General features: G+C 39.5%; 35 protein-coding genes, 2 long non-coding RNA genes, 1 other non-coding gene and 5 pseudogenes across 52 annotated transcripts; 32 read left to right on the top strand and 11 right to left on the bottom strand.

Annotated features, from left to right (window-relative positions):
* Positions 1-4,015: 4,015 nt before the first annotated feature.
* On the bottom strand, positions 4,016-10,758 carry LOC145484732 (TNF receptor-associated factor 3-like). The gene is made up of 5 exons (XM_081463362.1): positions 10,434-10,758; positions 9,927-10,083; positions 9,239-9,397; positions 7,948-8,103; positions 4,016-7,789 (listed from the first exon to the last, which is right to left on the bottom strand). Exons 1-5 carry the CDS (start codon positions 10,571-10,573, stop codon positions 6,749-6,751), a joined length of 1,653 nt encoding a protein of 550 aa, XP_081319488.1. The 5' UTR covers positions 10,574-10,758; the 3' UTR covers positions 4,016-6,748.
* A 10,828-nt stretch (positions 10,759-21,586) lies between these two features.
* Positions 21,587-28,203, top strand: LOC145484879 (uncharacterized). The gene is made up of 7 exons (XM_081463512.1): positions 21,587-21,997; positions 23,014-23,270; positions 23,516-23,630; positions 23,909-24,031; positions 24,965-25,004; positions 25,818-25,962; positions 26,852-28,203. The coding sequence occupies exons 1-7, from the start codon at positions 21,904-21,906 to the stop codon at positions 27,368-27,370; spliced, it is 1,293 nt and encodes a 430-aa protein (XP_081319638.1). The 5' UTR covers positions 21,587-21,903; the 3' UTR covers positions 27,371-28,203.
* Positions 28,204-29,751: 1,548 nt separating this feature from the next.
* On the top strand, positions 29,752-33,566 carry LOC145484861 (cadherin EGF LAG seven-pass G-type receptor 3-like). The gene is made up of 2 exons (XM_081463502.1): positions 29,752-32,905; positions 33,285-33,566. Exons 1-2 carry the CDS (start codon positions 32,738-32,740, stop codon positions 33,435-33,437), a joined length of 321 nt encoding a protein of 106 aa, XP_081319628.1. The 5' UTR covers positions 29,752-32,737; the 3' UTR covers positions 33,438-33,566.
* Positions 33,567-33,995: 429 nt separating this feature from the next.
* Positions 33,996-39,702, top strand: LOC145484887 (putative skeletal organic matrix protein 5). The gene is made up of 3 exons (XM_081463515.1): positions 33,996-34,004; positions 34,551-34,686; positions 35,798-39,702. Exons 2-3 carry the CDS (start codon positions 34,618-34,620, stop codon positions 36,314-36,316), a joined length of 588 nt encoding a protein of 195 aa, XP_081319641.1. The 5' UTR covers positions 33,996-34,004; positions 34,551-34,617; the 3' UTR covers positions 36,317-39,702.
* A 9,628-nt stretch (positions 39,703-49,330) lies between these two features.
* On the top strand, positions 49,331-50,570 carry LOC145484886 (putative skeletal organic matrix protein 5; annotated as a pseudogene).
* Positions 50,571-53,703: 3,133 nt separating this feature from the next.
* Positions 53,704-56,838, top strand: LOC145484857 (uncharacterized). Its single transcript, XM_081463498.1, has 2 exons — positions 53,704-55,501; positions 56,538-56,838. The coding sequence occupies exons 1-2, from the start codon at positions 55,411-55,413 to the stop codon at positions 56,810-56,812; spliced, it is 366 nt and encodes a 121-aa protein (XP_081319624.1). The 5' UTR covers positions 53,704-55,410; the 3' UTR covers positions 56,813-56,838.
* A 134-nt stretch (positions 56,839-56,972) lies between these two features.
* LOC145484808 (putative skeletal organic matrix protein 5) lies at positions 56,973-62,087 on the top strand. Its single transcript, XM_081463446.1, has 5 exons — positions 56,973-57,317; positions 57,943-58,065; positions 59,784-59,823; positions 60,277-60,412; positions 61,294-62,087. Exons 1-5 carry the CDS (start codon positions 57,287-57,289, stop codon positions 61,774-61,776), a joined length of 813 nt encoding a protein of 270 aa, XP_081319572.1. The 5' UTR covers positions 56,973-57,286; the 3' UTR covers positions 61,777-62,087.
* A 133-nt stretch (positions 62,088-62,220) lies between these two features.
* LOC145484693 (MAM and LDL-receptor class A domain-containing protein 2-like) lies at positions 62,221-122,489 on the bottom strand. Of its 5 annotated transcripts, none has more exons than XM_081463291.1 (54): positions 121,682-122,489; positions 113,971-114,009; positions 112,517-112,645; positions 111,524-111,765; positions 110,953-111,037; positions 110,265-110,418; positions 109,080-109,273; positions 107,948-108,241; positions 107,154-107,453; positions 106,233-106,386; positions 104,376-104,572; positions 103,633-103,923; positions 101,976-102,171; positions 100,906-101,504; positions 99,096-99,227; positions 98,317-98,552; positions 97,271-97,355; positions 96,815-96,946; positions 96,274-96,506; positions 94,883-94,967; positions 94,190-94,346; positions 93,625-93,821; positions 92,985-93,275; positions 92,403-92,699; positions 91,265-91,418; positions 90,815-91,008; positions 89,934-90,233; positions 88,941-89,240; positions 87,881-88,037; positions 86,499-86,692; positions 85,568-85,864; positions 84,776-85,069; positions 84,111-84,270; positions 83,465-83,658; positions 82,465-82,758; positions 81,542-81,841; positions 80,925-81,078; positions 79,676-79,875; positions 78,943-79,233; positions 78,392-78,587; positions 76,592-77,298; positions 75,988-76,223; positions 74,393-74,519; positions 73,728-73,880; positions 72,891-73,126; positions 71,744-71,966; positions 71,021-71,173; positions 70,228-70,463; positions 69,479-69,683; positions 67,332-67,454; positions 66,598-66,719; positions 65,182-65,282; positions 64,185-64,598; positions 62,221-63,660 (listed from the first exon to the last, which is right to left on the bottom strand). In XM_081463291.1, exons 1-54 carry the CDS (start codon positions 121,725-121,727, stop codon positions 63,375-63,377), a joined length of 11,766 nt encoding a protein of 3,921 aa, XP_081319417.1. In that variant the 5' UTR covers positions 121,728-122,489; the 3' UTR covers positions 62,221-63,374. The 5 variants fall into 5 exon arrangements, with proteins under 5 accessions (XP_081319417.1, XP_081319416.1, XP_081319418.1 ...); XM_081463290.1 differs by having other exon boundaries at positions 119,552-121,779; XM_081463292.1 differs by having other exon boundaries at positions 113,267-114,009; positions 121,682-121,740.
* On the bottom strand, positions 117,568-117,640 carry Trnat-agu (transfer RNA threonine (anticodon AGU)). The gene has a single exon. It is a non-coding gene; the product is annotated as a tRNA-Thr (tRNA).
* A 12,388-nt stretch (positions 122,490-134,877) lies between the features above and the next one.
* LOC145484799 (uncharacterized) lies at positions 134,878-136,184 on the top strand. Its single transcript, XM_081463434.1, has one exon. It carries the CDS (start codon positions 134,896-134,898, stop codon positions 135,805-135,807), a length of 912 nt encoding a protein of 303 aa, XP_081319560.1. The 5' UTR covers positions 134,878-134,895; the 3' UTR covers positions 135,808-136,184.
* A 2,248-nt stretch (positions 136,185-138,432) lies between these two features.
* LOC145484729 (uncharacterized) lies at positions 138,433-151,368 on the top strand. Its single transcript, XM_081463359.1, has 7 exons — positions 138,433-138,794; positions 140,882-141,127; positions 141,512-141,820; positions 144,580-144,852; positions 146,018-146,251; positions 147,739-148,022; positions 151,035-151,368. Exons 1-7 carry the CDS (start codon positions 138,536-138,538, stop codon positions 151,149-151,151), a joined length of 1,722 nt encoding a protein of 573 aa, XP_081319485.1. The 5' UTR covers positions 138,433-138,535; the 3' UTR covers positions 151,152-151,368.
* Positions 151,369-151,588: 220 nt separating this feature from the next.
* LOC145484855 (uncharacterized) lies at positions 151,589-289,233 on the bottom strand. 2 transcript variants are annotated; one of them, XM_081463494.1, is made up of 2 exons: positions 288,951-289,218; positions 151,589-151,804 (listed from the first exon to the last, which is right to left on the bottom strand). In XM_081463494.1, exons 1-2 carry the CDS (start codon positions 289,216-289,218, stop codon positions 151,704-151,706), a joined length of 369 nt encoding a protein of 122 aa, XP_081319620.1. In that variant the 3' UTR covers positions 151,589-151,703. The 2 variants fall into 2 exon arrangements, with proteins under 2 accessions (XP_081319620.1, XP_081319621.1); XM_081463495.1 differs by lacking the exon at positions 151,589-151,804 and adding an exon at positions 280,841-284,250 and having other exon boundaries at positions 288,991-289,233.
* On the top strand, positions 158,924-161,331 carry LOC145484765 (uncharacterized). The gene has a single exon (XM_081463400.1). It carries the CDS (start codon positions 159,002-159,004, stop codon positions 160,202-160,204), a length of 1,203 nt encoding a protein of 400 aa, XP_081319526.1. The 5' UTR covers positions 158,924-159,001; the 3' UTR covers positions 160,205-161,331.
* Positions 161,362-176,494, top strand: LOC145484733 (uncharacterized). 4 transcript variants are annotated; one of them, XM_081463363.1, is made up of 6 exons: positions 161,362-162,472; positions 166,480-166,725; positions 167,477-167,785; positions 170,117-170,389; positions 172,407-172,646; positions 174,247-176,494. In XM_081463363.1, exons 1-6 carry the CDS (start codon positions 162,214-162,216, stop codon positions 174,552-174,554), a joined length of 1,635 nt encoding a protein of 544 aa, XP_081319489.1. In that variant the 5' UTR covers positions 161,362-162,213; the 3' UTR covers positions 174,555-176,494. The 4 variants fall into 4 exon arrangements, with proteins under 4 accessions (XP_081319489.1, XP_081319490.1, XP_081319491.1 ...); XM_081463364.1 differs by having other exon boundaries at positions 172,413-172,646; XM_081463365.1 differs by lacking the exon at positions 170,117-170,389.
* LOC145484735 (uncharacterized) lies at positions 178,899-191,913 on the top strand. Its single transcript, XM_081463368.1, has 6 exons — positions 178,899-179,244; positions 183,298-183,543; positions 185,120-185,428; positions 186,601-186,873; positions 188,038-188,271; positions 191,093-191,913. The coding sequence occupies exons 1-6, from the start codon at positions 178,986-178,988 to the stop codon at positions 191,401-191,403; spliced, it is 1,632 nt and encodes a 543-aa protein (XP_081319494.1). The 5' UTR covers positions 178,899-178,985; the 3' UTR covers positions 191,404-191,913.
* LOC145484895 (uncharacterized) lies at positions 180,058-270,815 on the bottom strand. The gene is made up of 2 exons (XR_014049099.1): positions 270,750-270,815; positions 180,058-182,827 (listed from the first exon to the last, which is right to left on the bottom strand). It is a non-coding gene; the product is annotated as an uncharacterized LOC145484895 (long non-coding RNA).
* On the top strand, positions 197,764-209,978 carry LOC145484734 (uncharacterized). The gene is made up of 6 exons (XM_081463367.1): positions 197,764-198,105; positions 200,957-201,202; positions 201,855-202,163; positions 202,426-202,698; positions 206,471-206,704; positions 207,517-209,978. The coding sequence occupies exons 1-6, from the start codon at positions 197,847-197,849 to the stop codon at positions 207,825-207,827; spliced, it is 1,632 nt and encodes a 543-aa protein (XP_081319493.1). The 5' UTR covers positions 197,764-197,846; the 3' UTR covers positions 207,828-209,978.
* On the top strand, positions 216,487-218,068 carry LOC145484763 (uncharacterized; annotated as a pseudogene).
* On the top strand, positions 219,717-222,175 carry LOC145484762 (uncharacterized). The gene has a single exon (XM_081463399.1). It carries the CDS (start codon positions 219,779-219,781, stop codon positions 220,982-220,984), a length of 1,206 nt encoding a protein of 401 aa, XP_081319525.1. The 5' UTR covers positions 219,717-219,778; the 3' UTR covers positions 220,985-222,175.
* LOC145484761 (uncharacterized) lies at positions 222,964-224,811 on the top strand. Of its 2 annotated transcripts, XM_081463398.1 has the most exons (2): positions 222,966-224,049; positions 224,774-224,811. In XM_081463398.1, the coding sequence occupies exons 1-2, from the start codon at positions 223,027-223,029 to the stop codon at positions 224,774-224,776; spliced, it is 1,026 nt and encodes a 341-aa protein (XP_081319524.1). In that variant the 5' UTR covers positions 222,966-223,026; the 3' UTR covers positions 224,777-224,811. The 2 variants fall into 2 exon arrangements, with proteins under 2 accessions (XP_081319523.1, XP_081319524.1); XM_081463397.1 differs by lacking the exon at positions 224,774-224,811 and having other exon boundaries at positions 222,964-224,257.
* LOC145484760 (uncharacterized) lies at positions 226,210-228,542 on the top strand. The gene has a single exon (XM_081463396.1). The coding sequence runs from the start codon at positions 226,275-226,277 to the stop codon at positions 227,481-227,483; it is 1,209 nt and encodes a 402-aa protein (XP_081319522.1). The 5' UTR covers positions 226,210-226,274; the 3' UTR covers positions 227,484-228,542.
* Positions 228,677-247,196, top strand: LOC145484854 (uncharacterized). Its single transcript, XM_081463493.1, has 3 exons — positions 228,677-230,587; positions 241,574-241,654; positions 247,108-247,196. Exons 1-3 carry the CDS (start codon positions 230,329-230,331, stop codon positions 247,134-247,136), a joined length of 369 nt encoding a protein of 122 aa, XP_081319619.1. The 5' UTR covers positions 228,677-230,328; the 3' UTR covers positions 247,137-247,196.
* LOC145484766 (uncharacterized) lies at positions 253,388-254,997 on the top strand. Its single transcript, XM_081463401.1, has one exon. It carries the CDS (start codon positions 253,390-253,392, stop codon positions 254,581-254,583), a length of 1,194 nt encoding a protein of 397 aa, XP_081319527.1. The 5' UTR covers positions 253,388-253,389; the 3' UTR covers positions 254,584-254,997.
* LOC145484745 (contactin-2-like) lies at positions 255,329-266,578 on the top strand (annotated as a pseudogene). Its single transcript, XR_014049068.1, has 5 exons — positions 255,329-255,818; positions 256,570-256,878; positions 260,987-261,259; positions 263,286-263,519; positions 265,455-266,578. The product of XR_014049068.1 is annotated as a contactin-2-like (transcript).
* Positions 271,197-280,101, top strand: LOC145484748 (uncharacterized). The gene is made up of 5 exons (XM_081463381.1): positions 271,197-271,494; positions 272,373-272,681; positions 273,810-274,082; positions 275,242-275,475; positions 279,733-280,101. The coding sequence occupies exons 1-5, from the start codon at positions 271,224-271,226 to the stop codon at positions 280,041-280,043; spliced, it is 1,398 nt and encodes a 465-aa protein (XP_081319507.1). The 5' UTR covers positions 271,197-271,223; the 3' UTR covers positions 280,044-280,101.
* Positions 289,234-289,252: 19 nt separating the features above from the next.
* On the top strand, positions 289,253-300,340 carry LOC145484772 (abscission/NoCut checkpoint regulator-like). The gene is made up of 11 exons (XM_081463406.1): positions 289,253-289,309; positions 290,744-290,865; positions 292,189-292,291; positions 292,621-292,765; positions 293,786-293,880; positions 294,907-295,072; positions 295,979-296,058; positions 296,600-296,654; positions 297,445-297,494; positions 297,956-298,119; positions 298,695-300,340. The coding sequence occupies exons 1-11, from the start codon at positions 289,253-289,255 to the stop codon at positions 298,765-298,767; spliced, it is 1,110 nt and encodes a 369-aa protein (XP_081319532.1). The 3' UTR covers positions 298,768-300,340.
* Positions 300,341-301,330: 990 nt separating this feature from the next.
* On the bottom strand, positions 301,331-302,459 carry LOC145484835 (large ribosomal subunit protein mL40-like). Its single transcript, XM_081463478.1, has one exon. The coding sequence runs from the start codon at positions 302,370-302,372 to the stop codon at positions 301,833-301,835; it is 540 nt and encodes a 179-aa protein (XP_081319604.1). The 5' UTR covers positions 302,373-302,459; the 3' UTR covers positions 301,331-301,832.
* A 6,571-nt stretch (positions 302,460-309,030) lies between these two features.
* On the top strand, positions 309,031-312,243 carry LOC145484788 (uncharacterized). The gene has a single exon (XM_081463424.1). It carries the CDS (start codon positions 310,786-310,788, stop codon positions 311,755-311,757), a length of 972 nt encoding a protein of 323 aa, XP_081319550.1. The 5' UTR covers positions 309,031-310,785; the 3' UTR covers positions 311,758-312,243.
* A 1,148-nt stretch (positions 312,244-313,391) lies between these two features.
* On the bottom strand, positions 313,392-318,368 carry LOC145484771 (uncharacterized). Its single transcript, XM_081463405.1, has one exon. It carries the CDS (start codon positions 318,206-318,208, stop codon positions 317,096-317,098), a length of 1,113 nt encoding a protein of 370 aa, XP_081319531.1. The 5' UTR covers positions 318,209-318,368; the 3' UTR covers positions 313,392-317,095.
* A 528-nt stretch (positions 318,369-318,896) lies between these two features.
* On the top strand, positions 318,897-320,520 carry LOC145484795 (uncharacterized). Its single transcript, XM_081463429.1, has one exon. It carries the CDS (start codon positions 319,066-319,068, stop codon positions 319,993-319,995), a length of 930 nt encoding a protein of 309 aa, XP_081319555.1. The 5' UTR covers positions 318,897-319,065; the 3' UTR covers positions 319,996-320,520.
* Positions 320,521-320,603: 83 nt separating this feature from the next.
* LOC145484822 (rRNA N(6)-adenosine-methyltransferase METTL5-like) lies at positions 320,604-326,773 on the bottom strand. The gene is made up of 2 exons (XM_081463465.1): positions 326,365-326,773; positions 320,604-325,352 (listed from the first exon to the last, which is right to left on the bottom strand). The coding sequence occupies exons 1-2, from the start codon at positions 326,765-326,767 to the stop codon at positions 325,117-325,119; spliced, it is 639 nt and encodes a 212-aa protein (XP_081319591.1). The 5' UTR covers positions 326,768-326,773; the 3' UTR covers positions 320,604-325,116.
* A 62-nt stretch (positions 326,774-326,835) lies between these two features.
* LOC145484844 (uncharacterized) lies at positions 326,836-329,551 on the top strand. Its single transcript, XM_081463485.1, has 2 exons — positions 326,836-327,093; positions 327,327-329,551. Exons 1-2 carry the CDS (start codon positions 326,910-326,912, stop codon positions 327,599-327,601), a joined length of 459 nt encoding a protein of 152 aa, XP_081319611.1. The 5' UTR covers positions 326,836-326,909; the 3' UTR covers positions 327,602-329,551.
* Positions 329,552-332,607: 3,056 nt separating this feature from the next.
* On the top strand, positions 332,608-359,067 carry LOC145484716 (protein O-mannosyl-transferase 2-like). 2 transcript variants are annotated; one of them, XM_081463342.1, is made up of 22 exons: positions 332,608-333,290; positions 338,181-338,265; positions 341,198-341,302; positions 342,303-342,411; positions 343,140-343,248; positions 344,111-344,176; positions 344,706-344,799; positions 345,215-345,321; positions 345,699-345,781; positions 347,037-347,146; positions 347,851-347,917; positions 348,344-348,404; positions 348,605-348,683; positions 349,325-349,479; positions 349,808-349,896; positions 350,216-350,292; positions 350,427-350,498; positions 353,081-353,131; positions 353,395-353,500; positions 355,464-355,604; positions 356,408-356,522; positions 356,926-358,891. In XM_081463342.1, exons 1-22 carry the CDS (start codon positions 332,875-332,877, stop codon positions 357,029-357,031), a joined length of 2,403 nt encoding a protein of 800 aa, XP_081319468.1. In that variant the 5' UTR covers positions 332,608-332,874; the 3' UTR covers positions 357,032-358,891. The 2 variants fall into 2 exon arrangements, with proteins under 2 accessions (XP_081319468.1, XP_081319469.1); XM_081463343.1 differs by lacking the exon at positions 332,608-333,290 and adding an exon at positions 333,975-334,562 and having other exon boundaries at positions 356,926-359,067.
* Positions 359,068-359,076: 9 nt separating this feature from the next.
* On the bottom strand, positions 359,077-369,825 carry LOC145484790 (uncharacterized). The gene is made up of 9 exons (XM_081463426.1): positions 368,520-369,825; positions 366,545-366,677; positions 365,874-365,976; positions 365,281-365,349; positions 364,876-364,977; positions 361,693-361,739; positions 361,506-361,540; positions 360,934-361,051; positions 359,077-359,264 (listed from the first exon to the last, which is right to left on the bottom strand). The coding sequence occupies exons 1-9, from the start codon at positions 368,668-368,670 to the stop codon at positions 359,084-359,086; spliced, it is 939 nt and encodes a 312-aa protein (XP_081319552.1). The 5' UTR covers positions 368,671-369,825; the 3' UTR covers positions 359,077-359,083.
* On the top strand, positions 361,746-374,083 carry LOC145484899 (uncharacterized). The gene is made up of 3 exons (XR_014049102.1): positions 361,746-363,271; positions 369,833-369,900; positions 372,995-374,083. It is a non-coding gene; the product is annotated as an uncharacterized LOC145484899 (long non-coding RNA).
* Positions 369,847-376,480, bottom strand: LOC145484829 (DNA replication complex GINS protein PSF1-like). The gene is made up of 8 exons (XM_081463472.1): positions 376,352-376,480; positions 375,673-375,737; positions 375,308-375,403; positions 374,130-374,220; positions 372,882-372,953; positions 371,768-371,800; positions 371,291-371,365; positions 369,847-370,587 (listed from the first exon to the last, which is right to left on the bottom strand). Exons 1-8 carry the CDS (start codon positions 376,424-376,426, stop codon positions 370,522-370,524), a joined length of 573 nt encoding a protein of 190 aa, XP_081319598.1. The 5' UTR covers positions 376,427-376,480; the 3' UTR covers positions 369,847-370,521.
* Positions 376,481-376,556: 76 nt separating this feature from the next.
* On the top strand, positions 376,557-387,024 carry LOC145484777 (lysophosphatidylserine lipase ABHD12-like). Of its 2 annotated transcripts, XM_081463412.1 has the most exons (15): positions 376,557-376,731; positions 376,895-376,939; positions 378,373-378,482; positions 378,619-378,721; positions 379,349-379,462; positions 380,005-380,035; positions 380,532-380,577; positions 380,766-380,801; positions 382,454-382,547; positions 383,017-383,054; positions 383,141-383,220; positions 384,134-384,207; positions 384,345-384,423; positions 384,704-384,825; positions 385,578-387,024. In XM_081463412.1, exons 1-15 carry the CDS (start codon positions 376,631-376,633, stop codon positions 385,597-385,599), a joined length of 1,095 nt encoding a protein of 364 aa, XP_081319538.1. In that variant the 5' UTR covers positions 376,557-376,630; the 3' UTR covers positions 385,600-387,024. The 2 variants fall into 2 exon arrangements, with proteins under 2 accessions (XP_081319538.1, XP_081319536.1); XM_081463410.1 differs by lacking the exon at positions 385,578-387,024 and having other exon boundaries at positions 376,631-376,731; positions 384,704-385,571.
* A 20,061-nt stretch (positions 387,025-407,085) lies between these two features.
* On the top strand, positions 407,086-429,127 carry LOC145484741 (receptor-type tyrosine-protein phosphatase S-like; annotated as a pseudogene). Its single transcript, XR_014049067.1, has 7 exons — positions 407,086-407,855; positions 408,651-408,775; positions 408,965-409,026; positions 415,676-415,824; positions 416,448-416,750; positions 427,642-427,941; positions 428,529-429,127. The product of XR_014049067.1 is annotated as a receptor-type tyrosine-protein phosphatase S-like (transcript).
* LOC145485570 (uncharacterized) lies at positions 407,348-420,043 on the bottom strand. Its single transcript, XM_081464221.1, has 4 exons — positions 419,856-420,043; positions 411,513-411,760; positions 410,013-411,418; positions 407,348-407,476 (listed from the first exon to the last, which is right to left on the bottom strand). Exons 1-4 carry the CDS (start codon positions 420,041-420,043, stop codon positions 407,348-407,350), a joined length of 1,971 nt encoding a protein of 656 aa, XP_081320347.1.
* Positions 428,689-432,939, top strand: LOC145484828 (uncharacterized). Its single transcript, XM_081463471.1, has 4 exons — positions 428,689-428,823; positions 429,382-429,675; positions 431,208-431,788; positions 432,167-432,939. The coding sequence occupies exons 2-4, from the start codon at positions 429,624-429,626 to the stop codon at positions 432,332-432,334; spliced, it is 801 nt and encodes a 266-aa protein (XP_081319597.1). The 5' UTR covers positions 428,689-428,823; positions 429,382-429,623; the 3' UTR covers positions 432,335-432,939.
* Positions 432,554-440,544, top strand: LOC145485572 (polycystin-1-like protein 2; annotated as a pseudogene). Its single transcript, XR_014049210.1, has 8 exons — positions 432,554-432,589; positions 433,017-433,184; positions 433,314-433,565; positions 434,333-435,103; positions 435,714-435,950; positions 436,357-437,328; positions 438,250-438,418; positions 438,897-440,544. The product of XR_014049210.1 is annotated as a polycystin-1-like protein 2 (transcript).
* Positions 440,545-444,049: 3,505 nt separating this feature from the next.
* LOC145485573 (uncharacterized) lies at positions 444,050-460,377 on the top strand. The gene is made up of 6 exons (XM_081464222.1): positions 444,050-444,070; positions 444,156-444,210; positions 451,842-451,991; positions 452,406-452,496; positions 453,220-453,443; positions 460,031-460,377. Exons 1-6 carry the CDS (start codon positions 444,050-444,052, stop codon positions 460,351-460,353), a joined length of 864 nt encoding a protein of 287 aa, XP_081320348.1. The 3' UTR covers positions 460,354-460,377.
* A 430-nt stretch (positions 460,378-460,807) lies between these two features.
* Positions 460,808-472,518, top strand: LOC145485574 (polycystin-1-like protein 2). Its single transcript, XM_081464224.1, has 12 exons — positions 460,808-460,862; positions 461,763-462,337; positions 462,381-462,602; positions 462,791-462,916; positions 463,394-463,585; positions 463,705-463,941; positions 465,454-466,188; positions 466,631-466,867; positions 467,081-468,195; positions 468,737-468,995; positions 469,856-470,072; positions 470,599-472,518. Exons 1-12 carry the CDS (start codon positions 460,808-460,810, stop codon positions 472,248-472,250), a joined length of 5,622 nt encoding a protein of 1,873 aa, XP_081320350.1. The 3' UTR covers positions 472,251-472,518.
* Positions 472,519-492,500: the final 19,982 nt, after the last annotated feature.

Genomic DNA, 492,500 nt, shown 5'->3' on the forward strand with positions numbered 1-492,500 from the left:
AGTCTCCTACCACCTTTACAATCGTGTCCCTTAAATCCTGGGGTACACAGACAGCGATATCCTTCGCTCGTAAAACCCGTTTGACAGGTCTCTTGATCATTGCAAGAGTCATCGGAGCAAGGGTTCTAAGATGGTATAAGGAAGCATGAAACATTAATATACTGGATGGTTTTATGGTTTTATGGTTTATGGAATTCCGAGACATGGCATATGGTCAAAATGACAATTATGACCATGTGCCATGTCTCGGCACAATTAAAAATGTTTTCTCCGACTGACGAACTCATCATTGGAGAACACTTTGGTTTTTGTTTACCGCTAAATGGTTAGAAAATCCAATATTCTTCAGACTGGGCTTTTTTGGACAAGGAATAGTTCTGCATTAAGTTGGTTGTATTACAACTTTTCTGTGCTCAATAGTTGCGAAATGCGAATCGAATGAAAATAGTCAGTTTTCAGCCCAGTTAGAACTCGTTAGATTGATTTCTGGACGTGAAACCGATAATGTCCTTTTACTAAGGCTTACTCATATGTAAAAGTCAAATTCTATTTTTCAAGCCTTACCGAACTATTTTTGATTCTTGTGCACATTTGCTCTTAATTCGATGGTTTGTTACTAAATTAATAGAAAAAGGAAATCCCATCAGAAAACCAAAACTTAACATCAATTAAAGCCAACTGTGAGAGTTTTGCGCAACATAATTAACATTAATGTTTCTGTGGGTGGCGCGGTGGCCTCATGGTTAGTGCGCTCGTTCCCGGAGCGAGCGGTCCGGGTTCGAGCCCTGGCCGGGGACACTGTGTTGTGCTCTATGGCAAGACACCTAACTCTCACAGTGCCTCTCTCCACCCAGGTGTATAAATGGGTACCGGCAAATTGTTGGGGAAACCTAACAAATTGCGGGGAAGTGACCTACGATAGACTAGCATGCCGTCCAGGGGGAATAGAAATACTCCTAACCGCTTCATGCTACAGAGACCGGGATAAGTTCCGGCAGCTATGAGCCATTCGGCTCCAAGGCTTCACTAATCTTCTCTTCTAAGTTTAGGAAAAGTCGCAAAGATAATAGTTTTAAGGTTACTTCAAACCTTCGCGGGTGTACTCCAGAAAAAAATTCGTACGCGCGCTGTTTTCAAGGAAACCCCCACAAACTATATATCAACAGAAAAGTTAGAAAATGTGGAATTCGATAAAATTATGTTTTGTTTTGGATTTTGCTTTCCAAAGGCGGCAAAGGCCGTCAACTCCAAAATGACCGACTGACGTTCCAGCGAATTAATCGGGTATCAAATGCGATCGTTCATGCAAAATAACTGTGCAGTGTTTATCACAAAGCCTCAATCTCCAAAAACGTGTCAGCATTTTCTTTTATTTCTATTGGTTATCTTTTTATAGATCTGTCAAGTTCGACTATCGAAAAATTCGCTTAACCTGTTGCGTTAAAGGCCACCACGAGGAAAGTATTTAAAATGAGGGAATTCGCCGACACGCTTTTGTTCCATATCTATCAGTGAATGCTCTGACCAAATTTTATGGAAAACCGTCAAATCTGCATACCCTATTAATCCATTTAAAGAGAAACGATTTTTCGCCTTCAAAAGATTTTTAAACATCCCACGCCTTCAGAAAGGAATGTGTCAACTTGAAAAGCCGCTAGCCAATGAAATAACAGCCTTAAGCTGGAAATCCCTCATTTTAAATCAAATATCAAGAAATCCTCCGTATCTTACAGAGGTACAATTCTGTGGAATTTTCTACCGATTGGATGCCGAATGACGAACAGTGTGAACAGCTTCTCTAAGATGATCAATAATCTTACTTTGGTCAGGGACATTAGCTTTGCGAATATATACTGCAGAAGATGACTCGACTGCCCATTGGTATACGTTTATTAGTCGCATAATGTTAATAATTAGGTAATTATTATTAGCTGCAAATTTTTATGTAAACTAGATTACATCTTACATTGTAAATTTTTGTTTTAATTCTTATTTTGTAATTATTCTTTATTGTTTATTTACACACAACCCCACAAGCTGCAAGCTTAATTACTTATCGTGTTTAAATAAAGGTTACTTACTTACTTACTTACTTACTTACTTACTTACTTGCTTACTTACTTACTTACTTACTTAACCCCTAGCGTTCACAGTATGCAAACTTGAGCTTCGCGGACTTTAATTTTGTTGATCAAAAAAAATTCGACCAATGTAGCCCCGTCAATAACGTGGTCCATCAAACTCATGCCCTCAATAACGTCCACGCCTCTAAACTCCAAATGACGACAATCGTCTGAAAAATACATAGGATGTACATTCTAAATCATCATCAAAATGTCCTTTATTTCTAACTTGTCTGGCTGTCTCAAACATACTAGTCAAACCTACCATGCTTCCTCTATTAATTAGGTGGGAACGTTGGAGTAGAGATTCCTACAACTTTACTGAGACCCAGGTGTAGAGCGATCGTTGCTGCCGTCATTTTTACGTACCTTTTTTTGTTCGTGTTGTATTCCTAGTGTTTCGTATGGCCAATTATAAAGAACCTTGTTAACGGTGCAGGTCGCCCCATCTTTGTAGCGTGACCAGAAACTATGCCGGTTACTATAATGAGCTAAATATTGTAAACAAGGTTCTCCTATAAAGCACATGACTTGCTTCATTTAGATTTAGACGAACTAAACCTAATCAGTGAAACGAACCGGGATATGTGGAGTTTTGGAGCCGAACGAGTATGTTTAAATCAGATCGCATGTCCAAGTAGATATTTCCTTCTAAAAATAATGAAACTTTGACTTTAAGGAGGCTTCCTTGGGTTTTATGACCACGCGAAAGCATAACAAGGCAAAATTTAGAGGAATTTTACCGAAGGAAACTTAAAAGAAATAACAAGTAATAAAGACAACGTATGGCAAAATTTGTGTCATTCTTTAGATGCTCTGTTGCCATGGCAATGACATCCAATAAAGTAATAACCTAAAGAGAAGTCCAATGATGTAAATTTTATTTCTGGTGAGTCTCGGAAACAAAAAAACCAAAGCTAAATTAACCAGGCTTCCCTTTCTAAGTGACGTTAGGTTAAGGCATTGGTAAATACTCTGGAAGCCACCTTAAACTGATCTTGAAATATGAAAATCAGTTTGACGCTGATGAATATTTTGTAGTCGCTTTTGGGCAGATATAAATCTTATCAAAATTCCTTTTTTTTATATATATATAATTAACCCAATCAGATGATTTTTTTTTGTTTTTTGTTTTTTTTTACTTTTTTAACCCATTCGAAGTTAACCGTTTGGCAATCTACGACTGGACAGATATTTTTTCTTCCTATCTGTACTAAGGATGTTTGCTTATTATCATTCGAGTCCTCTGACAATTTTGGTCCACTTTATACATAAGGAAGCAATCACAACAACTTATCAATTAAAAGGAAAACTAACCTTCAGAAGCTCTTACCTCGGGATTCACACAAAACAAGAAAATTAAAATATACTTGCAGGATATGAAAATTATATGCATGGTTAATTTGGTCTGAGTTTCAAAGACAATCTCATCGCCATGCATTTGGTTTCGTTCGTTAAGGTGATTGAAAACAATAACTTATTAGTTTTGCTTCACTCTCCTTCTCTTTTATTTTCTTGCTTTTTTGTGAGCTTGGAAGTTTCCCTGCTGTTTAATCAATATTCTAACCAACTGCCACTCTATTATTTAAATAAACAAACTCTTTGGTTTTGGCCCGAGCAATTTGCGTTTGTGGAATTTGAAAGTGGGGGGCAGTTTCCAATTTACCTTACTCTGGAGTATCCTACATTTTGTATTAAAAACAGACCTAACTCACATTAATATGCTTGTATCAAAAACACCTGTTTCTGTAGTTGTAATATTGCCTCCACTGCGTTCACGAACTTCGGTGGCAGAAAAACAACGTTCTAATCTTCTTGTTCTTGTTCTTGCTAGGTAAGAAACTTTATTCGAACACTATCGTCATAGTTTGTGAAACGACTATTTTTTAATTTATTTAGAATTGCTATGCAATTTACACAGAATGTTCCAGAATTGTTTAGTATACACATATTTTCAATACAATTTCGCTATGTAATCTCGGGAAGTTTAATACTCCAGCTCTCTATGAGCCCTAACTGTTTTCATTAAAATAGATCTGAGAGAAGATTCCGCAGATCTATTTCCTTCTTTATATTCCACTTCCTATTTTAATAGCAGTCTTAACTATTATTATCTTAACTATTACTATTATCATTATTATTTATTATTATTTATTATTAACAAGAGCATCTACAGTGATAATATACTCATAAAGGTGAAGTAGTTTTAGCAACTAAGAAATCTCTTACTCATTGGGACAATAACCTGGGATAAGTAAAACTACAAAACTGTGAGAAATGCAGAAAAATGGTGAGTCGGAGAAGTCCTTCACTAGTCATTAATTTAGCAAATAATTTTGTCTATGTGTTTATTTATATTTATTTATTTATTTATTCATTTCTATTTTTTGTTCTTACACACATACATACTGTGTCGGCAATTAGGGTCTCTGACATAAGTGTTAATCACTCGGTACTCAGCTTAACTTCCACTGTTTCCATTTTAGTTTCTACTATGATCATAAAAAGAACTTTCTGAATAATATATGGTATATAGACTTAGCCAGGCCTAAAACCAGAGATTCCTTTAAATAGTAATCATTTACTCGACGCTATAACCTTTACAGTGAAACCGGATGTTCTTTTGATGGCAACCTTGCAAACTTCCGCCGCAACATTGGTAATTTGATTGGCAGTTTGAGTGGAGCAAGTTGCAACCCGCGCGAGCAACTTACTCAGTCCATTTCATGCCTCGTTGTTGCGACTTGCTATGATTTCCAAAATGTTTTTCAACTGCTACTGCAGGATTTTGAGGATATATTTGCAATTTTCTACGTTAGGAGCCACTCAACAACCACAACGAGCTTCTCGATCGAGCGCAAACAGCAACACCAGCCTTTCAAAACGTAAACGAGGATCAAATAGTAGTATCAGCAGTTGTATCATTTAACGAAGTGTCATTGGAAACATTTAGTTTACATGTATTGGAAGCTTTCAGAAAAACTTCTCCTTGCAGATCATATATTTACCTACGTGTCCATTAAACGGAGGTAAAGGAGAGTGAAAAGAAGTTTTAATTTGAAAGAGGCATCGATATCGTCGCCATCGTAGCAATAATTAATATATCAAATACGAAAGATCGTATTTGACCAGTTTTTCAAACACCGAGAAGAGAGTTGAAAATACGACACGTAGCGGAGTATTTTTGACGACATTCGAGGTGTTTAGAAAGTCAAACACTGTATTGAGTGTTTGATATATCTTCTCAATCGAAACTTAGGATAAAACGAAGAAATAAGATCGTAAAAATCTATGCTAATTAAGACCAGATATCCAAACACCGTCACCGTCCTGATTTCCTTTGTTTAAACTTGATGAATTATTAATGAGCTTGAGAAGAGCTGGTCAAAGACTTCAGGTTTATTTACAATTTGATAATATGTAGCCGTCTCCAACTCAGACGCTGGGCTTGCTGTTGATAATCATTTATTGCAATTTCTAGTGATATTTCAAATATTCAGAATATTAATTTTTAGGATGTTTGAATAAAAAAAAAATTATGTAATGCGAGCGCATAAAGTTTCAGTGAAAATACAGTGATTATCCAGGAGATTAAATTAATTGGATTTCCCACAAATTTTGAACGCATACAATGCCCGTCAATAGTTTCACATGCTTTATTAGGACTGAATGAAATGACTTCAGTTATTTACTTGTCCATGGAAACTAACTTTAAATGAAAAATCCGCAATGGTCGATGTTTACGTCTTTAATAATCGAGCTGGTGTTGCTTTTTTCACGCGATTGCGAAGCTCGTTGTGGTTGCTAAATGGCTCCCCAACGGCTCCTCAACGTGAAAAGTCGCAAATATATTCTCAAAATAATGCAGCAGCTCTTGAAAGGTCACTAAGTAAAGTGGAAGATCTTATATTTGAATCAGAGAAAGTAATTAAACGTGCAGTCCTATTTTGTAGTTTTTGGAGTCTCTCCGAATGACACACACCTATGGTTCCCAAAACAGCCATATACTTACCAAAGCTATTTTGCTTGATGCAGTTAATGCAAAGACTGAAAATTTCGTTCAAAAGCCAAGCAAAAACGCACTTGGACAGAAAATATCTATTACAATACTAAAATGTTATTATTGTGACCGTTTTTACTTCCTGAAGTCCTGTCTAAAGTCCTGGCTAAAGATACCTCCACATTAGAGATAACAATTTCAAGTTTAACAAACAAACCAAGAACCTCACCAGCGTTTTTCTTTTTGGTCACAAAATCATCAGTATTTGTTCGCAAGGAGAAATAAGTAAATTTTTTTACGATCGATAATTAAATATAAAATAATGGCATAGGGGAGTATTTATTACCAACAATTTGTTTCTTATTTAACTCCTTCCTAGACTAGCAACAATTTGTTTCTTATTTAACTCCTTCCTGGACTAAAAAGGATGTACTTGGGTTACAGCGTAGCAGTGTACATGCATGTAGCTATCATGTTTTGTGTCTTCTTTCAACTCAGTCTATGAGATCAAATGAAATAACTGAAAAACTAAAGCCTAACATGAATTAATATTCAGTTTGTCATATCCAGACATGGGTTGCGGATTTTTAAAACCAACGCCCAAACCTCTTTGGTGGAAAGATGTTCAGTAGGTTACGTCTCCCTGAAGATTTGCCATATCGACTGTTACTTTGATGAACATGGTATCATCCCGGACAAAACCACCTTGTCTGAGCTCTGAATGGGAAACAAAAGTCGGGCAACCAGAGGCTACATTCATGTCTGACGTGGGTCTTTTAAAACTCACACAGTTAGGATCCGGGCGAAAGGCGTCAAACACGTCACGGATTCTATCTTGATCCAGAAGTCTGAAATGAACCTTTTGGATGAAAGGCCAAGGTAACAACGCGTCATATTCACCTCTCATGATGACAAAGAACATAGACATGTGTGTCCCTTTGCCATTACCATCCCCATTGGGGTAAAGACGGGCACAAACTTTGTAACCAAACCGGCCAACGTAGAATGGTGGGCTATAAATCGATGGCGTCTTGCCAGAGATAGCTTCGTCATACCGTCGGCTGAAATGGTCGACTTTCCAAACGTAATCACCATTGTATGAAGTCGCCTCTAGCCTCTGAATCTGCGTATCTTGTTCTGACAGTTGGATCTCGTGTAAGGTTAGCTGATGTTCAGCTCGGTCCAAGCGCCTGTCGCAGGCTCGAGTTGAAGACGAATCGCCATAGAGCTCGTTATCATGTGCCGTCTGGCCAACAACTCTTGGATGCGCGAGCTTGTTTTTTAAGACGGCCATCTCCGCCTCATGATGCTTTATCGTATTTAGAATTTCCTGCATCTGAAAGGAAGCAGCATCTCTGTTTCCATTATCTGCCATAGATTTAAAATCATGAAGTAGTTTTTCCATATCCCTTCCTTGCTCGCATATTGACCTCTCTATGATAGATATTTTCGTCTGCTGCGTCTTTATGTTGATTCTAGCTGCTACAAGTTCTTCGTTCTGGTTATGAAGTTGAAGTTCCAAACCCTTTTTTTCAGTCTCAAGACGACAGACTTTCTCTCCTATTTCTTTGGCTATCGCGTGATATTCATTACTTGATTGGTTCATCATGTCCAAGTGACACTTTAAATTGACCTTGATGTGCTCGTGAATAGTCTCCCTCTTTCCCTGTTTAATGTAACAAAAGAGTTTTTTACTTTAAATTGCTCTTCAAATTTTAAATACACATTTCAAAGCCAGCAGAAGTTCTAGTAAATATTGATTTAAGAGTATTTATTTTAGCGGATTGTTTTTAATCTCGCAACAGAGCTCGAGTAATAACTTACTTTGAAATCACAACCGTGAGGAGAGAAAGGACACAGCACCTCCACCTTGGGACAATGAGTAGCCATGTGCACTTCCATCATGTCACGTGGCATAGTCTCTTTTCCACAATGTAAGATGCAATCAATGGGAACCTTGAGACACACTTCCAAATGATCCTACAAAATGTTAAATTCTTCTTGGTAAAAGCGGTTGAGGATGAATAGAGCGGTTTTTACTTGAGCGTCGCACTAAGTTCGCATTTACTTTGGTTTTGCATTGCTACGCATTACAAGTAGCTCAAAAAAAAAAAGAAAGAAAAAAAAAAAAAAGGTTCCCGCCACTATGTCATTTAATCAGAGGTAAAACCAAAACCAATCGTTGCTCGCGCTAGCGTTGGCACGCGCTTCCCCGTGCTTCGTGCCAGCTAGCTACATTTTCTTGCTTGGAGTTTTTACTGATTTCATTTAAAGTATGCGTCGTTTTTGATTGGGCAGAGAAATTACTTAAGTACCACACTCAATTGAAAACCGCTTTATGCGCCATTAAATACACATGCTTTTGTTCGGCATAAATAAAAAAAGCTAAAATGGAAAATAGCTCAAAGATTCCGCCATAATATGGTATAAATTATTAAATTTGAAAGGAACACATCAACAGGAATTCAAAATGGACATTTTTGACCTTCTGTGAAGGACGTGGTGGGGAGAGCTTTAAAGACCTGATCAACCTGTTCCTGTTACAGTAACAAAAAAAATATATGACAGCTGTAACGCTCGGAAGATTTATAGCAATATCAAAACATGTTGTTTGATCTTCATAACATGGAACTAATACGCCATATCACGTGAAAATGTTGAAATCTTTCCTAACGACCGCCATCTCTTTGTAAAACATTAAAAATCCACTAAAACTGGCCACGCAATATTTTTAACCGTTAAAACGAGCTATAAAGATCTGAAAATAAAGATACTACAAGACAAAGTACTACAAGAAACGTTTTTCATATAACAAAAGGAAAATTGAAAACTTGAAAAGCATGCCTGTCAAAATATTGTTGCACGAGAAAGTCAAGGTCGTTAACCGCTTATGTCATAGTACATTGTTTCCTGATAAATGTTAGGAAAATACCCCAAATTTGGAGTTCACTACCAACCATGGTTCTCAAGTCACAAGCATTCAAAGCTGGTCGTGAACTTAAGCGTCGCCCTCCCCCCCGCCCCCCCCCCCGCTTTCTCCTCCCCCTCGGCATGAAAACAGGTAACCTCACGTTCCTTCGATTCCCTTCGTTTACGTCTAAATGTAGAAGGATACCTTCATGTCGTTACGTCGGACCTGCCCTCCACAGTACGTACATTCCACCGCCCTGTTTACACATTCATTTGTTGTATGGCTTTCAAGAAATCTTCTTTCCATAACTTTACTGCACGCTCTGCAAAACACGTCACCATACTGACAACTGTCCTCATGCGCCTGGTAAAATAAAATGTTTGACAAAATAAAATATAGGCATCATCGAACTAATATCACTGTTGCATTCGAGTCAATATTAAATTAGCATGAGGCCTTGCAAGCGCGGTGAAATATTGAGTCATACAAGAATTATGCAAACACACATTAATTCGCCTAATTAACATGTCTCCATGCTTTGCTGTCTTCAGCAATCATTCGTTCTTTTGTTCATTCTTACGTTCGTTCGTTCGCGATCTTAACATGTCTCCATGCTTTGCTATCATCAGCGATCATTCGTTCTTTAGTTGATTCTTACGTTCGTTCGTTCGTGATCGTTTGTTCGTTCGTTCGGTGGATCTTTCGTTCTTTCGTCAGTTTGTTACTTCTTTCGTTACCCTATTCCGCTGCATGCAGTCTAGCTTCTCGAGCGGTATTGACCTCCGTTATGATTCACGATTCCACGCTTGTCTTGCCCGCTTAGCAGGTAAAGGAGCAAGTGGCGTGAGTTTGAACCTGTGTTGTAATGCACGGTCGGCCGGAAGCCATTTACCTGAAGTTGTCGAAAGTTTCCGCGCCAGTCGCAATTTCTGCTCTCATATTGGCAGCAACACTGAAGATTCAAAACTTCTCTTTCGCAACATTTGTCAAGAAAGGAAGTATTTCGTGCGATGTTGTTGCCATCTATGGGACATCTTGGACATGAAGATCTAGTGACAAAGAAAAACCCGGAAGCCGCGCATAAGACAAAAAAGTTGCGATCCGTGCAAATTTATCGGATCACACATTTCGTAATATAAAATTAGGGAGATCCAAAATTGGAAACCTGCACTGCAGTTGACACCCTCGAGTCTTAATAGATTTCGCTTTCGCGTAAGCTGCATGCCTTAGCTTAATGCTTCGATCTGATATCGGCTCACACTTAACAGAGCAGGGATATTGTATTGAGCGTGAAGTACGCGAGGGCTAGTCTAAACTGAGAATTAAGAACAGAGATAGTGAGATATCACTTAAACATTTCAACAATAATTACCGAAGAAATTTAGATTAGCCCTATTACCTTAGAAGAGACTCCAGACATTTGAGACAGAAGCGATGCCCGCAAGAAGTCTGCCATGGCTCGATGAAAACATTTTCGCATATTGGACATTTCAGTAATTCATCTACTCGCTGAAGGAATTTGACCTTGTTGGAACACATCAGTAAGACTAAGTCGCCGTTCTATCTACTGAAGCCTTAAATTCGAAAGTTTTTATGATAAGAACGAAAATCTCAGCCTTTGTCTCGTGATCGTAGTCCGCAGTCCGTTGTTAATTTATGGCAAATCAAGCGTTTTTCGCTTTCAAATTGCAATGATTTCCCCACTTTTTTTAGCAACATTTCCAGGGGGCTAACGAAAGATCGATTATGCGGCTGCATGTTAACTATGTGCAAACGATTCCCGGAAATTTCTGTTGGGAACTTCCGGTCTGGGGAATGGATGCCATTTAAAGTCAGTAACCGATCGAAAAAATCCCCGCTTTCGTCGTCATGTGAGGCAACAATAAAGCGCTGATACTGAAAATGGGACTTTGAGTTATAGCTGGTTATCACGCGATCGCGAATTTCGCGTGGTGCCCAACCACAGACTCTCGTGACAAAAGGCATGGAGCTAATTACTTTTCCCGGGCCTTCGATGATTTTAGTTTAAGAACTTTACTAGTGCAGTTAAGCCCCGGTATTTCCAACTCTCAGGGAAAACCAAAAATAGTTCGAAATAGCGAGGTTCGAAATAGCCAATAGTAGCCAGTAGAAAATGAATGAAAGGCAAGCCCAAGGAAAACGGTTTTGATTTCGAACTAACGGAGAATTCGAAATTACCGACTGAGCTCGAATTGGTGGCGGTCCAACTGCATATATAGTAATTGACAAAGTATTCGTTTTTAGCTAAAATAATCAAACCATGTAGTGACCAGCACGTATGGTACGAACATGTTGCTGTAAAACTTTCTTATTATTCCGATGCGTCTCGAATTTAGTGAGACTCCGCTTGGTCGATGAATTTTATGGATATAAAAATTGCAATGTTTATCGATGTACCATTATAGTTTCAAAAACACTTGTGCGAGATAATTTGTTTAATAAAAAACGGACGAATATCTCAAGACGCTGTGATTTTGTTATGAAGAGCCACTATTTCTTCTCAGATAAAAAAAAAATGGAATTCGACCTTCCTATATTCCTCGTCACTTTAGCGGAGTGCTAGAGCGGAACTTAGTAAAAACGAACCCAAACGACACCGGAACAAACCAGAACGTCAACGACTCCGGTCAAATGGGCCGAAATAAAAGGATCGAATTATAATGAACCGAAACGAACCAGACGGGTGAGAATGGTGAGTAAATAATCCATCTAAGGCCCAGTTTAGACGTCGTGCTTCTGCCGTGCCGAACTCAATTGCAATTTGGTTCGACTGTGACACGGCAGAAAAGCAACTCTGATTCAGACGTCGTGCCAGAGTCGAATCAAATTTAGAATTTACGGATACCTCGTAACAATTCTCCTCCTAACTCCCCGTGGGAACGCAATCCCGCCAAAATATATTAATATAATTTATGAATTTTGTTTGGCGCGACAGAGGCACGACGTTTGAATCGCTGCCGTGCCAGAGTCGTGTAGCACGGCAGAGCTTATCGAACCTAATTGCTTGCCGAACTTAATTCAAAAGTTTGATTCAGACGCCGTGCTTTTGTCGAACTTAATTTCTGAATTTAGTTCGGCACGGCAGAAGCACAACGTCTGTACTGGGCCTAAACTGACCGAACGAAAGCCAGCGACAGACTCGTGTCTATTTGCGCTTTTAAGGCCCAGTTCAGACGTCGTGCTTCTGCCGTGCCGAACTTGCAATTTGATTTGACTATGGCACGGCAAGAAAATAACTCTGATTCAGACGTCGTGCCAGAGTCGAACCAAATTCAGAATTTACTGATGCTTCGTTACAATTCTCCTCCTAACTTCTCGTGGGAACGCAATCCCGTCAAAATATATTAATATAATTTATGAATTTTGTTTGGCGCGACAGAAGCACGACATTTGAATCGCTGCCGTGCCAGAGTCGTGTAGCAGCGGCAGAGCTTGTCGAACTTAATTGCTTGCCGATCTTAATTCAAAAGTTTGATTCAGACGCCGTGCTTCTGCCGTGCTTTTGTCGAACTTAATTCCTGAATTTAGTTCGGCATGGCATGGCAGAAGCACGACGTCTGAACTATTGTTGGTTTTCAGTGTCACGCCATTCAAAATAGATCCAAATAAAAATCAAAACCGTTCAATAGATTAAGTCCAGAATCTGGGAAATGAAAGAAAGTAAATATGCAAAGACTCTCGCCAAGATTCTGGTCACAGCAATTTTTCTTATGCAAGATGTGCGGAGACATTTTTCACCCAAATTTATAGAGATTTGCATGGAGACGCCATGCTGGTGCCCATCCGTATGGGCACCAACATGGCGGCCGGAAACCAACAGAAACATCTGTCACTGAGTTTTGCTACAAAAGCGTGAATTTATCCCTCGAGGAACCCTAAAACAATAAAATAATACTGTTTCTAAGACATGAACTGTTCAGATTTGCTTCCCGGGTACCCTCGTGCTTTATTTGTCAAACCCATAAAGGGAGTGCCCGGGGAGCATTTTGGTTTGACTGTTGACAAATCGTTGCTGACTACCCCCGGTCGGGCTAATTATAGTTACCCAACACCGCGAAAGTGTCTTAACTTTTGTGAAGCGGCTGTTTTCGAATTTGCAAGCGAAGCAATCTCGAAATAAATGTATCGTTGCGAAGGCGTTGTGGACGGAATCGCGTAGCGAGTGAACTGACATGGAACTTCAACATCTCTTCTTCGATTCTAAGGTGGATTTGAGCCGGCAGGGTTATTTTCAGTAGATTTATTCGCTTCGAGCGGCGGGCACTCCGGAAATCAGTGTCCGGCCTTGTCTTTTCTTTTAGTAGTGGAAACCCACAGAACGATAATTCGCCGAAATCGCGTTAGATCGGCCTGAGGAGCTGGCAAACAACAAAGAATACAACACAGTGACAGGGTAAGTAGATTTTATTCACAAAATATACGAATAATTGACTTTTCAAGCAAAGCCGTTGCATTCTCATAAAAACCTCTATAAATTCAAACCGTTCTAACACAACACCTCCATATGCTGCAAGGCTAGAGTCACGTTTCGCGTAGTCAAATTCGGTCTTTATGTAATATTATATGCCATATGTCACGTTAGGCTGAACGTTCGCATAAAAGTGAAAAACAAAAGGATAACATTAAGAGCTTGGGTCGCCTGTGCATGAACAGTAAAAATAGTTACAGTATTACAGTATCTTACATCACGGTCTACATATGAAGTGCCCACCCATGTGCCAGCAACATAAATTTGAACTGGCACAAAAAATTCTAAACGATTTATAGGAACTCAGTGTTTTTTTGCGAATTACACCTACAGACTTAGCGGAATACAGCCCTGTTCTCATAGAATTTCAAAAAAAAACAAACAAACAAACAAACAAAACAAAAACAAAAAACAAAAAAACACCAGGAAGAGATACTTACAATAGAAGTCATTTGCGTCCCCTCGTGAAGTGAAAGATTCTCGCCCATATCAACTTTCTTTTCTCTCGTAAGTTCTCGCGCGTTTAGAGATGCGCCACACTCGCGTTTTAGGTGCAGGGGCCCAAACCAATGCTTACCTAACTTTTTAAAGATGCTGCTTTTAGCCCTCCCCTAAATTTACACACATGTATGTAACTTGTGGAAGTCTATCGATTTGGACAGTGCTTGGGTAAGCGATTCTCGCCCCCATCAACTTTCTTTTCTCTTGTAAGCTCTCGCGCGTTTAGAGATGCGTCACACTCGCGTTTTAGGTGCGGGAATCCCAACCAATGCTTGCCTAACTTTTTAAAGATGCTACTTTTAGTCCTCCCCCAAATCTACACGGGAGGCGCGGTGGCCTCATGGTTAGTGCGCTCGTCTCCGGATCGAGCGGTCCGGGTTCGAGCCCTAGCCGGGGACATTGTGTTGTGTTCTTGGGCAAGACACTTTACTCTCACAGTGCCTCTCTCCACCCAGGTGTATAAATGGGTACCGGCGAACTTAATGCTGGGGGTAACCCTGCGATGGACTAGCAGGCCATCCAGGGGGGGGGGGGGTAGAAATACTCCTAGTCGCTTCATGCTACAGAAACCAGGCTTTCATTGGGTAAACAAGACATTTACGTCTGCTCGCCGAGCTCAACATCTATTCGTAGGCACTTTGGTATCTTTCAGTTCAGTTCATAAATCTGAACTTGGTTCAGGGGGAGAAGCAGAGAAAGGTTCATGTTGTATAATTCGTTCATCATTGCGGGATTACTTGATTTATCGGCATTCTCCGGTTTTGTCCGCTCACTTTTTTCCCTCCCAAGTCTTTCTTCACGTGTGTTTAGACGTGATCCGATATGTAATGATCTTGTTTTGTTCCAGATTATTGGCGTCGGTGGAGTCCGCCATCATTTGAAAGCATCGGGAATGACTCGAACGCACTATTTACTTTTAAAGCACTATTAATATCGTGACTTCATTTTAAAGCTTGTTTCATATTCCATCCCCCCTCTCTGGTTTATTTTTTATTTAATATCATCGACATGTCACTGAAACAGATTATGACGCCTTCCCTGGCCGCAAGACGAAGAACCCTAGTGAGAGTACGCAAGGAATGCTAGGCTGAAATTGCCTACCATTTCTCTGCGGTACTTACAGTAGAAGCCCCGCGCGTCCCGTCGTGCAGAACTTAAGATTTGCATAGAGTTACATTAAGAATACTCATCAAGGATCTTAGAGACCCAAACCCTTTTAAAGGGAAACAAGGATCTGGAAAAATATTCCCGAAGATGAAAATCCATACCATAAAATACCTGAAAATGGCAATCGGGCAATAAAATCGCCATTTTGCTGTTACAAACGGCCATCGTTTTATCCTAAAATGCAAGCGAGGCTATGACGTCAGATTAGAGAAGTTAAGGAAGATGGCGGTGGTGGATGTCAAAGTAGTGATATCGAAAGCGATAGCCTCTTCCAGGGATTCAGTTAGTTGGGGGGCAGTGCGAAAAACAGCGCGTGAAAAAAAAACAAAATAAAGCGTCCAAAGGAAGTTGGGGCGCTGCGTTAAAAGCAGTGCGCGAAAAAATAGAAAAACGAAATTAAAAAAAATGCGTGGCGAGAGGAAGCGTCCTCTCGCTGCCCTTTTCTTTTTTTTTTTTTTTTCGCGCGCTGTTTTCCGCGCTGCACCCCAACTAACTAGGGACCTTAAGATACCCTGGACGCGGCCTAGGACGACGGCAACCGGAAGTAAATTCGCAAGGTCTTCAATTTAATTTGCATAAATGTCACGCCACTTGACGGCGTCCACCTCAGTTGTGGCGGCGACGAAGTTCATTTTGGCGGCCTCTCAGAAAGGTGAGTTATTTTCCGAGTTTTGCCCTTAAAATAACATGTTTTGCCCAAAATTTGTAAACATTATTATAGAGAAAGAGATTCCTGAACTGTTTGGTCCAATTGTGTTTTTATAATTCAGTTTTAGCGAGCTTATAGAGGGAAAAGTGAGTGTCAAGTCTTCAGAAAGAAAACCGAAAAACAGGTAAATCTGGGGAAATTTTCTCGCACAGAGTATTGCTTTATTTCTTATTTCACCTTGATTTTTATCGTGTGAAACTGATCTGTGGCAGGTTAGGACCGCTCTACATTCTGAATCTGCCATTTCTTCAAGGTCAAATCTTTCGTACTCTTCATACGGTAATTCTAAGTTCTTTGAAAAGCTGCAGTCTAAAGGAGCACGAATTCTTCGTCAGAAATAATGTCGGCCAAATAGGCTCCTGCTGAAAGCTCTCGGGTCTTCTCAAACCACGTCATAACAGCGAAACCGCCTGATTCTCTGACTGAACCTGTTTGTTGTTATGACTTGTTTCGGCCACCGCTTGCACAACGCAAATCTTAAGGTTTCTTTTTCCCACGCAAAGGTGGCGGTTACTATCTATGCCCTCTCGGACGTGACAGCGTTCTTAAAGGCCGACGCGTCCAGTATCTTAAGGTCCCTACTGAACGCCTGGAAGAGGTGACGACAAAGCGAGAGCGAGTCGTCTCTGGAGCTAGAAATCGAGTCAGATGGAGGCATACGTCCGTTTATGTTTGAGACAGCACGGAACGTCCTCAGAAGAAGTTGACTCGGAATCCGACGCTGACGGGTCTGTATGATCGCGTCTTGACAATCGTGAAGGTGTATCTGTACTAAACAAGTTATGCCCACGGAAACCGAAAGTATTGGTTGCTAGGAGATGGACGTTCTGGGGGACTGTTAGGACCTCGAATGTAGAAACTAAACTTTATAAATAGCTTCATTTTCATATAGAAATGGGTGGCACATTTACTTCACAGAATGTGCAAGCAAGCGATTTATTTCAGTTTGCAAACACGTGACTGAAACGATGGGCTATTGGTTTTCTTTCGCAGAAACGGTTGTTCCGAAAACGCACTCCGCACTGCGCAATCCGCACTCCACACTCCGCACTCCGCATTCCGCACTCCGCACTCCGCACTCCGCACTCCGCACTCCGCACTCCGCACTCCGCACTCCGCACTCCGCACTCCGCACTCCGCACTCCGCACTCCGCACTCCGCACTCCGCACTCCGCACTCCGCACTCCGCACTCCGCACTCCGCAACCCCGCAGGAACGCCACACAAGTACATCACTGAGCACGAATCGTTTAGACCTGTCTGTTTGTTACCTGATGGTTTACAAACAGCCCTTGTTGGCCTTCATCATGGTTGAAGCGATCGACTCAAAGATTTCCCAAAGAATGGGTCAGTGTTTATGAATACAATATCTGTTTTATTCAAGTACATAATAAAGTTTGCTTAAAGCAAGAGTAGTTTGATACAGGTTGTTTTCCTATCAGTAGACCGTGACTCTTAGAAAGTATAAGTTGCTCAGTAAGAACTCTATTTCCATGGGCCTATGTTACATTAATACCTCGCTTGATTTTGTTAACATCGTTACCAGTAAAACACCTACTGCACCATCAGAAGCTGCCAGAGCAGAAATTCATTCGCTGTATTCAGCGGAAGTTGAACTTGTTGCAATAACTTTCGTGGGAAACTTATGTCAGCTTTATTCCCATTATATACAAAGTAACTGTCACGTTTCGTACATCGGTCATTGTAAGAGTGTAATTTATATTTAAATCCGTGACGGCGCCGAAGGTTAATCATTTTACGTGAAAGATATCAACAAAGCCACCTCAAAACATTCGATAGGCTTATTTTAGCGATATATGCCTGATTTTAAAAATGATTGCTAAACATAACATATCTCTGCATCTAGCTACTGTAGGCCATGACAAAGAACTACAAATTAAGAAGTGAATGAAATCAACATGAGCCCGAGACTGATCACAATTAGGAACAAAAAAAACCTGCTAACTCCCGCGCACTACTTCCACAGAACTGTTTGTGTCCCCGGATGTCAGCGGGACCAAACTATCTTAACTGCATGACCTCATATTTTAGTATAGATGTTTTAGGCACGTTATCACTGTATAACATTGTTTTTGCATACAGACTGCTTACGTGGTGGACGTGCAACAGACTGGCGAAAGGAAATAGACGTGTAATGTCTGGGAAATCCGGAGGGAACACCCAGAGGATAATGAAAACAACGCAGGCTTTAATGATACAAGTGAATAAAGAACTTACCGTTTTGTTACTGTATTACACAAAACGGAGAAAAACTAATTAGGAATTGAATTGTAGACATCAATAAATCCATTCGCATACTTTTGCCATTTAATACCGCTAGCAAACAGGGATCAATTTCTTCGTGCAAGAAACTGATGTTCGTGGAGCACGTGGCTTATGGCTCATCTATTTATATCTTAAGTTCCAGGCATTCACATCGAGACTCTATCATTTTGCGTTGTTGTTAAAGCTTGCCTTGTATCAGCTGACTCAACCACCCTTAGTTTGTCGGCGCTTTACCTTAGGAAATCGATGAATATATATCTAACCGATTTTCCGAAAACATGCCCGCTATTTGGTGCAAAGTCTTTAACACGGTTTTCATAAATTCAGACATATATTGGCACAGAATGTCCTAAACTGCTCAGGAAATTCCCTAGTTTGACTCTAAATGCTTTAGAAAGATCGACAGAAATTAGACACGCTCGTTTTTCAACCTTTCTGGGTCATGCAGTCTTCTTCCCTTGAAATATATGTCTGGATTTATGAAAACGGTGTTAAAGACTGAATCAAGTGTCGTTTGATTTACTTTATTTTTTTAATTTTTTTTTTTTTTTTTTTTTTTTTGTCTACTTTCGCTACGACAGCAGCTTGTAAATCTTACCTACCATGAAATGTAGAAACTCCTTGCCGCATGTTTCATTTATTTAGGTATTTTTTTCATTATTTATCGACCAACCCCCACCCCCGCCACCTCCTTTTCAATTTGTGTTAAGTTTAGCCCAGGCTACACTCGTTTGAATTCAGTTCGCACGATGACTCTCACAAGGAGCGACCGATTAGCGTTCTGTATTTGCTGTCTAAAAGAAGTCTGCCCGAGGACATCATTAAGTCCAATGAAAGCCCAAGTCTAACGATTTGCCAGTAAGCAGCGTCCATTATCGTACGTGAGGCTGGCCTGAGGAGATGTGTAAACTGTACGGGTCACATTTAGTCCCGTAACAGTAGGCCGTTTGCCATGTAGCGATAATGTTGTGCTTGCTTTAGACAGCAAAAATCTTTAGCCACATCAATTTAGGGCTTAGACGTGCAATGGACTAGACATTTCTAGCTGCTGTTGACGTTATTTGCTCTGAACTTTGATGTAGCCAAAGACTTAAAAAATAATCTGTTGAAATCTGGATGTGCCATTCCGCGCTCGACAAAATTGAAGTACATCCGGGACATTGCTATTTGCGAGCAAAACATGGCCACGAGCAGAGAGAAGAACATGAGCTCAAGCGCTGATCGTGAGTAGAATTTCCTTGTTTTATCAATTTTAGGCGTTTTCGGCTTAGCTAAGTATCAGAACTGTCTGTGATTCGCTAGCGCGGAAGAAATTTATTTGCGTGGCTTCCGGGCGATAATTGACTCAACGACAACTTTGTTGAGTGTTCGCTTACTGCTAACTATGGCCTAGTTTGTTTGAGGTTCAATCGATTCTCGCCGAGAATCGATGTGGGAAGCTCTTGTTCAGTCCATTTTTCGACGATGCAGGCCTTTAGAAAACCATAGATTAGCTCTCCGCCGCTGTTTTGATATCTGTACGTTCGCGTTGATTTAGACTCCAATTTCATGTTGAAAGCACTCTTAATTAAATTGTACAATTCATGATTCAACGAAAAGACGGTAAATTTAGTCTTCCTAGCCTCAAAAGGCATACAGGAGAGTTATGTGCTGTTATTTGTGCTACGAAAAGCTTTTGGAAAGCTAACTCTAGGACAGAATTGTATCAAGCTCACCAGTGACAAGTAAAATTTTATGGCTATGTTTTTGCGAATCCGGTCAGATATATATATTTTTTCGTTTTTTTTTTTCTTTTCGCGAAGTTTGTGCTGGTATCCTTTCGTACGATAAACTCACCTCCGATCCTGTTTAGTTCGACGCTTTGCTCGATCAATCCTAGCTTGAAGGACTTTCTTTCCTACTGGAGCACAGCTAAAAATGGTAGGAGCGGCTTCCTCCTTTAGAGGTGGTGTCTTTTTTTTACCCTTTTTCCCGAGAAGCTCCGTCTGTAAGGAAACTGGAAATAAACATACATTGCCGCCTACAGTCAGAAAATTCGTCCCTGCTTCAAGAATTAATTGGTCTTGATTAAGCATATCCTCTAACCTGGAAGTAATAAAATCTACGTTAACGAGATAAACGCAAAATACCGTACTTATTTTTCATGAGAATGCAAAGTAAAAATGCAGTCTGTGTAAACGTTTAAAAATAATGAAATCTCCTCGTTATTCAAATTAATCTTAAAGCAGTTTCTCGTGATTTAACAGAAATTTAAGTTCCTCAGCTGATCCACGGAAAAAAAACGAAGCTGACTTTAGAAGTAGAGGTTGATCAAAGTATTGAAAATACATTTTACTTAATGCATAGAGGAGCGCACTCCACTAGGGTCAGAGTAACCTTCCTGAAGAATATGTGTAAAAGAAGTCGTCAATTAACATTTTAACTAAAAACGCTGTTCTCCAATTCTCATTTTCGTCCAGCCAAAACTTGTTCAATGTTTGAGGAGAACAGCTACGAAATGTAGTAAGATTTACGACACAAACACCAGCTTTGTTCTGCTCATTGAAGCTTTTGTTTGGCGATGTTTTCATTGCCGATATTATATTTTTTTTTCTTAGTGACAAAGACAAGTTGAGAACGACCACACGGCTTAGCTAGTTACGTTCATCTTCCAGACACATCAGTGAATTCGTCAATCTTGCATTTGTCTGATGTTTTATGGGTGCTATTTTCACTATTTACCTACCTGTATAATACGTCTGTGTTGCATTGTTTTTATCCCTAAGTAAGTCCATTGCTGGGAATTGCTCAAAATCAATTTCTGTATCCTTCACCCATTTGGACTCCATAGGCTATGTTGAAGAATATACTAACGACTCCAGTTTCCTGCAGTGATGCATTATTATCTCACGGCATGTAAATTCAGACTACTGATTCCCGAATAATGGTTCGATAGAATCGAAGTTATCCAATAATTCACGGACACTCCTAAAAGCAGAGTTGGGCTTCAATCTTTCTTACATGAAAGATCAAAGCAACTCTGCTTCCAGGGGTAATTGAACGGGGACTGCTGAAAAATGGACAAAACTTGAAAAAAAGGTAAAAATTTATGTTTTCATTTAATCGTAAGCCTCCGAGTATTTCGAACTGAAGTTTGGTGTTTTTGTCGTTTCTCTTTTATCTCATCTTAACAACTGTTACACATAGATAAGAGTTTTAATTCTGTACACGTCAAAACTGTTAAATCCGAGAGGAACCCTAAGATAAAACATCTAATTATCCCTAAACAAATAGAAATTATTGCTCCGGCGTAATAGCTGACTTCTTAGCTTTAATGTGGTAACATAACTTCAATTCGAAAGATCCCCACTCCTACAGCTAAGACCCAAGCCAAGCCAAAGAGTTTCGTTGTGATCTGTGTAGCGATGAACTCATCCACATGGATATGACTGTGTATGAACAAACACGTGTAAAAACATAAAGTTCTACCTAGCAATACTTAGCTTCAGATTTTTGAGGTCACCACCTGGCAGACGTAATTAAAGTTTACAGAGAGCTGTCATGAGTTCATCCAATCAGAAGACGTAATTACCGGTGCTAAGCACACGCCGTGTGAAAACAGTTTTGAGCTAAAAATTGGAAACAATATCAGTAATCTTGACAAGCTGCTGCTGAGCAAAACCTAAGAGCGATTCAAAAAGCCTTTTATCATAAATCAGTGGATGAAGAACTTCTACCCATGGAAGAGGGTTTCCACTTTTCAGTGCTGCCGTTGCTGTTTGTGGTTGCATCCTGGTCCGTTTTGCCTTACTGCATCACGGTGGCGAACCTCGGTGAGTAGGTTCTTTCCATTTCCCAAGCAACTCTTGCTCTGTGAGCAGCTGTCATTGATCTTTGCAGTAGCATTCAGGTTTCAGTGGCTGGCAACTTATAATTCAAAAGAATTATTGCGGCGGAAAACTAATGGTGGTTACGTTTTTCGGTCAACTTTCGATCAAAATCGGTTCCGAACGTTATTTGAGATTTTATCATAACTGAATTCTCTTTAGTTAAGGCCGCCACGTCCATAAAACGACCAAAGGACAATCTAAACGGGCTATTGAGAGACTTTTGAGTAGAAAAACAGTTAATTCCAGTCCGAAAATGAAAAAAATAAAATAAAAAATAGAACAAAAGTAGAACTTCGCTATGCTTTGAAAGTATTTGTTTTATCAGAAGCAACTAGGGACAATTTTCACAGAAAAATTTAAGTTAAGACAGAAATCTACAAGCAAAGAGTAATTTGAAGAAATAACCCTCACCGCCAGAAAATAGTCAAGATCACGACGATGCCTATTTTGCAGTCTCAAAATCTTAAACTGTATTTCGATTCATTCTGTAATAATATGTATAACTAGACTGAATACAACTCATGCCAGGCCACTCGAGGAAGATTAGGAGAACTCGAAAAAGATGGGGGAAACGTTCGCTTGTCTACTCGTGTTCCTGCAGCATTTCTCCTTCCTCTAAACTTCCACTTATTAGATTATGAGCTCGAGATTTTTATCGCGCGATATTTCCCGAGTGCGCAGCCGATTGCGCAGCCGTGAGTGAGTGCGCAGCCAATTTCTATCACGCATAGAAATCGAGAGCGAATATTCTAATTGTTTTAGAGTAAATCTACTGGTCGTTCAGAGTGGAGGAAAAACATGACATGGATTTTTTGGCGACATAGTAAATTAGAATTTTCAAGACAAAAACTGCAACGAAAAGAGGCAAAATTTTCATTAACATCCCTTTTATAAACTCAGGCATGTATTTTTGATATTTTGCTCAACCTTTTTTGTTTTTTTATTTTTTTTTTTCGCAGATCTCTGCCGGCATCTTAAGTTTACCACAGCAGTCGATGGATATGCTCTGCATGGCCACGTGATTAAGAATATTTCTTTAAACTTGGGAACGCGTGCTTCTTGCAAAGGGCAATGCACCATAGAAAATAACTGTGTGTCAATCAACATCGGTCCACCGATAAACAATAAAGTCTTATGTCAGTTGAGTGACTCTGACCACATTCGACACCCTGATGATCTTAAACCACGTGACGGTTTCATGTACAGAGGCACCGAGGTTAGAAAATTGAAGATGAGCTTACGGTTCTTTAATCTCTATTTTTCGTGTGTTTGTAGGTTACATCTAGTTATTTAGTTAATTAGTTCGTCAGTTGATTGGTTAGTTGGTTTAGATAGTTAGTTAGTTTGTTAGTTAGTTAGTCAGCAAACGTTAGCAAGCGACAAAGCAAAATTAGCAAGTATACTATTGATGTTTGATAGATACCATTAAGTTTCAGCAAACAAATTATTTTTCATCATCAGAATCCGTGCTCTAGTAACCCATGTACTGAAAACATGACCTGCCTGAACGGATTTACCAGCAAAAAATACCTCTGCGTCTGTCAGACAGGTTATACTGGAGAGCAATGCGAGAACGGCGAGTATAATAACATTCCCCATAATCTTCTTATCTTGTAATCTATTACTGCATATTATCAATATAGATATACTCAATAAGCCAGTTAGTATTCATATATGGTCTTGTGCCAACGTGTGTCTGTCGTGGCACATTTATATCGAAGTTTTTGGCAGCCGCAGTCTGTTTGTAAGAAATGTACTATTCTGAGTCTCGAATTTGTCTTCCTTTGTTTCGCCCGTTTATATATGTACATAATCTATTCGTCTTTTTCTCCGTTTCACTCATTTATTACCTAGATATCAATGAATGTGATAACGACATGAGCGGTTGTCACGTGTATGCAGATTGTATCAACACCGCTGGATCATATTATTGTACTTGCAAGGCGGGGTCCACTGGAGACGGACGCAAATGTTCAGGTGTGCTATTTAAATCTCAACATTGTAACATAACACCTCATTTCTTTAGTTGGTTTGGTTGGTTGGTTGGTTTTCTCAAGCTTCCTGTTTTCTCAATGTTGGTCTATCTTGGGCAGGGAAATAGTTTTCTCGTTTTTAGTCTTTATTTTCGATTTTATGAATTAAGAAATACTGCAATATATAATTAATATTATTTCTTGTAAGCCTAGCTCGTTAATTCAGTTTAAGACTGCTAGAGAGTTTTAATAAACTACTACTACTACTTATTATTATCATCATTATCATTATCATTATCATTATCATTATCATTATCATTATCATTATCATTATCATTATCATTATCATTATCATTATCATTATCATTATCATTATCATTATCATTATCATTATCATTATCATTGTCATTGTCATTGTCATTGTCATTGTCATTGTCATTCTTATTATTATTATTATTACTATTATTATTACTATTGTTACTATTATTATTGTTATAGCTGTAAATGTTGGTTTTCACTAACGACGGAGTCGTAGTCGGAGTCGTAATCATAGGGAATTGTGACACGATCTAGTGAATATCAAACCAACGCACGCGGAAGCAGGATACCGATTCCGTTTCTTACCCTTTCGCTTATGATCAAGTGGAAACTACATAGTCGGATTCGAAACTAGAACCGAAAGAATAAACTAATAAGATTTTCGATTCCAGACCTTGTGATTGGTTAGTTCTTCCGACAATCTAGTTTTCGCTGGATCGTAAGCGACGGAGTCAAACGGAATCGGAAGAAATGGAAACGATGTAATTCTCCTGACTCCGATTCCGTCGAACTTATATACTACTCCGCTGACGGCACCGACTTATGATTTTTACAAAGCCATTACAGCTCTTACGACTCAGACTACGACTCTAACTCCGACTCATTTCATTTTTCCTAGCGTTTGCCCGGTCTTGCAAACAGCTGTTTGATTCTAACTTGTAAGTACTCGATCTCTTTTTTTTATGGAAAAATTTAGTCAAGCTTTGCTCCATGCTGCTCTCCAAGTGCCTCTCTCCACTCAGGTGTATAAATGGGTACCGGCGAATTTAATACTAGGGTTAACCCCGCGATGTACTAGCATTCCATCCAGGGGGGAGTAGAAATACTCCTAGTCTCTTCATGCTACTGAAACCTGGATAAGCTCTGGCCTGATGAGACACTTGGCTCGTATGCAGACTTTACCTACCTTTACCTTTGCTCCATGCTTGGAAAACATCAGCAGAACGACAGCAACATAAAGAACAAGAAAACATCGAAATGCGAAAAAAAAAAAAAAACTTGCTAAAATTTCCAGCAGCCAATGCTAGCTGACTTTGATGTATAACGGTTGATTACTTGTTGAAACCTATTGCTTTATTCAATTAGGTTACTTGGTAATTCTTAGCTTACGGACAAAGCGTTTGCAAAGTTCTCACTACTGAGTCCCGAAATCAGCTTGACTCTTAGCAGAATCAGAGGTCTCTTTATAAGCGTGGAATGGGAGACTTGAAAAACATTTTCTTTAAAGGATTAAATGCATTAAAGGCATTAGGATACAACCATGAATGCATTTGCAGTCATTTTTTTCGTGGCAATGGAAATACCTTTGGATATATATATATATATATATATATATATATATATATATATATATATATATATATATATATATATATGTACAATGATAAAGCTACCTACAAGAATGTCAGCTTTATTTATCATTTCTTTGTGTTTAGTGAGGTGTTTAAAAAGAATCTCTCGTTGTTCTTCAGATCCGCAGGCAACAGAGCTTACCCACTGAAGCTGGGTTCATCACTTGAATTTAATGTCTACTGTCACATGACTAATGACCTTGAGGCATGCAGCAGTGGCAGTGGCAGTGGATGGACACTGGTCATGAAAATTGACGGTGACAAGGTATTGAAAAAATCATAATGTCCTTGTGTGCAGTTACTGTGCATTTCCTTGAACTCTTAACTTATTTACTATTCCGCCCATACCCTCCTTATTAAGGTTTTCTTCCACTTTGAAATGGAGATTTTGTTTCAACATTGTCAGTTTACGTCGGCCTTTTAACAATGCCACAAGAAGTACATTTTCGCCAGTGCCAGTCAGGACAAATTTGACCATTTTAATGTTTATTTATTTCGTTTTCCCTCTATTCTAATTTTTTTCCCTAAGCAGAATTACAACATTAGTACTTTCTTTCATTCCTGTTAGAACTTGAAAGGTTGGCATTTTTGTAAGCGTAACTAGATGTGGCACATATTAGCGCGGTAAGCCTTATGAACTACATGCGACACCTCGTGCTTCGGCTTGAAGTAATACCTCGCTTGTGCTTGCTTTGTTTGTAAGTGCCGGGTTGTATAAGAATTAAATGAAATTAAGCCGTCCAGTGGATCTTTAGCTACTTTCCAATATTGATCACTTCGAGCCGGACGTGCACTAGAGGAAGTTATGAAATCCCGAAATCCTGAAAACCATCGAAGTCAGAAGTAACCTTCCTTTACGAGTCCTCTCTAAAGAAAAGGTGGACGTTATCCAAGGACTAGATGAAAATATTCTCGAATTGTCAACGGAGGTACCAGATAAAGGACTAGCAGATAATTACAATAGGCATTACATTAGGTTTCCGACGATCTCAATTGTAAAGCGCGATCGTACCAAAGAATTGCACAACAGCATATACCCTTCTCATGCGGGGGAGACCATTCCATTGTGAGGCTATGAGATGCCCTGATCACGCGAGAGCTGATATATTTTTTGTTGTTAAATACGGGCATTTTATTGTTACTTTCGTTCATAGATGACTTTCCACTACAATTCCAGCCTTTGGAGCAACACGGAAACCTTCAACCTGAAAGGAGGGGAGACTGGGTTTGACTCACAAGAGACCAAGTTACCGACCTACTGGAATACATCCTTCTCCAAGATCTGTCTTAGCATGAAAATCGGCCAGCAAATCAAGTTCATTGTCATCAACAAGCATGCAAACTCTCTGTACTCACTGATTGCTGACGGGCAGTACCGTGCTACCTCACTAGGTCGTGACACTTGGAAAGCACTTATTGGTTCGGAAGCATCTTTGCAAACCAATTGTAATAAGGAAGGGTTCAACACCGTTGGAAGCAGCCTTAGACATTCTAAAGCAAGAATCGGTTGGATAAGTAACAATCAAAATGATTGCTTCACTTGTGATTCTAGGATCGGGTTTGGTACTGGAGGTGCCCAAGCTGACGCAAACTCGTGTGGCAATGAAGCATCGCTCGGACCAGATAATGGAGACAAGCACATCAAAGCCATCGGATACATCTTCATTCAGTGACACTTTAATGTAACCTGCCTACAAACCTTTTGTAATGCCTTCCCAGAAAGTTTGTTCTACAGAATTGTAACAGCGTACGCGAAAGTCCAAAAACCTATTAGGGTCACGGGTAAAGGTGGTTAACCTTTATTTGATAGAAGTTAAAGGCGTTAGGACGAAAGAAGAAGAAAACACAAACACAAGTGTTTATTATATTTTCTTCTATCAGGCCAAAACACCGTGAACGATGGTCGACTCCACTACTGGTAAACTAACACTACCCAAAATGCCTTTGCTTCTGTAGGACAACTTCTCTCGAAAAAGCTTCTGTATGAATATATTGTATATGTACACACCGTAGACCTGCAAAAGTATTTTTTTGTAGTGAAGGCGTACGATTTTTTCTCACAATATTACGATCATTATCAGTAATTCCGTTGTCATCCCAGTACGTTCCGGTTCTTTCCGGCTCGTTCCGATTTATTCCGTTCCATTCCGGTCCGTTCGGGTTCACGAGTCCAGTTCATTTTGGTTTCCTCCGATAACGATCCAACGTATCCCTAGGCAAAGATAATTGTAAGCCGCAAGCTGTGTAAACGTTTGTCAAAATCATTTAACGTTCGAGTCCTCGTTATTGAAAACTCATCTTAAGGCTGTTTCTCGTGGTTTGACAGTAAACCATTCGTGCGAGAGACAGCACAGCACAATTTAAGTTCCTGATCCACGAAAACACAAGCTCGGCAAATGACATTGGTTTTGCAACTAGAGGTTGATCAAAATATTGAAAATACATTTTGCTTGCATACATAGAGGCTGCGCACTCCACTAAGGTCAGAGTAAGCTTACTGCTGAAATTAAAGTGTAAAGAGGTCGTCGATTAACATTTTGAACTAAAAAAACTGTTTGCCAATTCTCGTTTTCTTTAAATCGGAAATTGTTCATTGTTTGAGGTGGACAGCTACGAAATATGGTAAGATTTAAAATGCAAGTGCGAACCTTTGTTCTGCTCATTGAACGTTTTGTTTGCCGATGTTCTCGTTGCCGACGTTATTTTTTCCCTTGGTTACAAAGAAAAGTATAGAGTGATAACAATCCTCAGTTAAGTTCATCTTCCAGACACATCCGTAAATTCATCAATCTTGCATTTGTCTGATGTTTTATGCGTAGTATTTTCACTATTTACCTACGTGTATAATACGTCTATGTCGTTTTGTTTTTGTCCCTGAGTAAGTCCCTTGCTGGGAACGACTACACGGTTTAGTTAAGTTCGTGTATTTTATGCATCTTTTAAAGACATCACTTAAGTCTTAGAACTTTCCCTGACGTTTTATGCGTTCTATTTTCGATATTTACCCAGATGTATGATACGTCTATGGTGCATTGTTCTGCGGTTTCCCCAGGTAAAAGCTGCTAGTTATATACACATTCTGAGTGGTCGGTTTCTCACGTCGAGCTAAAATTGAATATTTCCGTTTTATATTGAAATTCCACTTGTTCGACGTTTCGAAGTTTGGAACATCATTTTTAAGGCAAAATTAAATGAAAATTTCAAGGTTACGAAGGGATTTAGATGAGTGAATGATAATTAACATCTCTTTGCGTTTGTTATACAGTCGAACCTCCCAGGTCGCATACGGGAGGTGGTCGCTTAGAAGAGCTCAGGCCATTCATCTTTCGTTATTCAACCCTGCAAATTAAGTACTGGTCCACGAAACCGAAAAGCTTAGCAACTGACACTGGGTTTCTATGTGAGGGTTGATCAAAACTTTGAAAATACAGTTAGCAAGATTCATTTATGCAGGCAGCACAATCTATTGGGGTAAGAACATCCTTCCTGCTGAGTGTGTAAAAGTAACTGTCAAGTAAGATTTTCGCTCTCCCAAACATTGCTCACTGTTTACGCAAGTGCAAGCCATTGCTTTGCTCATTGAGTATTTTTTTTTGGCGATGTCCTTGTTGCCGTTGTTTTTTTTTTTTTCCTTACTTACAAGGTCAAGTTGAGAACGATTGCGCAGTTCATCAGTTATGTTCGTCTGTTTCATGAATCTTCCAGACACATAAAGTCTGACATTTTAGGTGTCTCATCTATCTATTTACCTACATGTATAATACATTTCTAATGAATTATTCTTCTCCCTAGGTCAAAACCTTTAGTTATAGACATTTTAAGCTATCGGTTCCTGAGTTTGAATTAAAATTGAAATCATTTCGTTAAATACATGCGTTATTTGAAGAGACCCCTTGCTGGGAAATGCTCAAAATTTATACATGTATCCTGTACCCAGAAAGACTCCAAAGGCTATGTTGAAGCATAAACTAATGGCTAAAGTTTCCTGCCGTGATACAGTGTTATCTGACAGCATAAAATTTCAGACTACTGATTCGCGGATAATAATTCGATAAAATTTAGCTATCTAAGTAATTCACGGACACTACTCCTGTGAACGGGTACGAGCGGACTTGCTTCGATCTTTCCGAGATGAAAAACATCGAAATAACTCTCATCGCAGGGTAATTGAACGTGGGCTCCTGAAAAATGATCAAAACTTAAAACATAGGTTAATAATTTATGTGTCTTCATTCAATCGTAAACCGTGGAGTATTTGTCACTGAAATTTTGTGTTTTGGTTGTTTCTATTTTATCGTAACGGAAGTTACAAAGCTGGCGAATTTTCTTTCCGTACCAGACAAAACTTTTAAATCCGCGAGGAACTCTCACTTATGACACCTAATTATTCCTAAACAAATAGAATTATTTTTCCAGAGTAATACCTGGTTTCTTACCTTTAATTTGACATGCGGTGTTTACCATTCAAAGTTGTTATTACCTAAAATCCCATACCTCGTTCGTTAATCGCATAAAGGGCATGCCTCTTGTATTTATTTCGTTTTTTTTTTTTAATGTTTAATGCAAAATACATCATTGAAAGCATGACGAATCTTATTAGTAGATTCTCTCTCTTTTTTTTTTTTTTCTTTTTGTTTTTGTAATAAAATTTATTTAAAAAAAACTATTAAATAAATTTTTAATGTGAATGAATTTGAGAGATTTACATTTCTTCAACATTACTTGTTTTATGGCTGAGACCCAGAACAAACCAAAGAGCCGTTGTTGAGACCTGAGTAGAGATGTATTCATTCACATGTATGACAGATGAACACGAAAACTACCACCTAATTACATAGCTACAAATTTTTGATGTCATCATTATGGCACGCTGACAGACAAAAAAAATTGCACAGGGCTGTTAAGTGTTCAGCCAATCAGAAGACGAATAATTAATTATTTGAATACAACGCACCCACTATGTGTAAACAGTTTTGAATACAACGCACCCACTGTTTGTAAACAGTTTTGAGCTAAAAATTAGAAACAATATTGATTGTATCAGTGATACTTACGAATTGACAAGCTGTTCCTGAGCAAAACCTAAAGACGATTCAAAGAATCTTTTATGATAAATCAGTGGTTGTATAACTTCTACCCATGGGAGACGGTTTCCACTTTTCAGTGCTGCCGTTGCTGGTTATGTTCACGGCCTGGTCTGTTTGGCCTCGCTGCGTCACGGTGGCGAACCTGGGTGAGTAGGATCTTTCCATTTGCCAAGCAACCAAAAAAGTTTAAATAATTTTTAACACCTTGCTCCTTAGTATAAGCGACCCAGCAGTAAACAAAATGGATCTGACAAACTTTTGCTCTGTGAACAGCTGTCGTCGATCTTTATAGCAGTCAAGTTTAATGGATAGCAGCTTAAGAAAAACCATTGGGGGAAGGGAGACTGATAACGGTCATTTTTTCCCCTCAAAATTGGTTACCACTATTATTTGAGGTTTTATCGAAACTGTAAATTATCTTTAAGGCGGACACCTCGACAAAACGGTCAACGGACAATTTTAATATTCTTTTGAGAGTCTTTTGAGCGGAAATACAGTTAAATTTTACTTATTAAATATTCTAAACCTGGACGATTGTTTGACATCTCGGTCTTGTAATGGTATTTTATCTGTCATATATCTTGATAATTATTTTTTAGAAGGCATACATGTAAAATGCCAACTTTTCGAACCTCCAAAAGGAACAAAAATTGGATCGAGAGATTAGGAGTTCGAAAAACAGAACTTTACGCTATGCTTTGGGAGTATCTGGGTTATCACAAGCAACCAGAGATATTTTTCATCGAAAAAGTTGGGCTGTAGACTTAGATCAACAAACAAAGCGCAATTTTAAATTAAGATGTCAGTCTTACCAACAGAAAAGGCCTCGATAGAGTCCGTAACTCTCAAACTGCCTTTCCATCTATTCTGCAGTAATACTCAGCCCTGAGTTTCCAAGGCGCGAATCTAACTGGGAAGGGTTGTACGTGTTACTGAAAATTTAGGGTCATGGAGGGTTTATGATTTAACGGAAGACAATAGGTGGTTCGAGTTTGAGTTAGGTTGGAGTTATCCAGGGATCGAGAACTCGGGAGTAAACTGTTTGAGTGTTCGAGTGGAGCAAAAAAAGGGCATCAATTCTTATTTCGAGATATCGGGTGGAAGGTTCGAGAATTCAGTATTACGTAGACTGCAAATGATTCAGCTTTCCGAGAATTCCAATTAGATAAAACAGTATGTTTAATTGTTCTTGACGTTGCTTACGTCCTGGAAACCCAAACGATCGCCAATGATGTTTGCCAGGTATAACTAGGCAAGGGCGCCTGATATGTGTCACATTCAGAGGAAAAAAAAGAAGTTGAAATGTATTAAATGAAAACTGTGAAAACAGAACACAGTCCTAAATGGACACATACTGTCCCGGCGATTTTGCTGCGTTGGGTCCAGACGTAAGATTACGTAACTGTGCTAAAATTATCAGCGATTACTTTTCCCGGACAAGACAAGTTCCTAGAGCAACCTAGAGGGAATAACTATAAAATTGTTGAATCTGAAAAAGGTCTGCCGGTCTCTAACAAGAGAGGACCTAAGAGCACCTATAGATAGAGAGACTAATTAGCTTCAGTGCACCTGAATAGATTTAGCTTTTTTAGGTTTCCATCAATATAATATGTTCAATTAATGGGTATATTTGTTTTGCATTTTAACAGCACAAAAACGAAGATACGAGAGTGGAGGGGAAAAAAACGACATTCCTTTGAATTTTTCACCACCTACATTGTGGTGAGAGAGAAAAAAAAAAGGAAACAAAGATTACACTGAGTTGCAGCGAAAAGACTGAAATTTTCATTAACTTCCATTTCATATACCCAGACTTATAAGTATTTTTAACATTTTGTTCATATTCTTTTACTTCTATCCACAGATCTCTGTCGGCATCTCAAGTTTACCACACCAGTCGATGGATATGCTTTGCATGGCCACGTGATTAAAAATATTTCTTTAAACTTGGCAATGCGTGACTCTTGCAAAGGGCGATGTACCATAGAAAATAACTGTGTGTCAATCAACATCGGTCCACCAATAAACGACAAAGTCTTATGTCAGTTGAGTGACTCCGACCACATTCGACATCCTAATGATCTTAAACCACGTGACGGTTATATGTACAGAGGCACCGAGGTTAGAAAATGAAGACCGCTTACGGTATCGCTATTGTTTGTAAGTCATATGTAGTTACCTAGTTTGTTAGTTCGTAGGATGATTGTTTGGTTGTTTAGTTGTTTGGTTAGTTAGTTGGTTGCCAGTCCGTCAGTCAGTCAGTCAGTCACTCGGTCGGTCGGTCGGTCGGTCGGTCGGTCGGTCGGTCGGTCGGTCGGTCGATCGGTCGGTCGGTCGGTCGGTCGTTCGGTCGGTCGGTTGGCCGGTTGGTTTGTTAGTTAATAAGCAAACGTTAACAAACGACGAAGCAAACTCAACAAGGATACTATCGATGCTTGATAAGAAAAAAAAAAAAACTGTTACCATTAAGTTTCAACTAACAAATTTCTTTTATCATCAGAATCCATGCTTCAGTAACCCATGTGCTGAAAACTCGACATGCCTGAACGGATTTACCAACAAAAAATACGTCTGTGCCTGCCAGACAGGATACACGGGAGAACATTGTGAAAAAGGTGAGCCCAAAAACGATGCGTGTAATCTAATAATCTAGTAATATATTACTGCACATGATCGACACTGATAAAAGCAATAAGTATTATTCGTATCTAAAGTCTCATATCAACGTGTGTGTGGTTTGGTCTCTTTGTGAGAAATTGACTATTCCGAGTCTCAAATTTATCTTTCTCTGTTTTACTCGTTTATTACCTAGATATTAATGAATGTGATAACGGCATGAATGATTGTCACGTAAATGCAAATTGCACAAACACCGTTGGATCCTTCACCTGTACCTGCAAGGTGGGATACATTGGAGATGGACGCATATGTTCAGGTATGCTATTTAAACCTTAAAATATTAACAGAGCACCTCATTTATTTGGTTTGTTGGTTGGTTGTTTAGTTTCTCTTCTCAAGCTTCTTGTTTCCAACTTTTCTTGCAGTTTGTATGTCTTGAAACCATTTTTTTAACTACCGAAGTTTTTCCTTTTTAGATTGCTTTTAGTCCTGTTCTCGATTTTATTGAAAAAAAAAAGGACCGCGTCCTTATAATTACAATATAAGATTTATTTTCCATAGCGTTTGCCCGGTCCTGTAAACAGCTGTTTGACTTGAACTTGTAAGTACTTGGTCTTTATTTTTTATGGGAAAATTTAGTCAGGCTTTGATCCATGCTCAAAAAAAAAAAAAAAAGAATTACAGCAATTACAGAAGAAAACATACAATGCTCGCTGACTATAAAGTATAGTGGTTAGTCAGTAGTTAGCTTACAGACAACTAGGAGTATTGCAAAGTACTCCCTAGTCACGAAATTTGAGAAGGTCTTCATGCGCGAGAAAAAAATAGTTCTTACTAAACAAAACACCCAATGCCAGGACCCCACCCGCACTGCCAAGCCACTGAACCCTATTTCAGACCAAAACTGCTCAAAAAGCATACACAACCATAACCGAGGACTGAGAGTCTTAAAAGTCATGTTTTCTGTAAAGAATAAAATGCATCAAAGGCATCAGAGGTAAAACCAAGGATTCCTTTTATAGCCTTCATTTGAATGTATGTAGATGTATACGTTCAGTGATCGAACTGCTTACAAGAATGTAAGCTTTATTTATTATTTCCTTGGCGTTTAATTAGTTGTTTAAAATCATCTCTCGTAATTCTTTAGATCCACGGGTAATAAAGCTTACCCACTGCTACTGGGATCATCACTTGAATTTAATGTCTACTGTCACATGACTAATGACCTTGCGGGATGTGGAGGTGGTGGATGGACGCTGGTCATGAAAATTGACGGCGATAAGGTAAAACAAAGATACAACAGTCCTCATGTGATGTAATTATAGTACATTTACAATCTGTAACTTGATTGCCATTCCGCCTTTCCCCTCCTTGAGATTTTCTTCCTTTTTGAACATGATATACACTCTTTGATACCTAAACTGTCAGTGTTTTTTTCCTTTCCAGAAATTGTTTCATCAATTGTTAGTCTATGTCGGCCATTTAGCAATGCCATAAGGGAAATGTTTTGTTATTCCGATCAAGCCAAATTTCGCCATTTTTATGGATATTGTCTTTTCTTTTTCTTTTTGAACAAAATTGCAAAATTGTAGTACTTGTTTTCATTTTATCATCATCTGGGATCACTTTTTTTTTTATCAAATTACCTTCTTTTTTGAATTTCTAAGGAAAGCGTAAAATTTAAACTTCATTTGATGTTAGTGGACGTCATTAGTAACAAAACAAAATTATCTTGTAGAGCAAATTGACGAGTACATAAGTGGCAAAATAATTTTGATATCTTTGATGAAGATTCAGACCCCCCCCCCCCCCACCCATCAACCATAGTATGGGTACTTTTTTGGGAGGGTGGGGGGGGGGGAGGTTGGAGAAGTATGGTGATATTGTTTCCACGTCTGAGGGTTTAAACAACCTAAAAAAAAGCGGTATAAATTAATGACAAAATGATTAATGCTAAGGAGTAGTCCTGGACCACAGTGGACTTTTCTCCTATACCGTAGGCATTAGAGATTTTCCCAGTTCGTTAATTCTACGGAAACCGAGAAAAGCCCCAGCGGTATCTGAGAATTTGGTCGAATGGAGAACATTGGCTTTGCAGTGTTACTTCGTTTCAGTTCCCATTTTATTTCTGGAATAATGTTTGTATCTCGATCTTGTTTACATCAAGAAAATAGTGAATTCAACATAGCAGGTACCAGATGAAGGACTAGGAGATAAACACATTAGGCATTTAGCCTCCGCAATCTTGTAAAAGGACAATCGGGACAAATAATTTTACAACAGCGTGAACCCTTCTCCTGGGTGTGATACCTTTATACATGCGGGGCTATGAGAGGGCATGTACAGGTGTTAGTTTATATTATACAAGTATTTTATTATTCCTTCGTGGCACAGATGAATTTCCACTACGATTCCATCCTCTGGCGCAACCAGGACACATTCAACCCTGCAGGAGGACAGACGGGTTTTGACTTACAAGAGACCAAGATACCGACCTACTGGAATACATCCTTCTCCAAGATCTGTCTTGGCATGAAAATCGGCCAGCAAATCAAGTTCACTGTTATCAACAAGCATGCCAACTCTCTGTACTCACTGATTGCTGACGGGCAGTACCATGCCACCTCACTAGGTCGTGACACTTGGAAAGCACTTATTGGTTCGGAAGCATCTTTGCAAAGCTATTGTAATATAGAAGGGTTTAACACAATTGGAAGCGACCCCGGACATTCTAAAGCAAGAATAGGTTGGATAAGTAACAATGAAAATGAGTGTTCCTCCTGTGATTCTAGGATCGGGTTTGGTACTGGAGGTCGCCCAGATGACGCCAACACGTGTGGCAATGAAGCATCGGTCGGACCAGATAATGGGAACAAGCACATCAAAGCCATTGGATACATCTTGATTCAGTGACATTCGTATGTAACCTATATGTAATACATATAATGCTGTTCCTACCAAGGTTGTTCTGCGGAAGTACAAAGACTTACGCGTCAATTTCGAAAGATATTAGGGGTAAAGGTGGTGTCTTTTTTTAACAGAAGTTTAAAGGTGTTTCGAAGGAAGGAGAAACCAAAAACACAAGTGCGATTTCTATTATTTACTTTTTTGTTAATTTTACCTTCTATCAGGCTGAAACACCGAGAACGTCGATCAACTATTGGAGACCTTTTTACGGTTTTGTAGGACATATATATATGTTATTTGCCAGCTTGGAGGTTTGTATTGGAAAAAACTGTGCCCGAGGTCTCCAACGAGCGAGTAACTCAGATGCTAGATAAAGAAAGATGTATGAAAAAATAGATTTCTTTCGATATACTTTATGTTAGTTACCCTTGGGTCCCCAATTAAGCTCTCCTATATTATTGTTCTGGTGCAAAATTATGTGCAAAGTTTGAAGTTGTACTACAAAACAATCTCTCAGTCGTTGCAAATTACTTGAAATCAGACTCTTCTACCATAAATTGAATAGCAGAAAGTGTATGTCACAGAAATGCTCTTAAATACATTGTACAGCAACGATCAGAGAAGTAAACTCGACTTACCCATTTTTTACTTAAGATTGTGCAGAAGAGAGAAACACAGTATTACGCACCATTACAGAGCCGGGCTTCAAACAACCAAACAAACTCTCACAACTTCAAAAACTTTCATTTGAATATAATTACCAGTGATTACAATGACTTTCCTTGCCATTTAAAGGTGAACAGAAGTAAACTTGTTGATTAATCATCGATGGAAGTGTGAAAAAAGGTAAACGATTGCCGATTACCGCTAATTCTTTCACAAAAATAGATCAACACGAAGATTCCGCCCACCATGAGCGGGCCGGATTGGAAAAATTCCACCCTCTCCGGGAACCGGTTTTTATGTAATCAAAATGGATTCATGTAAACAGAGCAAATACAGCTAACATAAACCTACAGTTGTTTATTTTCAAGTTGTTATTTTTATTTTTAGTACCGTGACGATTCCATTTAGCTCTCCAAGCTAAATTGTATTAAAAAAAAGATAAACTCGGTGACACTATTAGCGCTTTTTGGATATTACTTTACGCTACCAGCCATCGTAGTGTTATTCAATGGGGGACTGCACGAGCTGGGGATCTGGATATTTTAAAATACCAACACATGAAGAGACGTTTGAATGGCAAAGTCTGCGTCTGGCCAAGTCGGGTCCAGAATGTCGGAACTTATTGGGGCTCCGTGGCACTAAATGACTGGGAGTATTTCTACTATTCTGCTAGTCCATCAAAATATCACTTCCAGCAATAAATTCTCCGGCACTCTACATCTGGGTGGAACGAGGCACTGTGAGAGTAAGTGTCTTGCCCAAGAGCACAACGCAAGAAACCCAACCCCACGACTCTAAACCGGACCGCTAGATCTTTAGTAGCGTGCTACTCATTGGGCTACCTCGCCTCCGCGTGAATGGTTGGGTGAAAAATGTTTGCTGTACACCCAAATATGGCGGACCACTCGGGACAACCCGCATGAAAGCGAGGCTATTCAGACTTTGTTGATTTGTTTTGACAGTGCTTCCCTAGAAAAGTGTTGCTTCGTCGTCGATCTGGTCTGTTTTATTTCGCTGTGCCCACGAGTTGCCGTGTTTCTGAATGCCACGAGAAGGCCTGGAGGGATAGAAATCTTCCATCGTTCGCCTCTAGTAGATCAATGCGATTCTTTGAGACGAAGGAGTTTGTTCGTTACATTTCAGGTTAGCAGAGCTTAGACTGAAAAATCATTTAAACAACGAGCTAGCTTATGTGGTGTCTGGTGGTGTTCCAACAAGATTTGCATGTCCAGTACCTTCCCCAAGGTAAGGAATTACAAGCTCTTCTTGAAAGACATCCTTTGTCTCAAAAGAAGAAGTTGTTTACGTCCGCGTCCAATCACACGGAATCTCAAGAAACAAATACCACGGTGTAATAACTAAGCGATTGAACGTCAACTGCCCCCGTTGTTGAAGCCAGTTAGAGCATCGAACCAAATGACGACGACTTGGAGCTAAAGCTACATTTTCTAAGATCTTCCAGCCTGAAATGTAACGAAAAAACTTAGACAGTTCCTTCGGCGATCGTGAACTCCTTTCCTTCGTCTGTTTCCCCCCCAGAGGCGAACGGGGAAACTGAAAAAAAAAACACTTTTCTGCTGTGGAAGATTTCACTCCCTTCTGGTGGCATTCAGGAACACAAAAACTCATAGGGAGGACGAAACAGAACAGAGCAGATCGAGGACGAAGCAAGCATTGGAAGCATTGTCGATCAAAAAAATTAAAACAAAGCCTGACTAGCCTCGCTTTCATGCGACTCGTTCCGGGCGCCGACAGAGTGGTCCGCCATATTTGCATTCGGTGTATACGCCTATTTTTTCGTGTTGAGCTGGATCCAATTGGAGATGTAGATCGACTAGAACTAGCATACTAAAAAGCCTACGCAGCTTCGCCCTGATAGAAGAAGCAGAGGAACGAATTACTGAAAAAGTCAATAAAGTTATTTGATTTATTATTTGAGTCTATGCACAAAACGTTGCCAAACAGCTTGCCAACGCTTAACTCTTGTTTCCGTGGGATAAAACGAACGAGAGTATCGATCGATAGCTCTAACCCTTATTTATTTTCCTTTGAAGTTTAGTTTTATACCCGGCCCATTAGTCTGAAGCCCCAAAAAACCTATCCCGTAAGGTATAGCCTACAGTGGTATTCTTTACCTTTATTTACTTATTCTATCCTATGCTAATTTGTGTCCGTATTCTGAAAGACTTTTAACCCGATTTCTCGGAAATTCATGAATTTGTCAATCCCAGGACAAAGTTGAGTCGTTTCATATTTTTATTCATTGATCTTATCCTAAATGCATTCTTTAGATGAGATAACCTGTACTGGGGTTTCGTTGTAGTATAAGACATAACAAATTCGTCCGGTCCTTTTGGTTTAAAAGCCGCTTACAGCGGTTTTCACTGAAAACTGCATAAGTATCACTCGGAAGTATACATTTTTCACGCGCCTTGTATTAAGATTTTTTTTTTAGAATATTTCTAATATCGGAAGAAAACATGGTTTGGTTCTTCGAGGAGGCCATGATAAAAGGCTTGACATTTCACTTGATATCGATGGAGTACAGAAAAGGGTAGGAAAATAAAGTTATAACGACCTTTCAAAATATCTCGAAGAGACGCTTTTAATAGGTAAGTCAATAATTTAAGTGAAAAAAGTCAAGGTTTACTTAAGTATATGTGTACTCTACTTGTCGATCTCAGTGGACCGAATTGAGGTAAAACTTGTCGATTTCTCACTCGATGAAAATCTAAATTATTTAACTCGAAAGCCGTTTTCCTTCATTACATTCTTTTTTTTTTTTTTTTTTTTTTTTTTTTTACAGCTTTCAGGGGTTTATTGTGATCAATCATTTCTGAAGACCGCGCTAAAATTTTTGATCACCCGGCTTTTGTTCGGATACTTTTGTTCTTCCAAATTCCACTTCATTAATTGTGTACTTATTTGAAACTACATGTCTGCTGAATTTTCTTTCCGTGTTTGTTTTTATTCGTTTCTCTGGCAACAAAACGTACTATTTACACAACCGTAATGAAGAAGTTAAGGAAACGTTAGCTTGTTGGTAAAAAGGCCTACTCTGGGGCCTTAAGTCGCCTAAAGTCGCCTTAAGTCGCTCTAAGTCGCCCAAAGTCGCCTTAAGTTGCTATTGGTTACGCAAGGTTAAAAAGGTTTCAACACACTCAAATTACCCCTGTAGGTTATTAGACTGTCATGTTAGAGTAAACTCCACTCCATCCCTATGGAGGAGGAGGCAGATGGCCCAATGGTTGGTGCAATGGACCCTTATTGGGGATCATTGCATTGTGTTCGTACTTCATAGTGCCTCTCCTCACCCAGATGTATAAATGGGTACTGGTTACGGAACAGGGGGGGCAGGGTGCAGCAGAGGTAACCTCAATAGATGCGCTTTTACTTTTTTTTTTCTTTTTTACATTCATTCCCAATGCGTTAGCTTTTAGAGCCATCTAAAACTCCGCTTAAAGGGCCCTAGTCAGCCACACCTTTGTTTTTGTTTACATACAAGAGTTTGGCTATTATATGTTATTCAGAGCATGTCGAAGCAAAGAAAATCACTGTGAAACTACTAAAGATAAAGGGACATACTTTCAGGAACGCAACTTACAGTAAAGCAATAAGATTTCGCTTCACCATACAATATCAATAACTTTGATGGCATCGAAAATAGCAGAGGCTGACTAGGAACCTTTAAGAAGCCGAGGACCCGACAATTACTGTATTATGCCTCAAAGCCATGGCTGCCTTATGCATAAAAAAACCTAATATTATAATAGTCCTACACCTGAAATAATTTCTACATGTAGACAATACTTAAATAGGAATGACAATCTGATGTATACTCTTTCACAGATGGCTTTTTATTTTCATTAAGTTTTATTTTTTTTTTCCTTGTGTTTCGTTGTAAAAGAGCTAATAAAAACGATGACACTCTGTGTTGTCATTAGGAAATACATTAAATATGGAAAGATATAAGAAATGACTAAACTGCGATAACTTCATTTCAGCTTATTACTTTTTTTGAGATATTTCTGAATCAAATCTTTCAAAGACCTACAGTGTATAATTAATAAAATAACAACAGTGAGAGGTGTTCCAGATCATCAAGATAAAAAGAAAAAAACAGAAGGCTATTTCTGGGTTAACGCTCAATTATTTCTAGTCACTCATTCATTCTGAGCAGTAAAACTATAGTCATCCAAACTCAATTGAACCGAACTGAGTCTACACTTTAAATACTTTACTTACCCAGTGTAAAAGAGTGACAAAAGTGGGCCATTTCTCCAGCAAAAATCATTATTTGCATTTTATATCCACATTCCACCAACTGTAAACGTTTGAATTTCGTAACTGGGCGAACCAACTTGTAGCATAATGTTTATCTATCCTTTTCGTACATTTGATGAAGCCAGGTATTCACATCATCCTATACACTTTACGTGGACTGCGCTACTGTTACTATCGAAAGCTAAGGTACAGAAAATTCCCTGTGATCAACTCTCAGTAAACATGGCCGCCTGGCCAATGTTTGGAACACGTGTCTTAGTTTGGCCTCGTGTACGCGAGCTCACGCGAACTCACGCGAGTATGATTACTCCGACAAGCGTTTACAAAAAAACAAGAATGAAAACAAATCGCCAAACTAATACTCTCTGAAAGTTGAATACAGTTACTTATTATCGGGTGATTTGAAATAAATCTTCATTCGGGAACACTTAGCAGGAGAACTCGAATTTTCGTGGCACAGGCCGATGGCTCTTGAAGCATGGAAACCAGTTAGCGGCGCAAGGGTTACTGGGAGAATAAAAATGGCGGAGACCAGTGTGTCTGGTATCGATATATTAATTTCTAGTATTTCGTTGTAAAAATGTCGTTCTGGACATTTGTAATGTGCCAGCTGGAACCTAGTGAAAGCTTGGAAGATATATTTCCTGGTGGTCTGATTAACCGTGATAAAAACCTTCTAAGAAGATTCGATTCACTGTGTAAACTGCCAGGGTCATCATTGTTTTCCGGAACCTGACAAGCTAAGTAGTTGGTGAAATCTGAGAGGAAGTGCTCTTACGAAAGACCTTAGCATGCGGTACTCATTATGTTGTTGGGATGTTTTGTCTGACTGAGGCAGGAGAGCAACAAATCGATTATTGGGTGCCTGAAAAGGACTGAGCAACTTTGGAAAACCATGTCATTTGCTAAACTCCCATGCCAAAATTGACCTTGAAGATGCCAAAAATATGGCAGAAGTGTCTACCAAGATAACCATTTCTATAATTTGGGAAGCATTGTAAAATAAATCTATGTAAATAGGCTAAAATAGATTTAATTTCCTTGTTCTTTGAATAATTTATGGCAAACATACAAATATTTCAAATTAAATCAAGATATCTTAAATTAAAAAATTTTTCACTGTGAATATATTTTTATTAGTTTCGTTTGATATTAGTTTTTATTGTGTTATCTTCACTAATATTCATGCTACCTTGCTAGTGTTTATTGTTATTATTATTTATTATTATTCTTATAGTAGTAATGTCCAGTGTTGTAATTCTTTCTTTAATAGTATTTTTTTAATACGGTTTGAAATCTGGCCCAGGTGGTTCGAAAGCCGGTTAATGCTCACCCAGCACCCAGGTACCTGATATCTTTCACTGTTTATGGTTGTTAGAAAGTTACAAAACTGACAATAATCAAAATTCTCTTTAATCCTGGGTTAGTTTAATCAGGCTTTCAACAACCCGGCCCTGGGGCCCGTTTCTCGAAAGCCCCGGAAACTTTTCGGGCCCGTAAAGTCATTTTTAGTCCGTCTGTATCTAAAAACGGAGAAGTGTATACGCCTGAAACTTCTTCTATGAAGGGAACTTCTCTTCATATTAAGAATATGTGAATAAAACAGCTCTGTAATCGTAAGGTTCGAGATTTTGTTATAGCTTTACGGGCCTGAAAAGTTTCCGGGGCTTTCGAGAAACGGGCCCCTGGATATTTGAGACAGTGGTGACATAGTTATGTACCAGTATTGGTACAATATTGGTTTATTGCAAGAGATATATGGAGAGACTGTTGCTAAATTTAAAATCACCTTAAATCGCCTAAAGTCGCAATGTTTTTCTGCCAGCTTTGGTGAGTAGGCCTGTGAAAAGCTTCTCACAAAAATTTAGTCTATGTTCTCGGTTCAAAACGTGTCCGAACTTTATACTTCATAGTATTCACTAATCCACCTTTTTTGTTGCGCTTCGGCGATATATCAGGCCCTTAACTATTGCAAGACATCGGGCAGGCACTATCGAGTAATGTTGCATGGCCCCTCTCCTTCGTTTACCTTGTTGATTCCACTCAAGGGCTGCCCATGCTACATTCAGGACATCCTTTGCCAAGCCCTTCTTTTCATTTCCTGACCTGTCAGTTCCCAATGATCCTCATTTCTGATCTTCTCCGGCCATCTTTGCCAAGAATACTTTTCAGGGTACTTGTTCAGAAATACTTGGAGTTTGTTTAGCAGAACATTGGTGATTCTCTAAGTCTCTGCTCTAACGGGTTGGACTGACTGACTGACGAGACGTCATCATCAGTCCTAGTTCTCCTCTGGGAGTATATGAGCTTATATGGCCATGACTGACGAGACGTAATTGAGCCAAAATACCCATGCGATACTAAACGGGCCTGATATGCTGTGGTACAAATTAAATCAATTGGGGTTATGCATTGTCAACGTTGGCAGCCTGGTGAGTTACGTATTGCAACGTAACTCGAGCTGCATCAATTTATCGAGACCTGCGTGTATATAAATCTGACGTTATTATGTAGATATGTAAATCTTGCTCCAAAGCCCACCAAAAAAGGGTATAATAAAGAGTTAACTGTACAAAAATTCACCAAAGTGACCATGATATAGTAACCATATCAGGTCAATAAATTGATACCACAGGAAATCAGGACAGGCATGGATTAACTAGTTAACTAGTTGCGAATTTGAGTCGGCGAGAGAGCTGATCAATCGCCGGGTCGAGTCATAGAAAAATGTCTCAACCGGCGCCCTCATCTCGCCGGTTCAGGTACAGTAAGAGACAGGTAAACTTGTCCATAATAAGTAGGAGTCCATGGCAGGGACTGTATCGCATATGAAGGGTTTTAGGGGGAGGAGCTATCATCGTTTCTCAAGTATAAACAAAAGAAATCATGACCGCGACGGTGTTTGGATATCATATTTGGATATCAAGCACTCAAGACAGTGTTTGACCACATAAGTTCGTCAAAAATACTCCTCTGCGCGTCGTTTTTTGAACTCTCTTCCCAAACTCATTAATAATTTAACAACGTTAAACCAAGGAAATCATGACTGTGACAGTGTTTGCATATCTGAATTAGCATGGATTTTTACGATTTTATTTGTCCATTTTCTTCTCCGTTTTGGTTTCCATTGAGTAGACATATCAAACACTCGAGACAGTGTTTGACCAGACTTCTATAAACACCTCGAAGTTCGTCAAAAAATACTCCGCTGCGCCCCGTATTTTCAACTCTCTTCTCGGTGTTTGGAAATCTGGTCAAACACGATCTTTCGTGTTTGATATACATCCAAACCCTTATACTGATTTGGCAGGCAATTTGATAGGCGGCTTGTACAGTCTAACACATTTCGATTATGTTGCATGGTTGTTTCATTATATGATTCTCATCTCTGTGCAAAACAAATCGTTTGCTATAATTCCGGCCTTTGAGGCAACAACGAAACTTATCATACTTTAGGAGCTGGGGAGAGAATGTCGTGGGTTTGACTTGTAACAGACCAAGTTACCGACCCGTATTGGGTACACTTTGGGAAGTATATATGAAATAATTCATATTTGAACTGCGGTTGTAGATGAAAGTGAAGAATGATTGTCGCAGTAAATTTTCCAATTTAAGCAATAAAATGGGTACACTTTCTTAAAAATCTGTGCTGGGCTACTCCCAGGGAGATGGCACGTCCGTTTTCTATGTAAACGAAGATGTCTGTTGATTAGGAGCTGATAGCAGATAAAACGAGAGCCAATAGAAAGGATAGTTATATATAGATAATAAGCAGTTTCAGGTAAACATTGCTAAAATATTGATTATCAATGGTAACAAGCAGATGCTATTTGCAAACTGGTTTAATGAAAAAAACTTAGAGCCAGGGTGAATTATCGTCAGCACTTTGTGAGCTGTTATATAGTATAAACGGCGAGCAGCCTATATTAATGTATCCCTACATTTTCAACGAGTATTTTCTACTATTCTGCCCACAAGAGCTTTACCAATGAAACGCCGTTCCTTCCTTTCGCCGTCATTGTTGTTAGTGTCTGCTTTATGGCCATTTTGGCTTCACTATATGGCACTTGCGAGCCAAGGTGAGTGAACTGGTTAACCTTAATAAACTAACTTTCGCTGTAGCAAAGCAAAGCCTATTTAGAGGTCTCATGTTAAACTGTTTCCCGTTGTCTTTCTCTTGAGAGCGCTTGATAGCACAGACAAATCTTTTAGAGAAGAACACTTACCAATTTTAGTGGTTTTACTATAACTGAAAATTCTATATGACACTGAAATCTCCACAGTGCGGCCAGACAACGAAAATAGTTACGTAACTTTAATACTGGACGAGTATTTTGAAAGATTTGACAAGCTGTCGTAACCTATTTGTCATATGGCATTGAACAGCTTCTTTAATGAACGCAGAAATAAAATTTTGGAGATAAACGTTTTAAGTTTCAGACAAAAAAAAAGCATGAATTGAAAAAATTACATATTTAAAAGCTGGAAATATATTTGACATCTCTCAAGTTGTCGTAATTTATCTGTAACTTGACTGAAGACACATTCAATTTGTTAAATTAATTGATAAAAATTCACTTCAAATGTTCGAGAATAAAAGACAAAAAGTACTTGTGTCTCCTTCTGAGTTCGTGGGTTGGCCCGTTCAGGTTGAAATCTGTATAAATACCATTAGCGCTGGTTACAAAATGTGCGCCCCGACAGAAGTGATAAATTTCAAATTCGTAATCAGATCTTGAGTCGTGCTAGCGCTCAAGATCTACAAGATGCAAAGTGCCCCCCACTCACCACTTCCCCCCCCCCCCCAAACAAACAAAAAATAAAATAAAAAAATTGATCCTCTTAGTTTACTTTAAACACTGTTAAACGAAGCGACCGGCTTCAAAATGGGCAGACTAAATCAACTCACTTAAAGCTTGTTTGACCGATTTTGAATGACACACGTTTACTTTCTTTGTAGCTTGCGAGCAAGCTCTCATGGAGAGAAGAAAGCCAAAACTTCTAGAAATTAACATATGGTTTGAATTTTAAATTGAAAATTATAAAACAACATTAACATTAGCATTTCACAATATTCCGTTTTCTAATTTTGTTCTCAGAAGAAGACATTTGCTTAATAATTGAACTACAAAACATTGCGATAAAATGCAAAACACTTGAAACTGTTTTGGTTTAAACATGAATGGCCTTTCGAAGTTCGCCCAACGTCGACGTTATTATCTATTTATTGTTCAGTTTTGAGATTTTTTTCATTAAGGTACTGAATTATAACCCTGTGTGACAGAACCATTCAATTCCTGCAAATCGTTTTACGACAGTTTTTCGTGCTAATATTTTATTGCATTTTTTTATCTGGTATTTTTTATCATTTTTTCTTTGCATTCGGGTCTCTTAGAAATTGTTAGTTTATATTTTAATTTATACCATGTTTATTTACCTAGTTGGCTAGATACATATAATGACGTGGAGCAGACGTCGTCATTAATTTTTAACACAGATTGTTTTCAGTTTTTCCATTTTTTTGCAATGTTTTATAGGAAAATCTTATTTTGTTCTTGATTTTGGTCTTATTCTGTTTATCCACAGATCTCTGCCGACATCTCAAGTTTACCACACCAGTCGATGGATATGCCCTGCATGGCCACGTGATTAAGAATATATCTTTAAACACAGGAATGCGTGACTCTTGCAAAGGGCGATGTACGATAGAAAGTAACTGTGTGTCAATCAACATCGGTCCACCAATAAACGACAAAGTCTTATGTCAGTTGAGTAACTCTGACGACATTCAACATCCTGATGATGTTAAGCCACGTGACGGTTTTACGTACAGAGGCACTGAGGTAAGAAATTCAGACTCAATTATCGTTATTTCTGTCTCTATATTTGTTTCCTTGTCTATTTGTCTGTCTGCCTGTTTGTTTTTTTCTTTGTTTGTTTCTTTGTTTGTTTGTTTCTTTGTTGGCTTGTTTGCATTTCTGGGGGCTCGCTTGCTTCGTTTAGCACCATGTACCTTACCCAAACTGCAGCTCTGTGTATAACCAGGTATCTCTCGCAGAGAAGACAGCTCAGGATTTCAATTAGCTTTTATTACCATCTTGTATTTTTAGTGTTGTTTTTTTCTTTTATTTTCGTTTTAGAGTTGACGTGTTGTCCTCGTGGATGTTGCCGACAAAACCATATTTAGATTTAGGTTTAGATTTAGGATACGAATCGTGCTGTTTATTGTTCTTTGTTTGTTGTTTTGTTTGTCTTTTGATTATAAAAGAATTCAAGACGCTTAACTCAGTCTTACCGAATCATTTACAACAACGTTCACAGACAAGACGGATAAAGCAAATGAAATTGACAAAGTATAAAAACAGGGATTGCAGATTGCTTCGACTGTTATCAGTAATTGAGATCACACCAATTCCTTTTCTGTCTTCAGAATGCCTGCTCCAGTTATCCTTGTACTCGTAATGCGACCTGTCTGAATGGATTTACAGACAAGAAATACCTCTGTGTGTGTCAGACGGGTTTCACTGGGGAACAATGCGAAAAAGGTGAAACTATGTAACGGCACTGAAGATGCATGTACTGGGTAAATTAAGTTTAAAATGGTGAAGGATGGGTTGATTCAAGGAGCCTGCTTAATCGTTAGCTGTGACGGTCTGGAACTCTCCTAATAAATCATACAGAAAGGCCGGCGAAAATCATAACGTTAAACGTACGAGGCTTTTATGTGTTGCTGTTCCCTTGGTGAGATTTGAATTGGATTGTGTTAAAATTGTAATTCATTTTATCCTGGTTCACTTGCTCACTACCTAGATATCAATGAATGCAAAGACGGGACAAATGACTGTCACGTGAACGCAAACTGTACAAACACCTTTGGATCCTTCTATTGCGTTTGTAAGGCGGGATATACTGGAGATGGACGCAAATGTTCAGGTAGAATTTAATGTTTAATCATCATAACCTAACTTAGGAATCAGATCAATGAAACAGCATGTTGGAGCACATGCGTTCCTGGGAAAAAAATGTAGCAGGTTGCTTATGCGAAGGCTTGTCCCCTGAAACACAAGAGAGTATTTGTGATTGCAACCTATCCTTACATCATCTCTTGTGTGTGCGCAAGTTTTCCCTGTTTATCGGCAACATGGCCACAGGTCCCTCACAAAAGGTTCCCTGGCATGTTTGGGCCTAGTCCACATCTTCATGGGACAACGTGCCTTTCCTCGTGACGTTAGCTCACCCTTTTTCTGGGTTATATTAATTTAGTCCCATTCTCTTTGTTACATGTTTTGCTAAGGGTTTGAATGCTGTTCTTAATTTTGCAAGTGATTCATCTATTTTGTTTTAGAGCCATTCTCTTCCTAAGAATAATTTTACATTAAATAACGGACAGTTCTTGACAGTGTGTGATTTTTATTCCTTAGCGGTGGCTGGATCCTGCAAGGAGCTGTTTGGCATGAACTTGTAAGAACAGGTCCTCTTGTTGAAGTTTAGTAGTTCGGAAAGCTGTGGTCTCGATCCATACCCGCAGCAGCAGCAACATCGAAACATAAACCTACATTTAGCCAGAAACGACTAATAGGACCAAACAAAAACAAAATGAAACAAACTGAATTTCATACTTACTACACATCGTCATCCATCTTCCGCTGCTAACTTGAAAAGGGGGCAACACTTAACTATTAAACGCTAATTGTAGAGCAGATTCGTCTTCTAACAGCAGTTTGCCACAGATTGAGGGTTAACTTCTAAAATGATGGCACGTGATATCTCCCATGATCCATAGCTGATTCAAAATGCATAGTCAGTATAAGCCATTAGTTTGCGTTAGTGATAAGTACGAGTTTAAGGGCTTTACCGTTTTAAGTCAATGCATTGATAGTCTTGTTATACCTACCAAGTTAAATGTAACTGAACGATATCATTACACACAACACTTGTAATTGATTTTCAATTTCCCTCTGTCTAAAGAAAGCTGTTCGAATAGTTACAAATCTGTCGTAACTCCTTAGATCTACAGGTAATAAGGCTTACCCTCTGAAGCTGGGATCATCACTTGAACTTGATGTTTACTGCCACATGACTAATGACCTTGGGGCATGCGAAGGTAGCGGATGGACGCTGGTCATGAAAATTGATGGCGATAAGGTAGAGTTATTATCGTTATTGTTTATTTTACTTAGAGCTACAGATGTATTAGATTGATTAAAAACAACGTCTAACAAAGCGTAGCTTCCTGTAACATAACGTAACGTAACGTAGCGTTATAACACATCACATAACATAGCATAGCAAATCAAAACCTAAGAAGTCGCTCAGTATGAAACTAGAAGCTAAATAATATTAATAAAAGTTAAGTTTTAAAAGTTTTTGAAAGCAATCTTGTTAAAGGGCAATCGTTCCATAGAATCTTACAAAGGCGTAAACCCTTCTCATGACTGGGGGGATACCCTCCCACCGTGGAGCTTTTAGATGACATGTACTCGCGAGGGTTGATATATTTTTACTAAATGCTGGTACTCTATCACGTTTGTGCATAGATGACTTTCCACTACGATTCCAGTCTTTGGAGCAACAGGGAAACCCTCAACCCGAAAGGAGGAGAGACTGGTTTTGACTTGCAAGAGACCAAGATACCGACCTACTGGGAATACATCCTTCTCCAAGATCTGTCTTGGTATGAAAATCGGCCAGAAAATCAAGTTCATTGTTATCAACAAGCATGCCAACTCCCTCTACTCACTAATTGCTGACGGGCAGTACCGTGCTACGTCACTAGGTCGTGATACTTGGAAAGAACTTATTGGTTCGGAAGCATCTTTGCAAAGCTATTGCAACAGGGAAGGGTTCAACGCCGTAGCTAACTTCGAGGTCAATGCCAAAGCAAGAATCGGTTTGATCAGTAACAATGAAGATGACTGTGGTACTTGTGATTCTAGAATCGGGTTTGGTAGTGGAGGTTACCCAGCCGACACCAACACTTGTGGCAATGCGGCCATGGGGACAGCAGATAATGGAGACAAGACCATCAAAGCCATCGGATACATCTTGATTCAGTGAAACTCGTATACGCATGTTATCTACGTTCAGTGGAACCCCAGTTTTACGATATGGCAAGGGGACAACAAAATCATATCGTGAAATCGCGATATCATCAACTAATGATATCAGGATATGATCAATAATAAAATTTTAATTGCGAGTGTAATCAATAAAATCAATAAGTTTCCGCAACATGATTCCTGTACTAAATGTATTTTATTTACAGAAATGAATGACAAATGTAACAGCCGAAAAAATAACATCATGTCCATTCACAGTTAGTGCAGCGTTTGATAGCTGTTTGCCACTCTTTTACAGTATGTGATATTAATTATATTGCTGTAACGGGAAAAGCTTTATGCTTGGGGTCGCCAGATTTCCATCATTATGCCGGGAATATCGTTGAACCGAATATTGTTAAATCGGGATTCTGCTCAATTTACTGTAACTTTTGCAGGGACACAGAATGTTGATCGTTAAATCTGGAGTATCGATCTCTAATTCTACGATCGTAAAATCGAGGTTCGATTCCAATGCACTTGATATACAGTCGCTCCGAGAAAGGTTGCTTTCAAGAAGTGTAAAAGCATACAGGTGGATTCCGAAAGGTACTATGGAGGTAAACGTTGTTTACAATCGTTTAATATCGAACGAAAAGGTGTTTCAATGTAGAGGGCAAGAGAAATCGCAACCACAAAGTGTTCATTGTTAATTCCCTCCCCCCCCCCCCCTCCCGCCCCCTAGCTGTCAGGTTAAAACACCGTAAACGTCGATCATGCATTGGTAAACACTACCCGTTATTCCTTTCGACTGTTACCTTTTGTTGGAAATTTCTCGAAACTGCTGTATGCATATTTATAAAATAACTGAGCTACTCCGCGCGCTCTCATTGGTCGATAGGCGTGTTTAGTTGAGAGTATGGAAACACGGTTGTGACGTTTTAAATTCGCGCGTATTTTTGAGAAATAACACTCGAGAGGAGGGGGTGGGGGGAGAGGGGGACTGAGAGAATTCTCGAAAGTTAAGCAAACGCGAGACATAGCTCTCTCAAATTCTCCCAACCATCCTCGTGTTTAGATGAAGCCATGTAAACACGGAAAAGGTGCTCTATCGCTTAAAATGTATATGTGCAAGCATGCTATAGACCTATCTGGACTTTTTTTTTAGTCAAGACGTACGGTTTTAAAATAACCAAAACGTTTTATGGTCATGTGCAATGCAAACCCTGCCAGCACCAACGTACAATCGTCAACTTTCAAGATCTCAATTCATTACTTTTTACCTCTTCTTAACATAGCACATCCTTAGTAATGCCTGCTCTTTGAGGGTCGCCATTGACATACCATTAATTGACTGCACCTAGCCCCTTTTTTTAATAGCAAATTTCATAAGACAGTTCTGGATGATCGCAGAATATTATAGCAAAAAGGGAATGGCAGAACTACTGAGCAAGAAAGAGAAACCTAATAATACGTGGATAAAGGCGAGGAAGAAAGACACCTTACCTTCAAGTATGAATGACAGAAACACATATCTAGCTACATCTTGCACCGCGTGTATAGCCATGATATGAGGCGCGCTTGATCATGTGATCTACATTCAAACTTTAAGTGGGACTTAAATGTATTCTTCGCCTTAAAACTTTGACAAATTCTCATCTCGTTTTTTTTTTTTTTTTCTTGAAAGACAAATAAAAACAGATGAAATTGCAGCAGGAATAACAAAACGCTCGATTTAAAGCCACTTTCTAATGAAATTGAGGGAGGCACAATGGCCTCATGGTTAGTGCGCTCGTCTCTGGATCGAGCGGCCCATGTTCGGGCCCTGGCTGGGAACATTGCGTTGAGTTCTTGGGCAAGACACTTAACACTCACACTAGTATTACCCCTCTCCACCTAGGTGTATAAATGGGTGCCCACGAATTTAATGCTGGGGGTAACCCTGCAATGGACTACCATCCCTTCCAAGGGGGAGTAGAAATACTCCTAGTCGCTTCACGCTACAGAAATCGGGATAAGGTCCGGCCTGATAGTGCACGAAGGCTTATGGTTAGTACGTTTGTAGAAAAAAAAAAAAAAGACGGTTGAGAAACTTGTGACATTCTACGGTCAGCCTTGCCACCCTCAACTTCGTATAAGGTTTATTTATTTATTTATTTATTTATTTATTTATTTATTTTGTTGTTCTAGTGTTGTGCAAATAGTGTTATCTAATTTATCTTTCATCTTGTTGTTTATATGATAACCTTAGAACCCCGAAGGTAGCCCCACTGCATTTGGTCGGGAGTACACTTTTCCTGTTTTTCCTAATTAGAAGTTATTGGGATTATGTGTCCGGCTTTGGCGCTTGTTAGATATTACTTGGTGTGCCTTTATCCATTCTACTGTAACTTGGGGCCTGGCTGACCAACGCTCCCGTGCCTCGTAACTTCTGAGTGTGGTTGGTTGTGTAGTGAAAGCAAAATCGGTAAAATTCAACTAAATTAATCGCACTTATTCACATTCAGTTATTTCGTTAAAACATTTCCTGACATGCCTGCTGCAATTTCATCTGTCTTTTTTCGTTCTTCGGAAGGAATTGAAATGGATACTTTTGAGAACTTGGGAAAGTCTCTTCCCCGAGCTTCTTCCCAAAGTTTCTTAGCAAAGGTTTTCACTAGCAGGATTGTTGCCGTGTAAATACAGTGGATTCGACTGTTTTGACTGTCTTGCCCTTTTAGCTACATCAAAAAGGCCGCTGTCAGTTTTAAAGGATAGATTTAAGGCTATTTAATCTGGATTACGATTAGAGTTCCATTGAGTGGTACAGAATGACGTATACCGGCCCATTCCAGAGCGTTCGTCTTCTGTATGTGTTTTGCAAGTAATTCATAAGAGTCAATATTGTTAAGATCAAAACACACGTCTTCCACCATCTGAGTTCCATGATTAAAGTACCTTTTATAAAAAAAAAAAAAAAAAAAAAAAAACTGGTTTATTTCTTATTTTCCGGTTAGATTTCGAAATTGGCTAATGCCAATTAGCTTTAACGGTGTTGTCTTCAACATTTCAACATAGTTCTATGTAGAATTGAGAACTGATGGTTAGGTCTTTGACATTATAGCTGCAATACAAAAGAACCAGGGTACCGGATATGCCAACTAGTTTTTGTTTTTTTTGATGATGATGATGATGATTTATTTGTGTTTTTGTTCTTGTTTGTTTGTTTGTTTTGTTGTTTTGTTTTGTGTGTGTGTGTGTGTGTGTGTGTGTGTTGTTTTGGTTTTGTTTTTAATTGCTCTCCGTCTTGTTTTGTTTCTCATTTTCGCACATACAGGCAACAGTTTACTATCATTCCAGTCTTTGGATCAACAACGATACCTTTAATATTGTGTGTGGGGAGGCTCGGTTTGATTTATACGAGGCCAAGCTATCGACCTATTGGAACACTACATTCACTAAGATTTGTTTCGGCATGAGATTCGTCAACAGATCACGTTCATGTCATCAACAAGCATGCCAGCTCCCTGTACTCAGGGATTGCCGACGGCAAATAACGTGGATCGATCATTGTAGCACTTGGAGAACACTCATTGGTTCCGAGGCCTCCTTACAAAGCCATTGGAGCCAGGAAGGGTCTAACGTAGTTGGAAGCAGCGCCGCGCATTTCAAAGCAAGAATCGGCGTACTTGGTACCAATGAAAACGACGGTGGTACTTTTGACTCTAGATTAGGGTTTGGAACAGGATCGAGGGGATCCTGATAATACTAACACATATGTTGTAACGAGGCCCTAAAGAGCCCTAGTAATGGAGACATGGAACTATTTTTGTGTTTATATCGTATATGAACAGGGGGAGAAACCCGGGATCGGGTTGTTGTTTTGTTTGTTTTGTTTCTTTGTTTTGTTAGTTTGTCGTCTCTGCCGTTTTATTTCATTGTATTCAGAGGCTTTTTTGATAATTTAACGTGTGGCAGCAGTGTGATCAAATTTATGGGCAGTGCATGCAGGGAAGATGTAACCGGAGAACGATGGAAATTCGATCAAGAGCCGATTGATGAAGCCAAATTATTGGGCCTGTCTATTGATGCTCACTTCTCTTAGACTAAGCACATAGTCCTCAGCTATAGGTGATTTCAGGCGCATTAGACCATTTATAAGCAAAAACACCGCTCTCTGCTCTACCAATCTCAACCATCTTTTGACAGCTGTTCCATTTGGGATGTGCTTAACGTTTCGCTGAATAACAAAAACTGCACAAAAATGCTTGCCAGGGTCATTACAAGGTCTCGTTATGAAGCCAGTGCCAGTCCTTGACAAGCTGATAGGCTGCATTGGTACAATCTTTCCCCGCGGCCGAAAAAGGCTTGAAATGATCCTAATTTTTAAAATAATGAAAGGACTTACCCGAAGTGTTGGCAATATTTATTTACTATCCGTACAAATACAATTACGTACAATTTACCGAAAAGAAGTCTTTTATCGCTTATAGCGGGGAATCAATATGGAAACGACGCAAAATAAGCCCATCTAAACGTTTCAAACGTGAAATCAAACGATTCTATAGAGGCAGTCCGTCAGGCCCCCTTATAGCAACCTCGTAAAACTTGTTTACTGTTTCACAAAATTGCTATAAAGGGGGGCCTGATGGACGCGCAATTAACGGCTGATTGAAGTATTTCAAGAGTACACTCAAGAGAATAGGGTGTATAATATTTCCACTTTGTGTGTGAAAGGGAACAGGAATGCCATGTAGAACGGTAAGGATTTCGACGTTGGGGCGGATACTGCCCATCTAAAGCCTTATTTGTTATCTCAAGCTCTCAGGTAGATTGCACGGCTGTTATACGTGTGAGGTAAGATGTCTGTTATGAGCTGATAGCAGATAAAACGTGAACCAATAGGAAGGACAGACATCAAATAACAGGTGGTTTTAGTTAAATATTGCTCAATTTCTGTGTAGTAATAAGCAGAGGCTGACTTCAAATTGTTATGACCAAATAAATTAGAGCCAGAATAAACTGTCGTTAGGACCTGGCGAGCTGTTTCTGAGATAAAACAACGAACTGTTTAAAAACTCCCTTTACTTTCAACAAGTACTTTCTACTATCCTGCTCAAAGAAAGTCTATCGATGAAACGCAGTTCGTTCCTGACGCTGCAATCGTTGTTCGTGTTTGCTTTATGTGAAACTTGGTTTCGACTTATTGCACTTGCGAACCAAGGTGAGTAAACTAGGTAGCCCCTTAGATTAACTGTCCCTTATCCAAGTAAAATCTAGTTGAAGGCCTCATAATGTCTTTTGAGTTAAACCTGCTTCCTGAAGAGCCAGCGGGGAAGCGTTTGAAGGCAGATTTTAGTTTTCTTTTTCTTCGGTCAAATCTCTCTTGAGACAGCTAATCAAAACGGCAGATCTCCTAAAGCAGAACATATGTAATTGTTTGTGTTTTTATGGAACTAAACTTTTTTTATGATTGAAACCTCAAAGAAATGAAATTGAAGTAACTTTAAAGCAGGACGTATTCCTCTCCAGAAAGGAACATCCGGTATGAATCGGTTTTCTCCATTGCTCACAATTTTCCCTAAGATGGGCTTCTAAGGACGGACAGCGGACACGTTTAAATTAATTGCCACTAAAATAAACACAACTATCTAAATAATTAAATTTTAAAACAACTTGAATATATTTGACAGTTATGTCAAGTTGTAGTAATTGATATATCACGTAACTTGACATTTCTATTAAAAATGAGGTGCGTAATTAAAGCCATTAAGTAAAATCGCTCGAAAAAAAGGAAAACAAGCGTTGGCTACGTTTATGAGGTGGCCCTCAACCCTATTCAAAAATCACGAGTACTGTCAATCCTTAATTACCCTCGCACTTTTGCGATTACTCATTTATTATATGACTGGGAAAATCACGAAAGTGTGCGCGTTAATTTGCAGTACAAATTGAAAATTAATGATAAGTTGGCCTTCTCTCAGCCAATCACAATGAAGTAATTTTTTCAGTTACGTAATAAAGCCTGGATCATAAAACAGTTTCGTTACTGAGTGGAATTTCCATTGATAACTTGAGCCATCTATTTAAATCACTTATCTTTCTAGCGAGGCAAGCGATCGGGACAGAAAGTCTCGCCAAAATATTCCTTCATGTATTTCCTTACCATTTGTGAAACCCGGACAACAAGCATTAGCACGTTTTCATTTTATTCATTTTAATTTATTTTCTATTTTCTTTTTAATCCGATTTATCCACAGATCTCTGCCGACAGCTCAAGTTTAGCTCACCAGTTGATGGATATGCTCTGCATGGCCACGTGATCAAGAATATTTCTTTAAGCTTGGAAATGCGTGCCTCTTGCAAAGGGCGATGTACCATAGAAAGTAGATGTATATCGATAAACATTGGTCCAGCAATAAACGACAAAGTTTTATGTCAGTTGAGTGACTCTGACCACATTCAACATCCTGATGATCTTAAACCACGTAACGGTTATAAATACAGAGGCAGCGAGCTGGTAAATTCAGACTAAGTTGGCGAATTAATATTATTATTATTGTTATTATTATTATTATTATTATTATTATTATATTTATCGAGTAGCACCAAGGTCTTTATAAGATATGAACTAGCACTTTGAACGTGAACTTTTCTTTTTTTTCTTGAAGATATTCAAGACACGAGTGCGTGATTTACAGAAAAACGAATAGAGCTCAGTATTACTCAGTAGCTAACGAATCACGGAGTTTGTTTGTTTGTTTGCTTGCTTCAATTTGTCTGTTTTGGTTTTTTGTGGTTTCTGCTTATAATTTACGAGTAAATAAAATTGGCTAAGTATGAGCAGAGGATATTCTCGACTACTTTTACTGTTATCGATGAAGATATCATCAATGAGTTTCTTCCTTTACCTTCCTGCTTTTAGAATTTTTGTTCCAGTAATCCTTGTATTCATAATGCAACCTGCTTGACTGGATTTACAGGGAAGAAATACCTCTGTGTGTGTCAGATGGGCTTCACAGGAGAACATTGCGAAAAAGGTATAGCTAACGGCAGCAAAGTCTAATCATTATTGCACGTGATATTAGTAAATTTTACAGTAATGTTCTGACATAACGCGCTCGGATTGCTTGAAACAGCGTGCTTTATCAGAGTGCAAATGCACGGTAAGATGAATTTCAAATATTTTGCGCAGGGCATTTTGACGAATTTGACCCAATGTAAACGTCTTCTATAACTCAGACCAACGCAATGGAAACGAGCTATTCGTCTACATTAAACATAGCTGCATGGAGGCTTGAGCACTCAAGAATAAGGGAGAAACACTCGACCACGTCTCGTGTTTCCCCCTACACTTCTTTCGTGCTCTACCGCTTGCTGGGTACTTTACAACAGAACATGCGCAGTACAATCGAGGCTTATTTATTTGTTAACCCCCTTCTCTAAGATCATGTATCCGCCCCAGGCCCTTGGAGACATTGATTCAAGTAGTCTGCACGCTTATCTCTTTTACACAAACCTGGAACTATCCATGAACGCTTCAAGAACATTGCAAGAAATTCTGTTATACTCATAACTGTTAAGATAGATGCACATCTTCTTCCTGCTGTTCCCCTTGGTGACGTTTGAAACTAAATTCGTCTGTTTCACTTTTTTATTACCTAGATATCAACGAATGTGATAACGACACGAACGATTGTCACGTGAACGCAAATTGTACAAACACCCTAGGATCCTTTAACTGTACTTGCAAGGCGGGATATATTGGAGATGGAAACAAATGTTCAGGTGTGATTTAATGCATAACTATCATAACATAACTAAACATCCGGTCCCACCAGAGGACATGTTACGGCGACATGTAACGAAGAGAAAATCTAAGCATGTACTCGAACACAAACGAAAATGCAGCAGGTTCGCGCTGCAGTGACGTATTCGCTGAAAGAGAATCAGCACACATAAGTGTAAGAATCGCCAGAACTTATCTGCTTCACCCTGCGTGTCTGTTCATGTTGTGACTTTATATCTGGTACTGGAGAGCGGGTATCAATAAACGAGATGCCCGCCCCTGATGCTGTGTTCGTGTTTATTAAGATTAGTTACAAAATATCTTATAATCGTTTCAGGGTTGATTAAAGTATAAGGGTAAGAATCGCCAGAACTTATCTGCTTTACTCTGCGTGTCTGTTCATGTTGTGACTTTATATCTGGTACTAGTAGTAATATAGTAGTAATCAAAGATTATGAGAGTGCGATTGACGCCGTCACTTTAATATATATACCTTAAATAAATGGTTTCACTATAGCTGACTCTCGACCTCTATTGCTAAAATCAACGTTTTTCATCGAAAACCGAGGTTTTACAGACAGATATATCTTAGTGTCAAAGTCCATGCAAGTTTAAGAGGTCCCTGTAATAACTATGATTTGTTGATTCGTTGAGTGACAGCGCCAGTTTCCGTAGACTCATATTAACAGGTAATGTTTAAGCGTAATGGTTAATTTGAAAAAATATATTTTATATACATTATTCTAAGCTGGAAGCATAAATATAGGCAAACATTTGCAATCGTACGAGTGTGCTCGTTTATCGTCCGCGTAAACAAACTCCGTGCGACTGATTCGAGTATTTCCCCTGATGAATATAGCAGACAGTATTTACATAATTTGCCGTTCCTTGGTTCAGGCATACTCTTATGGATCTTTTCCCGCCGATTCCAAACAATATTTGACGTATAAAGACTGAGCTACATGTATCTGTCGCGACAGGAACTAATCAACAAATCCAATCAAAATATGGCTGTTTCCCACAGTTAACATTCCAAAGCCAAGGCGATTCAAAGTCGTGTTCGTTAACATACAAAATAAACGAGGACAATTCCCTCAGATTTCGATAAAGGCTACCATCGAAGCGTTCATATTCATCAATATCCAACGCTGAAAGCACAAAATAGCGAATCCCATGGCGACTGAATGGAAAGAAGTCAAAGAAAGACCCAGCGCAAAGACGAGCTCGCATGGCCTGCTTACATGCTCACATGTTCGTCACATGTCTTATCATATGTAATCACGTCTTAGTATTAAACAGTACCAGTTTATTGACCGTGACATGCCCTGCAAAAATCAAGCAGGGTGGCCATTTTGGTGTCCTTACAGGAATGCGGAGTTTTTCTGCATATAACCGTGCACAGGGTAACCAACTCTGGTTCTTCAAACGCAACAAGTCGCCGTGACATGTTCCAGGGTGTTTGAGCCTAAAACGTATTCTTTAATGAAAAAGTTATTTCTTGGGACCGCGTGTTTTTGCTCATGAAGTTAGCGAGCTCTTTTTCTAGGCTATGTTGGGTCAGTTTCTCTTATTAACATTTGTCTTGAACAGAGGTGAATGCCGTTCTAAATTTGATAAAGGATTCAGATGGTTCAATTTTTAGTCATTCTCTTCCTAAATAATAATTGCACACTAAATAACGATCAGTTGTTGACAGTGTGTACTTTTTGTTCCTCAGCTGTGGCCGGATCCTGCAAGGAGCTACTTGACCTGAACCTGTAAGAACAGGTCCTCATTTTGAAATTTAATCAATGGAAAGCTGTGATCCATGCCTCAGTATGTATACTGGCGGGGTACAGTGAAAAACTCGACGATGTAGTTACATACAACAATTACTGTTATATAGCTGGCGTGTTTCCCGCTACAGCGCGCCCATTCATTGGCTAGTTTATGGTCACATGGCATCTAACAATGAAACTGTTTCCCGCCAAATGCATGAGCGGCCAACATTGCGAAAACTATAACGTCAAACGGGAAACAGTACACTGTTACCCGCGAAATGTTGACCACTGTTGCACGTTATTTGTCAATGTCTCGGGAAACATCGAGATTCTCCGGAAACAAAATTCACTGTTCCCCTCGGGACCAGTCATTAAGTGTTAATATCAAACTAATTCGCAATTTCCAACTGTTAGATGAAAGCTATTCGAGTTGTTCTCTCGTGTTTTTAGATCTTCGGGTAATAAAGCCTACCCACTAAAGCTGGGATCATCAATTGAACTTGATGTCTACTGTCACATGGCTAATGATCTTGGTGCATGTGGAGGTAGCGGATGGACGCTGGTTATGAAAATTGACGGTAATAAGGTAGAGATGGGATATTTTATTGTTTGTTTTGCAAATTTGGAAAGCCTAGCCTTACAAAATGTGGTTACCATGAAAGCATCAAGTTCCGACGAATTTAACATGTCATACCGAGTTGTTTCCAGGCAAATCAAGTTTTAGTGAGAGCTTGGCATAACAAATATTGAAAAACCTATTAACAGTTACAGTCAGCGCGGGCACTCCGCCTCTTCCACCACACCCATTCCCCCTAGGTCTGAAAAGGGTTCATTAATTCCTTTGCTAATGGGTGATTTGCATGACAGCATCATTTGACTACAGCTACCGGAATCCTTCACTTTTCCTGTTTCTTCTGCTAATTTGGACATTGTTATTTAAACTCCACTGGGGCTTCAAAATTTTAATAATAAAGAAAAAACGAAAGGAATTCGGGTAATTCTGGTAGTTGTAGTCAAATGACCGTAATGTGCAAATCTGCTATTCACGTCAAATTGGGTGTGTGCATCAAATTGAGCACATCATCGCACAAAGTATTAAGCATAGAATACGATTGCAAATTGAATATATAAAATAATTTTAACACTTAGTTTTGCAATTAGCTCCCAGATTTACAAGCATGGAGGAGAACAAATTTCAAATTTTGAAAATGGGTTTACTCCCATAAGTTAAAACTTTAAGCAGCTGTTTATATCGTATTGGATATGACAACTGTCTTTGGATTCTGACGTTGCTGAGGCAACGTATTGTCCATTTGCAACTTTACCCACATCTAAACGTTTAAGATTTTCAATGTTCTTAAACCTTTTTTTCAGTATATTTGCTAATATCTAAATCCTTACGCGCTGTAATGCTGTGGAGAACTATGAGCAAACTTGAATGTTCCTGCTTCCCATTTTTCTACATAGGAAACCTTCCACTATGATTCAAGTCTTTGGAGCAACAAAAAGACCCATAATACTGAAGGAGGGAAGACTGGTTTTGACACGCAAGAGGCCAAGCTACCAACCTACTGGAACATGTCGTTCTCCAAGATCTGTCTTGGCATGAAGATCCCTGGACAGGAAACCACCAATTTTATATCGATTAACAAAAAGGCTGACTCGCTGTACTCACTCATCGCTGACGGGCAGTTCCGCGCCACATCACTGGGCCGCAACAGGTGGAAAGCGCTACTTGGTTCAAAAGATACCTTGCAGCTCCACTGTAACAGGGAGGGCTTTAATGCATACTGTGGCTATCCCAAGGCAAGAATCGGTATTCTTGGTAACAACGAAAACGACTGCAACACCTGTGACTCTTTCATTGGGTTTGGTACCAAAGACTCAACAAAAAGTGGCCCGTGTGGAGATAGGCACATCAAAGTCATGGGTTATATCTTGATTCAGTGACACCCGCGTATTGCTTATTTTGCATTCGTGCGGGACATGTTCATGAGAAAAAGCTGAAAGTACTAGTGTTTGCTTTGTAATCAGACCTTCATTAAATAATCAGAATATGTGGTAACCCGGAACTTATGTACAATGCTGGAACCGCTGATCTGTACTTCCCTGCATTACATAAAGCGCTTTTAAATTAAGCGTCGTTAAACCAAAACCAAACCAATAAGTTACCAATGATAGGCACAATTAGTTAGTATACTTTGGCAGTACTCGCCTAACTTATAATTACTTTGAATTGTTTTGAAAATAAGAGCCGAAGAGAAGGGGTTGGCAAAACTTCTATTAAAATATAATCAATATGAAAATATGATCAACACGTATGACAGTGTACTCCTTTCAAATTTGGTTTACCTCTCTCAGACCTTTTTATGCAAAAAAGGATGAACAAAAAAATTAAAAAATAAAATTTATTGCATACTCATAAAGCTATTTCTGCTATGACTCAGCTTGAAGCTTTGAGCTCCAAAGATGATTAATTAAAAATCATTTTAGTTTTAAGTCACGTGGACGGTAAGATATGCGAAGGAAATAATTATGGTTGGAAAATATGGTCCTTGCAGATATATGAAGATTACAGTGTTAACAAATTACGTTCATAGCCAGCATCTCGATCTAGTTTCTTTAAACTTGTCAGCAAAAGTACCTAATTATTACTAAACAGGCTGCTAGCAAAAAGTTAATGTCAGTTAGAAGCAAAATGGTTCCCTGGCTGCCAAGGAAAATGGCTTAAATGCGTCCCATTGAAAAATTTCTCAGTAAAGGATATTAAGAAAGCTCAGACAAAATCGTTGCATAAGATATTTAGAACTAATAAGAAACGAGATACGAAAGCGGAGTCGACTTTAAAATCACGCGTATGATTTCAGACCAAATTGCGCTCCACTCGTTTGAACTACCATGTTAATTAAACTTTTTGAAATTATGGCTAGAGGTGTTATTTTACAACCCGAGAGGTACCAAACCAAGATCAACACAGTCATTTTCACGCAAGGCGTTCACGTAGAGGAGTTATTCACCAGCAACGACATTGTAACTCATTATTAAATTTAAACCGGTGATGGAATTTTAATCTCTAACAGTGCTCTACTTCTCATTCCCTTTCTCTGTTGCAATCTGTTTCACCCTAAGTAAACCGGCCTTCTTCCTTAAACGAGTGAATGCCCCTTTGATGCGTAACCTTTTAAAACACGCTATTTATAAGAATTGATAAAAGAGAAGCAAGAAAAAGTTATTGCTGCAGCCATCAAACGAAAAATTAACGGACTAATCCTATTTTGTTTACCAAAAGTTGAATGCGAGTTCGAATGCTTAAAGAACGACTACATTTCCGTCGACGTCTTTGTCTATCTCGTCCTGTTGCACGGGGTCATCACTATGGGTCTCATCGGATCTGCTGGCTGCAGCATGGTCTTCTTTTCCCTCCTCATGATCAGGGGCAGGCTGTGAACCAAGAACGACGACATCGTCAGCCGAGTCACTCTCGACTTCTTTCCTTTCAAGTTCTTTGGACGTCGTTGGTTTTTCTTCATCAATGTTTCTAACATTTTCTAAATTAACAGGTGGGCGACTGGCGATGACATGCAGATCTGCACTTGTCGACGGACGTTGCTCTTCGATTTTCTTGTCAGGTACATTTTGGAAAGTACGAGTAGGTTTGTCACTTTCCAATTCAGTGACATGTTCTTCAAAAGCATGCCCCCTTTGCAATAAGCATCTTTGGGCGAGCATTTGATAGCCTTGGTCCCATCCACTTCTCCAGGGACGGCTTCATTTCCTTCAACGACGCCTTCGTCCACTCTTTCTTGGCTGTGCACACGTCCGCTAGATCTAAATCTTAGAAATAAATTCAAGTACAGATTAAAGCATGTTTCAATTACGTTTAAATCATACAATTAGACGAAATCTCGCAAGACTCAAGCAAAGCTTTGCCCATTAAAAAAAAAAACACGATAATGGGAATTGCATAATGCGTTTTCATACAAACCAAACTGACGAACACACAACATATTTTTAGCATTAATTAATTAATTTACAGTAACTACCGTTTAGCGTTTGACATAATTGTCAATGTCAACTTTTTTTCTTTTAGAAAGATATACTCGGTACACCTCGTCGTGATATTTTTGCTACTAATTAATTGCCTGGTAACTTCAGCTAGTGTTCACTGCGACTTTGGACTGGTATTACGCTTCTGTATGTCAGGATACTCATAAAATGTGAAAACAAAATATCTTTGTAACCAATCGAAATGGAATATTTTTTAAACATTGGAAAAAGAAATTATCGTTGCCAAAAATAAATTATCGTTGCCTAAATTTAAAATTACAAGGACGTTCAAAACGTTCAGCGTATCTTACCTGTTATGGTTCTTTTTGAAAGTCAAAACTAGCGTGACGATGATAAGGAAAAACAGAACACCACCGATAGAAGCTCCTATTATAGCACTAGTGGCATTTTTGGGCTTTGATCCTTCATCACTCTCGTCGTCTGTCTGTTCACCGTTGAAAGTGTCTGGGGATGATGTTACTACAGACTGAACGCTTAAGATAGTTCCATTCATCGATCCTCCAATACTGGACATATTACTATTCACAATGTCTATAAGGACATCTTTGGGAACCACATTTTGCGAGAATCCCTCTGGCAGTTGTAAGTAGAACGCTAGCAAGGCTGTTCGATTATCTTCAGGTGACTGGATTGGATAGCCTGGAATAATGTGAACCATGTTGCCTGAAAATGCCATTTTGTCAGACGACCGTCTCCGACGGGAACTGAAATGACAGGAATTATAATAAAGAGGTTACTAAGAATATACGTGTAAAAAAAGTAGGTAAAAAAAGGTCAATTCTACATACGAGCCAAGTGGCCCATTAGGCCGGCGCTTATACCGGTTTCTGTAGCATGAAGCGACTAGGAGTATTTCTACTCCCCCCTGGACGGGATGCTAGTCCATCGTGGGGTTACCTCCCGGAATTTAATTCGCCGGTACCCATTTATACGCCTGGGTGGACAGAGGCACTTTGAGAGTAAAGTGTCTTGCCCAAGAACACAACACAATGTCCCCGGCCAGGGCTTGAACCCGGACGGCTCGATCCGGAGACGAGCGCACTAGCCAGGAGGCCACCGCGCCTCCCACAAAATAAAAAGTAATGTGCATGTCAATTGTAGAATAAATGTAAAATCACAATGCAATACGACTGTTTGGCAAGAAAAATTTTCTCGGACAATTACAACTGTGCAACAACCTATCGTAAAGTGGGACAAACTGAGCTCCTCGTTCAAGAGAAGTTGTTTAGAGATTATGCAATATGTTTTTCTTTTAAGTTACGCTTTGTGCAATGTAGCTATTGTTACCTCGTTGCATTTGATTGACACAGCGTCTCGTCAGCGGCACAGTAATCTGTAGCTACCCTTGCAACTTCACGCTTAAAGTCATCCTTCATTTGTTCGTCCCACTAATAAAAACACACAGAGTAAAACCATAGCTAAACGAACAAATTCATTGTGTAATTTATTTTGGCTACTAGGTTTGGGGTTATAATTAATTTGTCTTCCATTATAAGGGACAGATGACTTATTTTCAACCATGCTCTTCGTATTTCCCAGTCTCCTCTCCTGGTAATTATTGCAAAGTCCCTATTTTGCTTGTAGCAAAGGGTTTTGGAAACCTTCTAAAAAGAGTAATAAAAGAGAGACAAACTACGCTGTCCATGGCCCAGCCCTTCGTTTACTTTAGTTCCTGTAGCATACAGCAAATAGAGCAGTATTTACTCTCCATCAAAATTTCATCATATTAAGGGAAAAGCTGATGTTATTTCACAGGATTTATGAAGAATAACATTAAAGCCCTGGAACCGCGTCATGAACAAAGCACTTGAACTAAAACTTGAACTTTAGTTTTATATTATTTTATTATATAGTTACAAGAACTGCCTGCCCCGCAATTAGTTCCAGAACAAATAGAAGCGGGGGCAAGAGTTTACATTAAATAGGAAAGAAAGAAAAAAAGTAATGATTATTCACAGCAAAATTTCAAAAGGTACAGGTAAAAAAAAAAAGAAACAATGACAGGTAACCGGAGACAAAGAAACAGTGTCGTTAGGGTGCACAGACCTAGGTAACTAGAATACTATAATGAACAAACTATGTTAATTCAGTGAGCTTTTGTATCAGATGAGAGACTTCAATATAGTCATCTTCACATTGTAAAACATCAAGGAGTATTTCCTTTATTTTATTTCGGAATTTAGATTTGATCAGTAATTTCACTGAATGTGAGATGGAATTCCAGCCTGAAACACCAATGCTTGTAAAGGATTATCTTATCTTCTCTGTTCTTGACAATTTTCAAAGAAGCACTCATTCGTGGATGATCTGGTATTATAGTTGTGTATTTTTACTGGTTTTTAAAAATTGCTTCAGGAGGTTTATTAGGGCTTTTTGCGTAAGAATATCGTGCATCAAGTAGCACAAATGTTGGAAAAATAAGAATGAGATTGGAAAGCAACTGGCGAAATAAGGAAATTGCACGTTCTCTGCTCTTCCGAAAGAACATTAAGCACAATGCACGCTTCTAAAAGATTAGTCCGTTCAAAACGTGACTAAAGAGGAGAAAATGCATTCAGAGGATACCTGCCCTGTCTAAATCAACATTACTGTCTAAAGCCTGTCTACGTTAGGACGTTAGTCATAATTTACTTTCTAGCGACAATTTGTTACAGCAAAAAATAATAAGAACAAAAACAAACATAAATAACAAAAATGGAGTACCTTCGTCATATCCAGACCTCGAATTTCTAACATAACTGACTCTTGAATTGACTCGTTTGATGGTGTTTGAGTAGCATGGTCAAGGTCAAGGTCAAGATCAGTTGGAGGACTATCTTGATCATCTTGTTAATGGGTAAAGAAAAATATACATAAAAAACCTGTAACTACTAAAATTATATAACATACATAGTCCACTAGCCATCAAGAACAGCAGAAAAAAGAATACAGCCACCGTCAAATGAGACAAAAGTTAGCTTGACCGGTATGTCAAGTAGCGGTTGCCATGACAACGTCAAATATAGGGGGAGAGACAGCTGGCATATCGAAATTTCCCTTGTGGGGATGAAAGAAACGCTACTGAAAGTTCCTGCGCCACAGAGTACATCGCCAATTTCAAAGTTCCGAGAAAACAGTCACCCTCCTCCTGGCCTCTGTATGCCTGAGAATTAAATGACTTAGATTTATGAAGACTGCCACATGAAGGAGGTTTGAATCATTTAAAAAAAAATCTCGCCTATACAGAAACCACATGACCTTCGACAATTTTCCATCGTCCAATTTAACTGAGTAACACAGGCATCCCCGAACGATGAAAGACTTGAGCATACAGCAGCGAACTGAGGGTTGTCAGAACAATCAACTAACAGAAAAAGAGTAAGGACAAACGTTAGAAGTTTTCTTCTGTGATGTCCAGCCAGCTTAAAATATTATATATAGTTGCTACGTCTAGCTACCTCCACAAAATCCACATGACTTGGCGCAATACTCTTTCGTCCAGTTGGAATGGACTATGCAAAAATTGCCATAATGAGGAAGAGAAGCACAATTTAGGAATCCTGGCTTATCTGAACAGCCTGCTGTAAACGAAAGAGAAAGGAAACAAGAAATAAGATTTTTTTTTTGAAAAATGTTAGCTTAAAGCAGAGAAAAGGAAACAATCGACGTAAATCAACACGTTCCACCCATCAAGGAATTTCTTTTCTAACTAGTTCTCCACCCAAGAGCAGCTATTCTACTACCGCGGCTTAACAGCTCAGGCGTTAAATAAAGACTTGCTGCGATAAGCGCTTTGGAAAATAACTCTAAGATTAATGTAGCCATAAAACTTATTAATGCAGTTATTTTCCAAAGCGCTTATCGCAGCAAGTCTTCATTTCCCTACAAAGATAGGATCAAGCGTTCTCAACTGTCAAAAGTTGTGTATAAGGCTAGTTGTTGGGACTGCCAGGATTTCTACATTGGAAAAACAAAACGTAGATTATGTGAATTTTATATGAAATAATTCATATATGAACTGCGGTTGTAGATGATAGTGAAGAATGATCATCGCAGTAAATTTTCCAATTTAAGCAATTGGAAAGAAGAAGCCTGAAAAAATCAGGGCTTCAACGGGATTCGAACCCGTGACCTCCGCGATACCGGTGCGATGCTCTACCAACTGAGCTATGAAGCCACACATTGGGAGCGAGGTCACGGGTTCGAATCCCGTTGAAGCCCTGATTTTTTCAGGCTTCTTCTTTCCAATTGCTTAAATTGGAAAATTTACTGCGATGATCATTCTTCACTATCATCTACAACCGCAGTTCATATATGAATTATTTCATATAAACTTCACATCATCTCACTCCTCACGGGAAGATATGAACTCAATAAATTGACCTCGCTCCCAATGTGTGGCTTCATAGCTCAGTTGGTAGAGCATCGCACCGGTATCGCGGAGGTCACGGGTTCGAATCCCGTTGAAGCCCTGATTTTTTCAGGCTTCTTCTTTCCAATTGCTTAAATTGGAAAATTTACTGCGATGATCATTCTTCACTATCAAAACGTAGATTGCATGACAGAAAAACTGAACATTTTAAATCGATCACGAGTAGCTGTCATGCTTCTGCTATTGCAGACCACGTCACGTCAACTGGTCACAATTTCAAATGGGACCACTCTGATATATTAGCAAAAGGTGAGACAGATACACATTGCAAGATTAAAGAGACTCTACTAACAAGGGAATTAAAACCCACCCTAAATGATAATGTAAGCAGCGAAAAGCTTTATCTTTATTAGTTTCCATTGTTTAAATGCAAATTTTTCTCAGCCTCCGTCATTGTAACTGTTAATTAGTTACTTATTTTAAATTGTAATTTAGTTGTTACTTCTATTCCTAACGGTCACTTCTGAAGATGTATGTTGAAACATACGAAACATCAAGTAAATGAACTTTGTTTTTTAACATGCGTTTTATTGACATGTTTATCACCACAGTTTGCGTGTTATTTCTTATCAATGCCTCTCCCTTTTAACAGCGCCGCCCGGCCGCTTGGACAAGTGACTTTTTAAACTCTTGATGTGACCGGTTAGATTTAATTTTCTTGGATTTACACTAGTTCAACGCTTCGGCTCCTTCCCAGAACTGCGTACTGGTTGATCTCTACCTGAGACCATTCGATCACACCACCTTATCACAGACCTTCAAAGCTGGATTAAGCATGAGAAGAGTTTTCCATATGTTCTCTAAAACGAAACATGTGAAAGCCACTTTCCAGCAGACTTTTCCTCTGTTTCCAATCCTTATTTTACTAAAATATGTTAAGGTCTGTCGGTGTTATAATCGAACGGTTTTAGCTCAAGACTATCAAATGGATAACTGCTGTTCAGTTAGTAAAATTCTTGCTCAAAAACTCTTGCTTATCAGATTATGTGACTCTAAAACGACATTTTTCCTCGTTTCTTGGCCCTGCTGGCTAAGAAGGGCATGCCGCGCTGGGGACAACAATGGTTAGAGCGTTGTTATCACTCAAAACCGTTCAGAAACAAACTTTTATTCACTGAAAAGATCCCCACATACAAAGCTACTTGTCCAGAGTGAGAGAGGAATAAACTATACCTGGTAAGCTAGCTGGAGAAGCAGACGGCTTATGAGCGGATGAAGTAGTTGAGTTAGGAGGCAGACTAGAAGGAGCATATGTTGATCCCGTCGGAAAAGTTGGAGGTGCTACCGTCTGACCAAAGCAGCTTCCACTGCTAATAGATACATCATCTATGGCTATGTCACCAGTGAAAGACGATCCTCTGATTCCTTCAAATGTCACCTAATAAACAACATGAAAAAGCGTCCGGACGAATTAGCAATAAATTTTGTCTTCTCTAGTTCATTCTTACCAAAAAGGTGAAATTGAAGGAGAACAATGCTACCAATAGATGGGCGATTAGGTTAAAAAAACACTGGATAAAACTTGAAGAAAAGTTTCAAAAACGCTTAGGGTTAAGTTGATTTCGTTTTTGTTTTTTGTTTTTTGTTTTGTTTTTTTCTCAGCTCGTTTTTGATAACAAACGGAGGAACATTGTTTCCTCTCAGCGCTTGAAATGAACATGTCAGTTTCTGAAAGAATGGAGTCTGCATGTCCATGGAAGAATCTGATCTTGTATACTGAGGAGCAAGTGGAAATAGTCCTTTTTGAATGATTTGTTTTTTGTTGTTTTTGTTGTTGTTTTTTGTTTGTTTGTTTTGTTTTGTTTAATTTTGTATTGTTTTCTTAATTAATTTAAAGTTCTTGCGTATTCGTTTAACCAAAATTCATGTTATGGTTTATTTAGAGGAGGGTGAAATAATGGATGACTCTCATTGAAACTTACGTCGTAATCCACATAAATGTTTATTTTGGCTTCTTTCCAGCTGTTGCCATGGTTTCCTAAAGCTTCGAATACCACCGAATTTCCGCTAAAGACTGTTAGAGTCTCTATGGTGTCACCATACATGTGATAAAAGAACTTGAGGCAGGACAGCTGTTTATTGCCAGGTACAGAAAACGTAAGCTTTGCGCTATCACCAGGGACTTTGGGAGAAGACGTCTCGATGTACATGTAGTATCCTGTGAAAATAGAAATCATTTTCTTTTCAAAGTAATTAAAAAACTGGTCATTGTCCATCAATCCAAAGGAGGTCTCTCCCTAGGGCAGACTTGACACGGAGATTTTTTTGGTTTGATGTATGTTCACTTTTAAAAACCAAATGAGAAATTAGACACCGGACGCCCAGCTCCAATATGTCGTGCAGACATCCAGAACAAGAATCACTCAAAACAACATGAGAATATAAAACGAGCACGTAAAACACATTATGCTTATGGCGACCCGAAACTACAGTTTCCGGTACACCCTAAATATGCTGGAGGAATGAGATCGAAAATAGGAGAAACCTTCGAAATTAACCTGATGGATAGAAAGCGCTAAAGTTAGGAGGCACTCAGCCAATGGGTAACACGAAACTTGCTCTGATTTGTATTATCAAATACATACTTTTGCTTGTACGAAAGAGTATTTTTTTTTTGCGGAGTAGGCTTTATAGTGTACGTCAATATAAATAAATAAGTTTATTTTTTTAGACCAAAGAAAAGATTTCAATAGCTTATCCAAATGTATATCTAACCTTCTCCACTGGTATGATCGTTATCTGGGCCTGTATTGTGGGATGGTGTTGACCCTCTGTGTCGCGTCCAGTCAAAGGTATCTGAGTTAGACTGTCGCCAGCCAGAGCACAGTCCATAATCGAAGTCACATGAAGCGTTCCCAGGAATAGTTGCTGTGATGGCAATAAAGAGGCAGAACTCTTGCTTATTTATCAACAAGAATTTTAAGTGGAATATTTTACCTCTGCATTCTCGCCAACAGAACCGTCTCTCCTTTTCACTGGCGGCGCCTTGGCGCCAGGAAAAAAAAATGGGTCTGGAGAAACGTAATGTGATTGGTTACGCTCTTGGATTTAACTCAAAGTAATTAAACGGCTAATGGTTCCTTCCCGAAAATACCTACTGGTTGATCGCTAACTAAAACCATTCATTTAATAACATCACCTTACTACAGACTTTCACCCAGTTAGAACAAGTTTATGAAGAGAGTTTTCAATGTCTTCTCCACAAACAAACACATGAAAGCTACTTTACAACATAATTTCTCTTCCCGTTACATTCGATTATTTCGCTCTAATAGGTTAAAGCCAGGCTGTAGGCCGCTCTACCTACCTAAATAGTAAGAGCGTTGTTAACGCTCGAAAAAGGTTAAGAAACAAACATTCACTCTTAGAAAAGATTCACCACACAAGCGAAGCTGCTTGTTTAGATGGAAAGAATAATCAAAGTGTTATACACTGTACCTGGTGCGCTAGTTGGAGGCTTGGACGGATTATGCGTGGATGAACCAACTGAGGTTGAAGGCAAACCAGAAGTAGGCAAACCAGACGAAGGAACATATGTTGGTACCGACGGGAAAGTTGGAGGTGCTGCAGTCTGACCAAAGCAGCTTCCACTGCTAATCGAGACATCATCTATGGCTAAGTCGCCGGTAAAAGACGATCCTCTGATTCCTTCAAATGTCACCTAATATAAACAACATAAAAAAGCGTCCTGACGAATTAGCAATAACTTTTGTCTTCTCTAGTTCGTTCTTACGAAAAAGGTGAAATTGACAGAGAACAACGTTATAAATAAATGGGCGATTAGGTTCAGACAAAAACTAGATAGAACTTTGAAGAAAAGTTTCAAAACTGCTAGGGTTAAGTTGATTTTGTTTTGTTTTGCTTTGTTTTTTGTTTGTTTTGTTTTTTGTTTTTTTGTTTTGCTTCTTTTTTTTTTTTTTTTGGCTAAGTCACCAGTATAAGACAATCCTCTTGTTCCTTCAAACGTGACCTAATGAGCAACATAAAAATACCATCCCAGGAAAAAAAAAGTTTTATCTCTACTATAGTTCTTTGTTACCATGAAGGTCAAATGAAAATACAGACCAATGTGGCAATGGGTGACTGGTTTCAGACAAATACAAAAGATGCAGCGAAGGAAGATAAAACTATTTAGCAAAAGTCCCTAAGATTTACTTTGTAAGTACATCTTTAAACTTTTTAAGTTCTTTTGCTTTACTTGGTCTTTTTTTTTGTTTGTTTCTTTGTTTGTTTGTTTGTTTGTTTGTTTGTTTGTTTTTTCGGTTTCGTTTGTTTGATTGTTGTTTAATAACAAAAGGAGTAACACTGTCTCGTCTCAGGGTTTGAGATGAAGATATCTGTTTCAAAAAGAATAAGGTCTACGAATGTCATGTCTGAGGGAAATCTGATCTTGTGTAGAAGTAAGTAGAAATAATCATGTTTAAATGATTTGGCGTGGTTTGTTTTGTGTTGTTTTGTATTGTATTTTTATTTACGAACTTGTTTACCAAAATTCATGTTATTGTTCATTAGGTGGACGGTGAGTATTTTTTGTTGTTAACAGCCGGGGTGTTACGTTCAGGTAAAAGATGACATTGAAACTTACGTCGTTTTCCAAATAAATGTTTACGTTTGCCTCATTCCAGTAGTTACCATGGTTTCCGGACGCATTGAATACTACCAAGTTTCCACTGAAGACAGTAAGAGTCCCCATGGTACCTCCATACATGTGATAATAGAACTTTAGACAAGACAGCTGTTTATTGTCAGATACTGATAAAATAAGCTTTGCGTTATCACCGGCGACTCGGGGAGAAGACGTCTCGATGTACATATAGTATCCTGCGAAAATAGAAATCACTTTTTGTTTAACACTTTCAAAAGACCATAGATCCCGTTAACGTTAAAATGAATACGAATCAAGTAATGTTTTCAAGAGCATTTTAAAGTTCATGGATATAAGTTATTGAGGTAGCGTCAAGTCCATTTTGGAGAAATATTGGTCGACTTCTTTGTTTGTAGGTTTAGGAAACAAGCCGCAAAAGAGGTCCATGAAATTGCAAAAATACGGAACCAACAAGCTAGTTCAACAAAGTGTTGATTAAATCCTTTTCATCTGCTGATAAATTGATGTGCCTCTACGATCCATTCTCGTTAAACTCGCGACAGATAAGCACTTCTTTATGCTTCTCACGTCGCTTTTTTGAACATTTCACTGTCATTGTCCTACTAACACGAAGTAGAAGGGATTTATGTTTCATGGTTTATTCAAGAAATGTTATTTTGTGCCATGAATTGATAAAGCAATTCGCCGAAATTAATTCGTTTGCGGTCCATCTGAGCAGTCCATATTGCAAAATTCGGACCACTAAGAAAACCTCAATCAGAATTATCCTTTTCATCGTGGACCAGTTCAGCCATAAAATAAGAATGCATATCTCACCTGACCCACTAGTATGATCTTGATCGGGGCCTGTACTAGAAGATAGTGTTGATCCATAATGTCGCGTCCAGTTAAAGATGTCTGAGTTGGACTGTCGCCAGCCAGAGCACAGTCCATAATCGAAGTCACATGAAGCGATTGCAGGAACGGTTGCTGTAACGGCAAAAATACAGTCATCTGGTTGATTTGTTCGCAATATCATGACCAACTCAAAGCCACTCAGAACTTATATTTCACCCGCGAAAGTGAACAGAGGATTCAGGTGTTGTGTTTCTGTCTATGCTTTCATGAAGTGTAAGATCACACAAAAGCTATACTGCATTGATAATTTGCTATAGAAATCAAAAGAGTGGTCAGATTTAGTCCCTAGATTTAGACTGGTGGTGCGTTCATCTTGATTAAGTGAATTACAAACTTCTATCAGGTGGACACCATTTATTTAGTTATTGAGGAAGCCAACACAAGCTTGAACAAAGCATTTTTCTGACTTTCGCGTACTCTCCGTTGCCAACCAGCAGTTTTACAACTCTACAGGTTTTGATAGTGTTAAGAACAGTTATTTCAAATCCATCATGCATTCACGCATTCATGCATTAATCCATTTATCCATTCTTTCAATCACTTTTTTACTTATTTATATATAAAGTAGGTTAAAGTAACAGTACTTGGTAATATAGTCGGTGGTAGAGTTGGAGGAGCAGTTTGCCCAAGGCAACTTCCACTGCTTATTGAAACATCATCAATGGCTATGTCACCAGTGTAGGAAGATCCTGCTATTCCTTCAAATGTGATCTATGAAGAAAATACGGACGATAACATTTAATTTTCAGCACTTATGCTAGCAAAAAAATAAAAATTATTGTAAGCAATCAAAATAAAACAACAACCGGCACGAGTACACCAAACCGTCCTTTTGCCAGATTTTGAGAGCTTCAAGAAGTTAACGTGAAGTAGTAATCGTTGCAGGGTGATCGTTATCCTCGAAAAAAAAAGCCCTGTTGGTGTTGATATTAGTCACTAACAACATTCCTTTTAGACTAAACTCGGCCAGTCAACCACATGTTTTTTTTTTCCTGAAAGCAGACATTTTCCCCACCAAACTCGCTATAAAGCTCAACAAATTCACCTAGAAACACAGTGCCCACACCTTTTTAACTCTCGGACATAAAAGCAAACTAGGATCCTACCGTATTAAAAGGAAGGGGAATGGAGCCCCTCCGGGTTTTTAATACATATAAAGAGACATTTTTATTTTTAATAGATAGCTCTTGGTTTGCCCTACCAGACGACATATTTTTCGTTGGTAGTGATATCAAGTGATGTCACATGACTTTATTGAGTTCGCCATCCTCACTATATATTTTATCAGAAAGTCAGAAAATCATGCTAACGGATAGAAAATCAGTGCGAAGTGATAATGGGGCGTAGAAAAGTACTAATTTTGTAACGCTGCTCAAGAAAAGTCGAAGAATGAGGGATTTTGTCAAAAAGACAAAATTTCGGCATGGCCTGTATGTCCAAATGTGGTTGACATGGCGATGTGAACTGACGCGCAAAAATTATCGACACAAACAATTTGGCCCGGGACAAATGGTCAACTGCGGAGATCCTCATCGTCGTACATAAATACGCTTTCTATTCTTTTTATTTTTTAATTTAAAAAAAAAAAAAAAAAAAAACTTCTAAGGAGAATGGCATCAACTCCCCCTCCCCCCGGTATGCCCGAGGGTTAACATTGTTGCAAATTACGTTGCGTGCTCCGAGACGACTAAACTTGTGGTTTAGGTTAACGGCTACTTAGACCTTATGACAGTCAGTAAAGAGGTAAAGAGTTTGACTGACGAACGGAGTCCTTCCTATATGGGGGTTCGACAAGCCTTCGCAAATACCACCCAGGTGGGGAGGTAATGTGTCCTTTTATTATTATTATTATTATTATTATTATTATTATTATTATTATTATTATTAGAAGAAGAAGAAGAAGAAGAAGAGGAAGAAGAAGAAGAAGAAGAAGAAGCACCGGTTTGAAGGTATCGAAAACACAGTTATTGTGGGAAAGGTTCAGAAACATACGTTGCCTTTAGTTAACCATCGGTACGAATCTCAGATATACATTGATCTTAAAGACCAATTCATTAGAAAGAAAGAAAAGACCTTTAATTTTTTTTATCGTTATTTTCTTGTTTTTTTGGAAAGGTCAGATTGTTAAAAGGAATGCCGCCCAATTTTCAAAGCAGTTACGTGGACTCTTACAACTTACACTATAATCCAAGTAAATGGTTCTCTCTGCTTTTAGCCAAGCGTTGTATTGGTTTCCTGACTCGCTAAATACTACCAAGTTTCCGCTGAAGACAGTCAGAGTTCCCATAGTATCTCCATACATGTGATAATAGAACTTTAGACAGGACAGCTGTTTATTGCCAGATACATAGAACGTAAGCTTTGCATTATCACCAGCGACTCGAGGATAAGACGTCTCGATATACATGTAGTACCCTGTTGAGCAAAACAGCAGGGAAACAGGAGTGATAAATACACAAATAAGATATTGCGTCAAAAGGCAAATCTCGAATCCTGTAACCGCAGTTTCCCAAATTTGCAGGTCTTGCAGTGTCTCAGGTATAACTTAAGTCAAGGACAATATTCTCATCTACACTTGTACACTTTGGAATTCTTCACGAGTGATGAGGCATTTAAATTCAAACTCAATAATTTTCTCAGGACGCCAAATTCACCACAGGGTCTATCTTATGCGACGAATTCCAGATTGGAACATTTCGCTCTGAATCTCACTGAGGCCTAAAGAAGTAGTAAAGAAGGAACGACGTCTGTTTTCTCAAGCTTAGTTGAAAAAGAAATCCTACCTGATCCAGTTGTGTGATCCGATGAGGGTCCCGTACCGATGGATGAAGTTGAACCCGTCTTACGTGTCCAGTCAAACACGTCTGAGTAGGACTGTTGCCAGCCAGAACACAAGCCAACGTCAAAGTCACAGGATGTCAAATCAGGAGTTGATGCGTAATTAATCTTGCTTTTTATCCATGATTTTAAGTTACGAATGTTGGCGTATACCGTATATTTTGAAGGCGCGGCGCATGGCACTCCTCCCCAACTGGTGGCTCCCTCCAGATACCATTTACCATTGAACTCGCAAACAAGCGGCCCTCCGCTGTCGCCATTGCAAGCGCCCTCTCCTCCATGATCCTGGCCAATGCACATCATGGAGTCATCTATTAGGCCAGGATAAGATGCATTACAGCGTTGCTTTGATACCAGAGGCACATCAACTTGCATAAGTTCGTTTGGAGTGATGCCAAGATAGGAGAGTGTTCCCCAGCCAGTTATCCAGCAAGTTTTGTTAAGATCATCGAACGGAAGCTGAAATTCGATATCTGATAGACAAACAAGACCAACTCCTTTGCCTAGTTTAGCGGGTTTCGATAACTGAAGAACAGCGATGTCGTTGCTCCATCTAAATGGGATGTTGTAACTTTCGTGCTGGATAATTTGTACAACATCGAAGTCCTGTTCTGTCCCAACGGTGCCATAAGATCTGTAATGAGCTCCCAACCTTAAGCACAATTGAGCAGGAAAAAGCGTTAATCTATGTTCATATTTCACTGTTCTTTTGAAGAAGCTCAAAGCATATTGGAACATGTTGTTTGTTTTTTTTGGGGGGGGGTGGGGGTGGATTGAATTTCATTATTTGATTTTGGTTGATTCTCCAAGGTTTTCTACCAAATAATGAAAGTAACTTCAAATTAAGCAACTGCGGAACGTTTACGTCATAAAAATGATACTCTTATCGCAGTTTTGTACTTCGAGGTCATATAATTTTACTCAGTACTTTACTGTTTTATTTTTTCATTTATTTATTAATTTCTTCTTAGGCGGAAGTGGGAAGTAAGGTTTACAGTTAAAATCATCTATAGAGTTTCTGTGATTGACTATAAAATTGGTGTTTAGTTTTTGATAGAGCTGTGTTTGTGTACATAATCATCATGTAAGTATGTACGTTTATCCTCCCAGTTTCTGAAAACATGATTGATTATCGCAGTTATACACACAACTTAAGCCGCGCGTTGTGAAATTAAAGCCCTGAATTTTTTTCAGGCTTTAATTTCACAACTGCTTAAGTTGTGCGTATAACTGCGATAATTAATCATGTTTTCATATCTTTCTCCGCAGTTCAAATATATGATCTTTCATATATTCACTTGCATTCTTCGCCATCTACGGGTATATTACGAACTCACAAAGTGACCAGCTCCCAGTTGGCTTGATAGCTCAGTTGGCAGAGCACTGCATGGTATCGCACAGGTCATGGGTTCGAATCCCGTTCAAGCCTAATATATATATATATATATATATATATATATATATATATATATATATATATATATATATTTTAGGTTTTAATTTCACAACTGCTTAAGTTGTGTGTATAACTGCGATGATCAATCATGTCTTCGTATCTTTTTCTGCAGTTTCAATGCTATGATCTATCATATATTCACTTGCATCTGTTAGATTAGGGCTTCCTCTCATCGCACCAACTGGTATTCATTTGGCAGCTTTAAATGATCCGTCTCCTAAGGTACTGATCTGATTTTTGAGGGGAAAAACATATGGAGATCTAATTATGGTGCGACATTGCTACTCACCTCACTTTAACAGATGACGCGGTCTTTCCATATATACAATGAGTGGCCGTAACAACCCAACGAGGATAAATTAAAGAACCTCCACAAAACTGTCTACCGCTACCGTCCAGCAGCATTGCCTGCCAGGGCCAGCTGTTAATTGGTGCTATGGTCCCTCCAACAATTCGAGAACTGCTAGGGCGAGATCCACATGAAACTGACAAAAAAGCAGAACACATCAATGGTCACCGTTACTATAATACATTGTATCTCGAGAAGTTATCTACCAGCATGAATAAGACAACACTAGTCCTGATCGATTGATCTGTGTATTGCCAATTTACACTTAACTGAGTTGAACATTTCGAACATTTTTAAGAATACAGTCAGGCGTTGATCCATTAAACCATTTATACTACACATAAGAGGTAAATGTAACAGTTTCAATGTTTAAGTTAAATTCATAGCATCATAGGATTTTCACTATTTTAATAGTAAAATTGGCACCCAACAGGTGCTTCTAATTTAAGAAAATAATTTATTTCGGGTTAAGATGGAATAAACGTTCTTACTGTTTCTAGTTGTGGCATTCACTTCAAGAGTTTTGTAAGGCCGATCTCGCTCATCCACACCGAAAACCGTTACTTCGTAATTTGTCAAATGATCGAGTCCACCAATTTCCGTACTGAGTCTGCCTCCATCTGTAACTTCAAAGGCCACTGCATTCACGTTCGTTCTGTTCAAAAGGATGACATAATGAAGAACTTTGCGGTTGAGTAGACTTGTTAGGTTTGACCACTGAATTGAGATACTGGTGCTGGTGGTGTTATCCACTGACACTGTCCAGCCAGAAAACAGAGCAGCTGAAAGACATGATATTCAAAGTAAGTTTGTGAGGAAGAAGTACTCAAAACGAACAGGACTAGTAACAAATAACTAAGTTTAGATGAACCGAATCCTGCGCTACGATTGGCTTACGCCATCTTGCCCGCTCGGGACTCCCCGCTGTGTATCACAAGAAATATTTCCCAGAAAATCATATACCAAGCTTGTTCGGTAAAGATGGCTGGATATTGGTCTCATTCATTTTTTTTGCGAGCTTATGGTCTGAGACGGAACCTAGATGCAGCCAAGCTGACCTCACGCTTTGTAAATAGCCCATAATATTATATTTAGACAATAGAGAGAGAAATGAACGAACAGCGAACGAATATACCAGGGGGCGAGGGGGGGACAAAAACACACCGAAAGGATCGTTTTTGTTGTAAGGCATGATTAATTCAATTTTTTTTGCCATTTACATACCTGATTCGAGGCCAGTTTGCAAAACCACGAACTGAATTTTAGCAAGGCTGTACAGTTTTCTAAAGTTGATATTGACTGTAATGTTGCTGGATTTGCCGAAAGGAACTTCGACCAAAGGTGGACTAAGCGAATACCAGCAACCCCCGGCCGTCTGGTGAAATTTGACAGTTCCATTGCCGTCGGAGATCTTTACAAACTCACTAGGAAAAATTCACAAACAATCCTTAAATTCTTATTTCACTTGAGTATCCAAAGCAATGCACACTTACATGAGGAAGCAGCGTGGCTGAGTGGTAAGTGCGCCGGACTTAAAATCCGGAGGTCACGGGTTCATGTCCCGTTCTGAACACTTAGCTGCAGTTGTTTCTCGGCAGACCCTAGTGCAACTCCTAGTTCTTGATTATAAATAGCCAACTGGTCTTCCTACCGCCTGTTGGGATTTTTAAGTCTATTATGTTTAGTTGATATATTTGTTTGATAGATTATGAGTGGCATGCCAGTAAACTGGTTATGTGTAGCTAAGTGCATTGACTATTATAAACATCAACATTTGAACATTTGATCATTTTTGTTCCATTACTGGGGGGGGGGGGGGGGGGGGCGGAGGAAGAGGTGGCCTTTATTGCCCGAAAAATTTACGCAAAGCCAGATTGCGTGAGTGTTGAAATCGGAATGCAAACGCACTCAAATTGCCTGAAAAACAGAAACGTTCACAGTTCCCACATCTATTGAAACTGCTATAATTCCAAAAATAGTTATATTCAAAGCTTGCAAGCTCAATCAATCATACTCTATCAACAGCCTCAATCCGAGTAAAATCGAAAACTTATTAAAAGAAAAAATTCTAGAAAAAGTAATGAGCTAGAAAATTTATTTACAAGGTTTGGAAATCACGCCAACGGCATTATTTTGCAAAGTTTTACCTCAAGTCTTGTCGCCCGAATCACATAATTGCCGTACCTCGGGGGGGCTCCCCACTTTTCATCCAATCCGAAGTAAAACGAAAGCCAATTCAGACTTGCCCGCAAGCGTTTTCCCACTACATCTAGTTCATTCCAGTAACATGTATGTGCTTCGAGTTTTGATTGGTCAACTGTGTTGTCTTCGTCTTTTCTGATTGGCCAAAACATATTTACTTTGGTTGCTGTTTTGCTATAATGAATTGAAAACCGCTCACTTGGGGCAGGTTGATAGTTTTTCATGAACATGAGCCGGAAAACCTTCTCATAATTTATTATCATTTAATTACCTGCAATAAGTTAAATCCAGCTTCTGGATTAGAAAGAGGGCTACTGCGTGGGTTATACCAACATTTTCTATCGTCCAAGAGCAATATAAGTAGTTGTAATCTGTTTGTGTAACATCTATGAGCCCAGCCGATTGGTTAATTGCGATCTTGCAAGCTGAAATAAAATGACGAATTAGTTCACCACCAATAATGCGAGAAACAACCCATTTCATTAATTATCAACAGTATCCTCTCCTAACCGAGTGAAAATATTTTTCCGGAGGAAAATAACACGAGAAAATTCCCCTAGGAAAGTGATATTTATATTATCCCATTATTTGCAGCATGGTCATGAGCAACTCATTATGGTGAGAGTTTTACGATATATTGCGGCGCCTCAATTATATGGCATTTTGATTTTTAAGATATAATTCAAACTGTCCTCGAGACCATAAAACACTCGAAGTGTTACTTTACACCTCCCCCCCTCCCCCCTACACGCTCTCCACGCCACCACCACCACCTTGTCGAGTGACGTATGTTTTTTACTTTCATTCAATCTCTTATTACGTCTAATGGTTGGCCAGATTTGATTAGTTTGGCGTGCCTTTAACCTGACTGTCGTTTGAGAGACCTACCTGTTGTTATGTAGTAGAAGTAAGAACGCGGTCCTACTCCTTTAGATGTAAAAGCAGAGATGTAGGTATGGTAGCGTTGTCCCGGCCTTAGTCGTGTAAATGTCACGCTTGTGCTATTAGTAGTGACGTTTACACTGCTTGTGTTTGATGATACAGAGTAATACGCAGTCTCCTGGAAGTAGACATTGTATCCCAACAGCCGCCCATTGGCATACTGCTCAGGCAGAGGATTCCAGTTAACTGTGACTTCAGTAGATCTTACATTTGTGAAACTAATATTTGATGGTGCCCTGCTAGGAACTGACAAGAGATAGCAATAGTTAAGACACAGAAAAGCGTTCGAACGACAAAGGGTTGGCTAGAACCCCTCCCCTGGGTTTTCATTGTAATGAGGCGTATATAAATTATGTTGAGTTTAATGGGTAGTCTTCGGCTTGCTCTACAAGATGATTTATCTTATCTTGGTGATGACGTCATTAAGTTCGCATCTTGGATCTGCCATCTTGGATTTTACTAGTTTCTCAGAAGGTCAGAAAATAACGTGAGCTGATGGAAAATATCAAAACGTGATACCAGAATTCAGTGTAAAAAGTACCAGTTTGCCACGGTACCCCGAAAAAAGCACGAAAATTCTGTTAAAAAAGGCGAAATTTGGCTTGACCCGCTGGTCAAAATGCGTTTAATACGGCAATATCAAGATACGTGTGGAGAAATTTGACATATCGAAATCTCAGCGAGAGATGAATGGACAGCTACTGAAAGTTTCAGCATCACAGTTTAAATCCTTTTTTCAAAATTCTGAAAAATACCTCTGGGTGGCATTAAACCAACCCCAAACCCCACCCCACCCCCCATCCCCTTCCTTATTCCCACTTGTACCCCCGAGGGCTAAAAATACAAGGATTTCTAACGACCGGGTTTACCTCCTTCTTCCGTCCAGGCTGTGACTTCAGCACTACTGTAAGCTTGGCCAATACCATTTACACCAACAACACTCAGACGATACTCTCTGTATTGCAACAGGCCGGTGAATGCGACGGAAGTACTATTTGCAGACATGATGTGGCAGTTTAGAATACTGCCATTAGTGCTTTTGATAAGTCCAAAGTAATGAAGAACTGGTTCATTCAGGATTGGTGTGAGATTTGGCCACTGAATTGTAATACTATTCTTTGTTGCGTTATCAATTGATACGTTCCAGTTAGCAATCAGCGGAGCTACAAATAAAACACACGCCTGACAGTTACATGAGTACTGATAAACGTAATGGAGAATAATAACACGAGAATAGTTAGTGGTTTACCCCAAGATTTATTTTTGTCACTGTTCCTTAAATAATTTAAGTTTAGATTAGTTCATGTTTAAGGAAAAACAAACAAACAAACAAACAAACAAACAAAACGAAAAAACATCTAGAAAGTACACGAAGCTGTAGTTAGAAGTAGCTAGCTTCCAACGAAAGTTTTAATATCTGTGCCCAAAAACATTTATGTTAAAAATACTATTTAATGGTTTAAACTAAGTCTTTTGCTCCATCTATGGCCGTTTTTCCTTTTTGCTTGCTGTTGAAGGGCCACCTGCCTGTCAGTCTGTCTTGTCGGTTGGTCGGTTGGTAGGTTTGTCGATTGGTCCGTTGGTTGGTCAGTTGGTTGTTGGGACGGTTGGACGGTTGGGCGGTCGGTCATTTGGTTGGTTGGTTGGTCGGTTGGTTGGTCGATTGGTTCGCTAATCGTTCAGTCGGCGGGTAGTTGGCTAGTTGGTTGGTTGGTTAGTGAATTACTTATTTCGTAGTTGTAGAATGCCAAATAATGAAAGAATCCAAAACATGTCATGTCTTTGATACCCTCAACCATGGCCCGTGATCTTCCCTGTCGCCTTTGCAAGTTACTTTGAAATGCCTAAAAAAAAAAAAAAACAACTCACCTGACTGAAGCCCCTGCTTCACAATTCCGTACTGAAGCTTGAACTGACTCCAGTAGTGTGTAAGGTAGATCTCTACCGTGACATTCGTAGCGTTTCCGTAACTGACTTCCAGGAAAGTTTTCCAAGGAGAGGACGAATATCCATACCGATTAAAAGCTATTAAGCCATCTCCATCGATGATCTTGATATATTCACTATGAAATAGAACGGTAGTTGAAACATTAAAGCCGAAAAATTCTGATGGACTGATTGGAAATCATTATTTTAAGGAAACTCAGTAACACATTCTACTATAAGAGTTACATTAATCATTATTTGCTCAAAATCGGCTGCCAGGTTTAGCGCCATGAATTGCAATGCTCTTCATTGACAGTTTTTATGCGTTTGAGAGTTTCCCGTGATTCGACTTAATATATCAAATATTATTACTGCCCTAGAACGTTTTAACTCTAGGGCAAACTTATCCAAGCATATTGAAAAGTTTGATTCGCTTTCAGTAAACAGTAACTCGAACAACCGAATTTAGATTTGTTGTGGTGGTTGTTGTTGTTCTTGCTGTTAAATGTAATTTTCTTCTGTTTTGGCTCTCTCAGAATGCATCCTGTAGTGCTACATTTAAAATGTGATTAAAATTCATGACACTCACTAGTAGTACGAGAGGTACAACTCTTGTAAAGAGACAACAAGAACTGCCTGGTTGATTCCTGAGTTGCCAATTGCCCAGTTGCATCGCAAGTAAGAACTATAGTAGCGTCTGGGACTAACTTGCAACTCGCCAAAGGACTGGTTTAAACTTCCTCCACAACCTTAAGAGTGAAATGAAAGAAGATAAGGCAATCATAGTTGGCACGGTTCTAGGAATCACTTCGAGGTATGACTCGGCTAAATAAAGGAAGAAAAAGAAGAAAAAATGACTGCATCGAAAAAATCTGCATATAACTATAACTTTCTAAAATTAACTATCCAGCGTAGTACTCTTACCGGTGCCAAAAAACAAAAAAATTGTAACGGGCTGATCATGTTAATTAGGCGAGATTCCACTTCTCAATTATAGGGGCTGTCGGGCGTTTTCAAGGGAAGCTGGTGTGTCCCAAAAGTGTCTTTCTCTGTTTCATTTTTTGAGTATAAACTAGGCTTGAAATTTGAAAACCGGATAAATAACTTCATGTGTATTCGATGTTTTCTCTATGTACGTTTTTCCCTCTTACACGCACTTTCTTGTAAATAGTGGCTTTAAATAAATCAAGATAATACTCAGGTGCGCTACAAATGTATTCTCTGTATATCTTGACAAAGGGACTAATAAATTACCAGTTGTAATGTAACCATAAGATTGTGGTCCCACTCCTTTTGAAGTAAAAGCTGCAACTGAAATTCTGTATCGCTGGGCTGCCTTTAGACCTCTCACAATCGCCATGTGGACACCAGAGCTATTGGAGTATACAGTTTTAATATAATTCACATAGTAGTCATTCTCATAAACGTAAATGGAGTACCCCAGGATTCGACCATTGGCATACTGCTGAGGAAGAGGATCCCACTGTACCTTCACCTTACCGGTCTGTAAGTTTGACAATCGCAGGTGTGATGGTCCTCTACTGGGGACTGAAAATAAACAATGATTTAAGCTTACAGACTAGTCTGTATATGTAACAATGCTAGGGATATCAGAGAAACCATGTCATTACATCAGCACCCCTTCTGGCAGCATAAATAAAGGGCCTAAGAGTATCATAAGTCCTTCGGAATGGTATGCTAGTCCATCGCAGATTAATGCCAGTAACTTTGTCGGTTTCCTCTAACTATTTACCAGCCCTGAACATAAAGTGGCAAGAGGGGCTATCATTGTTGCTGGTCCTATCTTGGACGACGATTCTTAGATACCTATTGTAGACCAAGTAGTTAAAATCCCAAGCAGTATAGTAATAAAATCACTCTTAATTTCTCTTAACATTCACATATTTTCAGTATACAAAAGTAGTGAGAAGAAACGCCATGATGTTATAAGCAACTTACCAGCTGTCTTAGAACCGTATTTTCGCAAAGGAAATCAAACAAAATACATGATTAGGTGCTGATGCAAAACGAAAAGAAATACAATACCTCCTTCCTCCGTCAGGGCAGTGACGTTGGAGCTCTTGTAAGGTTGCCCATCACTAGCAACACCAATAACGGTCACCGGATACTCCGTGTAAGGCGAGAGCCCAGCGATGTTTGCATAAGTTTTACTTCCATTGACAACCATGGCGTTTAAAACATCGCTCCCATTCTTGCTTCTTATTTGAACGATGTAATGCAGTACCAGTTTATTGATCACTGGTGTAAGGTTTTGCCATTTGATTATAATACTGTACCTTGTGGTATTTTCAACTGTTATATTCCAGTTTGGTACCAGCAAAGCTGAAAGATATAACATAGTTAAGACATGACTCAAAAACTAAACAAAAATCAACTTGCAATCCGCCCAAATCTCTAACATTATTCTCATTACTCGTGGTAGATATTGCCTTTAGAATATTTTGTATCTATTCACGTCCTTTCGGGGAAATAAGATTCACTTTTTAGTGGTTTATGGAGATTTATCTCCATAATATGGACAAGCCATACAAGTATGTGGCAAGTGTACCTTTTATAATTTACAGGTATACGAAAGGTTAACCTCTCCTGTCAAAATTGTATTTAAAAGTTGAGCCCCGGCCAAACGATCGAAACGTGTCAACGCAACATATCACAACATTGTTGGGCGCAACATGTTGCGCGCGTTTGGCCACCCTGTTGCGACCTGTTGCGACATGTTGGGTGTTGTTGGCTCAGATTTGGCCATTTTCAAACACACCCAACAAGTCGCAACACGTTGCAACAGAGTGGCCAAACCCGCGAAACATGTTGCGCCAAACAGTGTTGCGATATGTTGCGTTGACATGTTGCGATCGTTTGGCCGGGGCTTTAAAGGAGTTGGACCTCAGGGCGGAGCTTCCCTGTATAGAACTTTGTAGAGAACACCCGGCTTTCTTGTTACATAGCCATTACTAACCTGACTGAATGCCTTGCTTCATAATTCCATATTGAAGCTTGAAGTGACTGTAGTAGTAGGATAGGTAGACTTGAACGGTAATGTTGTTTGCACTGCCAAAATCAACCTCCAGGAACGTTCTCTGTGCAGCTGATGAGTATCCATATTGATTAAGAACTACCGAACCATTGCCACTAAGGATTCTCAAATATTCGCTGAGAATGTGGAAAGTCAATTTGATTAGTAGCAATCCTCTTTCCTTTTCATAAAGCCAAATGATGTACCTATACTGGAACAGTCCTGCTACCACAAGGTTGCGCGAGATGTTTTTTCATTACTATTATTCTTGTCAAGAAACACTATAGCTGGTTCTCACATGACTTCACTAAAATTCGAACTACAAAACTATTGATCTTCCTGAGATTTTACTTAAATGATGTATAAGAGCAGCTGAAAACTAATATTCATACAAATTTTCGCTCCCAATGGGTTCTTGGTTTTGTGATACACTACGCTTGAATTTCTAAGCTGTTGCGTGACGCGGCATTTACATGACGGCCTAGAGAGCTGTCATGATGGTTAAAAAAGTGACTTATTTCGGGGAACTTGGCTATCTGAACAGCTCCTGTCTTTTAAAAAGTGTTATTTTAATGTTTAAGATTTTCTCGAGGGATAAATTCACGCTTTTGTAGCAAAACTCAGTGACAGATGTTTCTGTTGGTTTCCGGTCACCATGTTGGTGCTCATACGGATGGGCACCAGCCTGGCGTCTATAAATTTGGGCAAAAAATTTCTCCGCCTATCTCGCATAAGAAAAATTGGTGTGACCAGAATTTTGGCGAGTCTTTTCACATTTACCTTCTTTCATTTCCCAGATTCTGGACTTAATCTATTGACCGGTTTTGATTTTTATTTTGATCTATTTTAAATTGCGTGACACTGAAAACCAGCAATTCTCGCTTTTTTGCATAAAGACTGGTCACCTTAACAATTGGAGCTAAGCAGGAAGTTACCATAAAAGGATTCACCAAACTTATTAAGCTTAGTCAATTTTACTTCTCCTTGCCTGCAACCCCTCTTTCCTTTAATTACCCAATTCCCGCCTGAGTACAGAGAAGCCCCTGCACAACCCTTTCCAAGTCTACGACTATTAACGGCTATGATTATAAAGAGATAGCATATCTTTGCTTTATTTTTATCGATTTGAGTGATTTAAAATCTCCTATTACTATACCATCTTTTCCTACGCACAAGTTCACTCATTGCGTCAAACCAACCCTGCATCTTATCAAAACACGGTCTCTTTATCGATCTCCTCCCACTCACCTCCTCTCCCTCTCTCCTCCTCTCGAATTTATCGCGACAAGGTACCTTGCAAAAATGGAGGGTGTTCAGGTACTTACTAGGAATAATAGAAGTACAGGTCCTGAATCCAAACAAAAGTGACTGCCTGACTTATGCCCACGCTGCCAATCTCCCAATTACATCTTACGTAACTTGAGCCTCTGTAGCGGTCAACATGTATCTGACCAAATGATTGATTTATGTAGCCTCCGCAACCTAAAGGAGGGAATCAATGACCTGGTTAATAAACAAGCAGGTAGGTATAGAAGAAAATTGAATAACCCAGTAACGGCGCATAATTGCAGTTCCTTGTCATTTTGGATTTATTTCCCATACATTTACGTTTTTTCTAACTTTATGATAAAATGATGATTTAGCAAAGATGGAACCAAAATGGCGGACAACTTAAGAACGTTCGCGCTCATTGTTACTGCGAATCCTTTCTGCGCAGGCAATTCATGTCGCAACGTCACGCCACGTCATACATTGTACGTGCGAGCTAAGGAAGAAATATAAGAAACTGTAGGGCTTGGCACCGGGTGCGCTAGCTTCGCCTCCAACTTACTCTCTTGGATGCTCAGTGACCCCCTTTATTCTTTCCGTAGATCAATTCCTCTCACGATTTTATCCATTTTAACCAAAACAAATTCAAAACAAAACAGGAAAAATTGAATGCGTTTATCTGATCTAAATTTCACTCACGTAACTTTTTTATGGCCGATAGTTGTGTAAGCTAACTTTGTCTTAAATAACGAAAACGCACCCTGGATAACGGATGGTCGTCAACACGTCTTATCTCGAAAACAAGCACGGTAACACCCCATTTTCTTACTGTTTGGCAAAAGTTGATCTTTACCATACTTAAGCTTCATGGTAAGTTTAAAAAAAAAAAATCTGTCCGCGTGAACATTTTGGTCTAAATGAACGGACTATCGTAATCCTTTAATCGATGCGTGAGTAATTATTATCTCAAGTCTACTTAGCTGCTTACATGTAATATCTCGATTTCAACTGCACTTTTTATTTGATACTTCCCTACATTTTATTTCCTGCGATTAGAAATAAATACCCGTAAGAGGTGCTCGGTAACCTTGTTCATTTATTAGAAAATAATTGTACCTGTTGTAATGTATCTCCGGTAGGACTGTGGTCCTGCACCCTTTGATGTGAAAGCTGCCACTGATATTCCGTAGCTGTGTGCTGCCTTCAGACCTCTAAATATCACCATGTGAACGCTGGCGCTGCTAGTGTTTACAGTGTTTGTCAAACTGTAATACCAATAATTATACTCGTAGAGATAAACTCTGTACCCCAGTAGAAAACCGTTTACAGTGTGCTGAGGAATGGGACTCCATCGTACCATCACCTCATCGAACTTTAGGTTTTTCAGTGTTACATTCGATGGCACACTGCTGGGCACTGAAACAAAACAAAACAAATGCTTGAAAAGCTAGAAAAAAAATCGTTTTGCAAATAACAGAAACTCAAGTGGAAGTTTGGGAGGAGGAGGAGGAGGAGGAGGAGAAATCCTGCGGGAACACAAGCTGTTGGCAAGTATTACCATAGTTTTTTCCTGTTTATCGAGACCCATTAAGCGATCTTTTCATTAGTACCTCGGGCTAGCTCTATTTGTCTATTCTTGGTTTTCGTGTTGCCTCATTGCCGCCATGTTGGGGACATGAACAAAAGATTTATAATTGCCTGTTTTGATTTTGTCTTCCAACATCTTCGCCAGCCCTTTTACTTTTGAATCTCTTTGATTTGATTAGATTTCATCAATAGCTATGGTTACAAAAAATACAGCCTTTAGCGTTAGCTTTCAATTCTTACAAGATGTTTCTAATTCAATAAGCGTCATGTTCAATTGTTTGCTGAAAGAGCCGGCTGTCTTTACGACCACACTGAATTTCGTAAACGAAGAAAAAGATTGAGTGAAAGAACTCATTTCCTGGCGAAGAAACATTTGCAAACACTATTACGGCCTTCATCACGCCATGTGGTCTAACAATATGCGTCCTCCATTTGTGCGTTGTAAGCTTGATTTTCAGAATGCGCATGACTAAAATATTATCCTCAATTCTATGGACATGCTATTTTTATATACTTTGTTACCTCCTTCTTCAGTCCTCGTTGTTTCTGTTTGAGTAGTGTAAGTACCGTTGCCAACACTTGTCGTCACAGCAACAACTTGCACGTCGTAAAACTGGTAGCTTTTTAGAACTGCACCAGTGTAATGTGTATTATATGAATTTGGGACTTCAAAAATCAGGCTGACATTTGAATTATGTTCTCTGTAGTTCACCAAGAATCGCTGAATAAACAGGTTCGTTAGAGGAAATTGTGACCACTTCACTGTCAATGAAGAAGACGTGCTATTGGTGACCGTGAGATTCCAAGATGGCAGTAGTTGTGCTGATGGAAGAAAAGATAAAATAAACAAACTGATAATGTGCTTTCCGCCCAAATAAGATGTGAAAACATGTAATTCCCGTGTTTGATTATCGAGGATTCCGAAACACCACAAATGCTAAGGTATTTTGGGTTTTCACGTGACGCTATCGCCCCCATATTGGATGGCATTGACAAAACATTTCCTTCTAACTTGTTTTGTTTGGGTCATCCAAAAAAGCCCCAGGTTTTATTCATTTGATCATGAATCTCTAAGGATTTGTTGCAAAGCATCAATAGAGTGAGATGATGTGTTATGTTAAAACGTATTTAGAAGTATGATGTTAGATGCGTTAATGAAATACAACAACTGGCTGGTTTTAATTAAGTACAAGATAAATAAACAGCTAACACAAGTTGGGCAAGATTAGGAGCTAACGATGCCTTTGAACGAGAACTTGCGTTTTTCTGTTTACTGACTGATACGGGGATTATCCCAAGCGTAGCCAAGGTTTTTTATATTGACTTCTCTTCTCCAGACTTGTGTGTGCATAATACCGAACAACTACTCAGCGGTGAACATTTTTGACACTTCGAAATCTTACCTAAGCTTAGCGCTTGTTTTAAAATTGTGTACTGGACTCTGACGTAGCTGTATCTGTATGATAGTGATGCTGCTAGTGTTATGCTGCTTCCACCAGAAAATGGAATTTCTACGGTGAGCCCGGAGGTAACTGAATTACATCCTCTTCGACTGTACACCTCAACGCCTTGGCTGTCAAAAATCTTCACGAATTCGCTGTACAAACCATTACAAAAACACTGGTCAATCAACAGATCATTTACAATTTACTCAAAAAAAGACCAGTCTACTAAGAGAGACCAAGACGACTTCAGTCTGATCATAATTCCAAGATTTGGACTTTACAGGGCAACCAAATTTAGTCATATTAATTTTGTTAACTTTAGCTTTTCCTTGCCTTTACTTTGGGCTAAAAAATGTCGCTGCTGAAAAATAATTGCATTCATGAAAAATAAATTCTAAATACCCTCACCTGCAATAACCAAAGTATATGTATTGAAAAGAAATGAGGGCGACTCCTTGTCGCATACCAGCGCTTCGTATCTCGACACTACAGTTTAGGGTGTTATAATCCGAATGCGTAAAGTTCAACCATCCGGACGACTGGTTCACGAAGCCTTCACAGTCTGGAATTAAATAACATGACAAATATTTACTTTAGTTCGTTTGGTGGATCAGGATATTGGAAGAATAAATTAATATTTTATGGTAGAAAAGGCAATAGGCATTTCAAATTAGTTGCTGTTGATGTTCCTAGTCGGACAGTTTCGTTAAAGGGAATCTTGGCTGAAAAGCAGCTCAAGTTCCAAAGTATACCTAATGGTTTCATTTAACTGATCCTGGAGTTTTAAATTGATATCTCTGTAAGAGGTTCGAATACGAAGTGTTTGGTTTTCAGTTTAAATCACCTGTGCGTCGCTATGTTTACTTTATTGTAATTCATGACGTCATCGCGCGGTCGGAGACCTGAATGTGGAGTCTACAGAAGATTTGTTGTTGAAACTGTACATATCAATCCTGAATATGAATTGTAAACGATTAGAAGCTTTTTTTTGTATTTCTCTAGATTCACGCAATGTTGTTTTTTAAAACGTCCAACTGCGCAGTGACATCAGTATTGCCCATCAAGTTTGCAAAAATACACATGGTGACCCACGAGAAGGTTGAAATTCTAAAATAGGAGAAGGGAAACGCCCAGCATTCAAAACAGGCAAGGAATTACTGACTTCAAATCGCTAAAACAGTTAAACTCCAACTCCAACTTGTGATTTGGAACAAAACCGTTTTTTAGCCAAGATTTCCTTTAAGCTTCAGCGAAATATCAGTGGACATTCAAAAACAGATGATTTGTGAAGTATACTGCGTTGTTACGTGACTTGTTAACTCTTTAACGTTTCGCCAAAATTTTGTAAAACTCTTCACTCAAAAACCCAGAGGTACTGGCAAAACAAGAAATGTTTATTTTAATACATGGTAAGTCCGTCGTTAAAATACTAAAATATAGATAGAGTTTTACCCTCTTATTTTCAAACTGTTCTTCCTATTGAATGATAGCTGGACAACAGATAGACACGATTTCTAAAATCAGAGGTACTCATATTGACACTTACCTTTACTTATGTAAAGATAGGACGATCGGGGCCCTTGTCCCTTAGAAGTAAAGGCTGACACGGAAATCTGGTAGCGTTGACCCGTCTGAATACCCGTCAGTACAACATGCAATTCGTCGGGACTGCTGGTGTTGACAGCCCTCTCCAGTGAGTAATAATACTGAGTGTCTTTGTAATAGACCCTGTAACCGAAGAGACGGCCATTGACGTAGCTGACAGGGACAGGATCCCATCGGACCAGGAACTCATTCAGGCCATGGTTTGTCACTTGAACATTCGTAGGGGCTCGGCTGGGAACTAAGAAAAAATTGAAATGAATATGTGGCAGGGAAATTCATAGCAAAACAATAGTCTAATTGTTTTAGATTTTCAGATATATCAACACAACAGAAATGACTTAATTTAATGTGGAAACGTGCTTAGCTAGGTTTGAGGCACAAATAGTAAAAAACAAAAAAAAAAGCGTTTCTTATTTCAAAGTAATATTAAGGTCTCTCAGAAGACAACGAGAATTTGGATCGTCCTCTTGAACAAAATCTGAATGAAGGCCCAGCGGATGGTGGTAGAGGGGGGGTAGCTCACCTCCTTCTGGTGTTTTTATTGTAACCGTTTGGCTGGAGTAGGTGACGTTTTTATTGACGCTTGTAGTAAAAGCAAAGACTTGAACATCATAAGATGTATAGCCTTTAAGACGGTTAGTGTAGTACGTATCAGTGTAACTGCTGGCTCTGAAGAGTGTGCTGACGCCATGCGGTTCCTTGAACCTCACCAGATAATGATTGACGCTCGGAGACAGCGGAAAAGCCGGCCAACGCACCGAAGCTGAAGATGATGTTATGCTATAAACTGTTATGTTCCAGGAAACTTGGCTGGCTGTTAAATATAAATAAATGAATAAATAAATAAGTAAAAATAGGTAAATAAATAAATAAATAAAAATAAGTAACTACAGACAGGCAGATCGACAGATACACTGACCGACCCACCGCCGACCGACAGACAGGAATACACAAACACGGATGGACGGACGGGTGGACGCACGGATGAATGTACAGACAGACAGACAGACAGACCGACAGGCAGACAGATGATAGACACAGAGAAGGTAATAAAAAGCAAAGCAGAAATATGAATGAGGGAGCGGGGTTACCTGAGTAATCAGTAAGCTAGTAAGTAAATAAAAAGGGATATAATATGAAAAGTGGAATATATGGTCTCAGACCTGAATCAAGTCCTTGGCTCAAGATATCGTAATCAAGTTTGACAGCGCTCCACCTATATTCCAGGGCTATTTGCAGTGTTAAATGGTTTGTTGTTCCAATTGGAACTTCCAGTGAAGTACCATAAGGGAGAGACGATTGACATCCTTCATGGTTAAAGACTTCAGTGCCATTCGAATGAAGTATCCTAATGTGTTCACTAAAAAAGCAAATAAAAAATGAGTAACAATATCCCAGAGTTGGTGGCCAAAGACAATAGTCGAATTACTCTCTACGTTAAATTAACTTACATGAAAAAGTTAAGGACAAGCTAATCATTCTCATGCTGAACAGAAGAGTAGTGTTGCTCACCTGAGGACTAATCAGGTTAACCCGTCTGTTAGTCAGACTTACCGAAGTGCAATGCCAGTAAGGCTAAGAGGAGCGCTATTCAGGCCAACCGGAGTACATAACATTATAAATAACTTTTAGCTTGCAAGGATTTCATAACTCATTGGTTCACAGATTGTCACGACCTCAAAATAGTCTCTAGCTTTTGACAATCGACTTTATTCACTGCCTTCCTACCTGCAATAACCAAAGTATATCCTTTGTAGTGAGATAATTGCAACTGCTTGACTTATTCCAGCACTACCGATTGTCCAATTGCAATGTGATTCGCTCTCATCTCCAGAATTACTAATGTCCACCTCTCCAAAGGATTTATTCAAAACACCTCCACAGCCTAATAAGTCATTAATGGGAAACATATGTTTTAACGTTTTTCATATGAATGATTCAAAAATGGCGAAAATAATAATTATAACGAAAGAAGAAAAAAACACCGCGGACCACGGCGAACAAGGATAATAACTAAAGCTTGAGTATCGGTCTTCCTAACGGAGGGGAGGAGGGGAGAGGAGAGAAATAAGGGGGAGGAGAGAGGAAAAACGATAGAAAGCGAAAAGGAAGAAAACCTTCCTCCGCCTCTCTCCTACTCCTTTCTCCCCTCCCCTTAGGAAGGCTTAATGCTCAGGCTACAATAAATGCCACCAGTTGACGAAAAGTTTGAAATGTCTACCATCTAACCAACAAGCTGGGACGTTCTGTACCGCTACCTTTGAAACGACGGGAATGTAAATAGATGCCATAAACACAATGTCACCAAATAATTATAATTTTTCGCAAATCCATCTTATGTACATCAGCCCCAATTAATAACAACAGAAGGCCGGCTACCAAGTTTTTGATAAAAGATGGCATCACCCACAGACATCTTACCTGGACAGTTTCCTTCGAGAATTGTGACGTCATCAATGGCAATGTCACTTTGGTATGATGATCCTCTGATCCCTTCGAATGTTAACTGGAAATGAAAATTTTATGTCACCAAATGTTCACATAAAGCGTCTAAGTTTGAACCGTATTTTTTTCAATTTTCAAAGAGACGATAATTATTTGCACCAAAAAGTATGTTACCTTACTAATGATTTTGAATGGAAAAAGCATTGCAATGGTTCAACAGTGCCTTAAGCTAAAGGCGTATATTTTTTCTTATTAGTAGTAATTTGTTTAAGGTAATTCCTCTGAAATAAAAGTGACAATAGATTTTTGTTCAAACTTTGTCCACTGAATATTTATCATATGACAACTTCAATTTTGAAATAAAAAAGGGGGGTGCCCATGCTCATTAAGGAGCAGTGAGGCATTGAAAATGCCCCATTTTGGCATTATTTAATGCTCATTATAAGAACGCATTCCCAGTAATTGTAACATCTTTGTGAGCCCGGGCTCATAAGAACGCGCATTAAACTACAGTCAATACATTGTGTTGGACACAAATAAACGTTTTAAGTTTGATTCAGACAGAAAGCTAAATCCTTGGTTAAAAATTTGAACCAAATTTCTTGACGTGGTTACCGACTGCCAAATAGAAAAGACCACCGTGTATCTGCTATTTTTCTTATTTATTCAATTTTCAGCAATAGAAATTAGATCAGTCTTTTCTCACGCAAAGCTTATGATTAGTTGACTACAATGAGTGGAAAAAAAATTGGGGTGCCCGTGCTCGTTGGTGAGCTAAAGCCATTTTTCAACTGACAGAGCTCAATATCAAGGCAAATCCGTCATGTTTTCAATGTGCGCGTGCACGAGCGCGCGCTAAAGACGCCATAAATTATACGCAGTAAGGATGCGCCATGCAAATGTGAGGAATGACCTTAACACTGACCGTAAAATTACAAAATCATTGCGAGTCTATGCAACTGTGCTGGGATTGATTATTTTGAACGGTTTAAAGATAAAAGAAAGAAATATTAGTTATCCAACGCTTTCGAGTCGTATACCGTGAAATATCCCATGATTCACCAGCATTTTCTAGGTTTACCCACAAGTCCTTAGACGCTCTTTTCACGTTCTACGCACGAGCTTTTAGGTGAGTGTGTATACCAAGAAAATACAAAAGACAAGTGCAATATTCCATGGCATACCACGAGAAAGTGTTGCATAACTGTTCTATACCATGCCATAGAAAATACAGTGGCCAACGCAACCAATGCGACATAAGCGTGGCGCATGATGTAATACCGTCGAGTATACAACGGCTTCCCTGTATTCTGATTGGCTGTGTTTACTACTCGCATAGTATAACAATTTATATCTATCATACTTACCACATCACTTAGATGAAGCAGCTTTGACACTTTCTTCCAGTAGAATCCCTGATTTCCTGATTTAGTGAATATTTTGTCATTTCCATTGAAGACGTTTAGAGTTCCCATCGAAGATCCATACATGTGGTAGTAGAAACTCAAGCACGAGTATGATGGACTCCTTGGTACTGCAAGCTGAAGCTTGGCATTATCACCCGATGACCAATATGAAGCTTCAATGTACATATATTTGCCTATGGAAACAAAATCAGTTCCTCTTGATTTTTTTTCGCGTCAGGGAGCTATGTAAAGCGAGCAAAAACCGGCGAGTTATCGTCAATAATGTGCTGCTGAAAAAGGTGTTTCGATGGAGGGTCTATTTGGATCACTTCAGGCCAAAGTCGCTTATGGATTATTTCGTTAAAAACGTAGCTTCGACGACGAGATTGTCCCTCAAACTAAGTGCTCCACGAAACAGACCTATTAACAAGCATATTCCAATTAGCACATTCTTTAACCTATCAGTGAACATCTTCGAGAAGTAAAATCGAACGCAATTAACCTGATCCACCATGATCTGACGATGGTCCCGTGCTTGAAGATGAGGTGGAACCTGAGTGAAGTGTCCAATCAAAAACATCTGACGTGGATTGACTCCACCCGAAGCATAGACCGCTGTCGAAGCTACAAGAAACTAAAGCAATAGAACACAGACATGATTTGAAGCATCTTTAAGAGTACACATCAAAAGAATTGACTATTATATTTGTGCTTTCCTTTCCAGCCAACTTTAAGAAACTCTTCAAATGAGGTATTCCTTGGTTTATTGCGCCTGATCAATAATCTAAACATGTAATGTAATATGATGTACAACAACGTGTAATGCAACTCGAGCTTCAATAACTTACAAGCAGTAGTGATTTTCTGTTACTAAACCAAAGTGCGAGGGAGTGAGGGAGTAGGCGCGATGAAAATGTTTGTCTTTTTCCTTTAGCTTAATTAATAAACATATTTTTACCTGGACATTTTCCTTCAGTAACATTCACTTGATCAATGGCGACATCACCCGTATATGAACTTCCAGTTATTCCTTCAAATATAATCTGCAAACAAGTGCCAAATAGTTACCGTTTTCCTGCAATGGAATTTAACAATTTTTTTTTTCGCCTTATCACATCGGCCGGATGGTTAGAAGCCTCTGTTACCAAAGATTCGTGTGTTGTTTAGAGCATTAGGTAGTTTTTTTAACTTTTTTTTCCTGAGAACAAATTGTTTCTGAAAACAGCCTCAGAAAAAGTGATTGGAGCATCACGAAGCAGTTATAAACAATTTGCGATTGCTTTGACAGAAGGAGGGGAGGCGCGCCTGGGAATAGCCCTACAATGCACCAGAGTTTGGTCCAGTAGTGAGTACAAATACCCCCTGGTGCTTAATGTTGCAGAAACTGCACCAGTCTTTATGAGGCACCGGGCAAAAACACAGACTTTCTTTGAAAGTAGAAAGAATAGTATAATTGAGTGCACTTACATGTTTCTGTGCCTGTTTGTTTGTTCTTTCTTTCTTTCTTTCTTTCTTTGTTGTTTGAAATGACGCAAAAATATTGGAATTTATTCTTTCAAAAGAAAAGATCTTCGAGCTTCTGGTACATGTTACTTAATTCGATCCGGCAATAACATTATAACTTATAACGAAACAGATGTAGTGATTGCACGAATTAAGGTGCGCGAGCTAAGATGTGTAACCCTTATATTTATTGCACAAGTTGTAAGATCGATAGACGGTTATACAGTGAATACTAAACGCGTAACGAATTCGTAATGCGGGGGTATATAATGAAGACTCACGTTATGTAGATGAATTTTGCGAGTAGACTTATCGTGTGCGAGTAAGCTGTTCGTTCAGGAGCCGATTGATTAAACCATTGGCCGTTGAACTGTTGGAGTGAAGGTTTTGGTTGTCCGCGTGCTTTGCGACATATACAGTGAAAGGCAGTTCACGAACACCAACGATAGCATATAGTCAGTAGTACAAACGCGAGCTACGGTAAAATAGGAAATCACTCACCTCCCTATCGAGAGATACTTCTTTTTCCACTAAATGCCAGTTGTTCCCCTGATCTCCAGACACGTTGAATATTGTATGATTTCCATTGTAGACATTAAGAGTTCCAGCTGATGCCCCATACATATGATAATAAAATGAAAGGCACGATGGCTTTCCATTGTCTAGAGCGGTGAGCACAAGTTTTGCGTTTTCTCCAGGTTTCCTAGGGGAAGACGTCTCTATGTACATATACTTCCCTGAAGACATGCAAAAAGATAATCTATATTTTTACATATACAAGACTTAACGTTACTAAGATGATAGACGATACCTTGCGAGGCAGAGACTCGAAAAGAATAGTTTGAATACCTGTAGTTGAAAATCTACATTTTTGTTCAATGTTTTGTTTGTATGCATTAATATGCTATCTCATTAAATAGCCAATGGTTTTGAATTCTTGGTTACTCTTTCATCTGTCGAAATATTTAAGATGAAGCTACACTGCATTTGTCTCGTGTTCCCAGCATCTCCAGGGTAACTTATAGTTGATTGGTCTTCGAGGCCACTAGTTAGAGAGGAACGGATTGGCGAAATTATGAGGTCGTCTTAACATAACTCCACCCCAGACCTGCAGGCTCTCTTACTCTTATATGAAGAATACACATTTTGTTTGTTGGTTGGTTGATTGTTTCGTTGGTTGGTTGGTTGGTTGGTTGGTTGTTCGGTTTGCACAGAAACAACACTTCTTGTCACAGTCAAATAAAATAATATGGCGATGGATAGGTCTGATTAAATCTAACCTGATCCACCTTGACCAGAACTCGGGCCTGTGGAAGAGGAAGGCGTCGAACCAGATGCCAGCGTCCAGTCAAAATCATCCGAAGACGACTGATTCCATCCAGAACACAACCCGTGATCAAAGGTACACCAGACTATGAAGACAAATAAAAACTTTGCAATCATTTTTTCATGTTTCTGCCAGAAAGGCATAAGTATCACTTTTCCCTTTGATGGTTTCTTTTTTAACATAACCGAAAAGGGCTAAGGTTACCGTATATCTTCAAAGGTGTCTCGCGCATCCAAGCGATGTAGCGCGTCCGGTTTGAACTGTAGATACCTAAACCCCCTATATCACATTAAAGCTTACAGAACTGGCTATCCAACTATACCAAGAATAGACCATTTTACAGTTCAGTGATCTGGCTTTTGGATGGCAGCGAGGCTGGAGTTGAGCATGTTTTGATATAGACCTCACTGCTTTTGTTGTGTTAAACAAGTTGTTCTGATGCTAACTAGGTGCGTTTACATGACAAAAGTAGTCAGGTCTGTATCAAAACAAGGTAAACTCCAGCCTCGCTGTCATCCAAAGGCCAGGTCACTGAGCAGACAACTGGAAGATGTTCTATTGTAAAATAAAACAAGTTGTCGAATTTTTCATGACCACTAAATGCGAGCTCCCGAATCGCCTTTTGAAAGCTACAAGTCAAAGCGAAATAATTTTGTTTTTCGCCAATTTAAAAAAAGATCTCTTGCTTCGCAAACATACTCCGCCCACAAACGCCTTCAACTGGGTTCTCACATAACTGAGCCAATCAGTGCAGGGAAAGTTTACTACGCCTACGGGCGAAATTTACGCACGATTCTCCAAAAAACTCTTGTGTTTCGCAATGCGCTCAAGGCGGAGATTTGAGAAACTTTCCTGTAGCTCGGTTTTACTACAAGCTGCTCTGGCAAAATGAGGAAGACGAAAAAGGATGCGAATTAACGCTGCAGTGGCTGGGCGAAGGGAACAAACACAAGAAAGCGCGGCGGAGCAACTGGCATGGATACTTTTCCAATGGATGTCAATAGTCCAACGGTTTGTCGGTATCTGACTCATCAGAAATGCCTCTTTCAACATCCCTGTTATCGCTTTCAAGTTCCCGAATTTTTACAGAACCATTCTCATCTCTGGACTCGATTCTTTTGCCCGCTGGATACGATAGCAATAGCTTCATCCGCGAGGCCAACTTTCGCTTCTTAACTCATTGATGTAGTTTCATTCGTTCTTTGCTTTTTTTGCTTTATCGATTTCCCGTGGTCCATGTTTGCTAATAACTTAATCGAATTACATCTAATACGAAAAATGCTTGGTAGTCAGACCAACAAGGCTGATCAACTGAAAATAGCTTTTTCAGCAAAAACTAATGCCCATTTAGCGTCATGTGAGTCGCCAATTCGTGACATACGTACAGGTAATTCATGCAAGCGTCGTCTCGGTTGATTGCAATAAAGTCATAGGGCTGTCAATCGAGAAGGAAACTTTTGTTTCGGCGAAAACGACAATATTCTCCGCCAATATTCAGTCTTTTATATACGTTGATAATTTTCAGCCCAATAGCATCCTTCAGAATTTTGGAAACCAGTGCATTTTTTCAGAGTTATGGCGGTGTGTAGAGTTGACATCCCATTTGACGAAAAAGATACACTTATCTCGCGATTTGTAGCCATTTGTGCAAGAAAAGTGTTTATGCAAATGGACCTAATCTATCTTAATATTAATTTTTAAACAAGGTCATATTGTGTCAAGAATTGTTTTGTTAAAAGATTATGATTTTTTATCATTTTTACCTAATGTAGAAGGTGACTGAGCCGGTGGTGATGCGCTAGGTGGGACGACAGTGTACATATTTGTCAACAGCCATGATTTAAACTTTCGAATTTTGGAATACACCCCATACCGCCCTGCTACGGCACATCCGTAACCCCAGCTGGTGGCTCCCTCAAGATACCAGGTACCATTGAACTCGCACACCAATGGTCCACCACTGTCACCTTGGCAACTATCAACTCCTCCGACATCTAGACCAGCACAAAGCATGGAGTCGTCAATTTGGTCAGGATAAGCAGTTTCGCAACGACTTTGGGACACAAGTGGCACTTCTGCTTGCATGAGAGAATTTGCCGAGGGGCCTCCAGAATATGTAGTCCCCCAGCCAGTTATCCAGCATTTCTTGTTTATGTTGTCGAGGGGAAGCTGATGACTGGTATCTGGCAAGCAAACAAGCCCGACTCCAACTCCAAGATCAGCCGGGCTCACAAGTTTAATAAGGGCAATATCATAGCTGTAAGAGTTGGGACTGTTATAATTCTCGTGCATTATAATTTTTGCAATTCCAATGTCTTGTTCTGTTCCAATACTGCTACTGGTTCTGTAGTGCGCTCCTAACCTGAATAAAACAAAAGGAAAGGATAGACAAAATCAACCTCATTTTAATTAAACCCACTAGGCTGAATTGGTCGTCCTTTTAACCCTCGAGCATACAAGGGGAAACAGATCCGAAGGAGGCAGGAGACCATGGTCTCCTTCTCTTAGGGAAGGTCAGACTTTACTCTGTAATACTTAAACGTTCAGTAACAGTTCATTCATCCCTAGATGAACTTGCGATGTGTCAGCTGTTTCTTGGAGGTATGAGGTTGTTTGTACCTACGATAGTTTTTTTTTTAAAGTCTACGTCAATGAATCTGATCTTGTTTGCCAAAAATAACCGCTCAGGTTGTTTATTTATTCGACCTATTCAATTTTAGCGGAAAGACTTTTCTGTATTTTTTATTCGGTTTTTAAAATCTGCTACGAATTCTGATTTTGAAGGTTTCAGAACATTGATGATTAAAACTTCATATAGTAAGGAGACTAACACCTTATTTTGATATTGGAGGGTGAATTTCCATTCACACAGTGAGCTGCAGTCAATACCCAATATGCATCCACTAAGGAACCGCCACAAAATTGACTTCCATAACTGTTTACCAACATCGTCTGCCATGGCCAGCTGTTGACTGGTGCCACTGTTCCACCAACGATTCGGGTTGTACTTGGTCGAACACCACAAAACACTAGATCAGTAAATTAAGAACTTCCATTAGACATTCAAACTGGACTAAGCGGAACACTTTGGGAGGGAATTGGGAAGATAACTTCTTAAAACTAGATCACCCACTATTCTATGGCAAACATCGCTCCAGAACGTTGTGCAGATAAGTTTTCAGTGAGATTACATTACAAGGTTATCTATAAGGCAAAGAAGCTCAGGGAAGTCAATAAGGCTGATGCAAAAGACTGCCTTTAAAATACCTAAGACGGAAAAAAAAAAAAAACAATAAAAATGCTGACATTGGGACACATGATTTAGGATAATAAATAGTTAAGTAAAGCTAAACGTGTAAATACAAAAAAAGCACACCCAACACACTAAGAGAAGGTAAGATACATCAAACAAAAAGGATGGCTTAAGTTTAGAGGTGAGCACAGCAACACTAGAGGCCTTCCGAATTTCAGGGCTGAGGAAATTAAATAAACTGAGGCCTTGAAAACGGAGTAAGAATGTCCTTACAGAAGGGCAAATGGAAGGAATTATTAGTTCTAGTGTTGTATTTATGCACCTCACAGTTAAGTAAAAACAGGTCCCACTCATGTAGTTGAAACTTTCAGGAAGAAGGCCATTTTTCTATAGGTACATAACTTTACCTATTGAACTGTGATAACGTTTTCAAATCTTAAAATTTTTAACCGCGAGAATAAGATATGTATGTGCATCGAAATTATCCTAAAAACTTGTTTGTGAAGTGTTATTATTGCAAACAACACCATATAGAGACTATAAATGTAACAAGCATTTATATGCAGGCATTTAAGAACGTTCGTGCGAAAATTTTCCAGTCCATATATTTTTTTTAAACTTTTACTGCAGTCAGATAATGAGATACTTGTGTCAGAAATGCAAAAAAATTGGGGGTCAGAGGCTTCGTTTCAGAGATAAAGCGTGTGGAAAACTACCCTGATTTTGAAAAACTGGCGCACGTAATTCAGCATGGTCTATAGGGGTTTATATTTTAAAATATCAAAGGTGAGTCAACGGAGGCAAACGATCTTAGTCATATTTTGTAGAAGTGGGTCTGTTGCGTAACTAATTCCAAATGTTAACAACGTTTTCACAAAACTTAACCCTTCAAGAGGCATTTGAAACCGTCGCACAGATAAACGAAGAGCTAAAAAGAACGGAATTCCATGGTACATTTTGCAAAAAGTTCAAACTTCTAGTCGATAGATTTTCTTCACTTTTTCGTTCAACGTAAAAAATCGGTAGAGAAAATGATTCATCAAAAGAAAAATACGGATCACCAAACCTTCAAGATCGTCAAATCCAGGAAAAGCTATAGCAGTGGCCATCTGCCCTATCATGGTTCATTTTATTACTAGCGCACGCGCTTATGCATGATGTGGCGTGTAAATTTGCGTGCGCAGTAAGGATGCGCAGAAACAATTAGCACGAAGGTCCTTATCCCAAGTGTTCATACCTGTTTTCGTAGTAACAACACTTTCTAAGCTCTTGTACGGTTGTCCAGTTTCATCAACGCCAAAAACGACCACACGATACGTTGACGAAGGGCTCAGTCCTTTAATATCTGTAGAAGAAGTGTTTCCCGGAACAGTTTCCACCGCTAGTAAAATACGTTCGGCACTTTTTACCTCGATCAGGTAAAACCCTGCGCGATGGTTAACATTTGCATCAAGTCCGGTCCATTGAAGGATAAAACTAGTGGAGTCGGCGTTAAGGATTGTTAAATTCCATCCCGCGACCAGTATGGCTGAGGAAACGAATGAATAGCAAATTACCAAATTAATCACATGAAAATCAAGCTCAACTGCCGACAACGGGTTAATTATAACAATTACTTCTGCCAACGGATGGTAGTATTAGGTAACATTTTCGAGCGGTAAAGTTGGATAACGGCAGTGAGAGAGGCGGAGGTGAGTAGTGGTGGTGGTGGTGGTGGTGGTAGGGGTAGAGGTAAGGGTAGTGTTAAGGGTAGTGGAGGTGATAATGATAGTTGCAGTAGTTATAGTAATAACGGTGTCAGAGGCGGTGCAGTGATAGCAGTTGCAATAACGATAGTAGTGGTAAGGTTAGAAATGGAGATAGTAGTTGTTAATGATGATGCTGATGACGACGGCAATGATGATGATGATGATGATAATGATGATGATGATTATTATTTGCTGTCCTTTAATGTATAGTAAGTAGTGCTTATTTAGATACCTGACGTCAGACCTCTCTTCAAGATGGCGAACTTAATGTTGACATTACTGCTTGAACTTCCTGTATATACTTGAACAGAGATGTTGTTTGAGAGCCCAAAATGAACATCCGTAAGAATTTCTGAAGCAAATGGCCCTGCACAACCACTGTGATAGAGAACTTCAGTGGAGTTCTCAACACTTATCCTGGCATATTCGCTGAATAATCAAAAAGAAATAATACATTTTTCAAACCTTAGATCAGCGTAGGTAAAAAGTATTCATCCTGTTATTTAGACCTTGTAATATGCAATGCTGCAATTGTAACGTTTACAGCGGAGCTCCGGCGGCCCGACACCATAAGTTTAGGAACAGAACCTCATGTAAGCGTAGAAACATAAAACCATGCAGCCCTTTTTTCACGGTCAACGTGGCTAGCGGCATGGATAGCGGGCGTGAGCGTCCTACGACGACGAACGACGACGTCAAACAACATGACAGCCATACTCCAGCGAATGACAAATCATGCAGGCTTGGTTTACAGCGTACATTTTTTATATAGTAAATGGTTTGAACCCAGGAGTATCAGTAGTTCGTATAGAGTGATCGTCCGGGTGAGTGTAGTTCTGAAAAAAACTGTTGTTGGTGACTGACGTTTCGACAACCTGAGCGGAAGTCATCTTCAGAATCAAGTCAATAGTGTTTGTCAGTCGATGATGTTGTAAGTCTGGTCCGTTGAACGTGATTGGTCAGTATAGCCATGATGGTATTGGCTGAAAGACTCGTGTAAAGTTTGTCATCAGTCATTGGTGGGTTTCGATCCGTCTATCGTTAGTCAAATAGGACGGGTTTTGGTCAGTGTATTGTTAAGTCGGTCTGTCAGAAGTCCGTTTATCGGTTTCGTTTCCGTCATGGATAAGTCGTTTGTAAGGCGCCGGTAGTTGTTGACATCTGTTAAGAGGCGTTTGTTCTAGGTTAGTGTACCTGCTCTCCAGAGTCAGTCGTTGAAAATAGTTTGTACTGTAAGTTAAGCACTCAGCAGATTCCCAGTCAATATTGTGGTTTGTTAGTTGATGATGTACAGCAATGTGATTGTTGGCATCACCATTTCTCGTAGCTGGTTTGTGTTCAGTCAGTCTCGTGTTAAGGTTTCTGCCAGTCTCACCAATGTAGGAAGCCTGGCAGTCAGAGCATTTGATCTTGTAAACTGCTCCCTGTCTGTTGTTAGGTTCGTCTCTGTCTTTCACGTTGGTCAGACAAAGAGCTAGCACGAGCTGTTGACGTAATTATGTCGCGAACAAAGATAATTTAAATTTTGATAATCAAAGTAAACAAGTTCTCGTCTTTTTTTTTTTTTTTTCTCCTCGCGGTATTTTCTAAAAGAAAAGACGTGTACAGTGTTTCTATCGAGTTTTGGTAGAATTCTACTAGTATACTAATGCAAGTGCTGCAATCTGATTGGTTGATATCACGAGCCCATAACCTAGTTGTTAAATAGAGTGTCGAAAAGTAATTGGTTTTGCATAACTACGCTACGTGACTGGCTCAAAAAACTCGCGCCACTTTATCGTCCAATCAGAAGTAAAACCAAAACCAATCGTAACTCGATCGCATCCGTTTTCCCGCGCTTCGCGTCAGCTACATGTAATTACTTCGAGTTTTGATTGGCTCACTGGATTTTCTGGGTACTCTGTGATTAGCTAGAGTGATTACTTTGGTTTTGGTTCCACGAAACTCAATTGAAAACCGCTCAAGAAAGTTTCTGCTTGTGCTCCCACCGTATTTTGTGTTTTCCCCAAACTTCCACTCGTTCTTCTGTAACTCGATAGAAACAAGGAACAAGATTTCTATTTCTTAAATAATAACCATTTCACATTACCTGCAATATTGAAGATTTATTTCTTGTACGGAAATCAGAGCGATAGCTTCGCGTATACCAGCGTTCTGAATTACCCAACTGCATCGAAGGTAATTGTAATTCGTGCCTGTATAGTCTATATGGCCAAAGCTTTCATTTAAAGCGATGGAGCAACCTTTAAGAAAAAATGGAACAACAACTATTTTTCAGTAACATGAACAAGTAGGTAAATAATACCTATCTACCTACCAACCCACCGACAAACATGCCTGTCTATCTCGGCTTGTACCCGCTTGCGAAGCCTCTACCTACCTACTTAGGTACATGTGAGGCATGTTTGGCTGATTCAAAAGTTATAGATGGTAATTTAAATAGCAGCAAAAAGCCAATTATTAAGCACATGTTTCGGGGCTAGCCCTTCTTCAGTGCTAAGTTTTTTAGTGGTAGGTCTGGTAGGTACCTACCTATCTGCTGATCCATCTTAGGTTGATAGATAAGTAGAGATGTTTGGCAAGTACCTACACGTACCTACCTACCTACCTACCTACCTACCTACCTACCTACCTAACCTATCTGCCTACCTACCTACCCACCCTAGATAGATGGGCAGAGAGGTTTTGTAGGTACCTACCTACCTAACTACCTACCTACTTCGACCCATCCGCCTACCTTCAGCCCACCTTTGTTCACCAACAATTTCCTACTTTCTTGTAACTAGATTTTTCTTTCATTGAACACCCTTGAAACTAGTATTTCTGGGTTTTTGCATGTATCCCAGAACCTTTGATGCAAATCGCAAGAGGACAAAAACAGGCCATGTAGCTCGGATGGTAAGAAACTACTTTTTTAACCATCTCTCGGGTAAACACATTGAATTTAGCAACAGAAATGGGCACAATATTGCGTAATTTATACACAACGAATTGTCTCATAGAAACATACCTGTGGTCGCATAATAACTGTAGGACCATGGTCCTACTCCCTTTGACGTAAAAGCGGCTACATGAACTATATATTGCTGCCCTCGTTTAAGATCTTTCAATTTCACTTGCGTAGGGTAGGTACTACTAGTGTTCACACTTTGATATGGTGACCAATAATAGCTGCTTTCTCTGTAGTAGATTGTGTACCCTAAGAGCTTGCCATTGGCGTAGTGCTGGGAAAGAGGGTTCCACTCCACCAAAAGGTCGGATGTAAATTCAACGCTTGTTACCCGCAGAAAATTAGGAGCCCTGCTGGGAACTTAAAGGGAAATAAACAGAATTATTATTAGTTTTTTTTTTTTTTTGCAAGCGCCAACGGGGTATGTCACTCAGTCTGGATGCACTTAAAGAAGAGAATAAATATGTTTTTTTTTTTCCTGCCCGTAATCCAGGCTATGAATTCTAAGCTAGAAGGCAGTTTACAGAATTCGACTACGAAAAAAAATTACGATTTGCCAAAATTACAACAATTTACTGGAATAAACCATTTCAGTAACGTGTCGTGGTGAAATTATTTAATTACGGATCCACTTCAATGTTTCCCCTTCAGCTTTCTTTCTGTCGAGCTAAATAATGATGCCACTAAAACCTTACTACGGTTTGTTTTTGTTAATTTAATGCTTACACGCAGAAAACAGTAAGCTAGAACAGATTTGACTCACGCAAAACAATACAAATTGAAAGTTCATTGTTTGGAGTTGTTGTTGAAACTACTTAATTTTTTGGTTCTTTGTCTAAGTGTTTAGCACTCACCTCCTTCGTCGGTCCGGACCGAGAAATCTGCAGTTTTGAACTGTGTTCCGTTACCATTCACGACTACAACACTAACGTTATACTCTGTGTAAGCTTCAAGGCCCATTATCTCCGATGTTGTGGTATTTCCAGGCACTAGTTTGCCAATTGGTTCGCTGCTGTTGGAACTTCTTGCAAGAGCAACATAAAAACGCACTCCACCACTGTGTTGATGGATGAGGTTACTCCAAACTATCTCGATGCTGTTCGTGGTTCTGTTTACAACGGTCACGTTCAAGTCGGCCAGAGGGAAAGCTGCAGTATGTTACAGTTAGTGCAATAAAACAGAAAACTCTTTTGATATTTATTAACAGTTAAACCCAGTTGTGTCAAATACATTTCTTTTTTGTAAGAACGTGTAATTTTTGGACTGAGGATGAACGTTCTTAGTTGCTATGTTTTGTTTCTATGCTAAGTAAATTCAACGTTTCATGTCAACAGCCATTATGGATGTGAAGCTTTATGCTTCGTTCTTTCTGGTATCAATAGATGAAATAACTTCGTAGTGGCAAAAACCATGGACAGTGTTGAAAAGATAATTTAAAATGCCCCAGGAATAAGGTAAGCAGTTCCCAACAAATTCCATCGAGTGGGACTCACAAAGATTTGGGTGCCGAGACTGCGCAGTACGGACTGGAAATCATCTTTCAGGATGATTTCATTCGTTGTAAGTTCAGTCATTTTGCTATAATTTGCCATAGTCCTGAGTGAATTAGGTACAGGTAGTCGTCTCCTGAAGAGGTTGTACTATGAGCTATTTAAGAGAGAAGATCGGTTATGTTTAAATATCTCCCTAGCACCATTTGATTATTGGACTGTACAGACTCAAGCTCTACATTTTATCAGACTTCATTCTGTTCTTTCAAGGAGTTGTGGCAATAAACTTCCTCTAGTGACTCTCAGCCTGAGTGCCGTTTTGAAATTTCGTTATTTTTAGGCCTTGCCGTTCTTACACAAGGGCTTCTTCCAAAGAAAAGAGTGTGGTGGTGATGATTTGGGTGTAGTTTTTTAGATCGAGAGAATCACTTGATCGGTAAAACTGTGTTATAATTTTAAAAATAGGATGATTTACTAATTTTACTCTCTTCCTTACCTGAATCTAGACCTTGGTTCAAAGTACCGTAGTCAATTTTGATGTAACTCCAGCTTCTGACGAGAGACACTTGTATCGTGATATTTTTGGATTCTCCAAACGAAATTTCGTGAATTGTTTTCTTGGAGGGCGGAAGCCATCCACTAAGAGCAAAGACCTCTGTTCCATTTCCGTCGAAAATTTTGAGATATTCGCTGCGGAACAAAATAAAATATGTTTGTCACTACTTACATATCCTAAAGGCTACATACAACAAGCAATGTGCAGATTTCGGTAAAGGTAAACAATCCGATCCCACCAACGCGTCGGCCAACGCGTCGGCCAACGCGTCGGTCGACAGTCGGCCGACTGTCGACCGATTGTCGACCAACTTTCGACCGACGCGTTGTCCACTGGAGTAAGGCCTTTGTCGGCAGTTTCATTTTGACATAATCACTGGCAAAAAAACGCTATGCAACTCTGGGCCGGATTGTTCGAAGCTGGTTGACGCTAACCCTAAAGTTTAATGAAGTATTAGTCTTTTTTATTTTTTTGATTATTTTATTTTATTTTTCATGTCATATACACTTTAAACGGAAAACTATAAACAGGAAACCTCATCGAAAAACTACAAAACTTAAATCACAATTTTCGCTAGTCCTGGGTTAGCTTAATCGGGCTTTGAACAACCTGGTCCTGGTCTTTTTACGGTAATTTATCAAGGAAATTAGAGATACGGAGGAGAACCTATAAATACCGGAATCTGTCTTAAAATGATCGGCGATATTTTTCTGGGATGGGACTTGATGGTTTCGTGGGGGTCTAAACCAAAGTCAACAAAAACATTTTAAAATCGTGAATACAGTGGGATCGATATGTTTTGTAAAAAAAAAAACTAAATCGTCTGGACAAACGTTGACAAACTAGAGGCCTCAAAGAGATAAAGTGTGGACAATTTTCCTCGAGATTTAATTTCTGTTTTCACTTTTCTCCTATATAGTCTGCTCATTAAAGGCTCTCGAGGGATACAAAAGGTTTCTGGTCTATTTTTTATCACCTGCCAGTTCATTTTTCTATCTTGTGGAGTAATAACGGCTTATGTCGAAGAGACTATATATTTAGACAAACGTCTTTCAGCTGGTGACAAACTTCGTTTAAGATTATTTTCAAACCTAAATTAGGTTAATAGTTACAAAAACAGTATACCTGCTGGAACCAAAGTATATTTGGTTGATCGAAACAATGGCTACGGTCTGAGTTGTCCCGGTATGTGAGATTATCCAGTTACAGTACGGGTCGAATTTACTCGAATATGTGACGTCCAGTCTGCCAAACGATTTGTTCACGTTTTCCGTGCATCCTAAAATAGAAAAAAAAAAGTTACCAATAGACAGCTGAAATGTGTACCAAGGGCATCAGCGGTCGAGTGTTGATCGATACCCTCGATCGACATCTCAATCGGTACTCGTCCACATCCCCATCGATTCTCGGTCGATACTCGATCGACACTTGATCAACAGTCGGTCAATAGTCGGTCGAGTGTCTTCCGACGCATATACACCGATCGAAAACTAGTCCACTCTCGACCGACTCTCGACCGAGATGTCGACGAAGTGTTGATCGAGTGTCAGCCAAAGTGTCGATGGAATGTCGATCGAATATCGATCAAGTGTCTATCGAGAGTCGATCGAGGGTATCCATCGAGGGTATCGATCAACATTGCACTGCAGATGCTTTAAGTGCACATGATCCTTTATTTCTATTACAGCTTTTGTTATCAAAGTCTCATCTCCTACAGATGACAGAGAGTGTAGTACAAAACGAAAATTCAAAGATGATATGTCAAAGATTAGGATACACTCAGAGAATCCCGCGAGTACAGTTCCAGATGTACCTTGGCAGATGCCAGCGGTAATGGACACGTCATCGATGGCAATGTCTCCTGTGTAGTCTGTTCCCCTTATCCCCTCGAAGGCAATCTGGGTACAAGAAAGAATGCTGATCACCATTACCATAACCTAATAAACGACTAATGACCAATGGTTTTATCTACGCTGTCTACTTGCCACAGCAGCGAGTTTATGGTGGTTTATTACATGACTGGGGAAATTACGTTTTTGTGACTGGCTGAAAGTAGGTCAATTGATCGTTAAATTTTAAATAGCACTGCAGTGCAAATTAAAACAGGAGCGCTCGTAATTGTACAGAATGATCGTATGAAAGCTCAAGCAATATGTCATTTACACAACTCGTGATATTAAAACTAACAACTAAAACTAGACGTAAACTAAGCTAGGAAAAGATGATCGATGAAAAGCTTATGAAATGACTTGTTCACTCTAAAATGCCATTCCCTCAATTTATTATTTCATTTTGTTTTATCTTTCCTTGACCTAGTTGTACATATTGTAAAATAATATGCTCTAGACGTAGAAAAAAACACATGTACATAATATTTAACTCACTTTGCTCCCCAAAGTCATGGTAATCTTGGCTTTCAGCCATTGGGAGCCTTGATCACCTGATTTAGTAAACACTCTTGTATATCCGTTGAAAACATTGAGAGTATTCACTCCGTATCCATACATGTGGTAATAAAACTCCAGGCAAGATAATTTCCCAACGTCAAAGCTCGACACCGAAAATTCGAGTTTGGCGTTATCACCATATACCCGAGGTGAGGAGGTCTCGATATACATGTAGCGTCCTGCAACAAAACATTCGTCAGTTAATGTATATGCTATTAATTTAATATTCTAATTAGCAGCTATGATTTTAAATTGTAATTTCTAGTTGTATTGTATTTTAATTGTAGTTAGTAATTGTAATTTTATAGAATAATTTTACTTATCTTTCTAGATTTTATTTCTGAACGGCCCCACAAGCTTGCAGCCTTAATCCTCACCATGTTTAAACAACGTTTACTGTATTGTATTTATACTAAAAGCATATTAAGCAAATTCATAAAAATAATACGATCAAGAACACGACGAATAGGATTTACTGTTTTTTTTTCATTTCCCAAATTTCTGTCATTTCAAATGACCGCAGCGTTTTACGATACTGCTACCATAACTTCTCGTTCACATATCACTATCATTTTGAATGACCAGGGTGTTTTTATCATCCAAAAATTATACTGGTACCACGACTACAACCTCCCAATTACTGGAAAGCTATTCGACTAATCCAGAATTGAATCGATAGCTGAACAAGTAAAATTTATTTGTATGGTTCTCATTTTTTGGTAACCCTCTAACGAGGAAAGGAGTGTTACTTGAGATTTATTGAACGCGTAATCGGATCGGCATATCCGATCGCTGCACTCCTGCTAAATTTTCGACCACACCAATTACCTCTGCTAATACTGAACGAGTACTAAACACAAACCTTGAATTGTGGATCCTTTTAATAATAAAAATTAATGATAAGATGAACATTGGACATGATTAACCTACCGTAGCCCCCATGGTCAGATGAAGGCCCCGTGGAGTAAGACGGAGTCGAACCGTACTGGTTTGTCCAATCAAAGTCATCCCAATAATCTTGGCTCCAGCCAGAACACAGCCCAGAGTCAAAACTACAACCTAGTCACGGAACAAAGCAGAAGGATTACTACATGGTGATTCTTTTCATAGATATCTACAAATGTTACAAAATAACAACAGCAGTAAATGCAAAACAGGATAAATCGATTTCATATTAACCACAGCTTTTTGTTTCACGGCCGTTGTGTGAAAAAAGCGCGAGCTAAAAGCCATTGAGGGCTTTTGGGCTGATAGTTGTCTGCAGAAACTTGTATTTGTAAAAACAAATACTACATGCTAGCGTTTTTAGAGCATAAAATTTCGGAGGGCAACTATTATCCCCTAGCCCCGAGACATAAAGTCTTTCCTGTCTCTACTGTTCACCACTAAATTCTGCTAAAATCTGAAACGACATAAATTTAAAGTTTAAAGCTTGTTCGATTTTATAGCATAGGACATGCGCCAGAGCTTTTGAATTTCGTATTGAGATGTTGTCCAACACGCTGCACTAGTATGCTTTAATGGAAGCCACGAAATGTACAACTTAAAAGGTGAAAACGATGAAGGCAATAGGAGCGATGAAAACGATGAAATGAGTGCGATTGCCACAAACAAAATAAATTACAAGTTATGAACGAATACAATAAAAGAAATAGAAAGCCAAAGGTGAGCAATACTTACAAACGTTGCATGACTAAGACGGCTACTGAGGAACACGATAGAGGAAAGCGGAGAAGACGGTAAAATTGAAACGAGATGACTGTAACGTCGCGATGGAAATGCACAAACAGACTAGAAAAACGCATGCAAAATGGCCTGAAACAAAACGAAATTATGCGGAAAAACCTAACAGAATATTGATTACGAGAAAGTGAGATAACGAAAAGAATGAGATGATGACGGAAAGAATGCGCGTACAAACGGAAAAAATAACAAAAGAATTAAACGCGGCCTTGCGGCGGCAACACGCCTCTTGAGTCAAATTATTTTAATAAAAATTGGTTTGTTACAAGCAAACTTGCATCTCACCTTATTTCTTGCAAATACGTAAGATAAAGCCTCCCTACGGAGCCTCAAAACCGATCCGTCTATTTGTTGTTTTAATATTCTTAATTGCATATACGTATACACGTAACACAACAGTTTTAATATGTAGTATTCTTGAACTAACTGAAATGTTTTTAAGACGCAGATAAAATCCACACCCACCCCACTCCCTGCTATAAAGTTCTCCCGAGAGTATGCACGTCACACCAAAAGAGCAATATATGAGCAAGTCTATAATCCCAGGGACTGTTATCTGATTGTTACAGAACATTACCTACAGCAACTTCGTAGACGTAAGAAGCAAATAAAGTAGCTAATAAAGGACATTATGTACTTACTGTGTTCTGCGCTGGTCAGTTGCACATAAAGTAGAAAAACTAGGACGAAAAACAAAATAATTTAAGACAAGTGAGTCAAGTCGCATATTTTGCGCAATCCGTGGGCCCAATTGTTTTTTAATCTTTTTTTTTATTAACACAGAACAAAACACTACTGCAACTACTTACAATGCAAACTACTACAAGCTAAAGGACAATTAGACTTCTATAATCACTGATTACTTACAAAATTTTCACTTAACCTGCTTACTAAAAAAATTGATGCTGATATTAAAGGGGCTCAGTCACGATATTTTGAGTTATTTTGGCCACATACAAAATTACCTTAAAATGGTAGGAAACCTGAAAATAACAGTTTCATAAGATAGAAAAACGCTAAAGAGATAAGGATAAACCATAAAGGAACAAGGATGGGTAAGGATAGAGAAGATTAACACTACAAACGACGAATTTGAAAAATTGAGGCTACACATTTTAATATGCGCAAACCGCGACTGAGCCCCTTTAACAATACTTAATAGTACACTGCTTACAATACTTTTTTCACCTTTTTGTAGCACAAACCCAAAAAAAAAAAACAATTTACAAGCGCACTGCTAACGTTGGTACTAAAAGACAGAAATAACGCAAGCACACAACTAGTACCAAAACTAATGCTAATTACAGAATTCAATTACATTGCTAAAGCTTTTAGGCTACACTGCACAGAGGAAAAAAATACGATATGAAGTGAAGAAACTCGAAAAAACAAATAAGAAACATGGTACCTTAGCTTTCATTACTGGGAACATTGTAACAGGCATTGAAACATTTGCACAGAAAAGTAGAAAAAGAAAAAGCTTCACGCGTCGCAAATGCAGAGAGTCACTTAGCTTCGTAATTTTTGCAGTTAGAGTTTTTAATGGCCATTTGCCTTTCACATTTGATTTTATTTTCCGGTAAGGCAAGAAAGACCTTTAAGTTTGGAGTCTCTGACTGATTTTTTGCGCGATATATATGATATTTGGCAATAAGAAGATAATGATTTAATGCGTAATAGCGCTTTTTGGTCGCAGCTAGGTTAAAAAAAATCCTTTTTTGAATCACAACATACTTATTTTCCCTTATCACAAGTAAACTGATTGCGATCATTATTTTTGATCAGTTCATAGAAATTTGAACAGAGCACACTAATTATAACTTATTAACTTATTCTAAGGAAGTGTTGACATCAAGTCGTTAAACTTTTGCTGATTTATTAGAACATTTAGTCGGTGCAGATGCGGGAAAGCAATTAATGTCAACATTTTATTGCTTGTGATCATTATTTTTGCATAATCGTCAACCGTTTGAGCAAAACATTTGAAAACAGCCTGGTAGTTTGATTTGAAATCAAAGCAAAGCTTCCACACAAGACATACTTTCTTGCGTAGATGGCTCCCATGCAGTATTTTTCACGTTTTTTGACAAGAGAAATCTTGTATTTGGTTTTGAATCAACTCATACTTTTCAAACTCATCAATAATTCATCAAGTTAAAACGAAGATCACAACCGTGAAGGAGGTTTAGATACCCGGTCTTAATTAGAATAGATTTTGACGATTTTACTTCTCCGTCTACTCCTTAGTGTTTGTTTTGATTGATAAGGAATATCACACTCGAGAGATTGTTTCATCGGCTTTCCAAACACCTCGAATTTGGTCAAAAATACTCCGCTGCGCGTCGTATTTTCCAACTCTATTCTCGGTGTTTGGATATCCCAATGAAACAATGTCTCTCGTGTTTGATATATTACTTCTAAACTGGAATTAACAGAGGGTGTGACGTTTTCCAACAAAATGCTACTGTAATAGAATGAACTAACCAATATCAAAAAATAAACTCAAGCGAGGGAAGATATTACAAGGTCACAACTTTTCACAGACACATAGTGAATAAACGTAGGCCGAGAGATTTAAAGACGACCGTTGTTACTTGTTTCTCCCCTGCTGACACAAGCGGAACAACGGGACAAATTACTTTATGCGACAGCAAGAAATTTTTAGATAGTCACAAGGAATTTTACAAGGTACTCGTATTTTCACAAAGTCACGCACGTACGATTTATTTTCTCATTAACTGACCGCATTAACTGACCGCATTATTTTTTTTTCTGAAAATCTAAAGTGCTCCTTAGAAAGTCGAAACTTGATTTGCGTCATAAGGCCTTTGTTGTAAATCAACAAGGTAATTAAACTTTTAATTGCAACCTTAGCTTGGAGCCGGAAGTTCAACTAAACCAGTCAGTCGTAGCAAATACTGAGCACTGCTAGCGCTTGTGCAAAGATTAATCTAGTAACTTTACTCGTGAAAATAGAACACAACAAGTATCTCACCAAAAACACTTCCAAACATTTAAGGCTCCACTTTCTTTGTTTTTCAGATTCAGTCTGATATTAATAAAGATTTATACAAATATTTAAAGGGATAATTAGTCGATGCAATTTTAATTTTAAAAAAAACATATAAAACTTATATTCGCCATCTTCGACTTTCAATATGTGAAAATGTCACGCCACCAAAACGGACCAATGTGTAGTGAGCAGTGATGTAATCAAAATGACTAGTTGCTTTGAAAGTATATTGAACTCAGTGCAGTGTGCCACGCTCGATATACTAAAGTATATTCTTTAGAAAAATGGCGTGTTGGCCGAGAATTACTTTTAATTTCCAATCATGCAGAGATATTGTTACAGTTTACGATACTTTAATACACATTATGCCCAGCTCCACGCTAGTGTACAGTTCTAAAAAGCTTGCAAAAAGTTCGTTCACCAACTGACAAATGGCATATCCTTCCATACTTATAGGCCACGTTCGATATATGTTCGATATATCATTATTCTGACATGGCTCCGAGGCTTCGAGAACAAAATTGCAAATTTGTTAAGTTTCTTTTGTCCCTCACGGTAGAGTGATGCCCTGAGTAAAAATACCAATATGCTAAAGAGAAACCTTCTTTATTTGAGCGCTTCTCGTTTCAACATTATGATAGCGTCGAATTCAAAAATAGCAGAGTGAAGTTATAAATGACTCGTGTTCTTTAAAATTGGACTAATTTGGTAAAACAACACAGTTCTTTTACAAGTGGCGAAAATTCCAAGTCTTTGAATTGCTCTTTTAGTGGATTCCACAGCGTAATGTAAATGGTTTATGCCATGTAGCTAAACCGCAGGCTCGAACATGGGAGAACATTGAGCAAAGACCGGATATTCTATCTCGTATGTAGATATATAGATATATATATATATATATATATATATATATATATATATATATATATATATATATAAAACGGTTATAAAATGCCTCAAGCCAACAAAGAATGCCACTGCGTCAGGAGGATCAATGAAGATTCACAGTCCAAGCCTCACCGCAAAAATGAATTTGAAAACGTTTGATAAAGCAAGGACGGACAACTTCTGACGGTAAAAAAGTTAAAAAGTTAAAAATTTAATTTAATTTTAACTTTTTAACTTTTTTACCGTCAGAAGTTGTCCGTCCTTGCTTTATCAAACGTTTTTAAATATATATATATATATATATATATATAAGTGAATAAATGTTTGAAAGAAAATTCGCCCTGAGTGGGATTTGAACCCACGTCCCCCCGCATACTAGTCGGGTGTGATATCCACTACACCATCAGGACAACCATGCTGGCAACACGGCAATCGAAGATGTGATTTACGTGGCATGGAACGTGGTCTCCCGGGAAATTTTCTTTCAAGGTGACAAGGTAGGGGAAGCCTATAACTCCGTTTTGAAATCCAACTAAGGATCAAGTTCATGATACACGACCGAAGTCAACTTAGCGGATGACAATGGAGGATCCACAAGGGATACAGGCTACTTTCAAATTAATATATACTGTATATGAGAGAACCCCTAACCCTGTTCACCCCAAGTAATCATATTTTAAAGTGAATAAATGTTTGAAAGAAAATTCGCCCTGAGTGGGATTTGAACCCACGTCCCCCCGCATACTAGTCGGGTGTGATATCCAAATATCAAACATTTATTCACTTTAAAATATGATTACTTGGGGTGAACAGGGTTAGGGGTTCTCTCATATACAGTATATATATATATATATATATATATATATATATATATATATATATATATATATATAACTGCAGACAGTACTGTTTCGGCCTTCTGGGCCTCATCAGTGCAGTGCTGAAGACTGGGATGGAGGCTAAGCTTAAAAAGCCGCCCCAAATACTATATATATATATATATATATATATATATATATATATATATAACTAACTAACTAACTAACTAACTAACTAACTAACTAACTGCAGACAGTACTGTTTCGGCCTTCTGGGCCTCATCAGTGCAGTGCTGAAGACTAGGATGGGGACTAAGCTTAAAAAGCCGCCCCAAATACTACACATGTGGTAGTATCTAAGCCATTACCAGAGTGCTCAAACTATATATATATATGTTGCAGATGGTGACAAAAGTGTGATCAATCTTTACTATTTAGTAACATAATATTGTAAGTCTTGCAAATTCATCGTAGATCTGATATAATAACACAGAGAGATAAACTGAAGGCAAAGAATGTTTCTTATTGAAGGAACGACTTATGGAGGTAGATACAAAGACTAGTCAAAGACAGGAGAAGTCTCGGGGAATATAAATCAAAAAACCCTACCCTTTGGGGCCGCACATACCTATATAGCCCATATAAGGAAGTACCCCCCCCCCTCCCCCACCCCGGTATACATCCCGGGATATATATCCTTATCGCCAACCCAATTCTTTGTCTTGGGGACGAAACTACACCAAGTGAAATGATTATTCAACTTAAGCAAAACTGTGCCCCGTGTTCTTATTTTCTTAAACTTGAGGCAAGCCATTTAGGCTTACCTTTATGCTAAGGTCGCCATACGTACTGCCCAACTTATCAATACGCATTATGGTTACTAATATATATATTTTGACGACATACGACTGTTTCTTGTAACTTTCAATTTAATCTATACAGAATTTAGTGCCTTTGATTTGATTTTTCCTGAAAGAAGACATAATCAAGTTTGGAGTAAATTGCTAAGTGGGAGTTATGCCTACTATCAGACATGAAGTTGTCTGTCGTGCCACATGGGTGGGTAGCTAATTGTCTTGATAGGTTTGAAAACGTAAATATATGTTTTTGCTCTTTTACGTCGCAAAATTGGTAACCTATTTAAACTGACATACAGAATGAAACATTCCTTGTCAGGAGAGTAACTGAATTCCACTAGCTTCCATTTAGACATCTGGTATTTGTAAATGTACAAGTAGCATTTGTACAACAACTATTTTTTTGCGCCGCGTCAAGATCTGTAAGTTAGGCATACTGCAAGCCATGCTTTTCAGCTATCGTAAAATTTACTTCTCACCTATAACTTTGAGCAGAAAGGACCTGAAAAAATTGCATTTCATTGCTCAATTTTCACATCATTCAACTTCGCTCACGAAACGCCAAATTTTTTTAGTGCTAACCTCTCAATTCCAAGCAAGTGTATATGTTAAATGGACAGCTTCTACGCGTTCTTCTGTAACTTACCGGTCTGAAAAAGCCATGCATGTAACAAAGAAATCTTCTTCTGCTCGGCCATGAAAAGGCAACGTTTTTCTTATCATGCGAGAATCTTTATGCCGGGGCTGTTTGGCACAAAGTCGGATTGAAACGGCTCCACAGAAGCGTTGAACGATAGCGTCTGTGGGCCAATATATACAAATAAAGAAGGAAAACTACTGTAGGCAAGCAAAGAAATTTGTGTGATCAAGTGTAACGAGTCCATTCTTATGCACAAATGTGTTTGGGCAGAAACGATAAACCGCTTGGCGAACAAAAAACATATCTAGAAAAGCTACATGTTGCTTTTTACTTTAAGTGTGCAATGTCATGGCAGTTTGCGTTGACCCAACCCGACTTTTTTCTCTCACTTACTTCTTCCCTTTGAAAGCAAATTGAACTTACAGTCCAACTACTCGAACCAAGGCCGCCCGACAAAAAACTGAAAAAAATTGCGGAGGTTAACAATAGTTATCCGACAAATTATTGATGAAATCAAGCTGTACATGACAAAGGCAACAGATTTGTTGTCATTTTTATTAGTAACTATTTTAAAACTTTTAAAATGCCAGTGGTCAAATTGCAAAGAAATTTGCTTAAGTGGCCTTGGTAGGTGTAGTCACACTGTTGTCCAAAAATTTACACCAGGCCAGGCCTTCTAAACCAACTCGGTAAACTTCTGATTCCAGCAGAACGTTTCTTATAACAGTTCAGACTGCCGAAGGAATTTCTCGAAAACTGGTTTTGAGAACATCTTATGCAAATGCTTCGAAGGAGGCATGTGAAGTGACATGAACATATTTGAATAAGCAACTTTGCTGAGTCAGCAGATAACGTTTCGCAAGTTTCGATGACGTCATACGGGTACAAAACGGAACTCAAAACTTTAAAGGAATGCGATGGTTATCAATCATTATTCATAATAGATCTACTTTTCGGCGAAAAGAAAAAAAATTCGTTGTATCTCGCTCTAAAGTTAGGAGCTGTTGGGGGTTATATTTTCTTAGCAAAGATCATCATGATCTTCTAAATATATTATAGGCACTATGCCTTATTACAGAATGGATCTTCCCTTCAGGTCCTTCAGGTCACTGTTACTTGTAGATTTAATTGCGCGAGCCGCGTAATTATCGAAAGGTCATTCGCCAGAAATCAAGCATGATTTCAGGTTTTTCATGTCCTTGGATGAAATTATTTATTTCAACTACGGAAATTATCAGGCGAAATATAATTTTGCCACACACTTTTAGCACGTTAAACAATGGGTATTAACGTTATTACGAGACCGAATGGTCACTGAGTTACTTGTTAACAACTTTGACATTTAACGATTTTTATTCTTGATAATGATGTGGGATACATCGAAACGTCGAATTACGTTACTCCTTATATTTCTTATTAACATTGTTGATATGAATGTAGGCGTCAGTGGTGATCAACGTTCAGTTGTTTCAACATGCATGCAGGCGGAAAGTCAGCATCCATGAATCAATTAACTAAAACAGCTCAGCAATCGCCACGAGTCGGAGGAGCAATGCAACTCCACTTCATAAAAATTCAAATACCTCGATATATATATACCTAGATATTCCTTAAGATCTGGAATTTTGCTCGCTCAGCTCTGACCCTTGCAGCGACCACGAGAGCTGCGCGTTTTGATCAGCCATTCTAGTTAACGTAACCGTTATTAGCTTTTCTACACACCCACTTCCATGGCACTTATGATTTCGCCGTCTTTACGAATTTATGCAATTGTCATTATCAATACTTTTGTATAGTCCCTTTGAGCCACTCGTTTCGATTTTTGCCGTTCATTGTACCCCGCTTTTACTCGAAGATTATTCATGTTTGTGCTCAGTCATTGTCTTGTCAACACTTATCAGTGCTCACTGGGAGTTCTTAAAAATACTGAAATCCCTCTTTGGCTTCAGTTAGCTCGACCTTGATTTAAAAAAGCTTGTTATTCGCCAAAGAGATGCTAAAGCGACTGTTAACTACTACCCTTTAGACGAATGCATGCAACTATGTCAGTCATGTTTAACGACCGCGTGAAGCGCGAAACGAAAGCTTAATTACTTACATGGCTTAATTACGAACTAGAAATAGAGTAGCACTTACCTTTCAAACAAAAAAGAAATGAAGAATGCCTCTTCGTCTCAATCATTTTGTCATTGAGCGTTCATGTTCCATTATCTACTCTTCCACTTGAAGTTTTGCTGAGACTGCGGCCTCTGAGAGCCATGCAGAACTTAAATTAATATTATGCTTGACTCTAGCGGAACTCTTTTTCCACGTTGAAGGTCGCACAAAGCTCATGCAAATGAAGTTCCTGTTTCGGCAAGAGCATAGCCAAACGGCACTGGTCCGTAAACCAGCTCAATGACGTGTCGAGTCAGCCGTGATTTTTGAACGATTGTCTTGGCATTTGGCATTTAAGCAGCAAATTAGTCTATCCACGGACCCTGTGTTTTGTCTTGAGTCCGTCAAGATCGCAAGCAAAAGTATTACCCTCAGGCGCCCATCTCGCGCTACGCGCCTATTCTCGCGTGCTGGCATCGCTTGCGCTCCTGACGAAAAATAACTCGTAGTAAAAAATAAATAAACATCTGTGGACAGACTAGTACTAAATTTAAAGAGATATCACCGAAGAGGTAGTACTTACCCTATACTTTTTTTCTATTTTTTCTTGTTATTCTAATATATAGAGAATATAAGAAAACGTGAAGTAAAACATTAGATAAATTCAGGTGGCTCTTTGGCGATCGTCTTTATTGAAGAGTGTTTGTTGACAGTTTCCATATATGTTAGACAGACCGACAGACAACCATTACTGAAGCACGATTAAGTAGAGTAATTAACGAGTTTTACAGTAACAATGAGAGTTAAATCGTTACACGAGTCAAGTTCGAGTCAATTTCATTATTATTATTATTATTATTATTATTATTATTATTTCACTTTTCCCTTTTGATGATATCGTTTGACAAGTTTCGACAATGTGAACATCACTCTGAGCAAATCACACCCTACTTCGGCCTTTGATTTTACCAAGCTAAGAAGCTGGGTACAACTTGAGCATTTTGACTTTGTTTGTTTCATTTTCATTTTAATGCGAAGCCGAAGCTTCCTCGCTCAACTGCTAAAGGAGAGGGGGGGAGCGAGGGGGGGGGGGTTGCCGATTTTAGCCATGTTGGTCTCAAATAGGTTATGGTTTTTCCACTCTAGTCTTGAATTGGGTATATTTTTTAGAAGAAGCTACTTTTTCATCATTATCGATAAGACCATCGACAAAAGCCCTTCACAATGCCTTAGCACCGGTCTGAACTAGGGGACTAATAGGCAGGTCTGAAACAGGATATGGCATTAATGGCCAGGTCTTGAATAGAGTATCGAGTTTTGGTCAGGTCCTAGATAGGGTAGGGAAATTCGCAGATTTTGGTCTTAATTAGATTAAGGATTTTGGGAGGCGTGCCGAGCGCCGGCGCTCAATTTTTCTGGGAGTACCCTCTCCCGGGCTCATCTGCCGCTCAACTGATTGTGGTGTGATTTTAACTCGCCAATAGGATCTTTTGTTTTCCTTCATTGTCCATTGCGGTGAGAACTTTGTAGTCAATCACAAATAAAACATGCTTTAGCGCCAAATTGTTGTCGCTGTGTATTCATAGGTAATGGTTCATGCTTTTAGCTTTACATATATCGAGTTATGGATCCATTTGGAAAGTTTGGAGAGCACTCAAGAAGCTAGAGTTGCTCTCGGTGACACTTTACGCCTCTCCCGTACTCCCCAAACTTCCCGCATGATCCATAATTCGATATAAGCACGCTAAACATGAACCAATTCTTTAGTTATGAAAGTACATTCAATTCGTATTTTTACTGAGCACTCAACCATATGAATTCTATAAGGACTCCCAAAATGCTGATCTCGTTTGTGTGAACAAAGATCAGAGTTTACGTCATTAGGCCTTTGTAGGAACTGGGCCGGAAATTCTAGTTGAGTCATCCGGAGCGGGTCAATGGTGCTACTTATGCCGCAAAGATGTTTTTTTTTTCTTCATGGTGGAAAAAAATATAGCAACTTGAATCTCAGCAGCGCAGAAATATATTCAAATTTTCCAGGCTTCATTTTATTTCAACTGATAGTCCGCCTCGCAGCGGAAATGTTCCTTGTTTGAATTGAAAACATCACGGGACATAATTAGTGGTTTCATTTGCTTGCAAGCACATTCCATTTCAAAAGGGTCAATACAAAATTTTTCAGTTGATTTCATTGCAGCCACTTTACAGCCTTCCACCAGAATAAAAATCCATTTAATGTCAAGCACGATACATTCGAGAACGCGATATAAGATAGTTGTCATGCTATATCACACCCACAGAAATGACTGATTGACCGTTCTTCAACTCATCACGCACCACCGATTTTCAAATATGCAGGGTAAAAGAGCTTATAAAAATTTATTCTTAATTTACCTGTGGGTCGTTGTAGCAGCTTTATAATCTACCTCAGTCTCTGTATATTTTATTCCTCAACTGTAAGAGGGCCGGGGTTCAATAAAAATAATCAGTGTTAGCTAAGACTTTGTCTAAATGTGGAATTGACCAAGTACGGGATTTTTTCTTTGAAATCTGGCAACATTGGCGTATGGCACCTTTAGACTTGGGGCGTGACTTTTTTGCCCGAAAAAATTACATAATGCGCGAAAACGTCAGGGTTAAAATCGGAATACAAACACAGTCAAATTTCAGTAAAAACAAAAACGTTCACAATTCCCACGTCTAATGAAACAGTCATCATTTCAAAAGTATGTAGTATGAGAGGTCGTCTGGCCTCGATTGACATCCAAGTTTAATCACAAAATTTTAAAAGAAAATATTACTTCATTATCGTACGAAAATCTGTTGCCCGAATCATAAGCGTTTTGCCCGAAAAAATTTCTAAAATTTCCAAAACTGGGAAGAGGGTTGCAACCCAAGTACTCTTATATGGCTCTGAAACCTGAAGAGCAACCAAAAGCCACCTCAAGAAAGATTCACAGATATCATGATATCTATAAGGAACTTCTTTGTAAGACATAGAGGATATTACACGAACGGCGGCGCGAAAATATGAATTTTATTGTAGAGTTGTAAATATTGTTTTTAACACGAGAAAATAAAATTCATATGTTCAAACCACATGGTAATTTCCTTTTCGTTAAATAGACAAACTGACTGTTTGTTGTCATCGACATCCTCACTAGTGAGGATGAAGTATAGTATGAAGTATAGTATGAAGTATAGTATGAAGTATAGTATGAATTTTACGAGTGGTGTAATTTCCAGTATAACAGTCGTGCCTATATAATAAATAAATTTATTTCGGCAGCAATCAAAACAAGCATATGCCGTCCGTTTTTCTGGAACAAGAATAAACAGGCTAGCTATAGCAGACTTGCAAATACCTGGCAGATCTTTAAAGGAGAAATGTCTATAAAATTCTGTATTTTTAGTTGATATCTACTAAACCTGCTAGTGTTCCTTCCGGATGAAAACTCAGCAAGAGCGCTGTTCGAGATGTTTAATTTAATTCTTATATGGTTACATCAAGTTACTACTTCGTCAATTCGTAACACAAATTAAGAGACCCTGCGCCTAAGAAACGACCGATGATTTCCGGCTAAAAAATAAAATCGGCTGATTTTTATCTCCCAAGTAGAGGTTACCGAATACTATTTAAAAATGAATTTCTTTTGTTTCAGTTTCGCTTTAAACGAAAAATATTGAGCCGCAAACTTTTCCCGTCTGATAGCAGCAAAATCAGGCCGAAAATAAGCCTCCGCAAAAAACTGTTCAGAAATTACTATGGCAACGCAAAATAATGAGAAAACTACACAGTGTTGAAGAAAAAGGCCTTTTCATGCAATATCATTCGATAAACATCGAAAAACTTCCGAAGCGATTAAAAAATAAAGTTTCAAATATTGCATACTAAATTAGATGGAGCGTTGGAGCTGATTTTAAAATAATTATTTCTCAAAAGTTCAACGCTTTCGAAAGCAATCACAGTGATGAATCAGACATTGGAGGGATATACATCACGTTTCTGGAAAAACATTTTTCGGCCAAAGTATATTGACCTTGTACAAAGCGTTCAAAGTTACCGTGTTTACCGTTATCCTACTACTTCGGCGGAACACTTCTCTTTTGCCAATACGGCCGTGGATAGCGTGTTAAACGCCACCTTAAACCTTGCTAGGCATTCAAAGACCATCCTGAGTAGAAGGACGTAGAATTTAAAGAGAAAGGAAAATGAAAAATACGCAGAAAAAGAAAATAACTCGAAATTACCATCTGCTAACGAAAGTTGAATCTGGAAAATGTCGTCGTGTGACAGCGGCCATTGACGTCATTTTTCTAAACAGCGGCGCAATCCAAACGAATGCACAAATAAGAAAACATTTTTTTCCCGGCCAGAAAACGTTTAGTGGAAGAATGTAACGTTATTTTTTCACAAACGATGGTCACTCAAAAAGAAAAACTTCCTCAACCGCCACACCGTTTTGGCCGCAGCGTAGTCTGAGTTATGGGGTCACGACTGGATCCCTAGCCGCTGATCGTCCGAAAGACATTGCAGACTCGTTTTCCCACGCTCTTGCGACTTGACGTGACAAATGACGTCAATGGCCGCTGTCACACGACGACATTTTCCAGATTCAACTTTCGTTAGCAGATGGTAATTTCGAGTTATTTTCTTTTTCTGCGTATTTTTCATTTTCCTTTCTCTTTCAATTACACATCCTTCTACTCAGGATGGTCTTTGAATGCCTAGCAAGGTTTAAAGTGGCGTTTAACACGCTATCCACGGCCGTATTGGCAAAAGAGAAGTGTTTCGCCGAAGTAGTAGGATAACGGTAAACACGGTAACTTTGAACGCTTTGTACAAGGTCAATATATTTTGGCCGAAAAATGTTTTTCCAGAAACGTGATGTATATCCCTCCAATGTCTGATTTATCACTGTGATTGCTTTCGAAAGCGTTGAACTTTTGAGAAATAATTATTTTAAAATCAGCTCCAACGCTCCATCTAATTTAGTATGCAATATTTGAAACTTTATTTTTTAATCGCTTCGGAAGTTTTTCGATGTTTATCGAATGATATTGCATTAAAAGGCCTTTTTCGTCAACACTGTGTAGTTTTCTCATTATTTTGCGTTGCCATAGTAATTTCTGAACAGTTTTTTGCGGGGGCATATTTTCGGCCTGATTTTGCTGCTATCAGACGGAAAAAGTTTGCGGCTCGATATTTTCGGTTTAAAGCGAAACTGAAACAAAAGAAATTCATTTATAAATAGTATTCGGTAACCTCTGCTTGGGAGATAAAAATCGGCCGATTTTATTTTTTAGCCGGAAATCATCGGTCGTTTCTTAGGCGCAGGGCCTCTTAAATGCTGAAAGAAATGGGCTAAAAACTATACATCTGACATATCACAGGGTAGAGGTACTTTACAGAAGCTGTTTAAAAAGGCTGTTTGTCAAGCTGACGTTTTATACGATGTCGTTTTTTTTCCGTCCACCTTCTCAGAAGAGTGCACTTAACAGAAAACCGCCCACACGGCGTATATTCGCTGGCAACGCGCTCTTTGCTTTTCAGTAAAATTACTTAGTTCCAAAGGAACAATATTTTTTTATATATAAATTAAGGCTAGTGCTAGGAAGAGAGACAGCTGTGTACATTTAATTTAGTGGCTCTTGGTGTACATTAAGTTGTTACTCATATCTTATTATCAATAAACGCAGCTGTAAATATATATATAGATATATATATAAAAGTGATTGCACATTACCATATAATTTGATATAACATGATCATCATGCCCGCAAACTGGAAAAGTCTCATCAATCCACTGATTTTCCAGTACAGGGCCTCAACTCACGAAACAAAGCAGTCGAGAACCTGATACCGATGTATTTTGGGTATTACAAAACGAAGAGCGCCACCGGTTAAATTCGAGTTAAATCACAAGTTCCCTATACGGCCTAACGAGTGACACGGCCTGGTCGCGAAATTTCTTTACAACGCTGAAATCATCGCTTCAGACTTTGTTGAACCTCTCCCGTGCTGATGAATATACTTATACTAGCAAGATGCGAAAGCGACAGTTGAACGTTTTATACATTATCCTTTAGGCTTTTTTTATATATTTATCATACACCTGTAAATGCTGGTCGAACACCTTTAGCGGGGAAACACCACGAAAGACTGCTTCACATAGCCTACGTAAGTAGTAGAGTAGTTTATCGCTCACCTTTGATGCAAATCAGCAATGCGAACCGTCGCTTTGGTCTTCTCATTTAATCCGATGGTGTTTACAAACGTTACGGCCTAAAATGCAAACCTACTGTAAGACGCCAAATATGCATAAGACTGTGAATAACAAGTGGCTCTGACGTTTTTAAACAATTCGTGTTGGCGGTCATTTCCGTGGGTGTAGTGTGCAGACAAAAACAAAATATTTATTACCAGCAGCAAAAAATGCTGACAAAATATTAACATTTTTCTATTTGCCTATCAGACTGGTGGAGGCCATCTTGCATTTAACACGAACTATCAATGTTATTTAGATATATGTGCATAATATTTGTTTTTATAAGAATATGTTTCATAAGCATATCGCGGCTGAAATTTGTGAAATTTTAAAAAATATTTTAAGAATAAGCCCGAGGCTGATATCTTGAAAAGAATATAATTTTGTATCTAAAATGTGCTGATACAACACAATTATGTTTCTATCTAAACCCTGTAGATTTTTTCCTTCTTTTAACGGCAAAACTACCCAAAAGTAACAAAAATAGCACTAGCCGTATGTTCTGTGCTAATAACATTTCTGTAAGAAGTTATGTACGTCATATCAGGCCTTAAATGCCTGCAGGCCGGCTCCATAATTACTTTAACACCATCCACACACCATATACATTCAAAAACAAAAATGTCATACTCTATAATCTAAGAATAATTATTCACAGGGATATTTTGAGCCTAGAATCTACAGAAAAATAAGAATACTTAGCCTCGACCGGAAAAGCAATATTCTTACAAAAAAATAAAGAATGTATGTGAGCTACTTTGGCCAGTTTCCATGATTGTCGTCAAGTCAAAATATTATTGTTGCAGCAGGTACAGGAGCCTTTTGCCAGAAAGAAAAAATTCTCATTTGAATAACACCAGGAGATCACAAAAAATATCTACTTTCAGTTAACGTGTATTTGAAGAATAATATATGATTCCCAACTTGGCAAGGCTGCAATTCTGGAACTCTGTATTAAAATGTAATTTGACAAGAAATTTGATTTTCATGACCCTCCTAAATATAATCAAATTTAACATTAACATTGATTGTCTCTTCTTTTAGAAACGTTACAGACTGATACCATTATGTATCGTGTGAGCTTGCCGCTGACGTCACATTAGACGTTCCCGCAGAACTATCATTTTATTTTTTTTTTTTTGATATTTCAGCTAGGAGCTAAAATCACTTGGTAAAATTGATTTCGTTATGTTTACCAGAAGATTACAACATTTTAAAACTGATTGATCTTATCTCGGCAGTCTCAGGAAAGAACAACATTTATTTAACATTTACTTACTTATTAAGGTTTTCCCGAATTAAATTGTAAATAATTTTAATTTTATGTAGCTAAGATATATTTTAATGTGCAAATAGTGGGCCCAATTAATTTTTTTAACAGCGAAATACCCTTGACACTCAATTAAGTCTTCATTCATTCATTTCATTCAAACAGAAATATCGTATTATGTACATTTGAAGCTATAGAAAATCTCGCCTTGAAGATTACTTAGATGGTAACAACTCAGGCTGTTTATGTTCGTAAGGTTTTTTGAGTGGGATTATAACCTCCCATCTTCTCAATCAACTTCGGTACCGAATTTTATGTGAGTTCATCGAGAATAACGTTGCGGGTAACTCAGTTGAAGGTGAGATGCGGTGAGGCATTCCCAGAATGCGGTCATGTTTTACAGCATTCGTCATGTGAGATATTTCAAGTGTCAAGTGCAGAGCTCTCAAGATGGCATACCTTTAAAGTTGTCCCTCAGTAGCATGTTGGGTGTTGAATAGACGATTCGACTGAGGCCTTGCGCTACCGTTATGCTTTTAATTCCAAGCTTTCACTGATCTACGGCATCGTCAGGAAATGTAAAGAAAATGTTCCTCTGTGCGCTATATAAAAGGCCGTGTAGGTGATACGAATAATTAGAATATATCATAAGGACAATGAGTTGTACAATAAAATATTTGTTAAAGCTCTCAATCTCTCAGTAATTGGTCAATTTAGCAAGCCGTGGCCATGGAATTCTATGTGATACAACTCAAAATTTAAGCGGTATAAAAATTTGATCATAGAATCAAAAGATATCAAGCTGTTTTTTATTCAAGCATCAGATAAATAATGGATACAACTCCACTATAGCCGGCATGCGCTTCATTTCTTTTGAACCACATTTCAACGCAGAGGACCGGGGCGATCTTCAATGTGCCTCTTGTAATCTTAATACAAACATGACTGGGTGGTGAGATCGTGTCTAAGGCAGTAAGCCATTTTGCCATCGTAATTCATATTATCAGCGTTTGTTCGTTTTAAGGTTAAGCGGCTGGTTTTCTTAACTCTTCAATAACGCTTTTTCGCTAGGGCTCCGATCGGCATTGTTGTAGATCTGTTGACAAATATCCGGATATTTATTGGGATATTTAGAACTTTCTGAAATATTTAGAAAGTAAGATATTTAGAAAATTTAAAGACATCTAAAAACATTCATAGCTTTTCTTTAACTTGTGACGATAGGTTTTCTCGGTGAGCTACTGTGACGATAAGTTTTTCCTGCAACACTGTAAATTTCGGACTGAACGGAAACTTGAACTGACAACTGGGGGAATCTAACTCTGGGAGAGCACTGCTTTGCTGCGGGAACGGAAATTCGTCACGATTTCCTGGTACACGAGGATCTACTTCAATGGTCTTCACTACGGACGTCAAGGAAGAGACATAACTTGGTCCAACAGTAGTTTATTCTGCACTCTAACGTCGAGGGTGAAATTGACATACTCGGCGGAGTAGCCGCTGTAAAATCGTAACGATGTAGCCGATGTGATCGATGTAATCGAAAAAGCTTTACAAACGTACTTGCTTATATATCATCCTTTACACGTCAAGTGTTTACAATATGCTAATGTAACTTCAAGTAAACAATACGAGCGGAAAGTACTTAATTAAGATAGCGAATTCTAATCAACACCACGAGGCTTCCAAAATTAAAAATAGAGTGCTAGGATTAAAATTACACAGGCTGGGATTAAGATAGAACAAACTTAGGAAATTAAAAGCGAGATACTTAAATTTGAAATTCTAAATTGGTGTTACCGACAGCAAGGAAAAATTATCCTATGAATAGAAAGCATTAAAACTCCATTAGTGAAAAGTAGTTCAGCTGGCTAACCTCCGAGAAAACTAATAAAACTTCATTAGTGAAAAGTAGTTCAGCTGGCTAGTTTCTGGGGGAACGGAAGGTAGATTTCAATAATAAAAAGAAACTCAAATGACCCGATAACGAACTACTTGTCTTCTAAATGAAAGTTAGTGAAACAGCGTTGCACACGCTCAGGTATACAAAGAATCGGCAAGTACAATGAAGAGCAAAACTTAAGATCTCTAGCTGTAAACTGAAAAGAGGCTACTGTCGGTGTTTTCTATAATTTTCCAAATAATAAAGAACTGTCTGTGGAACGGCGAATTTTCTCATAACAAACTTAACTCTATGTTTTCCTGACTATTTTCTTGAAACAATGCTTGGTTCTATGCCAGAAATGATCCAGTTCAGCGACTACTACAAAAAATGTATTCCATATCATTAGAAGCACTAATCAGGCATCGTGGTTAGCGAATGGTAGAGTCATATGAGTCATATGGTAGAGTCATATGGTATGAGCTACGAGAATGTGAACGCATCAGGTATGTATTTCGTCCCTGGCGAATACCGTTATAGAGACTGGATCTCCGAGTTTTGGGGGGCAACAGACAAGCCATGGATATCGATCAGATGACAAGTGGCCTAGCAAGTGTGCCAATCGACCTCAAACACCCGTTTGGCTCGGACGATATTGCTGCAGTTGTGGCAGGAATGCTGGACCTCACTCTCCATAAGGACGAGAACAAGGAGGTGTCTGTACAGCCATTCCAAGGTTGGTCTCTTCTGTTCGCCAGTTACTCACCTTTTCGCGAATACCGTGAATAAATCCTGAATAAAGGTGTCGGAAGCTTTCCAACTGGAGAACACCACTCTGAACATGATGAATCATATGTTTGAACTATGCATATAGACAACAGTTTATTTGCAAAAACGTTACGGTAATTTTCTAATAGAGCTTGATTTATGAGAAGTACTTGATAAGAAATACTTTGCACGTTACCGTGCAATATGTATCACAACTTAATTATTAATGATTAACTTTTCATCAAAATGGAATATTAGAGCCTTTGGACACAGACAGGTTCGTAGTTCAGATGAGGAAAATTCATTGCCTTCCGCTTTTCAAAAACCAGTCTTAGTTAATAGCGGAGCACCTTAACTATAGAGACAGAACCAAATGCATGCATAAAAATAGAAAACCATACATCTCTTTTTTTCATGGTAAACATGGCTTGCGGTATGGATCGCGGGAGGACCACACCAAAAACCCTGGCCACTTTTATTTAACGTGTATTTGAAGAGTAACATTTGATTATCAACTTGATATCAAAGTTGCCATTCTGGAACTCTGGTATTAAAATGTAAGGTGGCAAAATATTCAATTTTCAAGACCTTCCTACATTTAAATTTGCACAACTTTAAATTGACTCATACGTTTGGATGACCAAATGAACAATCACCTTGACAAAATATCGTCCAACTAAAAAAAAGTCCAATATAACCATGCATCGTGTGAGCTTACTGTATAATTCTCACGGACGTTACATTAGGCGTTTAGAACTATCATTTCATTTTGTTTTGATATTCCAGCAAGGATCTAAAATCACTTAGTAGAATTGATTTCGCTTTGTTTGCAACAAGATTATAAAATTTCAAAACTGATTGATCTAGTTTCGGCACTTTCTGGAACGCCATGTCTTAACTTTATTTTCTCAACCAAACAAAACTATCGTATTTATTTTTGCACATTCGAAGCTATAACACTATTTTCATGGCTTACACTGATTGTTTTCGTAAGGGTTTGTGGATGGGCTTGTATCCAGGGAAACTATAACCAACATATATGCAAGTTTCCATGTAAAATGAACACACGACTCCCATCTTTTCAATCACCGTACCAAATTGATTGCAAGTACATGGAGAACAATAAGTTGTGGATATTTTAAATTGATTTAACCTACTGACTTAACGTAATAGTTAAACTGAAACAATGATTTGTAAAGATGTTAATAAAACAGTATTCGCATAATTATTTGAAGTAGTAATTAGAACGATCTCCAAGTCGATCTCAGCGGTTTCGAAAAGAAACAAAAAGGTCAGGAAAGGAAAGAAAAGAGGAAGAGAATCGAACTGTTTTCGCGAAAAAATAGTATTTCTGAGAAAGTTGCCCGCTCTCAAAATACTCTAGTCCAAAAAATTATTCAATTAAGTCGGGAATACGAAAGAAAAACGTTTGGTGTCATGAATAACAAAAAGGACACCAGCAATGAAAGACTTAAGTATTCTTAATTTTAAGAATAGATAAGACAACACATCTCTGTAGCTTTATAACAAATATGCATGGGTTATTGACGGAGCTTGTTCTTTCAAGATGGCTGGATCTTGGCCTCGTTCTTTTTAGCGTATTAAATGGGGGGGGGGGGGGCACTATCCAGCCACAACAAACTTGATCAATAAAAGATTTACTACATGTAGACTACGAGTAGTCCCTCTTTCGCTTAGTCCGTCGTGCGTGACGCGAAAGAAAACCGCGAGAAAAAAATGGCCGCGCGAAATCCTGGAGGCGAGGAGCGCGCGGAAGGAGGGACTACCGCCTAAGCCCAAGAGTTTTCCCTTTCACCGCCAATTGATTTTTCCTTTCGCGCGCTCCTCGCCCCCAGGGTTTCGCGCGGCCATTTTTTTCTCGCGGTTTTCTTTCCCGTCACGCACGACGGAATAAGCGAAAGAGGGACTACTCGTAGTCTGTATTACATGGAAAAAGAACATCATTTTCTTGCGGAACACAGCGGGTAATCCCGAGCGGGCAAGATAGCGCCATCTTGCCCCCTTGGGTAGCCAACCACAGCGCACGATTCGATTCATCTTGCCCGCTCACGGGACTAGCCATATAATAAAGCCTTTTAATGCCCAATTCTTCCATTTCACTGTGGCTACGTGTTTCCTCATGAATTCGTTCTTCTAAAGTTTCATTATTAAATATAGCAGATAGGAATCACAGCTGGTTGAATCTTCCTCTTGTCTCCTCGGTCTCTGCCCGTCAGGTCTCCTCAATAAACTCTTATACCTGCTCTTACTCCGCTCGGCATAACGTTTTTGACGGCCGCAGCTCTTAACGCTGTTAACTGCTGTGTTAGTTTTCACAAACCGAAACAATACTGTTGACCTCACTGGGACTCTGGTTTCGATCAAAAGATAACAAGTTAGTTTTTATTCAGGCGTTTGCTAAAAAACCTCTGCAACATGTATAACCGTCTTCATGTCTTTAATCGACAATCGCTTCATTTCTCTTGAACTACATTTCCATAAGGAAGATCTAGGGCGACTTCCAATTCCACGCTTAAAATCTCGTCTCAAAAATAGACGGTTTTGTTCTTGCGGGTTCGTACATGCTGTTATACTTCAATAAACATCTAGTTTTAACGGGCTTAGTGTCAATTTGAGTGATCTGATTTTATGTTTACACATTCTCAGTGCCAAGGCGGATATGACTTTTTTCAATGTCGCAAAACTACTATTAAAGGTTTTAGAATAGCGTGCGACTAACGCAAAGCGATTGATGCCGACACTTGTCTTGTGTTATCATTCAGTGTCTTACAATTTAAACAATGTTTTGCAATTGAGGCGACATAAGACTGTAAACAGGAAGTTTTAAGGCCTGTTCAAGGTCATTGGAGCTCAGAACTTTTCATTATTCTAAAACAGTCAAGATTGGTTGATAATTTTAGTACTTTTGAAAAGTTCATTGACCATCATTCAAGAAAGCGAGCACACTAAATCATAATTTTTGCATACCCGCCGATACTTGTTAAAGTGTGCTTATTTGTCCGCCAAAGAATTGATCTTTTTCGTCAATTTCGGCGCGTACAGAATGGAAAACGACCGTTTCAAGTCGTCTGTCATAAATACTCAACTTGAACATGGATTAGATATCAAATGCATATCCCTTGATGGCAGCCTAGTTCCATCTAAGTTCGACGACAGCAAGCTTTTGCCAAGCCAAGCAAAGCAATTGATTGACAAATACGCCTTTGGTACCAAGTTTCACATCGATGAGCTGAGGAAGCAGAACAGCGCTAAAGTGAAGAAACCTCCAATACTCCCTGTCTCCAAACAAGTAGTTACTGCTGTAGGATCCGAAGAGACAATTTATTCCATTGGAAATTGTGGTTTGTTTGCCGCCGTTCTGACGGCATACAATAACCACTGGAAACTTCGAACCTCTCCAGATGACTGGTGGTTCTGTGTTATTAAACGAGTCGCCTCTGCCATCGACAAAAACGCCAAGAAAGAGTCCGTTCGTGACATGTTCGTTGATCACAAAGGAAAAAAAACCATCGAGGTAGAAGTGCCCGATAAAAACATTTACACTGTCGACTACAGCTGGTTTTTCAATCAAATATCGAAGGGAGTACAAGAGAACATCAAAGTGCCTGAGTTCGTGGGAGGAATGACTGCAGATTTTAGCACCACTGCTGGCGTGCAGAAGATTGTTTCGCAGATCACAATGATGACTTCCCTCCAAGAGTATTTCCGCTTTGGTTTGAAGCCGGCGTGTGGAATTCCTGCAATAGAGATGCTAGGTACTGAAGACGACTGGAGCAAATTAAAATCCAAACTGAAGGCACTTCGGACACTGCTGGAACCCATAGAGAACGACCTTGATTTGCCATCAGCATGGTGGGATGTAGTGGAAAACGTATTTAGCAACCTTCTGGCTACTTACAAGGGTAGCCCGGTCAGCGAATGGCGGAGTCATATTATGGGCTTCGAGAACAGGTAAGCATGTGGCATGTATGTCCCTGGCCAGTACCGTTACAGAGGATGGATCACTGAGTTTTTGGAGGGAAAAAAACATGTCATGGATATCGATGGAATGACAAGTGACCTGGTAAGTGTGCCAATCCACCTCAAACACCTGTCTGGGGTGACGGACACTGCCGCAGTTGTGGCAGGAATGCTGGGCGTCACTATCCACACTGACGAGGGCAAGGAGGTGTCGGTACAGCCATTCCAAGGCTGGTCTCTTCTGCTCGCCAGTGACTCACCTTTTCACGAATACCGCGAGTCTTAAATAACGATGTCGGAAGCTTTCTGATTGAGATTACCACTCTGGGCATGGTGAATCATGTGTTTGAACTACATGTATGGCAGAGACAATAGTTTATATACAAAAGGCTCTGCAATTTTCTTCTAAAGCTTGATTTAAGAGGTACTAGTACTGTATTAGATTTATGAGAAGTAATAGATTTATGATTCTAGATTTGTGAGAAATACTTTCCACTTTGTTATGTATCACAACTAATTGATGTGTAAGACAATTTCCTTTGATAATTCATGTTAACTTTGCTGATAAGACGTTATCAAAAAGCGTGAAGCTGAAAAAAGTCGTTAACAGTGTTTATTCACCTTTAAGGAACCTTACTTCTAGATTAGCTACGACGTTCATTGTGAAAGAAACATCGTTTATAGACGTTCAGCTTAATTATGGACAGTGGCTATTTTGCCAAGGGAACTGTATAGCAACTCAGTTTGTCAATAATCAAACAAATGCTGCCTAGTTATTCTTCCTGCTGTTTTCATAATATGCTTTGATCTGTGTAAGGATTTTAAGAATTAAGTTTTGTCACTTGGGTTGTGATAGTGCATTACCGTTTGATTAAGCTGTGGGAATATATGTTTCTCTGCGTGCCACGTTTTTGCAATCCCCATGCACTTGTCATGTATGGATGTTTTCTAAAGTTATTACCTTGGTATCATCATCTGACCATTATAATTTCGTCTTGGTACCCTCGACATAATTTTTTCAAAGGGTACAGCTATGAAGCTGACAGAATGCTTTTCACATTCCCAGGTGATGCTGTTAAGCTAACTAAATTTGATTCTAGTTTTAAAAGCTTTTAATTTTCAGATTTCCAGAATTCCAGTTCGTTGTTGTTATTAAGGCAGTCGTTGAGTAAAGAATGGACCCATACTATATAATTTATTACAATGCAAAAGACCTTAGGCGACTAGCCACTCAGTCTAAAGCGACGATTGCAGTCTTATTGATCTTAGTGATAAGATCAAATGATCAGGAGACACGTATTATACTTTCTAATGGGCTGGGAGCAGTGTTTGCATCACTACTTGACTATTTAAGATTCAGTAGCGGATCCAGACCTTGAGCTAATCCCGGGGGGGGGACGGTTGTTCTGCTTGCCCTGCCGGCTTTTCTTCCTTCTGTGATTTCTTTTTTCTTTTTTTTTTTTTACCTAAAATAAGGGGAGAGTGGGTCCCCCGGCCCCCCCCCCCCCTAGATCCGCCACTGAGTTCTCTTCTTTTGTTCTAGTAAACGCATTTCGAGTGACTCTTGGAGAACTGGCTACAGCGTTCGGGCACCCACCGACATCGTTGTGAAATTAAATGACGATTTTGATGTTACTGATCAATCCACATATTAAGTTATGCTTCAACAAACCTTCTAACAGTACCCAGCACTATTAATACGAGAGCAGTTAAATTGGTTGACAATTTTAGTTGTAGAACTTCATTGCTCGAGTAGAACTTTAACTACATTGTGTCACTGAGCTTGAACATGAAATTAAAACTTTGTGCGTCCGCCGTTTTATTTTTTATTTATTTATTTATTTATTTATTTTTAAGTGTGGTTATTTATCCGCTGTAAGACTGAAATAATGAGTTCAGTCCAAGCGTATAGACCCTTTGCATAAATAGCGGCTAAATTTAATTAATTTATACATTCTAAGCCTCACAATCATGTGCAAAATCCTTTGTCTGACAACATCAGTACGAGGCTAAGGATGTGTAAGGTATTGTTATTCAAAGTTTGGCCCCATTTACACAAAGGATCTTGATTTCCGCTTTGGTGTTAACAGTGAATGAAGAATTCTGCGGTGGATATGTTAAGTACCAAGGACGACTGGAGCACATTAAAATCCAAACTGACGGAACTGTGATTGTACTACTATCGACTTGGAAAATCTAAAACGTCAAATATAGTAAAGAAAACATGGCGTCAGAATTAGGCTGCAGTTAAGCTTTTGTACATTATGTTGCATTTTTTCGAGCATTTTAGTGGCATTTTCCCGGAAAATTATTTTTTTCCCACCTACACAAAATAGAAATCTCTTAATGAGTATCGGACACCTTCACACTCTAAGGGGCATTATGGGTGATCCGAAAAATAAACTCAGAGCGGAAATATGAGGAAAAACGTGTCTTTTGCCGCCTTGTTTCTTTACAATCTTGACCTGATTACCCATAATGCCCCCTAGAACCTGAAGGGGTCTGTTGATTGAAACGCTTGTTCCCAGCACCTAATAACTTCACACGGAAGCCCTCATAACTCGATCTTTTCTTGATTGGCATTTTTTCCGTAACGCAATACTCCAGATATTCATTATTTACTTGCCAGTCTGGATGCTGTTCAGGTCACGTATAGTTTTCGCGGGTGTTCGTCTAAATCCGATTACTTCACATCCCACTTCACAATTCAACATCAAAGAGCTATGGATGGCTGCGCTAAAGATGCGAAAGTAATGTTAATAGAGAAACGTAGCGGGAATCTTCACAAGGCTTCCTCGATTTTATCTGTTAGCGCAATTCTGTTGACGATCGCACTGTTCATGAGAATGCAGACAGTCGTCGATGACACGAAAATGATGGATTTAAAATTCACTATGGAAATTCAACAAATCAAAGATGCTCTGAAAGAACAGAAAGCTTCTCATCAAGCTCGTGTGAAAGAGAACTTTCATGCTGTCAGTGGTAAGTGATGAAAGAAGAAATATTGAAACAACGGTTTAAAGAAAGTAAATCCCGTCTTGTTATCGGACCCCCTCTGATGAACAAGGTATCTATCGTCTCAGAGCTTTGCACGTTTTTCACGGTAACAACGAGTTTGATGCAATGCTTATTAACGGTGTCGATGAAAACGAAAGCTGAAGGTTTTTGTCTTCCCTGTGTGTAATGCTTTCAGCAGAGAATACAGTTAGCAATTCAAGCAAGCAAAGTTTCACATCGCAACAAGAGAATCATTTTATTTAGTTTGCAGAGCGTTGTAGTGGTGTTATATTTTTGTATCAGCTCGGCCTGGATGGGTTGGTAATTCAATTTGTCCATTTTGGCGCATTTTGCCGGCATTAAAAGGTTGCCAACCGTTGATGTTTCAAATCACAGAAGTTAGAATTTGAATCCAGTGACTGACCTTTTCACTTTTTATTGAAATGGAGACATTCAAACGACTAGTGACCCCCGTATTTCGTTTCATGAACTGAAACAGACAAAACTGCATTGATTTTAAGAAAAACAAGAACAACTAGAAAATCAACTCACGTTTCATAGTTCTACAGTAAATAGATTTGATCTACAAGCTGAAGACTAATTTAATGTAGATATTACCTCAAAGATTGTTGTTGACCGCCGCTACAAGATTGAGGACTTTAAGCAAATCGCTACGGACGGCTACCGGAAGTAAATTTCCCCCAAAATGAGACAATGCGCATGTACGTCGGTTGCATCCAGCCGTAGCGCGAAATCTGACTACGTGAGTCGGGATGTTTTGCCGTAGCGGCTACTACGTCGGGTTTATTTCGCTTCTCTGGCCCTTTTCAACAGACATCTCGGCATTTTAAGAATTCTATTGGATACTATATCCTTTAGACTCAATTTAAGTCAAGATTGTGTCAAGTTTGCCTCTCATAAGCTTGTAAATCCGCATCCTGAATTGACGATAAGTTTTGGCAAAGGTGTTGGAATGGCGAAGTGAGTCAAGTGAAATATTCGTGTTGAGCACGAGGTTGTTTTTCTTCGGTTAAGTTTGCTTTGAGGGTTTAGTGAAGATGTTTTATATCAGGATAACTATACGATGCTATTTTGCTTCTTTAACTATTGATATATTTGTGCTCTTCACTCGATATTGTTTGAGATATTTGTCTCTGAAATTATACATTTCATCCATCAAATTGTTAAGGCATTCACTTTCGCTCAGTAAGAATCTGTTCGTCCTAGGAAGGCGAATAACGGCCATCGTCCTTTGAGCGAAGCCATTTGGTTGTGAGAAACTAAGAAGAATTTCCCCGAAAGCCATATAATAAATCCTTTATTGACCAAGCTTGTTCGGTCAAGATGGCTGGATATTGGTCTCGTTCTTTTTTTTGCGAGGTTATGGACCTCGACTCCGTGTCGGTCCATAAAAACACAAAAAAAGAACTTGGCCAATATCCAGCCATCTTGACCTAACACTTGGTCAATAACCCATACATCTTACTCATACGTCTGTAATCCATGCAGCAATGGATAGATAAACAGCTGTAAGACTGCTGATAATTGGAGAGCCTTTTATATATCGATCCATTTTGTAGCCGTCAGTTAACGGTGAAAATTGGAAATCCTGTTTTATGTTGATTAATTGTTTAGTTAAGTTTCAGTCTGTTATTGTCCTTATTGAGTACAGCAGAAAAAAACATCTCCGTCGCAACTGTTTATGCAAATTCTTATTTAATATGACGGATCTCGTTTCTCTTCTAATTTGAATTATGAGGGAGTTATAGTGCCCTCTCACCAGCTACTGGGAAAAACTCTCGGCGAAGATACAGTCAAAGATTTTGAAAACAGCAGTTTTTAAGCGAGGCGAATAAGTTTTGAGCATTTAATTTTGTATTCTCTCAGGCTAGGGTCATAATTTTCAACTCTTTGCAACCACTCATTCTAAGTCAATAAGCATCCAACGTGTTTCGCTTCTACAAACGTAACAAAGCAATTTGCCAACCCTCTCCTCCCTCTCACCGTTTCATGTGCGAATCAGTTTCTCGTAGGTAATCAGACATAAATGCAAATATTTCATTTTTCTATAGACATAAAGTCCAACGCTCACATTTCAAGACGCAGCTTAAAACCCAACCGCCAGTATCCTGATGGCATTCAAGAAATAAGTCACGGAATCAAGAAGTATGTAACCTCCATTGTTAAGGAATCTGTGGCGTCTTACTGTCTCTCTCCTAACAAAGTGTGCGTGGCAGGTCCCCCCGGACCAAAGGGGATCGAAGGATCTCGAGGTGAACGAGGACCAAAAGGAAGTACTGGAATCAAGGGCGAAAGAGGTATTTAAGATTAAATCACGTGACCTGTCCCTCGATGCTCTGTTCTAAAGGAGAGCTCGTTAGTCCTTAAGTCAAATAGAGGTTTAACTTATTTCAGACTGTGTCATTTGAAGAAGAAAATTAGTACACAAAGAACTAGCACAGAACAAATCAAATGATCGCTGTGTCAGTGCCATGTACGTCATTATAAGTCGTGCTGTAAGTTAACAACTTGTACTTCAAGGAAATGACAACGAGAAAGAAAAAGGTTAAGGGACAAATGAAACTTCGCGATTCAAATTACTGTTACACTTTTTCTATACATTAAAGCCTAAGTTTAGCTTTAAACGTCTGCCACTGTTTACGATGAATCATTAATTTTATTTCCTTCATTAAATATTTCAGGAGCTCCTGGACATCCGGGACCTAAGGGTGATGCAGGGGAGTCGATATCTGCTCCAGGAGTGATTGTATCTCCTTCCTCACTCACTGTAACTCAGTACCAGACCGCCACGTTTTCCTGCTCAGCTGATGGTAATCCAAAGCCTAACATATCCTGGAATAAAATAAGTGGAACAGAACTGGTGAATAACGACGTTCAAGGCAATAAGCTACAGATCAAGAGTGCTGGTTACAATGACTCGGGGAGTTACGTTTGCACGGCGACAAATGTTTTTGGACGAGCTAAGAAGGTCGTGAAGCTTTTCGTACAAGGTAATCAATTTTATGATCGTCACGTACGCTTCAAGCGATACGCTAAAGAGAGCGTTGTTAAGTGTTGCATTATCGTCAGTTAGGAAAAAGTTCATTTTATTTTAATGTTGCAAATTCAACAATGGAGTCCCATCTCCATGCATTTTTAAGTGCGGCCAAATCAATTTGCAAGTGCATCCAAGTAAGGGAGAGGATAAACAATAGCTGCTGTAACCTTCGCAATTCTTAGAGACTACCTCTTATATACCCATTGTTTTATCGTACAATTTATACATGTTACATATTTTAATTGTGTATACGTTTTTATTATTATTTCTTATTCGTAAATAATTTTAATACTGTTTTTTTGTGTGTGTCCCCAATTAGTTGTGAAAACTAAATACATTGACACATTAATAAAGCTTTTAATTACTTTACTTACTTGATATGTATGTTTAGACACCTCCCTAATAATAACGATGCTTTTGCTTGCTTGCGTATTTATCAATTTTTTTTATTCATTTATTTAGTTATTTATTTATTTGTTTGTCATGTATTCAAGTTAAGATATTTCCAAAACATTTTGAAACAGTTCTTGACGTCCTTTTGTCAATCTTTTTACACTGAGTTAAGCTACAACTTCCCCTTTCGCTGTAATCATACACCGCGCAATATTTCCAGCCCTTTAATCTGTTAGAATTTAGTTGGTACCGTTTTTTATTCACTCACACCCTTTTAATGATAGTTTGAAATTGTCCAAATTGTTATCTTTGTTGCCGCGGTTTTCTTCCCCTCTTAAAATCTGTCACGCTCACACTGTGGTTGTGGTACAATAAAACTAGATGTAAGCTATGTGAGAGTTTAAATTTGTTGTCTGTAATAAATGTATAGCCTGTTCTAGGCTCTCGATCAGTGGGGATGAAAAATAGCGGGCGGGTGACGAGCAGATCCCGTTCGCTTTTTCGATCGTCCCTAATGACCGAGAACCTACAACTGACTATACATTTACAGACGACAAATTTGAACACTCACATAGCTTACCTGTAGTTTTATTGATCTCAACTCCACTATGCCGTGTGATACGGAGACGCTCTATACTAAAAGAATGAAGCGTCAATTCAGGATATAAAGATACTATCATATCAAGGCCGTAGCTAGTAGCAGGCAAGCCGAGACACTTGCCTCAGTCTCTTTCCTCTTCGTTTTTTGTTGTTTATAATCATCATAAACACCTTTAATACCAAGAGAAAGACTTTAAACATGGGCATTGCCTCGGTCACGATTTCTTCGTGGACATTGTCTCAGTCATAATTTTTGTAGAAGCCGACAAAGACGACAAATACAGGACACGTTATGGGCGTGCAATCAGACGTCCCAAGAGACTATAGAACATTTAAATTATATGCGAGTGTGTGGGTGTGAGATTTTTGTTGTGTGGGTGTGAGATTTTTGTTGCGTGTGTGTTTTTCTGTTGCTTAAAGAGTCGGATTACAAGTCTCGATGTAATACTACCGGATTGAAATGCTATTCTACGAGTGTTGGGTCTGTACAATTTTTTCTGGCAAGTACGGCCCTGCAAATGAAAATTGTTAAGACACTCGTCCGAAAAGGCGTTCATGATCACATGAAATAAGCTCTTAGAACTGTCTCCTCCTACATACATCAACTTGAATGTTCTTTCAATGTTGCACTGATTGGAGAAGGGGGAAGCTATAACCTGCCTTTTCGTTTGAAATTCAAGATTACACGAGACGAAAAAAAGGAAAATAAAGAAAGTCAGTAACAATGATTAACAACTAGACTGTTCACAGTCCTCTATTCTCGTATTCTTATTCGATCGTTGAAAGCGCGGATAGAATCGCGAGAGAACTAGACGCCAGCGCAGAACAGGAGACTTGACAGGGTAGGGGGTGTCAATAGCCCTTTTCACGGTTAACTTTGCTCATTTGCATTACAATAAAATCTAGCATGTGTGTGAGACAATTTCGGGCTATTTCGTGGTTTTAGCCGGAAATTGCCTCCCATCCACGATGGATTAAATTGTAATGCAAATAAAAAAATTAACCGTGAAAAGGGCTATTATTCCGCAAGTTGGATGTGAGAGAGTAGATAGCCAACGAGGCGCATAGCGCCGAGTTGGCTATAATCACCTGATATCCAACAAGCGCGAGTGGAATAATTGTTTTCATAAAAACGCTCCCAAAATATATAAAATGAAACCAAAAAAATCACGCGTACGCTTGTCATATTTGTAAGAGCATGGCAAAATGGCTCATAACCCATGATGGCTAAGCCAATGAAAACTCTTAAATTGCATTAACCAAAGATCCAGTTTTTAAGAAAATGTGATAACCCTGTTAGAACTGGCTTTGTCAAACTACAGTATGTCTCTTCTCTGAGCTTTATAGTAACCTTAGTAGTAGTTTTCTATCGAAAAGCACGTTTAAAAAAATCTCTGTGCCACGCTTTTAAATTCAGGAAAGGAAATACCCCTTACTAGCCGTGTTCGAAGTCCGCGCGTTAAGAAACGGACCAAGTTTTTTCCTTCTCGATTTATGACTCAAGCGTAAAATAGGCGTAACTTACAGTATGGACCGAGAAGACGGCGCTAGAAAGATACTTTTTTTATACTCCACGCGCATTTCTCTGGTTCGAAACGGTAGAATAAGGCCCGCTAAATTCACCGATCCTCGCGCGCGTAGTAACTAAGAAGTATAAGAAATGTTAACATGTTCTAATAGTTACAATCGTTTATTTGTATGTTTTGTTTTTTCGCCCAGTTCCCCCACAATTCCTCGAGACTCCCGATAGCGTTGTAAAAGTAACAGGAAATTCAGTAGCTTCTCTTTCCTGTCGAGTATTTGGTTATCCACTACCGACAGTTGTTTGGTCAAGAGGACTTGTTCCATTACCACAAGGTCGAACCACTGTTAACAATGGCACACTGAATATCTCCAACTTTAAACCTCAAGATACTGGTCCTTATCAGTGCAAAGCCACCAACAAGTTGGGATCTGTTAGTGCATTGACAACCTTAAATTATGTCAAACCAGGTGAGTGCCGATGAAGATAGATCTAAACCGTATTTGTCCCAGAATATCTCCCACTTTAGTCCTCAAGACGTTGGTCCTTAATCGTGAAGCTACTAACAAGCTTGGATCTGTTAGCGCACGATAACCTGCGCAACATGTGTGTGGCAGCACCTGGGAACTAATATTGTATATTTTAACTATTAATTGTTTCACTGACTGAAATATCTCAAACAGTAACCCGCGCAGACTCCCCAGCTAAGCTGAAAGTCGACAGGCAGTTTAGCCTTTTCTCTCTTTTTAGTTACACTGTTCAACTTAAGTAGCCTTTGTTATCACTACTATTAGAAGATCGCTAAAACAGGCATCTTATGGACAGATCGAGATTTATAAACTCCCGCTGTTATTAGAAATCGTTTTTTGTTTTTGATTTCGGATGATACCCTAATGTTTCGCTATGCATCCTTGTGCTGTAATTGGGGCGCACGCATTGGGCGAATAACCACATTTTCTTACAATTGAGCTCGATAGAGAGATACGTAATCGTTTCCGCGTGGTCGTGAACCATGCATCATTTTCTTGATTGTAGCGTAAACCAATTTTAACGCATGTAATGTCAATCAGAATTATCTGAAATGTGAACTTACCCAGTATTAGTAAAGTTATAATTGTGCTTTCGAGAGCAAAGCATACGAACAAAAAAAAAGACTTAGTGACACTTAAAATTGTAAGCCTTAATTATGAAACATACATCAATTAATTTACCCATCCGTCGTAGTTTATGATTTTCAACTATTACCTAACCCTTGGCTTTTGTCTTTTCTAGCTGATGTTGTAAGTTTTTAGTAGGGTCTTTAAATATTAACTTGAATTGAGATATCATTTTTAAATTCAAAGGAATCACCTTAAGCATATTGATCACGTATTAATCAGCTAATTTTCAAACTCGAGTTAATTTGTTTTTGTCTTGGCAGTCTGGTGTTTCTTTCTGCAAAATGGCCATATATAGTGTAAAAGGCTGATGAACACTCTCACAGTAGCTGGGAGATGGTCTTATTGAGCCGTTGAAGTGATTTTGTTGAGACCCTGGTACTCATTCAGACGTTTTACTTACGGAAACTTTTAAGTCTCTTGTTGACTGTATAACATTTTGCTAAAGCTGTCTTTCTTTCCTTTTTTTAAATTCCAGATTTCTGGAAGAATTCGGCGATAATAACAGGAAATACCCTTTATAAAAGTCGCCTTCATGAATTCCTAACACCTGCTGTTGGAAGCAACCCTAGTTGGGTCCTGTGTTACCGCGCTTCCACTCACGGCTGGGCTTCAAGTACATTCCACAGTAGGTGTGATGGGAAACGAAACACAGTTACCATCATCAAAAAGGGACAGTACGTGTTTGGAGGATACACTGATATACCTTGGGGTAAATAGAAATTTCCATGTGTGTTTTCTTTAATTATAGGTTATTTAGGGACGGACCATTAGAAAAGTAATGGGGGTGGGGAAATACAGAAAAAAAACATTTATGCAATTGAGGGGGACTAAAACAAAAACTCGTGCAAAGAAGAAGTGAAGAAAAAAAATTCCTGCAGAGTGAATTGCACTGTCGGGCTTACAAAATGTACCCGCCTGAAGGGCACCGTGGTAGACACTTTATACTGCAGTTTTCTTGGTCCTGGTGAAATCCCCAATGACCTGGTTTTCTCTACAATTAGGAAAACGGACATTTTTCCCTTTCAAGGCTGATACATTTTGTGCGTAGCAACTTCATCATGACACTGCAAGCCAAACACCCTTGCAGAAAAATCCTTATAGATAACCATGGCTTAAAAGTGACTAAACAAAAAGTCCTGTGTTATAAACAGCCACCCTTTTTAATTCGTTTGCATTCAAGCAAACGCAGCACATACCGTGTTTGGAAAGTCTCGACATATAGGAGTGATTTTACAACTGACATGTATAAATGACGATCGCGGATACAGATGTGCACACCCATTGCGAACCGTAACACCTCTCCTAAGATGGCCGCTAAGATCAACGTTGGACAAATGTTGTAATCAAAGACAATCATAGAGGTGTCAACACAACTGATGCGATTAGTATGGGCAGTTTCAATCTATTTTAAGTTTTTGGCATTATTATTCTACACCAACAACAACAACCATATTTGTACTCACTGATACCTAAAATTTACCACCGCTCTAGTTAATTCTTAACTTATTTCGTTGAAAGCCACACACTCGTGAATGTAAAAGATCACGCGAGGCCGATTTAAAATTACGAGCACGATTACTCCCTGTATTGTACGACACGAGGTCTAATTACTCATCAATCGAATCAATAACAAAATTTCGAAATTAAAAAAGTCTTTTGAGAACTTCTTTTGAGCGAAAAAGTAAGTAGCACCTTCCATAACTGTAGGAAATACAAAAACAAAGCCATTAAAGCGCGCATAATTGACGTGCGAATGGTGAAGGTATCCAATTACAGGTATGTAGCTACAACTGGTTGTGATTGGATACCTGTAATTGGACACCCACCTGATTGCGCGCCGATTACGTGACAGATAGGCGCGCAGAGCACCAATCACGATCGAGATAATCCTATGTCACAGGACTATTAACCCGTTTATGTTCTAAATCACTATGGATATAAAAGTGAAAAAAGTAGTATTTCGGTTTTTCTGGATGATGTTTGGAAGGTATTTCGTCTATCATGAATTACGGGAAAGGTTAATCATTTGAATCTGAAATTGTGAAAGACAACGACTTCGAGAACTGCTTAAGATGAAAAATTATTATTGTATGTAGGATCGATGGAGCAAACGAAATTGTTTTTAGTCCCAATTTGGTCGTCAAATTTCTATGCTTAAAGTGTAATTCCTATTTAACTTTATTTGTTCCACTTTAGAGTCCAGTGGTGGATACACTGCCACTTCCAATGCGTTCATATTTTCACTCCGCAACAAAGAAGGTCTTGGACCATTCAAGAGCTTGTTGACGAACCCATCACAAGCAATTTACAGGTACCTAGGTCACGGTCCGGTATTTGGTGGGTTTGACATCTACATTGCTGACAATGCAAATAGTAGATCTTCTTCATACACAAGCTTCGGCAACTCTTTCTCTGTTCCAAGTGGAGTACGAGACAAGAGCGCAATCCTGGCTGGGACTAACAGCTTCACACCTGACGAGGTAGAGGTCTTCTACCTTGGCTAAACAATAATAATATGCAAATCATTGAAACTAAGTACCCTACAAAACGTACGCAAGATTTCAACGCAACACATTGCAGCATTCTTGCGCATGGAAACTTTTGCTACCCCAATGCATTGCACCATCTAACATCTTGGAACATACTGCAACTGGATGACCAAACTTGGGCAACAAGTTTTCGACAAGGATCAGTTTTATGTCTAACATGTTACGTTGAAATATTGCGTGTGTTATAATTTTACCTTCCCGTTTTTCATTTGATTGTTTTTCGACACCCTCAATTCCCTATGTTTTGCTCCATATAGAATATCGTCCTGTTTTTAATGCGAATAGACTTTATTAAGACTAAACTGGGTGCATTTTTTATGGTTATGTTTTGGATTTGTTTTTATACGGCGCAACATGAACTGATGAAGCACGAATTGACATCATGGCATAAGCTGCATAAGTGATACCTTCCTCTATTGTAGAGTTGAAATAATCGTTATTATCGTTACGTCACTTTCACTTCACTATTGACTGGAAAAATAAATCTACAGTTGAACCTTGGTCTCGCTATTTTCGGGGTACAGGATGCCTCGCTACTTTCGGGGAACAGGGGTCGTTACTTTTGGAATCTATCGACGGCCACAAATTTTTTACTTTTGGAGGGTTACTACGGACACTACGGATTGTGATAATAGATTTATAAGAAATACTTTCCACGTTCGTAGGTATCATAATTCAAGTATCATGAAAACGATTTTCTCTGATAATTGTCTTTTTCTTTAAAGGAAATATTACAAGCTTCGGAAATGTTAAAACATCTTTCGTAGCTCAGATGAAACAAATTGGTTTGGACCTTTCTTAACCAGCCTTAGTTAGACGTTATCAAAAAACGGGAAGCTGAAAAAATAGTCATTAGTGTTTATTCATATTAAATTAACCTTATTTTTACAACTATTAGCTACTACGTTCATTGAGAGAGAAATATCTTTGACATAAGTACTGTACGAAATTTGAAGACGCAACAATCACCGCGGGGTCATTTTGGATTTGTGTTTGAGGTAAACTCGGTAGGAAAAATCACATTTCTATCGTGATAAAGCTTCGTTTTCAAAATGTCGTCCGTCCAAACTATAACTCAAAGCCGGCGTTTTCAAATTCCTCCGTTTTGAAGTAAGCAAATTGACGCCAGGTTTTCGTGCGTCTGTCCTGTTATTGATCATGAATCTCATCATAACATTGTCAAAGTAGCTGTGGATCGAAATTCATTGTCAATAACAGGACAGAAGAATGAAAAACTGCCGTCAATTTGTTTTTTAGCAAAACTACATGGCATAAATTATAAATTCGTGTATCTGTCCGCTTATTGACAATGAAAATTAGCCAAGTAGCGCGAGAATTTCTGCAGTTATCGTGACGGATTAGTGTGGACGTAAGGCCTAACCGTAGAAATAAAGCTGCATTTTCAAATTTCTCCGGCGTAGTATGGACGGACCTAAGTCCGATGGAATGGCAGAAATTAATTAAAGGTAGTCAAGATAATTTGTTTTGATTTTAAACTTGTTTTGGAATTCTTCAATCGTTAAAATGTTTCCACTCGCATTTAACATATGACATCTTGTGCAAAGTGAATTGTCAGCTTGAACAAGGATCCTCGAAAAAGGGATCAGTTTCAATAGATAGAGGCTTAATGTTGCACAGAAGAAAAAAGTCCTCGTAAGAAAATAATTGGTCTTGTTATATCTTGTTAGAACCTGAAATCTTTAAAACGTGGAAAATATACGTGATAATTAGCTTCGAGGCGATCCCGTAACATAAACTGTCACATTAGCCGCAGTGACAGCTGTAGTCAGTCCAGTTACAACTATTTGTGATTTTTTTATCTCTATACAGCGTTCAATTGAGTGTCGTAAAACCAAAACCAAAGTAATAACTCCCATCAATCACAAAGGACACGGGCAATACAGTGAGCCCATCAAAACTCGTAGTAATTACATGCAGCTGACGCGAAACGCGGGAAAAAAAGCGCGAACGAGTCACGATTGGTTTTGGTTTTACTTCTGATTGGATGAAAAGTGGCGCGATTTTTTGTTTTTTAGCCAATCGTGTAGCGTAGTCAACGCAAAACCAGTGACTTTTCGACACTCAATTGAAAATATTTTAGATTTAGATTTTTTATAGTTTTACACTATTTCTTACGATCAAATCTATTAAACAATTAGATTATGAGCTCGAGATTTCTATCGCGTGATAGTTGACGAGGGCGCAACAGAATCGATAATGAGTAACGTAGCCAATCAGAGAACGGCATTCATGATAAAACAAAAGAAAGTAATTATTTATTCCCCGACCTCAATGGCATTTCTTTTGTTTTATTCCCCTAAGCCTCAGAGCCATATAAGAATGTCCATACAGTCGAAACTCAGGTTGCGACCACCTCTCCTCGGCGATCAGTTTTCTAAAATACCAAAAGATCACGAGTCAAATCCCGATATTTGGAACCCCTTGTAAGCGACCACCTCTCGTGAGCGACCGCGACCACTTTTAGAGCTAAAAGTTTTAAATTTTCTTTTGTTTTAACCTCCCGTAAGCGACCACTCAGGTCGCTTACGGGAGGTTCGACTGTACATCAAAATTGGCCTATTGAAGGTTAGAGGGGAAACCAGCGAAACTTTGCGCATGCATGACAGATCACGTCTACTTCCTGCCTTCCTTCTTGAACCCAACGAGCTCATGGGTTATGAAATGTTTAGTAAGACAACACCTGCCTAGATCCTCTCTATTTTTCACTGGCCGGTTGTAAGCATTACCTCTATCAAAAGTTTGCCTTGAATGTCTTGATTTCAGAACTTGTTGTAATTTCATCGGAAAAAAGATCATCTTTAAAATTTTCTCAACACAATAATAGTGCTGACAGCCTAATTAAAACACTAGTTTTCATAGTGCTAGTTTGGCCCATTGTTGATAAGGGCAGTATAACATCTACTCGACATTTGTAATCTACAGAGGGATAAACACAAATCATGTCCCAGATGCAGAAGCCGATGGAGAGGTAGCCTACTATGCAGAGGCTCGTTTGCTCATCACTCATTGCACCTAAAGAGCATCTGCAAAGGAGGCTGATGAAGAGGTGCTCCAAAGGAAGCGGAGGCTGAATGAAGGTGGGTCCTTTTTATTCCTCTACTAGTGGGGGACAGTGTGAAACCATTTTTGGCCATCATGAGGTAAAGGATTCCATATCCTTTCCACAATAGATTTGTGTTAGATTTTTATTCTGGTTGGTATGTACACAAGTGGCAGCTCTGCTGCCATCAATTCCCTTGGACCCTCTGTGAAGACGTTCTGTTCACCACTGACCAGTCTTGCATACTTTATCACTGCAGCTAGGCAATGGTTAACAGAGACCTGAGTCTAGTAGAATCTTCATGTCATCAAAAAGGCATCGGCAGTACCAATTTTACACCAGCCCGGTTTTCTAACCACGCTGAAAATCAGTTTAGCCTCTCTTCAGAAACAAAACTCTGCATTGCAATAAATTAGCTCTTCTTCATCTTTACTGGTTGATGGGCCTGTCATCAGTGGATCCGTCTTTAGACTTGGTGCATAAAAATGTTGTGATGGAATTTTACCACGTTCAAATAATGTCTACTCATCCACTAAATTCCTCCAGAGCATTTAGGCCTTCTTCTGTTTGTTCTGTTCATCAATACAGGACTTGAAAGCTTTTACATGTTTCTGACATTTCCTCCAGTCTTTATCTTCATTCACACAGTCCTCTAAAATAATTGATGCCCGCATTAGCAAACTATTCAGATGAATCGGTTTTCGTTAAATCCAGCTTTTTTCGACACGTTCCGATTTGAGCTGATGTTGTAAATTTAGCTATCCATTCCTTTTGTAAAATCATCCTTTTTTCAGAAAACTCCGAATTTTTTCAATATTTTGAAATTCTCTCAAAATCTAACCTTTTAGAAATAAAACAAATTTTATGCATAGCGTAATCGAGATTAAAGTGAAAATATTAAATCAATGAAAAAACTCCCGGTAAAATAATATGCTTGGGAGAATAGACTCTACATTTGTTTAGCTCCTTACCCTCGTTTTTTTCCAAATCTTCTCACTCTCCACGGAAATTTCTTTACAATTCTTGTCGCCAAATATAGCGAGGACGAAGAGCTGTCTGGTTTTGTAGCCTTAGGCTGCAAGTCCGCGCGTGAAGGTTTGAGCCACACGTCATTTAAAAGTCGCTCGAATTTACAGTTTGCTTGCACAAATAGAACAGGTTAAATTAGTAATACCTATAAAACTATATTGGTAACAGCCATTTTTTTGGAGGAAAAAGCGATCTGTACGGGTCTGCAAATGATCCCGGATCGCAAATGATCCCCAAATTGGACGGCGAATGATCTCACATCGGAAATGACCTTCGATGGGGACCGCAAATGATCCCGACCAAAAAATATGGAATGGCATGGATATGGGAATGATGAAGATAGGGTATTGGCGTGAAGAGCAATTATTTTTGTTAAAACCATCTTAAATTATGGCTTACAACTAGCTTTTTTTGTTAATTCTTTCATACTACGATGCTATGAATGGCACCACTCCAATGATCTTCATAAAAGGACTTGGAATTTTCTTTACTACATGTCTTAAAATTATGACCGAGCTTCTTTTCGACAACACGCTGTGATAAACGCTACATATTCTTCCTTAACTAGCTACGCATTGGTATGCCGGCGTTGTATACCGTTATATGTTTAAATCAAATTGTTTCAGTCCAATAACGTCACCCGGCTGGCAACAACAGCAACAATGTCAGTAAAAACAACAACAACAACATAGTGTTTTAGATAATAAGTTTCCACCCAACATGCGGCACCGCTTGTTTTTGTTGTAACCAATTGCAAACTAAAATTCATCCATTAAACAACTTGTCAGTGGAAAAATATAGCAATAATGTTAGAAATAGGACTTCTACTTGCTTGGAGCATTGTGTTACTGCGAGTTTCTCGAAAATTCTTTTGTGTTGGAAGCTTAAGCAAACAGCGGACTTGCGATAAAGCAATCTATATTGTGTTTTAAGTAAATAAGTTTTAATTCGCTCGCGTAGAGATGGTCGCTGTTCAAACTACGGTTTTGTACAGTAAGAAAGTATAAAGAAAAGTTTTTTTGTTTTAGTTTAAAGTTTCCTTTCCTTATCCGAAAAATTATGCATCTTTATGCAGCTTTCTACGCTGAATATACAGCCTACGCATATGACTTCTGTCAAGTCTTGCATGTTGGCACATTTATCTTGTAGACCGAGTTTAGTTAGTTGACGATTTCAATGAAGCCGACTCTATTCAGATCTCTATTCATGCCTTTTAGGTTGTCATTAGTTTCAAGATGACTTTACTTAACCGTCTTTATTTTGTTGCTTACATGATGCAATCGTGTATTGCGTTAGTATAAGTAAAATATTCTGTTCACTATACTACGATTTACATCTCGACGATATACGATTTACATCTCGACGATTTACGAGTTACATTACAGTGTGATACATCGAGGACATGTAGCGAAGTACGAAGAATAAATGTGTGAAGTCCAAGTTCTTTGAGTGTCCTGATTTCAGTTGTAGCAGATCCGACAATACTTTAGAACCCGTGACAAGTTCCTCTCCCGCAGCAAGCGAGTCGCTCCGAGCTAATTCCCGGGTCAAGCGCACAAGTTTCCAGCCTGTTCTGTTTTACTTTCTCGACCCTAAAAGCGCCGTTAAGAGAAGAACTCTGTCGATTCAACCACAGAAATGCATCAGCAAATTTTCCGAACATTTTCCCACGAAAACACCAATTATTGGCCAAAAATAAAAGTGGTACGGGAGATCGGGAGATCCGGTCTGTGTTCAGGAGGCTCCTGGATAATCTGGAGGAGTTGGCACCGTCTGTGAATAGGCTCCCTACAAGCGCGGAAAAAAAATAGGGTGAGTGAAGCGAGCCTAGCGGGGCAGGATTTTTCCCTCTCCAGACCACCGCCCGACTATCTCCGCCCACTTGTTTTTTCCTTCCCCTATAACACAATCGGAAACCCGTTCACAGGCTAAGTTGGGGGAGTTCTTGTATACGAATTGAGAAGACGTCTCAGTATTTGTGTCTAAGCTTTACTCCCGCAAATCCTCTTCTTTACAGCAACGTTTATATCTCTGTGAATGACATAACATGGCTTTTGAATTCAGATACTTCTTTATGACGACCTTCATTAAGTGGTACACAAACTTTTTCCTTGTGTAGTCTCTCGTTGCTTACATAACTGTCTTCTCGAGAGGCATAAGATGACATGAAACTCTAGCCTCTCCTATAGTCTCAGCTGTTTGGGACTACTTTCTTTCAGACCTTTCATACGATAGTCGGATTTGGAAATGGTCTGATGCACTGCCAAAAATGAGCGGTCCACAAAATGGGCAAAAATTACGCTGAAGCTCATAGTCTTGTGCAAAGTGTAACTATTTACAATTGACTTATTCCTACTGTGTCGCAATTGTTTGGATCTATAGTGTTATGAAGATTCACAAAGGTCAAAGACATCAGAGGTCAAGAAAAGAACGAAACAGACCACAAAATGGTGTCACGTCTGCCACGATTTATTAACCTTTTTCTTTTTTTAAGACTTTTTACTATTACTTTAAATAAATGGTATCCTTCTAGTCCAAAGAACGTTGTTGAGTTATCACGGAAATCTAATTGGTAAATCACGCATCGCCTATTTATACAATAGCAAATCACACATCACGTTAAGATGTCCCGTCCCGCGTCACGCGGCTAAGCGAGTTTTTCTTTCCCTTAATTAATTTCTTTGAGACTGTGACGATATGTCAGTTGTCTAAATAAGCCAATCAACATTAAGTTCGACCATGTGCTCGAGTTGTTGACAGTTTTACATCATAACCGTGGCATTGCTTCGTTCTCAGAATAAAGTTCTGTTGAGTTTAGCTTGTTTTCACATGACGTCACCAAAATTCGAACTACAAAACTATTGATCTTCCTGAGATTTTACTTTAATGATGTATAAGAGCAGCTAAAAACTAATATTCACACAAATTTTCGCTCCGAATGGGTTCTTGGTCTTGTGATACACTACGCTTGAATTTCTAAGCTTTTGCGTGACGCGGCATTTACGTGACGGCCTAGAGAGCTGTCATGATGGTTAAAAAAGTGACTTGTTTCGGGGAACTTGACTATCTGAACAGTTCATGTCTTAGAAGAAGTATTATTTTAGTGTTTTAGAGTTCCTCGAGGGATGAATTTACGCTTTTGTAACAAAACTCAGTGACAGATGTTTTTGTTGGTTTCCGGTCGCCATGTTGGTGCCCATACGGATGGGCATCAGCATGCTGTCTCCTTACAAGTCTATAAATTTGGGTAAAAAATTTCTCCGCGTATCTCGCATAAGAAAAATTGCTGTGACCAGAATTTTGGCGAGAGTCTTTGCATATTTACCTTCTTTGATTTCCCAGATTCTGGACTTAATCTATTGACCGGTTTTGATTTTTATTTTGATCTATTTTGAATTGCGTGACACTGAAAACCAGCAATCGAGTCTGATTTATACAGAGACAGGGACTCGAATCAAAACGATTTTTCCCTCGTAATAGAGTGAAGGTGGATAGATCTCAGCGGTTTAGAAAAGAAAAGCAAAAGAAAAACAAGAAAAGAAAAGGAAAGGAAAGGAAAGAAGGAAAAGAAACGAGTTAAAGAAGAGGGTAATAGAACTATCTTCGCAAAAAATGGTATTTCTGAGAAAGTTGCCTTTCAACGCCCCAAGCTTTGTTCCAAAGGTTGACGGATTTTACTGGGGAATACGAAAGATAAACGTCTGATGTAATGGATGACAAAAAGTAGACCAACAACGAAAGACTCGTGAGTAATTTCTGTTGCAATAGATCACGTTCAGTCTTAAATTCGAACAAATCGACTCGTGATGACTTTGGCCCGGTCCGTTAAGCTGACTTGTGTGGAAGTATGTGTTCCTTTTGGTTGGACCTTTGATATTCTTTAAGATCAGATAAGACTACACGTCTCTCTGGCTTTATAACAAGTATATAAGGGTAAGGTAAAGTCTGCGTACGAGCCAAGTGACCCATCAGGCCGGAGGTTATCCCGGTTTCTGTAGCATGAAGCGACTAGGAGTATTTCTACACCCCCCTGGATGGGATACTAGTCCATCGCAGGGTTACCCCCAGCATTAAGTCCGCCGGTACCCATTTATACACCTGGATGGAGAGAGGCACTGGATGGAGAGAGTTAAGTGCCTTTCCCAAGAACACAACACAATGTCCCCGGCCAGGGCTCGAACCCGGACCGCTCCATCCGGAGACGAGCGCACTAACCATGAGGCCACCGCGCCTCCCAAGTATATATGGGTTATTAAGGTTACAGTATACCTTCGGGTCGACAATTTTCTTCAAATTCGGATTTTTGGGTCAAAATAGAGGTCGAAGAATAATCTCTAATTTCTGAAAAAAAATTTTTGAAAAAGGCTAAATATTGGCGGAGAAATGGCGGTTTTACGTTTTCACCGGAAGTAAAAGTTTACCTCTTGATTGACAGCCCTATGGCGCGTATGCAATCAACCGAGACGATTTTCGCGGGAATTACCTATATGGATGTCACGAATTGACTACTCAGTTGATCAGCATTGTTGTTCCGACTACCCAGCATTTTTGATATTAGGCGTGTCTCTATTAAGTTATAAGTAAACATAGACCACGTTTAAACCATGGACCGGTTCGAAAAAGCGAAAACAGCGAAGAACGAATGAAAATACATCAATGAGTGAAGAAGCGAAAGTTCGCCACGCGGATGAAGCTATAGTTATCGTATAAGGCGGGCAAATATTCGTGGTGAGAGAAAAGAAAGGTTCTGTAAAAATTTCGGAACTTGACAGCAATAACAGGGATGCTGACAGAGACTCTTCTGATGAGTCCGATATCGACGAATCGTCGGACTCATTGAGACCATTTGAAATATTATCCATGCACAGTTGCCCACACACAGTTGCTCTCCGCGCTGTCTTTTGTTTGTTTCCTTCGCTCAGCCACTCTAGCGTTCGTATCCTTTTTAGTCTTCCCCATTTTGCCAGACCAGCTTCAAGAAAAACCGAGCTACAGAAAAATTATCTCTCTGCCTTCGGTTCCTTGAGCGCATTGCGAAACACAAGAGTTTTTTAGAGATTCGCGTGTAAATTTCACCAGGCGGTTAACGGCAGTAAACTTTCCCTGCACTGATTGGCCTAGTTACCTGAGAACCCAGTTGAAGGCGTTTGTGGGCGGAGTTTGTTCGCGAAGCAGAAAATTTTTCTTACCGCTGTTTTCTCGAATAAATTTTTTCACTTGAAGCAGACACTTTAAAGAGTTATAACTCAAAGGGAATTTGTTCAATTGCTCTTAAATTTGGACAGTGGCTAGTTTAACATATAAACTACAAAAGTGTGTCTGGGAATTGTTAATTTCGAAATACTTTTTCTTCGAGAGCGATTTTTGTACGATCACTCCACATTTTTTTAATCCTATTTCGAAAATGTTCTGTAACTTTTTACTGCAATCGAATATGCCAAAACGCAGACACGTTTTTTAAGCGCTTTGGGCCCTGAAACCGAGGAAAAAATTAAATTGGCGAAAAACGAAATTCGCTTTGACTTGTAGCTTTCGAAAGGTGATTCGGGCCCTCGCATTTAGTGGTCGTGAAAAATTCGACGATTCATTTTCTTTCAAAATTGTTGGTATAGTTTGATAGCCAGCTCCATAAGCTTTAATTTGATATAGGGGTTTAGGTATCTACAGCTTAAACTGCACGCGCTACATCGCTTGCGCGCGAGACACCCCTGAAGGTATACTGTAACCTTAATCGAGCTTGTTCGGTCAAAATGGCTTTTTATTGGCCACTGAAACACGAAAAAAAATAACCAGGCCAATATCCAGTGATCTTGACCGAACAAGCTTGGTCAATAAAGGATTTATTATATGGAAAAAGAGCACTATCTTTTTGCGGGACACACCGGGCAATATTGAGCGGGCGAGATAGCGCTATCTTGCCGGCTCGGGTAGCCAATCACAGTGCAGGATTCGGTTTTTCTTACTCGCTCATGGAGTTAACCAAATTCTTGCATTTCACTGTGGCTAAGTGTTCTAGTCCTCTTGTCTCAATGTTTTTTGGCTAAGACTGTTGATAAGCCAGTAGTGTCTTACTCACGAGATCTCTTATAATTGCTTTTTGTCCCCTCGGGATTACTCAGTCTCAATGGCCTCAGCTATGAACTCAATAAACTGCCACGTTGGTTTTCACTCTCCGAACCATAACTGGGAATCTGGTTTCGATCTAAAGATAATAAGTTAGCTTTTATTCAGGCGTTTCCTAAAAAAAAAACTTCAGCTACATGTATAACCGTCTTTAATCGACATGCGCTTAATTTCTCTTGAACCACATTTCCGTAAGGAAGTACTGTAGGGCGGCTTTCGATTTCACGCTTAAAAGCTTATCTCAAAAATAGACGGTTTTGTTCTTGCGGGTTCGTACATACAGTTATGCTTCAATAAACATCTAGTTTTTACTGGCTTGTTATCAACTTGAGTGAGCTGATTTGGTGGAGGTTTTAGAATAGCGTGCGACTAAATAAAGTAAAGCGATTGACGTAGACATTTATCATGTCTTATCTTTCAATGTCTTACAATTTAAAACAATATATTGCAATTGACGCGACATAAAACTGTAAACAGGAAGTTTTAAGGCCTGTTCAAGGTCAGTGGAGTTCGAAAATGTTTATCATTCGAAAACAGTCAAGATTGGTTGATAATTTTAGTACTTAAAGTTCATTGGTTATCATTCAAAAAAGCAAGGGCACAATCACAAAATTTGCACATCTGCCAATACTTGTTTAAGAGTGGTTATTTATCCGCCAAAGAATTGATCTTTCTCGTAAATTTCGCTGCATACAGAATGGAAAACGACCGTTTAAAGTCGTCTGTTATTAGTACTAAACCTAATGATGGATTGGATATCAAATGCATATCCCTTAATGGCAACCTGGTCCCATCTAAGTTCGACGACAGCAAGCTTTTGCCAAGCCAAGCCAAGCAATTGATTGACAAATACGCCTTTAGTACGAAGTGTCACATCGATGAGCCGAGGGAGCAGAACAGCGGAAAAGTAAAGAAAGCTCCAAGACTCCCTGTGTCGAAACAAGTAGTTACTGCTGTAGGATCCGAGGAGGCAATTTATTCCATTGGAGACTGCGGTTTGTTTGCCGCCGTTCTGACAGCATACAATAACCACTGGAAACTACGAACCTCTCCAGATGACTGGTGGTTCTGTGTTATTAAACGAGTCGCCTGCGCCATCGACAGAAACGCCAAAAAAGAGTCTGTTCGTAAGATGTTCGTTGACCACGAAGGAAAGAAAACCATCGAGGTAGTATTGCCCGATACAAGCATCTATACTGTGGACTACAGCTGGTTCTTTGATCAAATATCGAAGGGAGTACAAGAGAACATCAGAATGCCTGAGTTCATGGATGGCATGACGGCAGATTTCAGCACCACAACTGCAGTCCAGAAGATTGTTTCGCAGATCACAATGATGACTTCCGTCCAAGAATATTTCCGCTTTGGTGTGACGTATGCCTGTGGAATTCCTGCAGTAGAGATGCTAGGTACTGAAGACGACTGGAGCAAATTAAAATCCAAACTGAAGGTATTGCGGACACTGCTGGAACCCATAGAGAACGACCTTGATTTGCCATCAGCATGGTGGGATGTAGTGGAAAACGTGTTTAGCAACCTTCTGGCTACGTACCAGGGTAGCCCGGTCAGTGAATGGTGGAGTCATATTATTGGCTTCGAAAACAAGTATGCATGTGGCATCCTTGTCCGTGGCAAGTACCGTTACAGAGGATGGATCACCGAGTTTTTGGAGGGAAAAAAATATGCCATGGATACCAATAAAATGACGAGTGGCCTGGTAAGTGCTCCAATCCACCTGAAACACCCGTCTGGCGTGGAGGATACTGCTGCAGTTGTGGCAGGAATGCTGGGCTTCACTCTCCACACTGACGAGAACAAGGAGGTGTCTGTACAGCCATTCCAAGGCTGGTCTCTTCTGCTCTCCAGTGACTCACCTTTTCGCGAATACCACGAGTCCTAAATAAAGGTGTCGGAAGCTCTCTTACTGAGAATACCATTCTGGACATGTTGAATAGCCTGTTTGAACTATATACATTAAAAATAGTTTAGATACAAAAGGGCTCTGCAATTTTCTGATAAAGCTTGACTTATGAGCTACTGTACTAGAGTTATGAGAAATAACAGATTTATGGTTCTAGATTTGTGAGACGTACTTTCCACTTTGTTATGTATCACAACTAGTTGTTGTGTAAGACAATTTCCTTTGAAAAAAATCCTTTCAAAAGGTTTCCTTTGGAAACAAACAGGTTTCGTAGTTCAGATGAAACAAATTCATTGGCTTCGTCCTTTTAAAACCAGTATCTACTAGTAAGACGTTATCAAAAAGCTACGACGTTTATTGTGAAAGAAACATCGTTTATATATGGTCGGCTCTGTAAATATGGACAGTGGCTATTCTGCCAGGAGTACTGTGTAGCAACTCCGTATCTTAAAAGAATCAAACCAATGCAGCGTAATTATTCTTCTTGCTATTTTTATTATATGCCGTGATTTGTGTAAGGATTTAAAAATAAAATTAGTCATTAATTGAGATGTGATAGTGTATTACCATTTGATGAGCTATGGATACGTTTGTTTCTCTGCGTTCCACGTTTTTGCACCATACCCATATATTGTCTCGTGTGGATTCGTTTCTTTAAAGTCAGGCAGAACCAAAGTTATTAACTTGGTATAGTTATCATGCCATTACAATTCCATTTTGGTCCAACCGACATAATGTTTTGAAAAGCTACAGATATGAAGCTGATCACCGACATGATGCTTTTCACACTCCGAACTGCATGATGCTGTTAAGCTGACTGAATGGGATTCAAAATCTTTTTTTTATTTTCAGATTTCCAGTTCCCTTTTATTACTCAGGCAGTTGTTGACTTCTAATGCGACGATTGCAGTCTTATGGATCTTAATAGGGACCTTACGCAAAACACGACGGCAACGGCAACGAGAACGTCACCAAACAAAAGGTTTAATGAGGAGAACAATGGCTGTGCACGTGCATTATAATTCTTGGTACATTTCTTTGCCGTCCTCTGCAAAACATAAACGTGAAATGACCAAATTCTGCGTTGTCTGGAGAACGTGAACCACGACGGCTAATTTTCGTATTTCTATTTGGAACTGAACGCATCCGTAGCATATTCAGCAGGGGCAAGTTTTAATACCGACAAACACACTGAATAGATCTAAATAAATGAGAAATTCCAAAGTAAAATAGAAACACATTTTTTATTAGGCGTCGTCCTCGCCGTCGCCGTCGTATATGCGTAAGGTCCCTAATGATAGAAGACACGTGATATACTTTCTACTGGGCTGGAAGAAATGTTTACATCATTTTTTGTCTATTTATGTTCTATCCCTTTTTTCTAGTTACCGCGTTTAAGCACCCACCGACATTGTTGTTGAACTAAATGACGATTTTGATGTTATCAGTCCATACATTGATTATAAGTTATGTTTCAATAAACCAATTTCCTCAAATTGCCTTATAAAACCGAGCACTATTAGTACGAAAGCAGTCAAACTGGTTGACAATTTTGGTTGTTGAATGTCATTGTATGCCGATCACTTGTTCCCAGCACCCGATAAGTTGACTCGGAAATCCTGTAGCCTGCAGAACAGGCGGATTAACGGGGCACGGCGAAACGCGATACACGAGCGCAGAGCGGGACCACTTGAGCAAAGCGCGAGTCGAAAAAAATCCGCCTGTATTTTTCGACTCGTGCCTCGCGCTCGTGGCTCCGCGCTCGTGTATCACGCTTCGCGGTGTGCTCCGCTAATCCGCCTGTTCAGCAGGCTAGAACTCCTGTTAACCCGACCCTTTCTTGATTGACATTTTTTCCCGTAATGTAATACTGCAGATATTCATTATTTACTTGCCAGAACAGACGTGACCTCTGTTCAGATCACCTAGAGTTTTCAGCGAAATTCGATTGCTTCACATTCCACTTCACAATTCAACATCAAAAAGCTATGGATGGCTACGCTAAAGAGGCGAAAATAATGTTAATAGAGAAACTTAGCGGGAATCTTCACAAGGCTTCCTCGTTTTTATCTGTTAGCGCAATTCTGTTGACGTTCGCACTGTTCATAAGAATGGAGACAGTGGTTAATAATACCAAGATGATGGATTCAAAATTCACTATGGAAATTCAACAAATCAAAGATGCTCTGAAAGAAGACAAAGCTTCTCATCAAACTCGTGTGAAAGAGAACTTTGATGTTGTCAGTGGTAAGTGATGAAAGAAGAAATATTGAAACAAAGGTTTAAAGAAAGTAAATCCCGTCTTGTTATCGGACCCCTTCTGATGAACAAGGTATCTATTGTCTCGAAGCTTTGCACGGTAACAACGGGTTTGGTGCAATGCTTATTTACGGTGTCGATGAAAACGAAAGCTGAAGGTTTTTGTCTTCCCTGTCTGTAATGCTTTCAGCAGAGAATACAGTTGGCAAGCAAGCAAAGTTTCGCATCAACAACAGAATCATTTTAGTTTAGTTTGCAGAGCGTTGTACTGGTGTTATATTTTTTGTATCAGCTCGGCCCGGATGGGTTGGTAATTTAATTTGTCCATTTTGGCGTATTTTGCCGGCATTAAAAGGTTGCCAACCGTTGATGTTTCAAAACGCAGAAGTTAGGATTTGAATCCAGTGACTGACCTTTTCACTTTTTATTGAAACGGAGACATTCAAACGACTAGTGACCCCGTATTTTGTTTCATGAACTGAAACAGACAAAACTGTATTGATCTTGCGAAAAACAAGAACAACTAGAAAATCAACTCAAGTTTCATAGTTCTATACGGTAAATAGATTTGATCTTCAATCTGAAGACTAATTTAATGCAGATATTACCTCAAAGACTGTTGTTGACCAGAGCTATAAGATTGTCATCTAAATTAGACTGCTGGCAGTCCCCCTCACCAATGCGTTCATGCTCACGAACCCCGGGACACGAACAAACACCCGTCCGACCCAAGGAGAAAAGCTGAGAAAAGACCGGCTGCCAGCAGTCTTAAACCAAATAGACGTTAATAAACCCCGTGTAACTAACAAAAAAAAATTGTTAAAGCCATTAAAACGTTCTCTGGTTGAAATTTAGATTAAAATAAGCTTTCGGCTTCCAACCTGCAGCTTTTGACGAATGATCAGAAAGACGCGAATGAATGAATAAGTAGAGTGAAAAGAGTGAAGGTATCATTAAAGGTATCATTAAAGTGGTGACCGCAAAAGGGAATTTGGATAATGAAAAGAGACTAATTCTATTGTTAGTAGTCTAGAATTATTGTCCGCCTTATTAGTCATGGCAGTGTGCCAGGACTCGAGAGATTGTGGCACACGATAACCGCTCTTTTCACATATTCTAGCGTTGTTGTTCACTTACTCTAGCCTGAGCAGCGTTGTCGAAGTCGATTTGATGGTCGTTCAACAATAATATAACTCCAAGTACAGTCACTGCAGGAGGCGGCTAGTCACCTCCGCAGCCGTTATTAGGGTCGTCACGCAACGGGGGAGAAGCGTTGCGTGACGACCCTAATAACGGCTGCGGAGGAGACTAGGAGGCGGCTGGGTGGCCTGAATTTCGGCGAAGGGAATTCTTGCTGTGGATTTCTGTAAGGTCTGGAAACAACTTCGAATTCCATTGTTATAAGTAATCTTTGAAGTGGTTCAGTGACACCATTGACGTAGGGCAGACAAGCGAAATCAAAACTTGTCACAGATGGCTCAGTCCACTTGAAAAAAATGCCGACTAATTCTTCTGGGCAAGGAATGTCTTCCACTGCAGGTTTATTCTTTAAGATGTTGGTAATGATCGACAGGGGGTAACCATGGGTCGGTACAAAACGTGGACCCCTCATTCTGGACCCCCTTCTGGACCCCATTCTGGACCCCTATCTGGTCGCCCTCTTTTTCCTTCCAAAAAATATGGGCTCCTGATTTAAATAATTAAACTAAGAGCGGGTCCAGAAAGGGGCCCAGTAGGGGGTCCAGATTGAGGGGTCCACGTTTTTTAGCGACCCGTGGAAACCATTTTCTTCCAAAGCACGATTAGCATATTTCACTTCATTATATTATGCTTCAGTTGTACTTGGGAGGTTGGGGGCCCGATAAGCTGTACGGTTTTGTGCTTCCCTTCATGGTGGAAACCAATCGTTATGTGTCGGTTTTCTAGAAACTTGAATAGAAATCATTCCATTAATCCGGGTCACCAAGGTGTCCAAAAACTAGATTTATCCATTACTTTCGGTTTCAATCGAGGAAGAGATCTTAGGTTCAATTGGATTCAAAGTGTCAGAGGGCGTTTTTCTTGATGATGAGAAGGTGTCGTGGCTTTTTTTTGTAGAAACAATCCTTGTGAACAGAATAGTTGTTAGAAAGAACAAATTCCGAAAGGGAGATTATGTCATCAGTGTTGAGATTAGTTGTGGAGGATAATGTACTGTCATTATTGAGTTTGTCGCGAATATAGGAGCAAGCTATTTTGACAGGAATCGCTGTAAAGAGGGGGACCACCTAATTTAACAACCAATTAAACAGCAACATTTTTTTTTTCAGTGTTCTCGTAATGAGTACATGCTATTGCCTAAGATACAACAGGAGTACTACAATATAGCTAACTTACAAATTAAACTGTAATAACATTCTTTATAATAATAAAGTGTATTATCGTTTGTCTCACGATGTAGATCGCGACGTTTCGGCTGCTTACTGCTAGTCTTCTTCAGGCGATAAGGTCGACTGATTGCACGGTATCATTTATATCACAAAGGTCGGCTGCGATTGGTGCATTTCCATCCTCCTATTGTTCCTTTGTTCCGGCGAGTAGCTGTCCCCTCAGTGGTCCGCTGTTGTACCCTTCTCTTGTTGTTGTGTTTCTTGATCGTGGGCATCCATGCTTCAGGAATTTCAATTCCACTATCCCTGTTGATGTTATTAGGGTGAAGTCTTATGTGAATAGTTTCCTTGATCAATAAACTTGATCTCATTCCAGATAGGATAGTGGCCGGTCTCGTGGGTGTGTTCAGAAACGGCGGAGGTCTGGGTACTGGCGAGTCGTATATCCCTGTCGTGTTCTTTGATCCTCTCCTGCATAGATCTCCCTGTTTCCCCGATGTAGACTTTGCCGCACTCACAGGGAATCCTGTAGACAACACCATCTTGTTTAGCCGGGTTGACGTGCAATCAGTCGATCTTATCGCTTGAACAAGACTAGCAGTAAGCAGTCGAAACGTCGCGATCTACATCTCAAGTGACTACATCGTGAGACAAACGATAATACACTTTATTATTGCATCTACCATGATAAATAACAACCTCTTCCTCGACAACATTCTTTATTATATGGCTAGCTCCGTGAGCGGGCAAGATGAATCAAATCCTGCGCTCTTATTAGCTACCCGGGCGGGCAAGATGAAGCTATCTTGCCCGCTCGGGACTTCCCGCCGTATCCCGCAAGAAAAATTCCCCGAAAGCCATGTAATAAATCCTTTATTGACCAAGCTTGTTCGGTTAAAATGGCTGGATATTGGCCTCGTTCTTTTATTTGCGAGTTTATGGACCGAGACGGAGCCGAGGTCCATAAACACGCAAAAAAAGAACTTGGCCAATATCCAGCCATCTTGACCTAACACTTGGTCAATACCCACACATCTTACTCATACGTCTGTAATCCATGCAGCAATGGATAGATAAACAGCTGTAAGACTGCTGATAATTGGAGAGCCTTGTATATACTGATCCATTTTGTAGCCGTCAGTTAACGGTGAAAATCGGAAATCCTGTTTTATGCTGATTAATTATTTAGTTAAGTTTCAGTCCGTTATTGTCCTTATTGAGTACAGCCGAAAAAAACATCTCCGTGGCAACTGTTTATGTAAATTCTCCTTTGATGCGGCGGATCTCGTTTCTCTTCTAATTTGAATTATGGGGGAGTTATAGTGCCCTCTCACCAGCTACTGGGAAAAACTCTCGGCGAAGATACAGTTAAAGATTTTGAAAACTGCAGTTTTTAAGCGGGGCGAATAAGTTTTGAGCATTTAATTTTGTATTCTCTCAGGCTAGGGTCATAATTTTCAACTCTTTACAACCACTCATTCTAAGTCAATAAGCATCCAATGTGTTTCGCTTCTACAAACGTAACAAAGAGATTTGCCAACCCTCTCCTCCCTCTCACCGTTTCATGTGCGAATCAGTTTCTCGTAGGTAATCAGACATAAATGCAAATATTTCATTTTTCTATAGACATAAAGTCCAACGCTCACATTTCAAGACGCAGCTTAAAACCCAACCGCCAGTATCCTGATGGCATTCAAGAAATAAGTGACGGCATCAAGAAGTATGTAACCTCCATTGTTAAGGAATCTGTGGCGTCTTACTGTCTCTCTCCTAACAAAGTGTGCGTGGCAGGTCCCCCCGGACCAAAGGGGATCGAAGGATCTCGAGGTGAACGAGGACCAAAAGGAAGTACTGGAATCAAGGGCGAAAGAGGTATTTAAGATTAAATCACGTGACCTGTCCCTCGATGCTCTGTTCTAAAGGAGAGCTCGTTAGTCCTTAAGTGAAACAGAGGTTTATTTTTAACGTTGTTAGGAGCTTTTGTGTTTTTGTTTTTTGTCTCTGAAAGTCTTCAGTTGTGATCAAATTAACATGGTCAGGGATAAAGGATAAAAACATGTTGAATAACGTGTCAATCGTGTAGTCGTATCACAACTAAGAGACCCCTAGGTCACCATATGTCCGCCATCTTGGATACACCATGTCGGATTTCAAAAGTTGATTTAAAACATCAGAAAAACAATTATAAAAATACAAGCCCCGCAAATAGTTTTGGATAAAGTCGTAATTCAATTCAAAATCCTGGATAGATTCTATCAAAAGCGACGAGAAATTAGCCAAATTGCTGTGTTCTTTGCTTCTTGACTTTTTATGGCGTGCGGTCTAACTTATTTCTGACTGTGTCATTTGAAGAAGAAAATTAGTACACAAAGAACTTGCACAGAACAAATCAAATGATCGCTGTGTCAGTGCCATGTATGTCATCATAAGTCGTGCTGTAAGTTAACAACTTATACTTCAAGGAAATGACAACGAGAAAGAAAAAGGTTAAGGGACAAATGAAACTTCGCGATTCAAATTACTGTTACACTTTTTCTATACATTAGAGCCTAAGTTTAGCTTTAAACGTCTGCCACTGTTTACGATGAATCATTAATTTTATTTCCTTCATTAAATATTTCAGGAGCTCCTGGACATCCTGGACCTAAAGGTGATGTAGGGGAGTCGATATCTGCTCCAGAAGTGATTGTATGTCCTGCCTCACTCACTGTAACTCAGTACCAGACCGCCACGTTTTCCTGCTCAGCTGATGGTAATCCAAAGCCTAACGTATCCTGGAATAAAATAAGTGGAACAGAACTGGTGAATAAGGACGGTCAAGGCAATAAGCTCCAGATCAAGAGTGCTGGTTACAATGACTCGGGGAGTTACGTTTGCACAGCTACAAATGTTTTTGGACGAGCTAAGAAGGTCGTGAAGCTTTTCGTACAAGGTAATCAATTTTATGATCGTCACGTACGCTTCAAGCGATACTCTAAGGAGAGCGCTGTTAAGTGTTGCATTATCGTCAATTAGGAAAAATTTACGTTTATTTTAATGTTGCAAATTCAACAATGGAGTCCCATCTCCATGCATTTTTAAGTGCGGCCAAATCAATTTGCAAGTGCATCCAAGTAAGGGAGAGGATAAACAATAGCTGCTGTAACCTTCGCAATTCTTAGAGACTAGCTCTTATATACCCATTGCTTTATTGTACAATTTATACATGCTACATGTTTTAATTTTATATACATTTTTATTATTATTTCTTATTCGTAAATAATTTTAATTTGTGTGTTTGTGTGTCCCCAATAAGTTGTGAAAACTAAATACATTGACACATTAATAAAGCTTTTACTTACTTTACCTACTTGATATGTGCGTTTAGACACCTCCCAAATAATAACGATGCTTTTGCTTGCTTGCGTATTTATCAATTTTTTTTATTTTTTTTTTTATTTAGTTACTTATTTATTTGTTTGCCATGTATTCAAGTTAAGATATTTCCAAAACATTTTGAAACAGTTCTTGATGTCCTTTTGTCAGTCTATTTACTCTGAGTTAACCTACGACTTCCCCTTCCGCTGTAATCATACACCGCGCAATATTTCCAGCCCTTTAGTCTGTTAGAATTTAGTTGCTAGCGTTTTTTATTTACTCACACCCTTTTAATGATAGTTTGAAGTTGTCCAAATTGTTATCTTTGTTGCCGCAGTTTTCTCCTCTTAAAATCTGTCACGCTCACAGTGTGGTTGTGTTACAATAAAACTAGATGTAAACTATGTGAGAGTTTAAATTTGTCGTCTGTAATAAATGTATAGCCCGTTCTAGGCTCTCGATCAGTGGGGACGAAAAATAGCAGGCGGGTGACGAGCAGATCCCGTTCGCTTTTTCGATCGTCCCTAATGACCGAGGACCTACAACTGGCTATACATTTGCAGACGACAAATTTGAACACTCACATAGCTTACCTGTAGTTTTATTGATCTCAACTCCACTATGCCGTGTGATACGGAGAAGCTTTATACTAAAAGAATGAAGCGTCAATTCAGGATATAAAGATACTATCATATCAAGGCCGTAGCTAGTAGCAGGCAAGCCGAGACACTTGCCTCAGTCTCTTTCTTTTTCGTTTTTTGTTGTTTATAATCATCATAAACACCTTTAATACCAAGGGAAAGACTTTAAACGTGGGCATTGCCTCGGTCACGATTTCTTCGTGGACATTGTCTCAGTCATAATTTTTTGTAAAAGCCGACAAAGACGACAAATACAGGACACGTTATGGGCGTGCAATCAGACGTCCCAAGAGACTGTAGACCATTGACTAACAACTAGACTGTTCACAGTCCTGTATTCTCGTATTTTTATTCGATCGTTCAAAGCGCAGATACAATCGCGAGAGAACTGGACGCCAGCGCAAAACGGGAGACTTGACAGGGTAGGGGGAGTCAATAGCCCTTTTCACGGTTAACTTTGCTCATTTGCATTACAATAAAATCTAGCATGTGTGAGGCAATTTCGGGCTATTTCGTGGTTTTAGCCGGAAATTGCCTCCCATCCACGTTGGATTAAATTGTAATGCAAATAAGAAAAATTAACCGTGAAAAGGGCTATTATTCCGCAAGTTGGATGTGAGATAGTAGATAGCCAACGAGGTGCATAGCGCCGAGTTGGCTATAATCACCTGATATCCAACATGCGCGAGTGGAATAATTGTTTTCATAAAAACGCTCCCAAAATATATAAAATGAAACCAAAAGAATCACGCGTGGCTCATAACCCATGATGGCTAAGCCAGTGAAAACTCTTGAATTGCATTAACCAAAGATCCAGTTTTTAAGAAAATGTGATAACCCGGTTAGAACTGGCTTTGTCAAACTAGAGTATGTCTCTTCTCTGAGCTTAGTAACCTTAGTAGTTTTCTATCCAAAAGCACGTTTAAAAAAATCTTTGTCTCACGCTTTTAAATTCAGGAAAGGAAATACCCCTTACTAGCCGTGTTCGAAGTCCGCGCGTTAAGAAACGGACCAAGTTTTTTCCTTCTCGATTTATGACTCAAGCGTAAAACAGGCTTAACTTACAGTATGGACCGAGAAGACGGCGCTAGTAAGATATTTTTTTTTTTATACTCTACGCGTATTTCTCTGGTTCGAAGCGGTAGAATAAGGCCCGCTAAATTTACCGATCCTAGGGCGCGTAGTAACTAAGAAGTATAAGAAATGTTAACATGTCCTAATAGTTTCAATCGTTTATTTGTATGTTTATTTGTTTTTTCGTCCAGTTCCCCCACAATTCCTCGAGACTCCCGACAGCGTTGTAAAAGTAACAGGAAATTCGGTAGCTTCTCTTTCCTGTCGAGTATTTGGTTATCCACAACCGACAGTTGTCTGGTCAAGAGGACTTGTGCCGTTACCACAAGGTCGAACTACTGTTATCAATGGCACACTGAATATCTCCAACTTTAAACCTCAAGATACTGGTCCTTATCAGTGCAAAGCCACCAATAAGTTGGGATCTGTTAGTGCATTGACAACCTTGAATTATGTCAAACCAGGTGAGTACCGAAGAAGATAGATCTAGACCGTATTTGTCCCATAATATCTCCCACTTTAGTCCTGAAGACGTTGGTCCTTAATCGTGAAGCTACTAACAAGCTTGGATCTGTTAGGGCATGATAACCTGCGCAACGTGTGTGTGACAGCACCTAGGAACTAATATTCTTGGGTTTCACGTGACGTCGCAAGCCTTGATCAAATCAGTGTCCGCCATGTTGGTGTCCTTCGGGTGTCAAATTTATGCCAGTAATAGTCCATTTCTACAGTGAAGCTTCTCTATTATCGCTCTATTATTTCGACAACTACATGGATTTCCAGAAAAAAAAAACGATAAAAGTACCGGGCATTAATCTAAAGGTATCCCAGTGCTCTCTGAGAATCCCAAAAGCTTAGAGAGACGAGTAAAGGAAAGATATTAAGATCTCGGTCATCGGGGTTGACACCCCGCAAGCAAAGCAGCCGAACAGTTCAGTCCAGACCAGAAAATTCAGGATCTACAACAGCCGCAAGCCTCGAACCATGCAACAGCTTCTAGTTCTGGGCCTGCATCAGCCGGCGCCTCAGCGCATGCAGCCCACATCAGCGCCTTCGAAAGAGGAAATGGATCAGCTTTATGCCAAACTCAACCAATGCAAAATTAAAGCAGTAGCTTTAAGTTTAATTGATCCTTTTGCTGACCACTTTATCGACCAAAGCCGCTCTGTTCCGGTAGTTTCAGAGCGAAGTGTTTGCTACAAACTCGTTCACTCTCTAGCACTCTCTTGTTTGTAGCGTCGCCGCGACTCACCGCAGAAATCCACTCGTTTGTCCTCCTAATAGTGAGTTCCTCCTGTTCTTGCCCTTGATTTGAAATAATCTTAGGTATACGAAAAACCCTGAGCCTCTACGATTCCAACTTTTGTTCGAACAGCCAACAACGACGCTTAAAACCATCCCCTCTTTCTCGCATGAACTCTTCTTTGGATACGCTTTGTTTACGCTTGAGGGACACCAAGATGGCGGATGGTAACCGTTGCTAAGCTATTGGTCACGTGGGGGAAACCCAAGAATTGTTTATTTTAACTATGTATTGTTTCACTGACTGAAACATCTAAAACAGTAACCTACGTAGACTCCCCAGCTACGCTGAAAGTCGACAGGCAGTTTAGCCTTCCCCGTATTTGTTAGCTACACTGATCCACTTAAGTAGCCTTTGTTATCACTACTATTAGAGGATCGCTAAAACAGGCATCTTATGGACAGATCGAGATTTAAAAACTCGCGCTGTTACTAGAAATAATTTTTTGTTCTTTGGTTTCTGATGATACCCTAGAATTGCGCTGTGAACCCTTGTGGTGTAATTGTCGCGCGCACATTGGGAGAATAACCCCATTTTCTCAGAATTAAGCTCAATAGAGAGATACATAATCGTTTCCGCGTGGTCGTGAACCATGTATCATTTTCTTGATTGTAGCGTGAACCAATTTTAACGCATGTTATGTCAATAATTATCTGAAATGTAAAATTACCCGGCAGTATTCGTAAAATTCAATTTAATTGTGTCCTCGAGAACAAAGCATGCGAACAAAAATAAGACTTAGTGCCGCTTAAAGTTGTAAACTTTAATTATAAAACATACATTAATTAATTTACCCCTTCCTCGTCGTTTACGGTTCACAACTATTACTTTACCCTTGGCTTTTGTCCGTTTCTAGCTGATGTTGCAAGTTTTTATTAGGATCTTTAGATTCAAAGGAATCATCTTAAAGCGTATTGATCACGTGTTAATCAACTTATTATCAAACTCGAGTTAATCTATTTTTATCTATGGCAGTCTGATTGTCTTTTTTCTGCAAAATATGCAATAAGAGGCTGATGAATACTCCCTCAGTGGCTATTACGCGGTCTTATTGACCTGTTGCAGTGATTTTGTTAAGACCCTGGTACTCATTCAGACGTTTTATCTACGGAAACTGTTCAGTCTCTTGTTGACTATATAAAGTTTTGCTAAACCTGCCTTTGTTTTTCTTTTTGAAGTTCCAGATTTCTGGAGAAATTCGGCGATTATAACAGGAAACTCATTTTATAAAAGTCGCCTTCATGAATTCCTAACACCTGCTGTTGGAAGCTACCCTAGTTGGGTCCTGTGTTACCGCGCTTCCACTCACGGCTGGGCTGTCCGTACCTTTCACAGCAGGTGTGATGGGAAACGAAACACGGTTACCATCATCAAAAAGGGACAGTACGTGTTTGGAGGCTACACTGACATACCTTGGGGTAAATAGAAATTTTCATATGTGTTTTCTTTAATTATAGGCTATTAAGGGACGGACCATTAGAAAAGTGATTGGGATGGGAAAAAAAAACAATCATGCAAGGGAAGGTGACTGAAACAGAAACAGTGAATTGCACTGTCGGGTTTACAAAATGTAACCCCCTGAAGGGCACCTTGGTAAACAATTTAATACCGTTTTCCTGGTCCTGGTGAAATCCCCAATGACCTGGTTTTCTCTACAATTAGGAAAACGGACATTTTTCCCTTTCAAGGCTGATACATTTTGTGCGTAGCAACTTCATCATGGACACTGTAAGCCAAACACCCTTGCAGAAAAATCCTTATAGCTAACCATGGCTTAAAAGTGATAAAAAAGCATGTTCTTTAAACAGCCGCCCTTTTTAATTCGTTTGCATTCAAGTAAACGCAGCACATACTGTGTTTTGAAAGTCTCGACATATAGGAGTGATTTCGCAACTGAAATGTATAAATGACGATTGTGGACACAGATGTGCACACCCATTACGAACCGAAACACTTCTCCCAAGATGGTCGCCAAGATCAACGTTGGACAAATGTTGTAAACAAAGACAATCATAGAGGTGTTAACACAACTAATGCGTTTAGTATGGACAGTTTGAATCTATTTTACTCACTGATACCTAAAATTTACTACCGCTTTAGTTAATTCTTAACTTATTTCATAGAAAGCCACACACTCGTAAATGTAAAAGATCCACGGACTGCAATCAAGGTTCTAATGAGTGGTGTTACAGTAATTTTGGAGCCAGCCTACAGGCCGTTAAAGCCTGATATCTTGGCACTCGCCTAATTAACTTCTTCCCAACTTCTTCTTATAAAACATATTCGCTAAAAAAATAAAGAGTGCAGTAATTGGATCTCGTGTCGTACAAACGCGCGAGACCGATGTGAAATTACGAGCACGATTACTCCCTGAATTGTACGACAAGAGGTCTAATTACTCATTAATCGTATCGATAACAAAATTTCCAAATAAAAAAGTCTTTTGAGAATTTCTTTTGACCGAAAAAGGGGGAAGCGCCTTCCATAACTGTAGGAAATATTAAAAAGAAAGAAATTAAAGCGCGCGTTATTGACGTTTGAATGGTGAAGGCATCCAATTACAGGTAGGTAGCTACAACTGGTTGTAACTGGATACCTGTAATTGGACACCCACGTGATCGCGCGCCGATTACGTTACAAAAAGGCGCGCGGAGAACCAATCACGATCGAGATGATCCTATATCACAGACAAAAATTTAACGTTGTTTATGATTATGGCAAGATTATTAGCCCGTTTATGTTCTAAATCACTATGGATATAAAAGTGAATAAAGTAGTATTCCGGTTTTTCTGGATGATGTTCGGAATTTATTTCGTCTATCATGAATTACGGAAAAGGTTAATCATTTGAATCTGCAATTGTAAAACGACAATAACTTCCAGAACTGCTTAAGATGAAAGATTATTACTGTATACAGGATCGACGGAGCATACGAAAGTGTTTTTTGTCCTGATTTGGTCGTCAAGCTTCTTTGCTTAAACTGTAATTCTTATTCAACTTTAATTGTTCCTCTTTAGAGTCCAGCGCTGGAAACGCTGCCACTTCCAATGCGTTCATATTTTCACTCCGCAACAAAGAAGGTCTTGGACCATTCAAGAGCTTGTCGACGAACCCATCACAAGCAATTTACAGGAGCCCAAGTTACGGTCCGGTATTTGGTTGGTTTGACTTCTACATTTCTGACAATGCAAATAGTAACACTCGTTCATACACATATTTTGGCAACTCTTACTCAGTTCCAAGTGGAGTACAAGACAGGAAAACAATCCTGGCTGGGACTCACAACTTCACACCTGACGAGGTAGAGGTCTTCTACCTTGGCTGAACAATAATAATATGTAATCAGTAAAATTAAGCACCCTACAAAACGTACGCAAGATTTCAACGCAACATATTGCAGCATTCTTGCGCATGGAAACTTTTGCTATCCCAATGCATTGCACCATCTAACATCTTGGAACATACTGCAACCGGATGACCAAACGTGGGCAATAAGTTTTCGAAAAGGATCAGTTGTATGTCTAACATGTTACGTTGAAATATTGCGTGTGTTATAATTTTACCTTCCCGTTTTTCATTTGATTGTTTTCGACACCCTGAATTCTATATGTTTTGCTCCATATAGAATATCGTCCTGTTTTGAATGCGAATGGACTGTTCTTAAGACCAAACTGGGTGCATTTTTTTATGGTTATGTTTTAGATTTGTTTTCATACGGCGCAACGTGAACTGATGAATCACGAATTGGCGTCATGGCATAAGCTGCATAAGTGATACCTTCCCTTGTTGTAGAGTTGAAATTATCGTTATTATCGTTACGTTACTTTCACTTCACTATTGACTGGGAAAATAAATCTACAGTTGAACCTTGGTCTCGCTATTTTCGAGGTACGAGGGGCCTCGCTACTTTACGGGGGACAGGGGTCGCTACTTTTGGAATCTATCAGCGGCCACAAATTTTTAACGTTACTTTTGGGGGGTTACCACGGACATTACGGATAAAGCTTGTGATAACAGATTTATAAGATATACTTTCCACGTTCATAGGTATCATAATTCAAGTATCATGAAAGCAATTTTCTCTGATAATTGTCTTTTCCTTTAAAGGAAATATTTCAAACTTCGGAAATACTAAAACATCTTTCTTAGCTCAGATGAAGCAAATTAGTTCGGACCTTTGTTAACCAGCCTTAGTTAGGCGTTATCAAAAAAACGGGAAGCTGAAAAAACAGTTATTAGTGTTTATTCATATTAAATTAACCTTATTTCTACAACTATTAGCTACTACTGTCATTCAGCAAGAAATATCTTTGACATAAGTACTGAACGAAATTTGAAGACGCAACAATCACCGCGGGGTCATTTTGGATTTGTGTTTGAGGTAAACTCGGTAAGAAAAATCACATTTTTATCGTGATAAAGCTTCGTTCTCAAAATGTTCTCCGTCCACACTATAACTCAAAGCCGGCGTTTTCAAATTCCTCCGGTGTGAAGTTAACAAATTGACCCCAGATTTTCATGCGTCTGTCCTGTTATTGATCATGAATCTCGTCATAACATTGTCAAAGTAGCTGTGGATCGAAATTCATTGTCAATAACAGGACAGACGAATGAAAAACCGCCGTCAACTTGTTTTTTTGCGAAACTACATGGCATAAATTATAAATTCATGTGTCTGTCCGCTTATTGACAATGAAAATTAGCCAAGTAGCGCGAGAATTTCTGCAGTTATTGTAAAAAGCATTTTCGGGACGGATTAGTGTTGACGGTAGGCCTAACCGTAGAAATAGAGCTGCGTTTTCAAATTTCTCCGGCGTAGTACCGAGGGGCCTTAGTCCGATAGAATGACAGAAATTCATTGAAGGTAGTAAAGATAATTTGTTGATTTTAAACTTGTTTTGGCCATATGACATCTCGTGCAAAGTGAATTTTCTGCTTGAACCAGGATCTCCGAAAAAGCGATCATTTTCAATAGTAATAGGCTTAATGTTGCACGGAAGAAAAAAGTCGTCGTAAGAAAATATATTGGTCTTGTTATATTTTGTTAGAGCCCGAAATCTTTAAAACGTGAAAAATATACGTGATAATATTGGTTTCGCGACGATCCCGTAACATTAACTGTCACATTAGCCGCAGGGACAGCTGTAGTCAGTCCAGTTAAAACTAGTTGTGATTGTTTTGGTCTCTATATAGCGTTCAATTGAGTGTCGTAAAACCAAAACCAAAGTAATCACTCTGGCCAATCACAAAGGATACAGACAGTACCGTGAACCAATCAAAACTCCTAGTAATTACATGCCGCTCATGCGAAACGCAGGAAAACAAGTGCGAACGAATCACGATTGGTTTTGGTTTTACTTCTGATTGGATGAAGTGGCGGGAGTTTTTTAAGCCAGTTAATCATGTAGCGTATTTGATGCAAAACCAATGACTTTTCGACATCAAATGAAAACCGTCTATCTATTTGAAGATGTAAATAGAAAGCCTGCGACCGACTTTGCATTTGTGTATTTCCCTGTGTTCAACCTCCTCCCGCTTCCTCGGTTGGGACTGAAGATTTTCCTTGAGTCTTTTACCATGAGTGCAATGTTTTCATGGCCATGGTGTGCACTCTTAAAGACCACACAAGTGACGCCTTAAATTATTCAAAAACTCAAGGGAACAATAAAAAAATGTGGTGCATTTGTTTTTCCCAATAACTTTCAAATTTTAACGGCAAAGAGCCAATTAATTCCTTCAATGAGATCTGCCTGCAGGGAATCATGGTAGCTGTATTCATCATCTTGGACTGGATATTTGTTCTGATGAATACAATAACCATGATTCCTTGCAGGAACTTGTCATAGAGGGAATAGGCCAATTTGGATATAGTAAAATTCTAACTTTGTTCTGAGGCCTAGCGGAATAAAACAAAATAAATTAATTATTCATCCCTCAACCTCAATGCGATTACTTTTGTTTTATTCCCGTAAGCCTGAAATACAAGCAAAAATTTTAATATATCGAAATTGGCCTATTGACTATTAGAGGGGAAATCAGCGAAACTCTGCGCTCGCATGACAGATCACCACCTCCTTCTTGAACCCAACGAGCTCATGGCAGATATTCAGTGAGAAGTCACCTGTCTAGCTCCACTCCAGTTTTCATTTTTTTAGTTATGCATTACTGTCTATTGAAATTTGCCTTGAATGTCTTAACTACATTTCAGAACTTCACGACACAGTAATAGTGCTGTCAGCCTAGTTAATCACCAATAAAAATATTTTTCCGAGCCAGTTTGACCCACTGTTGATAAGGACGGTATAGCATCTACAGAATCTACATCTACATCTACGTTTTGCAACCTGCAAAGGGATTTTAAAAAACAAATCATGTCACATAGGCAGAAGCCGATGGAGAGGAAGCCTTCTATGCAGAAACTCATTGTGCTTGTCACTCATCGCACCTAAAGGGCATCTGCAAAGGAGGCTAATGAAGAGGTGCTCCAAAGGAAGCAGGGGCCAGATGAAGGTGGGTCCTTTTTCTCTCCACTAGCGGAAGAAAGTGTGAAAACAATTTTGGCCCATCATGAGGCAAGGGATCCCATATCTTTTCCAGAGTAGATTTGCAATGGATTTTTATTCTGGATGGTACGTACACAAGCAGCAGCTTTGCTGCCATCAATTACCATGGAACCTCTATGAAGAAGTTATGTTTATCAGTGTTACATAGTTTATCGTTGCAGCTAGGTAATGGTTCACAGGAATCCCGAGTCCAGAAGAATCTTCCTACAGAACCCAGCACTATTAATACTAGAGCAGTTAAATTGGTTTACAATTTTAGCTGTTGAATTTCATTGCTCAAGTAGAACTTTACAGTACATTGTATCATCGAGCTTGAACATAAAATTGAAACTCTGTGGCGCGCTGATGTTTTTTCTTCTTTTTTTTTTTTTTTTTTTTTCTTTTTTTAAAGTGTGGTTATTTATTCGGTTTATGACTGATTAAAATGATGAGTTCCGTCCAAGAGTATAGAGCCTTTGCATAAATCGCGCCTAAATTTAATTATACACTCTAAGCCTCACGATTCATGTGTAAAATCCTTGGTCTAGAAACATGAGTACGAGGCTCAGGATGTGTAAAGTATTGTTATTCAAACTTATGCGCCATTTATGCAAAGGATCCTAATTTCCGCTTTGGTGTTAACAGTGAATGAAGAATTCTCCGGTGGATATGTTAAGTACCAAAGACGACTGGAGCAAATTAAAATCCAAACTGAACAACCTGTGATTACACTACTATCGACGTGGGAAATCTAAAACGTCAAATAAAGAAAACATGGCTTAAGAAATAGACTTCAGTTGCATCCATGACACGGACCAGTGGTTACTCAGGGGTTTCTCTATTTACAGCAAAAGTTTCTTCTCGAAAAATAAACTCAAAGAGGAAATATGAAGAAAAACGTATCTTTTGCCGCCTTGTTTCTTTACATTCTTGACCTGATTACACATAATGCCTCCTAGAGCCTGAAGGGATCTGTTGACTGAAACGCTTGATTTTAGTTACCAACACCTGATAACTTCACTCAGAAGTCCTGATAACTCAATCCTTTCCTGATTGGCATTTTTTCCGTAATGTAATACTACAGATATTCGTTATTTACTTGCCAGTCTGTACCTGCTGTCAAGATCACGTATAGTTTACGCGACAGTTTACGCGATTGTTAAGAGAAATTCGATTGTTTCATATCCCACTTCACAATTCAACATCAAAGAGCTATGGATGGCTGCGCTAAAGAGGCGAAAATAATGTTAATAGAGAAACGTAGCGAGAATCTTCACAAGGCTTCCTCGATTTTATCTGTTAGCGCAATTCTGTTGACGATGGTACTGTTCATCAGAATGCAGACAGTGGTCGATGACACGAAAATGATGGATTTAAAATTCACTCTGGAAATTCGACAAATCAAAGATGCTTTGAAAGAAAAGAAAGCTTCTCATCAAGCTCGTGTGAAAGGGAACTTTGATGTTGTCAGTGGTAAGTGATGAAAGAAGAAATATTGAAACATAGGTTTAAAGAAAGTAAATCCCGTCTTGTTATCGGACCCCTTCTGATGAACAAGGTATCTATTGTCTCAAAGCTTTGCACGTTTTTCACGGTGACAACGAGTTTGATGCAATGCTTATCAGTTAACGGTGTCGATGAAAACGAAAGCTGAAGGTTTCTGTCTTCCCTCTATGTAATCCTTTCAGCAGAGAATACAGTTAGCAATTCAAGTAAGCAAAGTTTCGTATCGGAACAAGAGTATCATTTTATTTAGTTTGCAGAGCGTTGTAGTCGTGTTACAATTTGGTATCAGCTCGGCCTGGATGGGTTGATAATTCAATTTGTCCATTTTGGCGCATTTTGCCGGCATTAAAAGGTTGCCAACCGTTGATGTTTCAAATCACGGAAGTTAGGATTTGAATCTAGTGACTGACGTTTTCACTTTTATTGAAATGGAGACATTCAAACGACCAGTGACCCCCATATTTTGTTTTATGAACTGAAACATACAAAACTGCATTGATTTTGCGAAAAACAAGAACAACTGGAAAATCAACAAACGTTTCATAGTTATATACAGTAAATAGATTTGATCTTCAATCTGAAGACTAATTTAATGCAGATATGCCCTCAAAGACTGTTGTTGACCGCAGCTACAAGATTGACAAGATTGTAATCTAAATTAGTCCGCTGGCAGTCCACATCATCAATGCGTTCATGTTCACGAACAATCACTCGTCTGACCCAAGGAGAAAAGACCGGCTACCAGCAGTCTTAAACCAAATAGACGTCAATAAACCCGGCGTGAACAACAAGAAAAAATTTATTAAAACAATTAAAACGTTATCTGGTTGAAAAGTTAGATTAAAATAAGGTCAATAAGCTTTCGGCTGCCAACACGAATGATCAGAAAGACGCGAATGGATGGATATATAGAGTAAAAAGTCTGAAAAAGTACAGATTAAAAATGTATAATTAAAGTTGTGACAGCTGGATAATGAAAAGAGACTAATTTTATCGTTATTAGTCTAGAATTATTGCCCGCCTCATGAGTCATGGCGGTGTGCCATGACTTCAGAGTTTGTCGCACACGATAATCGCCTTTGTCACTTACTTTAGAGTTGTCGAAGTCGATTTGATGGTCTTTTCAACCATGCATGGTTCGAAATGATAGAGCCTGAGTTGCAATTCTATGATGACATGTTCTTTTTCTTCGCGTTTGGAGGCATCTGCTCGTTTCTTTCAGTACAGTCACCGCAGGGAATCTTATAAACAACGTTTGTTTGGGGGTGGCTGGGTGGCCTGAATTTCGGCGAAGGGAATTCTTGCCATAAAGTTTTGTAAGGTCTGGCAACAACTCGAATTCCACTAATACGAAGTAATCTTTGAAGTAGTTCAGTGACACCATTGACGTAGGGCAGACAAGAGAAATCAAAACGGGTCACAGATGGCTCAGCCCGCTTGAAAAACATGCACACTAATTCTTCTGAGGAGAGGAAATTATTTCCACAGCAGGTTTATTCTTTAAGATGTTGGTAATGATCGACAGGGGGTAACCATTTTCTTCCAAAGCACGAGTAACATGTTTAAGTTCATTATATTTTGCTTCAGTTGTACTTGAGAGGTTGGGCGCCCGATAAGCTGTGCCGGTTTTGTGCTTCTTGTCATGGTGGGTGTACGTCTAGTAAGCGCTACAGACGTCACAGCTTGAATGCACGAGTTTAATCATGCTGGGCGTAGGCACGAGAGAAACAAAAGTGATCTTAGGTGTGTGTGATTCAGCTGAAAAAAATAAACCAGACAAAATATTTAAGTACAAAATATAGCGACTAAAGAAAACCGGCTGACAACGGAGCAAATAAACTTACAAAACTGTGGCGACTCGAATTCTATAATTTGTACTTCAGGGTTCACAACAGTGAAGTAGCTAAGGAAAACGTGGTAGAAACCAGCAGATCGAACTTTCAGTGCTAACAAGCACTAGAGAAAATGAAACACAAAACTACGCATAAAGAAGAACGCTTAAGTACTACAGAGTGGGTTGCATAATTCCCAGGGGTCACGGAGAAACGTGACACCCAAAAGCAAAGAAAGTTCTAGTCGCTACATTGGGAACCAATCATTATTTGCTGGTTTTCTATAAACTTGAATAGAAATTATTCCACTGATCCGGGTGACCAAGGTGTCCAAAAATTAGTTTTATCCATTACTTTCGGTTTCAATCGAGAAAGAGATCTTAGGGTCAATGAATTCAAAGTGTCAGAGGGCGTCTTTCTTGTTGATGAGAAAGTGTCGTGGATTTTTTTTTAACAATCCTTGTAAACACAGTAGTTGTTGGAAAGAACAAATTACAAAAGGGAGATTATGTCATCAGTATTGAGATTAGTTCTGGAGAATAATGTACTGTCATTATTGAGTTTGTCGCGAATATAGGAGCAAGCTTTCTTGACAGGAATCGCTGTAAAGGGGAGGACCAACTAATTAATTAACAACCAATTTAACAACATTGTTTTTAGTATTCTCGCAATGAGTACATGCTAATGCCAAAGATGCAATAGAAGTACTATAATATATCTAACTTACAAATTAAACTGTAATAACATTCTGTCTGTGATCCATGCAGCAGTGGATAGATAGGTAGCTGTAAGGCTGCTGATAATTGGAGACCCTTTCATATACCGATCCATTTTGTAGCCGTCAGTTAACGGTGAAAATTGGAAATCCTGTTTTATGCTGATTAATTGTTTAGTTGAGTTTCAATCTGTTACTGTCCTTCAGAGCAGAGAAAAACGTCTCCGTGGCAACTGTTTATGCAAATGCTCCTATAATACGCATGACGGATATTGTTTCTCTTCTAATTTGAATTATGTGGGAGTTATAATGCCCTCTCACCAGGTTTCTGGGGAAAATCTCTTGGTGAAAACTGCAGTTTATAAGTAAGGAGAATCAATTTTAAGCATTTAATTTTGTATTCTGTGGGGCCAGGGTCTTAATTTTCAACTCTTCACAACCACTCATTCTAAGACAATAAGCATCCAATGTGTTTCGCTTCTACAAACGTAACAAAGTAATTTGCCAACCGGTTTCGTTGATGTATAACTTTTTGCAAAGAGTGCAAGCTATGCAGTAGATGACATTGGCTGAGGTACAGGTGAAATGATCAGTGATCTTGACGGATCGGTTGGGTTCCGATATTTTCTCAGCGTTGCAAATGAAAGGACATGTTTTGCAAACTTTAAATTACTTCAAAATGATCCCGATACTGGTAGAATCTTTCCGCAACCTCCATTAATTTCATTCAAACGCGACAAAAACATAGGTACTTTTTAGTCAGAAGTGCATTCCAAACAAGTGATCAACCCGGAACTTTTATATGCGCACGCGCACGATGCAAAACATATCCTTTCCTCATTTCACCTGTACCTCAGCCAATGTCATCTACTGCATAACTTGCACTCTTTGCAAAAAGTTATACATCGGCGAAACTGGAAAACGACTAGGCGACCGATTCCGAGAACACCTTCGTGACGTTGAGAAAGACGACAAAAACACATCTAAACCGGTCGCGAGACACCTTAATCTCCCCATCAAGGAAGTACATTGTACGGAAAGCCGCAAAACTCTAGAACAAAAATTTATTTTACAAATCGGCACTCTTAATCCTCACGGTATCAACGAACGCTTTTCATTCAACTAATTTATTCTGTTGTTTTTCACGTTACCATGCACCAACCAATAGCGTAGCTCCATCTTTTTGTATATAAACTACACACAACCCACAATTCCTCGATTCGCTCCGACGAAGGGCTAACGCTCGAAACGTCAGCTTTCAAATCTCTTTACGGTGGCCAATTCACATTATCAACCCAGTTGATAAAACCAAATTATCTTGTTACACTCCCCACCGACGCAGCGCCAGTTTCTTTAGAAACTTACCCCCTCTATTAATTGGCCAACCCTCTCTCCCCCCTCTCACCGTTTCATGTGCAAATCAGTTACCTATAGGTAATCGGACATAAATGCCAACATTTCATTTTTCCATAGACATAAAGTCCAACCGTCACATTTCACGACGCAGCTTAAAACCAGACCGCCAGTATCCTGATGGCATTCAAGAAATGAGTGACGGGATCAAAAAGTATGTAACCTCCATTGTTAAGAAATCTGTGGAGTCTTACTGTCTCTCTCCTAACAAAGTGTGCGTGGCAGGTCCCCCCGGACCAAAGGGGATCGAAGGATCTCGCGGTGAACGAGGACCAAAAGGAAGTACTGGAATCAAGGGCGAAAAAGGTATTTAAGATTAAGTCACGTGACCTTTCGCTTAATGCTATATTCTAACGGAGAGCTCGTCAGTCCTTCAGTCAAAACAAAAATTAGAAAATAAGAAAAATAAGTTTTCAATTGCTGGTTTTCAGTGTCACGCAATTCAAAATAGACCAAAATAAAAATCAAAACCGGTCGATAGATAAAGTCCAGAATCTGGGAAATGAAAGAAGGTAAATATGCAAAGACTCTCGCCAAAATTCTGGTCACAGCAATTTTTCTTATGCGAGATATGCGGAGAAATTTTTTACGCAAATTTATAGAGATTTGTATGGATACGCCATGCTGGTGCCCATCCGTATGGGCACCAACATGGCGGCCGGAAACCAACAGAAACACCTGTTACTGAGTTTTGCTACAAAAGCGTGAATTTATCCCTCGAGGAGCTCTAAAACATTAAAATAATACTTTTTCTAAGACATGAACTGTTCAGATAGCCAAGTTCCCCAAAATAAGTCACTTTTTTTAACCATCATGACAGCTCTCAGGGCCGTCATGTAAATGCCGCGTCACGCAAAAGCTTAGAAATTCAAGCGTAGTGTATCACAAAGCCAAGAACCCATTCGGAGCGAAAATTTGTATGAATAATAGTTTTCAGCTGCTCTTATACATCGTTTAAGTAAAATTTCAGGAAGATCAATAGTTTGGTAGTTCGAATTTTTGTGACGTCATGTGAAAACCAGCTATACAGGTTTATTTTAAACGCTTTTTAGAGTTTTTGTCTTTTTTATTTTTTACGCTCATGATACTGGAGGGGCGTCTTTATGCCTTGCTTCTCCCCCAGCCTTCTCCGCTTAGCGTCCTAAGTATTTCTAAAAGCTTAAGTAATCACTCGTGATCAAATTGATGTGGTATATGAAATATAAAAACTTGTTGAATAACGTGTCATTCATGTAGTCATATCACACCTAAGAAACCCCTAATTTCAAAATGTCCACCATCTTTGATACCCCATGTTGAATATCAACTGAAGCATTTTTCAGCTCCGAAGTTGATTTAAAACATCAGAAAAAAAAAACATAAAAACGCAAACATTGCAAAAATTTTTGAATAAAGTCTTTATTCAATCCAGAATCCTGGATGGGTTCTCTCGGCCGGTGACGAAACATTTGCCAAACTACTGTGCTCTTTGTATCTTGGCTTTTTCTGACATAACGAACTAACAAATGATTATAAATGACAATACACTGTGTCATTTGAAGAAGACAGTTAGCGCACAAAGAACTACCATAGAACAAATCAAATGATCGTTATCTTAGCGCCATGTATGTTATTCGAAATTTGTACTGTAAGTGAAAAACTTATATTCCGAGGAAATGACAACGAGAAAGGAAAAGATTAAGGAACAAATGAAACTTAGCGATTCAAATTCCTGTCACACTCCTTTTATATATACATAAGTTTCAAACTAACAACGAGAAAGGAAAAGGTTAAGGAACAAATGAAACTTAGCGATTCAAATACCTGTCACACTCCTTTTACATATACACTAGTTTCAAACGTCTGCCGTTGTTTACATTGAATCATTATTTTTCTGTTGCAGGAGCTCCTGGAGATCCGGGACCTAAGGGTGATGCAGGGGAGTCGATATCTGTTCCAGAAGTGATTGTATCTCCTGCCTCACTCACTGTAACTCAGTACCAGACCGCCACATTTTACTGCTCAGCTGATGGTAATCCGAAGCCTAGCGTATCCTGGAGTAAAACAAGTGTCACAGGACAGGTGAATAAGGAAGTCCAAGGCAATAAGCTCCAGATCAAGAGTGCTGGTTACAATGACTCGGGGAGTTACGTTTGCACGGCTACAAATATCTTGGGACAAGCTAAGAAGGTTGTGAAACTTTTTGTACAAGGTAATCAATTTTATAATTGTGATATGCCTTAAAGTAGAGCGTTGCTAAGGGGAGCACTTTCGTCTGTTAGGAAAAGGTTTGCGTGAGTCCGTCACGCTCATTCTGTGGTGCATTTACTGGTCTGTTCCAGGCTCTCGGTCAGTGACGAAGAAAAACGCGGGCGGGCAACGAGCAGATCCCGGCACACTGGGGATTTAAGCCCCTTTAAACGCTAAGTACGTCTAAGTACACAAACTTTGCTTCCTTTTTTCTCCAAACTTTTCTCCTACCCTTGAATTCCTGTCTTGATCATTTCAGTTTTAAAAAATCCGACAAAATTTCAAATTATGACGTCATATTTGATGACGTCACATACACATGGTCTATGACGTTTATAGTTTCATACCATAAAATCATTCGATCGAGTTCATGACTAGTGGAACAATGTACTGAAAACCGTTTCTCAGTATGACAAATATTTTTTGATCTATAACAATTTAAATATATTTCACTGGCTCCCCACGGAACTATATTGTTTCTTCAAAATCAATCGTATTGGTTTATTTTCTCCAGTCTTCATTGAAAAATGCTACAAATTCGGTAAAATAAAGAACTTAGTGTCCCTAAAAATCGCAGGTATCGCTTTGGATTTTTTGTTTTCAGTTCTCAACTACTTTTGTCTCTGTCTTTCGAAAACATTAAAAAATGTTAGAATTTACGAGTTTAAAATTAGCAGAATGGTATGGTGTGACGTCATCGTTTATGACGTCATAATCTGACATGCGCTGTCCACTGTTTACTTTCCAAGTCTGGTGACGGTATGTTAAGTTTGACACAGCGTGGTATATTTAAAACAATATTTCGGCTGGCCAGACCAGCCTTCTTCAGGTTTAGATGTTACTTATTTAAAAAATAAAATTACAATATTATATAGTGGTGGATGTCTTAACACATATTTCGAGACTAAAAGGAGTGGCAGAAATCAAAAACAAAACAAAAAAGTCTTATAGTCAATTGTGAATTTAGGCGGGAAGACACCAATGCGAAATCTCCATGCTGTAATATCGTTTCTATTTCCGCCACTGCTTTTAGTTTCGAAGTAGTTTCGCGTAGTAACTAAGAACTATAACAAATATTAATCTGGTCTAATAGTTTCAATCGTTACTGATTTGTTTGTTTGTTTTTTCGTCCAGTTCCTCCACAATTCCTTGAGATTCCTGCTAGTGTTTTAAAAGTAACTGCAAATTCCACAGCTTCTCTTTCCTGTCGAGTATTTGGTTATCCACCACCGACAATTGTATGGTCAAGAGGACTTGCACCGCTACCACAAGGTCGAACCACTGTTATCAATGGTACACTGAATATCTCCAACTTTAGTCCTCAAGATACTGGTCCTTATCGGTGTAAAGCCACGAATAAGTTGGGATCTGTTGGTGCATTGACAACCCTAAATTATGTCAAACCAGGTGAGTACCAATGAAGATAGATCTAAATCGTATTTGTCCCAGAATATCTCCCAATTTAGTCCTCAAGAAGCTGGGCGTTAACCGTGAAGCTACGAACTGTTAGGGTGCGATAACCTGCGCAACATGTGTGTGGCAGTACCTGGGGACTAATTTTGTTTATTTTAATTATTTATTGCTTCACTGATTGAAACATCTAAAACAGTAGCCTACGCAGACTCCCCAGCTAAGCTGAAAGTCGACAGGTAGTTTAGCCCTGTATTTTTGAGTTACACTGCTCAACTTAAGTAGCCTTTGTTATCACTACTATTAGAGGATCGCTAAAAAGGCATCTTATGGCCAGACCGAGATTTACAAACTCCCGCTGTTATTAGAAATCAGTTTTTTTGTTTTTCATTTCAGATGATACCCTAATGTTCCGCTGTGCATCCTTGTGGTGTAATTGGCGCACACATTAGGAAAATAACCCCATTTTCTTACAATTGAGCTCGATAGAGAGATGCATAATCCTTTCCACGTGGTCGTGAGCCATGTATCATTTTCTTGATTGTAGCGTAAACCAATTTTAACGCATGTAATGTCAATCAGAATTATCTGAAATGTGAACTTACCCAGTACTGGTAAAGTTATAATTGTGCTTTCGAGAACAAACCATGCGAACAAAAAAAAAGAAGTACTTAGTTACGCCTAAAATTGTACGCCTTAATTATGAAACATACATCAGTTAATTTACCCATCCGTATTAGTTTATGATTTTCAACTATTACTTAACCCTTGGCTTTTGTCTTTTCTAGCTGATGTTGCAAGTTTTTAGTAGGGTCTTTAAATTTTAACTTGAATTGAGATGTCATTTTTAGATTCAAAGGAATCACCTTAAGCATATTGATCACGTATTAATCAGCTAATTTTCAAACTCGAGTTAATTTGTTTTTATCTTGGCAGTCTGGTGTTTCTTTCTGCAAAATGGCCATTTATAGTGTAAGAGGTTGATGAACATTCTCACAGTAGCTAGGTGATGATCTTATTGAGCCGTTGAAGTGATTTTGTTGAGACCATGGTACTCAACTGAAGACATTCAGACGTTTTACTTACGAAAACTTTTAAGTCTCTTGTTGACTGTATAACATTTTGCTAAACTTGTCTTTGTTTTCCTTTTTGAAATTACAGATTTCTGGAAGAATTCGTTGATAATAACAGGAAATGCCCTTTATGAAAGTCGCCTTCATGAATTCCTAACACCAGCTGTTGGAAGCAACCCTAGTTGGGTGCTGTGTTACCGCTCTTCCACTCACGGCTGGGCTTCAAGTACATTCCACAGCAGGTGTGATGGGAAACGAAACACGGTTACCATTATCAAAAAGGGACAATGCGTGTTTGGAGGATACACTGATATAACTTGGGGTAAATAGAAATTTCCACGTGTGTTTTCTTTAATTATAGTTTATTTAGGGACGGACCATTAGAAAAGTAAAGGGGGTGGGGAAAATACAGAAAAAAAAAAACATTTATGCAAGGGAGGGTGACTGAAACAAAAATTCGTCCAAAGAAGAAGAGAAGCAAAAAAAATTCCTGCAGAGTGAATTGCACTGTCGGGCTTACAAAATGTACCCGCCTGAAGGGCACCGTGGTAGACACTTTATATTGCAGTTTTCTTGGTCCTGGTGAAATCCCCAATGACCTGGGTTTCTCTACAATTAGGAAAACGGACATTTTTCCCTTTCAAGGCTGATACACTTTGTGCGGAGCAACTTCATCATAGACACTGTAAGCCAAACACCCTTGCAGAAAAATCCTTATAGGTAACCATGGCTTAAAAGTGATTTAAAAAAGCATGTTCTTTAAACAGCCGCCCTTTTTAATTCGTTTGCTTTCAAGCAAACGCAGCACATACCGTGTTTTGAAAGTCCGACATATAGGAGTGATTTCACAACTGACATGTATAAATGACGATTGCGGACACAGATGTGCACACCCATTGCGAACCGTAACACTTCTCCTGAGATGGCCGCCAAGATCAACGATCGACAAATGTTGTAATCAAAGACAATCATAGAGGTGTTAACACAACTGATGCGTTTAGTATGGGCAGCTTCAGTCTATTTTAATCCAGGTTCTAATGAGTGGTGTTAAAGTAATTTTGGAGCCAGCCTGCAGGCCGTTAAAGCCTGACATCTCGGCACTCACCTGACTTCTTCCTAACTTCTTCTTATGATAAAACATGTTCGCATAAATAAAGAAATAAAGAGTGCAGTAACTGGACCTCATGTTGTACAACCGCCGCGAGGCCGATTTGAAATTTGGAGGACGATTACTCCCTGAATAGTACGACACAAGGTCTAATTACTCATCCATCGTTTAATTTGGGTCAAATTCGTCAAAAACTTGGAAGCCAACTTACCATCATCAACCCGTGCTCTGTTCTCTGATAAAGCACGCTGTTTCAGCCAATCAGAGCGCGCATTATATGGAAACTTTGTTATAAATCACTATATAAAAGTGAAAAAAATAGTATTCCGGTTTTTCTGGATGATGTTCGGAAGGTATTTCCTCTATCATGAATTACGGAAAAGGTTAATCATTTGAATCTTAAAGTTATTGTCGTTTCACAATTTCAGATTCAAATTTCAAAATTAAAAAAGTCTTTTGAGAACTGGGTAAGATGAAAGATTGTTATATAGCTGGCGTTTTTCCCGCTACAGCGCGCCCATTCACTGGCTAGTTCATGGTCACATGACATCTAACAATGAAACTGTTACACGCCAAATGCCATGAACGGGCAACATTGCGAAAACTATGACGTTAAACGGGAAAAAGTTCACTGTTACCCACGAAATGTTGACCGTTGTTGCACGTCATTTGTCAATAAAGTGAATATTTTTTTCCACCGGTTTGACCCATTTTTTTGCTATATCACAAAGCACTTAATGACTGATCCCTTGGGAAACAGTGAATTTTGTTTCCCGAAAATCTGAATGTTTCCCGAGACGAAGTCGAGGGAAACAATGAAATTTTCGGGAAACAAAATTCACTGTTCCCCTCGGGACCAGTCATTAAGTGTTAATTATTATTGTATATAGGATCGACGGAGCATACGAAATTATTTTTTGTCCTGATTTGGTCGTCAAATTTCTATGCTTAATTGTAATGTAATTCCCATTTAATTTAATTTAATTTCCTATTTCATTCTCCTCAAAGACGAATAGCTCATAAGTTGAATCTTAGTATCTCCAATATGTCTGTGAAATCTGATAATCAAGTTAAATATTTAGGACTCATTTTTGATTCCAATTTGAACTGGAAACCATACTTACACGAATTGAGCAAGAAGGTTTCAAGAGGTATTGGAGTACTATCTAAAATTAGATATTATGTAAATAGAAACATATTACATCAATTATATTATTCAATTATCTACCCCGTCCTCACCTGCGGTTTATCAATTTGGGGGCAATACTTATAGTGCTACTCTTAAAGCCTTAATAACTCTTCAAAAAAGAGCTATACGTACTATAACTTTTTCAAAACCAGATGAACACGCTGAACCTCTTTTTAAGGAATTAAAGATCCTTAAATTAACTGATCTTGTTATCCTTCACAATGCACTCCTCATATATCACTATTACTAAAATCTTCTTCCATCTTCCTTTGAAAATTTCTTTCAAACAGTAGCATCTGTACACTCATACAATACTAGGCTTGCTTCTAAATCAACCTATTACATCAATACCATCAAAACAAACTATGGTAAATTCAACATTCGCTTTGCAGCTGTAAAAGTTTGGAATCACCTTGACGAAAGCATTAAACAACTCCCCCTTAAAACGTTTAAAAACAAAGTCAAGCTAAACATCTTACAGTCTTACTGTTCATGAGTTTTCAGCTGGTATTTGTTTATTTATTTTATTAATTTATTTATTTATTTTTTATTTATCTATTTATTTATTTATTTATTTATTTATTTCTTCTTTTCGTCTCTTTTTTATTGACAAATTAATTGCTTTCATCAAGCTTTAGTGCCAACCTACCTCCTGTACTTCAACATTACTTAGTTTTACTCAGCTCGATTAGCTTTTTACTTATTCTGAGTAAACATTACCTCTTTTTTGTATTAATATATTATATTGTAAAGTTTAACTTTTTTTTATTTGGTAATAAAAGCTTGTTGTTGTTGTTGTTGTTGTTGTTGTTGTTATTTAACTTTATACTGCATGTGTCTCTTTAGAGTCCAGCGGTGGATACACTGCCACTTCCAATGCGTTCATATTTTCACTCCGCAAAAAAGAAGGTCTTGGACCATTCAAGAGCTTGCTGACGAACCCATCACGTGCAATTTACAGGTACCCAAGTTACGGTCCGGTATTTGGTGGCGGGAGTGACATCCTCATTGCTGACAATGCAAATAGTAACACTAACTCATTCACAAACTTTGGCCACTCTTACTCTGTTCCAAGTGGAGTACGAGACAAAAAGACAATCCTGGCTGGGACTTACGTGTTCTCACCTGACGAGTTAGAGGTCTTCTATCTTGGCTGAACAATAATGATGTGTAAATCATTAAAACTAGGCACCCTACAAAACGTGCGCGAGATTTCAACGCATTGCAGCATTCTTGCGTATGGAAACTTTAGCTACCCCAATGCATTGCACCATCTAACATCTTGGAACATATTGCAGCTAGATGACCACACGTGGGCAACAAGTTTTCGACAAGGATCAGTTGTATGTCTAACATGTTAAGTTGAAATATTACTTGTGTTATAATTTTTCCTTCCCATTTTTTATTTGATTATTTTTCGACACCCTCAATTCCATATGTTTTGCTCCATATAGAATATCGTCCTGTTTTGAATGCGAATGGACTGTTCTTAAGACTAGACTGAGTGCATTTTCTATGGTTACGTTTTGGAGTTGTTTTTATACGGTGCAACATGGACTGATGAAGCACGAATTAACATCATGGCATAAGCTGCATAATTGATACCTTCCCTTGTTGTAGAGTTGAAATTATCGTTATTATCGGTACGTTGCTTTCACTTCACTATTGACTGGAAAAATAAATCTACAATTAAACCTTGGTCTCCCTATTTTCGGGGTACGGGAGCGGGGGGGGCTCGCTACTTTACAGGTTTTCATGCGTCTGTCCTGTTATTGATCATGAATCTCGTCATAACATTATCAAAGTAGCTGTGGATCGAAATTCATTGTCAATAACAGGACAGACGAATGAAAAACCGCCGTCAATTTGTTTTTTTGCGAAACTACATGGCATAAATTATAAATTCATGTGTCTGTCCGCTTATTGACAATGAAATTAGCCAAGTAGCGCAAGAATTTCTGCACTTATTGTAAAAAGCGTTTTCAGGACGGATTAGTGTGGACGGAAGGCCTAACCGTAGAAATAGAGCTGCGTTTTCAAATTTCTTCGGCGTAGTACGGAGGGGCCTTAGTCCGATGGAATGACAGAAATTCATTGAAGGTAGTAAAGATAATTTGTTTTGATTTTAAACTTGTTTTGGGCGTATGACATCTTGTGCAAAGTGAATTTTCCGCTTGAACCAGGATCTCTGAAAAAGGGATCATTTTCAATAGTTATAGGCTTAATGTTGCACGGAAGAAAAAAGTCGTCGTAAGAAAATATATTGGTCTTGTTATATTTTGTTAGAGCCCGAAATCTTTAAAACGTGAAAAATATACGTGATAATATTGGTTTCGCGGCGATCCCGTAACATTAACTGTCACATTAGCCGCAGGGTCAGCTGTAGTCAGTCCAGTTACAACTAATTGTGATTGTTTTGGTCTCTATATAGCGTTCAATTGAGTGCCGGAAAACCAAAACCAAAGTAATCACTCTGGCCGATCACAAAGGATACAAACAGTACCGTGAACCAATCAAAACTCCTAGTAATTACATGCCGCTGATGCGAAACGCAGGAAAACAAGTGCGAACGAATCACGATTGGTTTTGGTTTTACTTCTGATTGGATGAAGTGGCGGGAGTTTTTTAAGCCAGTTAATCGTGTAGCGTATTTGATGCAAAACCAATGACTTTTCGACATCAAATGAAAACCGTCTCCATCTATTTGAAGATGTAAATAGAAAGCCTGCGACCGACTTTGTATTTGTGTAGTTCAGTGTGTTCAACCTCCTCCCGCTTCCTCGGTTGGGACTGAAGATTTTCCTTGAGTCTTTTACCATGAGTGCAATGTTTCCATGGCCATGGTGTGCACTCTTAAAGACCACACAAGTGACGCCTTAAATTATTCAAAAACTTAAGGGAACAATAAAAAAATGTAGTGCATTTGTTTTTCCCAATAACTTTCAAATTTTAACGGCAAAGAGCCAATTAATTCCTTCAATGAGATCTGCCTGCAGGGAATCATGGTAGCTGTATTCATCATCTTGGACTGGATATTTGTTCTGATGAATACAATAACCATGATTCCCTGCAGGAACTTGTCATAGAGGGAATAGGCCAATTTGGATGTAGTAAAATTCTAACTTTGTTCTGAGGCCTAGCGGAATAAAACAAAATAAATCAATTATTCATCCCTCAACCTCAATGCGATTACTTTTGTTTTATTCCCGTAAGCCTGAAATACAAGCAAGAATTTTAATATATCGAAATTGGCCTATTGACTATTAGAGGGGCAATCAGCGAAACTCTGCGCTCGTATGACAGAGCACCACGTCCTTCTTGAACCCAACGAGTTCATGGCAGATATATATTCAGTGAGAAGTCACCTGTCTAGATCCTCTCCATTTTTCATTCTTTAGTTGTGCATTACTGTCTATTGAAATTTGCCTTGAATGTCTTAACTACTTTTCAGAACTTCACAACACAGTAATAGTGCTGTCAGCCTAGTTAATCACCAATAAAAATACTTTTCAGAGCCAGTTTGACCCACTGTTGATAAGGACGGTATAGCATCTACAGAATCTACATCTACATCTACGTTTTGCAACCTGCAACGGGATTTTAAAAAACAAATCATGTCACATAGGCAGAAGCCGATGGAGAGGAAGCCTTCTATGCAGAAACTCATTGTGCTTGTCACTCATCGCACCTAAAGGGCATCTGCAAAGGAGGCTAATGAAGAGGTGCTCCAAAGGAAGCAGGGGCCAGATGAAGGTGGGTCCTTTTTCTCTCCACTAGCGGAAGAAAGTGTGAGAACATTTTTGGCGCATCATGAGGCAAGGGATCCCATATCTTTTCCAGAGTGGATTTGCAATGGATTTTTATTCTGGATGGTATGTACACAAGCAGAAGCTCTGCTGCCATTCATCAATTCCCTTGCTACGTAGTTTATCCTTGCAGTTAGGTAATGGTTCACAGGATCCCGAGTCCACGAGAATCTTCTTACAGAACCCAGCATTATTTATACGAAAGCAGTTAAACTGGTTTACAATTTTAGTTGTTAAATTTCATTGCTCAAGTAGAACTTCACAGTACATTGTATCATTGAGCTTAAACATAAGGGTGTCATTTTGTTTCTTTTGTGATGTACATTTGCGGTGCCAAGTTTCAAGAACACTGCTTCAATATTTCTAGAGATATTGTTTATTCAGTATTTTACCGTTTTTAGTTGCAAACAATGTGACGTCATCACTGAGCTAATTTGCATAATAGAAAAACGTCAATATCTCTAAAACGAAAAAAGATATTTTAAAAAGAAAAACGCCATTCTTCTGCATTTTGAAGGGCCTTTCAAATAAGCTGAAATTATTTTTCATGTCATATGAACTTTAAGGAATATAGGATATATATATATATATATATCCTTCAGGCTGTAAGGAACATTATGGGTGATCAGAGCAAATTTACAAAGAAGGAAAGCCGTAAGACAAACGTTGTTCTTTATATTCCCATTCGGATTTCACATTTGGAGACGACACGCATACTGTAGATGGGGAAACCCTTTTCTAGGTGTACCAGCGTTTTTAAGCCGATCGAGTGATTGTTGGGGGCGTAGGAACTTTTTTACGGTTAGACCCGAATAACTTCATCAAGTCTTAGCCGCTCAAGCCACAAAAATAACATCTCCGATACTCTGAGAGGACGGCTAAAGCCTCGCTCAATCGACTCAAAAACGCTAGTAAACGTAGAAAAGAGGTTTCTCTATTTACAAATAAAAGTATCTTCTCGAAAATTAAACTCGGGGCGGAAATATGAAGAAAAACGTATCGTTTGCCGCTTTGATTCTTTACAATCTTGCCCTGATTACCCATAATGCTCCTTAGAGCATGAAGGGGTCTATTGATTGAAACGCTTGTTCCCAACACCTGATAACTTCACTCGGAAGTCCTGATAACTCCATCCCTTCTTGATTGGCATTTTTTAAGCAATGACGTATTGTGTGGCATGCATGCATTCCTTTGGATAGTGATTTCGCATAGTGTGTCGCGCTTATGTCCGTGCGCTTATGTCGCGCACGATTTATCCCCCTGTGGAAGCGAAATGCACTCTGGGAGTTCCTTTGCTGCTTTCCTTTGCCGTTTGTAGGTTCAGCGGATTGCTTTTAATTGTAGCTTTTAAAAGAAGATTTAGGGGTGGATTTTGGTTTAAACAATGTCGGATAAATTTGCGTTCACGGAGAAACTCATAATAAGAACATACCCTCCATACATACAAGTTTAGATAGACAAGTAAGTCGCACAGGCGGTAGGTGAAGGCTTTGCGGCTTTCCTTTTCTGTTTGTAGGATCAGCAGACTGCTTTTAATCGATATGACAAGTATACAGTTAAAACAACAAATTAATTTCCGGTGAGGTAATTAGTGTTGCCAAATATTTTTAACGATAATAAGGTGTCGCTTTCAGAGAGGGAAACTTATGCTTTGCGGCTTTCCTTTGTTGTTTGTAGGGTCAGCGGAGTGCTTTTAATTTCAGCTTTTAAACGAAGATTTGGAAGTGGATTTTGGTTAATACAGTGTCGGATAAATTTGCGCTCACGGGCAAACTCATTATAACATATTTTCGATACATACAATTTCAGATAGACAAGCGGGTCGCACACGCGATATGACAAGTCAAGAGAAAATGATTATCTCTTGGCATAGGGTAAAATATGGACTGGACCATTGGACCCTTGGACATTTGGACTATTTTTTGGACTATTTCTTGGACTAAATTTTGGACTATTTTTTAAGGGGTGGGTAGGTAGTTTTGTCAGGGTGGTGGTTTATCATATGTTCTTCCTCAGGGAGGGGTAGGTAGGAAAAGTCGTCTTTATCTTGGCTATCAGACGAACTCACCTAACAACACTAGCATAGCTTAAGCTGGCTTTTGATGAGGAAGACATGACGATAAAGAAGGTCGAATTCTACTGAATTAATAACTACGTAGCTTAAGAAACCAGACTTTGTTGTGAGAACTGGAAAAGGATCGCAGTTTGTCCTAAGTAATTGCGAAAGATAGTAGTCTTTTGTTATTGTTCTGTCCGGAAAACTTTTCCGGCCATTAACGTTAACTTTGGTTTATTTATCAAATAAGATTCTAAACTGACGGAATTACGAAACTGCACATGTCCTTGTATTTTGAGGGAGTGTACATAACGTTAACTCCGATAATATGAACGTTGAGAATGTAGCAAAAAAAAGGAAAGAACATTTTAAATGAAGCAGCCTCTAAGCCTAAGACTAAGTGTCGAATACTGCCAGATATTTTTTTGTGTAATGTGATTTGTGATTGCAAAAGATAACAGACATTTTGTTATTGTTCTGTCTGAAAACGTAAAGAACATGTTATAAGCCAAGGTACGTTGGAGCGAGAAGAGCTGTTTGGAAGACTGCTTATAGCTAGAATGACTTTGTAACTGCCCAAAAATGTTTTCTTTTGTGGGGTGCTGTCAGTCAGAGTAAGATTAAAGGAAATGGAAATAGTTCTTGTGACCGTTCTTATCCGCGACGGAAATATGGTCGAAGCCGACTGGTGCAAACGATACATTATTTTAGCAAATTATAAGCAGCGAGTTACATTGACACAAGAATAGCGGACAAGAATCGAAATATGTTTCCGTGATGCTTATAACTTTTATGTAATAATTACGACCCCCTCCCCTGTTAATAGGCTGTGCGCATGCGTACATGTGTTGTGTGACCATTGCTTTCAGATGATTTATCATGTGTAATGATACAAGTGCTGTAATTAACACTTCTCCCCCTAACGAAAAATGCCTACACTCTCCTCCCTAAGGAGGAACATATGATTAACCATTTCCCCTGACAAAACTACCTACCTACCCACCCCTTCCTAGGTATTAATTTTCGATGAGTAAGAATGATATATTTTGACAAAATTCACCTCCCGAAAAGAAAAAAACTACCTACCCCCTACCTACCTACCCCTGCCTGAGGAAGAACATACCTCCCCCTTGACATAACTACTTACCCACCCCTTAAAAAATAGTGTAAAATTTAGTCCAAGAAATAGTCCAAAAAATAGTCTAAAGGTCCAAGGGTCCAATGGTCCAGTACATATTTTATCCTATGCCTTTTTCTCTTGGACAAGTATATGGTTAAAACAACAAATTAATTTCCGGTGATGTAATTAGCTTTGCCAAATATCTTTAAAGATAATAAGGTGTTGATTTCAGAGAGAGGAACTTTTCAGCGGAGTGCTTTTTATTTGGGTTGGTACATTTCGCTGACCCCTAGCACATGGACTAACAAGAGGGACCTGGTACATGAACTACTTGAATTAACCACCAATAGACTACCCTAAATGTAAACCCCTAAAATTTCTAACCCAAAAGTTTAAGAATCAGTTTGTCTGCTCATGTTCCAATCTTCTAGGAACAATTTTTAAACGTCATCGCTTCTGCATGCATTGCGTGCCGTTTATTCCGTAATGTAATACTGCAGATATTCATTGTTTACTTGCCAGTCTGTACCTGCTGTTCAGATCACGCATAGTTTTCGCGAGTGTTCAGCGAAATTCGATTCCTTCACATCCAACTTCACAATTCAACATCAAAGAGCTATGGATGGCTGCCCTAAAGAGGCGAACATCCTGTTAATAGACAAACGTAGCGGGAATCTTCACAAGGCTTCCTCGATTTTATCTGTTAGTGCAATTCTGTTGACGATCGCACTGTTCATAAGAATGCAGACAGTGGTCCATGACACGAAAATGATGGATTCAAAATTCACTATGGAAATTCAACAAATCAAAGATGCGCTGAAAGAAGACAAAGCTTCTCATCAAGCTCGTGTAAAAGAGAACTTTGATGTCGTCAGTGGTAAGTGATGAAAGAAGAAATATTGAAACAAAGGTTTAAAGAAGGTAAATCCCGTCTTGTTATCGGACCCATTCTGATGAACAAGGTATCTATTGTCTCAAAGCTTTGCACGTTTTTCACGGTAACAACGAGTTTCACGCAATGCTTATTTACGGTGTCGATGAAAACGAAAGCTGAGAGTTTTTGTCTTCCCTGTATGTAATGCGTTCAGCAGAGAATACAGTTAGTTAGCAAGGAAGCAAAGTTTCGCATCGGAACAAGAGTATCATTTTATTTAGTTTGCAGAGCGTTGTAGTGGTGTTATATTTTTTGTATCAGCTAGGCCTGGATGGGTTGGTAATTCAATTTGTCCTTTTTGGCATTTGCCAGCAATGAAAGGTTGCCAACCGTTGATGTGTCAAAACACAGAAGTTAGGATTTGAATCCAGTAACTGACCTTTTAATTTTTTATTGAGATGGAGACATTCAAACGACTACTGATCCGCGTATTTTGTTTCATAAACTGAAACAGACAAAACTACATTGATTTTGCGAAAAACAAGAACAACTAGAAAATCAACACACGTTTCATCGTTCTATACAGTTTATAGATTTGATCTTCAATCTCAAGACTGATTTAAAGCAGATATTCCCTCAAAGACCGTTGTTGACCGCAGCTGCAAGATTGTCATCTAAATTGGACTGCTGGCAGTCCACCTCACCAATGCGTTCATGTTCACGAACAAACACTCGTCTGACCTAAGGAGAAAAGACCGGCTGCCAGAAGTCTTAAACCAAATAGACGTTAATAAACCCGGCGTGACTAACAAAAAGCAATTTATTAAAACAATTAAAACGTTCTCTGGTTGAAAATTTAGATCAGAGTAAGCTGTCGGCTTCCAACCTGTAGCTTTTGACGAATGATCAGAAAGACGCGAATGAATGAATATTTTCAGTGAAAAGGGTGAAAACAAATACAGAATAATAACATATCATTAAAGTGCTGACCGCAAACGGGAATTTGGATAATGAAAAGAGACTAATTTTATTGTTAGTAGTCTAGAATTATTGTCTGCCTCATTAGGCATGGCACTGTGCCATGACTCGAGAGTTTGTCGCACACGATAATCGCCTTTGTCACTTACTCTATCGTTGTTCACTTACCCTAGCCTGAGCATTGTCGAAGTCGATTTCACGGTCGTTCAACCATGCATGGTTCGAAACGTTTGAGTCTTTGTTACAATGCCGTTTCTGACATGTTTTTTTTGTTTTTTTTTTTTTTCGCTTTTGGAGGCATCTGTTTGTTTCTCCAATACAACCCCAAGTACAGTCACTGCAGGGAATCTTATAAACAACGTTCGTTTGGAGGTGGCTGGATGGCCTGAATTTCTGCGAAGAGAATTCTTGCTGTAAAGTTCTGTAAGGTGTGGCAACAACTCGAATTCCATTGTAACGAAGTCGAATCTTTGAAGTGGTTCAGTGACACCATTGATGTAAGACAGACAAGCGAAATCAAAACTGGTCACACCTGGCTCAGCCCACTTGAAAAACATGCCGACCAATTCTTCTGGGGAAGAAATGTTTTCCACGGCAGGTTTATTCTTTAAGATGTTGGTAATGATCGAAAGGGGGTAACCATTTTCTTCCAAAGCACGAGTAACATTTTTAAGTTCATTATTTTTTGCCTCAGTTGTACTTGGGAGGTTGCGCGCCTGATTTAAGAGGTTGCAAGCTGTGCCAGTTTTGTGCTTCTTGTCATGGTGGGAACGAAAATCCAAGTACCAATCATTATATGTTGGTTTTCTCAAGATTTGAATAATAATTATTCCATTGATCCAGGTGACCAAGGTGTTCAAAACTTACATTTATCCATTACTTTCGGTTTCAATCGTGAAAGAGATCTTACGGTCAATGGGATTCAAAGTGTCGTGGAAAGCTGAGACAGAATCTTTCTTGATGATGACGAGGTGTCCTGGATTGTTTGTAGAAACAATCGTTGTAAACAGAATAGTTGTTAGAAAGAACAAATTCCAAAAGGGAGATAATGTCATCCGTATTGAGATTAGTTCTTTAGGATAATGTACTGTCATTATTGAGTTTGTCGCGAATATAAGAGCCAGCTTTCTTGACAGGAATCGCTGTTAAGAGGAGGACCACCTAATTTAACAAACAATTTAACAACAATTTCCTTTAGTTTTCTCGTAACGAGTACATGTTATTACCTAAGATACAATAGGAGTAATATAATATAGCTAACAAATGAAACTGTAATAACATTCTGTCTGTAATCCATGCAGCAATGGATATATAGGCAGCTGTAAGGCTGCTGATAATTGGAGAGCGTTTTATGTACTGATCCATTTTGTAGCCGTCAGTTAACGGTGAAAACTGGAAATCCTGTTTTATGCTGATTAATTGTTTAGTTAAGTTTTAGTCTGTTACTGTCCTTATTGAGTACAGGAGAAAAAAAGTCTCTGCGGCAACTGTTTATTCAAATTCTTCTTGAATATGACGGTTCTCGCTTCTCCTCTAATTTGAATTATGTGGGAGTTATAGTGCCCTCTCACCAGCTACTGGGAAAAACTCTCGGCGAAGATACAGTTAAAGAGTTTGAAAATTGCAGTTTTCAATTGAGGCGAATCAGTTTTAAGCACTTTGTTCTATATCATGATTTATGATTCTGTCGGGCCAGGGTCATAATTTTCAACTTTTCACAACCACTCATTCTACGTCAGTAAGCGTCCAATAAGTTTCGCTTCTACAAACGTAACAAAGGAATTTGCCAACCCTCTCCTCCCTCTCACCGTTTTATGCGTAAATCAGTTACTCGTAGGTAATCAGACATAAATGCCAACACTTCATTTTTCTATAGACATGAAGTCCAACGGTCACGTTTCACGACGTAGCTTAAAACTCAACCGCCAGTATGCTGATGGCATTCAAGAAATAAGTGACGGAATCAAGAAGTATGTGACCTCCATTGTTAAGGAATCCGTGGAGTCTTACTGTCTCTCTCCTAACAAAGTGTGCGTGACAGGTCCCCCAGGACCAAAGGGGATCGAAGGATCTCGAGGTGAACGAGGACCAAAAGGAAGTACTGGAATCAAGGGCGAAAAAGGTATTCAAGATTAAGTCACGTGACCTGTCCCTTGATGCTCTGTTCTAAGGGAAAGCTTGTCGGTTCTTAAGTCAAAACAAAAACTAGAAAACAAGAAAAATAAGTTTTGAATACAGGTTTATTTTTAGCGCTATTAGGAACTATCGTGTTTTTGTTTTTTGTCTCTGAAAGTCTTCAGTTGTGATCAAATTAACATGGTCTGGGGTCAAGGATAAAAACATGTATAAGGTGTCAATCGCGTAGTCATATCACACCTAAGAGACCCCTAGGTCACTATATGTCCACCATCTTGGAAACACCATGTCGGATTTCAAAAGTTGATTTACTAGAAATATCAGAAAAAAATCTAAAAATACAAACACTGCAAATAATTTTGGATAAAGCCGTTATTCAATTCAAAATCCTGGATGGATTCTATCAGCAGTGACGAAAAAGTGGCCAAATTGCTGTGTTCTTTGCATCTTGACTTTTACTTGACTTATTCTTCAAGGAAATGATAACAAGAAAGAAAAAGGTTAAGACACAAATGAAACTTCCCGATTCAAATTTGTGTCACAGTTTATTTCATGCATTAAAGCCTAAGTTAAGCTTTAAACGTCTGCAATTGTTTACAGTGAATCATTAATTTTGTTTCCTTCATTGAATACTTCAGGAGCTCCTGGACATCCGGGACCTAAAGGTGATGCAGGGGAGTCCATATCTGCTCCAGAAGTGATTGTTTCTCCCGCCTCACTCACTGTAACTCAGCACCAGACTGCCACATTTTACTGCTCAGCTGATGGTAATCCGAAGCCTAGCGTATCCTGGAGTAAAACAAGTGTCACAGGACAGGTGAATACGGACGTCCAAAGCAATAAGCTACAGATCAAGAATGCTGGTTACAATGACTCGGGGAGTTACGTTTGCACAGCTACAAATATCTTAGGACAAGCTAAGAAGGTGGTGAAACTTTTTGTACAAGGTAATCAAAAGGAGAGCGTTGTCAAGTGGAGAGCCTTCGTCAGTTAGGAAAATTTTTAGTTTAGTTTAGTTCAGTTCAGTTCAGTTCAGTTCAGTTCAGTTCATTTCAGCTCAGCTCAGCTCAGCTCAGTTAGGAAACAGTAGAATACGGCCTGCTAAATTGACCGATTCTAGTACGCGTAGTCCCTAAGAAGTATGAAAAATATTAACATGGTCTAATAGTTACGATCGTTCATTTTTTTATGTATGTTTTTTTCATCCAGTACCTCCACAATTCCTCGAGACTCCCGACAGCGTTGTAAAAGTTACAGCAAATTCAGTAGCTTCTCTTTCCTGTCGAGTATTTGCTTATCCACCACCGACAGTTGTCTGGTCAAGAGGACTTGTGCCGTTACCACAAGGTCGAACCACTGTTAACAATGGCACACTAAATATCTCCAACTTTAGTCCGCAAGATGCTGGCCCTTATCAGTGCAAAGCCACCAACAAGTTGGGATCTGTTAGTGCACGGACAACCTTAAATTATGTCCAAGCAGGTGAGTACCGATGAAGATAGGTCTAAAAACGTTTTTGTCACGGGATATCCTCCATTTTAGTCCTCAAGACGTTGGTCCTTAAGCCTTAAGCTACTAACAAGCTTGTGTCTGTTAGCGCACGATGCCCTGCGTAACATGTGCGTGACAGCACCTAGAAACTAATACTTTTTTTATTTGGCCCGGTTTAAACGTCGCATTTTACATTCACCGAATCTAATTGCCGAATTAAGTGCATGTAAAATGCGACGTTTAAACCGGGCCTTCGATACAATTGAATGGGAATTTATACCATTGCAAACCATTGCGCTATTTAATTTTGGGGAAAGCATTCAACGCTAGATTTCCATATTTTATTTCAACACAGAGAGTGCAGTTCTAAACAATGGTTTCTGAACAAACTATTTTCGCTTGTCAAGAGGAGTGAGAAAAGGCTGCCCTCTATCTCCATGTCTATTTATCTTGGCCGCAGAATTACTAGCGTGTAAAACCAGGCAAGATAAAGAGTCAGGGTATAAGCATTCTCGGTAAGGAATCAAAATTAAGCCCGTTAGCTGATGATACCACTCTTCTTAACAGTAACTGCAATTCGGTTCACAAGGCGATCGCTTTATTGGACAATTTTGGCGATATTTCTGTCCTCAAATTGGACCCGTCGAAAACTAAAGCTCTGTGGCTGGGATCATGGAGACATAGACACGACAAGCCCTTTGGATTTCAATAGCCAGAAAAACCAATTCGCGTGCTGGTCACTTTTATCTCTTATAATGAGAAAGAAAATGAAAAATACAAATTTACGTTAAAATTGCAAAAATTGAAGACCATCCTTGACATAGGAAACTGTCGGAGTCTTACATTATTTGGAAGGTGCCTAATAACTAAAAGTCTTAGCATCTCTCAACTGGTACACTCTATCTCCAGCCTTAATATTCCTCTCGAATACCTTGGTGCTGTGAATTCGGCCATATTCTAATTCATTTGCAAAAATAAAAAGGACAAAATTAAGTGTAAAGTGATGTTTTTAGATTATGACTAAGGAGGTCTACGAACACCTAGTATATATGTTTTATCAAAATCATTGAAGTTAGCTTGGATCTCCAGACTGTTAGCTGAGGAACATAATAGCGGTGAATCTTGGAAGGCGATTCTTAACTAGTATTCGAAAAATACAGGGGCCTAAACTTCATATTACGATGCGATTATGACATGAAATTTCTCGATCAGACTGGGCTACCTCAGTTCTACAAATTGATTCTCCTGTATTTCTTGTTATTAAAAGAATCTTTTCAAAACTAGTCCGGCCAAGAACAAATTTTATTCTCAAAGCAGATGTGTAATTTCTTTCTTACTTAGAATTCATCCAAAACTATGATCTTAGATGTAACTTTCTCATCTATTTTCAAGTAGTTTCTGCTATTCCTAGACACTTTGCAGAAAGTGCGAGGGCAAACCCCACGGACAGATCAGATCTGCTGTTAAATAGTATGTTTCAGCTTTCCCCAGAGATCTCCATAAATTTAACTAAAACGAAAAATAGAGTCTATTAACGGCTCCTCATAAACAAAGAACCTAATTGTAAACTGGAAAGAGACCTGCAAATTGATCAAACATTTCTGAAACATATTTTTAGCCGGGTGAAAAGCGTATGTAAAGATAACAACCTTATGGAATTCTATTTCAAACTTTTACATAGAATAGTAGTCACCAAACAAAAGTTATTCTTCTTTGGTTAGGCGGAGGACACAAAGTGTCCATATTGTGAAATGAATGATTCCATAATTCACGCTGTCCATAGCTGTAATTGGAGCCAATTTTTCTTTTTAGAGGTCATAAAATGGTTCAACAAAGAAAATGTTACCTCCTTCAGTCTTTCACCAACTGAATTAAGTCTTGGTGTGAAAGTTGACAATTCAAGCACGGAATCAAAATCAAACATTATCAGAAAGTTAAACTTCACCTTTTTATATGCCAAATATTATTTGCACAATCAATACATGGCGTTATCGGTAAATGAACTTATAGTTATCTTAAGCATAAATATATTTCGAAAAATTCTTTGTATACCCGTAGTAATGATGTTGATAGGAATGTAAAACACTGGTTACAGAGCCAATAATTATACATGTCAACTCAGTTATTTGTCTTCCCCTTTTGTCTCTCTTTTTTTTTCTGCTGTTGCTGTTGTTTTGTACAATCCAATGTTATCGCAATCTTCTCCTCGTTTTATCTCCCAATTGGAGTAATAGCCCCAGTTAATTGTACATGTTAATTTCGTTGTTTGTTTTGTTTTGTTTGTTAGTTGTTTGTTTGCTGTGCAACAGAACATAATAAAGAAATAAGTAAATAAATTAATAAGGGAAAAAAGTAAACAATGTAAGTAATTAATTATAGTATAAGTAGAATATTGTACATTTATTAGTGAAAGTAACCTGTAGAGTAGGCAATAAAAATAAGGTATGAAATTGTAAGCGACTAGTATTGCAAGGATGTAAATAGTATACTGTAAATCGAGTATTGCAATGTGAGTGGTGTAAATAATGTAATTTTGTAAAGTAAGTAACTATGTAAATGTGTTTTGAATGTATATACATTATCAACTGAATTTTAAAAAAAATAGTTATACTGCTCAAAAAGGCTACTTAGAAGTAGCCTTTCGTTGTCACTATAGCCTGCGAACAGGCTCACCTTCGAGTCACTCTCGCGAGCGGCGAAGAACAAAGTGATCCGGCGGGAAGGAGTCTGGTAAAGAGGCGCCAAGGAAGTTGTTTTTTTCGTCTAGCGGCCACGCCACCCGCGCTTGTTCTCCAACGTGAGCCTGCTCGCAGGCTATTGTTACTACACTGGAGGATCGATAAAACAGGCATCTTATGGACAGATCAACATTTATAAAGTCGCTGTAACTGTGAAAGAAGGAAACATTTTTTTGTTTGTTTGTTTAAGATGATACCCTTACATTACGCTGTGCATCCTTGCGATGTAATTGGCTCCCAAGAATTGGGTGAATGGTGGCCTAATGGTTGGTGCGCTGGTCTCCGGATCGAACGGTCCGGGTTCGAGCCCTGGCCGGGGACATTGTGTTGTGTACTTGTGGCAAGACACTTTACTTTCACAGTGCCTCTCTCCACCCAGGTGTATAAATGGGTACTGGCAAACTTTATGCCGGGAGTAACTCTACGATGGATAATCGTTTCCGCGAGGTCGTGAACCATTTATCTTTTTTTTCTCGCTTTTTTGATTTTAGTGTAGACCAATTTTAACGCATGTCAAGTCTCAATAATTATCTGAAACGTGAACACCCAACATTCGTTAAGTTTGTGTCCCCGAGAACAAAGCATGCAAACAAACCTTTAAAGTCTTGCTCCTTTATTACGAAACATACATTAATTCAACCCTCGTAGTTTATGGTTTACAGTTATTATTTTACCCTTTTGTCTTTTCTAGCTGCTGTTGCAAGTTTATAGTAGAATCTTTAACTTTTAACCTGAATTGAAATGTCAACTTTAGATTCAAAGGAATCACCTGAACGCGTACTGATCACGTGCTAATCGTAAGCTAATTAGCAAACTCGAGTTAATCTGTTTTTGTCTTTGGCAGTCTGTTGCTTCTTTCTGCAAAATGGCTATTTTATAAGAGGCTGATGAACCACAGTAGCTGGTAGATGGTCTTATTAAGCCGTTGAAGTGATTTTGTTGAGACCCTGGTACTCATTTAGAGGTGTCCTGTTGACTATATAAAATTTTGGTAAACCTGTCTAGTTTTCTTTTTTTAATTCCAGATTTCCAGAGAAATTCAGCGATAATAACAGGAAATGCACATTATAAAAGCCGCCTTCATGAATTCCTAACACCTGCTGTTGGAAGCAGCCCTAGTTGGGTGCTGTGTTACCGCGCTTCCGCTCACGGCTGGGCTTCCAGTACATTCCACAGCAGGTGTGATGGGAAACGAAACACGGTTACCATCATCAAAAAGGGACAATATGTGTTTGGAGGATATACTGATATACCTTGGGGTAAATAACACATTTCATGTGAGCTTCCTTTAATTGTAATTTATTAAAAGAATCCCGGAGAGTGGTAGTAGAGGAACTGCTACCCCCATTTCTACCAGCCAATGCTGTCACCAAGTTTTCTGAAAGGTCAAACAAGGGTGAGTGGTGAGTATTTTTGTCCTAAACAGGGTCAAGATTTCAAACGTACCCTCGGCGGCACCCCTATACCGAGATATGGGTCATTTATCCCCCCTCCCTTCCATTGGGCATTAGGCGTTACCTTACCTTGTTTAATTCCTAAGGTATGTCCGCTACCGCTTTAGTTAAATTGTTAACTTGTTTTATTGAAAGTCACAGAGCAAACAGAAAAAAGATGGCCTCACACTCGTGAACGTAAAAGGTCCACTGACTGAAAATAAATCGAAGTACCAGATAAGCTCAAAGTTTATACATAATGATATAGCACGTAAATGAACTATATCAAAGAAAAATTGTCAACGTATTTTATTACTGTAACAAGACTATTTGCCCGTTTATGTTCTAAATCACTATGGATAAAAGTGAAAAATGTAGTAATTCGCGGATTTTTGGACGCGTTTCGGAAGGTATTTTTGTCTGTCATAATTTACAGGAAAGCGAATCATTTGAATCTAAAATTGTGATACGACAAGAGCTAACCTCGAGAGCTCGTTCAGATTAGAGATTTTAGCTTTGTTTATAGGATCGAGTGAGCAATACGAAATTAGTTTTTTTTTCCCCTGATTTGGTCGTCAACTTTCCATCATGCTTAATTAAACTGTAATTCCTATTTAACTTTATATGTTCCTCTGTAGAGTCCAGCGGTGGATACACTGCCACTTCTAATGCGTTCATATTTTCACTCCGGAACAAAGAAGGTCTTGGACCATTTAAGAGCATAGTGAAGTTGTCAGGGAATGCAATTTACAGGTACTCAAGTAGCGGTCCATCATTTGGTGGTGGGCATGACATCCACATTGCTGACAATGCAAATCGTAACACTATTTCATACACATACTTTGGCAGCTCTTACTCTGTTCCAAGTGGAGTACAAGACACGAAAACAATCCTGGCTGGGACTTACAAATTCACACCTGATGAGGTGGAGGTCTTCTACCTCGGCTGAACAATAATAATAAGTCATTAAAACTAAGCACCCTATAAAACGTACGCAAGATTTCAACGCAGCACATTGCAGCATTCTTGCGCATGAAAACGTTTGCTACGGGTACCCCAGTGCATTGCACCATCTAACATCTTGGAACATACTGCAACTGGATGACCACACGTGGGCAAAGAGTTTTCGACAAGGATCAGTTGTATGTCTAACACGTTACGTTGAAATATTGCTTTGCCTATAGTGGCTGTAAAGGTTACAATTTTCCCGTTTTTTATTTGATTGTTTTCGAGACCCTCAAATCCAGATGTTTTGCTCCATATAGAATATCCTGTTTTGAATGCGAATGAACTATTCTTAAGACAAAACTGGGTGCATTTTCTACGGTTATGTTTTGGATTTACTACTTTCATTGAGAGAGAAATATCTTTGACATAAGTCCTGTATGAAATTTGAAGACGCAACAATCACCGGTCATTTTGGATTTGTTTTTGAGGTAAACTCGGGAAGAAAAATCACATTTTCGTCCGCTTTGAAGATCACAAATTGACGTCAGGTTTTCATGCGTCTGTCCTATTATTGATCATGGATCTCGTCATAGCATTGTCAGAGTAGCTATGGATCGAAGTTCATTGTCACTAACAGGATAGAAAAATATATGAAAGCTGCTGTCAATTTGTTTTTTTGCAAAACTAAATGGCATAAATTATATATTAATGTGTCTGTCGGCTTATTGACAATGAAAATTAGTCAAGTAGCGCGACAATTTCTGTAGTTATTGTAAAAAGCGTTTTCATGACGGATTAGTGTGGACGGAAGGCCTTACCGTAGAAATAAAGCTACGTTTTCAAATTTCTCTGGCGTATTATGAACGGGCTCGAGTCCGACGGTATGACAGAAATTAATAGAGGGTAGTAAAGATAATTTGTTTTGATTTTAAACTTGTCTTGGAATTCTTCAATTGTTAAAACGTTTCCATTCGCATTTAACATATGACAACTTGTGCAAAGTGAATTTTCCGCTTGAACTAGGATCTCGGAAAAAGGGATCATTTTCAATAGTTATAGACTTAATGTTGCTCAGATGAAAAAAGGTGTCGTAAGAAAATATCTTGGTCTTGTTATATCTTAGAGCCTGAAATCTTTAAAACGTGGAAAATATACGTGATAATTAGCTTCGCGGCGGTCCCGTAACATAAACTATCTTATTAGCCGCAGTGACAGCTGTAGTCAGTCCAGTTACAACTAGTTGTTTTTTTGTTTTTTTGTTTTTTTTTATCTCTATACAGCGTTCAACTGAGTGTCGTAAAACCAAACCCAAAGTAATCACTCCCGCCAATCAGAAAGGACACAGGCAATACAGTGAGCCCATCAAAATTCGTAGTAATTACATGCACCTGACGCAAAACGCGGGAAAAAAAGCGCGAACGAGTCACGATTGGTTTTGGTTTTACTTCTGATTGGATGAAACGTGGCGCGAGTTTTTGTTTTTTAGCCAATCGTGTAGTGTAGTCCACGCAAAACCAGTGACTTTTCGACACTCGATTGAAAATATTTTAGATTTAGATTTTTAATTGTTTTACACTATTTCTTACAATCAATCTATTAAACAATTAGATTATGAGCTCGAGATTTCTATCGCGTGATAGTTGACTAGGGCGCAACAGAATGGATAATGAGTAACGTGGCCAATCAGAGAACGGCATTCGTGATAGAACGCTAGTAGATTTATACTAAAAATAAATATTACATATTACCAGAAAGAACACAGAAACAAAAATATTAAATTACAATATATAGCTAAAAAACAACAGGACGTGGGAGAGGTAATTAAATGGTTAGGCTGATCAAACAAATTATTCTTAAGAAACAGCTTGAGAATCTAGCAGGTACCGTTTGTGTTGCTTGTAGAAATGGTAATAGGATAGTTTCTTTAGTTCAAATGGAATGGCTTCCCATAGTTTTGACGCAACAAAAGAAAAAGTAGCAGCGCCATAATTATTATTTATTTGTGGCCTGGAAAAGTTAAAAACCGCTCTAGCATTTGAAGCTGTAAATAAATAGCATGCGACCGACTTTGTATTTGTGTATTTCCCTGTGTTCAAGCTCCTCCCGCTTCCTCGGTTGGGACTGAAGGTTTTCCTTGAGTCTATTACCATGAGTGCAATGTTGCCATGGCCACGGTATACACTCTTAAAGACCATACAAATGACGCCTTAAACTGTTCAAAAACTCATGCAAGGGAACAATTAAAAAATGTGGTGTCTTTGTTTTTCACAATAACTTTCAAATTTCATCCATTCAGCAAATGGCCAATTAATTCGCCCAATGAGATGCGCCTGCAGGGAATCATGGTAGCTGTATTCATCATCTTGGACTGAATATTTGTTTTGATGAATGCAATTACCGTGATTCCCTGCAGGCGCGTCCCAAAGAGGGAATTTGGATATATTAAAATTTCAACTTGGTTCCAAGGCTTAGGGAATAAAACAAAAGAAATTAATTTTTTATTCCTCGACGTCAATGGGATTTCTTTTGTTTTATTCCCCTAAGCCTCAGAGCCATATAAGAATTTCCATACAGTCGAAACTCAGGTTGCGACCACATCTCCTCGGCGACCAGTTTTCCAAAATACCAAAAGATCACGGGTCAAATCCCTATATTTGGAACCTCTTGTAAGCTACCACCTCTTGTGAGCAACCGCGACCACTTTTAGAGCTAAAAGTTTTAAATTTTCTTTTGTTTTAACCTCTCGTAAGCGACCGCCCAGGTCGCTCACGGGAGGTTCGACTGTATATCGAAAATTGGCCTATTGACGGTTAGAGGGGAAACCAGCGAAATTCTGCGCATGCATGACAGATCACGTCTATTTCCTGCCTTCCGTCTTGAACCCAACGAGCTCATGGGAAATGTTCAGTAAGACATCACCTGCTAAGATCCTCTCTATTTTTCACTGGCCAGTTGTAAGCATTACCTCTATCAAAAGTTTGCCTCGAATGTCCTGATTTCAGAACTTGTTGTAATTTCATCGGAAAAAAGATCATCTTTAAAATTTTCTTAACACAATAATAGTGCTGACAGCCTAATTAAACCACTAGTTTTCATAGTGCTAGTTTGGCCTATTGTTGATAAGGACAGTATAACATCTACTCAACGTTTGTAATCTGCAGAGGGATAATCACAAATCATGTCCCAAACGCAGAAGCCGATGGAGAGGTAGCCTACTATGCAGAGGCTCGTTGTGCTCATCACTCATTACACCTAAAGAGCATCTGCAAAGGAGGCTGATGAAGAGGTGCTCCAAAGGAAGCGGAGGCTGAATGAAGGTGGGTCCTTTTTTTCCCTCTACTAGTGGGGGAAAGTGTGAAACCATTTTTGACCCATCATGAGGTAAGGGACCCCATATCCTTTCTACAGTAGATCTGCGACTGCTTGTTACTCTGGATGGTATATACACAAGCAGCAGCTCTGCTGCCATCGATTTCCTTAGACCCTCTGTGAAGACGTTCTGTTCACCACTGACCAGTCTTGCATAGTTTATCATTGCAGCTAGGCAATGGTTAACAGAGACCTGGGTTTTCTAATAACGCTGAAAATCAGTACTGCCTCTCTTCAGATACAAAACTCTGCATTGCAATAAATTAGCTCTTCTTCATCTTTAGTGGTTGATGGGCCCGTCATCAGTGCATTCCTCTTTAGACTTGGTGCCTGCAAATGTTCTGATGGAATTTTACCACGTTCAAATAATGTCTACTCATCCATCAAATTCCTCCAGAGCATTTAGGCCTTCTTCTGTTTGTTCTGTTCATCAATACGGGCCTTGAAAGCTTTTACATGTTCCTGACATTTCCTCCAGTCTTTATCTTCATCCATACAGTACTTTAAAATAATTGATGCCCGCATTAGCAAATTATTCAGATGAATCGGTTTTTCGTTAAATCCAGCTTTTTTCGACACGTTCCGATTTGAGCTGATGTTGTAAACATAGCTATCCATTCCTTTTGTAAAATCATCCTTTCCTCAGAAAACTCCGAACTTTTTTCAATATTTTGAAATTCTCTCAAAATCTGATCTTTTAGAAATGAAACAAATTTTATGCATGGCGTAATCGAGATTAAAGTGACAATATTAGATCAATGAAAAAAGTCCCGGTAGAGTAATATCATGGGAGAATATACTCTATATTTGTTTAGTTCCTTACGCTCGTTTTTTCCAAATCTTCTCACTTTCCACAGAAATTTCTTTACAATTCTTGTCGCCAAATATAGCGAGGACGAAGAGCTGTCTGGTTTTGTAGCCTTAAGCTGGAAGTCCGCGCGTGAAAGTTTGAGCCACTCGTCATTGAAAGTCACTCGAATTTCCAGTTTGCTTGCACAAATAGAACAGGTTAAATTAGTAATACCTATAAAACTATATAGGTAACAGCCATTATTTGGAGGAAAAAGCGATCTGTACGGGTCTGCAAATGATCCCAGACCGCAAATGATCCCCAAATTAGACGGCGAGTGATCTCGCATCGGGAATGATCTCCGATGGGAACCGCAAATGATCCCGACCAAAAACGATGTAATGGCATGGATATGGGAATGGTGAAGACAGGGAATTGGCGTGATCGGGGTGAAGAGCAATTATTTTTATTAAAATCATCTTAAATTGTGGCTAACAGCTAGCTTTTTTTTGTTACTTCTTTCATACTACGATGCTATGAATGGCACCACTCCAATGATCTTCATAAAGGACTTGGAATTTTCTTTACTACATGTCTTAAAATTATGACCGAGCTTCTTTTCGACAACACACTGTGATAAACGCTACATATTCTTCCTTAACTAGTTACGCATTGGTATGCCGGAGTGGTATACCGTTACATGTTTAAATCAAATTGTTTCAGTCCAATAACGTCACCCGGCTGGCAACAACAGCAACAATGTCAGTAAAATCAACAACAAGAACATAGTGTTTTAGATAATAAGCTTCCACCCAACATGCGGCACTGTTTGTTTTTGTTGTAACCAATTGCAAACTAAAATTCATCCATTAAACAACTTGTCAGGGGAAAAATATAGCAACAATGTTAGAAATAGGACTTCTACTTGCTTGGAGCATTGTGTTACTGCGAGTTTCTCGAAAATTCTTTTGTGTTCGAAGCTTAAGCAAACAGCGGACTTGCGATAAAGCAATCTATATTGTGTTTTAAGTAAATAAGTTTTAATTCGCTCGCGTAGAGATGGTCGCTGTTCAAACTACGGTTTTGTACAGTAAGAAAGTATAAAGAAAAGTTTTTTTGTTTTAGTTTAAAGTTTCCTTTCACCTTATCCGAAAAATTATGTATCTTTATGCAGCTTTCTACGCTGAATATACAGCCTACGCATATGACTTCTGTCAAGTCTTGCATGTTGGCACATTTATCTTGTAGACCGAGTTTAGTTAGTTGACGATTTCAATGAAGCCGACTCTATTCAGATCTCTATTCATGCCTTTTAGGTTGTCATTAGTTTCAAGATGACTTTACTTAACCGTCTTTATTTTGTTGCTTACATGATGCAATCGTGTATTGCGTTAGTATAAGTAAAATATTCTGTTCACTATACTACGATTTACATCTCGACGATATACGATTTACATCTCGACGATTTACGAGTTACATTAGAGTGTGGTACATCGAGGACATGTAGCGAAGTACGAAGAATAAACGTGTGAAGTCCAAGTTCTTTGAGTGTCCTGATTTCAGTTGTAGCAGATCCGACAATACTTTAGAACCCGTGACAAGTTCCTCTCCCGCAGCAAGCGAGTCGCTCCGAGCTAATTCCCGGGTCAAGCGCACAAGTTTCCAGCCTGTTCTGTTTTACTTTCTCGACCCTAAAAGCGCCGTTAAGAGAAGAACTCTGTCGATTCAACCACAGAAATGCATCAGCAAATTTTCCGAACATTTTCCCACGAAAACACCAATTATTGGCCAAAAATAAAAGTGGTGACCCGTGCGGGAGACCGGGAGATCCGGTCTGTGTTCAGGAGGCTCCTGGATAATCTGGAGGAGTTGGCACCGTCTGTGAATAGGCTCCCTACAAGCGCGGAAAAAAAATAGGGTGAGTGAAGCGAGCCTAGCGGGGCAGGATTTTTCCCTCTCCAGACCACCGCCCGACTATCTCCGCCCACTTGTTTTCTCCTTCCCCTATAACACAATCGGAAACCCGTTCACAGGCTAAGTTGGCGGAGATCTTGTATAAGAATTGAGAAGACGTCTCAGTATTTATGTCTAAGCTTTACCCCTGCAAATCCTCTTCTTTACAGCAACGTTTATATCTCTGTGAATGACATAACATGGCTTTTGAATTCAGATACTTCTTTATGACGACCTTTATTAAGTGGTAAAAAAACTTTTTCCTTGTGTAGTCTCTCGTTGCTTACATAACTGTCTTCTCGAGCGGCATAAGATGACACCAAACTCTAGCGTCTCTTATAGTTTCAACTGTTTGGGACGACTTTCTTTCAGACCTTTCATACGATAGTCGGATTTGGAAATGGTCTGATGCACTGCCAAAAATGATCGGTCCACAAAATTGGCAAAAAATTCCGCTGAAGCTCATAGTCTTGTGCAAAGTTTAACTATTTGCAATTGACTTATTCCTATTGTGTCGCAATTGTTTGGATCTATAGTGTTATGAAGATTAACAAAGGTCAAAGACATCAGAGGTCAAGAAAAGAACGAAACAGACCACGAAATGGTATCACGTCTGCCACGGTTTATTAATCTTTTTTTAAGACTCTATTTACTATTACTTTAAATGAATGGTATCCTTCTATTCCAAAGAACGTTGAGTTATCACGGAAATCTAATTGGTAAATCATGCATCGCCTACTTGTAAAAATCACGCATCACGTTATGATGTCCCGTCCCGCGTCATGCGGCTAAACGAGTTTTTCTTTCCCTTAATTAATTTCTTTGAGACTGTGACGATATGTCAATTGTCTAGGTCAGCCAATCAGCAGTAATTTCGACCGTGTGTTCGAGTTGTTGCTCGTTCTTACATCATGGCCGTGTAGCATTGCTTCGTTCTCAGAATAAAGTTCTGTCGAGTTTACTGTTTATCAGCCTATCGAGCCTGATTTATACAGAGACAGGGACTTAAATCAAAACGGTTTCTCCCTTGTAATAGAGTGAAGGTGGATCGATCTCAGAGGTTTAGAAAAGAAAAGAAATGAAAAGAAACGAAAAAAAAAGAAAAGAAGGAAAAGAAACGAGTTAAAGAAAACGGAAAGAAAACTATCTTCGTAAAAAATGGTATTTCTGTGAAAGTTGCCTTTCAACGCCCCAAGCTTTGTTCCAAAGGCTAACGAATTTTACTCGGGACTACGAAAGATAAACGTTTGATGTAATAAATGACAAAAAGTAGACCAACAAAGAAAGATTTAGCAATTTCTTTTGCAATAGATCATGTTCAGTCTTAAATTCGGACAAATCGACTCGTGATGACTTTGGCCCGGGCCGTTAAGCTGACTTGTGTGGAAGTATGTGTTCCTTTTGGTTGGACCTTTGATATTCTTTAAGATCAGATAAGACTACACATCTGTCTGGCTTTATAACAAGTATGTATGGGTTATTAATCGAGCTTGTTTGGTCAAAATGGCTTTTTAATGGCCACTGAAACACGAAAAAAAGAACCAGGTCAATATCCGGTGATCTTGACCGAACAAGCTTGGTCAATAAAGGATTTATTATATGGAAAAAGAGCACTATCTTTTTGCGGGACACACCGGGTAATATTGAGCGGGCGAGATAGCGCTATCTTGCCGGCTCGGGTAGCCAATCACAGTCCAGGATTCCGTTTTTCTTGCTTACTCATGGAGCTAGCCAAATTCTCGCATTTCACTGTGGGGCTAAGTGTTCTAAATCACAGTTGGTTGAATATTCCTCCTGTCTCAATGGTTTTTGCTGAGCTTGTTGATAAGCCTGTAGTGTCTTACTCACGAGATCTCTTGTAATTGCTTTTTGTCCTCTCGGGATAACTTTCTCAATGGCCTCAGCTATGAACTCAATAAACTGCCATGTTGGTTTTCACTCTCCGAACCATAACTGGGAACTGGTTTCGATCTAAAGATAATAAGTTAGCTTTTATTCAGGAGTTTGCTAGAAAAAACTTCAGCTACACGTATAACCGTCTTTAATCGGCATGCGTTTCATTTCTCTTGAACCACATTTCCATAAGGAAGTACTATAGGGCGGCTTTCAATTTCACGCTTAAAAGCTTATCTCAAAAATAGACGGTTTTGTTCTTGCGGGTTCATACATGCAGTTATGCTACAATAAACATCTAGTTTTTACTGGCTTGGTGTCAACTTGAGTGAGCTGATTTGATGGAGGTTTTAGAATAGCGTGCGACTAAATAAACTAAAGCGATTGACGCAGACATTTATCATGTCTTATCTTTCAATGTCTTACAGTTTAAAACAATGTCTTGCAATTGACGCGACATAAAACTGTAAACAGGAAGTTTTAAGGCCTGTTCAAGGTCAGTGGAGTTCGAAACTGTTTATCATTCGAAAACAGTCAAGATTGGTTGATAATTTTAGTACTTAAAGTTCATTGGTTATCATTCGAAAAAAGCAAGGACACTTAATCATAAAATTTGCACATCGGCCAATACTTGTTTAAGAGTGATTATTTATCCGCCAAAGAATTGATCTTTTTCGTAAATTTCGCTGCATACAGAATGGAAAACGACCGTTTAAAGTCGTCTGTTATTAGTACTAAACCTAATGATGGATTGGATATCGAATGCATATCCCTTAATAGCAACCTGGTTCCATCTAAGTTCCACGACAGCAAGCTTTTGCCAAACCAAGCCAAGCAATTGATTGACAAATCTGCTTTTAGTACGAAGTGTCACATCGATGAGCTGAGGGAGCAGAACAGCGGAAAAGTAAAGAAAGCTCCAAGACTCCCCGTGTCGAAACAAGTAGTTAATGCTGTAGGATCCGAGGAGGCAATTTATTCCATTGGAGATTGCCGTTCATTTGGTTTGCCGCCGTTCTGACAGCATACAATAACCACTGGAAACTACGAACCTCTCCAGATGACTGGTGGTTCTGTGTTATTAAACGAGTCGCCTGCGCCATCGACAGAAACGCCAAAAAAGAGTCTGTTCGTAAGATGTTCGTTGACCACGAAGGAAAGAAAACCATCGAGGTAGTATTGCCCGATACAAGCATCTATACTGCCGACTACAGCTGGTTCTTTGATCAAATATCGAAGGGAGTACAAGAGAATATCAGAGCGCCTGAGTTCGTGGATGGCATGACGGCAGATTTCAGCACCACAACTGCAGTGCAGAAGATTGTTTCGCAGATCACAATGATGACTTCAGTCCAAGAATATTTCCGCTTTGGTGTGACGTATGCGTGTGGAATTCCTGCAGTAGAGATGCTAGGTACTGAAGACGACTGGAGCAAATTAAAATCCAAACTGAAGGTACTTCGAACACTGCTGGAACCCATAGAAAACGACCTTGATTTGCCATCAGCATGGTGGGATGTAGTGGAAAACGTGTTTACCAATCTTCTGGCTACTTACAAGGGCAGCGCGGCTAGCGAATGGTAGAGTCATATTATGGGCTTCGAGAACATGTACGCATGTGGCATGTATTTCCCTGGCGAGTACCGTTACAGAGGATGGATCACCGAGTTTTTGGAGGGATAAAAACATGTCCTGGATATCGATGAGATGACAAGTGGCCTAGTAAGTGTGCCAATCCACCTCAAACACCCGTCTGGCGTGACGGACACTGCCGCAGTTGTAGCAGGAATGCTGGGCTTCACTGTCCACAAGGACGAGAACAAGGAGGTGTCTGTGCAGCCATTCCAAGGCTGGTCTCTTCTGCTCGCCAGTGACTCCCCTTTTCGCGAATACCGCGAGTCTTAAATAACGATGTCGAAAGCTTTCTGATTGAGATTACCATTCTGGACATGGTGAATCATCTGTTTGAACTACATGTATGGGATATACAATAGTTTATATACAAAAAGGTTATGCAATTTTCTTCTCAAGCTTGATTTATGAGGTACTAGTACTGTACTAGATTTATGACAAGTAACAGATGAATGATTCTAGATTTGTGAGAAATACTTTCCACTTTGTTATGTATCACAAGTAATTTATGTGTAGGCCAATTTCCTTTGATAATTCATGTTAACTTTTATCAAAATGCAACATTAGAGCCTTGGAAACAAAAAGGCTTCGTAGTTCAGATGACGCAAACTAATTGGCTTCCACCTTTTAAACTAGACCTTGAGCTAAGGCGGGGGTGGGGGGGAGGGGGGAGCGCGGTTGTTTTGCTTGCCCTGCCGGCTTTTCTTCCTTCTCTGATTTCTATTTTTTCTTTTTTTTACCTAAAATAAGGGGAGAGTGAGTCCCCCGGGCCCCTCCCCTAGATCCGGCACTGAGTTCTCTTCTTTTGTTCTAGTAAACGCATTTCGAGTGACTCTTGGAGAACTGGCTACAGCGTTCGGGCACCCACCGACATCGTTGTGAAATTAAATGACGATTTTGATGTTACTGATCAATCCACATATTAAGTTATGCTTCAACAAACCTTCTAACAGAACCCAGCACTACTAATACGAGAGCAGTTACATGTAAATTGGTTGACAATTTTAGTTGTTGAACTTCATTGCTCAAAATAGAACTTTAACTACATTGTATCATTGAGCTTGAACATAAAATTAAAACTTTGTACGTCCGCTGATGTTCTACTGTTTTCTTTTTTTAATGTGGTTATGTATCCGCTGTAAGACTGATCAAAACGATGAGTTCAGTCCAAGAGTATAGACCCTTTTAATAAATCGCCCCTGAATTTAATTATACATTCTAAGCTGAATATTGAATGTTCCTCCTGTCTCAATGTTTCTTGCTAAGACTGTTGATAAGCCTGTAGTCTTACTCACGAGATCTCTTGTAATTGCTTTTTGTCCTCTCGGGATAACTTTCTCAATGGCCTCAGCTATGAACTCAATAAACTGCCATGTTGGTTTTCACTCTCCGAACCATAACTGGGAATCTGGTTTCGATCTAAAGATAATAAGTTAGCTTTTATTCAGGCGTTTGCTAGAAAAAACGTCTGCTACATGTGTAAACGTCTTTAATCGACATGCGCTTCATTTCTCTTGAACCACATTTGCATAAGGAAGTACTAGGGCGGCTTTCAATTCCACGCTTTTAATCCTATCTCAAAAATAGACGCTTTTGTTCTTGCGGGTTCGTACATGCAGTTATGCATCAATAAACATCTAGTTTTTACTGGCTTGGTGTCAACTTGAGTGAGCTGATTTGATGGAGGTTTTAGAATAGCGTGCGACTAAATAAACTAAAGCGATTGACGCAGACATTTATCATGTCTTATCTTTCAATGTCTTACAGTTTAAAACAATGTCTTGCAATTGACGCGAGATAAAACTGTAAACAGGAAGTTTTAAGGCCTGTTCAAGGTCAGTGGAGTTCGAAACTGTTTATCATTCGAAAACAGTCAAGATTGGTGTCAATTTGAGTGAGCTGATATGATATTTACGCATCGTCAGTGCCGGGGTGAATATGATTTTTTTCAATTTTCAGAGCTAGTAAGGTTTTAGAATAGCGTGCGACAAACGTAAAGCGATTGACGCAGACATTTATCTTGTCTAATAATTCAATGTCTTACATTTTAAACAATGTCTTGATATTGGGGCGACATAAAACTGTAAACAGGAAGTTTTAAGGCCTGTTCAAGGTCAGTGGAGCTCGAAACGGTTTATCATTGGGAAAACGGCCAAGATTGGTTGATAATTTTAGTACTTAAAGTTCATTGGTTATCATTCAAGAAAGCGAGGACACTAAATCATAACATTTGCACACCTGCCAATACTAGTTAAAGTGTGCTTATTTGTCCGCCAAAGAATTGTATAGTTTTCGTAAATTTGACTGCATACAGAATGGAAAATGACGACCGTTTCAAGTCGTCTGCCATTAGTACTCAACAGGAACATGGATTGGATATCAAATGCATATCCCTTGATAGCAGCCTGGTTCCATCTAAGTTCGACGACTCCAAGCTTTCGCCAAGCCAAGCCAAGCAATTGATTGACAAATACGCCTTTCGTACCAAGTTTCACATCGATGAGCTAAGGAAGCAGAACAGCGCTAAAGTGAAGAAACCTCCAGTACTCCCTGTGTCAAAACAAGTAGTTAATGCTGTAGGATCCGAGGAGGCAATTTATTCCATTGGAGATTGTGGTTTGTTTGCCGCCGTTTTGACGGCATACAATAATCACTGGAAACTTCGAACCTCTCCAGATGACTGGTGGTTCTGTGTCATTAAACGAGTCGCCTCTGCCATCGACAGAAACGCCAAAAAAGAGTCCGTTCGTAAGATGTTCGTTGATCACGAAGGAAAGAAAACCATCGAGGTAGTAGTGCCCGATACAAGCATCTATACTGTCGACTACAGCTGGTTCTTTGATCAAATATCGAAGGGAGTACAAGAGAACATCAGAGTGCCTGAGTTCGTGGATGGCATGACAGCAGATTTCAGCACCACAACTGCAGTGCAGAAGATTGTTTCGCAGATCACAATGATGACTTCAGTCCAAGAATATTTCCGCTTTGGTGTGACGTATGCCTGTGGAATTCCTGCAGTAGAGATGCTAGGTACTGAAGACGACTGGAGCAAATTAAAATCCAAACTGAAGGTATTGCGGACACTGCTGGAACCCATTGAGAACGACCTTGATTTGCCATCAGCATGGTGGGATGTAGTGGAAAACGTGTTTAGCAACCTTCTGGCTACGTACCAGGGTAGCCCGGTCAGCGAATGGTGGAGTCATATTATTGGCTTCGAAAACAAGTATGCATGTGGCATCCTTGTCCGTGGAGAGTACCGTTACAGAGGATGGATCACCGAGTTTTTGGAGGGAAAAAAATATGCCATGGATACCAATAAAATGACGAGTGGCCTGGTAAGTGCTCCAATCCACCTGAAACACCCGTCTGGCGTGACGGACACTGCCGCAGTTGTAGCAGGAATGCTGGGCTTCACTGTCCACAAGGACGAGAACAAGGAGGTGTCTGTGCAGCCATTCCAAGGCTGGTCTCTTCTGCTCGCCAGTGACTCCCCTTTTCGCGAATACCGCGAGTCTTAAATAACGATGTCGAAAGCTTTCTGATTGAGATTACCATTCTGGACATGGTGAATCATCTGTTTGAACTACATGTATGGGATATACAATAGTTTATATACAAAAAGGTTATGCAATTTTCTTCTCAAGCTTGATTTATGAGGTACTAGTACTGTACTAGATTTATGACAAGTAACAGATGAATGATTCTAGATTTGTGAGAAATACTTTCCACTTTGTTATGTATCACAAGTAATTTATGTGTAGGCCAATTTCCTTTGATAATTCATGTTAACTTTTATCAAAATGCAACATTAGAGCCTTGGAAACAAAAAGGCTTCGTAGTTCAGATGACGCAAACTAATTGGCTTCCACCTTTTAAACTAGACCTTGAGCTAAGGCGGGGGTGGGGGGGAGGGGGGAGCGCGGTTGTTTTGCTTGCCCTGCCGGCTTTTCTTCCTTCTCTGATTTCTATTTTTTCTTTTTTTTACCTAAAATAAGGGGAGAGTGAGTCCCCCGGGCCCCTCCCCTAGATCCGGCACTGAGTTCTCTTCTTTTGTTCTAGTAAACGCATTTCGAGTGACTCTTGGAGAACTGGCTACAGCGTTCGGGCACCCACCGACATCGTTGTGAAATTAAATGACGATTTTGATGTTACTGATCAATCCACATATTAAGTTATGCTTCAACAAACCTTCTAACAGAACCCAGCACTACTAATACGAGAGCAGTTACATGTAAATTGGTTGACAATTTTAGTTGTTGAACTTCATTGCTCAAAATAGAACTTTAACTACATTGTATCATTGAGCTTGAACATAAAATTAAAACTTTGTACGTCCGCTGATGTTCTACTGTTTTCTTTTTTTAATGTGGTTATGTATCCGCTGTAAGACTGATCAAAACGATGAGTTCAGTCCAAGAGTATAGACCCTTTTAATAAATCGCCCCTGAATTTAATTATACATTCTAAGCTGAATATTGAATGTTCCTCCTGTCTCAATGTTTCTTGCTAAGACTGTTGATAAGCCTGTAGTCTTACTCACGAGATCTCTTGTAATTGCTTTTTGTCCTCTCGGGATAACTTTCTCAATGGCCTCAGCTATGAACTCAATAAACTGCCATGTTGGTTTTCACTCTCCGAACCATAACTGGGAATCTGGTTTCGATCTAAAGATAATAAGTTAGCTTTTATTCAGGCGTTTGCTAGAAAAAACGTCTGCTACATGTGTAAACGTCTTTAATCGACATGCGCTTCATTTCTCTTGAACCACATTTGCATAAGGAAGTACTAGGGCGGCTTTCAATTCCACGCTTTTAATCCTATCTCAAAAATAGACGCTTTTGTTCTTGCGGGTTCGTACATGCAGTTATGCATCAATAAACATCTAGTTTTTACTGGCTTGGTGTCAACTTGAGTGAGCTGATTTGATGGAGGTTTTAGAATAGCGTGCGACTAAATAAACTAAAGCGATTGACGCAGACATTTATCATGTCTTATCTTTCAATGTCTTACAGTTTAAAACAATGTCTTGCAATTGACGCGAGATAAAACTGTAAACAGGAAGTTTTAAGGCCTGTTCAAGGTCAGTGGAGTTCGAAACTGTTTATCATTCGAAAACAGTCAAGATTGGTGTCAATTTGAGTGAGCTGATATGATATTTACGCATCGTCAGTGCCGGGGTGAATATGATTTTTTTCAATTTTCAGAGCTAGTAAGGTTTTAGAATAGCGTGCGACAAACGTAAAGCGATTGACGCAGACATTTATCTTGTCTAATAATTCAATGTCTTACATTTTAAACAATGTCTTGATATTGGGGCGACATAAAACTGTAAACAGGAAGTTTTAAGGCCTGTTCAAGGTCAGTGGAGCTCGAAACGGTTTATCATTGGGAAAACGGCCAAGATTGGTTGATAATTTTAGTACTTAAAGTTCATTGGTTATCATTCAAGAAAGCGAGGACACTAAATCATAACATTTGCACACCTGCCAATACTAGTTAAAGTGTGCTTATTTGTCCGCCAAAGAATTGTATAGTTTTCGTAAATTTGACTGCATACAGAATGGAAAATGACGACCGTTTCAAGTCGTCTGCCATTAGTACTCAACAGGAACATGGATTGGATATCAAATGCATATCCCTTGATAGCAGCCTGGTTCCATCTAAGTTCGACGACTCCAAGCTTTCGCCAAGCCAAGCCAAGCAATTGATTGACAAATACGCCTTTCGTACCAAGTTTCACATCGATGAGCTAAGGAAGCAGAACAGCGCTAAAGTGAAGAAACCTCCAGTACTCCCTGTGTCAAAACAAGTAGTTAATGCTGTAGGATCCGAGGAGGCAATTTATTCCATTGGAGATTGTGGTTTGTTTGCCGCCGTTTTGACGGCATACAATAATCACTGGAAACTTCGAACCTCTCCAGATGACTGGTGGTTCTGTGTCATTAAACGAGTCGCCTCTGCCATCGACAGAAACGCCAAAAAAGAGTCCGTTCGTAAGATGTTCGTTGATCACGAAGGAAAGAAAACCATCGAGGTAGTAGTGCCCGATACAAGCATCTATACTGTCGACTACAGCTGGTTCTTTGATCAAATATCGAAGGGAGTACAAGAGAACATCAGAGTGCCTGAGTTCGTGGATGGCATGACAGCAGATTTCAGCACCACAACTGCAGTGCAGAAGATTGTTTCGCAGATCACAATGATGACTTCAGTCCAAGAATATTTCCGCTTTGGTGTGACGTATGCCTGTGGAATTCCTGCAGTAGAGATGCTAGGTACTGAAGACGACTGGAGCAAATTAAAATCCAAACTGAAGGTATTGCGGACACTGCTGGAACCCATTGAGAACGACCTTGATTTGCCATCAGCATGGTGGGATGTAGTGGAAAACGTGTTTAGCAACCTTCTGGCTACGTACCAGGGTAGCCCGGTCAGCGAATGGTGGAGTCATATTATTGGCTTCGAAAACAAGTATGCATGTGGCATCCTTGTCCGTGGAGAGTACCGTTACAGAGGATGGATCACCGAGTTTTTGGAGGGAAAAAAATATGCCATGGATACCAATAAAATGACGAGTGGCCTGGTAAGTGCTCCAATCCACCTGAAACACCCGTCTGGCGTGACGGACACTGCCGCAGTTGTAGCAGGAATGCTGGGCTTCACTGTCCACAAGGACGAGAACAAGGAGGTGTCTGTGCAGCCATTCCAAGGCTGGTCTCTTCTGCTCGCCAGTGACTCCCCTTTTCGCGAATACCGCGAGTCTTAAATAACGATGTCGAAAGCTTTCTGATTGAGATTACCATTCTGGACATGGTGAATCGCCTGTTTGAACTACATGTATGGGATATACAATAGTTTATATACAAAAAGGTTATGCAATTTTCTTCTCAAGCTTGATTTATGAGGTACTAGTACTGTACTAGATTTATGACAAGTAACAGATGAATGATTCTAGATTTGTGAGAAATACTTTCCACTTTGTTATGTATCACAAGTAATTTATGTGTAGGCCAATTTCCTTTGATAATTCATGTTAACTTTTATCAAAATGCAACATTAGAGCCTTGGAAACAAAAAGGCTTCGTAGTTCAGATGACGCAAACTAATTGGCTTCCACCTTTTAAACTAGACCTTGAGCTAAGGCGGGGGTGGGGGGGAGGGGGGAGCGCGGTTGTTTTGCTTGCCCTGCCGGCTTTTCTTCCTTCTCTGATTTCTATTTTTTCTTTTTTTTACCTAAAATAAGGGGAGAGTGAGTCCCCCGGGCCCCTCCCCTAGATCCGGCACTGAGTTCTCTTCTTTTGTTCTAGTAAACGCATTTCGAGTGACTCTTGGAGAACTGGCTACAGTGTTCGGGCACCCACCGACATCGTTGTGAAATTAAATGACGATTTTGATGTTACTGATCAATCCACATATTAAGTTATGCTTCAACAAACCTTCTAACAGAACCCAGCACTACTAATACGAGAGCAGTTACATGTAAATTGGTTGACAATTTTAGTTGTTGAACTTCATTGCTCAAAATAGAACTTTAACTACATTGTATCATTGAGCTTGAACATAAAATTAAAACTTTGTACGTCCGCTGATGTTCTACTGTTTTCTTTTTTTAATGTGGTTATGTATCCGCTGTAAGACTGATCAAAACGATGAGTTCAGTCCAAGAGTATAGACCCTTTTAATAAATCGCCCCTGAATTTAATTATACATTCTAAGCTGAATATTGAATGTTCCTCCTGTCTCAATGTTTCTTGCTAAGACTGTTGATAAGCCTGTAGTCTTACTCACGAGATCTCTTGTAATTGCTTTTTGTCCTCTCGGGATAACTTTCTCAATGGCCTCAGCTATGAACTCAATAAACTGCCATGTTGGTTTTCACTCTCCGAACCATAACTGGGAATCTGGTTTCGATCTAAAGATAATAAGTTAGCTTTTATTCAGGCGTTTGCTAGAAAAAACGTCTGCTACATGTGTAAACGTCTTTAATCGACATGCGCTTCATTTCTCTTGAACCACATTTGCATAAGGAAGTACTAGGGCGGCTTTCAATTCCACGCTTTTAATCCTATCTCAAAAATAGACGCTTTTGTTCTTGCGGGTTCGTACATGCAGTTATGCATCAATAAACATCTAGTTTTTACTGGCTTGGTGTCAACTTGAGTGAGCTGATTTGATGGAGGTTTTAGAATAGCGTGCGACTAAATAAACTAAAGCGATTGACGCAGACATTTATCATGTCTTATCTTTCAATGTCTTACAGTTTAAAACAATGTCTTGCAATTGACGCGAGATAAAACTGTAAACAGGAAGTTTTAAGGCCTGTTCAAGGTCAGTGGAGTTCGAAACTGTTTATCATTCGAAAACAGTCAAGATTGGTGTCAATTTGAGTGAGCTGATATGATATTTACGCATCGTCAGTGCCGGGGTGAATATGATTTTTTTCAATTTTCAGAGCTAGTAAGGTTTTAGAATAGCGTGCGACAAACGTAAAGCGATTGACGCAGACATTTATCTTGTCTAATAATTCAATGTCTTACATTTTAAACAATGTCTTGATATTGGGGCGACATAAAACTGTAAACAGGAAGTTTTAAGGCCTGTTCAAGGTCAGTGGAGCTCGAAACGGTTTATCATTGGGAAAACGGCCAAGATTGGTTGATAATTTTAGTACTTAAAGTTCATTGGTTATCATTCAAGAAAGCGAGGACACTAAATCATAACATTTGCACACCTGCCAATACTAGTTAAAGTGTGCTTATTTGTCCGCCAAAGAATTGTATAGTTTTCGTAAATTTGACTGCATACAGAATGGAAAATGACGACCGTTTCAAGTCGTCTGCCATTAGTACTCAACAGGAACATGGATTGGATATCAAATGCATATCCCTTGATAGCAGCCTGGTTCCATCTAAGTTCGACGACTCCAAGCTTTCGCCAAGCCAAGCCAAGCAATTGATTGACAAATACGCCTTTCGTACCAAGTTTCACATCGATGAGCTAAGGAAGCAGAACAGCGCTAAAGTGAAGAAACCTCCAGTACTCCCTGTGTCAAAACAAGTAGTTAATGCTGTAGGATCCGAGGAGGCAATTTATTCCATTGGAGATTGTGGTTTGTTTGCCGCCGTTTTGACGGCATACAATAATCACTGGAAACTTCGAACCTCTCCAGATGACTGGTGGTTCTGTGTCATTAAACGAGTCGCCTCTGCCATCGACAGAAACGCCAAAAAAGAGTCCGTTCGTAAGATGTTCGTTGATCACGAAGGAAAGAAAACCATCGAGGTAGTAGTGCCCGATACAAGCATCTATACTGTCGACTACAGCTGGTTCTTTGATCAAATATCGAAGGGAGTACAAGAGAACATCAGAGTGCCTGAGTTCGTGGATGGCATGACAGCAGATTTCAGCACCACAACTGCAGTGCAGAAGATTGTTTCGCAGATCACAATGATGACTTCAGTCCAAGAGTATTTCAGCTTTGGTATGAAGTGTGGATGTGGAATCCCTGCAGTAGAGATGCTAGGTACTGAAGACGACTGGAGCAAATTAAAATCCAAACTGAAGGTACTGCGGACACTGCTGGAGCCCATTGAGAATGATCTCGATTTGCCGTCAGAGTGGTGGGATGTTGTCGAAAAAGTTTTCAGCAACCTGCTGGCTACTTACAAGGGCAGCGCGGTTAGCGAATGGTGGAGCCATATTATGAGCTACGAGAATGTGTACGCATCAGGTATGTATTTCGTCCCTGGCGAGTACCACTATAGAGGATGGATCACCGAGTTTTTGGAGGGAAAAAAACGTGCCATGGATATCGATGAGATGACAAGTGGCCTGGTAAGTGTGCCAATCGACCTCAAAAACCCGTCTGGTGTGAAAGACACTGCCGCTGTTGTGGCAGGAATGCTGGGCTTCACTCTTTACACTGACGATAACAAGAAGGTGTCTGTTCAGCCATTCCAAGGCTGGTCTCTTCTGCTCGCCAGTGACTCACCTTTTCGCGAATATGGTGAGTCCTAAATAAAAGCGTCGGAAGCTTTCTGATTGGCAATATTATTCTGGACATGGTGAATCATCTGTTTGAGCTATATATATATATATATAGAAAGTAGTTTATATACAAAAAGCCGCTCTGCAATTGTTTTCTAAGGCTTGATTTATGAGGTATTGTGCAAGATTTATGAGAAATAATAGATGTATGATTCTTGATTTGTGAAAAATACTTTCCACTTTGTTATGTATCATAACTAATTGATGTGTAAGACAATTTCCGTTGATAATTCATGTTAACTTTTTATCCAAATGCAACATTAGAGCCTTCGGAAACAAACAGGCTTCGTAGTTTCGATGACGCAAACTCATTGGCTTCGACCTTTCAAACCAGACTTTGCCGGTAAGAGGTTATCAAAAAGCGTGAAGCTGAAAAAAGTACTTAATAGTGTTTATTCGCCTTCAAAGAACCTTATTTCTAAATTAGCTACGACGTTCATTGTGAAAGAAACATCGTTTATAGACGTTCAGCTTAAATATGGACAGTGGCTATTTTGCCAGGAGAACTGTATAGCAACTCAGTTTGTTAAAAGAATCAAACAAATGCTACGTAACTATTCTTCTTGCTGTTTTTATTACATGCTTTGAGCTGTGAAGGATTTTAAAAATTAAATTTTGTCACTTGGGTTGTGATAGTGTATTACCATTTGATAAGCCATGGGTATTTATGTTTCTCTGCTTCCCACGCTTTTGCAATCTACCGTGTACTTGTCCTGTGTTATTTATTACCTTGGTATCATCACTATGCCATTATAATTTCATCAGTCTTGGTACCCCCGACATAATGTTTTCAAAAGCTACAGCTGTGAAGCTGACAGAATGCTTTTTGCACTCCCAGGTGATGCTGCTAAGCTAACTAAATTCTAGTTTTAACAGCTTTTTATTTTCAGATTTCCAGAATTCCAGTTTGTTGTTATTATTCAGGCAGTTGTTGAGTAAAGAAGGGACCCATAGTATATAAATTATCACAATGTAGAAGACCTTAGGCGACTAGCCACTCAGTCTAAAGCGACGATTAAAGTCTTATTGATCTTAGTGATAAGATCAGATGATCAGAAGACACGTAGTGTACTTTCTAATGGGCTGGGGGCAATGTTTGCATCATTATTTGACTATTTACGTTCCAGTAGCGGATCCAGACCTTGAATTAAGACGGGGAGCGGGGGGGGGGGGCGGTTTTATTTTGCTTGCCCCGCCGGCTTTTCTTCCATCAGTAATTTCGTCTTTTTTTTACCCAAAGTAAGGGGGGCGGGCCCCCCGGACCCTCCCCTAGATCCGCCAATGAGTTCTCTACTTTTTTCTAGTTAACGCATTTCGAGTGACTCTTTAAGAATTGGTTACCGCGTTTGCGCACCCACCGACGTTGTTGTTAAGCTAAATGACGATTTTGATGTTACTGATCAATCCACATATTAAGTTATGCTTCAACAAACCTTCTAACAGAACCCAACACTATTAATACGAGAACAGTTAAATTGGTTGACAGTTTTAGTTGTTGAACTTCGTTGCTCGAGTAGAACTTTAACTACATTGTGTCATTGAGCTTGAACATGAAATTGAAACTTTGTGCGGCCGCCGTTTCATTTTTTATCTATTTTTTTTTTTTTTTTAAGTGTGGTTATTTATCCGCTGTAAGACTGAAATAATGAGTTCAGTCCAAGTGTATAGACCCTTTGCATAAATAACTGCTAAATTTAATTAATTTATACATTGTAAGCCTCACAATCCTGTGCAAAATGCTTTGTCTGACAACATCAGTACGAGGCTAAGGATGTGTAAGGTATTGTTATTCAAAGTTTGGCCCCATTTATGCAAAGGATCTTGATTTCCGCTTTGGTGTTGACAGTGAATGAAGAATTCTGCGGTGGATATGTTAAGTACCAAGGACGACTGGAGCACATTAAAATCCAAACTGACGGAACTGTGACTGTACTACTATCGACTTGGAAAATCTAAAACGTCAAATATAGTAAAGAAAACATGGCTTCAGAATTAGGCTGCAGTTAAGCTTTTGTACATTATGTTGCATTTTTTCGAGCATTTTAGTGGCATTTTCCGGAAAATTATTTTTTTCCCACCTACACAAAATAGAAATCTCTTAATGAGTATCGGACACCTTCACACTCTAAGGGGCATTATGGGTGATCCGTGCAAATTAATTTACAAAGAAGTAAAGCTGTAAAACATACGTTTTTCTTTATCTTTCCGTTCTGATTTCACATTTGGAGACAAAACATATACTGTAGATGGAGAAACCCCTTTTCTAGTTGTACCAGCGTTTTTGAGCCGATTGAGTGATTGTTGAGGGCGTAGGAATTTTTTTACCATTAAAACCGAATAATTTGATCAAGTCTTAGCCGCTCAAGCCACAAAAATAACATCTCCGATACTCTGAGAAGTAGGGTAGTACCTAGTTCAATCGACTCAAAAACGCTAGTAAACGTAGAAAAAGGGGTTTCTCTATTTACAGCAAAAGTTTCTTCTCGAAAAACAAACTCAGAGCGGAAATATGAAGAAAAACGTGTCTTTTGCCGCCTTGTTTCTTTACAATCTTGACCTGATTACCCATAATGCCCCCTAGAACCTGAAGGGGTCTGTTGATTGAAACGCTTGTTCCCAGCACCTAATAACTTCACACGGAAGCCCTCATAACTCGATCTTTTCTTGATTGGCATTTTTTCCGTAATGCAATACTCCAGATATTCATTATTTACTTGCCAGTCTGGATGCTGTTCAGATCACGTATAGTTTTCGCGAGTGTTCAGCTAAATTCGATTGCTTCACATCTCACTTCACAATTCAACATCAAAGAGCTATGGATGGCTGCGCTAAAGATGCGAAAATAATGTTAATGGAGAAACGTAGCGGGAATCTTCACAAGGCTTCCTCGATTTTATCTGTTAGCGCAATTCTGTTGACGATCGCACTGTTCATGAGAATGCAGACACTCGTCGATGACACGAAAATGATGGATTTAAAATTCACCATGGAAATTCAACAAATCAAAGATGCTCTGAAAGAACAGAAAGCTTCTCATCAAGCTCGTGTGAAAGAGAACTTTGATGCTGTCAGTGGTAAGTGATGAAAGAAGAAATATCCAAACAAAAGTTTAAAGAAAGTAAATCCCGTCTTGTTATCGGACCCCTTCCGATGAACAAGGTATCTATTGTCTCAGAGCTTTGCACGTTTTTCACGGTAACAACGAAGTTGATGCAATGCTTATTAACGGTGTCGATGAAAACGAAAGCTGAAGGTTTTTGTCTTCCCTGTATGTAATGCTTTCAGCAGAGAATACAGTTAGAAATTCAAGCAAGCAAAGTTTCGCATCGCAACAAGAGAATCATTTTATTTAGTTTGGAGAGCGTTTTAGTGGTGTTATATTTTGTATCAGCTCGGCCTGGATGGGTTGGTAATTCAATTTGTCCATTTTGGCGCATTTTGCCGGCGTTAAAAGGTTACCAAACGTTGATGTTTAAAATCACAGAAGTTAGGATTTGAATCCAGTGACTGACCTTTTCACTTTTTATTGAAATGGAGACATTCAAACGACTAGTGACCCCCGTATTTTGTTTCATGAACTGAAACAGACAAAACTGCATTGATTTTACGAAACACAAGAACAACTAGAAAATCAACTCACGTTTCATAGTTCCAGAGTAAATAGATTTGATCTACAATCTGAAGACTAATTTAATACAGATATTACCTCAAAGACTGTTGTTGACCGCAGCTACAAGATTAGGGACTTTAAGCAAATCGCTACGGCTGGCGCTGATACGGCTACCGGAAGTAAATTTCCCCCAAAACAAGAAGATCTGTTAGATCTTATAACCGCGTTTTTAAAATTTAACTGTTCGCTTAGCACTACCGTCGGAACGCAGTGCACATTCCAAAGCAGTCATTGATGATTCTTTTCTTACTGTAGACATCACATCACTTGATCAACACAAACTGTATTATTGCACCATCAGTGGTAGCCGTTGACAAATCTCCGATGACTTAATGGTCTCAATCTAGAACTTTCTTCGGGATATGCATGGGCATGACCGATATCAACGACACAATAATAACACTATTAACAACAACTTTCTTTCTTAAAAGTCATGATTAAATTTAATTGGTGTTTTCCACGAGTAAAGGGCTAGCAAAGTAGTCACACAAGTCATAAAAAAACCCTATCCCGACCGATGTATCGATTTTGGTCACTCCAGTGACCACAGATTGAAAACGTGACAGAAAATTGGCGTTACTTTTGATTCTAACCAAATTTGTCGTATCCCCCCCCCCCTCGGGAGAATTTTGTTAAGTTAGCTAATTTAGTATGCAAGCCACCGTAATGGCGGTCGCCGCCGGCGAAATGTTTATTTGCTCAAAATTGGGGCAAAATCTTTCGGAGATGGAAATCAGGACATTTGTAAGGATACAGAAAGTAATTTGGGACGGGTTGCTGGCTTCTAAGGCTGAATTTATCCAGAAGTAAGCTGTATTTTCGTTTTCGTGTCGAAAGCCACGCGATGAAATATTATCGGCTTGTTCTGCTGTCTTGTTCTGTTTTTTCTCTTTGTCGTTTTTGTAGCCCGCCGAGGCCAGTCTTTCGTCTAAATCAGTTGAAAAAGGTTCGAAAAAGATGTTCCCATTCAAGTTTAAACTCTCAGGCGATAATTGTGGAGTTTTTTGGCCGAAACGTCGGCTTTGTTATGTTGGTGTTTTTCGGTTGCTATGGGCGACCGTTGCTTCCTTTGTTAGGAAAAGTCTGGGAAGTGAGGTCACAAAAAAATTCTAATTAATTCTGGTTTTCTTCGATTTCGCTGAAATTTTAACACGATAAAGCTGAATTGTTAACGAATAGATTTACCGCCTGCCGATGTGCGGTAGCTATTAACGCTGAAGTGTTATATCGCTTCGAAGTCAGGGTTTTGAAGAGATTTTTTTGCAACATGTGGGTTCGGCGTGATTTTGTAATCTGAGGTTTCGGTTGACCCCGAAGGAAAAAATATCCGGAAAAGGTCATTTCATCGACGATTCAAACAAATATAAATATGTATATGTTCCGAGCTAAATTTCTGGTGAAAAAATATAATTTTTGAGGAGCGCTGGGTTTTTAATTTATTCCCGCGAAAGATGAGATTTATTGTTTCAACAGCTTTTGGCGAGTAAACATCACAGTTTGCGTGACTCAAAATTTGGCCGAGTGGAAGCTTGGGTCTGCTCGCACCGAAGTCGAAAAAAAACAAGAAGATCTGTTAGATCTTATAACCGCGCTTTTAAAATTTAACTGTTCGCTTAGCACTACCGTCGGAACGGAGTGCACATTCCAAAGCAGTCATTGATGATTCTTTTCTTACTGTAGACATCACATCACTTGATCAACACAAACTGTATTATTGCACCATCAGTGGTAGCCTTTGACAAATCTCCGATGACTTAATGGTCTTAATCTAGAACTTTCTTCGGGATATGTATGGGCATGAACGATATCAACAACACAATAATAACACTATTAACAACAGCTTTCTTTCTTAAAAGTCATGATTAAATTTAATTGGTGTTTTCCACGAGTAAAGGGCTAGCAAAGTAGTCACACAAGTCATAAAAAAACCCTATCCCGACCGATGTATCGATTTTGGTCACTCCAGTGACCACAGATTGAAAACGTGACAGAAAATTGGCGTTACTTTTGATTCTAACCAAATTTGTCGTATCGTCCCCCTCGGGAGAATTTTGTTAAGTTAGCTAATTTAGTATGCAAGCCACCGTAATGGCGGTCGCCGCCGGCGAAATGTTTATTTGCTCAAAATTGGGGCAAAATCTTTCGGAGATGGAAATCAGGACATTTGTAAGGATACAGAAAGTAATTTGGGACGGGTTGCTGGCTTCTAAGGCTGAATTTATCCAGAAGTAAGCTGTATTTTCGTTTTCGTGTCGAAAGCCACGCGATGAAATATTATCGGCTTGTTCTGCTGTCTTGTTCTGTTTTTTCTCTTTGTCGTTTTTGTAGCCCGCCGAGGCCAGTCTTTCGTCTAAATCAGTTGAAAAAGGTTCGAAAAAGATGTTCCCATTCAAGTTTAAACTCTCAGGCGATAATTGTGGAGTTTTTTGGCCGAAACGTCGGCTTTGTTATGTTGGTGTTTTTCGGTTGCTATGGGCGACCGTTGCTTCCTTTGTTAGGACAAGTCTGGGAAGTGAGGTCACAAAAAAATTCTAATTAATTCTGGTTTTGTTCGATTTCGCTGAAATTTTAACACGATAAAGCTGGATTGTTAACGAATAGATTTACCGCCTGCCGATGTGCGGTAGCTATTAACGCTGAAGTGTTATATCGCTTCGAAGTCAGGGTTTTGAAGAGATTTTTTTGCAACATGTGGGTTCGGCGTGATTTTGTAATCTGAGGTTTCGGTTGACCCCGAAGGAAAAAATATCCGGAAAAGGTCATTTCATCGACGATTCAAACAAATATAAATATGTATATGTTCCGAGCTAAATTTCTGGTGAAAAAATATAATTTTTGAGGAGCGCTGGGTTTTTAATTTATTCCCGCGAAAGATGAGATTTATTGTTTCAACAGCTTTTGGCGAGTAAACATCACAGGTTGCGTGACTCAAAATTTGGCCGAGTGGAAGCTTGGGTCTGCTCGCACCGAAGTCGAAAAAAACAAGAAGATCTGTTAGATCTTATAACCGCGCTTTTAAAATTTAACTGTTTGCTTAGCAGTACCGTCGGAACGGAGTGCACATTCCAAAGTAGTCATTGATGATTCTTTTCTTACTGTAGACATCACATCACTTGATCAACACAAACTGTATTATTGCACCATCAGTGGTAGCCGTTGACAAATCTCCGATGACCTAATGGTCTTAATCTTTGTTGAACTTTCTTCGGGATATGTATGGGCATGAACGATATAAATGACACGATAATAACACTATTAACAACAGCTTTCTTTCTTTAAAATCATGATTAAATTTAATTGGTGTTTTCCACGAGTAAAGGGCTAGTAAAGTAGTCACACAAGTCATATAATTTAATAATAAAACTCTATCCCGACCGATGTATCGATTTTGGTCACTCCAGTGACCACAGATTGAAAACGTGACAGAAAATTGGCGTTACTTTCGATTCTCACCAAATGTGGACAGTGGGATGATCTCATCATTAGCCAATTATAGGCCATCTTTCAGCTCTTTTCGTCATATCCCCCCCACGGGAGAATTTTGTCAAGTTAGCTAATTTAGTATGCAAGCCAACGTAATGGCGGTCACCGTCGACGAAATGTTTATTTGCTCAAAATTGGGGCAAAATCTTTCGGAGATGGAAATCAGGACATTTGTAAGGATACAGAAAGTAATTTGGGGCCGGTTGCTGGCTTCTAAGGCTGAATTTATCCAGAAGTAAGCTGTATTTTCGTTTTCGTGCCGAAAGCCATGCGATGAAATATTATCGGCTTGTTCTCCTGTCTTGTTCTGTTTTTCTCTTTGTCTTTTCTGTAGCCCGCCGAGGCCAGTCTTTCGTCTAAATCAGTTGAAAGAAGTTCGAGAAAGATGTTCCCATTCAAGTTTAAGCTCTCAGGCGATAATTCTGGAGTTTTTTGGCCGAAACGTCGGCTTTGTTATGTTGGTGTTTTTCGGTTGCTATGGGCGACCGTTGCTTCCTTTGTTAGGTCAAGTCTGGGGAGTGAGGTCACAAAAAAATTCTAAATAATTCTGGTTTTGTTCGATTTCGCTGAAATTTTAACACGATAAAGCTGGATTGTTAAGGAATAGATTTACCGTCCGCCGATGTGTGGTAGCTATTAACGCTGAAGTGTTATATCGCTTCGAAGTGAGGGTTTTGAAGAGATTTTTTTGCAACGTGTAGGTTCGGCGTGATTTTGTAATCGGAGGTTTCGGTTGACCCCGAAGGAAAAAAAATCCGGAAAAGGTCATTTCATCGACGATTCAAACGAATATAAATATGTATATGCTCCGAGCTAAATTTCTGCTGAAAAAATATAATTTTTGACGAGCGCTGGGTTTTTAATTTATTCCCGCAAAAGATGAGATTTATTAATGTTTCAACAGCTTTTGGCGAGTAAACATCACAGGTTGCGTGACTCTAAATTTGGCCGAGTGGAAGCTTGGGTCTGCTCGCACCGAAGTCGAAAAAAAAACAAGAAGATCTGTTAGATCTTATAACCGCGCTTTTAAAATTTAACTGTTTGCTTAGCACTACCGTCGGAACGGAGTGCACATTCCAAAGCAGTCATTGATGATTCTTTTCTTACTGTAGACATCACATCACTTGATCAACACAAACTGTATTATTGCACCATCAGTGGTAGCCATTGACAAATCTCCGATGACCTAATGGTCTTAATCTTTGTAGAACTTTCTTCGGGATATATATGGGCATGAACGATATAAATGACACGATAATAACACTATCAACAACAGCTTTCTTCTTAAAAGTCATGATTAAATTTAATTGGTGTTTTCCACGAGTAAAGGGCTAGTAAAGTAGTCACACAAGTCATATAATTTAATAATAAAACTCTATCCCGACCGATGTATCGATTTTGGTCACTCCAGTGACCACAGATTGAAAACGTGACAGAAAATTGGCGTTAATTTCGATTCTCACCAAATTTGGACAGTGTAATGATCTCATCATTAGCCAATTATAGGCCATCTTTAAGCTGTTTTCGTCATATTCCCCCCACGGGAGAATTTTGTCAAGTTAGCTAATTTAGTATGCAAGCCACCGTAATGGCGGTCACCGTCGACGAAATGTTTATTTGCTCAAAATTGGGGCAAAATCTTTCGGAGATGGAAATCAGGACATTTGTAAGGATACAGAAAGTAATTTGGGGCCGGTTGCTGGCTTCTAAGGCTGAATTTATCCAGAAGTAAGCTGTATTTTCGTTTTCGTGCCGAAAGCCGTGCAATGAAATGTTATCGGCTTGTTCTGCTGTCTTGTTCTGTTTTTCTCTTGGTCTTACTTGTAGCCCGCCGAGGCCGGTCTTTCGTCTAAATCAGTGGAAAAAAGTTCGAAAAAGATGTTCCCATTCAAGTTTAAGCTCTCAGGCGATAATTCTGGAGATTTTTGGCCGAAACGTTCGGGTTTGTTATGTTGGTGTTTTTCGGTTGCTATGGGCGACCGTGGCTTCCTTTGTTAGGTCAAGTCTGGGGAGTGAGGTCACAAAAAAATTCTAATTAATTCTGGTTTTGTTCGATTTCGCTGAAATTTTAACACGATAAGGCTGGATTGTTAACGAATAGATTTACCGCCTGCCGATGTGTGGTAGCTATTAACGCTTAAGTGTTATATCGCTTCGAAGTCAGGGTTTTGAAGAGATTTTTTTGCAACGTGTGGGTTCGGCGTGATTTTGTAATCGGAGGTTTTTGTTGACCCCGAAGGAAAAAATATTCGGAAAAGGTCATTTCATCGACGATTCAAAGGAATATAAATATGTATATGTTCCGAGCTAAATTTCTGCTGAAAAAATATAATTTTTGACGAACGCTGGGTTTTTAATTTTTTCCCGCGAAAGTTAGTATCGGAGATGAGATTTATTAATGTTTCAACAGCTTTTGGCGGGTAAACATCACAGGTTGCGTGACTAAAAATTTGGCCGAGTGGAAGCTTGGGTCTGGTCGCAGACAAAACTGCGAAAAAACAAGAAGATCTGTTAGATCTTATAACCGCGCTTTTAAAATTTAACTGTTCGCTTAGCACTACCGTCGGAACGCAGTGCACATTCCAAAGCAGTCATTGATGATTCTTTTCTTACTGTAGACATCACATCACTTGATCAACACAAACTGTATTATTGCACCATCAGTGGTAGCCGTTGACAAATCTCCGATGACTTAATGGTCTTAATCTAGAACTTTCTTCGGGATATGTATGGGCATGAACGATATCAACGACACAATAATAACACTATTAACAACAGCTTTCTTTCTTAAAAGTCATGATTAAATTTAATTGGTGTTTTCCACGAGTAAAGGGCTAGCAAAGTAGTCACACAAGTCATATAATTTAATAATAAAACTCTATCCCGACCGATGTATCGATTTTGGTCACTCCAGTGACCACAGATTGAAAACGTGACAGAAAATTGGCGTTACTTTTGATTCTCACCAAATTTGTCGTATCCCCCCCCCTCGGGAGAATTTTGTTAAGTTAGCTAATTTAGTATGCAAGCCACCGTAATGGCGGTCGCCGCCGGCGAAATGTTTATTTGCTCAAAATTGGGGCAAAATCTTTCGGAGATGGAAATCAGGACATTTGTAAGGATACAGAAAGTAATTTGGGGCCGGTTGCTGGCTTCTAAGGCTGAATTTATCCAGAAGTAAGCTGTATTTTCGTTTTCGTGTCGAAAGCCACGCGATGAAATATTATCGGCTTGTTCTGCTGTCTTGTTCTGTTTTTTCTCTTTGTCGTTTTTGTAGCCCGCCGAGGCCAGTCTTTCGTCTAAATCAGTTGAAAAAGGTTCGAAAAAGATGTTCCCATTCAAGTTTAAACTCTCAGGCGATAATTGTGGAGTTTTTTGGCCGAAACGTCGGCTTTGTTATGTTCGTGTTTTTCGGTTACTATGGGCGACCGTTGCTTCCTTTGTTAGGACAAGTCTGGGAAGTGAGGTCACAAAAAAATTCTAATTAATTCTGGTTTTCTTCGATTTCGCTGAAATTTTAACACGATAAAGCTGGATTGTTAAGGAATAGATTTACCGCCTGCCGATGTGTGGTAGCTATTAACGCTGAAGTGTTATATCGCTTCGAAGTCAGGGTTTTGAAGAGATTTTTTTGCAACATGTGGGTTCGGCGTGATTTTGTAATCTGAGGTTTCGGTTGACCCCGAAGGAAAAAATATCCGGAAAAGGTCATTTCATCGACGATTCAAACAAATATAAATATGTATATGTTCCGAGCTAAATTTCTGGTGAAAAAATATAATTTTTGAGGAGCGCTGGGTTTTTAATTTATTCCCGCGAAAGATGAGATTTATTGTTTCAACAGCTTTTGGCGAGTAAACATCACAGTTTGCGTGACTCCAAATTTGGCCGAGTGGAAGCTTGGGTCTGCTCGCACCGAAGTCGAAAAAAAAAAAACCACGGGTAAACCATGAACCGCGCTCGGCCCATGGCCGCGCGGTTAAAAACCACGGGTAAACCATGAACCGCGCTCGGCCCATGGCCGCGCGGTTAAAAAAACCACGGGTAAACCATGAACCGCGCTCGGCCCATGGCCGCGCGGTTAAAAAACCACGGGTAAACCATGAACCGCGCTCGGCCCATGGCCGCGCGGTTAAAAAACCACGGGTATGTAGCGTTGCACTTTCGTCCTGCGTGGCAGACATGTCTAACACCTTTTGACCAATTGTATGTGTTGTTGTTTCTTCCAATGAAAATGCGTTGTGATCGTGTCCCCTGAGATTATTTTACTAGGGGACGGGACGGTGTTTGCCAGTTGAAAGCTCGAAACCTATCGATTGTGACTTTTATCGTGAGGGTGTTTTGCCGGATCTTTCTGCATGTTCCGAAACACATTTACAGCTGCCTTTGAAGCCTAATATTGTTGGTAAGAAGCTTTGTGAAATGTAGTGTATTGTATTATGTTGTTTGTAGAAATGGAGTGAGCAGTTTATATGGCTCAAGTCTACGAAGCCATTTCGACATGTTCATCAGCAATCTAAGTTTTGTTGATCGTGTTGCTTTCAAGCGGCACGAACTAAGCTGGCACTAGTTTGTATAGTCCACACTGTTGTGTTTTGAATTTTGCAATTAAGATCTGCCTCCGTCACGGGCACAAAGAAACGCTGTCGTGCAGACAGAGCAAATTTTCACTCAGCTTATTACCACCTTATATCGCCAAATACCACCAAATACATGTATACAGCTTAGTTGGATAAAAATGCTATAGAGCAGAGCAAAACAGTAGTTTCGAAATAATGTGCAGGACTGCAAGGATTAAAATTGGTTACAGTTCAAGAAATTTGAGTTTAGTTCAGGATGTCAAGAAATCGAGTTTATCATTCTTGTGACAGTTTGAACTTTCGAGCCTTTATTTTGTCTGGTATTTCTTTTCTTCTATCAGTATTGGGAATGATTTCTACCCATGTTAAAGTAACCTTTAAAGTAATCTCCTGGGCACAATCACGAAAACAAATGCACAATACATTTCCCTGAATGTTTCCTACCAAGCACAGTCTCTAAAAATAAATTAAAATAGGTCACCATGCTTGCAAAAGAGATATGATGTACCAGTCTTACCCTATTTTGCCAGGTCTTTTAAATAGTACTATTCATTTATTTTATCACTCCGCATTACATTTTGCGGTGGCTGGAAGGCACAGTTTTTTGATGAACTTTGATAGGCATACATGAATTTTTGAGCATAAGGAACAACATAATAAACAACTTATGCAAAAGAATCGAAAATAATCCAAATAACATACAATCCATGAGTAATGATTTTGTTGTTGATGCTATTGAATCAGTGTAAAATTCTGCGCTTGAAGCGTTCGCAATATAGTGCTAAGGAATCACCAGGTAAGGTCAGGGTTGTTTGTCCTTCTGTTCTTCTTTTCCTCTGTTGTTGACTTGCTACCTTTAAGCTGTTTGTTACAAAGCAGTGTTTTGTAGACACACAGTGTGTATAGTCATCATGTGAGGCTGCTTCAAGAAGTGCTTGCCTAGGTTTCCTTTTCTATGCGACTGGTCCAATTAGTACATATTATAGTTCACCACTGAATTTTCTCCGATTCTTATTGGTTTAAATTGATCACGTGATGCAATAGTGTTCATCCGTGGAGAGACACTATCAGCCCATTGTGCCTGTCTGAGGAAAATACCCGGATGGATAGTACTCGTCTGTGTAAATGTTTCTGTAAAGAAGCTGGCTTACAGAAAGTTAACAATTGAAATATATTAAGTGGGTTTTTGTCTGTTTTCTTTTTCAAATTTTACATTTGGCTTCAACGACCTTCCATGGCTTTCATCTAAAAAAGTTGAAAATAATTCAATATGAATTTTGAACTGGCACGCGGAAGAAAATTTAGTGGTGAACGATAAAGACAATAGAGTGTTTATGTCTCGGAACTATCGGTTGATAGTTGTCCCTTGGAAATTTGATGTTCTTAAAACTAGCATATTTGTTTTAAGAGCATCAAATTTCCATGGGGCAACTATCAACCGATAGTTCCTCGACAGAAACTCTCTATTGTTTAAATAGGGATACATCCAATACCTTGTCATGTCTTCATTAGGTGGCATTGCCATTATCTCTTTGTGCCAGCTCTTGTGTGAGGAACATTGCCATTCTTGTTATCTTCTGGAGAATTTATTCATGTTTTTGGATACTTGGGGGTTTTTTGTTCTTTTAATGTAAAAACAATTAAAGAAGGAGAAAACGGTTTGTTTATCTACTTGTATTTTTATTCTCAAGGATGTCTTTTATCTCTTGGTAAATATATATGGGTTATTGACCAAGTGTGAGGTCAAGATGGTTGGATATTGGCCAAGTTCATTTTTTGCAAGTTTATGGACCGAGACGGAGTCGAGGTCCATAAACTCGCAAAAAAAGAACGAGGCCAATATCCAGCCATCTTGAACAAACAAGCTTGGTCAATAAAGGATTTATTATATGGCTTTTGGGGAAATTTTTCTCGCGGGACACGGCAGGTAGTCCCGAGCGGGCAAGATAGCTTCATCTTGCCCGCTCGGGTAGCCAATCACAGCGCAGGATTTGATTCATCTTGCCTGCTCGCGGAGCTAGCCATATAATAAGATGTAGTTCTCATCAGCTAAACTTTGCCACTAGAGATTCAGTCTGTTCTGTTTTGGTTTCATTGTCAGTTGAAATAGACTTTAAAAACCTAGGTCTTGATAAGATAGTCATACTCTTGCAGTTGTTTCTGATTGAATTTTGTTTTCTTTTAAATTTCCCTTTACTGAGGAACAGCTTTTAATCTACAAGGCTGTACATGTATGTTATTTTAAAACAGTCAGTGTAACTTAAAATATAATTGCATTTGTGTGATTTTGTGTTTAACAATAATGCTTTGAATTTCTGTTTTTGCAGTAATGGATGATCATCATGGGTTGGATGAGGGAAAACATGCACGAACCGAAGAAAGTCGTAGTAGAGAAGGAACTAGGGATGGTGAGCATCAGCCCTTACCATGATATGTATCAGTTGCCATGCATTGATAATTTTTTTAGAGTTGTGTCTTGCCAAAATAATTCATTTTTTTGTTATCTGTACGTAATTGGGTCTTAACTGTAATGGCAGCACTTTCTCAAGAATTTTAGGGCTTATGTCCTCATATTATACTTCAATATCTGGTTAGCTTATGAGTTTTTTCTTGTACACTAAGTACTCCAGCAATACTAAGAAGAACATTGCAAACCAAATGTGTTAGAGGAAGCCAGCTTTTATGTATTAGAGAAAGCCAACTATTACGTGTTAGAGAAGGCCAACTATTTTTCAAAACACATCTTCTTCGCACCTGGATAAATTAGCCAGTTTCTAGTTTTTAATTCCTTTTCATCCCTGCTATGAAGGCTTAAAATTTAGCACAGGGAGTGTTTAGTAGATGGAGTTTCAAAATCTTAAGGAAGAAGTGATTGTACAGTACCACGTTAATGCACAGCTTATTATTCTTGTGTATCCATTAAACTAGTCAACAACCCATTGTCCCCAATAGAACAAAATAATTTTGTTTTTAAAATTGATATAAAATAAAAGTCTCAACTTACCGGTAGTTTGGGAGGTTCTGTGGTATATTATAGGTTAAGGTATAGATGTATGGCAGTGATACAAGCAATTTTTGCTGCATGTTACACAGAAGATATTTGCATATCATATGTAGTTACTCAAGCATTTGTCGCAGTGCACATATTTTTTCTATTCTTTGTTGTGACTCTTATTTAAAACCCCAAAAGCTGTGAACAAGACAGCTTGTAGGAAGTTGAGCCTTCTGTGTTAGCAAATGACAACCTTAACTTAAATGACAAAACTGGTAAACCATACATGTACAATTGCCCCTACTGTATTCTACATGTATACTTACAGCCTGCAAAGCACTCACTTTCTTTCCTGCAATGGTTTGGGGCACAACAAACATTTATAAATGAATTAAGAGAGGTTGAGGAGTCGAGGAGGCAGAGTAAAGAAAACTTTTGGATGCTGCAAAGCTCTTAGAATGAGCTTGACGGCTATTAATGCAGTGTTCGACACTAACTTTCTTGCTAATTTGCCCTTTGGGCAACTAGTTCTGTTTTTGTTGGTTCCCCGTGTGTCTTTTTAGTTGCCTACCTGGTAGACTTTTGTTGCCCATTAGCGCTCATGAGAAAATTTCAACTTGCAGAAATGCTCAACTTTTTTATAAACTTGCCTTCTTGTTTTGGTGTTGCAACAGTGATTCATTGGGTGATTAATCAGTCATAGAGCACAACCCTCACAAGATTTTAAACATCCACGAACTGTGCCCACACATTTTGATGAGACTCCACTTTTCTAACAAATAGACCCAGTGAAGCACTTTTACTGGTCAAATACAATGAACCAACTGTCATGAATGAAAACATAATTCATGCCCAGAAGCACATCATTATCATTAATATTATTGTTATTATTTTTGTTGTCATCGTTGTTGTTTTTATTGCTATTTTTATTTATTATTATTGTTATTATTAATAATTTTCTTTTTAACTATATATTAAGGAATGGCAAAAAGATGGCTCAGCCTGTACCTGTAGTGCCTATTTTGTATTTGTAATCATAGATTAATAAAACTGCTTCTCTTCCTCACCAGAGATCAGTCGGGGAGTAGCTTACAATCCTGACAACAGTGCCCCATTTCTTTTTGAGTCACACCAGTAAAACTTATAGCCAAAATGTTGCCGTACCGTACAATTTGTGTGGAAAGACTTTGACACAAAAGTTATTTCCAAATACTGTTGCAAAATGCATCTTTGAAAATTCAATGAGGTTATCAAGCATTTTATAGTATTTTAAGAACTAGGGATTAATGCTTTTTATGGTTCGCAAGATCACTAATCGACTAGCCACTTTTATTTAGCAAGCTTTGGGGCAAGCTTCTCACAAAATTTGGGTTCATGGCTTGTTTTGGAAATGAGAGTCAATTGTAGAAACTTTCAGTGAATGTTAGAGTTGAGTTTACATGTCTTTGACCTTTAAGTTAATACTTCTGAACTTCTGCCCAAATGATTTCCCCAAAACTTGGGCATGGTTTGTATAAGTCAGAATAAGCTGGTTCCAGAAATTGAGTAAAAGTATACCAGCAAAATTTTTTTTACTGGTAGTGTTGTTGTCCAAAAAATGGGGTCCAGTCAAACACCAGTAAGAATAAAAATATTTTCCCCAGTAAATAGAATTAAGTAACATTATCACCGAGTGAAACACAAAATATTTCCCAAAATTTCTTAGCCAACACTTCAAAGCCCCAAAATTTATGTTGCAAACTTTGACATGGGGTAGTGTGCCCACAATAACTGCAGCACCACCTTAAGTAATGATGAAATGGAATCAATAGAATAACCATGATAAGAATGGTGTTATCCTTTTGATACAATATTAATAACAAACAGTGGGGCTTGACTTTTCAAAATTACAGAAAAACTCAAATTGCATCTAGGGCCACCAGATCACAGTTTTCAAGCAACATACATTTAAATAGAAAGGAATTGTTAGCCAAATTAACTTTAACTAAAAATAACAGGCACTTTTTAAAAATAAAGTGGTTTGCTATTAAACAGTTAAAAAACAGTTCCTTTATATTGCTATATGTAGAAACATAAAAAATGAAAAGGGTTTGTCAAACACAACTCGATACATCACCACCACCCACATAAATTATGATACTCTCCCATGTAGATGTGGAAGGAAAACACCTTGTTTTCACTCTAAGAGGAACTGGAGTTTGCAAGTCCTGACAGCAAGCCCTGACAGTTGTTCAGATTGGTTTCTTTGGAGTTAATGACAATAAATTGATCAACACCAAATTAATTAAGAGAGCACTCGACAACCAAATTGATGGCATTTTGTTGGGTTCTTCATTAGGCCGTTGTTGTTGTTGTTTTTTTATCATGACAGAACTCAAAAATGATATTGTTCGTAAAATGCTTGACAGTGGCCTTATAAATGAGTAGTTTTATGGACGTTATTTTGAAGATATGCTGTTGAGGGACAAACCAAATAAATCTGACATGTTTTACAGTCAGTAAATTTGAAGATGGTTTGATCCATTTCCTGGACATTTCTCTGAAAAGAACATCCATTGACATTTATAGGAATCACACAAACACTGGACAGAATGTCTTGTTTTCTAGTCAAGTACGTTGACTTGCCAAAATTACTTGGGTTAGGCCTTGTTGCACCAGGCTTCTCGTATATGTGAAATAGACTCTCTCAGTCAGAAACAAAGAACAATGGTGAAAACGTTCTGTTAGGGAATGGCTTTCCTAAATCTGTGGCTTCTAATCTTGTCAGGTGTTTCAGACACAGTGGCTCGGAACCTAGAACATCTTATCCCAATAACAACAAGACTATGAGTTTTAAGGATTTTAAATTCTAATATGGGGTTTAGGACTGGCACTAGTTTTGCTAGGCTAATGATGTAATTTTGAAAGCAGATGGGAGCTCCTCTGGGGGCCTGTCCAGGAATCCCCATCAATGTCCCAGACCAAAAATGGCATGTGCTTTTAACTATTACTTCATCTCATGCAGGAAGGAAGTGATGTCTGAACAGTTTTCATTGAAGTGCCTTGAAACCAGAACCAGAGTATTAACAATATTACAAACAACGCAACAAAGAAAGTACAGGATGCAAAACAGAGCACAGTGATGCAAACCCAAATGCAAGTTAATTTTGAAACCAAATTGAAAATTGCTATGTAGAGTGAGACGGGTAACTGCAATCACAACTGGTGGTTTGCTATTTGCGTGAAAAATTAGCAGACATTAAGTTCAAGGAAGTGAGTTTATAGAGAAGTCCATTTGCATCATATTAATCAAAAACTGGTTTTCTTAGTTAGGTATAGAAATACAGTATGTTAATAAGTAGTTTCTTAGAAATCGATTTTGAAATAAAAACTAGCGCTAAAAAGTCACGACGTTTCGACCTCTACGAGGTCATTTTCAAGTGAGTAAATTTTCTACAATAGCATATAGCCATAAATATGTTAAAAACAACTTATAATAGATAAAAATGTGGCGAACGCTAAAATGTGATAAAATATGTGAAAAAGTGTTAAAAATATACAATGGAAAAATAAAATAATCTTAGCAAGAATTGCTCTAAACAAATAATTGGGCGCGAATTGAATCGCACTGTTTGTTTAGCATTGGTTTCAGTTCTTTGATAAAAAAACATTTCAAAAATAAGGTAGCCAAATTTGTTCTGACACTGTCTTAAGATTCGAAAACTCTCTGCGATGTCTTCTGGCTCCATATCGTGCTGCTCTCTGAGGTGGTTTCCGATTGCCGATCCTTTGTGTTCTTCAATTCGTTGGTGTAGGTGTCGGCACGTGTAACCGACATAGCCTGCATCACACAGGCCACACTGAAATGAATACACCACGCATTGTTGACTAACAAGAGGCTGCTTGTCTTCCCTGACCTTAATTTCATCCTTGATCTTTCTACTTGTGTAAACTGGGTTAATATCTGCGTTGATCTTCCGACTGAGGTCAGCCAGCTGTTTACGTACTACGTTTGCAGATTTCTGGCCCTTGTAGGGCAACACGATTCTGACTGGGGCTTCTCTTTTATCAGCCACTCGAGTATGTGAATCCTCGGACACTTTTGATTCAATAAATTTGCGAATGATTGACTGCACAAGGTCGTCAGGATAGCACAGTCGGGAAAATATCTCTTTAAGGCGTTCACATTCCTCGTGAAAAAACTTCCACTTTCAAAATACAGTATGAATATTTATAATTTGAATTATAATAATATTACTGTTGTACTTTAGATTGTAATTCCAATGCTCTTTTTAAAAACTGATTTCAGTTTCATTAGGTAGGTTGGTGCTTTGGGCCCAAAACAGCAGCCTGAAAACGGTCCTTGTAAGTTGACAAGCCCTTGAATAGCCAGGAAGTTTCAAAAAATGGGCCCTGAAGAGGCAAAGGGCCGACTTCAGACACAACTTAAAGCGAGTTTCAATTAGTCCAGCAAATTTATTTCACTTTCCGTAGGAGGAAGGTAAATTCCTAAAGATAAACATGAAACGAATTACTGCAAATAACTAACTGAAGACGGCAGAAAACTAAGAGGAAAACACAAACAGACGATAAACTAAACGGCTTACCAAAATGCTGGCAACGGGGTTCAGGGAACCAAGAAGATACAAGTGTACCGGACGATAAACTAGCACTAAACGAACATGAAAGGATAACACAAATATATACGCAACGAAATTTACATACGACGCGAGAAAAAAAGCATGCAGAATGTGAAAAAATACATTAACATACGGAACAAAAAAGGACACAAAGAAAACACGAAATAGCCGTAACAGGCCCCTTCACAGAAAGTTTCAGTTTTCCACAATATTGTTGTGTCTATTAAATCCATCTCCATATTTTTAATAGCCTGGCCAAACCATACCTGGAGGCATTAGATGATATGATCGATGAGGAGGAGGAGGAGTTAGAAGAAGACAAAGAAGAAGAAGAAGGACAAGAGGATCAAGAAGAACAAGTGGAAGGGCAAGAAGAACAAGACAATGATGATGAACACCTCTACAGAAAGTTAATAGAGGATGAGTTTAGTGACAGTGATAAAATCAGTATTTATTTCGTAGATTTTTTAAATTTTTATCAGGATTTCTTTAACAGATGTATTAATAAGTAATAATTAAGTAAATAGAGGATGAGTCTGAAATTGTTTTGATTGTTCTACATTTACAACAGCTTATTTAAATTAGCCCAAGCTCAAAGGCTGAAGAAAATATGTCATTACTTTTTGTTTACTAAATGAACCACAAATCACTGTGTTGCCTGTGACTAGTTTGTTGGATCTAGCTTTAAGGGACAAAAGAGTGACAGAACTTTTCATCTTTGTAATAAGAACCCAGCCACAGTCGTGCCTGACTAACTGTGTCCACCTTCCTTGGTTTAAATAAGCTAATTAAAATGCATGAATGGTGAAAATATCAAGCATCATGTAACCTGTTGATCAGTCGACAACTCCACCTTTCACATTTCTTTTCATAATTTGGATTTGCCAGATTTGAATGGAAGCCACAGGAAAGTTGTTGAAAACATGTCAAAAAATGATGAAAAAAAATTAGTTTGGTGGTCTGTGTTAGAAGTGCACCACTGTAAATGCAATGATAAGTATTATATTAGTATGTCCAAAAGGCATTTATCTGTCAAAAATAGAATTTCTCAAACTAATTCTAACTTTGGTTATTTTGCCTTTGTAACAATACAAATCTCAAGATTATAGTGGTTTTACAACACAGGCTAAAAACATGCCCTAAAATATAATTTTCGAAAATGTTTGGATAAAGCAACGGTTTGTATCATACGTGAGCATTGCAGATAATTCAAGCCAATTAATTCAAGGTCACAAGTCAGATTGTTTTGGTTCGCCCGTGTCTAGAAAAATCTATAAGATTCCAGTTGATAGTGATAATGGTAATTATACCTGCTCATGAAAACACCAGTTGTATAAATTCCAGTCTAGCCACAAATAAATAAAAAAAGATTTCTAATCTTCTTTGTCATAACTGAATTATGTTATTGAACTAGTATGAGGTCCGTGTTGGTAAAACATTGGTCGAGTTCTTCGCCTTGCAATGTTACGGCGAGATCCATAGACTTGTTAAAAAAAGAAATACCCATATCAGTATCCGACTTAAGTTTCATTCCATGTTCAATGCTAAATTCCTGAGGGGTGTGCCTACAAACGAGGACTAACAATAGAGCTATAAATCAATGAACATAATAAATCCCTCTAAGATTCTCTAACCGAAACAAGTGATAGGTTGAGGTATCACTGAATTCCTAATTTTCAACCTTCTGCTCTCATTTCATCGTCTCTCCCGGTTAATAACACGTACCCGTTGTAGCTAGTTCCAGCCGATCCCAGAAATGCAAATCTCATTAACAGTCAGTGCTCTCTCTGATAACCATAACAAGTACTTTTAAGGGTATCAAGTCTTATATCGGAGGTTCGGTGATATTTCTTTCTAAAAGCAAAAACTGAAATAGTGTTCAACATAACCTTGCTCAGCACGTTTGCGAAAATCTATTGGTTCCTTTCAGAGGTTTCTTTAAGAGCACTCGGCTAACCTCCAGGTACGATTTCCGTACAGTGCCATACATTAATTATGTATGCAACTATCTCAAACTATCACATTATACTCAAACAGCAATCGTGAAAAGAACGAGTCAGTCAAAAAATTGCATGCATAATTAATGTAAGGGGTGGTGCGAAAATCTTGCCAACCTCCCTGTCAAAATAAGAGAGCCCCTCTGCCAGTTTTGTCCACATAGTATAATTTCTACTGACAGAATCGCTATGATTACGATAACGACCACAAAGCGCTTTGTGGTGTATTGAATAGGCCACAAAGCGCTTTGTGGTGTTTTGAATAGGCCACAAAGCGCTTTGCGGTGTTTTGAATAGGCCATAAAGCGCTTTGTGGTGTGAAAAATTGGAAAAACCAAATTATTTCAGAAAATAGCTGTGAGATATTTGCGAGTCAACGAGCCATCCAGTTTTCAATGTTAAATCCCAAAATAAAACACCACATAGCGCTTTGTGGTGTTTTGAATAGGCCACAAAGCGCTCTGTGGTGTTTTGAGTAGGCCACAAAGCGCTCCGTGGTGTTTTCAATAGGCCACAAAGTGCTCTGTGGTTTTTTGACTACTACTGCTGTTTTGTAAAGCAAAGCGAACTAGGAACAGTTAGAAAGCACTCCGGCCATAAAAATCTACTCGACAAGAAAATTTCTGTAATAAATGTTCGATGCTACAGGAGACGGCTTACCCAAAAAGGTTCAGTCAGCCTCAACAAACTTATACTGAGAAGAGGGCTTTCGCGAACCGGATTTCGTGTGAGTGACAAGATTGGGAATAGAGAAATATTGCGCAGATTGAGTGGTAGTTTTACAGCACCGAAACTAAAATTGGTTACACTGCTTCTCAGAAATTTTGTTTTGCCTCTGTAATATCATTAAACGATCTGAATAATTTGAGGATAATCAAAGCGCGGAGTTTAATATTGGCTGGCCGGGAACACGCAGTTCGCAAACCGGAGAGCAACCACTGTTTAAATCTTCGATCGAACTTTCATGTTGAATTTGAAACTGAAAATACACTAAGCGGTCAATTTCCGATAGAAATCTTGTGAGGTAAATGCTATTCTTGCAAATAGTCGCTGCATATTTACGTTCAGAGTCACTCTGGTTCAGAGTAAAGACATACAAAGTCAAATACTGCTTCCGAACGCTACCCCTCCAAAAATCAATTTTGTTCGAAGACCGAACCGCAACGGAGTTTAGTTACCAGTCTTATGCTGCGTGTTATTAGATAGAACGCATGATATGATTGGCTCCGTATATCACATTACGTCAGAGGACATGTCTGCTACATAGGACATAACTGCAACGGTACACGGGTAAACCATGAACCGCGCTCGGCCCATGGCCGCGCGGTTAATGAGACAGTGCGGTCAGTGCGCATGTACGTCGGTTGCATCCAGCCGTAGTGTGAAATCTGACTACGTGAGTCGGGATGTTTTGCCGTAGCGGCTACTACGTCGGGTTTATTTCGCTTCTCTGGCCCTTATCAACAGACATCTCGGCATTTTAAGAATTCCATTGGATACTATATCCTTTAAACTCAATTTAAGTCAAAGATTGCGTCAAGTTTGCCTCTCATAAGCTTGTAAATCCGTATCCTGAATTGACGATAAGTTTTGGCAAAGGTGTTAAAATGGCGAAGTGAGTCAAGTTAAATATTCGTGTTGAGCACGAGGTTGTTTTTCTTCGGTTAAGTTTGCTTTGAGGGTTTAGTGAAGATGTTTTATATCTGGATAACTATACGATGCTATTTTGCTTCTTTGACTATTGATATATTTGTGCTCTTCAATCGATATTCTTTGAGATATTTGTCTCTGAAATTATATATTTCATTCATCAAATTGGTATGGTATTCGCTTTCGCTCAGTAATAACCTGTTCGTCCTAGGAAGGCGAATAACGGCCATCGTCCTTTGAGTGAAGCCATTTGGTTGTGAGAAACTAAATAAAAGAGATTTTAAACTCCTTAGCCGATGTTTCTTTCATCTTTGTATTTCGCTTTACCCGCTAAACATAAAATTTGGCAGACCACCGAGACGTACTCTCCCCAGACCTTTTCAGTCACGGCAGCTGTAGTATACACCAGCCGTAGTGATTTCCTTAAACCCCCTATTGTCATCTAAATTAGACTGCTGGCAGTCCATGCACCTGACCAATGCGTTCATGTTCACGAACAAACACTCGTCTGACCCAAGGAGAAAAGACCGGCTGCCAGCGGTCTTAAACCAAATAGACGTTAATAAACCCAGTGTGACTAGCAAAAAAACAATTTATTAAAACAATTAAAACGATCTCTAGTTGAAAATTTAGATTAAAATAAGCTTTCGGCTTTCAACCTGCAGCTTTTGACGAATGATCAGAAAGACGCGAATGAATGAATACATACAGTGAAAAGAGTGAAAAAATACATAATAGAAATGTATCATTAAAGTGGTGACCGCAAAAGGGAATTTGGATAATGAAAAGAGACTAATTCTATTGTTAGTAGTCTAGAATTATTGTCCGCCTCATTAGTCATGGCAGTGTGCCAGGACTGGCACACGATAATCGCCCTTGTCACATACTCTAGCGTTGTTCACTTACTCTAGCCTGAGCGGCGTTGTCGAAGTCGATTTGATGGCCGTTAAACCATAATATAACTCCAAGTGCAGTCACTGCAGCAGGCGGTGGCCTGAATTTCGGCGAAGGGAATTCTTGCTGTGGTTTTCTGTAAGGTCTGGAAACAGATCTGCCGACTAATTCTTCTGGGCAAAGAATGTTTTCCACGGCAGGTTTATTCTTTAAGATGTTGGTAATGATCGACAGGGGGTAACCGTGGGTCGGTACAAAACGTGGACCCCTCAATCTGGACCCCATTCTGGACCCCATTCTGGACCCCCATCTGGTCTCCCTCTTTTTTCTTCCAAAAAATACGGGCTCCTGATTTAAATAATTAAACTAGGAGCGGGTCCAGAAGGGGATCCAGTAGGGGGTCCAGATTGAGGGGTTCACGTTTTGTACCGACCCGTGGAAACCATTTTCTTCCAAAGCACGAGTACCATATTTAAGTTCATTATATTTTGCTTCAGTTGTACTTGGGAGGTTGGGGACCCGATAAGCTGTACCGGTTTTGTGCTTCTTGTCATGGTGGGAACCAGTCATTATGTGTCGGTTTTCTGTAAACTTGAATAGAAATTATTCCATTAATCCGGGTGATCAAGGTGTCCAAAAACTAGATTTATCCATTACTTTCGGTTTCAATCGAGAAAGAGATCTTAGGGTCAATTGGATTCAAAGAGTCAGAGGGCGTCTTTCTTGATGATGAGAAGGTGTCGTGGCTTTTTTTTGTAGAAACAATCCTTGTGAACAGAATAGTTGTTAGAAACAACAAATTCCGAAAGGGAGATTATGTCATCAGTGTTGAGATTAGTTGTGGAGGATAATATACTGTCATTATTGAGTTTGTCGCGAATATAGGAGCAAGCTTTCTTGACAGGAATCGCTGTAAAGAGGGGAACCACCTAATTTAACAACCAATTTAACAGCAACAATTTTTTTTTAGTGTTCTCGTAATGAGTACATGCATGTTATTGCCTACAATACAATAGGAGTACTATAATATAGCTAACTTACAAATTAAACTGTAATAACATTCTTTATAATAATGTGTATTATCGTTTGTCTCACGATGTAGTCACTTGAGATGTAGATCGCGACGTTTCGACTGCTTACTGATAAGGTCGACTGATTGCACGGTACCATTTATATAACAAAGGTCGGCTGTGATTGTCGCATTTCGATCCTCCTGTTGTTCCATTGTTCCGGCGAGTAGCTGTTCCCTCAGTGGTCCGCTGTTGTACCGTTCTCCTGTTGTTGTGATTCTTGATCGTGGTCATCCATGCTTCAGGAATTTCAATTCCACTATCCCTGTTGATGTTATTAGGGTGAAGTCTTATGTGAATAGCTTCCTTGACCCTACGTGTGTAGCAGTGAGGATCTCGATCAATAAACTGGACCTCATTCCAGATAGGATAGTGGCCGGTCTCGTGGGTGTGTTCAGAAACGGCGGAGGTCTGAGTACGGGCGAGTCGTATATCCCTGTCGTGTTCTTTGATCCTCTCCTGCATAGATCTCCCTGTTTCCCCGATGTAGACTTTGCCGCACTCACAGGAAATCCTGTAGACAACACCAACTTGTTTAGCCGGGTTGACGGTATCCTTTGGTCGCACTAAGTGTGACCGAAGTGTCGTGTCGGACTTGAAGACGGTGCGAATGCGTTGTTGTTCTAGGCAGCGGCGGAGAGACTCCGAAACTCCTTGGACATAAGGTAAAACGGCGGTGGATTTAAATTCCGCGACGGGCTCTCTTCTTGGGGTTGTTCGTGCCTTTATGATCTTCTGTACAAAAGAGGAGGGATATCCGTTAGAAACAAGTACAGATGACAGATGTTTCTTCTCTCCAACGATTACTGATGGTTTGGTCACGAGAGGTTTAGCCCGGTCGTACAGACACTTCACAATACCGCGCTTTACTGACTGAGGATGCCCTGAATCATAAGCTAGGAACAACGAGACGGCGCAGCCATGGGGAGCCCTGTATCAGCAGTTATTGCTAATCTCTACATGGAGATATTTGAAGAACAAGCAATAGAGTCGGCACCTTGCAAGCCTAAGATCTGGAAACCCTACGTAGATGATACTTTCACCATCCTGGATCGGGATAGAGTTGACGACTTCCTGCAACACCTAAACAGTCGACAACCATCAATCCGTTTCACCATGGAGATCGAGAATAACAGAAAGATTGCCTTTCTTGACACGTCAGTTTATAGAGAACCCGATGGCCGCCTCACCACTGGTGTCTTCAGGAAACCAACACATACTGATCAGTACCTAGAGTATGATTCACAGCACCCTCAGTCAGTAAAGCGCGGTATTGTGAAGTGTCTGTTCGACCGGGCTAAACCTCTCGTGACCAAACCATCAGTAATCGTTGGAGAGAAGAAACATCTGTCATCTGTGCTTGTTTCTAACGGATATCCCTCTTTTTTTGTACAGAAGATCATAAAGGCACGAACAACCCCAAGAAGAGAGCCCGTCGCGGAATTTAAATCCACCGCCGTTTTACCTTATGTCCAAGGAGTTTCGGAGTCTCTCCGCCGCTGCCTAGAACAACAACGCATTCGCACCGTCTTCAAGTCCGACACGACACTTCGGTCACACTTAGTGCGACCAAAGGATACCGTCAACCCGGCTAAACAAGTTGGTGTTGTCTACAGGATTTCCTGTGAGTGCGGCAAAGTCTACATCGGGGAAACAGGGAGATCTATGCAGGAGAGGATCAAAGAACACGACAGGGATATACGACTCGCCCGTACCCAGACCTCCGCCGTTTCTGAACACACCCACGAGACCGGCCACTATCCTATCTGGAATGAGGTCCAGTTTATTGATCGAGATCCTCACTGCTACACACGTAGGGTCAAGGAAGCTATTCACATAAGACTTCACCCTAATAACATCAACAGGGATAGTGGAATTGAAATTCCTGAAGCATGGATGACCACGATCAAGAATCACAACAACAGGAGAACGGTACAACAGCGGACCACTGAGGGAACAGCTACTCGCCGGAACAATGGAACAACAGGAGGATCGAAATGCGACAATCACAGCCGACCTTTGTTATATAAATGGTACCGTGCAATCAGTCGACCTTATCGCCTGAAGAAGACTAGCAGTAAGCAGTCGAAACGTCGCGATCTACATCTCAAGTGACTACATCGTGAGACAAACGATAATACACTTTATTATTGCATCTACCACGATGAATAACAGCAACCTTTTCCTCGACAACATTCTTTATTATATGGCCAGCTCCGTGAGCGGGCAAGATGAATCAAATCCTGCGCTCTTATTGGCTACCCGAGCGGGCAAGATGGAGCTATCTTGCCCGCTCGGGACTTCCCGCCGTATCCCGCAAGAAAAATTTCCCCGAAAGCCATGTAATAAATCCTTTATTGAGCAAGCTTGTTCGGTCAAGATGGCTGGATATTGGCCTCGTTCTTTTTTTTGCGAGTTTATGGACCTCGACTCCGTGTCGGTCCATAAAAACACAAAAAAAGAACTTGGCCAATATCCAGCCATCTTGACCTAACACTTGGTCAATAACCCATACATCTTACTCATACGTCTGTAATCCATGCAGCAATGGATAGATAAACAGCTGTAAGACTGCTGATAATTGGAGAGCCTTTTATATATCGATCCATTTTGTAGCCGTCAGTTAGCGGTGAAAATTGCAAATCCTGTTTTATGTTGATTAATTGTTTAGTTAAGTTTCAGTCTGTTATTGTCCTTATTGAGTACAGCAGAAAAAAACATCTCCGTGGCAGCTGTTTATGCAAATTCTTCTTTAATATGACGGATCTCGTTTCTCTTCTAATTTGAATTATGGGAGAGTTATAGTGCTTCACCAGCTACTGGGAAAAACTCTCGGCGAAGATACAGTTAAAGACTTTGAAAACTGCAGTTTTAAGCGAGGCGAATAAGTTTTGAGCATTTAATTTTGTATTCTCTCAGGCTAGGGTCATAATTTTCAACTCTTTACAACCACTCATTCTAAGTCAATAAGCATCCAATGTGTTTCGCTTCTACAAACGTAACAAAGCAATTTGCCAACCCTCTCCTCCCTCTCACCGTTTCATGTGCGAATCAGTTTCTCGTAGGTAATCAGACATAAATGCAAACATTTCATTTTTCTATAGACATAAAGTCCAACGCTCACATTTCAAGACGCAGCTTAAAACCCAACCGCCAGTATCCTGATGGCATTTAAGAAATAAGTGACGGAATCAAGAAGTATGTAAACTCCATTGTTAAGGAATCTGTGGCGTCTTACTGTCTCTCTCCTAACAAAGTGTGCGTGGCAGGTCCCCCCGGACCAAAGGGGATCGAAGGATCTCGAGGTGAACGAGGACCAAAAGGAAGTACTGGAATCAAGGGCGAAAGAGGTATTTAAGATTAAATCACGTGACCTGTCCCTCGATGCTCTGTTCTAAAGGAGAGCTCGTTAGTCCTTAAGTCAAATAGAGGTTTATTTTTAACGCTATTAGGAGCTTTGGTGTTTTTGTTTTTTGTCTCTGAAAGTCTTCAGTTGTGATCAAATTAACACGGTCAGGGGTAAAGGATAACAACATGTTGAATAACGTGTCAATCGTGTAGTCGTATCACAACTAAGAGACCCCTAGGTCACCATATGTCCACCATCTTGGATACACCATGTCGGATTTCAAAAATTGATTTAAAACATCAGAAAAACAATTATAAAAATACAAACCCCGCAAATAGTTTTGGATAAAGTCGTAATTCAATTCAAAATCCTGGATGGTTTCAATAAAAAGCGACGAAAAATTAGCCAAATTGCTGTGTTCTTTGCTTCTTGACTTTTTATGGCGTGCGGTCTAACTTATTTCTGACTTTGTCATTTGAAGAAGAAAATTAGTACACAAAGAACTAGCACAGAACAAATCAAATGATCGCTGTGTCAGTGCCATGTATGTCATCATAAGTCGTGCTGTAAGTTAACAACTTATACTTCAAGGAAATGACAACGAGAAAGAAAAAGGTTAAGGGACAAATGAAACTTCGCGATTCAAATTACTGTTACACTTTTTCTATACATTAAAGCCTAAGTTTAGCTTTAAACGTCTGCCACTGTTTACGATGAATCATTAATTTTATTTCCTTCATTAAATATTTCAGGAGCTCCTGGACATCCTGGACCTAAAGGTGATGCAGGGGAGTCGATATCTGCTCCAGAAGTGATTGTATCTCCTGCTTCACTCACTGTAACTCAGTACCAGACCGCCACGTTTTCCTGCTCAGCTGATGGTAATCCAAAGCCTAACGTATCCTGGAATAAAATAAGTGGAACAGAACTGGTGAATAAGGACGGTCAAGGCAATAAGCTCCAGATCAAGAGTGCTGGTTACAATGACTCGGGGAGTTACGTTTGCACAGCTACAAATGTTTTTGGACGAGCTAACAAGGTCGTGAAGCTTTTCGTACAAGGTAATCAATTTTATGATCGTCACGTACGCTTCAAGCGATACTCTAAGGAGAGCGCTGTTAAGTGTTGCATTATCGTCAATTAGGAAAAAGTTACATTTATTTTAATGTTGCAAATTCAACAATGGAGTCCCATCTCCATGCATTTTTAAGTGCGGCCAAATCAATTTGCAAGTGCATCCAAGTAAGGGAGAGGATAAACAATAGCTGCTGTAACCTTCGCAATTCTTAGAGACTAGCTCTTATATACCCATTGCTTTATTGTACAATTTATACATGCTACATGTTTTAATTTTATATACATTTTTATTATTATTTCTTATTCGTAAATAATTTTAATTTGTGTGTTTGTGTGTCCCCAATAAGTTGTGAAAACTAAATACATTGACACATTAATAAAGCTTTTACTTACTTTACCTACTTGATATGTGCGTTTAGACACCTCCCAAATAATAACGATGCTTTTGCTTGCTTGCGTATTTATCAATTTTTTTATTTTTTTTTTATTTAGTTACTTATTTATTTGTTTGCCATGTATTCAAGTTAAGATATTTCCAAAACATTTTGAAACAGTTCTTGATGTCCTTTTGTCAGTCTATTTACTCTGAGTTAACCTACGACTTCCCCTTCCGCTGTAATCATACACCTCGCAACATTTCCAGCCCTTTAGTCTGTTAGAATTTAGTTGCTAGCGTTTTTTATTTACTCACACCCTTTTAATGATAGTTTGAAGTTGTCCAAATTGTTATCTTTGTTGCCGCAGTTTTCTCCTCTTAAAATCTGTCACGCTCACAGTGTGGTTGTGTTACAATAAAACTAGATGTAAACTATGTCAGAGTTTAAATTTGTCGTCTGTAATAAATGTATAGCCCGTTCTAGGCTCTCGATCAGTGGGGACGAAAAATAGCGGGCGGGTGACGAGCAGATCCCGTTCGCTTTTTCGATCGTCCCTAATGACCGAGGACCTACAACTGGCTATACATTTGCAGACGACAAATTTGAACACTCACATAGCTTACCTGTAGTTTTATTGATCTCAACTCCACTATGCCGTGTGATACGGAGAAGCTTTATACTAAAAGAATGAAGCGTCAATTCAGGATATAAAGATACTATCATATCAAGGCCGTAGCTAGTAGCAGGCAAGCCGAGACACTTGCCTCAGTCTCTTTCTTTTTCGTTTTTTGTTGTTTATAATCATCATAAACACCTTTAATACCAAGGGAAAGACTTTAAACGTGGGCATTGCCTCGGTCACGATTTCTTCGTGGACATTGTCTCAGTCATAATTTTTAGTAGAAGCCGAAAAAGACGACAAATACAGGACACGTTATGGGCGTGCAATCAGACGTCCCAAGAGACTGTAGAACACTGACTAACAACTAGACTGTTCACAGTCCTCTATTCTCGTATTTTTATTCGATCGTTCAAAGCGCAGATACAATCGCGAGAGAACTGGACGCCAGCGCAAAACGGGAGACTTGACAGGGTAGGGGGAGTCAATAGCCCTTTTCACGGTTAACTTTGCTCATTTGCATTACAATAAAATCTAGCATGTGTGAGGCAATTTCGGGCTATTTCGTGGTTTTAGCCGGAAATTGCCTCCCATCCACGTTGGATTAAATTGTAATGCAAATAAGAAAAATTAACCGTGAAAAGGGCTATTATTCCGCAAGTTGGATGTGAGCAGGAGCCATAATCGGGGACGGAGACCGTAAGCGCGCGCCATTTCTAGTATTGGGGTTGTCTCCATGATATGGGACAATAATTCTATTTTTAGAACAAATTGCGCCATCGCCTGCAGCACACGCGCGTACATGCTGCGAGGATTTTTGCGGATGTCGCGCGGGGGAAATGGCTTCCGAAATTCCCGAAATTTTTCATGTTTTTGGCCCACAACTCAACGCGTTTACGTCTGTTGGAATTTTGCTTAAGTATTTTCGTCGTAAGCTGCTCCAGTCTGAGTGAAGTAAGACAGTGTCGAATTTAGGTATGTTCCGCTGTAAGCTTACATATATCGCTGACCAAGTTGTGTTCTGACGGATGCTTCTTTTACATGAGCTGTACATTACTCCACTTTAAATTTCACATATGTTGAAGATTAACAACTTTTCCATTACACAGCGAAAAACTAGCAGGATATATTTAGATATAGCAGAGCTTCAGGACTTCATAGTTTCCTAGCTCCTCTTGCCACACGCTTGCGAGGAATTTGTCAGTCTATCGCGACCGAAAAGTAAAACAAAATAATTGCTAGTTTGAGTTTCGCTTGAATTGTAAGCAACGCTTGATGTTTCATCAAGGCCCAATAACTTTTCGTCCGTAGATACTGCTCAGTTTTATTCGTGTAAAAATCCAGTAAGTTCTCCGTTGTCGATGAATGAGAGCGCCCGCCGATGCGTGTTTTGTACAGTCAGTAAACATGACAAATTGTACTTCCACAGCACTTTCGTGTGAAAGCGTACATCGAACCCAAACAATAACTCTATAGTTTTTAAATATGTTTAAGATTGATAAATGTTTGAGAACATATTAAAAGCTAAACTGAAAATATGTGAATAAAGCAGAAATAATCAGCAAAGTTACGATGACTCTTTCTTTAATCAACTTGGAATAACGGTTTCGATTTTGTTGATCGAGTTATCAAAACTCCTTGTCTTTTTTCATTTTCGCAGTGTAAAACTTCACTATGCCTATGTTGAAGAAAGACACATGATGTTAGTAGCCTTTTTTGCGTTCGTTGAATTTGTTACAGCAGCTCAGCACAAAAGATAACGAAAGAAATCTTTGTCAAAATTTGTTGACAATTGAAAACACCGACTCGGACTTGAAAGTGCACGAACTGCACTATGCAAATGAGCTAATTGTAAGCGTCAGACTTTCCTTTCAAAAACTTTTGCAAACTCACCAAACAAGCAGAAACAATAAGAAACCGTCAAAACAGGTTTTGGTTATGATGAACCATTGTCTGAGAAACTCACAAATTAACTCGATACCAGAGTAGAGAGTTTTCTTGCTATATTCTTAAGGCAGAACAAACGCAAAAACATACAAGTAAGCTTACAACTAGCGTGAGCAGATCTTATTATTCATTCCCAGCGCGAGATTGAAGTCTTGTTTTCGACCCTGAAAACCCACCTTTTCCGTTAGCTCAGAGCATAAAACTACATTTAAGCGCCCTGGTTCGTATTCCCTGCCTTATTCCCTGCCATCGCTATGAAAAATACGCAAGAGAATCTCTCAACTCTCACCATTTGATCACGCAACGTGACAACATCCACGCGAGCGCCCCGACATGTGCGTGAATCTGCGCGGATATATGACGTCAGGATGGCGCAATTTGTTCTAAAAATAGAAAAATTGTCCCATATCATAGGTACGCGCGAATCCCGAGACTTACGGTCTCCGTCCCCGATTATGGCTCCTGATGTGAGATAGTAGACAACCAACGAGGCGCATAGCGCCGAGTTGGCTATAATCACCTGATATCCAACATGCGCGAGTGGAATAATTGTTTTCATAAAAACGCTCCCAAAATATATAAAATGAAACCAAAAGAATCACGCGTACGCTTGTCATATTTGTAAGAGCATGGCAAAATGGCTCATAACCCATGATGGCTAAGCCAGTGAAAACTCTTGAATTGCATTAACCAAAGATCCAGTTTTTAAGAAAATGTGATAACCCAGTTAGAACTGGCTTTGTCAAACTAGAGTATGTCTCTTCTCTGAGCTTAGTAACCCTAGTAGTTTTCTATCGAAAAGCACGTTTAAAAAAATCTTTGTGTCACGCTTTTAAATTCAGGAAAGGAAATACCCCTTACTAGCCGTGTTCGAAGTCCGCGCGTTAAGAAACGGACCAAGTTTTTTCCTTCTCGATTTATGACTCAAGCGTAAAACAGGCTTAACTTACAGTATGGACCGAGAAGACGGCGCTAGTAAGATATTTTTTTTATATACTCTACGCGTATTTCTCTGGTTCGAAGCGGTAGAATAAGGCCCGCTAAATTTACCGATCCTAGGGCGCGTAGTAACTAAGAAGTATAAGAAATGTTAACATGTCCTAATAGTTTCAATCGTTTATTTGTATGTTTATTTGTTTTTTCGTCCAGTTCCCCCACAATTCCTCGAGACTCCCGACAGCGTTGTAAAAGTAACAGGAAATTCGGTAGCTTCTCTTTCCTGTCGAGTATTTGGTTATCCACAACCGACAGTTGTCTGGTCAAGAGGACTTGTGCCGTTACCATAAGGTCGAACTACTGTTATCAATGGCACACTGAATATCTCCAACTTTAAACCTCAAGATACTGGTCCTTATCAGTGCAAAGCCACCAATAAGTTGGGATCTGTTAGTGCATTGACAACCTTGAATTATGTCAAACCAGGTGAGTACCGACGAAGATAGATCTAGACCGTATTTGTCCCATAATATCTCCCACTTTAGTCCTGAAGACGTTGGTCCTTAATCGTGAAGCTACTAACAAGCTTGGATCTGTTAGGGCATGATAACCTGCGCAACGTGTGTGTGACAGCACCTAGGAACTAATATTCTTGGGTTTCACGTGACGTCACAAGCTTTGATCAAATCAGTGTCCGCCATGTTGGTGTCCTTCGGGTGTCAAATTTATGCTAGTAATAGTCCATTTCTACAGTGAAGCTTCTCTATTATCGCTCTATTATTTCGACAACTACATGGATTTCCAGAAGAAAAAAAAAACGATAAAAGTACCGGGCATTAATCTAAAGGTATCCCAGTGCTCTCTGAGAATCCCAAAAGCTTAGAGAGACGAGTAAAGGAAAGATATTAAGATCTCGGTCATCGGGGTTGACACCCCGCAAGCAAACCAGCCGAACAGTTCAGTCCAGACCAGAAAATTCAGAATCTACAACAGCCGCAAGCCTCGAACCATGCAACAGCTTCTAGTTCTGGGCCTGCATCAGCCGGCGCCTCAGTGCATGCAGCCCACATCAGCGCCTTCGAAAGAGGAAATGGATCAGCTCTATGCCAAACTCAACCAATGCAAAATTAAAGCAGTAGCTTTAAGTTTAATTGATCCTTTTGCTGACCACTTTATCGACCAAGGCCGCTCTGTTCCGGTAGTTTCAGAGCGAAGTGTTTGCTACAAACTCGTTCACTCTCTAGCACTCTCTTGTTTGTAGCGTCGCCGCGAATCACCGCAGAAATCCACTCGTTTGTCCTCCTAATAGTGAGTTCCTCCTATTCTTGTCCTTGATTTGAAATAATCTTAGGTATACGAAAAAACCTGAGCCTCTACGATTCCAACTTTTGTTCGAACAGCCAACAACGACGCTTAAAACCATCCCTTCTTTCTCGCATGAACTCTTCTTTGGATACGCTTTGTTTACGCTTGAGGGACACCAAGATGGCGGATGGTAACCGTTGCTAAGCTATTGGTCACGTGGGGGAAACCCAAGAATTGTTTATTTTAACTATGTATTGTTTCACTGACTGAAACATCTAAAACAGTAACCTACGTAGACTCCCCAGCTAGGCTGAAAGTCGACAGGCAGTTTAGCCTTCCCTGTATTTGTTAGCTACACTGATCCACTTAAGTAGCCTTTGTTATCACTACTATTAGAAGATCGCTAAAACAGGCATTTTATGGACAGATCGAGATTTAAAAACTCGCGCTGTTACTAGAAATCATTTTTTGTTCTTTGGTTTCTGATAATACCCTAGAATTGCGCTGTGAACCCTTGTGGTGTAATTGTCGCGCGCACATTGGGAGAATAACCCCATTTTCTCAGAATTAAGCTCGATAGAGAGATACATAATCGTTTCCGCGTGGTCGTGAACCATGTATCATTTTCTTGATTGTAGCGTGAACCAATTTTAACGCATGTAATGTCAATAATTATCTGAAATGTAAAATTACCCGGCAGTATTCGTAAAATTCAATTCAATTGTGTCCTCGAGAACAAAGCATGCGAACAAAAATAAGACTTAGTGCCGCTTAAAGTTGCAAACTTTAGTTATAAAACATACATTAATTAATTTACCCCTTCCTCGTCGTTTACGGTTCACAACTATTACTTTACCCTTGGCTTTTGTCCGTTTCTAGCTGATGTTGCAAGTTTTTATTAGGATCTTTAGATTCAAAGGAATCATCCTAAAGCGTATTGATCACGTGTTAATCAACTTATTATCAAACTCGAGTTAATCTGTTTTTATCTATGGCAGTCTGATTGTCTTTTTTCTGCAAAATATGCAATAAGAGGCTGATGAATACTCCCACAGTGGCTATTACGCGGTCTTATTAACCTGTTCCAGTGATTTTGTTGAGACCCTGGTACTCATTCAGACGTTTTATCTACGGAAACTGTTCAGTCTCTTGTTGACTATATAAAGTTTTGCTAAAGCTGTCTTTGTTTTTCTTTTTGAAATTCCAGATTTCTGGAGAAATTCGGCGATTATAACAGGAAACTCATTTTATAGAAGTCGCCTTCATGAATTCCTAAAACCCGCTGTTGGAAGCAACCCTAGTTGGGTGCTGTGTTACCGCGCTTCCACTCACGGCTGGGCTGTCAGTACCTTTCACAGCAGGTGTGATGGGAAACGAAACACTGTTACCATCATCAAAAAGGGACAGTACGTGTTTGGAGGATACACTGACATACCTTGGGGTAAATAGAAATTTTCGTATGTGTTTTCTTTAATTATAGGCTATTAAGGGACGGACCATTAGAAAAGTGATTGGGATGGGAAAAAAAAACAATCATGCAAGGGAAGGTGACTGAAACAAAAAATCGTGCGAAGAAGAAGTAAAGAAAAAAATTCCTGCAGAGTGAATTGCACTGTCGGGCTTACGAAATGTACCCGCCTGAAGGGCACCTTGGTAAACAATTTAATACCGTTTTCCTGGTCCTGGTGAAATCCCCAATGACCTGGGTTTCTCTACAGTTAAGAAAACGGACATTTTTCCCTTTCAAGGCTGATACATTTTGTGCGTAGCAACTTCATCGTGGACACTGTAAGCCAAACACCCTTGCAGAAAAATCCTTATAGCTAACCACGGCTTAAAAGTGATAAAAAAGCATGTTCTTTAAACAGCCGCCCTTTTTAATTCGTTTGCATTGAAGCAAACGCAGCACATACTGTGTTTTGAAAGTCTCGACATATAGGAGTGATTTCACAACTGACATGTATAAATTACGATTGTGGACACAGATGTGCACACCCATTGCGAACCGTAACACTTCTCCTAAGATGGCCGCCAAGATTAACGATGGACAAATGTTGTAATCAAAGACAATTATAGAGGTGTTAACACAACTGATGCGTTTAGTATGGGCAGTTTCAGTCTATTTTAATCCAGGTTCTAATGAGCGGTGTTAAAGTAATTTTGGAGCCAGCCTGCAGGCCGTTAAAGCCTGACATCTCGGCACTCACCTGACTTCTTCCTAACTTCTTCTTCTGATAAAACATGTTCGCATAAATAAAGAAATAAAGAGTGCAGTAGCTGGACCTCATGTCGTACAACCGCCGCGAGGACGATTACTCCCTGAATTGTACGACACGAGGTCTAATTACTCATCCATCGTATCAACAACAAAATTATTAACCCGCTTATGTTCTAGATCACTATATAAAAGTGAAAAAAGTAGTATTCCGGTTTGTCTGGATGATGTTCGGAAGGTATTTCGTCTATCATGAATTACGGAAAAGGATAATCATTTGAATCTTAAAAGTTATTGTCGTTTCACAATTTCAGATTCAAATTTCAAAATTAAAAAAGTCTTTCGAGAACTGGGTAAGATGAAAGATTGTTATACAGTTGGCGTTTTTCCTGCTACAGCGCGCCCATTCACTGGCTAGTTCATGGTCACATGACGTCTAACAAAGAAACTGTTACACGCCAAACGCCATGATCGGGCAACATTGCGAAAACTATGCCGTTAAACGGGAATCAGCTCACTGTTACCCGCGAAATGTTGACGGCTGTTACACGTCATTTGTCAATAAAGTGAATATGGGGCAATACTTATAGTGCTACTCGTAAACCCTTAATAACTCTTCAAAAGAGAGCTATACGAACTATAACTTTTTCAAAACCAGATGAACACTGAGCCTCTTTTTAAGGAATTAGAGATCCTTAAATTAACTGATCTTGTTACCCTTCACAATGCACTCCTCATATATCACTATTACTATAATCTTCGTCCATCTTCCTTTGAAATTTTTTTTTTTGGAAACAGTAGCATATGTACACTCATACAATACTAAGCTTGCTTTTAAATCAACCTATTACATCAATACCATCAAAACAAACTATGGTAAATTCAACATTCGCTTTGCAGCTGTAAAAGTTTGGAATCACCTTGAAGAAAGTATTAAACACCTCCCCCTTAAAACGTTTAAAAACAATGTCAAGCTAAACATCTTACAGTCTTACTGCTCATGAGTTTTCAACTGGTATTTGTTTATTTATTTTATTGATTGATTGATTGATTGATTGATTTATTGATTTGTTGATTTGTTGATTTATTGATTTATTGATTTATTGATTTATTGATTTATTGATTTATTGATTTATTGATTTATTTATCTATCCTCTTTAGAGTCCAGCGGTGGATACACTGCCACTTCCAATGCGTTCATATTTTCACTCCGCAACAAAGAAGGTCTTGGACCATTCAAGAGCTTGTTGACGAACCCATCACGTGCAATTTACAGGTACCCAAGTTACGGTCCGGTATTTGGTGGCGGGAGTGACATCCTCATTGCTGACAATGCAAATGGTGACACTAACTCATTCACAAACTTTGGCCACTCTTACTCTGTTCCAAGTGGAGTACAAGACAAAACGACAATCCTGGCTGGGACTTACGTGTTTTCACCTGACGAGGTAGAGGTCTACTGTCTTGGCTGAACAATAATGATGTGTAAATCATTAAAACTAAGCACCCTACAAAACGTACGCAAGATTTCAACGCAACACATTGCAGCATTCTTGCGCATGGAAACTTTTGCTACCCCAATGCATTGCACCATCTAACATCTTGGAACATACTGCAACTGGATGACCAAACTTGGGCAACAAGTTTTCGACAAGGATCAGTTCTATGTCCAACGTGTTATGTTGAAATATTACGTGTGTTGTAAATTTACCTTCCCGTTTTTTATTTGATTATTTTTCAACACCCTCAATTCCATATGTTTTGCTCCATATAGAATATCGTCCCGTTTTGAATGCAAATGGACTGTTCTTAAGACTAAACTGAGTGCATTTTTTATGGTTATGTTTTGGATTTGTTTTTATACGGCGCAACATGAACTGATGAATCACGAATTGACATCATGGCATAAGCTGCATAAGTGATACCTTCCCTTATTGTAGAGTTGAAATTATCGTTATTATCGTTATGTTACTTTCACTTCACTATTGACTGGAAAATAAATCTACAATTGAACCTTGGTCTCGCTATTTTCGGGGTACGGGAAGGGGGGAGGCTCGCTACTTTACGGGGGACAGGGGTCGCTACTTTTGAGATCTATTAGCGGCCACAAATTTTCAACGTTACTTTCGGGGGGTGTCACTACGGACACTACGGATACCACGGATAAAACTCGTGATAATAGATTTATGAGAAATACTTTCCACGTTCATATGTATCACAATTCAGGTATCATGAAAGCAATCTTCTTTGATAATTGTCTTTTCCTTTAAAAGGAAACATTACAATCTTCGCTGAATATTAAAACGTGTTTCGTAGCTCAGTTGAAGCAAATTAGTTTGGACCTTTCAACCAGCCTTAGTCAGACGTTATCAAAAAACGGGAAGCTGCAAAAACAGTTATTAGTGTTTATTCATATTAAATTAACCTTATTTTTACAACTATTAGCTACTTCTTTCATTGAGAAAGAAATATCTTTGACATAAGTACTGTACGAAATTTGAAGACACAACAATCACCGAGGGGTCATTTTGGATTAAAATTTCGAGGTAAACTCGGTAAGAAAAATCACATTTTTATCGTGATGAAGCTTCGTTTTCAAAATGCTCTCCCTCAACACTATAACTCAAAGCCGGCGTTTTCAAATTCCTCCGGTTTGAAGTTAACAAATCGACACCAGGTTTTCATGCTTCTGTCCTGTTATTGATCATGAATCTCGTCATAACATTGTCAAAGTAGCTGTGGATCGAGATTCATTGTCAATAACAAGACAGACGAATCAAAAACTGCCGTAACTTGTTTTTTGCAAAACTACATGGCATAAATTATAAATTCACGTGTCTGTCCGCTTATTGACAATGAAAATTAGCCAAGTAGCGCGAGAATTTCTGCAGTTTGTGTAAAAAGCGTTTTCCTGACGGATTAGTGTGGACGTAAGGCCTAACCGTAGAAATAAAGCTGCGTTTTCAAATCTCTCCAGTGTAGTATGGACGGACCTAAGTCCGATGGAATGGCAGAACTTCATTGAAGGTAGTAAAAATAATTTGTTTTGATTTTAAACTTCTTCTGGAATTCTTCAATCGTTAAAATGTTTCCACCCGCATTCAACATATGACATCTTGCGCAAAGTGAATTTTCCGCTTGAACTAGGATCTCCGAAAAAGGGCTCATTTTCAATAGCTATATGTTTACTGTTCCACAGAAGAAAAAAGTAGTCGTAAAAAATATATTGGTCTTGTTATATCTTGTTAGAGCCTGAAATCTTTAAAACGTGGAAAATATACACGATAATTGGTTTCGCGGCGATCCCGTAACATTAACTGTCACATTAACCGCAGGGACAGCTGTAGTCAGTCCAGTTACAACTAGTTGTGATTGTTTTGGTCTCTTTGTAGCGTTCAATTGAGTGTCGAAAAAGCAAAACTAAAGTAATCACTCTAGCCAATCACAAAGGATACAGACAGTACAGTGAACCAATCAAACCTTCTGGTAATTACATGCAGCTGCCGCGAAACGCGGGTAAAAGAGTGCGAACGAGTCACGAATGGTTTTGGTTTTACTTCTGATTGGATGAGAAAGTGGCGCGAGCTTTTTTTTTAAGCCAATCGTGCAGCGTAGTCGATTCAAAACCAATGGATTGCCGACACTCAAATGAAAACCGTCTCTATCTATTTGAAGATGTAAATAAAAAGCCTGCGACCGACTTTGTATTTGTGCATTTCCCTGTGTTCAACCTCTTCCCGCTTCCTCGGTTGGGACTGAAGATTTTCCTTAAGTCTTTTACCATGAGTGCAATGTTTCCTTGGCCGTGGTGTGCACTCTTAAAGACCACACAAGTGACGCCTTAAATTATTCAAAAACTCAAGGAAACAAGGAAAAAATGTGGTGCATTTGTTTTTCCCAATAACTTTCAAATTTTAACGGCAAAGAGCCAATTAATTCCTTCAGTGAGATGTGCCTGCAGGGAATCATGGTAGCTGTATTCATCATCTTGGACTGGATATTTGTTCTGATGAATACACTTACCATGATTTCCTGCAGGAACCTGTCATAGAGGGAATAGGCCAATTTGGATATATTAAAATTCTAACTTTGTTCTGAAGCCTAGCGGAATAAAACAAAAAAAAATTAATTATTAACCCTCAACCTCAATGCGATTTCTTTTGTTTTATTCCCGTAAGCCTCAAATACAAGCAAGAATTTTAATATATCGAAATTGGCCTATTGACTATTAGAGGGGAAATCAGTGAAACTCTGCGCTCACATGACAGATCACCACCTCCTTCTTGAACCCAACGAGTTCATGGCAGATATTCAGTGAGAAGTCACCTGTCTAGCTCCACTCCATTTTTCATTTTTTAGTTATGCATTACTGTCTATTGAAATTTGCCTTGAATGTCTTAACTACATTTCAGAACTTCACAACACAGTAATAGTGCTGTCAGCCTAGTTAATCACCAATAAAAATATTTTTCCGAGCCAGTTTGACCCACTGTTGATAAGGACGGTATAGCATCTACAGAATCTACATCTACATCTACGTTTTGCAACCTGCAAAGGGATTTTAAAAAACAAATCATGTCACATAGGCAGAAGCCGATGGAGAGGAAGCCTTCTATGCAGAAACTCATTGTGCTTGTCACTCATCGCACCTAAAGGGCATCTGCAAAGGAGGCTAATGAAGAGGTGCTCCAAAGGAAGCAGGGGCCAGATGAAGGTGGGTCCTTTTTCTCTCCACTAGCGGAAGAAAGTGTGAAAACAATTTTGGCCCATCATGAGGCAAGGGATCCCATATCTTTTCCAGAGTGGATTTGCAATGGATTTTTATTCTGGATGGTACGTACACAAGCAGCAGCTTTGCTGCCATCAATTACCCTGGAACCTGTATGAAGACGTTATGTTTATCAGTGTTACATAGTTTATCGTTGCAGCTAGGTAATGGTTCACAGGAATCCCGAGTCCAGTAGAATCTTCCTACAGAACCCAGCACTATTAACACTAGAGCAGTTAAATTGGTTTACAATTTTAGCTGTTGAATTTCATTGCTCAAGTAGAACTTTACAGTACATTGTATCATCGAGCTTGAACATAAAATTGAAACTTTGTCCGCGCGCTGATGTTTTTTTTTTCTTTCTTTTTTTAAAGTGTGGTTATTTATCCGGTTTATGACTGATCAAAATGATGAGTTCAGTCCAAGAGTATAGACCCTTTGCATAAATCGCGCCTAAATTTAATTTTACACTCTTAAGCCTCACGATTCATGTGTAAAATCCTTGGTCTAGAAACGTGAGTACGAGGCTCAGGATGTGTAAAGTATTGTTATTCAACCTTATGCTCCATTTAAGCAAAGGATCCTAATTTTCGCTTTGGTGTTAACAGTGAATGAAGAATTCTGCGGTGGATATGTTAAGTACCAAAGACGACTGGAGCAAATTAAAATCCAAACTGAACAAACTGTGATTACACTACTATCGACTTGGGAAATCTAAAACGTCAAATAAAGAAAACATGGCTTAAGAAATAGATTTCAGTTGCATCCATGACACGGACCAGTGGTTACTCAGATCTCGACACAGCGGAATATATTGGGCGTCAGGGACTGACATATTCATTTCAGCCATGAACTGTAGTATCCAACAATAGTATTCTTCCACCGCTTTGTTTTGTTTTGTTTTATTTCTTTCAGATCTAATTAATTTTCTATTTTGCCATTTAAGGTATCTTTAAGTTTTACTGTTTCTCATGCTCTAAGGGGCATTATGGGTGATCCGTGCAAATTTACAAAGAAGCAAAGCTGTAAAACATACGTTTTTCTTTATCTTTCCGTTCTGATTTCACATTTGGAGACAAAACATATACTGTAGATGGAGAAACCCCTTTTCTAGTTGTACCAGCGTTTTTGAGCCGATCGAGTGATTGTTGAGGGCGTAGGAATTTTTTTACAGTTAAAACCGAATAATTTGATTAAGTCTTAGCCACTCAAGCCACAAAAATAACATCTCCAATACTCTGAGAAGTAGGGTAGTGCTTTGCTCAATCGACTCAAAAACGCTTGTAAACCTAGAAAAAGGGGTTTCTCTATCTACAGCAAAAGTTTCTTCTCGAAAAATAAACTCAAAGGGGAAATATGAAGAAAAACGTATCTTTTGCCGCCTTGTTTCTTTACATTCTTGACCTGATTACACATAATGCCCCCTAGAGCCTAAAGGGATCTGTCGATTGAAACGCTTAATTTTAGTTCGCAACACCTGATAACTTCACTCAGAAGTCCTGATAACTCAATCCTTTCCTGATTGACATTTTTCCGCAATGTAATACTGCAGATATTCGTTATTTACTTGCCAGTCTGGACCCGCTGTCAAGATCACGTATAGTTTTCGCGAGTGTTAAGAGAAATTCGATTGCTTCATATCCCACTTCACAATTCAACGTCAAAAAGCTAAACCGGTCGCGAGACACCTTAATCTCCCCAATCATTCTAAGCAACATCCTTTCCCTACATCAAGGAAGTACATTGTACGGAAAGCCGCAAAACTCTAGAACAAAAATTTATTTTACAAATCGGCACTCTTAATCCTCACGGTATCAACGAACGCTTTTCATTCAACTAATTTATTCTGTTGTTTTTCACGTTACCATGCATGAACCAATAGCGTAGCTCCATCTTTTTGTATATAAACTACACACAACCCACAATTCCTCGATTCGCTCCGACGAAGGGCTAACGCTCGAAACGTCAGCTTTCAAATCTCTTTACGGTGGCCAATTCACATTATCAACCCAGTTGATAAAACCAAATTATCTTGTTACACTCCCCACCGACGCAGCGCCAGTTTCTTTAGAAACTTACCCCCTCTATTAATTGGCCAACCCTCTCTCCCCCCTCTCACCGTTTCATGTGCAAATCAGTTACCTATAGGTAATCGGACATAAATGCCAACATTTCATTTTTCCATAGACATAAAGTCCAACCGTCACATTTCACGACGCAGCTTAAAACCAGACCGCCAGTATCCTGATGGCATTCAAGAAATGAGTGACGGGATCAAAAAGTATGTAACCTCCATTGTTAAGAAATCTGTGGAGTCTTACTGTCTCTCTCCTAACAAAGTGTGCGTGGCAGGTCCCCCCGGACCAAAGGGGATCGAAGGATCTCGCGGTGAACGAGGACCAAAAGGAAGTACTGGAATCAAGGGCGAAAAAGGTATTTAAGATTAAGTCACGTGACCTGTCCCTTGATGCTATGTTCTAACGGAGAGCTCGTCAGACCTTCGGTCAAAACAAAAACTAGAAAATAAGAAAACTAAGTTTTCAATACAGGTTTATTTTAAACGCTTTTTAGAGTTTTTGTCTTTTTTATTTTTTACGCTCATGATACTGGAGGGGGGTCTTTATGCCTTGCTTCTCCCCCAGCCTTCTCCGCTTAGCGTCTTAAGTATTTCTAAAAGCTTAAGTAATCACTCGTGATCAAATTGATATGGCATATGAAATATAAAAACTTGTTGAATAACGTGTCATTCATGTAGTCATATCACACCTAAGAAACCCCTAATTTCAAAATGTCCACTGTCTTGGATACCCCATGTTGAATGTCAACTGAAGCATTTTTCAGCTCCGAAGTTGATTTAAAACATCAGAAAAAAAAACATAAAACCGCAAACATTGCAAAAATTTTTGAATAAAGTCTTTATTCAATCCAGAATCCTTCTCTCGGCCGGTGACGAAACATTTGCCAAACTACTGTGCTCTTTGTATCTTGGCTTTTTCTGACATAACGAACTAACAAATGATTATAAATGACAATACACTGTGTCATTTGAAGAAGACTATTAGCGCACAAAGAACTAGCATAGAACAAATCAAATGATCGTTGTCTTAGCGCTATGTACGTTATTCGAAATTTCTACTGTAAGTGAAAAACTTATACTCCGAGGAAATGGCACCGAGAAGGGAAAAGGTTAAGGAACAAATGAAACTTAGCGATTCAAATTCCTGTCACACTTTTTTTATATACATTAAAGCCTAAGTTTAGCTTTAAACGTCTGTCGTTGTTTACATTGAGTCATCAGTTTTCTGTTGCAGGAGCTCCTGGACATCCGGGACCTAAAGGTGATGCAGGGGGGTCCATATCTGTTCCAGAAGTGATTGTATCCCCTGCCTCACTCACTGTAACTCAGTACCAGACCGCCACATTTTACTGCTCAGCTGATGGTAATCCAAAGCCTAGCGTATCCTGGAGTAAAACGAGTGTCACAGGACAGGTGAATAAGGACGTCCAAGGCAATAAGCTCCAGATCAAGAGTGCTGGTTACAATGACTCGGGGAGTTACGTTTGCACGGCTACAAATATCTTGGGACAAGCTAAGAAGGTTGTGAAACTTTTCGTACAAGGTAATCAATTTAATAATTGTGATATGCCTTTTATGTAGAGCGTTGCTAAGCGGAGCACTTTCGTCTGTTAGGAAAAAGTTTGCGTGAGTCAGTCACGCTCATTCTGTGGTGCATTTACTGGTCTGTTCCAGGCTCTCGGTCAGTACGACGAAAAAAGCGGGCGGGCAACTAGCAGACCCCGCCACACTAGGGATTTAAGCCCCTTAAAACGCTAAGTACGTCTAAGTACACTAGCTTTGCTGCGTTTTTCGCCAAACTTCTCTCGTACCCTTGAATTTCTGTCTTGACCATTTCAGTTTAAAAAAATGCGACAAAATGTCAACTTATGACGTCATATTTGATGCCGTCACATACACATGGTCCATGAAGTTTATAGTTTCATACCACAAAGTAGATCATTCGAACGGGTACATGACTAGTGGAATAATGTACTGAAAACTGTTTCTCAGTATGACAAATATTTTTTTTTTATATAATAATTTAAATATATTCACTGGCTCCCCACAGAACTATATTGTTTTTTAATGTCCCTAAAAATCGTATCGCTTTGGATTTTTTGTTTTCAGTTCTCAACTACTTTTGTTTCTGTCTTTCGAAAACATTAAAAAAGTGTTAGAATTTACGAGTCTAAAATTAGCAGTGTGGTGTGGTGTGACGTCGTCGTTTATGACATCATAACCTGACATGCGCTGTGAATTTTGTTGTGAAAAAAGTTGGACTTCTGTCCAATGTTTACATTCCAAGTCTGGTGACCGTATGTTAAGTTTGACACAATGTGGTATATTTAAAACAATATTTCGGCTGGCCAGACCAGCCTTCTTCAGGTTTAATGTTACTTATTTAAAAAATAAAATTACAATATTATATAGTGGTGGATATAGTAACACATATTTCGAGACTAAAAGGAGTGGCAGAAATGACAAACAAAACAAAAAAGTCTCATAGTCAATTGTGAATTTAGGCGGGAAGACACCAATGCGAAATCTCCAAGTTATAATATCGATTCTATTTCCGTCACTGCTTTTAGTTTCGAAGTAGTTTCGCGTAGTAACTAAGAACTATAACAAATATTAATCTGGTCTAATAGTTTCAATCGTTACTGATTTGTTTGTTTGTTTTTTCGTCCAGTTCCTTCACAATTCCTTGAGACTCCTGATAGTGTTTTAAAAGTAACAGCAAATTCCACAGCTTCTCTTTCCTGTCGAGTATTTGGTTATCCACCACCGACAATTGTATGGTCAAGGGGACTTGTACCGCTACCACAAGGTCGAATCACTGTTATCAATGGTACACTGAATATCTCCAACTTTAGTCCTCAAGATACTGGTCCTTATCGGTGTAAAGCCACGAATAAGTTGGGATCTGTTAGTGCATTGACAACCTTAAATTATGTCAAACCAGGTGAGTACCGATGAAGATAGATCTAAACCGTATTTGTCCCAGAATATCTCCCAATTTAGTCCTCAAGAAGCTGGGTCTTAATCGTGAAGCTACGAACTGTTAGGGTGCGATAACGTGCGCAACATGTGTGTAGCAGTACCTGGGAACTAATATTGTTTATTTTAATTATTTATTGTTTCACTGATTGAAACATCTAAAACAGTAACCTACGCAGACTCCCCAGCTAAGCTGAAAGTCGACAGGTAGTTTAGCCTTCCCTGTATTTTTGAATTACACTGCTCAACTTAAGTAGCCTTTGTTATCACTACTATTAGCGGATCGCTAAAAAAGGCATCTTATGGCCAGATCGAGATTTACAAACTCCCGCTGTTATTAGAAATCATTTTTTTTGTTTTTCATTTCGGATGATACCCTAATGTTTCGCTGTGCATCCTTGTGGTGTAATTGGCGCACACATTGGGAAAATAACCCCATTTTCTTACAATTGAGCTCGATAGAGAGATACATAATCCTTTCCACGTGGTCGTGAGCCATGTATTATTTTCTTGATTGTAGCGTAAACCAATTTTAACGCATGTAATGTCAATCAGAATTATCTGAAATGTGAACTTACCCAGTACTGGTAAAGTTATAATTGTGCTTTCGAGAGCAAAGCATGCGAACAAAAAAAAAGAAACACTTAGTGACGCCTAAAATTGTACGCCTTAATTATGAAACATACATCAGTTAATTTACCCATCCGTATTAGTTTATGATTTTCAACTATTACTTAACCCTTGGCTTTTGTCTTTTCTAGCTGATGTTGCAAGTTTTTAGTAGGGTCTTTAAATTTTAACTTGAATTGAGATGTCATTTTTAGATTCAAAGGAATCACCTTAATTATATTGATCACGTATTAATCAGCTAATTTTCAAACTCGAGTTAATTTGTTTTTATCTTGACAGTCTGGTGTTTCTTTCTGCAAAATGGCCATATATAGTGTAAGCGGTTGATGAACATTCTCACAGTAGCTGGGAGATGGTCTTCTTGAGCCGTTGAAGTGATTTTGTTAAGACCCTGGTACTGATTCAGACGTTTTACTTACGGAAACTTTTAAGTCTCTTGTTGACTGTATAACATTTTGCTAAACCTGTCTTTGTTTTTCTTTTTTAAATTCCAGATTTCTGGAAAAATTCGGCGATAATAACAGCAAATGCCCTTTATGAAAGTCGCCTTCATGAATTCCTAACACCTGCTGTTGGAAGCAACCCTAGTTGGGTGCTGTGTTACCGCGCTTCCACTCACGGCTGGGCTTCAAGTACATTCCACAGCGGGTGTGATGGGAAACGAAACACGGTTACCATCATCAAAAAGGGACAATACGTGTTTGGAGGATACACTGATATACCTTGGGGTAAATATAAATTTCCACGGGTGTTTTCTTTAATTATAGGTTATTGAGGGACGGACCATTAGAAAAGTAATGGGGGTGGGCGAAATACCGAAAAAAAAAAAAAAAACATTTAAGCAAGGGAGGGTGACTGAAACTAAAAATCGTGCAAAGAAGAAGTAAAGAAAAAAATTCCTTCAGAGTGAATTGCACTGTCGGGCTTACAAAATGTACCCGCCTAAAGGGCACCGTGGTAGACAATTTATACTGCAGTTTTCTTGGTCCTGGTGAAATCCCCAATGAACTGGGTTTCTCTACAATTAGGAAAACGGACATTTTTCCCTTTCAAGGCCGATACATTTTGTGCGGAGCAACTTCATCATGAACACTGTAAGCCAAACACCATTGCAGAAAAATCCTTATAGTTAACCATGGCTTAAAAGTGATAAAAAAAACATGTGCTAAAAACAGTAATCCTTCTTAATTCGTTTGCATTCAAGCAAACGCAGCACATACCGTGTTTTGAAAGTCTGGACATATAGGAGTGATTTCATAACTGAAATGTGTAAATGACGATTGTGGACACAGATGTGCACACCCATTGCGAACCGGGACACTTCTCCTAAGATGGCCGCCAAGATCAATGTTGGACAAATGTTGTAATCAAAGACAATCATAGAGGTGTTAACACTGATGCGTTTAGTATGGGCAGTTTCAATCTATTTTACTCACTGATACCTAAAATTTACTACCGCTTTAGTTAATTCTTAACTTATTTCATAGAAAGCCACACACTCATCAATGTAAAAGATCCACGGACTGCAATCAAGGTTCTACTGAGTGGTGTTACAGTAATTTTGGAGCCAGCCTGCAGGCCGTTAAAGCCTGATATCTTGGCACTCGCCTAACTTCTTCCTAACATCTTATAAAACATATTCGTATAAAAAATAAAGAGTTGAGTAACTGGATCTCGTGTCGTACAAACGCGCGAGGCCGATTTGAAATTACGAGCACGATTACCCCCTGAATTGTACGACAAGAGGTCTAATTACTCATTGATCGTATCGATAACAAAATTTCGAAATTAAAAAAGTCTTTTGAGAACTTCTTTTGCCCAAAAATTGGGAAGCGCCCTCCATAACTGTAGGAAATATTAAAAAGAAAGAAATTAAAGCGCGCGTAATTGACGTGCGAATGGTGAAGGCATCCAATTACTAATTCCTAGCTCTCCTCTGGGAGAATAGGGCCATTGACTTGTTTCCTCCATTCTACTCTGTCTCTCGCCGCAGTGACAGCTTCCGTCCAGGTGGCAAAACCCATCTTCTGTCTTTCTCCCTCCACAGTTCTCCTCCATGTCTCTTTAGGTCGCCCTCTGCTCCTCTTTCCCTCTGGTGCCCAGGTTAAAGCAATGCGCGGATTCTGCCGATGGTGGTCCATGCGCAGTACATGCCCTATCCAGCGCCACTTTCGCCTCCTTATCTGTTCACTGATGGTGCACGTCCTAGCCCGTCTCCTAACCTCATTTGACACCCTCATTGGCCAGTATATTATAAGCATCCTCCGTAGACATTTGTGTAGAAATGTGTCTAGTTTTGCCTCATCCCTCTTGGTCATTCTCCAGGTTTCACACCCGTAGAGAAGCATTGCTATGACGTTGGACTTGAAGATTCTTATCTTGGTGTTTTTGCTCAATTGCCCACTCCTCCAGATCTTAACCAGCTTGTTGAATGCTCCTCTAGCTTCGCCTAGGCGGCTTTTGATGTCGTCCTCAGCCTCTCCGCGCTTGGTTATTCTTGCTCCTAGGTAGTCAAAGCTCTCCACATCCTCTACTGGCTGTCCATCAACTACGACTGCATTGTTGTTGTTTGCATTTATCCTCATGAGTTTCATGGTGCTGATTTTCAAGCCCGTTCCCTTCCCGTTCCTATTCAGGTGGTCAATCTTCTTCTAAATCTGTGTGTATGTGCTTGAGATGAGAGCCAGGTCGTCTGCGAAGTCTAAGTCCTCTAGCATAGTTGTCATCTTCCAACTAATGCCTGTCCCTGCATGGGCAACTGTTCTCCTCATTACCCCGTCTATCACCAAGAGGAACAAAAACCCAGACATACTGCATCCCTGCTTGACACCCGACTTCACCTCGAACCATTCTGTCCTCCCGTCACCATCAACCACTGCACTTGTGAAGTTAGTGTACATCACCTGCACCATTCTCACGATCTTAGGTGGTATTCCGTAGCACCTCATGATCTTCCAGAGAGTACTTCTGTGTATGCTATCAAAAGCCTTCTCATAGTCCACGAAGCACAGGTAAAGGCTAGAGTTCCATTCAACTACCTGCTCAACAATGTTCCTGAACACAAAGATCTGCTCTGTTGTGCTCCTTCCCTTTCTAAATCCAGCTTGTTCCTTTCTCAATTCTGCATCTGTCCCGGCAGCAATCCTCATGATCAGAATTCTACCCATCACCTTGGCTATAGTGGACATGAGGGTGATACCTCTCCAGTTTCCACAGGTCGTTAGATCCCCTTTCTTGGGGAGTTTGACGATGAGCCCTCCGCACCAGTCCTCTGGAACTCTTTCCTCTTCCCATATGGTGTTAAATAAATCATCTAGGACGTTTACTGTAGTATCGGTGTCGGCCCTCAGAAGGTCAGCCGTAAGGTTATCTATACCTGGTGCCTTGCCACTCTTCATGTCCACCAGGGCACTCCTTATCTCATCTTTTGATATCGCTCCTGTGTTAATACTGTCATTCACCTCGTTCGTCTCCTGCACCTACCTCAGCAGTTACTTCTGGAACTGGCCTTTTCAGGACCTCCACAAAATGCTCTCGCCATCTGTCTTTGACCTCATCTTCTTTGGTCAGTAACCTTCCGTCTTTTCCCTTCACCATTGCTACCTTCTTTGGCCCTTCGTTACAGAGTCTCCTAGTTGCTTCGTATACTCCTTTCATCTGCCCCTGTCGTGCAGCGTCTTCAGCTTCTTGCGCAACGTTGTTTACCCAGTCTCTTTTGTCCTTCCTGAGGCTCCTCTTTGTCTCCTTATCTTCTCGCTGTACTCGTTTCGGGGTTTGTTCTTCAGCCTCTCTGATCTTGCGTCATTTATCTTTCTCTTTAGCTTCCTCCTCTCCTCGATCTTTCTCCAACTTTCCGTGCTGATCCAGCTCTGACACTTCTTCTTTCTGCGCCCCAGTACATTCATTACTGCTTCTGTATAGGCATTCTTGATCTTTGCCACCTTTGCTCTATCCTGTTAGCTGGGTCAGATGGCTCGTTGCTCTGGTGTTCATCTGTGTCCATGTCGTTCTGATCTGGTGTCTGGAGGATGCTGAATCTATTTCTCAGTTCGATCTGGAACTGCTGTCTAACCTCAGGTACTCTCAGTTTGCTCTCTTCGTATCTGATAGTTCTCCCCTGCTTCTTTCCTGTGTTGCTTAACCTGAGTTTGACCTTAGTTATGATAAGGTTGTGGTCACTTCCCACATCGGCTCTTCTGTAAGTCCTTGTGTCCTGGACTGACCTTTTAAACCGGGATCTGACTGCCACGTGGTCGATTTGGTTTCGATGCCGACCGTCTGGGGAGGTCCATGTGTACTTATGTACATCCTTATGGGGAAACATGGTTGATGTTATAGCGAGATTGTTGGATGCACAAAAGGTCACAAAGCGGTCGCCGTTGTCATTTCTCTCGCACTTTAAACCGTGCTTCCCAACAATGCCGTTCTCACCCTCCTGCCTCTCTCCCACCTTGGCATTCCAGTCTCCCATTACCAACAGCATATCATGTCTAAGAACCGCGTCCAGTGTTTTCTGCAGCTGATCATAGAAAGTATCCAATTACACGTATGTAATTACCACTGGTTTTAATTGGATACCTGTAATTGGACACCAACGTGATCGCGCGCCGATTACGTTACAGATAGGCGCGCGGAGAACCAATCACGATCGAGATAATCCTATATCACAGACAAAAATTTAACCTTGTTTATGATTATGACAAGACTATTTACCCGTTTATGTTATAAATCACTATGGATATAAAAGGGAAAAAAAGTACTTTCCAGTTTTTCTGGATGATGTTCAGAAGGTATTTCGTCTATCATGAATTACGGATTTGAATCTGAAATTCTGAAACGACAGTAACTTCGAGAACTGCTTAAGATGAAAGATTATTGTATATAGGATCGACGGAGCATACGAAATTGCTTTTTGTCCTGATTTGGTCGTCAAGTTTCTTTGCTTAAACTGTGATTCTTATTCAACTTTATATATTCCTCTTTAGAGTCCAGCGGTGGATACGGTGTCACTTCCAATGCGTTCATATTTTCACTCCGCAACAAAGAAGGTCGTGGACCATTCAAGAGCTTGTTGACGAACCCGAAAAAAGCAATTTACAGGAGCTCAGCTTATGGCCCGATATTTGGTGGAGGGGCTGACATCTTAATCGCTGACAATGTAAATAGTAACACTAATTCATACACAAGCTTTGGGCAATATTACTCTGTTCCAAGTGGAGTACAAGACACGAACACAATCCTGGCTGGGACTTACAGATTCACACCCGATGAGGTGGAGGTCTTCTTCCGCGACTGAAAAATAATAATAAATCATTAAAACTAATCTAAGCACCCTACAAAACGTACGGAAGATTTCAACGCAATACATTGCAGCATTCTTGGGCATGGAAACTTTTGCTACTCCAGAGCATTGCACCATCTAACATCGTGGAACATACTGCAACCGGATGACCAAACTTGGGCAACAAGTTTTCGACAAGGATCAGTTGTATGTCTAACATGTTACGTTGAAATATTGCGTGTGTTATAATTTTACTTCCCGTTTTTTTTTTTTTTTTTTTTTTAATTGTTTTTCGACACCCTCAATTCCCTATGTTTTGCTCCATATACCTTCCCTTATTGTAGAGTCGAAATTATCGTTATTATCGTTATGTTACTTTCACTTCACTATTGACTGGAAAATAAATCTACAATTGAACCTTGGTCTCGCTATTTTCGGGGTACGGGAAGGGGGAAGGCTCGCTACTTTACGGGGGACAGGGGTCGCTACTGTTGAAATCTATTAGCGGCCACAAATTTTCAACGTTATTTTCGGGGGTGTCACTACGGACACTACGGATAAAACTCGTGATAGTAGATTTATGAGAAATACTTTCCACGTTCATATGTATCACAATTCAGGTATCATGAAAGCAATCTTCTTTGATAATTGTCTTTTCCTTTAAAAGGAAACATTACAATCTTCGCTGAATATTAAAACGTGTTTCGTAGCTCAGTTGAAGCAAATTAGTTTGGACCTTTCAACCAGCCTTAGTTAGACGTTATCAAAAAACGGGAAGCTGCAAAAACAGTTATTAGTGTTTATTCATATCAAATTAACCTTATTTTTACAACTATTAGCTACTTCTTTCTTTGAGAAAGAAATATCTTTGACATAAGTACTGTACGAAATTTGAAGACACAACAATCACCGAGGGGTCATTTTGGATTAAAATTTTGAGGTAAACTCGGGAAGAAAAATCACATTTTTATCGTGATGAAGCTTCGTTTTCAAAATGCTCTCCGTCCACACTATAACTCAACGCCGGCGTTTTCAAATTCCTCCGGTTTGAAGTTAACAAATCGACACCAGGTTTTCATGCGTCTGTCCTGTTATTGATCATGAATCTCGTCATAACATTGTCAAAGTAGCTGTGGATCGAGATTCATTGTCAATAACAAGACAGACGAATCAAACACTGCCGTCAACTTGTTTTTTGCAAAACTACATGCCATAAATTATAAATTCACGTGTCTGTCCGCTTATTGACAATGAAAATTAGCCAAGTAGCGCGAGAATTTCTGCAGTTGTTGTAAAAAGCGTTTTCCTGACGGATTAGTGTGGACGTAAGGCTAACCGTAGAAATAAAGCTGCGTTTTCAAATTTCTCCAGTGTAGTATGGACGGACCTAAGTCCGATGGAATGGCAGAACTTCATTGAAGGTAGTAAAGATAATTTGTTTTGATTTTAAACTTCTTCTGGAATTCTTCAATCGTTAGTGTTTCCACCCGCATTTAACATATGACATCTTGCGCAAAGTGAATTTTCCGCTTGAACTAGGATCTCCGAAAAAGGGCTCATTTTCAATAGTTATATGTTTACTGTTCCACAGAAGAAAAAAAGTAGTCGTAAAAAATATATTGGTCTTGTTATATCTTGTTAGAGCCTGAAATCTTTAAAACGTGGAAAATATACGCGATAATTGGTTTCGCGGCGATCCCGTAACATTAACTGTCACATTAACCGCAGTAACAGCTGTAGTCAGTCCAGTTACAACTAGTTGTGATTGTTTTGGTCTCTTTGTAGCGTTCAATTGAGTGTCGAAAAAGCAAAACCAAAGTAATCACTCTAGCCAATCACAAAGGATACAGACAGTACAGTGAACCAATCAAAACTTCTGGTAATTACATGCAGCTGCCGCGAAACGCGGGTAAAAGAGTGCGAACGAGCCACGATTGGTTTTGGTCTTACTTCTGATTAGATGAGAAAGTGGCGCGAGTTTTTTTTTAAGCCAATCGTGCAGCGTAGTCGATTCAAACCAATGGATTGCCGACACTCAAATGAAAACCGTCTCCATCTATTTGAGGATGTAAATAAAAAGCCTGCGACCGACTTTGTATTTGTGCATTTCCCTGTGTTCAACCTCTTCCCGCTTTCCTCGGTTGGGACTGAAGATTTTCCTTAAGTCTATTACCATAAGTGCAATGTTTCCTTGGCCATGGTGTGCACTCTTAAAGACCACACAAGTGACGCCTTAAACTATTCAAAAACTCAAGGGAACAATAAAAAAATGTGGTGCATTTGTTTTTCACAATAACTTTCAAATTTTATCCATTCAGCAAACGACCAATTTAAAATTCCCTCCATGAGATGTGCCTGCAGGGAATCATGGTAGCTGTATTCATCATCTTAGACTGGATATTTGTTCTGATGAATACAATAACCATGTTTCCCTGCAGGAACATCTCATAGAGGAAATAAGCCAATTTGGATATATAAAAATTCTAACTTGGTTCTGAGGCTTAGGGGGGAACAAAACAAAAGAAATTAATTATTCATCCCTCAACCTCAATGCGATTTCTTTTGTTTTATTCCCCTAAGCCTCAAAGACAAGAAAGAATTTTAATATATCAAAATTGGCCTATTGTCTATTAGAGGGGAAATCAGCAAAACTCTGCGCTTGCATGACAGATCACTACTTCCTTCTTGAACCCAACGAGTTCATGGGAAATATTCAGTCACCTGTCTAGATCCTCTCCATTTTTCATTCTTTAGTTGCGTATTACTGTTTATTGAAATCTTGCCTTGAATGTCTTAACTACATTTCAGAACTTGAGGCAATTACATCAGAAAATGGAAAAATCTTTGAAATTTTCACAACACTGTAACAGTGCTGACAGCCTTTACACAGGCGATTTTTGTTGCGGCAACTCGATGCAATTTTTGTCGCGCTAAAGTTGCAACTTCAAAATTGCACGTGTAAACCAGGTGCGATTTTCAGTGGAATTTGTCGCCGCGATATCGCAGGGGTTTCGAACATGTTTGAAACTTGATGCAACTTTAGCGCGACAAAAGCTGCATCGAGTTGTCGCGACAAAAATCGCCTGTGTAAATGGGCCTTTAATCACCAATAAAATTTGACCCATCGTTGATGAGGACGGTATACAATAACATCTACATGATCTACATCTACAGCTACAGCTACATTTGCAATCTGCAAAAGGATTAAAAACAGATCATGTCCCACATGCAGAAGCCGATGGAGAGGTAGCCTCCTATGTAGAGGCTCGTTGTGTTCATCACTCATTGCACATAAAGAGCATCTGCTGGGGAGGCTAACGAAGAGGTGCCCCAAAGGAAACAGGGGGTGAATGAAGGTGGGTCCTTTTTTTCCTGCTACTAGTGGAGGAGAGTGTGAAAACATGAGGCAAGGGATCCCATATCCTTTCCGTAGTAGATCTGTGATGGATTTTCATTCTGGATGGTACAATGGGTGACAAAAGTAGTTGAGGCAGTTGACTGAATCGAGTGCTAATTGCAACATTTCATTTATTCCATTTCAAATCCGGTTTACATTGACAGCCAACCCCCCCTCCCTCTTTTCAATGTTGTACAGGAAAAAGGCAAGTTCTAGAGACAGGAAATTCAACACTGTTTTGGGGGGAGGGGTTAGTATCGTAGAGATGGCGGGGGGGGGGAATTTACCTTAAGTACTCCAAAATGGCAAAGTCTCTCAACACTTCTGTCGTCCATTGGTATATACACAAGCAGCAGCTCTGCTGCAGTGCCATCAATTCCCTTGGAACCTCTACAAAGAAGTTCTGTTCACCATGCCAGCATTACATGGTTTGTCATTGCAGCTAGGTAATGGTTAACAGGACCCTGGGTGCAGTAGAATCTTCATGTCATCAAAAAGACACTGGATATTACATCAGCCCGGTTTTCTAATAACACTGAAAATAACAATAACCTCTCTTAAGAAGCAAAACTCTGCATTGCAATAAACTAGCTCTTCTTCATCTTTAGTGGTTGATGGGCCTGTCATCCATGGATCCCTCTTTAGACTTGGTACATACAAATGTGCTAAAGGAATCTCACCATGTTCAAATAATGTCTACGTATCCCTTAAACTCCTTCAGAGCATTTAGGCCTTCTTCTGTTTGTTCTGTTCATCAATACAGGCCTTGAAAGCTTTTACATGTTCCTGACATTTCCTCCAGTCTTTATGTTCATCCATGCAGTCCTTAAAAAATATTTGATGCCCACATTAGCAAATTATTCAGATGCAAGTTTAAAGGTATATTCAGCCATTACTCCACGAGAGCATGTTGGATATGAGATGGTAGATAACCAACGAGGTGCTTTGCACTGAGTCAGCTATAATCATCTCATATCCAACAAACATGAGTGGAATAAATGTTTTATTAAAAACGCCCCCAGAAATATAGCAAACTAAACAAAAATAAAAAAACAGCCCAAGAAATCATGCATATGCTTACCATATATTTAGAACATGGTATAATGGCTTGTATATAATGATGGCTAAGCCAATGAAAACTCTGTGATTGCATTACTGTAAACTTCCTGTAGTAACGACCCTTATTAGTTTAGGAAGTAGCAGCCTTTGGGGCTCACTACTTTTGGAGGGTCGCTACTTGTGGGGAGCAAAAAAAGTTACACAAAGTTGGTACAACTGAGCTTTTTTTTAACGAAAGAAAAGATGGCAATTCATACCAAAACATTTTTTTCAAAACAAGGTAAAAATTCGTCATTGTTCCAGTTTCATGTTACTTAACATATGGGTGGCCTCTACATGTCTACATCGTATTGTCTGTTGTACGCCACAAGTTGTGCAAGTTTCTCCCAGAGTTCTTTTTTCAGCCCCTTTATCACCTGCTTTTTTCTGACAGTGACATCATAGAAACAAGGAATCTCTATTCCTTGTCCTTAAGCTCCTTGCACCCACACACCCTCAGGCACACTCCTGCTTTGACCCGACTACTGCATGGGGCACTTAGCCAATTTTTCAATATTTTTTTCAAGCTGAAATGTTTCCGTTATAACCTACATTCCTGTTGAAAATGACATGAAGAGTTTTAAATTTTAATGCGAAGAAAACTTCATTTTCCTCTTCACTTGACTATGATTGGAGAAAGAACTATACCATTGTATTAAACCTTGGTCTTGTAATTTTTGGCCAGTAGGTGGAGTTGGCCTGCGGCTGGGCTCGCTAATTTCAGGAGGATCGCTACTTTCAGGGGGGGGGGGGTCACTAATTTCAGGATTTACTTGAGGCAATGACTTTTTTACATTACTTTCAAGGGGTAGCTGCTTTCGGGGGATCGTTACTGTTGGAAGTTTACAGTATGTAATGATCCAGTTTTTAATAATAAAGACCTAACCTATTAGCTACAAGTGCATCTGGGTGTCTATGGAGTACACACTTTGGGCAGTTGTTTTAAAAAACATCCTCCCAAAAATACTTTAAAAAGTATTTTAAGCCACCTTCTGAAAGATTATTATTCTCTGGGAGGAATATTTAGTTTTTAAAATCCTGACCAAACCCTAAAAGACAGCAGACCCAGCCCTCCATGTCTTTGTCTACATGTATGTATAATTTGCAGGCTTGGGATGAATTTATCAAAGAACTGTAGAGGCTCAAAAAAACACAAATGAGTGTCTCACATGTTGCAACTAAGCCTTCAAAACAACACCAAATGTAGCAATTTTTGATGAAACAATTTACACAATCATAAAGAAAGACATTATGTACACATTTAAGAAAAATGGGAGAATGAGGGAGGGTTGTTACATCAAACATTAGGTTCTAAACATGGCAATAGTTTAAGGAAAGGGAAGAGAAACTTTCATGTTAAGGTGGGTACTGACAAATCAGAGGAAACACATAGTCTTTTTTACTAAATTATATTGAAGTAGGCAGTCAAAAGGAAACCTGAACTTCCTGGGAAGTCCAAGTGTCAGCTTCCATAAGGATTTCCAAACATTAAACTAATCAGCAAATCCTCTACTATGGAAGGGGCAATTTCTATGGAAACAAAAACACTTAGCCCAACTTGGCCCCATGGTCCTTGAGTTCATTGAATATTAACAAGAGAAGCATGAGCTCCTTCCAATGATCCACTACACTCTGCATCCCCAAGTTTCATCCAGACTCCGTTGACTGTCTACATTGTGATATAGCTGGAGTTACGTTGAATCTGAACACTCTCATTGGTTGATATATGGTCCTGTGGTAATGCTAAATCTAAATGTCACCAAGCAGGTTACAATATTATGTAATTTTCTCCCACTTTCTCACTAAACAGAGGTTACTTTGACATGGGGGTAATTCTTCTTACGTTTTTGCTTAACTCGAACTATATAACAAAACACTTGACCCGGCATAGTCAATTGTACCCAGTCAAACTGAATTCAAATCAGTCTCAATCAAATGAGTCTGACAATCAAATGAAATTGAACTCACACAAAAATAATTGGAATTTTGCCTTCACTACACAACTGAACACACTCAAAGGTTGAGGCATGGGCATGTTGGTCAGCCATGCCCAAGATATGTTTTAATTGTGACAATAAGCGTTCAACAAAGTGCATAAGAGATACATCAAGTAACATCCTACATGCGCCAAAGCTGGACACGTAAATTTATGTTAATACCAATTATCACAAATTACATCATTGATTCCTGAACTCTTCATTTGTGTAAAACTGATATTGAAAATCAATAACAAGTTATTCAAGGTTGCTTCAGTATAGCAAATGCTTTTTTCGTGTTTTTCAGACCACATGAGCTTAACCTGACCTTCCCTCAAGCGAATTTATTCACCAAACAGAATGGAACGATTGTGTTTAATGGAGTTTGATTGCTGAACTCAATTGAACACAATCTAATAGATTGAGTGCGCTGGGTTCTATTTGTTCAATTGAGTTCGACTGATTCAGAAATCAAATTCACACACAGATCAGTGTTTGATTTTGTTCGATTACCGAACTCAATCAAACTCAAATGAACACAATCTGTGGATTGAGTGCCATCAAGTTTGATTTCCAAATTTGATTGACTATATGCCGAGACTTAAATATTTACTGGTCTCAAAGGAAACAGGTAGTTTTGTTTTCCCTCAAGTCTCCCGATGTTTCCCTCAACTTCGTCTTAGAAAACATCGAAATACTCGGAAAAACAAACCTGACTGTTTCCCTTGGGACCAGTAATTATGACCAGCGTATATACATATGTGACCTTTCACACCAAAATGTGCTTTAATGGCTTTCCGTTTAGAAGCCGTTTGAAAGCTGTTTGAAAGAAATTTGCATTCGTTCGAACGACCTGGGTCATCCATTCAAAAAAATTTGCATCCGTTCGCACAGCTTGATCACCCATTCGGTAGTAACGTCCAGCCATTTGAATGACTTGCTCACCCGTTTGGTCAAAACATCCATCTGTTTGAACGACTTGCTCACCTGTTTGATAAAAACGTCTAACTGTTTGAATGACTTGCTCACCTGTCCGCTGGAACATCCATCCGTTCAAACGACTTGAGTAAGCCGTTGAACACCTTTGATCATCCGTTCAGGAAAAAAATATCAAGGCATGCGAGCGGTTGTCTTTACCTGTTCGCGTACTCGCTTGTTCATGTCACCTACAGAAAAAAGCCCTTCGATCACTTGAACACGCTTTTGCCATGCATGCATAGTCCTGTGCTTGTTTTCGTCGACTGAGAAGCTTGCTTGTTTTAAAATTTGGGTTACACTTCCCAGCAAATATGTTGTTTTTTTTAACCTTTGCCATAAGGGACATTCCGGACAGAAAAAGCCATTTCAAACAAACTCATTTCACGCCGCTATCACACAGCGGGTCTGGGACGGTGATGGACAAAACACTGACCCCTAGTCCATGGACTACCCTAATGGACTACCCAAATGGACTACCCTAAAATGGACTACCCCTAAAAAATACTATTTCAGATGAGTGGTATGTTAAGAAGCTGCGATTATACAGTTACACTGCACAGAGGATGCTTTTCTTTTCGTTCCGCATCGCCTTAAGCCGCCAGTTTGAATAACTATACTGAATAAAACAACTGCTGAACAGAAAATGCGTAAATTTCCACATAATTATAGTCCAGGCCAGCCAAGAATACTACTGCTTCCACCCCACTCTCAATTTTTGTAGCGTAGTCGTTGGAATTTCTTGCTGTCCCATAGCTTTATCCTCATTCCCATTTCTATTTCATTTTGATACACACAGGAAAAAACCAGAAGACTAGCTGCTTCTGTGCTATAATTTTCGGCACAAAACAAGCAAAACAAATCATGAGTAACATCCTGAAAATCATTTCGTCTGTTCGAGAAAGATTGAGCTACTGAATCACATGGGAGCAGGACTGAGTTGTCCACAGAATATTTGATTTGATTTGAGTCTACGCTTTTTGTGTACAGCGGTTGTTTTATTCAGTATAATTATTCAAAATGGCGGCTGAAGGCGATTCGCAACGAAAAGAAAAGCATCCTCCGTGCAGTGTAAGTGTATAATCACAGCTTCTTAACACACCACTCATCTGAAATAGTATTTTTTAGGGGTAGTCCATTTAGGGTAGTCCATTTGGGTAGTCCATTAGGGTAGTCCATTAGGGTAGTCCATTAGGGTAGTCCATTAGGGTAGTCCATTAGGGTAGTCCATTAGGGTAGTCCATGGACTAGGGGTCAATGTTTTGTCCATCACCGGTCTGGGACTCCGGGACACATCGTAATAATAATTGTAAACAGTGAAATTTCCTCCATGTCGCCGAAAAAGAAAACAAAGCGAACCCCGTATCTAATTCAGAACCAAGCGACGAAAATGTACTGCTGCTAAACTGTTTATCACGCTTGCCAGTGTGAAGTACACAGTGATTAAGTGTTACTTATATAAGCTTAAGCTTAAACGATGTACAATCTTGGACCAGTGTAGGAAAGTGAAGCTCACCAGTAAAGCGTAATGAAGGTCTGCACATCCTGAATTTTTAATCCTAGTATCAAACGGATCTTCTTCTTCTTCCTCTTCTTCTGCTAATTCGACTTTTTCTTTCTCTGCGTCCTCTTTTTTCTGCTTTCCATGTCCCGATCCATGGAACGCTCTTCCGCCATGATGCGACATGACTGACATGTGGACACTTTGTGTAATGGCAAATGACGGAAGTCCTTCAGATAACATCTGCTAGTAACGCAGGCTCAAAAATTTGTAAAATATGGCGGGTTTGCAGTGTTTTGGTTGCGGGCAAGAATTTGGCTTCTTTAAACGAGAGGTTAGCATTTGTGTTGTTTTCCGTTGAAAGTGCTTATCAGAGAGTGTTTCAATTATTTTTTGTTGTGCATAACATGTTGGGAAGTAGCGCTGTCCAGTGGTTTGGGCGCTCCTGACGAGCTGTCACTTAGAACTAAGTAAGATAAAGTTTTTGCTCAGTGGAAAGGCCCCGGGTTTAACTCCTAGGCCGTGCTACAAACTGCTTAAACTCCAATATCAGTTTATATTCTTCATAATTCTGTGGCGATTTTGGAAGCCAGAAGCTATTTGTAGAAATAAAAGATATACACAACACTGGCAGTGACAATTAACAAATGAGTGAAGTTTCTGTCATGTACTTTGCGTCTGCATAGAGTTTAAGTGGTATATCTCACAGTATGGTGGAGCATGTGGAGCCAAAATCGCTCATACACTGGTCTAGCAGATATAGTATTCCAGATTCATGTCCTGGGGTCATTCAAGTTTCCAAGTTTCTACCCCCCCCCCCTCCCCCCCAGCTGTCCATCATGCTATTTCTGAGAGGGTATAATGTGGCCAATTTGATCTTCCCTTCTTTAACGACGTTCGCGCGAAAATTTTTCAGTCGATAGGTTGCTGTTAAATTTTTCCTACAGTCAGATAATGAGTTTCGATAGTTAAAGATATCGAAAGAGTCAACAGAGGCAAACGATCTTAGTCATATTTTGAAGAAGTGGGTCTGTTGGGTAAATAATTCCAAATGTTACCAACGTTTTCACAAAACTTAACCTTTCAAGAGGCATTTGAAACCATTGCACAGATAAACGAAGAGCTAAACAAATGGAATTCAATGGTGCATTTTGCAAAAAATTCCAACCTCTAGTCGATAGATATTATTCATTTCTTTGCTAAATGTAGAAAATCGGTAAAGAAAATGATCCATCAAAAGAAAAATGGAGGTCACCGAACGTCCAAGATCGTTAAATCCAGGCAAAGCTATAGAAATCGCCATCTGCCCTATCATTGTTCATTTTATTACTTAGCGTGCGCTCTCATGTATGACGTGGCGTGTGAATTTGCATGCGCAGTAAGGATGTGCAGAAACTATTAATGTGAACGTCCTTAAATAACTTACCTCATCATTGTGAGGTTGGGGGGGAGCATGAGCAGTAAGGATCTTTAGGGTTTAGACTTTTACTAGGTGTTGTCCTTGGGGTTGCTGTCGTCATTGCTTAAGCTCCTTACTGTGCAAAAGAATTTTTAAAAAAATAATTTTTCTAATTTTTGTACATATTGTTGTTTGATAATTTCAAGATGAAGCAATCACTTCATTTGCTGAAATATCATCATGTTATGACATGCTTCTCATTTCTTGTGAGACAAGAAGTGATACTGTAACTCACTTTTGAGTGATATTGTACTGTTCAGATGCATTGATCAGCCACTTAAAATACAATCTATTTTTTTACATTTTCAGCATGGATGCAAAAAATGTGGCCGACTGTTTTGTTCTGGCTGTACTTCTCATTCGGTGATTTTGCCAGAACATGGTTCAAAGAAAATGAAAGTGTGTGATCAGTGCTACAAGAATACAACAAGGTGAAACTTGTTTACTCTTTCATCTCATTAGTTCAGGACAAGTTACAGTTTTAATAGATCATATTCATAACACTGTCCCAAGTCAAGAATGTGTCAATCAAAAAGATTATTAGCCATTGAGCAAACTGCATACCATACGTAACAGGTCCTTTAGGCTCCAGTCTCATTCAAACAAGATTACGACTATTATCTCATCTGAAACATACAACCGATATTTAATAAACTAAAATTGTAATGATATTCATACACGTATTAATAGTGAGAAATTGAAGATGTTGATGTTGATATTGACATTGAAAGACTGTGACAAAGTTAGTACAAATAACAATAATACAGTATTGCTCATTCTGGGACTTTAATGTAAAGAATATTTCATGAGTCATTGAACAGGAATTTTTAGGGGTTTCTCACAGTATTTTTAATGGTTTTTTCATGGGATTTCTGACATGTCACAAAAACACCCTTAATTTAGGCCATGAAAAACTTGTGAAAAACTCCTGAAAACCTTCAGTTGTGATTGTTCCTGTGACCATTAAAAAATTCACAAGTCTTATGATTTTAAGGTGATTCCCTAGTAAAAGAACCCGCCATAGGTTTCCGATGAAACTTGGTATGCTATTGTTACAGGACAAGGAGGTATAAAAAATGTAGTAAAAAGAGGGGGTCACTGTGCTTGTTTGCATGCCACAATGCTGACAAATACAGTTATTTAGGTGACTTTTGGTAATCTCCGTGCGCAACAAATAAGCTCGAATATTTTTCACTGCAGCGTGTTATAACACACAGAGTTTGACTTTCTTTGATTGTTTATTCATCTACATCCCAGAAAAAATGTCCTCAAATACCCTACGTTTTTGTATCCTTTAAAGGAAACATAATTTGGATATGCGCTGTTGGGCCCGTTATGTCTCCTTCTGTAGTATTTATTTCATTTGCCAAAAAAGTAGCCATAGATTTCTGCTAATTTTTTTCTCAGTTATTTAGGATATTGTTCTCATTGAAATTATGAAATAAAAAATGGTGGTCACCGTGCTCGTTTAAGAGAAAAGGTGCATTTATAATTATTTCACTCTCGAGCTTAGTTTGAGGGAAATCTCTTACGTTTTGTACGTGCACGCACTTGTGTGGGTGCGCTAATGATGCAAAAATCATGCGCAGTAGGGATGCGCAGTGCAATACTAAGGAATCACCTTAATGGACTTCAATCTTGCAGTGTAAGTTCCATGCCTGTTTGAAGATTTTGTGTGCTACTCAGGTGACATTTTTTCGTTTATAGCTCAGAATTTTACTCTTCTCAAGGTGATGTTTTCTTCATGTTTCCAGAAAGCTGGAGAAGGAATCTCAAGGTGCAGATGGGCGTAATTTGAATGACTTAAACAAGGACACCGCTTTACCTAGACCTAGTTTTAGCACTAGCAGTTGTCAGGTAATTATCAGGGATTCAGTTGCATGAAGACAAACAAAAATGTAAAATGAATTGTTTTGTTAGGAGTCCTGTCTATAGTAAGTTAAATATTATTAAGATTGTATGACATGTAACTATTATATAGGTACAGTGTTGTAGCTATGAGAGCAGGCAAGATGAAGACAGCATACAGTGTACTCTGCATCTCATGATGGACAACATAGTACCATCATCTGGGTAAACTGTAGGGAACAAAGCATTTTCATTAGATTTATATTAATAAGCAGTAGATAAGATATTGATTATTAACCACGTAATGAGACAATTTAATTTTCTCCAATGTCATTCAGAAAAGCGACACAGCAGCTGGAACAGTTGAAAGAAATATACATGTACCTAGCTCAGCATCTTCAGAAAATGAAAATCTCTCAGCTGATCCTGACGAGGCAATCAGGAGGAGGCTTGTAGAGCTGAAGACCAATGATTCTTGTCCAGGTAAGGCATACGGCCCGGAGGAGTAGAGATAGTGGAATGGTGAGAACACTTGCCTTGGTCCCACTATCGTGAGCCAGATTCTATTATCAGGTGTGGTGCCATGTGTGGGTTGGGTTTGTTGTAAGGGTCGTAACTGGTAACACCTGTTATGGCTGAGTGTGCCTGATCAGCCCTTGATGTTACGACTGGAATTGCCTTTTGTTCATACAATTCACCCATAAAGTAACAAGTTTGTTACGGGTGTGAAGATCAAGGCTGCAGGTGAATTAAAACTTAATGAGAGGATTTTCTCAGGATAATCCAGATTTCCTCCCTCCTGAAAAACCAACATTTTCAAATTACAATAATGATTTGACCTGCATCTATAGACACTTCACATGAAAACCAGCTATGGCTGATATGGCTTCCTCTCTTAAATTAGCAGTTGTAAATGGCACATAAAGTGTTATGTTAAAGACTGAAAACAAGAGTGCATGGAACTCAATATTTGATTGGCTATTGCATCTGTTGGAGTGTTAATTGTCATGTTCTGTGCTGCAATTTGTTTTCTGTTGTCAGAATACCTGGAGAGCACTCCCAGAAAAATTGAGTATTTTTGCATAACCCGCTTCCCACAACCCTTACCCTATTTAAGACCAAAATCTGCAATTTTTCCTACCCTATGTATGACCTGACCAAAATTTAGATACCCTATTTAATACTTGACCCTTAAATCAATGCCCTGTTCCAGACCTGCCTTGAACTTACAGGTGTAGTTCCCTGGTTCAGACTGATGTGAAAGCCAATGTTTATATATGTGTGTGTTTATTAGGATAGCTTCTTCTTTAAAACATGCCCAATTCAAGACTAGAGTGCAAAAACCATAAACTATTTCTCACTGAAGCAGCTAAAAAAACCATACACTGTACCCTTTGGGGTCAACATACCTATAATAGTATATAGCCCATAGAACTGTGTTTACTTAATATTATTTTTTGTGAACATTGTTGATTCTGTAATATCCCCCAACTCTTTCACCAGAGAAACTGCCAGGGTCAGCACTAACAGATCAAGAATTAGGAGAAAGGTTTGAGAGCCTCACTGGCAGAAAGGCAACATCCATGCAGAAATCAAATGTGATTACATTGACTTTGTACATTTATTCAATTCCATTACACTGAAGGGTTTGTAAAGGTTAGCTACTGTAGCATGAAGTGTAGAGAACTGTTTACTGCATGTTCCATCCAAATTATAACTGATTTTTTTTTTTTTTTTTTTTTTTTTTTTCGTGTTTTTAAAGTAGGGACACGTTGTAGCAATAGTTTTCCTCATGTGACACGCCTGTAACATATTGTTGCTTGAAATTCAGCTGGTTTGAATTCCTGCATCATGAAGTAGGGACAAAATGACTTCAATTTTCAATGTGTTATCAAGTGCACTGCTCCAACGTGCAGCTGTTTGGAGAGAGGTTGTCAGATGAAACATCAAGCCTACAAGACAAGACCGAATGGTAGTGTGGGTATTCATATCGGTGTAGAAGAAATCCACAAATTTGTGTTTTTGCACCTGAAGCATTGAGGGATACATTAGATTTCCACTCATGCAACCATTTTTCTGTAGCTGTTCTTTTACTGTTACATGACTTATAGTTGAAAATTCTTCTAAAATTCAGGTGGCAAAAAGAAACTTGTACGAAATACGCTTGCCATGTTGTATTCAGCGTGTACAGCAGCTATCTACTTCTACCCATACTAACTTTTGGGACTGTCGCATACACTTGTACGCTTTTTACTGACAACCTTTCTCGAAACAACTGTATACTGTCCCTGCTACAATGCATATTTTATGCCTCAATCCTCTTCGTGTGCACCTGCTTTTCATACTGTCCCTGCAACATGGATCCTACAGTATGTGTATACACAAAGGGGCTTGTTCCTACTTCATGTCCTTGCAACATGTCCCCCAGTGTGTGCCGATCTGTGGGGCCCAATCTTTATTTGGAAGAAAAGGATAGTTATCATAACCTCTTTACTCATTGGTCATAGTGCTCATTCTTTTTTTGTTTTGTTTTTTGTTTTGTTTGTTTTGTTTTGTTTTGTTTTGTTTTGTTTTGTTTTGTTTTGTTTTGTTTTGTTTTGTTTTGTTTGTTGTTTTGTTAATAGATCAATACCCTCCTGCCAAAGAAATCTGAGGTGGAAGAGGTGAATGATTTGATGAAGCAAATGTTAGAAGAAACCAAGCTTGACGAGGATAATCCAATGACTGCAGTTACAGTTACAGACAAGGAAATTGAACAGAGGCTGGCAAAACTGAAGGATATTGATCCAAGTGAGTTGATAATGTAATAGTATAATCAGGTGCATACCAAAAATGGCCAACAGATCTTATTGTCCATGCATGATTTTGTCATTAATTACTTTTCCTCTCCAAGATGGGCTGCTAGTCTATTTCAGATTATAACTGTATTCAGTAAGGTTGACCTATCAGGAGCTGGCCTCTAATACTGTGACACACTGTCTATTGATACCCCCTGGGTGGAATCAGAGAGATGCACTGTGAGTAGTTTCCTAAGTAGTGTTGCTTTTCCCTTCCTGGATGGTTAGCTAGTCTATTGCAGGTTGTGCTAAGCATTCTGTAAGGTTGTGAATGACTTCTAATACTGTGACACACCACCCGTTGATACCCCTTGGTGTAGTGAGAGAGAGAGGCACTGTGAGAATCTTTAAAGTGACTCGCCCAGTTGAACTTAACATGTTAGGACCATGGCCAGCACTCAAACCAAGACTGAGACTTTAGCAATTTTAGATTGTCAAACAAAAAGAAACATACAAAACCCAGACTTTTTGACTCATCACTAAGGATTTCAAGATTACAAGATCAGAGCAGAAGTGTCTGAAACCCACGGTTTTCTCAGAACCATTCACTTCCACTTAGAATTAACATTGACTAGAAATCTCCTGAAACATTTCCTGGTCGATCATTGTGATGTACATTCTAAATCTGCATACATGTAGAATAAAAAGAACTGATCACCCTAACTCCCAATTCAAGGAGACATGATCACTCGAAGGTGCCTTACACCTGTATACACATGACTTTTTACCTTTCCAAAGAGTTTTTTATTTGTACTGTTCACATGATGTTTCTTGGGTGCAGGAAAATATTGGGAAATACATGTAGTAACATTATCACAGTTATTTTTTGGATAATTTACATGCACTACTTGGCTTGCAGGTCTCACAAATCAACCTAAATTTAGTGACTTTGACAGTGATGAAGATGATGAAACAGCAAGTAAAAGATACCTCAAACAGGTTTGTTTTATTTTTACACTGTATTTCAGTTTATTAACAAGCTCTAAACTATTAGCCTAGTGTCAAAAAGCCTTTCTATTTTAACCCCCTGCACCCCTGAAAGTTCATCAGTCCGCCAACAAGAATCTACATCAGGCAGTAATAAGTGTGTAAAGTAAAACTGCATAACCTTAAATATTACTGGCCTTGCTGAAGTGTGTATCAAATGTCATGAGGGTGGGAACTAAACTTAAAATTAAGTTTAAATGGTGTAAATGTTCATCTACATAATGTCACAACCTCAAATTTAGCAAGTGTGTTGGCCAATTATGTTACCATTGATACCCCTAGTATTAGCTTAAGTTTAAGTTAATTAAGCTCACATATGAATTACAGAGTAAATAATAATGTTGCTACTTAGAACATTAATTAGTTTGGAACATGAGAACATTTTCTTAGGAGTGTGAAATAAAAGAACTAAATACCTTTTAGGCCAATGAATCAATTGAAATGGAAATACATATTGCAACTACATGTTATGTACCACTCACTGTTTCTATAGATATTAGATGAAGCAGCTCTGGAAATAAAAACAGATGATATTGACACTGGTAAAGGTAATTAACTAAAGTATTCATACATGCTTCTCGGCATGGAACATCAAGTTATGATTGGACATGAGCTCAGATCTGAAGCCCAATTCAGCCTCATTCTACATACGTGTACACGTAGACTTCACCTCTGGGCGTATCCTCTGTCATTAAATAGGACTATGTGATGAGCCAAAAGAATGTCTTCATATGAGCAGGGCTCGGAAAAAAACTTGAATTCCAACTTGCTCTTCGGAAAAGCAACTCTCAAATTTTGCTTGCCCTGGCCCGGGCAAGTCTTAGTTTTTTTTTTTTTTTCTTATTTAGTTTGCAGATGACTTGCCTGGTCCCTTGCCTAATGGGCAAGTGAGAATGAAAAGCTACTTGCCCAGCAGGAAAATGCAATTGTCCTGGACAACCAGAAGGCACATTTTTTAAGCGCTTATGAGGCCAATACCTAATGCAATAGGCCAATTTTGATACATGTATTAACATTCTAACTTGGTGCTGAGGTTTAAGGGAATAAAACAAAAGAAATCACATTGAGGTTAAGGGATGAATAAACGATTTCTTTTGTTTTATTCCCCTTAGAAGCCTCGGCAACAAGTTAGAATTTTAATATATCAAAATTGGCCTATTATTATTAATCTACTAACTACACCTCCACCATTTTGAAGGAGGTGGGGTGACCTGATAGTTGGTGGCTGCACTATTGTGAGCTCAAAATCAATTGGTCTGGTTATGATAAGAGCTGTTACCTTGGTCAATTTGTGTTGTGTTCCTTTTTCACTCATCTATTTAAATTATTTATAATTAGGTCTTAGCAGCACTGGCAAGTCTAGATCTCAAAAGCCAGGAAAATCTAAGGTAAATCTGCACACAGCCTTTATAATTTCAATTTTTCTTTACCACATAAAACTCTTTTACAGCTTCCCTGAGACAGTTTCTATTTCAGGATGTAACAAGGTCTGTTCATATCAAGATTGTAATACCTCCCTATGGACTGAAAGTAAATTGGGGAGTTATAATGTCATATGATGTATTGTCAACACGCATGCATTGTTATGTGTAATAATTTCAGGTAAAACTAGGAAACTAGTTTGTGTACAAGCAGCATGGACCACTAAATTACTGTACTCTATGTCAATAAAATTTACATTCTAATTTTCAATTGGTTGGTATTTTGCGATTATTAATGCAGTGCTGTCAGAACTATCAGGATTCCAACTGACAGTATGCACTAACTTTACTTAATACATTCATAAGGCAAATAATAAGTTACATTCTATCAACATGCTAAGTAAAATGCACTATGTGTGACTTGTTAGCCTGCAGATGTCAAGCCTTCAGCCAAGCTTAGCAGCATTTTTAGTAAAGATTATGAAGCAAACAGTGATGACGATGAGTTACCCTGGTGTTGTATATGCAATGGAAATGCTGTGTTAAGATGTCATGGTTGCGATGATGACTTGTATTGTCGGCGTTGCTACAGGTATGCAAGTTTCATAAAGGGGTCAAGGACACTGTTTATATGCTGAACAGGAGCTTCAACAAGGTGCATAATCTACTAGCCAAACATAGTTCCCACTGGTCCCCAAACATTTCTCACAAGTGTAATCTGTTACAGTACACTGTACTTCTTGAATGTCCTCAAAGATCTCCCAAGAAAATGTCACTCTCCCATAGGGCAAGCAAAGAATAGAATTCACTAGCCCAGCTGCACAAAATCCACTAGCCACAGGCTATCGGACTTGACTTTCTATGCAGGCTGGCTTCAGTACCGGGAGTGCTGGCATGGCGAGCTTGTAGGCCACTCTTTGCTGATGTCCTTGTTTACAGTGACTGTAGAAATGTCCCCCCTGAAACCTGATATCACGTTACAGAAGCAAGTGTGGCAATTTAGTTACCATGTCATGTTTTTAAGGGAACAAATCATTACCAGTGTTTTTCAAACAATGAAAGTTGTAACTCTCCAGGAGGGTTACTCCGATATGAATTCTTGTAATGGAGAAGTGAGGCCAACATAGACTATTATCACTGATCAATGATAATTTTCTTGTCCTTTAGAGAGGGCCACAGTCGGGAGGATTTTGAAGACCATGACATATCAGAATACAGGCCACCGAGAAAGAAAACATGATCTGCAGAATAATTTATTCCATCCCTGTGTTAATTTGCCACGATATTTATAAAATATGGGGTGAAAACAATATTTTTATTATGAATATAATTATACAATAGTCATGAATATATTGTCTCAGTCAGCTGAGGATAAACAGAAAACTAATTTGAGGATTACAACAACCCGCAAAACTTTTATACAGTAGCAGTACATTTTTAACTCAATGTTCAAGAATAAAGCACAAATGTCTTGTCTTTAACAACCAAATCATGGGACAGCAACATGTTGCTGCTGTTTTAGCAAGAGGGGTATACACTGAACATAATTTAATAGATCTTTGACAGATCCACGCTCAACATGCCAATTGTCCATGCCAGGTATATCAATGCATTATCTTCTAGCTGATGATATTCTTCATTCTCATCAGCTAAATGCTGATTACTGCTAGGCTTGATTTTCTCTGCTCTCTTGAGTTCAGTCTACCTTCCTCCACGAGAAGAGACGGCTGGACCGGTGAACAGCAAACAGGGTTTGTACGGGTCCAGGAAAACCTGGAAAGTCCTGGAAAAGGGCTACTGGTCCTGGAAAGTTCTGGAAATCTGTTAAACTCAAGTGAAAAAATATGAAATGTATGGCAGACAAAAAGGAGAATTAACATTAAGATCTTGGGAGTGAATGGGCTAATGTGAATTTAGAGTCCTGGAAAAATCAATCTGAGTCCTGGGAAAGTCCTGGAAAAGTCCAGGAAATTTGTTTCTGAAAAAGGGTACGAACCCTGAGCAAAGCATGTCTGTGACCTAAATTTATAATTTGATTCATACGGCCCTTCTGGTTGGCAGAAATGTCCTCTGATGGCAATCATTGACAGGCCCACCTGGCACTACAGCTTGTAAACTTCTGTACAAGCGCCATTTTCACTATCCCTTTTAATATTGGCCTTCCAATATATTTTGTGTCAAATTATTGTTGCGGAAGGACATTTTTGTTGTGTTCTATTGAAGAGTTTTAAGTAGAGCAGATCTCTTTGACTTTGGTGCAGCAAATGTCATGTCAAAGGTCACACATGTTGGTCTGCACGTTTTCTGCTGTTAAGCAGGCACCCTTTTTAAATTTACTATGTATATATGTAGCTTGTTTGGTTTGCTAAGGATCATTTAAAAACCAAATTTTGTCTGGCATCACCAGAGACTGGTGTTGCTTTCCCCAGGGAGACCACAGATTCGTTTGACCGAGTTTTTTCTCAAGCTTGATGTTTATGTTTTTCCCTCTCTTTGTTGGCTTTGTTCGTTATCTGACATTCTGGCACCAAACGATTCAAATATAGAAACTCACACATAGGTTTGTTGGCTATCTTGTGTGTTGACTATGCTGCTATAATTTAGGTCACGCAAGATCTCATCAGTTGCCAGTATTTAATTAAATGTCCCACTAATGCGATCACACTTCATATTGCACATCTTTGCAACTGCAAGAGAGATAACTCATGGTATTGGCCTCCATTCATGCAGGCAGATTTCTTATCAGTCAAAATTAACAATGCCAAGTCCACGCATCATGCCGTGAGTTCGGGGTAGGAGTGCAGGCTCCTTTACTGAACAGCAGTTGGTATTCTAGCATACCCACTGATCTGAGTAAGGAGAAATCAATGAGCCCTTTCAAAGTTGCTGTTACCTCTGTTTCAAACAAGTCTTGGCGCACAACCTTTCATATTGAAATGGGCTTTCCTTGCACGTTCATTGTCTTGCAAATCAAACTCATTTCCATATGAAATGTTGTGCACCAGGACTTGTTTTGAAAGAGGTAAAAAGCAACTTGGAAATGGCATATTGCTATCACCCTTATCTCTATTTATCAACTAATTGGTGAAGCATTGAAGCTAATTGCCCATCAGGCTGTGCATATCTTCATTTTCATCAGCTAAGTAGCATGAAGCCACTTGCCATATGTTCACCCATGATGGGATGCCAGTCCATTGCAGGTTAACCTCAAATATTTCTTCACTCACTTAGCGAGACCCCTTAAGGATGTCCGCGCTAATTGTTTCTGCACATCCTTACTGCGCACACAAATTCACTTGCCACGTCATGCATGAGCGCACGCTAAGTAATAAAATGAACAATGATAGGGGAGATGGCCACTGCTATAGCTTTGCATGGATTTAACGATCTTGGACGTTCGATGACCCCTATTTTTCTTTTGATGGATCATTTTCTCTACCAATTTTCTACATTAAGCGAAAAAATGAAGAAAATCTATCGACTAGAAGTTTGAATTTTTTTGCAAAATGCACCATCAAATTTCCTTTTTTAGCTCTTTGTTTATCTGTGCGACGGTTTCAAATGCCTCTCGAAGGGTTAAGTTTTGTGAAAACGCTGGTAAAATTTGGAATTATTTACACTACAGACCTGCTTCTACAAAATATGACTAAGATCGTTTACCTCCGTTGACTCGCCTTCAATGTTTTTAGCTATAAACCCCTGTAGATCATGCTGAATTACGTGCACTAATTTTTCGAAATCAGGGTAGTTTTCCACACACTTTATCTCTGAAATGAAGTCAGTGACCCCCAATTTTGGGGGGGGGCATTTCTGACACAAGTAACTCATCATCTGACTGCAGTAAAAATTTTTGAAAAATCTATCAACTGGAAAACTTTCATGCAAACGTCCTTAAAAGAGACCTTTGGAATAAAATCATAGCAGCTTTGCAGTCCTCTCCCTTTCTCACCCATCTTGCATGAATTTTGATCAGTATGGTACAAGAAAGTACTTTTGGGGGTCTCAGACTTCTCGCAAGTTGGCAAACAATAAGTGTAAGGATCTGTACATACAAACTATATCGACTGACTGTATGCAACTGTTTCCTTATGACTGAGGAAGAAAGGGAGAGCCATAAATTCATTTTAACTACAGCTAGCTAGAGTGGTGTGCAAGTAAATGATTGCAGATCTGCAGTCTGCAGTTTGTTGCACGATGAAATGACTTACGCAGGGTTACTCCCAATTTACGTAATAAAAACTAATGTACATCCAATGTGTCACAACAATACTGTCTGTGATTAATCAACTTGATTAATCACCTTGATTAACGTCTGGCTTTACTTGCACCCTTAACTTTATCATCCATGTCAGGTGCCATGTAGTCAGCTATCGGTGGCGTCTCCGTCGGGCCCTTGAACTGCAATGGGAAAAGATCTCCGCCGACTTGAATAGCCTGTTCATAAAGATGCAACGAGCTTTTCTTGAGTTCCTTCAAGGCTTCTTCGCGACACCTTTCCAATTCTTGAACACGCTGTAGATCTTCTTTGTGCTGCTGCATCTTGTGTCTCGACCACTCTTTTAACAGTAAAATTCGTCGCTCTTGCTCTTCAGGCGATACCTCGAGTGGGTGTCGTTGTCTCGATGCCTCCAAGAGTGCTGCATTCAACAAGGATTCCGGATCAATTGGAGGGACAATTTCTGTTTTACGAACGTTGAACGAAGGAGTTTTCTTCTTTTTCTTCACAGCCAGATTTTTCTTTCTCTTCAGGCTAGGATTGTGCCTTGCAGGTAAGGACTGTCGTATGGACAGACCGCTAAAGCGAACGAAGACAGACAACATTCTTCTCTGCAAGTAGGTCGCCATGTTGGCTCTTACAATTTACTTCATTCCCAGGCTTTCGCGCTACGTACTTCTTCTAGTTCCCAGGCCAAAGATGTCAGTTCCTTCTCGGAAAAACTCCACTTGGGTTGAACTGTAAAGCTAAAACCGTTGTTTTCTGTTGGTTTACAGTACCTAAAAACCTGATCAGACCAGTGCCGGGATTTTCTGTTCAAATTCTTTTTGTCGAAATCCCGGGAGAGACTCCCATATAAAAACGACAGAGTTGCTCGTCGGACCTTTTACCTTTTTTTAGTTAAAATGGCGGTTTGGGTACCTCTGAGGGTGTTCAGCTCCAAAAGGTCCACAGCGGGAGCGTTTGTGGTACCTTAAAGGGTATTGAACTGAACAAATATGACAGGAAGTAATGTTCTGTTTCAGAATTGGTACCTCTAAGGGTTTTTGTTTTTCTAAATTTCCCACGAGCACCCCCGGCCTTTTTATAGGGGAGTCCCCCCAGGGGGGGATGGGGTTGAAATCTGTTCTTAAAGGAGGTGTTTTGTCTTTTTTTGGGGGGGCCACTTACAAAATCTCCTTTAAATGGAATGAAACCTGAAAATAATAGTTTACTAAGATAGAAAAACATCAAAGAGATAATAATAAACCATAAAGGAACAAGGATGGTCAGGGATGGCGAAGATTGACACGGATTGCAAACGACGAATTTGAAAAATTTAGGCTAAACTTTTCAAAATGTGCAAACCGTGACTGAGCTCCTTTAAAGGTCGGTACATGTAGCTGCTCTAAACGAACAGTTTTAGTCAGTGATCAACCAGTAGATTTTTTGGGGAAGAGGGTCTCTTGTGTTACAACCCATGTAAGAACAACATCCAAAAGTAAATTACAATAAATTGGTTTCTGGTAACTCGCATTTAATACAGTCGAACCTTCCGTAAGCGACCACCAAAATTTCAAGCCTAGGTGGTCGCTTACTTTGATTTTTATATAAAATACTCAAATATGAACCCTTTGACTGCCAATGACGCATTTACGCATACTCAGTGGTCGCGCCCTTTGTACTACTTGAGACGTCATCAATTTAAATGCAACCAGATATTCTTGATAAGCAGATAGTAGAGATAGGATAGATCTATCCGCACAACAGGTGGTTTTGGATATCGACGGCATTCTGACGTACAAAATGGCAATAGAACTAAGTGGAGTCCAATTTGGTCGGTAATAATACGGGAGATAATTGTTCATCACGAGTATGATAACAGACCTAATTGTACGACACGAAGTCTTATTGGCAATTGATCATAAAAATTACAGTTTCCGAGAAAAAAAGAATAGCCAAGTTATGAAAGAAAGGGAAAATTAAGGAAGCGTAAATTGAAACCAAGGTTGTGATTGGCTGATTTAAACTACAACTTTGAAAGTGATTTGCTTATTGAAGTGTCCGATAACAACTTCGCAAGTGAATTAGTGGAAAATAGGAGTTTTTTAAACCAATCACAATCGAGGAAATTGTAATTTTTTTTATTATACCTATAATTGATCAAGGCCCCATTTCCAGGCTTTGCCCATAATTAACATCCAACTTTTTACCGCAGTTAGAATGAATATGAAACGCAAAATGAAGCGAGAGTAAAAGGGCCGATAAAAAGGGCAGGAAAGGGAGAAAAAAAATTTCGGAACGGCAATTGCAACAAAAAAAATAAAAAAATTCAACAAAACAATATCGCCCGCAATAAAAATATCCCGCAATATCGCTTGCAATGTAGGGCATCTTCCTTCAGGTTCTATTGACCCACAAGCCAGCCACTCAGAATACTGTAATTTCATGATATCGTTCAGAGCCTGTGCTCGTCCTCTCTCAGCAACATTCAAGAGTTCATTAGTCCTTTGAAGCCTTATCAGAGTTCTCAATAGAGCGCTGTAGATAGCTTGACACTCATTACGGAAGAATATTATTACATGCATCCGGACTGAAGAAGAGTTCTCAGAACCTCGCTCAATTTCATACTGGATTTATAATATTCACAAGCTTCATACACAACGCCCGAGAGTTCCAAATCACGTCCTAAAAGATAACAAGCATCCCTTTCTCCTACCCTGTCACCCAGTTCTTTAGCAATGTTAAGATGTTGTTTGTGGTACTCACTGCAGGGCTCGAAATTGCGACTCACTGGTCGCCAATGCGACCAAAAATTGAGCACTGGCGACTAAATTTTCAGAACTGGTCGCCAGCTGGCGACTCGCGATTTGTACGATAAGTAAAGATGACCACAACACAACTTTTGTTTTTAAATCTTTAGATAGGGAAATTATTCGGATCTGGTAGCTAGTAGACAATTCACCTTTCCGTCCCCACTAAAATAATGTCTGAATATTACAAGAAAATCGTAAAAATTACTTTGACACGTCGAAACTGCGTTTACCAAGCGCCATATTGTTTCAGCGGCCTCTTCCAAAACTGGGATCGCGGGCACACTACAACACCGTACGCTTTTCAGTTGACGCAAGAACAATGGCGGCAGATGTGATCAGTTGTGTAGGAGCCTAGACCAAGCACAGTGTTGTTTATCAGCGGCGAAAGGCGACGAAAATAAAGAACTGCGGTTTGAAGAAATACGAAAGGACCCGTGTTTGTGTCATTACGAACACCACGGACGTAAAAGGTTTTGTGCTTCGCTCCATTTAAAATAACTTAGAAGAAAACCATCACCTGCGAACCAGAGACATCAGGGAACTTAAGCACGCACGTTTTTGAGACGCGCACGGTAACCGGAAGTGAGCTTTTTTCACTTTAAACTCGTCCTCACACAACCATATTCACATTGCTAAGTATCTTTTCTTCATTAGATATGAGTAGTATAAAAATCTGGGGGACAATACGGTCCAAGCATGCGAAATCTTCTCTTCCGGTTGCCGTCCGCGTCTCAAAAACGCGCGTGCTTAAGCTCCCTATAATCTGAGAACAACGGTAGCTTTATAACAGTTTATAAGTCTTACTCGTGCTGTTTTCAAAAGTTTTAGCTGTTCATTTGTGACTTTCTTGCATGCAAAGTAACTTACAAAATCATGTTAGTGTTCTCATGTGAGTTATATATAAAATAAGTTGGCGACCAAAATTTACGATCTGGCGACCAAATTTTTCCCGTTAGTCGCCAGCTGGCTCCCGAACGAAAAAGTTAATTTCGAGCCCTGCACTAGCTTGTTTAAAATCACCCATGGCCAGGCTGTGGTGAGCATTGCCAAGATTGCCATAACAAGCTCCTTCTCCAACCCTGTCCCCCAGTTCTTTCGCAATGCTGAGACTTTGGTTGTGGTACGCAATGGCTTGTTTAAAACCACCCAGTACCTGGTAAACATTGCCAAGATTGCTATAGGCAGCTCCTTCTCCAGCTCTGTCCCCCAATTCTCTTGCAATGCTAAGATCTTGGTTATGGTACTCAATGGCTTGCATAAAATCTCCCAGGCTGTGGTAAACATTGCCAAGATTGCCATAAGCACGTCCTTCTCCAGCCTTTTCCCTCAGATCTTTGGCAATACTAAGAGCTTGGTTTTGGTACTCAATGGCTTGTTTAAAGTCACCCAGTACCTGGTAAGCATTGCCAAGATTGCTATAGGCAGCTCCTTCTCCAGCTCTGTCCTCCATTTCTTTTGCAATGCTGAGATCTTGGTTGTGGTACTCAATGGCTTGCATAACCTCACCCATTCTGTGGTAAGCATTGCCAAGATTGCCATAAGCACTTCCTTCTCCAGCTCTGTCCTCCAGTTCTTTGGCAATGCTAAGAGCTTGGTTTTGGTACTCAACGGCTTGTTTACAATCACCCAGGCTGTGGTGAGCATTTCCAAGATTGCCATAAGCACGTCCTTCTCCAGCTCTGTCCTCCAGCTCTTTGGCAATGCTAAGACTATGGCTGTGGTACTCAATGGCTTGCATAAAATCACCCAGCTTCTGGTAAGCATTACCAAGATTGCCATAGGCAGCTCCCTCACCGGCTCTGTCCCCCAATATTTTTGCAACGCTAAGAGCTTGGTTGTGGTACTGAATGGCCTTCTTTTTTTACCCAAATTTAGAGGGGGTCGGGCCTCCCGGGCCCCTCCCCAAGATCCGCCATTGGATTCCATCAGCCTGAGTAGCTGACGAGCTTCCGAGGACAGAAGTTCTGACGAAATTAGGGTAAAAAGTGAAGAATTCATGAAAGATACAACCTCGTTCCCAGGGTCTCTCTATATTCCTAGGAGGTGGAAAGAAGGGAGAACCTGGGAACGAGGTTGTGAAAGACGCACACAACACAAAGGCGAAGATCCTTGTGTGACAAATCACATGACGCAAGTGTTGGGAAAAGAAGCGAAGATATGTTGAAATACGAGTTGCCGGGCAAAATATATATGCCGCGAAGAGTATCGCGTGAAACTTTACGATTGAACGATTTAAAATCAATCAAAACACTCAATCAACATGATCAAAGATCAGAACTTGAAAAATATGGAGGTGAAGTAACACTAACTGGAAATCTAAACATAAAAGACAGTCGTAACATTATTAAAGTATCAGATCCTTTTTTCAAAGAAATTCTTGAAATCTGGTCAGAAGCCAATTATGAAGAAAAGATTGTATCAGATTATCACTTTCGGTCATCGCCCTTATGGTATAATTCACTTATAAGAGTTAGGAATAGACCAATGTTTTTTAAAGAATAGTTCCTCAAAGGAATAACAAAAGTAGAACATTTAATGGATGACTCCGGAAAGTTTCTCTCGCTCACTGCTTTCCAAACTATACATGACCTGACAGCCCGAACTTTAACCTTTCTTGGAATCATTTCTTCAATAACACTTCTTCAAAGATATATACCCCATAACATCAGAACCTCTATTAAACATGAAAGTTTCTTGTCAAAATTTTTAAAAAGCAAAAAATCTAGTAGACTAGTATATAAGAAACATGTATCAGGAAAAGGTGTACCACCCAACCAAAGTCAACAAAAGTGGCAGGAAGACGTCACTCTCACAACAAAACAAGAGCTCAACTGGAAAGAGGTTTACCAAATGGCTTTTCAATGCACAAAGAGCACAAAACTTATAACTTTCAATTTTAAATTTCTTCATAGAAGAATATCAACAAACAACTTCTTGAAAAAAATTGGTCTCGTCGATAGCGAGAAATGTACTTTCTGCGAAAGAGAAACAGAGAAACTTGCACATTTATTTTGGGCTTGCCCAAAAACTCAATATTTTTGGAACAATTTTAAAGTATGGCTACAGTCTTGCCAAGTCATTGCCAAAGAGACACCCTAAGAGCCTGATACAGCATGTACAGCACTGGGTCTAAGGCCGGATAGCTCTAAACATTAACTCCAAATTAACTTCTGCTGCTTAAATGCTAAATATTACATTTGGCTATGTAGACAGAAAAAATGTTCTCCAAAACTAAATGATTTCTTACTGTATTTAAAACATATCTATGAAATGGAAAAAAATACAACTACAATCGTTTTTAAAAAGTGGGAGCCTCTGTTGCCTCTTTTGTAATCTCTTGACAACTTGACCCTAGTCCCCTGAAAACGAAAATAAAAATGAAAGGAAAAGAAACAAGGCGCATATATACCATGCAAAATTTTTTGTAATTCGCAATTCGGAATTTACATTACTGACAGGAGGAAACTGGTATGATCTTGCTGTGCTAGAATTGTAAGTAGCGCAAGTAATCTAATTATGTTGCATTGTAAGCAGTGTAGGTATTAGTATTGTTAGTAGCGTGAGTATGCGTATTGTACAGAGTAAGTGTTAGTATCGCAAGTGGCGTAAGTAATAATTTTTTTGTCAGTAGTGTAAGTAACTACATTAACATTGTATTGTAAGCAGTGTAAGTAGCAATTAATTAAAATAAAATAATAAATAAAAAAAAAAACATGATCAAAGACCCTCAGCACATAATTTACCTATCTTGAATAGCACGCAAGTGTTTCACGTTTACAAAATATTCTGGCTGTTTTCTTCAAATTGTAGATGAACTAATTATTACTTATTTGTTTGTATAAAAAAGGGAGCTCCCTCGTTGATTGAGCCCATCGCATCCAATCAATCTCTAATTAATTAAGCTCATCAAAAATAGAAGAATACCTCTATTACAGTGTGGCCGGAAATCAAAATTCTTGTACTTGATGGTTACATGTTAGCATTAAATCTTGCTCTTCACTGTTCCTTGAAAACGTAATCCTAATTTAAGTTGGCATGTTTTTAAAAGGTTGAAAACCCACGATAGATTTACTGGATTTTTACATCTTTATGAACCTAAAGATGTTGCTTAACTGTCGGACTACCACTGCGGGCAAGTGGAACACTTAGCTGTTTTTCTTCTTGTAGTCAATGATTAGCTCTTATTAACCGAGTAGGCCTGTATGGGAGAATCTTGACCGAGGTCGTGAGTACAGACCGAACGCAGTGAGGTCTGTACACACGATCGAGGTCAAGATTCTCCCATACATACCGACTAAGCTCGGTTAATAAGATATTTATTATATGGCGCAAACAAGAAAAAATTAATTCGTTTAATGTAACTGGTTTGTACTAACTGAAATTTTGCTTGCGAACGGCGATGAGCTCAATTTAATTCAGCCACAGTTTGCTCGTCCTCTTTACCCTTTTTTTTTTTCGTATTGGCCTTTATGGCACTTACGTAAATAAATATTGTTAGATGAAAATAGTCAATATTTTTACATTTTAGTTTGCAACTTTTTCACTGCAAAACATTACCGGTCTAGATGCCAGTCTAGATGGGAAAATCTAGACCGCTTTCAATATCGATCTCCGGCCAATCAAATTCGTGAATTTGGTAGTTCCCAGTCCTTGTGCGACAGAGCCATATCATAAAGGTACTTTAACCGCCTCAGCGAGTTTGTGAAGCTGACGTTTCGAACATTAGCCCTCGGAGCAAAGTGACGAATAGGCTCGGATTTCCGCCGCTCACTCGAGTCCGATCTTCGTTCCTCCCCGAGTGAGTTCGGCGGGAGAAGTGCAGGCTCCTTTCTCAAACAGCGGATGGTAAGTCTAAGTGACGAAGAGCAACCGAACCGCTCGAAACGTCAGCTTCACTTTCTCTCTGGGTGGTTAATGTATTTTTATCAAGTTGATAAATGTCATAAGTGTATAAGTGTTTATACAGATGCCCAGAGAGGTTACCTTTTGTACGCCTTGCCTATATATACATGGCTTAGCTACAGTGGAACCCCGTAACACGATCACCAACGGGCAATGGAAATCCGTATTAACGGGTAGGGTCAAATTTCATCATCGGTCCATTGCAAGTGACGTCTTCACAGATATACCACAAATATATTGCACTTCTAAACAAATGTTCTTTTTAAAATAACCGTGCGAAATGCAGATGTAATTTTTAGAAAATTGAAACTTCAATCTGTGCATACAATATTACATGTAACCACGAAAAGATCAACATAACTGGTTTGAGTGGCCGTATAAACAGGTAAAATTATGAAGGATTACACAGGTTGGGATTTCAGAATGTGGCCGTTGGCCGTAGTGACGGTTTTTTCTTACGAGAAAATGTATGGACGTTTTGCCGGGACAAAAAGGATCTATACTGGCCGTAATAACGAAGTGACCGTATTAACTAGGTGACCATAAGGCGGGGATCCATTGTATTTCTTTTCTTTTCTTTTTCTTTGTTCTTCTATAAAGCCTTTAAAACGACGTCGAGCATTGAGTAATACGTTTCTTGGATGAGTAGTCCCTATCTTCCATTAGTTTTTCAAGCCCACGAAGCGCGAAATTAAAAGCGAGCAGTTGAATACTTAGATAGATGGAGGTGCAATAGCATTTGAAATTCCTCTCGCACACCCGCGTCCGTGCCACCTTTCGCGTGTCTACTTTCCCCGCTCTTTCAAATTTTCTTTCTTTATTTATCTCCCTGGACAGATCATTCGCAAAATCGAAATAGCCGGACCTGTCTTAGCTTAGGCTCGATTACCAGCCGCTGTTCGGGAAAGGAGCCCGCGAGCCTAGGCCTGTCTAACCTGTACTGAGCCAGGCTAAGCTGCGTAGGATATGGGATTGTCTGCATTTCCGGGACCCGCCCTGTATTTCGTTACTTTTCGTCACTCTTTGCGTGAGGCTTTCCGCATAAAATTTCGTTATTTGACTTGATTTTCGTTACCTTTGTCTTTCTTGATTTGACAGATCATACCCTTTGCTCACCGGTTTGTCGAGCAGTTCTGTTAGAGGTTGTAGCTCTACTGTTGAGGACTGGAAAAGCTTTTTAAGTCTAAATCAATTATCTTAAGGAAGGGACACAGAGACTACAAAGGCTGAGTGGAAAAATTTCAGAAGCGGACTCAATTTGCAAAAATATTCAGAAGAGTACATATCCCAACTGACAGTCAGTGTCGAGAGGAAGGACGATCAAACCAGTATTCCGCTGAAACCAATGCGACATCAGTCTTCCTACGAGAACATGAACACTGTTTCTTTTGCCGATGACTGTGACCACCAATACGACGAACTGCACGGCCATAATCGAAGAAATACACCAAACGTCGCTCCAAGTCACTCAGAGTGCAAAAATAAACAGACCGAGAAGAAAGGAGAGAGAAGAAAGGAGAGCGAAGCGGCAGACGGATCTGCGGACTCTTGCGACGGCTCTCGCCAAAGCGCGCACTCCAAGGCTTTTAGAATTCTGGCTTTTGCTGGATTTTTAGTCGCTTTGGTGGTATTTACTGCTGTAATCTTGCTTGCGCTCGGAGCACTTTCTCCGTCGAGTTGCCGCGAGTGCAAGAACTCTGAGCTTGCGTCTGGTAAAGCTTCTGTATCAACGCAAGAATTATTGCAAGTCATCCAGGAACTTAGCTCAAACATAAGCGAACTGGACGCGGTAGTAAAGAGCAAAGAGGAAATCATCTCGCGACTTCAGACGAGGGACGGCGAGCTCACCGAGAAGATCGCAGAACTGGACCGAAAAACGCGTCATCAAGCGGTTATCGTTTCTAACTCGAGCGACAACTTGAGCAGCCTCGCTGGACCGCAGGGCCCGCCAGGAATTCCCGGGGCTACCGGCCTGAAAGGAGAAGATGGCTTGGATGGAAAAACGGGACAGAGAGGCGTAGGGAACATGACTTCGTGTCGTTACGTGACCAGAGAAAGTGCCTCATTTAAGGCGGACAGTTCTGTCACCGGGCATAAAGTTAACGTTACGGAGGAACCGGGGTACAAGATACTCGGCGTCACTTGCTCAACTATCGGAACGTTGGAATATAATTTCAAAAGCGAAATAAACGCCACTACCAATGTTAGAGAACACGAGTGCGAATGCAGAGGTCAGTCCAAAGTGTTTAGCCAAGCAAACATCGACAAGTCCAAATGTGTCATTCACTACTGGATGTGTCCATTGACTTCTTATTAGCTATTTAAATATAAGAGACGAACCTCAGTTCTCTAATGTTAATAAGAGCTAAGTTATTATCCTTTGCGTTGAATAGTTCAGGGGATTTCAAAATTTCATAATGTATAAATTCTGACAGCTCTTGCCCAAGTTATGATGGCCCGCACGTGTTTCCTGCTGTGTGACTCAGTATTGAAAACTTGCCAAGAAAGACAGACAGTGGACTGAAGTAATGAGTTATTTGATGCCCAATTGAACATTCATTCATCACGAAAACTTCTTTTACACTGAAGAAAATTGACTTTGTGAGCCACAACCTGATGAAATGGCTGTACACAAACATTTAGCAACATTCTTATTTTTTCATTGCGTTTCATTGATCCTATGCCGTGAGATTTACATGACCTTGAGCGCATGAAAAGAGACACCCGTACATGAAACTGCTAAACTCAGCACTTGATTAATTCCCGTATAAAGTAATAAAACCAATGCCTGAGAATGCCATTTTGAGAAGCCGCTGTTGAATGATTTGGTTATATCGTGATAATGTGTAGCCATATCTGTTTTCCTTCCCGGGCGTGTTTACTACAGATCGGCATGTGACCTTCTTGGTTTATTTTGGAATCTCACGTCCTAGTTCCACCAATCAGTGACACTAGACCCCCCAGGGGGACTACCCAAGGTTTTTGGTGGGCACTTGGGGCCCGAACCTCGAACATGTTGAAACCTGTACCCTCTTTCGCACCAAAATCTGTGACTTTCAGACCCTATTTCAGACCTAAGCCAAAAATTTTTACCCCAGTTCAGACCACTAAAATTAGTACACGGCTCTAATAAGTAACCGCAGCTAAACAGAAATGGCAGTCAATTGCGTGGACATTTGAGAGGGGCTACAAATTTGAAAAAAATAACTCCCCGTAAGCGAAATACCCAATACCCGAAGCTAGAGTGAAAACAAAAATTACTCCATTTCAGGCCAAAATCGTCCAAACCTATGTCGATATAGCCCATATAAGGGAGCACCCCACCGCCTAGGCATTAGACCCACCCAACAACGACTCTGGTGGAAACTTGAATAACTTAAACCTTGTGCGTGTCACTAAATTATTTAGGTTAGCTTTAATCTTCAGATATGTTCATTATATGCTGAATTGTTCGTCGTCCCCACTTCCAGTTTTGTCTTCCAATTCTATTGCGTTGTCAAGATGTTAAAACATCTTGGGTGATGAATTAGCATGAACCATGACCTCCTACACGATCTTTTCGTCGTGCGTTCCTCTCGCGCGTTTTTCTCCCTCGATTGCGTGACAAGCCCAAAGAACGGTTACATAACTTTGTGACTGTTTACAACCGACTAACATCGTCACCCAGCAATCTTATTGGCTGTTCATCGATCTACTAAAGGCCCTTGGAGTGCGCACAGGCCACTTGTCCAAAAGTATTGAATACTGTCGATGAGTTATTTCTTTTTTAACAAATAGAACAACCGCTGGGCAATTAAGCTAAACTTAAATTGACTCTGCTGTATGTGTGGCTTACAGCCATTCTCCTTAAGGAAACCCTCGTTGCCGGCCAGGGCCCTTCCACTTCCTCCGCCTGGTCTGAGTGTGAAACCAGAGTCCACCTATTCCCCCCTCCCCACCCCCCTTCCCCCGCCTCCTCGCAACATCTGGTCTTTTTTTCCTTTTCTTACTGAAATACTTTACTTATTTCGGGTCTGGATCAGCAAAGCAATTTGGATAAATAAACAGGGCTTTTCACATGTCTGCAATAAAGCTGTTTCGAATAATCCGTCTCAAATCGCATCCGATGTCAATAATTCGTAAGAAATCACACAATTCGTCACATTTCGGACGGTGTGCGACAAGCCAAATCGCTCATCAAAAGACCCTGGAACCCTTGGGTTTGAAAGGGAAAGATTTTTCACTTTAAAGTTCAGTTTAGCGTTTTTTATCTTTTTTCTTTGGTATTCGATGTTTCTGTACCAGCGGTATCACTTAAGCTTATTATATCACTGTATTATCATGTATAAAGAGACCATGATCTATTTTCTCAAAAATCAAATTGTATCATCCCCTGTATATTTTCCAAATTATTTCAAATTGTAGGTTTAAAATATGGCGTCATATTGTATTCCCATATTTTAAATTTGTAACGCTTTTACCCGGCTTTTTTTTTTATTGGTTCATTCCTCTAGCTAACTTGCCCTGATTTATCACACAAATCTGATCAATGAAGAGGTCCTTTTTATCAAGATGTACTTTTTATTAACGTACCCACTCAAAAGTTCTGGGGTCAAAGCCTGCCGAAAACGCAGGTTTCGTGGCACGACTATCAGCTTCACATTGGCAGCCGAATGTTGTCTGCCTCTCATGACATCACTTCACTTTCCCTAATGGCATCCTTGTGCCGCTTTTATGCCAAAACTAACAACCACATGGTTGATTTTTACTAATGGTTGGCAAACTGACAAACAAATGGCCTTCCGCTCTTCACGCTGCCTTAAAAGGACTCAAATACCAACATTCTATATTCGTCTCAATTAATTAAATATGTACTTCCCAAGCGTTCGTTGATTGTTATTTCATTAAGTGCACATTTAATGAAATAAATCTATTTGAATCTGGTGTTATGAAAAGAATATTTATTACACTGGCGAGTCGAAAGTGCAGTCTACTGAATGGGTCTCAATGGGCTTTGTCATTTCGGTTTACATCTTCCGGTTCGAATCCTTAAAAAGAAGAAAAGCGTATTGTTTAGCTAAGATTTTAATCTAGGGTTCAAAACAACTGAAAAGAGATTTCACTCTCAGAGGCTCTGGTAAACAACTCACATTCATCGCTTTTGGCTGATAAGAGATCCAGTTTTGAAAAGCCTTTTGTTCCAGATTTATCAAACATTATTTTCCACAACTACAACAATTCACCTCTACCGGTATATACAGCGAATGCACGGAGAAGTTGTCCACTTTAAAGAGCTCATAAAAAAGAAAGTTCTCTTTAAAGAAAGGCTCTGCATTCATAGGATGTATTCGGCTCAAAAGATATGCTAACCGGGTGTTAGGCACCTAGAGGTAGTTCACTTTACAGGGGCCTTCTTCAGAGGGTCAGCCCATTACGAAGAATGCACTCGCATGAGAGAGATGTTCCCTCTAGAGTTGCACCATTTTAGGTATATTCTTCACTCAGAGGAGGTTCCCGTTGACAGCAAGAACAAACGAATCATCAATACTATTAATAGCTCCATAATTATCTTTAATTTAGTAAACGCCGTAAACATTTCCGAGGTCAATTTGATTACCACCAAATGCTATCGTATAGAGGCGGAACCGGAATACGTGGGGACTTGAGACTGAAAATCACACCAAATACTTGTGAAAAGTAACCCGCAATGAGGCGTGCTGATTCAGCCAACACACCCGGGAAGGTGAACCGATATGACAAGAAGTAAATGTAATCAAACTAATGACAATCTCGATGACTTGGAAAAAGGAAGCAAATACCGGGAATATTCGGGAAGTAACGCCCCCAAGACTTGTAGTCCCTAACTCATACACTTCATGCGGGACCTCAGTGAAGTCTCTTTCCTTTGAATTGTCTTATTTCCTGTTTCTTCGCTTTGCCCTTCTACGAACGAGTAATTAATTCAAGTATTTTGTTAGGACTTCTGTTCTATCATAGGAACAATTCGAAAGTTTGAGAATAAAACCCAAGATGTTGTAGGTTCAAGTCCCCTTAATTCTTGGAAGAAGAGATTAACCTGGTGGTGAAGACCACCCCAGCCGCAAGCAGAAGTTTATTTAAGCTTATATACTTCAAGTTACGGGAAATACCACCTGGTACATCAAAATATAAGAAAATTTCTTAAAATAAGTACTCAGTAGATCGAATATGAAATGTGTTTGGGCCTCTCGTTCGAAGAAGGACGGAGGAGAAATCAGTTTTGCTTTTTCGCAAAATTTGCTGAAAAAATTCTGAGATACCAAGACCTACGAATGATGATTTTTTTTTTCTGTGATGTTTTATTGCGTGTTTTTATTCTAAACATTTAGAGAATGCGTCAGTATTTGAAAGTTCCTTTTTCTAAAAAATTGACGTTCACGTTAGATATCCTTGTGTGTTAATTTGCATTACAAAGAGCAACTGTGTGTGTATTCGTCTGTTTGAATTCTAAGCGATTTTAACATTTTTCAGTTACATGCAAATGAGATCTAGACCTCTGTAGAACAAACAAGATGGGTTTATTTAATTAATTCGGTGTATTAAATGATAGCACTTCGTTTGTTGGGGGCGCTCTTTTTTCCTGTCGCTCTTTCCGTACAAAACAAAAATGTACTAAACAGGATAGTGCTTCAGTTTCGATAAGAATAGATTACATGTACTACTGTAGTTATGAGAAAATTTTGCAATGTAAAGCCACGCTGAGCGAATATTATACCAAAGATTATATCAGTAATGGAATTCGCTCCAGGCTTGATGTCAACAGGACGGTAAAAAAAGAACATTGAGCATACATACCCAGACGGGCGAGGGCGTAATAACTGGCAAAATAGCCAATGAATGATGCAAGAGGGCAGAGATATCCGGTTTAGATTACACGGCACGAGTACCCAAATGTGCCTTTGTAGGTACACGTCGAAAACACAAAAAAAACATACGATTGTTACCTTTATCTGAGTTTATTTTAACAACATAATTTTGACTTACATTTAAGAATTCACCAGCGTGTACAATATTATCCCAATTGTATGCTGAGTTTATTATTAATTACGATTGTCTATTTACACTCCATCACGATCACGCGATGTAATTTTATGAAATGTCGTAAATTTTGATTCAAATCAAAATGGCCATGCTAAACGCATTTACGCAGTCATTGCTATGCAATGATGATTATGAAACGTGGAATTTCGAAATGAAATCACTACAGTTCTCCTATTTAATTGAGTAATCACTGAATAATTATAACTCTAGTCCAAATGCGTCAAATATCGCCCGCAATTTTTGGATTCCTTACAAAAATTACTTCTTTTGATATGGACAGTCATGGTGATTGTGCATACATCAAAAGAAACATTCCTTATGTGTAACGTCAAATACAATTTACATTAAATGCGCAGCAAAGGAAAGTACAAATTAATATGAAACCAAAGTCAATATTGTCATAAACTGCATTTCGCTGGCAGCTTTTCAACATTGAAAATTCGCAGCATGAGCCATGGCTAGTAACATTCGTACCTAACACAGTAAAAGAGTGTAGCCAGAAATATAAAAAATTGATGTTCATTGAAGTGAAGCGCGCGTCCTTAGATCTCATTAAAGCTAGGGCGGATACCCAGGTTTTCTTGACGAGGAAGCGGTTAAGAAATCAACGGACAAGTCCAGTAATGTAGAATACATAAGGCCCTTCCAGCAGCCGCTCGAAATACAGAGGATTGTCCCCTGCATCGACACTGGTATTGCCTGTTCTTGGCAGCATTAGCCCAACTCCTTAAATTATATTCTGACGTTCCAAGGGTTGAGCAAGTGACGCCGATGATTCTTTCCCCGGAAGCTTCCGTTACAACAACATCTAATCCACCCGATGAGAATGCAGTAAACGGTGCGCTCTGTTTGCTCGCATAACGACACAACGTCATGTTCCCTGGGCCTGGTCTTCCCGGTTTTCCATCCACACCATCTTCGCCTTTTGGGCCGACAGGCCCGTCAATTCCTGGTGGGCCACGAGGTCCAACGAATTCGCTAACATTGAATTTCTTGTTGTTAACAACGACCACTAGATCCTTCGCTTTCTTTTCCAGTTCTGCGATCTTGTCAGTGTGCTCGAGGTCTCGTTTCTGAAGCTGCGAGATGACTTCGTCTTTCCTTTTAACTGCCGCGTTCAGTTTGCTCACATTTGACTTGAGTTTCTTGATTACATTCCATAATTCTTCCGTCGATCCGGTGGCTTGTGCTGCTGAGGTTTGGTCTGGCACAAGTTCCTTCTTACAATCGCGACAACTTGGAGTAGAGAGTACTCCCACCATAAGCATAAACAGAACAGCTGAGGCACCCAGGGCAAACAAAAATCCGAGGAAAGCCATAATTTTGAAACACTTGGAGCATGTGTCTCTGTGGTAGCCATCGCAAGTGTCCGATTCGTCCGTGAATGTTCTCTTGCGCTGGTTAGTGTTAACAGCCTCGTAAACTTCGTTCACCTTCTTCCTCTTCCCTGATCGGCTGGGAGGGAGAGGTCTTCCACGACTCTGCTTCTGGAACACCTCGTCCTTGAGTTTGGCGGGGTCCTCGTACTGGTGGCCGAGATCGTCCGTAAAATCCCGGCCACTCATGTTCTCGTAAGAAGACTGATGTCTCGGCTTGAGGGGCATTCTTATTTGAATTTCTGGGTCTTCGTCCATCGTCAAGTCGTCGCTGCCAGTCGGCGAATACGCTCTGTTCGGAAACAACTCCGCACGAGAATTCACGCTAGCCATGAGCACTCACTTGGAACAATATTCCCTGTATGTACACACGAATGCTACTTCTGTTAATTAATTGATATAATGCTCAACAATTAGATCTGTAAACTCAGTTCCAAGAAACTGTTCTCCATCCAATATTTGAGCCCTTTCCAAGAACACGATCCGATGTTTATTAACTGCGTTGGGTCTGTCGGTAATTTGAGAGGGATATAGTAAAACCGGAGATGCATGCATAGTTTTTCCGTCTTTGAATGACATGCGATCAGGACAGCGTCCCTAGGCGATGATTGGTTACGTCACGCTGTGGAAGAGTGCCGAACAATGGATAGCTTGGAGACTGAGTTCCGGTCTTATTGTTTAGTTTCCAGCCATTTGATCGCGCCTGCTTCTCATTAAGAGTATGCTAATCTTGTTAAAAGAAGAAAAAATGGAAATCTGCCAAACGACGGTTTTCGTGTCAATGGTCAGACATAAGCCTCTGACACGACAAATCTGAGCAAAGTCCAATAGCTATTTCATAACGCCATGAACAGATAGAATCTACCGCTTTTGCTTAAGCCCCTGGGGCACTTTTTTTTAATGAAATGCGTTACTATGTGAAGGAATGTCATTCAATTCAGTTCACCTGACTCACTGAAGCTATATACAAATGCGCTTAGACGTTTAGTAACGCTCGAATTGGTGATTTAATGCTGCCGAATGCCCGAGAGGCTTGGTGGGTAATCTCTCTTTGGCCAATCACGTGGAGACCGTTCGGACAATGGTTCTGATGGAGCTTTTTGTCGGCTAGACATTAATAGCCTATTAACCCACATTCTCAAAGTCAGGGATAATATGACAAGAAATCTTTGAATATTTTCCACGAAAACATGACGCAGCCCGTAAAACACGAAGCAAGGACCCAGGAACTGAAGGAGTTCCCGGCGGCAAAGATTTCTGCACCGAAGGAAGCTAGAATTCAATCTGCAATTGCGAAAGGCAAACAAACGATACTTCCCTGTGAGGCCAATGGACAGAACCTGAGTAAATTCGAACATAACGGGCGAGATGGCCCAGTTATGGTCTACGCTGAAGAAGCGTTTTATAAGCACAACAGGTATGGACATTATAAGGTGATCATGGCTCTCAAACCCGCCGGAAGCGTCCGAAATCAGTTGTTCTTCGGAAACGAGTCGCCAAAGCAAAACAAAGAGGTGCTGATGAAAAGCGACTCTTCACGCGTTCATGTTAAACAAGTGTCGAGCAAGAAGGGAGCACATTCCGATGGCAGATTTGTTGACAGAAAAGGAAAACACCAGACAATAAAGCCACCGAAACCTGCATCGAATCAGGATTCGTTTGAAGAGCTAATCGAACGGTACAAAACACGGAGAGTGAAGTACAAAGATCTCATGGGAACCGGCCATGGACATGTGGAAGTTTTGGATAAACTTGACGGCATGTACAGGCAGAGAAAGCAAGAGAGGTTAACTCTGTTGACACAGTTTAGTAACCTCGGAGAGATAAGGACCGAAATTAACACCTCCACTGGTTTAAGGGATCACGCCGTGGACTTGGAAGAAGCGAGCAAAGAATCAAAAGAACCATTAAAACTACCGAAGATTAGGGTTTCCACGGTTTCCGAATTAACAAAGAAAGACTCTAGGCGAAGGCTAGATAGAAAGCTTTTGCTTGTTCCAAAGGAAAGGACGGGTGCTTTAAAGCTTGGTACTCGGCAAAAAGTCGACCTGGATGGTCTAACCGAACTTAACGATTCTCCCATTTACGAAAAACAAATTTTACGCTTGCCAGAGCTTTAGCGAGAATAATTTTACATAAACAATAGTATATTTATTACAACGGTTACAACAGATAGCTGAGCGGAAATTTAAGAGAGTTTATAAAATTTACGTCTGCAAACTTTTATGTCCTGGATAACAATATATTGACATAGCAAAGTCTTTAATTATGACTCTGAGTGCGTGCCTCTTGCCAAGTCTTTAGAACCTTAATGGTTGCAGCGACGGCAAGCTAACAGTTATGCTACAGTAGACAAAAGATTCCTTAATCACCAACCGCAGAACGGACAACAAACAGATTAGTTCATTTGTATATGGTAATTCGCAATGGAATGCTATCTGCGCCGAAGAAAAATCTTTCGATAAGTTTAATAAGAAATTAAAATAAAATGAAATTAGGTTAACAGTGGGTCTTTCAAAAAGTGGCCTTTGATTTCAGTGCCGCTGTGGTCCTGGGAAAGGTTGTTAAACCGTCAGTAAAGGAACTGTTAGGTGTATGTAATACTTCAGCGGCTGATTAGAGAGATTTCTGAAACGTTCAGGATACCCAGGGAAGGAAAATATTTAATGAACACAAGGTTCTAGTACGCCCTGAAACACCGGGCCTGAAATAGTACGGCATGCAAGAGAGCATGTAATCGAATGTAAACTAACCACGTTGATCTCTGTTATTATAATTGCCTTTCAATTACTTAGATCAAACGATTTAAAGTCAGTAATATTCATGCATTGTGTCATACCTGTCAGAAACTAATGGAATTCTGTTAGAGTTCGTTTACACAGAGAGAAAATCTTGATGATCCAGAATTTTTCTCGAGCAACTCACTGAAAATCTTTATTTAATTCGTCAGTGACCTTGAATTTCAGAGTTTTCTACATGCGTAAATTTCGCCAGTTGAGGATGACGAGGATTGGAAGATGAAACCCCACAAAAATATAAAATGCAAGCTTACCTCTTCCTGCTCTTGAGCTGTCAGTAACTTAATTTAACCAACACTGTCGCTTTCATATGAGCCCCCTCCCCGCTTATAAGTCTCTCAGTTATACGCCCATCTACCTGTAAACCAAAAAATACATCCGATGACTGAAGCTCCCCCCCCCCCCCCCCCCAGGATATAAGCCCCCTCAAGTTTTCCTTGTGTTGAATTCGTTTTACTATGAAGTTTCAAGCTTAACTGAAAAGCAGTAAATGAAATTAGACTAATTACTATTTCGATCAACACAGTTATAGCCCGTTGTTATTCTGGTTATATGCCCCGTCCTTTTATAAACCCATCTAAAAGCCCTTACGAAGTTGTATGAACCCAGGGCTTACAAGCGGTGGTTTACGGTATTATATAGTAGAAAAAAAACCTTCTATTAATTCCTGCCAAATTGAGATATTTCTGAGTTAACACAATTTAAGGTTTCCTGTTTTTACAGCTGGGGTCAGTGGCTGTCCAAAAGCCTATTATGGCTGATCTGGGATTAGACGTCAATCGAGTTTCAGAAATTTTTCTTGCAAAAAAACATTCACGGTTTTTCACTGCTTGTTTTGTACAGTTCGACAGTCAAAACTGAAGGACAAAATAAGGTAACAGAAAGACTGATAGAAAATTTACCACTAAAATCAAACTTCACGTTGATTTGGATGTCGTGTTTTCAGAACTAGACACCAAGAGATCTCTGATGGGAGATCTTTGCAAAACCTGATTTGTCAAAAAGTATCCTAGCTAATCTCAGAATAAAATAGATGAATTTTTCACTTGTTTGTCTCACGATGGAGTCACTTTGAGATGTAGATCGCTACGTTTCGACTCACTGTCAACAGTCTCACGCAACAATTGACCTCATCGCCTGAGGAAGACTGGCAGTATAGCAGTCGAAACGTCGGGATCTACATCTCAAAGTGACTCCATCGTGAGACAAACGAGTGAAAAATTCATCTATTCTATCTTACACCACGATGAATAATGTACACATAATCTCAGCATTTTGCCCAAAAAAGGAAACAACATTTTTCAATTTACAAAACATGTTTCGACATTCCTATGTCATCATCTTCAATTGCAAATATTCGACGATTGTACTGTATTCATCACTGAATTTCATTTTCGCCTTTTATCATTGTTTCGAGACAAACAAAATTTTAAGATTGATGAAAACGCCACATTGCATCACAACGGGAAGAGAGCCAAAACACAGATTTAAAGGAGCTCAGAGCTCCTTAAAGGAAACCTGAAAATAGTAGTTTACCAAAATAGAAAAACACCAAAGAGATAATATTAAACCATAAAAGAACAAGGATGGAGAAGACTAACACGGATTACAAACGACGAACTCGAAAATTAAGGCTAGAGTTTTCAAGATGCGCAACCACTTTTAACAAGTTTATCACGTGCCAATTTTCGGTTTCTGCCCAAGATTTTTTTTTTTTAAGTTCAATACCTGACCATTTGTAGTACATGATCACAATTAAAAATACTCTGTTAAACAAAACCGTTTGCGGCTGTACTGTAAAAGAAATGAAGTGTTTCAAACAAACCAACCGCTTTGAATATTGACGTTGTGGGGGAATGTTTAAAAGATACCGCCGAATCGTTTCAGTGCTACCAAGTCGTTTCATCACGCAATCGTTGGGGGTCGTTTTTATCTCATTGTTGCAAGTTATTGCCTAATAATAAGCCAATCTCAAAGCTCTCGAGAGGAAAACACGCGGTATGTCGTTATCAGTGTGTACTTATCCTGCAAGGAAATGTCCCTGCAGGTGTTTGTCAGTTTTAGCTATAAAGGAAACGAACGAAAAGTGAACGTGACTAGAGGGAGTTAAAGTTGTTTTCCTTCCGTTGACCTCTAAGTGGACCTCACTTGAAACTGATATCGGTTGTGACTCAGCAGTACACGTATTCAAACAACTAAATCACGATTATCAGGGGAAATTTGTCGCTTTTCTGAAACACGAACACCGCAACAACTATAAACTGAACACATACGACTTTACAGTGTTTTCTAATGACTTCCAGTTCACAGACCTGTAATAAAAGCACGTAACCCTTTTCTCACGACCGATTCACTCTGAGTTTGTTTCTGTATTTTTTCTCTTTGTCTGCTTTCTTTTTCTTTCTTTCTTCTTTCTTTTTGTTTTTTTTTTTTTTAGATTTGTTTTAGACCAATCTTAGAAGAGAAAGAGCATTTCTCTCGGTCAATCTGCTATACAATCGTATCAAAACGCGTCGTTTGGGACTCTGTTTTCCCTCGCCCCGCCATCGGTTCCATCGTTTCATCTTCAATTTGTGTTGGTTCACTGCGTGGTTTGAGCGCGCTCTTATTGGACAGACTACAGCTACATTACTAACAAAAAATTTTGGACGTTTAATTTTCGGACACTTTTTATCTCATTTCGGAAAAATTGACGAGAGTCCTTGCAATTTACTTTTCTATTATTACAAGAAACCTGTTTTGCGCCTTTTTGAGCTTAATATATATCCCTTACATCTAACTTGATCAACAAAATCTTCTGTCAACTGGCAAGGAACAAAGGGGCCAACTGTTCCACGCGGAATCATAAGTCCACATGGAATTCACCATTCGATTGTGCTACATGTTTAGAACTAGCGCAAGGTTTTTATATGAAATATTCGTCAACAAGTTCTTTTTCTTTTTTGAGAGTTTATGGCCTGAACCGCAGACCAGTGTTCCCCAAAACGGGCTTAAGAGAGCTTTTTCAATAAAGTTTTCATTATAAAGATTCTTTAATTTACAGCTTTGCTAATAAATGTGTCCGCGATCTATTCTCGTTAAATGCGCAAACCCCGATTGAAGAAATCAATTTATTTTGAATTCGTTGTTAAGTTCGTGAAAAAAAGTGAAGCCTTGGGGCCGACTGGCTCATAGCTGCCCGAGCTTATCCCGGTTCTTGTAGCATGAAGCGGCTGGGAGTATTTCTACTCCCCCTGTACGGAATGCTAGTCCATCGCAGGTCACTCCTCCGCAATTTGTTAGGTTACCCCAACAATTCGCCGGTACCCGTTTATATACCTGGGTGGAGAGAGGCACTGTGAGAGCTAAGTGTCTTGCCCAACACAGTGTCCCCAGCCAGGGCTCGAACCCGGACGGCTCGATCCAGGGACGAGCGCACTAACCATGAGGCCCCGCGCCTCCCACAAAAAGTTAAAGTGAAATTGTCCGCCAGACATGAAGAAAAAAAGATTTCTACTTAACAGAAAACTGCCTTCAGTCTATTTCTTTTGTGCAGTGTTTTGAAAAAGCAATTTGCCGAAACTGATTTGTGAACAAAATTCGGACCAATCAGGGACACATTGACTTCATAATTCCCCTTTACATTGTGGACTAGTTTTCCACCCAGTAAAAAAGGCTGCATATGAGCCAAGTGACGGAGCTTATCCCAGTTTCTACGCCATGAAGCGACTAGGAGTGTTTCTACACCCCCCAGGATGGGATGCTTGTCCATCGCAGGGTTACCCCCGGCATTAAGTGCGCTGGTACCCATTTATACACCTGGGTGGAGAGAGGCAATGTGAGAGTAAAGTGTCTTGCCCAAGAACACAACACAATATCTCCGGCCAGGGTTCAGACCCAGACTGCTTGGTCCGGAGTCAATCGCACTAACAATGAGGCCACCGCGCCTCCACCTAATAAGATGCATTTTTGCTCAACTTTCAACATGGCGAATTCTCATTGTGAAAATGTTCTACACAGCATTTCTTTCTTTCAGGGTTTGTTCCCAATTTAACTCCTACTGCAAGCACGGGTACCCAGAGATAGTCTTTCACTTCTTTTCCTCCACCATAACCATTATAAGAGATTCGTGGGACAATACTGTGACAGTTTTTGTAACTGAATGACAATAAATAACTGAATTGTTTCCTTACCAAACTATGCATTAAAAAAAGTTGTGGAATACTTTCAGAAAACGATAGTTGATTTGTAAGCAGAAAACATTGAATAAACACACAAAGACATCTTTCAGTCTCGAAAATTTAGAAAAGTATTCATTTATAAGGTTGTATTGAGCTTCATTTATTTGAAAATGGCCAGCAAAATGGAGGAAGTAGCTAGTAAACTGAAACTCTCCAAAACAAAAGGCTGGATTTTCACACAGTGGTCTTGTCAGATTTTCTCATAAAACTCAATTTGCGTTAATCATAATTTTGTTGAACAGTCTATTCTTATGAAGTCTACCTCAATATCAACCGTCCTTTTGCGATGAAACTTGTAGCTTGCAGCTAAATCAAATCTCAGTTCAGCTAATATATCCAGCTTCACTCCCCATTCTGAGGCCTTTTTCTTTATGTGTTCTCTTGTCGCGGTCTTGTGAAGGGAATATACAGCCGTGTTCGACATAATTATGGCCTTTTGTAGAAACATCAGGTCAATACCTAAAAGAGGAAAGGACAAACTAATAAATATTTTATTAAATTGCAAATGCTATGTAGTAATATTATTACTGTTTAGAGCGCAGTGGACATAAGACTGCTGGTCTGCTCGTCCTTTTTCTTGGGGTTAGATGAGTGAATATCTGTGAACACCAAAGAAAAAGAGCAGCATGGATAAAAAGGGAGTGTTTCGAATGCCAAGCCTGTATCTCATCCCAATCCCCTCTAATTTAGCCTGTGGGTACAGGCATTTTTCGTGTGTTCATAAGTTATCAGTATTAGTCCAACTAGGGTCTACCGAGAAACAACTCCAGCTAAGTGGTCAGAGCAGGGCTTGAAGCCACGACCTCCGGATTTCAAGTCCCGCACCTAACCACTGGACCATGCTGCCTCCACATAATGTTTGACAAAAAGCATCCTGGCATAGGGCCTGAAAAATGTTTGAGACGTGTTCTGAAATCTTCAGAACATCCTTGGAAATTTCACGTATCGTCAAGACTTAAGAGCCTTTTCCAAAAAATGAAAGTACTCTATAGGATAAAAATCTTCTCATGCCTGTGATTCATAAAAAGTTGGCAGGCATACAAGAGGTAGAATGTACATCAGTGGCGGATCTAGGGGAGGGGCCTGGGGGCCCCAGACCCCTCTTATTTTGGATAAAATAAATCGCAGAAGGAAGAAAAGCCAGCAGGGCAAGCAACCACCTCCCCCTAATAGCTCAAGGTCTGGATCTGCCACTGTAACTGGAGTCTTCCAAAGAAAATCAAATTCCATAATTCATGGTTTTACATACAAAACCAAATGGTAACTGGTTAATTGACAACAAAATGTGACTGGGCTTGACTTTCAAATAACAGTTAACTAACTGTGGCGACCGCTGACTGGAAAAGTATACCAAGGTAGGGAGTCAGAGGGTCGTCAGATGATCTGTGTCTTCCAGCAACCCCTGGACATATCTCTTAAAATATATTACTTTCTGCTGGAAACATTACAATTCATTATTCTTATCAGTTACCTTTGTTGTTCTTTGTCCCAAATGGAGGATTCATAATAATCGTGTCAAACGCTTTAGTCCATCTGTCGTACAAAGTAATCTGCTCCACATCACATTGAACAAGTTCACATGAGGTGATCTCAAACTCAGCGCAGTTCCTAGAAGCGATTTCCAAAGCGTCACTGTCTACATCGAATCCAATAGTCATAGCACTTTCAAGTATACATGAACCAATGCTTAAAACACCGCATCCACAACCCAAATCTCCAACAAGTTTGCCTTCAACGTCACCAAAAGTTTTGTCAATGGTGTACAGCATATGAGCTGCAATATGAGGTGTCGTAGGATATTGTTCAAGATCGACTTTTGGTTTTTCGAAAACATCGACTTGCTGAAGGTATCCCTCTAGCTCTTTAAGCCTCATTTCGTCAAATTGAACAAAATGTCAAAGATCGAAAGCAATCCACATTCTCTTTGCTTTTCTTTTCTTTTCTCCTCAAATCCAAACAGCTAAGTAACCGCTCAGTGAGCTTGGGAGCCGCGCTTGCCATTTCGCTAAAACCAAGATGGCGGACGATGTGAACTTTGAAGCTCGGTCGCCATCAAGCACAGAAAACTCTGTACCGACGCTTTCAAATCAAATTGGATGGGTAACATTTGACGCAATGGACAACAAGGATTCGATATGCAACAACTGCATGGATGAAGAAAAGATTTCTGTGGGAAATCAGCCGTATATTTCCCGTTTAGGTGAGTTCAAAGGCCTTCAAAATATAGGCTTAAATTTCTGTTAAGCTCAGACCCGCAAGATGCATTTTAATGTGGGAGAAAAAGGGAAAAAATATGCTAAAATTTTTGAAGATACAACTTGTGCCTGCTGCCTGTTTCAGAGTTGTCCTGTCTATCTTTATACTTGTAGTAACATGGTTATTTTTACAACCTTGAAATAGAGATTAAATGTATTTTCTCTCTTTTTTTTGCAGAGAAGGAACTTGAAAGACTGCAAGAGAAGAAAAGAAAACCTCTTTCTTCGAAAGACATGATAAAGACTCTACAAGAAGCCAAAGACAGTCACATGAAACAATTGATGGATAGCACTGAACAATCAGAGGCATTTCTAACAGACGAGTGTGAAAGAAATCAAATCTCTTGCTGTTTTCCGTTATATAGAACAATTTTTCCAAAGCAGCCTATGACCAATGAAGAGCATGAATGTTTGGTGCAGGAAGAAAAAGACGAAAGCAAAGAGGATCAGTAACCTGTGAACTAAAAACCTGATTATCATGGAAATGTATGTAAACAAGGGACAGCCTTGTAATCATGGCTAGAAGGACGAGCCCTTGGTATTCATGGTGAAAGCAAGTTGCTTCAATCGCCTTCTCAAGAAAAATTGATAGAGCTGTTGGCTGTAAGCAGGTTGAATCCCTTGTTGGTGATTTAGTTTTCTAATTAAGAGCAAACATTCCAAAAGTGCTCAAGGATTATCTGTAATAAGTAAATAACAGAATGCTAGATCAGTTTTCAAAAAAGAAAAAAAAGAAAATTGCGACAATGTTGCATTGTTATCTATTATAAGTAAACAACAGTATGTTATATTTAATTAGACATTCGTACTAGTCTCAAGATAGCCTAGTTGTTGAAGAGGAAAGGCAATCCCAAAAATACAACTTGAGACTGTTAGGCTGTCACATTTTTTGTTTTCCCTTGCACAAGTCGATAATGCTAATCTGCAGTTCCAGGTCACTTTGTTGTGTTCCACCACAGTATTTGGAAAAAAGAACCTCCTTTGCAATCTTTAATACACATGACGGTATGCAAATTATTTGTTCTGCTTTTACAAAATCTTAGTCTAAAGAAACTAGAGTGCAACAACAAACAAGCAATAACTTAACAACTGCGTAGTGAAAGAATTTTCTGGGCATGTCTCGTTGTCCTAGTTTCAGCAAGGGTGCATTTTTTAACCTCAATCCCAGAGGGTGGCAAAGGGTTTTTACGTGACGCATGATTAGCAGCGTGACGCATGATTGAGACCAAATTAGCCGTGTAATGCGGGACAGGACATCATAACGTGATGCGTGATTTGCTATTTTACAAGCCCGTGATGCGTGATTTACCAGTTAGATTTCCGTGATAAGTGAACGTTCTTTGAACAAGAAGGATACCATTCATTAAAAGTAAATAATATATAGAGTCTTAAAGAAGATAAATTAATCGTGGCAGATTTCTGGTGTTTTTCGTCTTTTTCTTGACCTCTAACGTCTTTGATCTTGGTGGATCTCCACTGTACTATAGGTCCAAACAATTGTGACACAATAGGAATAAGTCATTTTAAAAAAGTTAAACTTTGCACAAGGACCATGAGCTTCAGTGTTATTTTTGTCCATTTTGTCGACCGATCATTTTCAGCAGTCCATCAGACCATACCCGAATCCGGCTATCGTATGAAAGGTCTGAAAGAATGTCGTCCAAAAGGGTTGAAACGATAACAGACGTCAGAGTTTAGTGTCATTTTATGCCGCTCGAGAAGACAGCTGTGTAAGCAATGAGACACTACACAAGAAAAACGTTTATGTACCACTTCATGAAAGTCGTCATAAAGACCTACCTCAAAAGCCGTGTTATGTCATTCACAGACATAAAAACGTTGCCGCACAGAAGAGGATTTACAGGGGTAAAGCTTTGGCACAAATATTGCCTGTATAATAAAGCATGGCAAAGGTGGTGTAGTCTTCTTCTCAATTCGGTCCAAGATCTCTACCCACTTAGCCTGTGAACAGGCTCCCGATTGTTTTCTATGGGAAGGCAAAAGACAGACAGGCAGAGATAGCCGAGAGTGGTCTGAAGTGGGATAAATCTCACCACGCCAGGCTTGCTTTGCTCGCCCTATTTTATTTTTTTCGCAGTCGTCGGGAACCTGTTCACAGACGGTGAAAACTCTCCAAGATTATCCAGGAGTCTCATAAATACAGACCGAGTCTCCCGGTCTCCCGTACAGGTCACCAGTTTTATTTTCGGGAGAAAATGTTTGGAATATTTGCAGATGCATTTTTGTGGTTGAATCTCCTTTTATCGACGCTGTTAGGGTCGAGAAAGTAAAATTAGCGATGTACTTACTCCTTTTTTTTGTGACGCGTGATTGGTAAAAAGAATTCGCCGTGACGCGTGATTTAATAGAAAAATTTAGGGTGATGCGTGATTGGTACCTCCCCCCCCCCCCCTTTGCCTCCCTCATCCCAGGCTTTCTCCCTTGTTAAAAGAGGGGTAAAGGAGAGAGAACCTGGGATCAAGGTTGTGGTTGAGAAAGCTTTCAATGAAAACTGGTTCAACAAAGCCTATAATTCATCTAAACCACATCAAAGACCAACTACAGATCTGCTCAAGCTTGCAATGCAACTACAATCCAACTTTTTCAACTTAATAGTGCGTTTTCTGAACAAGTGGAAGGCGTGGTGATGGGTTCTCCCCTTGGGTTCATGTGGCCTATAGAAGAAAAACCGTAAGAGAAAAACGAGCCTCCTTCATTCTGACTACACTGGTTCACACTAACAAGAGACATTCAATGTGAATACTTAATTGAGGATGCGTCAGTAAGAGGTATACCGTGTAATAAAATAATCGTTGTCCTTGCAAATGACAATTTATTGGTTCTGACAATTAGAACCTGCGCTTCGTCCGATACGAAAAACCAATAAAACGGCTACCCTTAAAAAAGTAGACGAACACGAAAGACTGACCGACCTAGAATTACCTAAATATCCCGCCAAAAGCCCCCTGGCTGCAGCCCCCCAAGTCTCAAAAAGTTTTGAAATTTTCGGGCAAAACGCTGATGATTCGGGAAAAGTACTCGGGAGAAAACATTCTAAAAGGTAGTCAAGCTCAGGCTTGTAGGCTACTTTCTCTGACGTATGCCTTGGAGTTAAGGTCAAATACATACATACATTACATTACTTTATTTACCCAAGGATTTCAGAGTAGCTTATGCAGCTAATATCTCCGAGCATTTAACCATCAGATGAGAGATAGGCCCCACACTGAGAACTACGTCCCCTACTCTTCTCGATCAGTATGTGTGTTCTTTTACGTCCCACAGAATTAATTATGAAGAGTTGTGAGACGGGGCCTACGGTTTATCGTCCTTATCCGAGAAGACTAGAAAATCTAACCATTTGTAGATGTCATTACAAAGGCAGCACTTTCTCCTCTCCTCAAGGATACAGGCATTCTGTTTTGGAAAAACCATATAACGTTTAAATGTGCATCGTGGAAATCCACGAGATGGATTTTATTTCAATCAACAAAGTAATGGCAAAAGAATCAAAGCAAGCGAAGACCAAGACTTTTGTTTTTGTGGTGGCTCTGAAAAGAGCCGTTTTGAATGGCTCCATAAAGAGCCGTTTTAATGTTCTTGAACTTTTCGTACAAGAGAGAATTAACTGTTTCTTTTGTAAAAGTTTCCGGATTTTATTAGGTTGTCAATCGACGTCATAGGGTATGCGAGGTTTCAAAATAACTACTTTTGGAATGATAACAGTTTCATTAGACGTGAGAATTGCCAATGTTTTTGTTTTTACTGCGATTTGAGTGCGTTTGAACAACATTCGCACTTTCGCGCATTGTGTAATTTTTTTTCGGGCAATAAGGTCTCCACTCGTTTTGTTAAACATTGTTTCCTTTGATTCGTGTCTCATAGGAACTCTTAGTTTGTATTTAATGTCTAACTCATTTTCTTTACTCAGGAGACTTGATAATGACGTTAAGCAAACGCCGAAACGTCGTCATTAAATTTTGAAGCAAAATTATTTCAATTAAAGTCTTTTTATCGCAGTGTTTTATTTTAAAATATTACGACGTACCATTTTAATAAGTACTTTACTTGTTTAGTCCGTATTGGAGAGTATTGGTCTTTTTCTTTTTTTTTTTTCTCTTTGCAGGTTTAGGGACCGAGACGCAAAACAAAAGAGCTTGACCAATATTTCTCCAGAATAAACCTCGCGCTAGTTCAATAATATATACATTTGGAAGGCGTGTTTTAGTTAGTAATGGCCCAAAAACTATCGTCGCCCCTTCGACTTGTTCGTAAAGCGTATCATTAAGTTGAAAAGTTAGTTTGTAGTTGCAAGCTTGCATGAGCAGATCCGTAAGTTGATCTTTGGTTAGAAAAGGCAATAATAAAGTTAGAAAATGCAAGTTGAAGAAGCTATTTGGAAATAAAACGAAAGAAAACGCGTCACGCTCGATTACGCCAATTTCGCTAGTCGAGGACTATTACTAATAGTCCTCTGGTAGCATAGTCAATTAAAATGCAGGATTTGGATTAGTCCACTAGTTGGGTGATCCTAAATCGCTAATAGTGTAAGCATTGGTCGACAGAGGCTTTGGTTTCGCTTCAAGCCATTTTGCAACCGGCTATACAGTTGTATGTTCTAGTCGCGGATAAGATTGATCTCATAGACAGTACAGGCTAGTTTGCACTTGTCTTGAGTAACCCATACAAGTGGGCAAGCCCTTGAGCCTTGCGGACAGAGTGTCAGCAAGTGATTTAAACAAGACTTTGTGAACCTTGGTGTATAGTTCATTCTCTTTTCATAACATTATATATTTTTAACAATGTTAGCATTTTTTAACATTGCCGTCTTTAAATCCATGTCCCTGAGGAAATCTTAGTTTACATTTAAATTCGAACCTATTTTATCCACTCGACATTTATTTTAAAACAAAATGGTTTTAATGATTTTCCATTTCATCGCAGTGTTTTATTTTGAAAAGATTAAAAAGAGTCATTACAATAAATCAAGGGACCATAATCTCTTGGATAAAGACTTTATTGAACTAGCTTGTTCGGTTCGTATTGGAGCCGGAATATTAGTCGCGTCTTTTTGTTTTATTTTCGCAGGTTTATGGACTTCTCCTGCGGCTTGGTCCATAAACATGCCAAAAAAAAGAAAAGAAAAAGAACTTGACCAATATTTCTTCAATACGGACCTCACGCTTGTTCAATAACCCTGCAACGGACTAGCATCCCATCCAGGAAATAGTTGAAAAACTCCTGGTCGCTACATGCTACAGAAACCGAAGGTAAGCGCTGGCGTGATGAGCCACGAGGCTCATTCGTATTACATTTGCACCCTATAAGAAATACTTACTTCCTATATACAGTTTTACATAACCAAAGCTATAAACATTAACCTGTAAACCTGAGGGGGATAAACCTTGCATTACTCCTGTTGCTACTGAAAATTTCCCATTCACTCACCATGGTAACCATGGTAACGTAGCTCCTTCATTAAAATTGTATTAAAAGATAGTAAACACGCGCGTGCAACAGTCGGGTTTGTTTCGGTTACCAAGCAAGATAATAGACATTCGAGTGGAATGTTTTGATACATTTACCCAACAGAACCAATGTTCACGTGTAATTTTGAATTTAAATATGCAATAAAAGCGCGACGTGGACTGCGTAAACCACGCTCTGCAAAGTAAAATTTTATTTGTTAGCTCGCGGGCTTAAAGGCCAACCTTTCCTTCATAATAATGGGATCCGAAGTAAGCTCCGAAGAGGACAATAGCTATCAAAACGGAGATGTTAAAAAGGACGATGATTTACGCGAAAACGAAGCCGATGAAAGTGAGATAGACAAAGAAGGTAAAACATTACAAGACGCTGGGGTTAAACAACATAATGGAGATATCCGCAATAGAAAGGCTGGCAAGGGTACAGGCAGAACTAAAGCTGAACTTAAGAGAGCAGTTCTTAGAGCTAAATTACCGAACAAGAAGGAGCAGGAGAAATCTCCCTCTCCAAAGTGGCTGTCGGTTATTGGGGGCGCTGCGAGTAAGGTGGAAAAGAAGCTTCCCCGATGGCTTAGGAGACTGCTTCTTCTACTGGCCATTGTTGCACTTGGATTTGGAACAAGGCTATTCAGTCTGACTTTGCCATCGCATATCTGGTTAGTACAAAGATTTCGTTCAATTGTGATGCTTTCTTTCATAGAATGATACTGTTGTTCTGATCTGTGATTTATGTTTATGTCTGGGGCTATGCGAGGGAGGGGGAGGGGGGTGAGGAGAAATGACATTTCGAAGGTTTACATTTATTTCCAGTTAGCAGTGGCTGCCGCTTACCGGTCCCATTCGACAATCACATCCACTCGGAAACTTTGCGCTGATGGTAAAAATTGTGATCATTTTAATGTTGGATCTTAACGGCTTATAATTACTCACTTTTGTCGCTTACAGTTGTAAGTGAGTTTTTCTTGTATTGCTGAGTTGACGGCAGTTGACAGAAGTCAATGTTTCTCATTTGTTCCGGTTGATTGTTCAAATTAAAAAAATTTTACCGAATGTTCAGATTCTTTTCACAAGAGATTCATTCAATTTTCTCGAAATGTTCATATCTACATACACTGCCGAACTCTCCGAAAATCGTTCTTGACTACTAAATAAGTATCCAGAATTTACATACATACATGCCTACATACCGTTTATTATACAAAAAAGGTCGAGTTCCAGGTAGCCTTAGGCTGATTTGGATCTTTACAACAATTATGAATAACTAAAATAATAGGTAAATCGATAAATAGCTAAATGAACAAACAAAAAAACCAAATAAATGGATAAATAAATTTAAAAGAATTACGATAAAATGTATAACCAGTTGACCACTCACCACTAATTTAAAAATCTTTAATATTTTTATCTAAATTTCAATGGAGTGAAAAGAAAAATCCTCAATAGGCATTCTGAATCTTTTAAGTTATTTTCAACGAACCTCTTACCAGAATTTTTTCAGGTCGAGAGAAAAATTAGGTGCTTTGTTATCTGAACGATCAGGGCGCGAAGGCCGAGCAGAGCCTGGGGCCCGCTGGGTTCCGAAAATCGTGCAGGCGCGCGCTTCCACGCTTCGGCGCCATTTCAGGCAAACAGTAAGCGGTAAATTACAGCATAAGAAACTCGACTTCACAACTTCATCTTACAAATATGACACCAGGGAAGGGAGTAAAAACCAAGAAAGCAGACAAGAACAGCGACAGTGAGTCAGAAATGCCATCACCCACGGAGATAGCACGAGAAACCGTGAAAGAAGTATCACACAAGGGGAAATCGAACGATTTGGCTAAAGTAAACCCCAAGTTGTTTGGCCGGCTACTGGGCTTTGGAGGAATGTTGTTTGTGACAATTGCAACGCGCTTTTATGCATTGGAGGATCCATCACATATATGGTAAGGGTGTTCAGTAACATAAAGTTTCGGTGGAATTTGCATGGTGAGTCTGAAGATTAAGAAAACTTATTTTTATTTCCTCGTTTAACATCAAGCTTGTTTTCGGATGACAAGAAGTAGATCGATGTTAGTTATTAATAAACTCCTTCAATAGCTTATCCGGGTCGAGTGCAAAGGTTTTGCGATCCTGTGACTGAATACGCTTCTGCTGGCGGTCTACAAATGTTCATATTTTAAAGGTGAATAGTTAATGAGCTGCTTCAAGCTCTCCTTGTTTTCACGGTTGTGTAGCAACAATTGACGCAAATTCAAACAATGAATGAAAATTTGTTCCCGGTTCCGTTGGGGTTGTCTAAACTAAGATATGAATGATTTGCGCATTTGTATAGTCCATTAGGCTCCAGAATTAAAGGTTTAACCTCGTGTTACAGCTACAAATAATTTTTTGGGGACTCACATGTAACTCAAAGCATACTTTAAGTTCTTGTTGCATCGGTTCGCGTTCGGAAACTCAGCTCTGTGGTTTATTGAATAAAGCGTAATTTTTACGCTGATCAGTTTCCCATGAGTATGGTGAAGTTAAGTTGTTTCTGAAATCAATGCTTTCCACCACAACACTGTAATAACTATTGAATCACTCAGAAGGTTTTTCCTGGGTTAAACACTTTGCTGTGAATTTGTATTTGAATTTTCTGCCCTCTTCCATTTTACCACCTGTTGTTGTCAGGTAGTAGTCTAAATTTATTTAAGGAGGTGTTACTTATGGTGGTTTGTGTGTCATACAGCTGGTTCTTACACAACTGCATACAGTCGCTTGGATCTAAGCGTGAACACGTGACGCCAAAACATGCTCTAATTGGGTGTCAAATGTGGCATGATTGGTCATCAAACATTTGAAGTTTATCAGACCGTAACGTGAAAATGTTCACTCAAAACTTTTCACTTTGAAAACTCAAAATGTTCACCATCGACAAATACTATTATACTAGAAGTAAAACCACTTTAGTGAAAGACGTATGCATATCGACACAGGTTAGGGTCAATTTCTCTTAAGAAATCTTTAATGTCCAATCTATCTGCCATTTTGTGTGCTGAACTTTTAGCGTGAAAAGTTTGTGTTACACTCTGCTAAACTTCAAATGTTTGATGACTAATAATTCCAGGTTTGACACCCAATTAGAGCATGTTTCGGAGTCACGTGTTCACGCTTAGATGCAAGTGACAGTAATATTGTTGAGACTTACAGAAAGTCAGCCTATAAATGTAAATATCACACCAGATTACTGGCATCTTTCAAATAGCATATTAAATTTTTCATGTGTCTTTGTAATTTTCTTTTGTGTGGAAGATAAAATGAACAAAACAAACAAAACAAAACAAAAATCATTTTTGACTTGGAAACAAATTTTGTCCACTGTAAATAAACTGTTTGAGGCTTTCATATTCGCCTATGGTACAACAAGGACTAACGATTATGAGTAAATTGTTTAATATTTCTTGTTTCTGCTTGTCTTTGTTAAGTACAGTGCAGTATGTGATGGCCTATATTATGGGTTAGTGTGCTCTAGACTTGATCGTTTTGGTTTTGAGCGCTGAACATGGGAATTGTGTTGTGTCCTTGGGTACCCAGGTGTATAAATTGGTACAGGGCTATGGAGACTGGCTATAAGTGCTATCCTGATAATCCACCAGGCAATTGTATGTAGGGGATGCAGTGGGCTAATGGAATGTTCACAGCGGAACCCGTAACACCTATATGTTCCCTTTACTTGTAAAGTATAGTTAACCACAAGAGCTTAGTATTACTGTCCATCAATATGCCTTAGCCACAGAGGTGCTATTTCTTTATTGTGTAAGTTATGTGAACATGCCAAGGAGCTTGATATCCTAAACAATGTACACTATTAGCTACATTGACTTGGTATCTTTATCAACAATTAAGGCTCATATCAATTATTCCTATCCATTACTACAGGGCTCAAAATTAAAAAAAATTCCAAGTCACCATTTGGCGACTATCAAAGAAAAAATGATCGCCAAATGCAAAAATGTAGTTGCCAGATAGTAAAAGAACAGAAACTCAGATTAGAGCCTCATGTTATTAGCATTGTTGTTTGGCTTCTGGTAGATTGTGTCTGCGGTTGTGAGACAGACCGAAATACTTGATCTTGAATGACTTAAAACATGAAAACACGAAAGAAAAAACTCTGAAAGACTTCGACATGACAATCTTACCTTAGGCAGTGAGCGAACAAAGTAATAAGAACATTTCAGGGTTACTTAAGCCAGGAACAACTGCATCTGTCACATCGCATGCAAGAAATTGTACAATGCAAAGGCATCAAACATTAATCACACATGGCAAATAGCCATTTAGTACCAGACCTCCTCTTCTTAGTGTAAATCCGCTGGTTGGATTACGCTGATTTTTTAGAACGTGTTTTCGCAGGAAAAATTCATTACTCCGGGGCAGGAATTCCAGGATTTTCTGCTTGTAAACAGACTTAATTTACATTTCCTTTTGCAGAAAAGCAGAAACGGGACATAGGAAATTTTTTCTCACCTTTAATCTTTTATTTATCAAAGGAACATAGTCGCCACTTTGGCGACTAAACTTGAACTTTCAGTCGCCAAGTGAAAAGTTGTAGTTGCATTGGCAACCGTATCGGTCACAATTTTGAGCCCTGTACTATTGCATGCTCATCCCATGTTATCAGTTTTACCATCTGTTGCATATTCAGTCTCAACTAATGGTACTCATGAACATGTTATGCTTATAAGACATAACATGTTATGTTATGTCTTTGTACTAGTAGCATGCTAGGCATGTGACATCACCTATTTTACCATTGCCTATTTTTCCGCTTACTGCCCCACTTAGTTTGCAGGGTGTGTCCCCTAACCACCCAAATACCTGTCCAGGGTGTGTTGCTACCACCCACTCGTGTTGCTATCCCAGGGAGCACCCAGTGTCCATAGTCCCATTTACTGCCAGATTTGTCTTGTTTTTATTCATGCAATTAGAGAGCAAATAATTGTAAAGGTGCAATCATCATCATCATCATCATCATCACTCTTCATGCCAGGATTATACATGTAAGGCTGTGTGCGTGTGTAATACAGTGCCATTAAACCAAGAAAGCAGAAAGGGGGTTTGTGGGAGGAGGTTGTGGTTTGTTGTCACTGTGCAGTACCTGATTGTGCCAGGTATTAAAAGTAAACACTTGAACAGTTGCCTTGGAAATGGTGGAGCCATGTGTGATTTGATTAGAGCATGAAGGTATCTATGGCAACCCTGAGAGTGGCAACTACCAGTCATCACTACATTGATAGAATCAGGAGGGATACTCACTAAAACAACCATCAGGGGTGGGAAGAGTTGGAGTTAAATAGCGTACCACAAGAATGCTGAAAGTTGTTAAAATGCTAACTGCATGTTCTCACTTACATTAGCTGGAACACAAAAAACATGCAATGTACTGAGCTCCATATAATTATGAGCCAAAATTCTGCAGGGTGTTCCTCCACATCAACAATCCAACCATTTCCTTAATTATAGACACAATAATAGTCATACCTAGTCACCAATTTTCCAAACCTGTTGTCTTTATTTTGCAGTTGGGATGAAACACATTTTGGGAAACATGCAAATTTTTATCTTAAAGGAGAGTTCTTCTTTGATGTCCATCCACCATTAGCAAAGGTAAAGATGTAGTTCTCTTAAGAAAAGCATGCTTGATCAAGAACGCAGCACAACCATTTCAAATTTTATAGTCTTTTAGGTTTGCAATGTTGCTGTTTTCCTCTCCCCCTAACCATCTTTTACCAAGTGTCTATGTGAAAACTGTTGTCTGTTCCAACTAAGCCAAAATTAGCTCTCTCTATTTCATGCATGCTGTCTATGCCCTCACTTGTTCACAGTACAAATGTAGGTGAATCAAGGGACTTAAAGTGCCTATGGAGTAAAAAATGATTGCTGCTTATTTGAAAGGCTTTTTAAAGTAAACAAGAATGGCGTTTTTCTTTTTGGAATATCTTTTTTTTGTGTTAGAGATATTCACGTTTTTGTGTGTATGGTGATGACGTCATAAATAGTTCCACTTAAACAATAAAATACTGAATCAAGAATATCTCCAGAAATATTGGAGCAGTGTTCTTCAAACTTGGCACCAGAAATGTACATCACAAAAGAAACAGAATGACCCTACTATGTTGTTGCCATGGCAACACTATTGGCTTCAGTCTCTTTGTGTGAAAAACCAAATATCCCCATTTGCAACCTTTTAAAGTGGGACAGAGGGTCTTGCTCTCAACACACATGGTTCCCATAGTCTTTACTCTCCCCATTAGATTGTTGGGATTGGATGATCCTTGTTTAAATAAAATCTGGGAATTTTAGTTGTTATTAAAACAGGACCAGTGGTATAACTGTTGTCATGGCAACGGCACAATGGGTGTCATTTTGTTTCTTTTGTGATGTACATTTCTGGTGCCAAGTTTAAAGAACAACTGCTTTAATATTTCTAGAGTGTTGTACTGTTTTAGGGGAACCATCTATGACGTCATCACTTTCCTCATTTGCATAATACAAAAACGCAAATATCTCTAAAATGAACTAGTGGGACAATCTCAGATAGTGCAGAGCGCAATTGATAGCTCTGGTACAATAGTCCCATAAGTACTCACCCCTACTCGGTTCACTTCCGGTTTGTGTCTACCTTGGTAGTCTGCTACGGCTTTTCCCCTTTGCAGTGTGTATGTTTCAAGGTTGTATTTTCATTCAAGGTCCAAACATTATGCATAAATTAATTACTACTGGTGCTTTAAGTTGATTTTCGTTCATTTTAAATTCAACAATACGCTGAAGCAGCAAACATGACAATTTAGCTCTTCACGCCAACTTTGTAACTTGATACTTTTGTTTTCCTCGCAAAGCCATGTAATATGAAACCCCTGTTTTCTCCAAAACATACGGAAGATGTCCTTGTTTTTTGGAGATAAATGAAAGAAAGTTAAATATCTGATGTAGTGATGAAGAAACGGAACAGAGACGATGTTTTACTAAAAATGCAAATTTTTACCGATGAACAAGAACTAATTTAATTATCAGATAGTCACGAAATACCACTTTCTTTTTCTGTTGCCACCTTTGTTGTTAACAATAAAACAATTCAAAATTAACACACAACGATATTGATGGCTGAGAAGCTTTTCAACGAAAAGTATTGAAGATAAACAGCGCTACTTGGCCGATATGAATGAGTCTCCTCAAAGACTGATTAAATTAATTTGCGCTTTCATTAGGTGCCACGGCGTCTGCAGCAATATTTGAGCATTTTCCTGGTTTCTTTTGTTACAAATTCACAATATTATTTGCGGAGTATTAACGCCACTAACTAGAGAACTTTTTGGTCTCTCTTACAGACACAATTAAGGCAAGAAATAAAGAAGTCGCTAAGGAGAAGCAATATATTTGAACTCTGACAAGCACACTATTGTAGATTGAAAACAGCAGATGATATTTGTTGAACCGACCTGTTTGTAATTCTAAAAGCTACACAGCCACAGTAATGTTTCACTTTTGCAAAAAAAAAAGGGACAACTGGCGCTACCTGAAAAATAACTGCCGTCCTTGGTCACATGACACGATATATAAAATACTGCGTGTAAAGATAGTGTATAACACTAACAATGCTAGAATGCATGCGTCTTACATGTTGAGCTCTACCATAAGGAAAACCACTCAACATTTGTGCGTGATTCCGTATGCAATGTATCCTTCACCTAATATAGAAGCCACGAACCCTAACTAATCTACGCATGCGTTTAGGGCAAATTCGTTTTGTTCTAAGGAGAATGGTACCACAAGGAGAGCAAGGGGTTACCTGAAACAAATATATAGCTTTGCGATGTTCAAAGTTAAGCGACAGCGATGGAATGTGTTTTACGTAGAGTACACATGTACCTTTCCCACCCTACTCCCATTACTTCCTTGCCTCTAGACTAATTAATTAATTGAAATTAATTAATTAAACAAACATTAAAGTTTACACCTTAGCGCCATAGGGCCATAGCGTCATAGCGCCATAGCTCCATAGCGCCTTAGTTCCTTAGCGGCAGGCAACCCCCATAACCATCCCAATAGTGCACTCTGCACTAAAAAGGATATTCCAAAAAGGAAAACGCCATTCTTCTTTACCTTGAAAAGCCTTTCAAATACGCAACAATTATTTAAAGTGTTACATGGGAAAAGCTTGGCTTGGCTCCTGTGTCACACTGCATTTATAGTGATTGACTCTCCACCCATGGTCATGTTAATCCCTGAGCCAATTTTGTTACAGATGTGTTTCTCATGAATTTTATTTGTATAGTTTTTTTTATAAAGAAATGTATAACAGTTGTGTTGTCTGTGGTAGCCTGGTATGGAGGGTGACCCTGTTGTCAGGTCGAGGGTTAACTTGATTTTCTCTATGTAAACAGGCCCTTAGTTTTCAACTCCTAAGCTCTTAATTATAAATCACATTAAAATAATTATAATATGTTTGACATACATGTATACATGTGCACTTTCTGTGTCAATGTTTGCTCCTGAATAACTGTTTCCTTTTGATTGAATTTTTTTATGATTGTAACAGATGTCAATTGCCTTCGCTGGGTATCTTAGTGGTTATAATGGATCATTTCCTTTTGATAAACCAGGAGATAGCTATGGAGAGAACAGCTATGTGGGAATGAGATTGGTAAGAGCTGTTAATATATGGCTTAGAACTAGTCAGTTGTAAGTTGTTTTATGAACATGTATGTTGTAGTTAACAAATAAAGAAGCCTTAGAAGCCATGTGTTACACTGTGATAAAACAGAATGGGCATTTGAGAACATGTTGTTTCTACATTTCTCGAGTGTTCTCATGTGTCTGGAGTGTTTAATCACAATGTAATACATGGCTTAGGCTTCTTCATTTGCTTTATGATATAGAGGTAATGTGGCAAAAAACAATAAAACATGCTTTATCTATGTTTTATGCTCTAATAAAACATGGGGTTTTGACCAATCAGAACATGCACAGGGTCCTATCTATATTATAATTTTTAATGTTGGACACTGATCATTATTTACCACGGGTGTTTTTAGTCAATTTCAATATCAAATACAAGGCTGACTGGAGTACAGTGGAACCTTGCCTCCCACTACCAGTAATATTGTTACTTAATACGACCATCTTACTCAGGCAGCTACTTTTTTTAACCTCATGAAAATGCTTTGTCATTTTTTTATATTGAAGAACTCCTTTAACACATCCACCCCTTTACTAGCACCACAATTGTTTTTTTGGTGATACATGTAAATGTACATATATATTTATAGCATTGCACTGTGATTTATCCATGACAAACACTGTTTATCCGATGCCATGTGCGCTTCTCAGTAGATTTCTCTTGTGCAGTCTTTGTCTAATAAAAAATTTATTAGTATACATATTTTTTTATAAATCATCTAGGAAACTTTTATCACTTCCCCATGTATGTAGGTTACTTGCTAGGTTAAGTTAAGAGCTCAGGTTGAAGGTTAACCATTATTTTGTGTTCAATGTTTCCAATCTGGTACCACTATAAAACAGTTCTGTTTTTTGCGGGGGTTGGGGGAGGCACTCTTCTTCCCTTTGATGATTTCATGACCCTTTGATGTGTGGATTATAGATGATCAAAGTATGCAGCGGTGTTAATTGTTTTTATGTTTTAGTTCTGTGCTACCCTAGGAGCTTTGTGTGTGCCGCTTGCTTACCTCACTGTATGGGAACTTACCAAGTCGACAGGTGCTGCTCTTCTGAGCACAGCGTTTATTGTGTTTGGTAAGTCGAGTCATGCAATGGTTGTATTACTTTATTAAATGCTGCGATTTATTTCCTGTATACCTTTTTTGGACCATATCACCATTATATTCATCACTTCCTATCTTGTTCACCCTCGTAGTCTTTGAATGCGTTCCCTGCCTCTTCTTCATTTCCTAACTATTCTGTCTTGCTTGTTGGCTTCCCTTCCTTCATAGAGTGTGAATTTGGTGCATAGTTTCTGGTGGCTGATGGCCCCTCTCCATTATATATCATCATCACAATTTTCTTGTTCCCCAACTGGAAAATAGCTAGGACCTTTCCTCCAATATGCCCTAGATGCACTTCTCAAAATGGGATTTTACACTTCCAAATTAAAAAAACTGATACATGCAGATACATATACTGTACTATGGAAAACAGGTGCATGTATTATAATTCTAAATTGTAGTTTAGACTGCTAGACAGTTAAATCTTAAACGCTAGAGAAGAAATGGGCCGCAAACCTAGAAATGTATGTCTTGCCTTGCCTACATCTATCCCATATCAGTTTCTCACTTTTAACTCAAAAAAAAAAAACTAGGAGAAAGTTAAATTACTTACATGTAATATCAAAATAACTACCTGCAGTCCAGCTACAACTATTCCAATGCCTGACTTTTCTTCTCTGTTGTCTTTCTCCTTACTCCCCCTTCTCTCTAAGCTGATCTTGAAACTTACAGATGTTGAAAATCCAATCTGTGTTTTAGATCACGGATGTGTGACAATATCACAGTACATTCTTCTGGATCCAATTCTGATGTTTTGGATCATGTTATCGACTTACTGTTTTACCAAGTTTCAAAACTGCAAGAATGTGTAAGTGTACCATTAAATGATAATGGATTACTTTCGAGTGGTATTCCATGGAATATCCCACAAGTCACTTGTACTTTTTTGGTGTGCACATGAGCCTTTTAGTCGAGTACAGTGCACACGTTTAGATCAAGAAAATACAAGTGATAAGTGAGATACTCCTTGGTACACCATGAAAGAGCAATGCATAACTATTTTACACCATGCCATAGAAAATACAGTAGCCAATACGAACAATGGGACATACATGTGGTGTACCAGGGGAATGTTGGGTGTAATAATAGGGAGCTTAAGCAACGATGCCGATGCTGAGGACGATGACTAGTAAAAAATGAATTTATATTTTATAAACAAAATTCGTGATTGTCTAGATCTGTTCAGTACGGCAGTGGCTCTAAAAATGTGCTTAAACTAAATATGTCACGACGGCGTTCAATTCCAACTGGAAATACAAAAAATTAGCTGTTGTCATCCACGTTTCGTAGACGATGCAGAACTTGGTCATTTCACGTTGTTGTTTTGCAGAGGACAGCAAAGAAATGCACAACGGTTTATAACGCACATGCACAGCTATTGTTTTGCTAATTAAATCTTTTGTTTTGTGACATTCACGTTGCTGTCATCGTCGTGGTTTGCCTAAGTTCCCTAATGTCAAATGTGCAACGGCTTTCCTGTATTCTGATTGGCTGTATTTTCTATGGCATGGTATAAGACATGATATTCTCTTAAGGTTGTACACTATTACTGTCGTGACGAAAATTAATACACCCACATGTTATGTAATCTGTTGAAAACCATGTCCTGTTTAGTATATGTTTGACGTTGTGAAGTAGCATGACTTTTGTTGCATTTTTTTTTTTTTAAGTCCTTATAGTGTTGAATGGTGGGCTTGGATGGCTGCATCAGGTGTCTCTTTGTCATGTGCATTTAGGTAGGTGATGAAAGAACTAACAGCTGCAGTAAATCACTGATAATGACCCCACTGTTAGGCTACTACATGTAATTATATACAGCCTGAGATTTCTATGAGCAAAGTCATGCAGCAAGACATGACCAAGTTGACTACTACTTATATAGAAATAATCTTTAAATAAAAACACACGGTTTTAAGTTTGAAAGACATGTTTCAGATGACATTTATCCATCTTCACTTTCAAATGTAAATTAGAGTATGCGTATTTTTAAGCCAGATCATCAATCATGTTCAATCGATTTCACAGATACATGTATGAAGAGGGAACCAGTCAGATTTGTTTGCTTGCAATAGACCCCAAAAAGTGTTGAGACTTACTGACTTATTAACTATCATGTAACATGATGTGGCTTTGTTTTGATTTTTGTTTAATTGTTATTGTAATTAAGGGTTCCACTGAAGAGCATTTTCTGTGAAGTGGGCTCTCTGCTTTAATATCACGATAGCAGTAAATAAATATGTGTTTTCCATCTGATGTTTCTTTTAGCTGCAAGTGGGTTGGTCTGTTTGTCATACTGTGGGCTGGAATTACTACAGTGATGAACTTGTGGGACCTTCTTGGAGATCTGTCTCTGTCGCTGGTTAGTTCCTTCAGTTTATTTGAAAATACAAGTTCCAGTGTCAGTGTCTTACATGTAATTCCTCTCAAGGCTGTGGTCTAAGAAAAATTATGAGGAGTCCAAAGGTTCCTAGCCATGAAATCCTGGGTACCCAGCACTTATTTACTTGAGCTTGTATGAAAACAGTAAGTTTTTTCCAGTCAACCAAAGGCAAAAGTTAGTCACCTGCAGCACCCTGGCGCTTTTGGAGCACAGCCCTGCTTCTTTTCTTTTATTATAATTTTCCTATCCTTTTGTTGGGAGAATTTGTCTTTTGATGCCCATGTACCTGTGATGAGTAATTCCTTCATTCTCACCAGTGACAGACCTGCAGATCTTCTTGAAAAGCTGAGTGAAGTTGTGCGAAACTGTGTTGGGTTGTTATTTTTTCTTTCAGTTTGAAATTGGTAAACACTTCGTGGCACGAGTGCTTTGTTTGATAATGATACCCATCTTTGTTTATCTCTTCTGGTTTGCTATTCATTTCAAGATGTTGCCAAACAGGTAAGAATATCATACCGCTAATGATAATGTCAGTAATGTCATGTAAAATGTAAACTGTTTTTCATGTTTACAACTGAATGTTTTTAATTGTTCTTTCCCAGACGAGTTTTTTAATTTATGAGTTCAAGTTGACATTTTGAGTTTGAGTTGAATGCACAATTTTGAGTCAAAATTTTGATTTTCAAAGTACATGTAACTTTACTTATATATCATGCAAAGTAAGAACTTTTCATGCTTGCTTTTAAGTTCTCCTTATTAATGACTTCCTAGAAGATGGAAATGTACCAAAGGGTGTTCTAAACAAGCAGTAATAACTGCAGTTTCAACGTTTACATGTATGGCGTAATATATAACATGTATTGTTTTAATTGATTTAGTGGTCCAGGTGATGGCTTCTTCAGCTCAGCTTTCCAGTCAACTCTGAAAGGAAATTCTCTCTACAAGAATGTTGTACCTGCAGGTTTGTATTAGATCTTTAAGAAATAGAAACCATGTGTCGAGTTTCTATCAAGCTGTAGAAACATGAGCGGAAGTTTGGCAGAGCAAGAAATGTTATGGGAACACAAGCTGACAGGTGAGTGTTTCCCCAGTTTTTTTGAGCTCTCCCAAACTTCCATGAGGGAGAATGATTTGCATCCACAATGGTGAGTTCACACGAAACTTTGAATTTACCTCATGTAAGTAGTTGCAAAATGTTACATTTGTGACGTCTTGCATGAATGAAAACAACAATGTAAAAAGACTCCTGAAAGTGCACAGTACAGATTGGAAATCATCTTTTACTAAGAGTCATCAAAATTTGTCTTCTTTTGTTGCCTGTAATACATGTACCTGTGCTTTTCCAAAGACTTTTTTGCAGAACATTTTCTACCAGACGAGTTCATTTTATACTATTTGGCATGCACAGTTGAAGATTATTATAAAATCATGATAGCTATGTATCAGAGTTCTAATTTAAAAAGTTGCATATGTACTGTATATATATTTATTATTTTAATAATAACTATAATAATGTTAAAATTTAATTAAAATTTATATCAACGCCTAAGTTGCTAGGGGAGGGAAGGTGCCTACGAAGCCTGGGGGCTGCAACTGCAGTCACATCCCCAAGGCGCTAGAACACCCAACTGGCCTGCCCAACCCACAACCAAGCCATGAGCCCCCCGCGCCAAGCCCCCTACAGGTACCCATCACACTCAAGCCAGATGGTTCAGTGGAAAAAAAAATGCTGAAAAGAGGGGGGTGGGGATAGGGAGGGAATGCCGAGAACTGCTAAACTATAATTCAATCCACAATGCCACACTAACAGAGTGGCGAACACACTGCAAACACATGGGACGACAACACACGTACTAACCAAAAAATAATATCGCTGGACAATGTCAGCCCCAGGGCTCTCATGACCATATGACTGTTGTAAAGGCTACAGAACGCACCAAATGCTTAACAGATGCTAACAGATGGTCAAGACATTATCAAACGCCTACAAAAAATTCTTCTGACCAGACTAGCTCCTGGTCATAAACTATGTAAAATTTCATTGAATTATATCAAACGCTACAGAATGCACCAAAACTAACGCTAACAGACGGCCAAGACACTAACAACCGCCTATAAAAACACTACTGACCAAACCAGCTCCTAGTCGTTAACTATGTTAAATTCCATTTAACTATATATAATTACATTTTTTACATTAATTTTTTTTTTCTCAGACCTGGCTTTTGGTTCAATTATTACCCTTAAGAATGCGCGAGCTGGAGGGGCTCTTTTACACTCTCATACACATCTGTACCCAAAGGAACACCCCCCTGAGCAACAGCAGGTGAACATTTTTGCTTTTAATGCTGCTTAGTCTTATGTTGTATACTCATCTCTATGATACATGTATTTGTTAAAGTTCAGATTGCAAACCTACCTATTGTATGTAACTATGTGGTTTTAAAGCTAACTTTTTCACTAGTCATACGAGCCAAGTGGCCCACTAGGCCAGTGCTTTTCTCTGAACTGTTTCAGTAGCATTAAGCGACTAGAAGTATTTCTACTTCACCCTGTATGGGATGCCAGTTATCCCCCAGCATTTGTAAGTTCACCAGTACCCATTTATACATCTGGGTGGAGAGAGGCACTATGAGGGTGAAATCATTTGCCCAAGAACACAGCACAATGTCCTGGCCAGGGCTTGAACCCACACCACACGATCTTGAGTGCACTAACCATGAGGTCACTGCTCCTCCATGTGCAAGGCAATTTGTGTCATACACTTGCAGGGGTTCCATTAAGGGCCAGGCACTGGGCAAATTGACTGGCTGTAAAGATGATTTTGCCTGCCTGGTTTGACCATCTACAGGAAAGTTTTTCTTATAGAGAAATTCAGTTCAGAAAGGTTTGCCTGTGAAAACCAGCTGCCCTCTTACTGAAAACATTACTGAAACCCCTCCACTTGTGCACTTAATTTAAGTTACACTTAAAGGTGTCAGTGAGGTGCATGTTATTGAAGCCATAAATCATTGAAATCTTGCATTTCAGATCACTTGCTACTCCCACAAAGATGATAATAACAAGTGGTTGGTAAAAAAGGCTTACGAGGATTACAGTGAGTACAGAATGAGACAGTCACACACTTGGTGACTGTTTGTTTTCTCCTAAACACTGTTAGGCAGCTTTAGTTAAAGAATTTAACATACTCATGTCAGGTGAGGAGTTTTATCTAGTACATGTATTTATAGTCAGCATAGTTGAAGTCACATTTGTTTGAACTCAGAATCTGTTAGGGAGCAGGCCATTCAGTTGTTTTATTTTGATAAGTGCTGTGGAGGAATGAAAAGTTCTTGAGGCTTTGAAACAGCACCTGCTGGTGGTCAGTCTAGTGCACAGGACTTCATCCCTGGACTTCCATTTGAATTTCACACCTGTTGCTCTAATGCAATACTCCGTAACATTTTACTGAGTGTGCTTCTACATAATGCCATCAGTTTGCTGCTTTCTCATTCATGTAACAGTTTTGATCTTAACTTCATAGGTGGACAGCAACCTTTAGAATATCTTAAGAATGGAGACTGGATCAGACTGGAACATGTTGCGTATGTACATTAATTTAAAAAATACTAGCTGTATAGAAGTCTCTTATTAATATTAAATTGAAAAAATATATATCCAAATATTTACCGATTTTTTTTTCTGAATCTTAAGGGTCACTTTGTCAACCACTTATTCCAGTCTGCATATTGATGATCATGCAACTTTTTGTTTAAAAAATCAAATCATTTAATTTGTTGATTAGGACTAAGAGAAACCTCCACAGTCATACAGAAAAAGCTCCGCTCACCACACATCACAATCAAGTGACCGGCTATGGAGATGTAAGTGCATGAAAATGTAATGTTGATAATCAAAGCTAAATGGCTATGGACTGTAGAGTAGATCTCAACGGAAATATTGACATGTGAAGGTATGAGAAGGAAGCTCTGTTTTTTCCCTAGTAGAAGAAATGAAGCAAGGTTTTTACGTAAAATAGCCTAAGGTTTGTAGATAAGGTCCATAGTGAAGACTATAGTAAATGCATCTCCATGTAGAACACAAATACAGATGTATTGTAACATTTTGGATTGATTGATGTTCAAATTTCGAAGTCTGGGAGGACTGATGTTCATAATTTAATTGAACATAGCTGAAAGTTTTGATTTGTTATTTCATGTTACTGGACCAACTGGAGTTAATTATTCTCATAAATCAATACTTTGGTTTATCATAAACCAAAGTATTGATTTACGAGAATATTAAATATCCCTGTGCAGTATCAATTAAAAAATTGATAAAAATCTATTTTATGTACAACTGAGTTGAGAGAGGTAGTGTGAAAAAGAAGTGTCTTGTCTAGTGTGCTGATCACTAGGCCACTACCCCTTTCAATTTCCCTGAGTAGTAAACCATGTGTTGCTGTTATAGCTTTAAAATGATAAACTGTTGTCTGAATAAATGCTTTTTTCTTTTTCTTTTTTAGAATGGGAAAGGAGATGCAAATGATTTTTGGCGAGTAGAAATTGTGAGTGGTGAAGGCGTTGATGGAAGAATCAAGACTGTTAAGACAGTTTTCAGGCTTATTCATGTCAATTTGGGTTGTGCTCTTCATGGCAGCACACAGGTGTTGCCCAAATGGTACGCGGTTTGTAAATTAACTTTTGTAGTAATAATAATAATAGTAATAATAATAATAATGATAATAATAATAATAATGATAATAATAATGATAATAATAATGACAATAATGATAAGGATAATAATAATAATGATAATAATAATAATAATGATAATATTAATAATAGTAATAATAATAATAATGATGATAATGATAATAATGCTAACAATTCTAACAGTATTACTTTATTTTGATTGGTCATCAAACTTAATCTTCACACCATAGTAGCCATAAAGGACAGTTTCAAGAAGCCATCTGAGTTGTTATAAACTTGTCTTATTTGTACAGGGGCTGGGAGCAGCTGGAAGTGACATGCAATCCTATTACACATCACTCACATAACCTTTGGAATGTTGAAGGTCATGAAAATGAAAGAGGTGAAGAAAAAGAAAACATACAAGATTTAAAGTAAACTCTGATAGGGTATAAACAGCAGACTGTCGTGTTTGATCATGGAGTCTACTAAAATAAATGTAACAATTTGGCAGAAAAATCATTTGTCTTCTTTATCCTCTTGTTTGCCTACAGTTTGAGAGGTTTTTACTTAATATGTAACTGAATGCTGACCGAACTGTGAGCAACTTGATCAAACCAGACATTATGGTACATGTAACTTTATCTTACAGGCCAGGCACTTATTGTAAGTCTATTACCCTGTCCAATGATGGACACTTTTATATTTGTTTATAATTTTAGTGCCAAAGGCTGCTTCTGACTTCTACAGGCCTTCTTTTCTTGGTAGTGTTTACGAATCACACGTTGTTATGGCTCAGGTATGATACTCACAACTATTTTAAAGAAAAAATCATGATAATATTCTATAGAGGTTAATTCTGTGTTGACTGACATTTCTTTTAATTAGTAATGATGCGTTAATTTAATTAGTGTGATTGATTGTTGTCTTCAGACTAACTCTGGATTCAAACCAAAAGAAGGAGAAGTGACATCACAACCTTGGCAGTGGCCAATCAACTTCAGGGTAACAAATTACATGTAAACCTGGAGCCCATCACCAGGAGCATCCAGCTCCAATACTGAGCCTATCAAGGCTCAAAATAATTTTCTGACTGTGGCCAGTCATGTTGCTGGCCAAAGTAATTTTAGCTTGGTCACGTGTCGTTTCCGACCATTCAAGACATTTTTTAAAAAATAAGTAATGTTGGCCTAATTAAACCCACAAATATAACTTGTTTGCTCCAGTCGTTGCTAGGCAGTTTAGAAATTGGCTTAATACAAAGAAAAGCTTAAAACTTAACCAAAGATAGCCTTGGCAGGGCTCAGCAGCTCGATGATGTGGCACGCTGTCAGTGGAATTATTGCCACCTGCCAAAGAAAAATGTATTGAACGGATGCATATTTGATGAAACTTTGAATTTTTCGATCGCTATATTGAATTCCACGAGCTGTTGTTTTGATGTTCTACAAAGTATTTATGTCCATCAAAACGTAAATGAAACCAAACATGCATCAGCAGATCCTAATTTTGGGCTACACAATTAACTGGGTAAACAAATCTAGCCAAAGAGAAGTTTTTGTTTCCTTGATTCTCACCCTTGCAAACGCACAACAAATCATCGCGTTACTACGAATACAGAACAAGTGTTGGGAAGTTTCTTAATGATGTGACTAAAATTAAGTTCTAAAGTGTAAGCCGTAAAAAATCTAAACTCTGTTGTAGTCATGCATATTAGAGAGAGTTTTCGTTCACAAAGAACTAATGACCGTTAACTAATGACCATTCGGTAGATTTTACCATTGATAGTGGGTAGATTTTGGTCACGTGCTAAGCAAGGACTTGAGAGTGTCTCAAATTTCATTCGCGAACAAAGTAAATTTACAGATACAGATGCTAGAGGTTGACTAGCGATACAAGTTATTTCAGTAGAGTTATGTCTTAGAGTTAGAGTTAACGACTGCCAAAATCTAAATTCAAGATTTTGGAGGGCCAAAATCCTGAATTCAAGATTTTGAAGGATAAAAATCCTGAATTTCAAAATCTTTAATTCAGAATTTTGCAACTCTGAACTCCACGCTTTAACCCTCTGAAGATAACTCTAACAGTAGCTGCCCCCAGATACTGAGGTCTTTGGCTTTTTTGTTAGTACATAATTATTTTCGTCCGTTTTGTAACAGTAACAGTGGAGGATCTAGGGGAGTGGCCCCGGGGCAAAACAAAGAAGAAATTACAGATGGAATCAAACCCCCCCCATTTTAGCTCAAGGTTTGAATCTGCCATTGAGTAACTTTTATTGCTTGGTTCCAATTAGATACTGGGTTCGTGCTCACTTTACACTTTCGGCTTGATGGAAACCAAGCAGACTGCAAAATGCGTGTTTTGATGTCCCGGAGTTGGAAACAACTTGACACTCAAACAAAAAGTTCTGTTCTGGCATCTTGTTCGTCGATTTTTGTTCAGCGAAAGTGAAAGAAACGACAAATATCTTGACCTCTGTAGAGCAATGCCTTTGAAATATAGACTGAGGCAACAAAGAGAGGTGCTCTGTGGCAAAGGTGTGACAGTTAGGCAAATCTAAAGCGTCACGAAAAGCTGAATCTGATTGGATTCCCTTTGCTGTACGGAAAACCTGTTCCAAACGCTGAATAGTTTTGAATTCTTAATTGAAAACCTCTGCCGTCCTAACAGGTGAAAATTTTTTTAGAACGGTTGACAGCAGTTGTTCGAATGGATGAATATTTTACTGAATGGATAACCTCAGCCATTCGCATGGCATTCCTATCGATCTTGAATGCATGACAAACAGCGAGCAAACAATTTTTAGCCGCTCGAACAGATACCCGCTGGTGTATGTTTCCGCTTGAGAGGTCATAATATAAAAGAGATTAAAAATTTAAGATTTGCAGTTGAGGATTTGATTGTTTATTCAAGAATGAACAATGTGACCGTCTCAGCATGACGTGACCGGTCAACATGACGGGTGAGTGGAGTTTTAGGCCAGTCAAGTCACCATTCTGACCGGACATTGTCTGTTGACCGGCCGTTATTTTAAGCCCTGCCTGTGCAACCACATTTCTCCAGACCAATTTATTTTTAGATTTACCTTTTCCTGCAAAATTGGCTGAAGTTCTGGTCCGCATGAGCCCACATCAATAATTTGGACAAATAAAATATGTTAATTACATCCCAAAAATCTTCTGGTGATGCGATGACATAAAGATGAAAATACTCAAAGATACTTAAGATATGATTGGTCATCGGGTCTCCTCCGGCAGTGTGATATTCATGGGAAATTCAGTTATAGTCTGTGACAGGAATATAGGACAGTTGGTTGCTTTTGGTGATGGGCTCCATATTAAACTTATTTACATTCATATCATATACTAGTGGACAAGAAGGTTGGGTGGGGAGAGTGACAATGGAGAGTAGTTTAATTTTTTGGTCAAAGGGTTCTATTGTAAAACTGGCATATAAAATTTAACATTCAACACCTTAATGAAGGGGCTCGTTAATCTTTTTTTGCATGTAGTTGTTGATATTAAATAAGTAACTACATTTCACTGTTCTCCCACATTTCAGTTCATTGTCCATTTTACTTTTTTCAGGGCCAGGTATTTTCTGGTGCAGATTATCGTGTGTATCTTCTTGGCAATCCGGTAGGTGTCTCTTTTAGTAGTGACATTGATTATTAATTAAAAATCAAACTAACTCATGTTCTTTTCTAGTAAACAATGATTCAAAAGATGATCCGTGGTGATCAGATATTTAGTGATCATACATGTATGCTATCTTAACATATTCTGCCAACACAATAATATACTTTACCCCTATCTAAGGTATTAACGTACATGTTAGAGCTACTTTTAAATGGATAAAAATTATTTTGAATTAATGCCAGCTGTCCATGCATTGTTGTTAGGTTATCTGGTGGTATGTTTTGGGCATCATGTGCCTGTTTGGTTTGCTGTATAGTTTCCATGCCATCAGAACACAAAGAGGATATAGTGACCCTCCTCAAGAGCAAGGTAGATGTGAACATAACATTCTCCTTTTCATAAACCTGTATTAAGAAATTGGGTGTAAAAGTATATTAGGTATTTGGGTTAGTAGTGCATCAGACAAGCTTCAGATCTGGGCTGTAAAATAACAGTCACTTTGGTGTACAAAAATAACTGAAAAATCTTTCTGCATAAGACAAGCAGTCTTTGTTATCCAGCAAGGTTCATACAGTATTGAAGAATGCCATTCAGTGGGCTTTTAACCGTGTCTTAAGAAAATTATTAGCTTTAGCTGGGCCTTGTTAAATCCACACCCACCAATACCACTCATCCACACACCCATCCACCCATCCAGAGAATATTGCATTAAAGGTAAAGCAGAGTAATAAAGGTGTTAGGATACTCATCTACAGCCAGCTAGTAATAAACTGTTGTAAAGCCTGTTACAGACTTGCATCTCATCCTTGGTAAAGCTCAGTACAGTATAATGCCATGGGTTATGGATGCCCACTCAATTATAGACAGTGGACACTAACAAAGAAGAGATTACCGTGTCCATAAAGTAACATGTACTTTAAAGTAAACCTTACTTTATAGACACTGGTAATTTTTTCTTCTTTCCTACACTTCTTAGTTGCTTATGAAACATAAGTCCCAGACCATTACTTAAATTCATCTAATCTTGTTTTGGGCTGTTTTCTTCAGTTTGCAGTAGCCCAACTCACATTGTTTTCTTTCAACTCTGTCATACAAGTGTGCCTTCAATATACCACTAAGTTGAGTGGCTACCTCAAAGCACAATAAAATTAATGTTATGTTATACTTATGGCTGTCTTAAGTGTAGCCAAGTCTTTCAATGCCCATACAATAGAATGCAGAAATACCCTGAGATACTAAATTTTGACAACAGTCTTTCTCCTGGGGTGTGGCCATTTTATACTTATTTATAAGTATAAGACGTTTGACTGTTTGAATCAACACTTGACGTTTCTTCAGTTGGAACCTAAGTTAAAGATAGGACATCAAACGGTCATCATTCTGTTATTTTAGTTACATGTGAAAAAAGAAAAAAAGTGTCATCTCGCATGTTGCTTTTTTTAGATGTACATGTAAGAACCTTCTTATCTTGACACATACACCTTTGTGTCTCCCTTTGCTGTCCATATTAATGTGATTGCATTGTACTCCTGCTAAGTTCATGATGCTAAAATTGCCTTTCAAGCAACATGTTTTCAAAAAATTATTATAATTATTAATAAATAGATTTAGACAAGCCTAAAAGCGGAGCTCCTGATTGCAATAACTGACGATAAAGGAAAAAGAGAATTATTCTTTCTTGGATCAGAAACTCAAAAATTATCAATTGTGAGCATGTAATTTTTCAGCGTGTGGTTCTGCTATTTTTTTTCCAGTTAAATTTTAACAAACTATACCCAACAAGCCTAACCAAGATTGTAGAAATTATGTATCCAATATATCGGGAACTTTCCAAGAGATGATTGTACAAGGAATACATGTATGTCAGAAGAAAAGTCAACAATGTGCCAGGGGTTAATTTACGCCGAAATTTTGCCTTTGCAAGTACTCCTTCCTTCCACCCCAAGAGAAATAATGTGGCTTGAGCCCGCGATCCAATCGGTAAACCAGTAACTGGTCAGCGGTCATTTTTTTAAAAAAAAACACGCAACCTCAATGAGCTCTAAACCTGAGCCCGCGATATGGTCACGTGATACTGGTCAGTGGATAGCTTGTTGTGACAGCTGTCAATTAACAATAGCGTGGACGCCCAAAATCAAAGATGTAGCTATGGTAATGGTGCTACTCTTAGTTTTCAAGGTATTGATGGAAGGAAGGACGTACGTACGTACGTACATGCGTACAGTCACATGACAACCAAAATGTTTCAGATCGATAGGTTACCAAATTTTCTAAGGTATGGGGCTCCACTATAATAATAATTATATTTTTATTCTGCCTGATCTGTTTTCAGCTCGAAGAAAAAGAATGGAATCAGCATGTGGATGGCTATTCCTTGGTTGGGCATTACACTACTTTCCATTCTATACCATGGGTCGTGTTTTGTATTTCCACCATTACTTCCCTGCATACCTTTATAGTGCCATGATGGCAGGTTAGTACATGCAGCAGGTTTGAAAATGTCTCTAGAGACTGCGTGAACATCGGGGTTTTGCGGCTCTTGTTTCACATGCCAAGGAAACAAGAGCAGAAAAAAACAGAATGATGCTCTTGCACGCTGGAAACTGTTTTGTAACAGAGGTTTTGTAGAGTACCCTTCCCCCTGCCCCCCCCCCCCCCCCCCATTTTAAAATAACAGGAGTGATAGACATATTTTTCAGGAATCAAGCTCATGGCTTTGTAATGCTTAGTATGATTTAATCTAACATTTCCACTGTGTGAGTTGTTCCATTTAACATACCTTTTAGGTAGACCTTGAGGCTGTAAAAAAGTACTTGTTGACAAGAAGAATTGGTCTCTTGCAGGGGTAAAAAGGAATTTTAGCCATGTCCACAATTTTTGTATGGCCTGAACCAGAATAAAAAAAAATTAGTTTTGCACTGCCTAATTTTATTATTGAATAACCATCCTATGTTCGTGGATGGTGTTCCAAAGTGAGGTTGGTTTCAAAATAATGAAGAGGGACACAGCATCGGATGAGGAGTTATATACATATTTAGTAATTTTACATGACTATACACTATATATAATAAAATGGTGACCTGATTCTGTGCAATAGTACAGGCTTCATTTGTCCTCACTCCTCGCAGCCCTTAGTTTAACTTACAGCTCTCTGTCAGTCGTTACACAAACCTCAGATTTTGCTTGACTTGGGTGCCTGCTTTCTTGTTCGGAAAAGGTTTTTTTTTTTAAACTGCCCAGTTGTCAGCTCCTTGTTTTTTTGGGTTTTTTTTTCAGGTATAGTCAGCCAGTATCTGTGCAAATCATTAGCCTTAATATCAAAGTTTGATAAATGGAGGCAGGTGGCATACCATGGTGCTGTTTGTTTGCTTCTGGCAGGATGTATCATGAGGTAAGATTTCATCATGGCAAGGTTTTTGCAATGATTATTATGAGAAGTATATAATAATTATTAATATAAAATTATTAATTTTCTGCCATTTCATTCATGAAACCTCAACCAACTAGACTTTGTGTTGTATTTTGTATTTCTCCACTTGACGACATGAACACAGTATTGTTAAAAATAAAGTGCAGTGAGAGGAAAGTAGAAAAGGCAAAATGTAGCTGTAAACTAAATTGTAAACTCTCAGTCAGAAACGTATAGTCAGAAACCACTCTTGAAAGGTCAAGGAAGTTATTCTTTCCCTTCCCCTTTGTCGAAGTCCTCTACTTTTTCTGCTATTCAGAATAGTCGGCACTTGTAAACACTGTACAAGAAAATTACACTGTATATCTTATTTTTGATTTCACAGTTTCTGGTTATTCCGAGGACTGTCCTATGGCATGTCAGGTCCTATGGCTCATCTGCCTGATTCAACTGCTGCAGTTTACAAGTGGATGGATAGCTGGGAGGTTTAATATTTACAAATAATTTATCAACAACACCTTATCATCTTGAAATTACGTGACACAACTACCTTTCAGTTGGGTTCATTTCCTGAGAGGAGCTTATTAAGCCAGTAATAGTCGCAGCTTGGGCTTTGCCCCACTAGAGCAATATTTTTAGCTGTCAAAACACAAGGCTGTCTAGTGCTACAAACTCTAGGTTTGCAGGTTACACAAACTAACTTTTATTGTTGTAAGATAAACTAAAAAATAATCACTAGGCTAGGTGGGAGGGGGGACCTTGGGGGGTGTTAGTGGAAGGGTCAGCAAGTTGTTTATTGTACATCGTAATTAATGACCTCTATTCAGACATCATTTGATGAAGACTTGGTCTATTTATTGTGGTTTTAAACAGAGAGACAACTATTCCTCTAATGATGCATAGATTTGTTTGCCACTGAGATTACAATGTAACATACGAGAACACAAATTTTGTTTTTGATTGAAGGTATTTTTATTAGCATTATTGACTAGAACAAACTACATGTACAACAGAAATATTTCCTACTTTAGCACAAGTTTATATCAGCTTTTAAACTCCAGGAAATTCAGTGATTTTTGTACATTCAAATTTTACAGAATGTGATCCTTGTAATGATGGCAATGAAATGATGACAATTATTGTTGTTATAGTGATGAAGATGCTGACAACTATGAAATGACAGCAATTTATAATGATATCAACTTTTTTCCAATGTCAACTAATTCAATAGTCTCAGGTTTGGTGACAAAGTTTAAAATTATGGTGTTGTCTCGTCAACTTTCCTAGTTTCCAGTGGTAAGAATGTCAACAGCTGTGCGTTGCCTACAATTTGTAGGTAATGACGTCAAAGGCCAACAAGTTGCCACTGGATATAGAGCTATTGCTCCAACGACACCATTTTAATGTTAAAAACTGGTTGCCAAACATCCATTGCACCTCACTCAACTGATAATCACAGTGATTTCATGTACAAAGTCAAGAGATGACTTTCTTTCCCAGTTGGGAACACGTTTGAAAATATTTGGCACTGAACTAGAATTGGGATAAACATTTAAATACCTATTATTTAGTATTTCAAAGGCTCTTCAACAAAACAGGTTTCATTGATTAATTAATAGTACTAATAATAATATTAATATTTATTAAATTAATCAAATGTAACTCCCTTTTGTATTTTATCATAAACTATCCTTGTGTTTATTGTTGGCCAAAATGACAAAAACTACCTGCACTTTGGCTATTTGACTTTTATTTTTAGGAGGGGACAAATTTCTTTAAGGAGTACGTAAAGATTTTTGAAAATTGAAGAAATAACTCGTACTAAAACGAAAAAAATAGATACTGCACTTCCCATTTACTATTGACAGTACAAATACAGGGGACTTGTCACACATGTGTAAATTTTCCTACATGTATGCAATAAGCAATACACCAGCTAGATTGGTTGGGGTTGGGAAGAGGGGAAAGAAGAAAGGAAATTCTAGTGAGGGTTCCAAATGTGCTTTTTAAAGAACTAAGAATGAAATAAAGTCCCATGTTGAACTCTTCTTCTGTGACTGGCCATGGCTTTGATCATAAATTTGTTTCACGTGCAACCTGAGAAAAATTGACTGGGGCAAAATAAAGGGGTCTAGGAGCTACATGTAAAGACAATTTGGTTCAATGTATACTGCTTGGGTTCATTCCTCTAAAACAAACAACTAATAATTGGAGTCCACTGAAGACTCTATTCAGTAATTAATCTAACACATAAATGTAAAATAGTCAGTAGATCTTTAGTTGTTCTCATCAACCTCCATACAGAAAAATGAAAACTGCTTTTAATTGTAAATTTACTCGAGTAATTATAGTAACCAAATAATGTACTTGTTCCAGTCAATCTTAGTTAGTAACTACAGTGTAGCATGCCAGTTTCCTAGTCTGACTTGGGTTGTACATGTATGTGACACTGAAACTTGGTTTAGTCAACTGACAGTATCGTAATAAAAAGAAATTCATAATAAATATGCTTTTTGTCAATCATATTATATTAATAATGTCCCTCAGTGATCCTCAGTGGACGGAGGTCGCACAGACACAATCTCTTGTACTGAAAGCAGTCCTTGGGGCTGGTAAGGATACGGTAGTTTTCCAAAGGGGTTTGGCCTCACCTTGACACCAAGCTCTTTGAGAATTTTGTCGATTTTCCTCAAATCATCAGGGTGGGCATGAATGCACCCATGACTGTAAACAGCAAATGTATTAAGTGTTGAACGTTTATGAATCCTTCACAGACTGAATGTCATCAGGGCCGTAGCTAGTAGGAGGCAAAATGCTCAAGGCACTTGCCTTAGTCATTGTTTTTGTTTTTGTTGTTTTCAGTCAACACAGAAAGCCTTTATACCTAGGAAGCGAATTAAACCATGGCCATTGTCTCAGTCATTAATTTTTTACTGGCTACGGCCCTGGTCATTGAGCTCAACAGAAGTGTGTAAATAAAACCTTTAGTTGTTAGAAACGATTACTGTACTTATTTTAGAAAACAGCCCTAAGAAAATACGTGCGCTGATTGGTTAAAAATCGTGTTTCTATAACTCGATAGAAACACAGAACTAGCACAAGCTCTAGCACATTTTGATGATCAAAGTAAACAAGTTGTTACCCTTTTCTTTGTCGTGGTGTTTTCTAAAAGAAATAGAAAACATGTTCTCTGTGTTTCTGGTGAGTTATAGAAACACTCATGAAAGTTAGGGAGAACTCGAAAAAGCTGTGGAAACACTCGCCTGCAGCTCGGGTTCCCACAGCATTTCTTGTTCTCAAAAACTCCCACTCGTGTTTCTATAACTCGATAGAAACACAGAACTAGCACAAGCTCTAGCACATTTTGATGATCAAAGTAAACAAGTTGTTACCCTTTTCTTTGTCGTGGTGTTTTCTAAAAGAAATAGAAAACATGTTCTCTGTGTTTCTGTTGAGTTATAGAAACACTCATGAAAGTTAGGGAGAACTCGAAAAAGCTGTGGAAACACTCGCCTGCAGCTCGGGTTCCCACAGCATTTCTTGTTCTCAAAAACTCCCACTCGTGTTTCTATAACTCGATAAAATAAAAAATAAATAAATAAATATACATTTATATAGCGCCATTTTCCACTAATTATCCACGGCGCTTTACAATACTTTAAAATTAAAATCCTAATTCTTTAAAAACCTAAAATCCTAAATCCTAAAAGTTAAAATCTTAAGAATTAAATACGCTATATAATACAATTAGGCCACAAATAAAAAGTGAAAACTACAAATCAAATGCACGCTTAAAAAGATAAGTCTTAAGATTAGCCTTAAAAACTGCCTCTGATGATGAAAGTCTGATCTGGAGGGGTAGTTTATTCCAGAGCCTTGGTGCCGCCACGGAAAAAGCCCTTTCACCATACATTTTAAGATTTGCTCTAGGCTCATCAAGCAACCTGTTGTTTGAAGATCTTAGTGTCCGACCAGAAATGTTAAATCGCAGTAGGTCTCTAATGTAATCAGGGGCCAGTCCATTCAGAGCTTTGTAAGTTAACAACAATATTTTGAAAATAATCCTAAAATGAACTGGCAACCAATGTAAGCTCCTTAGTATTGGTGTGATGTGTTCCTGCCTTCTAGTCAAGGTAACAAGGCGAGCTGCTGAGTTCTGTACAAGCTGAAGTCTATTAATCAGATACTTTGGGAGACCGTACAGTAGGGCGTTACAATAGTCCAAACGCGATGTTATGTAAGCGTGAACAATAGTCTCAGTAGTACTCTGGGATAGGTATCGCCTAATTTTAGCTATACTACGAATGCGGAAAAATGCGATAGAAATACAGTACATGTTTTCTACATGTATTTCTTAAATAAAAAAACAACGTATAACAATTCATTTACTTGCCTGTTAGGCATAGGCTCTGACGAATTCCACTTTTCCCACTCCCCTGTGTGGAGTAGAATACCACTTCTGTAGTCACTTAGGAAAGTGTCATTTTTGTTCCGACCAATGGCAGCATTCCCTTTGGACAGAATAGGGAAAATGTAGTTCTCTATATGGCACAAAATCTTTGACCACTGATGAAAATGATGATAATGCCTTTGGGTATAGCTGTTAAGTGCGCAATAATAAAAACTATAAACCCTTCCCTGCAGCTGGCAATGCGTGACTTTACGGAACATAAGATATTGAATATCATTTTCCAGTTTTGACAGAACTGAGAACTCCCTAGGAAATTTTTGGGGTACCTTTCAGCAAAAGGCTGCGTGGGTGAATGACATGTTTAAGCTTCTTGTTTCGCCCGCCAAACAAATCAGGAATGACTACCGGTACTTTACTGTCCCAGATTACTAGTACTTGAGTAATAATACAAAGAGACAGTTCACTTAAAATTAAAAATGCAAAAGATCTGATCCTTCGCAGGGATGTAATATCTCGTTTATTTCTCACTAGTTCATGATAGAACTGATTCATACCTTTCAGACCCTTGACTGCCCTTATGACAGGATATCTTAACATAAAAGAAAGTACTGTTACAATTTAATATTCTACATACTTAGTGCAACATTATTCAGTAGCATCTTTGTGTGAACATTTCCTTGGAAGTGACATACAAAATAAGGTGCCATCTACGCATTACAAAAAATTGAAAGAAATACTTACGGGCCATATAACTTTGGACTAGGCTCAGGACTATTGAGGTCAAATGTCTAGCAAAACAAAACAATAAATGCCTGTGAGCCTGAAGGGGCACTTCTATGAGCACGTGACTTAAAAAATGTAAAAAGCGAAAAGAATATTCATGTTAGTGCAAACCAGAGATAATGGATGGTCTAGTTTTGTTAAAAATTGTAAGTTATACTTAAGGTTACTTCAAACCTTCGCGGGAGTCCTCCAGAAAAAAATTCGTATGCGCGCTGTTTTCAAGGAAACCCCCACAAACCATATATCAACAGAAAGGTTATAAATTGTAGAATTCGATAAAATTATGTTTTGTTTTGGATTTTGCTTTCCAAAGGCGGAAGAGGCCGTCAACTCCAAAATGACCGACTGACTTTCCAGCGAATTAATCGGGTATCAAATGCGATCGTTCATGCAAAATAACTGTGCAGTGTTAATCACAAAGCCTCAATCTCCAAAAACGTGTCAGCATTTTCTTTTATTTCTATTTGTTATCTTTTTATAGATCTGTCAAGTTCGACTATCGAAAAATTCGAGTAACCTGTTACGTTAAAGGCCGCCACGAGGAAAGTATTTAAAATAAAGGAATTCGCCGACACGCTTTTGTTCCATATCTATCAGTGAATGTTCTGACCAAATTTCATGGAAAACCGTCAAATCTGCATACCCTATATATTAATTCATTTAAAGAGAAGGGATTCTCTCGAAAAACGACTGCGAGTTTTCGCCTTCTAAAGATTTATAAACATATCACGCCTTCACAGAGGAATGTGTCAACTTGAAAGCCGCGAGCCAATGAAATAACAGAACCCCTAGCGTTCACAGTATGCAAACTTGTGCTTCGCGGACATTAATTTTCTCGACCAATATAGTCCCGCGAAGGTTTGAAGTAACCTTAATCTCCGACCCTTGTAATGGCATGTTATCTTTACTGCACCTTTCAATAACATGCGGGCTCTAAAATTCAAAGCTCAACCAACAAATGCATTTTTCGCTGCCGTCAATCAAATGTTCGGTGGCTCTTCCCAGCCTCCGAATAGCACTGTTTCGTTGTCTGAACTGTGCTCAACAATTTGATTACTGTCGGAATTAAGCTGGGACACCAAACATTTGAGGGTCCCCTATACTTTTTTCGTGACGCGTGAATGGGCGTTTTTTCTTTGCGTGACGCGTGAATGAGGATTTTTTTTTCCGTGATTCGTGAATCTATATTTTTCCGTCCTCGGGACACTGGTTTTCGATTTTTTCGTGATCCGTGAAAAATGCATTTACTTTCGCGTGATTTGTGAACCATCGACTTTTGTGGGAATAATTTTTCGCATTTTTGGAGATTTTAGCGTCATAAAAGTTCGTAAACTATACCAAACCGGATGTAAAAAGCGTGACGGCCTGCCTTTCTCGACATCTCTCGACGCGCGTGAGGATGGAGGACTGAGAACTAACCACAGCAACAGTGAACCAGGAGGGCCTAGAATCTAGTCTGTCACGCTGTGTCACACACGCGGGGTATCACGCCATTTCGATCGAGAAAAGGCAGAAAATGGAGAGTTCTGCGGAAAAGGTGAGTTAATCTGTCAGTATCCACACTCTATCCAGCCTTAACTGATGTCTGCTCAACCATCGCTTCGATGTCATAACCGAAATATGTCAACAAAGCGTTAATATGTCTTTTGGATTCTTTCTTTTGTCTTCACGAAGGTAGCATTTGCATATTTTATTCATATTGTCATCTTTATTGCTTGGTGACCTCGTGCATGACCTAGCTGCGGTCTGCATTGTCAACCTTTATAGTTAAATGACCATAAGGTTTCCATAGTTTAATTTTACAGTTACATTACAATCAAAACAACGTTTTGTTGCCGTCAAAAATGTCTGCCTTAGTCTTGGTATCGATGAAACATGTGTCCGTGACTTTTTATCTGAAAGCCCGCTTAAATACGGCTCAATACGGACACCCCGATAATACGGACACTTTGGCATGTCCCCTAGGTGTCCGTATTAACGGGGTTCCACTGTACATGCATAATACCCAATCCACAAAAGATCTAGACATGCTGACGACGAAAGAGTCTGAAATTATCAAAATATGGCCATGTGCAGCTATATCTGCTGTGGTACATTTCAGTATTGCCAGATACATTTTTGTAATGATTGTATTTGTATGTTTTGTGAAACGTGAATAGAATTTGCATTTTTACGTGAAACATGATTTAGCCTTTGCATTTTCGCGTGAAACATGATTGCTTACTTTTTTCTGTGAACGTGAAGCTTTTTTTCGAATTTTTCGTGATGCGTGAAAAGGCCAATTACTTTTGTGTGAAACTGTTTTCAGCAGAGGTATAGGGGACCCTCACATTTGATTGACTGTAGCAAAAAACGCATTTGTCGGTTGATTTTAGAGTCCACATGTTATTGAAAGGTGCAGTAAGTTATGCAGGCAAAAGGTATTAATCTGAAATTTGAACAACTGGACAGACTATTTTCAAATTCAACCACTGATTGCATTTAGGGGAGGATAGAAGGCTATGTTCCAGAACAGGGGCTGCTGATCAATCATACATTGGTTTTCCTTTCGACAGTTCACTTGACACATTGTCATTTTGGCATTCTAGATGCATTGGATCATGTTCACTAAAAGCATCTGTGGTTGAGTGTCGATCGATACTCTCGATCGATACCCTCGATCGATGTCTCGATCGATAGTCGATCGACATCCTGATTGATACTTGGGTGACACTTTATTGACACTTGATCAACAGTTGGCCAATAGTCGGCTGAGTGTCAACCCACTCATATGAATCAATTGAAAATTAGTCGATTGTTGACCGAGATGTCGATGGAATGTTGATCGAGTGTCAACCGAGGTGTCAATGGAGTGTCGATTGAGTATCAATCTAGGGTAGATCGCGGGTATCCATCGAGTGGATCGATTGACACTTGACTGTGGATGCCTTTAGTGCACATGATCCGATGCATTTAATAAGTGTATGGGTCAATTGCTTAAGTCATGTTCATGTAATTTTATAATTTTTAAGAACCCTTTTAACCAAAATTGTAGCAAAATCCTCATGATATATATAGTTTCCTGAAAGTGTCCCAAAACAAAATCAGAAGCTGTGTATCACACCATTTTATCATTCAAGTAAATGTGAAAGACAGTCATACCACTAATCCAGTGGGAGTGTTTCCATTTCTCGTCAGTTGATTTATTGGTTCACCGGTTGAATCTGTAGCGCCATGACAGCGGGCCTTGAATGTGTGCTTTACCTATATAGTTTGGATAACAAGCACTATCATTTTACTAAATAAGAAATTATTTCAGTTCACTGATGTCACACAAAAAGACACAAATTCCCAGCTGCCCTTCACAAGTTGTTTATTTGTTGTTATCAGTTGTTAAGCCCAATTAATTTGGCTAATTATGGTAAACTGGAGTAGTTAGCTGTAAATTTTATGAATGAAACTCCTGGATTATGACTTTCATCTTGTCACCTATTCTGCTGCCCAGCCTGGTTATGATACCACCAATCTTTTAAAGACAGTTAAATGGTTGAACAAAATAAAATCTACCTGATCGTTGGAGTCGTATAGTGTAGCAAACGTTTCTATAGTGCGATCTTTATACACAGGAACATAAATCTAAAAGAGAGAAAGAAGAGAAAATTGATTAAATGTGACTGAATTTAAAATGTCAGATTAAAACTTTTAAGTGCATCTATTGTAGCTTGAATTCTGCTTTAGTAAACCTGCTATAACTCTCATGCCTTAAGGGTGAGGCACAAACCTGCAGGTCAAAAACTCTGAGCTCATTGAGACTACTGTAACAATATGTCGAAAATCTTCGTAAATCTTTTCAATTTTTCAAAGTTTCCAAGCACTCCGAATAATAGTTAATCTGGTTTCCTTTTGGAACAGCCTAACTCTGCTTCTCTGCTTGGGGAGGCAGCTTTCAAAAAGGAAATACATGAAGTTTATTATTTTACCCTTAGCTAGAATTTTAAGAGAAACCGGGGGGTGAGGTTGAAACCAAACAATCTTCCACAAGCGTATTTTTTAAAGCAATACGTTTTTGTTTCTGTAGAATAATGTCATTGTGCACCACCTTAAGAGAAGGACAAATGCATATTAACTAGAATGGTAGTATTTTTTAGACACCTAACTACCTTAAATTTATATCCAGGTAGCACAGTGCTGTCATCTTTATATCCATCATACATAAGTCGTTTTAAGACAAGGGATGCTGTTGTGGCATCCAATATACCATTTCTGAATAAAAAGTGATGTTGTAAGTTCAGTGAAGTTGAGTATAACTAGAGCTTTAAACAAGTTGCAATAAGTATAGTTTATAGCACTTAGTGCCTAGGATGGTGATCTGCACATAAACGTGACTGGAGCAATTGTCTCGCCTTACTCTTATGACTTAGGGATTTAAAGGATATTAAGAATCAAAATTAAGAAGGAAAAAAAGAAGAAAACAGAGAGAAATGAAAAATAAATGTAGCTAAAATAATAATAATAATAAAAAGTAATTAATCCGCATTACATCCCTTTTTTTCTAGTCACATAACCTGCTTTATGAATTGATGTTAAAAAGCTGTTTCAAATGCAGTAATTAAATACCAAGAGTTCCAGGCAGATCAAACTTGCACGAAGCTTAGCTGGTGAGCATGTTCACATTTTGGGTCAGGTACCATTAGCAAAGCTACAGCACCAAGCAACTGTAGATCCCCCAAAATACTGACCAATTCCCGCAACTTTGCCACTCATATGTGTCCCCCTAAAAATGTGAGCCTGCTGACACTGTAGTGTATTGTTCGTTTGTAATCTAGTTTACCCAGGCAAGCCATTCAATCTTTGGTAGCTGGTTACTGCTTCACTGGTTTTCTGGTCATAAAAGCCTGTTGTTTCCACTGACTCCACTGATGGTGACCTCAGCAGCAAATTTTGCAAGATGACAACATCCTTTCCTGTAATTCCAAATATTGTTTACAGAGATTGTGATTGACAGGTGAAACAAAGAGTGAGTTACATCAAGCATGTACAAAGAAAAGTTGTCCTTGGATAGCCTGTCTTCTCCGTGGCTGTCACACAATGCTACACCCCAGCCCCGAGAGAAGAATTAAGATTGCTGCATGACAAAGGAGACTAGTGGGGACACTAAAAATAAAGTAAACATAGCAAAATCCAAATATTCCAATAAATGCTAAAATTGGTTAAAATACTAAAGTATCTACAAATACAAGATAAAATACACGATAAAAACTTGAACAAGATGACATGATAAAAACACACTAAGAACTCAGTGCGTAAAATACAATTGCACTGATCAATTGCAATAGCTGGTTTTCACATGACGTCACTAAAATTCGAACTACAAAACTATCGATCTTCCTGAGATTTTACTTAAATGATGTATAAGAGCAGCTGAAAACTAATATTCATACAAATTTTGGCTCCGAACGGGTTCTTGGTTTTGTGATACACGAAGCTTAAATTTCTAAGCTTTTGCGTGACGCGGCATTTACATGACGGCCTGGAGAGCTGTCATGATGGTTAAAAAAGTGACCTATTTCGGGGAACTTGGCTATCTGAACAGTTCGTGTCTTAGAAAAAGTATTGTTTTAATATTTTAGAGTTCTCCGAGGGATAAATTCACGCTTTTGTAGCAAAACTCAGTGACAGATGTTTCTGTTGGTTTCCGGCCGCCATGTTGGTGCCCATACGGATGGGCACCAGCATGTCGTCTCATACAAATCTCTATAAATTTGGGTAAAAAATTTCTCCGCATATCTCACGTAAGAAAAATTGCTGTGACCAGAATTTTGGCGACAGTCTTTGCATATTTACCTTCTTTCATTTCCCAGATTGTGGACTTTTTGACCGGTTTTGATTTTTATTTTGATCTATTTTGAATTGCGTGTCACTGAAAACCAGCACTCTATAGAATAAAATTAAGACCATTTCCTGTTTTTTCCTATCCTTGCGAGTTGTCGCTTAACAATCTGAGCGATTTTACAGTCAAGAATACTTAACAATAAAATTAGATTTGTTAGTGTTCTTTTATATCTTCGCAATTTGTTGCTTAGCAATCTGAGCGATTTTACGTTCAGAGAACACTTATTAATAAGACCATTTCCTGTTTTTTCCTATCCTTCCAATTTGTTGCTTAACAGTCTGAGCGATTTTACGTTCAAGAATTCATAAAAATAAAATTAGAATTAGGACTATAGCTTTCTAGGTGTTCTGTTCTATCCTTGCAATTTGTTGCTTAGAATTCTGAGCGAGTTTACGACCATTCTAGCTTTCCGTGCATATGATTTGGAGAGGCCTTTTGTTCTATGTCCAAACTTGTGCACGGAAGGAAAAATTGTCACAAAAAAATGCGTTGATCGCGTAGAAACTCGATGGAAGGATCGAAAACAACTCTAGGAAATGCTTCATCGCCTTTAAAGCGATTTCGCAAGCTTTTATTGCGGTTCGAAAGCACACACAAACGGTCATATGCAAATTTTAATATGCTTGGAGCTCTCTTTGGCCGGAACCTACTTCGGTATGTTCGAAAGAGGTGTCTTTAAAACACGAAATGTCGACACTACGGTTAGCCTAAATAGCGTTCAAGTTAGCGTAAATATCACTGACGCTCTCTATAGTTGCATGGGGTAACTGTATACCACATTGCAATTGTTGAAATGGCATTTTGTTACACAAGCATCAAGCTCAAGTGCGGCCGTAACAACTGTTATGAACCCCCACTTCCTTGTTACTGTAAGTTGGTAAGCGCTGCACTGCGTGTGAGTAAATTTGCTTACCTTCCAACGGTGGTTTCTTCAAAAATAAGACCCTTGTAAAAGGTGCTGGCATATTGGCGGCGACTTCGTCATACATGCTATGTGGGTGTGCGACTGTACTGCACACCAAAGCCAGGGACAAAACAAGTACTCCGCGGTTCAGCATTATCATACCCCAAATTAAATCACGAAAAACAAGAAGCACGATATTTGTAAAGACACCTACGCATCACCGCCCATTGCACAATGCTAATAAATTGCTAGCACTGGAACGGCTCTGTAACTGGACTGCAACGAAATTGATACATTGACAGGAGCTGAGTCACGCTATAACGTCGTTAGTCACGCAACGTAAGCATTCGCTATAGTTTGTCACGAAGTGTGCCGGGCTCTTTTCTCGAGTGTTTTTCAATTTCTTTTCATTGTTTTCGTGAGTTGAAATCTGTTCTCAGTAAGAAATGGTTGGACAAGAAGCCAAATTATTTCTTTTCCACTTCATACGTTAAAAAGAGTTTCTCCAAAATTCATTTCACGCGAAGAGCCTGCACATAACGATCGCGGTCCTCAACGTAATTTACGCATTGATATCGCTGAATCCTTCATTGAACAAAACTGCTTTAAATGTTGGACTGCAGTCAAGACACTGGGTGCTTGACAAATAACTATTATTTACAGTATTGACGAAACATTCTTTCAAACTTTCAAAACCACCTAAGGATATCGGAATTTTAATCATTTTGGTTACCGGCAGAAGCAGAATTTATAAACGTTTGCAAGACGCCGTTGGAAATTATGCTATACAAGCCAAGTATTTGCTTGGGCAGCCTATGTAAAAGTAAAGGCGGAAATAAAATATTTTGAAACTTCCCATAATTCCCTGTGCACAAAAAATGGTGTTCAAATGGCCTTCTCAATACCCCACCCACAGTACATACGAGGGAAGATAACATACATACCTACTTTAATAATTTATTCAAGATGCAAACTAGATATACAAATAAAAACTAAACAATTAAGCAAAAAGAGATGGGAAAAATAATCAAATTGCCCTTAAACTTAATGTACAAGTGACTAGATTTTCATGGGTAAGACTTGATACTCACCTTCAAATACAGTAATCCTTTTAAAGGCATTGTTTTGATTCGCAACGAAATGTCTCTTAATGTGTTGTACTTGTACAATGATGAAATCAAGGCAACTTGTTCATCAGTTACCCACCTACCCCTCCCATATAGTGTTATATTTCCAACACCAATATCAGCGATGTGATGCAAATTCCTGCCTTCCCTGGGACACGTCAAGTACTCAAATAGCTCTATTTAATCAATACATAGATGCAGAGTGTTCTTGAGCTAAAATAAAGGATACAAAGAAAATGAACAGGTACCTGATGCAAATTAAGGTTTGTTTATTTTCCATTTCTTTTGAATCTCAGATTATTTGTATTTCAATATTGAATTGTTTTAAACAGGGTGAAATATGCCTTCTGATAGTAAGGAAACATTTCTTTGGGAGAATCCAAGAGTGGATTCTTCAATCCAAAAAAGAATTTTGCATTTATTCACAAAGCAGATTAATTCAAGATCATTCAGATCATGGTGCATCAAAGGAACCAAAGAATCCTTGCCCAGAGTGGATTCTTTGGTTTCTTTGATGCACTACGATCCAAGTGACCAAATTAACAAATTGTACAAGTAAAAAGAAACTTCTTTGAGGGTCTTACAACTAACTGCAGTGGTATGCACATGTATGTTCCTGGAAGAGGCCAATTTCAGTATAACATAATGCCCAGGCTTAGGGGACTAAAACAAGAGAATACATTTACTTATGGCTCAAACTTAATGTGAATTCTTTTATTTTATCTCTTAACCCTCAAAGCAATGTTAGAATTTTAACACATTGAATTTACCCTAATAGTAGTCCAAAACATCCCTACGATTGTCTTTTTGTACATATGAGCTGTACAAAATTAATTATGTTTTAAATAGAGTGGATTCCCCCAAGATGGGGTAGGTCTCATACTCTACAGAATGTGTTCTAGAATTCCTTGTCTGATGAGATGTTCACAGTGAGATCTTGGTAGGAAATGCTGAAAGAAGGACAGTAGAAATATCAACTGAAGCATGTATGCATTCATTTGACAGAGGTAGACCAAAATCCACAAATGCTTAAAAGAGGTATTAGGGGGTGGGGTGGGTGGGGGGTGTAAAATGGAGGATGGGACGGTTCTTCCTTGAAAAAAGGTTAAGGGGGTGATGCAGGTGAGCCCTCTCTGGTTCAAAAGGGGACAGGTATCTTCCTTAAGATCTGCTGTTAATTTATTGTGTCAAAAATAGCTTTTATTGTTTGCTTATATTATTAATTATAAAGTAAAGCATTAATGATAAGTTCGCACAGGTATACGTGTCAATCAGATATCCACCCACAACATTTCAGACAAAAATTGGTCCAAAAAATTTAGTGTGTGAGATGTAGTCAAGAGCATTTTCACTCACATGGCCTGCCGCCATGCAAATTTGTTCCAACAAAAAAAGTGTTAGCATAACAAAAGATTTCAACTCCCACAGGACTGGTTTGGTACACCAACATGACCGCCATTTCATTGTTTTTGTACAACAATGTGCTGCTGTGACGCCTTGTGAAAATGCTCTGTTGAGGGTAAAATTATATTGAACAAATCCAAGGAAACAGCTTTTCGAGGAGTTCAATCCAGGCTTCTTTAGAGGAATCAGGATTTCACCAAAACAATAAGTTCTTTGTTTTTTCTCACCATAAAATGTGCTTTTCCTTACCTGACTATTCTTCTTCAATAAAACAACTGTTCCATCCTCTGTTTCAAACTCTCCGTAGTCTTCCAGACATCGAACCTGCCAAGTACACATACATTGTAACTGAGATACTTTGATGTGAAGTTTATATGAAATAATTCATATACATTTGTAACTAAATTAAACTTCATACATGTCGTATTATAGATTCATGCTTGCACTACTGATTCAAACTGTACAGATTAACAGGCTATGTTATAATTAGATTTGTTAATTAAAAAAATGCTTATCCAGTGAAGTTGCAAATAATAGGCTTAGTTTGAAAAAAGGTCATTTCCCGCTTGGCTCACCAGCTTGGTGCTTTAGAACATAACAAAGAAATCACTCTAGGTTGTTAAGTAAATAAACTATCGACAGTCAACTGTTTAATTTGTTTTATTCCTGATTCTCGAGAGCCAAGTAACAATTTGTATGTTGTCTGACTAGCATAAACTCACATACCTCTATGTAGAGTGATTTCGGTGGCTTCATATCCTGCCAAATCAAATACGAATCTTAATATTAAGTAGACTGCAAATTGAAAAAAGGATAGCCAGCTCAAAGTAGACTGCCAGAAGTCTCTTTCTTTTCCTAGCATGCACTGCGTATACGCAAAGAAGAACGACCTAGTAGCGAGAGGGGTGTTTCTATCCCTAATTTGCATCATTTTAACGTTTCAAAAATTTTGCATTTGCCATAGCATTTCAGGAGTGAAGGAAAAGATGAGATGAGCAAAAGGAAAATGGGCTGGGTCCCACTCTTCCTCTATTAATCCCTTTTCCTGCTAGAGACAAAACTACAATGGGCGACAAAAGTAGTTGAGATACTTTTAGAAAATGACACTTTTCGATATTTAAGCACTTATTCTATTCTATTTGCATCTAGCATTAATTCTCTAATACCTCTGGCCCCCCAATTCAATGTTGTGGAGGTGCTGTGGTCTGTGCAGTCTAAGAAATTAATAGAAAAATCAACATTGTTTTGGGGGGGGGGGGGGGGGAGAGAAACGGGAAAACTGTTTCCAAGAAGCTCAAAAATCAAATTTTACTGCCAAGTGTCTCAATACTTTTGTTGCCCATTGTAGGTTTACTGTAATCATTAATAAAGATCAGAGTTTGTAAATATGGGACAAAATCTCTGTAAGGGTTAGGGTTAAAATACAGTTACAGCTGTAGAACCTCCTTATCTCGAACTTGATTATCTCAGTTTCCCCACTATCTTGAACTCAAATTATTTCCTCTGAATATACTTTTCAGTCATTTACTATCAGTTATTTCAAACTCCCATTTTTTCATTTCCCTTTAGGGTTCCCAATTAGCAGGATTCAACTGTACATTAATGTGAATCCATCTGCATCTTTCAACAGATTGAATTGTAACCCGGGGGTTCTTTTTAGGAAAGCTTACTAGAGCTTGCTTAGATGTCCTGGCAGTCATGACACATAAATCAGCAGATTCAATCTGAACTTCTGTACACGCGATTTGTCTTATTGTAATAACTATTAATTTAACTCATAAAAGTTAATAAAGATTACAAAGAAGTAAAAGTAAATTGGAAGAGTATAAAGTCCCTTCACCTGGGTCAAGTCTAGACCAACAGTTCTCATGTAGGTTGCCAACGATTTGTTGTATTTTGTAAACCACTGAATCTGTTTGTAATAAAATTCATTTAATATTATTATGCTTTTAGACAACTCACATGGGAAGAGGCACAAAGAAAGACAGTACAGTCTGCTCTAAGCTTGATAACTAATATCAGTGCCAGCCAGGGAAAAAAAAACTAAACAGTGACAGCAAATTTGGAGCAAGAGTATGGAATGAGATACCAGCATCTTTAAGAGAGCTTCCTAAAAACCAGTTTAAGGCTACATTCGTAAACTTCATTCCTTTGTTAAAGAAATACAAACGTTAAACTTGTCTTATGACTTGTTTTTCTCTACTGACGCAACTTGATAAAATGGTTGACGCCCACTTTTCACATATATTCTTTAAGTTATCTAGCGTAGAACTAATTTAAAAGTAATGTTAATATTTTCTGTTTTCTTTCTCTCTCTAGTTGCTTGTTATGCATTATTATTTTAAGTAATCTAATATAAGTAATCTGATAATAACTGATCTGCCTAGATTAGCCATAGTTAATAGAGGGGACTGGTTGTGAAGCCCGGCAAATATCAAAGGAGCAAACAAAGATGCCACAAATTTTGTTGGAAGGTCCACGATCGTGCACTATCTTTTGTTTTGCACTCATACAGTATGCATGAATTACATAACCAACACATTTCTATTGGTTAGTTACTCAATACGGAGTAAACTACTATTGTGTTTTGTGCAAGGCCTAAAAAGGGAACAAAAACACACAACAAAGAACTTTGTCAAGTTTCATAACCATTCCCCTCTATTAACTATGGATTAGCCTAATGCTAGTAGCAGATCAGTCTCACAATTTCTAAATGTAACTGACATATAGTGTGTCTGAGACTACCATCACTGGACAAGCAAAGCTGGGCATACAATGTAGATGCTGTAGGGCTATTGGGTAGCATGTTGGACTCCAAGCTGTCTTCAGGGACAAAATGCAATGTGTGGTTAGGAAAGATGCTTTGTCTCTCTGTGTCCCCTCACTGCAACTACTCCCATCTGTATACATGGGTAACTGGGGGTAACCTTGCAATAAATTAGTACCTTTTCAAGGAGGGAACATAGAAATTGGAATAGCTTCTTTGGGACACTTGCCTGATGCAAACTCCACTTCTTACGTAAAAATGCTGTCAATGGAATATTCTTCATCTGGGAAAAGGGTTATGATAATTATTAAGTTCACCAACCTCTTGTTCACATAAATTATACTTGATTTCATCAGGTAAAACTGTTCCAAACTCCCATCGGAGACCCTTTATTCTCAGCATCCTGTTATAGCTGTTTGTTTAACAAAAATATGTAAACAGTCTCAACTAATTAACAATAATATTATTACATTATGAGCTTGAGATTTCTATGAGGTGATAGTTGATGAGGCCGAAGGCCGAATCCACTATCACCTCATAGAAATCAAGAGCAAATAATCTAATTGTTTTAGTAGAATTCTTACTAAAATTTACTTCAAATAACGGTTTCCAATTATTTTCTTGACGTATTATTAAACTTTGCACCTGAAAAAGATTGCTTGGATTGACTTGTCATTTGAAATTGAAGTTGTGTGCTCGTGTGCATCAGTTTTTTCAACAATTTCAACTTTTTTAAAAGTTAATAAACTGTAAATGTCCTTTGTTTAGACTTCTCGGGAATTTAATTATCCATTTGCATCAAAATTTTCGTCCAAAACTTTGGAAGAACGAAAAAATGTTGTCATTTCCTAGACAACCCCCAGCCACTGCACACTAACAGCTGATAGTGTTCAATGGCTCAGCCAATCAGATTACAGCATTTGCATTAGTGTACTAGTAGAATTCTATTAATTGTAGATAGCGCATGGTCACTTGAACAAGGTGGTTTAACATTTTAAGTCTGTCAACTTACCATTCAAATGGAAGCTACCTCTATTAAGCAGTATTTTAAGTACTGCTCAATAGTACAACTTGAGCCAGTGTGTGTTATGGTACTATCATTTGAGCCTGTGTACATGACACTCCAGTAGTGTGTGACAATTCAAATAAAAGCTACTAAACAGAACATTCCTAATTTGCTTCTTTCTCATCAAACAAAAAATTGTTGCAGTTGTAGTCCAGGACTCCTAAAGAAGCTGGATCTTATTTTCAGCCAATGCATATGAGTTGGTTGGTAATTGGCTGGATATCAACCCACTGTTGATTGAGTGTTGATCTAGTGTCAATCGAGATGTCAATTGACTGTCGATCAAGTTTTGACTGCGTATCGATTGAGTGTCAATTGAGTGTCAATGGAGATGTTGCTCACGGGTCAATTGAGGCTATCAATGGACACCTGACTGTAAATGCCTTTAGCACACACTAGACCATTGATATGTTGGTTATTCATTGTAACTTACATGTAGGAGAGTAGACATCTTTTATTTCTCTCCAAACTAGCATGTCTCAGATGCACTCCAGAGAATAAACCAGTTTCTCCTTCAACAGTTAATGCCCTACATAAAGAATAGATTGGATAATGATATGTTGGTCCTTCTCAATAAACTTCACTGCTCCAGATTATTTAGAAAATCAACTGAGATTATTCAAAATACAAATTGAGCTCTATCAGTCATCGCGCACAAATTGTGGACAACAAGCATCTCACTTGCTTATCAAATAAAATTACACTGTATGTAAGAGAGTATCCAAGCCAGACCCCTTCTATACCAGAACTTTCATTTTTTTGTTGGAAAATCACCAAGTAGGAGTCGTATACACTTACACTTCTTTCTGATTTTGCTCAAAGAGTATCTTCATCTCTTCCAAGACCTGCCTCACGAGATCCTCCTTTAAGAGAGATTATTCACAAAATTAAAGTTGTGAAGAGATGTCGGTTAATACTATTAAACAAGAAGGGGGAACTTTTAGATAGAGGGGCTGGGAAACTAGAGATCGCGTTGCCAGCACTGTTATTAAGGTTTTAGATACCTGTCGCTTCGATCTTATCTGCAAATTTTATGCATTTTGAGCTTTTTTGCCCCAAAGTGGAATAATATCTCAAACACTTTGGAGGTCTTCTGAAAAAAAGAAATACATTTCCATTTTCCATTGGGTATTTTCCATGCATTCGATTTGCAACAATGTATCAGTCTTCGGGAAAGTGATATTTAAATCCCGGTTAAATGAGTGGAAAAATGCTACACTGATTGGCTGAGTTGCTGGCAAGTTAGTATACAGTAGTCACGTTAATAAGCCTAAGCTGCTGGCAGTTAGCCTTTATATTGGGGATTACTCCACTTCAACTCGAACATACCTACAACTTGCAACCCTCAATATGCAAAAAAACCCTGCCGGCTTTGGAAGCGATCATCAGGACGTTGATTTGACAATAATCTCACCAGAAACTTAGACGAAAAGTTTCCCGCCAAAATTTGTTGAATGAGAAGAAACCAATATCTTACATTATAAGGTGGCAGAGTGCCATCCATAGATCTTTTCAGTTCCTTTACAAGCTCAAGTGCTTTATCACCAAACATTCTCCAAAGAAAATTGGTAAACTTGACACGATTTTGACGAAGAACAACTTCTGTATGTGCGGATCAACAAGTGGCCGCCATTTTCTTTGTTTAGTTACCAGTTTCCCAGCGATATTTTCATGATATCTTACATGAATTAAGGAAAGTTATCAAAGCGCAACTTACATTTTGGAAGGCTCGATCAAGGCGGGAAATACGGACAGTATGTCTGAAGGCGTGAAGCGACGAGCTAAGAAGACAGCAGCTAATCAAGAAAGTAGAGAAAAAGAAGCAAAGGTTGGCTTTGACGAGAAAGAGCGGCAAAGGTAACAATGCAAACGAGATCCGTTGAGATGTAACTTTAGTTAACGTTGTCACTTCTTCACCGATTCACTAGGCAAAGCCCATCATCTGCAGTTCTTTCATCGTTCTTAAATGTAGAATTAAGGAATAAAGAATTAAATATAGTTATCTTTTGTTGCTATGTAGGAGTCTGTCATCTTCGCTGGTGTTTGGAATCATTTCATTGATTTGGTAAGTCAGTAAAAAGTTTATTTCTAAAGCTTAAAAATAACCCCTGGAGCGCTCGACACTGAATCGAGAGGTCTGGGTTCTAGCCCTGGTTGAAATTCAGACATTGCATAAATGGGTACCAGAGAATTTAATGTTGGGGGTAACCTTGCGATGGACTAGCATTCCATCCAAGGAGAGTAGAAATACTACTAGTAGCTTCATGCCTGATGGGCCACTTGGCTCGTATGTAGACGTCAATTTTTTTCTTTAACTCCCCCTCCTAAACAAGTGGATATTGGTTCTGAATACGTTACAAAAACTGACAAATTCCCTGCCGTGTGGAGAATCATTTTGGGCCTTTTCTCTGGGGTAGCCAAAGAAGTTTGATTAACAATGCTGCTGAGAATCTGTAAGTCTCATGTGAGATTTTTATCCTTCGCCTATCTTTGGAGTGCAAGGTCTTCCAAAGAAATCCCCATCATCCATCACTGAAGATCTCTGAAGACCTTTGACCCAGGCTGTTCCCATTTCCAAAATTTTCAAACTGACTGGTCCCAGTCCAAGGATGTGTTATCCACTGAAACAAACGTAACACTCATCTACAATAAGTTGTCCTCAAGGAGGGTTACTGGGGCGCCAGGGAGTCTTAAAATATGCCCGATTTTTTTAGAGAAAAAGAAGCCTGGAATTTCTGGGATTTCCAGAGCTTCTAAGAAACCCTCCTTGGAAGGGGTATAGATTTCTGCTACAACACAATTGGATCATGTGCACGAAAGACATCCACAGTTCAGTGTTGACTGATACCCTTGGTCGATCCTCCATCGTCACCTCTACATCTCAATCAACACTCAATCAACATCTTCATGGATACTCGGTCAACACTTGATTGACATCTCGGTTCAACAGTTGGTTGACAATTGAGTAATTTTCACAGACACACCATCAAGTGTTGATCGATACATACTTGTGTGAGTCATGCCAACTATCGACCAACTGATGATCGAGTGTCGATGAGTATCAATTTAGTGTCAACTGAGTATGGATTTCTGCTACAACACTATTGGATCATGTGTACTTAAGACATCCACAGTTGAGTTTTGATCGATACCCTTGATCGACCCTACATCAACACCATCAACATCTCAATCAACACTCAATCAATTCCTCCATCGAGACTAGGTCAACAGGCGATCAACATCTCGGTTGACAGTCAGTCAGCTGTTGATTAATAGACTTTTATTGTATGGCAAATAAAAAGCCAATTAGGCATGAGAAACAAACCACAAACAGCAGCAGTAATTTGGTTTGTGCTGTTTGCTTGCATGTCCTGAGCTTTATTGTGATTGGTCACAATCCCATTCCCACCCTCACCACACTCACCACTCCCCTCCCCCCGTAACACCCAGAATCATGTGAGGGGTGGGCCTGCTAATTTGTGGTATTTCATTTGTCAGGTCATTGTTCAAGACTGCATTGGGTACAATTCTGCTGCTTTATGTTGTATTAGTGATAATAATGTACACCTCACCAGCAGCAAGAGAACTAGTGATATATTTACATCCATGTAAGTGCGTAATAAGGCTATTCAAAGTGACCTTTAGATCAATTCTAATACAACTTAAAATGTAATAACTTTCAAGGGGAAATGTGTGAAGTTCAATACTAGTTACTGTTTGTTTTGTTGTTTATATCTTACCAAGTGAAGAATCCATTTGAAGATTTGTCCAATCCTGGTTCCTTTGGTTTGCCAGAAGATACTGTCAATTTTTATATTTCTGGTCAGGCTGGGAAACTGGGAGCGTGGTAGGTCTTTTGGTCTGTTTTACGTTAGGGTAAGGTTATAATAAAAAGGGTTGTTATCTCAAGCAGGGCTAGTTTTAAGGAAAGCGAGAAATAGTTGTAGGCAGTTTTAGTTTTGCGACAATCATTGATAAAGTAACAGTTGGCCAAGTCAAATCCAAAACTGAGTCTGAGTCAAATGTCAGAGTGATGTTATATGCATTTTTTTTTCTTTCTTTTTTTTTTTTTTACAAAAAATGATTTGAAGTAGGTGGCTACCCTGGGGCAGCACCCATCAGAGAGTAAGAAGAGAGGCAGGTCTTAGCCAGCATTAACATCAAAAATTGGTCAAGCATTTGTCCCAGTATACAAAGGTTCACATGGTTTTTTTCTCGTTGTCTTCTGCAAGTATTTAATTTGCAAGAATCTGTCATCAGTGCTAGTGATTAAACAATGTTTCAAGTGACAATTCAAATGGTCATAATGAAACTTATTTGGTTAAGATTCAATTCAGGCTACTTACATCACTGTGTGAAAAAATGATTGCTATTCTCTGTGAAAAGCGTGAAAAAAATTTGGGTTTAGTGGTCTACTATAGGTTGTTAAGTTACACCAAAGCTACTTTTCTACTTTGTGACTTCCACCATCCAGGGACATTCCTGGTCAGCATGTTACCAAGATGCAAGACCCAATGACTCACAAGCATTCCCACCTCAAAGATGGAAGTCCAATATTCTTGTATTTTCATGGCAATGCTTACACCAGGTAATGGTGCCATATGACTACCCATTTGTGGGCAAGATGCCATGTGCCAAATTCTGTGTTATGATTAGCTACTTGAGCAAGCAAAATAGGGCTATTATTGCACACTTTGCATGGGATTGCCTGCTGTATCCACAAGAAAATGGTGTTACAGTCAAAACCCTATTAAGAGGCCACCCCTTTTCTATAATTGTCTTTACCTCTGTTTAGCAGCCAACCCCCATAAAGTGGCCACTATTTTTAAATTTCCCAAGGGTTGCCATTTATAATAGGGGTTGAGCTGTATTTTTGTCCTATAATAAATCCTTGATTGACCAAGCTTGTTTTGTCAAGATGAAGGTGGATAGAGGTGTATATAGAAGTGCCACTGTAGAGCAGTGGCAGGTAATGGAGGTTCAACTGTAGTTCTAATCGAATGTAAATTTTCCTAAGATTAATGAACACTCTTGCTAATTAATTATATTCACATTAATATACATGTGTAGGTGTTTGCTACCATAACATGAATTAATTATTTTGTGGATTCTATTTCATGCCTAATCTAGAGGGACTGGCCACAGAACTGGACTCTACAAGGTTTGAAACAATATAAATGATAAACAACAAATTAATGTTGTCTAAGGTGTATTTTGATCATCATCAGTCATCAATCTTTATTTAAACACGATATCTTATCATAAGACAGGCAGTTTCACCCATAGCATCAATTAGGGAAAATCAAGCATACTCGGCTGTAACAGGTGTTACAGGTTACCGCCCTTTATGACAGCACTGGCTGGGTACTAATTTTTGCTACATTATTTTAATTTATTTACATTAATCAGCTTACAATAAATTATAACAGGTAACATAAGGAGTGATTTATTTTAATATTTGGAATATGCCTGGATGACGCTGTCTGTGACCCTTCGTGTATGTTGCAGTTTGTCTTAAAATCATTTTTTTGGCCAAGTTTTTTCCCTCCCTTACATGTACACTGTATCGTAGATGCTTTTTTCCAACTTAGTGCATTCAGCTTAACTAATAATCAGACTGATATGAAGAATAATTTTAATTTTTTTATGCCTTGCAGCTTTTGTCGTCTATGGGTTATCACGTGATAACTGTTGATTATCGAGGTAGGGCAGATTCATGTTTCTAATCTTTACTACATGCTTTTCCTGTACACTGTGAATAAAAAAAGACTTACTTGAATTCATCAAAAACCAAACACAGTTATCCCTCAATTTTGTAAACTCATTGATTGATTTAAACCTTTGTTGAAAACTTTATTTTGATTTACAATTCTGTTGATTTTCTTTGTCAGGTTTTGGGGACTCTGAAGGGAAGCCGTCTGAACTTGGTAATTATCATGTGGGTCCAAACATTTAAAAGTAGCTGTTGTTTTTATTAACATGCCACATTCAAGTTATTTAATTAGGCTGACTTAACTTGAAGAACTTTAATTAATAAAATTTGTCCAGGGAAGTATTAAAAGAGAACTTAGGAATGCCGTAAATGTGATCACAAAAGCATGTGGTGACCTTTTTGTCATTAGTAGATAGGCATCAGCAGTTGGGGCTTTAGCTAGAACTAGGAATTGAAGAGTTTCGTGCAAAAAGGGCGTATGTGACATTTTGGGCCGATTTTTATTTTTTGCAGGATAGAGCTAATTTTTGGCAGACTGACTTGTTCTGACATGAAAAAGCATCGCTGCGTAATTGTTTTTGTTGATTTGCACTTCGTTTTTGAGAAATAACGTATGCAAAAAACTCAGTTTTCTAAGGGTATCTATTGGATATCTTTTGTTGAGCGAAAAACAAAAGAAACCTTTGTTTTGCTAAACGATGAAGTCACCGAAGCGTGGTATTTGCCGCTAGTTTTATTATTCATATAATAACACAGTTCTCCTACTGTTGCTTTGTTAGCGCAAGCTAACAAGGCGCTGAACTGGCGGGATGCGAGTTTGTTTTGTTGTGACACCGGTTTGATATGAGGTCGGCCAATTTTTTTTTTTCTGGTCTATTTCTCTGCTTCTTTCAAAAATCAAAACAAAAAAAAAAACGTGCCGTCGAAGCTGCTAAAAGTAACCGTTTAAGTTTGCGCTGCTTCAAAATCCACCTTGGAAGTATTTGCTCCAAAAGATGATGCTCGGAAAACTAAGTTTTTTGCATATGTTATTTCTCGAAAACGAAGGATAAATCAACAAAAACAATTACACAACAATGCTTTTCATGTCAAAACAAGTCAGTCTGCCAAAAATTAGCTCAATCCTGCAAAAATTAAAAATCGGCCCCAAATGTCACATACACCCTTTTTGCACGAAACCCCTCAATTTTAACAGATGCACTTGCTTCAGTCATTATTTTTGTTCTTATTATTTACAAGTCATCATAAACAGCTTTTATTGGAAAGAGAATTTAACCATGTCCAGAGGTTGTCTCAGGGTGCTTTTCTTTAAGAAAATCCAAGATTGGATTCTTAAATCTGAAAGAATCCGAAAACGGATTTTGCGTTTCTTTACTAAACAGAGCAATTCAAGATCTCTCGGATCATGGTGTGTCAAAGGAACAGAAGAATCCACTCCCAGTGTGGATTCTTCGGTTCCTTTGATGCCCTATGATCCGAGAGATCTTGGATTGATCTGTTTAGTAAAGAAACACAAAATCCGTTTTTGAATTCTTTCGGATTTAAGAATCCAATCTTGAATTTTCGTAAAGAAAAGCACCCTCAGTCATACATGTACTTTTCTAATGGGCCTTGTGTCAGTCATAATTTCTTTCTGGCTATGTACGACCCTCAGCTGGCAGTTTTTCATCATTCAGTTGATTCATTGTGTTTGATTTCATGATCCATGGGTTTCATTCAGCATTGTCGTTTTGTCTGACCTGTTACATTCTGGAAAGCATTCACTTGATATTAATTATGTCAATTTTGTCAGCTTCCTTAAGAGAACTTTTAATGTTGATGTTAATATACATTGTATGTACCATTGTAAGTTTTTTTATTTTATAGGACTTATCCAGGATGGTTTATCTGCATGGCAATGGATTAGGTCTCAAAGCCCTGAAGCACCTCTCTATATCTGGGGCCACTCATTAGGTTCAGGGTAAGTGGGGGCTTATTAATTATGGTTGTTCAGGACTCAAGACTGTCCTCATTGCCAGTAACTCACAAGTGTCCTTGGGTAGCCAAAACATTTTTTAACGAACTAGATTTCCCATTAATTAGCCAAATTATGTTTTGGCCCGCTATTTTTCTTTTTTGTGTGAACCCCACTACAGCTTGCAAGGTCTGGAATTGAAACTCTTAGAACTGTCGGTATTAGGCTAGATGGTATTAAAAGTAAATATTTGAGATATCTACTACCTTTTTGTCACTCCCACTGTGTTCAGCTTTTGCCATTCCAGTCACAAATGACAACTGCAGTGTATGCCAAGTTTGATTTTCATCAAAGGTTTTAAGAATAGTAGTGGCTGTTTTTCACTAACCAGCTCACTTTGTTTGTGCTTATTACTGGTTGCAATTATTTGTTGAGGTCTAGGTTTGCTTTTTGTTTACTTTTGGTTGCTTTTCAGGGTAGCTGGTGGTGTTGCAAAAGCATTGTGCGATGAAGGTAATTTTTTAAACACATGAAGCCATGAATTTTTTAACTTACCATTACAACCACTTCAGTTGATGTTAAGTTTACATTTTTGATAGGCTCCCCTCCCTCGGGAGTGATCCTGGAAGCACCCTTCAATAATGTGTGGGAAGGAGCAATCAAACATCCAATAACTGTGGTAAGTAGACTTCATTTGACTTGGTTTAAAATTTGATTTGTGGCAATCTTTTTTCCCAAGTGTAATAATGTTTTTGGTCATTACCAACGTTCAGGACCTCTGCTCTAGGACCTCTGGGTGAAATCAGGTGCACAGTGTCTGACTCATTGGTTGTCAGTCAGAGACATACATTTGCTTAGTTGTTAACACACTCTGCACTACCCACATGAAATTTTAACCTTGAAATGGTCAGTGACTGACACTATTAATACCATCCCCGTTATGCTGAATCATTAGTATAGGAACCCTTAGCGTTGAATCTCAGACTACTCAGTGGAAGAACAGAGGGTTTAAAAATTGAGTAAATCACTTGCTGTCAGTGCGATTTTGTATACTATGGCCAGACTGAAAGATCACCGAAGAAGCAGATTTCTGAGCACAAAGAGGCTGTCTTGATGTTCTATCATAACTCCAAACTCGCATGGTCATCCCAGAAGTTTACAAGTGTTTAGCACGCACTTAAAATTCTCTTGACTCACGTGCATACAGCACATGCAACGTTTCAATTTTAAAAAGTTTTTAAATCACGTGTAACATCAAGCAGTTTTTTCAACTGATGAAGGCTTAAGAGTTAGCTGAAACGTCTTGCTAAAATATACATGTCAGTGACAAAAAAAAAAAGCAGCACTTTTATCGACTAAGAACAGAGGGTGTTTAGTTCTTTGTTTCATAACTTTGGAAATGTGCAAACCTTGAGAACTCTTTAACAAAAAATACCTCCGTAGATTTTCTCAAACTTTCATCTTCTTCTGAAGCCTCAATCATTTAATGATAATGATAACTGTGACACCCATAAGGCCTGGATTTTGATGCAATAATTTAATTCCTTGAGCTGCATTGCCTTGTTGACATTGCTTTGACTTTCGTATTGCAGCCTTTTAGATTTCTTCCATATTACAATGAGACTGTTCTGGATGAAGTTAAGGAAGTGTTTCGCACTGATAAGAGGTGGGTAACTTTATGTTAGTTAAAGAATGAAAATGATTGCTTTCATGGTGACTTGTGACATCTTTCTGTGAATAATATTTTACCACAAGGTATGGACCCTTCATTCACACTGTATGTATTGTTGCATTGTCATTTAGGTTAGCAGATGTGTATTGTCCAATATTAATACTTCATGACCATGATGATGAAATTATATCATTTGAACTGGGGAAAAAGGTAAGTATTGGAGTTGCCTATTAAGAACTTTTAGATTCTAAGTGCTACATGCGTGTTGTGGGTAAAGGTAAGGTTAAGTCTCCATTGGAGCCAAGTGACCCATCAGGTTAACACTTATCTCTGGTTTCTGTAGCATGAAGCAACTAAGAGTATTTCTACTCCCCTTTAGATGGGATGCTAGTCCATCGCAAACATGCACGTTGTTCTAATTAATTCAAAACTCCCATTGTTCCTGTGCACTCAGTGTAATGATGCTTTTCTTGTACATCTTCCATTCTAGTTATACGAGACTGCTAAGAATTCCAGGAAACCTGATGCAGATCCTATTAAATTTGTCGAATTAAATGGGCGTCATGGCCACAAGATGATTTATCAATCTGAAAAACTTCCAGGACTCTTAAGGTACATTATTCAAACATATAGTTGGTAGCCCAGTGAGGGTCAAGCTTACAATTCCCTTTCTGGTTCTGAGAATTTAACTGTGCAGTGGGTGTATAGTTGAGTGGCGAATGGGGAGAGGTAAAATATGCCTTGGAGAGGCTGAGGAGAGATACAATAAGGCTTTAGGGGGACTCAACATCCTTCACATTCCTTGCTTAGAACTATTTTTATTTCTTCCTGTTCGATTTTTTCCTCCTCTACAGACCTCCACAGTGGAGCTAGTTAATATTGGTGCTAATTGTATTGTAGGTTTTAAAATTGTAATGGGAAAGAAGGTCAAAGGTTTTAAAATTGAAATTTCAGTCATAAATCATTATATAAAATGCTGTTGGGTTCTTGAATGTAATTTTGTTCGTTTGAATGCTCCTTTGAGAATCACTCAGAGCCCAACGTACGACATTTTATCACAAGTGTTTAATTTTGTGTATTGAATTCCCTGGTAGAGCCAAACAGCAAATTTAGAACACGGCGTTTTTGAGAATTTCTCACTGATTACTGAGTTAGAAAAATAATCATTTGTGGACTTGTAGACTACTAACTTAATATAATTACTAATATAATTCTTTCCTGTCTTAAACTTTTTCATTCTAACGTACCTGTGGATTATTATGCATCATTTCTCACCCTACTATCTTTATATGCTCTCACAACCCTATAGATAGACCTTAATACATCCTGTGCTCTGTAATCGTTTCTCTAATATTTTCATTCAGGGATTTTGTCAAGACAAAGTGACACTTGCAAGAGCTAGACTTCTAAAGACGGTGTTTCTATTTAATCACAAGCACGTAGAATTAGGACTCGTTAAATGTAATTTGCAAAATATTAAGGTTAAAATACTTACAGAACTGGTGTGGAATGGAAGTTGAGAAAATTTTAATTTTGCCATCAAGGATATAAATTTCTAGAACTAAGAAGTCAACTCCATTTATCTGGCTAGCAACGGCCAGCAAAAATTGGTAGAGTAGTATGGAATGGAGCAAGATTTTGTATGAACTAAAGCAGTACAGGCACAAGTGGGCTACCCTTTGATTGACTGGCTAGGTGTATAATTTGATTAACCCGCTATTTAAGATTTAAATGTAAATGTTTGATGAAATTTAAAAGAAAAATTTAGTCATGCGTGGCGTTCTCCGTCTTCTTGGGATGTATATAAGGGGTCATTTTGATCCGAGCTCCATTAAACTGCGCGTGAAGAATGAAGTAAGGAGAACAGGGCATAACTGGCCTCAGTTATCTCCTTACGTACAAACTCGGATTGACGATTGACGCAGTTAAATTTCTCACCTGACTGACTCCGTTAGCAGTTGGAAAGCCCAGGCGAACTCCCTAGATCCGCTGTTCGATGGATTTAAATTGACTTGCATGCTTACCGAGATTGAAGTTTGGACATTTGGGGAGGTAGCGGCCAACGAATGACATGTTAATCGCCTTGTTCTCCTCCCTCAGTCTTCAACCCGAGCTTGATCAAGCTTATCCTTTTGAACTCGCAAAATGACGCCATATACTGCTCAAAGAAATACGAATTGCTCGAAGAAGACAATAATAAACTACACATGACTCCATTAAGCTTTTTTCAACACACAATTCAAACGGACGGTTTAATCTGCCCGTGGTGTGACAGTGACAGAGCTGTCTGTAAAGGCAGATACCAGTATAGTTACCCCTGAGAGCACGATGAACATTTTAATCCAGGGAGACTAACATAGATTAGTTGGTTACAGAATTCTATAGTCAGGTTGCAAACTTCTCAGTGTTAGGAGAATTTTAATCTTTAACTTACAAAACTCAGGGATTCAGTGAATTATGTATCGGTTTGCGCGCGGTGTTACTGGGCCAAATCGTTTTCCATGACTCGATGCAGGGCAGTTAAGTTCATGATTCATCACAGGATGTATTGCTAGTAAGTTTTGTCATTGTAGTTCTTCTAACATGGTGTGTTTCTCTGTGTGAGTTGTGGGGATGTGTCAGTTGATTGCAATTGTATACGGTGTTGTTTAGGTGCTAAAAATAATTTTTCTGCTTTCTAACTAAATGACCAGAAAATACTATATTTTCCCGACCCCATACTATTTTTAAAACTAATTATTATAATTACACCATATAATTTCTAATTTCTGATGGTGTTATGTAATCAATTAAAGTTCAAGTTTTCATTGATATACTGTGTTTTTAACTGGAATATATATTGTGGATGTGTGAGGCTTTTTGTCAGTGACGTAATCGCGTTCCTTACTTAAGGTAATTCCTCTGAAATAAAAGTGACAATAAAAATGCCCCATTTTGGCATTATTTAATGCTTATTATAAAAACGCATTCCCAGTAATTGTAAAATCTTTGTGAACCCAGACTCAAAAGAATACGCATTAAACTACAGTCAATACATTGTGTCGGACACAAATAAACATTTTAAGTTTGATTCAGACAGAAAGCTAAATCCTTGATTAAAAATTTGAACTAAATTTCTTGACGTGGTTACCGACTGTAAAATAGAAAAGACCGCAGTGTGTCTGCTATTTTTCTTATTTATTAAATTTTCAGCAATAGAAATTAGATCAGTCTTTCCTCACGCGAAGCTTATGATTAGTTTATTACAATGACTGGAAAAAAAATTGGGGTGCCCGAGCTCGTTGGTGAGCTAGAGCCATTTTTCAACTGAAAGAGCTCAATATCAAGGCAAATCCGTCATGTTTTCAATATGACGCTAATGACGCCATAAATTATGCGCAGTAAGGATGCGCAATGCAAATGTGAGGAATGACCTTAAAGATAGGGACTTAGCTATTGATTTTATCAACTTGAAGTTCAAGTAACCGCCATAGCCCTTCGTCGGTGCAAAGCTAAGAATGACCTAAACAAGACCAATGGTTAGGGGGAGAATCTGAGAGAAACTCTCCGGGGGGGGGGGGCTTGCATGTTCCCTTGACTCCTTAAATAGTAAAGATATCCCTTGTCCCTCAGATTAATCCCTTGCTTCCTTGAAATAAATGATCATGTTCCCTTGTTCCTTAAAACCCCCGGGAGGTCTTCCTTAGACAGAGCATAGCACTTAGGTTAGGATGTTATGACTTTAGAGTAGTAAAGGACGTTAATAGGGGCAGTAACCAATCAGCGTGCAGGGATTGTACCACGTGACCTAAAAATTCCCATACATTCTTTTAAATTTGAAAATCCAAGATGGCGCCCGAGTGTCAAAACATGGCGTCCGTGACGTCACAGTTCGCGCATGCGCAGATAAGAGACAACATGAAATCGAGGTTGTCACGTGCATAAGGCGATAGCCAATGCCTGAAATCGAGGTTCGGAGGTGGAAAATAAAAGGGTGTTGAGAGAGTGAGTTTGTCATTGTTGTTTTTGAGATCGACAAGAAGAATGGCTTCAGAGAATATCAAGACCACGGTGAAGATTGAGAGTGTTCCCGAGGATGAGTTACCGCGAATAGACGACGAACCGAGAGAAGACTTTGCAGCGAGAGTGTTGGATGTAATTAAGGATGGTATTCACGGAAGGATCATGAAGAACGCTGTTTCTCACGCCATGGATGCCATACTGCAGAAAGAAGTATCGAAGCTGGCGGATGAGGTGATGAGGTTCCGAAAAACTGTGTCTGATAAGATGCTTGCGGACGAGTCCAGATCGTTTAAAGACCCTGTGCGTTTGGAGAAGATGCCGGATGGATTTGAGGCCGGATGGAATGCGTGGAGGGGCGATAGTGAAGATAGAGAAGAGTTAGCCTACCAAGCATTTATCAAAGAAATTGCACCACAACCACCCATAGAGTGAAAAAACATTTTTTAATAAAGATCATTTAACGAGAGAATGTACATGGTTTGTTGTGTTATATTTTTCATCATTCCGAGGGCTTGCTCGTCATGGGTTCCCAGGTGCACGAGGGATAACATCATGGTCTGTGGGGCTAGAAATTCTCCGTGAATGCCTGAGGAGGATTCGAACACGCGTCCGAAGGGCCATATGTCGGAGAGGTCTTTTCTCATGTACCATGGGTAGGGAAAATGTTGGGCTAGGAAGAGGAGCATGACATCTTCGTCTGGGTAGGGTTCGTCCAATTGGATTTTACAGGCCAGGGGTCTCTAAAAATAAAAAATAATTTTTAAGACCCCTAACTTAATTATTTTTAACCGTTAGACCATCGCTTACCTCTTTAGGACTTGGTTTTGGGGTTGTCATGGTGAGGTTCTCCGAAATTTGCAGTTTTGCAATGAGGGCAGTGTGTTGGTGAGTGGCGTGATCTACAGGTTCCGTGATAGAATTGTTGGCAACAAATGCTCACGAAGTAGTCTTTGATACTGTGATTGGGTGTGAATCCTTCCTTACACCATAGACACTTGGGGTTAGCGAATGACATGAGTCTGAAAAAATAGAACAAAACATTTTTATTGGACACGACTTAATTTTTACATGGTGGGACGTGTGCATGATCCTATTGACCTGCGCCCTTATTTACAAGAACGATTTAACATGATTGACACGTGAAAGGGCCTCGGCATAGTGGTTTCCCAGGAAGACGGGTTCGTAACGGTTCGTATCCATGTTGATGTGCATACCATAGATGGCGCCACAGCATGTTTTCCAGACGCACCCTAGTCCCCAGGCTTCTCTAAGCTCTCCCGTGACGGGTTTTATGGATTTGTCGTGGGTCCCATTTCTACCCAATTCGAGGATCGGTTTGCGACAGCATGGCCTTTTTTGTTTGCATACGTAACAACGGTCGTGTTCCATGTCTGAAAAAATTTCATAGTAATTGTTGGTATACGTTTCGCGCCCAGTCTACGTGAATCACTAGATCATTTATGTCGTCCTCGTCAGCGACCCCCAACCTCTCTTCGAGACACAAAAGATCTATGGCGTCCAGAGCTACCCCGATGAAACCTAAAAGGTTTTCTAGGTCGCGGTACAAAGGGGTCTCTTCTTCGTCTTTCATCCACGCTCGCACTCGCTTTCTCAAGGTATTTAACTCGGTATTACAACGCTCTAATGCTTCCATACTCACTTGGGACGTTGAGAATCCACAACAATGTTAGGGTCCAGAGTCTTCTATAATGGGCGCTCATTGAATGACTCAGAGTGAAAGTGCACGGTACGACTCGCTCGTTTTATACGTGCGGTAGGATAGTGTCCAGTCTACGACCGTGGGGCGTGGAGGGGGATACCCCCCTATCCCCCGGGTCTATTAGGACCACGTGACTTCTACTCGAACTGTGATTGGTTGTTGACTTGCATAAAGCGTACCGGCCTCGTGCGCTCTTCACTCTAAGTCATTGTATTGAGCGCTATCATGGCATTGAGAGAGATTGGTCTGCAAAACCATGTGCCTAGAAAACCTGACGTGACCTACGTGGAGGCCATTGATACGATGGACGAAGGTTGGACCAGGTTTTACGAAGAGATGGATTTCCCGATACGAGATTTGCTGTCGGGCCGTCGTTGGGTTATCCGTTTTAAAGACTCGAGTCAACTCGAGATGATGTTGCACCAGATCCTGTTATTCTTTGACGAACAGCGTGAGAACTGGACACGCAGCAGACGCCAATACCGCATTGTTGAGAAAGTGTTTGGCAGAACTTTGTTTAATGCCATCCTTGCCATTCGCAAGAACCTTGTTTGGAACCAGACCGTGAAGCCGCCTGTGGACCGTATCACGTTTCACCGTCTTATGTTGTGCTACGGTTTCGAACCGTTTCAGTCCACGTGGACGAAGAAACAAAAGAAGACGGCGAAGCGATACATGAATGTCATAAACTTTTATTATGAAGTTTTCAATAAGGTGGACCAGAATACAATGAGGCTCATGATCAATGCAAACGATAGGTTACCTAATGTGTAAAAATAAAAAAACGGAGTGTTTAAAAACTGTGTCTCTTTTTTCTTAGTTTGGGTTATTAATCAGTAGGTCTTGGGCTATTCCACGGGGGTATTCGTCGATCCATTGAAAGAACTTGCAGGCGCGCTTGGGACACTTGAGATAGAGCCTGTCCGGGTTGGCCTGGGAGTGGGAGGTGGCTAAGATCAGGGACTTGTTGCATAGACATCGGAAACGGGCTGGCTCGATGTTCCTGTAGCAGGGGTGGGTCTGTTCGGCGACGCGTCTCAGGTACGCACTCACACCTTCATTAACACCGCAGGTCACATAACACTTGGTGTAGAATCGTTCAGAGGGACATCGGTAATACTCAAACCAGGTACCCCCTTCTTTTGTTTTCACACTCCCGTATTTCATGGGTACCATACAACGCGGGCAGATGTGAACTTGGGGATTCAGTTGGTTCAGGAACTGATCGGGGTTGAATTCCTCCAACACTTGTACTTCGGTTGATTCTCCTCTGTGATCCACTTCAGGCGACACTTCTACAAGATTGTCTTTCCTGAACCTATCGAGTCCTATCGGTTCCAGGACTTGCATGGTTCGAGGAGGGGATTCACTGATCACGGTCATGCATCCGCCTTGAATGGCAGGTAGATTTTTCGGGTCTGTATGAATAAGTTAGAGAACGAGTTAGTATCCCATCAAGGTGTTTTCACGTAGCATGGTTTCTAGGATGTGTCTGGTTTTTCGCACGTTTTTTGGAGTCAGTCTTAGTCTTCGACGTCGATGGTTACTTTTCATGTCGCGTTTGACTTCTTGACGTTGGATTGAAAAGGCGCTCCAAGGTTCAGAGAAGCCTTTGAGAGGGACGGTGGTCCAACTGACGGAGTCTGGGGTGATCTCTTTGAGGAGGACGCGTTCTTTGAAACGTAGTCTGGTACGAGTGTTTTTGAATAACCATCGATCTAAGGTGGATTGTAATTTACCTTCACCTTCCAATCTCTTAGGCATGAGCAGTTCCAGTTTCTTTTTGGACAATTTTTTCTTTTTCCTGACGGGTTCGACGTGTGAATCCATGCTGACTGCTTTAAAAAATGACTCGTGACGGAATACTCGGTTCTACTTTATAGGCAATTTTGGTTATCCAATCAGAGTCGTGTCATGTGATTGTCTTCATTTCGATTGGTTTTAAAAAGGTGCGCGTGATCAGTGAAAGTACGCGTACTGAGTGAATGTGGAGGTGACGCGCGGGGTATAAAAGGAGCACGCATGCCACAGTGAAATCATTCGCGGTGATGAACCCTAGGATTTTGGATGAGAGAGACGTAAAAGAGATCCTTGAAGATCTGAGAGAACAGATTAATCGAGCTTCTGACGTTTTGGATTCAGTCGAAAAAGAAGGCGAAAGACCGTTACATGCTAGGATAATTGATTTGGAGATACGTCTTGTCTCTCCTTTGTACTATAGGCTCCAGAGGCACTTGATTGACTGGGGTGTGCGTGGCTGTTATCCTCATTTGTCTGGCTTGGAGATCACGAAGCGTGCGGATCGAGAAGGAAAGAAGTTTAACGAGTTTATCTGAGGGTGTCAAGATGAATTACTATAGCAACTCGAACCAGATTCGGGACCTCGTGGAGCAGAGCGTGGGTCAGAAGGTACACACGTTAACAGATCTCGATGCCATTAAGGATGTCAGAGTGGACCTGTACATTTTTGACAATCTCTTCGAACCGTTAGGTCAAATACCCGATAGTCTGTGGTCTTTTCAGCTCTTGATGAGACGTCGTCCTGACTGGGGTGGTACGATTTTGGAGATGATGAAGAAGAACGAAAATGTTTACCTTTTCTGTGGTGAGTGGTGTCGCGTGATGTACAGAAGTGGTAGCGGTCAATTCAAATTCATGCATTGTCGTGAGCCCACCCTGGACGCAGAGAGTGTCTGTTTGATCGCCACGAATCACCTCACGTTCGTGATGGCAGATACCATCCGTGATCTGTTTGAACCCTTGCGGTTCGCTCGCGACCTATCACGACGGGTGTTGGAGTCCGACGAGAGTCCCAGGGTGGCAGAGTTACTGACTTTCAGAAAGGGAGATTACAGGGAAACGTGTCTGAAGTTGGAAGAGTTGATTTACGATCTCATGCATCAGCGTAATCTGTGGAAGGATCGGTTTTTCTTTAGTGCCATTGAAGCTGATCGGGATGACCTGTGTGGTGAGTGTAAGGAGAGTATGCGACAAGCCTTCTATGTGAAGGGGAACGAGGCTGAAGCCCTGAAGTGGAGACCCGGTAAAGGGGAATGTGGTATGAGAAACTGTAAATATTATGCCATGGATACCTACGAGGAAGACTGTGATGACTATGGACGAGATCTTAAGAACACGGTACACGAGGATTACTTTTCAGACTAGTCTTTTTTTTCTCGCCTTCTTTTTCGTTTAGCCAATCAGAGGTGTTGTTTTTCGTAAGAACCAATCAGGCACAACGTTTTTGTACCTATAAGAAAGTTGAAATAAAATTGGATTGAATCATTTTGAACCATGTCTCATACCTTGTGTTGGTTGATATCGAGAGTGTGTGCGACCATGGCCGATCGGTGGAGTTGGACGACCTTGTGTTCCAAGTGCACTAGAGTCTATGCGCGATACGGTCGTGAACCCATCCCCTGCGATGTCAGTGATTCACCCTTGGAGGTGTTTGACTATACCGACGTCGAACCTAACGTGATGCGTTTTGTCGCTTATATCTTGTGGTTGAAACGTCAGCCCGATTCATTTAAGAAGTATCTCGAGGTACGAGAGCAGCGTTTCGAGTTGTGGAGACAGTGCGTGTACAAACTTTGGCGATTATGAAGAAAAGTCAAAAGAAGCCGCTTTCGACAGGAACGTTACTGGGACGGTATAGGGATCCTTCCAGACCCGGTAGTCTGGGTGGTCTGACGCGATTCGCCAAGGCCAATCAGATCTCTGTACCCCGTGCAAGAGAGGTCCTGCAACGTGATTTGGGGTACACGTTGCACAAACCCCGACGTCGTCGGTTTCCCACGGCCCCTGTGGTGGTGTTCGGAATCGACGAGCAGTGGACGGCGGACCTGATCGAGGTGGTCAACATCGCTAGGTACAATCGAGGGTATCGTTATCTCTTGACGGTGGTGGACGTGTTTTCAAAGCACGCCTGGGTCCAGCCCTTGAAGAGCAAGACGGGTAAAGCGGTGACGGAGGGCATGGCTAAGATCTTGAAAGGAGGTAGAAAACCCATCAATCTCCAGACGGACGACGGGAAGGAATTCTACAACAAGACGTTTCAGGATTTGATGAAGCAGAAAGGTATTCATCATTTTTCGACGCGGGGTGATACGAAAGCCAGCGTGGTGGAACGGTTCAATCGGACCTTGAAAGAACGTCTGTATCGGTACTTCACCGTGAAGAATACGTTGAAGTTTGTACCCGTGTTACAAGAGTTGGTCCAAGGGTACAATCGATCGTATCATCGCAGTATCAAGATGGCTCCCAATAAAGTGACTTTAGCCAATAGCGATGACGTGTGGGAGACTCTTTACGGAAACCGCAGAAATATTGAAGAAGTATTGAAGAAACCGCAACTCAACGTAGGGGATCGTGTGAGATTGAACAAGAAGTTCCGACAGTTCAAGAAAGGGTATTTACCCGGTTGGACCGAGGAGGTGTTTGTGATACGTAGGGTGCGTCAGGGTAAGGTCACCACGTACAAGGTGGAAGAATGGGACGGCACGGCGGTCGAGGGTACGTTTTACGCGCAGGATTTGCAAAAGGTGAACGTGAAAGACGACGATTTGTTCCGGATCGAGAAGATCGTCAAACGAAAAGGGGATAAAGTCTTGGTACGCTGGAAAGGTTGGCCAGTCAAGTACGACAGTTGGGTGGATAAGAAAGGCTTGTACGTGACCCAAAAGCCCAAGACGAAAAAACAATGAGAGAGTTTTACGTGCAGTTGATGAGCAATGCCAGCACGAACGAGTTTCCGGACAACAAGGCCAACAGTTTCAAGAACCGTTTGCCAAACCCACTCCTGTTTGAGTCCGACAAGGAATGGAAAGTGGGTTTGAGTAGTGTTTCTTATCCGCCTCCACCCCCTAGACGTTATTCACAACTGTCTCACCGACCTCACCTCTTCGAAGACGACGACAAACTGTTGGAATTTAAATGGAGTATGGAAACACAAACACAGAGTTCAGACGGTAGCTGGTTTCCACGACCCTTCCGTAACACCTTTACCGTCAGGGGGTCTGATCTGCACAAGGACCAAGTCATCGTCAATAGTGGGAAATCGCTCATGCGATACTTGGTGGGTCGTTACCAAGACCGTCTGACGCACTTCCTGGAAAACGAAAAAGAAACTCTACGTACTCCAGACGGGAAGAAGTACTACGCGGTGTTTCGTTGGGAAGGGGACTCTTTGATCATCGACAACAGCGATACCTTCCTCAATGAAACTCCGGGTGACACGGTACTATTGCGTCCTAAAATATGGTTTGGTCCTGAATTGGTCAAGAAGATGAAGTGGGTGGAAAGGAGTGGACTTTCCGATTACAGATTGAGTTATCACGTGGTTAAACTCTTCAAAGACGATGTGGTGCCCGCTTTCAAACTCGATTGGAAGGATCAAAGCAACGTGCAATCCACGAATTTTTGGAACATCACGACCGACGGATCCTTACAGCTTAGTCCCTATTGCAATTGGCGCATCGACTATCTGGACGAGCTCTACGATCAGCACTATGGTGGTGACGTCCAAGTCAGTCCTAGTATTCGTCCGCCCATGTACTTGTATTCGAATGTGGGACGCGGCACGATCACGGGGAATCGCGTGACGGATCTCTTGAGAGAAGTCCCTCACGACCCTGACAAGGTCAACTTAGAACCCGCTCATATCCAATATAAACCCGTGCGCAGCAACGTGATGGATATTTTGGAGGTTCAATTGGCTGAGAACGATGGAAAACTGGTGGATTTTGCCTCGGGCGTGACCTCGGTGACCTTACACTTTAAGGATGGTTGAGTCTGAACTTTACGTGCAGTTGATGAGCAATGCCAGCACGAACGAGTTTCCGGACAACAAGGCCAACAGTTTCAAGAACCGTCTACCCAACCCGTTAAATTTGAGAGAACCGGGATGGAAAGTGGGTATCAGTGACCTCTCGTTTCCGTCCACGACCCGTAAGATGGACTCGAAACATGATATTCTGTTTCAATTCTGGTGGATCGATATGGTTGATGGGTCTAGAGACATGTACATGTGGGTCATTTTTGTGTTGCGAGAAGGTGATTTGGACTTCACGCCTAGGACAGGTACCGAGTTCATGAACGCGATACGAGATAGATACCTGTGGAGATTGAGAGATCGAACGGATGTCGGTGCGACCATGTACAAGAAAAAGAGCAACGCCGACGATCATGACGAATTGCTGTACACGGTCATGCGTCGGGCTGAGAATGGAGAATGCATCATTGACAACTCGAGAACGAGCACTACTCTCATGATGAATGGTGATACCCTGTATCCCAGGATGTCTATCGGTATCGAATTGGCCAAGAAGATGAAATGGGTCAAGCTGGGAACGTTGCAAAACGGACAACCGGGTTACGTATTGGGACCCCACTTGAGAAAAGAATTTCCCCATGAAGTCATACCCAATGCCACGGACTTGATCGTAGCTGCTGATCCTGGAGACGAACTATTTTACAAGATCGACTCGCAAGAGTTACATTTGAGTTGTTTCATCAATTGGGTGTTCACGGACCTGGACCGTAGTTACGAAGAGGCGTTTGGTAAGAACCGTCGTTCTTTGTTCGTGCATTCGAATGTGTCACAGAGTATGGTAGTGGGGGATCAAGTCACGGATCAGTTGAAACAAGTTCATTACGATCCGAGCGTCGTCGACTTTCAACCGAGACACATCCTATATCTACCGGTGCGCACGTCCGTCTTGGACATTGTCGAGGTGCAATTATCTGAGGACGACGGACAACTGGTGGACTTTGCGTCGGGTGTGACCACATACAGACCTACATCCTTCACCTCAGAGAGGTCCAGTATCTCTTAGAAATACGCGAACGTAAAATGTGGAAAGCCGTGCACAACGAGATACACGCCTTCGCAAATGTACGCGCAGCATGGGGGTTAGGCCCAATCAAAGTCAAACTAGAGACGTGTCTGTTAAAGCATTGCCCCAAAGGAAAAGTTCCCGGAACGAAAAATAAGCACATGGTCGTGTATGGATTCTATACGCTCGAACACGACACAACACAACACAAGTACGAAGTATTTCTAGGGTACGGACTTAATCATGCCTATTACAGAATCGATGACGTCAAAAGACTTTTATTTTAGAGTTACTGGGATTGGCTTCCTCCAGAACTGCAGGACTACATCATGCGTCTAACCAGGAATCAGATCCTACTCGAACGTAGAAGAAACAAAAAGTTACGGCGTCTTCTCCGTGAAATAATACAATACGGCAAAATGAAAGAACAATGGGGGATAGGACACATTAAGATTGTCAGGGTTCTATGCGATGCAGGATGTTGTATCAAAAAGAAGAAAGAAGACAGATTCAGAGACACTAAAATAATAGGTTGTTACATTGACGTTTACGATAAACCTAGAGAAACGTATTTAGGTTACACTATAAAAGGTGTCAAGAAACGTATCCCCATAGAAAAGACTTTTATTTATCCTACCTTTTATGAAATACAACACGCTGAATTTTATGGATTAACTAAGTAACCACTCTCTTACAGAGTTACTGGGATAGGCTACCAGAAGAACTAAAGTGTTACGTGATTGACTTGGCAACCTGGCAGTGTATACGCGATCGAAGGAACAATAAACTTTTGAGTCTACTTAACAGAGTAATCTTAGATTATGGCGAACTGAAACGCCAATGGGGTTACGGACACATAGAAATACGCAAGAGGAAATGTCAACTAAGTGTTTGTAGATTATTGTACGGGAGTAAACCTTATCACACGTCTTACTATGGGCATTATGTCAACATTCGTAACGAGAAAAAGAAAGTCTATCTAGGAATCAGTTTAAGAAACGCCTTAAATCATGTAAGTAATAAAAAATCAAAGTTAGACGTTCATATGCTCATGTATCATGATTGGTTAGTGTAAAAATAAAAAAGCGATGTTGGTGACATTTTTTGTCTCTTTCATGTCTTCGCAGAACAGACGAACCCACGACGAAGCCTTCCCCTTCGACGACGATGACGACTGGATCTTTGATCCGGCTCTCGACCGAGTGATGATCCAATCAGGTGGTGGTAGCGCAAGACCACCTCTAGAATTCGAATTAAGACCCATAGGCGCTCGACGTAACTGGAGAAACGTCCTCAACAAACAACGATTCGAAGCCACGCTCAGACAACACAGAGACGTGACTCCCAGGGACAATCTAGGTCAAGAATTGACTCGTGCCCTTCAACGATCCATCGAGCAACAAATCGCTCAGGATAATACCCTGACACCCAACTCCACGGTCCATTTCACCATGCAGTCCCGTGCCTTCACGCACGCCTTTCAATCCACCACCTTCACCGTGAGAGAATTCGAAGAAGGGAGTGAAAGACTAGACACTTATCTTCAGTCTCTCGCAGCCAAACTGAACTCCAACGAAGAATTCACCCCCGACGACACGTTTACCATGGAAACCACTTTCATACGTACCCCGGGTCGTGGTAGTGGAAAAAAACGATACAGGCCGAGTTGCGCCGCCGTGCGACACATCGTCAAACGGTCGCGCGTGGCTATCCAAAACAAAGACACTCTCTGCTGCGCCCGAGCCATCGTCACCATGAAAGCCTGGGTAGACGCGAACGAGAATTCGCGTGACCAAGATTACCACAATCTCAAACAGGGTTGTCCTGTACAAGAGCGATTGGCCAAAGACCTCCACCGTCGAGCTAACGTTCCCGAAGGACCTTGCGGCATTCACGAACTGCAACAATTTCAAAAAGCGTTACCTGGTTATCAGCTCAAGGTCATGTCCATCGACCCACCCCACATGATCATCTACGCGGGGCCCGAACCCTCGACCAAGATCATTCGTCTCGTCAAAGAAGACGATCACTACGACGGATGCAATTCGTTTAAGGGGTTCATGGGCAAATCCTACTTCTGCGACGAATGCAATCGAGGCTACGATCACGACGACTTTCGTCATCATCCCTGCCTCGGTCGATGGTGCCCCGCTTGCAAACGAAAAGACTGTCCCGATTTCATCGAGAAAAAACGACCCCTAGCACGCGGAAAGTTTCCAGAACCCACCGAGATCTGCCGATTGTGTCACAGGCAATTCTTCGGTGACCGATGCTACAACGGCCACTTGCAACGGCAGAGTCTCAGCACCCCCTCCATCTGCAACACTTACAAAAAGTGTGAGAAGTGCTGCCACGTCTACGAGCTTAAACGCCAGAACAAGCGAGGAGTGCATCCCCGTGGTCACAAGTGCGGATGGGGCGAATGCCGCATCTGCGAAAAACAAGTCTATCTGGAGACGCACCGATGTTACATCCAACGCATCCCCGAAGACGAAGACGAGCCCGAAAGGATACGTGTGCCGCGCGACCAAGTCAACGGGCGACCCTTCGAAGAACCCGGACCCAACGATCCAGACACGAGCGTCTGGGTAGACAAAGACCCTCCCCTTCAAGTGTACTGCGACTACGAAGCCATCACCGACGCCGAAGGGAATCAGACCCCCATTCTACTCTGCCTGGAAGACGACGAAAATGAGATATGCTACTCCTTCTACGGACGCAACTGCACCGCAGACATGTTCGAGCACCTCGAATCCCTCACCGTCGACCAGGACAATAAGGATCGGAACGTCGTCGTCATCTTTCACAATCTCAAAGGCTACGACGGGATGTTCATCTTACAACACTGTTACGCTGCGCATCGAGAAGTCACCGACCAAATCCCAGTAGGGACCAAGATACTGTCCCTAAAATCAGACAGACTGACTTTCAAAGATTCACTGTGCTTCCTCCCGTTCCCGCTGGCCAACTTTCCAGCCACCTTCGGAATCACAGAACTGCGTAAAGGATTCTTCCCGCACAAATTCAACACCCTAGAAAACCAAGCGTACGAAGGTCCCATGCCTCCGAGAGACATGTACGATCCCGACGGCATGTCCGCCAAAAAGAAAGCCGAGTTCGAACAGTGGTACCAAGAGAAAGTCGACAACGACTACCATTTCGTACTAAGGGAAGAAATGGAAGCCTACTGCGAGTCGGACGTCAAACTCCTCAAAGCGGGCTGTCAAAAGTTCCGACAAGAATTCAAACAAAAAGCCGACTTTGATCCCATGGAGAAATGCGTCACCATCGCCTCCGCCTGCAACCGATTCTGGCGCAAGAAACTCGTCCCGATCAACACCATCGCCTCCAGACCCCCGCGAGGATGGCACGGGGCCCGATCCAATCAGTCCGTCGAAGCCCTGAAATGGCTAGCATGGCAAGAACACTCGTTGCAACGCACAGGTCAAGGTGATCGTATCCGTACCGTGCGAAACGGCGGCGAAGTACGACTAGCTAATCAGCTCGTGGACGGATACGATCCGACCACTCGAACCGTCTACGAATTCCACGGATGTCTATGGCACGGGTGTCCTCGCTGTTTCCCGACCCATCGAGACCGATATCCCATCTGTCACGCCGATCGCACCATGCAGGAAGTCTACGAGGCCACACTCCGCAAACACGACCTTCTCAGTCGTCAAGGTTACCAGCTCTGCGTCAAGTGGGAATGCGACTGGGCCCTAGAAGTCAAAACCGACCCTGATCTACGTCGGTTCCTAGACACGTTCGAAATCGTCCAACCGCTCGAACCCCGAGACGCTTTCTTCGGAGGACGCACGAACGCTGTCAAACTGCATCACGTGACAGACGTGGCACGAGGAGAAAAAACCAAGTACGTCGACGTGACGTCGCTCTACCCATGGGTCAACAAGGAAGGCGAATACCCCATAGGACACCCGCAAGTCATCGTCAACCCCGAAGACCAAGACATCCATCACTACTTCGGTATGGCCAAAGTGGACATACTACCACCTCACGAACTTTACCATCCCGTTCTACCTTTTCGACACGAGAAAAAACTCACCTTCACACTCTGCAGATCGTGCCTGGAACACGAAATGAACAAACCCCTCCTTGAGAAATCGCATCGATGCTCTCACACGGCCGAGCAACGCACGCTACGAGGGACCTGGTGCACCCCCGAAATCGAGAAAGCCGTTGCCATGGGATACACGCTCATCAAGATCCACGAAGTCCACCATTTCCCACCAGAACAACGCCGTACAGGACTCTTCGCAGATTACGTGAACACCTGGCTAAAAATCAAACAGGAATCCGCTGGCTACCCTAACTGGTGTCACACCCCTGAAGACAAGACACGTTACGTGCAACAATACCATCAGAAAGAAGGTATCGCTCTCGATCCGACCATGATCCAGAAAAATCCAGGACGCAAAGCCACCGCCAAACTCATGCTCAACTCCTTCTGGGGCAAGTTCGGTGAAAACCTTCACAAACCCACTACCGAAGTCGTCTACACCGCAGCACACCTCTTTGCCCTCGTTTCAAATCACTTCAACGACATACAGCAAGTCAGAATTGCCAACGACGAAGCGCTAGAGGTCGTCCACGCCGAACTCAAAGAGAATCAACCCGATAACGGACGAATCAACATCTTCGTCGCCGCTTTCACCACCTGTTGGGCTCGACTCAAATTATACAGCTACCTGGAACAATTAAAACAACAAGTCCTCTACTTCGACACAGACTCCGTCATCTACTCACACAAACCAGGTCAAGCCGATGTCCCGCTAGGCGATTACCTGGGTGAGATGACCAACGAGCTAGACGACGGTGACTTCATTACCACTTTCACATCCGCTGGACCCAAGAATTACGGGTACAAAACCCACCAAGGCAAAGTCTGCTGCAAAGTCCGAGGCTTCTCACTCAATGTACGAGGATCCAGGCAACTCAATTACGACGTCATGGAACAAAATCTACTCGACGAACTCACACAACCTCTCGAGGACGGTGGACGACGCAACATAGACGTCGTCAACCCCAACTTCTTCTACAGAAACCCAGCTACCAAACATCTCAAAGTCATCACACGGACTAAACGCTACGGACTCGTCTTCGACAAACGCGTCGTAGACACGAACACTTTCATGTCGTTTCCATACGGATACTCACCCATGTAATCTAAAAATGTGTAAATAAAATTCTTGAAATTTCACTTCCTGTATCTCGTCTTTATTTTGCGCATGCGCGAACTGTGACGTCACGGACGCCATGTTTTGACACTCGGGCGCCATCTTGGATTTTCAAATTTAAAAGAATGTATGGGAATTTTTAGGTCACGTGGTACAATCCCTGCACGCTGATTGGTTACTGCCCCTATTAACGTCCTTTACTACTCTTTAGACAAATAAAGTAACAATGAGTGGAACCTAGTACATAACAAAGTGTGGAACCGAGTAGAACCAGGTTAGACTTTTCGTGACGTTTTATTTAAAATTAACAATGAACGAGGAGGGTAGTCACGCGTCGTTTGCCACCTTGGAAACGAGACCGGTTTCGGCGGGAAAAGTTGGCGTGAGCGGCGCGACAAACAAACCTGGAAAGATTTTCTTTGCTACAAAGTAGCAATTATTTTGAAAGGTCCTCTTTGCCTAAAAAAAAAAAAAAAACAGACATCTTCATCGCTGGTTTAGCCTTTATCGTTGCGTAAAAGCAACGTATATGGACCTATATGGACGGACACACTTATTCAGCAGACTTCAGTGAGAGCAGTTTTAGGGGAGTTATAAACTCGACGAAGAATTCTACTTTTCTCGTTTTCTTCGCGCTATTCAAAGATCACACATTTAGCGATTTTATCGCTCCCTGGTCTTCGGTCGTTCCTTCACAAGAAACAGAATTACGGGAAAGGTTTTGCTGTTGCTGGACCTAAAACTCGAAGGAGGTGAGTGGCAAACTGGGAAAAACTGGCTGGCGTTGGTCTTGAGTGTTTGCCATCAAGTGCTTGTGATAAAACGGGCGTCAGCAAACATGCTCTGTGAGCAAGGTAAGCTGAATTCTTAACAGTTGTCGAAAAATGATCATGTCAAGAAGGCATTCAATTCCAAATAGAAATCGAAAACTTAGCCGTCGTGGTTCACGTTCTCCGAAATACTTTGAATTTGGTCATTTTTAGGTTATGTTTTAAAGTGCGGTGTTTGGTCTAGAATTAGAGGGCCTGAATAGGGGTGCTAGAATCTCAGTTCTTATCGATTTCTCTGCGTCTTGTTTCAAATTACCCACCTAAACCTATTGGCCATGTAGTCGTTCTGAGTTCCTGATGAGAACGGGGCGATATTTTTGCTTTTTCAGCACTGTTTCCAGTTTTGTTGTAGTCAGCTCACTATGTAAGATTGAGTAGAATGTTTACCCTATATAAGCTTAATAAACAACGCTAAGTCAATTATCAATTGCTTACAGGAAAAGAAAAATGGAAAATCAAAAGTGGAAAAAATGAAGGAAAGATTTGAAGAGTAAGGAAATTGCGAAAGGACTTCTTACTGTTTGGACTGGGTCGTCTGTCTCATATTCATACTCGTATAAAAGTTCCAGAGTGTCTTAAAACCTAGCGAGTGCCAAGGCTCCTTTGTTTAATATCGGAAAAGGCATTCCCACAGCGATATAGGTTCTCCTTTGTTTTGTTAACAGAATATAAACAAACTGCTTTGGCAAATTCTTAGCTTTCATCAGGTTTACAGATCTCAGCTCTGTCTTCTCAGGTGGCCCGTCTACTTTTTGTGTGAATATATTAGCTAATTTACGCTTTTTACAACCTATCGACTGCATTACTCCGACATAATTTTCTAAGGAGTCTGGCAATTTTAACTCGCCATTTATCGTGGGGGAATACCGTTTTCGGTTTTCTATCACAACAAGAAAAGCAATGCTGAGGGAACAGATTTTGACAGGCTTTTAGTTTGTCAAGAAAACACGTTGAGATCTCCCTGACGTCCAAATTAGTTGCCATGACGACACTTAAAGGAGTCCTCCTTCATTTATATGGTTATCTTGAAGTAGATGTCTGGGCTGCCTAGTCTGTGTACGTAGATACCATAGACGCCAGAGGGGAAAACAAACAGAAACAAAAGTAAAATATACAAACAAATTAAATGGAGCACTCAATCATTACAGCGTTCACCAGTTTTCAGGAATTGCCAAATTTGGCACTGCGGTGTGCTTGTTTGAAATAAGGCTTTACAAAACAAGCAGTAGCGTGGGTCTGCAGACAAACAATCACAAACGAGAATGTTGTATATGAATACGGCTGAATGAAAAAGGGTGGCGGCGCTCGTCAGCGATATAATAAAATTTCTGTGCAAATAACGGTTCCCAGAGATTTGTTTGATCACCATCCAGACTTAGTTTTGCATTTTCTGTTCATGCCATTTTAGTGAATTAGTTTTCCCAAGGGAGAATGTCGGGTATTAAATTTAGTCCCCCATATAGACCTTATAAGGTAATTCCCACCCCCCCCCCCCCTTCCAAGTTATTTTCAGGGATAGTTTCCAGTTCTCCGGTGGATGATATTACCACCGCGATGAGTGGATGTTTTCATGGAGGCTGAAATTGCATGCAAAGTGGCTTGACTATTTCTAGACCCTCAGTCTCCATCAGGGGGTAATTTAAAATAGTTCATGGAGATTTCCTTAAAAATCAAGTCTATATGTGGGAAAAACGGTAGAAAAAAGGCTGACTGTGTATCAAGTTCACCAAATGTTTATAACATTTTGCGCATGCCAAGAAGAAAAGCAAATTAAAAAGAAAATGAAGACAAGGAGAAAGAGAAACAAAACGAACACAAGAATCTTCTCAGTATTTTTTTGACAGTGAAACAGACATGGCCAAATTCCACCCTACAGTGAGTGTTGACGTTGTGGAAGCAGCGTAGATGTCCTAAATGCAAAGAGTTAATTTTATTGATTGGACACCGTCCGGAGAACCAATCAGAAACAAGCAGCTTGTTATTAATATATACGATTAAGCGGAAAATAATAGCCCCGTGCTTGAAGATAGATTTAGATTTCTGTGTAAACGGCTGGTTCCAAGAGGTTTGATCATTACATGTCAAGACTTGCTTCCTTATGTATTTTCGGTTCATTCTTTATTAATTTGAAGATTTTAACCAGCTTGCCGTGAAAACAACAAACGGTGGGTGGTACCAAATGCGTTGGAATTTTCCATGAAAAAGCCAAATTAGTTTTTCAGAAAGGTACTTAAAAATTTATGATCCTTCTTATTTGTCTGCGATGAATTAAAGCGATTTGTTACAGACGTAAAATAAACAAAAAACAAAATGCACAACGGGATAACTTTTGTTGATCCAAGTTTCATTGTTAGCAACTTGCCAAAACGAAACAAAGCGGTTTTTATTGGGGGAACTTGTTGTGAGCTTCGCAAGTGGATTTCAAGCTCACCCGTTCCTCCTAATCTTTTCTTCATCTTCATATGATGTCTTACAGCACTTTGATGAGGAGAATGATTTATGTAATAACCTGGGTAAGTGTCTGCAATCTACCTCCATAGCAGATGAGACGTATTGAGAGACTTGACTACCTTTACTTCGTCTTCTTGACAGGTATTTGCGATACTTGGCATGAACTCGTGGGTTTCAGCACTAGATACAAACGGTACGTGTGCGACACAATGTTCCACTATCTTAATAAAAGTACCGCCGCATTTTTCTTTTCAGTTTAGCCCTTTTAAACCATGCTCAGGCTTGCTGCAAAGAGATAACAGTAGATTGTTTTTTGTCGATTTGAAAAACACGGAGGCCTTTTTGGAAATGAGCTTTCCTTTGCTATGAAAATGAGCGTGAAAAAATTAGGAGAGTCTTTGTGAAGTAACAATATATGGCTGTTCTGAATAAAACCAAAATAAATAACGTATTTTCCTTTGATTTCGCAAACTGCAACAAGAAAAGACTCGTATTTTTAGGTTGAAAGTAAGAGGCGGATACTGACAAAGGGGTGTATATTTACTATTGTAACGGCGTTACAACGGGTCAAAGTTTCATTTTAGAACTTTGCATGCGAGGAAGACTAATGTGATTTGCCCTCAGCCATTTCTTAATGCACCTACACTGAACTTTGATAAAACGAATTACTATTATATATACCACTAGTTCCCACAGTAGAACGAACACATCTTTTGGATTTATTCAAATTTAGTGGAGAACGAAGATCGATTTTCTTTATTTTTATGAAATTTCTAGTTTGAATGCATAATGAAACCGTCGATCAGGTCGATTTTTTTCCTCCGCTCTCTCTGCGGGGTAGCGCTTAAAGACTGCCTTAATGAAACGCCTTATTACGAGCAGGTTGACCAAAATTTAGCCGAATTGATATTAATCTGAATAGATTAATGAACAATAGACCTCACTGGAAGCAAATGTATTAAAGCATTATGTGACGTCGAGGCATATTATGACCATTTTTTTAAAACTTTAAGTGCAATGTTGTTACCATTTCTTTCAGCTTTTTTCATCGCACATGCTGCTATTCTGTTTAGAATCGTTTTGCAGACTTTATTCAAAACCTGACATCATTCCCACGACGTTCAGATAGGTTACCATGGTTACGCTGAATTTATAGGGATAGTACAATGACATATGATATCTTGTACACAAGACTCACAAGTATCTAAATTTATTCAGTGTATGAGTATGCCAGTTTTAATACAAGTTCGAAATGAAGATTTAAAATAAAGGGGCAATTCCGGACTGAAATAGCAAGGCGTGGTTAATTGTTTCCGTCGAATTTTGCAGAGAATAGTCAAGAAATGTGCCAAGATTTATAACGCACGTGTAGCGCCATTATCTGGCTCATTAAATCTTTTGTTTGGCAACGTTCTCGTTGAGGAAAACAAATATTCCCAAAATTAAATTTGAGCAAAGCAAATATTACAAGTTGACTGTGTTGTGTGTACAATTTCTCCGGTTTATTACTTTCGTCTCGCCTACGATTTGTTAATCCGGTTGTCTGTGAACTGAGTAAGGGTAAGCAAACTTTCAAAGCTCAGACATGGTAAGCTTGATGTAGGTTTTGTTTTAACTTTAGGGTAGGGGTTTGAAAACAAAGCTTGGTCGGACCCAAGCTTCGGTTTTTGCCAGCACTACACCACAATGATTACATATGACCGCAGTTTTTACATTAATATTTACCATGCGTTTTGTAAGAACTGTTATCTAAAAAAGGCATCATTACATTAACAGTTCTCGTGGGTTAATGTTTGGATATTTTTGGATTATTTTCCTTCCACCAAATTTAATCAGTTTGCTGCCAATGCAATCCTCTTGAGTGCAAGCCAATGCTCTCCTTTGAGTGCAAAGTATTGTAGTAAACCAACAACCAATGTTCAACCACTGTTCCTTTGTTTTGCAGCGCTATATTCCTTTTATCAGCACGCGAACCATTACTGGGACTTCAGTCTTCCAGACAAAATAGTGGACAACATAACTTCGAAGCAAGGCAAATTTAAGCGTGGCGTGGAAGTCACGCGCTCTCTAACCGGAACAGGACTACGGACGGAAGATTCAAGTCAGATTATTCTCGAGCCTGGGGCAGAATGTCCTGTAGAACCTTCTAAATGTACCAATGGTCTTACTGTCTCCGTGTTTCTCAAAGTCGTTGGAACTTTCGCTCAGTTTGAAGATCACAGGTTTCTTTTAGGAAATGCTGTAAATGAGCAAAAGAATGGATTTTTTGTTGGAATTTCTGAAAGAGAATTAAAAATATTTGTTAAGACCGATGACTACGTCTGTTCGTGCTTCGACGTGCCAGCCATTGCAAATGTGTGGTTTTATCTGGGATTCAGTTGGAAAGATCCTGATTTACCGGATGGTGGCCTTACAGTCTACATAGACAGAAAAAAAGTAGGGGCTGATTACGTAAGATGCGAGAGGAGTCCAGGAATGAGATCTACATTCACAAAAATCGAACTGGGGTCACATGGGGAGAGCAACCCAGCTGTTGAATTTGACAACCTAGCAATTTGGTATCAAAAACTAAACAGGATCGCAGCGCCTTGGTATTACGTGACGGGTAAATGTTTCTTATTATTCTTGAATGGTCTAAAACGGGTACTTTGTTTAGGTAGGTGAAGTCTGCATAGCCGCCAAATTGTCATAATATACCTGTGGCTGACCGGTTTCTGAAGCATGAAGCGACAAGGAGTATTTCTACTCCTCCCTGGACGGGATTCTAGTCCATCGCAGGGTTACCCCCAGCAATAAATTCGAAGGTACCCATTTATACAGCCAGGACTCGAACCCGGGCCGCCCAATCCGTAGTCGAGCGCTCTAACCATGACGGGCCTCCCCACCTCACACTCCATTTAAGGGAATTGTCAAAGAACTACTGCATGAAAAAGGCCCATGGAACAACGTCTGCTTGACTTGATCAGCACGAAACCATCTCATGAAAAGGTTCTTTACAACAGAGACTAAATTGTCTTGATCTGCATGCTAGGAATAAAATTACTAGCATGCAGTCAAGACGTTCAGCATTTGAAAATGTCTCAATTTTGATGAGTTTTTTTTTTTTTCTCACTTTTCCGGTTCATTTACTGGGATTTGTTTTCTTAAAGTCAAGCTTACTGTGACAGTACCTCCCATAGACGACGTAGATGGACACCTCTTCTGAGAGGCACTTGGCCATGGTCCAGGTGACATACAAACACCACATTTTGTACTTCCACCAGAGGACTTCACTCCAAAGTGGACGCTTATTTGGCTCCAAGGGTGCCACCTTACGGAATGTTCGCCTGTAATAGATATTTATTACTAAATGAAACTCGTTACCAAAATTACTTGTAATAACAGGTTATGATTATTGCAGAAAACAGTCGCATTTCAATTGATGCTCACTTGGATGTTGCACTTATCGACCTACCATGGGATCCCAATTTAGCAGTGGAAGGATCCAACGAATACAATGACTTAGTGGATGTATTTAAAAACCAGGTAGGTTTTGGATTTTGTTAAGAGTGTCTACTTTCATTCAGGTGTGTGTTGCTTTACAGTTCAGCTAGCTTACGTTTCGCTTCTGTATAAGCCCAGCGACGATCATTAATTTCTTTTACTTTATACTCTATTTTCACTTCATAGTACGATTTCATTGCTCAAGCTACATGTACTTTCTCTATTTAATAGATGGGAAACCTGAACGACTCAGTCTATGGAAATGTTTTGAAGGCTGAAATATCTAGTTTCGGGTAAGCTGAAGACTTGTAGTTTCTTGTCGATTTCGTTTTAATTTACAACAAGGGCTAAGACTGAGGCAGACCTAAGTAAGGGTTACTTAAGTGCATGCTTGGTTGTCAAGAAAATGTTGCAAAGAGAGGTATGTTCCGTTATGCTACTAAGCGAATGCGGTTTCTTTCCGCGTGCTACGCAAGTTCACTAGCGGTATTTTTGGGCCACCGATAATCAAAAACAAATTAAACAACCAAACTATATCCATGTTAAAAAAATCTTAAAAGTTGTTGTCACTGACTTAAAAATCTTAAAATAGACGTTTCGGCTAAAATACTATAACCTTCTTTAGTGATGAAATGAATGTTAATGGCGTCTAAATGTAAATGAGATGTTTATAAGAATGTGAGGAACTCGCTAGGGATTAATTTAGCATTTTGTAAATGTCTGGAATATGCGCGTGGGCATTAATTGAGTTCGGTTCGCGAATGGAATGCCACGCTTCCAAGAACAATCTACGCGACCACAAGGGACAGCGGTCTATGACCTTGACATTATTAAAATCAAATTCGTGGTTGTTTTTCATACAGTGTTGCGCCAAAAGAGAGTTCTTGTCACATGTGAGGACGGCTCTTTTATGTTCTTTTGTTCTGGATCTCAGTGCTCTGGATGTTTGACCGATGTAAAGTTTTTCACAGTTTTTACAATTGATTTTATACACGACACCAGTTGACAGGTCTTGATCAAATTTGTCCTTCGGTTTCTTCAGGATCGAACCAACCGTCTTGACGGGTTTATGAGCAACATTTACGTCGAATTGTCCCAAAGTTCTTGCAATTTTTTCAGAGATTCCTTGAAAATATGGCAAAGTAACAAAGCCTCTGTGGCTTTGAAGCTGATTATTTTGGGGCTGATTTAATGCTTTAGGTGGTTTGGTTCTTTGGCAGCTATTTAAGAATTGGTCCGTGTAACCATTGGTTTTGAGTGCGTCCACCACGTGTTGTACTTCGGATTTTTTGTCTTCGTCAGTCGACGGAATATTCTTTGCTCTGTCAAGAAGGGTTCTGGCCACTGAGCGTTTGTGTTGCAAAGGGTGGTGAGAGTTGAAATGGAGATACTTGTCGGTATGGGTTGCTTTTCTGTAAACACTGGTTTTAATTGATCCATCAGTATTTCTAGTTGTCTTCGTGTCGAGGAATGCGATGGATCTATCACTCTCTTCTTCGACTGTGAATTTGATGTGCTGGTTGATCGAGTTAAGATGGGAGTGAAATTCAGTGAGATGCTCACGGGCGAGGCAAACATGGCTATCGTCGACATATCTATACCACCACTTAGGGTGGTGTGGTGCAGTACTTAACGCTCTCTCTTCGACGTGTTCCATCACCAAATTTGCCAAGATGGCGCTTTCAGGTGAACCCATGGGACAGCCGAATATTTGTTTGTAGAAAACGCCACCAAAGACAAAGTAGTTGTTGTCAAGCACGAATTCAAGCAACTTCATGATGTTGTCCACGGACATATTGGTTCTTTCGGGGATGGTCGAGTCGGACTCAAGTCTGGTCTTAGTCACCTCGAGTGCCAGTGCCGTGGGGATAGATGTGAAAAGCGATACAACATCAAAAGACACCATGATCTCATGCGGTTCGATTGTGCAATTAGAGATTTTTCTCACGAGGTCGTTGCTGTTCGTAACAGTGAATTGGTTGCGTTGTAACGGAGACAAAATAGAAGCTAGGTATTTGGAAGCCTGATAGGTGGGGCAGTTGATGGACCTGGTGATGGGTCTCAGTGGGACCTCGGGTTTATGTATCTTTGGTAATCCATAGAAAGTAGCTGGTGTGGCATCAGTGCTTCGGAGTTTGTAGTACAATTTGTCGTCGAGTTGTTGCGCACCGGGATCATGGATTGATTTTTGATCTTTGATTTGTTTGAGCAGAGCGTTCAGAGATTTCTCTGTGTTCGACGTGGGATTTTTGCGCTGGTCTGAAATCTTTGTGTAAGTGTTTTCATCTTGTAGCAGGCCATATATCTTTTGTTGATAGTCGCTGCTATCCATCACTACTACTGCGCGGCCTTTATCTGCGGGAAGGATGGTGACTGATGGATCTTTCGATAGTGCTTTCAATGTTTCAAGCTGGTCTTTCTTTATGTTAGATTGACGTGAAGGTTTGCTTCCCTTAAAGATTGAGACTTTCTTTGCGCGGATAAGATTAGCTGATGCAGGTGGTAGATGTTTTATCCCAGATTCAACAGGTGATAGGATCTCTGCGATGGGCAGCTTCGTTGGTGTAATCGCGAAGTTGAAACCATAGCTCAGTGCTGTTTTGTCTAACTCGCTCAGGGGCTTGTTAGATATATTCACCACCCATCTATCTATTGGGTCATTCCCACGGTTATCCGAGCGGTTATCTGGGCGGTTATCGGGGAGGTTGTATAGAAGTCTTTGAAGTTTGTCTTGATGGATCGAAACCGTGTGTTCGGATTCAACGGTTGCTTTGTGTACTTGTCAGTGTGGCCATGCTGTGTTCATCCAGGGATTGCTTGAGATCAGAGCGAAGTCTCTCTACTTTACGGCAACGTTTGCGGATTTGGATGTGGCAATTATTAATGCGGAGTCTCAGGTGCGCGAGACCTGCTTTCTTGGCAATATTGTACCCTTCTTTACATTTGATAGGAGGGTTGAAACGAAGACTTTTTGGAAGGACTCTGTTCTCCTTGAGTCTGTGGTTGAAGTTCAGGTGGTTCTTGAATCTGAAGAAACCGTAGGACAAATTTGATCAAGACCTGTCAACTGGTGTCGTGTATAAAATCAATTGTAAAAACTGTGAAAAACTTTACATCGGTCAAACATCCAGAGCACTGAGATCCAGAACAAAAGAACATAAAAGAGCCGTCCTCACATGTGACAAGAACTCTCTTTTGGCGCAACACTGTATGAAAAACAACCACGAATTTGATTTTAATAATGTCAAGGTCATAGACCGCTGTCCCTTGTGGTCGCGTAGATTGTTCTTGGAAGCGTGGCATTCCATTCGCGAACCGAACTCAATTAATGCCCACGCGCATATTCCAGACATTTACAAAATGCTAAATTAATCCCTAGCGAGTTCCTCACATTCTTATAAACATCTCATTTACATTTAGACGCCATTAACATTCATTTCATCACTGAAGAAGGTTATAGTATTTTAGCCGAAACGTCTATTTTAAGATTTTTAAGTCAGTGACAACAACTTTTAAGATTTTATTACTATGCCTGACTACAACTACAGTATTTTTATATCCATGTTAGTTATAGCCTGGGCAGTCAGCAATGCATCGTTAACGGAGAGCGGTTTTTCAGTTGATTGTTGAAATAATTCGCATTTGGTTTGATTTTACATTAATATCAGTGCTATCTGATAGGTCAGACTCGCGCCACGTTCTCATCCAATCAGAAGTAAAACTAAAACCAATCGTGACTCGTTCACAATCGTTTTCTTGCCCTTCGCACGCTCAACAAACTTGCCTCGAGTTTTAATTGGTTCATTGGATTGTCTGTGTCCCTTGTGATAGCTAGAGTCAATTCTTTGGGTTTGATTCTACGACACTATTGAAAACCGATCTATGACCAACTAAAACGATTGTAGAAGTTCAGTGGAACCACGCCTTACAACAGTCCTGTTCTTAGGGACCGTTCATTTTTTATGAGGGAGGGAGGGCTGGTGGGATTTGGGAAGCACCATCTAAAAATCGCATGACCCCCCCTCAGCTTACCAATTTTTTTCACATGGCCCCCCCTTATAGCGGTCATTTTTTGGGATGATCCCCCCCCCCCAAAAAAAAAAAAATTGAACAAACAATATTTAGATTTCAACTTTTTTAATATTTCTCTATTATCACCCTACTTCAAGTTATTGTGCTCACTATGAAGACAATATTTACAATCCCTATACTACAGAGAGCTGTTGTTTAAAAAACAAATCAAAAGAAAGAGAAGTCAATTTCGGATCTCCTAGTTATGGCTCGCCCTGAGCGTGTGGCATTTGGCCTCTCATTGGCATCTTCCTCATCTGAATTGACGAATGCAAGAATGACGTCACTTGAGTCATCTTCTTCCCCAGAGTCAATGGCATCACTGTCATACTCATCATTGTCACTTTCGTCCCTTTCACTACTGTCAGCACTTGCCCTGTTGTCATTTTGTGTCAATGTCCTGGCATTTCTCAGTGTTGGTTGGCCAGCTCTGAGAGGACTCTTCTGCTTCAAGCATGAATGTCTTACAATTGCCTTTACTTTCTCACTCTTGCTGCTTTTCAAATGCTGCCTCAGCCCGTGGTGGTTCAAGTTCTTGTTTAGTTCTGGAACACGTAGCTTTTTAAGCTTGGTTAGATCTTCGCTCAACTCAATCCAAGGATAATCCTCATATGATTTATCTTTTGCGTCCCTACTTAACTTTGCGTTTTCTTCTGCTCTCTTTTTCCTTTTAAATTCCAGCACTTCAAGATGCTGAAGATAATCCACCACAAACTTTGATTTGACAATAAACTTATCTGCAAATAGAGCAACGCTCTCTGGGTCAGATAAAACCAGCCTGCCACTTCCATGCTCTTTCTTCGCTTGGACCCTTGGCTGCCAGTCATCTGGATCACGCCCTTCTTTTGGGGTCTTCTGGTAGGAGAGGTAGTGGCATTCCGGTAGGTAGGAATGGTCAGGAACTGGTTTAGGGTATCTTTCTATGGGTGGTCCAGTCCATTCACAACAAAAAGAACAAATTTCTCCTACCTTTTCTTGGCAGGACAACTTTAGAAACTCCCTGTAGTTCTCCCCCTCCTCATAGTGCTCATTCATAAACTTCTCAATCTTACGGAAGTAACAGTGGCCTGGAACAGAGTCTTTCCTTGCTCCTGCATTGTGATACTATACCAAGTACGAAGTGTTGTGAAAAAACTGGAAATCTGTTGATGTGTTGTGTGAAACACATTGTTACATTTAATTTACAGATGTCTTTATTTGGAAAGTTTTTACCTCTACTCTAGTGATAGGCATGTATAAATGTTGCCCTGTGCAGGTAAAACAAAAAGCTATGAGAATGTAACATCAAATGGTTACACGAACCATGATTATTCAATAATATCAGTTCAATATAATAAATAAAAAAAAATCGTCTTTCCTTTTCTGGTAGGTCACTAGTTCCTCCTCTGCTGATGATACAACCATACCTTAGGGTCTCCGGAAAACAAGCCTTGGCTATATTGTTAATCCAATCGAGATAAGAGCGCGTTACTACATGAGCATCAGGAAAGAGGCTTATTCCAAAATGCGCAGTAATGGCGAAAGCGACGAGTCGTGTAAGAAAAGGTTTACAGCTGAACGATCCTGGTAGTTTGACATCTTACAAGCAAAAGAAGCAATCTTTCTAAGTGCGGATGGCTGTTCAGAAAGGGCGAGTGAGTTTTCCATGCCAAGATACCAGTTGAAGCCCAGTGATGAAAGAAAACTGAACTTCTCCATCAAAGAGCACAGAGCAATGGTGGAAAAGTTGAATGTCATATTGAAAGATGTAAAGGAACACGATTCCACACTCTCTCAGTCCAATGGGCTTGCTTTAAAGCAGGGCGAAGAATTTGCCCACAGTTGTAATGTAAAACAGATCAAATGTTTAGAAGCTAAGTTGACGAAGGTCACACAGGACATGGACGCACTAGAAAATAAGAAGAGCAATTATAACAGCATATTCAAGGGCATACTCAAACAGCATATCAACAAAAGGAGAAGGAAAAAAGAAAACCGCAGAAAGTCAAATGAAAGAAAGAGGAAGCGGACTGAAAACAACGTCCAACGAGTTTATGGAATCTGTGATGGAAACCCGCTAGGAAATGATCTTCCACAATGCCTTGTGTACCCTCCTAGAACGGCCGTCCCGGAAGAGTGTATTCAAGTTGAAGATGTTGCCACGTCGTTATTTAGAAGAGATGGGCCATACATTGCACAGCTCTTGGAAGGGAATTATTTCACCCATGCTGCAAGAAGCAGAATCACAACCAACCTTGAGCAGGAAGTCAGAGATTATGTTTACACCTTCATGTACCCTGACGAGTACACTCTTGCGGAAAGCATTGCTGCTTCTTGCAGCATTGGTGAAAGAGACTCCCATAGTAGCACAAGCGGCGACGAAGAACTCGACGACAGCGAAGATGAAGATGAGTGCCAGTGAAAGTTGCATTCGAAAATAACAGTGTTAAATACTTCTTTTCAGTAGCTACAAATGCTTTTTGACGCCAAACGTTTTTAAAGCAGGAAAGTTTGTAATAAATTTGTATCCTGCCTTCTATGTTTATTCTATAGCAATTTTTTTGATATTCAAACATCATGCCATTTTAAAGTTTTACTAAAATATTTCACGTGACCCCCCCTTTTTCCCTTATTTTTTTGGGATGGCCCCCCCTCGAAAGCCATCTTTTTTCGCATGGCCCCCCCCCCCCAAATCCCACCAGCCCCGCCTACCTTATAAAAAATGAACGGTCCCTTACCTAGTATTAACCGCGCTTTTTTGGCCCAAAGAAAACGCTTAGTCAATCATTTTATTATTTTAAGAACTCAGCTTTAAAGGTACCAGTCCCGAATTTCATCGCTCAGAGGTAGCCGTTTTGGTAGCCTCTCACTGTACTATAATTCGTTTTGCAGAGAACGTAATAGCAAGGCGACCGCTCAAATGTACCTCAGACTCTACAGAAGTTCTTGGGAAACACTGCTGCAGTTACAGGAAGCTTTTGAAAATGGAACTTTGTTGAAATCGCGCATTGAAATTCTCGACTGCTCAGCCAATGATGATTGTAATTGTCTATAAAAATATCTTCCTACAGTAGGTGATCAAGCAGTAACCTGTTATCGCTTGCAGTCAGTGTCTCTGTAAGGTCATCTCCGTGTTAATTTGGTCTTCGGTTGAGAACCAACTTGCTCGTATGCATTCAGTATCGAACTTACGGAGTTTTGAGCAACATTGGTAGAAGTCATGTATTGTATGCCGTGCATGTCCATATATCTTAATCTGTACAGAAGTAAATTTAAAAGGCTATGAATAATTGCATCCTTTTGGGGTTTTTGTTATTCTTTATATCCTCGTAATATCTTCTGGCGCTTAGGTCTACAATTTCGGTGCGACAACGAGGAAGCTCAGTTTTAACTGCTTGAGAACAAAGATGTACTTCAAGTTCGTTGTAACTAATCCGTCCTCAGCAACCTTCCCTTATCCAGGTTATCCCTTTCCAAATATAAGCCTTCCTGTAAAAAGCCCGCCGGGAGAAACATATCCGACAAGGAGCCCACCAAAGAGTCTTTTGAACGAAATTAACCTTGGAGCTTGTTATTGAAATTTACACAGCATTTGTTTGTCTTACACTTAATTGCTCTTGAACCCAATTTGTCACAAGCGTGTTTTTGTTTTGTTTTTTTGCAGCATTCTGTCATGTACCCACTATTGAAGCAGCAACTAGCGGGCCTTACAGACTTCGCCTACAAGTCACCCACCTTGACATAGAAGACACCAGTATTTTATTCGCCTACAAGATCATCTATCGCCAACTGGGGAGCCCGTCCTGGAACGTTAAAATTAGTCGAAGAAGTTTGTTTTCGCCAAGAATTAATCTCATCACGAGTTTCCTTAAACCGTACAGAAATTATACGGTGCGAGTATTTCCTTACAGTCTTCTCGGGGACAGACTCGGAAGCAAGCTCAGAATGTTTCAAACCACAGAGAAAGGTGAGCAAGGAGTTTTTTTTAAATTGTATTATTCAGTGATAATGTACATCTACTTGGTCACTCTATTCTCCATTTTCCCAGAATTCCCTTTGTTTGCTCCCCAAATCAACTTATGTCGTGAAATGCTCTTGGGAATATGCAGACCTCGAAAGCCGTCTAATGTCGTTCCTTGAGGTTGAATAGGCCTAGAAAAGGAATACATATTAGCCTTGCCAGTCCACATTTAAAGAAAACTGCGCTCACCGCGAGAGCAGAAAAAGCGAAATATTTGTAACTTCTCGAGAATAGGTTCTCCTGTTTTCTGTTGTTGTTTTTGTTTTCTTAAAATGGATAGAATCGGGAAAGGAATTGATCTGCAAAAGAAAATTGGGGGTCACCTAGTATCCAAGAAAGTAAATTGCAGGCGAAATTAGCGCACCCGATACCAAACCCTATACTTGCATACATTTCTTCCTTAGCGCGTGCGCCTAATGTATGAGGTGGCGCGACGTTGCGACATGAATTTCGTGCGCAGAACGGATGTGCAGTAACAATAAGCCCAAACGTCCTTAAGTTGGGCCCCATCCGCAGTACGCAGGAGAAATTTTGAAAACGAAGTTTTCACTCCAAAAACGCAAATGTTTTCCGTCCACACTACACCGAAAAAATTTGAAAACGCAACAATCACCGGTCATTTTGGATTTGTGCTGGAGGAAAACTCCGGTGGGGAAATCACATGATTATCGTGATGTCACCGTTTTCGAAAAGTTTTCCGCCCACACCAAAACGCTAAGACGGCGTTTTCAAATTCGCCCTCTCGTTTTCGTGACGGATTAGTTTGGAGAATGGACGTAACCGTAGAAACAAAACTGCTTTTGTCGAGGAAAAGGTTGTTGTTATTCATCGTGGTAGATGCAATAATAAAGTGTATTATCGTTTGTCTCACGATGTAGTCACTTGAGATGTAGATCGCGACGTTTCGACTGCTTACTGCTAGTCTTCTTCAGGCGATAAGGTCGACTGATTGCACGGTATCATTTATATCACAAAGGTCGGCTGTGATTGGTGCATTTCGATCCTCCTACTGTTCCATTATTCCGGCGAGTAGCTGTTCCCTCAGTGGTCCGCTGTTGTACCGTTCTCCTGTTGTTGTGTTTCTTGATCGTGGGCATCCATGCTTCAGGAATTTCAATTCCACTATCCCTGTTGATGTTATTAGGGTGAAGTCTTATGTGAATAGCTTCCTTGACCCTACGTGTGTACCAGTGAGGATCTCGATCAATAAACTTGACCTCATTCCAGATAGGATAGTGGCCGGTCTCGTGGGTGTGTTCAGAAACGGCGGAGGTCTGGGTACGGGCGAGTCGTATATCCCTGTCGTGTTCTTTGATCCTCTCCTGCATAGATCTCCCTGTTTCCCCGATGTAGACTTTGCCGCACTCACAGGGAATCCTGTAGACACCACCATCTTGTTTAGCCGGGTTGACGGTGTCCTTTGGTCGCAGTAAGTGTGACCGAAGTGTCGTGTCGGACTTAAAGACGGTGCGAATGCCTTGTTGTTCTAGGCAGCGGCGGAGAGACTCCGAAACTCCTTGGACATAAGGTAAAACGGCGATGGATTTAAATTCCGCGACAGGCTCTCTTCTTGGGGTTGTTCGTGCCTTTGTGATCTTCTGTACAAAAGAGGAGGGATATCCGTTAGAAACTAGTACAGATGACAGATGTTTCTTCTCTCCAGCGATTACTGATGGTTTGGTGACGAGACGTTTAGCCCGGTCGTATAGACACTTCACAATACCGCGCTTTACTGAACGAGGGTGGTGTGAATCATACGCTAGGTACTGATCAGTATGTGTTGGTTTCCTGTAGACACTGGTGGTAAGGCGGCCATCAGGTTCTCTGTAAACTGACGTGTCGAGAAAGGCGATCTTGTTGTTGTTCTCGATCTCCATGGTGAAACGGATTGATGGTTGTTGACTGTTCAGGTGTTGCAGGAAGAGGTCAACTCTATCCCGATCCAGGATGGTGAAAGTATCATCTACGTAGCGTTTCCAGATCTTAGGCTTGCAAGGTGCGGACTCTATTGCTTGTTCTTCAAATATCTCCATGTAGAGATTAGCAATAACCGCGGATACAGGGCTCCCCATGGCTGCGCCGTCTCGTTGTTCGTAACTCGATCCGTTGTACTGGAAGTACGTAGATCTTAATACGAAATCCAAGAGGTCCGCGATTTGAACTGGTGTAAGTGTCATGCGGTCAGCCAGGCCTGCGTCGTTCTCCATTTTTTGTAGCGCGGCTTGTACGGCGCCCTCGATCGGTACGTTGGTAAACAGTGACTCTACGTCGAAAGACACCATGATCTCGTGGTCCTGGATCTCTTCACTGGCGATGGTGGAGGCGAAGTCAATTGAGTTCTTCACTGTGAAGTTCGAGTTACCTGCAAGAGGAGATAATACGTTAGCCAAGAAAGCAGACAGGTCGTATGCAAAGGTGTTGACACACGACACAATTGGCCTAAGCGGTGTGTCGGCCTTGTGGATCTTCGGCAAACCATAGATCCTAGGTGGTTGTTTGTGTCGAGGTCTGATCTTATTATAAACCGCCTCTGATATGTGTCCATTCCGTTTCAGGGTTAGCAGCTTCTCAGATAGCTTCCGGGTCAAGCGGTCTGTCGGATCTTTGTTGAGCAGCTGGTACGATCCGGAATCAATTAGCGCTGACATTTTTGCGTGGTATGTGTCAGCGTCCAGGATTACGCTAGCGCGTCCTTTGTCGGCCGGAAGGACCATGATTGAGTTGTCCTCTTTTAAGCTTTTAAGAACCTCCTGCTGTTCCTTCGTGATGTTGGGCGTGGGTGGTTGTGCCTGTTGAAGGATGGTGTTGACGGATCTCCTGACCGTGTCTGCTCACTCCGCATCTAGTGGCCTGACTGCTGACTCAATTTTGGCGATGATCTCGGTGGCTGGGACGCTCGTAGGAGTCACGGCGAAATTTAGACCTTTCTTCAGTAGGGACACCTCAGCTTCGTTAAGGGTCCTGGATGACAAGTTGATAACCCACTTTGTTTTGTCAACAAAAGTTGTAGGAGAAACAGAAGACTGTTTCTCTCGCAAAAGTTTCTCAAACTTGCGCTGTTGACGGTCTTTGGTGGTATTAAAGACTCGGTGGGTAGTGGATTTAACCTTGTCCAGTACCTCTGCAGCGTCATCCGCAGAAAGAGCAGATGTTATGCTCTGTGCTGTTGATTCGGCTTCTTTCTTCGTATCTGCCTTGGCTCTCTGCGTCAGTCTGATTCTTTCCCTCAGGAATCTCATGGATGCTAGTTCAGCGACTCTACGTGCGCCTCTGGTGGGAACTGGCGGCCGAACTTGCAGATCTCTTGGAACAATGTGGTTCTTAATACACCTTGTGAGAAAGGTGAGATGGTTGGTATAGCGTGCGAGCTTGCGAGAGCAACGCTCATGTCGACGAATCAACCTTAGGGCTGTGCGCCCATATTTCTGGTCAATGTCGAGGAAAAGGTTGTTGTTATTCATCGTGGTATATGGCCCCGTCCACAATACGCCGAAAAAAATTGAAAAAAGCAGTTTTAATAAAGTGTATTATCGTTTGTCTCACGATGTAGTCACTTGAGATGTAGATCGCGACGTTTCGACTGCTTACTGCTAGTCTTCTTCAGGCGATAAGGTCGACTGATTGCACGGTATCATTTATATCACAAAGGTCGGCTGTGATTGGTGCATTTCGATCCTCCTATTGTTCCATCGTTCCGGCGAGTAGCTGTTCCCTCAGTGGTCCGCTGTTGTACTGTTCTCCTGTTGTTGTGTTTCTTGATCGTGGGTATCCATGCTTCAGGAATTTCAATTCCACTATCCCTGTTGATGTTATTAGGGTGAAGTCTTATGTGAATAGCTTCCTTGACCCTACGTGTGTACCAGTGAGGATCTCGATCAATAAACTTGACCTCATTCCAGATAGGATAGTGGCCGGTCTCGTGGGTGTGTTCGGAAACGGCGGAGGTCTGGGTACGGGCGAGTCGTATATCCCTGTCGTGTTCTTTGATCCTCTCCTGCATAGATCTCCCTGTTTCCCCGATGTAGACTTTGCCGCACTCACAGGGAATCCTGTAGACAACACCATCTTGTTTAGCCGGGTTGACGGTGTCCTTTGGTCGCAGTAAGTGTGACCGAAGTGTCGTGTCGGACTTAAAGACGGTGCGAATGCCTTGTTGTTCTAGGCAGCGGCGGAGAGACTCCGAAACTCCTTGGACATAAGGTAAAACGGCGGTGGATTTAAATTCCGCGACAGGCTCTCTTCTTGGGGTTGTTCGTGCCTTTGTGATCTTCTGTACAAAAGAGGAGGGATATCCGTTAGAAACGAGTACAGATTGTATCAATCAGCTAACTCAAGAAAGACGGGACAACAGAAGTCCGGCAAGAAAACACAAGCACAGGCTTTATTTCAAGTGAAGTCCACATGGAACCGACACCATCTAACATACGGGAACTAAATGACGTAACGATGTAACGATATGTCACGCAACATGTCACATCTCCCCCAATATAGAAAAAACAAGTAAAAATGAAATATGAAATAAAATAAAATAAGAAAATAATGAGCCATGCAAATCTAGCATAATAAATGTTCATTGGCAAGTGTTCAATGTCTATAACCCCTTCAAAGTCCAATGATCATGGGCCTGGCCTTGTAGCCACACAGCAAGTTCTATTAAGTCTCTTTAGTATTCAAATGTCAATGTTCAATAATAGTGAACCATAACAAGTGTTCAACAAACTAATCAAACATGCGATGCGAAAGTTAGGTTCAGTGTTCAGTACTCAAGGTTCAGTAACTGAGGCCAAGAAGCATGACAGTCAAGTACTGTAATCTGCGAGATAGGATGGTCTTTTTACAATCCGTCCTGAGCGGGTCCTTGTTATCACACCACAGTCCGACTCAGCTATCTCTCGGTTGAGTTCAACAAGGGAAGTACCGGTATGCAGGGTGCTGCTTGACTCTCCTTGACAAGTTGAGTCACCGGTTGTGTCAGGAGTGTTTGAGACTTGTGGTGGTAAATTAGTAGTAACCTTAGGAGGCAGCTCATTGGTTCTCTTCAGATGAACTCTGTTTCGTCTGTAAGAGGTCCCATCTCCTGTCTCCACTTCATATGACCTCTCATCGAGCCTTTCCATGACAACTCCCTTCTTCCACTCCTTTTTTCCCAGTACAAACGGCTTCATTCGCACAGTGTCACCCTCGCTCAGAGGGGGTAGATCTCGGGCGTTGGTGTTGTAATACCGGGCTTGCCTTTGCTGGACTTCCTTCAATTTCTCTCTCTCGTGAGCCGAGTTGAGTGTCCTTGGCTCCAACAGGGTGCTAGTTGTAGGCAGTAGAGTTCTTGTTCTTCTATTCATGAGCCTCTGGACTGGACTGCTTCCAATGCCTTGTGATGGGGTGTTGCGTTCAGCAAGGAGCCCCAAGTAGAAATCGTCTCCAGCTTTGGCAGTCTTGCGAAGCAGTCGTTTGGCAGATTTGACAGCTGCCTCTACCTTGCCATTGGCTTTGCTGTTGTAGGGGGATGTAACACTATGCTCAATGTCCCAGGTCTTTGTCATTCTCTTGAATTCTGCAGCTGTAAATTGAGCGCCATTGTCACTTACGAGCTGACATGGACTGCCATGTCTGGCAAAATGAGCCTTGAGTTTCTTTACCACAGTCTCAGCATCTACACGGTGCAGCTTGTCCAGTTCCCAATAGCCACTGTAGTAATCCACCGTCACCAGGTAGTCTGTCTGGTTCAGGGAGAATAGATCAACAGCTACTTTCTCCCACGGCCTCTGTGGCACTTCATGGGACATGAGGGTCTCTTTGCCATGCGAGATTTCAAACAGCCTACAGGGCTCGCAGGTTGAAATCCAGTGTCTGAGTTCAGAGTTCATGCCAGGCCAATACACACTTTCCCGTGCCCTCCTGAGACAGCCTTCAACACCAGCATGGGATGCATGTATGTCTCTCTTTACTTCGGCCCTAAGTCCCTGGGGTACAACAAGGCGCTCACCTTTGAAAACGAGCCCATCATAAATGCTAAGCTCATCTCTCATGCTGTAGTAGGGGACCAGTTGGGAAGGAACGTTGGACTTGTCCTCAGGCCAGCCTTTCAGTATGGTGGTCTTCAGGGCTTGTAAGGTGTCGTCTTGTTCAGTCTCCACTCGAAACTTCTGTAACTTCCCTTGTCCAATGGGCAGGAATTGGACGGCATTGACAACTTCAAATTCATTGCAGGTTTCTTGGCCATCAGCTGGTAGGTATGATCGGCTCATCATGTCTGCCAAGTGCTGTGTGTGACCCGGAGAATACTGCACTTCTATGTCATAGGCCAGACTTCTGAGCAACATGCCTTGTAGACGTTTCGGTGCCCTGTCAAGCGGTTTTTTGGTGATGGCTTCAAGTGGCTTGTGGTCCGATCTGACAACTACCCGGCGACCAAAGGCAAAGTGGTGCCACTTCTCCAGAGCAAAGACAATAGCAAGCATCTCCTTTTCTATGGTGGCATAACGGGTCTCAGGATCTGTAAGTGCTCTGCTAGCGTATGCCAGTGGTCGACCTTCTTGCATAAGTGCGGCACCAATTCCCAGGCTGCTGGCATCACACTGTATAACAAGCTCTTTGTCAGGACTGTAGTAGGCAAGGATTGGAGCCTGGGTGACTAGTTGCTTCACTTCATTGAAAGCTTTGTCTTCAGCATCGCCCCAGTACCATTCGACTCCCTTTTGTGTAAGTCTTCTGAGTGGTTCCATTACTTGGGAAAGCTTTGGAAGGAATTTTGCAAGATAATTAACAGTTCCGTTAAGTCTTTCAATGTCCTCCTTGGTCTTTGGTGTTTGCAGCTTTAGGATAGCTTCTACCTTACTTGGATCTGGTTTCAGACCCTCTGTAGTGAGTTGGTGCCCCATGAAATCCAGTTGTTTCACTCTCAGGGTCACTTTCTCCTTGTTGAGGCGGATGGATTTCTCTTCGCAGCGCTGGAGGAGTGATGTGAGGTTTCTGTCATGGTCCTGCGTGGCATCCTCAGTGGTGTCTCCAACACCATAGATCAATATGTCATCAGCTATACAGGCAACACCCACTAGTCCTTCCAGGGCTTGATGGAGTCGTTTTTGGAAGATCTCAGAGCTAACAGAGAGTCCAAAGGGAAGACGTCTCCACCTGTACCTCCCGAATGGGGTAGAGAAAGTGGTAAGCAGACTGGACTCTTCTTCCAAGGTACAGTGCCAATAACCATGACTCAGATCAACTTTGCTGAAAACTTTCGCCTTTGCAAGGTCAGGGAGGATGTCATCCAGTACAGGAAGCTGGTAGTGTTCCCGCTTTAACGCGAGGTTAAGGGATCGTGGATCTATGCAGATCCGAAGACTTCCATCCTTTTTGGTTGCAATTGCCATCTGATTTACCCAGTCGGTGGGTTCATCTACGGGAGCGAGAACTCCTACCCCGACCAGTCTGTCAAGCTCCTGCTTAACCTGGTCTCGCAGCTCAACAGGCAGCCTTTTCGGTGGACGAAGTACCGGCTCTGCATCGGGCTTGATGGTCAGACGTACAGAGCCAGATAAGGTGCCAATGTCGCCATTGAATACATCAGGAAAAGCTTTTAAGACGTCTTGCTGGCCTTCAACTACTCCATTAACACTTTCAAACTTATCATAGTTGACTGTGATCAGCTTCATCTTCTCAGCTGCCTTGCGACTCAGCAGTGGGGTTAGTTCAGCTTCAACAACAACAAACTTCACCATGTACTTCTTGGAGGTTTTGGGGTTCTCTAGGAGGAGTTTACAGGTACCAAGTGCTTTCATTTGTGCTTTGTTCCACATTTCGAGGGAAATGTTGGATGGCTGAATTTCACTGTTGCCTATGCAATTTCTGGGAATGATGCTGACAGTAGCTCCACAGTCTATTTGCAGTTTGACTGGGCTGGAGTTAATGTTCATTTCACAATAGATTGGCTTATCCTTCCTAGATGCAACACCATTGACAAAAGCATTAAGGGTCTTTACAGAGGCCACATCCGAGTCGGAGTCAGAGGAGTCACAGGCCTGATTCACTAGGTGCACCTTTCCTTTCGTCTCACAGACCACAGAGCCCTTCCAGTGATTCATTTTCCCGCATGCATTGCACCGTTTACCCCATGCAGGACACAATTCTTTTTTCAGAACATGAGTCTGCAAGCAGAATTTGCACTTGAGCTTTCGTGACTGCGTGGTTTTCCTGTCAGATGATGGTTCAGGGGGGTCACTCCGTTTGCCATTCGCTCTACGTGATTGGTTTACCCAGTGGACTTCCTCAACTTTTTCACTCGCACCAATTGCCTGCAGTTGAGTTGTGGCACTTTCAGATGTGCGGCAAATATCAATACATCTCGTTAAATCCAGCTTTCGTTCTTGAAGGAGCCTTTTTCTGGCATCGCCATTTCTGATGCCGAGGACAATACGGTCTCGAAGAAGAGAATCAGTCATTCGAGGGCAAGTGCAAAAGTTACATGTTTCAGCCATGTTTCGTAGTGCGATCAGGTATGCATCGAAGCTTTCGCCGACTTCTTGATTTCTTTGGTTGAACTTGAAGCGTTCATACGTCTCGTTGACTTCACCCGTGAAGTACTCGTCAAACTTGGCTATTATGGTGTCGACCTTTTCGGGGTCTTCGCCGGTGTTGTACCGAAAGGCGTTGAAGATCTCCAATGCACCTTGACCGATGGTACAGAGAAAAAGGGCTTTTTGATATTGAGCATCTTGGCTGGTAATCTTCGCTACAACCGCGTAGTTAATCCAGGTTTGTTTCCATAATTTCCACTTTTTCGGCGAACAGTCCGCAAGGTTGAGTGGAGCAGGAGGTTTTACATGTGGTAATGGCGGGCGATTCGGTTGAGCAGCGCTCAAGGTTGGTGCAGAAACGGCGTCAGCTTCAACTCCGGTTGCAGGCATGACTTGCAGCGGTTCTGAGCAGATTCTCAACCGCTGCCACCATGTATCAATCAGCTAACTCAAGAAAGACGGGACAACAGAAGTCCGGCAAGAAAACACAAGCACAGGCTTTATTTCAAGTGAAGTCCACATGGAACCGACACCATCTAACATACGGGAACTAAATGACGTAACGATGTAACGATATGTCACGCAACATGTCACACAGATGACAGATGTTTCTTCTCTCCAGCGATGTGTTGGTTTCCTGTAGACACTGGTGGTAAGGCGGCCATCAGGTTCTCTATAAACTGACGTGTCGAGAAAGGCGATCTTGCTGTTATTCTCGAGCACCATGGTGAAACGGATTGATGGTTGTTGACTGTTCAGGTGTATCTGGCGATGGTGGAGGCAAAGTCAATTGAGTTTCCTCTTGGATTTTCGTACCCTTTCACTATCCTGGATCGGGATAGAGTTGACGTCTTTCTGCAACACCTGAACAGTCAACAACCATCAATCCGTTTCACCATGGTGCTCGAGAATAACAGCAAGATCGCCTTTCTCGACACGTCAGTTTATAGAGAACCTGATGGCCGCCTTACCACCAGTGTCTACAGGAAACCAACACATACTGATCAGTACCTAGCGTATGATTCCCACCACCCTCAGTCAATAAAGCGCGGTATTGTGAAGTGTCTGTACGACCGGGCTAAACGTCTCGTCCCCAAACCATCAGTAATCGCTGGAGAGAAGAAACATCTGTCATCTGTACTTGTTTCTAACGGATATCCCTCCTCTTTTGTACAGAAGATCACAAAGGCACGAACAACCACAAGAAGAGAGCCTGTCGCAGAATTTAAATCCACCGCCGTTTACCTTATGTCCAAGGAGTTTCGGAGTCTCTCCGCCGCTGCCTAGAACAACAAGGCATTCGCACCGTCTTTAAGTCCGACACGACACTTCGGTCACAATTAGTGCGAACAAAGGACATCGTCAACCCAGCTAAACAAGATGGTGGTGTCTACAGGATTCCCCGTGAGTGCGGCAAAGTCTACATCGGGGGAAACAGGGAGATCTATGCAGGAGAGGATCAAAGAACACGACAGGGATATACGACTCGCCCGTACCCAGACCTCCGCCGTTTCTGAACACACCCACGAGACCGGCCACTATCCTATCTGGAATGAGGTCAAGTTTATTGATCGAGATCCTCTCTGGTACACACGTAGGGTCAAGGAAGCTATTCACATAAGACTTCACCCTAATAACATCAACAGGGATAGTGGAATTGAAATTCCTGAAGCATGGATGCCCACGATCAAGAAACACAACAACAGGAGAACGGTACAACAGCGGACCACTGAGGGAACAGCTACTCGCCTGAACGATGGAACAATAGGAGGATCGAAATGCACCAATCACAGCCGACCTTTGTGATATAAATGATACCGTGCAACCAGTCGACCTTATCGCCTGAAGAAGACTAGCAGTAAGCAGTCGAAACGTCGCGATCTACATCTCAAGTGACTACATCGTGAGACAAACGATAATACACTTTATTATTGCATCTACCACGATGAATAACAACAACCTTTTCCTCATGGTCGATGCTGATAATGTCGCTTATGGCCTAGAATTCTTATTATATTTGATGAAAGACGGCCAAGAGGCTTAAAAGAAAAGTGTTAGTTGGCATTCGCTAGTTAAGGGTGAGGGAAGCAAGAATATATTTCAGTGCCAGTTGTGGGTTGTTATGCAGAGACACATTGGGTGCTGAAAAGTAGTTACTGACATGAAAGAACACACCTTTGAAAATCTGCAGTTGCTTGTGAAGTAACGTTTTTGTATTGAATTAGCTACACGAATTCACCGGTAGCCATCTTCACATTTAGGAAATGTTATCGTCACCTATTACAATTAATTGTTCGCTTCTGTGATTTTTCTTCACACTTTCATAGAGCCCAGTGCTGCACCAAACATAACGAAACTTCTCAACACTAGTTCAACTAGTCTGCTTGTGACCTGGCTTCACAATATTCCACCTGAACATTACAATGGTATATTTCTTGGTTACCGGGTAAGATGGACTGAGGAACCACATACTAATGATTTAGGATCCATGGAGTTTGGAACTGAAGTAAACAGCTACAATATAATAGACTTGAAAAGATATCAGTCTTACAGAGTTTACGTGGCTGGACGCTCCCATGGTGGAGTTGGAGTTGAAAATTACGAAGAAGCCATGACAGATGAAGACGGTAAGTAAAAATGAAAAATTTGGGGAGCTTCTACTTGTGCATCTTCAAAAATTTCGCCTAAAACTTTCAAGTTCGTCGTTTTATCTTGCTCATCATTGAGGAAGACTGTTTTGCCGAATGAACAATTTTAGTTTCAAAACAATATCATATTACGAAAATTCATTTCATGTCAACTCTACCAAAGGATCTAATTATAGCATTGTTATGGAGGCTTTCTCCTCAAGGTCAATAACCCAATTTATTATATGGCTAGCTCCGTGAGCGGGCAAGATGAATCAAATCCTGCGCTGTGATTGGCTACCCGAGCGGGCAAGATGGACCTATCTTGCCCGCTCGGGACTACCCGCCGTGTCCCGCAAGAAAAACTTCCTAGAAAGCCATATAATAAATCCTTTATTGACCAAGCTTGTTCGGTCAAGATGGCTGGATATTGGCCTCGTTCTTTTTTCGCGAGTTTATGGACCTCGACTCCGTCTCGGTCCATAAACACGCGAAAAAAGAACTTGGCCAATATCCAGCCATCTTGACCTCACACTTGGTCAATAACCCATACAACGAGTTTAAAGTATCTGCATTTTCCCCTTTAGTTCCTACAAAAGGTCCTACAAAACTGATTGTCCATGCAACTGGTAGTTCGAGCTTACGGGCAGAATGGGGAGTGGTTCCGTTGTGCTGTAGATATGAGATTATTAGAGGATACCAAGTTCTCCTTCTAGACCACGAGAGTAGAGAAGTTGTAACGAACGTGGCTGTTAGTGAATCCACACTATCGTTTGAGTTTCAGTCTGCTGACTTTTTATGCTTATGACGTATCAGTGGCTGCCTTCACTATAAAAGGAAGTGGTGTTGCTTCTGAAAATGGAACTGTAACGGGTGAAGCAGGTATGTTAATAAGCCTTAGCACTTATTGATCGCGTGGCCTGTGATCCTTAGACGATGAGCTCAACTTTTGATAACAATGCCAGAAATCCAAAGGGCGTGGTCACTTGCTTCAAAGCTTTGAGGTTTGACGGAAATAAAAACTTTTTGAAAATCGTGCACTCAACGACAGTGACCGCAAATGTGGCGTTCGTCAAATGTTGTACTCTTTCTTTTCCTATCAGTTAAGAGAATCATAAAGCTCCAGCATTAGCACACAATTTTGATAACAGTCAACCCCTCCCCCTCCGGCAAATAATCTCTTAGAATTTAGAGCTCCTTCCGATGACAACCCTTGTTTCACTCACATAACAGTCATTATTTTAGAAGCTCCAAGTGCAGTGCTTATATGTACATGTATTGTATCTCGCTGGAGTATGCTTACAGACTTGAGATGTCTATTTGGCAGACATAAGTGTTTTCCTTTTTCTGTTTCATATCGTCACGTGTATAGAAATTCATTATGCGGTTCCCTAGTATGTATTTTGTTAAAGAGTCTTTTTAAATTGTTTTTTATCACAGCACCTGCCAACCCTCCCATTGTCTCAGGGCAGTCTCACGATTCCACCTCTGTTTCTGTCGAGTGGACATTCGATAAATCCACCAGAAATGTGTTAGGCGTTCTTCAAGGATTTCACATTTACAACGTTAGACAGGACGGTAGAGGCTTTCCTTTGGTCACAACAGGCGCGGATGAATCGTCGTTAAGGCTGATTGATCTCAAACCGTATACTGAGTACAATGTGACAGTGGGCGCCTTTACAATGGCAGGTGAAACGAATAGCAGTAGTGTTGTCGTCCGCACTCAACAAGATGGTAAGGCAAAATTTCACATAGTTAAATTCAACAACGAAGTTGATTAGAAGTAAACTTTACCCATGCACTATTTATTGTAATCGTATTGTTAAGTACGAGGTGGCCTCAACTAAAAGCCTGATGGTTTCTAGAGGTCACCTCGCCTCACATTAAAATATTTATAAATACTGTACTTTAAGTAAAAAGGCAAATAAACAGAATGTGTGTGAATGTGTATGAGTTTTGCAAGTTTGGTTCTCAAGAGTTCTACTGGAAAAAAAAAAAAACAAAAAAACAAAAGAAGAACAACCCCCCCCCAAAAAACAAACAAACAAACAAACAAACAAACAAAACAAAGAAAACGAGGGAAACGCTAGTGCGAGCGTTAAGGATGATCATCCGTGGCCCTGAGGAGTCATACTGAGTCTCCCTCGACTATTGTCGAGGGGGGGACGACACGCGACTGGGGTCGAGACAGCGTGAGCAGGAACTACATTCAGACTTTTTTGGGTATCCTACTTGCAGACGTCTTACTATCTAATTTCAGGTTGAAAAATGTATACTTCGCATAAATTATGTCGAACAACTGCTACTGAGCGTTTGTGTTGAGAAGGGTGGTGAGAGTTGAATTGGAGGTATTTGTCAGTGTGTGTGGCTTTCCTCTAGACGCTAGCTTTTGTATGTCGAAGAAGAACATCCCTTTTACTGACGCAGACAAGTTATCCGAAGTACAACACGTGGTCGACGCTCTAAAGATCAATGGTTACACCGATCAATTTGTTAGAAGCTGTCAAAGTACCATTGTTTCTACAAACCAGTCTCAAACCAAGAGAGGTTTTGTTACTTTGCCGTACATTCAAGGAACTTCAGAGAGAATGGCAAGAACTTTAAATCAGTTCAGTATCAATGTTGCCCACAAACTAGTAATGACCGTTTGCTCCATTTTAAAAAAACCTTAAGACAAATTTAGTAAAGACCTATCAACAGGAGTGATCTATAAAATCAATTGTAAAGACTGTGACAAAGTCTATATCGGTCAAACATCGAGAGCCCTAAGATCCAGGACTAGAGAACACAAGAGAGCGATTTTCACGGGAGACAGGAGTTCTTTATTAGCCCAACATTGCATACAAAACAATCATGAATTTGACCTTGACGACGTCAAGATCGTTGACCGCTGTTCCCAATGGTCAAAAAGATTATTTTTAGAAGCGTGGCACTCAATTCGCCAACTGAATGCCATTAATGAACACATTTACATTCCTGACATTTACAAGGCCCTTGGCAATCCCAAGTGACGTTTCCGCCGCTCTTTTAAAGCACTCATTTTCATTCGTAGCCATTTATGCTGAAGAAGGTTATAGTATATAAACGTCCACACAAGAGTTTTTTAGTCAGTGACAACAAATTTTAATTCTTATTTTTATCATGCCTGACTACAACTATGGTATTTTTATAGCTTTTAAGTTTTGTGAAGTTTTGTTATTTTAAGGATTAAATTCCATCTTTTTGTCTGTGGGGTTTTGGTTTCAATTATTACTATGATCATTAAGTTCCAGGAGCTCCACCAGATAATGTGTTGGCATACAATATAAGTTCCACTGAGATCAAAGTTCACTGGGGAGCCATTCCAGTTGACTTTCAAAACGGAATCATTCTAGGATATCACGTGATTGTGATGCTGAACTCAAGTGTGAAACGCAATCTTACCGCTTTAGCAGACACACGAGAAATGGTTGTTTCAAACCTACAGGAAAGTACAACTTACCAAGTTTCTATATCAGGATTTACTGTAAAAGGAGGTGGAGTACAGAGTAACTTTGTCAATGTCACTACTGACAAGTCTAGGGGAACAGAAACGATCACATGTAACGCAAACCCATCATCAGGAGTAGCTGTTAAAACATCTTTCACTCTTTCTTGCAATAACTGGTACGATCTAAAAACGCCGCTTCTTTACGATTACATGCTTCCCTTAGCAGAAGGACTAACTACCATTTTGTGGTATGGATACTCTTCTCACGCAGAAGTTGTGTTACCACCGGGTGATCCTTTGAAAAATAACTCTCTTACAATCCATATCGGTGCAACGAGCCTTACTGGTTCTAGGGAAAACACTTCGTTAGACGTCCAGGTTTGTGATGTTTGGGATACTGTCTACAATGGGAAAGCATACATGTAACAATGTTGAGTAAAAGTAGGATAAGTGCGAATACAAACCTGATTTCTATTAAACTCTAGACTGACCTGCCATTAGACCTTTTTGTCACGGATATCGGAGCCCACAGAGGCTTTTTAACGAGCCACTAAAATTTCCTATAATAGAGCATTGCTCTCTCATAGTTATCCCTACGGCCTTCGGTGCTTTTATTAACGAGGTTCTTCTGTAACAAAGGCAAGGCGAAGTTCAAAACTCACTCCACCTTACAACACAGTAGAAAGTGTCTCCCTCTCTCTCTCTGACACTAACTAGGCATGAATTACAACAGAGCTGCTTTGCTTTGACTTGCAGGTTTTTCCTTGGCCTTCAATAAGCACTCAAGAGGCCTCTGTTAAAACACTTCGTCTTTTGGAAGGTCCTTTTTCGGCGCAAATTTACAGGAGGAGATCTGAAACAAGCCACTCAGTTGGCTATTGGTGTATTAAAATCCTTGGAACTACAAGAGAGCCCGATTGTTAGCAAAGAGGATACAAACCAGGCAGGAATCACTTTTAAACACGCTTCTTTCTTTTCAATTACACCAGAAATCAATTATTTACGTGCACTGAAAGTAAAGCCTTATAAATTCAAGTTGTGCTATTTTTTCAGATTAAGCAGGTGATTATAACGAAACTACGGGAAGTTGAAATCCATGGCCTAGCAGAACTTGTCCAGATTTCTTCTGTGATATCGCTCTCGATGGACGATCCAACATACTTGAAACAGGAAGTTATGGTTAGTCAATCAGTCAGTCAGTCAATCAATCAATCAATCAATCAATCAATCAATCAATTTCTTAATTTCAATGCGTGAGATGAAGTTACTCTCAATATCCGAGCCAGAGGCTAACAAACTCTGCTTTTATTCAAACCGTCTGATTAATAGTGTGCTTAACGAAGATCATCTTCTCTAGGAGGAATTGAAGTAGACTAGGTGTACTAAATACTAGAACGGTTTTCACTTGACTATGGAAAGTAATGCCGGACGCTACGTTCTGCATTTGGACAGCATTCAATACCTCACATTCGATGGGTTTCCTCCATTGAATCTGCCTTCAAAGTTAGTTGGTATAGTATCGCCTTAGCACCGCGAAGGGTTCTCTTCTTGTAAAGGAAAATACGATATCAATTTCTTGACGTTAATTCCGTTCTTTTTTTGGCAGCAATCTATCAAGGAGATCCTGCAGGACATGACAGATTTGTTAGTCAATATTAGCTCGAGGAGAGATGTCATGGAGCTGCTGTACCTTGGGACAGCCGAGACTAACCTTATTTACGCCCTGGGCAAACACATTCAGGCATCCTCAAGTAGAAGTGGAGCAAATATAACTGTTAGTAATAGTTCTTTTAGAAAGGTGGACAATACATTTGCTAGCTGGGTGAAACAACATTAAGACTTTCATCTTACTTAACTTTCACTTCTTTGGTTAATACTTATGGGAAACCTTTTTTGGCTGCAGACTCTCATTATTGACACGCTCACCTCCTTGAAGCTTCTTCGAAGAGTGATGAGGTCCTTGGCAGAGAAGAAACTGATCGGCGAAGAAGCTACTGTTATTCATACTGAAGTCATTGAAATATTGGTTGCGAGACTACATCCTGATGGAGTACCTGGATCCAGGCTGACTCTGGAAACCGGGTCCGTTCAGTTGCCCGATTCAGCCGATGTAGCACAGGTTTTGTCGGAAGTTGAGAACTTCGTTGACGTAGAGGTATTCTTATGAAAGTTGGAGTTGCACCTTCAGATGCTTCATGCACTCCAGAACCAACTATATATAATGGTAATTGAACTGAGTGGGGCGCAGTTTGGTCTGAAATCATACGCGTGATTTCGAAATTTTAAACTTGACATCACGCGTATGATTTCAGACAAAATTGCAAGACACGAAGTTCAATTGCCACTCTATCACATCCATTTTGAAATCGTACAGTTTAATCGACACAATACATGATTTTGGTCAGTTACAATATGTTGTTGATATGGTAACCAGTGTGTCAAAAAAGCAGAAATGGAAACCTTTGACATCTCAATTTGTATGCAAAACAGGAAGTGATGCGACTTAGGGCTAGAAATAGTGCGGTTTTTAATTAAATCTCACTGGCTATCCTGCAATTTTATTCTCTGCCTTGAAATCTGTTGGTTGTTTTGTTTGTGTTCCATTCTCATTGATCGACTGAACTCAGCATTGACTGAGGTCTAGATTCTCCCATCTACGTCTGATCTAGACTGGCCAGCTGTTGCATTCACCATGAGGAAGTTAAAAACAAAATATGCCAAAACATATTGCTATTTCTTCTAGAAATGCTAAATGGAGTAGACAATAGACCTGACCAGAAAAGAAGTAAATGAAACAAGCAAACTCTGCGAAATTCAACATTCGTCCGGATTCAGAACTTTGCTCAAGATTCTCCCATGCAGACTCCCGCTGGGTCAATACGAACTTACTATTTATTGATCATCTTGTAAAAAAGTAAGTAGGTTTGTCTCAGTGGCAATATTGTACTTCCACTTCAGGTCATTTCGTCGCTTGTAAATTTTTATCACTGGGATTCCAGTGCAGATCTCATCACATCACGTGTTCTTGAAATTGACTTGAGAGGGAAGTCAGGCGAAGTCCTTCAAGTGCAAAACCTTACATCGGACATACAGTTAGAAATTCAGTTCAGTGAAGAAGCGCCCGAAACTGACTCCAACCCTGCCAAGACAGCATCTTTCGTAAAGCCTGGGCGTTTGCAGTACCACAGATTAGAAGTGACGGAAGTACAAGCCTCTTACCAGATAACAATAACAACAAAGGACAGTTTAAACGTTTTTGTGAAATTTGGAAACAAACCATCAGTAGAAGATCATGACAGGAATTACACTATCCCAGACTTTTCTTCATGCACAAGAGGCACCGGTACAGACGAAGAGGACGAGTACAACTGCACCCGTCATCCACACCAGCTATTCTTGGCAAGTGATATTCTCAAAATACCTGGCGTGTATTACTTGGGGATCCTATACTCGAGAAATATTTCTGCTGATAACTACCCTCTGCGTAAGAAGAGGTCTTGTTTTAGTACTACCAGAGCGAAACGGTCGTGTGTCGAGACAAGAACCCCTCCACCTCCTCTAGGAGTATACGAAGAGAGCAGAATCCCACCTTATGATCCGGCCGTGGACATGAACTACACAATTGAAACGGATGAACTCAGCTGTCGATTTTGGTCTCATGATCAGGAGAAATGGATAACAGAAGGCTGCAAGGTACAGATGTTATCTTTCGGAATAGCCAATGACCACAGCTTGTTCACCTGCAAGTCAGTATTTTTGCAATGCCATTATTGTAAGACTATATGACAAATTACAAGTGATGGAAAGAGCAGGAAGTTATTGTCAGCCACCTTAAAGCAGCTGTGAAATGAAAACCTGAAAGAATCCACTCCAGCAAAAGAGCTCCCAACTCAATATGGAACAGGTCCCGGTCGATTCAACGCTTCATAACATTAGTGGCTATGTTTTTGAGTATTTCCCGACACCTCTGTCCGCTGGAGGTGTGAGAAATTAATGAAAAAGGAATAAAAGTTTTTCTGTTGTTGTTAAAAAAAATTCATACCGTGCCATGCAAGATATAAAATTTTTCGAAAATTTTACGTCGAGATAAGCTTCTCTATTTTTACAAAATGAACATACATACATACATACATACACTTTATTTCAACTCGAATTATCAGAGTAGCTCTATTGAGCTAATATCTTCGAGAAAAATGAAGATAAAGATAAGGAATTAAACATATGACATATCGTATATTTGGACTGGGGTGAAATCTTAACAGGTCAGCATAAACAGCTATACTCACGTTCTTTGACGTTACAGGTTGGTCCTCAATCTACCAAACATCGTCTTCTTTGTCTGTGTAACCACCTTACATCGTTCGGTGGAGGACTTTTGGTGGCACCAAACTCCATCGATATGGACACTGTATTCAAAGAGCTCAACCGCCTTGATGAGACTGGTAATTTTGGTGTTCTTCTTACAATCATCTTCGTCTTTTTGTTCTATATTATCGCTATCGTCCTCGCCAAGACAGCAGACAGGAGAGATCAAGCCAAGGTAACGAGAAGCTCAAAAATCTTCAAAAACTTCTCTTTGTCTAGTTCAAATACTAGAGACCTCTTTCAGTTAATTCTCAATCTAGATGACAAAACAATGGTTATTTTCTACCCTGAGAGAACCAAACCTTTTAACTGCAAAACAATCTTATTGTTTGTCCTCCAGATTGAGAATTAACTGAAAGGGGTCTATACTTCGACCATTTGAGTGCTTAGAAAACTTCATCCGATGTATAAATATATTTTGTTTATCAGCAAAATTGTGAAATTAGCAGGTTCGCTTTCATCTATTTAATCAAAACGTGCGGCTCTTCCACCTCTTCCCTGATAGGATATTCCACAAAAAGACAGTGATCATGTATAGTAAACCCTTAAATACCTCCTACGTGTTCCTTTGTTTTAACTAGCTTGGTCCCAGGATTGCACTGGAAACAGACGGGAACCTAATTTCTCATCAGTATGAGGTTACAATCAGTACTGGTGTGTGGGCAGACAGTGGAACCACAGCCAAGATTACCATGGTGTTTTATGGCAGTTCTGGTAACAATGGACCAATCACAGTATGTCGGGACCTTGATCCTCCACGAGTTCTCCTTTCCCGCGGCAGTGTTGAAAAGTACGTTATGTCTCTATCAACATCCCTTGGACCACTACACCACGCTTACATTTGGCATGACAATTCTGGAGAAAGTCCCTCTTGGTTTTTAGACTATGTTGTGGTTAGGAGCAAAGACAATGGTGAGGAGTGGAAATTTGGTTGTAACCAGTGGTTTTGTCCAGAGAGAGACGATGGGAAAATTGTTAGAAAACTATTGGTGAAAAGAACAAATTCCCTTCCTAAATTCCAAGAAGCTTTTAGATTAAAATTGTCTGGCACTCTTTATGAAAGTCATTTATGGATGTCGTCAGTTACCAAACGTCCGGGAAGCTCTTTTACTCGTGTACAACGTGTCACGTGTTGTTTGTGCCTTGCACTCACGGCTATGCTTGCAAATGCAATGTTTTTCAACTTGAGCGGTGAAACTACAGTGAGTACCATCAAAATTGGACCACTAAAGGTTTCGATAAGACAAATCATCCAGGAGCCTGCTTCAGAGTTTTTTTTTTTAATTTCTTGCAGGTTTACAGGAAGAGATGAACAGTCTTTTGAGGATGAAGAACCACCTGAAATTTATAACGGAACTTTACCGGATGCTCGGCAGTTGGAATGGTACAAAAAGTACAAAGACAAGGAGACTAGAACCTTGTCAGCATTCAAGTCCTTAACATTCTTTACATTATTTATGCTGGTGCTGGGAATCGTTTGCTATGGCAGTCGTGATTATCATCACTACCTGATGGTTGAAGAAGTAAGGGCCATTTTCCCACGGGCTGAACAGGCAAGTAAATTTTAATCGCAACGCACATGGGACCTCTTTTCAATAATTTAAATCTCTTGTGCTTTCATTGGCCAACAGAAGCATATCACCTAGGTGATATGCTTCTGTGACCAACGATTATCCAGGTATAAATTTTGCACTAATTTTATTTTAAACTGGGAGGTTTTTAACCGGAAAATCTCATTAGCTCCAGATAATTGTCATATTGGTCCAAACAAGTACAATAAATTATACACAAAAATAGTGATGAGTAGCATGACTTTTCCTCTTGATAGTTCCTTTACCATTTTAAAGGAGCTATGCCAATGGATGGGGAGGCGCGGTGGCCTCATGGTTAGTACGCTCGACTCCGGATCGAGCGGTCCGGGTTCGAGCCCTGGCTGGGAACATTGTGTTGTGTTCTTGGGCAAGACACTTAACTCTCACAGTGCCTCTCTCCACCCAGGTGTATAAATGGGTACCGGCGAACTTAATGCTGAGGGTAACCCTGCGATGGACTAGCATCCCATCCAGGGGGGAGTAGAAATACTTCTAGCCGCTTCATGCTACAGAAACCGGGATAAGCTCCGGCCTGATGGGCCACTTGGCTCGTATGCAGACTTTACCTATGCCAATGGATGCCTAAATGTTTCATAGTTGCTGAATACAGACCATCTCAATCTTCCCCACTCCAAAGTTATTAATCGCTATCTTTCAATCGTTCAATCGTTATCTCTTTGATGTTTTGATTTTGCAACTTACAAAAGTGACTTTATTGATGGTGTCAAGTCCCCTTTCACATCTCTTTCAATTATCGTTATAATTGTAGATTCCTTAAAATTCTTGTCATTGATGTTCAAGGTTTTGTACCCCTAAGTGCACAGTCAGTGATGGCTGCCTATTTTCAATTTCATCCAACTTCTCGTTTTTACATATTTTCAGGTTGGAGACTCCCTAGGATTCTGGACTTGGATGACCAACATTTTCGCTCCTGGTATCTATACGAAAAACTGGTACAACGGTGACGACAAAAACAACACAGCGTACATTAGTGACAAAGTTTCCATTTTGATTGGCATGCCACGAATCAGGCAGTTGAGAATACGACAAAGTAAATATCGTTTTAAGTGATGTTTTTGTTTTACATAATTTCAATACTAGCATAAACCATGCAAAAAATACACGACAAATATAACGAGGCCATAAATTGTCAGACACCAGTTGTGTTAAATACATGTAAGAGTGAAATGAGTTGAAAATCGAAGTTATCTTTTCTTGCCTTTTTGAGTTTCAGTTTACAGACATTTGCATGGCTGTCTCTTTATATTGTTAACTTTAGAACAACCGCACACCTTGAAACGATTTTATGTTTTCCGCATTCTTACTGCTTAAACTTTTGTCCCTGAAGTTCATACTAGTAGCAGTATACTGAACTGATACGAACGCTGAAAAGATTTTATAGTTACTTCTGTATGTTTTGCCTTTTTTAACTTTTTGATTTCGGATTAATTTGATTACTTGGCCATTCCCAGACTAGTCATTGTAGTTACAAGTTAGATAATTTCCAGTTGTTGTCTTTTAACCTACAGCCTCCTGTCCCAAGAGACTTGTGCAAAGGTACAACGTGACCGAGGAGTGCTACCCGTACTACTCCGTAAGTTGTGAGGACAAGACACCGATGTATCTTCCAAAATGGAAACAAGTCCCATATGATGCTTCACCGTCCTTGTTCGACAAGTTATGTCCCAAGCCCTGGCGGTACCAGTCATCTGATGACATGGGTAACTTACCAAGGTCAAGTCCTCGAGCAGCATATGGAGGTGGTGGTTATGTGGCCGATCTTGGGTACGATCTGCAGACAGCAAGGGGAGTCATGGAAGACTTAAGTAAAAACAACTGGATGGATCGGCGAACTCGAGCCCTAATTGTGGAATTCAGTATTTTTAATAGCAACATGAATATCCTGGTGATAGCAAACTATTTCTTTGAGTTCCTGCCTGCTGGTGGTGTTTACAGTAATGTAAGAATAGAAATGCTGGACTTACATGGTTCAGAAACGGGTTTGGTTCAGCTTATCCTGTTTTTTCGCCTCCTTGTTATTGTCATGATGATACCTTACTTTGTCAATGAGCTTGTTAAAATGTGTCGTCAAAAAGGATCGTATTTTAAAAATGTTTGGAACTGGATAGCCCTTGTCCTTATTATTACATCTGTGACAGCTGCAGTCTTGCATATTGTCAAAGAGAAGACAACCAGCGATTCCGTAAGGGAACTAAACAAGAATCTTTATGCAAATGTGAGCTTCCACAAAGCTTTGAGCTTGGTAGACACTGAGACCACCGTTCTCTCGGTTGTGATCTTCCTGGCGACACTCAAGTTTTTGACCCTCTGCGCTTCAGCAGGCAGATAATATTCCTCTCTATAACTGTTCGGCTAGCCGCAAAATATTTGGCTTCTTTTTCAGTAGTGTTCGTTGTTATATTTTGCTCTTTTGCCATGTCAGGAATGGTGGCATTCGGGGCTCTCGTAGAGTCATATTCCAGCTTTCTTCGAGTTTGTGTCTCCCAGTTTGAGTTTCTACTCGGCAAGGCGGTGCCCAATTTTCAAATGGCTAAAGTTGACCCTCTTTTAGCTTTCTTGTTTTCAAGCCTTTACATTTGTTCCATGACTGTCTTCTTCCTGAATCTATTCATAGTAATTTTAAACTATGCTCTGGGTGAAGTCAAGGACAATGTAGATACTGTGACAGACGAGCTCGACTTGGCCAATTTTATGACTCTCTATTTGACCCAAGGCATTTCAAACATATATGGCAGGAAAAAAGGGAAGAACTCGAAACTCTATTGTGAAAACATATCCTTTGAAGACGACTGCGCTTACGTAGAGAATCGTCTTGATGAGATCAGCCGTAGAATGTCCATAATGGCTGAAAGCACCCCAACAGAAGCTTTTGCTTGTTTGAAAAAGCCCAAGATAAAGAAACCAGAACCAGACCATTGCGAAAAGCAAACTGAGAACAGCAATGTCATCTGGGACTTGGAGGAAACCTTGAGCTCTGTTGAAGTATCCTCTACAAGCAGCTCTGAAAGAGACGTAATGGAGGATGAGTTAAATCCTTCGTGTTCTATGGCACTATATACAATTGTGGAAATGGAAGAAACAGACGAGGAGAGAAATAACCTCACTTTGCCCTCCGAAATCAGTTTGAAATCTGATGATCTAAACAGCTGGCTGTAGAGGCAACGGAATTGTGTACAGACTAGCAAGTCCCATTTCTACAAAAAACCCTTAGTTTTCGCAAAATGTTATTGTATGACTTGTTGTGTGAAACACGCTTTAACGTAGCCAGAAAAATTTAGAATTGAAGATCTTGTCCGTTAGCGCAATTCTCACATTCGGTAGTGCGAGGAGGCACCATGAACTGAGAAGAACAAGTACAAGAAATTGAAATTTTCTTTTATTGTATTGATGCGATTAAGAATACATGACTTAAAAGACCATTTCTAGTTTAGTCGGAGGTAAATATAAGTGTTATTAAATACCAGTGAAGTGTAAGTATTATTATTTTCAGTACAACAGAAACAAGGAAGCAGTTATGATTTGGTAAGGGCGCGACTCATTCAGCCAAAATTTCCAGGCTGAGGCTCGAAAATTTCTTGGGGGCGAATGGATCGCGACGCGTCCGCACGATCTCGTTCAATTTCCCTCGCAAAAAGAGTTCACACTCTAATTTAAGATGGCGGATGGTGGCGTACTACCACTGTTGGTCAGATTTGTCGGATTTAGTGCCGCGAGTTGTACGCATGTTTTATGCGAAGAAATGTAACCCATATAACGGTTATTAGTTAGTTATTCCTGGAAGATTTCAAACGCCACTTTCGAATGACAGAAGAAACACTCAAAATCAAAACACGTAAATAGAGAATATCGGGGAATAAACCGTTTTTGACAGCCAAAAGATACACTTATGCTTGCGAAGCAGCTTCGTACCTGTGGCAACTGCACATGAATGTGCTAGTAACAGCGATAAATCCGCTGTTCAGTAACAATCTACAAAAGCTGCACTGATAAGTGTTTTCCTCCATGTTGAACATAGAAAGTACGGAAGATTGATTAGTTCTCGGAAAAACAGCTCGTCTTCATAGTGAGGCTTAAGCACCTTAATCATTTCTAGAGCCAAATTGATTTTTTATGGTTTTTGGAACATTGAATTGTTCACTGCATGGACAAGTCATTTTTTATTCCAGAAATGCGCCGAAACTGTCCAAAATTCAGACTACAGTCGAACTACAATGTATTAAGCGCCCACCCCTTATTACGCGGCTAGTTATCAGTCCCGAAATTTTTGTCTGCAAAATACTGTTAATAACACCCCCATTTAACAAGCCAACTCTATTAAGCGGCCATTGCCACCTTTTGGTAGTCCCGATAAGAGTTTAATACACGTAGTTTCGCTTTGTTTGGAAAAGGCTATGACAGATAGGAGTCCGAAATGGAAAGTGACCACTCGTGAAAACACTCAATCGCACGTTCGAGACACGTTCACGTTTTAAAGGACAGTATTTTTGCGACAAGTGCATTAGGAAAACAGTGATAGTCTCTTATATGTGCAACAGCAGTCTCAAGCCTTCAAGCATGTTTGCATTTAAATAAACTGGCGTTTCTACGAAACTTTATGCTAATTCCTGCGGAACTCTATTCAGCGACTGACCGCTCTTAAGCGGCTGGCTTCCATTACCCCGAATGGCCGAAGGGTTTGAAAGTATCTCAAATTAACTACAATATTGAAAGAATAGCATAGCTACGTAACAGAGATAACAAGAAACCAGTTAAAATTGCCTCTTTTAATGACGGTGCCTACTTTTGTTTGTGCGCACACGTTCTGCGCATCACGGAAGTCATGGTTTCAGCGCCACGCGCGCGCTGGGTTGACATGACGCAATCAACTACGCTACCAAGTACACGACTAAATTGAAAGCAAAATTTTCCTACTGTGATCAAATCAAGTTTAATGAACCTGTACTTAAACCAGGAACACCAGAACAGCAGCATATCGCTAACCACTATCTGTTGACGTCTTCCAGCTGAAAAACTAGCTGTTATCTGTCGAAAATTATACTGAAATCCAACTGTAAACATGTACCTGCAGATGGCGCAGTACGCGCGCAAAACAAGTGCGAGATACGCAAATGTTTTACTTACTGGGGAGGTGACAGGAAAAAATGTAACGGGCACCGTAAAAAGTTTAAAAAAGGATCAGTAACTTTAAAAAACGCATGGTTACCCCTATATTTTATGTTATGAAGTGGAAGTGGCAAGCCTATTCAGCACGTGATTAGTTTCTGGTTGTGAGCAAAAGATATTTAGACTGTATTTTAGCTGAAACAGAGGAAGGCTGTCAGAGACGCTAAAAGTGCTGTTGCAACGATTTTGTTATTAAAAACATACCAAAAATGGTTTTTATGTTACCGTTTACCATGTAGTTTTCAGATCTTTATAAATGTGTTTACTTTTCTGTATGTAAAGGCGAATTCTTAAGAAAGCTGTGAAGAAATATCCTCTCCTTCTTTTTTCAGAAAAATGCCGATGTCAGCATTTTTTTGAGATTCAAGGCTAATTATCTCGGGAAAAATGCGTGGCTACCCTATTTTTTCTTTGTGGATTCCGATAGACCTGGCAAAGATCTACTTTTTCCGCAAGGTCCTAACCTGGCGCAAAAACCTTTGTATTTAGTAGGCACCGTCCTTAATTTATTTTCCCCTTTAGAAATCAGTGCCCAATTTGGATTGAATGTTAAAACAAACACTTCCATGATTAGTTCGTATAGTGTGATCGTCCGGACGATCACATTATACGAACTACTGATAGTCCTGGATTTAAACCATTTACTATGTTACTTTTATGATTATTGCGACGTTTATAAGGTGTTTTGCAATTTCGTCTTACTTGTTCTTCCGTGTGTTTGCCGACGTACGCACGCATTCAGTTTGTTTCTTGTTCTCACTGATTTATTGTGCCTAGCCCATTTGTTGTGACTGACTATTATAATTGCTTTGGTTTTGCTCTTGCAATACAACGGTTGAAAACAACAGATCTTACTTATACAATAAAATGTGTTCGGATTGCAGCGAGTCATCTTCGGGGCGTTTCCGAACTGAGGCACAAAGTGCTGAGTAAAATTAGAGAATTGATGCCAAGTTTAGTTGGCTCCATTGTGGTCCATAATACATCAAGAAAAGAAAGAAAACAAAGGATTCATGGCTTCTTGATGTAATTGGCGTCCTGGTTAAGTCTGCGTTCAAGAATAGTGGCTCATTTGGCCGACTCTTACAGCATGATAAAAGGAGAATTCCGATACATCAAACTGATTCTGCTGTACAATGGTTCAGCCTTCTGCAAGCCGGGTTCTCTGTGCTGATAACAGCGAAATAAACGAGATAAATGCGAGAGCCTGAAAACCGCCAGACGGAGAGACACCGAGCCTAGAGAGAGTTAGCGGTTGATTTCGTGACTACACCTGAATGCCTGAAATCTTGTAATCGCAGGTGTATTTTAAATGAATTTACAAACGAAATCCAAACAAACTTCTCAACAGGATACTAAGTACCTTAACAATATAATACCATCCCCCTTGGATCACTTGTTTTTGTATCTGGAGCGAGAGAAACAACAGTTCATCAAACACGAAAGGCCTTGATGACTTGTGCATCTTTTTAAGGCCTCTTTGGCCTTTGATTGAACAATGATTTCTCCACGAACGCTGGTGAGTCTCCTGAAACTTAAATATTTGATCTGAGCAGCCTTGATACGTTTAAATTGAAGAACGCGAGTTTTTTTCATCCTGACAGGTGTGTTTAGTTCTCTGCGCAACTCTGTGGTCGACAGCTTTGGTGATGACTGCCGGTAAGTATTTGCTTAGTTTGGTCTGTGTTTATTTTGATATTCTTTGGCCCCGAACAAACTACTTAATCTTTGATGTACAAAAGTTCATACATGTATGTATTATATATGACATTCCCATTTTGAAGAAGTTATTTTGGATCAAAGTTCTTTAAACTAAAATAGGATTGCTAATGTTGTTGGAATCCTTGACATAACACATTTTATAGTTAACAGCTTGGAAAAACTCTTTAATTTTAGACTTTTGTCTTAAAACATCTCGGAATGTGCTAGATTCATTGAAAAGTCTTGGACGATCTTTTTAGTTAGCCTTGAACAGTCTTTAAAACATTGACAATGTTTGCCGAAGCAGCTGTGTGGCTTAAGCTTTTTCCTCAGTCTAATCGGCTCTGAAGAGGGTGGTCACTGATAAAAAATCTGTACTGAAAGGCACTGAAGAAAAAATCAAAGGAGACCTATGGTCAAACTCGTGGATTAAGTAATCTAGAGATGAAACATATTGACGAACTTGCAATTATTGGTGTATTTTTAAAGGCTGTTAAAACAAGCGGGGTTCGTACCACGCAAGGTCGCACTTATCTCAGAAAGCATAGGCTTTTTTCGTTGGCTTTCGTTGCACACATATTACAGAATAGCCAGGGAGGCAAAATTGCAGCTGAAAATGGAATGGTAAAGGCTAAGGGGTCTTGGGTCACACAGGATACTCCTGCCAAAAAAATTAATAAACTACTCCCCCCCCCCCCCCCCCCGAACACACACACGCACACTCACCCAGACCTTGATGTTGATGTTTGTCTGCCTGCTGGGAAAATTTGCATGTATTCAAGTCGTACGAGCTTACAGACCTTTTTCATAGCATTTCACTCAACGGTATAGGTAAGGTTTCTTATGAGACAGCACTTCTTTTTCAATGTGGAACTGCTTGTTTCTATATATATTGCACGTAAAATACATCAAAATAAGTAGCCTCTTCTGCAAGCATTTTGGTCCAAAAAATCTGTCCACCCATAAATATGTGCTCCTACAAGCTCACAGCGGGTTTCTTTCCCTTTGTTATCTTTTCAATCAGGAAGCAAAAGTGTAAACACAAGACAGGGTAAAAATCGTTTAAGCTTATCAAAATCAAGTATTTGGGAATTTGTTTCCAAGTTTATGTGCATTTCACATCCCATCCAGAGTTCAGATCAATATACTAAAATAAACAAGACAAGTGTAGAGAGCACAACGTTAATCTAAACTTAACTCGATGTCGGTTGAACGTGGACTACTCAACATGACAAAACGTAAGTACTGTAAACTGCAAAGTTGTGAATGAAGGTCCAGCTTGATTGAACGTTGGATCTCACAGGAGATCTAATCAACCAAACTTGGAAAGTAAAACGATAATAAGCTAGTCAATGACTACTGCGAGGCTGCCGCAAGGTCGTATATTTTAAACAATATTTCGGCTGGCCTCAGGTTTAGATGTTACTAAATTATAAAAATGAAGTTACAATATTATATAATGGTGCAGATGTTAGTCCTGGTTTCGTTCATTAAAAAGTGTTCGTTTCGCTCATAAGTTCATTAAGGTCGTCGCATAAGACACATTCTCATCAAAGCTTACCACATTAACATGAGACAGGTCACTTTCCGGAAAACAAATGCTCATCTCCTGGTCATTTTTAACGCCTGGACGAGTCAAATGCTCATGAAATTCAGCCTTCAAGTTGGCAATAGTACTAATTCGAACATTCGAAGTCAACTCCACTTCAGTTTAGCGCAACACCTAACATTAATGGTCGTGTAAAAGCTACAAAATCATCAATTCGAGCTGGCACGATGCACGCTTTGAGTGGTAACCGCGCAAACACGATAGCGAGGCTCGGGCTGACTGGACGGTTACTATTCCAATAATGCGTCGGGCTCGGTTACTATTCCAACATGGCGTCGGGCTCGGGCGCTCTCGTTCGGGCCGACTAATTACGAACAGTGTCTGCACCTGAGTGAGTGAGTGGGTTAGTAAGTGAGTGAAACATTTGCATATTGGAGTCCCCGCAACAAACACGTTTCTACCCTTCGCGTATCAACGAGTTTAATAAGAACTGAAAAGTTATATGATTTGACAGACTTCTGATGTTGTGCAATAATTATTACGCCATTGATGTGACACTTGGTTAGGTTTTGCCTGTAACTTAAGTGCGTTGACGTCTTCGACATTATGAACAACAACAACAACAACAACAGCAACAACAACAACAATCTTTATTTGTACTCTCTCACACTATAATACAAAATTTACGAAAAATATCAATGGTAAAAATTAGAGTGCTGGCTGCCTGGAATAACCATAGGGGCTAGCAGAGCCAGGCAGCCAGTTAAATGAACCGGATGAAGTGCTTGGAAAATATTTTTGTGTCCGTGAGAAATCGTCGAATTTTGTTTGGCTGAAATTGTACAAAGGATGTTTTCAAGCAATTAATGTGTCTTCAGCTGTCACGTTTATGGCGAGCTTAAAGTTTGAATATTGATTCTTTAAAAACACGAAGTCTGTTAACTGATGCACTTTTTTAAACGAATTCTGCATAGCTTAACCCTTAAGAAAATTATCAATTGATATCTTAAGCTTGCTCCAAACCTTCGCGGGGCTACTTTTTTCCAAATTTTCTTTTTTCCAATCAAATTAAAGTTCATTATTCAAGGTAACATTTTCCAAAAAATGAAAATAAAATATTAAAACGCGCGCGAGTTATTGGGAAAAATAGCTTTTTTAAGTTAATAAACCGTCAAGGTGTCATAATCCCCAAAAGGCATGGACTCCTCAACGACCATTTCGCGGCAAACGGCTTAATACAGAGATCCTATATCAAATACTTTAAATTTGAGATTTCATGTCCGTCAAGAGTGCCTTTTTGTCATCACGCTTCGGCAATTGCTCCTCAGTTTCGTTTTGTTTTGTTGCACATCGCTTTTCTCCGTTTTGCCCTTTATTGTTGACCACCGGCCTAAAAAGTATGCGCCTAAAACGTGACTGTAACACTATCGCTTTACCGCGAAGGTCAACTTTCCTTACGGTGTGAACGCTAGGGGTTCTGTTATTTCATTGGCTGGTGGCATTTTGAGTTGACATATCCCTCTGAGAGGGCGTGACATGTTTATAAATCTCTAGAAGTTGAAAACTTGCACTTGTTTTTCGAGAGAATCCCTCCTCTTTAAATGAATTAACAGGGTATGTAGAATCGACGGTTTTCCTTGAAATTTGGCCAGAACATTCATTGATAGATACGGAACAAAAAACTGTCTGCGAATTCTTTTATTTCAAATACTTTTCTCGTTGCGGTCTCTAACGCTACACGTTACGCGAATTTTTCGATAGTGGAACTCGACAGATCTGTAAAAATATAACCAATAGAAATGAAAGAAAATGCTGACACGCTTTGAGAGATTGATGCTTTGTGATTAACACTGTACAGTTATTTTGCACCAACGATCGCATTTGATACCCGATTAATTCGCCGGAATTTCAGTCGGTCGTTTTGGTGTTAACGGCTTCTGCCGCCTTTGGAAAGCAGTCGGCAAAAAAGGATATAATTTTATCGAATTCAACATTTTATAACATTTCTATTGATATATAGTTTGTAGGAGGTTTCCATAAAATCAGCGCGCGTACGAATTTTCTGGAGGACACCCGCGAAGGTTTGAAGTAACGATATAATTCGCAGGGTGTTTTGTTTTTCAATTTTGTAACGTGTTGAACATCACTGAAGATGAACTTTTGTTGCCATTGTGAGCTTTCGTAAGAAGGTTTCGATCCTTTACATTTTAATAACTATTTTTTTCCTTCAGAGTAAAAAAAACCGTCGAAGAATAGTGCTTTCGTTTTGCATAATGTAAAATGAGAGGTATTTTACTGATGAACAAACGGGTGATTTGCAAACAGGTGCAAAAAAGCTTTCTCTTTCAAATTTGTCCCATAAATCATTGTCAATACCTGCCGTTCAGGCATTTTTGCAAAAATTGTCAGCGTTTGCTAAAAAAGATAACTGGAATAAACTGTGCTCTGATCTAGAAGTCTGTAAAATTGTTCAATGCAGAAACAGATCTACCTATGAACTTCCTGCGGCCATCACGAGACAGCATTTGGTAAAAAGAATACCGTACCCGTTTTTACTTTTGTTTCGCAAGGAGTTTAGCATTATTCCCGTTTTTACTTTTGTTTCGCAAGGAGTTTAGCATTATTCCCTGTATATCTTTAGATATTTAGTTGTAACTTGAGGTTAAAGATACAGCTCACGTCAAGGGCATATTGCTAAACTGTTATGACAGACAGAACTTCTATTTTTTCCTCGGTATTTAGATGACTACAGCATATATGCCCGATTTCATTATAATGCCAAAAAGACGAGAGTCAGATCATTATAGTGAGATATGTTTCGAGCGAATTCTAAAATTCATGACACGCCCGATGTCCAGACGATTAAAGCATGAAAAAAATAATGGTAGTAAACATTAGAGCAAAGAAAAAAAATCAAATTAAATCCTTTTTATGAGTGGACTTAGTATCAGATCTAGGGTCAAGTTGTTTCACAGAGCTGAAGCAAGCAATGAATACTCTTCATACTCTGTGTCTTCCAACGAAGCCTGTAGAGCCTACGTTCATTTTTAATTTTTCCACTCGCAGTTCGCATGTATGACCCAGTTCATGTGTATTGGCATACTTGTCATTTGAAAATAGATATTGAAATATCACAAATGGCTTGCTCCTAGTGGCGTCGTAACCCTTGTGATCAAGGGTTTGCGTTAACACCGCCAAGGTCTTAATTCGCCCACCCACAGTTCGAATTTGTGCGCAATGCAAATAATCACATCCTAAACAATAGTCACAATTAGAATTGCTTTACTGGGAAGTGCTAATTACCACTTGTGAAGAGGCCAAACATATCTTTGTAGAATCTTTTGACCTTTGTGGTAGGCAGTTTCACATACATGGCGATTGCATTCGGACGCTATGGAACATAATTAGCTCCCTTCATTTGAAATAATTTTGAGTGTTTAGGCATTAATCAGTTATATTAATCACATATTCCCCTTAGAACAAGAGAAAACGAAACAAAGAAACCCCATCCCTGAGCAAAAACAACTGTCTTTCATAAACAGGTGAAATTTCATGACTTGTCTAAATTGAGTGACGTTTTCATAGATATATCATAATTGCACTTCTAAACAATTCTTCTTTAATAAGCATCGGGAAAGCAGGTATAATGTTAAACAAGAAGATCTGTTAGATCTTATAACCGCGCTTTTAAAATTTAACTGTTTTCTTAGTACTACAGTCGCAACGCAGTGCATATTCCAAAGCAATCTTTGATGATTCATTGATTACTGTAGACATCACAGCACTTAATCAACACAAACTCTATCATCGCACCATCAGTCGTAGCCGTTGTGACATCTCCGATGACGTAATAGTCTTAATCTGGAACTTTCTTCGGGATATGTATGGGCATGAAGATACGAACACTATTACAAACCGCTTTCTTTCTTTAAAGTCACGATTAAATTTAATTGTTTTTTTCCCTTGAGTTAAGGGTTAGCAAAGAAGTCACACGAGTCACATAATTCAAGAATTGCGTTATCTACGGCTATCTTTACTACGGTGGTTATTTCCCTATCAATGACGTAATCTTTGCACGTTCTGACACGTTCTTTGCTTGGCTTGCATATATTCAATTTTCCTTCCGATCTATGAACTCGCGGCGATGTAACAGTCAAAGGATTTACTTCATTTGCCTAAAACCACAAGAAATACTCGCAAAATTACAAATAAATTAATGACCGTCGCTTCTGCCGAAATAAACTTGTAAAGTAAACACGATCTTATTTTTCACGTAGCAAAAGTGAAAGCTGCAACGTCAGCGCATTCCATGGCTGACGTAATACCTTTTTTCAGCGTATTTATTATTATTCCCTTTAAATCCAACGCTTTGATAAAACGAAAAGAAAATATATTTTACCCACAAAAAGAAAACAAAATCCGTAAAATTGTCCGTGTATTTATGTTTTAACAGCTTCTGGCGGAAAAACATCACACGTTGCGTGACTCAAAGTTTGGCCGAGCGGAGGTCTGCGTCTGGTCACCGACAAAAAAAAAAAATAATAATAAACCACGGGTAAACCTAGAACCGCGCTCGGCCCATGGCCGCGCGGTTAAAAATTGCAACTTCAATCAGCTCATATAATATGAACATTGGAAAGAGGAACATAACATTTTACCCCGTATGAACGGGCTGAAAACATAAAGGATTATCCAGGTTGGGATTTTAGAATGTTGCCGTTGGCCGTATTAAGGGCCCAGTAACTGATCTTTTTGAGACGTTGCTAAGGAAGATTTAATCTCATATAACCTTGTCATTATAAGTTATTTCAGAGTTATTTCATGAGTTTAAACTTTTTGATGATCAGTAACACCAGTGATGACAATCACGTTAAAGTCTCCCCGGTTATAAGCCATTCTATTTGCTAACAAAGATATTATTCCAGATATAAGTCCCCCGGATATCAGTCCCCCGGATATAAGTCCCCCGGATATAAGTCCCCCAGATATAAGTCCCCCGGATATAAGCCCATCTAATGTGTACGTGCGTTCCTTTTGCGTTTCTTTACAAACATCAAAAATTTTAATCGAAAGTTATAAGCTAATAGGGTAATAAGATAATAGCCCTAAATGTAATGGTGTGTTAGCTTTAAAATTCGTTTCTCGGATACGTTTTACCTCGTCGTTTCGAAACTTTTTTATTCCGCTTATATTCCCCCCTGGATGTACGCCCCTACGTTTATAAGCCCACCCAAACTCCTTATGAAGTTATATAAGCCCAGGGCTTTAACGTGGGATTTTACGATATTGAAAAATTCGTAATTTTCTGAAAGAGCTATGATTTTACAGAATTTTAGAGAATGTTTCCAACGTTGGCTTAAATCGTAACTCGTCGAAAAAAGCTGGATTTAATGAAAAACCGCATTTCATTTAGCAATAAAGAAACCGAAAGTGCCCGCGATATCTATCAGTAGTTACCCTATCAGCGCGTGTGCAGTACACACTACCGGCTCGATAACATCAAACGAAGCACTCGACAGCCACACAGAGACGGTTTTTCGTTTTCCTGTTGGGCTTGTTTCTCTGTTTTTCTCTTAGTTTGGTTTTGCTTGTACTTTCTTACTCTGCATTTTGTGAAACACAAAGTAAAAACATCAAACATTTGGAAGTTGTTGAATTGTAAATTTTCCGCGCTCAGGCTGACGCCAGCACCTTGAAATGAAATTTCACCTGTATAGATATTCGTTATCGTTATGATTATGATTATGATTATGATTATCATTATCATTATCATTATCATTATCATTATCATTATCATTATCATTATCATTATCATTATCATTATCATTATCATTGTCATTGTCATTGTCATTGTCATTATCATTATCATCGTTATTCTTATTCTTATTATTACTATTATAATTTTTATTTTATTTTTATTTTTATTTTTATATTATTACAAGTAGGACCGGCAAAACAATGTAATATACCACTGGTAATGGCCTATCACATTCAGTGATAATTAACCGGGAACATTTTTTAAACATTTGTTTCCTTACAGGTCTCGTCTTGGATATTCACATCCGAAGCGAAGCTTTTGATGATCCGGGTATAGCAAACAGAGGTGGTACCGCTTACATCAAGGTGAATGGACATGATCACTCTCCCCACGGGAGGGGGCATAACGTTGCTGTTGTGGACGCTGCAACAGGTAATGTAACAACTAAGTGTACAGTGTATTCTTATTACTATATTAGAGTAATCTGAAGTACCACTGACAATCTGGGAACTCTGAATGAATGCAACAGCCTAACCTGTGAGAAGTGTTTGTCATAGGGACAATCGCATCGGTAGTTACTATAAATGAGTTGTTCTCCTGCCCGTAAGCTCGCTGCAGCAAGCCAAAAATAAAGAACTTTATGTAACCATGGCAAACAGCATTCGATTTAGTGGAAAAATATATTACTTTTTAAACGCGAAAAAACAAAACAAAACAAAGCAAAACCATAGCTACAGCCATAAAACATCTAGTTACGTCTTCAGCGATAACCAAAGAAAGTATCAAAGAAAAAAACCAAAATGAAGCAATAACACTGCGAGTACTCAATGATTTATTTCAATTTAGGGGCCGTGCTTGAGGCAAGGTATTTCGATACTCATGGGGATGGCTCCGCTGGCAACCGCTTGAGGGATTACCTTAATGGCATACTTGGACAGTAAGTATCAATTTGTGACACTTAAGTTATTTTTCAATAGGTAGGTCTGTTGCCCTTCTATCGGGTGATTGGCCGCAGGCATAACATTTCATCCACTTTGTTAGCTCTTTCGCTGTCTTTCTGTGATAACAAACCTCCGTTTTAGCCCACAACATGGTGTATATTTCAGTTTACACAGATTGGCGGAGGCTGGGTGAGGGGTGGAAGTGATTTGGTGTTGCTATCGTTGTATGTTATCTTTTCGTGTCATGGCAGTTAATTCTTATAGTCTCCCATGTCCGTACTTGGGGGAGCACTGATGGGTCCTCTCAAAATGTTACTTGATCCGCCATCTTGAGGTACAGTCAAAACATTCCTATTCAAGGCTATTCAAAACAAATAAAAGCCAGTAACGAATTCCCAAAGCAACAAGATTAATATATCCACGTGAAAACAGTGTGTGGGGAACATAGAGAATGCGAAGCCTAGGGCATAGTCTACCAACTATGCCTGGGGGTACATTTTGTGCAAACTGACCTATTCACACAAGCTGCTGTTCATCGCAGTATGAATCCATAATTATGATTATGAAGCCGAAACCCCTCAGTTCCCTTATGCTAGGAGTGCTTCTTATGTACCTTAGTTCGGAACAAGTATGGTCCTCGTTAATGTAAATAAGTGTTAGTTTCAGACGTTTTTGTCTTATTATCTGTTAAAATTCATACAATTTTGTCCTTACTGCAGTAAAATCGTTTTGGTCGCCGTTCAAGATGAAGGTTCAGGATACGGGCATGCAGCATTTGATGCTCTCAAGAGACTGGGCGCTACTGATCCCATCTTGACAGGCTACCGAGTATCTTATGCTCTTGCTGGTTACTCAGGGATAAACAAACCATCATGGGTTACTCAGCAACAGGCAGACAGGGGCCAGGGACCCAGCGAGATCTCTTTAACAGTTCCACTGATAGGTAAATATATCTGACTTGTGATGTTCCAAAAATGTGTCCGCAGATTTCAACCCTTTCATCCATGTAACCTGTGATTTTTGTTTTGGTCTGGTTTCCTAATGGAGACAGCTTGTAGAGCTTACCTAGCATAAAATGTAGAGAACTTCTTGCTGTATGTTTCATTTATTTAACTATTTTTTATTACTATTATTTATCGCCAACCCTCCCCCTCCCTCCCCCCCCCCCCCTGCATTTTTTCAATTGGTGTTAAGTTTAGCCCAGGCTTCACTTGTCTGAATTTTCGTTCGCGCGGTGACTCGGAGAGGGCACTCAATCAGTTATGTTTCCATAACTGCTGTGTAAAGGAAGTCTGCCTGAGGACATCATTAAGTCCAATGAAGGTGCAAGTCTAACGATTTGCCAGTAATCGTCGTCCATTGTCGTACATGAAACGGCCCTGAGATGTCTAAACGGGTCGACATTTAGCCCCGTGATGAGTAGGCCGTTTGCACTGTGGCGATAATGTTGTGCTTGCTTTAGACAGCAAAGAGCTTTAGCCGCATCAGTTAGGGCTTAGAAGTACAATGAACTCGACATTTCTAGCTGCTTTTCATGTTATTTGGCCTGAACTTTGATGCGGCTAACACTCGATGAAATTCAAGTGCATCCAGGACATTGTTATTTGTAAGCAAAACATGGCTACGAACGGAGTCAAGAACATCACGTCAAGCGCTAATCGTGAGTAGCATCACCCTGTTTTTATCAATTTTAAGCGTTCTCGGCCTAGCTTTTAAACTATCAGAACTTAATTTGATTCGCAAACGCGGAAGAAATTTATTTGCATGGCCTCCGGTTGATAATTGACGTAACGACAACATGTGGAGTGTTCGCTTGTTCTTATTATGGCCTAGTTCGTTTGAAGTTCAATCGATTTTCGATGTAGGAAGCTACAGATCAGCTCTCCGCCGCGGTTTTGTCATGTGTTCGTATGTGTTGATTTAGACTCGAATTTCATGTTAAAAGCACTCTTAATTAAATTATACAATTCAGGATTCAATGAAAAGACCGTGAATTTATTCTTCCTGGCCTCAAAAGACATACAGGAGAGTTATTTCCTTTCACCTGAGCTACGATAAGCCTTGTGGAAAGCTAGCTCTACGACAGAATTGAATCAGGATTATCAGTGACAAGTCAGATTATGTGACTACGTTTTTGCGAATACAGACAGATGTATCTACATCTGTATACAAACATATGCCTGTCTTAAAACTCCTCATCCAGCAAGTGACCATAGTTCGTTTCTGAGTACCATGTGAACAATTATTGGACCGTATGTGCATGTAGAAAATTGTTGTTATAACATATAGACTTGAGCGTTTTTTATATAAAACTTGATCTTCCTTAATTTGCCGAGTTAGTGCTGTTGAGTGTCAGAGTGGTGTTTTCACTGATCGCTTACCTTTAATGTTTGTTTAGTTTTGCCTTGTTTTGGAACATTTTTTTACTTGATTGGCTTAAGAAATTGGTTGTTGGAATCAAATATGATATAACAAAACCACATGTCATTGAGTGACCATCAATATTTGATATAATAATAATAATCTTTATTATTAATAATAATAATATCAATCAATTAAATGCAGTTAATTGATATCAATTATTGCAAAGCATTCATTCTCTCGATTTAAGTATAGCGTGAAGTTAGAGAACAGCTATGCCATTTATTCTCAGGGACATATTTTCTTAAATGTACCTTGAACATTCCCACTGGCATTTTCTCTAGTATGCACATGTGCATTGCCATTTTTATTACAACAATGTAATAATCTTTTACTATAGAACAATGGTCGACAGGTGCAACTGAATTTAAACCAGTTACGGCTAAACTAAATATCACAGGGCAGCACGAAGAACCTTACGGCACAACAAGATAACGCACTGACCACGGCTTGAGGACCAACTGTCTACTAAATGCTACACCGTGCTGACGACACCCAACCAGGTCGAAACAGCTGTTCATCAGTTTGGACTCTATCGTGTCGTTGTCCCGCTAAGCTTTCTATGTAGTAATCAGCCTTCCTTCATTGTTATGTTTCTATTTTTGCTGATCAGATCTTTTACAGATCCTACGTATACCAGCAGCATTTTTGTTTCGGTCCCTTGCATCATTATTTTTTATATATCGGAACCTTTTTATGATGTGAAGTATATATGAAATAATTCATATTTGAACTGCGGTTGTAGATGAAAGTTAAGAATGATCATCGCAGTAGGTAGAGCATCGCACCGGTATCGCGGAGGTCATGGTTTCGAGTCCCGTTGAAGCTCTGACTTTTTTCAGGCTTCTTCTTTCCAATTGCTTGAATTGGAAAATTTATTGCGATGATCATTCTGCACTTTCAGAACCTTTTTATGAAGTTTCGTTTTATTTCTACCTAAAGTCAAACGGAGCGATTTCACTCGAGGTAATTGGATGTTATAAGATTCATTTAAGACCAGAATACCATTTATTCAAGTCTTGCGGACATAGTTTGCAATAACATTTCAAACAGCTTTATTTTTGTTTTATTTTGACAACTCGAAACTTCGCTCGTAATTTTCTCGAAAATGCCCATTTTGATTTTTTGTAAATTTTGCCATGCTTAAAACAACTATGCCAAGTCCGAGATCCCGACGTCGTATTTCCAAAATTATCCCTGATGACACGTTTTTCGTTCTCATTTAAAATGGGGAATGGCGACGTTTCGTTGCTATGGTAACTCAGATCCTGGTGAAATGTACCCCATTTGAAATTTTTATCGTTCTCTAGCACACCAGTAACGTTCGATTTTCTGTTGGATTAGTAATGGTGCTGCTCTAGTAGCTCAAGGTTGAACGATATCGTTACTCAAAAATCCGATCGAGCCACCTTAAAGCCTAAAAACGTCTAAAAACATTCGCTCGTTCTAATCTCGTGACCAGTGACGTAACAATAACAAGGTTGCAACACGCAAGTTTTAACTAAGAAAAGATGTATCCATTTCACAGTCATGTGAACACATACCCAATCACCCAGTCACAGTCACATATATCCAGTCACGTGGCCATTTCTAAATGCTCTTTAGCATTACCCTTTGAAATATATATAAAACGCACTTTTAAGAGGCCCTGCGCCTAAGAAACGACCGATGATTTCCGGCTAAAAAATAAAATCGGCCGATTTTTATCTCCCAAGTAGAGGTTACCGAATACTATTTAAAAATGAATTTCTTTTGTTTCAGTTTCGCTTTAAACCAAAAATATCGAGCCGCAAACTTTTTCCGTCTGATAGCAGCAAAATCAGGCCGAAAATAAGCCCCGCAAAATACTGTTCAGAAATTACTATCGCAACGCAAAATAATGAGAAAACTACACAGTGTTGAAGAAAAAGGCCTTTTAATGCAATATCATTCGATAAACATCACAAAACTGCCGAAGCGATTAAAAAATAACGTTTCAAATGTTGCATACTAAATTAGATGGAGCGTTGGAGCTGATTTTAAAATAATTATTTCTCAAAAGTCCAACGCTGTTGAAAGCAATCACAGTGATGAATTAGACATTGGAAGGATACAAATCACGTCTCTGGAAAAACATTTTTCGGCCAAAGTATATTGACCTTGTACAAAGCGTTCAAAGTTACCGTGTTTACCGTTATCCTGTTACTTCGGCGAAACACTTCTCTTTTGCCAATACGGCCGTGGATAGCGTGTTAAACGCCACTTTAAACCTTGCTAGGCATTCAAAGACCATCCTGAGTAGAAGGATGTAGAATTGAAAGAGAAAGGAAGATGAAAAATACGCAGAAAAAGAAAATAACTCGAAATTACCGTCTGCTAACGAAAGTTGAATCTGGAAAATGTCGTCGTGTGACAGCGGCCATTGACGTCATTTGTCACGTCAAGTCGCAAGAGCGTGGGAAAACGAGTCTGCAATGTCCTTCGGGCGGTCAGCGGCTAGGGATCCAGTCGTGACCCCATAACTCAGATCATGCTGCGGCCAAAACGGTGTGGCGGTTGGGGAAGTTTTTCTCTTTGAGTGACCATCATTGGTGAAAAATAACATAACATTGTTCCACTAAACGTTTTCTGGCCGGGAAAAATTGTTTCCCTATTTGTGCATTCGTTTGCATTCCGCCGCTATTTGTACAAATGACGTCAATGGCCGCTGTCACGCGACGACATTTTCCAGATTCAACTTTCGTTAGCAGATGGTAATTTCGAGTTATTTTCTTTTTCTGCGTATTTTTCATCTTCCTGTCTCTTTCAATTCTACATCCTTCTACTCAGGATGGTCTTTGAATGCCTAGCAAGGTTTAAAGTGGCGTTTAACACGCTATCCACGGCCGTATTGGCAAAAGAGAAGTGTTTCGCCGAAGTAGCAGGATAACGGTAAACACGGTAACTTTGAACGCTTTGCACAAGGTCAATATACTTTGGCCGAAAAATGTTTTTCCAGAGACGTGATGTGTATCCCTCCAATGTCTAATTAATCACTGTGATTGCTTTCAAAAGCGTTGAACTTTTGAGAAATAATTATTTTAAAATCAGCTCCAACGCTCCATCTAATTTAGTATGCAACATTTGAAACGTTATTTTTTAATCGCTTCGGCAGTTTTGTGATGTTTATCGAATGATATTGCATTAAAAGGCCTTTTTCTTCAACACTGTGTAGTTTTCTCATTATTTTGCGTTGCGATAGTAATTTCTGAACAGTATTTTGCGGGGCCTTATTTTCGGCCTGATTTTGCTGCTATCAGACGGAAAAAGTTTGCGGCTCGATATTTTTGGTTTAAAGCTAAACTGAAACAAAAGAAATTCATTTTTAAATAGTATTCGGTAACCTCTACTTGGGAGATAAAAATCGGCCGATTTTATTTTTTAGCCGGAAATCATCGGTCGTTTCTTAGGCGCAGGGCCTCTTAAACATGACCACGTGACTGATGACGTCATCACACCAAATTAGCAAATTTGCTTATTTCATTGCAAATGTTTTTTCATGTTATGTAGCAACCTCCCGCACTTCAAAACTGAAAAAAGTTATTTAACATGCAAATTTTTTAGCTGCAAAGGATATTGGAAAGGTTCTTATTATACAAGTAGGGCCGGCAAAACAGTATTATAATTAAATGAATACTTTGTGATGGAGCAGTTTTCAATTCAGTGTTGTAAAGTTAAAACCAAACCAGTTACTTACCAATTAGACTACTCAGCCAATCTCAAACCGAAGTAAAACCAAAACCAAAACTAAAGTAATTGCCTGATTACTTTCGACACTCGATAGGTCATATTCGTATTCTCGGTATTGGACTGGAACTAGCTTGGGATGGAGGCTCATGCGGGGGAATATCATTAAAAAGAGATTAATGTCATTTGCATTTGAAAAGACTCCCCGCATTAGCCTCGGTTGCAAGCTAGTTCCAGTCCAATACCGAGAATACAAATATGGTCTATTGAAAACTGCTCTAGTCTATAACATTCAATGGGAACAATTTTTTTGTCGATTGGCATAAAAAAATGGTAGTTTGAATAACATATAATTAAATGTCACACGGCAGCACGAAGTGTCTTACTATACGGCACAACAAAAAGACAACAAGACAAATTAGACTCAGGTAAAACAGAATCAACTCATGGCAAAACAAAATCAATTCACGGCAAAACATAATCAACTCAGGTAAAACAGAATCAACTCCCAGCAAAACAAAATCAATTTACGGCAAAACATAATCAACTCAGGTAAAACAGAATCAACTCAAAGAGAAACAAAATCAACTCAGGTAAAACAATATCAACTCACGACAAAACTAAATCAACTCTGGTAAAACAGAATCAAATCACGGCAAGACAAAATCAATTCACGGCAAGACAAAATCAATTCACGGCAAAACCAAAATCAACTCAACTCCTGTTCGAATTTCACGGCCTGCTGAATTTTTATGCTTATAACGTATCAGTGGCTACCTTCACTATAAAACGAATTGGTGTCGCTTCTGAAAATGGAACTGTGACGGGCGAAGCAGGTAGATGGTTAAGTATTTGCGCCAATTGATTGGGTTACCTCTGATCCTTAAAAGACAGAATCAACTTTTAAGAATGCCAGAAATGGAAAGGGCGTGTTCTTTTGAAAATAAGCCTTGAGGTATGATGGACATAAAAACCATTAAAAAATCGTGCACTGAACATCAGTGAACGCAAATTTGGCGTTCGCCAAATGTAATATTCTTTCTCTTCCTAACAGTTTATAGAGTCAGAAAGCTCCAGCATCACCGCAACATTCTGGTAACAAATAACCCCTCCCCCTTAGGCAAATAATCTTTTAGAATAAGAGCTCTTTCCGATGAGAACTCTCGTTTCCCTCAAACAACAGTCACGAGCTTTTGTAGTTGCATTAAGATTTAGCAAGAGATAAATTTTAGACGTTCCTAGGGGAGTTCTTGTATGTATTCTTAAAGACTTGAGACAGATAGGTATTTGGTAACCATAAATGTTTTCCTTTTGTTCTATATCGTCACGTGTATAGCGTTTTAATATATGCAGTTTACTAGTATGTATTTTTAAAAGAGTTTTTGAAATTGTTTTCCATTACAGCATCTGCCAACTCTCCCAATGTCTCAGGGCAGTCTCACGATTCCACCTCTATTTCTGTCCAGTGGACATTTGATAACTCCGCCAGTAATGTGTTAGGCGTTCTGCAAGGATTTCACATTTACTACGTCAGACAGGACGGTAGAAGCTTTCCTTTGGTTACAACAGGCGCCAATGAATCGTCCGTAACGCTGACTAATCTCAAACCGTACACGGAGTATAATGTGACAGTAGGCGCCTTTACAATGGCAGGAGAAACGAATAGCAGTAGTGTTGTCGTCCGCACTCAACAAGATGGTAAGACACAATTTCAAATCATTATTTGAACAACGAAGTCGATAAGAACGCAAAATTGTTTTCTGGGCGAACAATCTCACTTCGCAGTTGACTTGTACTCTGTCGTCTCTTGAGGGTTCCGTGTAAAACAAAAAACAAAAAAAACACGGAAACGCGGAATGATCTTCCTGAGTCCCCGAGGAGTCTTACTCAGTCTCCCCCGACTATTGTCGAGGAGTGGACGAGACACGACTGGAGGCGAGACAGCGTGAGCAAGCTTGGACTGTTGGCCTTTACAACTAAGAGTTGACGAGATATCTTGTGCGGGAAGTATATTTACACTAACAATCTGACTTTTATGTTTTCTACGTGCAGACGTCTACTACCTTCTTTCACGTTGGAAATTGCATAAAACCGCATACATCATGTCAAACGTCTCGAGTTGATAGCCAGGGGTATCTAATCGATGATCAATGACATCAATGAATAATCGATGAGTAATCGATGGGTAATCAACTGGCCAATAATTTGGTGGCCTATCGATTACTCATCGATGTCGGTGATTACTCATTGATGACATTAATTAGCCATTGATATTATTGATTACTCATTGATGACTTATTGATTACTCATCGATTACCCATTGATTACTCATCGACTATCATTCTGCGCTAATATTACAAATTTCTTGCTTTTTTGTACCGTGAAGGTTTGGTTCAACAGCAAATTGAATGGGCCGGAGATAATAATAGACGTAGTGCAAGCAACACGTCTGCCGGTGCTTCAAATGCATGAGTTCCAAACATGACAAAGAATAAAGCAAGAAACATCTATTTAAATTGAATAAGTTATTGTTACTTTGTTCATATTCGATAAATACCCACGAGATTATATCAATGAGTTTATAATGAAATCATTGACTAATCAATGCAATCGATGACTAATCGATGACTGAAAATTTTGTGGCCTATCGATTACTCATCGATTACTCATTCATCATCCCCAATAATCAATGCAATCGATGACTAATCGATGCAATCAATGACTAATCGATGACTGAAAATTTTGTGGCCTATCGATTACTCATCGATTACTCATTTATCATCCCCAATAATCAATGCCTAATCAACTGGTCACCCATCGATTACCTATCGATTACTCATTGATGTCATTGATGTCATCGATTAGATACCCCTGGTGATAGCCAGTCGACTTCTAACAATGCTTTATTGTCAAGCAACCAGTCAGTGCACGGTTTCTGAATTTCAGAGAAACAAATGGATGCAGCAGCACGATAAACTACCTCGCTTGACAGAAAGTAACAGCAAAAAGTTGACGTCTGCATGCGGGCTAGCTGTTAGGTTTTATGATGCTTTGTGATTTTAGTGTTTAAATACCATCTTCTGATGTCTGTCGGGTTTTGGTTTCAATTATAACTATGGTTATTATTAAGTTCCAGGAGCTCCACCAGATAATGTGTTGGCATACAATATAAGTTCCAGGGAGATCAAAGTTCACTGGGGATCTATTCCAGTTGACTTTCAAAATGGAATCATTCTGGGATATCGTGTGATTGTGATACGGAACTCAAACATAATAAACAATCTTATCGCCTCAGCAGAAACACGAGATATGGTTATCTCAGACCTACAGGAAAGTACAACTTACCAAGTTTCTATTTCAGGATTTACTGTAAAAGGACGAGGAGTACAGAGTAACCCTGTCAAGGTCACTACTGACAAGTCTAGGGGAACAGAAACGATCACATGTAATGCAAACCCATCATCAGGAGTAGCTGTTGAAACATCCTTCACTCTTTCTTGCACCAACTGGCATGATCCAAACACGCCGCTTCTTTACGATTATATGCTTCCCTTAGCAGAAGGACTAACTACCATTTTGTGGTATGGATACTCTTCTCACGCAGAAGTTGTGTTACCACCGGGTGATCCTTTGAAAAATAACTCTCTAACAATCCATATTGGTGCAACAGGCCTTACTGGTTCTAAGGAAAACACTTCGTTAGACGTCCAGGTTTGTGATGTTTAGGGTGCTATTTTAACTACAAATGAAATAGACTAGGACTTTAACCTACTTTGCTTTGAGTTTGCAGGTTTTTCCTTGGTCCTCAATAAGTACTCAAGAGGCGTCTGTTGAAACACTTCGTCTTCTGGAAGGTCCTTTTTCCGCGCAAATTGACAGAGGAGATCTGAAACGAGCCACTCAGTTGGCTATTGGTGTATTGAAATCCTTGGAACTACAGGAGAGCGAGATTGTTAACAAAGAGGAGAGAAGCCAGGTAGAAACCCCTTCTTAGCACCTTCGATAGATAATATCCATCTAAGAACACTTCTTTCTTTCTTTTCATTATTGTCTTAGGCGATTTTGTAAAATTTTGGCAAAACCATTACATCACTTACACCAGAAATCAATCATTGCGTGTACTGAGAGTAAATCCTTTTGAATTCAAGATGTGATGTGTTTCAGATTAAGCAGGTGATTATAACGAAACTACGCGAAGTTGAAATCTATGACCTGGCAGAACTTGTCCAGATTTCTTCTGTGATGTCGCTCGCGATGGACGATCCAACAGACTTAAAACAGGAAGTTATGGTTAGTCAATCAATCGGTCAATCGGTCAATCTATCAATCAATTAATCAATCAATCAATTTATTAATTCAATGCGCGACATGAAGTTTCACTCAATATCCAAGCCAGAGGCTCGGACATTCAGGGCAGTGTGTGAAACTCTGCCAAAGAAACTCTGCTTTCATTCAAAACGTTTTCCATATCGATTCTGATCTATAATGCGCTCAAAATGGATCATCTTTTCTTAGAAGAATCGAGGCAGTCTAGATATACTAACTACTAGAACGGTTTTCACTTGACTGTCAAAAGTAAAGCCGGATGCTATTTATTATACTGCCATTGGACAGCATCCAGTACCTCACCATTGGATGAGAAGCTCCAATGAATCTGCCTTCAAAGATAGTTGATGTAGTACTGCATTGGCAACGCGCACAGTTCTTTAATTGCAATTGAAATTGCGATGAGAATTTCCTGACATTAATTCCGTTCTTCTTTGGCAGCAATCTATCAAGGAGATGCTGCAGGACCTGACAGATTTGTTGCTCAATGTTAGCTCGAGGAGAGATGTCATGGACCTGTTGTACCTTGAGACTGCCGAGACTAATCTTATTTATGCGCTGGGCAAACACATTCAAGCTTCCTCAAGTAGAAGTGGAGCAAATATAACTGTAAGTGATAGTTCTTTTACAAAAGTCCAGAATACATTTGCTAGCTGGGTGAAACAACATAGAAGACTTTCATCCTACTTAACTTTGACTTCTTTGTTAAATACTTATCGGGAGCTTTTTCGCTGTAGGCTCTCAGTCTTGAGACGCTCAGTTCGTTGAGGCTTCTTCGCAGAGTAATGAGGACCGTGGCAGAGGAGAAATTGATCGGCGAAGAAACTACTGTTATTCATACTGAAGTCATTGAAATATTGGTTGCGAGACTACATCCTGATGGAGTACCTGGATCCAGGCTGACTCTGGAAACCGGGTCCGTTCAGTTGCCCGACTCAGCCGATTTCACACAGGTTTTGTCGGGATTTGAGAAGTTCGTTGACGTAGAGGTATTCTGATGAAAGTTTGAGGTCGCACCTGCAGGTGCTCAGTCCAATCCAGACCCACCTATATATAATGGCAATTGAACTGAGTAGAGCGCAATTTGGTCTGAAATCATTTTGAATTTGAAATCACAAGTATGATCACAGACCAAAACTGCAAGACACAAGGCTCAAGTGCCACTTTATCACATCCATTTTGAAATCCTACAATTTAATCGCCGAAATACAGTAACAATATTTTATTGATCGAGAGGCCGATTTCTTAAAAAAGCAGAACGGGAAACGCTTTTACATCTCATTTTATATGCAAAACAGAAAATGATGTGATGATGACTTAGTGCAAATTGTGCGATTTGTAATTAAATCTCACTGGCTTTCTTGCAATTTGATTGGCTACTTAAAGGGCCCATAAACCGATTCATGCGCGCGCTCGCAGGCGTTGCTAAGGAGGTGAAATTTCACTTCCGGTTACTTACGTCAGCCTGAGCGCGGAAAATAAAAACAACTGAATAAATAGCAAATTCGTTTACATTTAAGATGTTTTTTCTTTGTGTTTCACAAAATGCAAAGTAGAAAAAGTACAAGCAAAGACAAAATGAGGGAAAAACAGAAAAACAAGAGCAATAGAAAGAAGAAAAACTAACTCCGTGTGGCTTTGTTTGATCTTACCGAAGTGCGCTGGTAATGTAAATTTCGCACGCGCTGACAGGGTAACTTCCAATATATATCGGGCGCACTTCCGGTCTCTTTAAATGCTAAAGGAAACTCGGTTTTTCACTAAATCCGGTCTTTTTCGACGGAATTCGATTAAAGCCAACGTTGGAAACATAGTTATGCATTCCTTTTCCGAAATCATGCTTTTTTCAGAAAATTACGAATTTTTTTAAATTTTGAAATTCTCTAAAAATCTGACCTTTTAGAAATGAAACAAAATCTATGCATAGCATAATGAGGATTTAAATTAAGATATTAAATCGATGAAAAAAAATCCCTGGGAGCCTGGCGTGGCCTGATGACGTCATCACTAGTGTTACTGATCATGAAAAAGTTAAAACCCGTGGAATAACTCTGAACTAACCAAAAACGATGAGGTTACATGAGAATAAATTTTCCCTAGCGACGGCTCGAAGAGATCGGTTAATGGGCCCTTAAACAAGCCTTGAAATCTTTTGGTCGTTTTGTTTTAACTTTTAATCCCCATTGTCTGAGAAAAAGATGCAATAAAGGGCAAAACATAGTGCGATTCGGCTAACACCGGCCAAACTGTATGGAATTGAGATTAGAAGTCTTCGCTTGCCCATAAGTCAAAAGCAGTCAATGCAAGACGAAGAGTGAGTTGAACGCTCGTAAAGAGGTTAAAGGAATTGAATGCATACATTGGTCCATACTCACAACTTTGGTTACGATTCTCCCATACAGACTCCCGCTAGGTCAACAAGAACTAACTATTAATTTATAAACCTATATGTGAAAAGTGAGCAGGTTTGTCTCAATGGCAATATTGTACTTCCACTTTAGGTAGTTTCGTCGCTTGTTAACTTTTACCACTGGGATTCCAGTGCAGATCTCATCACATCGCGTGTTCTTGAAATTGACTTGAGAGGGGAGTCAGGCGAAGTCCTTAAAGTACAAAATCTTACATCGGACTTACAGTTAAGAATTCAACTTAGTGAAGAAGCGCCTGGAACTGACTTCAACCCCGCCAAGATAGCTTCTTTCGTAAAGCCTGAGCATATGCAGTACCACAGAGTAGACGTGACCGAAGTACAAGCCTCTTACCAGATAACAATAACAACGAAGGACAGTTTAAACGTTTTCGTGAAATTCGGAAGCAAACCATCAGTAGAAGATCATGACAGGAATTACACTGTCCCAGACTTTTCTTCATGCACAAGAAGCACCGGTACAGACGAAGAGGACGAATACAACTGCACCCGTCATCCACACCAGCTATTCTTGGCAAGTGATATTCTCAAAATACCTGGAGTGTATTACTTGGGGATCCTATACTCGAGAAATATTTCTGCTGATAACTATCCTCTGCGTAAGAAGAGGTCTTGTTTTAGTACTGCCAGAGAGAAACGGTCGTGTGTCGAGACAAGAACCCCTCCACCTCCTTTAGGAGTATACAAAGAGAGCAGCATCCCACCTTATGATCCGGCTGTGGACATGAACTACACAATTGAAACGGTTGAACTCAGCTGTCGATTTTGGTCTCATGATCAAGAGAAATGGATAACAGAAGGTTGCAAGGTACATATGTTATTGTCCTTACAAGAAAGTGCCTTTTTCGGAATAATCTGGTCCTTAATGTAACAATACAACAAAGGCAAACTTTTACTTTTCCAAAACATTTAAGGTGGCCCTCAACCGCCTGATTAGAATTTTATTTGTGTGATGCCATTATTGTAAGATCATGTGACAAAGAGTGGTAGTATTGATCCATCAAATTGTAAGTGATGGAAAGTGATGAAAGCTATTGTCGGCCACCTTAAGCAGTTGTGAAATGAATGCCTGAAAAAATACACTGTACCAAAAAAGCTACAATGCCAATAGGGAACTAGTCACCGTGGTTTGGCAATATACCATTAAAAAATTAAGATATGGAATTAGATATGTCACATGTATATTTGAACTAGGGTGAAATTCTACAGGTCAGCGTAGACAGTTATACTCACGTTCTTCGACGTTACAGGTTGGACCTCAATCTACCAAACATCGTCTTCTCTGTCTGTGTAACCACCTCACATCATTCGGTGGAGGACTTCTGGTAGCACCGAACCCCATTGATATGGACACGGTTTTCAAAGAGCTCAGTCGCCTTGATGAGACTGGTAATTTTGGCGTTCTTCTTACAGTCATCTTCGTCTTTTTGTTGTATCTTATGGCTATCGTCGTTGCCAAGAGAGCAGACAGGAGAGATCAAGCCAAGGTAACGAGAAACTCAAAAATCTTCAAAAACTTCTCTTTATCTAGTTCAAATACTATACTTAGATCATATGAGTGCTTAGAAAACTTTATCCGATGTAAATATATTTTGTCTATCAGCAAAAGTTTGAATCAGCGGATTCGCTTTCATCTATTTACTCAAAACGTGCGGCTCTTTCACCTGTTTCCTGATAGGATATTCCTTTATTTTAACCAGCTTGGTCCCAAAGTTGTACTGGAAACAGAAGGGAACCTAATTTCCCATCAATATGAGCTGACAATTAGTACCGGCGTGTGGCCAGACAGTGGAACCACAGCCAAGGTTACCATGGTGTTTCATGGCAATTCTGGTAATAGTGGACCGATCACAGTGTGTCGAGACCTTGATCCTCCACGAGTTCTCCTTGCCCGCGGCAGTGTTGACAAGTATATTATGCCCCTTTCAACATCCCTTGGAACGTTGCACCACGCTTATATCTGGCATGACAACTCTGGAGAAAGTCCCTCTTGGTTCTTGGACCATATCATTGTCAGGGAAATAGAGACTAGTAGAGAATGGAAGTTGATATGTAATCAGTGGTTTTCTCCCGACAAAGATGATGGGAATATTGTCCGCAAGCTCTCAGTAGAAAAGACAAATTCACTTCCTGCGTTCCAAGAGGCGTTTCGCAAGACACTCTCTGGTACTCTTTATGAGAGTCATTTGTGGATGTCGTCAGTTACTAAACGTCCGGGAAGCTCTTTTACTCGTGTACAACGTGTCACGTGCTGTTTTTGCGTTGTATCCACCGCTATGCTTGTCAATGCAATGTTTTTCAATTTGAGTAGCGAGGCCGAGGGTGCTATCAAAATTGGTCCATTGAAGGTTTCGATGAGACAAGTCATAATAACATTACAGAGCTGTTTGATTATAGCCCCCATCAATTTTCTTATCGCTGCAATCTTTAAAAACTCAAAGCCAACTGTCGGCAGGTATTGTGGCAAGGTATATAAAGTAACAGAAGAACAGGGTTCCGATGATGATGACAAACGTTTACACCACGTCTTTGTCTACGTTGCTTGGTTTCTTTGTTTCGCCACCGCCATAACCTCTGCCACAGTTGTATTCTTCTACAGCCTGATGTGGCATAAAGAGACAGCTGATGAATGGCTTTCATCAATCGTTATGTCAATAACAATGGACTTCTTTGCCATTCAACCTGTACGTCATGTTATATTAGCAGCTGTGGCTGCCATTGTTATAACAAAGGCAAAACAGACAAAAGAAAGACTCTCGTCGAAAAAGAGGTATACCCATACTTTGTTACATGTTTTATTCTTAATCTCGAAGACGTAAAAAGGGGCTTAAACTCTTGGGGAAGACAAGGTACACAGAAAGCGACATAAAAATTAATAACCTGTATTCAGAGAACTACATTTTTTACTATAGACATTTGAGAAGTTTGAAGTTTTTTTGATATTGCGTTCAGCATAGATTTGAAATTTACAAACAGTTTAGAATTTAAAAAAATCTACGAAAAAAAAATTGAAAAGATGAAGATCCAGATGACAACGTGAAGTACCAGTCACATAATATAACGTTTCTTGTGACTTCAATTGTGGTACTCAACAGGAGCTAATAAGTTAAAGGAAGGTCTTAGGGATTCATGGTCCTTGTGCCACTTTTTCTCTCTGCCGCTTTTCCACTCGATACATCTTGCATATCAAGACTGTCACATTTCCGGTGAATATACACACCTAACAACGTATATAGCTACGGTAACTCGTACGCTTACTATAGTTAAAAAAATACTAAAATCATCTTACGACTTAGTTGGTGTTGTGTGCACCATCCAGTAACCTGCTTAAGAATGCTTTTGAAATTTTCTTGCAGGTTTACAGGAACTGAAAAACAGTCTTTCGAGGATGAAGTACCACCTGAAATTTATAACGGAGCCTTACCGGATGCTATGCAGTTGGAATGGTACAAAAAGTACAAAGACAAGGAGACTAGAACCTTGTCGGCATTCAAGTCCTTAACTTTCTTCGCATTATTTATGCTGGTGTTGGGAATAGTTTGCTATGGAAGTCGCGATTATCATCACTACCTGATGGTTGAAGAAGTGAAGGCCATTTTTCCACGGGCTGAACAGGCAAGTAAATTTTAATCGTAATGCATACGGGACCTCTTTTCAATAATTTAAGTATCTTGTGCTTTCATTGGCCAACGATTGGTTAGGTATAAATTTTGCTCTGATTTTATTTTAAACTAAGAGGTTTTTAACGGGAAAATCTCATGCGCCCGAGACAGTTGTTAAATTGGTCCGAACAAGTACTTGTATTGACGCTGCCCTGGTGTGACTTCTTGGTGATGGGAAATGTACGAAGAGCTAAACTCATTTATTTTGCAAGAATTGACAGGAGATTGAGAGTAACTAGATTCAGATTAGTAGAAATCATCTTCGGAATTTAAAATTTATCCGTTACTGTTCCTTATCTTATAAGTTTCCGCAATTTCCCTGCAGCTACTCTTACGGATAGACACAAAAATAGTGATGACCTTCCTCTATTGATAGTTCCTTTACCTCTTTAATCGAACTACGCCAATGGATGCATAAACGTTCCAAGCTTACTGAATACAGGCCATCTCAATTTTCCTCAATACAAGCCTCTCAGTTATTAATTGCTCTCGTTTAATCGTTCAATCATCATCTCTTTGGTAATTTGATTTTATATCTTCGAAAATGACTCTATTGATGGTGTCAAGTCCCCTTTCATATCTCTTTCAATTATCATTATAATTGTTGATTCCTTGAGATTCTTGTCATTGATGTTCAAGGATTTTTACTCATAAGTGCAAAGTCAGTGATGGATGCCTATTTTCAATTTTATCCAACTTTCTGTGGTATCGGGACCGAGTGCGGGTTAAACGACACACAACGCCATGCTTGTATATACGGAAAATTTTACTCTGTAATTTTAATGACTGATCACGTGATCTAAACATTTGTTCACTCATGAATATCAACGACATTACACTTCCTTTTTTACATATTTTCAGGTTGGAGACTCCCTAGGATTCTGGACTTGGATGACCAATATTTTCGCTCCTGGTATCTATACAACAAACTGGTACAACGGTGACGACCACAACAACACAGCGTACATTAGTGACCAAGTTTCCATTTTGATTGGCATGCCACGAATCAAGCAGTTGAGAATACGACAAGGTAAATATCGTTTTAGGTGATGTTTTTCTTTTTTTTTTTCACATAATTTCAATACCAACATAAACCATGCAAAAAAGACATGACAAACATAACGACGCCACAAATTGTTAGACCGTAAAATTTACCAGTTGTGTTAAATAGATGTATGAGTGAAATAAGTTGAAAATCGGAGTTTATCTTTTCTTGCAGAAAACCTTCAGTTTACAGACACTTGTGTGGCTGCGTGGAAAATTTGCCACTCGAGTCATGCACGTCTCTATATATTGTAAACTTTTGGAAAACAGCACACCTTGAAACGATTAATATTTTCCCCATTCTTATTGTCCAAACTTTTGTCCTTGTTGAAGTTCGTACTGGTGGCCGTATACTGAAATGATACAAACGCTGAAGAGATAGTTAGTTGTTTCAGTATGTTCTGCATTTTTAACTTTCTGATTTTGGATTAATTTGATTCTTTGGTCATTTCCGGGCTATTAGTTGTAGTTACAAGTTAGATAATTTCAAGTTGTTGTCGTTTAACCTACAGCCTCCTGTCCCAAGAGACTTGTGGAAAGGTACAACGTGACCGAGGACTGCTACCCGTACTACTCCATGAGTTGTGAAGACAAGACGCCGATGTATCTTCCGAAATGGGAACAGCCCCCCTATGATGCTTCCCCGTCCTTGTTCGACTCATTGTGTCCAAAGCCCTGGAGGTATCAGTCATCTGATGACATGGGTAATTTACCAACCTCAAGTCCTCGCGTAGCATATGGAGGTGGTGGTTATGTGGCTGATCTTGGGTACGATCTGCAGACAGCAAGGGGGGTCATGGAAGACTTAAGTGAAAACAACTGGATCGATCGGCGAACTCGAGCCCTAATTGTGGAATTCAGTATTTTTAATAGTAACACGAATATCCTGGTGATAGCAAGCTATTTCTTTGAGTTCCTGCCTACTGGTGGTGTTTACACTAATGTAAGAATAGAAATGCTGGACTTGGATGGTTCAGAAACGAGTTTAGTTCAGCTGATTCTGTTTTGTCGCCTTCTTGTTATTGTCATGATGGTCGCCTACTTTGTCAATGAGCTTTTTAAAATAGGCCGTCAAAAAGGATCGCATTTTAAAAATGTTTGGAACTGGATAGCCCTTGTCCTTATTATTACATCTGTGACAGCTGCAGTCTTGCATATTGTCAAAGAGAAGACAACCAGCGATTCCGTAAGGGAACTAAACAAGAATCTTTATGCAAATGTGAGCTTCCACAAAGCTTTGAGCTTGGTAGACACTGAGACCACCGTTCTCTCGGTTGTGATCTTCCTGGCGACACTCAAGTTTTTGACCCTTCTGCGCTTCAGCAGGCAGATAATATTCCTCTCTATAACTGTTCGGTTAGCCGCAAAATATTTGGCTTCTTTCTCAGTAGTGTTCGTTGTTATATTTTGCTCTTTTGCCATGTCAGGAATGTTGGCATTCGGGGCTCTCGTAGAGTCATATTCCAGCTTTCTTCGAGTCTGTGTCTCACAGTTTGAGTTTCTACTTGGCCAGGCGATGCCCAATTTTCAGATGGCAAAAGTTGACCCTCTTCTAGCCTTCTTGTTTTCAAGCTTTTACATTTTTTCTATGACTGTCTTCTTCCTAAATCTATCCATCGTAATTTTAAACTATGCTCTGGGGGAAGTCAAGGACAATCTAGATGCTGTGACAGACGAGCTCGACTTGGCAAATTTTATGACTCTCTATTTGACCCAAGGCATTTCAAACATATTCGGCAGGAAAAAAGGCAAGAACTCTAAACTGTATTGTGAAAATATATCCTTTGAGGACGACTGCGCTTACGTAGAGAATCGTCTTGATGAGATCAGCCGAAGAATGTCCATAATGGCTGAAGACACCCCAACAGAGGCTTATGTTTGTTTGATGAAGTCCAAGATACAGAATCCAGAAGCAGACCTCTGGGAGAAGCAAACGGAAAACAGCAATGTTATCTGGGATTTAGATGAAACCTTGAACTCTGATGAGGTATCTTCTACAAGCAGTCCTGAAAGAAACCTTGTAATGGAGGATGACACAAATCCTTTGCATTCTATGGCACTATTCACAATTGAGGAAATGGAAGAAACAGACGAGGAGAGAAATAACCCCAATTTGCCCCCTGAAATCAATTTGAAATCTGATGATCTAAACAGCTGTCTGTAAAAGCTTTTAAAGGCAATGGAATTGTCTGCAGGCTAGCAAGTCTCATTTTTTCAAAAAAGATCCTTAGTTTTCGCAGAATTTTACTGTTTGACTTGTTGTGCGAAACCCATATTTTAAGCTGGCAATAAAATTTTGGAATCGAAGATGTTGTCCTTTAGTGCAATTTACACATTCGATAATGGGCGCAAGCACCACGAACTAAGAAAAACAAATACAAGAAAATGATACTTTTTTGAGAATGTAAGTTACTATCACCAGTGGAGTGTAAGTTTTATTACTTTCAGAACAACAGAAACAACTAAACGGTCATGATTTGTTAAACCTTCAATCTTCAGTTTGGACCTAAACGGGATCAGTCCTTGTATTTCGTTTTACTATTGTAAACGTGTTTCGAATTATTGAGCCGTCATCGTAGTGTGGCATACCTCTCCAAACTCATTTTACTAAATAGCTTCCTAGTAATAATAATATGCTGAAAAACATTGAGTTTTCCACATTTCCGTTCCATGCGCTAATCATTGCTAGTGATTCCGAAACTGATTTTCTCGTGCTACCTTTCAACAAGAGCACTCAAATGGCTGGCAATCAGATACATGTTTTCAACTGAAAGAAACTGAAATAGATCTTCCCTGAAAGTCAAAATTCAGAGTTTTAAAGTGGTTTCCAAAAGTAATTCTGATTAATAAAAAAAAAAAAAAAAAAAAAAAAACTCGCGATACCTAATCAACCAATCAAATTAAAAACCAAATTGATGAGTTATCAAATTATGATACAATTTAGCCATGTCGTGCGCCCGTTTGCCAGGGGCAATCATTGGAAAGAAGAAGGTAATTCTCCGAAAATCAGTTCGTCTTAATAGTGAGGCACTTGCACCTCAATCATTTCTAGAGCCTTATTTAGTTTTTGTGGTTTTTGGAACATTGACTTGTTGACTACACAAGTCATTTATTTTCCAAAAATGCACCGAAACTGCCCAAAATTTCAGACAGACGAACATCTATTTAGCGATCACTCCTTATTACGCGGCCAGTCATCAAAGTCCCAAAATTATTGTCAGCAAAATACTGTTAATAAAACCCCCATTTAACCAGCCACCTTTATTAAACGGCCGCGGTCAGCTTTTGGTACTACAGTCGAACCTCCGGTTGCGATCACCTCTCGTAAGCGGTCACCTCTCCACAGCGACCAGTTTTCTAAACTACCGAAAGTTTCCTAGTCAAATCACTATATTTGGAACGTCTTGTAAGCGACCACCTATTGTAATTAACCACATTTAGAGCTTAGAGTTTAAAATTTTCTTTGGTTTTCAATCTCCCGTAAGTGACCACTTGACAGATAATAGAGCGGAAGTTGGATATTGTCGTGGTGTGACATTATCGCGTTCATGGGTAGTACAAGAGACGGAAATTCCTCAATAGGAAGTACCGGATTTTTTCTCGAAATTAATTTTTCACATGAATAAAACATCTCTGCAGTTACCATGCAGTTATGCTAATGAGACAAAATTTTGACCCAATATGGTGTAAAATCTCATAAGCGACCACCTCCAGTAAGCGACCAGCCAGGCTTGATACAGACACTTTCATTACTATCGTGACGTAGATATTGTGTTTTGCGATTTGGTCTAGCGTGTGTTTGGCGACGAACACAGGTATTTGTTTCTTGTTCTCACTGGTTTCTTGTGCTGAGCTCATTTGTTGATATTAGCCATTATAATTGCTAATTGGTTTTGGTTTTGCAATACAACGGTTTAAAAAACAGATTTTATTCATACAACGAAGCATAACCAACCGCGGACACGAAAACGTTTTGTCCGGAGTGCAGCTCACCTCCAGGGCGTTTCCGAACTGAGGAACAAGTGCTGAGTAAAATAGGAGAACTGTTTCTCAAACTACAATACAATGTTGGAGAACTTGCGAGCTCACCGTATTAGTTGTACCCACTGTGGTCCATAGCAGGTCAAGCGTTCGAGAGAGGGGGCTCATTTAGCCGACTCTTACAGTATGATAATAGGAAAAAGCGGATGCAACAAAAATTCTAACATATCCTTGAGGCACAAGGGTCTAAACCAACAGAAACAGCAGTGATGAGACACAAGTAAACATTTTCTTTTATTTTAGACCCCAAGCCTCGGTGCATCTTGTGACAATTAAGGCATTTTAATTCATAGTTATGACGTAAACGTAAGCAAGAATGTCCAGTGATGAATCGACTGATTCTACTGCACTGTGGTTGAGCCTTCTGCGGGCCGGGTTGTCTGTGCTGATAACGGCGAAATAAACGATATATACGTGAGAACCTGAGAGAAAGGATAGACGGCGAGACACTGGGCAGGGAGAGAGTTAGCGTTTGATTACGTGGCCGTTCGGGTAACCGCGTCTGAGCGCGTGAAACCGTTTAATCGCAGGTGTATTTTAAATGAATTTAGAAACGGAATCCAAACAAATCCTTCTCAACAGGACACTAACTTCCTTAATAATTTAATACCATCTCCCTTGGATCACTTTCTTGAATCTGCAGTGAGAGAAACAACCGTCCATCGAACACCAAAGGCTTTGACGACTTGTGTATCCTTTTAAGGCCTCTTTGGCCTTTGATTGAACAATGATTTCTCCACGAACGCTGGTAAGTCTCCAGAAAATGAGCTATTGATCTGAGCAGTCTTGACACGTTTATTGAAGAACGCGTTCTTTTTTTCATCCTGGCAGGTGTGTTTAGTCCTCTCTGCAACTCTTTGGTCGACAGCTTTGGTGATGACTGCCGGTAAGTTAGCTCAGTTTGGTCTGTGCTTATTTTCATATTCTTTAGCCCCAATGAAACTACTTAATCTTTGATGTGCAAAAGTTCTTACATGTAACTTTAGGCTTTTATCTTAAGACATCGTGGAATGTGCTAAAGTCCTTGAAAAGTCCTTGACGATCTTTTAGTTAGTCTTGAGCAGTCTTTAAAAGCATTAACCATGTTTGCAAAAGCAGCTGGGTAGCTTAAACGTTTTGCTCAGTTTAACGTTCTGAGAAAGGTCAGTGATAAAAATCCCGAACTGAAAGGCATGAACCGAAAAGTTAGATGCTTTGAAAGACATCTAAGGTTATGCAATAATTATTGCGCCATAGGTGTAATACTCGATTGCCTGTAACTTTAGTGCAATGAAGCCTTGCCATTATTAACAACGACAAGTTAATTGCTTGACAAATATTTTTGTGTCCTGGGAAAATCTTTGAATTCTGTCTGGCTGAAACTGTACAAAAGATGTTTTCAAGCAGTTGATGTGTCTTCAGCTGTTACGTTTATGGTGAGCTCAGAAGTTGAATATCGATTCTTTGAATTACCTCAAAAACACGAAGCCTGTTAAATGATACACTTTTATGAACGTATTTTGTATAGCGTGACTCTTGAGAAAATTATTAATTGATCTATAAGGAGATATAATTCGCAGGGTGTTTTGTTTTCCAATTTTGCAACGTGTTGAACATCACTGAAGATGAACTTTAGTTACCATTTTTGGCTTACGTAAGAAAGTCTCTTTCCTTTTCATTTACATTACTATTTTTCCCACGAAGAAGAGTTATTCAAAGTAAGAAAGAAAATTACTACTTTTACTAAATTTACATGTAAAAGTCGAAAAATGTTTTTGTTCCTTTTGCATAATGTAAAATGAGAGGTATGTTTATGGAAGAACAAACATTTAATTTGCAAACAGGTGCAAAACAGCTTTTTCTTTAAGATGCAAAATGGAAAATTTGTCCGACCACTCACTGTCAGTATCTGATGTTCAGGTATTTTTGCAAAACTTCTCAGCTTTTGTCAAAAAAAGACATGTGGAATAAACTGTGCTCAGTTCTAGAAGTCTGCAAAATTTTTCAATGCAGAAAGTACATGATGAATTGCCTGCAGTGATTACGAGACAGCATTTGGTAATAAAATGAATACCGTTTTTATTTTATTGTTATTTATTATTTTTTTGCAAGGAGTTAATACACAGCGTTATTTCTTGTATATCTTTTGATATTTAGCAGAGGCTTGAGTTTAAAGATAAAGCTCACGTAGAGAGTAGGGAGCTTAAGCAACGACGACGACGACGACGACGACGCCGAGGGCGACGCCTTGTTTGGTGAGGTTTTCATTGCCGTCGTTTTCGTGGTCTGCTTAAGCTCCCTAGTATGTGACAAACAGAACGGATATTTTTCCTCTGTATTTAGACGATTACAGCATATATGCCGCACTCTTATTATAATGCGTAAAAAACGAGTCAGAGATCATCATAACGGGACATGTTTCGAGAGAATCTAAAATTCATTAGACGCCCGATGTACTGACGATTTTTAAAAAACATGAAAACATGAAAACATTAACAATGGTAAACAATGGAGAAATTCGAGTTGGCGTGGTATCCGATCTGGAGTTAAATTGTTTCACAAGCAAATTTATACAGTAGCTGAAGCAAGCAATGAATAAAGATTTTGTGGCAATCAGAACTCGCTTCTGTCTTCCAACGAAGCTTCTGAACGATTTTTTTATCTTTAAGATTTCCACTCGCAGTTCACATACATGTATGATTCAGTTCATATGTGAATCGCATAGCTCAAGGTCTCAATTCGCCCACCCACAGTTCTCATTAGTGCATAATGCAAATAATCACATCCTAACAATAGTTACAATTAGAATTGCTTGCTTTACCTATCAAGTGCTAATTACCACTTGTGGAGAGGCCAAGCAATTCTTTCTAGAAATTATCGACATGTGTGATAGCCAGTTTGATGTTTTTAGGCATTTAATGCGTCATAAAAAAATCACATATGTACCTTGAGAACAAGAGAGACAAGGAAACCCTTTCCTTGAGCAAAAACAAAAGTTCACACAGTGTTCTTTCATATAATGTAAGCACCTTTCAGATTGATGAAGAGAGTCTGTCCTGATCGAAGAGACGCACCGCATGTAGGGGATCTGTAATTTAGTTTCTTCCCTTCTCCGTGTAAAGCCAAACACGGTTTCAAATATTCAGTGTCCATATTTCTTTATCAAACGAGTGAAAGAAATAATTGGTACATACTACAGGGTAAAATGTATAGTTTTGATTTCTATTCTAGGATTTGACCTGCAAAACGGAAACAAATGTTACAAAATATTTAATTAATGTTCTTGAGAATGAAATTAGACCTGCGTGTTTAATATGACAGAAGCCTTTGATAGGGGGTCTCTCTCCATTTCAGCCTTCAAACAACTAATATTTAACCGGGCAATTTTCACAATTGGAGGTTTTAAACAGCATTTGATCAATTTCCTCGGTTTGAAAGATTTGTCCAAAAAATTGATGTCTCCTTATTCGAGCTCAAGCTGTACAGATCGTAGGCTTGATTTCCGCCGCTAACTCGAGTCTAAGAGCACGGGCTTCTTTCTAGAACAGCGGCTGCTAATCGAGCCTATACAAATTGGTAAAATTATGTGGAAAAACCAAAAATTACTCTATAGCGACATAGCAACAACTGTACTTGGATCTGCCACATATCGCGTAAGGCGATGGAGAGAGCGAGTTCAACGGTGAGTAGAGTACTAAAATGCTAATTCTTTGCGCTGCAATATGTTTCTTTTAACGATGCACACAGAACGAGCTCTCAAATTATTATGTAACATCCCATGGAATACATGTGCTTCGAGGCCTTGATGTAAGTTATGGTTATCATTAGCAAATATTCATTTTTCACTTATTCAGTCGTATAAATTACATATTTTTAAAATAATTATGTACTATTAGCGAGTATCTTAGCAATATTTCACTTCACTTCATCAGTGAAAGAACAAGACGACCTCCAAAACACAAAAATTAATACTGAAAATTGCAAGAGCCAATATTAATTTAGACTCATAGAAGAAATGTCCTCTTGGTAACCGTCAAAAGGTCTGAAATTTAACCGTCAACCGTCAACATCGGAAAAAAATTAACTGTCAGCCGTCAAGGCTACCCCCTGCCCCAATGAGACCCCCTTGATATGTTTCTTCGCCCTTTTCCCTGTGCATAATATATTACTGCCTCAAGATATGGAAAATGGCATAGTGAAAAAACATTGGGGCATTCTATTTCACGACTCAAGCCGTAGTAGTTGCAGCTGGCAGGTCAGCTGCCGTCTTTTCATTTAAGTTTGCAGGTTTCTGTAAAATCATCAATATGAAGACGATCATTTAGATTGCGGTTCCTAGATACTATTTTTTGTAGCCTATTCACAATGCCTGTATGTGCGCTTCGCTGTTAGCCAATTTGGTTCGTGACGATTCTTTTCGCGTTCGGGAAATAGGCTGTAAACAGTCTAACCCTATAAAACTAATATTGTGCAGTTATGACTGTGTAATATTTAAAGGCGAGACAGTTATAAATTGTCCATTTTTTTTTTTTTTTCAGAATTTTACTCCTTTTATGAGGACGCGGATCATTACTGGGACTTCAATCTTCCAAATAACATAGTTGACAACATAACCTCGCAACAAGGCTCCTTCTCCGGTGACGTCATAGCCAAGCGTTCTCCCACAGGAAATGGATTACGTGTAGGGCTGAAGGCTGTAATTAATCCACTACCTGAATTTGGGGACGAGTGTCCTGTGAATCCATCGCTATGCACTCAAGGTCTCACTGTCTCCGTGTTTATCAAGGTAATGGAGTCAGAGGAGTCAGATCGTCATGACCACGATCGAGAGGACAAGTTTCTGTTCGGAAATATCAACAGAGATTCTCACCATATTGGGGATTATAACGGATTCGCGGTTGCTGTTAAAGGTGACAGATTCCAGATAATTGTTAACAGTCAGAACCACGTTTGCTCCAGCTACCGGGCGAGCATTAGGAGGTATTTATGGTCTCATTTGGTGTTTACTTGGAAGGACCCTGGGTTACCAGGTGGTGGACTTGAAATCTTCGTAGACTCGAGCCGAATATTTTGGAAATTTAATAACGACTGTGATCGTAACACTGGGAATCGCACGCTACTTCGACATCTTAAAATTGGATCTCAAGATGATGACCATTCGATTACTGCTGAACTCGATCATTTAGCAATTTGGTACCAAAGCTTCCAGGCCAATAATTCTATCCTCACAGCCCCGTGGGTCCACGTAAGAGGTAAGGTATAGTTTTATTTCCTTTTGGTAGAATGGAATTAAGTGAAAGTAGACTTCAGGTTAGCTCATTTGTAGTATATATTTGAAGTATATTTGAAAGATTGCGGGGTCATTTCTCAACGTTAGCTAAAGAAAGCCTGTGATATCTTCGGTCAAGAGAGCATGAAGGGTAAGCGGGTTAATCCTCCATATAGAAGGATTAATATTTATAGATCACTTCCAGTTTCAAAAATCCCAGGAGGGTCTAGAAATAGCCAATCCTGTGACGCGAAGTGTTGTTCACGTGGACAGCCAAGGCCACTTAACAGGCAGTTTTCATCTTCCAAGAAAACATCTACGCAACGTTTATGGTAACATTATCCGCGAGCAAACTGCATAACGTATCTAATTTCTATTATATAACCTTTCTTGGGGTTAGTATGTTTCTGTGACTTGAAAGTGGGCTCCAGAAACTTTCAGATGTCCTTTATTCTGGTCGGGATCAGTGAAATATATAATCTTGTACCAAAATACAGATTTTGCTTTTTTCCCGTCCGCCTCCAATCTTTGCTCACTGTGGAATAAGCCTACTCTTAAAAGTATTCTTGTAACACATCACATGATTTTGCAGATAAGAGTTGGATTCCAATTGATGCTTACTTGGATGTCGTACTTAAGGAACTACCTTGGCATCCCAATTTAGCAGTAAATCAGTCCACCGAATACAAGAACTTAGTAAAAGAGTTTGATGACAGGGTGCGTCTGTTTTTAATTTTTATTGAGTAATTTTAAGGTAGTGCGAAAGAGATAGTGCGTTGCTGACGCTTTCCTCAGCCACGAATAAATGTTTTGAATGGGGACCTCCTTACAGGTGGAAATAAATGCATTCCAGTGTACATTGTGTGTATTCCTTATGACTTGCCCTTAACTTGTTTACAAGGTCGAGGTATTTTACCCCTCTATTTCTGCATCGTCCGGCCCTTGGAATTAGGGCATTCCATGGCTTGGTCAAATGGTTGTAGGCAACCATGCAAACTGGTTCTGAGAAACTCATAAACAATATTCACAAATAAAGGCCATCCAATTTAAGGGAAAATCTAACATATTCTTTTGTAAAAGAGTTATATCTAAAGTACTACAGCGCTTGTGGCCTAAGAATGGTTATCACCTCAAAATGTACGCCGTATATTTGATTTCTAGCTCGAAACTAACTTAAAGTGACAAAATGACTTTCTCTATATTAGATGAGCAACTTAAGCAACTCCCTCCATGGAAACATTTTGAAGGCTGAAGTATCTAATTTCAGGTGAGCTTATTACGAATGTCTCTTATGTGGTTTTGTGGCAAGAACACAAATGACGCTATCACAATGCTTGACATGGTTGGAAGCAGTTCCAAGAGCTTTACCTTGATGTCACAATTAATTTTTTTTCAAAGATTTTTGGGGTTAGGGGCAGAGCCACCCTAAATTTTTGAACTCTTAAAGTGGCTTTGAAAGCCTTCCCACAATCAAGGAACAGTTTTAAGGCCTTAAAGCATGGGGTCCACGATCGCGTTCTATCGGAGAATAAAAAGCTATGGGAGAATCAATCATTATTGTGGGTTTTCAAGGTCTACTAAACGAACAATAGATACGCCTTTTCTCGCTTACAAAACCTGAATTTAAAAATGCTCAAGATTGTTGGGGAGAGTCCGAAAGCACGTATGAAACCGTTTTCTGCTGCTCGGGTCTACGTAAGCTTGTAACTTTCACGGGGTATTGTATTCATAGAATGCAGACACACTCGTCGTTTTATGATATATTTTCTTAAAGTGCTACTATGATAAAAAAAAAATTCACTTCCCTTTTTTCTTTCAGATTTTAAAAACGTGTTTGTTTGACACTTGACTGGCAAAATCTTGAGCTTCGAATTTTATCCAAAGGCTGTTTTCTTTGAGTGCAAGTTTAGGATTTCACGGTCCGCCATTTCACATTCAAGACTCACCGATTGGACCTCAGAGGGTTGGATCGAGGATAAGATGACGTCAAAGACTCACTATCTTAAAATTGCAGCGTGTAAACGCAGCTTATTGTGCATGCAAAACACGAGTTTAAAAGTCTGAAAGTTCGAAACTCCCTGTGCTGCATATTAATTTAGGCGCGTTTACACACATTGCATTTTTAAACTAGTGAGTTTTTGACATTATCTTATCCTCGATCCAGCCCTCTCAAGATTGTAAAATTAGTAATGGCGGACCATTAATTAGGAAAATTTCAGTCAAAATAAACAGATGTCTTTTTGAAATAAAGGCTTAAAACTTCGGTCACTTAGTGGTTCAGTTTATAGTTTTGAAATACGAAGAATAAGTGGAATCGATTTTTGATCACAGTAGCACTTTAAATAAAATTATCTTACTCTCTCGCAGTCAGTTAGGTGATGGCAACGTAACCGCGAGGATGTACTTCAGATTTTTAAGGAGCACTTGGGAAACCCTACTGCAGCTACAGGAAACCTTTGAAAATGGAACTTTGTTTAACTCAGTCATCGAAGTTCGCACCTGTTCAGCCTCTGACGATAGTAAGTAGGCCCTGTCAAACTTAACCACTTAAATGATTAGATCTTTTCCGGCCTCTTGCTCTGCACGACGTGATGGAAGCATGGGATTTATTGAGTCTTGTTTGCTTGTAGCCACTTTTGACTCGTAACCATGGTAACTATGTTACTATATTTAGCCAGCAACATGATTCTGGAATTAAACGGATAAATTCCAAGACCCAGGTCTTACGAGCATGAACTGAGCCTTGATAAATTTACATTTTTGGCTTAAATAAATCGTATACCATCTCATTACCTTGAGTGAAAATCTCTGAGAAATCACTCCCTTTGATTTCAGAAACATAGCTTGATTGTCAACTGGTTTGAGGTATTATTTAGCTAGTTTTTCATCAAAAATAGCTACAATTCAATTGGTCGGAAATCTTGAAGCCTTAAAAGAATTAAAACAAAACGAAACAAAGCAAAAACTTTGCTCTCAAGGAGATCAAGCAATATAAAATGCAATCACTGGATTTCAAATTCATTGAAAAACTTAACGCAGCCAATTTATAGCTCCAACTCAGGAAAACGTTGCGCTGATTTTCACTCTATCGTGTCGGATCGCCTTGCAACTGTACATTTCAGTGCGAATTTATGAATTCATAAAAGGCGCGATTGCTTTCTGATGATTTTTCGGAGTAAGTAAGTAAGTAAACACTTTATTTAGCGAGGGTAACACTAAAAAACTTGTGGCCCTAAGATAATCAAGAAATGAGGCATGCCATAATCTGTCTAGCCAGCATAACAATAACATGAAATGTTTCTCACACTTTCACTCATCACGCGGTAACACGGCCAGGCCAAGGGAAAGCGCTAAGTTCAAGCCTTTTTATTTGCACAACACATTGCCACTTATATTACTTAAACACAGGTATCTTACACCACTGACATTACAACACTCCACTGACAGAAAAATACTTACATTACTGATTACTCACATTAATTACAACACGGGTTACTTACACTGCTAGCAATAATGGTGATTACTTTTGTTATTTAACATTGCGCAAAATACGACGAAATGTACAATAAAAAGCTTGCAATAATTATTGAATTGCTCAAAAATTGACCAGACACATTTGAAGCAATAAAAAATAATATATCGAGATGCAGATATATCTACAATGCAATGCAATAGTCATGTCGTTTCGCCTTTCTGGATGCCCTCAGTTAGTGGTGGCTTTCCGCTCGCACTCACTATTTTCTTTATCATGGCCGCGTTAATTATCGGAAAGTAAGTGAAAGTGTGCCAATTATTTCATTGTCACTATTTAATCTATTAAGTCGTGCGGGTGTATCTTTCAAAAACATGCTGAAATAGTTTTGTTCTTCTTAAATTTTGACAGCTCTAAACTTCACCGGCAATTTTCTCGAAAGTACTTTCACAGCAATTCTTGCTAATGAGCCATCGTTAGCCAACTAAGTCAGGCTGAAGATCCATAGATCGTATTTCCAAAAAATAGCTGTTAAGTTGTTCTCTTTCATGTAAAATAGGGTATGACGTCATCACATTGTTATGGTAACTCAGGTGTTGGTAAAACGTACCTCATTTGAAGCTTTAATCCTTCTCTTATAGACCAGTAATCTTAGATTTGTTGTTGGATTGATTATGGTGGTGCTCTAGTCGAAAAAAATCGTTACTCAAAAATCCGATCGGCCATCTCGCGTCAAAAGACTAAATGTTCACGGGCTGAGACTGTTGGGGTACGAACTTCGTAAACTTGGTTTGAAGTGTTGTCGGGTATTCAACGAAGCTCTGTACGGTACACCCTATCCATAGTACAAGATTCATTCCTTGAGGCTAAATAAGGAAACGCGTGCTTTCATTTATACAGAAGAAACTCTTGTTACACGAGAGAGCTCAACGAGCCTTTATTAGGCCAGACTGGTATATACAACGTAAACGTACTTTTTTTGTACACCCTTAAGATTCGTAACTTCATCCTAGTTAAATATGGCACCCTCCAAGCAACTCATTTAGAGTCCAAAACACAGCAGTTGCATAACGTAGATACCTTATTCTTTGGATCCAACAATTGCTATTGTTATTTTTTGTACAGATTTCTGTCCTGTCCCCAGCATTTTGTCGTCTAGCGGAGCAATTGCAAGTAATTGGTTACGGGTCATTTTCAGTCAACCTCAAGTAACTGAAAACAGCATTTTATACGGTTACTTGGCAATCACTCGCGAATTGGGGACCTTTACCTGGAGAAAAACAATCTCACGGCCAGGTTTAGGCCCAACGATGTATATGGACATTGGTTCTCTCAAGCCGTTTAGGAATTACACTGTACGCATTTTCCCTAAGAGTTTCCTTGGGTACCGATTTGGAAGCGAGGCTAGAATGTTTCAAACTAAGGAAGCAGGTATGAAATGCACTAAACCATGTTTAGTATATATAGATCTTTGGGGCAGTTTTCGATTAAGTGTCGTAAAACCAAAACCAAAGGAATCAATCTAGCCAGTCACAAACGTCATGGACAATACAGTGAACCAATCAAAACTCGAAGTAATTACATGTGGCTGACGCGAAGCGCGAGAAAACGCGTGCGAGCGAGTTACAATTGGTTTGCTTTTATTTCTGATTGGTGGAAAAGTTACGCGAGGCTTTTATGCCAGTCGTGAAGCCTAGTAGTGGAATACCAATTTTGTTTCGACACTCAAATGCAAACCTTTCTTATCACAGCTATACTAAATTGAAATTTCTCTTTGCTCTCGTTTCATTATATTGTAGCTCTCACCTCTCAGTGGGTTCGTCACGTGGGCAAAGACTGAACAAATTTATCATTTCTTTCAGCTTTCTCTATCCACTCGTTTGCTCGATTCATTCGTCTCTCATCACGATGCGCGCGGTCTTCCAAATATTGCAGGACCAATATATAGTAGCCATGTCGTTACACTTGTTAAAGTAGAAGTTGGACATGCTTTGAAAAAGACCATAAGTGCATACGCAGCTGATTTTAGCATCTGAGTGATACACGGTCAAGATTCATAAGTTGCTCAAGGCGTCATACATTCATGCAATTATGACTTCGAACATAAATCGGGCGTTGAAAACGTAGAATGAAGACTGCAGACCTTAAACTTAGTAACACCGGAGGTAGGATATAAGTATAGCGTTAGGGTCAAATTACTACAGACTCACAGACCAGGACAAAAATGGTATTTCTGACAACGTAGTATCGCGGAACAGGCAAAAATAGCTGTTTTACGGCACGAACCAGAGGAATAGATCCGTGTAATGGTGTTTATGGTTAGTTTCTTGGGATGGGTATACTAGTCCGTTACGAACTTGAACCAGTTTGGGTTAGCACCCTTTGTTTCCCAGTAAACCCCTCCCCCCCACCCCCACAAGAGTTCGTGGCACCACAGCTGATTTTAGCATCTGAGTGATACACGGTCCATATTTTGATAATGTGGTTTTGGCTTTTTGTATCCAGCGGCGTCGTACTTGGCTACTTTAAGAAACTTGTTTCTTCGCAACATGCACGGAAATTAAGTGAACGTTGATAAGCTGGGGGCATTCCTGCGGCTATGAGGTGCCTGCTGACCTACAGGCTCTTGTATCTACACAGTTGTGTGGGCCTTTTTGGTTAGCGTGGGCGAAATTGCAGAGTTATTTTTTGGCTCATTCACAGGTCAACCGGAAACATGTCGGGCTTAAAATAAGCTTGGAAAAAAACTGGAGCGCAGTTTTTCTAAGGAAGATGTTTCACTGAAGAATACTAGGCTATGTACCTCGTTGGAAGGGTTTCATTAGATGAGTAATTGTGAATGAGTTACCGTACTTTTCATTAATCTTACCTTTGGAGGACCCATCTAAAAGTTTTTCGCCATAGTTATGCTCTGACGCTAAGAGGATTGTATTGTAGGCATCTGTCAGTAGGAAGGTGCAAGATTTGAGAGACGGTCAACCAAAAGTGCTCACAACATTAAAAGAAATTAACCGATGAGGGCTGCTCATGTGTTTTACCGGTGTTATATCAGTTGTGTGGCCGAAGCATTTTTGAGGGAGCAGGGATGGCCCACTGCTGAGAGTGTTCGCCTTACACCAGTATGACCTGGGTTCAATTCCGGCCCAGTGTCATATGTGGGTTGAGTTTGTTGCTGGTTCTCGCCTTGCTTACAGGGTTTTTCCCCTGGTACTCCGGTTTATCCTCCCTCCACAAAAATCAACATCTCCAAATTCCAATCCGACCAGTTAAGGCTGATGTGGCTTCCTCTCTAAACATTGTTATTTATTTTTTTCTCTCGAATTACTTTCTGTCGTTCACAGGTCCAAGTGCTGCGCCAAACATAAGGAGTCTCTTTAACACCAGTTCGACCAGTCTGTTTGTGAGCTGGCTTCACAACATTCCACCAGATAAGTATAACGGTATCTTGATTGGTTACCGAGTGGGCTGGTCTGAGCACCAGTACATGGACGTTGGACTTGAGGCAGATAGCTTTAACATAACAAACTTGAGGAAATATTGGTTATATAAAGTTTACGTGGCTGGAAGGACAAATGGTGGAGTGGGAGATCAATATTGCAAAGAAGTCAGGACGGATGAAGATGGTGAGAATCTCATGATATACTTTTCATTTTCCTAGCGCGACTGGTAAATAGAAATTTATATCCCACTTCTGAACCTTTTTCTCCAAATCTACCATATGCGACATATGCATCTTTTACACAATTGCACCTGAACTGATTTTTATTGTAGGCTGCAAACACTATATTTTAAGTGAAGGGCATGGAAATTTAGCGTGTGGCGAGTAGCAAATCCTCCGATGCTCGTTGAATATTCTAAGAAAAAAATCTTTAAGGTTCTACATTTTTGGGTGTTCTACCCCTAAGAAGTAAAGCTGGTGGGTCCTGGAAAGAGAAAAAGAAGATCCCCTATATAGACATAGACCTTATTGTCAAGGTTACCCCTCCCAAGTTGTCTTTAAGACATGGTAGTCATTTTTTCTGCGGATTAAGTTACCATTGCTTTGCGTGGATGGTTTCTTGAAGGGTGACAATACTTGTGAAGCCGCTCGGGTTGTCCACGTGACAAAAATCCGTGTCCCAAGAGGGAGGGATCTAAAAATAACTTACGAGAATAAAGCCTATGTGGGGAATTAACTTCCTTAATCTTCATCCACTCTTGGTCCTGGTTATTAATTTACCTCCTCTTAAAATATTATGTATTATTATTATTATTATTATTATTATTATTTCTAAAGTCATGTCATTTTTAAATCAACAATTATGCCAATTATCAGATCTATGGCATAATTCAACTTAGTTGTCTGAACATTTCATTTATTCTTTTAGAAAGAGACTGTAGTCAGGCAGATTAGTGTGTTTTAAGGTATTAGATTAGATTTTATTGACGAAATTTTGGGGTTGTTTTTTATCTCAGTTTTAAGCCTCCTTGTTTTTACTTTTTACGAGTAATTTGTTAAAGAAATAAAGCATAGAGTCACTTATAAAATTAACTGTGAAGACTGAGACAATGTGGTTAAACCGTTCAAAAATGACGAGTTGTGAGATCTGGAGCAAAAAACTACTAGGCACGTTTTAAAGGTTACAAGAACTCTCTATTGCTGTTATGTATCCAAGCAAGAGACGATCTTGATCCAAGACAACCGCATTTTCGATCTCCATGATGTAAAGATTGTACACCACCGTTTGGGGTGTTGTCGTAGATATCTTTGCCAACACAACATGCACATTCTGGTTCCTTTCTTTATCAGTCACGACAATATCTTTATGATAAGTTTTGTTGTTATTATAGTACTGTTACTTTCCTCTATTCAATGTCTATTGTCTGAAATCTGGCAACGATTATTTTTTCAAGTTTTGAGGTAAATTTACGTTGTTTTGTAGTCCCCACTGGAGGACCTACCCAACTGACTGTTCGAGCAACTAGTAGTTCGAGCCTGCTCGTGGAATGGAATGAGGTCAGGCTAGATTTAAGAAATGGTATAATACAAGGATATCGAGTGCTTCTCACAGACCACGATCGTCAACAAAATACCAACAGCATCACATTGAATGAAAGTACTTTCTCAATCGAATTCAACAATCTCCTTCCTCATCATGCGTATGATGTATCGGTAAAAGCTTTCAACAGAAAAGGAAGCGGTCCTGCCTCCAAATATAAAGCTTTTACTAGTGAAAAAGGTAAGAGAAATAAATAGGCATTCAAGCAGTCACCGAAGTTGTGTCGATTAAGATCAGACTAGTTAACATTTTATTGAAAAATATCAGAACTATTCTGTTTGTTCTTGACTATCCTTCGACTGAAGTGAAATATAATTCATCGTCCACGTTCCGTTACTTTTACGCGCTGCATGGAAGGCCTAATGATAACTACAGCTACAACCCTGGTCAAAACGTTTGAGACACTGCCATTTTTTTGGGGGGGGGAGTGTAAAAACAACAATTCAATTTACCCCTCCCCCCTTCTTGCCTGGACAATGTTGGATGTCAGGAGTCAAAGATGTATCAAAAATATTCTGCAGTTAAAGGACCTCCACATTGTTCAGGGGGAGTGGGGGAAAGATCTTTGTAAGGCTATTTCCATGACGACTGTAAAGTGTTGGTTTCACGTAGTTTTCACGTAAAAAAGCGAGAACAAGTGTCCCAAACCCTTTTGGCCGGGACTGAAGTTGCATAACTCAATTGCAAAGCTGTTGTACTGCTCAATAAATTGTTTGTTTGATGGCGTTCTCGTTGGTACTCAGGCTTCTGTTGCGGTTGTGGTTTTCATACTCTTCGCGCTGAATTCTTCATTCTCCTAAGGAATAAATGCTAGCAGAAGTTCGAGATTATATATCTGTTAAACTTTTAATTGATAGATTGATTAATTGATTTACTTCTTTGCCGTTTGTTTTTGTTTATTTTGCCTTCATGTTGTCACAGCACCCGTCAAGCCACCCATTGTTTCGGCTCAGTCTCACTCTGCCACCTCGATTTCTGTGCAGTGGTCATTTGACCATTCCATCGAAAATGTCATGGGAATTTTACAAGGATTCAAGGTTCACTACGTCAAACAGGATGGTGTAGACTATGCTGTGGTTACAGTAGGCGCCAATACATCGACGATAACGCTGGCCAATGTCCAACCTTACACTAATTATAATATCACAGTGGGGGCTTTTACACAGGCTGGAGAAACAAAAAGTAGCCCAGTTATTGTCGTCACCCTACAAGATGGTAGGTTCTATTCACGATTATTTATTAGCCGTAAAAAAACCGGGAGGTCGAGGAATAAAATTTGCAGTTTTTATGTTAATCCAGCAATTGTTACCCGAAATTTATCGTGAACAATTTCTACGTTTCATTTTTGACGAAAAATGATTGTTTTTTTGTTTTTTTGTTTTTTTTTTGTTTTTTTTTATGGCAACCTATCTTGACGGGCATGTCTTAGCATCCCTTTATTCTTTGAAAAATTCCAAAAATCTAAGGTGGTGGCTCTTCAGAAACCATGACGCAGCCACTATATCATATGGCGTCATGATCTTATGTTGCGGCTCTCAAAGGAACATTTGCATCTCTTGATGTCTGTATAACGCTTTCTACTAGAATTGTAAAGCTTTGTCAAAACTTAAATAACCATAACGTAAATTTTCGTCCAGAGATCAAAACGGTAGTTAACTATTTGCTTTGTTTCCTTTTCAATAGCTTTCTGTGTCGCTTAGTTAAAAGTTTGGTTGTGTTTCACGGGCAGTAAACTCCTCGTATTAGCGAGTTTGGCCTCCTCTTTAGGAAAGTTCCTACAATAATTATTGTCCTAGCTTAACCTGCATTGAGCTTTTAGTGAAGCTCACATTTTGAACATGTAAAGGCGCCAATATTGCTGGCATACTTTTTTACAATCTCGTTTTATGCTCATTTATTACGTCTTGTAGCAATCACCTTTAAGATATTTGAAGGTCCACTGCTTGCTTTGATTCTGCTGCATGTTAGGACAGAACGTTTCAAAAAACTATTTGAAAACATATGCCTTTAGAACTCTATTTACTAATCCTCTTGATTTATTCTTGACTTTTCAATACCATTATTTATTTTATTTGAAACCATTCTTCGTGTTTTCGTATTCAGTTCCAGGGGCACCACCAGATAATGTGTGGGCGTACAATATAAGTTCCACTGAGATCAAAGTTCACTGGGGACCTATTCCAGTTGACTCACGAAACGGATTCATTCTGGGATACCGTGTGACTGTGATGCTGAACTCAAACGTTATTCGCAACCTTTCTACTGCTTTTATCACTCAAGAAATAGTTATCACAGGCTTAGAGAAAAGGACAACTTACCAAGTTTCCGTAGCTGGAGTTACTGCGAACGGAGTTGGAGTGAAGAGTGCGCCTGTTAATGTGACAACTGATGAGGATGGTAACTATTTGTTCTTTCACCTTACGTGAAAAAAGCGGCCCATCACCCTGTAACCTATACCTTGAATTCCACACTGCTGATTATTCAGACAAAACAATTTACTTCCCCATTTTCAGGACACTTGGCATCTATAACGATGAACAATCCTAAAGACAGCACATTTCTGGTTGTGTTAAACAGTTTTTCTTCAATTACCTCTTACCGTGGAATACATTATTCTGGCACTCAGTTCTTTTTTTTTTTTTCTCACACAATGAAGTTCTTCATTGGAAAGGGAAGGGGTAGGAAGGCAATTTCTCCCAGTCCTCCTCCTTCCACCCATCTATCCAGTCCCCTTCCCCTTTTCACGCCTGCTACGCAGGTTACTTCGTCTGAGTGTCGAATTCTGTTTTCAAAGCAAATATACTAGTTTTTGAGACCTGGGCGGCGGTCGAAATAATCACGACCACAAATACTATGATTAATATGATACCCATTTTGGACAATCGTGGACGCAGCGTTTAACACATTTATACAGTCTTGGCCCTATCCTAGAATTTGAACCAAATATAGTCGGCCAGACCTAGGTGAACTAGACGCTTTGCTGCGTGTACCCAGGCAGTCGTTATACTGAGAAGCACTAGCGATATTGCGATTGAGCTAAATCTTCTGCATTTGAATTCGTACGAAATTCAATCGAATCGATGGGCTCAAGCTATTCTGCCTGTGATTACATTTCTTGGAATCGATTGATAGCGTATTACTCGTTTGCAGGCCTTTAGGGCGTGAAAGGTCTTTATATCAGTCTATAAACGTTTCAGTCTATTTTCCTTAGCCTCTGTTGTTGTTGTTGTTGTTGTTGTTGTTGTTGCTTTTGCATTTCTCAAGCAAGCGAGACATTCTGAATTTCAGAGTTATGGCGGTGCTTGACATAGGCCTACGAACGTGTTTGTCGAAAAACATATACTTATCTCGTGATTTTTAGCCCATTCAGAAGTTAAAGTATTAGGAAAAGTGCTTATGTAATGCTTGTTTGTTCAGTACAGATAATCAGTCGCCTAGATAGCCAAAGTAAGTTCCAATGTTTACACTATTTTCCGGCCGCAATGTTGGTGTACCGCGGAGGTATATGGCGGCTCCATACTGGGCTCTGTAAATTTGTGCAAAATATTTCGACGAATATCTGAGGTTTGGGAAAACGTACAGACTTAAAAATTAGAGAAGTGTCATCTTTATTAATCTCCTATAACATCACAATTTCTTGATTTTATCCATTACATGGTTTTGGAATAATTTTTTTATTGCGTCAGGATTGCGTGACAGTGCAAGCCAAGAATTGTTTTGCTGGGGTCAACATACGTTAGTTTCTTTCAACTTAAATGTACAATAATTCGCTAAATGGGTTTCACTCTTGTAACGACACATCACTCTGTTACAAGAAAATAACGAGAGAATATCGTTTAGTTCGAGATTTTATCTTTATCATACTTAACGAAGTTTCTCAGAGCGTTTTACTTAGGCCGTCGATAAAACCAGGAACAAGGAACATTCCGGAACATCCCGGAACATTCCGGAACATCCCGGAACATCGAATAATTATCGTAATTACGCGAAAAATATGTAAAATAAAAAATTAAATCAAACAAAAATGAACTGGTATCAGCGCGGAAAATAGAAACAAAACAAAAACAATAAAAAAAGGAAAAAAGAAAGAAAAATGAAGGTGACTGCAATGAGTGAAGGCTAGCAACTAAGAAGAGTAATCCATTCCCTCTAGTCGTTCACCGTCAGTTTAATCACGTGACTGTCCTTTATTCCCAGATTTCGTTTTTCACAGAAAACTAAGGTGGTGGCGTTCGAACTCCTTAATCAGACCTAAAAGTTTGGGTACACGAGTGTGATTTCTTTATTCAATTCATTACGTCAATACAAAGATATGCGTATACGCGATTTCTCATGAAGAAATAGTTTCTCCATGAGATAGAAATAGAAACTCTTCGGCATCGAGTTTCTTGTCTAAACTAGTTCGGACCGCTTGACCTCTGATGACAGTGTAAACAAATACAAGCACAAAATTTAAAAACATTTGGCGACACGCGCGCTGTCTTGCGGGGTCGCTGGTCAAAACTTTATTGTCTCCAGAGATATCTGTTACAAGTGTCGCCAACAGTTCAAATGCATCTCCTGGAAAATGTTCGTCCAGTACAAGTTAATTCTTAATTAATTAAAAATACTTTT

The sequence above is a fragment of the Orbicella franksi genome, chromosome 4, assembly GCF_964199315.1.
Source record: "Orbicella franksi chromosome 4, jaOrbFran1.1, whole genome shotgun sequence".
Classification (NCBI taxonomy): Eukaryota; Metazoa; Cnidaria; class Anthozoa; order Scleractinia; family Merulinidae; genus Orbicella; species Orbicella franksi.

Excerpts from the sequence above, each read along its gene's own strand:
- LOC145484777 (XM_081463410.1), top strand. The coding sequence starts at position 376,631 with ATGTCTGAAGGCGTGAAGCGACGAGCTAAGAAGACAGCAGCTAATCAA. Across the intron at positions 380,036-380,531 it reads ACAGAACTGGACTCTACAAG|CTTTTGTCGTCTATGGGTTA; the intron begins GTTTGAAACAAT and ends TATGCCTTGCAG. Across the intron at positions 382,548-383,016 it reads GGCCACTCATTAGGTTCAGG|GGTAGCTGGTGGTGTTGCAA; the intron begins GTAAGTGGGGGC and ends GTTGCTTTTCAG.
- LOC145484748 (XM_081463381.1), top strand. The coding sequence starts at position 271,224 with ATGCCAACATTTCATTTTTCCATAGACATAAAGTCCAACCGTCACATT. Across the intron at positions 271,495-272,372 it reads TGGAATCAAGGGCGAAAAAG|GAGCTCCTGGACATCCGGGA; the intron begins GTATTTAAGATT and ends TTTCTGTTGCAG. Across the intron at positions 272,682-273,809 it reads TGTGAAACTTTTCGTACAAG|TTCCTTCACAATTCCTTGAG; the intron begins GTAATCAATTTA and ends TTTTTCGTCCAG.
- LOC145484828 (XM_081463471.1), top strand. The coding sequence starts at position 429,624 with ATGGCAGGTGAAACGAATAGCAGTAGTGTTGTCGTCCGCACTCAACAA. Across the intron at positions 429,676-431,207 it reads CGTCCGCACTCAACAAGATG|TTCCAGGAGCTCCACCAGAT; the intron begins GTAAGGCAAAAT and ends ATGATCATTAAG. Across the intron at positions 431,789-432,166 it reads ACACTTCGTTAGACGTCCAG|GTTTTTCCTTGGCCTTCAAT; the intron begins GTTTGTGATGTT and ends TTTGACTTGCAG.
- LOC145484772 (XM_081463406.1), top strand. The coding sequence starts at position 289,253 with ATGGCGGGTTTGCAGTGTTTTGGTTGCGGGCAAGAATTTGGCTTCTTT. Across the intron at positions 292,292-292,620 it reads TTAGCACTAGCAGTTGTCAG|AAAAGCGACACAGCAGCTGG; the intron begins GTAATTATCAGG and ends AATGTCATTCAG. Across the intron at positions 297,495-297,955 it reads AAAAGCCAGGAAAATCTAAG|CCTGCAGATGTCAAGCCTTC; the intron begins GTAAATCTGCAC and ends GTGACTTGTTAG.
- LOC145484855 (XM_081463494.1), bottom strand. The coding sequence starts at position 289,218 with ATGTTATCTGAAGGACTTCCGTCATTTGCCATTACACAAAGTGTCCAC. Across the intron at positions 151,805-288,950 it reads CTGGTCCAAGATTGTACATC|AGGACTGTGTGAATGAAGAT; the intron begins GTTTAAGCTTAA and ends CAATTATTTTAG.
- LOC145484732 (XM_081463362.1), bottom strand. The coding sequence starts at position 10,573 with ATGTGTTCCAACAAGGTCAAATTCCTTCAGCGAGTAGATGAATTACTG. Across the intron at positions 8,104-9,238 it reads TCCGACGTAACGACATGAAG|GATCATTTGGAAGTGTGTCT; the intron begins GTATCCTTCTAC and ends AACATTTTGTAG. Across the intron at positions 7,790-7,947 it reads CTCACGGTTGTGATTTCAAA|GGAAAGAGGGAGACTATTCA; the intron begins GTAAGTTATTAC and ends TACATTAAACAG.
- LOC145484808 (XM_081463446.1), top strand. The coding sequence starts at position 57,287 with ATGGGCTTCACAGGAGAACATTGCGAAAAAG. Across the intron at positions 59,824-60,276 it reads GAGCTACTTGACCTGAACCT|ATCTTCGGGTAATAAAGCCT; the intron begins GTAAGAACAGGT and ends TCGTGTTTTTAG. Across the intron at positions 60,413-61,293 it reads TGAAAATTGACGGTAATAAG|GAAACCTTCCACTATGATTC; the intron begins GTAGAGATGGGA and ends TTTTCTACATAG.
- LOC145484854 (XM_081463493.1), top strand. The coding sequence starts at position 230,329 with ATGGATGGCTGCGCTAAAGATGCGAAAATAATGTTAATGGAGAAACGT. Across the intron at positions 230,588-241,573 it reads GAACTTTGATGCTGTCAGTG|TAATGGATGATCATCATGGG; the intron begins GTAAGTGATGAA and ends CTGTTTTTGCAG. Across the intron at positions 241,655-247,107 it reads TAGAGAAGGAACTAGGGATG|CCTGGCCAAACCATACCTGG; the intron begins GTGAGCATCAGC and ends TATTTTTAATAG.
- LOC145484761 (XM_081463397.1), top strand. The coding sequence starts at position 223,027 with ATGGAAAATGACGACCGTTTCAAGTCGTCTGCCATTAGTACTCAACAG.
- LOC145484788 (XM_081463424.1), top strand. The coding sequence starts at position 310,786 with ATGCGACATCAGTCTTCCTACGAGAACATGAACACTGTTTCTTTTGCC.
- LOC145484879 (XM_081463512.1), top strand. The coding sequence starts at position 21,904 with ATGGAAGAGGGTTTCCACTTTTCAGTGCTGCCGTTGCTGTTTGTGGTT. Across the intron at positions 23,631-23,908 it reads TGGAGAGCAATGCGAGAACG|ATATCAATGAATGTGATAAC; the intron begins GCGAGTATAATA and ends TTTATTACCTAG. Across the intron at positions 25,963-26,851 it reads TGAAAATTGACGGTGACAAG|ATGACTTTCCACTACAATTC; the intron begins GTATTGAAAAAA and ends TTTCGTTCATAG.
- LOC145484762 (XM_081463399.1), top strand. The coding sequence starts at position 219,779 with ATGGAAAATGACGACCGTTTCAAGTCGTCTGCCATTAGTACTCAACAG.
- LOC145484795 (XM_081463429.1), top strand. The coding sequence starts at position 319,066 with ATGACGCAGCCCGTAAAACACGAAGCAAGGACCCAGGAACTGAAGGAG.
- LOC145484693 (XM_081463290.1), bottom strand. The coding sequence starts at position 119,603 with ATGGCCGAGCAGAAGAAGATTTCTTTGTTACATGCATGGCTTTTTCAG. Across the intron at positions 103,924-104,375 it reads GAAGAGAGGTCTGACGTCAG|CCATACTGGTCGCGGGATGG; the intron begins GTATCTAAATAA and ends TCGTTTCCTCAG. Across the intron at positions 70,464-71,020 it reads CGATCATACCAGTGGAGAAG|GATACTACATGTACATCGAG; the intron begins GTTAGATATACA and ends CTATTTTCACAG.
- LOC145485573 (XM_081464222.1), top strand. The coding sequence starts at position 444,050 with ATGATTTCTCCACGAACGCTG. Across the intron at positions 444,211-451,841 it reads AGCTTTGGTGATGACTGCCG|GTCTCGTCTTGGATATTCAC; the intron begins GTAAGTATTTGC and ends GTTTCCTTACAG. Across the intron at positions 451,992-452,405 it reads TGTTGTGGACGCTGCAACAG|GGGCCGTGCTTGAGGCAAGG; the intron begins GTAATGTAACAA and ends ATTTCAATTTAG.
- LOC145484829 (XM_081463472.1), bottom strand. The coding sequence starts at position 376,426 with ATGTTTGGTGATAAAGCACTTGAGCTTGTAAAGGAACTGAAAAGATCT. Across the intron at positions 374,221-375,307 it reads AGATGTCTACTCTCCTACAT|CTATAACAGGATGCTGAGAA; the intron begins GTAAGTTACAAT and ends TTAAACAAACAG. Across the intron at positions 371,801-372,881 it reads TTGGTCTAGACTTGACCCAG|GATATGAAGCCACCGAAATC; the intron begins GTGAAGGGACTT and ends TTGATTTGGCAG.
- LOC145484835 (XM_081463478.1), bottom strand. The coding sequence starts at position 302,372 with ATGGCGACCTACTTGCAGAGAAGAATGTTGTCTGTCTTCGTTCGCTTT.
- LOC145484733 (XM_081463363.1), top strand. The coding sequence starts at position 162,214 with ATGGATGGCTACGCTAAAGAGGCGAAAATAATGTTAATAGAGAAACTT. Across the intron at positions 162,473-166,479 it reads GAACTTTGATGTTGTCAGTG|ACATAAAGTCCAACGCTCAC; the intron begins GTAAGTGATGAA and ends ATTTTTCTATAG. Across the intron at positions 170,390-172,406 it reads CTTGAATTATGTCAAACCAG|TTCCAGATTTCTGGAGAAAT; the intron begins GTGAGTACCGAA and ends TTCTTTTTGAAG.
- LOC145484857 (XM_081463498.1), top strand. The coding sequence starts at position 55,411 with ATGAAACGCAGTTCGTTCCTGACGCTGCAATCGTTGTTCGTGTTTGCT. Across the intron at positions 55,502-56,537 it reads TATTGCACTTGCGAACCAAG|ATCTCTGCCGACAGCTCAAG; the intron begins GTGAGTAAACTA and ends ATTTATCCACAG.
- LOC145485570 (XM_081464221.1), bottom strand. The coding sequence starts at position 420,043 with ATGAGATTCCTGAGGGAAAGAATCAGACTGACGCAGAGAGCCAAGGCA. Across the intron at positions 411,419-411,512 it reads CAGCATGGCCACACTGACAA|ATAACCGCTCGGATAACCGT; the intron begins GTACACAAAGCA and ends ATAACCGCCCAG. Across the intron at positions 407,477-410,012 it reads ACGAAGACAAAAAATCCGAA|AAACCTGTGATCTTCAAACT; the intron begins GTACAACACGTG and ends ATTTCCTAAAAG.
- LOC145484861 (XM_081463502.1), top strand. The coding sequence starts at position 32,738 with ATGCGTGACTCTTGCAAAGGGCGATGTACCATAGAAAATAACTGTGTG. Across the intron at positions 32,906-33,284 it reads ATATGTACAGAGGCACCGAG|AATCCATGCTTCAGTAACCC; the intron begins GTTAGAAAATGA and ends TTTTATCATCAG.
- LOC145484729 (XM_081463359.1), top strand. The coding sequence starts at position 138,536 with ATGGATGGCTGCGCTAAAGATGCGAAAGTAATGTTAATAGAGAAACGT. Across the intron at positions 141,821-144,579 it reads CGTGAAGCTTTTCGTACAAG|TTCCCCCACAATTCCTCGAG; the intron begins GTAATCAATTTT and ends TTTTTCGCCCAG. Across the intron at positions 144,853-146,017 it reads CTTAAATTATGTCAAACCAG|ATTTCTGGAAGAATTCGGCG; the intron begins GTGAGTGCCGAT and ends TTTAAATTCCAG.
- LOC145484844 (XM_081463485.1), top strand. The coding sequence starts at position 326,910 with ATGGCGGACGATGTGAACTTTGAAGCTCGGTCGCCATCAAGCACAGAA. Across the intron at positions 327,094-327,326 it reads GCCGTATATTTCCCGTTTAG|AGAAGGAACTTGAAAGACTG; the intron begins GTGAGTTCAAAG and ends TTTTTTTTGCAG.
- LOC145484799 (XM_081463434.1), top strand. The coding sequence starts at position 134,896 with ATGGAAAACGACCGTTTCAAGTCGTCTGTCATAAATACTCAACTTGAA.
- LOC145484771 (XM_081463405.1), bottom strand. The coding sequence starts at position 318,208 with ATGGCTAGCGTGAATTCTCGTGCGGAGTTGTTTCCGAACAGAGCGTAT.
- LOC145485574 (XM_081464224.1), top strand. The coding sequence starts at position 460,808 with ATGGGTAATCAACTGGCCAATAATTTGGTGGCCTATCGATTACTCATC. Across the intron at positions 463,942-465,453 it reads AGAAGTTCGTTGACGTAGAG|GTAGTTTCGTCGCTTGTTAA; the intron begins GTATTCTGATGA and ends CTTCCACTTTAG. Across the intron at positions 468,196-468,736 it reads TTATTCTTAATCTCGAAGAC|GTTTACAGGAACTGAAAAAC; the intron begins GTAAAAAGGGGC and ends ATTTTCTTGCAG.
- LOC145484765 (XM_081463400.1), top strand. The coding sequence starts at position 159,002 with ATGGAAAACGACCGTTTAAAGTCGTCTGTTATTAGTACTAAACCTAAT.
- LOC145484766 (XM_081463401.1), top strand. The coding sequence starts at position 253,390 with ATGGGGAGCCCTGTATCAGCAGTTATTGCTAATCTCTACATGGAGATA.
- LOC145484822 (XM_081463465.1), bottom strand. The coding sequence starts at position 326,767 with ATGAGGCTTAAAGAGCTAGAGGGATACCTTCAGCAAGTCGATGTTTTC. Across the intron at positions 325,353-326,364 it reads TGGGACAAAGAACAACAAAG|GTATTGACCTGATGTTTCTA; the intron begins GTAACTGATAAG and ends TTCCTCTTTTAG.
- LOC145484760 (XM_081463396.1), top strand. The coding sequence starts at position 226,275 with ATGGAAAATGACGACCGTTTCAAGTCGTCTGCCATTAGTACTCAACAG.
- LOC145484790 (XM_081463426.1), bottom strand. The coding sequence starts at position 368,670 with ATGATAATGCTGAACCGCGGAGTACTTGTTTTGTCCCTGGCTTTGGTG. Across the intron at positions 361,541-361,692 it reads AGTCCAAAGTTATATGGCCC|ATATCCTGTCATAAGGGCAG; the intron begins GTAAGTATTTCT and ends TTTTATGTTAAG. Across the intron at positions 361,052-361,505 it reads GGCAGTCAAGGGTCTGAAAG|GGAATGCTGCCATTGGTCGG; the intron begins GTATGAATCAGT and ends TTCTGTCCAAAG.
- LOC145484734 (XM_081463367.1), top strand. The coding sequence starts at position 197,847 with ATGGATGGCTGCCCTAAAGAGGCGAACATCCTGTTAATAGACAAACGT. Across the intron at positions 202,699-206,470 it reads CTTAAATTATGTCCAAGCAG|ATTTCCAGAGAAATTCAGCG; the intron begins GTGAGTACCGAT and ends TTTTAATTCCAG. Across the intron at positions 206,705-207,516 it reads ATATACTGATATACCTTGGG|AGTCCAGCGGTGGATACACT; the intron begins GTAAATAACACA and ends GTTCCTCTGTAG.
- LOC145484887 (XM_081463515.1), top strand. The coding sequence starts at position 34,618 with ATGACTAATGACCTTGCGGGATGTGGAGGTGGTGGATGGACGCTGGTC. Across the intron at positions 34,687-35,797 it reads TGAAAATTGACGGCGATAAG|ATGAATTTCCACTACGATTC; the intron begins GTAAAACAAAGA and ends TTCGTGGCACAG.
- LOC145484735 (XM_081463368.1), top strand. The coding sequence starts at position 178,986 with ATGGATGGCTGCGCTAAAGAGGCGAAAATAATGTTAATAGAGAAACGT. Across the intron at positions 186,874-188,037 it reads CCTAAATTATGTCAAACCAG|ATTTCTGGAAGAATTCGTTG; the intron begins GTGAGTACCAAT and ends TTGAAATTACAG. Across the intron at positions 188,272-191,092 it reads ATACACTGATATAACTTGGG|AGTCCAGCGGTGGATACACT; the intron begins GTAAATAGAAAT and ends GTGTCTCTTTAG.
- LOC145484716 (XM_081463342.1), top strand. The coding sequence starts at position 332,875 with ATGGGATCCGAAGTAAGCTCCGAAGAGGACAATAGCTATCAAAACGGA. Across the intron at positions 338,266-341,197 it reads TCCATCCACCATTAGCAAAG|ATGTCAATTGCCTTCGCTGG; the intron begins GTAAAGATGTAG and ends TGATTGTAACAG. Across the intron at positions 349,897-350,215 it reads AGGTCATGAAAATGAAAGAG|TGCCAAAGGCTGCTTCTGAC; the intron begins GTGAAGAAAAAG and ends TTATAATTTTAG.